Source organism: Cynocephalus volans, chromosome 4, assembly GCF_027409185.1.
Source record: "Cynocephalus volans isolate mCynVol1 chromosome 4, mCynVol1.pri, whole genome shotgun sequence".
NCBI classification, from domain to species: domain Eukaryota; kingdom Metazoa; phylum Chordata; class Mammalia; order Dermoptera; family Cynocephalidae; genus Cynocephalus; species Cynocephalus volans.
In genome coordinates, this window is record NC_084463.1 from 13161078 (window position 1) to 13654547 (window position 493470).

At 41.2% G+C, this 493470-nt stretch overlaps 9 protein-coding genes and 1 pseudogene across 23 annotated transcripts; 4 read left to right on the forward strand and 6 right to left on the reverse strand.

Moving 5' to 3' along the window:
- Positions 1-56133: 56133 nt before the first annotated feature.
- BUD13 (BUD13 homolog) lies at positions 56134-78204 on the reverse strand. The gene is made up of 10 exons (XM_063094372.1): positions 78059-78204; positions 75969-76062; positions 71806-71890; positions 67962-68774; positions 66276-66580; positions 64421-64526; positions 63956-64094; positions 63456-63640; positions 63133-63214; positions 56134-56535 (listed from the first exon to the last, which is right to left on the reverse strand). The coding sequence occupies exons 1-10, from the start codon at positions 78199-78201 to the stop codon at positions 56442-56444; spliced, it is 2046 nt and encodes a 681-aa protein (XP_062950442.1). The 5' UTR covers positions 78202-78204; the 3' UTR covers positions 56134-56441.
- A 5081-nt stretch (positions 78205-83285) lies between these two features.
- Positions 83286-91823, reverse strand: ZPR1 (ZPR1 zinc finger). Of its 3 annotated transcripts, XR_010023391.1 has the most exons (15): positions 91627-91823; positions 91284-91445; positions 90791-90881; positions 90340-90410; positions 89611-89697; positions 89331-89453; positions 88931-88978; positions 88689-88755; positions 88196-88266; positions 87381-87470; positions 86783-86893; positions 86006-86092; positions 85225-85291; positions 84598-84663; positions 83875-83888 (listed from the first exon to the last, which is right to left on the reverse strand). XR_010023391.1 is itself a non-coding variant. In XM_063093783.1 (14 exons), exons 1-14 carry the CDS (start codon positions 91804-91806, stop codon positions 83754-83756), a joined length of 1389 nt encoding a protein of 462 aa, XP_062949853.1. In that variant the 5' UTR covers positions 91807-91823; the 3' UTR covers positions 83286-83753. The 3 variants fall into 3 exon arrangements, 1 of the variants encoding a protein (XP_062949853.1); XM_063093783.1 differs by lacking the exon at positions 85225-85291 and having other exon boundaries at positions 83286-83888; XR_010023392.1 differs by lacking the exon at positions 85225-85291 and having other exon boundaries at positions 85992-86092.
- Positions 91824-93943: 2120 nt separating this feature from the next.
- APOA5 (apolipoprotein A5) lies at positions 93944-95708 on the reverse strand. Its single transcript, XM_063096006.1, has 3 exons — positions 95660-95708; positions 95435-95546; positions 93944-94892 (listed from the first exon to the last, which is right to left on the reverse strand). Exons 1-3 carry the CDS (start codon positions 95706-95708, stop codon positions 93944-93946), a joined length of 1110 nt encoding a protein of 369 aa, XP_062952076.1.
- Positions 95709-136782: 41074 nt separating this feature from the next.
- Positions 136783-139277, reverse strand: APOA4 (apolipoprotein A4). The gene is made up of 3 exons (XM_063095721.1): positions 139204-139277; positions 138728-138854; positions 136783-137937 (listed from the first exon to the last, which is right to left on the reverse strand). Exons 1-3 carry the CDS (start codon positions 139250-139252, stop codon positions 136935-136937), a joined length of 1179 nt encoding a protein of 392 aa, XP_062951791.1. The 5' UTR covers positions 139253-139277; the 3' UTR covers positions 136783-136934.
- A 5710-nt stretch (positions 139278-144987) lies between these two features.
- Positions 144988-146584, forward strand: APOC3 (apolipoprotein C3). Its single transcript, XM_063096024.1, has 3 exons — positions 144988-145081; positions 145223-145346; positions 146366-146584. Exons 1-3 carry the CDS (start codon positions 145027-145029, stop codon positions 146469-146471), a joined length of 285 nt encoding a protein of 94 aa, XP_062952094.1. The 5' UTR covers positions 144988-145026; the 3' UTR covers positions 146472-146584.
- A 2554-nt stretch (positions 146585-149138) lies between these two features.
- Positions 149139-150804, reverse strand: APOA1 (apolipoprotein A1). Of its 2 annotated transcripts, XM_063095720.1 has the most exons (4): positions 150748-150804; positions 150384-150537; positions 149517-149742; positions 149139-149471 (listed from the first exon to the last, which is right to left on the reverse strand). In XM_063095720.1, exons 1-4 carry the CDS (start codon positions 150788-150790, stop codon positions 149139-149141), a joined length of 756 nt encoding a protein of 251 aa, XP_062951790.1. In that variant the 5' UTR covers positions 150791-150804. The 2 variants fall into 2 exon arrangements, with proteins under 2 accessions (XP_062951790.1, XP_062951789.1); XM_063095719.1 differs by having other exon boundaries at positions 149139-149742.
- Positions 150805-159040: 8236 nt separating this feature from the next.
- SIK3 (SIK family kinase 3) lies at positions 159041-399162 on the reverse strand. 7 transcript variants are annotated; one of them, XM_063092809.1, is made up of 25 exons: positions 398875-399162; positions 267512-267628; positions 264275-264338; positions 233475-233636; positions 208870-208994; positions 208203-208326; positions 189420-189538; positions 188754-188864; positions 188361-188504; positions 187863-187940; positions 187647-187756; positions 186179-186332; positions 185767-185922; positions 182021-182091; positions 179672-179815; positions 175646-175796; positions 174792-174917; positions 174439-174524; positions 173866-173975; positions 172553-172892; positions 171074-171777; positions 162163-162326; positions 161023-161155; positions 159935-160103; positions 159041-159275 (listed from the first exon to the last, which is right to left on the reverse strand). In XM_063092809.1, exons 1-24 carry the CDS (start codon positions 399145-399147, stop codon positions 159946-159948), a joined length of 3924 nt encoding a protein of 1307 aa, XP_062948879.1. In that variant the 5' UTR covers positions 399148-399162; the 3' UTR covers positions 159041-159275; positions 159935-159945. The 7 variants fall into 7 exon arrangements, 6 of the variants coding, with proteins under 6 accessions (XP_062948879.1, XP_062948875.1, XP_062948881.1 ...); XM_063092805.1 differs by having other exon boundaries at positions 171074-171957; XR_010023349.1 differs by lacking the exon at positions 159041-159275 and adding an exon at positions 160598-160696 and having other exon boundaries at positions 160024-160103; positions 171074-171957.
- LOC134376878 (large ribosomal subunit protein eL31-like) lies at positions 194310-194698 on the forward strand (annotated as a pseudogene).
- A 43635-nt stretch (positions 399163-442797) lies between the features above and the next one.
- Positions 442798-467885, forward strand: PAFAH1B2 (platelet activating factor acetylhydrolase 1b catalytic subunit 2). The gene is made up of 6 exons (XM_063093272.1): positions 442798-442930; positions 450091-450178; positions 458234-458323; positions 459176-459292; positions 460907-461029; positions 464519-467885. The coding sequence occupies exons 2-6, from the start codon at positions 450098-450100 to the stop codon at positions 464795-464797; spliced, it is 690 nt and encodes a 229-aa protein (XP_062949342.1). The 5' UTR covers positions 442798-442930; positions 450091-450097; the 3' UTR covers positions 464798-467885.
- Positions 467886-475840: 7955 nt separating this feature from the next.
- On the forward strand, positions 475841-491832 carry SIDT2 (SID1 transmembrane family member 2). Of its 6 annotated transcripts, XM_063092576.1 has the most exons (28): positions 475841-476258; positions 477955-478076; positions 478344-478508; positions 478598-478643; positions 479076-479177; positions 479285-479368; positions 480184-480283; positions 480467-480532; positions 481474-481567; positions 481924-481976; positions 482327-482338; positions 482723-482794; positions 482994-483065; positions 483254-483316; positions 484130-484248; positions 484579-484652; positions 484746-484812; positions 485276-485349; positions 485499-485622; positions 485834-485951; positions 486469-486605; positions 486839-486947; positions 487204-487280; positions 487471-487517; positions 487800-487905; positions 488752-488862; positions 490157-490270; positions 490362-491831. In XM_063092576.1, the coding sequence occupies exons 1-28, from the start codon at positions 476076-476078 to the stop codon at positions 490422-490424; spliced, it is 2574 nt and encodes an 857-aa protein (XP_062948646.1). In that variant the 5' UTR covers positions 475841-476075; the 3' UTR covers positions 490425-491831. The 6 variants fall into 6 exon arrangements, with proteins under 6 accessions (XP_062948646.1, XP_062948648.1, XP_062948647.1 ...); XM_063092578.1 differs by lacking the exon at positions 483254-483316; XM_063092577.1 differs by lacking the exon at positions 482327-482338.
- Positions 491833-493470: the final 1638 nt, after the last annotated feature.

Genomic DNA, 493470 nt, shown 5'->3' on the forward strand with positions numbered 1-493470 from the left:
TTTTTATAATGTATTTCTATATACTAGCAACAAACAAGTGGAAATGAAATTTTAAAAAATACCAGTATTAAAAAAATCAGGGATAAATTTAACAAAATTTGTGTAAGACCTATACACTGAAAACTATAAAACATTGCTGAGAGAAATAAAGGAAGCCTAAATAAATAGAGAGGTGTAACATGTTTATTGATCAGAATACTCAATATTGTTAAGATGTTAATTCTCCCCAAAATGGTCTATAGATTCAACACATACCTAATCAAAAAGTCAGCAGACTGTTTTTTAGAAATTGACAATCTAATTCTAAAGGAAATGCAAAAGATCTAAGATAGGGAGGGGAGAAAAAGCTGGAGGTCTTACACTACTTGATTTCAAGACTTACTGTAAAGCCATAGGAACCATGTTGTTGTGATATTGGGGTAAAGACAGACATATAGGTCAATGAAATAGAAGAGTCCAGAAATATATCCAACAACTACGGTCAACTGATTTTTGACACATGTGCCAAGGTAATTCAATGGAAAAAGGAGAGTCTTTTTAACAAATTATGATGGACAATTGGACATCCATCTGCAAAAAAAAAAAAAAAAAAAAAATGGAACCTCAACCCAAATCTTACACTTTATGCAAAAGTTAACTTGAACTGAATCACAAACCTAAATGTAAGAGCTAAAAATATAGAATTATAGAAGAAAACAGGAGAAAATCTCTATTACTTTTGATTAGGCAAAGAGTTCTTAAGGCATATAATCTAAATACTAGAAGCTCAAGGCCACCTTTAAAAGTTGACCAAACTATATTTTAAGGCAAATAAAAGGAACAGTTTCTTTGTACAGCTGAATTCAACTACTTTCAGTCCCTCCATGCTCTCTCCTGCAACACACTCCCTCTTTCTCAACCCATACTCTGAGCATAGCCAGCCCATACTTATCACCCTGGCTCACCATCAGTGCCACTTCCTCCAGGAAGCCTTCCCTGACTCCCTAAACTGAGTTAAGTGCCCCTCCTTAGACTCCTGTCACTTCCTGGATTTAGCACCTACTTCTCTCTATTGCAATGGCCTGTATCACCCTCTAGACCGAAATTCCCACAAAGAACTAGGACAATGACTTTTTCTCACTCTTATTCCCAGTGCCAGACGGACGGTGGGTGCTCAGCATATTTTATTAGATGAATAATTGTGTAATCACATCCATTATTTCTTATTACCATGAGGACCAGCCTGAGAGGTAGGCAGGGCAGAATTATTATTTTCTTTTGCAGATGATGAACCCAAGGCTCCAAAGAGGTAAGGTGATTCGCCCAACGCCATACAGCTGGCAAGAACTATCCTGACTCTTCGTCGAGTGCTTTTTCTCCTCAATATATTGCAATGCCTTTCAACCGTGGCACCCCAAGCTGCCCCCTGGGCATATAAGGATGCTGGGATGGATGCCTGGCCTCTCTCTCTCTTACTCTCTCCCCTCTCAGTCTCCTTGTCTCACTCACCCTGGCCTCCCTTTCCTTAATGGGGAGGCCTGGCAGTGTAATGGGAGAGAAAAGACGTAATGCATTCGAATCACACCCTAACCACTCACTGTGTGATCCTGGGCAAGGCACTTAACTTCTCTGAGCCTATTTCTTCATCTCTAAAATGGGGATCAAATAGTATTGGCCTCAGAGGGTCGTTGTAAGGACTTAGCACAATGTCAGGCACATATCGGCTCTGGTTACCTGCTTTTTGCTATTTCTCTAAACAGTCTGTCTTTGTGTCTCTCTTCCTCACTGTCTTTCTTCCTTTTCCACCCTCTGTTGGTCTGTCTGTCTGCCTATCTCTCAAACGAGCTGTAGTGCCCTTCAACATGCTAGGCCAGGCCCAAGAGACTCAGATGGTTCTGAGGCTGAGACTTCCATCAGTATCTTGCCCCAGATCAGAAACAGACCTTGTTCCAGGAATGCAACCACAGTAAAAACCACACACCATGCTCACACACATGAACACCGTCCTCAGCTGTCCCAGGTGAGGCTGTGAGGGACTTACATGGTCCAGAGGCAGTTGGAAGAAAGGCTTGGGGAGGCTGTTGGGGGACGGACAGGCTGAGGCTGAGTGGTGAGGACAGCCCTGGGGGTCTCGGCCCTAGACCAGAAGAAAGCAGGCGGGATGAGAGTGCCCAGCACCAAGGCACCAAAGGGCCCCGCCCTCAGGCAGAAGCAGAGGGTAAAGCTACACCCTGTGGCCATTTCCCGAAGGTCAGATCACCCAGCAGCAGGCACTTACTGAGGGACCTCCTGTGCCAGGCTGAGAATAGAGTGGAAGGCATAGGGCCCCAACCCATGCCGGCTCTTGGTCTTGTAGGCCCTTGGGCCCTTGGAGAGGCTGCACTGATGAGAAGGCATCAGGGCCTTAGCATCCTGGGCCCGTGGAAAGAACCAGAACTGGTCACAGAAGACCTAGGTTTGGGTGAATGCACAGCCACTTACTGGGAAAATCATAGAATCTCTTTTGAGCCTCAGTTTTCTCATCTGCAAAATGTTATAACCATATATGCCCTGCTGGGTTGCTGTGAAAATTAAATTTAGAGATAGCAGGGAAGAAGGCACTTGGTACCTGCAAGGTGCTCTGCAGTGCTAGGTGTTATTATTGGCACAGGCTGGATGGCAGAGCTCCCTAAACTGCCCCCTGGATAACCAATGAGCCCTTCATCTCCCTGCCCACAGTCACAGAGGATGCATCATCAATGGTGACACCAGGAAGACAGACAGACCCTCCACCATAGCCTGGCAACCTAGTCCAGCTGAACCCTAACCAACTTGAGCTATTCCACCTCTGAGTCAAAGTCTCTTCTCTATACCGAGTGGGGAAGGGCCCGTCAGCTTCCTCTTGGTAGCTTAAAATCAGCCATGGTGGGAGTATTTACACCACAGAAATCAGCAAACACTACAAATCAGGGTACCACTGTTTGGGCTAACATTCCAAATCTCCTCCGTCCCATGGCTGGCCGGGAATGGAGCAGCTGGCCCAAGCGGACTGGCCAGGATGCCGAGCATTCGGCTGCTTCCCCGGGACTCACCCCTGATGAATATGGATGCACACCTGGCTGGCAGCAGGCCCGCACGCCCCCACCCCAGCCGACACACACACACACCCTCTGCCTGGTGGATCCCTGGGCACAGACGGGGGAGGGAGGGACGCAGCCCCTGCACTTGTCCATTACAGGAACAAGACTCTGGGCCCTGCCTGTCCTGAATACTACTCGAGGCCCTTCCCCCTCATGTGCTCCCTCCTATGCCTGCTCTCCCACCTCTCCCACACACACATCGAGGCACGAGGGGAGCTTGCAAAACCTCTAGCATCCCACTCGCTTTGTAACTGAAGGGCCCCACCATGCAGATCCTGTCCCCTCTCATTATGACCTCCCCAAGCCCCCGGGTATGCAAGAATTGTGCTCAGGGAGTGTCACCCTCATACACTGTGAGGTGTCTGGTGTCCCTGGAGCTGGGCCTCCCACCCCCCCAACCCTCCCCACACACACATCCCGTGACCTAGAAGGCAAGTCAGTCTGGGCCGGGCAAAGGAGTACAGGGCAGGGGGCTGCACGAAGGCTGCTTCAGTGGGGGGCTGGTGGACAGAGGCTGGGCTTGCAGTGTGCTCTGTTTGTTGTTCTCGTTGCTCTTTTCTGCATCAAGCACTCAGGCACCCTCTCACTCCCTGTCATGGGTTGAATTGTGTCTCCCAAAAATGCTGTGTAGAAGTTTCAACCCCCAGCACCTCAGAATGTGACTTTATTTGGAGACAGTTCCTTGATTATCTTCACAGAGGTAATTGAGTTAAAATCAGGTCATTAAAAATCAGGTCACAAGTTAAAAAGGTCATGGGGGGGGCCCTAATCCAATATGACTGGTGTCCTTATAAAAAGGGGATGTTCAGAGACAGAGACATGCACAGAGGGAAGATGACAGGAAAGGACATGGGGGGAGCCATTCACAGCCCAGGAGAGAGATCTGGAACTGATCATTCCCTCACCGCCCTCAGAAGCAACCAACTCTGCCAACACCTGGATTTCGGACTTCTAGCCTGCAGAACTGTGAGACAATAAATCTCTGTTGTGTAAGCCACACAGTTTGTAGTGCTTCGTTACAGCAGTCCTAGAAAACTAGCACACCCTTCTTCCTGAAAAAGCCAGCAAGAGAAGACTGCTGTGGGTATCTCGGTTTCATACTCTCCTAAAGCACATGCACTCTCACTACAGCATCTGATCTTCATTGCAGATCCCTCCTGAGGCCTGGTAGGCACTGCTTGTCTCGCCTGACAGAGAGGAAACTGAGGCCCAGAGAGGCAAGGTGCTTACCGGAGTTAATATCAAGCCTTGACTAGAACCAAGGCCTCCTTACTAACAATCCACAGGACTTTCCTATGCCAAGCCAAATTTCTTTTCCCAAATTTGTACAGAATTCTGTGAGGCCATGGGGTTGGGGAGCTAGGGGCATCTCCCTCCTCCAGAAGAAACCTTTCAGGCAAAGGTCCTCCACCTTGGATGTACTGGTGGAACCACCTGGGCAACTTTCAGGCAAGCCCCAGCCCAGACCAAGTGCATCAGAACCTCTGGTTCAGGCACTCAGGACTCAGACACTGTATTTTTTACAGACACCCACCATGACCACCACCAGTAATGTGCAGTCCAGGTGGTGCCATGACCAGGTACCATTGGTCACAGTGCCAGCTTCCTATGATGCACCATCCCAGAGGGCCCAGGGGTGCCCGGCAGGCAATCACACCTCAGGAAATGTGAGATGCAAATTAAGGTGCAAATCGCTACTCAGTATTTTTGCGTGAAGACCTAGAAAATGTCAGGGTTGAGGGAAATTATTACCCCTCCCTTACTTTATTGGAGGGCAGGGGTCTTTAAAACACTAATGGAAGAAACAAATGTGCTTTTGCTTTAAATTTGGGCCTTCACTCTTCCATATTAACCACACGTAATTGTTTATAATGAAAATTAAAGAGCTACACTGGAGCACTTGCTATCTGCCAGCATGTGCTAAGTGATCCTCACGGCGTTCATCCTTACCATAACCCTACAAGGTAGGTGTTGCAATCCGCATTTCACAAACGGAGCAACTGAGGTTCAGAGATGAGGTTTAACCCGCCCAAGGTCACCAGCAGCAAGGTGGTGGAGCTGGGGTTCCACCCGAGCAGTCTGGCACCAAAGCCTGTGACTCTGAGCACAGAATCTGTTTTTGTTGCTGTTGCCATTTGTTTCAGCAGCTGGCCACTATAGCGATCTGAGCCTTTGACCTTGGTGTTATAACACCACGCCCTAACCAACTGAGCTAACCCACCGGCCCTAAAGCCTGTGACTTTGACCACCAGCTACGTGGTCTTCTACAAAGCCTTTTAACGTTCATAACATTCACAGCCCATTTTTGTAAAAGGCACTGAAATAAGTATTGTAGATAGAAAATGTTTAAACAAAATGCCTTTTTCTCATGGCTTCAAAATGCCCAGAGATTTTTCTTCCCTAACTCAGAACTGAAAAACTCAGGCCAGAGTTTTTCCCTCAACCCAGAGAGGGAGCAGAACAGGTGCCATCACTCCCAGAAAGAAGAACACCAACCTGGACATCAGCATGGCACCCCCACCTCAGCCCCGCCTCCTTATCCCTGCCTGGGCCTTCTGTTTGCTGGAAGGAGAGAGAAACACAGGCCTGGACTGCCCTCTAGTGGCCGTGAGGCCAACTGCAACTAACACCTTCTCACACCCCCAGGCCAGGAGCAAAGGACCTGAGCTCCAGGTGCATACGGTCCTGCCTCCAGTGGGCACACCCCATGGCAGCACCAGGCCCCTGCTCACTGGAGACTTTACTCAGGTGCTGGAGCTGAGAGTCCTGGATTCTGCGGCCACAAAAGGCCCAACCACGCTAGGCTCTGGCTCACCCTTTCCACCTCAGATGCCTCCCATCCCTCCCCAGCTGAGGGGAGCATTAAAAGTCAGGAGGAAGGGACCAGAACTATGAGTGAATACCCACAATACTTCCCCACACTTGGCCTATGGCCTCCCTCCAATGCTCTCACCCACTCCTCTCCCCGGGCATCTAAATCCTACCTACCCAAGCCCTCCCCCTCTCCAACAGGCCTTCCCTGAGTCTTCCCTCCACACCTCTCCCCTCAGCCTACAGTCTCTCCCTACCCTGATCTCCTGCCAAGTACTATGCATGCCTCTCAGCAGGCCCAGAATACTTTTCAAGACCATCAGTCTTCACACATATACATACACCTATTTCTCCCAGCAAACTGGGAGCCCTCGAGGACTGGGGTAGCACCGTAAATGTCTCTGGTACTTCCCTATAGAGTGTTGCCCAGCACTGGAGCCACCTGAGGACTCAGCCATGGCACACATGGAGGCCAGTGCAACATCTACCCACAGTAAGGCTTCCTGTCCTCTCCCACCCCCTCTCCTTGATGGGGTGCTCTGAGGGGCCACGGAGGGCAGGGAGGGCCCAGGAATGCACAGTCTGAAGCTGGAGAAGGACCACAGCTAAGTGGGCAAGTGGAAGGGATCAGCAGACACTGTGATGGTACATACAACCCCTCCTGGGGGGAGATGGGGGCTCTTGGGTGACAGCAGCGAGGTCTCTTTACTTTCTGTACTGAGGCAGTAGGAGGCCCTTCACAGTCCCATCAGGTCTGAGGAGCAAGGTAGCGTGGAAGTCTGGGAGCAGCCACCCCCAGCCCAGCCCTAGTTGAGGCAGCAGAGACCTCCCCTCCTCCACCACCTCCACCTCAAATCAGGCTGATTCTGGGGTATGGCTCTCCCTGGCTCACGTGAGAGCACTTGGGAGTCAAGCCCTCCTCCCGCTCCACTCTCCCCTAACCCCAAAGTCTGAGTGCATGAGCTGCGTTTGGGCTCTCAGGAGCAATTCCCAATGCACCATTTTTATTCCTAAGTAGAGGACTTGTTAATACGGAGCCTGCCTCTGGGGAAATGGGAATGTGCTTGGTGAAAGATGACAGATCGCACCCAACGCCATGCTGAGAACACTAATATTCACTTACATCTCATTCATCAGGGCATCCCTGGCTGGCCACTGGGCCTCAGCTACCACAGGGGTGAAGGGGTAGGCCCCAGAGGAGCCCCTGTGGGCTCTAAGAAGCTCGGGGATTGACAGGATATGGCAGAGCAATCTGTCCTGCTGCAGCCCAGAGGAGGGCCCAGCAGCAAGGGGAGTGGGGGGCACCGCCGTCCGTAGCCACAGAAAGCAGACACGCTTGAGGCCCAAGCCAGAACATTCCTTGGGACAAACATTCCTTTGGCTCTGGTGAGAGAACCAAAGGCCCAGAACACCACCAGGTTTGTCTTGGACCACATCTAGCCTCTGCCTGGATAAATGCTCTGTCAGGCCAATGGGCCTAAATGGAACCAGGACAGTTGCTACTCTGTTTCCGGTCTGGAGGATGGGCTGGGGGCTCTCCACACCCCCACACTGACATAGCCACACATGACGACCCAGACGCGGGAAGGGCACAGCCACCTGCCATGTCCAGGGCTTGGTGCCCTGAGCCAGGCAGGGCAGGCCTGCAGCGTGAATAACGGCGGGCAAGGGATGCACCCGAATCCTGATAAGGGAGAATAATAACTTGTCAAAGATATATATGATGTGTGTTTGCTTTCCCGACAGAATATCTATGGGGCTAATTCATCAAGCCGCCGGGCTGGCTGGAGAGCCAGGGAGGGAAGTGAAAAGCAGCACGTGGCATGCAGACGCCCACGTGGCGCGGCCCTGGGAGCGCAAGGGGCTGCGCTGGCCGCCTGCCCTCCACCCCGAGGGGCCCCAGGCTGGAGACACGCCAGGGCCCCGGAAAGCACTGAAACTGGCCCTGGCCACCAGGGTTCACGGTTCCCAGCACTCCTCCAGGTGCATTTCTGGGTCTGCAATGCATAGTAGGTGTCCCAGTTATTTAGGAAGTTCACTGTTTCTCTCATCCCCTTCTTTCTTCCAACTGCACAGGCTGTGCAAAGCCTCTGGTTTGAGAAGCTCAAAGGGGATCAGACAATGCCAACCCTCCTGGAGAGGAGATCAACAGAACCCGCTCTTCAGGTAGAAGAAAGCGTGGCTCCCATCTGGGTCCTACCTTCTAATCTATGCTCCCCTCTCTCCTCCCGCCACCCTCTCCCAGCCCCACACACTCTCCCACGCGCACCCCAATCCTCCTCAGCCTGAGCAGAGGAGGGAGAGAAGGAAAGAAGGCAAGAGGGCCCATTCCCCTTGCCTAGGTCATTTCAAGGACACTGAGCCCAGAAAACCCCATCAAAAACACACAGTGTCCCCAGGAGGCTCTACCTGCTACACACACACAGGAGGGGCCGGGCCCACCTCCTCAGCAGAAAAAATTCCTTCATCTGTCTATGCCTTAATGATCACCGGGGGATTAGAGCTTCCTTCCTAATCCCTTCTCTGCTTTCCTCCTTGCTTTTTGTCATAGTAATAAAAAAATTGAATTAGTGTGCATCATTCCAGGCCTCCCCCAGGGGGTCCCCTGGAGTTCTGCTGTCCCTCAACACCCACATCTTGAGCCCCACCCAGCCATCCAGGGTGCAGCCGGGGACCCATCCCCAGAAGGGGGAACCCAAAAATTCAAGGTCTTGAAGGAAGGCTCCCCAGTGCACTCTCCCCAGGACTATCCACCTCCAGACCCCACCCTCACACTTCCTGCAGGCCCTACATGGGCATTTTTCTCGGCTGTACCCGCACCCCCAGATCTTCAGCATAGCACCTGACTCTGTACTGTCACCAGGTCTGTGTTCCACCTTTTACCACTGATGGCACTCCCTTATCTTGGTGGGCTCCAGGCTGACATTTCCCAGTCATTCCTGTATCCATTCATTCAACAAAGGGTGGAGCCCCTAGTGTGCATGAGGTGCATTCTTAGCACTTAGGACACACCAGTGATCAAAGCAGATGAAGAGCCCTGCTGCTATGGAGCTTACATTGTTAAAATGCTGAAATCCTTCCACACAGGTCAGTAAACATCTACCACCGTCCCACTCTACTCTCCCCTACCTCCCCAGGTCCCAGCACCTAAAGGGTTAACTCCGGGCATAGTTCAGGGAGCCTCCAGGACTCTGCCCAGCTCCTCGTCTAGCATCCATCCTGATTAGTCTGAGCTGGTGCTAAATATTTGACTCTCACCCCTGGTCAGCACATCTGTAGCCCATCCTGTGGGGATTAAATAAGAGCTTCTCTGTGCAAGAATTACAACCAGCTTCCTGCCTCCCATCCTTCCCTTCCTGCCTTCCTTTCTTCCGACCTGTGAGAGGCCTGAGTTCTCCCTCCCAGCACCAGTACCCTCTCGACCCTCAGTCTGGGCACAGATCCGAGAGACCACCCCAGTGCTCACAACCTCCCTCCCTCCCACCCTGGGCTATTCTGGCAGTGGCTGGCATCTCCTGAATCCTGAGGGCCAGGAAACATGAGACCAGGCTCCGAGAATGCCAGCCTCTCCCCCTCTTTCCCTCCCCATCTTCCTAATGGACACTGATAACCCATTCCCCTCCTGCCTCCTCTGCCCCTATCCCCAACCCCTCACACAGCCCTGTCCATGGAGAGCAGGCCCAGAGCTGGAGGGCACTGGCCTGTCCCCTCTCAGGGCATGAGGAAGGGGAGAGGAAAGGGGGGGCGTGCCCCTGCCAGTGCAGCCTGAAGCTGGAGAGCAATTAGCTTGGCATTTTCAAACAAGGGCAGAGGAAGTGGGAGCCACAGGACCGAGTCAGCACATCAGAGAGGCGGGCGCCAAGCGGCTGGCTCAGCTCGTTAGCAGGACGGAGTTGAGCCAACAGGAAGCAAGGTCAGGGAAAAGGGGGTAGGAGCCCCAAAACCAAGAGGGGTGGGAGAGGGCAAGTCAGAAAGATGGCCGCAGGCTCCTCCCCCTCCCTGCCATGCAGCCAGCCGGATTCTATCCCAACTGCCACTGCCCAGCACCAGTCGTCACCCTCTCACTCTCCCAGGCAGCATCTGCCCACACCTGCCACCTGCTACCATCCCCCAAGTATCTGCTCCAAGAGGAGGAGTGAAAGTGAAGCAGACTCTTCCAGGAGCTGGCCTCCCAGGAAGCCACGGCCAAGGCCCTGGAGCCTACGGAACAGCACAGAACTACAGAGGATGGAGAAGGAGGTGGGCTCACAGAGGCTGGGAGAACTTCATGGAAGAGGTGTCTTTTTCGTAGCTCCATTTAAAATAAAGCATGTATATCCTGCCTTTTTCCAAAAAGGGAAAAAAGCAGCTGAATCCAGCCATCTGCTGAGCACATTGCCAGGAGCTGGGGACACTACCCATATCATTTATGATCCTGCAAGACTCCCATCACCTTGGAGAAACAGAGATGAGCTAGAGGGGAGGGAGGTGACTCACCCAAACTCACCAGCTAGAAAATGGCAGAGCTGAGATTTACACTCAGGCCAGTCTCACTCAAAAGCCTGAGTTCTTTCTAATCCAGTGCTTCTGCAGGTAGGATGCAGCTAGGCTGAGAACAGGGGAAGATACTGGAAGGAGGTAGGGGACAAGCTAGAGCAAAGGCCCAGATGTGAAAATGAATGAAGTGAGTTCCAGCAAGTAGGCTGGAATAGAAGCTGAGTGTGTCTCCAGCACCCCCAGGACAAGGCCTCACACTCAGAGGGTTAATGACCTTGCCTTGTGGATGTGCCACAACGTGGGAGGACCTCCTAAGCCACCTAGCAAAGCACTCTTGCAGACAAAAACCAAAAGTTTACCAGAACACTATACTGGACCATACCATCATGATTGCCAATTCTACGGCTTTCAATTCTTGGCCCTTGAGAGAAGGACCATTTCCAAGAGGCGGTATATGGTTCTCTCTGGTCTTGATGTTACTGCTCTTTTCCTGGCAAGGAAGGTTTAGGAGGAAGGCTCAGGGTGGGGGCTACAGGCTGGGGGGAAAGCTGGTGACATTCAAGAACTGGGCAAAATCTGCCGTCAGCCAAGCCACAGCCATGTTAGCTGTGAGACACAGGCTCCCAAATGGGTAAAGGAGCAGTCTCAAGGAGGAAAGAGATCTGCTGCTCAGCTCAATCCCTGGCCTGAAATTCCCCATGAGCATCAGCCTCGGAAATCGCCTCCTTTCAGGATTTCCAGCCTGTCTGGGGTTGCCCCTGCTGGTGCTACTACCCCTGGTGTCATGATGTGACCTGTCCCCATATTCCCATCTCTCCTGTGAATAGATTTTCTCTTTTCTTCACAGTCTGCCAAGGAAAGGTTGGAACATTCTGAAGATCACATTTATTAAAACAATAAGGGGCACATAAATGCAAAATCATGTAATGGAAAAGGGCCCCAAACATGTTCGTTGAATGATAAAATTACTCCACTAGATTTCTCTAAAGTAAGTTCCTTGGAGACAGGGGTTTTAACATTTTGTCTACTGCTGTAACCTTGTGCTGTGCCTGGCACATAGTAGATACTCAGTACATCTCTGTTGAGTGAATAGATGGATGAAAGATGAACAGATCACATGAGTGCCCTGCTTGGTCCTAAACACGGCTCTCCCCTTCACGAAACCCAACATACCCACTCTCAGCTCTACTCATCACTGACCTGATGAAAAGCCACAAGACTTCCTGCTGCCCTCAGCACAACTTACAAACAAGCCTCACTGTGAACCCAACCTGTTCCTGTCCAAACTCTTCTCTCCACCCCCCTCCACCCCACTGACCACACCAGCCATACCAGCATTTGCTGCTGTGCTGAATGACAATTGGTGCTTGCTATGTGCTAGGCATGGCATGAAACAGTCTATGCGGATCATATCATCTGAACCTCACAGTGCAGTATGTGGGTACTAACACTACACACATTTTAGAGAAGAAGAGACTGAGGATTAGAGAGGCCCAACGTCACACAGCTGGTAAATACAAGAGCCAGGACCCAGATCCTTAACTGTTTCCAAAACCCATGCTCTCTACCACTAAGAGTGATGGTGAACTCCTGACACCCACCAGGTTACCTCCTAAGGTCTTCAAGAATCAATCCATTCAAAAATATTGGTGACATTGAATTTCAATTCGCCCCAAAGACATTCATTCAATAAACACTGAGCACCAACTATGTGTCCAGTGGATGTGGGAATGAAGGACATCAGATCCTTTCCTGGAGTGGTCATGGTCCTTGTGGTGGACATCACCTTTGTGGTATGTGGTCCTGACTGGGGCCCTTCCATCAGGACCTGTGCATCATACAATCTGGGGAAACCCCTCTCATTTGGTTTTCCCAGCCCCCACCTAAGGCGTCCCGCAGTTGCCAGCTTGTCCACAGAGTTGACCTGCCCAACAGATCCTGTGCTCCAAGAATAAGCAAACACAGGCTAACTTGTTCCTGGGGGGCTCTCCGATGAGTCATCTTTTAGAGCCCTCCCAGGGAGAAGGTGTTCTGAAGCCCTAATGCTACACTCTTGCAACATCAAAAACACTTACACACTTCAACAGTGAGAAACACCATCTCCACCAAGCAAAGCAGCATGGTGTCCTAACAAAAGTGCCAAGCAGGTGAGGATCAGAGACAAACCAATCATTCCACCTGAAAGAGGCAAGTGATTACCTGGAAAGTTCCCAAGTGATCCCTGGCCCACCTCCTCACTTTAGAGACAAAGATAACTGGGACCTGTCAGAGGAGGTTAGAGACTCACCCCACCTCCTAAGAGATGGAGCCAGGATGTGGACACAGATTTTCGGGTCCCAGGTCAAGGGCTCCTTTCCTTATTACCATGTGCTCAGAGTGACACAGGTCACTGTGGGGTCAGGTCAGTGTGGGTGCTAGATGCAGAAGAGGGTGAGGCTAGGCCTGATGTCAAGTAATATCATGCCAGCAGCAAAGGTACCCTGTCCAGGGTTGTTCTAGCCCCAAGGAAATTTCAAGAGTGCTGCTTCCATATGCACCCATTCTGGCAGCTGGCTGGCTTTGGGCTTGTCTGGCTGGGGGAGGACAACAGGGGGTTTACTTCATGCATCCATGGGCCAGGGCCTTTGTCTGAAGGAAGGATCCTTTCTCCACAGACTGGCCAGTGTAGAGGCAAGGGAGGCAGAAGCAGCCTAGATTTCCTGGAGTGATCCCAGGACAAGGCAGGCTGGCAACAGCACCTTGATACCTTCTCTTCCTCTGCCCACCCCCTGACCCAGCCGAGCCAGTTGTCTCCCCTCCTCCCACCCCCAGCCCAGGCTGGGGAGAGTGTTGGAAAGAACCTCCCTGATAATTAAGCCATACTGTCTTTCAAGTCCTGCATACTCCAGCCATGATAGGATTTTTGCTGTTCCCAATTCTCTCTCGTCCTTTGACAACATTGCACCTCAACTTCCATCACTTCCTCCTTCCCTGTCTCAGCCAGTTGAAATTTGGCCTTTTAAGATCCAACTCACAACTGGCGTTTTCTACTGTCCCTGCTGGAAGCCTTTCTCCCAGCTCTGACCTGCCCAGGGCCTCGTCCTCTCCCAGCACACTCATCTCATTCTAGCATGTGCTGCTGTGACATTTGTACGTGACTCTTCCTAGCACCATGCCTGGCAAAGAAAGCTTGAAATTAAATTTTAATTGAAGAAATAAATCCAATGTACTCATCATGTAACATATGAGGAAAGTGCAGAAGAAGCTGAGTGGCTTCTCTGAGGTCACACAGCCAGTCAGAGCTGGAGGCAGCTCCAGAATGCATGAAAATGTGATCCGCATCCTGTCTCCTTTGCCTGATCCCATAACACCTCTTACCACCCTAATCAAGCCAGGGGCCACATGCTTGGGATCGGTGATTTTTTTATTGTCATATGTATCACACAAACAGAAGAGTATACAAATATGTACATGTACAGCTAAAAGAACAACAATCCACCACCCTTCTGTGTCTCTGCCTCCCAAGTTAAGACACTGAATATTATTAGTGCTTTGGAAGCTCCCTGTGCCTCTCCACACCCCCGCCAGCTGTGACCCTCCCTGCATTGCCCTGGAGTTAACCACTCTCCTAACTTTTGTGTTAATCATTTCCTTGCTTTGCTTTGTGGTAGTGCCACTTTTGTGTGTCTCTTTAACAATGTATTGCCCTTTGCTTATACAGCGAGGTTTATACTTGCTACTCTGTTTTTCAAAACTAAACAGGATCTGTGATCTCTTCAATGCTTAACACTCTTCAAGCTTTCCCAAAGCAGTGAACTCTGAGCAGACACCTATTATAAAACCAGGCCACAAAAACATGTACAGAGTTCTCCCATCAGATATCACCAGCTCGCTCCTAAAAGCCACTTTATTTTAGGCACTGAATTAATGGTGTACAAATGACAGGCACAGTAATGTGGAATTAGCATATGTCTTGATTTTTTTTTTTCCAGGAAAGGGTTTTGTATGTGTGTGAAAAAGTCAATTGCTCAGGCCCTTTTCTAATGGGGCTGTTTTGATCCCAGTTGCTGACAGCAGGGACCTGCCCTCTTGTTTGGAGGCAGAAAAGAGGCCCCAGGAGGGTATGAGGAGGATTAGGCTCCGAGGTCCCCCATACCCCTCCCCTCTTCCCCCCACTAGCCCTCACCATGGTGGCTTTGGCCCACAGCTGCCCTAGCCCAGGGACCCAGTGGCAGACAGAAGCAGACCTACTTTGGTTTCCATGGCAACTGCAGGCAACAGGAGGCCAACCGAGTGAGTGCAGCCAGCAAGGCAGCTGGTTTGAAGGGTGTTGATCTCTCTGCGGACCAGCAAGGCAGAACCACCAGGGACCAGAGGTGGCAACCAATCCAAGAGCAGCCACAGGAGCTGGGCATATGAAGTCCCCAGGGACCTGTCTGCAGAGCTCACGCACCTACCCACAACCCTCTCTCACCCGCCCACCAGAGAGTGGCACATGATGAGCAGTGCACATCCAGGCTCCACTGTGAACACAAACTCAGACCCATGTTTACACCAAATACATCCCAGCTTTACACCTGGATCCATTTTCACACATAGAAATACAGACCCCTGCATGTCAATGCTAATTCACACATAACAGGTAAGACTGACACCAGAAAGATCCACATTCATCCCAATGCACATTCTCTCTGCACACACCCCCACGCGCAGACACTGCACAGGTGATGCACACACCACATTCACCTTATACACGCACAGACCCATATTTCCAGGATGTCTATACTCACCTGTGTACTCGCAGGGACACCCCCAGACTCACACACACGCAGATGCAGATCACAACCTCTGAGTACTAAAGCTCGGACACTGAGGAGCTCATGCTTTCTGAAATGACTCAGAAACAAGACTGTGGCTTCACTCAGGGTTGTAGCCAACCCACAAGTCCCAGCAATGACCCCCCTGGATGTTGCCTGGCACACCATGCTCACCGTGGAGGTAGGCCTTTGATCTTCTCTGTTTATTTACTCAGAGCAATTCTTTTTGGTGTCCTCCACAAATGCCAAGGGGACAGCACTGTGTCATTCAGACTTGAAATAAAAATTTTGATGATAGACTCATAGAGATACACAATTCTCTTTAAGACACACATGAGTCCCACCCCACCCCTGGGCATGCGCCGGTAGGTTCACTGCTTGTTGCCCCTGCAAGATGGGGAGAAGAGACCTGCTGGTTGCTGCTCTGGGAAGGAGGAGCAAATGTACAGAGCATGGAGTATCTTGCTAGGCCAGCAGTCAGCTCCTGACCTGGCTGGGACATCTGAGAGCCACAGGCTCTATCCACAGAGGTCCCTGAGAACCGGAGGTCCCTGAGAACTGGAGGTCACAGAGGTACTTTGAAGGGACATTTTGTTGGGAATCACTTGAAACACACTTGAAGATTCTTGACATTATTTTGATATTGTCTTAATGATAACTTGTTAATTAGTGTGCAGAAATTGAAGATGCATGTAGTATGTACATGTGTCTCTATGCCTATTGCAATAATAATAGCTAATACTTATTGGACACAAACAGTCAATACATGTCAGCTATTGTTGTCATTGTGATTTTACTTTGAGAATGAAAATAATCTAGAACTTAAAAATAGGGGGTCGTTGAGATGAACATCCTTTATTCCATAGGGTTTTAATGCAATAAACACTTCTCAGTTTTAGCAGCAGCAGTATTAGCATTGTGTGGTACTTTACAAAACAATTTTACATACACCATCCCATTTGCATCCCTGAGCATCTTCTGCATGGCGGTAATATGGTGGGGGAAGAAGGGGCAGGTCAAAGATTAATAAGACCGAGAACCCAGGTCTTGAAGAGCCCAATCTAGTGAGGAAGGGGTAGAGGAGCAGCACTGGAACTGAATACCACATGGCCTCGGGTTGTCACAAAAGCCATGCAAAGGGCACTGAAGCACAGGAAAAGGAGCCATTCGTTGATGGGGAAGAAACAGGAAGGGCCGGAGAATCAAAGCAAGCTTCAGGGAGGACGTCTGGGAGCAGGAGGGAATGAAGCCACCGAGGTAGACTGAGGCCAGATTCAGAAAGGCCTTTCATCGAAACCTCGTAGTTTGGTCCAACAAATCAGCAAGTGTGAACCGGTTAGACCTGTGCTCCGGAGAAACGCCTCAGGTAGCTGGGTGCTGGACGCGGGGATGAACAGGAGGCGGAAGATTGCAGCCTCCCGTGAACAGAGCCAGAGCCCCAGTCGGAACCCCGGCATCTAGCTCGGGGCCTGACCCATAGAAGGCTCTCCATAAATGCTTCCTGAACCGACTGCGCCGCAGAGTCAGGCGGGGAAAATGGAATTAAGAGTCGGGTCATCCGGAGGGCTAGTTCAAACCCACTGCTGACTGGCTCCAGGACCTTGGGCCAGAGGTTTAACCTCTCCGGCTCTCCATTTCCACGCTGGTAAAACGAATCCGATAATGCCCTGACCTCCCTCGCTTAGCGGCTGCGAGGCTCCCAGGAGGGAGCAGGCTGAAGGAGCAGAGCCCGTCCCGGCAGGGAACCGCACGGGCCACTCACTACCTCCCGCGCCCGCGCCGCTCCCCTCCGGGACCATATGCTGGGAGAGCGGGCTCAGCCGTCAGCAATTACCGCGCCCCAAACCCGAAACCGGGGCTCCACTGCCGCACAGGCAGACGGTGCAGCCTGGCCGCGCCCCACCCCGCGGCCGCCGTGCGGGGACCGCCCGCGCCACGCGCCACTGCGTAGGCCCAGTCGGGGACTCTAGTGCCAGCGAACCTCGGAGCCGACCGCAGCCGACGGGGACCGGCGCGGCGGGGAGGGGGCGGGGTCGCGCAACGGGAGAGAACGTGGCCGGTCAGGCCGCGGGGTGCCCAAGGCGCCCCTCCCTTCCAGGAACAGCCGGGCCACCTTCTCCCGGATCCTCACAACCCCTCTGAAAGGCGAGCAGCGTAGGTATTGGCTCCCTGCTTTTCATATGGAAAAACTGAGGCTCAGAGAGATCAGGTGACTTGGGGTTGGACACACACACACAACAAGAGACGGAGCCGGATGGAAACCCAAGTCCTCTCGACTCCAAGTCCACTATTTTTCCATTGGCTGGCGCTGCTGTGGTTCCACGGACCACAGTGCCTAATATTGGGCAGGGGGCCAGTATTCTTCCTTTACCCAGGGCCGGCTTTGCCTCCTTCCCCCCTAGTGGCCTTGCCACCTGGCCTCCTCCTGAACACCGTGCCCATCCCACATCCACTAAGATTAGCAGGGATCTGAGCCAAGCATAAATCAATAGGATTAAATCATGAAATGCACACCAAGAACACCTTTTTTGAAAAAAAAAAAAAAAGATTATTTGATCCCATTAAATTACCCACCTCTTCTTGCCCACTCCCAGGAACGATGGGGAGCTGACCCTACTACTCATGGAATTTTAGATTCTTCTGCTTAGAAGGGAAGGTGACTTTAAAGAAATCTGGTCTGAATATCACCCCTGGGTGAGGTTGCTATTTCCTCTTTGCCCAACACTGGTGATTAGAAAGTTCCTGCTTCTCTTTAGTTGAAATCCATCAGTCTCTTTGAGGACCCAGTTGTCCCTTTTGGAGCCACACGGAGCAAATCAAATCTTTTCTTTTCACAAACCAGCCTATGTTAGGAGGCGCCCTTCACTCTTCCTGACTAAAGGGCAGAGCGGGCCCCGAGAAGAGAACAGTACTCTTACCCAGCAGCTCCAGCAGAGGGCGCTGCACTTGGAGTCCAAACATCTGGCTTTGCATCCCAGTCTGCCACGTATTCTTGTGTGACCCACCTATTTCAGTCTCCTGGTCTGTGAAACGGGGATAATCATAGTGTCCAATTTCTAGTATATTACGGAGATTGAGACAGATTTGTCCATACTCCCGATCTCCCCCTTCCCCTCCAGGAGGCCTGGAGTCCCATGCGACTGAATTCACAGGAACTAGAGCAAGTGAAGGGACTCATGCCACACCCTATGGGGCTGGGGCCCTCTCCAGGTTGGGGAGCCAGGTTCAAGAATCCAGGTCCCCACCCGGCCTGGAGTCACTCTCTAAAATGATTTGTCAAGTGACAAGCAAAAATATATTACCAATTTAAGAGTGTGATTTGCCTGCAACTTTTTAATCCTCGGGCTGTTGTTGAATAGATTAAAGTGTCTGCTTTGATCCATGCATTTAGACGGAAACATAAATATAGCCATCACTTATTCTCTCAGCCGCCAGGATGGGTGTCATGCTGCATCAGCCGGCTTCCGACCCAGCCAGGCTAATGCATGAGAATGACCTTTTTGCCATTCAAATCCCTCTTGCATTTCAGCCCCGACTTTTCCGCTCCCATCAGCGCCGCCTAATCTGACCACGGCTCATGCTGGGAAATAGTCACCGGGGAAAGGGTGGAGGCGGCCCGGCCGGCGGCACGAGCAGCGGCTTCCCAGTCGCCCGGTGCTTCCAACTTCCCCCAGCTCGGCAGAGCCCTGCGAGAATAAATCTCCGGAGAAATAGATTCTGAAGAGGAATTTGGTACATAGATCTTCTGTCAGGGGAGCAGACTCCGGCTCAGCCGTTTTTCAGGCTCGCTGCTTATCCAGAAATACATCTATTTTTACACGGATGTCTGGCGAGATTTCCTCTTCCCTCGCGGGGTGGGAGGCCGCGGAGCAGCCGGAGGGCGGTGGAAGGGGGCAGAGGAGGGGACAGTACAGAGCCCCGGGCTTCCCAGGCCTTCCTCCATCATCCCCAGAAATCCTGCCTCGGCCCTTCTTCTCCATCACCGCGCTGGCTCCTCTGTGCCCGCGCCGCCCACCCCAAGCCCCAGGCCACCTCCGTGACTCCCGAAGCCTGAAGTCCCCTGAGGGGGCCGAGGCCTGGGCTGAGCTGTAGGCGACCCCCACCCGCTCGAGCGCGGCGCACACAAGTGCACAAACGCGCACCCGCGGGTCCCCAACAAGCCCCGCAGGACTGGCCAGGCCCGCCCGCCGCTCCGGGTTTATTCTGGGCCTGGGCCTGGCCCTCGGCGCTGACCCGCCAGCCAGCTGGCGAAATGGCTGGCGGGGACTACTAGCAGCGGTCTCTGGCAGGCAGATGGGCCTCGAACAACAGCCCGTGAAATGTCAGGGGTGGCAGGAGAAATGTCGCAGAGGCCTTGGGCGTGCGGAGGGGCACCAGGGTGACCACGTGCTGATGGGGCCAAAAGCCCTGGAGACAGTGCTCTTCTGCTCCCATAGGTCCCTTTGGCAGGCTGGACGCCCTTATGCCTCCTTTCCCCAAATCCCCTTGGAAATATTACTTCTTTTCACACCAGCAACCTTTGTGCTGTGGGGGCCCACCCCCCCCACCCCACCCCACCCCCGTTAATCAAGAGAAGAGAGAGTCTCAGCATAGGAATGACCCCACAGTAGCTACATTTGCTGACCTGCTTGGCCCTGTCTCCTGCCCATTCCCTACAGGCCAGGACTCCACCTCCAAAGGCTTCTTGTTCTAAGAGGCCCAGGGGGCAAGACCCAGCCAGTCCTACTAAAGTACCCAGGCCCTGGCTCTCTCCTCTGAGGCTCTGGCTCTGGACTTTCAGCCAGGAAGCAGCACTGGCCCCTGTGCAAACCTTCACTGCCAGGTGAGTGGGCCCTTTGTGAGCTCAGAGCTCTACCCACAAATGCTTATGGATCCACCCTTGGTCTCGTCTGCCTGAAGCTTCTGGTTCCATTCTCAATCTCATCAGCCCCAGCCGTTTGGGGGCCTTGTTCTGAGGTTGTACCCCCTCCCTCTCCTTCCAGCAGTGCCCTGCTTTCAAACACCCCTCACCTGCCCCCACCCTCCCCACGGGTTGACACATGGGGACTGAGCCTACTGAGCCTCCCGTGTGTTCTCACTCCTTCCCTCCCTCCACACCACCCGGTCCTCAGCCCTGCCCTCCGAAATGCACATCCTCGTCACCAACAACCATCCCATCACCAACTCATGACCTTTGTCCCACTCTCCGACGAGACCTCTGCCCTTCCCAGCCCTGCTCATCTGCCCTTCCTCCTTCCACCTTCATCCCAATATTCTTTCTACCCTCTCTCCCCAAGCTTTCGACCATTACTACCATGTGAATAGCTCATAGGTTTGTATCTCCAGGTCTGACATCACTGGTAAGTGTCCTCAACTGCTCCTAAGTTGGTTCCAGGTTGACAGGAACTCTAGTGTCACCCCTCTAAGTCATCCTGACTGAAACAAACACATCATCTACCCTCAATAACCAGCTTCTCCTCCTAGAGTGACCAGTGAGGTTTTTTCTGTTTCCTAGGCTGGATCCTAGGTTAACTCCTCCTCCCTCATTCCCTTGATCTCTCAACACATACATACAACCAATCATCAACCAATCATCAAGCAACCGTAGTTTTCTCTGAAATAACTCAGCACCTGCCCAGCCTTTCCATTCTCATTACACCGCAGGTTCTAGCCTTATTCCCATTCACCAGGACTATTGCAGGAGCCACCTAACCTGTCTTGCCCCATGTGGTAGGCAGAATAATGCCTCTCCCCAAAGATTTCCATGCCCTAATCCCTGGAATCTGTGAATATGTTACATTATGTGGGAAAAGGGACTTTGCAGGTGTAATTAAGGTTACCAATCTTTAAACACAGAGATTACCCTGTATTATCTGGGAGAAGCCAATCTAATCATATGAGCCCTTAAAAGCAGAGAATTTTGTCTAGCTGAGGTAAGAGAAATGCGGCAAAAGAGAAAGTAGCAAAGGGAATATGGCAGAAGGAGAAGTCAGGGAGCTCACAAGCATGAGAAGGATCTGACACACCAATGCTGCTGGCTCTGAGATGTAGGGGCCCATGTGCAAGAACTGGGAGGCCTCTAGGAGATAAGGGTGGTCCCAGCTTACAGCCAGCAAGGAAATGGGGACCACAGTCCTACAACCCCAGGAGCTTGAATGAGCTTGGAAGCAGATTCTTCTCAGAGCCTCCCCGTAAGAGCCCAGCCAGCCAACATCTTGATTTCAGTCTTGTACAATCCAGAGCAGAGAAACTAGTCAAGCCAACATGGACTGCTGACCTGCAGAACTGTGAAACAATAAATTAGTGTTGTTTTAAGGCACTCATTTTATAGTAATTTGTTATGGCAGTAATAGAAAAGTAATTGTCTTAGTCCATTCCTTATGCTACAACAAAAATACCTTAGACTGGGTAATTTATAAAATACAAATTTATTTCTCACAGTTCTGGAGGCTGAGCAGTCCAAGATCAAGGTGTCAGCAGATTCTATGTCTGGTAAAGGCCTGTCCCTCATAGGTGGTGCCTTCTCTGTTTCCTCACATGGCAGAAGGGCCAGAAGGGCAGAACGTTCCCTCAAGCTCTTTTACAACCTCACTAATCCCATTCATCTTAATCACCTCCCAAAGGTTCCACCTCTTAATATCATCACCCTGGGGGTTAAGTTCCACATGAATTTTGAGGGGACACCAACATCCAGACCACAGCTCTAATACACCCGCCTTTTCCATTTAGCAAACTGCTACTATAAGATCAATCTCATAGCCCAGAACCTTTCAGGTCTCCCAGCTGCATATCATGTATGTCCCAAATCCTTAGCCTGACATTCAAGAGAGTTGGCCTCCAGTTTTCCTTTTTAGCTCATCTCCCACAGAAACTACCACTTTAAATACACTAGCCATCTTCCCATCCTCCAAAACTGCCTCCAGCATTCCACCTCCAGGTCTGTGCTCACACTACGTCCTCACTGGAATTCCCACTCCTTTCCCCTCCTCTTTGTCAATCCAAATCTGTCCTCTGTCAAAGACTACCCTGAGCTCCCTCTCCAGAAGGCTCCCTGAGCCCTCCAGCCTGCAGAGGACTCTCTCCCTCTGCTTCATCTGTTCACTTGGCACTCAGTGCACATTGCCTTGTGCTAGATTCTACCTCTCCTCAAGACTCTTCCCAACCCAATGACAAGATCCACAGCTTTCATTTTTCTTAATCCCTCGCTGTGCCTAGCTGTGTCCCTCACCGTATTCTGGGTACAGAATAGGGGATTAACAGAAACTCATTGAGTTATAAATCCAATGAAAATGTTTCCAGCCAGTGTCCTGTTGAGTTCTAGGTCCAAGATGTGAGAATCTCAGGGATCCATCCGGCCTGGACCTAGCTGCCCAGGGGCCAGGGAGAGAGGGCAGAGGCTGAGGCCAGGAGGCCCCTCTGAGTGAGGTACTAAGAGGGCAAGAACAATTCCAGCCATGTAACAGCTCCTGAGAAGGTCCTGAGCAGGGGCCTCTGAACCAGACCAGAAACAAACCTGGGTCCGGAGCACGTGAGCCAAGAAAGGAATCCCCAGGTCAGACACAGGGAAGTCCAGAGCAAGAGTAGATGGAAGCCAAAGGAAATATGTAATCTGGGCTCAGGGGCAAACAAGCCACCACCTACCTACGTGGCAGCGCAAGGAGACAGTTTGGGCTCTCACTCAAAGGACCATCAGACACCCATGAGGATTAAGGAAAAGCTGAGGAGGAAGGGCAAAGAGAGAAGACTTCAGGAAGGCAGGGAAAGGGTGGGCTGGAGAAGGGAGCATGACAGAAGACAGGGAAAGGATATGAGGAGAGAGAGAGAGGGAAGAGGGAGAAGAGATGGGGCATTCTCCCTTGAAGGCCACCGTGGAAATACCACTATCCCTGGACTACCCCAACCCACCTGGGTTAAGGTGAGGTAAGGAGAGGGCAATGCCCCATCCCCCCTTGGCCACCACAACTAAGAAATTATGTAGAGTAATTAATCAAAAGCTAATGAGAAATGTGTTTTCTCTCCCAGCCTAGCCCCACATCATATTCTTATTAGCTGAGGTTATTACAATAGTAATCATGCGTGCTCCAGGCGCAAATTGGGTTTTTTGCTCCACTGCCACCAATTTAGAAAACCATTAATGGCAAGATAAAGCCCCCATGGCTCACACCAGGCCAAGCTGGATGAACCTGCTGCTGGTTCCCTGCTCCCAGGCTACACGCCCATTGTCCTGGGGGCACTCTCCAGAGCACCCCAGGAATCAGGAAATCTGAGAGGCAGGAGGCGCCAGACATTGTGGGGGATGGGAGGGGTGCTGGGCCTAGAGAGGGGGACCTTAGATTTCACACACCCTCCAGTGCAGTCACTAGGGCAAGGACAGCCCTCATAAAATGCAGCATAAAGTCAAGTTTGCCACTGGGGTCCAAGTCATCCCAGTTTTCTCCTGAGCCCTTCCCCCCTCAGAACCTGAAAGGGTTGGTTAAATCGATGGTTTCCAAACACATGTGCTGACCTTAGTAAAGTTTCTGCTAGTAAAAAGAAGGAAAATGCCTCTCTTATGACACATATTTCCACACTCCTTTATATCATGCATGTTGGGTATGTGTCTTCTCTTCCCAGCATTCTTAAGGAGACCTCCACCTAAGTCCTCTTTTCATACAGAGTAACCTCATACAGTGCCCAACTGTGTAAGTTTAGTTTCTCATAAACTTAAATGCACTCAATTTTAAAGATGTTCTTAATTCTGAAATTGTCTTTCCTATTTTGTTTGTGGTTTTACATGCATACAGACATTTGTGTGTGTGTGCGTGTGCACATGCATGTGTTTATGTAAGGTATATATAACACCTTACTTGGTAATTACTCAAGAATCTTTCATTGCAAGGAAGGGATGTAACCTGATATTGCAAAATTGGAGATGCACTGGCTCATGTAAGTACGACAAGCAGGGGTCAAACCAGAAAGTCAGATGGTATTGTCAGGCCTCTCTCCCTTTCTCCATCTCTCTTTGCACTGCCCTTGTTGTCTATTACTAAATTTGAGCTTCCTCCCTGGGTTGGAGTCATGGGAGGAATGACCTCTGGGTCATGGCCAAAGGCTGCTCTGGGATTATGGTATCCCTGCTTATGATCTAAGAGCGGAGATCTTTGTTCTCCCTCAGCACCCACCTATAAAGCCCAGGGCATGCCTCTGGCTGTCCCTCCTTGGGCCATATGTACATTCTAAGGCCAATCACTATGGTATTACTCCTGACAGTTCTGTCCTTCTGCCCCAGTGGAACAGGGGACAGTCAGCACCCTAAAGGAAGTAGGGAAATGGTAACCATAAAAGAAGGGTAACAGATGCCAGGCAGACAAAGACAACAGACATCCACTATACTTGGCAAATTTAAATAATAATATGTCGGTCCTCCACACACCCTCTCCCCTTCAAACTCTTTTTTTCTTTTTTTTTTCCATCTTCACACACGCGCGCCTAAACTTTTTTTCTCTTTATGAAAGTCTTGGGAACTGTTGAGACAAACACTGAGCCACCAGAACAAGTCAAAGACCATTTTGCCTATGTAAATCTCTACAGTTTTCTTAGAAGAAAGTTATATTACATTAAACAACACTGGATGAGCTGAGATATATCAGAGGGCCTATCTGTGACATCAGAGCACACTGGCAACTCCTCCAACCCATTCCAGATTATTCTGCACTGAAACCAAGGTGTAAATCTAGAATGTTCTCATAGCCATAGTGCTATGAGGGTAAGGTCAGTGGGCAGCAATTTCTCTACAGAGGGAACTTCCCAGGGGCCCAAAGACCTCATGGAAACCCAGTCAAGACAGCTTAGACAACATTTTCCGAATACTGAGCCCCTGAGCAAAATGGCCTCCCTTTGGCCCCACAGTGGCAGCATGCCTGTGGCTTGTCCAATTAATGGATCAGAACATCCTTCTCCTAGGGGTGTTGGTTTGGTTATTTCTATCATTTATTATTATTTAGTTGTTTGAACAGAAGTCCCCCAAAATAATAAACTGTCCCTGTCTGGTAGAGAGTGAAGAATTTGAACAAAACAGACTTGATTTTGGATTCTGTTTCTACCTCTTACTGGCTGTTTGGCTTTGAGCAAAACTATTTGGCCCCTCTGATCCTCAATTTCCTCATCTGTAAAATGGAAATATACCTCCATGCACCTTCAGAAATGGTCCATGAGCACCCAGGAGACCCAAAGACATTCTTGCATCTTTTGAAAAACTTTGCTGAGCACTTACTGAGTGTTGGGCACTGTGACAGGTATTCTGTATGCAAAGAGGACTTAAGTGGAGGTCTCCCTAAGAATGCTGGGGAAAGACGACACATACCCAACATATATGATACAAAGGAGAGTGGAATATGTGTCATAAGAGAGGCATGACCAAGTGATATGGGCATTTAGAGGAAGGTATTGCTTCCAGGTAGTGGGGGTAGGGCAGATTTGGTGGAGACATCTGCTCTAGTCTGGAAGGACAGATGAAATGTGGTGATGGAGAAGGTAGGGCATTCCCTATAGAGGGGATGACCCAAGCACAGGACTGGAGACAAGAATGCTAAGGGTGGGAGGCTACCTCCCTGGATCTGCAGAAGGCCACATCTGGAAGGGTCCTCTCCTTCTGGGCCCTCTGCTTCCTCTTCTGCTACCACAGCTCTACCCTCTCCATTGTGCATTCATGGGTGAAGTTAGCTGGGCACAGCCAAAGAGTGGCATGAGAGAAAGATTACCCTTCAAGACCTGTCCCTGGAGAATCTCAGGCTTATGACACCCTCAGAAGGACCATGCATGTCCTCCCTCAGCACTCCCCAAGCCATCTCCCTTTATCTGCCTCTCTCGCTTGGCCAAGGTTCGGTGCAACTAATTAGCAGCAATCAGCTCAGCTCCCCATCCCTCTGCCAGGGCTGGGACAGGGCTGATCACCAAGGCTTCCTTTCCCTCCTACAGGGAAGGCACAGCAAGCAGCTGAAGGCAGGGGACAGAGGGAGGGAGCAGCAGCTCCAGGAGTTGGCTGAAGTGGAAAATACAGAGGGAATGAAGGTTTTGGGGGCTAAACATTGAGTCACAGGTTCAATAAGCTAAAGCCCTCTCTAGATCCTGCTTGGGCTGAGCCTCTGTGATAGTAAGAACTCCTAGCAAGAAAGTATTTGTAAAACCCTTTCCCACGGTGTCTCATTAGTTTAGCCCCCAAACAGCCATGAGAGACAAGTATTACTAGTACTATTGTCATTATTATTATTATTGTCAACTATCTTTCTCCCTTGCTCAACTCTAAGATCCACAAGGGAAGGGATCATGTCAGCCCTGTCACTGCTGTGTCCCCAGTGCTACATACAGTGCCCAGCATAGACTTAGCATTCGATAAACAGTTGCTAGGGGGTGGGTGAGTAGATCAATGGATGGATGGATGGATGGATGGATGGATGGATGGATGGATGGATGGATGGATGGATGGATGGATGGACAGATGGATGAGATAATAGACGGATAGGCAGGCAGATGGATGGATGATGAATTGTCCCATTTTGCAGTTTAAGAAACAGGCCTAGAGAGAAAAAGTGACTTACCCAGACCAATCAGACAGCCTGTGGCAGATCAGCCCCAAGTCCCAGTTCACTGGCCTCCCCATCTGGCATGTCGCTCAACACCCAAAACTGTCTTTCTTCTTTGGTTTCTTGAACATGCTCAGCCAAAAAGTCCCGTCTTTCTTGAAGCTCTGATTCCAATCCTTCCTCTAGCAGTTGATCAGAGGCCAAGCTGCTGCCAACTCAGCTCTCACAAAAAGAACAGGATCCCCAGAGCCCAGAGACCATGGACTAGAGACATGGAGGCCCTCCCTGATCATTGTTCTGAAAAAACCTGACTGCTGGCTGGTGGGAGAGAAGTAGACAGTGGCATCCATAGCATGAGCCCCACAGAAGAGCTGGGTACCAATGGCGTAGGGTGAACGGCACGGGACTTGGGATCACACAGACAGCACTTAAAAATCCCAGCTCCTTCCATTCCATGAGCACCTGCCTCTCCCAGCTTGATTTGTTACTTTATGCACCATAAAGTAACTTTATGTTACTTTAGGCAGCCACCCTCCCCACTGCAGTGTCTTCCCTCCTTCTCTCCATCTCAGTGAACCTCGCTCCCAACCTCTCCAATTTTAGTCACCTTATCAATAACATGGAATAATGATCAGGTTAGATTAAAAGAGGATGGGCGAAGTCCCAGCCTTTTCTCAGTTCCCAGCTGTACCGAGGCTTCCTGCCTCCTTACTCCTCTGGAACCCCGAAGCCCCAGTGTCAACACAGACATCAGCCCAGTCCTTTCACACCCTAGTCTGGAGGTCTGTCTTCTCGCAGCAGCCTCACAGCTTCACCTCCAATCTCGCCCACCATCCTAAGGGCCAGGAGTTCTTCATTCATGCTTGGCTCCGTCCCTACTTCTGCCCCCAAAGCCAAGTCAGGGACCTTTGTCCTTTAGAGCCTGTGTTCTGAGGCAGCAACCTGCTTGTCCTCAGGGTGTCAGGGGCGGTCTTTAGTCTCCAGACAAAAGCTCTCTTCACAATTTGTTCTATCCCTTCCCAGTAGGCCACCCTCAGATGTCCCACACAGACCCAGAGCAGGCCATCTGGCTCCCACTGTACCCGTTGTCCCTTCTTCCCCGCTGGTTTTTCTACAATCCTCTGATTCTTTGCCCAGACCAAGCAGAAGTCCTTTATCTCTGGCCCAGGAGCCCTTAGTGGGCCTTCAATGCACTATCAGGCTTACAGGAGCACCGGCACATTTTATGGGAAAAGGGTCCTTAGCTAGAGGGGTCTCTGACCCCAGAAAGCTGGAGATTCACTGCCTGAAGGCCCCATCCCACTTTCCACCCCACCCACAACAGATAGCTCAGGTTCAATCCATTGTAACTCAGTGTGAATTTTGCCCTTTCAAAAGTCCACTTGACATGATTCCTCCTGCCTGGCCTGACACTTACATGAATTTTAGGGGCACAGGGATTTGCCACTGAAATCACCTCAACACCACAGACTTTAAGTCTCTTCTCCATGACCCTGGCCTCAGCACAAGGCTTGGCCTCATCACTACACCAGGGCCTTAGTATGCGAGCCAGGAACAGCCACAATCCTTCATGCCATGCTTCCTCCAAAAGGGCCTCTGTGAGTGGCCTGCAAGGCCCTAGAGGGTATCCTTGATGACAACTGGATTCTATATGGTGGAAGCTGCATCCATGCTGCAACCAGTTAGAGGTTAGAGGGCCCATGGAACTGGGAACCCTGGTAAAAGCGAGGATTCCATAGAATCCCAGAGTTAACATCTTAAAGGGATCCAAAAAGATCACTTGATTCAGCCAATAATTCAAAAAACCACTTCTTTAGCTCCTTCCATGTACCGAACACTGCAGATAAAGAGACAACAAGAGATGGTCCACTGGGATGATATCAGTGTTATTCTCACTTTAAAGAAGAGGTAGCTGAAGCCAGAGAGGTTAATGCCTGTCTAAGGTCCAACAGTTGGTAAGTAAAGGAGAGGAACTAGATAAAACTCAAGTGCCCTGGCTTCTCAGGTCGGCTCAAGGGTTCACAACTCATGCCCTCAGTGTAGTGACCCCAAATGTGACTCCACAGGCCAGACTTGGGGCCAGCCTCTGCGTCCTGCTCCAGATGTAGCAGAATGACCAGGAGGGTTGCCTGTGAGTGGGCAGACACTAACATTATCAAGTCTCTGTTTTGCCCGAGGCACCTATAGGGCTCCTGGCAGAGGAGGATGGGAGAGAAACCAGGAAGCCACAGCCTGTGCATGCAAATGAGGCAACTGCATAATTAATTAACATCAGACAGTTTGATTAATAGATGGAGCTTTGTGGCTGTTTGTCTTGGGGGGAAAAAAACTGAAACAGCAGGAAGGGGACAAGAGAATGGAGGCTCAGACTGCTCAGGCCCAACTCAGAAGCTGATTCTGTCCATTGGGGGTGGCGAAGATCTGGGGGAGGTGACAATATCTGTTAGGAGAAGATGTTGTCCAGAATGGCTTCAGCCCCCAAATCTTAGACTTGGGATTCTTGGAAAGTCCTCTTAACCCTCCTGGATAGGGATGATGTGCCCTCAAGTGTCAGCCTGCTAAGAACTGCTCCAGCCACCATCATGCAGGCTTCCTCTGGCAGCTGAGGTTTGGGGAAGGAGGGTGGGCACTGCCAGGCTGAGCTCAGAGACCCAGCCCACAGCAGCAGAGTGAGAGCTCACTAGGAACAGATTTCCAACTTCTAGGCAGTGGCTTCCCCAGGGATGGGGCAGGTGCCCCATATACCCCTGAGATTCAGACACTCAGTCTCCAAAATGGTCTCAAAGCACTGTGGCATAGACAGAAGCCACCTGAAGAAACTAAACCCAGGAACCTATTTATCCCTATTTATCTCCAGCTCCCCTCCCCCTGCCACTCCAATGTCCATTCTTTTACTCTAAAATGGAGAGAGGACAGCAGAATAAGGAGCTCCTTGCCAAGCCTTCTAGGAGCTAATGCACAAGGCTAGTATCTCCCTGGTCACCAGGCCATGGGGTGTGGCCACCAGTTGCCCTGGCTAAGATCCCATGGGCAAGGGAGGTCACCTTGCAGAAGAAATCCCACCAACTCTTCATGACCTGGCTCTGCTTCTCTTCCCAGCCACCTTCTCTCTACATTCTCTCGTGTTCCATCCACATCCGAGCACTTTCCATTCCCCCAGCAGCCATGGCCTCTCACACTTCCTGCTGTTCCCTCTTCTGGAATGGCCCTCCTACCCTCTGTCTTACCAGCCTAGAGAACTTCTCCTTATCTGTCAATGCCCAGTTTATATATTCCTTCTCTGTAAAGCCTCCCATCCCCTATAAAGCTAGGTATTTTCTTCCGTGTGTTCCACATAATTTGTGTTGTAATTATTTGTTTACTTGACAAACTCTGGCCATGAAATGATGAACTCCTTGAGAGTAGGAATCATATCTATCTTCATTTTTGTATCATTAAGACCTAGGCTAGACTATAAAAGTTTGTCAAATGAATGAATCTTTTTGAACTGAAAAAAATCACAGATTCCCACCCCATCCAGATGCCAGATTCTTGACAAATGTCTAAGCCATCCAGAATGAGAAGTTTATTCTTTTCCTGAATATATCTCAAATTGCTGAGATTGGGAAGGGCTGAGGTGGGGAAAGTGACCTCAGCAGGTTGGGTTTCCAGGATCATGAGCCCAAAGATAAGTGGCAGTTCCTAAGATGTGAATGCCTTAGGCTGAGCGGCTGAGCACCAGACCACAGCAAAGGCCTGGCATGCTGGGGAGAGCCACAAAGCCCATTCAACCCATCCAGGTGTTGTCCAGGAATGTAGACAGGCTGAAGGGACCCCAGCGCCTCTGGACTTCCAGGACCATGGGGCCCATCAGAGTGCTCCACACACTGGGAGCTCAAGCAGCTTCTCCTCCAGGTCTGCACCTCTGTTCCACCTCTGCTGGGAACCAAGTGGCACCAAACAGCCGCAGCTCTGCCCATCCACCACAAGGCCCCTCACCCACCACCTTCTCTTCTGCCCACCCCGTCCCCTTTCCTCCAAACCCACTGACTCCTTGTAGCTTAAGTCTTCCCTGAGGTGGCCTGAAGGGAGAGGATCCATTTTAAATTAACAAGGTTATTAGCAGTTAATTACCTGAGGTATCATTGTAATTGAAAAGAAAAAGAGAGAAAAGAGGCTGATAAACATTCAGGGATGGGGGTGTTGCAGGCCCCCCTCCCTCACACAGCCCTGCTGCACAGACCACTGTCTTTTCTTTCTCTCAGTGTCCCTCCAGATACTCCCACCCATTTTCACATGGTACCTGGTCGGGGAAACTAGACCCAAGGAGAGTGAGCTGCCTGCCCCACAGACATTTCAGAGGTGCTGAGAAATGCTCAGAAGAAGCCATAAAGATGCAGGAAGATTTATTTCACATTGGGGGTGTGCAGAAAGGAAGCACAAATCTGAGGCCTCAAGTCAATATTTTTGGTGATTTTTATACTGGAAAGTCCTATTATTCTACAATTAGGCATGACTGGCATATGTCAGCATTATTGATTTTTAGTCCCAAATTCACTGCCACCAAAGATACCACTGTGGTCAGGGAACATCCCCCTTTCTCTCCTCCCTAACTCCACCCACCCCTGACAGGACTAAGGGCTGTAGGGAGGGGGAGGGGCATAGAGAGAACACAGAAGGAGAGGCCTCCCCCAAGCTGGTCACTTCAACCCCAGCACTTACTACTGAGACCCTGAGGTGAGGATACCATATGCTGAAGGGCCTTATCAAAGTGGCCTTAAAATGCACCAGAAGCTGTTCTGTCTCCAAGACCTCACAGAAGGAGCCCCAGGCCCAGAGTCCATGAAGTGACCCACCCAACAGAAGACCAAACCTTCACAGCAGTCCCCCATTCTCATTAAATTGTTCCCTGTTTAGGGTAAACCCATAAGAGGAGCATAACCCTCTACCCGCAAAAACAATCTCCCCCAGAGAAAAGGGCAGGTGCAAAGGGCACACACTCACTGGCCAAGAGCCTTAGCAGAGGTACTGCTGGGTCTCCAGTGTGGACAGCAGGGTGTGGGTGCTGGCAAGAGGGCAGGTGTAAGGATGGACCAGTGAGCCCTGAGCAAAAGCAGCATCCCAGCTGTTTCAAGCATCCGAGATGCCCTGAGATGCCCTAACAACTACACACACTCTAGCCACCCTCCCTGTCCTCCTTCTCCCTGCACCTTTTCTTTCCATCAGCAAGGCCCTGGCTCTCCTGCTTAGGCAAAGCCCTCTCCGCTCTGCTACCTGACTTTCCTAGACAGCACTCAGCCCCCTGAGCAGCAGAGCTGTCAGGAGCAAACTCCTCACCTCCTTCCTGACCGTCTTGAAAGTAACAAGAACAAAAAGCAAAGCTGGGGAAGGGCAGAGCACAAACAAAGCCCATAGACAATCACATACATGTGCAAGTATGCTGGCATGAAGCACAATATACATACAGAAAAGTGCATGTGTCATGTTAGTTCTTTAAACTGAGCACCTACTATGTGACAGGTAAGTAACATTATTAGCCATATTTTATAAAGGGGCAAATTGAAGTTCAGAATCCTAAGTAATATGTCCAAGGCCACATAACTAGTAAGTGATAGAGAGGGATTTGAACCCAGACAGTCTCTCCAAACTGTGTAAACCCTGCACTAAAATGCTTTCCAACAATGTTTGCCACGATGGGGGTGGGGGTGGAGAAGAGATAGTTGGAACAGAGTGTTTGAAAACTTTTCCCTCCCCACTCCATATGGGGAGGCTGCTGCCCAACACAGGACCAGAGTCCTTCCTCCTCTCTTCCCCACACTCAGCTGGAGCAACTCAGCACAGACTCCCCCACCAGGGCCCTGGACCCAGTCTCTAAGACCTCATCCTCCCCTCTGGCTCCCTGCCTTCAACCTCTGTACCCTTCCATCCATACTCCTAAGGGCAGAGGGACCCAGTTGGGTCTGAGAAGGGAAAGACACAGTCTACTTCCTGTTTCCCCAACTGCAGGGCTTCTCCCATCCCCCCACCCGCTGAGTCTGCACTGTTCAAAGTCGCCTTGCAAGCGTCTCCCGTGCTGGGGAAAGCAGGCAGTGGGAGAGCAGCAGATGGGCCCTGACATGGGCAGCATGAGAGAGCACCTACTGCCAGCATAGGGGTTGGGGCGGGGGAGGCTGGTACACAACCTGGACCCTGGAGTTTGAGGCTGTGACCAGGTCTGAGGGCAGGCCCCAGGGGGCAGCCCAGAACTTAGGCTGACCCTAGAACTGGGATCATCTGGGCCAGTCTGTGGATCTGATGGGCCACCAGATGTAGAATGTGGAACCTGAATGGGCATGTGAAACTGGAGAGGGTAGCTCTGACCCCTGCCAGCCCCCTGAGAGTTAAGCCATTCCCAGGAACCAGAGTTTTGCTCCAAACAAGCCAGGACAGCTCAACCAGTCCTAACCCCTTTCCTTTCTTTCTTTCCTGGGAACTGAGACTCCTGTGATTCAAAGGAGAAAACTGAGACTCCTATGATTTAAAGTAGGGAGGGAAGGAAGGAGCCCAGAGCCCACTGCCTACCCCTCCCCACTCTGTGTGTCTCTGGCCCTGGGATGTGCCTTCTTTCTGGTTCTCTGTGGGCTATGGACAGACAGAGGTGCAGTCAGACCTGACAGAGCTGGCTTCACCTGACTCTGGGGAAAATCACTCCACTCTGTGGGTAACATTTCTACATCTATAAAATGGGGATACTACCCACCTTGTGATTTATTGAACAAACAAAATGCCTAAGGCATAGCTGTAACTCACTTCAAATGTTATTCCCACTCCCTTGCCCTTCCCCACCAATCTCCCCCTACAAGGAAGCCCAGGTGTTTTGCAGGAGGCAGGGGGCAAAGAACCTCTCTCCCTTCCTGATGGGCAGGGCCTGGGAGTGGAGGGACAGCAGATCCACCTCAAGGCACCATCCCTAGCTGGCACTGGTGGGCAGAACTTGGGAAGTGATGGAATCTATTGGAAATCCTGCAGTAACAGTGGGATGTTAATGCCATGTGCTGGTGCATTCCTGGGAACACGCTGGAACACTCTCGGGGGAACACCAGGGTGCTCCTGGACACACATTGTGCTATCACTAGATGCCCACTGTGGGGTATTTGAAGCAACCTGGAACTACTAGGAGCTCACTGGGAATTACTGGAGTGTTCCTGGGACTCTATGGAAATTCACCATGAATGCCCTAGGCCTTATAGGGATTCCACTGGAGATATACGGGGGCAAAACTAAGAATGCCGGGTTATTGGGGACATACTGGAAAGTCACTGGGAGCTCCCTGGGGAGCAAAAGCACACACCTGGGCATTCCTAGAGCACCCTGGGAATTGCAGAGGGCATAATGGAGCCAACAGCAGCCCTTTGAGGATTACTAGGTACTCCCTGTGGGGTACTCATGGGTTCCACTAAGTGCTGTATTCAAGGCTGTTCTTCTCTTGATAAGGAGCATGGGAGGGTCGGAGTCCAGCTTTCCTGGGGAAGCCAGAGCAGGGCCATACTGCCCTGGAAAAGGGAGCAAATGACTGGCCCTTTAAATGTTCAGCAAACACCAATTTGTGCTTCCCAGGGGTGGTAGCAGCCTTAGGTGAACGTGCAGCCTGGTTTGGAAAATCACCGTGAAGAGGGGAGCTGCTCTACCTAACTGCTAGGAACCCTCCCTGGCATCAGTCCCCCCAGACACAGGCCCCAGGCCTTGCCTCCACCCCCAGGGTGAGGGGACAGCCCAGGACACAGAAGAGGCAGGATGTTGTCAGGAAGGGCCCTCAGAGAGCTGAAGTAGTAAGACTCAGTGGGATTGGGCAAGGGTCTCAGCTCAACAACAAAGCCCTCCTCTGTGCAGTCTTGGAACCTGAGCACAGGGGATCTAGACAGGATTTATAGCCAGTGCCTGCCTGTTAGGACTCATCAGAGAATGGCCTTATTCCCCACAGCACAGAACAGAGGTAACAGCAACCCTAGTCCAATGCTATGGGGTCATATGTGGGTACTTCCAACCTAACAGAGCCTACAGGGGAGGCTATGGAAATGTAGACACAACTGTGGAACAAAAAGTTAATCTCATCAAGTCCCACTATATGCAGGCAGGCAGTAAAGATGCCCACTAGCCAAAAGGTTGAAAGGTAGAAGGTCTGGGTCAAGCTCCAGGAACAGGTTAAGCCTTCTTTTCAAGACCTAGTATGATCAGGGCAAGAAATAAAAAAGGCAAGACAGACAGAAATTAAAAAGTGCCAAACTTGGGCATGCTCAATACCAACTAGCAGATATTCAACACCTCCTCCATCCCAGGTGCCTTTACCCAGCTTGGTCATTCCCAAGATTCCCAAAGCAATGTCAGCAATCTCTCCTTCCTCCCCATATGCTTCTTCTCAAGGAATAGCACCCCTCCCTGCCAGAAACCCAGGTGTCATCCTGGACCCCCTCCCTCTCACCCTCACAGTCACTCAGACACCACATCCTGCCTTTCCTGCCTCGTGACAAATCTCTCTCCTCCTGTGACTCTTGAGCCACAGTTCATCACCTCTCATGCAGATGGCCTCGGTCTTGCCCATCTGCACACTGCTGCTGAAATGCTCTTTCTAAAACGCAATTCCAGTCATTCCCACCCCTGCATAACATCCTTTCCTGCCTCCTCTGAGCCCATAAAATAGAACTGAGATGCTGTGGAAGGAAAGGCCCTTCGGCCCTCCCACTCCCCAGTGCAATCTGTCCTCAGCCATCCCAAACTCCTTGCCAATCTCTAAACTTCTATTCTTCTCCCTTCTCTGGGCCTCTGCTCATGCTGCTCCATTGTCTGTTCCCCAGCGAGGCTCAAGCTCCTTGAGACCAACTGCAGCTTTGCTTCCCCAGCACTTGGTACATAGAAGTGGTGTCTTGACTGGATGAATGAATGAATGAAGATAGGAAAGAATAAGTGAAAAATCCCATGAGATTGCAGTATTTTCCCCATTATAACAATGAGGAAACAGATTCAGAGAGGTGCAGCTCCTTGCCCAAGGCCACACAGAATCAGTACTACATCCCATCACCCTTTGCTGCCTCCGAAGGGCCCCGGAAGAACCATGACCAAAGAAAGAACAGAGGAAGAGCCCAGCAGCCAGCTGCCCAAAAAATAAAAATTAAATTAAATCAAAAATTTAAAAATAATAATAAAAAAAGAAGAGCCCAGGATGGATTCAGGGCAGCACAAGAAAGGAGTCAGTAATGGTCAGAGAGAGGAGATGGAGCACAAAGATTGTCAGAGGTGGGCACCTGTGGTTAAACAGCTCACAACGACGGAAGAGCCTTCAGAGTCTGGGAGGTTTCATTCAGAAGTCAGAGGGGTGGACATGGGGTCCCACAGGAAAGAACTTTCCTCCTGCAGGAATCGGAATGGGACTCGAGAAACCCTGGGGCTGGAATGAAGACAAGACACTGGGAGGGGAGGAGGGAACTAGTGGCCGTGATGACAAGGCTGTGTGCAGGTTATTGAGCCTGGAAAAACCATGTGAGTCCTGAAACAGAAGTAACCCTTTTTCATCCCCAAACTCTCACCAGGGAAAAATATTTTAATTATGTGTCACAGTCTCAGGAAGAGAAATTTGGTGACACACAGGCTGGGCCTTTGGCCTGTCAACACCTCAGCTTCTCGGCCCTATTAGGAAATCTGGACTCCTCAGGGAGAAGATAAAGGCTTGGATAACCCTATCCTCGGTATTTCCCACCCCCTACCCTCTTTTCTGAGTCCTCCCCATCTTTCAAAGGCCAGCTCTCCACCTTAGCCCTTTCCAGAAGCCTTCCAGTTGCCATGATTTACAGCACCCACTACTCCTCTGAATGGCAAGAGCTCTTCACCAGGACCTTAACTCCCAGCTTGTTCTGTGGCCTCTGGATATATCCCTAGGCCCATGGTAACCAGGAGAGCAGAGAGACAAATCTTCCATCATCAGCTACCTTGCCCTAGGCCCAGCCCCAGCTCTATCCACAACTTCTCAAAGCCAGGGCTCTAGGGCCTGGCAGGAGGTGGCTGTACTATGGCTGGCGGGTATCTTTTGTCAAGAAGAATATGTCAACTGCTGCCCTACTTCAGTGGGTGGGACCCAGAATGGCTGCATGCCATGGAAATCACTGATGGTGCTGCTGGGCCAAAGGGGCTCAGCCTCCTCTGTCCCAAGCCTTGTAGCAACCAAGATAACCCAAGCCAAAGCAGCGCCTAGGCATGCCCTGCTGTGGGAAGCTTGGATGCAGGCTGAACACAGAAAAGGGCAAGTCAGTCAGCTCAGGACACTGACTTTGTTCCTCTGTGCCCCAGGGTCAGGGAAACTCAGACCTACAGTAACTAGGAGGCCACAGGCAACACAATGGACTGCCCATCTTCACTGTGAACTTGCAGCACCGTCGGCATGCTCCGTGCAGCCCTCCACTAGACCTTGAGCAATGTGCCTGGCTGCATCAGGATTCGCCCACCAACTTGGCCCAGAGTGAGGACTTAAGTGACAGAGGTAGCAGCTGGTAAAAGGCCAGTGTAAAGCAGCAGAGAAGCTCTGTACAGCACGCATTCCTTCATGGTGGCCAGCTTCCGCCTCAACCCTCTCCTCCTCCCACTCAACCAACTCCAGCCCAGCCACAGGGCAATAAGGAGAAACTGGAGAGGAACTGAGGATCCAGCAGACAGCCTGGGCCCTGGCCACCCACTCCTCCACCCCTGGCAGCACCAAGCCCCATCATCAGGTGCTAATTAAAACCCCCTAATGAGGAAATAAGGATTCAGGAGTCGGCTCCACCATGGCCTCCCCGGCCCACCGCCCTCGCCTCTCCATCGGACTTATCACTCGTCACAGGATGTTTACAATAATTTTTAATTTGTGCAATTATTAATCACTTTTCTATCTGCCTCATTTGCATAATAATTAGTCATCTCACTGTTTGGCATGCCTGTGAATGACAGTGTTTTAAATTGAATTAAGATTTTAATATTCTATTTTCCTGCTTTCTTCCCCCTCCACATGCTAATCAAAGTCAGATTTGGCAGCCAGAGGAAGGGTGGGGAGAAGGTTGGCAGGCATTCGACTTGGCCAGCTCTGCACTCCTGAGAACTGTGCTGGGAGGAGGGCCTGTCTGCAGGAGGCAACAGCAGCCACCCCTCACCCAAAACCTGGTCCTTGAGGGTTAAGCCAGGCTTGGCTAATTGAATAGAAGTAATGAGTGCAGAGTGGACAAAGGCAACCTGGGAGGAAGGGGATCACACTGGCTCAGTGGCACCAGAGATCAAGAAAAGTACTTTCATTTATTTTTTTTCCCCCAAAATAGGCTGCCTTTTTGCAAGGGGAAGTTGGAAAGCACATTACAGGCATGTAATTGATCCCTGGTTACTAGTCTAGGTTAACTTTGATGGCTGAGTCCCCCAGGTAGAGAAGCAGGCTGGAACAGTCTAAAACCCACAGCCATTCTTCAGAAGTACTGAGAAAACAAATCTCTGCAGGTGAGTTAGATTCCGCTTCCCCCTCTGCATACACCAACAGGCTCTCTGCCCAGGCTGTATGCCTCATAGACATGTACCAGAGAGTGTGGGATTTCCACTGACAAGGGGCACATCGCCCTATATCAGGAGGAAGCTGTGGGTTTATGGATCTCTTACTCCCCAGCCCTCTTCTGACCACCCCAAGAAGCAGCTCTAGTCTAGAAGAGGGTCTGCTCCATCTCAGCCTCCCCACTTCTATTGCTGTATTGCCTTGCACGTTGCCATGACAATCCCCGTGGCTACCTGGGATACCCATTGCTGCTCTAGAATTCTCTGCTCAAGCAGGGCAGCTCTCCCCACAGCCTGGTCAGAACACCTCCACTTTTACTATGGTATGATCTTCAGCACATCATCTGTAAAGCCTGACACTGGCCTCTTCCTTCAGGTGAATAGGGAGGGAAGATGGGGGCAAGGGACCATTGCTGGGCAAGTCACCATGGGTCAGGCCACCACTGCTCGGTGGGGGGGGGGTCAAACTCCAACTCAGCAGCCAAGGCCTTCCCCTGGCCAGAGTAGGGGAAGGACTCCATCCCAGTGCAGAGTCCCTTTCTCCCATAAGGAAGAAGGTGTCCCAACTCTCAACTTAGGGGCAAAGGAAAGTGCCCTAGATGGGGAGGAAAGGAGTGGGGTCATACTGCCAGAATTAGAGCTGGGTGGGAGAGGGGAGGGCTAGAAGTTTCCAGGAGCCCTTCTCCTTCATAAGACTCCGAGGCTGGTCTGAATTCCCCACCTGCAAGTCAGTCAGCAAGGTCAGGCAGAGAAGGTGCCAGGCATGCTTTGGGTCCACTCTAGCCCAGGGTGTCCCTGGACTGACCCTTGAGCCCTCCTGCCACGGCATCTCAAGCTCATCCACCTGGGAAGGCACTGGCCTCAGGAGACGGTAGTGCTAGGAACCCACTTGCCTCGTGTTTGACTGAAGGGGCAGGAGCAAGAATTGTCAGAATTCAGGAAAAGCACAGTCCAATCCAGAATTACAGGGAGTTTTTGAGAAACTGGGCCCTAGCCAGAGCTTTGGGCTGTGTCCCCAACCTTGAAGTACAACCAACTTCACCCACCACAGCCCTCTTCCTCCCACAGCCCCCAAATGGCAAAGGGAGGTTTTTAGGTCGTGAGACACATAGCTAGTGCCGCAGCAGCCTCTTCTGGCTGCATTCACCTACCACACCTCACCTAGGGATGAAAAGAAGGCCAGGAGACCCCCAGGACTATGCTTACCATGAGTTCCAGTTTAGCCAGGACAATCCTGGTTTATACCTGCTGTCTCGGCAGAAGTATTAATAGCAAGTGCACACATGTATACACACACTTTCTCTCTTTACTCTCAGAAGTATCCCAGGTTGGACAAAAAATTAAATGGTCTCTAATTACAGCCAAGTTCAGGGTCCCAGAGAACCTGAGGATAAGGTGGAGAAACTGAGCATGGAGACGAACAACCTTCTCTCTGGCCCCAACCAGAGGTGAAGTTACTCCCTTTTAGTCAGCACCACAGAAGGACATTCAGAGTCCCCTGCCCTGTGCCAGGGCAGAGGCATCTTGATAGTCCCACCTGGGGAGAGACAGAAAGCAGACATTGGGGGGAAATACTTGACAAAAGGAACAGAAAGAGAAGGAGCTTTTGTAGCAGGAGGGTAGGAAGCACGAGGGGAGTAAAATGCCATCACTCCATGCGTCCAGAAGATGGCAACACCGAGCAGTCCTCAGCAGCCCTCAGCAGCCCAACCCCACTGCAGGAGGGCAGGGTCACCCAGGCCATTGCCTTGAAGGTTCTGGGTGTGGATTCTACCCTTCTGTAAGGCCTCTCTCTCCTTTACCTTTCTCTTCATTGGCTTTTGCCCAGATGACTCCCTAGTCTGAATTACAAAATCAATAAATTAAGATATTTCACAAGACCCTACACCTCCCCCAACAAGAGAAGTCAGAGCAATCAGCTCCAGTGTAATGGGACTCTGCATCCCATCCTCTTGTGCCGGTGCTGGCTGATGCAAGGCTCCTGCGGAAACCCTTTTTCTCCACCCATCTGAGTTAGGACTTTCCTGAGTACAGAGGTATAGGAACCACTGTGGTTTTTTTTGTGGGGTGGAAGTGGGGCCATAGAAATCAGGGAATTCTGTAATTTCTGTCACTCAGTAAAGTTAATGCAAATTAGCTGCAAAGTAATAAACGCACACTATTCAAGAACTGCCAGTTGTGGCATTTGGAGGGCTAGGATAGCAGCAACAGTCCCCACTCCACAGAGCCTTGTGAGACAGTGAAAAGAGAGAACCCTGGGCCGGTGCAGAGAGGTTTTACTGTGCTGCCTTCCCACTTCCAAGTCCCCACTCCAGAGTCCCTCCATGTGAAGCAGTGGCCAGACCCACGGAGGCAGGAGAAGTCACATCCTTCACTCAAACATTCAAACAGCAACTAGTCTCGATGCTTGGCCCTTGGGCCTGAGTCCCATGCCTCCTCCCACCATTGTCCCTCTAGTCTAATGCCAAGACTCTCCCCAGGCATGTGGCTTGGGGCCAAATTGGGATTTTATCTCCCCTTCTACCCATGAAGGAGAGGGTTATTGTGAAAGGAAAAATAAGGATCACGAAACCCTTGGGAAGATTTCAAAGATGCCCTACCTACATTTGCACGTCATTAATAAAATAGCTGCTGATTCTGGAAGTTCACATTTGCCCAGTTCTTACCTGCAGTGGAACCTCAAGCTAGCAGTTAGTTGAGTTCAACAAATATTTATTGAGTGTCTTCTTTAGACCAGGTTTTTGCTGAATGCTGAAAACTGTGGTCTGTGCCTTTCATAAGCTCTAAGTCTGGCAGGGAGAGAAAAATACATCACAATTCACTGTAATATAAAGAGATTTCTACTAGAGTAAAATATGTTCAAGTATTATGGGGGCAAGTCCAAAGAGGAGGTATTTAATTCTGCCATTCTGCCAGTAGCAAGAAGGTCAGGGAAAACTGCACAAAGGAAATGACGTTTAAGCTGGGCCCTGAGGGATGAGTAAGGTTTTGCCAAGGGGAAGAAGAATAGGGCAGAAGCAGTAGCTTAGAAAGAGCAGAGGCCCGAAAGAATAGTGTTTGGTCAGGGCAAGGGCAAAATCCATAGTGTGGGGAAGAGGTCAGTAAGCCAGGCTGCCCGAGACCTTGAGAGAATGCTGAGGAGACTGGATACACCCTGTGGACAAAGGCTTCAACCTGAATCTGCTTCCCCTGAAGGACATTCCTGTCCTCAGCCTCTCCTGTCAATACTGGGTTCATCACCCTGTTCCCAGACTCTCCTGTCAATACTGAATTCCCCGCCCTGTTCCCACGAAAGCTGGACCTCGGCTGGCTGCCAGAGCCACTACAGGAATATCTGACAGGAGAGCTCCACATGCTAATTAAGTATTCATCTGATATTGCAGACATGACAATCAGTTAGGCCAGCTGATTGGAGACCTCCACTAAGGAGCTGTGTGGGGCCTCCTGCAGGCCCTGAACCCACTCTGACCTATTCCTGCCCAGAGTAACCACCCTGGCCTCATTCATTCATTTGGAGAAAGAGCATAGGCTTTGGTAGCTCTGTGGTCTTCACCTTCAGTTTCTTCACCTAAAAATGGAAATATTAGCATCAACTTAGTTGGATTGTTGTGAGATTAATGTATGGAGAATGCCTGTATTTAGTGCCCACAGCAGTACCAAATATATGATAGCTATTAGTTCTGGTGTGTAATGCCTTGGGCTAGGAGCTGGGGATTTGAAAATGAATAAGAGATAGTTCCTAGCCATAGGACCTCACAATCCACAAAATAGCATGATAAATGTTGTCTTCAAAGTGCCATGAAAACTCAGAGAAACGCTAAATCAGTAAGCAGATCCTGCACTGGGAGCAGTAGCAAGCGTTTCAGTTCTGAGTTCCTACATTCAACTGGGCAGACTGGGCCCTTCTATCCCCTGCCACATAATCTGTGGGTCTCCCAGCACCTCAGATAGTTGCTTAAGTAGTAGCTTTGTCTTTGTCAACAATTTCTCTGTAGTTCACATGGAGAGACTTTCTAAATTGTGACTCATAAATTAAGTCCTCTCCAGCATGAGGCCATGCTGGCCAGGCTAATCTGAGCCACGGGCAAAGGAATGGGCCCAGATAACTCCCATTCCAGACTGCTTGTCTCCTGCACCAAGAAAAACCAAGACAAGGCCCAGCATCCCACCATCTTTCATGCTGAGAAAGCGCAGAAGATCAAGAAAGTGGGATTTCTAGAAGCTAAGCGAAATATATTGGGTCCAAAACACCAACTGCACAAATAAGAGATGGGGGCAACATGGCTTTCTCTCCTCTTCACAGTATGTGTAAAGGAGACATGGGAACTTTTGACAGTGGGAATCAATGCTGTGATTTGGTCACCATGAAAGCTTATTCAATCATAAAAACACTGATTGAAATATAATATCTAGACTGAGGGTAGTGATACCAACTGTACTCTGATCAGAGCACCCTCAGCATTATGACGCAACCTCACTCTAACTAAAGTGAGTTCAGAGATAATAACATGGGACTCAAAATCATGGATAAAAAGGATAGCTGAAGAAACTGAAAAAAAGTCAGATGGGCCCAACAGCTTTCTTCTAATGTCAACATAACTGACACTACTTCCTCAATATAAAGGTGGTACCACAATGAAGGGGGAAAATGTCTTGCTGTCAGCCATTCAATCACAATGAATCCCAGAGACAGTTCTCAGTCCTTGCTTCGGGTGCATGTGATATATTCCAACTCACACCAGTCCACCACTGCAGGATGACAGAGATTCAGGAATAGTTCCTCTAGTCTATTCAGTCTGCCCCTGAGCTCTTCTCATGACTCTTGGGACCCATCTTGAGAGCACCCTCCAGGGTTAACCAAAGGCATCTCCCCAGACCCTCTCCACTGACCACCTCAATCCTCTCCTAGGGTCCTTCATCTTTTTCCTCTTGCCTCTTCCTCTCATGTCAGCCTCTGGCACAGGCTGTCATGCTTGGTTCTGATATTGGATTGTGGGCGGAGGAAAGGAAAGAGGCTCTCTATGGGAAGACAAACCTTCTGTGTCTGTAAATACAATTAAACCTTCTGTGTATGATAATTTCCTACTACCTTTTTATGTAAAGGGTTGTCTGCTTCCTTCCTTGTATGTGTTGGTACAAAACCCTCCTCCTATTACCTTAACCCTGTGGCCCCAGGAAGGGAAGCGGGTGGTACATGGAAAGAAAAATTCATCCTAACACATCCAAAATTTTGTCAGAAAAGAAAAGAGTTAGTCTGTTTTTAATAGCCCCAAGATGGATAATTCAGGCAGATGGTGAAGCCATGGGGAGAGACCATTGAAAATAGCTACAGCTGCTCAGGAATGAAATACTACATCCTAGGAGGATGACAGGGTGGAAAGTATTCCACATGGGTGGGAATGACACTTCACAGAAATGCAGTTTGCCAAGGGATTCCTGCCTTGAAGTGGGTGTGAGGATTAGTTCTCATTAAAGACCCTTTCCAACTTTGACTCTAGAATAATATAATTAACACTGCATTTTCATGGGACTAGAGGAGGAACAAGCAGTTGAGCTAGTAAACCGATGGAAAAATTCTTTAAAATTAATTGACGTGGGGAAAGTGATATGAATAAAAGTCCTTTAAGGTAACTTCCAACTTTGAAATTCCTATTTTGTGATTCCAGGTTCTGAAAGGGAGCCAGCTCCCAGCAAACCTGCATGGCTGACAATATGCAGCTCAATCTTCTGTCTCAGGACAACACCTGGTGTGTGTGTGTGTGGAAGTGGGTAGATGGGGAGTGGAGATGAAGACATGAAAAGACAGACATCTGAAGGGCCAGAACTTGGGCACACACACATACACAATGGAGATCAGAGTTGGACTTGAGGCTGGTGGCAGAGACAGGCCCAACAATCTTAAGGCCTGAGTAATTTCACAATCATCCCCTCCCCTAGCTGCTGGTCACAGTAGACTATTGTTGGGTACACAACTGCCTCCACCTCCTCTCCCAAAGCTTTGGGAGTGACTTTCACATTCAGAGAAGGCTCATAGGAATCTAAGACACAAAATCTCAGCACCAACACCCATTTGCTAAAGCACAGGCATCCACTCAAGAGTTAGAGGACAGAGGACAGGGCTGAAGCTACTGCCAACATGATCCAGGCCAGTGGGTCACAGTGCCCCCCTTCCACCATCTCCATGTGCTTTGTGACTGTGGGTGAGTGCCCTCTAGCCCCCTACTAGCCAGCATCCCCCTGCTCACTCCCCTCCTTTCCCCAAAGCTCCTGCTCTCAGCTTCCCTCCCTCTAATGCAGGGTGGATAGGCAGAGAAGGACATAGGACGCTTTTTGTCCTAGGCCCTGCTTGGACTTCAGTGGTTCAAAAGCACCCTGTAGCATTCTTATTACCTGCTCCCCATGTTCAACCATAGGTAAAATGGCCCCTGGCAGCCTGCTATCTCCAACCACACACCTCACCATACTCTGCCTCCTCTACTTTATGCCTGCCTGTCAAAAATGTGACTTTCTTCACCAGCCAAAAAGCTACCCATCCTCTCCCAATCTCCCACCCTTGAACCTCAGATGCTAAGTCTGAAGTTCTACTTATGTCCAAAACGTGGCCAGCACAGGGGGCCACACTTCCCCCCTCTCCCTGAGGAGCTGGAGGGGTTTCCTCCAGGTCTTGTGGGGTGTAGTCTTGCAGCTTTGTGAAGCAGGCAGAAAACAAAACCCCTGACTCAGCTACCCATCTTGCACTCCTAGAGACCATTCTTTGCCTCTTAGGAGACACAGACACCAAGACAACTGCCCCAAGTCCAGGGGTATGGTCCCTTCCTATCTGGAGCTCTGCCCGTCTATCCAGGAGTCCACCATTGGCCATCTTCACCGTAAGCCACCCCACCCCCCACTGGCAGTACCTTCAAGGCCAAAAGAAACAACCAAACAAACCTGAAATACTCATTAAAAATCACTGCTTTTGAAATGCCATAAGCCCTTAAATGCAGAGAACCACTCTTCCCCCACACCCGCTGCCAGTTTTTACTGATCCAGCTGCAAATAAATTCAAATTGGGTCCTGTCTGGACTCCACTATCAGCACCCACTTGTCCCCTCAGAGAAGGATATGGGTAATGGAAGGCTGCCATAAGGTAGATGGGGAAGAATCACTGGAATAGGCCAATCACTACTTCTCCCCTTACTCTAGACACCCCATTTCCTGGAGACAGAAGACCCCGCTCGCCTTACTACTCTTCTTCAAATAGCGCAGCCCTTGATCCCACTCAGCAAGACACTCTGGCTTTCCAAACACAGCCAGAGAACAGGGATCGTGGTGTTCAAGTAAGATCAGAAGTGAGGCAAGAATGGGGTCAAAAGAGACTGGGACATGTGCCATTGATGCCACAGACATGATCTTGAAATATCTGACTAGTTTTTAAAGAATATGCTATTAAGCACCTACTACATGCCAGGTACTATGCTAGATACTTTATTTCAGATCCTCTCATTAACCCAGAAAGGGATGCATTATGCTAATTTTACAAATAGGAAAACTGACTCAGAGAAGTTAAATAACTGGCTAGAAGGTAACATCGGCCTAGTTTTTGACGACCTCTCACTCTAGAAGACTGACCCCCACTGACTTCCCCTACTCAGGCCTGTTAATGAGGGGAAGGTCAAAAAGACCCCCCTGAACAAGTGAACTTCCCATTAGGGGAAGCAGCCGCAGGGAGTTGCTTTGCAGAAGCTGGAATCCCGGGAGGAAATAGCCCCAGAATATATTAAATACCGCCTGCAGCCCCTTCTCATGACTCCACTCCAGATGCAACCCCCAAGCCAGTAAGTACCTCAAGCCCGAACGGTTCCCCTTCAGTAAAATGTATGGAGAATGTTTCAAGCCCTGGAAGACAGAGCCTGTGACTTACTGGGGGGAGAAGCTCTCCCATTCAGGTGAGACAGAACTGGTGGGGTGCAGGTAATAGGGAACAGAGAAATGGCATTCTGCATAAAGCAAAATCTGAACCTTCTGTTCCCAATTCACCTTACTTCACCTTACCCAGGGGCACTCCTGTCTCCCAGACAGATCCCAGTGATGGGAACCACCAACCCAGGAGAATACAGTAAGAAGGAAGGGCCCTGGTCTTCTCTCTTCAAGAGCCCTTCAGCTAATATCTGGCTACAAGGTAAGCCAGGATCCCCCTGAGAGGGCACCATACCAACCACACCATACCAGCCTTCCCTTCTTCCTGCAGCCCTGCAGTCCAGGAAAACTCAGGTGATCCAAAAGGGGCTGGGAGGCCACTCCAGGATTCCACTCTAAAGACCCTTTTTCTGGTCTTGGAGAGAGAACCCAGAAGGTCAGAGTGGTGGAAGAGACAATGCTAATATATTTTGGGTCTGCTATCCTCATTATACAAAAAGGGGGATAAAGTCCTAGAAACAAGAAAAGACTTAGGCAAGTTGAGCCAGCAGTGCAGGAGCCAAGGCTGAGGTCCAGATTCCTCACCTTAAATGCTTAGATTTATTTTTTTTATTTTTATTTTTTTTCTGGTGGCTGGCCACAGATTCTTCACCTTTAACCTCATGAATTTCCAGCATAGGGAAGGCCCTCTGCACATGTTCTTGCTCCCCTTAGGTGACCACAACATGACTGTTACTCATCAGATTTCCTTCCACAGCCCTCCTCTCGGTCTGTCAATATTTCTAGTTCACACTCAGGGCAGAAAAGTAGCACCAACAGTACATCCAGGCTACGTGGAGTCTTTTGGCCAGTATCATAGTGACTTCCAAGCCTCAGGGTGGAGTGGAGTCCTCATACTTGACCCAGACAAGAGCAGTCAGGGGATCAAGTGAGTAACCAGAACTGTTGTGGGGGAAGGGGCCAGAGGAGGTCCCTATTTCCCAAAATGAAGGAAATAACTTCAAATTTTGGTCATCTGTCTCTTTCAGAGATACAGCTGTAGAAGGCAACAGAGCAAAGAACTAATTATTTTGGCATTTTGGATCTCTCTCTAGCTCAGCTTTACTTAGTCCTCTCATCTCACATAAGATTTGAGTAAGGACAAATTACATGCTGTTCATAATTGAGGCTCAGCCCCTTCCCCTACGCACCCATGGAAGACATGAACCCCAGTTGCAAGCCAGGAGGAGGAATAGCCATGCTTATCCAATGTCCATGAAAGTACAGAGAATCAGACGTTCCACTTGCCTGTCCTTGTTCTGGCTTCTCCCCTATTAAAGCCTGCTTTCCTTGGGCCTTGGAATCACCCTATACATACCTCTGACATTTCTGTAAGGTTAGAAGGCCTAGCTTGAACCCAAAGCCAATAATATGTGCTTCACAAATGTTATAGAAACGACAGCCCTATTCCAAAGTGGTGGATGAAAGGATAAGCTTTGCCCCAAAAGGGCCAGGGACACCAGCCTAGTGACAAGGACAGCTCTTCTCCTCACCAGCAAACAAACTTCCAAGCTCATGTTTCTCAAGATGCCATTCTCTAAGCTGTAGCCTCTAGCTGCCTAGCATGGTGTTTTAGAAACGCTCCCCATGGCCCTATCCTTTGGCTTCAGGTGTCTCACCCTCTCTGCTAGGCTGTAGCATGATAACAGGAGTATGAAAAGAAACAGAGATAAAATAAATTAATATTTTACTTTCAGAGAGGAAATCAATTTTAATTTGAAATTACCTGAAAATAAACTGTATAGTGTAGGCAAATGAAAAGTAAAGAAACAAGCTGGTGGCACAGTGTTCTTCTATTTGGTGTGCCTAGATTGGCTTACAGGAGTAGATCCCTACCTGTGGAAATATTTTTCCCCACACAGCAAATACATCCAGCATGTGCAGAAGGAAACTGCCCCAGGCTGGCAGCCCACTACTCATCTGCATCAGAAGCCAAGCCAGCCAAAGCAGAAGATGACCATCCTGGATGGGAATGGCACTGCCAAGTTTGATGGAGACACAGTGACCAGGGTAAAGTGCCCAAGTTCTCTGTCAAGAGGTAATCCCCATGAGGGTCCTAACTACTACTTCAGAGGGCAGGGGGCAGGAAACAAGGGAAAGAATTTACCCTGCCAGGATAACCCAACCTCACTTTTCTTGGGAAACCCAGAAATGTGGATTTCCCTAATCTGCAACCATTCACAGACTCTGATCTCTCCCTGACCACAGAGGTAATGTAAGTATGCACTTAACATATGCCTGACACACAGTAAGTATTTAATGAAAGACAGCAATTTAAACTATTATTATTATTTTCCCAGACATTCATTCCTCTCTTCTCAGATGTCTTATCCCAAGCCCCTGGTAAAAACAGTCACGGGTAAGTGCCCCCGTAACACACTTGGGGTCTTCAAAGCCAAGTTCCAAACTGAAACAACTAGCAAGCAATTCTTCCAGGACTGGGGAGCTCAGCCCCAAGTACACTATGGACCTCATTACAGAGGCTATGAGAAGCCCCTGGTAAGAACTGCTGTGGGCAGGAAGCAGTCCCCTGAAATTCCCCACTCACCTCTTACCTTGCTACTATGGTGAAGATGGGTGGGGGGAGAACTGCAGGGAGAGAAATCTGATGTTTAAATCCTGGCTCTTTCCCAAATCAAAGTGATTTTGAGGAAGTTAACCTCTCTGCACAAATGTTTCTTCTCCTGCCAAGAGAAAAAGAAAATAAAGAGAACAGGCCCTGCTTACTAAGCACCAGAGATTGCATTTTTAACGTGTGGCAGAATAAAGTCACCCTCATTGTAATTCCTTAGCCGACAGAGGGTGCTGAATGTGATAAGCAAAGAGGGAAAGACTCCTTTTTTCAGCTGACTGCTCTCTGTCCCCTCCCAATGAGGTGGGTTCACAGGCACCACTTGAGGACCAAACTACCACCAGAGCCGTCTACATGCCCTTGTTTTCTGAAAGGGTGAAGCTGTGTAAGCCCAAAATCAACAGCATCAAGTATGAGGCAAGCAGGTTCTCAACCGAGCACAGGAAATCATTCAGGTAAAAGAGACTGTGGTTCTCAGACACAGCAATGTTGTCTGCATATGGCAAAGAAAGCCAGTGTCATAAGAGAGACATGACTGAGCTCCAGTCCAGCCCCATAATCTCTGCCTTTTTTCACAGGCCATTCCAGCTGCCTAAAAGCCAGCTCCAGAAGCACATGTGCCTAAACAACAGAAAACCTGGAGAAAGACTGCTCGAATAAACTATATAAAAATACACAGTTCAGCACACACATCTCCTAACCAGCTCAAATAAAAAACTGAGGGCTCAAGACAGCTACCTCACAGCCTAGATGCAACTTTCTTACTGGGACTACCCAGCTACACCCTAACCCTAACACAGCTGTCTTTGATGATAATGAGCAAGGGTGAATAACCTCTTTAGAAAGGAATGATGCACTATGTGTCCTGGAAGGTCAGTGTGTTCCAGGGTACCCGAGGGAAAAGGTCAGAGTGATTCCCTCTTACCCATGAACCAATGGCAAAGCATCAAGGCTTCTCCAGTCAGTACCATCAGTTAATTATATTCTAATTGAGCCAGTGTCTGCTCAGTGGTTCTTTATTTTTTTTTAATTTTTAAATCGAGATATAATTCACATACCCTAAAGTTCACCCTTTTAAAGTGTACAATTCAGTGGGTTTTAGTATTGCTCACTTCTTAAGTATGAACATGAGAATGGAGAAGGTATCAGAAAGGAAGGAGAACAAGAGGGTCTGAATTTGATTAAAAGAAAAAAAAAATCTTCCATGTAGAAAAAGGTTTCCAAGGGCCGGCCCATGGCTCACTTGGGAGACTGTAGTGCTGATAACACCAAGGCCATGGGTTTGGATCCCTATATAGGGATGGCTGGTTCGTTCACTTGGGAGAGTGTGTTGCTGACAACACCAAGCCAAGGGTTAGGAACCCTTTACCGGTCATCTTTTTTTTAAAAAAAGAAAAAAAAAAAAAAAAAAGGAAAAGGTTTCCAAAGGCCCAGTAAAGGAGATTCTGATCAAAATCTAAATACTAGGTCTCTCTCTCTTGAAAATCTTTACCATACTAGAGACAGAGGTATGTTTCTGGATCTAAGGTGGGGATAGAAAGTAAAGAAATATGCAACTAAATGTAAGCACTATATCCTTGAGAGATTCTATAGCCTATTATTTTGAAGTGTGTACAGAATCAGGGCCCAGCTTTCCCCAGTCCAGAAAAGGCATATCACACTGCCCTCTAGTAGCCAGCCTAGGGAAATGACAGCCAGCTACAAGCTGGACAGGCTTGGGGTCTCTGCCCTCAGAGGATATGCTGTGTTCTCACACGTAAAGGCAGAGAAATTGGACGAAGAGGGAGTTTATAAATTTTCACCAATGCCTACTAAACACAGAGCTCACCTGGAATAGAATCTATTTGCTTCTCCTACAGTCTCTGCTTGAAAATAGATAATAAATTCCTTTGTTAAGGAATTTTTTTTAAAAAGTGATTGAAGATTTCTAAAGCATCTGGGCCTCTTAAAGCAAGTAGTTCCCAAGAAACAGTGTGGGGGCCCCACAAAAATAAAGTTAAAATTCATATGGAAACAAAACCTAGCTGTGCAGAAGGAGTATGACAATGGGCTAGGAGTTGAATGTACTCACTGTCACCTCTGCCCAAGGAAAGGGGCTGGCTTGCAAAATAGCTTATAAAAGTATAATCTCGAAAGTGCAAAGAAACTTAGAGTGGGGTCCAGTGTCCACAGCCTGTATTCCTTGTGGTCTTTTTAAAAAATAAGTGTTTTGTTTTGGAAAAATTTTATATTTACAAAGTTGTAAAGACAGTACAAAGAGTCCGATATTACATCTTTCACTCAATTCATCTAATGCTAACATCGTATATAACCATGGTACATTTGTCAAAACTAAGAGGTTAACATTCACATATTTCTGTGAACTAAACTCCAGACTTAGATTTCACCAGTCTCTCCACCAATGTTCTAACCTTGCACCTTTCAAAAAAATGTTTACAGAAGGGAGCCGAAAGACCAGATAGGCAGTGTGGCTTAGGAGAAAGAACACCAGTTCTATTCCCAACTCTGCCACATGCTAGAACATTAGTTTATTTTCTGAGCTCTAAAAGTTCCTCCATCTCACAAATGCTGATTCTAAACACAATTTCAGTTTACCTTTCATCTCCCTTCCTAAGCTCTTCTCAGACGACTGGCCAGAGTTAGGGAAGAGACATCTCTAACTTGGTAGTGACCCCAGCTGATACTCTTGACTTAGAGAAAGGAATCCCTTCGGCATTTTCAGATCTCAAAGTTATTTCAAAATCCATGTACGTCTCAAATGGGGATGAACAGCATTTCTTCAGGAGTCTGAGAAGTGCATACTGTGGCAGAAACAATAACTGTTCAACATCCGTATTTCCCTTCTTCCTGGGCACACATTACATTGCTAGGCTCCCATGTATTAAGGGGGAGCCATGCGACTAAATTCTAGCCAACAGAATATGAGTAGAAGTGTGTGCCACTTCTAGAGCTGGCCCATAACATCTGCCAAGCAATCCTCCAAGCTCTGCTCAACTCACTAAAATGGCAATGCCCAAAGCAACCTTGGAAGTCATGTTGAAGTTGGCATCATTCCTGCTCCTTAAATGACTACACAGAGAATCCCCCCTCCCACTTCCTAAACCCGAGACTACCTGGAATTACATGAGTGAGCAGAAAGAAAAACACACTTTTATTTGGAGTCTGCTATAACAGTTTAGCCTACCCTAATTAACACAGGTACTAAATGTCAATTCCATTAGAGCAAGACCTTGCTTCTGGAGCTGTGCTTAGGGCTCAGGTGCACAGAACTGAGTTGATCACAGGCCTGAGTCCCTGGCACACTAACTGTCATCTATGCAAGACCCTTTTGTTTCCTTTTCCCAGCTTCATTCTCCATTCTAATGATGTTCTGCTCCTTTCCACAGACCAAGTGAGTTAAGGTATATGAATATATCATCCTTAAAAAATAATGTTGCTTTGTGTGTTTTACTTACTTAGCTGATTTTTGTTATGAGTCTCATTGTTCCTTATTTTCTTCACCAGGAGTCTATCATGTCACTAAGTTCCTAACAGCTTGCATTTGATATTTTTTACATATAATATTCCATCACATGCATATACGGTAGACTCCCCTTATCCATGGGAATACATTTCAAGACCCCCAGTGGATGACTGAAACCATGAATGGTAATGAAACCAGAACATGCTTCTGTTCATGTCTTCCACCCACAACTTTAATGCCTCTACTATCTTAACTAAGTAATCATCACACACTGTAGCCATAACTTTTGTGGTGTGACAGCAAAACTAACACAAATTACTCTTTCCTTGTTCACAATTTCATGAATAGAAGATTCATTCTCACCACAGATCTTAGCAACCTCAGCATACAACTTTTTCCTTTCCTTATTATGTCAAAAACTTTCACCTTTTCACTTAAAGGAAGCACCTTACAGCTATCTAAATTGCCAGCATCAGTCCTCTTGGGCTTTGGGGCTATTATTAAGTAAAATAAGGGCTATATGAACACACTGTGATACCACAATATGATAACAGAGACTGCTACTAAGTGACTAATTGGTGGGAGCCTATACAGTGTGGATAGGCTGAGCAAAGGGATGTCCACAGTGGGACAGCTCGAGATTTTATCATACTACTCAGAATAGCACACAATTTTAAACTTATGAGTTGTTTATTTCTGGAATTTTCCATTTAACACTTGCAGACTACGGGTGACTGCAGGTAACTAAAACCACAGAAAGTAAAATTGCGGATAAGGGGGAACGGGGAACTACTGTACTACATTTTACTTATTAATTCTCTTAATGATAGACATCTAAGTTGCTTCCCGCTTCCTGCTATCCAAACTATACATAAACATCCTTACATGTAACTCCTTGAGGATTTGGGCAAGTTTCTCTTAAGGATATAGCCAGGAGTGGAACTGCTTTGATGTATGTATATATTTAATGTGCTAGTTATCTGTTGCTGTATAATAAATTACCTACCCTAAATTCAAATTACATAACCCTAAATATTTTAGCAGTTTAAAACAATAACAACTCACAGATGACAGAAAATATTCACAAATCATATATCTGATAAGGGACTTGTAATCAAAACATATAAAGAGTTATTTACATAAGAGTGTGTGTGTGTGTGTATGTGTGTGTCTGACATATATCTCTAACATACATGAGACAAATAGCCTAACTGAAAAATGGGCAAAGGATTTGAATGAACATTTCCCCAAAGAAGATATATAAAGATATTCAACGTCATTAGCCATTAGTGAAATGCAAATCAAAACCATAATAAGATACACCATCTTATAAACCCTAGGACGGCTATAATCAAAAAGACCAATAATAAAAAGTATTGGCAAGGATTTCAAGAAATCAGAACTCTCATACATTTCTTTGGAAGAAGTATAACAGTTCCTCAAAAAGTTAAACATGGAGTTACATATGATCCAACAATTTCACTCCTAGGTATATATCCAAGAAAAATGAAAACATACATTCATGCAAAAACTTGTACATGAATTGTTCAAAGCAGCATTATTCATAATAGCCAAGAACTGGAAACAACTCCAATGTCCATCAAATGATGCATAGATAAATAAAATATGATATATTCACAAAAGGAAATATTACTCAGCCATAAAAAGGAATGAAATACTGATACATGTTACAACATAGATGAGCCTTAAAAACATTATGCTATATGAAAGAAGCCAGACACAAAAGGCCACATATTGTTTGACAGTCCCACTCACATATTACAGGAAAGTACAGAATAGGCAAATCTACAGAGACAGAAAGTAGATTAGTGGTTGCCTAGGGCTGGGGGATTGGAAGAAAGTGAGGAGTGACTGCTAATGCATACAAGGTTTCTTATTTCCACAGGTGATGAAAATGTTTTAAAATTAATTGTAAGGGGCTGGCCAGTTAACATAGTTGGTTAGAGGGTGATACTGATAATACCAAGGTCCAGGGTTCAATCCCTATACCAGTAAGCTGCCCAAAATAAATAAATATAAATTAAATAAAATTAATTGTGGTGATGGCTGCACAGCTCTGTGATATAATAAAAACCACTGCATCATACACTATAAATGGGTGAATTGTATGATATGTAAACTGTGTCTCAATAAGCTGTTTTTAAAAAAACACAAAACTAAACATCTATTATCTCACCGTTTCTTTGGGTCAAGAACTTGGAGCTGGGTTTTCTGGCTCAGGATCTCTCGTGACGTTGTGGTCAAGTTGCTGATCAGGGCTGCAAGCACCTGAAGCCTTGAACAGAGCTGGAGGATCCACTTCCAAGGTGGCTCACTCACACGGCTGGCAACTTGGTGCTGGTTACTGGTGAGAGGCCTCAGTGCTTCTCCACATGGGCCTCTCCTGAGGGCTGCTTGAGTGTTCTGACCTGGAGGCTGTCTTCCTCCAGAGGAAGTGATCCAAGAGAGTACAAGACAAATGCTTCCAAGTTTTTATCACCTAGCTTCAGAAGTCACACATTTGCAGTACATCCTCTTGGTGACACAGGTCTGTCCTATTCATTGTAGAGGGGAGTACTCAGGGGCTTGAATTATCAGAGGGCACCAATCATTGGGGGCCATCCTGGAAGCTGGCTACCAGACTTGATGATGATAATGATCATAATGAACATAAAAACAGCTAATAATTGTGACACACTTACTAGGTTCCAGGCACTGTTCTAAGCTTACAATAAACCTTTGAGGTAGATATACTATCATCTCTATTTCACAGATGAAGAAACTAAGGCACAGAGAAGTTAAGTGGCCTACCAAAGGTCACACAGCTAGCAAATGACACACCTGAGATTAAAATTCAGACAGTATAGCCGCAGAGCCAAACTCTAAAAAAATATGCAATATTGCATCCCAAATTTTTTTTTTTTTTTTTTTTTTTTTTGTGGCTAGCTGGCACAGGGATTGAACCTCAGACCTTGATGTTATCAGCACCACAGTCTAACCGACTGAGCTAACTGGCCAGCCCCTACATATTACCTAATTTCAGTAAGTGTTGCCCATGTGTTCTCCAAAATGGATACACCAGTTGAAGTTCCCCATGAGTTTTCATTCCCCATGAAAGTTCAGTCTCTTGCTTATTTTCTGCCAAACTAATAGATATAAAGTGGAAACGCAGTGTTTTAATTTGCATTTCTCTAATTACTAGTAAAGTAATACACTTATTAGCCATTCTGGTTCTCTTTCAATTTTACCTATTCACATTATTTGCATATTTTTATTTTGTGTTGTCTTTTTCTTCCTGATGTGCAGGAGTTCTTTCTATATTCAATCCCTTACATATGCAATCCCTTGTCAGTTTTAGACACTGCAAATATTTTTTCTTAATCCATACCATCTTTAGCTTTGACTATGGGATGCTTTGCTGAATAGAAATATTTAATTATGAAGCAGTTGAAGCTATCTCATCTTATGAATTGTACTCTGGGATCTTATTTAAGAAATTTATCTTTGCCACAAAGTCACAGAGACATCTGCCATTTGTTCATACTAGTTTTATCATGGTACTTTTCATTTATGTCTTTTAATCACTTCGGGGTTTGTTTTTATTATATATGGTATGAGGTAGGGATCCAACTTTATTTTTGTCCATATAATAAACGAACATTCTGAGCACAATTATCCATCTCTTCCCCACTGATTTGTGACGCTACTTTTATCATATACCACATTTCCAAATATCCGTATGTCTATTCCTGAGTCTACTTTAGTACTCATTCTTGTTTTCTCAGAGAAATAATCTCTCACTGAGAAAGTTTTTACTCACATTGCTTTCTAGATTAAGGAAAAATACAACCATCACCCCCAAGATCCCCAGGGGTTCAATATTAACTTGTATTGCATCCCAAAACAGACTACCCAGATACGAAAATGATTTTAAAAAAATAAATGTATATTTATTAAAAAAAGAAAAAAGAAAAACCCTAACCATGAACAAACCTTAAGACACTGAGAAATCAACACTTTCCTCTGAAAGCCAGCACCAGCCAGTGTTGGCACACCTGAGAAGTATGGGTACCTAAGTCCAAGGATCAACTCTCAAATATTCTTCTGTGCTCAAAACTGGCATTCCACAAGTTTGCTGGTCTGTGTGGGCCCTGATTATTAGCACAGACAACTGTTATAGCTGGATGCCTGGCTGCCCTATACCCACTACTACAACCCACAGCCTCAGAAAAGTTACATATCCTCAACACTCCATTTGTAGGCAAGTTCCTCCACTGCTTTCTTGCTGGCAAGCCTGGCAAAGCGCTTCTGTTCAAATCCATTGGATCTGCAATCAAAAGAGATATACTAATCAGCCAGAACCCTGAAATGGACATTTAGTTTAAAAGAAAGAGAACAATTCACAATATAATCAGTAGGAAGGAAAATAAGGCAGTTATGTAAAAATATTTAAGCATATGCAATAGTACCAAAGGGACAAAATACATGATTCATTCTCTTCTTAGTCTTTGGCTTGGTGTTGTCAGCACCACGCTCAGCCAGTGAGCAAACCGGCCATCCCTATATAGGATCCGAACCCGCGGCCTTGGTGTTATCAGCACCGCACTCTACCGAGTGAGCCACGGGCCGGCCCTCTTCTTAGTCTTTGTTCAGACCCTTCTTCCACTTTTCAACAAACTATTTCAAAACTTTACTACTCTCTAAAGGCCCAACCCACTCTCAGATGATGTCCACATCTCATACTATATCCATTCATTAAACAAACATTTATTAGGCACCATGGTAGACAGTGTACAAAAATGAGTATGACACAGCACCTGTCCTGATGAACTCAAAGACTTGTGAAGGAGACAGACGTTTAAACAAATAATTAAAATAAAAAGTATGAACTATGGTGGAAATATGCATGGGGTACCATGGAAACAGAATGGGGATCTTACTCAGCTTAGGGGAGATATGATAAAAAAGTGAAATGAGGGATGGACAAGAATGGTCAGGAAAAGCTTTGTAGGAGTGGTTAAGCCAGAGAAGAGAAAGAGTTAACCAGAGGGCTGAAGGTAGGGAGAACCAGAAGGGTCAGGAGGCCATTTCAGGACAGAGCACAGCATGAACCACAAGAGCAAAGGCACAGAAATAACAAGTAGCCTGGTATGTGCAGGGACCAAAGGCAAACTAGTATGGCTGGAGCCTAAAGTATGACAAAGGCAGTAGCCATGAGTCAAAGTTGGAAAAGCAGGCAGAGGCCAAATCATAATGAACTTTGTAGGCCACAGTAAAAAGCCTAGATTTCATCCAGAAAGGATGGAAAAAGCAGAAGCAAAAGCTGCATTTCAAAGAAATTCCTCTAGAGGAGATCTGAGGCAGGAGAGTCATTGCAATAGCCCAAGCAACAGATGATGAAGGCAATGACAATGAGGGATGAAAAGAGAAGGCACAGGAAGCAAATTAGTGGAACTCAGTGATTGATTAGGTACATAAGGACAAAGGAGGAGGAGGTAAATTTCCTCACAGGTTAATAATTTGAGTGACTAGATGAATGAGGCTGCCATAACAGGACAGAGAACACAAAAGTAGAAGCAGGCTTAGAGTAAGGGAAGCTGACACGTTCAATTTGAATACATTGCAATTGAGGTGCCTCAAGTGCATATCAATAGAGAAATCCTCCACATGGCTACTGAGCTGGAAATACAGATTTGGGAATCATGTACACACAGGTGGTGGTTGAAGGCAGGACTAGATAAGATTCAGCAAGTGACAGCACAAGGAGTGAGAACAGCTAAGGATTATAGACGGATCCTTGAGAAACATTTAAGGGGTGCACAGTGGAAGAGAAACTCACCAAGGTGGCCAAAAAGAAAAGAGAAGAAAAAAGAACCAGGAGTGTCATGAAGCCAATACAGGAGTGAGTTTCAAGGAGGTAGTGAGTGGACCTCAAATCACTTCTAATTACTGTGCATTCTCTAAACTTCTCAAAAGAGCCTGTATTCACTGTCTACATTTTCTCACTTTTCATTCACTCCTTAACACATTAGAATCTGGCTTTTGTTTCACTATGCCACAGAGCTAGCTCTCTTTCAGATCATCAATGACATTCCCTGTTGCCAAATCCAGTGAATCCTCCTTCCTTCTCCCCAAATCATTCACCAGCTCCTACCATCTTATCCCCTAGCCACTTCCCCACTTCCTCTTCTCTTCATCCTTACTACCACTGTCTAAACGTCTCAGTTCAGACCTTCATCACCTTTAGACCAGACAGCCTTGTGTCTGGTCTCTCTACTTCCAAACTTGTGCCTTTCAAGTCCTTCATATTAGTGCCACAATGATTTCATTATCTAAAATGCAGAGTTGCATTAATCCTTCAATGGCTCCCCTTTGCCTCTAGGGTACAGATCAAGCTCCTCAGAAAGGTTCCCAGGCTGGCCAGTTAGCTCAGTTATTTAGAGTGTGGTGCTGATAACACCAAGGTCCATGATTCAATCCCTGTACCTGGCCAGCCGCCAAAAAAGAAAGAAGGAAAAGAAAAATTTCCAAGGCATTCTGTGACTGGGCCCCTGCCCACCTTTCCAGTCCATCTCATACAATTCCATTTCACACTTTATGCCATCCAACAAGAGCGAGCTGTTTATGATCCCCACCCCCACAACCCACCCTGTAACACAATGGTATTCCACCATCCTTATGACTTTGCACATATAGGACCTCTTCTTCTAACATCCTTCCTTTCCTTTTTATCTTGGCTGGTTACTGACATCCCTTAAGACTTGGCCCCTGCATCACTTCCTCTAGGAGGCATTTCCTGACCACATCCTCCCAAGGCTTAATTTACTGTTCCTTTGTGTTTCCAAAGCATCTTGAAAGTCCTCTATAATAACACTTGCAAGCAGCACTGAAATTACTTGTCTATCTTCTCCTGTAGATAGAAAGTGAGTTCCCAGGTTCAGGGGCTGTCTCTCAGTAATTGTGGAATCCCTGGCACGTAGTACATAGCTGCTTAAAGTTATAAAACATGTGTGCTAATGCCTTCCCTAAGGGATGAGTGGGGTGAGTAACGGAAGGCTTTAGGAAGAAGGGAAGCTTATTATGAACAGCACCATCTCCAACCTTAGAAGCAGTCATGGTATCCAGAGCACTAAGGAAACCACTGCTTCTTGCCCTGGGAAATAACTACTTAAGAGAATCAACACTAATACAATAATGCAGACAAAGGACATATGAATAACAAACCAAATTACAAGTAGAATCAAAAAACAAATTGCAGGAGAACTCACAGTGGAAAGAACTTCAGACTGGAAAAATCAGAAGCCCAGAGTTCTGACTCCAGCTTTATCAGGTGAGCTGCATGATTCTAGGTAAACTGCTTACTTATCTGCACCCCAGCTTCTCTTTTAAATGATGGGAGGTTTGATTAAGTGACCTCATGGGTTTTTTGGACTGTAACACACTATGGATCTGTTCTGGAACTATTCCCTTGCAGTGGGCCAAAAAGAGACAATACTAGAAATGGTGAGGAAAGAATGAATAATTGGAAAAAAACAAAGGATGACAAAGGGAAACAAAAGGAGAAATCTAGGAGAAACCAGAATAAGAAGTGGAGAAAAGCACCTGGAAAAGATGAAGAAAAACTAAATACCAGTAAAAATCTAGGTCAAGGAGAGTTCTAACTTTTGGGTCCAAAAATAAAAAAAAAGGGAACTCAGTGTAGCAGGGAACATCTGTAGGTCGTAGCTATAAAAAGATCTACTTCTGGCTATAAGGCAAATTAGTATTCTGAAAAATCCTGCTACCAAACGGCCTATGTACAATGAACTGCAAATGAAAGCAGTAAGCTAGCCTGAAACCAAAGCCACTCTAAGGATATCTGCCAACATGAGGAATGAGAGCCTGGATTTTGATGGCAGTCTGAGGGACAGAAGACAATGCTTTAGGCCCATAGAAGGTGGGGAGGTGGGTTCCAGTCACAGCAGAGTAACTTGAGTAGACTAACCTACCCTCAAATAACAATTATAAAACCTGCTGGACAAAATTAAAAATACAAGTATTCGAAAGTATTCAAAGGTGTGGGAGAGTGACCACGGGCAGGCAGAAACTGGATGGGAGTCTATATGTGAAAAGAGATTTTTGAGTCTTTTTGGCAGAGGGCAACTTCCCAATCTGCACAGCTCAGGGAGGCAGAAAGCCATAGGGCTTACTGGCTTGAGGTGTCAGTGCAAAGTGGCCAGAGCAGTGAGAAAATCAGTGGGGAAATCCTAGAAGAGAGGAAACTGCAAAAGAAATGAATCCCAAAACCTAAATATTAACTCCACCAAATCCTTGCTTAACCATTAAACTACACATGTGCAGAGGAAACCCTATCAGGCCTGATGAAAAAGCAGAAGCTAAAAATTGAAATAACTGAGCAGAGAGTTTAGCTGCTGTCCACTGCAAAGGAGACAAGAGTTTAAAGTTACAGCTTTGTTAAGTGTCTGCAAGAGTAAAAACCAACACACTTAAGAAGAATTTAACAGAATCCAAGATCACTACATGTATCGTTCATAATATCTAGTAACAAAAAAAACAAACCCAAAAAAAACCCCAGACACGTAAATAAAACAGGAAAATGTGATACATACTCAAGAAACAGCTGCCAATAGAAATCCGATGTAGCAATTAGCAGACAGGACTTGAAAGCACCAGTTATAAATATTCCCAAGTAAGAGGAAAATATCTCATAATGAATGAACAGATGGGAAATCTCAGCAGAGAAATATAAGCTATCAAATGGAAATTCTAGAGTTGAAAAATACAATAACCCAGTTAAAACAAAAAATCCACAATTAACAGTAATTGATAGAAAAAAACAACAAAAACAAAACAAAACAAAAAACCCCCAGGATATAGGTGATTTAAACATTATTAACCACATTGACCTAATTGACATTTGTAAAACACTACCCAAAAAAACTGCAGAAGATACATTCTCTTCAAGCACAAATGGAACATTCACTAGGTAGACCATACACCAGGCCGTATAACACATCTTAAAAAATTTCAAAAGATCAAAATATTAGAGTACATTCTCTGAACACAATGAAATTAAATTAGAAGCCAATATCAGTAAGATACCTAGAAACGTCCAAATATTTGGAATTAAACAATGCAAACCTAAATAACCAACAGAACAAAAAATAAACCAAACGGAAAAATCAGAAAATATTTTGAACAAAATCCAACATACATTCCTGAAAAAAACTGAGCAAATTAGGAATAGAAAGGAAATTTCTCAACTCAATATAGGCTATCTACAAAAAACCTACAGTTTACAACATACATAATGGTAAAAGACTGAATGTTTTCTTCCTAAGATTAGGAATAAGGTAAAGATGTCTGCTCTTACTACTTCTATTCAACATCTGCACTGGAAGTGCTAACTAATGCCAACAGGACAAGGAAAAGAAACAAAAGGCATCTGGATTGGAAAGAAGTAAAACTGCCTGTATTCAAAGATGGTTTGATCCTCTAGGCACAAAATTTGACAGAATCTGCAAAAAAAGCTATTGTACAAAATGAGCTTTACTTCAAGAAAAACAACTAACAATATTTGCTGCCAATGATAAAATTCAAGCTTTCAAGTGTAAATTAGAATTTTGAAAAACTATGCATCACCATGAACTCTTTAGCTTCTATTCTTTAAAGATTAGTGATAAGATCAGAGGTGATGTTAATGTTAAGTGACTTTTTTCATATGGTATAATAAAAATGTTAAGATTTGGAAGGTATGAAAAACTCAGCAACCCAATATTTTACAAATAATGAACAATATAAAAATCATGCATGGGTAAAAGATCCATTGTAAAATACAAAAAAGATCAGTGGGTGTTAATGTAACAGTATAAAAAGTTCTTTGTTAGGGTTTCAGATTCCACATAACTAATCTATAAGAAACAAGCACTTGTCGAGTTTTTGTTGTAGTATCAAAAAATCTAATATACCTTCATATCACACTAAGACAAATGCAGAATCCAGTTGTCTACTATTGAGCCAGACATTAATGAGATTTGCAAAATTGTAAATCAATGCTATTCTTCTCACTACTTTTTGTATGGAAAATATTTTTCATTAAGTTATATTAACTTATATTTCATAAGTTATTTTTCATTAATAATATGGCAATTACATTAACATGTAATGGCTTTATTACTATTTTAGAATGAATTAATAAATACATTTTAAATGTCAGTTTTAATTTCTAGTATGGAAAATATCAACAGATATATTCGACATAAACAAAAGCTTCTGGGGCCCTCAATAATTTTTAAGAGTGTAAAGGGGTCCTGAGATGTACAAGTTTGAGAATCACTGTGCTAGATGCTAGAAAAATGTCCTTTAGTAGGCAAGAGGAGATGGGATATAATATGTAAGCTGAGGGACTAACTTTGGATAGAAGCAAATATAGTTCATTTGTCATAACAGAGAGGAAGTTATAGCTGGTAGGTGGATAGATGAGGTGGCAGGGGTCTGTGAGACATTACAAGTGACTGACTCACTCCTAAGACAGTGAAGAGAATTAAAGCTCAAGGGCTATATTTTAAAGATACAACATATAGAAGGCTCCAGACCACAACCCACCACTCATCCCCTCTAAATCTTAGAAAATATTATTAAAAGTGACCAATGTCTGAAACAAAAGGTGTTCTATCTGGACCACCTGAGTTGTTTGTCCAGAGCTTTACAAAGTATTTTGAAAAGGAAACAAAAGGAGGAGGAGTATTCCAAGCATGGGAAATAGGATCTGTGGACCTCAGAAGTAGAGGCAAGCAAAGTACACATTATTCACCTGGTAACTAGAGTGGAGAAGGAGGTAGAGTACAGAGTAATTTAAGAACGATTAGGGAAGGTTAGAATCAGGTGGAAAAGAAAACGAAAATATAGGAAATACTCAGTTTACCTGTCTACTCCATCCCAGCGATATCCAGGCCAGATATTGAATCTGTTCGGAGGAGGTGTAGGGCCACTATAGCGAGGTCTCACTAATGAGAGGAGTAAGAAAAACGTTAGTTACCTACATAATTTAATTCACAGCTGGATGGCAATGAGGAAAAAATTTCTACATAGAAATATCAATTGAGTTGAACCTAAACTCTCAGACAAATACAAGGAATTTTAAATTGGATAGGAAAGACTTCTTTGTAGACAACTATGTATCAGCACCCTAGGGATTCTCTCTTCACAAAAGTCATCTCCAGCTCTGATGATTCCCAGAAGTCCCACCTTTCTTATTCTTGTTCTCCTTGGCCTTATTCTTCTTGATGAAGTCTGCCATGGGGTCCCCCTCTCTTTCTTGTTCTCTTAGCATCCGATCCAGGTCTTCATCATCAATATAGCGGGCCAGAGGCTTCTGCATCTCCTTCATTGCATCCTCCACATTTTGTTGCTGTTGTCTGCTCTGAGCAAGCCTGCACAATAAAGAACCAAGAGTGTATGCTATCCTGCTTGACATTTCTACTCCTACACTGAGATGGACCATACTGCTACATTTGGAGAACTTTCTCTTTCTAGTAGCATAGGCCAGGTATTGAAAATGGTAAAATTCCCAGAATATCAACTGAAAGTGTGGAATACATCAATATCCTAGGAAGGTGATTCAGCACACCAAATTTCCCATTCCTAATAACAGCTTTGAAGGCAGAACAATGAATTGGCCAGAAAAGCAGAGAAATGACTTGCTCTAGTCACTGCAGTCTTGTTTTCCCTTTCAGTGGTTCCCTTACCCTTTTCCCCACTGGGCATACAGCTCAGCTCTCTTAGAGTCCTTCTCTGCTTTTCTCCTTTGCTCTAAACGTTCCAGTTTCAAATTCCTCTTACGACCAAACTTATCTCGAAATACGGTTTCAGCATATTGGAATTCAGCTGCAAAGGAAAATTACACTTTTTAAGATAAATACCAGATATCAAAATCAAAAATAATATTCTAACAAGTAAAATCAATCACTTGGGATTCCGGATAACAACTTTTACAGCCAGAACACAAGTAGGTCCTACCAACATCTAGGTGCATTGGCAATGATCCTGACAACTGACCACTCAGACCCACTGAGAAGTTAAAATAATGTATAAAATCAGAGCTAAAATTTGATAGCAATTAAAAGTTTAAAATATCAGGTACAATAAGCTACATTCAAAAAAAATAAAAGCTGCATGAGCCTAGATTGGTCTCTGCACTTTCACATTTTTACCCTCAAATGCCATGGTTTCTTGGTCCCGTTTCTTGAGCTCCTGCTGCTCTTGCTGTATGTCAGTTAACATCAACCCAGTTTTAGCTCCAGAATACATGTGTGTAGCCTATGCAGTGGAAAAGGGAACATCCAATATTAATGAAACAATGCAATAGTAGGCTCCATGGGTATACAAAATTAGTCACATTTTTGTCTAACACTTAGCAATAACCAAACCAAAAACTCTAGCTTTATATTCTCATTATTTACCATAGGATTCACAAAATAGAAAAAGAAGAAATAAAATCTAATTTCACAGAAAATTTTATAGTACCATCAAGTTTGAGAGTAAACAAAGGTCAAGGGTTTGGATCCCTATATTAGCCAGCCACCACCCACCACCAAAACAGAAAAAGAGTAAACAGAAACACAAACCAACAATATATTAACAAGAGGACTAAGAATTTATATTTCTGGCCTTTCAGTATACAAATTGCACACATGAAGACTCACTCTTGGGTCACCTGATCAGAAACCTGTATCAAGCCCTAAGCCGTCCATTAGAGACCCCCACCCACCACCCACCCCACTAAAATATTCTATTAAAAGTACAAACTCAAGCAAACCTAAGATTCTTAAATTGTGAATATATTTCAGGATAATAACAAAAGATATGACCAAATGAAAACTTTTTTCTTTCAACTTTATGTCAGGATAGTAAACTGACCCCCAAATGGAGTACACAGTATATCCTGATTATCTTTAAGCAACTAAACTTGATTAAACTGTGTATAGACTAAATGGATACATAAAACGTCAAGGGGTCCAATTGAAACAGAAACCTCACTATGTTCCCTGAAAAAGAAGAATTTCATTTCCTGGGTTAGAAACAGGCTAGTCAATCCTGCAATGACCATGTGGGCTACAGAGAAAACTTACCTGAGAAAACTGCCTTGGAGAGAAACGTGCCTATCATAGGTTCTTTCATTCTGTTTCTTAACCAACTCATGAATAGGATTCCTTTACTACCACTAATGTTCTTTACAATAAAGCTACTCAGCGTTCATGTGGACCTTTTTTTTTTTCCTAATTTCTCAAGCTTTGTCATAGATTTAAAACAAAATAGAACATCGACTTCCCAGACAATATGATTTCAAAAAGTTGTTTTATATTTTAAGTGCCTCTCTCTAATCTCTGGATACAGAGACCTGTAGTCCAATTTATAATAATAAATCATTAACACTAAATGCTTACTTTGTCCCAGGCTCTGTGCTAACAATTTACTTGAACTAGCTCATTTAATTCTCACGATAACCTTATGGAGTAGTTACTACTATTATCCACATTTTACAGATGAAGAAGCTGAGGTTTAAAGATATTAAGGATCTTGCACAAATCTCACAGACAGTAAGTGGCAGAAGTAGGATTCAAATTATGTGATCAGTTCAACAAAAGGTTTGTGCTCCTAACCCCACTCTCCAAACTATAGTCCTTGGTTTATTCATAAGAAAATAGGAAGTCTTTCTGGGCCTATTAAAATGAGATTTGTGGAACAAAGAGGCTATTAAGGCAGAAGCAACTTAGGAAATCTGAAATTTACAAGTCCTTCTGGGCTGGGTTATAGCTAGTCCTGCCTTCGGAGAGAAGAAAAGAGTTCCACGGGTCCCTTTTAAACTAAATAAACTGTAAGTTAAGTAAACTAAGATTTACTATACAACTAAGAGCTACCACTTTCTCCTCTGGCTTGATTCTCTGCGACTTGTACAGAACAAGAAGAGAGGAGTCACTCTAAGAGAAGGATATGGTCTAAGGCCATACTATCCTGAATGTGCCTGATCTTGTTTAAAAGAAGGATATAGCTCTTAAAAATCCCTACCTTCTTTCTAGGAGGCTGACTCCTTCGAGGTGGAGACAGATCAGAATCAGAAGATTTGGTCCTCTGTTTCCTCCTTGGTGGAGAGAGGTCAGAATCAGAGCTCTGGTGTTTAGGTCTATTCCGTGGAGGTGAAAGATCTGAATCAGAATCCTGGTGCCCTGTACTTTGTTTAAGCCGTGAAGAAAAAAGACCTGACTCAGAGCCTTTCCAGCAGTCACTTAGGTAGGAAGAAGAGTCCAATGTGTGACTCTGATGTCTCCTAGGTGAAGAACTTCTATGAAATTTCCTATGGCTGGGAGAAGAACCTAGAAATTGAAGAATAAATTCTTTAATCTCCTTGAAAGAATCTAAAAGAAGAACTTACCAAGCTAGTGTACAATACTTACTTAGTCCTCCTGTGAAGAACTATCATTAACCTAAACAAAAATATGTATGACATGTGAGAAGAGCAAAGTCAGAGACAACTTTTAAAACCAGCAGGCAGGACATGGGATTCTATTCTCAAGTGACTTGTGACTAGCAACTGTGACTAGTATGTGAAATCTCAACACGTTCATCTATGACATAGTTACACCACCCACAGAATGGGCAAAACAACTTGTAGCCAGCTCTCCATGGCGAGGCAAAAGTGAGAAGCACCTAGAATATATTCTGGTGTCTTCGACTAAAGGATAAAAAAGTATTTTTTTTTTGACCGGTAAGGGGATCGTAACCCCTAGCTTGCTGTTGTCTGCACCATGCTCAGCCAGTGAGCGCACTGGCCATCCCTATAGGATCCAAACCCGCAGCCTCGGTGCTATCAGCACCGCACTCTCACAAGTGAGCCACGGGGCCGGCCCAAAAAAGTATTTTAATTTAAAAATTAAAACAGAACCTAGGAACAAAAAATGGAGTAAAAAATTCCCCCTCACAGTTTTAAGTTCTACATAGGACACAAATCACCTCCTAAAAAGCAATCTTCATATGTATTAACAGTCTTAAAAACATCCACATCTTCTGACCCAGTAAATCAACTTCTTAGTTTTCTAGGAAAACTATCTAGAAGTAATTAAAGTTCCAGCAAAACTATCTAGAAGTAGAAAAGGAAATAATCCAAAATGGGGACAACAGTTTATATACAAGGATGTTCACTATAAGAATTATAAAAGCAAAAACTTAGAAACAAGAAACATGCAATATCAAGGAAATGGTTAAGTGAACTTATGTACTGCAACACCATTAAAAATTATATTAACAGAGGCGTTCCTATGACCTAAGAAAGATTATGTTAAGTAAAGACAACAGGCAAAATCATGCATGCGATATGCATGTTCTGCACAGCCAGGGCTCAACTACATTAAAAACGCATACCAAAGAAGACTAAAAGGACATTGGCTACAACACTAATGATTGCCACTGAATGACAGAATTTTGTGTCATGTATTTTCTGCTTCTTTATACGTTTCTGTACATTTAAAGTTTCTGCAACAAACATGTAGTACTTTAATATGGGGTGGGGAGAGTAAATACAAGGATACATAAAAACTTTCCTACCTGCCTCTATAATTTTTTAACTCTCCTAATCCCAGCCTCTCACTTTTCAAAACTGTTCCAAAGAAACTCCATTCTCAGACCTAATAAAGCAAGTAAAGGTCCAAAAGAAAGCTCCCAAGGAACAAGTCCCTGTCATGGACAGTCAATGCTCACCTTTAGAAACAAGCTGCTTCTTATCTCCATAATGGGATTTTGCTTGCTTTTTTCGTGGAGGAGAGAGGTCCGAGTCATACTCATGTTTGCTGTTCTTTGGGAGTGATGAATGAGAAGTTCCTAGTCCCTTGGAATGAGAAGTCTTCCTAGAAGCTCTTTCTGGGGATTTACCACTTTTAGTTCTAGGCAGTGAATGAGCGACATTAGGAGCCAAAGCGGTGGGGTCATGACAGGGCCTCCTGAGTTGCTGTGAGTCCAGGGAGTCAAGAGTCCTCCTGGGTTGAGATATATCAGAGGAGTTGTTACGGGTCCTTCTGGAAGAAGAGATATCTGGTGAATAATGACGTGCTCTCCTAGGAGGAGATGGATCTGGTGAGTCACGACGGACTCTCCTAGGAGATATACCTGAAGAATTACGATGAGGCTTCCTGGGGGGAGAAGGATCTGGAGAATCATGACGGGCCCTCCTGGGGAACAAACTGTCTGGGGTATCATGACGGACCCTCCTGGGAGGAGAAGAATCGGGAGTATCATGACGGACCTTCCTGGGAGGAGGAGATGAGTCCGGGGTATCATGACGGACCCTCCTGGGAGGAGATGAGTCCGGGGTATCATGACGGACCCTCCTGGGAGGAGGAGATGAGTCCGGGGTATCATGACGGACCCTCCTGGGAGGAGATGAGTCCGGGGTATCATGACGGACCCTCCTGGGAGGAGATGAGTCCGGGGTATCATGACGGACCCTTCTGGGAGGAGATGAGTCCGGGGTATCATGACGAAAATGCCCATGTGAGGGTAGATCCTCATTGTGGCCTAAACACAAATAGCAAAGAGTCAGATTCCCACAAATGCTCTTTCCACTCCTTGCACCCAAAGTTTCAAAAGCCCTAGCAATACACATCTCAGAACTACTCAGAAAGCCCAAAAGGTCTGTGCAGCTCTCTTGCTTAAGGGCAGCATACCAGCACTCATGAATATCTTAAAAATAATCCCTCTTATTTGCCTACCAGGCCATAAATTTGCAAAGCATTAGAAATACAATTTTTTATATTATACCCTATGAGGTAAGCAGGGCAGATATCCTTTTACAAACATGAAAATAGAGGCTCTGAGATGAGTGATTTCTTACCTAAGGTCACAGTTACTAAGATAAAGAGGGTAGAACCTAAGTCTTCTAACTCCCAATCCAATGTTCTCTATAAAACCTCTTTTGTGCAGAGTTCCCAATCAGTATCTCCCACTGATATTTAGACTAGATAATTTATAGTTTAAATTCACTCTTCCTTCAAAAGGCCAATTGACTAAACCTGTGCACATCAAAATGAAATGTTGTTAGCTATTTAATCCACATCACTGTGCTCCTTGTTAGAAAGGGAAAAAATCACCAGGAAAAAAAGGATCAAGCATTTACTAATCACCTACTATAAGCCACCAATCCTTTATATACATTACCTTAATTCTCACAACAAGCCTAGGAGATAAATATTGTTATCCCCATTTTATAGATAAGAAAGTTGATATCCAGAAAGATAATCTGCCAAAGTCATAGAGCTAATAAGTGGTGAAGGAGTAAACATCTAAATCCACCTGTTAGCTCACTCAGAGCATGGTGTTGATAACACAAAGGTCAAGGGTTTGGATCTCCTTACTGGCCAGTCACAAAAAATAAATAAATAGATAAAAATTTTTAAAAATTAATAAATCCACATCTGCTTGACTCCAGAGTCCATGTGCAATCTTCAAAAATACGTAGTTGAAAAAATACATAGTTTGAGACCTTCAATTTTCAAAGGCATAACAGAATGAAATGTTTATAGCAACTGGGACATTTCCAAAATCCAGTTCCTTCTCTCCCTCTATTTCTTGTAATTGAGCTCCATGGCCAAAATATAAATAAAAGCTGTAGGATCCAATGAATACTTGTTGAATGTATTAATTAAACCAAGTCAACTCCTTTACTATGAGGAAAAGACTTAGCTGATTAGAATCCATCCCCCCAGAAGAAGTAAGGGTCAGAGATCAGTAAGGATATTTTCAGTAACAAATTGGGATGAGGCAGTGAGTGAAGCAGAAGAAAAAAGACTATTTGTGTGTGTGTGTGTGTGTGTGTGTGTGTGTGTGTGTGTCACTTCCTAGACCTATAGATATGGAAACCAGAAGATTCTCTCTGGAAAAAGGATTATGGAAGAGATTGGAAACACAGCTATGGGATAAAGCAGAAAATAATGGAAAGACTGAAAAGGATTCTGATAAAATAATCCTGATAATAAAGTTTTCACTCATAAAGCTAAAAAACAATGTACTGAAAACTGAGACAATGGCAATCACTAATCTATAGCTAATTGTCAATTTTGTTATGCATTTTTTTTCTAATTAGAATTGTAGGATAATTAACCTAATGGGACAGATTATAACACAGAAAGACAAATCCTGTTTAGGAGATAATTCTTTTATCATCCATGTGAGAAAAAGGAACACGCATCAGAGGCGAACTGCAGTGAAACGGCTATCAAGAAGCAAGATCTTTATTTATAAAAACACAAATACAGAGGGTAAAAACCAGCATGATTCCACTGGCCACAGACAGCCTCAATGCCTGCTCCAACCAGAACTGTGACTCACTGGTCTGCATCCCTTAATAAGCACACCTACCAACCAAGTTCTTGGAAAAGGGGGAATGACTACTAAACATCAAGTAATGATTTACCAAAGAGCAGCAGGCTGCAAGAATGAAATGCTTATTAGCAATTCAACAATTGAGCAAATATTTAATAAAGGCACTTCCTTGTGGGTACCTAACAGTGGGCAAGTGGAGGACAATGCACTGTAAAATACCAATATTTAAGGGAAGAACACAGAAATTCACTAACATAAAAAGGACAAAAAACATTGGTCTTTGACCCATACATGTGTCGTTTCATTGTGAATGAGGACTGAGGTGACTGAAGTCTCCAAACTCTGTTCCTCTGTTCCCTATAAACTCTTCCCAAAGTCCAGCATATATAATAACTGTTCTCCAGAGAGGAGTGGGGGCCTTTCAGAACTGACATCAGAAAATCAGTAACCCTAATACTAAAAATATAATAGAAAGAGGGATACCTGGTGTAGTGGATTGAATTACGTCACCCCAAAACTCCCTGAAGCTTGAATTGTGTCCCACAAGTTTTATGTATTGTAACTGTTAAGAGGTTGGGAAATCCTATTATGGTAACTGAAAGGTGGAGCCATGAAGAGGTGATTAGATTGTAGGATATGCAGTAGTGAATGTATTAAAAATGGTGATCAGGGGCATGGTTCTGAGGGCTTTAAAAGAAGAGTAGAGTCTTTCTGTCTCTCTCTCTGTTCCCTCTGCTTCCACCATCTTGCAATGTGAGAACCCTGGGTTACTGTCACCATCATCGGATGGACTTTGGACTGCCCAGCCTCAGAAACTGTAAGCAATAAATTTTGTTTTCTTTGTAAATCACCCAGTTGCAGATATTTTGTTATAAGCAACAAAAATGGACTAATACACCTGGTCTCCAAGTTCCTATGTCTTACTGCCTCTAAAGAAGTCTTGAATTCTTTCTTCCACTGTATTTTGCAGAATCAAGGACACACTAAAATAAACTATGCACTACTCTATTAAATGAGCAACTTGGCCTAGGTGATTTTTTTTTTTTTTTTTTTTTTTGGTAACTGGCCGGAACCAAACCCTTGACCTTGGTGTTAGAAGGCTGCACTCTAACCATCTGAGCTAACCAGCCAGCCTTACTATGCAGTACTCTAAAGGAAAAATGTATAAAAGGAAAAAAGCCCTCTCCTATAAATGGGAAATTTAGATTCATCTATTGCTGAAACTCACCTCCCAGAAGCTTCCACTTGGCACTGGAACGAAAGGCCTCCATCTGCTTTACCTCTTCTGGCCGCTCATCCACAAACTCAGCCACCTGTGGGAGTAAGGACACTATGTTAAGGAAATCCACAATATCCAGACAAGGAGCACTGTCATCTCAAGAACCTGAAGCTATGGCCATTCCCCATGGTGCACACATACCCAAAACAGTCATGAAGAAACATGTGGGGGTCCTCAGTTATGTTTGTACCATAAACATCTGATTGTTGCCATACTGGTTTAATTGTAGATCTTTCTCTGACAAATCAATTTTGCCTCAAAGTTTAATTTCTTTCATTACGAAACTTTTTTATTAACCTGCCAGGTACACAACTGCCTCTTGTAAGCTAACAGCTAAATTCCTTTTACATTTTTTGTTTTATATTCAGAATGAAAACATAGGCTGCCTCCCTGTCATGCCTATCACTAAAGAAGAACTTTGGGTTCCAATGGAACCTTTGTTGTAGGGTAATCACAGTGACTGGTTTTCTTGAATCCAGCCAAAGAAAGTCATTGAGATGCACACAGAATCACAGAATCTTTAAGTGATAAAACCACATTTCATATCCTCCAAACTCCCAAACAAATTGGAACCTTCTCTATAGTATCCTTGATAAACGATCACTCATCCAATCCCTTTCTAACAAGGAACTCACCGACAGGGAATTCATTACCTTACAAGGCAGTCCACTGCATTTTTGAGTAGTGTTAGAAAGTTCTTGGTTTTACTGGACCCATATCTACCTTCCTATAACTTCTTTCCACTAACTTTAGTTCTGACCTCTGCTGCAACTGATCCCCTTTCTACATGACAGACTTTCAAAGATGACTGGCATAATAAATTCTAGTTACAGAGTAGCAACTATGTGCAAGGCACTGTTTTGTGCTTTACTTATATTATCTCACTCAATCCTCACAATAACTCTGCAAAGGCTGAAGACTACTGAACAGCAAACTATGACCCAGAGAAGTAAAGTAACTTTCTCAATGTCACGACCTAGAAGGTGGCAGAAATGCAATTCAAATCCAAGTCATAATTCCTTTCTAATTCTCTTCTCCCAAGATCCTATCATACATTCCTCATATAACTTAGTTTTCAGATTTCTCACTGGGCATTAAAAGCACAGGCTTTTAGGCAGATGAACTGAGATCTAAATACCCAGCTCTACCACTTAGCCTTTGTGTAACCTTTGGCAAATTATTCTCTCTAAGCCTCAATTTCCTCATTTGTAAAAGTGGGATTCGAAGGACTGCTATGAGGATTGAATAAGATGATTCATGTAAGCTTAGCAGTGCTTGGTACACAGTAAATATTCAATAAATTGTACCTATTACTTATTCTTCTGCTGCCACAGGTATCGTAGTTATCACAATTCTTTTGCCATTATCATCAGTGGGGATGGGGGTGGTGATCTCATAGTAACAAAAATAAATTCAACAATCAACATCTGTTTTAACCAGTATAGAAAGCAGTGGAGCTAAAGCTTCATTTCTTTAGGTTTTTGGGTCATCATAAAAGCAAAAGACAATATTACAAAGGGAAATTAATAGACTTAACTACACAAAAATTAAAACCTTTAAATGCCAAAAATTATTATAAATGAAATGAAAATGCAAATGACCAAATATACCTACAACATATAAAACAGACAATACATTCTTATACACATACCAAATGAATCAATTAAAAAAATAAAAACTCCAATTTTCTAAAAAATGAAAAAAGAAGAAACAGGAAATTCACAAAATACAAATGCTCAATAAATGTGAAAAATTATCCATTTCACTAATGTTCAAAGAAACTGGACACCACTATTCATGTGCCAAGTAGGCATAGATTTTCTATTGCTTTTGTTTTTGTTAATAATGCTTGAGTTTTGATGAAATGGGGAAACTGGCATTCTCATATACAGTCATGCACCACATAGCAGTTTCAGTCAAGAACAGACCGCATATATGACAGTATCTCATAAAATTATAAAGGAGCTGAAACATTCCTATCGCCTAGTGACATCATAGCTGTCACAACGTTGTAGCACAATGCATTACTCACATAGGAGCAATAGGCTATACCATACAGCCTAGGTGTGTAGTAGGCTATACCATCTAGGTTTGTGTCTTATGATGCTGACACAACAATACACTTCTCAGAACTATTCCAGTCACTAAGTGACACACAAATATACCTGTAGTGGGAGTGCAAATTGGTAGAACCTTTCGGAAAGTAATATGGAAATATAGGTTAAAAGGCCATACCCTCTTACTCACTAATTTCATTCCACAGGAATAAAGAAATAAACAGATTTCCTACAATGGTTTATGCACAAGATGTTTATCAAAGCACTATGATATTTTAAAACTGGAAACAACTCATGTGTCCAGTAATAGGACAGGTTAAGTTAATATATATGAGGGGTCTTCAAAAATTTCATGGAAAGATTCATATTAGGTTTTCATTCTATTTTCCATGAACTTTTTGAAGTACCATCATATGCTGAACTGCTATGCAACCATTAAAAATCAAAAAGAATATTTTAAGGTCTTACTGAAGTATGCATAACAAATTATTAAGTGAAAGTGCAGGCTCCAAAACCATATGTACAGTATGATTCCAATTACGCCCAAAAAAATAAATAAAATACAAGCATGTATAATCTACGAAGAGAAAAAACTGAAGAGAAACACATCCAAATGTTAGCAGTTATCTCTGGATGGTCACAGTACAAGTGGTTATATTGTATTTTGTAATTATATAATATATTGCATATTATTATATTGTATATACTGTATATTGTTCTTAAAACTTTCAATTTTCTTATAATTCCCAAATATTCTTTAATAAATATGTATTCCTTTTATAAAATAAAAAAATGAGGTAAATATTAATTCTGAGTGATTCGTTCTGACTGAAACAAAATTGGCTCCTTATAATCACTATTTCCCTTCTAATTACTAACAAACCATCTCTTAAATAATCTATTTAGAATTTTGCTGGGAATTAGCATTAAATGCACTCATCTGGAATCCATCTTCACCACCTTTCAGTACAATACAGCCTGTCAACAGCTCTCTTTTTTACCTTGTTTCTCAGAAATTCTCAGCAATGTTTCCAGGAATATACCAACGGGAGGTTATTAGCCTATGCCTTGGTCCACCCAGCTCTTATTCATCCTTCAAAACTCAACTCAGGTATTTACATCTTTCATGACATCTCCCAGTGAAATATAAAGTGTGTGACCTCCCCTGTGCTGTAACGACACTTGGTACATATGTGATATATGACGGGTCTCCAAAAAGTTTTTGGAAAGATTCGCATTATCTTTTTTTGACCAGTAAGGGGATCGCAACCCTCGGCACGGTGTGGTCCGCACCATACTCAGCCAGCGAGTGTACCGGCCATCCCTAAATAGGATCCGAACCCGCAGCCTTGGTGCCATCAGCGCCACACTCTCCCGAGTGAGCCACAGGGCCGGCCCCGCATTATCTTTTAATTCTACTTTCCACACACTTTTTGAAGTACTCTCATACATCTCCAAAATTTATCATTTTGGCTGGCTGGTTAGTTCAGTTGGTTAGAGCTTGGTGTTAGTAATACCAAGGTCAAGCGTTCAGATCCCCTAGCCAGGTGCACTTCCCCCAGAAAAAATTATCATATTGCTAAAATCATTTGAAATTCAGTCTCTCATTCTAGGGTATAACCTCTAAAGTACAGACACTATATTCTATTAATCTACATATCTCCAGTACAGGTACAATTTTAAAGCTTAGTTAAATCAATGAATAAAAGGGACAAATCAAAAGTTTCCTATAATTAAACCCAAACATTGTTTTTAAGATAGATTCCTACAAATTGAACCACGGCTAATGCTAATCACGGCTCTATCACTGATGTTGAGGAATCCTCTCTCTCTCTCTCTCTGTGATTAGTTCCCATTTCTAGGCTGATGGGGCCCTCCAGAAACAGAGAAATCAGTGTACAGGTACCATGAAAGAAGACTATTTTAAACAGCTCTTTGGAAAGTGACCTCTTCTCAGTGCTCAACTTTCCCCTCTAAAAATCTACCCTGCCCTGAGAGTAAAGATTAAGAAGCTTGCATTATTTCAAAGTCCTGATAGCCCCAAAAGATACATACAACAGGCAAATCTCCATCATTTTCCTCCTCCTCCTTTTCCGGTTTAGTGGTGGAGATAGCTTTCCAGCTCACGTCATCATCCACAATCCGCATTCTAAATGGGAACAATAAAAAGATCAAAAAAGGAAGAGTCATTCTGGGATACCAGCTTAAGAACACATATCTATTGGTTTTAAGATGAAGTAAAAAATCCTACAAGATCCTGCATGGTCCAGTCTTTGTCTATATGGCCAACATCATGTCATACCACTGTCCCCTCAGTTCGCTACTTCACTGGTTATCTTTTGGTGCCTGGAATGAGCCAAATTCCCTACCCCATCAGTTCTCATGTACGCAGTTCTTCCCTCTGCCTGATCCACTCTTCTCCTCATTCTTTACCAGGAAACTCTTACTCGTTCTTCAGGTCCTAGCATAAATACTTCCTTGGGTGTATTTTCCTTACCTACCCTCTCCCCCCCCAGACTAGAAAACCCTGTTACACACTCTTGAAATACTTTCAATTTATTTATTACAAAAGAAATAAATTAATTAGTTGTATAATTAGTTGTTTAAAGCCTGAATTCCCATTAAACTATAAACTCCATCAGAACAAGGACTATGCCTTCCCTGTTCGCAGAGGCATGCTCACTACCCTGCAGTAACTGGCATAGGAAGTCCTCAGTAAATGTTTGTTATACGGGTGAACTGAGATGCAAACAGTTATTATTTGAAAAGTCAAGGACACTTGACACAACATCTCTAATCACAACAACCATTTAATATAAGCAGTATCCTTCAGTATTACTCTCATTTTAAAGATGAGTAAACTGAGGCTCAGAAAGATGTAATATCGTGCCCAAGGCCACACAGCCTATAAAGTGACACAGCTAGGATTCAAACTCTCATCGGTGTTGCTCCAAAGCTCAAGCTATTTTCACTGCATGGCATTGCCTTCAAAGAATCCATACAAATCAGAGGGGGAGGAAAAGAGAAAGCAAGAGTAAGACAAGAACAAAACCAGGAAAGAAAATGGACTAGTTCTTTGCAACTATTTGACTTCACCGGGTGTATTAGTTCGCTAGGGCTGCCCATAACAAAGTACCACAAACTGGGTGGCTTACAAGAGAAATGTATTCTGTACAGTTCTGGAGGTTAGAAGTCTGAAATCAAGTCCAAAATCAAGGCGTCTGCAAGGCTACGCTGCCTTGGAAGCTCTGAGGAAACCACTCAGGAGAATCTTTCCTTGCCTCTTCCAACTTCTGCAAGCCCCAGAAAGACCTTTACTTGTGGCAGCAAAAATCCAGTCCAGTCTCAGCCTCCATCTGCACATGGCTGTTTTTCCTGTGTCTGTGTCCAAATTTCCCTCTTCTTAAAAGGACACCAGTCATAGTGGATTTACACACACCTTAATCGAGTATGACCTTATCTTAACTGATTATATCATCAAAGACCCTATTTCCAAATAATGACACATTCTGAGGTTCTGGTGGACAGGAATTTGGGGGGTGGGGGACTCTATTCAACCCAGTACACTGGGCCACAAAGGTTTTTTCATTTGAAAATGGGGATAACAGTACCTACTTCACAGAAGTGTTCGCCTATTAAAGTTCCTAGAACGGTGTCTGGCACATGATAAGAACTGAATAAGTGTTAGTAATTGTTCGTAGTAGTATTAAGAGTTACAGGACGTGATCATGGGTCTCTGACTCAGGACCAGAGCCCTTGACAGGCAGGTTCTGGGCCCTAAAAATCTAAGCACAAAGGCTTTAAATCAGCTCCATTATTCTCGGGGCACAATATTCATCCCCTACAGGAGAGGAGCGAAGGCTACGAGGGCGGCAAAAGAGTAAGAAAAGTTACAGCCTGGCTTTAACACACGGGCGACAGGGCTCAGAGGCGCGAGGGGTCAGCGGGGCGGCAGCAGCAGCAAGCCGGGCCTGGAGCGGTCCGAGTGGGGCCCTGGGCTTAGGCAGGGGCCGGCCGAGCAATCAGAGCAGGGAGGCCGGCCGGCCTGGACAGAAGGAAGAGCCGGGCGGCCGAGGGCGGAATTGGGAAAGGCGAGGGGGGCGGCGAGCAGCCACAGGCCTCGACCCCCGCCAGCACCAACTCACCCCTTGCCGCCGGCCCCGCCAGCCTTCGGCCGCTTTTTGCGACGCTTGCGACCGGACTCAGGACCCCCATCGACGCCCGCATCCGTCCGGGACAAATAACGTTTCAGATACTCGGCCTTGGAGAGCGGCGGAGCTGCCGCCATGGCAGCGGCGAGGGCGGGGAAACGGCTCGGCGCTGGGGACAAACTTCTTGAACGCGAAACGGGCGGTGAGAGGCGGAGCCAGAACCGGAAAAGGCGCGTGTGTTTGGAACTGCCCGGGCAGGCGGGTGAGACGCGCCGGTGTCGCATTTGCCGGCCAGCGAGAAACGTACACACCGCCGGGGCCAACTATGACGACGCAACTGTGTTTCTTCTCTTTGTCCATCCATCCATTCATCCAACGAATTGCAGCAAGTGCGCTTCTAGCCTGATCTACAAACCGACCCCAACAAGAGCTCTGCCCCAGCGGCTTCGAAGCGCCGGGGTGTAGTAAGGAACGAAGGCTCTGGAGTCGCAGCGCACCGAAGTTTTAATCCTGATTCCATAACTTCTTAGCTGTATGACCTAGGGCAAGTTATTAAACGAAATGGGGATAAGAATGGCACCTAACTCAGATTGGTTGCGAGGTATGATATAATATTACTGTGTAAAGTGCTTATTAGAACAGTGCCTGCTGGCACATAAGTTATCAGTATATGTTAGTTATATTTTTATAAGTATGTTTTGCGAGAGGAGAGAAGATCTGCTGTAACAGGTTTCCAGGAACCATTCAAGAGAGGAAGTCAGGAACTCCGTGCCCAATATATGAAAAATGGTAGGTTTCTAAAACCTGTATGATTTCCCCACTTTTGATACTATTCGTAGCCCCTAGTCATCTCTTGAAGGAAATTGTGTAAAATCTTTCCAATGAAAAGGCCCCGGATCTATTTTCAGCATGGCAAAAAGGAAGCTGGAGAGATTGAATTCTAATACAAAAGTTTTGGGGGAAAAGAAGACTTTTCTTCTTGGGGAGGGTAGGGTTAAGAGCTCTACTTGAATTATCTCATTTAACCCTCACAATGCTCAGATAGTTTTTTTATCGTATTTTACAGGTGAAAAAACTGAAGGTTGGAGGGTTAAGGACGTCGCTCGCCTTCACACGGCCAGAACACGCTAGCAAAGTGAGGCACAAGGGCTGACTGGTTAGTTGGTTAGAGTGTGATGCTGATAATGCCAAGGCCCAGGGTTCGGTCCCTATAGAGGCCAGATGTCCCCCCAAAAAAGCGGGGTGCAAGAAGTAACCCAAATTTTTTAAATAAAATATTAGGTCTTTTATTTTTATCTCATGTAAGTTAAATTTTTGTCACTGTTTTAAAGTATTAGTCAAGTAGGCACTGTTATACTTTATAAATATACATTATCTTGGAGGACTGGCCAGTTAGCTCACTTGGTTAGAGCATGGTGCTGATAACACCAAGGACAAGGGTTTGGTTCCCCATACCAGCCAGTCACAAAAAAAAAAAAATTTTTTTTTTTAAAGATGACTGTTAAGGGGACCTCAACCCTTGACTTGGTGTTGTCAGCACCACGCTCTCCCAAGTGAGCTAACCGGCCATCCCTATATAGGGATCCAAACCCATGGCCTTGGTGTTATCAGCACTGCACTCCCCCAAGTGAGCCACAGGCCGGCCCAAAAAACTTTTACATGTATATAAAATTATATATACACACATAAAATTTTATATACACACACATACATGTCTCGGGATACATGTTCAAAAAATTCTTACATAACACAAAACGGGCTTGGAGATCACTGCCTTGAAGCATGAACTTTTAAAATCTGGGCTGTACTGAGTGGTTGCAGCACAGACCCAGAAAGGAAAGCAGGCTGAGTCTTGAGGGCTTGTGAGAAGGGGACACTGGACTGAGAAGATAGGGCTTCACTAGCTAGAGGGCTCCATAGGTACCCCACACACAACCCTGACTTGGCTTCTAGTCCAATTTGGTATGCCAAACTGAACTCCACAGCCCTATCTCCACTCTGGCATCAGCAAGCTTTCAGAAAGTCTCATATTTCTGCTCCAGTGAACATTATCAGTATAGCCCTCTCGGCCCCCATCAACTCCTGTCTTGCCCATTTCTGTCTTCTTCAGTTCCACTGCTACCCATTCTGCCCAGTTTTTTAGCCTGACAAGCCCCAGGCTCATGTCCCACCCCTACCTCACAGGGCAGTTAAGCAGGATCAGATGCCGTGTCAGTGGCACCATCTAAGCTTTGCCCTCTCTCTGCAGTTGCAGCTAATAAAACCATTTGAGGGGTCTTCAACAAATTCATGCAGATTTGCATTATCTGTCAATTCTATTTTTCCACGAACCTTTTGAAGTACCCTCATATAGTAATTATGGACTTGAACTCAAAATAGTCAGAGCTCAGGTTTCAGAGTCTGACTGGCCTGGGTTTGAAGCTTGTCTCTTAGAAGCTCTGCTTCCTTCTGGAAGTTACCTAGCCTCTCTGAGGCCATTTCCTCACCTGTAAAATGGCAATAATTTTATTTATAGCTCCTTTTTCCCAGAAAGGATTTAAAGCAGAAACAGACTCCAGAATTTTTGTGAGGATTATGAGAGAAAATACCTATAAAAGCACTTCACAATTAATTCACTTAATCCTCACAAAAATCCTATGAAGTAGATGGCATTACTATCTCCACTTCACACTAGGAAAGTGAAGCATTAGAGGTGCCAATATTAAACTCTCAGGTGGGTACACAGAATAAGCGCCAGCTCTTTTCCCAATTGAAAACACTGCCATTCTCTTCAAGAGAAGTGTGTGAAAATAAGAATAAAGCTAAGTAGTCTTAAACACCAATGCCCTAAATTTAAGCAGAGGCACCATTCCCTGCAGTGTGCAACAGGCACATACCACAGTTGCACAAAGGAGGAAATACACTGACAGTAACAAAAGTCTTAGCCATCATTAAAGCTTTCCGTTAGCCAAGTCGATTGCCCCTTCATACGTACTCCCAACATTTATCTCCACAGCTCACTCATCACGACACAGATGCGAACTCAGCACCTCCCTGTACGTTCACATGTGAGGTATGACTGTATTTAACATGCTTGAAATATGAAGTAGGAGGCATGCCCTCACAAATGAACCATTGACATTTTTTAATATAATTATAAAACTTTTCACTTAAATTTTACTCTTGTGGTTGTGAAACTGAATCTACCTGTTCTTGGGCTGGCACTTTGTCTCACCTACATATGTTATGTTCAGTGACCTAACGGCTCAACCTCGGATGGATGATTCATTAGCATCTGTGGAGGATTATAACAGATTTTAGGAACCATATGCCATATGCTAGGAGCTATGGGACAAGACATGGTTAAACAGACGTAAGCTTCTACCCTGACTTTAAGAGAATGGTGTAAAACCTAAGGATGCCAGGCCCTGGCCCTGTCAAGGAGCAAGAAGTACCTTAACTAGGTTATCCCAGTCTGGCACCTGGTCCAGTCCTTGCAGGTTCAGAAACTCAAGTTATCATTTCCAAGTAACTGGTTGGAGTCTGGGAGGTTGCCTCACACCAACCAAACCCACAAGAGACTCAGTAATAAGTCAGAGTGCCATTGTTCCCTGACATGGGGGCTCATCTTCACAGAGCACACCTACCCCATGGGGAAGTCCATTCAAGAGACCAAATGATAAATTGATCATAAGGTTGCCTGGTAAACTCAGTTTCCCAGGTCTGTTGGAAAAATCTATAGGCAATCTCTTAGGGTGGAATACTTGCATATGAGAAGTCTATTCAAAGTGTTGTAGCTTTAGAGTTTGTGAGTCATTTGCTATCCTCAGTCTCCAAATTTTTTTATTTTTTGGCAGCTGGCCAGTACAGGGATTGAACCCTGGACCTTGGTGTTATCAGCAACATGCTCTAAACAGCTAGCCAGCCAGCCCTGTCTCCAAATTCTTAAAACACCTCACTGACAGAAATTAGAAATATAGGTGTGATAGTTAGTCCTACACGTAAGATGCCAAAGTATCCAATATGGAGAGGTGTCTGAAAGCAGAACTTTTGGAAACAAATACATTTTAAAAAGAGGGAGAAGGCAGAGACTCCAAATAAGAAATGATCAAAGTAAAGGGAAAACCAGGGGTGCACAAGAGCCAAGAGGACTGAGAAGAGATGGCCCGGTGTCAAATAGGACAGAAACAGAGAATGAGAAGATTTTCCAAATGGAAAATCACTTGTGACCTCTGAGGATAGTTTAATAGGGCAGTGAGAGTAGATGTCTGATTGCTAAGTTATCTGTAACTAAGCAATTCTTCAGTTAAGTCTGCAGCACTGTGCAATAAGGCTTGTGATGGCATGTCAATGAATTAACTGGTCTTTATTGAACAAATGTCCTGCAGCCAGCACCACAGAAGACTGTGGAAAGAGCACCAGCTGGCGAGTCCACGGCCCTGGGCAGCAGTGCTCACTGGGTCCTTAACTTCCTATGCAACTGTGGCCAGCCCTCTCTGGTTGAACCTATTTCCCCATTTGTAACTGAGAGTGAGACCAGCTGATCTCAAATACCCCACTGGCTCAAACGTTCTCCAACCTTAGACCTTTTGCATTTGCAGTTCCCTCTGCCCGGAAATTTCTCCCTACAACTTCCCCCCGGCTCACTCCATTACTACCTTCTCAGTTTTGCCTAATGTCATATTATCACCTCCTGGTTGAGATCATCTCTGACCACTCTATTTGCAACACCTGCCCCCACCTTCCCTAGCACAGCCCTTACCCTTCCCTGCTTTATTTTTTTTTGTTTGTTTGTTTTTTGTCTTTTTGTGACCGGCCGCACTGCGCTCAGCCAGTGAGCAGCGCACGCACCGGCCATCCTTATATAGGATCCGAACCCGCGGGCGGGAGCACTGCTGCGCTCCCAGCGCCGCACTCTCCCAAGTGCGCCACGGGGTCGGCCCAACCCTTCCCTGCTTTACATTCCTCCATAACACCAATCACCATCTGACAGTATTTTGTCCATTTATTGTGAATTTTCCCTACCAGACTTTAAACTCCATGAAAGCAGAGATTTCTTTTATTCATTGTTCTCTGGTGTGCCTGGCATAAAGTAGGCAACCAAATTCTGCTGAAGCAATGAATGAAATGCCAGCTCCAATCCCCAAATTACAGTGGCCACATTGGAGAAAATGTTCTTTAGGAAGCTGAATTCTAACAGCATAATATCAGACAAGGACAGAGTGAATATACAGGCCAGTGCTGTTTGAAAGGCATTGTTTTAATAACTTCTTTACCTGTATTGGACTCCCTCCCCTCAGGAGACCCCTTTCCTGCTGAAAGTCAGTATTTTATATATCCAATACCAACTCCCAAACTCCGGCTGTAACTTGATTCCACCTTCTCCAACTTCAGAGTTCCGACCTCAGAGGACAAAGCATTGTGTGGAAGGAGGGTAAAGCTTGATAGAAAAAAACTGATGACATGTCCCATGGTTCTTTTCCGGGTTTCTTCCCAGGCTGATTCAAAACCTCCAAAATAAAGTCAAGTAACACACAGGCTTGCACATGCACAAGCTGTTAAAAGCAGGCCTAGATCTCTGACTCAAGTCAGGAGTCCTCCCCCACAGTCGGCAAGGGCAGGCGAGAGGACACTCCCAGCCTTATTCCAATAGTAATAAATAACCCATAGTATGAGCAGTGATGGAGGCTGGCTCATGAACTGCCCACTGCTACCGCTGTGGGGCCAGACCTGTCTCATAGTCCTCCGTCTTCATGTCATTGAGCCCCAGCTCCTCATTTTGTTCAAAGGTGCGCTGATAATGCTCCACCTTCATCTCAGGATCATCTTCAGGTGCATATACATTCTGTAATGCCACAGACAGACAATCAGTGCCTGTGCCATCCGGCCACTTCCCCTCCCACAGACTGCTTACAACTCCCACTTTCCCAAGAACTTAATGAGATTTTTATTCTCTTTCTAAGGGCCTCCAATTCCCCATGGCTATGCTGAACTCCTGGGCAACAACAGAGTCCACATGGCCCAGGAGTGGGACAGCCCAGCCCCAGGCAGAATCAGGAAACAGTCTGCCTAAAAAATTTTATATCTGCACCTTCTTACGAGAAGTGTGGCAATGTTCTTAATCATGGGAAGAACTTAGAAGTTCTGCCTGACCCATAATAGGTTCTCACTATGTTAAACTACATCAGTCAACAGACTATCTTCCTAGTATGCTTAAAGCCTCTCAGTCTGGGCCTCTGGACAAGGCACTGTTTCTCCTCACTCCACAATCAGATTTGCAGAATGAAAACTCCAGCGCTAGGACTATAGTCTATAGGAACTAAACTATAGGAAGAAAGGATCCTAGGAGTATCCTTTTTTACACACATTTAAAATGTAACCTCCTTTACACACATTTAAAATCTTTTCCCCCTTTCCCTCATCTTCTTCTTCCAGAAGTTCCCCAATAAAGAGTAATCCACTTAGAATCAAGTTTTTCAGTTACTGAGGATATGATACATATTCAAGAATGATCAGAAAATATATCTCCATGCAATATCAGAGATCAACTATACCTGCAAGTAACTGTTTCCTGCTGGATCATCCATAATAAAGTGGGCCTTTATGTTACCCTCGATGATCTAAAGGAGAGACAGAACACAGGTAAATTTGACACAGCTCCTGGTAGGAAGGAGCTGTCTGCCAGACAAGAACCAACCCAATTTACATTGCAGAATCCCCCAAAATTTAAAGAACTGGTGAAATTAGTTACCCCTGGAAGTGGGATGGAAAGGATCTAAAATAAGGACCATTTAAAAGCTATTTAAGAAGCAATTGGACATCCCCAATCCCATCTCCCACACCAATGACTTTTTTTGTTTGGAGAAGTTACCACAGCATGCTATTGACGGGGGACACTGGGCCCAGTTGAAGGTCGAGGGAAAGGAATCAAGAACAAGGAGGTTAAGTGAATGTAAGCTTATTGGAAACAGACATACACCCACCCCAGCTCTCTTCCTACACTCAGTTCTAAGAACACTGCCAGCTAAGCCTTCATCCTCAGAATGGGAAGTGAAACAGCCACTGATGAGAATCTGACCAGCCCAAGAGGAAAGACCTAACGATTCTGGCAATGGGATCTACCTCAACAAAATGGTTAAGCTAAATACCCCTACAATGAGCACCATGTCAACAAGACTCACCCCCACTCAGGTTTTTAGTCCTCTACTTGTAAGCAGACAGTAATTACCAAACTTCGGAGCAAAGCCCCTAACATTGAAAGACAGAAAATTAAATGGGAAAAAAAAAAAGCAAGCAACTTACAGGAAATGGAAACTAAGTAAGACAATAAGTAAATTACAGAAGACCACACAAGTAAGTCTAATATCTAAAACCCAGGACTTTTGAGAAAGAGAGAAGAGAGAAAAGGCAGTCTTCAATAGAGTAATTCAAGAAAACTTCCTAGGACTGAACCACATAAAGTTTTCCAGATTGAAAGCCCCCACTAAGTACTCAGCATAGCAGTTGAAGGTTGACACACACTAAGACACATCCTGAAATTTCACATCACGGGAAACAAAAAGATCAGGAATCAGAATGGCTTCAGATTTCTCAGTAGCCAAACTGGAAACTGGAAGACAGTAGTGCGATGTCTTTGAAATTCTGATGAAAAATTATTTATATCCTAGCATTTTATTCCCATCCAATGATCAATCTAGTGTGAGGGTAGAATAAAGATATTTTCAGATATGGAAGGTCCCAGAAATTTTATTTTCCATGCAATCTTTCTCAGGAAGCTACTGGAGAAGATGCTCCAACAAAACAAGGGAGAAAACCAAGAAAGAAGGGGACATGGGACACAGGAGACCAGAAGAATCCCCAACATGATGGTTAAATGTTCAAAAAGTGGCAAAGAATGGGTATGTAGCCTCTTATTCACTGGAGCCCAAGACCACAAGTACTGACTCACCAGTGTTCTCTCACCTGGTCCAACTTGTGACTAAACTCCTGTAGTTTCTCCGTCTGGCCAGGATTAGAACTGTCACCCAGTGTGAAAGGGTTCTTGGTCACCTGCAATAAATGACATCCAAATTGCTAGAATACTGGCTTGATGTTTCTTAGGCTTGACCATAAACCAGGCCAGTTTATGGAGCAGGGGGAGCAGTGGGTGCCTAGTCAGGGAGGCTTGGTCTCCACTTATCCCAAACTGCCTTTCTCACCTAGGCAGCTACTCCTAGAGGTCTATGGGATCAACCTGTCAAGACAACAACACTGGCAATGTGAAACAAAATCTAGAAAAATATTCTTATAATATGATCTCTAACCCTAATTTGGCAAATAAATGCAATGAAAAAGTACAATTTACAGAGACAAAATACCCAACAACTGAGAATCAATTATGTGAAATGATTCGTCAAGAAGATAAATATATGGGCTAAGTCAACACACACATATATGTGTATCAGGGAGTTTTAGGTGCTGGAAGGAACCTCATCCCCTCATTTTACAGTGAAACAAATGACTGACCCAAGATCACAAAATAACTACATTGTCCCAGAGCCAGAGTTAGGCCTGGGAATTTCCATTCAAAATTTTCCATAAACTTATCTTCATAATCTAAAATAGTATTTAAGTCTCTTAAACCAGCTTTAAGACAGAGAAATCCCCAGTTATTAGCACCAAAAACTAGAATGTTTGAGGTCTTCCAGTCTCTTCCCAAGGCCAAATTGCTGAAAGAAACTGTATACTATGGTGACTCACCAGTTCCCGGATGTCTTTTAGCAGCCCCTCCAGTGTGGTGAACTTGCCCCCAAGGACAGCCATTCCGAGTTCAAATTCTAGCTCTGGAATTTCCACACTACATGTCTCAGACTGTGGGATGAGAGGACAAATTAAGCTTTAAATCAGGAGCAAAGAAAGCCAACCAGAGCCCTCCTGCCAAATTTATACCACCAGTGACAGTTTGGGGACAAAGTCAGCTGTACCAATTTTCTCTGGCTCCCCAGTTAAAACTCAAAACTCATTCCTGCCCACCTGAACCAGAGAAATGGAACCAACTTAATAAAGGGAAACTCTGAATCACAGCTCCAAGCTGTCAGGTATCCTGTCATTAGGGATCAAAGAAAAGGGCCCGTATAAACACTGGAAGCCAAAAAGCTGCCTAATCATCAGAAAGAGTTTATGGGTCACCTTCTGAATCAGCAATTCCAACCATGGTTTAACACTGCTCGGGGATCCTCAAACCCAGGGAAGTAAGGAGGTACCTTTTGTCTCCGAATACTATTTTTAAAAAGACTATTTCCCCTAGATATAGACAGCCTTATGAGGAGGACAGTCACTTTCCCAAGCTGGTTGTTACCTTGAGGAGGTCTCTGGTCATATCTGAGGGATCTGTGATATGGAGGGTGATCCTGGTGCCCAAGGGCTCTACTGCGCCTCCAGATTTCACCTGCATAGACAACAGTCAGGAGCAGCAGTAGAGAAAAGACGTTGAGCCCCACCTTGTGCCAGGGAGACCTCATAGGCTTGGACTTCCAATCAGTCAGGCCCACTAACAGCTACCAAGGACAGCTTTCTAAACCAATAGTGGTAATAGTCACCCAAATCAAAAACGCCAAGAGCTGGTGAGGAGCAGAGTGCCCAGGACCAGTAGCATGCCAAAAGTTATTACAAATTGCCAAGAAACTCTATAAATTTACCTTAAAAAAAAATCTGACTCGTGGGGTTGAAAGAGACTTTCAAGCATTTATTTCAGTCCTTTCACCCACTACATCCAATGTGTGGATGCCCTGTATAATATTCTCATTTAAAAATCTGATCAGCTTATACTCAAATACACTCAAGAGAAAAGGAATTTACAACCCTCGAAGACAACCCATTCTATTTTCAGACAGCTCTATTAAGTTCTTCATTATGGGGTTAAAATCTGCATCCCTCAACTTCCACCCCTCTGAGGAGTCAAAAGTCTTCTCTCTCTTCCATATAATCAACCTTCAATATGCCTTAATGAGTTCTGATATCTCTAACTTTTCTTTTCTAGGCTAATTCCCAAATCTCCAAGGGCTCCTCATCCTACACTAAGCCTAAGAGAATGACCCAACCTGCCCTGACCCGTCTCCCCGCATCCTGAAGCAGCAGATTTAGGAAGAATCCAAAACGATGGAGCCCACCCACCTCATTGGTCCGATGCCCACAGTGCTCACAGTTGGTAGCCATGATGATAACCTCCTTAAAGTGGGGGATTTCTGCAAGATGGAGAGTTAAGGAAATCTGCTTCCAGGAGAGTAAAACCACCCTCTGGGGGAAGAACAAAGCCAAACTCACACAAACAGATGCTGGTCCCAGGGCTGCAGGAAACACATCATAAGAAACAGCCTAACTCCAAGAGTCCCCCAGAAGAGGACACATTCTCAAACCACGGTGATCCCTGTTCACAAATATTTGAAGACATGGCTCAGGCCACACACAAGAGCCTCGAGACCATGGCTTAATTTTCTCCTTGAACCCAAAAGCCAAGGTACATGGTCTAATCAAAGGCAACATCCTCCTCATCACTGGGAATAAAACACGTGCTTTCCTTGAAGCGATGATCATCATGATTCATTACAAATATAATCTTCATACCTGAGTCAGATGAAGAGCAACCCAACTGCTTGGCAAAAGATACGTACTACCTTCATGTTGGTCTGAGCTGGGGCATTGCATTCTGAGCAGTTTGTGTTAAACTGTAGAACCTGGAACACAATATGGGGACACAGGATGAGCCCTCCCAGGCAGGATGCTCAGGCTGAAGACATTCACTTGGTATGGTGGTGGTCGCCCATGTTGGTGGCAATGCAGAGACACTGAATAGCATCAGTCTCAGCCCACAACTCTGCCCCTTCCTCAACAGTAGCCAATGTGACTCACCTCATTTCTGAGATCTTCCTCTTCTGGCTTCTCCTCAGTTGCTTCTGCCTAAAGTAGCAGAGATGCAAATCATAAGTTGGCAGGTATACCTCAACCTCCCCAACACCCTTCCCTGGAGTGGGAGAAAATGCTCTGGCTCGCTTCTTCGGGTGGCACCTTATGGGTTGGACACAGAAGCCTGAAAGCAAAGTTCCAATCAAAAGAAGAACAGATCTCAGGATAGTAAAACAGCCACTGCCATCCTTTCTGTGAAGTTCACACTAATTCCTTGATATGAGCTAGACGAGAGGTACAAACAAGGTAAGACAGGGTACACGGCATCAGCAACAAAATAAGTTTCCACTGAATCCAAGTGCAAGAAAATTCCAGAGCATTCTTCTGGCTCCTTCAGCCCACTTACCTGGAGCCCCAGCATCTCCTCCTGCTGTAGCGTACGATTGTAGTGTGTGATCACTAGGGCAGCATCCTTCTGGGGAGCATGTGGGTTTTCCACAAAGCTGTTCCCCGAGGGATCATCAATGATCTAACAGATGGGTGAAGAGAGAGTAATTTCAACAAGAAATCATACACAATCCTGCACCTACCATCAGACCACTCAGGCACCACAATGAAAAAATCCCAGACAGTTTTAATAGTCTCTCCCCATATAACAAGAGTAACTACAGTCCCTCAATACTCACCAAAGTGAAAGGGGAGGCCACTTGTTTTAGCTTCTTCAGTTTGGCAATGAACTCATCAATTCTTTCAGCTATGGCTTCTTCATTTGCCTGCCATGAACAGAGAGTAAAATCATCAGCCCTGGTGGTATACCTCATGCCCCACTCCTTGTCACACCCATGTCACTTCCATTAGGAAGTCGCCACCTGTCTCAGTGTGAGTGTGAATAGGGTAACTCAGACTTCACAATGAAATGGAGTAAACAAGTCTGAAGTTTATGGGTGGTGCCAGGTGAGCCTCATTTTCTCACTCATTCAACCATTCACCCCAGGCACTCATGATAGGTTAGGGATATAACAGTAAATAAATCACAGTCCTCTCATAGGGCTCCTTAGCCACTTAGGGAGACAGACAACTAAATGCAGTTATATTATTTCTGTCAAAAATAAACATAAGATACAATGGAATACTCAAGAAGCATAGATAATTCAAGGGATTAGGAAAGGCTCTTCAGAGGTAATGTTACATTGTCTGAGATGAGACCTGAATACACACTGGGGGATGGAAGTAGGAAGGACAAAAGTACAACATACGTAACATCCTGGCAGCTACAGCACCACCATATGCTTCCCCCCAAAATTCCCCAACATTCAGTCAGAGACAGTTCACCTAGACGGGAAGCTGAACACACTACTCAGGCACATAGAAGCAATTATTCCTTCAGCTGCTATAACCAGAAAACCCCAGCTCACCCTTCGTGTGGGCTGGTCCTGCTCCAAGCCAGAGATAGCACGGCTGATCAATCCTTCAACAGTGGTCAGAGCTTGTGAACAAGAACAAAAGACAAGTGGGTCTTAGCTTTGCTATCAAGTGCTGATATGACCCTAAGCAATTCACTTGAACTCTCTGGGCCTTGATTTCCTCATCTGTAAAATGAGGAGGCCAAGCATAAGGCTTCACTCATCTCTGAAACCAGTGATTTATAGCCAAAATTCTATAATAAGTACATCATGGTCTTAATATTTCTGTCTACTACCTCAAGCTGTTTCACCTAAGCTTTCTGCTCATGTTAATCCAGTGAAGATCACAATGATTTACATGGCCAAACCCATATACAGCCACTAGACGTGGCACCAGATGTTTTGCAAGTGGGTAAGATTCCAGTTACTGTGAACAGCCCAAATACTCTGATCTTAAACTTACCTCCCTTCTGGCTGAAGGCAGGAATTTCAAAATCCAGCTCAGGGATCCTCGTGGTGGCAGAGTCAGTCTTCACCACTTCTCTGTTCATGTCCTGGGCAGAAAGGAAAACTTTCAGTCCAAAGAGTGAGCGGTATAGCTTCTCCTCGGGAAATAACCAAATTTTCCCCCTCCATCAAACACCAGCCCAGCTGTTTCTCCTTCTCTCTACTCCAGTCAGAATATTACAGGTGTTAGCCAGACTGTCCAAACGATGAGGATACTATTCATAACAACTATACATTTCATAACCTCTGACAAAACTTACAAAGCACTTTCACAAATCTCTCCTAAGCAGATGGACATCACCAACACCATTTTACAAAAGAGGAAACTAAAGCTTGGAGACACAGGGGGATTTAGTCGAGGCCCAACTGCCTGGACCAGAACTCTTAATTCGAGTCCCCAAGCTCTCTCTAGGATAGTGGCTGGGGTACCTGCTCTGGACTCCTCTCACCTCCAGGGCCCTGACGGTCAAAGTGTAGCGCACTCCCTGGTCCTGGATCCTGCCAGCCGAGTGGATCTCCGTGTTGTTCCAGCCGCAGTGTTCGCAGGAAAAGGAGCTCACGATTATTTCTCTGAAGAAGGGAATTTTAGTGAGCAGGAGGCGGGTGATGCCCTGGAAAAGGAGAAAGTAGCGAAGGAAAAAAAAATCAGTGAAACTCCCGTTCCTCGCCGTAATGACTCCAGGCGCGTCTGAGGGCCCCCGAATGGGTCCACCTGGCTGGGTCCGACCCCCGACCCCTTCCCGCCTAAGTAAGCTCTACCCTCCCGCCGCCCGCGGACTCGCCCCGGCTCACGTTGCGGTAACAGTTCATGCACAGCGACTCGATCTCGGTGGGCTGCTGCTCCTCGTCCTCCGCACTAATGGGCCGGAACAAGTGTCCCGGGGCGGGCAGCCGGGCCTGGGCGGGTGAGGGGGTGGCAACAGCCCCCGTGGGCCCGGGCTCCACAGACCCGCCGGCAGCCATCGCCGCCATGCGTGGCTCAGGCCTCGGCTTCTGGCTTCCGGCTTCCGGCTCCCGTTGCCCTCGTGGCCCCACCCGCTTCCCTGGCACTTCCGCCAGCTGTCGGCCCGCCCTTTCTGAAAGGGGCCGCAGAGTCTGGACCCTCGGGGAACAGTATCTGAGTAGGGCTTTTGGTTCCCAGAATTTTGTGGCCCAGACTTCCATAGCCAGCCGATACACCTCAACTCAGCCGTCACTTCCCCCAGGACATTCTCTCAGAGTCAGGGCGGTGTTCTGCTCCTTGCAATATCTCCACCACACAGAATTCTCAAACTGTTGGTCCCTAAGTCTGTCTAGAGCCTTGACGGCAAGGGTCCTGGCTTGTCTCTGGGTATCCCAATGAGGAGCGCTCGGACCTGGGCTTGCTTCGTTCCGCTGTTGGGCCAGACGCTGCCTGGGCTCTAGGTCCTTCTCCCCGGGTCACTCAGCTTCTCCTCCTCTTTTTGTCCCTCAATCCTTCTCTCCTTTTCTGTTCTTCCCACTCCCTATTTCTGTCCTCATAAGCACCTCCCCAAACTCCAGCCTCAAATACATAGACCTTATTTTCACTCCCACCCCCTTATCCCCACTACATCCGACCCCAGCGGACTAACCCCACCCAGTGTCCTAACAACAACAAAAATACCTCTGTTTTTGGTAAACTTTTCTTTCTAGCATTTCCTCTCCCTGTGCTGGGGCCACAACCCAGTTCTATTGCTGAAAGTGGCTAAAATCCAAGGTGTCAGGAAACACCAGCCTGCAGGCATGATGAGCCCAGATCCTGTGATGTCTGTGCTGGGAGGGGTGAGAGAGCACTGAGAGCCCTCTGCAGGGTGCGCTGAGCTGGTAGGAAAGCCTGCTGTTTACCCTTTCCACTTCCCCACCTCACCCCCAGTTTCACAGTTCCCAGGGGAATCTATGAGGAGCTTGGTGCCTCTGAGTAACTGTGTATATGAAGGGAAAAGGTTAAGAGTTTGGGGGTCCCAAGAAGACAGTCAGTCATAAAAGGAGTCCAGTCAAAGCCTGGAACAGTGGGAACAAAGGAGACAAGCCATCTCTGGAGTCTCAGGTCCACCAGGGCCACAGCTCCTCCAGTAACAGCCTGCATTCCATGCACAGCATCTTGTGGTAAGCAGGCTGTTAAACAATGCAGGTGCACAGGAGGGGTCCCTAACCCAGGGCCTCCAAGGTGTGACAGACAGCTGTTGTCTAGCCAGGAACCCTAAGGCAGAGCCCAGCCAGAGCCAGGCCCCTCTGACAGATGTGGACTGGGAGGGGGTCAAGAAAGAGCAGCAAGGGATTGGAATGGGTAATAAGTGTGCTTTGGGGACAGTAATGAGGTCACTGCTTTCAGACATGGTCCAAATTTGAGTCACACCAGGCAAACCAGCTTCGATCATAAGCATCTATTTCATTTGAGCCAGAAGTCTAGACTTTGACCTGGAAGTCAGGAGGGAGGGGCTGGTGATGGGGAGGGCACACACTATATGCCCCAGAGGGTTTTAGAAGCCCTCACAGTTTGGAGGGCTCAGTCCCTTATTTAGGTGCAGAGATATGTAAGAAAATATGGGCTCTGCTCCCTCTCATCACAGCCCCCACTATTCACACCCACCATAAAGCCGCACTATCACATGCTCTTCCCATCATATTTTCCTCCTTTCTCCCTTCTATTCCAGCAATAGAAGCTGTCATGGTTGCCCTGGGGAGACAAGAGTTCATCTCTGTGGACCAGCTGTAGCAATAGCCACCTGGCGGCCAGAAGTGACCAAAGCCGAACTCTGAGATGTAGTGGCACAGGCTTCCAGCACCATGGCAAACAAGCTTGCAGCTAATTATGAGCGCACAATTGTCTCTCTGCCTCCCCACACCCTCCACCTCAGAATAGAGCAATTCATGAGGATTCCCAAATGAGCACGGGAAGCTGAATTTGCAAAGCCTGGTGAGTGTAATGCGTCTGGATGGGGAGTCGCGGGAGGCTGGATAGCAGCCCCTTCGATAGCCTCACCTATCGTGCGCAGAACCCTCCACCCTCCGCCCAAAAGGCCACCTTCAAGGACTGAGCCATGCTAGAGGTTCAGGTCCAGGACTTCCCAAACAAGGAGCTGGGGAGAGGGCCTGGGCAAGTAGACCCTCAGGGCTCCCCCAGGTGACCATGGCCCTGATCATGAAGGCTGTAGGTGATGTCTTCCCATAGGTCGTCGAGACGGGCCTGCAGCTTGCTCAGGGCCTTGCCACTGTCCATTTGTCGGAACTCGTGCGCAAAGGTGCCGGGGCCTGGTGGGGGTGGCGCCAGCTGCAACTGGACCTCCTCAGTCTCCTGGTCGATGGCACGTGTGAAGGCTGCAATCTGCAGGAAGGTGTCGCGGCGGAAAGCCTGGAGTCGCTGGCGCACCTCCTCGGAGAGCACCTGGGGATCGGGGCCGGCCCCCTCAGCCCCGTCCGCGCTGGTGCTGACAAAGGTGCTGAGCCCTTCGCGCAGCTGGTCCAGGTTCTGCTGGATGCGCGCGTGCAAGGCCTTGGCCTTGAGCGTGAGTTTGCGCGAGAGCACCTGCACGCAGCGGCTGAGGCGCGAAGGACTGGCGGCAGCATGTGGAGCCACCTTGCGGTGCAGCTCCTGCACGTGGCGTCCGATGCCCGTCACCAGGCGCTCGGCGTAGGGGTGGAAGAGCTCCTTGATGCGGCGGGTATGGTGCGCCACGCGGCTGTGCAGTTCCTGCAGCAGGCCCCGAGCCTCATCCACACCCCCCAGCAGCTGGGCCTTGGTGTCTTCTCCGACCACGCGCAACTGCTCCTGCAGCTCCTGGGCGCGCAGGGCCACCTGCCCCATCAGCTCCATCGTGTAGGGCTTCAGCAGCCGCCGCAACTCCTCCATGTTCCAGCCCACGAGCTCGTGCACCTCTGCCATGAAGGGCTCCAGGCGTGCCCTCACCTCCGCCAGCTCCCCTTGCAGCTGCTGCCGCAGGCCCACCGGGTCCTGTGGGAGCCGAAGAGGCTCCCTCCCCTGCCCACTCAGAGGGTCCAACTTTTCCAGGAACTTGTCCATATTATTGAGGTCTTGCTCAAGGCTGTCTTTCAGGCTCCTAGGGAAGCGGACGGACATCCAGCCCATCAGACTGCGCTCATCATCTCCTTTGCCCCAGAGACATCGCCCACTGATTCTCTGGGGAAACCGAGGATGTGGGGCGTTGATCCTAGAGCGGGGGGCTCTACGACTGACCCCCACCCCCACCCCCACCAACTGCAGCTCCTCACACACAAAGCACAAACACATCGCACGTGCCAATTCAGACCTACAACACTGTCCAAGGAGGCACAAATGCACCAAGACTCTCACACCATCCTTTCATTCTGGGGACCGCGAAGGGAGTCGTCTGTGGCTGACCCAAGGTCGGTCCCACGCCTCAGTGGGCAAGAGGGCAGCAGCTGTCGCGAGGACAAGGCAAGAGCTGCAGGCAGAGGGCGCTAAAGAGCCCAGCACGGCCGAGGTAGACGGCAGACCCAGCCCCGCTGGGTTTCTCTGTCCCAGAGGGGACCGCGGAGGTTGAGGAAGGAGAGGCAGCGCATCATCCCATGGCCCGGCCGCCTCCTCGTTTCGCCCGCACCCCTGGCCCTGGCCACTCACGCGGGCTCCTGCGCCACCTTCTGCTGCTGGACCTGCTCCACCCTGCCTTTGTCCCCGCTGCTCTGGCTGAAGTGGTCCCAGAAGGCTTTCCGAGCCTGGGTGGCTGGAAACGCTGCGGAGAGGGATGGGGTGATAAGGGCTAGGTTCTCCTCCCCCGAGGTGGACAGACCCCTCAGTCCAGCCTCCACCCACACCCCTACTCTTAGGTCAGGGCTGGAGACCCACCTGAGAGGAGGGCCAGAGCCCAAGTGAGAATCGCAGCCGTGCTTGCCATTATCGATTCTGAGATGGAAGGTAAACGGAGCCCTGGTTAGGGTGAAGAAGCAAAGGGAGGGACATCTCCCAGGGGACCCCAAATCCTTTTAACCCTTCCTTGGGTGTAGGGAGCACAGAGATGTTGGGGCTTAAGATGGCTGACTTAGGTGAGTCAGGGAGGCTGGGAAGGAAGGGGTGTCTTCCTCTGACGTCGTGGGAGGGTGCTCCTTTCTCACCTTAGGCATACAGTAGGGAGAGTGGAGCTCTAACCACTTTGCAAAAGTTTCCTCACCATCATCCTCCCCAGCCCCCAGCCCCTAGATCCCAGGAGCGGCTCCCTAGGCCACCTCTGCCACCACTCCCTTGACCACCTATCTAGGAGCCGACCATTTCATAGACAGGAAAACTGAGGCATACCAAGGGGGAAGAAGCAACTCTGCCAAAGGATCTTAGTTCCCACCCCCAGCTCTCTCCTGAGACCTCCCTCAGTCCCCTCCCTTATGACTTCGACCCCCATCTCTCTTCCCGGCTGCTCACCTGCTCAGTTTTGGGCACAGAGAGCAGACATTCCGCTTTATACTCCAGGGGCCTGGACCTCTGGCAACAATTGCTCTGAGTAAATACCACGTGGAGGTTCAAAGAAGGCTGACCTCAGCTGCCTCCCAGCACTTACCTCCTGCCCCCTTCCTGGCACCCAGAGGGTTAACGAGTGCCCTGGTATCAGAGGGCTGTCCCAGTAGAGAAATGCTTCCTGAAATGCTTTACTGGGAGTGAAGCTGAACTCCTCACCCAGTTCTCCCCAAAACCTATGACCTTCAACCTGCCCGCTGACCTGCTGGCTGGCCTACGAGTAGAGATGAGCCTGTTTATCTGCTGAGGACCCTGCTCTTACTCAACTACCTAAAGGCATGTGCCCCAGCCAGCCAGATAAGGATAGTATCCAGCCACCAGCCAGACCTGAGAAGACCTTGGCATCTCCACTACAGGCTACTCAGGCAGCCTGGGGAGAGCCAGCATTTACAAGGTTAAAGACCCTCTCGCCTCCTGCTTTATGAAACAATCCCAGAACAATTACTGGAAGCCAGGCAGGACGATGAGAGGTAAGAGACACCTGGGCCAGGGACTCTGGAATTGGAGCAAGATAAGGATTCTCCTCCCCAACACCCCCCAAAGGCTGAACTCCACCTACAGGCCCTCTGAGGAGGAATATTAGTCTGTTTTCAGTTGCTTATAACAGAATACCTGAAACTGAATAATGTATAAAGAAAATGTTACAGTTTTGCAGGCTGGGAAGTCCATGGTCCAGGGAACACATCAGGTGAGGGCCTTCTTTTTGGTGAGAACTCCCTACAGGGTCCCGTGGTGATGCAGGCAATCGCATGGAGAGAATGTCAAGAGCTCTTTTGTGTGCTCTCCTTTTAAAGCCACCAGTCCATGCCCATGACAACTCACTAAACCATTAACCCATTACTCCACAAATGGATTAATCCATTCATGAGGGCACAATCCTCATGATCCAATCACGTTTCAAAGGCCCCACCTTTCAAATATGTAATAGGATTTCCCACCCTCTTAACACTGTTACAATGAGGATCAAGTTTCCAATACATGAAATTTTGTGGGACACATTTGACCTATGGCAGGAGGAGAACTTTAAAGCCCCGATTTTTCTCCAGTGACATGCCCATTCCATATACTTATACACACACATTGATAAACTCCTGATTCCTGCTCCTAAATGTATCTCGAATCAATTCCCTTTCCTCTATTTCCACCACTGTAACAGCTCCAGTTGTCTCTCACCTTGATTGCATTCATAACCTCCAACAGGTCTCTCTGCCACAGACCTGCCCGTTCGATCCATCCTCTATTGTGGCTCATCCCAACACATTAGAAGTCTCATCTCCTGCCGCACAGAACCTTGGCATTCCCTGAGCACATAACCTCTTCCAGGACCCTGAACCTCTGAACATGCTATTCCCTCTGCTTGAAATAGTCTATCCCCTAGTGAATGTATATTATTTTTTTTCAGATTTAGTTTGTATTAGTTAGGATTAGGAAGTGACCAAAAAAAAAAAAGAGAAAGAGACTATCTGAAATAAAATAGAATTGTATTTCCCTCTTATGTAAATATAGGCCAACCAGGGCTCCTTCTGTCTTGTTGTTCTATCATCCTCAACATCATGTCCAAGTTTCAGCTGCTCCAGCTCCAGCCATCAAGTCCATCTCCCAGCCAGCAGGAAGGAGGAAAAGGAAAAGGGCATATTTTCTACCTTTAAATACATATCCCAGATCTTGCTCTTACCACTTCTACTGAGGTCCCACTGGTCCAAACTTAGTCACATGGCTACACCTAGCTGAAAAGGAATGAAGACTTTATTCTGCGTGGCTGCCTGCCCAGCTGAAAAGGGCTGTGTTACTCAGGAAGAAGAGAAGAATGGATTTAGGAGGACAATAGTAGTCCTGCTGCACAGCTCTGATATCTTTCTGAATGCCCTCTCCTACCACATTAATCACATAACACTTTGTATATTCCTTTTTTTTTTTTTTTTGACCGGTAAGGGGATCTTAACCCTTGGCTTGGTGTTGTCAGCACCACACTCAACCATTGAACCAACCGGCCATACCTATATAGGATCTGAACCCGTGGCCTTGGTGTCATCAGCACCGCACTCTTGCAAGTGAGCCACGGGCCGCCCTTGTATATTCCTTTATTATGGCACTTACTATCTTGCAGTGCAGTGGCTTGCTGACATGTCTGAGAGCTCTTTGAGTGCAGGGCTTTGTCTAATTCATTTCTGTGTTCTCCACTTTATTTGGCACAGCACCTAACATATGGAAAATTGAGCAATCAAATTCATCCATTCAGTGGATTAAGGAAGTGAGGGTTGGGAAGGCTAAGTGACTTGTGAGAAATGCCCTCACCCATCCAGTGCCAAAGGATGGACATGGAGACACAAGGTACAGTGAAGTGAGACTTTAATGGCAGTCTTGCAAGATCAGGTGTCTAATGAACCAGGCACACCTGAAACGGTTACATGGAGCAATTTATTCCCTAGTGCACAAATCCCTCCCACATTTCCTCATTGGCTGAGTACTATGGGATACACAATCTTCCTGAACATCACCTAAGTTTATTACTTCCTTATAAGGCATTTATTGTCCCCTTCCCTCTGGCAGAAAGGAGTGGGCTCAGGACAGACCTGCAAAAAAGGCCCACCAGAAGTACTGAGGAGGAAGAACCAGGAAGTAAAAAAAAAAAAAAAACAAGATGACCAGCCACCATCTTGAGAAGTCACCCTAGGGAAAGTGTACTTTCAGGGGTTATCACACCACAAGTTAGTCAAGCAACCCTTGTTAAACTATTCTTGAAAATGAATCACTTAGTCTATTTTCCCACACTTGTCCAGTATCACACAGTAAGAGGTGCAGCCAGAACTGGAATCCAGGTATTTGGCTCTGGTAGCTCAGACAGCAGAGGATGAAGCTAGTGAGTAAGCAGACCGTGACCAGGTCACGAAGGGCCTATGTGAGCAGTCACTGAAGGGTCTGTAATGGGAAGATCACTCAGGAAGGTTCAAGACAGAAGGCCAGGAGACTGTTTAGGGCTGTTTCAGTAATCGAGGTGAGAGGTGATGAAGGCCTGGGGAAAGGCATGGCCATGAGAGTTGATAGGAAAATAGATACTTGAGGGATATTAAGGCAGTAGAATTGATAGCACTTGGTGAAGGAGGGGAAGGAATCTAGATCATCCCAGGTTTCTGGGCAACTAGGTGGATAACTGTTCCTTTCACCAACAGCAAGGGCCTACTAAAGGAAGAACGGGTTGGGAATAGGAAATGAGACTTCAGTTTAAGAGTAGTCGTAGCTTGAACCTGAGCTGGGTTTCAGACAGGCCCAGGGCAAGCCCAGCTGAGGTCTATTTGCATAATGGCTGAGAAACCTCCTTTTATGGATTGAATTGTGTCCCCCAAAGTTGAGTATGTTGGAGGTTTGGTCCCCACTGTGACAGTATTAAGAGGGTGGGAAATCCTATTATGGTCATTGAAAGGTGAAGCCTTGAAGAGGAGATTAGATTCTAGGACCATGCCTAGTGAATGAATTAATAATTGTGGTAAGGGACACGGTTCTGAGGGCTTCAAAAGAGCACATGAGAGGTTAATCTTTCTCTCTGCTCTGCCATTTTCTGCCATATGAGACTCCTGCATTGCTGTAAAGCCACCACCAAAGAAAACTCTCCCAAGATGTGTCCCCTGGACTTTGACTTCCCAGCCTCTGAAACTGTAAGCTTTCATTTTCCTATAAATCACCCAGCTCCAGGTATTTTCTGTTATAAGCAACAGAAACAGATTAAAACATCTCCTAAGAGAAGATTTATTAGAAAAGAACAAAGCAAACAGGAACTACAACTCAGTCACAGAACAATTATCACAGTTATCAAAGGAGAAGGGAGTATTTGAGAAGGGTGCATTTTCAGGGCATGAAAGAACCATTAAAATTTGGATTTGGGTTATTATTTGTACCCATAGGCTGGTGTTGCTTTGTATCTAAAGACCCTGCAACAGAGAAGTTATGGTGGTTGGATATAGATATCAAGAGCTCAGGCTAGAAACTGAGTTTGGGTAGTCATCAGGTGACAGTGTCAGTGGAAGACACAGAAGTGGATGAGATCACCCAGAGAGAGTAGTGCCATAAGGAAAGAGAAGAGCTGAGGTCGGAAAACACCAGTATTTATAGGAAAACTGAGAGGAAATGACCTCCAGAGGAAGCCTCTGGTAGAGAAAATGAATGTTCTCCAAAGATCTTCCCTGCATTTCCCAGACTCCTCTACAATTAGGTTGGGGCCATGCAATTAGCTCTGGCCAATGAGCTACAAGCAGAAAAAAAGTGGGTCACTTCTGGCTGGGACAATTAAGAATAGATGTGAGTTCTCAATATGTTCTCTTTCTTTTGCATATGGTGAAAGCAAAGAACTACAAGAAGGCACTGTTGCAAGAGGGAGAGGGTCTGCATTCCAGTTAGTGCTTGGAGGACCACCTCCTGCCAACCTGTATTGGACTTTGCATGAGAAATAAACTTTTATTGCATTATGGCCCTAAGATTTGGGGATTCATTTGTTATTGCTGTACAACCTAATTTATCCTAATACAGAGCCCAAAAGAGGGGCAGTCAGAGAAGTAGAATATAATCAGAAGAGAGAAGAATCACAGAAAGCAAGTGTATTAGTTAAATTATAAATGTGGCTGCTCTAAGACAGACCCACAATAACAGTGGCTTGCACAAGTTAGAAATTTATTTTTCTCCCAGCTAAAAATTCATGCTGATATGGCAGCACTGCTCTACAAAGCTGTCCAGAATCCCATGTTCCTTCTGTCCTGAGGCCCTCCCATCCCTGTGTGTTGCCTTTGTCCACATAATCCAAGATAGCTTACCACATGTCCACATCCAGCCACTAGAGAGGGAAGGAGCGGGAGGGGCAGGGGAGGATACTCTCCTTTTAAGAGCAAAATCCTAACTTCTTCTCCCATCACATTGGTCAGAACTAGTCACACTAACTGTAAGGGAGGCTGGGAAATGTCATCTTTATTTTTAATGGTCATGAGCCAAGTGCCCAGTGCACAGTTAAAAGTCAGGGATTCTAACCCTCGTACACTGCTGGTGGGAATGTCAAATGGTATAGTTGCTTTGGAAAACAGTTTGGCAGTTCTTAAATGGTTAAACATAGAGTTACCCTATGACCCAGCAATTCCACTCCCAGGAATAAAACCAAGAGAAATGAAAACATACATCCGCACAAAAACTTGTACATGAATGTTCACAGCAACATTTTTTAATAATAGTCAAAAACATGGAAACAACCTAATGTCCACCAACTGATTAATGGATAAACAAAATGTAGCATACCCATATAATGCAAAGTTATTTGGCAATAAAAAGGAATGAAGTACTGAAAAATGCTACAACCCAGATGAACCTTGAAAACATTATACTAAGTAAAAGAAGCTACTAACAAAAAAACACATAATGTGTGATTCAGTTTACATGAAAGATCCAGAAAAGACAAATCTACAGAAACAGAAAGTAGATTAGTGGTTGCCTAGGGCTGGAGTGGAGGGTGGGGTGGGGAGAAATGGGGTGTGCTAATGTGTGTGGGGTTTCTTTCTGAGATGATGAAAAAGTTCTAAATTTAGATCGTTTTGATAGATGTGCAAATCTGTGAAATACTAAAAACCATTGAATTGTAGTGAATTGTATGCTATGTGAATTATATCTCCATAAAGATACTTTTAAAATAATGGGTTCTATAACTGAGAAAAAATAGGCGGGGTGGACTTCAGCTTCTGCCACACCAAGGAAGTAAAGCTCTCAAGAGTAAAGAATTGATGGCTTCCCACCATGGCAGATTGAGCTGAGCTGAGATCAAGTTTTCAATTCTTTTCTATCTCTACCCTTAAAAGAAGCATTTCTGGCCACTTTATACCCATTGGGATGGCTTTTTTTTTTTTTTAATTTAAAAACAGGAAATAACAAGTGTTGGAGAGGATGTGAAGAAACTGGAACCCTCGTTCACTGCCAGTGGGAATGTGAAGTGGTGCAGCTGCTGTGGAAAACAGTGTGGTGGTTTCTCAAAAAATTAAATGTGGATCCAGCAATTCCGCTTCTAGGTATATACCTAAAAGAGTAGAAAACAGGGACCGGAACAGATAATTGTACACCCATGTTCATAGCAGCATTATTCACAATAGCCAAAAGGTGGAAACAACCCAAATGCCATTGACAAAGGAATGGATAAATAAAATGTGGGATATATGTACAGTGGAATATGATTTAGCCTTGAAAAGGAACGAAATTCTGTTACATGCAATAACATGGATGAACCCTGAAACAATATGGTAAGTGAAATAAACCAGTCACAGACATTGTGATTCCACTTATATGAGGGTACTTCAAAAAGTTTGTGGAAAAATAGAATTTAAAAATAATATAAATCTTTCCATGAACTTTTTGAAGTGCCCTCATATGTGGTATCTAGGGTAGTCAAATTCATAGAGACAGTAAGTATAATTGTGGTTTCCAGGGACTAGGGGGAGTAGGGAATGGTGGAAAGTTATTGTTTAATGGGTAGAGGATTTCTGTCTGGGAATATGATAAAGTTCTAGAGATGGATAGTGCCGATGTTATGCAACAATGTGAATGTACTTAATGCTACTGAAATGTAGATTTAAAAAATGGTTAAAATGGTGATTCTTGTGTTATATTTTACCACAATGTTTTTTTAAATAGCACTTTGGGTAGTCTAATGGTTTTTGTTGATAACCCAGACTTAAAGAGACTGTGCTATAAAATATAGCTGCACTGGATTGTCTGTTTGCAAATGAACATCATCATCACCCCTCATAAAGTCTTTTCTGAGATGCCAAGGAGACACCTGGAACTACATTTCCCAGAATCTTCTTGCAGCGGATTGAATGGCCCTCCCAAAGTCACTGAAGTTTAATCTCCACTGTGTCTGTTAAGAGGGTGGGAGATCCTATTATGGTAACTGAAAGGTGGGGCCTTGAAGAGATAATTAGATTCTGAGGACCATGCCCTGATGAATGGATTAATGATGGTGGTCAGGGTCATGGTTCTGAGAGCTTTAAAAGCAAAGTATGGGAGAGTCTCTCTCTGCTCTGCCACTGTGCCATGTGAGACCCCTGGGTCACTGTTGCCACCAACAAGGCCTTCACCAGATGTGTTCCCTGGACTTTGGACTTCCCAGCCTCTGAAACTGTAAGCAATAAATTTGGGTTTTTTTAAATAAATTATCTAGTGATAGGTACTTTTTTATAAGCAACAGAAATGGACTAACCCTCCTTCTCTCTATGGGCCTAGGTTAGAGTCAGAGATGGAAGAGGAGAGGCCATTGTTTTTCAGTGGCAGTTGTAGACAGATGCAGAGGCAGACTTCTGGATGAACTTCTTAGGAATCACACGCATTGGTACTGCAGACTGAGGTGATTAGGTGAGCTTCCCATTTGTAGCCACATGCAGGTGAGCTTTTTAGAATCACTCCTTCAGTACTGAAAGCTGAGATGGTCACATCTCCAGCCCTTCCAACAGTTTTGTAAACCTCTGATTTTCTGCATTAAAGCCTTTCATACCTGAAATAGATGGAGTGGCTTCTGCTTTTCTGACTGAACCTAGATTAATACAATGAGAAGATGCAAGACACACTCACACTTCCCTGTTTGATGGCATCTTACAGTTTTAGTGTTTAACATGTTTGGGTTGGTTGAAAGTATATGTCCTCGTATATATATATGTATGTGTGTTAATGTGCTTTGTGTGTGGAACCATTTGAAATCATTACAGCCAGCATGACACTTCACCCTAAATACTTTGACCTGCATTTTGAAAAATGAGGACACTTACCTAGGAATAATATCATTATCACATCTATGAAAATTAACACAATCCCTTAATATCATCTAACATACTCATATGCTACGTAGTCAGATTTTCCCAATTTCCCCAAAATGCTTTTATAGTTGCATTTTTTTCTTTCTTTTTTTCTCTTTAAATTCAGGATTCAACTCATTTTATCTGATTCTTATGCCTCTGTAGTTCTTTTAATTTAAAACAGTATTGCCCAATCTTGCCATTTTTTTGTTTTTCATGACATTAATGTTTTTTGAAGAGTGCAGGAAAGATGTCTTGTAAAAATGTCCTACATTCTGGATTTGACTGATTGTTTCCTCATGATTAGATTCAGGTTAAACATTTTTGGCAAAATTATTTTGTAGGTGATATTTTTCCCTTCTTACTGCATTGTATCTAAAGGCACAAAATGTCAGGTTGCCCCCTATTTGATGATGATAAGTTTGATCACTCAGGTAAAGCAGTGACCACCAGATTTCTCCACTACAAAAGCACAGCTTTCTTTAGTAATTGGTAAGTAATTTGTGGGGTAATACTTTGGAGCCATGTGAGCATCCCCTTCCCCAGTAATTTTTCACCCAGTGGTTTCAGAATTCATTCATGATCCTTGCCTGAATCAAATATTACTCTGAGAGTTGCCAGATAGTGATTTAAAAAAAAAATTCTGTCTTCCCATCACATTTATTATCTGATTTCTTCTGTAGGTAAGAGCTTTTAGGGAACTTATTTTCAAATCCACAGACTTGACCCAGATTCTTTCCTCATGAACCTGTCTGTGCTTCCCAGTTCCAGACTGTTTCCCTGCAACTTAGTATCACAATGATCACAGACGGCTGCATTTTTAGAAGAGAGTTGCACATTTTTTGCTTCTGTTTTTGTTTATTTTTGGACATTAATACAATACACTTTATTCAGATCTTACAGTTTCACATGCACTCATTTGTGTTTGTGTTCCATCACCAAAAAGATCTCCCTTGTGCTATCCATGCCCCCCCACACACACCTGTAAAGCTAGGGCTTACAGACCCCTCAAGTCTGTTGCACAGACTGGGTCACAAACCCTCCACACGCAGGTCTCTGAGCTAGGTAATAGAAAAAAAAGGTCCTGGGAGCCGTGGGTATAGAAAACTGAACAGGTTCTATTCAGATCTAGGAGCAACTGTCCTAGAGGCTTCTCTGAGAGTTCTGAGAAGCACTGTGGATCAGAGCTGTTAGTCTTCTACACTTAAGTCCATAACCCTGGACACCTGGGTGCCCATACGCAATTGCATTAAGTAGTAACAAGGAACACCTGAGGATATTTACAGCAAATGCTCGGCAAGATTCTGAACATCTGAGGGTCCCTGACCATTTTCCTATTTTTTCCCAGCACCACCCCATCCCACATCTAATCCCTGGAAACCACTAATTTGTTCTTCATCTCAATAATTTTGTCATTTCAAAAATGTTACTTGAATGGAATCATATAGTGCATGGCCTTTTTTTAAAATTAATTAATTTATTATTATTATCATTTTTACATTCTAAGATATTGTTGTAGAACAGTTAGGAGAAGGGAGAGGAGGATAGGGCGGGAGGAAGAGGAAAGGGGGACAAGGTCGAGACCTGTGGCACCCCCCCTCGTTCCAGCAGGGGAGCCCAGGGGGCTTCTGGCAGTGGTTCAGTTGTGACTGGGCTGACGTGGACTTCAGGGGAGCATGGTTGAGGCCCTCAGCCCTCCACTGCCTGGCTTGGGAGCCTGGGGCACTTCTGGCAGCAGCTCAGTGGTTGTCGCTGGGCTGGATGCGTATGTGGTAGGGTGTGGCTGAGGCCCTTGGCCCTCCCCCAACTCTGGCTTGGGACTCTGGTCCTTCTTTAGTGGTGTTAGACATTTACTGGTTAATCTCAGAACATTGTCTGTGATCTGTGGGGTTTTTTGTTTTTTCTTTCAGTTCTGTGTTGGATTATTTACTATTCCCACCACTTAAACTCTGCAATGTAACTAATTTGTTGTCATTTGGTTACTTCTAAAATGGGGGAACTTCCTGTGGAGACCAGCACTTGAGCTGTGTGGTTGAGCTAAATTGCTGCTTTGCTGCTGATTCCCTGGGGAAGGCTTTTTGCACGGCTCTGTTTTAATTGTTGACTTTGTAAGCACTTCTAGGTCTTGTGAGGTCTGGTACACCTGGGTTGTGTAGAAACTCTGGTCTGGGCCTGAATCTTCTCAGCAAACTGCACCGCTTGCAATTCCATATTCCTGACCAGTCTCCTCTGAGTGGTCCTGCGCTGACTGGAGGGCAGATCAGCTGTCCATGCTGTGCCCCAGTGTTCCCCTGGTGGACCCATCTTCCCCCCACCACACACACACACTACAAACACTTCCCATGGGACAGGCCATGTGCCAGTCCATTGCAATGACTCAATGACCTCTGAATGGCTCCTTTTTACAGTTGTCTGTGGTCCCTCACTTCTATGTGGGTACATGGGAACCCTGTTGGTGGTCTTGCTAGCCTGGGGGCCACCAAGACCCTCTTCTCCCCTGCAGCCTTTAAGCAACTGCATACACAGGGCACAGCTGCAGCTTTTGCCAGCTCTTGCCCCATACACTCACCAGGGCCAGCCTTGAAGCAGCCGGGGCTCAAAAAGATCGTAGTGATCCTTTCTTTCTCTTACTGTGGCTTCTCCTGCCTTAATGCATTCTGTAGGTCTCTCCTCCTCTTCCCCTGAGCTCTAGTGGCCCCAGCTTGGCAGTTCATTGCTTTTTAATAGTTGTAAATTGGTTGATTGTGGGATAGGGTGATGCTGGGTACTATCTATTCTGCTATCTTGATCAGAAGTCTGTTTTTGTTTTTTTTAATATCCAAGAATTGTTGACACAATCTGGATATGAACTAAAAAGAATTTTTAAATGTAGATTTGTAAAGGTGAAAAGGCACCTTATTCTCCGGTGCTCTGCAACAGGAGTTTTGTCATAACACATGAATTAAACAAGTATTAGGGTACTTTAAAATGTTTGCAGAAAAATTAAATTTAAAAAAAATACGAATCTTTTCCATTAACTTTTCAAAGATGCCTCATATATGGATCTCAAACACTCAATATTTACCAAGTGAGAGGGTCTCCTATCTTTCTCTTGTGACCTGCTCTTTAACGAAACATCAGTGACTCCTCATTCTGAACAGTAAGTAGAACTTGTTTCAGAGTGTTCTCCTTCAGTCTTGTCTTTTAAGAACTCAAGTGTTTACTGTGACACAGCAGTCTTTACTCAATACTCCCGGATCCCATCTCAGGACATACCAGGGACCTCAATATGGTACAATAACTGTCCGTTGTAGATCCATTCTACATTGTTTGTAGTTCTATCACCAGCCTTAGAGGAGGTCCATTTTTTCAAAAAATCAAATATGCATCTCAAATACCCTTCAAAAAGAAGGGCATTTATGCTTAATGCAGCATTAAAATTATCAAAGCAAGTAAGTAGAAACCCACGTAAGAATTTCTTGTGTGTATTAAAAGGAGGTCTATTTGTCAAAAAGAAAAATAATTAAATAGAACTTCTAGAAGTGAAAAATACAGTCATTATAATATAAAACTCATTTCACTATAGTCGGAGAGAGAATTTGTAAACTAGAAGGTAGATCTGAGAAAGTCACCTAGAAAGAATCACAGAAGCAAAGAGAAGAAAGATATTAAATGGAGGCTAAGAGACATGAAGGACAGGATGGGAAGGTTCAATATACACATATCAGAATTTTCACAAAGAGAATAAAGGGACTATGGAAGAGGCAAAATTCAAAAGATGATGATTGGGAAATGTCAAAAATTGAAGAAAGATGTGACCTGAATCCTCAGTTATAGGAAGTATCCTGAGTCCTGAGTAGGATAAATGAACACAAATCCAAATCAATACACTTCACAGTGAACCTGCAAATCAAAGACAATTAGTATCTTAAAACCACAAAAGGGAAAAGACGAATTATCTACAAATAAATTAATAAAGTATGATTACACTGACAACTGAGTTATCACCAATATATCTTCAAAAGACTGAAGGTAAGTTAATGATCAACCAAGAATTATGCTCAGATAAACTATTATTTGAGAGTGGAAAGTTAATTTTAGAGAAAGTGAGTTTACCACTCACAGATTCTCACTGAAAGAACTGCTAAGGGTCTGAAAAGGAAACAGAACCCAGAAAAATGGAGTGGCATAATGAAATAGAGCTCCCGACACCCTCATAACGTACGCTATCTGCTTCTGCAGAATTGCTTGTTTAACTTAAGTAACTCCATTTTGCCCCCTGTCTGACCTACAGACTACACCCACTTCTGCATGAGAAATTATTGACCTTTTCATAGAAACAAAAAACAATTACATAGAAACAGGAGCCATACACAGTGAATTATTACATGGGAACAGGAACCATACACAATGAAAACTTGTATGCTTGACTGCCCGAATGGCTCATTCTCAGCCTCTGTGACCTAGCTCCTTAGCTTGCTTTGTGCACCTGGACAAACCCGTGTGCCAACGGGATGTAGTTCTTGCCTTTAAAAACCCTACAAGACCAAAGCCCAATGCCATTCTTCCTTGGTTGCTCCTTGGGAGACAGGCGCTGGCCAGCTGGAGTGAATAAACTTCCCTTTTCTGCACGAGTGGCGTGTAAGTGCATTTCTTGTGGGAGGGTGCCTCACAACATTTTGGAGACCCCAGCAATATTCTTTCTCTCATGAGTATATCCCTCCCTGCACTTGTCTCCTAGGAGAAGATAGAGAAGCTGTTCCTCTTCTTCTCCCTGGAGGCAGACGGGGCACTTTACTCTCACCCCAGGTAGGTGAGATCTCAGTAAGGGACAGTGCATCAACGGGTGGACTGAGTGGGAGGCTGGATGCAGCATTAACTCCCCTAGTCGTTGGGCTCCCAAGATGTCACTGGGCTCAGTGGTAATTTGGATTTGGATTTGGGACTTGCAAGTCAATTTGAATTTGGGACTTGCAAGTCAATAGGAATTGTGTTTACATGTTTCTTGTTCATCTTTGTCGTTGTGATTGTTCTGTCTGTGGATATCTTAGAGTAATTTTGGACATGGCCACTTGTCTGTCTTTTATGTGTTGCCAGTTGTGTGTTTTTGTGTGTCATTAACTGTGGTTATATAACAAATGGGACAAAATTCCTCCATACAGGTCTATGGGACAAACCCCTTACATACAGATTTGGATTGATATAATCTCTGACAAGCCATCATGACTAAAAAGGTGCCATTAAAAACGTCTCAAGGTGAATAGAAATAGAACACCATTTGTGCTTTTAACTAAGCCTTCTTTTCCAGCTTCTCTAAAGAAGAGCACAACCGCCACAGCACCTCCCATACTCTCTGATGCCTCTAAAGACCCAAGGTGGCTTTAAAAATTAAAAATAAGCTAAGAGTATTTTCTTTAATAATTTCTTCTCCCTTCACAGGAAATGATTTAAAAACTGGGGGAAGGGTGATGATAAGTTAAATAGCAGTAGTTCATAACAGCAATGATTTAATCTCTGAATATACTATAACCAAAGAAAAGAATTTGAAAAACTGTTGTAGGACTGCTAGATTAGTCCCAGAATGTCAACCTCATTTTCAATTTATTGGCTTTTGTTACTTTGTGTCATGCTGACCTTATTGTTAAACACAGGTTTGTTTGCATTCTTTCCACTCATGGAGAAAATGGGGAAAACATTACTTTTAAGTTGGTTGAAAGCATTAACTGACAAAACACTTCAGAAAAATGTGAATTAGGCAGCTAAGAAAGCATACTCTGTTCATTACTTTAAAAAATATATACAGCCTTATTAACTCCACAGTGTGACAGCTGTTGGAGTCAACAGATATAAAAGTAGATATAAAAATCCTAAAGAATTGCTCTGGCAACTTTGTGAAAATCCAATTGACCAGAACTATGGGTGTATTTCTGGACTTTCTTTGCCTGTTTCCCATACTCAGAGTGGCACTGCCTCTCCCTGCCATTCCTCCAAACCCCCATCTCGCTCCAACAGGCTCCCTTGCCTCCTAGAACTACAACTGGAAATATCAAAATCCTTCTTTCTCAGAAAAAACTCAGGGCCTCCTCTCCCTCCTGGAGACTGTTTTCTTTACCCACCAGCCTACATGGGATGATTGTCAGCAGCTCCTGCAGACTCTCTTCATGTAAGAATGCAAGTGGATCCAGAAGGAGGCCCTGAAAACTGTTACCAGTCATGATGGCTGACCCTCTGATGACCCCATTCACCTTGAATGCGTGTTCCCCTCTAACAGACCTGCGTGGGACCCAGCCACGGACCAAGGTAAGGGGGCTCTCAACCTGTATCACCAGACTCTCCTTAGGGGACTCCACACAGCAGCCCGGAAGCCCACTAATCTATCAAAAGTAAGTGAAACTATTCAGGGAGCAAACGAAACCCTGCTGCTTTCCTGGAACGCCTTATGGAGGCTTACGGGACATAGACTCCTGTGGACCCTGAGACCCCAGAAAACCAGCAGGCAATAAATATTGCCTTTGTTACCCAGTCATCCCCAGACATAAGGAGAAAGCTTCAAAGACAGGAAAAATTTAAAGGAAAATTGTTATCTGAGCTGGTTAAATTGCCCAGAGGGTCTTTAACAACAGATAGTCCAGAAGAGAAACAAATCAAAAAGCTAGATCTTAAGGATGCCTTCTTCAGCCTCCCACTGGCTGAAGTAAGCCAACCTCTCTTTGACCCTGGAGGAGGATTCTCTGGACAATTAACAAACTCACCTCCCCCAAGGATTTAAAAATTCCCCAACATTACTTCATGAAGCCCTTCACCCTGTTTGTTGCCAAGATGTGAGGCATTGCCAAGATGTGAGGCATTGCCAAGATGTGAGGCATTGCCAAGGGGGTGCTCACTCAAGCCCTGGGACCATGGAAGAGGCCTATCACCTACCTCTCCAAGAGGTTTAACAGTGTAGCTGCAGGATGGCCAACCTGTCTCCGAGCCATAATGGCAACTACTTTACTGGTAAAAGAGGCCAACAAGACATATGCTTAGTGGCCCCTCACTCTGTACAGACTCTCTTACAAAGTGCACCTGAACGTTGGCTCACCAACTCCCACTTCACCCAGTATCAGGCTTTACTTCTAGATCAGGCCCTAAAAACCACAGCTCTAAATCTGGCTACCCTCCTCCCAGATGACAACCCAGTTGAGCCTGTCCATGACTGCCTCGAAACAATCAAGACTCTCCAAGGCCTCCATCCAGACCTGACTGATGTGCCCTGGACAGAGCCTAATGAAATTCTGTTCACTGATGGAAGCAGTTTCATCTCCAATGGAATCAGATATGCCAGGACAGACATGGCAACTTTAGATCAGGTCATTTGGGCTCAAGCCTTAAGCCAAAGAACATCTGCTCAAAAGGCTGAACTCATAGCCCTAACACAGGCTTTAAAGCATGGAAAAGATAGAAAATACTAGCCCTCCTTGAGGCCATATGGTATCCAAAAAGAGTGGCCATCATACATTGTCTGGGGCACCAGAAAGATAACTCGTTTGAGACCCAAGGCAAAGCTGCTACAGATTTGACTGCCAAAGAGCCCACATTAAAACCAGTGGGACCATTTCACTCTTTAATAGTCATTCTGGCACCTAAATTGCTGCCAACTCCCCTTTATACTAAAGAAGAATTAAAACATGCTAAGATCTTAAAAGCCTCCAACAATGCCATGAATTAGAAAATTCTGCCAGACCACAGGATTTATTTGCCACAGGCTCTAGGCAGATTGCTGATTAAACAAATACATCAAGGAACACACCTTGGATCCACAAAATTAACTGAACTTTAAAAAATATTATTACATCCAAGATCTTGACAAAATAACAAAAGACGTTGTTACCAGATATGGAATTTGTTCACAAGTAAATCCAGGGCCAAAATCAAAGCTGCCCCATTGGAACCAGAATGCAAGGAACCAACCCTGGCAAACATTGGGAAATTGACTTCGCCAAGGTAAAACCTGCACAGTATAGGTATCACTACCTTTCGGTGTTCATAGACACTTTTTCTGGATGGGTAGAAGCCTTTCTTTCCTACCAGAACTGAAACCGCTCAGATAACACTAAAAAAAATTGTTACAAAAAATTGTCCCCAGATTTGGCCTACCTGTAACCTTGGGGTCTGACAATGGCCCAGCTTTCATAGCCCAAATTTCCCAATTATTGGCTAAGACATTAAAAACAAATTGGAATTCATATTGTATTTATAGGCCACAAAGTTCAGGACAGGTAGAATGAATGAATCAGACTTTAAAAGAAACACTTACCAAATTAAAACTAGAGACTGGCGAGAACTGGATGAGCCTCCTTCCCTTTGCCCTCCTAAGGGCTACATGCGCCCCCTATATACAAGGAATTATACCCTCTCTGTCGCCCCGCCTCAGAGATGATAAACTTGCTGAAATCACTAACCATAACCTTCTTCAGTCTATGCCAGATTCGCCCCTTGGTCAGAGAGACCTACCCACCGACACAAGCAATTGGTCAATTCTACAAAAAGGCCTCCTGGAATTTGAGAGGGGTTACATTGAATCTATTGATCAATTTGGGAAAAATTGACATCTTAACAATATTGTCTTCTAGTCCATGAACATAAAATGTCTCTGCATTTATTTAGATTGTCTTTAATTTCTATTAGCAGTATTTTGTAGTTTTCAACAGAAAAGTCTTGCATGCTTTTGTTAAATTTGTTCCTAAACATTTTATTCTCTTCAATACTATTGTGAACAAAATTGTTAAGTTCATTTTCAAACTGTTCATTACTAGTATATAGAAGTACAATTGCTTTTTTCATTTTAATCTCCTCAAACTTGCCAAACATGTTTAGTTCTAGTAGCTTTTTGTGTGGATTCCTCAGTATTTTCTACACACAGGACCATACCACCTATGGATAAAGACAGTTTTATTTGTTCCTTTCCAATCTGGACCTCCTTCTTTGTCATAAGCAGACTGGCTAGCATACAATGCTGCATAAGAATGGCAAGAATGGGCATGCTTGCCTTATTCCTCAGTTTATGGGAAAAGCACCCAGTTTTTCACCATTAAATATGATATTAGCTGTGGGCTTTTTGTAGATGTACTTTATTAGATTGAGAAAGGTGCTTTCTATTCCTAGATTATTGAGAGTTTTTCCAATTAAATAACAATTTTAAAATGTAAAGTGCTTTGATAAAAAAATTTACACCAAGCGGTCAATCTAACAATGTTGTAAAAAGTTACTTTTTTCCTCTTTGCTGTGGTCATTGTGTCCTACACAGAGGCTGGACCTATCTGAATGCACAGCAGCAGCTGCACCCATATATAATCCACACAATCAGACTAACAAGGTGGATTATATATGGCTCTAGGAAAACCTGTTGTTTCTATACCAACCATTCAGGTGTTATTAGAGACAGCCTTTCATTCGTCAGAAAACACATTAAAGAAAGAGAAGAGTCATATAGTAATGATAAAAATTGGTTTGAAAATCTTTTTCTTGGTCACCTTAGTTAACGAACAATCAGTCAAACTCCTTGTTTTACATACTAAGTACAACAAATTAAGTACCAATGAATCAATGATTTGATTCCTTCCTAAAGAGGAGTTGGGAATGAAATAGAGCTCCCGACACCCTCATAATGTACACCATCTGCTTCTGCAGAATTGCTTGCTTAACCTAAGTAACTCCATTTTGCCCCCTGTCTGACCTGCAGACTATCCCCGCTTCTGCATGAGAAATCATTGACCTTTTCATAGAAACAAAAAACAATTACATAGAAACAGGAGCCATACACAGTGAATTATTACATGGGAACAGGAACCATACACAATGAAAACTTGTATGCTTGACTGCCCGAATGGCTCATTCTCAGCCTCTGTGACCTAGCTCCCTAGCTTGCTTTGTGCACCTGGACAAACCCGTGTGCCAACGGGATGTAGTTCTTGCCTTTAAAAACCCTACAAGACCAAGGCCCAATGCCATTCTTCCTTGGTTGCTCCTTGGGAGACGGGAGCTGGCCAGCTGGAGTGAATAAACTTCCCTTTTCTGCACGAGTGGCGTGTAAGTGCGTTTCTTGTGGGAGGGTGCCTCACAACAATAAAAGGAGAGATGGGGAGTAATGAAATTAGTAAATGTTTAGGTAAATCAAAAAAGCATTCATTAAAATACACACACACACACACACAAAAGGGGACTTCCAAAAGTTAATGGAAAAATCGAATTGAGGGCCAGCCCGTGGCTCACTCGGGAGAGTGTGGTGCTGATAACACCAAGGCCACGGGTTTGGATCCTGTATAGGGATGGCCGGTTTGCTCACTGGGTGAGTGTGGTGCTGAGAACACCAAGTCAAGGGTTGAGATCCCCTTACCGGTCATTTAAAAAAAAAAAGAAAGAAAGAAAAATGGAATTGAAAGATAACACGAATCCTTCTATAAGCTTTCTGAAGTACCCTTGTATATGTGTGTGTGTGAATACTTATGAGATTAGTTTTTATAACTAACTTCATAGGGCAATTTCATATAGTTCTACCTAACAAAATATATTTATACGTAGTTTAGTCTGTCTTATTCACTGCTGTACTCTCAGTGCTCAAACCAGTGCTTATCACATTGGGGGGGGGGGCTCAAAAATATATATTGATGAAGGGACTATCTGTACTTTGGAGGAATTGTTAAAAATAACAAGGAACTAAAATATTAGACTAAAGTAACATGGAAATTGTAAAGGAGAGATCAAAGTTAAAGCATTCTGTAGGTTTTGCATTATTCAGGAGGAAGATAGGAGTATTGATTATCTTTAGACTTCGTTAGGTCAGGCAACAATATTAAAATTTTAAGGATAACCCATTAAAAGAATAGAAAGAATGGATAACTTTCAAATTAGTGTATGGGAAAAGGAGACTAAATAGCATCAGACTGACTTCTAGTAAAGGATGAGGGACTGATTGCAGGCATTAGCCTCTGTTGTTTTCTGAAATCCCAATAAAATGGCATTAAAGTGCATTTTTTTAAAAATGCAAAAACCCACAGGAGAATAGAAAAGAGACAAAAGCAACAACATTTTTGAAGCTGGACAGCTTCCAGATGTTCAACTGGTGGTAACGGGGCACACCTGAGAAAACGAACATTGAAGCAGCAGTGGAAAAAGCCAAGAAGCCCCTGATCTGCACTACCAAACTCTCCGAAGACGCGGACACTAGCAGCAGCAGGTTATTCTGGAAGAATGAGTGACAACGGGGCTAAAAATATGGCAATTCCTTGAGAGTCTGTTTGAGAAGCAGTTGTCCTGTGCAGCTCTTTGCTCAGCTGGGTTACTGACCTTCCGCTGAAGCAGCAGAAAACCACAGGTTTATTCCCTGGAAAAGGTAAAAGAATAGGTCTCTGGCCCGGAGAAAACAAGATATTGTTGGGGGCGAGGGTTTTTGTACTCAGAAAAAAATTGTTTTTAACTTTATATGTTAAATTTTGAGATGCCTCACTCAACACATTATCTTTCCCCTCATCAAAATATTGGCCAGTTAGGCTTTTCCCTCCAGGAAGGAGATTGGAAGAATGTCCTCCCTGAGAAATTCGACTAGCCCAAGAAAATAGACCTAAAGAAACTGACATTTGGGTGTTACCTGTGGTCAACACGGTCTATCCTAAAGTGACCCATGGACTCGAGGCTTCACGTCAGCTTCTCTTTTTTTCTTCTAATTCACTATGAAAATTTTCAAAAATACAGAAAAATTGAAAGAACAGGACAATGACCACCCATGTACTCACTACCTATGCTCAGTAACTGTTAATATTTTGCCATATTTGCTTCTTCCCTCTATATGTGTATTATATATATATGCCTAATCTTTTGGAAGTTGCAGATAGCATGCACTTTACCTCTAAATAACCAGCTCTGATATCCTAAAAAGTAAGGATATTCTACAAAACTGCAATACCATATCATACCTAAGAAAATTAAGAATAATTCCATAACATCATTGAATATACAGTCTACGCTCAAATTTTTCACGTGTCCTTTCAAAATGTTTTTATTGTTTGTTATTTTTTTAAAGCAAGAGCCGATGAAGTTATGTATATCACAGTTGGTTGTTAAATACTCTTTAGTCTCTGCTACCAAAAAGTTCCCACTTTTTTTCATTCGACGTTAATTTCATTAACTTTTTGAGAAGACCAAACCAGGTGTCTGGTAGAATGTTCCATATTCTTAATTTATCCAATTCTTCCTTTGTAGTGTCATTTACCTGATTTCTCTATCTTCTGTTTCCCATAAACAGGAATTTAGGTCTAAAGGTTCATTTATGTTCAGATTATGTTTAAAGTATTTCTGGCAAGAATACTTTAAAGGTGGTGGCAGCTTCTCATTGTGTCACGTCAGAAGGCACACAATATCTGATTGACTCACTATTAGTGATCCTAAATTGTATCACTTGGTAAGGCGGTCACTGCCAAGTCTGTTGGTTGGGAAGCGATGCTATTTTCCTTTGTTATTAGCAAGTAACAGAATCATGATCCCTTGGCACCCTGAGATACCTTGGCAACCTGATGAATTTAGCATACGTTCAAGATCCTTGCCTGAATTGATTATTACACTGGAAGAATTACAGAATTAGGGATTTCCCAATTCTATTATTCTCTCTATATATCTCAGTTGACATTATTCTGTAAAGAGCTCCTTCATCAAAGGAAGGATGAATGCTTTATTCTTTCCCTTGAGCAATTTACAGAGTAAGGAGGTGGTGAAACATTCTCCTTAATGAGGGCAGATTAAGTTTTGTTTGTTTTCTTTTGGTTGGCACTATGGACTCATGGAATTGTTTTCCTTTTCATTTTTGTGTTATCAATTACAGTCATTACCATACAATCTAGTCATGTTTGATACTCAGACTGTTCCTAACTTGGCCAGGAGAAGCCCCTTCAAACTCGCTCCTATGTTCTTTGAACACATCCTGCTAATCTTTAAGCATTTCCTTGATTTCTGGTACAACCATGTGTCCTAGGCTCACTTCGTGCTTTGCTTGCCCCGGGATCAGCCATTTCTCCGAGGAGTCCTGGTTTGTTTTAGTGGGGCGTGGTGTCTAGAAACTAGGATCTGAGTGCTTGGGATGCTCATTGATATTGGGTTGTCTTTGCTTGAAGGCCCTTCCAGTTAACTAAATATGGAAAGTGTATGAAAAAAAAATTCATGATTTCATATAGATATTTCTAGTTTAAATTTTTTTAATTGCAGAATTTTTCTTTATATTTATATCCTTCCTTTCCTCTTGCATATGTAGTAAATTGCTTTAATCTAAAAGACACAAAAAGCAGTTTCAAATTACAATATTAACTCCACTAATAACAATAAAATGTTTAAGTTGAACATTTCGTTGAAGTTCTTTTTGATCTTTGAATATATCTAAATAAGGGTGTACAGAGACTTGTGTTCAAAAGTCACTTGGAATCATTTTCTCTGTATGGTTGTGTTATCAATTATACGCAGGTCCATTTGTTTCAGTTTGCTTTGAATTTGGGATTTGTTTATTTTCTTTCTGATAAAATTTTATTTTTTGTGTACATAAAACATTTACAATATCAAAAGTCCTCACTATATGAAAAGGTATTCTCAGAGAAGTCTCACTGACATTCCTATTCTTTTTACTCTTTTTTTCTCCAGCAACATACAGGTGACTGTTTCTATTGTTTTTGGTCTGGTTATACTTCCAGTAATTCTTTGTCTAATGTGTAAATAAACACATGCCCATATTTCCCTTCCTTTCCTACACAGAAGATAGCATACTATATGTGATGTCTACTTTTATTTTATTTATTTATTTATTTATTTATTTAAAAGATGACCGGTAAGGGGATCTTACCCTTGACTGGGTGTTGTCAGCACCACGCTCACCCAGTGCGCTAACCGGCCATCCCTATATGGGATCCAAACCCGGGGCCTTGGTGTTATCAACACCACACTCTCCCGAGTGAGCCACGGGCCGGCCCCAACTTTTATTTTTTTTAATTTACAGAAATAGCCTGTTGATCACTTTGTCTCTGTTCAGAGAGCCCTTACAGCCACATTGTATTCTGTTGTGTGGATGCACAGTTGTTTACTCAGCCAATCTTTTTATGGATGTACGTTGGATTGTTTTCAATCATTTGCTATAATAAATAATGCTGTAGTAAATTACTTTCTGCATATATTATTTCATTCATATTTGTGGAGATGTAGTTTCTGGGTAGATGCTAGAAGTGAGATTGTTAAATCAAACATAAATGTGAATGTAATTAGTGTATATTGCCAAATTTCTCACTGAAGCCATTATGCCATTTTATACTTAGTAACCACACATGAATGTGCTTTTTCCTTCACCTGCCTCATAAAGGGCTGTGTACTCAATTTTTAAAATACATATGCCAATTTGACATGTGAGAAAAGGTATTTTTATGTAGTTTGAATTTGCAGTTCTCCTATTATGAGTAAAATTGGCATATTTTCTTATCTTTAGTGGTTATTTGACCTTTTCTGTGACTGCCTTGATTGTTCACATCTTTTGCTCATTTTCTACCAAGATCTTGCCTTCTCTTCAAGATTTATAAGAGTTCTTTTTATATAAGGGAGATTAACCTCTTATTGGTGATATGAATTGCAAATATTTTCTTTCAGTTTATTGTCTTTTAACTTTGCTTACAATGGTTTTTTTTCCACGCAAAATGTTTTTATTTTTACATAGTCAAATCAACTTTTTCCTTCATTGCTTTTAGATTTTGTGTCACAATTATAAAGGGTTTTGTGACTTCCAGATTATAAAGGAATTCACTTCTTTTTCTTCTAATAATTGTATGGTTTCATCTTCTCATTTAGGTCTCCCATGCATGCAGAATTTCTTTGGTCAATGGTGGGAGGTATGAACCTAATTTTACCCTTTCCTAAATAGCTATTCAATTATCTCAATACCATTTTCTCAGTGATTTGAGATCTTATGTTTACCGTGTACTAAATTTCCATATGTTCTTGGGTCTATTTCTGGACTTACTATTCTATTCCATTGGTCTGTCTGTCTCTTCATGTGCCAGTACCATATTGTTCTGCTTTAGGGCTTTATGGTATGGTCTGCCAGTGTTAAACATAAGAAGACAACCAAGAATCAAAAAACAGAAGCCAAGGGCCGAGCCCGTGGCGCACTCGGGAGAGTGCGGCACTGGGAGCGCGGCGACGCTCCCGCCGCGGGTTCGGATCCTATATGGGAATGGCCGGTGCACTCACTGGCTGAGTGCAGGTCACGAAAAAGACAAAAAAAAAAAAAAAACAGAAGCCAAAACAAAATATAGAAAACAACAACGTGGAGAAAAGAGAATCTTTGCAGGGAGAAGAAAATGTAAAAACAAAACAAAAACAAAAAACACTGAGAGATATAAGAAAAGATAGATATTGTAACTATAAAACAAGAATGGTATGCTTTCTTTAAATGACAAAAAGAATGGTCAGAGAAAAAAGAGTTCTTGAAAATTGAGAAGTATATTAGCAGAAATAAAATAATTCAAAACAAAAAACTAGATAGAAAGGTTATAAGATAAAGACAAAGTTAGAAAATAGGTGAGAAGACTTAAAATATTAGAAAACGAGTCTAGCGGGTCTGACATTCAAATAATAGGAGTTCCTGCAGCAAGACAGAGAAAGAAAAAAAAAAGAAACTCATCATTTTCTCTGAACTGAAGGATATGAGTTTCTAGATTGAAAGCACAGAGTAGGAAAAGAGACCCACCCCAAGTACATCATCACAGCTTGTCAGAATCCCAGGGAGGAAGAAGCTCCTAAGAACTTCTAGAGCAAATGACAATAACGATGACCCCAACAACAAAAGTTCACAGGCAGAACAGTTACAGGTGTCTCAATAGCAACACCAGAAGCTAAAAAGCAATGTGAGCAGTGCTTTCCAAATTGTGAAAGTTTATTTTCAACCTAAAATGTTATTCTACTCCAAAATATCAATTCTTTTTCTTGAATCATAATTGATTATACATATTTTGGGGGTTCAACTATAACGTATGTTGATCAAATCAATATTATTAGCGTATATGTTATTACAAATCGTACTTATTCTTTATGCCCCTTATCCAATCTCTCCCCATCCCCCCTCTCCCTCCCCGATCCCACCTCTGATAACCCTAGATTTCTTCTCTCTTTCTGAAAGTGTAATGGCCATGGCATCGGCAGCGTGCCTCGTTGTGGGAGGAGGGATCGTATAATATCAATTAAGTATGAGAGTAGGATAAAGATATTTTCAGAAATGCAAGAACTGAAAAAATGTACCTCCCATGTTCTTTTCTCAGGAAGAAGTGGGGGGTGTGCTCCACCAAAATAAGGGAGTAAACCAGTGACCCAGATAACCTAGCTTGTAAGATCTGGCTGGCTCCTTGTTGCTTGCAAATCCCATCCCACTGTTATGTTAGTGAGCACTTTTTAAGAATGTAACCCTCAGGAGCCCAGCTTTCCCAAGGGCTGCAGGGAGAAGGAAATCTAAGAGACAGCATCTGTGTTGCAAAGTCCAGAGTTTCCTGCCTGTGTGAAAAGTCTCAATCAATGACTGGGCTGGTTTTACTAAGGTTTCTTCAAATGCATCAAGTGATATTCTAGATATTTGGCAAGATTTAACTATTTCCCCTCCCAGGCTGGGCTTGATTTCTGCTCCCTCACTTGCTTCCCTATATTCCAGATTTACACAGCTGGATGAGAATTTGGGGTAAATTATTGAAATATGTAGGAAAACCAAGTAAACCACTACCACAACAAAAGACAATAAGTGCAGAGAGGAAAAAAGGAAAACTGAAAAAGTGATAGCAAACCTCATGATTGAGCTGTGAGTATGTACGTAATCGAGATAATACAAACACTGATTGTGATATCACAGCTTTAATAGGAATAAGAAATTGAGAGGCAGAGGAGGTAGAATGCAAGAGACAGACCGAAGTGTGTGAATGTGGGGCCTGTGCATGTGTGATGTATGAAGTGTACAGGTGAAAGAGAATCCAATTTTTATTGACTTTAGTGGAGAATCATAAACCTAAGGATAAGAGAAGCCTAAGACTAAAAAATTGGAAAGTTAAAACACAGGATCTGCTGAAAGAGTTGAATGTGGTTGTTTTTGCAGAGTGGAAAATGGAGGTGGGGTTGAGGGACTGCTGCTTTTATACACTAACTTGTAGCACCATTTGACTCCGTAAACTATGTGCAGTTTGATTTTAAAAACTGAACTTAAAAAATATAAAATTATTTTTTTAAAGGAACACAAAACCAATAGAAGGAATAGGATGGTGGCCATGAATCTGCTAAAGAGTGTGTAACAGCTCGCCTGCCAAATCAACCAGCCCTGAAAATGGATGGTGCTGGAGCATCAGACCCATACCCCGCCATTGCCAGCAGTCAGTCAAGGAAGGGGACATGAGCACAGGATGGGGTTGCGGGGGTGAGGTGGGTTCAGTTGTCCGGTCTCAGCCAGTTGGCTGGCCTCTCCTGCTACTCCCCTTGTCCCCCTCACCCAGATTCTTCACAGAAATAGAAAAAGCAATCCTAACATTCATATGGAACAACAAAAGACCCCAATAGCCAAAACAACCCTGAGCAAAAAAATAAAGCTGGAGACATAACACAACTTCAAATTATACTACAAAGCTATTGTAGCCAAAACAGCATGGTAGTGGAATAAAAACAGACACTCAGACCAATGGAACAGAATAGAGAAACCAGAAATCAACCCACAAACCTACAGCCAGGTCCTTGACAAAGGCACCAAGAACATACATTGGGGGAAAGACTGCCTCTTCAATAAGTGGTGCTGGGAAAATTGAACATCTGTATGCAGAAGAATGAAACTAGACCTGTACCTCTCACCATATAACAAAACCAACTCAAAATGGATTAAAGACTTAAGTATAAGACCCGAAACCACAAAGTTACTGAAAGAAAACATAGGGGAAACACTTCAGAAAGTAGTACTGGGCAAAGACTATATGGATAAGACCCCAAAATCCCAGGCAACAAAAGAAAAAATAAGTTAATGGGACTTTATCAAACTAAAAAGCTTCTGCACAGCAAAGGAAACAATCAACAGAGTGAAAAGACAACTTACAGAATGGGAGAAAATTTTCACAAACTGTACATCTGACAAGAGATTAATATCCAGAATACATAAGAAACTCAAACAACTTAACAGTAAAAAATCATATAGTTCAATTAAAAAATGGGCAAAGTAGCTGAATAGACATTTTTCAAAGGAAGACATACAAATGGCCAACAGGTACGTGAAAAATGCTCAACATCACTGATCATCAGGGAAATGCAAATCAAAACCACACTGAGACATCATCTCACCCCAATTAGACTGGCAAGTATTAAAAGGACCAAGAATAACAAATGCTGGTGAGGACGTGCAGAAAGGGGAACCCTCCTGCACTGTAGGTGAGACTGTAAAATAGTGCAGCCATTATGGAAAACAGTATGGAGGTTTCTGAATCAACTATAGACAGATCTACCACATGATCCAGCAATCCCACTTCTGGGTATATACGCAAAGGAAGGGAAATCATCATGTTGAAGGGATACCTGCACTCCCATGTTCATCACAGCTCTGTTTGCAATAGCCAAGATATGGAACCAACCTAAATGTCCATCAGTGGATGCATGGATAAAGAAATTATGATATATATACACAATGGAATACTATTCAGCCCTAAAAAAGAATGAAATTCTGCCTTTACAGCAACATGGATGAGCTTGGAGAGAATTATGTTCAGTGAAATAAGCCAGACACAGAAAGAGAAATACCATATGTCCTACTCATAAGTGGGTGCTAAGAAAGGAGGAAGGAAAGAAAGGAAGCAAAAGAAAGGAAAGAAGGAAGAAAAAGAAAGGAAGGAAGGACGAACGAACCATATTAATATGTTGATCTTTCAGGAGAGAACAAATCTATGGTTACTAGAGGTGGGAGCAGGGGAGAGTGGGGAGGTGGGGAGAGATTGGGTAAGAGGCACAAAGAATAATTATGATTTGTAATAATGAACATGCTAATAATATTGATTTGATCAACACATGTTGTACACAGGTGATGGGAGTCAATGCTGTACCCTAAAAATATGTACAATCAATCATGCTTTGATAAAAAAAAAAACAATAGAAGGATGAGGAGGAAGATAAAAGAAGCAAAGAAATATCCTGGTAAATAGAAAATACAAAATAATATGACAGAAATAAATCAGTAACCAAAATCAAATTAAACAGATTCAATGAACCCATAAAGCATTAACTCTGGATCTAGACTGCAGAGTTAAAATTCTGCCACTTATTAGTTTTGTGACCTTGGGCAAGTTACTTAACTTCTCTGTGCCTCAGTTTCCCTATGATAATAATAGCACATACCTCATAGGATCTGTGGGAAATAAATGCTTCAATATACGTTTTTTAAAAAGCATCCAGTAATGCTTGACACACAGTAGGTGCTATATAAGCTTTTACTTTTGTTATTATTGTTTTCAGATTGGATTTTATAAAAATTCCAGTTATTTGCCATTTATAAGAGGTATCCCTGAAATATAAAGTCAGAGAAAGGTTAAAAAGTTGGGGGAGGGCCGAGCCCATGGCGCACTTGGTAGGGTGCTGCGCTGGGAGCGCGGCGACCCTCCCGCCGCGGGTTCGGATCCTATATAGGACTGACCGGTGCACTCACTGGCTGAGTGCCGGTCACGAAAAAACGACAAAAAAAAAAAAAAAAAAAAAAAAGTTGGGGGAGGGGGCTTAGGCGGAAAGCACGTATGCAATATAATAGAAAAAATAAGCTTTGGGATAAAAAGAATTAATAGAAATAAAATGAATCATTATTTAATGATAAAATAAAGAATTCACCAGAAAGTTCAAATTCTGAACTTAACAACATAGCCTCAAAATACATAAATCACAAAACTACTGAGTCACAAAGAGAACTTGACAAATTTGGTGGGAGATTTTCACACCATTTCCTCAAATTTGGTAGAATCACAGAAAAAAATGAGATGTGAACAGTCAACAAACTTGATATACAAAGAACTCTGTACCCCAAGAAATATAAAATATTTACTACAATTGAGCACATATTAGGCTTCAAAGGAAATCCAAACATTGTTTGTAGAAGCAAAAAAAGAAAAAGAAAAGAAAAAGGAAAACAACTATTAATAGATGGACAAAAAAATTATGATGTATTCACATACTGCATAGTAGATAAAAATGATGTGTTAACAAGGATATGTCCCAAAAACATAAAGTGGAAAAAAGTAAGGATACACTTTTATATTATTTACATAAGTTTTTATACCATATAAAACAATACTGCGTATCATTTTGGCTACGTAAATATATACAAAAGAATAAAACGGGGACGAAAGGAGATGCACCAACTTCAGGCTAGTAGAGAGAGGAAAGGGAACAGAATTAGGGAAGAGAACCATGGGGACTTGAGCAGTATCTGTCACACTTTCTTTAAAAAAGGATGCTGAGAGGGCTGGCCGGTTACTCAGTTGGTTAGACCGCGGTATGGATAACACCAAGGTCACGATCTGTGTACCAGCCAGCTGCCAAAAACATTTTTTTAAGTCTTCTAACACACAAATGTCAAAACATTAAATATTTGTTATATCTTGGTAATGTTTACATAGATGTTAGTTTTACTGTCATACATACATTTACGTATGCTTGAAATATTTCATTATGAAAAATTACCAATAAAAAGCAAGAGGTTGCCAATATCCAGTTGCTAGAGAGAAAGTGAGGGAAAGGCTGAAGCGAACCCACTGACACGTGCACGAAGCGCTCCCATGAGCAGAGGGCACAGAGGCCGGCCCTGGTGGGTAGCAGTGAACCAAGCAGCCTTGGAGACAGGAGGGGACCTGACAGGCCTCTGGACGTGGCAGCTGCGGGCAGCAGGCAGCAGGAGGGAGCTGAGGAGGAACACACTGAAGGCCTCCCAGACCCCAGCCGGCCGAGAGCCCATTTAATGCTGGAGGCTTTGCTGTTGGGAGCTGTATAAATGAGAGCGTGATCTTCTCTAGCAGTGCTCCCTGGGGTGAAGTTGAAAAAGCAGAAGCCAGATTTATCCTGAATGAGGTTTTGCCAGGATGGTGCAAGATAAGGACAAAGGTCAGGGGTCCAGGGTACTGCAGGAGAGGGTTGGAGGCAGGGGTTGGAGGGGAAGGGTGAGCGGCGGGAGAGTGAGGAAGTGGCCGTGGGCAGGGCCGGGGATACTGGAGATGCAGGTGCTTGGTTGGGGCCGCTCAGTTCTCCAGGGAGGCGGAGGAGGTCAGGTCGCTGAGAGGCGAGGGGCAGGATGGGTTTTCCACGCGGATTTTGAGGTCTCCGGGGAGGATGGCCAGCCTCGGGGAGAAGAGAGAGATGGTCCTCTAGGAGCTGGATGCTTGCATCTTCAGTGAGTGTGCAAGCCAGCCACAAGGACCACAGCCAGGTGGAACCAGCCTCCGAGATGCAACCATCTGGAAGCAGCAACCCAACCTGAGAGGGAGTGGCGTCCAGCAAAGAGGCGAAGGGCAGTCCCAGGGAAGGCCAGGAAGTGGAGGGAGGGCTCTAGGCCAGGCCGAAGATGCAGAGAAGCTTGTTCCAGAGGGTAGTGGGAAAACTGGCAGGGAAGAGACCTTGGGGTGTTGAACGAGGAGAATAAGCAAAGAACTATACAGGAAAGGGGGAGGTTACCGTGCCAGCGAGCCCTATGTTTGGAGCTATGGCCAGGAGTGACAGGGATGTGAGGCTCGGTGGGTTTAAGAGAGAGTTTACCGTTTCATGCAACATATCTGAAGCCTGGATGAGAGCAGCAGTCAGCACTGAAACCAACATGGCTGGGACCTGGAGGGCTGGGCCATTTGCTGTGTGCCAAACACCATACCAAGTCTGGGAGAGAAAAAGGACACACGCCTTAATCTGGCGTGTTGGGGAAATGATGAGGAGTATGACAAGAGGGTGGAGGTAGGAGGCAGCCTGGGAAGGGAGCCTGGGCACACCAGCAAGTCTCGGTGTCTTCCAGAACCTGGCCCCAGAGGGTCTGAGGAGACTTAACGACAACAATCTTTCTCTAGAGCACCTGCCATGTGCCCAGTATTTACCTTTATTGTCTGTAATGCTCAGGTCAGAACTCCAAGGTAAGTATTGTTATCCTCATTTAATTTACAGCGAAACTGAGGCTCAGAGATTCAGTATCTTGCCCAAAGTCTTGTCCTAGGCCAATTCTGGGTCTATCTGACTCCAAAGTCTGTGCTCAGTACACTGTCTCACGCTCCGGAGCTGAGAGAGGACTCTGCTCCTAAGACCAGAACCATAGCAAAGAGCCTCTACATTTCTCACTGGTCAAAGCCAGGGACCCACTGTGCTCAGTAGAAAGCCAGATCCTATTCCCCTCACCCCAAGGGGTTTATGAGTTGGGAGAAAAAGGACTTTTGGAAAGCATGGAAGCCAGAGTCCACATGTTAGCTGATCTGGGCACAGGAACAGTAGCTCAGGGCCAGCCAGGGAAAAGACAGCCAAGCCCAGGTATAGATGCCAAGTCATCACCATGAGTGGAGTCCACCTCTCTCTCCTTGTCCCATCGTGCAATTAAACATGCCCCCTCAGTTCCACTCCTTTCCTGTCCCCTGCATAGATAGAACAAGCTCTAGCTATAGCAAGGACTCCAGGTCCTTGGGTCCTCGGGCTTATCACTATGGCCTGTTTACCATCCACAGACCATGATCCATCGTGCCTGAGAAATGCCCCACAGCTAGATGTCTGGGTCAGAAACAACTGGTGGTGCACAGCTGGGTGGGACCAGTGACGTGCACTCTGATACCATGAAATGTACCAAGCTCATTCTGAGTCAACACAGTGACAGCTTGCCAACAAAGACAGATTTTAGTTAGTTATTTGTTTGGGTTCTGTTTATATATACCCCTGTTCATTACCAAAGATTTGAGGCTATTGGAAATGAAAATTGAAATGATGATAAAACAGAAAGAGAGGAGAGAAAGAGGAGGTAGAGAGAGGACCTCAGAACCAGGGAAAATTAAAGTAATAGCAGAAAAGCATGACCCAGTGAAGAACACAGTCACAGAGGCAGTAAGAGATGACTAAGTTGCAAGAGTTGACCTTCACATTGGCTTCATGGGACACCCGTGAAGAAGGAAACTCAGTCAGTTGCATAACTGTCACAGTCAGAAAGGAGGCCCACCAGTTCACAGGGAAAATAAAGCTTTTCCAAACACTGTGTTGCAAAATAAATATCTCTATGGGACTTCGTATAGAGAGCCCTTTAAATGTATTAAAAAGTCATGGAGGAAAGTCAATTTTGCATCAGATCAAGGTGAGGAAGCCCAGTGTGTAAGCTTCTGGTGGCCTGACAAGGTCCGTGGATAGAATTAAGTATGTCTTGCCTTTTTTTTTTTTTTGGCATCTGGCCAGAATGGAAATGCCTTCCCTTTTTGAGTATACAGTTCCATCTATTAAGACATTAAAATATTAACTAAAATTAATAAATAGCTTTTTTTGTTCATATTAAAAAGAACACAATGTAGAAAAAGTATAAAACATAGATAAGTAAAAAGAAAATAATCACCCATAATTCCACCATTAAAACTTCTACGAGTATATTCTTCCATATTTTTTACCTAGGCATATATTTACATATATTTTTTACAAATTTATTTTTATGGAATCAAGTTGTTTAGTAACCTGATTTATCATTTAAAGGGTATGTCATCCATAAACCTTCATGTTAATAAATGTTCATTCATAATATGATTTTTAATGGATGTTACTATCGGCATATTGTGATTTAACAATCTCCTCTTGTACATTGTTTTCTTTTTAATTTTTAAAATTATAAACACTGCAGTGTACATTCTTATAGCTAAATGCATGCATTCCATGATTATTCCCTTGAGATACATTTTTAAAGAGAAGAACATCTTCTGGACAAGTACCTTTCACAAACCCTTTGCCATAACACTGGAAACCTCCCAGGTGGGTTGGAAGTCAGGGCTTAGCCTCTGGAGGAATAAGGGCTCCACTAAGCCTTCCACAATCTTCTGTCTTTGCTACTTCTGTGGACTTTCCAATAAGCATGGTAGATTGAATGCATGTGTATAATTTCACTTTTTCCTGAAACCCTCCTGAAACTATAGTGAAAAGTTTTTCTTTGTTTATTTGTTTGTTTTAGAATAGATATAGACCCCATAGAGACAGGAAGAATGGAAGAAAAGAAGACCATGGCATAATTTTGGAAGCTAGAAAGCAGACAGACCAGTTGCAACTAGTTTAGCAGGTGTATTAGTCCGTTTCTGTTGCTTATACCAAAATACATGGAACTGGGTATTTTATAAAGAAAACAAAATTTACTGCTTACAGTTTCAGAGCTTGGAAGTCCAAAGTCAAGGGAACACATCTGGTGAGGGTCTTCAGTGATGCCGGGTATCACAAAGTACGATGGTGGAACAGAGAGAGCAGAGGTAGACAGACTCTTTGTGCTCCCCTTTTTAAAGCCCTCCAAACCACATCCATGACCACCATTTTTAATCCATTCATTATGGCGTGGTCCTATAATCTAATCACCTCTTCAAGGCCCCACCTTTCAATTACCGTAATAGGATTTCCCACCTTCTTAACAGTCACAGTGGGGGCCAAGTTTCTAATACATAAAATTTGGGGGACACAATTCAAGCTTCACTGAGTTTTGGGGGGACATAATTTGATCCACTACAGCAGGCCTGAGAGTGCTGGTCTTAAGCTGGCGGTGGGGAAAGATGAGCTCCAGCCTGATTTACCCCGCTGGAATCTCAAAAGGCTAAGGAATCGTAGTAGAGCTGCTGCCAGCCCCACTACAGCTGTGTGTGAATTAAAACTAGCCTTCCCTTTCTCAAGACACTCTACAGCCATCCGCCAGAAATTTGTCATAATAAATGTATGAATCCATGTTGTCTACCAAGTGAGAAAGGTGTCCTCAGAATTGTGCAATGTGCAGCTTGCACAACCATATATGTCGGCCTTGACCCGGAGGCACCAGTTACCACCAAAAGTAGAGGTGAATGAGGAGGCTGTTGTAAAATATGAAAGACTGGTTGTAACTCTTTAAGGAGTAGTTAAAGCTTTGGCTCCCCTCTCTTACTGTGGTAGAAGATTGAAGGTTTATTCTCTGAAAAGGGAAAGACAGATCTTTGGAAAGGGGAACTCCAGGCAGAGTTGAGGGCAATAGTCTTGTATGGGTTGAGTATCCCTTATCCACAATGCTTGGGACCAGAAGTGTTTCAGTCTCAGATGTTTTCAGATTTTGGAATATCTGCATTATACTTACCAGGTGAGCATCCTCACCTGAAAATTTGTGATTCAAAATGTCCCAATGAGCATTTCCTTTGAATTGACCTTTGAGTGAGTGTCATGTTGGCACTCAAAAAGTTTCAGATTTTGGAGCATTTGGGATTTGGGATTTTTGAATTAGGAATGCTCAACCTAAACTAGAAATAGGAGGATTAAATCGAAGTATGCCCTCTGAATGTTGAGTCCCCATCCTTCTTCAGCTTGGCCCCAAGAACACCAGTATCTAGACCTTTACCCTCCAGGCGGGAGAATGGGAGAAACTTCTTAGGGGAACATGACCAGCTCAAGAGGAAAGACCTAAAGATTTTTGTATTGGGGGTTGCCCAGCCACTGTAGTGGCTCAAGTACTACTCATATAATTGGAGCTTCAAATCACCTTTGAAACCCCCCACACTTAGATTTAAGCAGACAACCAAATATTACCAGTCATTTGAGAAAAGAGTCTAACGTGACAGGTAGAGACCAAAACAAACAAACAAATAAACATTTAAAAAGAAACTTGGAGAAAACTGAGACTATACAGAAAGAAGAACATTTTTAAATGCCATTAATATTATCGGAAAATTAAAAGAGTAGGTTACATTGATGTAACAAGAACAGAATACTGTAAATGAACATTCAGAGAATAATAAACAAAGCTCTTGCAAATTGAAAAATGATAGCAGAAATTCAAAACTGAATAGAGAGTGAAGAATATTTCAGAAAGGAGAGCATGCAGAGAGTCAAGTGTGAAAAGATAAGGAGATTAGAGGACCTCTTCAGGAAGGTCCTATTATTGCAATAGATAAAGGAAACGTGGGGCAGTCACCTTGAAAAACAATTCAGCATCACCTGGCAAAGATAAACCTAGATATACCACACAACTTAGCAAGAAGATTTGTTAAATTCATTCATTTATTTAACCACTATTTACTGAGCACTTACTAAGTTCTAGTCATTGTGCTCGGCACTGCCTGTACAAGAATAAACAAAATAGACAAAACCTCTTTACTCTCAGAAACCAGCCAAGATTCTTCATCCCAAAGCAACTGTGAAGTATGGTACATTTCTGACTTGATTTTCTCCATAAGATTTGAAAGAGTGTCTGGGTAGATTTCCTGTGCACAGAATGTGTGTGTAAAGGAATAATTATCCCATGGTTCAAAAGAGGAGTCAAAATATAGAAGCTGTGTTGGAAAAGATTCCAGCTTAATTTTAATACTTTTTGAGCAGAGGAGTAAAAATAAGACCAAAACGTGGAAGCCATATTGGGAAAGAACTAGTTTAATTATAATAATCTTTAACAGAGTTGTCCGAAGATAGAATGAATTGTTTTGAGAGACGGTAAGTTGTTCGCCAGCAGAAGTGTTCAATGCTACGCTGGATTCATTTGATCAGCAACCGAGCAGTGACCACATGTCAGACACGGTGCTGGGCTCTGTGCATCAGTTAGCTATTGCCACATAACAAATCACCCCAAAACTTAGTGTCTTACAACAACAGTAAATATTTATGATCTCTCACAATTTCTGTGGATCAGCTGCCTGTGTGTTTCTGGTTCAGGGTCTGTCGTGAGGTTACAAGCGGATGTTGCCTGGGGCTGCAGTCATCCGAAGGCTGGACAGGATCTGTTTCTAACGTAGCTCAGTGTCCGTGACTGGCAAGTTGGTGCTAGCTGTTGGGCAGGAGCTTCAATTCTTCTCTGCACAAACCTCTCCTCCAGGCTGCTTGAGTGTCCTCACGACATGGCACTGTCTTCCCTCAGAGCAAGTGATCCAAAAGAAAGCAAGGAAGGGGCCATAATGCCCTTTATGACCTAGCCTTGGGAGTCATACACCATGACTTCCACAACGGCCTGCTGATCACACAAGTCAGCCCTCTTCAATATGAGGACCACACAAGGGTATTAATACTAGAGACAAGGATCACTGGGGCCACCTTGGAGGCTGGCTACCACACTCCGTAAGTACAATCAATGGTGAACAAACAAACAGGGCGCCAGAGCTCAAGGGGCAGTCAGTCTAAAGTTATGATCACTTGTTGGAGATGATGTCAAAGGAATTGGCCTGAGCGACAAGGCAGTTACCTCCAGTCCCAGCATCCTGTGATCTGGTTCTAGGTCCGAGGTCTTCAGTCTCCAGATCGCTGATCCACCATCTCAGAAGCAGCAGCTGAAGCCCTTGCTCCTCTGACGTGGGTAATTCTGGGTCTCTAGTGTGCCCTTCTATTATCAGCTGCTTGTCATCACACAGCACGATAGCCACGGCCCCACCCTGCACGCTGTCAGACATGAAGTCCCCAGATAACCCCAAGCTCGTTGTTTTTCTCCCCAGAGCATGCCACCATCTGCCCCTCCTCCTGAGAGCACAGGGTGTCCTGTGATAGTGGCAGGAGGACACAAGGTCCCCAATGCAGGAGCTGCTTTTGATCCTGCCAGGACAATTCTTCATAAGCAGCCAGGTCCTATGGGTACAGGAGGAGGACAAGCCCTCAGACGCCCCCTTTTGCCCTAATTAGGGCACCCGGGACAGCAGAGACCTTGGGGGTAGTGACCCCTCTGATGTTCTCAGAGGACATCTGACCTCCGAGCTTGGGGGCTGGGTGCAGGGGTGTGTCTAGCGTCTCCCAGCGCGCACTGTCCAGTGCGTGTCAGGTGCTTCGGTCTTGCCTGGTGCCAGAGACTGCATCCCAGAGAATATTTATATACTTACTTATTTCTGGTTTTTAAAGTAATACCCTCAGGATGACTAGTATTAAAATAAAACGAAAACAACAGAAAATAACAAGTTTTGGTGAGGATATGGAGAAACTGGAACAAACCCTCACACATGGCTGGTGGGAATGTAAAATGGTGCTGCTGCTGTGGAAAACACTCTGGCGGTTTCTCAGGAAATGAAACAGAATTACTGAGAATCCAGCAATTCCACTTCTGGGCATATACCCCAGAAAATTGAAAGCAGGGATTGAAATAGATATGTGTCCACTCATGTAAACTTTATAGCAGCATTATTCACAATAACTTCATGGATAAAGAGTTTTCTTTTTTCTTTTTTTTTTTTTTTCTTTTTCGTGACCGGTGCTCGGCCAGTGAGTGCACCGGCCATTCCTATACAGGATCCGAACCCGCCGCAGGAGCGTCGCCGCGCTCCCAGCGCCGCACTCTCCCGAGTGCGCCACGGGCTCGGCCCAAGAGTTTTCTATTTGGGATGATGAAAAAATTTTGGAAATAGATAGTGGTGGTGGCTGTACAACATTGTGAATGTAATCAATGCCATTGAATTGTACACCTAAAAATGGTTAAAATGGTAAATTTTATGTTTTATATGTTTTACCACAATTCAAACGTCATAATAAAACTTGATTTTAAATCCCAACACTATGTAAATGTATAAAGTAGAAAGCAAAACCCAACCTCCTGAGATGAGCCCTGATGAGTTTGTTGCTTAGGCTTCTGTATTTCTTTCTTCTATGTAAGCTGGTGTAGTGGATTGAATTATGTCCCCCCAAAAGTCATGGAAGCTTGAATTGTGTACCCCAAGTTTGATGTATTGGAAACTTAGCCCCCACCGTGACTGTTAAGAGGGTAGGAAATCTTATTATGGTAATTGAAAGGTGAAGCCTTGAAGAGGTGATTAGATTGTAATTGAAGTAGTGAATGGATTAAAAATGGTGGTCATGGGTGTGGTTGTGAGGGCTTTAAAAGGAGAGGAGAGTCTGTCTTTCTCTTTCTTGCTCTCTCTGCTTCCACCATCTTGCAATGTAAGACCCCTGAGTCACTGTCGCCACCACCAGACGGACTTTGGACTTCCCAGCCTCAGAAACTGTAAGCAATAAATGTCATTTTTCTTTATAAATCACCCATTTCCAAGTATTTTGTTATAAGCAACATAAATGGACTGATACAGGCACACACAATGTGTTTTTTAGGAGCACCTAACACTAGTGAGCACTGAATGTCAGCTTTATTGCCATCCCTGTATTTAAGAGTTCTACAATCCTTGCCACGGGACCTTTCTCATTGGCCATGATTTTTGGCAGGAGGGGGATTTTGCCTCCTCTTTTATTCCGTTTTCCCTCCTGTGACCTCCCCTCCTTTCCCACTCTCCATTACCACCTCTAATGCATGTGCAGGGGACATACGGAGCACATGAAGCCATCTCTCTCCCTCCTGGCTTCTTTCCCACTGGTTCCTCTTCAGCAGCTAGCATGGACTGTCACATAAAATTCTCCTCCAAAGATGTATTCTAGGTCTAGCTGTTGAACTAACAGACTTTTCACCTCTTTGCACATTCACATACAAGTATGCATGTGTGTTTCTTAACATGGTTGTGTAGTACATAACAGTCAGGACCTTGCTATTTTTTATTTATTTATTTATTTTTGCTTAAAATATCTTGGACATCTTCCCATAAATAAACAGATAACCCAAACCAAATCAGAGAGATTTTCTTGAACTTAGGACTTCATGGGAGATCTGAGACCAGCAAATCTCTGAAAAGGGCAGATAGAGCTGGTTGCCCAAGCTGGGAACAGCATGGTCATTTCCTGATCCCCAGTTATCCAATCATCTCAGCTGCTAGAGACCCCAACCCCTGGGTTGACTGGGTCACAAGAGACTAAGTCGATATACTAGCTTAAAACAGAAGAGGAAGTCTTCCTTCCTTGAAAGATGGAACCAACTCTAATGAGGACTAGTAACAAGGGACTAGTAACTCAGACAAACCAACAGGACTGACTAGAACAGCTCAGAAATGACGGTGTGACCAAACAAACCAAGAGAAGCCAAGGCGAGCAGGGGCATGCCAACCAAGGTTCTTAATTGCCAGCCACAGAAAACGGCTGTAGAAGATAGAAGCAGAAGATGAATGTATTGAAATACTTCCAGGAATTTTGAGGAAATTTCTAGAAAGCTGGACTACTTAGTTAGAAAATAGACAAGAAGGGAAGCTGAGGGAGAAACATGGCCATGGTCACTCCACAAAACATGCTGCCACCACTGAGGCAGGACAAGACAGCTTGCCCAGCAGCCACTGCCAGGAGTGGCCCCTGTACTGAGCCTCTAGCCCAGCTGCAAACTGGCTACGGCTGTCCTGCTGTCTCTGCTCATCCAGCAAGGATTCTCTGCTATCCCTGTTTCTTTACAGCAGTCTGGGGCAGTTACATCTGATTTGCTGAGCAGAGGCCCATGTCACACGCTTCAGGCAAGGGAGGCTGTAAGGTAAGAGGCTGACATTTTTAGAGTCTATAGTGGGAGGCAGACCCTGATTCCCATCAAAACTCATCACTGAGAAATTCCCCAAGCCAAGCAAGGGAGGTTCAGAGGCTGGGCAGTTGTCTTAGTCCATTCAGGCTGCTAAAACAGAATTCTATAAACTGGGTGGCTTATAAAGAAGACATTTATTTCTCACAGTACTGGAGGCTGGGAAGTCCAAGATCAAGGCATTGGCAAATTCAGTGCCCAGTGAGGGCCCTTTTCTTGGTTCATAGATGGCACCTTCTTGCTGTGCCCTCACATGTGAAAGGGGCGAGGGAATCTCCCTGAGGTCCCTTTCTTTAACAAGGGCAGTAATCCCATTCATGACGGCAGAGCTCTCATGACCTGATCACCTCCCACCACCTTCAGGGCTAAGCTTTTAACATACAATTTGGGGGTGGGGGGACACAAACATTCAGTCCATTGCAGCAGCTGAAAGCAGGTGACATCTGCCAGGTCAGTGATCCAGGAGACTGAACACCAGATGGGAAATCTTGTTTCAGGAGAGAGAAGGCATTCCTGATCTAGGGAGACTAGGACTGTGGCTGGACCATCAGAAATCTGCAGAATGGCCCTGGGAGGCAGTGGGAAAGACCCGGGAGTCTCATCCAGGATTCATACTAAGAACCAAGCTTGGGAGACTCTGAGGCCCCCAGGGGTCCTGGAGGCAGTGCTCAACCAGCAAACCCTCAGGTGAGATCTGAGAGCATCTCGGAAGCTTCCAACCCCCTCGGAAATCTACCCGCCCTCTGTCCCACTTCCTTTTAGCACCTCATTGCTCTGTTTGGTTCCTTCCTAAAGCCAGCCAGTAAACCTCCAGGTGCCTGGCAGGTTTATCAAGGCGTTTTCACCCGTAGGTTCCTGCCCTTCTAGTAGGCCAGGTGCGGAGATGGCCACACCAGCCTTCTTACACCAGGGCCAGAGTGGGATAGGCCTGGGCCAGACTATGCCTGTGGGGCCACCACACTCCCTAAGAGCACCTTGGGTTGGGGGCGGGGAAAGAACACCCTCCCAGGGCCTGCCCTCCCCCCCATCATTCCCACCACCGCAAGCATGTTCCATGCTTCTTCCAGGAAAGCCCTGAAAGGCCCACACCCCACTCCAGGGAGGAAAGGGGTGAAGGGCTGGACATGCAGATCTGTGATCAGAGGTAACAGCCGAGATGTTGAGTCTTTTAGGACAAAGGCTTGAACTGGCTCTTTTTTGAGGCTCCCTCCTTGGGAAAGTCTGTGAGTCTCCAAGGGTGAGGGAGAGCCCTCTCCAGAGGCTACAGCCGCCCACAGCTGGCTGTGCTGATGAGACCACTCAGGCCCCCTGAACTCTCTGCCCCTCACCCCAGTGGCTGCAACCTCGGTCCTAGACAGGCAGGCCACTTGTCAGAGGCTCCTGGGCAGAACATACCAGGGCCCTAAAGGCTCCTGCACCGTGCACCCCTCCTCCCCAGACTCGTCCACGTCCCCAAGCCTCATTCCTCAACTCTGAAGACCAGGGGTTTAGTCGTCAAAAAATTTCAGAAGTAAGCACAAATCAGTCTTACAATGGGGTTGGGGTGGGTTAAACTAAACTTTACATAGATAAATCACAATAAAGGCACGGAAGGTCATATGCAGAGACGGACGGTCTCCCCACTGTGCTGTGGCTCTCCAAGGCCAGTAGCCATGTCCTGCTCGCCTCCAGGTGCCCCTTCAGCACGAAGCACAGCATCAGGCACACGGCGCCCATGGCACCATAAAAGCTGTTTGCTCACTGTCTGGGTCATTGTACCAGCCTAGAACAATGACCGGCACATTGAGGACATTCAATAAATATTTGTTGGCTAAATGAAAATAAGTGGGTTGCATATTTTGTCTTCAGATAATGTGACACATCTTTTCCCACCTCCCCTTACAGTAGTCCCTTATCACCCCTCTGCATCATACCCTGCCCTTACCCCTCCTTCAGTCTCATCTCCCCAGCCCTCCATGTCCCCCAAAGTGTCCCATGCCAGGCTACCACTATGCTTTGCCAAGGGGTGGTCTCCTCCCCACCTCAGGCCCAGCCACAACAAGGAGTCACATGGCAAGCAGACAGGGCTAGTTTCCCAGAGGCTTTATTGAGTAGGGAGAGGTGGTGTCACCTCCCACTGGACATGTGTCCTCAAGCTTATAGAAGAATTGCTTTGGGACAGACAGACAAACAGGTGGCAGGGCAGGGCATGTGTCTGCAGCGGTGGGACGAGAGCACCAGAGGCAGCTCAGCTCTCCATGGGGGCTGGCATCTGCCCCTGTGCCTGCTCCTGCTCCTGCTCCTGCTCCTGCTCGGGGAGGGCAAGGGGCTTGTTCTGGCTCTCTTTCTCCTCCAGGGTGCTGAAGAAGGAGCTGACCTTGTCTCTCAGGTCCTTCTCCAAGAAGCTCAAGTGGCCTTCCACGTCCCCCACATAGGGGCCCAGCTTCTGCCTGAGCTCTTCCATCTGCTCCATCAGAGCCTTGTTGAAGGTCTCCCCGTGGGGCTCCGCCTTGCGGCGAAACTCCTCCACCTGCCGGTCCAGGTGGCCGCTCAGCTCCGCCAGCGACTGCTGCAGCCCCTCGGCGTGGCCCTTCAGCTTGCCGTGCACGTCCTCTGCCATCGGCATCAGTTTCTGCCGCAGCTCGTCAGCGTTGGCCGAGATCTTGGCCTTGAGCTCGTCCGCATTCTTCTTCATCTGGAAGGCCAGGCCCTCGAGCTGGTGGCTGAGCTTCTCCTGGACGTCCTGAGCATAGGGAGCCAGGCTGCGGCGCAGCTCCTCCACGTTCTGGTCGATCTTGACCTTGAGCTCGTCGGCGTAGGGCGTGAGGCGCCGTTTGAGCTCCTCCACGTGCTGGTCAACCTTGGCCTTGAGGTCGTCGGCGTAGGGCGCCAGGGAGGTCTGCAGGCTGTCCACGTTCTCACGCAGCACGTCCTCCACGCGCCGCGCATAGGGGGCCAGCTGGCGCTGCAGCTGCTCGGCCTGCGCGCTGACCTGGGTGCGCAGCTCGTCCACGTAGGGCCCCAGGCGCTGCTGCAGGTCGCGCATGTTGTCCCCGATCTTCTGGCTCACCTCGTCGGCGTGGGGCTGCAGCCGGGCCCGCAGCTCCTCCAGCTCCTTCCGAATCTCCTCCTTCAGTGTCTCCGAGTCCTTGGTCAGGCGTTCGTGCAGCTCCGTGGCGAAGGGCACCAGCTTCTTCTGCAGGTCACTCGCGTATGTGTTCACGTCCTCAAGTTTGTCCTGGAAGAGGGCGCTGCCGGGGAAGGGTAAAGGGGGCCACCGTTACACTTGGCATTACACAGCAGGACTCTGTCCACTTGCATACTACTCACCTTATACACACCTGCCCAGGATGCAGGGTACACAGTTCACCCATCTTGTCCCTTGTGGCCCTCCCTATGGTGGCTTAGGATTTGAGAGACTGGATATAGTGGACTAAATTGTTAGATTGCATTTGTATCTCTGGATCTCGCACTGATTTTTAGTCTCAGTATCTGCTTATCACGTGACCTCAAGCAGTTTGCTTTCTTTCCCCTCCTTGTCTGTAAAGTATAGGGTTGGTCATTTAGGTCCTTCCCAGCTTGGTGTGCTGTGACCTAAGATCACACTGTGTAACAGAATGTTGCATTCTCCACCTCTGTGTCTCCTAGCAGAACGAGGTGCTGAATTCCCTGTTTCTAGAGGCTTCCCAAATATCCCCACTTCCCTTCCCCTGATTTCATTGGGGCTTGTCCTGGGATGTATAAGACCCAGTTCACATGACATTTTCCTCCCTCTCTTTCTCCCATGAGCTTCAATGACAGGATGTGGCCATTTGTCAAACTCTAGAATGTTAAAGCAGCAAGACACCTTAGGGATTACTCAGTCCAACCTCCATGTTTACATATGTGGTAGCTAGATCCAGAGACCTCAGGTCACTCAGTGAGTTAGTGGCAGGACAGTGGGTATCCTAAACTCAGGTCTCCTGCTTCTAAGCTGAGCCCTTGCCAATGCATTGCATGGTCTTTAAGAAGCACCACTCTGCAAGACGTAGCCCCTCTTACTTGAGTTTCTGGGTGAGTTCAGTCTTCTGCAGATGTTCCACAGCCTCCTTGGCATTGTTGCTCAGCTGGCTGAAGTAGTCCCACACCACAGTGGCCACCTGGTCAGCATTGACCTCAGCCCGGGCACCTGGGCAGGGAGCAGAGAGCAACTGCTTAGGACTCGTCTCCTTCCTCACCCTCTGCACCAGCTCTGAGCTGCAAACTGGATGACTGTGAGGAGCCCAACCCCCTATTTTCCCTCTCTGGGCTTGGCTGGTTGGAAACCACAAGGACACGTGAAACTGGCATAGCACCAGTGCCAGTGGGCCCACCACTAGGAATAGGTCAGCTCTCCTGTGAGCCAGGTGGCAACTGTGTGCAGCTGGGAGCTGACAGTGGGCACTCAGAACTGCCCTCTTGCCTTGGTGCAGCCTCTCCACCCTGCCCCACGCACTGCAGCAGCCTGAGAGCCCCATCCAAAGACAGCTTCTACTCACTGGTGACAGCCACCAGGGCCAGGGTCAGGACTACAGCCTTCAGGAACATCCAGGGCTCCTTGCTGGGCTGCAGGAGTCTCATGCCAAGCTGAATAATTCCTGGAATCAGAGGGAGTGGAAGAGAGGTCCTCGGGCAGCTCACCTGTGCTGCTGTGTGAACTGACAAACTCAGAGCCACCAGCCATTTAAACCTCACCAGGCTGCCCTCCCCACCTCCCTCCCCCAGTGTGACTCCACGCTGGAAGGTGACACATTCCCAGGAATCCTCTTGGACTTTAGTTACCCTAAGCCTACGTGGAAGCTGACAGCAGTCTGGAGCTTAGGCACAGTCAGAAGCAGCTGTCCTGTGCTCGTATCCCACCCAGTGTGGAAGGGGGGGGCAAGAGCTGTGGGAGAAACACGGCCAAGGGACGACCCTGAGCCCAGGACAGATGCCTCAGAGACCCTGCTGGCAGCTCAGCGTCTGTGCCAGATTTGGGGGGCAAAGTTCATGTCTCTCCTGACTGCCCCAGTGGAGAGAGCGCCCCATCCTCACATCTGCCTCTAACCCTGACTCCATCTCAGAGCACCAGACACTGAACTGGGACCATCCAGGGCTGCAGATGGGGCAGCGAGCTAAGATGTAGATCTTTTATCCAGGTGCACCCAAGAAGACGGGGTCCTTGAGAGCCTCTGGGCAGGTGGCTGGTATGGGCAGGGTCCTGTATTGAAGGGGTTAATTGTAAACATGCTTCGTGTCTCACCACTGCCACCCTGTGCCACCTTAGTCTGGCCATTCAAAGCCCTGAGTCTCATTTTCTCCTCTGAATAATGGATTGTTAGGTTTGTTAAATGAGATGCTGCTTGTGAAGTGGATAGTATAGAGCCTAGCACAAAGCAAGCACTGGAAAATAGTTGCTGTTGTTATTATCAATAATAATAATATTGTTTATGTGATTTGAACTAAAGCAGGGAGTGTAGTATAGAATGCTCACTCCTCTACTGAGAGTACAGAGTGAGGCCCAGCCTGCTGAGAGTCGCCAGGTGGGCCAGAGGAGGATGATGGAGTGGGGCCAGCCCAAGGTCTGATTCCTGCTCACCCCACCCCCAGCCATACTCCCTAGGCAGGAGCAGTGGGTTCGTGCAGAATCTCGGGACCTGAGGCTCTAGGACCCCTCTCAGCAGGGGATGGAGGAGGATGGTGGTGCCCAGGAGGTATGTCCAGGTGTGACAGCATGCACAGTCACAGGAAGGCATCCACTGAGAAGCCGACACACCATAGTCAGCTTGGGTCCCTCTCCTGGGCCTCACCACCCTCAGTGACTATGAGATAACGCCCATCATATCGTACTGTTGGCTCCCGTCCATGAGCGCAGCGCCCAACACGTAGGTGGACTCCAGTTATTTGTAAACATGAAAGCCATCAGAATAGACCACAACTGTGCTAACTCTGATTTATCATGTCTTCATGTTTTTAGACACTACTTGTGGCCTGTTGTCTCATGGGGCTGACAGCAGCTAAAAGGCCTCTGATGCTGGCACCCCTTTTGCTGGACCCCACTACCCTGCTGTGGTTCCCACATAACCCATGGTTGCCTCCAGTGTCCAGGAGCTCACTCCTTCCTGGAGCAGCCCGTGCCATCTCTCAGTAGTCGCTGAGTGCAGGCTCTGGATTCCGGCTCCCTGGGTTTATGTCCAGACTCCACCACTTACTGCCTGTGTAGCCTTGGGCAAGTCTTGTGACCTCTCTGAGCCTTGGTTGCCTCAGTGGGACATAGTACCTGCCTCCTAGGCCGTGAGGATTCAGTGAGATGATCTGTGTAATGCTTGGAACAGTGTCTGGCACATAGTAAGTGCTCATTAAATGTCAGCCATGTTTTACCCCTGAAAGGTTCGCCTCCCTGTGACACTGAGCTGGTCCTGCTCCCAAATCTGGCACAGTTCAGCCTGCAGTAGCCACAAAGGTCAGTGCTCAGTGCCCCTGTCCCTTCCCCCTGGGCCAGAGCTGAGGAGGGGAATTAGTCATGAAGGACACCTCAGCTGCACATTGACCTCCTGGACTTACGATCTGAGCACCAGGTGCCGCCAGCGTGTGACAAGTCCAGAGGTGCTCCTGCCACCCACCTGCCTGGGTACAATGACACTGGGAGTGTCTGTGCCATTTGAGCATGTCCGAGAGTATCTGCCAGGATGTGGACAGACTGACGGAAGTGTGCAAATATCTGAACTGTCTGTGGGCACGAAGCTCAGGCCAGGAGCTTCAGGATCGGCACAGCCTCCCAAGATGCCGTAGATGCGACACCATTAATGAACTGTTTACTGCCCAGTCTGTGGGTGTGTCTTGGATCTGTGTGTAGATGGATTTGTGTTGGGAGTGCAGAGAGAATGAGAGCCCTGTGCCCGTCTTAGCAGGTGCAAGCTGCTGAGGGGTAGAGCAGGCTCTGCCTTCCAGCCCGGCCTGGTCCTGTGAGTCAAGGGACAGCCACATTAGTTAGCACAAAGGGCCTGCGTGATCTTGGGCAAGTCCCGACCCTCTCTGAGCCCTAGTCTCCTTGTCTGTGCAGCAGACAGACCTATGGCTTAGTGAGGCGCTGAGGCTGATAATTCGGCGTTCCCTACAGCCTCCCCTCCTGTCTGCCACACAGGTCAAACCAGGGGTCATTCCAGAGGTCAGCATCAGGAGCAGATGGGCCAGGCTCGGCCAGGGGCAGGCAAGTCACACAGACACGAGTCCCTACATATGCTTCACACCGGCCCTCCTCCCATGGCAGAGCTAAAGGGGGCTAGCTCCTGTTGTCCTAGGACGGGTCTGGGCAAGATACTAGGAGGAACTTCCAGCATGGAGGGGTGTACTGGACAAGGGCTTCTGGCTGGCAGGGCTGAATCAGGGCTGCCCAGCCCTGCCTGGTGGCAGGGGCATGATCCCAGGGGCTCATGTACCAATCCTCACCTGCACACAAGCACAGGCAGACGGAGCTGGCCCAACCCCAGAGGACCAGTTTCAGCCCCAGCCAGCCAAGCCCCCTCTTCCTCCCCGCTGTCGTGGCCTACTCCCGGGACCTGGGGAGCAGTCCACTGAGAGGGCTCCCACTGGGGCCCACGCTAGACCGGGAGGAGGGGCACAGGCACTCCCAGCTGCATGGGTCCGCACATCTGGGCTCTCCATTCAGCTTGGCACCACCCCGCTGGGTCTCTCTGCCTGCAGCTTCTGACCTCCCTGGGCTCCGTGGCCCATTGCCTCACAGGAGAGAGAAAGCAGGCTCCTCCAGACTCTCCACACAGATGGAAAGGGAGTTGGAGGAGCCGGGGCCACGTGACCCAGCCAGCCCCTTCTAGCATGCCCAGGGCCGAGCACCTTGCACCCAACACAGCCTGGAATCTTGGATGCCCACCGTGTCCTTCACCTCTGGGGCTAAGGAATACACCAGAACAGAAGAAAGTGGGTATGGTTGACCTCTACCTTCCCCAGTGCCCAAATCCTTCAGTGATCTTGTAACTGCCTGCCTTCCCTACTCACTCCAGCACCAGTCTGACCTCAGAAAGAGATCTGAAGTGGATTTTCTTTGCGGGGTCGGTGACTGGCAAGGGTCTCATCTCTCCAGGCTATCTGGTACCACCCTGGTTGTTTGAAGACCTGGTTCCCAACCTACCACTGGTGGGCTGTGCACTTAGGTAGATCTCTACCCCTTTGAGCCTTAAGTTTCTTACCTTTAAAATGGAATTAATCATGGCTACTTCACAGGAGTCTGATGATTTGCATTTTAACAGAAAACGAAGTCTTAAGTCAAAAGAATGAATCTCTAATAGAGGAATTTCAAGTTTCAGCCATGGATAAAGAATTCTGAGAGCGAGGCCAGGCCACTTTCTCGGGTCTCTGATTTCACACTGTGGGGTTAGTTACTTCTCCCTGAGAGGATGGCTGCCTGCCAAAGGCCCTACTTCTACTTTGGAGGTACCTCCTGCCTTCAGACTATGCTGTCAGGAAAGGAAGGGCACAGTGTTTGGGAAGAAGCGAGAGAGATTACTGAGCCCCCTCCATGGACCAGCTGCTTTGTACATATCTTATTGACTTTTCACCACAACTCTGAGAAATTGGTGTTCTACTCCCATTTTACAGAGGAGAAAATTGAGGCATTGAGATGTTAGCCCTCTGGCCGTGGGTCTCAGGAGTACGAGTAAAAGGCATCATTTAGACCTAGGACGTCTTGGCTTCGAAGTCCTAGCATCCAGAAGACAAAGCCCCCTGATCCTGCCATCCAGGCTGTGGCTCCCAGAGTGGGCCTGGGGGACATCTTAGCCATGAGAAGGCCCGGAGGCTTCTCCTGGACAGCTGACTGCCCCCAGAGCACTCTGTGGCCTCTGCTCACCAGCCCGGCCTCACCACACCTGTTCCTACCAGTTGCCCACACAGCTGGGGGGCTACAAGGGCTGCTATTCTGAGCTGAGGAACCAGAGGTGAGACAGTAAGTCCCTGCTTCTGTGGTTTGGGGAGGGCCCAGCCATGAGCCCAGCTCCTGCCCCAGGGAATGTTATCAGTGGGTCCAGAGGGCAAGGTGAGGTGCATGGGAGGAGGGGGGACAAAGGCCTTGGGCTCAGAGAGGCCTTTGCCCTTCTCCCACCAACCCCTGCCCTGGGCCCTGTGAGGGGGAGGCTGCTGAAGCCCAGAGGTGCTGGGGAGGGGTTGTGTGAACCCCGCCGTGTCCCCCTGCCCCACACACACCTCTGCCCAGTGGTCTTCGGAGTTCTCGAGTCTGAGGAAGCCCATCACCCACCTGGACCTCCCTCCCCCCTGCTTCCCGCTGTTTGCTGGGCTTGGGGGACAGGGGAGGGAGGGCCTGCAAATTCAAGTGTGAAGGGCTGAGATGGGCCCTGAGGCCCCTAGCCTGTCCCCACCTCACTAGCTTCTCCCTGGGGCGCCAGTCTGCTGGAAGGAATGGGGGCTCCCCAGTGCACCTCCAGTTCCTGAGGCTGTCTGGGCTGCAGAGGGGCGTGGGCACAGTCTCAGGATTTCCCAACGCTCCCGGCAGCTGGCTGCTTGTGGCCACCCTGCCTCAGGCCCTGGTCTTGACTGGTCAGCAGATGACCTTTGCCCAGCTCTCTGGGCCCTCAGTGCCCACTGCCCCAGGGACAATATAAAACAGGTCAGAACCCTCTTGCCTGCCTGCTCTGTTCATCCCTAGAAGCAGCTGCTCCAGGTAATGGTCCTGGGGGTGGACAGGGAGGGGAGAGTGTGGAAAGGGGCACAGGATGCCCCCTGCCTGCCCAGCCAGCCAGCAAGCCTGGAGAAGAGCTTGCTGGAACCAAGGACACCCTAGGGCTTGATGGGTGGCCCCCACCCCCACTTGTATATCGGGGGAAATGGAGGCCCAAGAAGGGAGGTCACTTGCCCAAAGCTACAGAGAAGGTAGTGGCAGAGCTGGGGCTGGCACCAGCTTCGAGTCTGCACACTTCCCCTCAACCTGCGTGCTTAGGGCTGGAAGAACCTTAGACACCCCTGTCCCCTGCAACAGGATTTTTTTTTTTTTTTTTTTTTTGCGGGTGGCTTTATGGGGATCCACACCCTTGACCTTGGTGTTACAACACCGCACTCTAACTAAGTGAGCGAACCGGCCAGCATTTCCCCCAGACAGGAAAGCTGAGGCCTGGGGGAGGAGCAGAATCCTGATTCCCTTTCAGGCAGGATTTCTGCTCCATCCCTCCCTCTGGGCCTGGGTGTCCAGTCCCCTGTCTGAGAACCCATATTTGCATGGAAGCAGGCCCCTTCTCCACTCCCTCAGGGAGGGGTCCAGAGGTGGAGGGTGGGGTGCCCCTCACAGGACACTTCCCCGCAGGAACAGAGGTGTCATGCGGCCCCAGGTGCTCTTCGTTGCTGCCTTCCTCGTACTCCTGGCCTCTGCCCGTAAGCACTTTGTGGGGACTGGGCTGGGAGCAGGGCGGGAGGTGGCTTGGGGATCCTGGGCCCTGATGGGTGTGACCAGGCAGGAGCGAAGGGCTCTGCCAGAGGCCGATCCACCCCGGCTCAGCCCTGCTCTGTCTGCAGGAGCCGTGGAGACCGAGGAAGCCTCCCTTCTCAGTGTCATGCAGGGCTACGTGCAGCACGCCAGCAAGACCGCCAAGGATGCACTGACCAGCATGCGGGAGTCCCAGATGGCCCAGCAGGCCAGGTACGCCCAGAGGCCTCCTCCCCTGTCCTCCAAGCCAGCGACCTCAGCTCCCCTCTGTCCCTGCCCTGGTGGGAGCCCTGGCAATAAGACCGTGGCCCTCCCAGCCTACCCAGGGCCTGTGCCTCTCTGAGCTCTCACAGGGCCTTGGTCGTGCTGCTGTGGGTGACATCACAGAAATGGGGCTCCATTCCTCCTGTGTCCCTCCTTTCTCCCCAGCACAGCCCTGAGGCAGCCACTTTAGCCGTCGCTTCTGTTTTCCTTTTCTGACAGTCTGCCTAGAGGTTTGCCCTGGGAGGCCCCACCCGACCCTATTTCAGCCCAGGGCGCAGGGTTGTGTTTCTGCCTTGTTCCAAGACCTACGCCCTGTGTAAGCATAAGTCTGTTCCTCTCCCATCCTGTGCTGGCCATTAGTCCTCTCCCCTAATCTCTTCCCCACCTCCATCCGCTGTCATTGGCTGGCTTTTACATAGCAGAGGTGTTCACAAAGGTTTTTAGTCCTCAGACTGTATAGTAGGTATTATTTTTCCCACTTTGCAGATGAGAAAATTGAGGCTCAGAGAGGTTAGGTGACTTGTCCCAGGTCTCACAGCTAATTACTCCTCCAGCAATTCTCCAAATGAGACACTATGTCCCTCTGGCCCATCCCACTCAGAGTCACCAGGTTGTACAAGTTCAGGGGGCACCATTTGCACAGAATACGATGACAGCCCTGCCCTCACCCATCTCCCCACTCAATCTGTTTGTGCCTCAGACCCTCAGGAGCACAAAAGTCTGACCCAGCCTGGAGAAATGTGAATTTAGACTTGTGCTGGGGTCCCTTCACCACCTTTGGCATCTCTTCTGCCTAGGTGGCAGCCGTAGGTGGTTCTTGCCTGAGGTCTCAGGGCCATTGCTGGGTGAGGTTGGGAGGGTGGCAGGGGGAGCCAGTGGGGAGACAGGAGTGGGCCTCACGGTCACCACTGCCTACAGATGAGCTCCTACATCCACCTGTCACCTCCTCTTACTGATTTAATCCCCAGGGGCTGGGTGACCGACGGCTTCAGCTCCCTGAAAGACTACTGGACCACCGTTAAGGACAAGTTCTCCGGGCTCTGGGATTTGAACCGTGAGCCCAGACTAACTTAGGCCTCCTGAGGCATCGACAGCCCGAATCAACCTGTCCATTCATCCTGCCAGATCCTTGGGCCCTGCAGCCTCCAGGGCTGCCCCCACAGGTCACCGGAAAGGGACAGTGTTTTCAGTGCCCTCCCACCCCGCCCCAGACTCAGCCATCTCCAGGCAGGCTGTCCTCCCAATAAAGCTGGACGAGAAGCTGCCGTGAGTGGGCCATCCCACGCGTGCCATGAATGTTTGGGCGTGAGGGTGGGTTGGGCTGTTCTGTGGGTGGGCACTGGACTGGCTCCAACTCAAACAGGCCTGGGGGCCAGTGCCCATCCCACCTCTTAGTAGCTGGGTGGTCTCTGGGCCTGAGTTTCTTCATCTGTAAGGCAGGAATAACCCTACTTAGCCTGCCTACCTTGACAGGTTGGTGTGGAAGTTCAGTAGGGATACTGGGGTTGACAATAACTTGATGAATTATCAAGGGCCGCACAACATGACTTGAGTGTGTGCTCTTTGCCAGGCACTTGCCTAGCACTTTTATGTCATCATAGAGTTGAGATTGTGTGTCCACCAAAATTGTGGAGCTGACTTGTGCTAGCAGGGCCACCTGGCCCTCTCAGGCACACTTGAGGGAAGGAGGCCACATGAGTAGTGGTTGGAGTAAGAGACAGCTTGGCTGCACTGCTTTATATCAGCCTGTTTCTTATCTGTAAAGTGGGTGCAGTAACACCACCTCCACTGCAGGTGTGTTGTGAGAATGAAATGAGACAATGTTTAAAAGCATTTGGCACAGTATCTGCATGTCAAAGGTGCTTGGTGAATGGTTGCCATTGTTAGAACTGAGCTGATTGGCCTTTTAGGACCAGGATAGGAGTGAGAACCATGTGTCCTGGGAACCAAGAAGGAACGCAAGGTCACCCCAACAGAGGCTGCTTCCCTTGTGTCCCCACCACCCAACGGATGCTCAGGTCAGAGAGTTCCAGAACCATAGATGACTTGAGCAGACACACCCCCCTCCAACTGTTCAGATGAAAAACAGGCTCAGAGAAGTGAAGGCACTTGCCCAGTGTCACAGAGCCAGCAAATAGCAGGGCCAGACCTTGGGCCCAGTTCAGCTGCCCATACTCTGCTCAGTTGGCCCAGAAGAAAGTTTTGTTACTCCTATGCCAGGTGGGGGGGGGGGCTCATTTACAGATCTTGATAGCATCAGAACATCCAGCTCTACTTGGAGCTGCTTCTCTCTAGAAATCTATGTGGGCTTCTCCTCCAACCCAGCTAAAGCCAGGGATCTCAGCACTCATACCTGGAAAATGTTCTCACCCAAATCTGGCTTGACACCTACCGTTGTAGCTCTGGGTGATTAGGAACTAAGATGCCCACTCCCTGATCCAAGGGGTCATTAAGATACACTGGAGATAAAGAGCATATTACCCAGAGACCTGCACGTGGGGCAAACGGCCCTGCAGGGAGAGGGCAAGGAAAGGTCCGAAGATGCACCAGCCAGATCTGTGAAGCCACCTGCAGGCACATGGGGACATACAGACGTGAGTGTGGAGAGGGGCCGGCTGTGAGCAGGGATGTCCATGTGAGAATGTGCATGCCTGTGTGTACACCCACGTGAGCTTAAGCACCTGGCTGCACACTTTTATTTTTTTTAATAATCATGGATGCACAGGGACAGATGGGTCTAAAAAGGACAACCAAGCCCATCCTGACTTTCACTCGGCAAGTGAGTTCACATCTGCAAGCGACTTCACATCTGCAAGCTTCAGCCTTCTCATCTGTCACATGGATCTAATGGCAATCTATCCAGGATTTTAAGAAGGATGCAGTGAGATGGTGGATATGAAAGCACCTTGAGAATAAAAATGTGCTAATTACCTGCAAGAGGTGGTGGTTATTTTTCCGACTTGGGCCAGAGCTGGCAGAAAGAGGGTAGGCAGTGCGTGGAGCCCCTGGGTAGAACGGCTGGCTTCCCGAGGAAACAGCCCGGTTTCTGGGTAGGTGGGTGTAGTAGGAGAGGGATACTTGTGAAGAAGAAAGCGAAGTGGTTGTTTAAGCCTTTTTTGGGTTAATAAAGGAGGAAGAAGCAAGCTCCAAGCACTTCGTCTGCACCTGGCCAAATCCTTCCAGCTCCTTGTAGGCCCACCCTACCCTCACTGGAGCCAGAGGGCTGGAAGAGGCCCATGTCCTCTGCCCTGTAGACACCTACTTCCACGTGGCCAGCTCACCTGGGAACACCTCTGGGGACAGGGAGCCCACTTCTCCCAGCAAAGCCAAACCTGTTTCCTGACCCTCCCCACCCTGGGCTGCAGCCCTTATTGTTTGAGGCACTTTCGGGGCACTTGGCATTGGATGGTCCGGCGCTTTGCCTGGCCCTCTGCTACTTCCTTTCTGTTTGAGTCTTGGTGGGGACCCTACGCCCTCACTCCTCACCAGCCAGGCGCCCAGCAGGTCCTCCAGCATCGATGAAGGCCCCCAAGAAACCCACTCTGGCCTCGGAGCTGCTGAGGTCCGGCTGAAGGTCCCCTGCTCCGGGGCCAAAGGCTCCCACCCAGGCTCCCCTGGAGGTCCCCTCCACTGCTCCACACCCCCCTTCCTTCTCCCCAAAGAAAGAAGCCGCTGCCCACTTTGGAAACGTTTATTCTAAGCCACGGAACGCTGGAAAAGGGCGGCGGCGAGGGCGGGCGCTCACTGGGTGTTCAGCTTCTTGGTGGCCTCCTCGAAGGCGGCTATGAGGCTGACTTTGAGGCTCTCCAGCACGGGCATTAGGCCCTGGCGGAGGTCGTCGAGCGCGGGCTGGGCCTTCTCGCGGAGCGCGCTCAGGTGCTCGCTGGCCTTGGCGTGGTAGTCGGCCAGGCTGCCGGGGCCGCTCTCCTTGAGCGCCTCGAGGCGCTCGGCCAGGCGCTGGCGCAGCTCGTCGCTGTAGGGCGCCAGCTGCGTGCGCAGCGTGTCCACGTGGGTGCGCGCGCGGTCGCGCATCTCCTCGCCCAGCGGGCCCAGCTTCTCCTGCAGCTCCTGCAGCTTCTGGCGCGCGCCCTCGCGGAGCTCCGCGCTCAGCGGCTCCACCTTCTGGCGGTAGAGCTCCATCTCCTCCTGCCACTTCTTGTGGAATTCGTCCAGGTACGGCTGCACCTTTTTCTTGACCTCCTCTAGATCCTTGTTCATCGCCTGCCTCAGCCCCGCTGTGTCCTTTTCCAGGCTGTCCCAGAACTCCTGGGTCACCGGGCCGAGCTGTTCGCGCACCTTGGTGAAGGTAGAGCTCAAGCTATCCCAGTTGTCCAGGAGCTTCAGGCTGGAGCAGGAGAGAGAGAGGCTGAAGAATGTCCTCCCAGGCACCCTGGACTGCCCCGGAGCTGCAGTCCCAGCAGCCCGGCTTACCTAGGGTGAGCCCTGCACATCACCTGTCCCTGACTGCGCAGGAGCGGTGGCCCTAGCCTTTCCCATACCAATACCCCTCCCTCCGCCACCACCATGGCCCATTGTACAGATGGGCTGAGGCACAGAGACCAGCTAGTATGAGACAGAGCTGGGATTGGTGCCGACTTTTGACTGTCCCCAAAGTTGGGCCCTTGAAGGACCTCGCCTCCATACTCCTGTCTGAAGTCCACTCTCCTGTCTGAAGACAGCCGGCACTGCTGCTGGACAGGAGCAGAGAAGGAGGTGATGAGGACGAAGGGCTTGCTGCACTTGCAGGCAGAATGTGTTGCTGTGATTATTGATCAGGCAACACTGGTCTGTCCCTTGCTGGGGTGCCTGTGACCCTGCCTGGGGATCTCATTCCTGTTTCTCCATCCAGACCATCTGTGGGGCCCAGCTTGTCAAACAACAGGTGAGGATTTGGACAGTCTGGCTCCGACATCTTCCCACAGGCCTCTCTGTCCCCCAGGACTGGCAGCCTCTTCCTCTGCCCCAGAGCCCAGACTGGGTCCTTACTTGAGCTGTTTTCCCATGGCGGAGGCTTCAAACTGGGACACATAGTCTCTGCCGCTTTCTTTGACTGCATCCAGGTAAACAGTGACAAAATCCTTCACTCGATCCCAAGGGGACTGGGGTTCATCTTGCTGCCAGAAATGCCGAGCCTGGCTCCCTGGAGGTGAGAGGAGAGACCAGATCAGGCCAGCTCCAGGCTGAAATGCCGGGCGTGGAGCGGGGAAGAGAGGGGTGGTGAGAAATTCTGCTCCCTGTGCCCAGGAGGGGTTTAGAGAGAAGGGGTTTAGAGAGAAGGGTACCACAGGGGTTTAGAGAGAAGGCCCTCCCCACCCACCATGGCTGCCTGCCTAGGTTGGAGGGCACCTACCTGTCAGGAAGAGCACGGCCAAGGTCAGCACCACAGCTTTCATCCTGAAAGGGCGTGGGTGACCTGGAGGACAAGAGGGGCTGGCTGAGCAGGGGGTCTCTAGCATGCAGGAACCCTATGCTCCCCCACTCAATCCAGCCAGGGGAGGTGGAGAGACACAGAGAGGGAGATGGCCTCAAGTGCCCAGAGCCCTGGAAGGGGACAGAGCCTGTGCTCCCAGTGCCTAGAGCTGGGGGCCAGAGTAACCTGGAGCAGCCAGCAGCGCTTACCTCCTCGAGCTCCGCAGCACTCTGTGGGCGCCAGCTCTTCTCTGGCTATTTATGACTCCAGGCAGGGGCTGGGCTGGGAGGCTGATAAGCCCAGCTCAGGCCCTGTCTCCCTGTCTCTGCTCACTGATCCTAGCCATGTGGAACTCAGAGTTCAAGGATCAGCTCTGTCCCTGGGGCCAGGCAAATAGAGTGGGCAAACAGGAAGCAGCGGGGGCTGCAGAGCAGGGATCAAGGGTTCAGGTGGGGGCGGGAGGGGAGTGGTCCAGGCTTGTAGGTCCCCAGGGTCCCCTGCCCCTCCATGGGAGAGTGTGTGCATGCCATTGTCCGTTGTGCCAGTGCAGCAGGAAGAAGATGCAGGAACTCTGGGACTTTCCACTCAGGGGGGCACCTCTCCCACATCTTCTTGCATTCCAGGGAGACTGCTTCCCACCCTGCCCCTGCCCCCTCCTCCCTCCAACACTGGTCTCTCCTCTGGTCCCAGTAGGCCCTGCACACCTGTCTCCAAGCCCTCTGCAGGCCTCCCCAACCAGTAAACCCCAGGAACCTGAAGCGCTAGGGAGTTTCCTGGAGAGAATGGAGAGCGGCTCAGTGGCCCCCAGAATGAGATTTCAGAGACTTCTAACATTTCAAAACAAATTCTAGAGAGGAACACAGAGTTGCCAACTTTTAATTTTGTCCTATGAAGATATTACTCTCTGCCCCCTCCAAAAAAAGCCAAAACCAAAAAACCACGAAAAACCTCACCATCTACCATGATCATCATTTCAAAAAAGGAAAGACTTTTTAACACCAAAAAAGGCACAATCTCAGAATTAAGTCAGAGAATTTGTCACTTAAATTGAAGATCCCACACAGGGGAGAATGGACACCAGCCCTTAGGAACCACTGGTGTGGGGGAGACCCTCGGACTAAGAGGTGGCAGCAGACATGGTTTTTCATTTCACTTTGCCTCCATCTTGCTGGAGGAGCACTGTAAGCCAGTTGTGTAATCTCTCTGAGCCTCAGTTTCCTGTCTGTAAAATGGGGACAAGAACGGTCAGGGTTGTTAGCGGCTCCCGAGAATGTCAAGTGCTGTGTATTTGTAGGTGTTTGCAGCTCCATCTTACAACATTTCTTCTGGAAGGCCCAGGACCTCCCTTGCCAGGTCACTGACAGGACCCGAGTCACAGAGCCTGTGAGTGGCAAAGCTGAGAGGAACTCTGAGATCAGCTACTCCAGCCTCTCCCTACCCCACTGACTTACAGATGATCAGACTGGAGAGAATTTGCCCAACGTCTCTCATCTCTCAGGGAGTTAGAGGCAGGACTGGACCTAGAACCCAAGTCTCTGGACTTAGGACCCAGGGCAGAAATGTGCCCTGCACCAGCTCCCCGGGACACTCCCTAACACTCTGGAAACCAGCCTGGCGTCTCTGCCTGCCAGATCTGGGAGTGGCTGGCCTCCGGGCCTCTCCCAGTCTAGCTGGTCTCATGCCTTTCACCTCAGAGAAGATTTTGGAGCCAGAACACCTTAGATTTGAATCCCAGCTGACACATACTAGCTATATGACCCCTGGGCAAGGATAACCTCCCTGCACCTCAGTTTCTTATTTGTTAAATGAAGATAATGATAGAACATGTCATCCTCTAGGCATTACTCTGTGGTAGGCAGAATAACGGCTCCCAAAGATGTCCATGTCCTAATCCCTAGAAGCTGCAACTGTGTTACCTGTATTACATGGCAAAGGGATTTTGCAAATGTGATTAAAGACCTTGAGATGGGGTGGTTATCCTGGATTATCCAGGAGGGCCCAAGGTAATCACAAGGGTCCTCAAATATACAAGAGGCGGGCAGGAGAGTCAGAGTCAGACAAGGAGAAATGAGGATGGGAGCAGAGGTCAGAGTCATGTGATTGCTGGAAGGGGCCATGAGCCAAGGGGTGTGGGCAACCTCTCCCTAGAAGCAGAAAAGGCAAAAGAACAGACTTCCTCCTAGAGCCTCCAGAAGGAGCACCGCTCTGTGACTCCATGTCTTAGCCTAGTGTGACCCATTTTGGACTTCTGACCTCCAGAACTGTAAAATAAATGTGTTGTTTTAAGCATGAAATTTGAACATGTATGTAAAACTGTTAGAAAGGAACTTAGTCAACAACAAATTAGATCATCTAGATGAAATGAATAAATTCCTAGAAACAGTCCACTAAATTATGAAAAAAACAGAGAATTTGAACAGAACTATAGCTAGTAAGATGAAGGATGATTGTTTTCAGATTCCTGATGGAAGACTCCCTGGAGGATTTCTTGCAGAGCTCGTCATGGGGTGGTGAACTCCTGCAGTTTTTGTCTGTCTGGAAAATACACTATGTCTCCTTCGTTTCTGAAGGATAGCCTTGCTGGGTACAGTATTCTTGGCTGGCAGGGTTTTTTCTTTTAGTATTTTGAATACATCATCCCATTTTCTTCTGGCCTTTAGAGTTTCTGTTGAGAAGTCTGCTGGTAGTCTGATAGGGGCTCCCTCACAGGTGACTTGACGCTTTTCTCTTGCTTCTTTTAAGATTCTCTCTTTGTCGTTGAGCTTTGCCAGTTTGACTATAATGCATCTTGGAAAGGATCTTGTTGGGCTGAATCTGTTTGGGACTCTTTGAGCCTCCTGGATCTGAAAGTCCATGTCTCTCCCTATACCTGGGAAGTTTTCCATTATTATTTCATTGAATAAGTTTCCCATGCCTTTTCCTTTCTCTTCCCCTTCTAGAATACCCATGATTCAAATGTTTGTGTACTTAAGTTTGTCTGCTAGCTCTTATTAAATTTTCTTCATTTTTTAAAATTATTTTTTCCTTTTTTTTGTCCTCCTGGGTTATTTCAAAAAGGCTATCTTCAAGATCAGAAATTCTTTCTTCTGCTTGTTCCAACCTCCTGCTAAAGCTCTCAGTTGTGGTTTTTTTTTTTTTTTTTATTACCTTGAGTGAAACTTTCAGTTCCATGAGTTCTGCTACACTCTTTTTTTAAGGTATTAATCTCTTTGTTAATTTCCTCCTTCATATCCTGGACCTTTTTTCTTCTTTTATTATGTTGTTGTCTGATGAGTCTTCTCATATCTCAATGAGTTTCCTTAAGATTATTGTTCAGAATTCCTTTACAGTCATTTCCAGGGTTTCCTGCCCTATAGAGTCTGGTATTTGAGAATTACTGTATTCTTTTGGTGGTGTCATATTTTCTTGGATTTTTGTATTTCTAGTACCTCTATGTTGATGTATGGTCATCTGATAGAGCCGTTGCTTTTTTTTATTACTCTAGAGTGGGCTTTGAGGAGAGAGACGTCCTCTTCTTTTTCCAGTCTCCACTGGTGACTCTCTTTGTGTGTCCCAGAATCTCAATTCCTGGTATTCTATCCCCTTATTCCCAAGAACACACTTGCATTATTAAACCACAGCCCAAGACTACAGCTTCTGCCAGCAGTAGTGGGGTTGGGCAGGGAATCCCACATGTCTCTGCATGGCCTTGTCTTACAGATGCTGAGATGTAGGACATCTTTTCCAGGACTGAACCAGCCCCAGTTCAGTGGGACCATGGTCTGTGGGACTATGCAGAAAGGGAAGTGACCTCAGTACCACTTGGCCATCCCAGCTGTCTATAGTTTAGAGAGTGGGATAGGGGCTGGTCCCCTGCTGGGACAGCTTATGGGTGTCTCAGGCCTAGAGAGGTTCCTTTCTTTTGGGGGGTAGAGCTACTTCCAGCCAGCAGATGGAGGATCTCAGAAGCTTACCTGTCGGATTCCAAGCTACTTGTCCCTGTTTTACCTTTCTCTTTGGCTTATTACTGAAATGATTATTATTGCTAAACCTGATATCTAACATTTGCACAGTTCTTTAATGACCAAAGCACTTTCACAGTACACTTAGTATGTCCTCATAAAGCTAGAGGCCAGATTTTACCCTTATTATTTTGCCTGTGAGAAAACTGCAGCTCAGAGCTGCTACGAACTGCCCTGTGTCCTTCAGCTGTTAGCACTTACTGCTGGCAGGGCTGGGAGAGGGGAGGCCTGGCTTCTAGTTGATGTGACTAATACTGGCCACCAGCAGCAGAGCCCCTGGCTCCCATAGCCCTTGTGCTCTGTTCAGGGACTTCTTGGTTTCCTGGCTCAGCTATTCCAAGGCATCAGGGCAGGGGTCCTGTTTGATAGCGTCTTACCAAGCAGGAAGTTTCCTTTTTTAATATACTGTTTCACTAGTGTGTCTACCCCATTTCATTGCAAGATATTTGGCTTAAACTAGGCCAAGCCACTCTTTACTAATATTTCAGAAAGGAAAGAAATCTTTTCTGTACTTCCTGTGGAAAAACCAACAGCAGCACACTGGGCTCATTGCAGAATCAGACTTAAGGTTCAGCTGGTCATTGTTAGAGGCGTCAAGTGCCCCCGGAGTGGACTAGCTGTTTAGTGAATGCAGGGCCCACCAGCGTAGGCCCTTATTCCCACCATCCTCTTTCCCTCATCCTGGGAGTCTCCAGAGCAGCTGTTTCGGAATTGGGTCACCAAATGCTGACCCTGGTTCCCTGATATATTTGGGAGTGCTGGTATCTGCTGCAGGAGTGGATTTTGCTCAGAATGATTAGTGCCTCATTTCACAATTTGTGTCCCAACATCTTAGTCTGCATTGAGAGGACTCTGTCCCCTGGTAGGCCTGGCACATAGAAGACACTCACCAAACATTTATTCAGTGAATGACACTGGCACACTAAGGGAAGGATCACCAGACTGGTAAATGGGTCATATGAAGGAAATGGCCTTGGGAGACTTAGGAAACTTTCAAGCATTCTGCCTTCTACCGGATTCTGCTCAGAAAGTTGCATCTTGAGAACAAGTGGTGTGGGCCAGAGTGGAAGAGTTGGGATTGGAGAGGGTCTGACTGAGCAGGGGAGAAAGGACTGTCTTCTCCATGAGATTGGAAAGGTTCTGACTGAACAGGGGAGAAAGGACTGTCTCCTCCATGTGCCCCCACCCCCACCCCCAACCGGTATTTCCTATTGTGCAACTCTGTTGCAGCCCTTGTGATAGAGCCCCAAGTTAGACCCTAGGGAAGTGCACTGTAACCAACTATGCAAGTTTCTCTGCTGCCCCCTATTTAGGAGACTAAGTCCAAGACAGAGCTCCTTTGATCAGCACGAGGGAGGACAGCAGCCCTCTGAATTCCTGATCTTTGCAGTTGGAGTGGGGTGGAGGCTGGCACAAAGTCAGAAAGAAGATCACGGAAGGATCTATCAGCATGGCTTCTGTTTAATCTGGAGTTCAAGGATCTCCAGGTCTATAGCCAGGAGAGAGAGCCCTGTTTCCTCTGGAAGCTTACCTACGTCTAGCCTAAAGGCTCCCTGGCTGATTTCAGGAGGGAGTGGCACCTATTGCAAAAGGAGGTATGGGTTGTTGGAAGGCATCCAGATGTATCACTGTTTGGTTCCAGACTCACCTAGCCTTGCATGGGAGTGTGTACAGACTCAGAAGATTTCCAGACTCTTCTGGAGAAGGCTCTTTTTTGTTCTCAAAGGTACCACAGCGACTTTCTAGTCTCTCAGGGACTAGAAAGCTTTCTCATGGTCCTTCCTCTTCTCTTCTTTCTGCAAATTCAGTCAGTATTCCAGCTTCAGTAAGCTTTCTTTGTAGACAAACTTCAACCAGCTATCTCTTAGCCCTGCCTGAGACCTTGCTGGAAATTCTACCCTGCCCTGTGGAGTCCAGCTGTGGATAAAAAGGGGAAATGATAGGAAAAGTCCTCTTTCTATCCTAACACTTATTTGGCCATCACATCACCAGGCTGACTGGGGTCACCATAAAGGCTCCTGCCTGTGCCAACTCTTTGAGGATCTCCTTCCCTCTATTCCTTCTACTCCTTTCAAAGAATCTGTTTTCCATCTGGCTCAGCAAACTCAAATGCTCCCTTCTGAGGGGCAGAGTCCAAGCTGGGTGGCTGGGGACACAGTGTGAAGCTGGGTTCAGGCTTCTGGAGAATGCTGGTTTCACAAGGTGAGGAGAGATAATGAATTGCTCAAAGTTCCACCCTAAGCTTGGGAGACCTCTCCAGCCTCCAGTGTTCCAGTTTCCACCCACTTGTCCAACTAAGGTACTAAGTTATAAGTACACCCCCCCCCCCCAAAAAAAAAACAAAAGGTCTTACCAACTTGAGTTTGGAGATTTTTTTTTTTAATCCTTTTTTAGTTCAACATAAACAAGAAAGAAAAAAATACTTCTGACATTTTCAAAGAACAGAAATAGGAAAGTATATTCATATACATTCAACATATACTGCGCATATTGGTTACTACAATACAAAGCAATGATCCTTTAAAAGTGTAGTTCGCAAGATGGCACGGTTAATAGGCTCACTGGCTTTCACCTGGGTGGTTGCTGGAGGGTGGTGATCTGCTCTTCCGTAAATACAGTACCGCATAAACAGATCAGGCTGACCGTGTGGTGGAGGCAGGGTGAGTGAGGGGCACCAGAGCTGGAACAAGCCCAGAGAAGTCAAATGATAGCTTTGAGGGCTTTCTGGGTAAGCCCCCTTCTGGTGAATAGCTGGTGACCCCACCAAGTGGAGGAGAGGTTGGGGGCCACAGAAACACGGGACAGATCCCAAGGAAGGCTCTTGCACTGCAGAAATCCACTCGAGGGATACAGGGTCCAGGAGTCAAGCTGCCAGTGTCTGTGGAGAAGGATAAGCGCATGGGGATCCTGCCAGCAACATCAGGATGGCCATGCTGGGCACCCGCTTTCTTCTGTGCAAATTCAGGATGAAAGTCTTGGGGGGGGGACTAGGGACCTTTTATGCTCCTTTCCCAGAAAAAAGGATCAAGAGTCAGAATATTTAACATCTCTCTCTCTTGTTTGGAAGATCAGAAGGAGATAACCCAGATCCACTCAGCCCCCAGCCAGCAGAGAAGACTTTGGTTTCTAACAGTGAAGAGAAATAAAGATAATGACACAAACATTAGCTATCTCGTGTGCGCTGCTTCAGCTGGGGAAAGGAGACGGCCACACCTGTCACTGGCGCCAGTGAGAGCTGTTCACAATTACAATGCCTAAAGAAAGTACTTGGAACAAAAGGTGCAAGTCACAATTCAAATAGAACAGAATCTGGTTAAACATTGCTCTTTTAAACAAAAATTCCTTTTTTCTTTATTAATAATAATAACAATAATAATAATAATAACATCATCAACATTTACCAAATCAATTCCTACATGATCAAGAATTAAAATATAGGAGCTGAGGGTGCCCAGGGAGGAGGAGGAGGTTAGGACAGTGTCAAGACCCAAGACAACCTCCTATTCTTCTTGCCTGTGACAAAGAGGCTGAAAGGGAAAAGTATATATAAACATATATGAAAGGAGAAACAATGCTTTTCCTAGCACAATATAAAATGAGGCTGAAAGATGACACGAAGAGCACAGTGCACCACTGCTGGGTGTTTGCTCCAATGGGTAGAACTAGCAGAACAGTGAAGACAGCCAACGTTCTGGGTTACAAGAGGGAAGCTGAGTTATACACCAAAGAGAAGGCTCCAACTGAGACATTCTAACTGGCAACCCATCGATGCCAGGCCATGCTCAGCTAAAGTTTTCATATGATCTTGGCTGGGCCAGACATATTTTTCAGTGGATCCCAGCAGTAAAGACCTCTCCAGGTTCCAGGCTGGGGGTTTCTCTTTTTTTGCTCTCCTTTTGTTCTCTAAGTGCCAGAGACCATCACCCCTTCTTCTCCCCCTTTCCCGGCCACTAGGATTCCAGAGGATGTGTTCCTTTAGGGTGTGCTCCTCTGGAAGAGCAATGCAGAGGAATGGAGGGTGCTCTGTTGATGAAGGCCCTGGAGGGGAGCGGCTCCGAGGCTGTTGGCCTCTGAACTCTAGCTGCTTTGCTCCCCTGTTTCAAAAAGGGAAAAGAAGAAAAAAACAACCCCCCCCCCAAAAAAAAGGAAAGAAAAAAAAAAAAAAGAAAATCACCTCCAAAAGAAAACATATTAAAAAAAAAAGCACAAACAAACCACCAACTCAAATACACTTTCACAAAAGATGGAGAACATGGATTTCCTGTTTATTTCCTTGGTGACTTGGTCATACAAGCAAACATGGCAAACCCCCCTCAGAACCCGAAAGAACAGCACACTGAGGAACCAAATGTGAGGAGAGGAGCCATGATATTCCAGGTGCACAAACACAATGGCAATTTGGCGCAACGCTGCTAGATACTGTTGGTTTAAAAATCAACCTTTTCATTCCCAAGCTGTACACAAAACCTGCAACAAAGCAGACACAGAGGAGAATGAGTTTGAAAAGAGCAAGACTCAGGTATTGAACTGAAAACTTCTGTGGGTTTGCCAGATGGCTTCACTTTCATTGTCTTTTGTCAAAGATTTTTCAGAGACAGACCCATAGCACCTTCTGGGTACCCTCTGCACCGCTCCAACCACACTAGTCAATTCACCATTTCTGCACTGGCCTCTGATCACATATTTCTCCTGTATGGAATATCCTGCCCTTTGCTTCTGTACAGCTTTTAGAAACATGGCTGGATGTGTCTTCTTGCTGACTTCATCCTTCAGGACTGAGTTCAAGGACTACCTCCTTTCCTTATTACGCTGGCCAGAGGTCACCTCTGTCCTTTGGAGCTTCAGCTCACTTCTGTCTTTATGAAGGCCATACTGTCTGTCATGAGGCGGGTCATGTGTCTTATCCCCATAATTAAACCAAGGGACTTTGCCCAGCATGTCTTCGATATGCCCCCCACCTACACCCCAAACTTAGCACAATGCTTAGTGAAAAAGCAGGAAGACGTGAAGGCCGGGACAGGAAGAGTGGCGTTGTCAATTTCACTAGCCACATGAATCCCCTGACAGGATGAGGAGCTGGCACTGGGCCATAGGGCTGGTTGGGCCCTGGCCAGGGTGACACTCACTCTGTTTCTTGCTACACGCCAGCCTGCTCCATGCTGAAGGAGACCTCGGGGTGCTTGTAGCTAAGCAGAATGTCTGTAATACATGTAGCTGGATAGCAAGAGGAGTTTAAGTGCTGGCTTCCGTCAATCAGGTCTGCATGCTCATGACCTCCCAGACTCGCCCCACATTCTGCAAGACCAAAAAGAACACATGAAATTGACAGGGAGCTAGTAGGGTAGGTGAGCAGTGTGGGGAGAGGGTAGGAAGAGAGGACAATCTGTCTGAGAACCAGTAGCTTGACTCACAGCCCTGAATTTTAGGTCACAGTAGGCCCTCAAACTATTTAGTGACTGTGGGCTGGGGACCAGGACTCTTCCTATATTCTTCTCTAAGTGTTCCATTTTTCCCTTTCCCATCTTCAAGTATGATCAAGTATGATCGATTTCTGTCATATGGGAGAAGATGGAGAACTGCTCCTTCAGAAAGTCTCACCTCTTTAAGAGTGAAAGATGATAATTTTACTGATCGTAGGTACCCGATTCCTAGGCACTCTATGTGCTCTAGGCATTGTGCTAAGTAAGCACTTTACACTCAGCAAGCCAGTCAACCCTCACAGCACAATCTAGGACACACAATCTACTGTTTTTGCCACTTTACAGATGGGGAAAGGTTAAGTGCCTTACCTGCAGGGCCTGTAAAGGGCAGAGTTGGGATTTACTGCAGACCTGTCCATCCCAAGGCCTATGCCTTATATTTATCAGGAGACACTCCCTCAACTAGTTCTAAGGAGAGGTAGAAATATTCCATCAGGACACAATGCCTTTTAGCCAGAACCAGAAAAACAGTTATAAAAGGCATATCTTCACAAGGCACTAGAAACAGGAATGTGCTAGCGTTATGCTCAAGCAGAAACTTGCTTCCTGTACACATTCACATTCAGGGGAGGACAAGCGGGGAAGGGTGCTGTGTCACAGCCCCTTGGGGATGCTGTGGCTCTGCTCCCCCATGAACTCTTTCCACAGAAGAGGGGAGTAGTCACTGGTGAAGGTGGAGGGAGGGATCCCCTCCAGGAATCTCACTGGGGTGCCCCATGCATAAGGCTCCTTACCCTCATTTTCTCCATCCTGAAACTGCTGGCTGCCCATGAGTGAAGACTGACTGAGAACTGCATCTGCCATCTGGGCAGAACTAAGTGCTTTCCCAGCCACGAGACTCATTCCTGGCAAGTTATCCAGCTGCACCTGCAGAAAACAATGAGGAGAAGAAATAAGGATACCAGAGGATGTGCCACTCTGTGGTGACCCTTAGAGACAGCTGTCTCTTCTGAAGGAGCCTAGGCAAAGGGCAGCCTAGGGCCCCACTCCGAGACTCCCTTCCTCTGCAGCACCATCCAAAGGGGGATGCTGCTCTGGTGACAGCATGGGAACTGCCTCAGCTTCCCCCTGTGGAGTGGGTGGGTGTCGGGAGAGGGTATGGTGAATTACAGCTGGTGGTGAGACCCCCTTGCCACCTACAGGAGTCTGTTTTAGGACAGCACTGTCCAATCACACTCTCCTCTGTGATGACGGAAATGTTTTTTATCTGCCCTGTCCAACAGCCACTAGCCATAGGTGGCTGCTGAGCACTTAAAGTGGAGCTAGTATGACTTAGGAATTAAATTTTTTATTTTATTTAATTTTAATACATTTAAATTTGAATAGCCACCTTGGCTAGCTGCCACCATATCAGTGCCATGCTAGGAGTTTGTCCTAGAAACACAAAGCTCTGCTGAGCCAGATCAGCTCCCTTTATCTGAATAAGTTCCATGCAGCTGCTGAAAACTGAGAGCCCAAGGCTTTATTTGCTGGGGACTGAGTTTAGACTATCTGGGGAGAGGTTTAGTAACTAAGACACAGGGAACAGATGGCAACTATTTTTAATTCCTCAGTCTAAAATTTAGAGTATAGGGCTGGCTGGTTAGCTCAGTTGGTTACAGTGTGGTGCTAACACCAAGGTCCAGGGTTCAATCCCTGTACTGGCCAGCCACTAACAAGGAAAAAAATTTTTTTTAAGTTTGGAGTACAGATTCTACTGGAGTTAAGGCTTGGTCTGTTCGGATGATTCAAAGAAATGCTCCCACAGTTCCTAGAGGTGCTAGACTCCGACTGAGAAAAGCAGAGGAGTAGATGCTACCCCGCATCACTATGCTGTTTTCACGGCTGGGACTGGTAGGATCCCAGATCCGAGAAACAGGAGGGCTCCAACATACATAAGCATCGTCGCTGTTCTGGATCGTGTGGTGTCTCTGCAGGGTCCGGGGCCTGTGGTGCTCACTGACTGAGGGGCGTGCTGGGTACCCGAGCCCATTGTGATCTGGCAGCTCCATTGCTTGTCCTGGAGAACTTCTATCCATGCAGTTCCCTATGACGGTCTCTGAGGAGACAGAACAAATAGGGTCAGCACAGCTACAGCTTCTCCCCACACTGGAAGCTCCTGTTGAAGAACTGTCTTGCAAGGCACAATGAGCAAGGGTGAGGACCCCATATGCACTAACTGCTAATCCTCAGCCTGGAGATGGTGCTTAGGGGAGCCCGGACCAGTCTGAAAACCCTAAGTCCCACAGCAAATATGAGCCTCTTTATGAAGGGACTTTGCCCTAAGGACAGAATCCCACAGAACGGGGGCTGACTTTTCTTCTTTCTTCATTTCTCCGTTGACTTAACAGTGCCATGCTCCCAAACCTAGATGCCCACAAAAATTACTCTTGGAGCCTTCAGGAACCCTAGCCTGGGAAGATGGCCTCTTCTCTGTGGATGCCTCCTTCTCCTTCCTTGGCTTCCACCTCAGTGCACCACCCTGGTCTTTCTCCTTTCTGCTTCTCTAACTGCTGCTTCCAACTCCTTCTATGGCTCCTCTACCCTTTACAAGAACGCACTCTTCACACTTCTGTCCTTGACCTTCTCTCTCTCCACACTTAGCAATATCATCTATTTTCATGACTTCCATATATTGCTTCTATGTAAAGAATTACTGAAATGCTCTTTTAGGCTCCAGATCCATACTTCCATTTATTAGATATTTTTCCCTGAATGTCTAACCAGCATTTCACACTTACCATGTCCAATTCCAAACCCATCAGCTTCCCCCATAAACAAGGACTCTTTTGGTGCCTCATTTTCCTGATCTTCCAGGGATAAGTTCCTGGTGTTACTATCGATTCTTTATGCCTGGTCCCCCAACAGCTTGAAGTCTAAAGAATCAACCTCTGTGATGTTGATCACTCAGTCTCCTTCTTTCCAATCTCACTCATGGCCTAAATCATAGCAATAGCCTCCTCACTATCCTCCTACCACCACCACCCTACAAAGATTAATCTTCCTTTAGGGCAGTCCATACACTTCCTTTTCCTAACACTGCCCCAGCCTCCCTTCCAGTCAGTATCTCACACTACTCTCTTCTACACATTCTAAGCTCTAGTCAGATGGGAGCTGACAACTCTTGCCCACCCATTCGCAGTCCTATACATTTGCTCTCTCTATTCCCTCCACCCGGAAATGCCTGATTCTTCCACCTCCATTCCCATCAATCCAAATCAGTTCATCCTTCTAGGTCCATCTCAAATGTTAGCATCTCTTTGAAACTTTCCCCTTCAAACAGAAATAGATCATTTCTTCCTTTAAATGTCAGAAGACTTTATTCATCTCCAATTGCTCTAACATTATCCCTGGTACTATGTTCAACTGTGTACTTGTCTTAATGACTCACATTAGATTATAAGTTCTTTGAGGTCAAGAATTGTATCTTATGCATCTCTGTGAGCCTTCAGTGTTCCAGAACATTATCCTATACCAGTAACTCTTTAATAATTATCTCTTTAATTGATGTTAACAAATGCTAGACTATCAGTCATGCAACTCTACGAACTAGAATTTGGAAAGAAAGGAGTTTAAGAGGAATGGATAATTCTTCTTGATCAAACATAGTCAAAAAGAATATCAGGGCCACACCTAAGTTGATAGGATCCTCCTGGTAGCACTCTCTCTTCAGTCTTTAAGAGCTTCCTGGGACTCAAACATATGTTTTGTGTAGTCGGTTGGTTTTTTGAGTTAAAGCTTCTTGGCAACTACTGGGCTTATCTCCTGATGAATTCACCCCTGGCAAGACTAAGGTTATAAAAATTCTTAATAGGAAACAGCTCTAATGCTAAGTGTGCCACTCCAATATCTATTTGAATAATGAAAGTAAAACGTACTGCTTGAGTGTTGGGTAAAGGGTTTCAGGCCTCTATATTCAAATGGCCTCCTGTAATGATCAAGGCAAGGCCCAGGCCTAGGATAGGAGGGGAGCAGAGCTAATTCACTTCACTGCATTACACTGCTAGTAATGCAAAACACTCTGGAGAAAAATTAGAGCAGGGGGGAGCTTCCTAACTACCAAAGATGAAGGCAAGTGAGAAATCTTTTGAAAGTTCTCTGAGCAAAAAGGTCAAAGGAACAGCCAGAAGTCAACTATTTTGCTACCGAAAGCTAAAAGCCAGCAGAGAAAGGAAGATGAAAGAAAACCTACACCAGCACTTGGCTGTGGGATTGGCCAGCCCATCATACCCACTCAGCCCAATTCCTCTCTGTGGGCACAGCTCACACGTTAGCCCCAGGGCCAACCAAAAGCCACTGGCAGGAAGTGGTGCGACCCTGGCTCTGTGCAAGGGAGGAACTGCAGATTCTGTCTGCCTTGCCAAAAAGCAGCACAAATAGCTGCTGCGTACTTTCTATCTCAAAGTGTTTTCTAATGCCTATAGTCTCTTCTTTGATAGCTAGCACTATCCACTCAATTCCTTGGAGTTCTTTCTTCCTTTAAGCATGCTTATAGAGTTGGATGCAAATCTCATCAGTTGTACCTCCTTGTTCCCCCCAAAGACAAACATGAGCACTCTCCTGTTAAAGGTTTTGAAAAGACCATTATCAAACACAAAGAAATGGCACAGCTAACAAAATCTATACGGTCCTGGTTCTTGATATTTAGCGCCCTCCCACCCCTTCTGGAGGCCTCAGTGTTTGTTTCTTCTCCATGTCTGTTAAGTATCCTACCCTCCCCCACTTTTGAGTTTTTATCCCCGAGAATGGGGTTTCTCCAAACCCAAACACCCACCTTCCTTTTGGCTCTGTCTTTAGGAAGCTCACGTGGATCTTGTCCTCCTTGTCTGCTCTCTTCCCAGCCTTCTGATGCCAACAGGCATGAAAAGTGCCACCAAGACAGAGGAAGCTACCACTTGACCAATTATGTGATGTGCCTCCCTGACTCCGCAGCCCCGGGCTCATCCCTCAGCCATGCCCAAGTTGAGCACAGTGGTCTTGGGCACAAGCTCTGGGGTCAGGGAGACTTGGGCTTGAATCCTGGCTTCACTACTTCCTGAGGAGTGGGAACTTGGGCAAGTTATCCAACTTCCCTAGGTCTCACTTTCTTTATCTGCGGAACAGGATCTACCCACACGCAGAGTGCTTAATAGAGCTGGGTACACTGTAAAAGCTCAATAAAGACTGGTAGTATTTATACTCACTTCAGAGATGTTATTTTTGAGTAGATAAAGGCAAACTGAGACAGTTGACAGAAACAAAAAGGAAACTGATTTTATCAGAGAACCCTACTTGCAGAATTATGGGGACAATTTACCCATATGTGAACAAAAAATGAGTTACTGAAACTTTAATTTCCAGAGAAGAACCCTCTGATTTAGGAGTTTAAAACCAGATGAAAAAGATGTGTATTAATGGGAGCTGGGAAACAAGTCAGGACTCTGCTCAAGTTTCAGTATAATCAATAGGTCAAAGGTTTGGAAGGGCTAGTGTCTTTCACAGGGCAGATGTGCTTGGAAGGTATAGACTGGGGACAAGGAGGCAGAAGGAAAGAGTATAAGACTAGGGAAATGGGAAACATCAAGGTGGGATCCAGCTCCATCACTAACAGGATGTATGAGCATGGGCAAGTCATCCTCTCCTACCCTCAGGTTCCTTACCTGAAAAATGAAGGTTGTTTGGGGGTCCCCCAAAATATAACACATGTGAAAGGGTCTTTAATAAATTGTAAAGGACTATACAAGTAAAGTATTATTTTTAGTAAGAATGCTGACCCTGAATATAGGAATCCTTTGTGACACTACAAATGAGACTGACTGACCAGCTGAGAGATATAAGCAGACTAACCCACTGACCAAGGGACATGAGATATGGGCTCAAATCTTTGGCATCCTTTATGCCAATTCAGCAGCCAGAGGAACTGTCAGGCTCACCAAAGGATATATAAATGATGGGGAACAACACCTTCCAAGGGCCCTATGCTTCAGTATTTGCCAAAGTAAAGCTGAGAGAGTACAGAAGGTGGAATGATCATCTGATCACACAAGGGAAAAAATGCATGAACGGATACAATGCACACCACCCACCTGCTCAGGGAACTTTGGGGCAGCTTGCACAACTCTTTTGAATCTGTCAATGTTGACTCGTCCTTACTCATTTACTGGGTTTTAAGAGAAAATGAGAGAAGTGTCATGTTTGCGTGTTCCTCTTAAAGGCTCTGAGGGATATCCCCTCCCAGTCTGTCAGCATTTTACCCCTCTATGAAGTCTGAAGTAATAATGCTGAAGCTGACTGAGCTTAGAGAAGAGGATGTGGTTTCCTTTGTGAGTTCAAGTTGACAATCTCACTTTGTAAACTGGTTATGCTATTGTACTAATTTATTTGTAAAGTCAAAAAACTAAGTGTGTTTAACACTGCAGAAGGAACAGCCTTTATTTTTGCTTGTAGAGTGGCAGAAAGGGAGACTACAGACAGCATGAGGATGTACAGCCCTGAAATTTCTAAACATTTGAAACCAACCTCTGGCATGCAGCCTGCTCAGTGCTCTGGCAGTGCCTGACCTCTCACTGGCTGATGGCAGACATCCCTAAAGGAAACAGGTAACCATGGACACTGATATGATGGCATCTAACTTTCCTTGATTAACACCAATGATCACTGTTCATCTACTCTTCAGAAATTTTAGAAAGATCGCACTAGCTCTACTCTTTTTAATCATACCTCTTGTAGCACTCATTACATAGCATTTCCTGTTAAAGCTGCTTCTAACCTTGTCTTACTTCCCCCAGTAGGACAGAAGCTCCTTGAGGGCAGGTTCTTTATCTTTTCACCTCTGTATTCCCACAGCACTACAGGATAGTCTTGGCAACACAGTCATTGGATACATTTTGTTGAATTTGCTCTACCATGGAATATACAGTTGAAGTGCTTTGGGACTGAGATGCAGGGATCATTAAAGGAAACAGCAGGCATTCCTCCCTGTCCAAAAAGATGAACAAGAGTGAGCTCTCCCCAGTTGCTTGTGGGTAGTGGGGGTAGCATTATACTGCTTTCTTGGCAAAAGTGAGAACAAATTATCCGAAGATTCTTTGGTAAAGGTAAAGATGTAAGCTCTCAAGTTTTGAAAAGAATAGAATGAGATCAGGTTAAAGCAGGAAGAGACTGTAGAGCCTCAGCTTCCACTGTAAAAGTGGCTCTTAACATATACTTCCTCGGGTGCTTGTGAAAAATAAATAAGTAAGTGAGTTGAGAGTATCAGACATGGAGCAGGCTGCATGATCCTTCTATAAGGAACATTAATCCCACGCTGCTTCTCTCACAAGCATTAACTACACATTAATTCCATGCTCCTTCTCTTAGAGGGGCATTTAGCTTAACACCCCTCATTACACAGATAAAGAAACGTTAAGAGAGGTTATACAATAGACCCATGGTCACAGAGTAAACTCATGTTGTTTAAGGTAAGGACAATGGAGACTCCTCAAGATAAGAAATCATTTTAAACACACAGACGTACATCCCTGAAGGGATTTTTAAGCGCTGAGAAGAAGCATTGTGCTTCTCTAGGCCATTAGTGTCTCTACTGCATTATTTCACTACACTGGATTCTAAGTTCACATAATAATAAATATGTAATTTTATTCATTAAAGATAATTGTATACGTGGATCCCAAAGGCACAAAATAGGAATAGATGCTAGAAAGAGGTAGAACAGCATTCAAGCAAGAAAAGGAATACTCTGTGGCTAAATTAAAGAGTAAAGTTTAGAGTAAACCAGGCAGAAAGAAGGAAGACTAATCTCTACAATGCAATGTCAGCAAGGCAGGGACTAAGACTACCGCTCTAGAAAAGTTCGTATCAAAGGTCACAAGGAAAAGATGAATGAAAAAAGGGGACTTTGGGGGGAAGACACCAGCAAAACTGATAACAAGGCTAAAAGGACAGGGTAGTTTTGAACCAAAACCTTTAGGGATATACCTATGGCCTTACTCTTCTAGAAACCACAAGAGAAGTTTGTAGGGGATGATAGCAGTGATGGTGGTGGATGCAAGAATGTGGGGAGAAGGAAGCAGGAGGACCAGAGTGACGGAAGTACAGCTAGAGGAAGAGGTAGGACCAGAACTGCAAAGTATTGACCTGAAGTGAAATGCTTAGACTTAGAACAACTGACACGACTAAGAACTGAGTTGAAACTGCCAGGAGAACTGAGCAGTGTGCCACTTTTCTTGTGACACGCTGCAGCCAGATCTGGGCAAGACTCTGTATTTTAGAAAAGCTCTGCCCTTGGCTTCTACTAATTCCTTCACCTACACTACACTTCAAAGCAACCAAACCTGCTTGCTGTCCCTTAAAACCTCCCTGACACGTTTTCACCCACTGTTCTTTCCTCATGCCTCTCCCTGGAATCCAAATGACAAAATCTTCCTCATCCATCAAGACCCAACCCTACTTACTGCCAGACACCTACCCTATCCCTTGGACCTAGAACAAATCTCTCCCCACGCTTGTGCTCCCACAGCACTGCACCACCACATTCTAAACAGATGGGCACACCTGCCAAAGGAGGGTTCCTTGCACAACTGGCGGCCAATGGTGAACATAAGCTCTCTAGCCTTTCTGTATGTAGTAGTCAACAGGAGGGACAGTGAGGAGAAATTAGAGAAAATGGTTTTTGAAGAAAAACATTTCAGAAGGTATCTGAATACAGAGCAGGCCAGGGTTGAGGGAGGGTGGAAGGAAAGCACCATCTGCGGCAGCCGTGGCTCCTCCCTCGGCCCCTTGCACACCCAGGACGTGCTCGTTAAGAATGCTGGAGTGGGGCCAGCCCCATGGCTCACTCGGGAGAGTGCAGCGCTGGTAGCGCTGAGGCCACAGGTTCGGATCCTATATAGGGATGGCCGGTGCGCTCACTGGCTGAGCGTGGAGCAGACCACACCATGCTGAAGGTTGCGATCCCCTTACCAGTCAAAAAAGAATCTGCTGGAGTGAACTGAGCAACTCTCAGGTTCTGCCGCCACTCACTAGCTCCTGATTTTCATCTCTGTGCCTCAATTGTCTCACTAGTAAAATGGGGATAATAAGACTTACTATCATATAGGGCTGTTGTGAGGATTAAACAAATTTATATATGAACAGCATTTGGTGTCTGGCACAGGGAAAGCACATTAGAAATGTCAGTTATTGTCCTTTTTATGCCAACTATAGTATGCTAATCTGCTGGAAGCTTCCACTCACACAGGATTCTTTCCCACTGCATCACATTCGCGATACCGTCATCCCCCCACTGGTAGAAGGCTCCCAGCAACAGGAAGCTCCCAAGCTGCTGAGACAGCCTATTCCATAAAGCTCTCATAAAGGTCTTCCTGAAATGTACTGAAATTTGCTGCAATTTCTATCCTGATCTTGGTTCTGCCCCATAATATGAACTCAGAAAAATCTAATCCCTTCTTCCAACTGACAGGTACAATGTTTCTCCTTAGTTTTTCTCTCCCAACCCTAACCACCCCAGGTTTGTCAGCCATTCCACATATGACCTGGTTCTGAAAGCTCCCACCATCCTGGGTCCTGTGTTTTTATGGTTAAAAACATAGCAGCCACAGGAGAACACAAAGCATCTGGCTAGGGTACACCTCTAAGCTAGATGACACCCATCTGTTCAAAAGCTCAGGATTTAATCAGCATTTTCTGAAACCACATTTCCCCTCCTATGGGTACATGATGGGGACGATCTGAAATCATCAAGTCTTTTTCATATACATTGCTTTCAGAGCAAGGTCTTCTATCCGGCTCTGTGCATCAGGATCTAATTCCCCCTGCAGCTGAGTTTTCTGTATTGACTTTAAAGGACAGGACAGGAGAGGCAGGTAGCTCCAGGGAGGGAAGGACTGAAGAAATGCTTAGTTTCAGGGCTGTATAGTTTATGGATAAATTCATTTTTATTCCCTTGGATAGCAAAAGAGTGCCAAAGAGTGATAAACTGCAAGATCTGTAATGATGGGATGGATATCATTCCTGGTGTTATCTAGTTTAAATGCTATGATGCTAATGAATTACATTTTCTGAGTATAACTTATTGATGGTAGTCCTAATCTCCTTGAGAATACAAATGAGTGTCCCCATTAATTATAAAGTGATATTAAATGAAATGACAAGGAATCCATTATGATTCTATAATATTCTGTACTCAGCTCATTAATGAAATGACCACAGTAGTAACACCTCATAGTTATACCTTTATATCATATATTTCAATTTATCAAGTGCTTCTCTCTCTCTTTCTCATGCAAACATTATGTATAAACGCAAATATATATATATACATGTTTTAATCTTCACAAATACTCTGCAAAGGACTGTTATTCCTCTGGTTCCTTTTTCACAGATGAGGAAAATAAGAATTAGACAAGGTTATCATATTCATGATAGAGATAAGACCAGAATTAAGCTGTTTTGACTCTAGGTCTAACACTATTTACCCTAAATCACATTTCCTTAGTATGGCTGATTTTTTCTATTGCAGTTAAAGTTAGCTATTTTGATGATTGTCAAGAATTTCTGGATTCCAGGAAACCATGGTATGAATAGGGGAAATGATAATATATCTTATTGACTGCACTGTCAATTGTCTCTTACTATCTTTTTGAAAACAGACTCCTTACCCACCAATTCCCACTTCCTACATGCTTCTCCCCCCAAAAGGTCACGAAGGTCTTCTCAGGAATTCTTTTTTTCTTAGGAACACAGAGTACTATCTGAAAAAAGGTAACATTACTGAGTCGATTGAATTAGGGCAGACTGGCCCAGGACTTTTACTTTGGGGGGACTTACCTCGGCTGGGCACCTTATTTCTACTGAATGCAGCAGTTGGCTGGTGTCCGTAAGGATGTATCCCCAATTCCTGGGCATGACTCACAGTTCCTAGTAAAGATTCAGGGTCTCGAGGTCCACTGGCACTCAAGAGCAGGGGGCTGTCATGGCAACCTTTGGTCAACGTACTGGAGCTCTTAGTGTCTGGGAAGCCGTCCTTGGCCCCCTCACATGAGCAGTCCTCTTCCATGCTCTCCGGATGCATTGGTGCCGGCTGATGAGCATAACCGTGGGCCGGGGTGGGTGAGGAAACCTGTGAGATACATTCTTGAGCCCTGATTTGGAGAAGATGCTGGGGGCTGCTGTGGTGGTGGTGATATGAGTCAGCATTCTGATAAGATAAAGACTGGCGCTCTGTCATACTCTGTCCCCCAAGACTGGGAGCCAGACTGCCAGTATCCCCTTGGTTCATGTGCCTGAACAATTCTTGGTACTCTTGCTGCTGCTGCTGCTGCTGTCGTTGCTGCTGCTGCCTTTTAATGAGCTGTGCAAACTCTGCTGGGGGCAGCCGGATGTCTGAGTGGCCGGTGAGCGAATGCCGGGGAGAGAGCAGTCCTTGAAGGATGTGGGGTACCTGCTGGTGCCTTGTATAGTCTGGCGGCGTGGGGGACAGCAGGGCCTGCTGTAGTGCCGATGTGGTATAGTGTGGCGGCTGCTGATGTGCACTGGGAGGGAAGGTGGGGAATTGGTCAAGTGGAGGGACTTTCAGGGCTTGGGTTGGAGGGAACCCCACTCCTGTTGAAGGGCTGTAGCTGCTGGGGGAACCCCGGGACTGGTCCGAAAACAGATGGGGGTGTAAATGCGCCTGGTCGTAGTTAGCAGGGGAGAAGCGATTCACGTTCAAGCTGCAGACACAAAAGGGAGTGAGTACCAGGCATCCATGTAACAAGTACTACTCTTCTCAGTAGGGAGCACCCAATGGTACAGAGAACTGGGGAAGAGGGGGATATGCACATCATCTCTGTTTATCCCCTACTCACTTATCCAATAACTTCTAAGGGATGTAGGGCACTGTATGTGTAATAGATCTAGCTCTGCTTTGAACATAGCAACTTGGCCTAATCTCAAAAGATCATTTGAGCTATTAAGAGGCACCAAGCTCTTAGAAGAGTGACAGAGAAGGAAAGACTCCTAAAAGAATAGACAAGGGGAACTGGCATTTTTACACACTCCTCTAAAAGGCTGTTTCCTTCTTTGCAAGCAAATCATAAGGTAGCTTTGCCATTTTCCTCCTCTGTCTCCTTAGCATTCTAATCCTGGGTCAATAAATAGGTTATAAGTTCATCCTAAACCCACTGCCCTGATTTTAGAAAGGGCAAAACAAGAGCGCAGCCTAGTCAGACCCATTCTCCTCCCCTCCTGCTCTCTCACTCTGCTTAGGGGTTTCCTCCCACCTGAACCACTTGGAAGGATGGGCTAGGTGATGGCAGGGAGCCTTACCTGTGGGCCTCTGCACTGTCAGCACTCAGCTGCTTGGACAAGGGTCGGTGCCCATAGCTGAAGGTGGTCATCAGGTTAGTACGATGCTGCATCTGAATCTGACTGGCACTGGGGCTGATGGAGATGCCCCGCCCGGTGGAGCCTGCAGCTGCCCCTGGCATGTTGTTGAGCATGTCAACAGGCTCTTGTACTTGGATGGTCACCTGCTGTGACTGGGGAGGCTGTGGCATGCCCAAGCAGGTTAGTGCCACACTGGGAGGAGAGGAACAGTTCTCAGGCTGCTGCTGGAAGATTGCACTGCAAGAGGGTAAACCTTGAAACTGGGAAGGAGATGCAGCACCTGGAGAGAAAGGAACCTCAGAGTGACCGAGTGCCCAGGTTACCTGCCAGCTGGAAGTAATGGGAGCCTGAGGACACTCGAACCAGACACCATCCAGAGCAGTGCTTCTCAAACTTCAGTGTGCACTAGACGAGTCTAGAGAACTTGTTAAACACCAGATTCCCGGGCTCTACCTACAGAATTCTGATTTAGTAGGTCAGGGTAGGTCCCCAAGAATTTGTGTTTCTGATAAGATCCCTTAAAAGCTGGGCCATGGATTATACTTTCAGTAGCTTGGATCTAGTCTGTACTTCTCAAACTTTAATGTGTATACAAATACCCTGGGGACCAAGTTAAAATGCAGATTCCGATTTAGCAGGCCTGGGATGGGAACCGAGATTCTACTTTTCCTGCCAATGTTGTTGGGTAGGGGACCACACTTTGAGTAGGAATGGTTTGCGGCCAATTCAGACTCTTCTCAAGAATGCCTAGGGAGACTGCCAAGGGACCATAGCAATCAGGGTATATTCATCTTCACCTTCATCTAAATACCCACAAGAGAGGGTCCCACAAGCATGGTAGATAACCAAATGGAGGCATGACAATAAGGAAGGTTCTGGTAGCAGGTTTTTATTTGGTAGGGTTGGAAAAGTTTTTATCAAAAATATGTATAATAGTTAACCTTTATTGAGAACTATTTTGTGCCAGAAACTGTTCCAAGTGCGTTACATGTATTTATTCATTAAATACTATTATTATCCTCATTTTACATTTGAGGAAGCTGAGGTACACAGAAGTTAAGAATTTACCTAAAGTTTCACAGCTAAGAAATTGGTGGAACCAAGATTCAAACCAAGACAGTCTGGCTCCAGAGCTCACACCCCTAAATACTATGTTATTCTGCCTTTCAAATGGTTCATCATGGCGCTCAAGACTAAGATGGTCATTTTTTCCATGTGGCACATAATGGTTCAGTGTCAACCTCTCCACTCACCGTGAGACTGGATCATGGCACTGTTCATGGGGGGAGGACTATTACTGGGTTGCCTGAAGAGATGGTTGTTGGGATGGTTGGGGGGTGGGCTTGAAGGCTGAATCCTTAACCTTAAAACCAACAAAAGAGATAAAGAAACTTCCTGAGTTAACAGTACAATCTTGAGCTAAGATTCAGCTACACAATACACACAAGTAGAAATGATTGTTTTAGTTTTGATAAGTTTCCATGCCAGAAAAACACACATAAGGCGTCCACCACAGTCTACTTAAACCCATCCACATCTTGTTGGATCAGACTTCCCAGCCACGGAGGCAAAGGTCACTGTGGGTGTGTGTCTGGCCTCCTGTATTAGATATCAGATTACTTTGTTCATGAGGCTAAGAAAATGAAGTGGCACAGGGAAGTCAAGACTTTAGGAAGGCACCTAAAATTTAAATTGGTTTCTCTGCTTTTCAAATAGATTCTTTCAAGATGAATGCTAAAGTCAGTCAGCATCTCTCATATGAGTCTGGCCAAGGACACCAGGCTACAGAGACGATGGCTTAAGCATAACGTAAGAAGATTCCTTACCTCTGGAGCTGGTGGGTGAGGAGGGCTGGCTGATTTTCACATGCAGCCTGAAGAGGTGGAGAAGGCTGAGGAGGACAAATAGAGTCCTAAAATATACATGGGGAAAGGAAAAACATAATCGTGAGCTTGAAAAGTAACCAGAGCTATTCTTGGGAATGGAAGAAACAGAGAACTATCTGTGACTCAGATTTATGCTTCTGTTGTTCATTAAAGGTCTGATTACCTTAGCTCAAGAATGTCAACTATAAACATAACTGCACTTTGCCCTGAGTGATCTCTTCCAAAATGCATAGGCAAATCAGCCTGAAGACAAACTCCAAACAAGTTGGAGAAAGCAAAGAGTGAGGGCCTACTTGAATTTGTTGCTGGAGAATTTGATGGTGCTGCTCCTGCTGGTACAACATATGCTGCTGCTGAGTCTTCTCCAGGGTTCTCTCATCAATCTGCCCCCCGTACATCTTCTGCAGCTGCTCACACTCCTGAAGGGAAAGCAGTTAATGCAGATGGGATGCAGCCAGGCCCACTCATGCAGTGATCTCAGCAGATGCAGATCTGCCCCAAGGTCTCATGGGCAGAGCGAGCCACAAGAAGAACAGTGTCCTTGATGAGCAGTTAACCCATTATATAGGTCTCTGTGTACTAAATATATCCACAGTCTGTTCTGTATAAACGAACAGAAAACACCAAGGATGGCCTGTGTATGAGGGAAAGTGTCCAGTGTGAAACGTGTACACGAAGCACATGCCACTTGAAGCTTGATCATCAGACAGGCAGAAAGGAAATTGGCTCTTATAAAAGCCCGAAGTACAAGTATGTTTCCTTCCTCTGGGAGCACCATTCCGTACCAACTGGAGAGTATGCCAGGTGGTAACAATGTAGAGCAGGCTCCAACAAGACCCAGCACCCTAAATCATGAAAGGAATGCCGGGGCTGCTTCCCACTGAAACCCACGCCCCCAAATTCCTTTCCAGTGAACTACAGGTACAGGAGAAAAATTTAGTCCCTTCATAAGGGAAGCAAGTTTGATCCTGGGGAGAGCTGTACATAACAAGAAGGAAAGAGCATTAGAAAGCTACACTTCTGTAACCTATAAAACTGCAGGGCTGCCGACACAAAGTGGGTAGAAAGTTTACCGCCCCAGTCCTCCTGCAGTACTGGCCTGTGTTACCCATGCTTCTCCACAGATGCCTGCTGTCTCTTCCATTACCTGCTGCAACTGTTTGATGCTGCTGTTGTTGCCCATTTTTTCCAGGTGAGCTTTGAAGGCCTGGATGCTTGCAGCCCCATCTGAGAACCGGCGCACAGGGGAGAAACGCTCCGTAGGGAGGTGCAGGGTGTTGGAGTCCTTGTAGGTAGAGCTGAATACATGGGAAGAGAAGGTTAGGGGCTAGGACTCAGGGGTTTTCACCAAATTACATAGGGACTGCTATTCCAGATGGACACAGAGACGGCTGGCTGCACGTGTAGCCCTGCATATTACGCCACTTCCGTTTGCAGAGGCTGGTCGTTTCCCTAGCCTGCTTCCCGTTGCAGGGAAGGTGCACATCTTCATTTCTACTTACCTTCAGGTGGCTTACTTTCCAAGCTTGGTGAGGTCCTGGGGTCAAATGCACCCAGTTCTTATAAATATACTAGGCCATACAGAAAAGCTCCTCAATATCTTCCAGGCCAGGCTGAACATAAGCTCTTGTTTTTATAATCATGTCTCTATCTAGTGCCTTTAGAAATCTAAAATTCACCAATTTGACCTAAAGTTTTCCCTGACTAGTAATCTCTGTATGACCAGAGGGAAACCACAGTCAGCTTTGTGGTCAAAGGTCTGACCTGGAACTCATAGGTTCTGTGCTACAAAGTGGAGGGTGGAGGTTGGGGTGGGATAAAATGGGACTTCTGATCCCGGGATGGAGACAGCACATTCTTAAGGAATGGGGGCCTCAGGATTCTGCATGTACCTGGTTAACACAAATAAGGTTACCGACTGTGAAAATTAACTTCTCAGAGAAGCAGCACCTGGCCAACGTCCTAATGAAAGAGGAATCATGTGGATTACCTTCAAAGACCCCACTGCTCAATCAGAACACAGCCAATATCTTACAAAAAGAAAGAACAAGCTTTTGATAAGGAATGCCTAAGACAGCATCAGGGTTAGAAGCTAACACCTATACTTGTTACCTAATCAGAAAGAGATGTTTATGGGTTGAGGTAAACAGATAAAAGGCTGCCCAGGCAGCATTCCAATAGATGATGGAAAGAATCAGGAATTCGTGTCCAGGGCAAAGATGACATTACACTTGACTATGGGTGAAATGATGTGCCACCCTTGCCAGTTACTCATTTTGGACTGAAGCAGACCCATAGCTAAGGAAGGTTAACAAGCGAGTTCAAATACAATGCAGGTGGTGAGGGGTGGGGGGAGGACAAGAGGGGAGACTAGGAGAAATCTGATGACTGTGCAGAGGTGTCAAGAGAGTTCCAGCAGCAGGTGAAAGCCCTTGACCCTCTCTTTCCTACTGATGACTTCTATTTCAGACTCTAACTGAGCTTGACATGGTAGTGAGTTAATGAAATGAGCACAAACATATATTTGTTTCAGTAACACAAAAGATAAATGATTTGGGGGGACACGATCCAGAAACAGAGATCATCAAAGCTGCTTTCAGGACCATTTCCTCAAAACTTCTCATTTCTATTTCCACTTCAGGTTTTTCAAGTAAAGCATTCTCTCCTAAAATTTGACTCCTACACTTTCAGTATTTTCTGATAATGGACACATTTCTGATTCACTCAGAACACTGTGTTCTTCAAGCAGACAAGACATTCTTTCTGCACAAAATCCATTCTCTCCCATTAAAGCAATAATCCCAGGTCCAGGTATTTCATGACTTTTTCAGAAGCTCAGGCTCTGAGTACATTGATACACAGGTGAGTCCAGCATAGTAACTTCAGAGGAACATTTCTATGTACTCATTTCAGAAGCACAGATAATATCAATTGTGCTTGATTTTATTTTTATTAGCAATCATGTCTAAACTCAGGACAGCCTCATTGTAGACTGATATACTCCCACTGCACTCCTCAAACAGCAACTGGGTTTCCCCAACTGGATAAAATCCATCTTGTGTATGTGGTTTTTTTTAGTTACACTTCATTAAAAAATAAATTTTAAATTACACACTTCCAGGAATAAAAAGGTTGATCAGACCCCTCTTCTGTCTCCATGTTGGACTTCATCTATTACACCCTAGAAGAATATATACATACCAGGATACTTCAAAAAGTTCATGGAAAAATAGGATTGAAAGATAATCTTTTCATGAACTTTTTGAATTTCCCTCATATGCTATTCTTTAGTCATTTAGTCCAGAAAATGAAAGGAATTCAATAACCTATCTAGGCTACCCATTTTCAGTGTTGTATGGCTTTGGAAAGTTTCTCTTTTCCCCTGAAGAGTAACTTCAGTCTCTTGGCTGCATATTTGTATACTGACCCTATTAAGATATGCTGAGTTTGCACAAATGCCCCGCCTTACACAATCTGCTGCTCATAAAGCATTCATTTTCTTCCAGTTCAAACTGGCTTGGTCACAGGAACCCTGAAGCACTCTACCAAGAGTGTTAACATGAAAAGAGACAGCAGACAGATTTCCAGCAGGCAAGGCCTTGACAATGACTGTAGGCAAGGTGAATATCACATAAACAGAGCTGTGGGCCAATGTAGTCTTCCTTTTGCAATGAATGTCTAAAGGATATAGGGTCTGTGATAAAGGCTGACTGGAGATGGGCTGATCTTTATGATTCCCTGATAAGAATACCTCCCAAGGAACACCTAGAATTAAACAAGGATACCCAAAGGACTTAAGCTAAACAATAGACTCTAACAAGGTCTGAAAAACTGTCAGCCTGTGAAGGAAGGGAAGATGGAGACAAGGAGAAATGAAATAATAAAAGGACTATTAGGTACAAGTGTAGAGCTCAAAGTTATGAGAAATCATAGGAAATTTATAGAGGAAAGAGAAGACAGATCTCCAGTAATCACTCAAAGTATCCTTTAATGTGTACTAACAAAGTAGGTCCTGAGAGATTTTCATTAGAAAAAGATTGTCCTTCTCTGCCATCAGAGTTTTATGAGAATCTTCATTCTTGCTACTCCTAATAGACCATTTTTACTAAGTCATTCACAGTCATTTATAAAAGTTTATCTTCTTTCAGAGTTCCAACGTGGCACTCATTACTTCTCAGTCTGCTCAGAGTTCACCTGCCTCTGCTGATTACATTAATGCCCAGTGGGTAACTAGCCACAATAAAAACATCACATCAAGCTTGCCAGTGTGAACTGGTTGCAGGATTTCGTAAGAACACATATAAACCTAATTTCCTTGGAATCTGACTCTTTTTCAACCTTCTCAAGTATGACTGCTTTTCACTGTGCTCCCCAAAAGACTGAAATAAAATAAACTCTAACAATAGGTGGTGGCTTTGAAAGTGTGGCCCATGAACTTGGGGATAGCTTCAGTATGGACATAGCTAAGATTTTAATCATCAAGATATTCACAGAAGATCTTCCTAATCTAGCAAAGAGTCATACCCCCTGCTTCCAGGCTTAATTGGACTCAATGAAGTTTTCTTGGTCAGAAAGGTTAAACTTGTTTTTTCAAGAAAATGAATTGTAAATGTAACAGAGACCTAGCAAAAGATTTTGCCCTCAGAATATTCAAAGAATGACTTCTCAAGCACATCACTCAAGAAGATGCAGCATCTCAGTTCTACCACTCACAAGGGAATGTATCTTCTTCCATATCCAAGCTCACTGTCCAATGGTGACATGACATGATATGCTCATTCTTCTGAAGGTGATGAATTAGTAAAGAAGATGTCTATTGATATTGCTACAAATCCTCCTATTTCCAGTTGGCCTTCTGAGAGCTTCACTTCCTTGCAGTTCTCAAGTTCAATTTCATCTATGAGTCAACATCTAGAATCATGGCAATCAACTGTAGACAATAAACACGTCCGCAAGGTAATGGGAAAGAAGAATCTTGTATCGCTCCAGGGCTCAGTAGAAAACCTTTTCCTTGTGCATTGCCTAGTGCAAGAAGCTGAGAAGATGTGAGTTCAGGATGACAGCTGGCTCCTATTCAAAGCTTTGATGCTAGTCACCATCACTGTGAGACTAGTCAGAAGGGTGCCTGTCCGATGAGCCTCAAGGAGCTCAGACAGCTCATATGGCTACTCACCGATGCTGATCAGGTACCAGGTGAGGAGGCCAGACCCGGGAACGGAAAGACTGCTGTCCTAGCTGCCGTTGTAGGTCCGGTGGGATCTCAGCTGTAGGGTTGGTCATTGCCAGTGTATGTCTTTTGGACCTATTTGCCAAGTACCTGCAACAAGCAGGAGCACATTTCATAGTAAAAAAGACAGACAGGAATATCCCTCTGCAAGAAGCATTAGAAGTTAATCCAAAGTACTCAGTGAAATAGTGCCAGAGCTCAAAAAGTGCTCTATAGCAAACAGATCCTTGATTGGATGAAAGTGAAACACATCTAACTTGCCAACAAGTTGGCATAACATAGAAGTGGCTGAATTTTGAACCTAAGAGTAGCCACTGAAGAGAAGAGAGAAAGCAGATCTAGCTCACAAGGATAAGAGTATCAATTTTCCTACTGCATTACATTCAACAGAAGAATTTATTTTCTACATGTTAATTTTATTCCTCTTTTCCCTCCAAATTTCCAAAATACAAGTCAGAGGAAATAAGCCCTAAAGACTATTCCTAGAGATGAGCAAACGGAGATATTCAGAAGGACTCCGTATATGCCTCTTGATCTCACAGGCCTCAGGTTTTGAATCTGTCCTCACTACAGGTCCCAGAAAATAGATCCTTCCATTTGCAGATGGGTGAGTTCCAAAACCACCTCTTCCTTCAGGCCCCATGACTGTAACCCAATCATCAGAAAAGAAAAACTGGTATTGTCCCCAGGGAACCAACATTCTGTAGAGGATGAAGAAATAAAACCACAGTTTTTAGGGAAAAAAGGCAAAGCAAGACAGAAAAACAGAAGAGTTTCAAAAGCTGAAGCCTTCTCTTAAGTGGATGACTTCTATTCTGAAGATCTTTCAGACCCTCCACTTAGTCAATACCATCAGTAAGAGATCAGTCACCCTGCATCTGGTGATGACTTCCTCCAACACTGCTGCTCTTCTTGGGCATGAATCAAGGAAGGTGATATAATGATTCCTTTTCATTATATCAAAACTGATTGTACCTTTTAAATGTTGATCTAAAGAAGAAAGAAGATAGACCTGGAGGAATTAAATTCTAAGACAAAGAAGATAAAATAAAACATTGCTTTCTCTTTTAAGGTAGGAAGGCAGTAAATTTCCTAATTTCTCATTTCTTCATGATACCAGTAGGGCCCATATGCAACCTTATATGCCATGTTATCAGCTAACTAGGAAGCAGCAGCATCAAGAGAAAAATTTTCATTCTATTGGCTAAGCTGTAGAAGGAGCTGGACTACCTGCAAATATCCCTGTTTGCCACAGTTTTCTTTCCATACAGGAATGGCTTCTTTTCAAAAAGCAGCTATGCTACAGAGCTACTAGGGGTAAGAAAGAAAGTACTGGCCAGCAACTGTCGGGTTCTTAAAAAATGGTCTGTCTCATTAACTACCTTGTCCATTTAAGCTAAAATCAGTTAACAGACTGTGGAGTAATTAGTGGTATGTAAACTTGCCAAGAATAAGCCATTAATGGTTTAATATCCATTTGAGAAAGACATCCAAAGTTTCCCCAAGAGCCCATGAAAACCATTTTATTTCAACTTCCCTTGAGGGAAAAACATAAAATCTTGAAGAACACCTGTATTTCTGGGAAAATACATGCTGGCTTCTGGTGAAACCCCCTCCCCAGAAAATGAGAAAGACAACTCCCACAAGGGGGCATGCGTGGAGCTGAGGACCAGGGCTAATACAGTACAGCATGCCTGATGGTCACTGCCATTCTCTGTGAATTAGGCATCTCTCAACAGGTTCTGCAAACAATGGATATCTGCATCTGTCCCTGGCCCGAATCCCATATTCTTTTTTCAATATCTCTTTGTTGGTACAAGGGAGTGGAGGAAGCACACGGCAAACAGTACGAGAGGTATTCATTCTCCTGGAAAGGAAGAGTCCACGCCAGAGGTCCATGGCCAGACTAGCTAGGATCACTGTCATCCCAAATCTCCAATTCCTTTTCAGTAAACAGTTCTTGGCAGGTAGGAGCAGGCTTTGTGCCTTGTGAATACTATTAGAGTTGCAATATGAAGGCAAGGGGTAAGGAAGGAAGGAGGGAAGAGAGAAAAAGTTCTTATGGTTATTGCTGTCACTTAGGGGACTTCCAATGGCGCTTACAGAAATGAAATTTTCTGGGTAGTCTTCTGTTACTTCCACGTGGGGAGGAACATGCCATCTGGCTTGAGCAAAGAGACCACACAAATGTTGAAGCTGCACTGTACCACCTCCTTGGGCAGAAGTGACCTTTCGTTGGTTGCAGGGGGAGCCTGCCCAAGGACGTTCTGCAAGCACTGCCAGATGTCACATTACCTCTGCACAGCTTCCTGATCTGGCTCCCCATCTGAGCTCTCCTCGTCCACAGGGGTAACTGCTGGCACTGCCTGCAGAGAGACAGGAAGGAAAAGTTCAAGGTGGCAGCTTATTCTATGTCTCTTATTCTGGACTTGGGACAGCACTTCCTGTTAACTCTCTTATTTAAACAAAACTTTTCTAGGATCCCTAGGTTATAATGAACTTTAAAACACCTACTTTTCCATTTTTACCTTGCTCAGGTAATATTAATTTGGATTTCTTCCTCTTATTCAATTTCATGCATTCATTTATTCATCCAACAAACAGCTGAATGCCTACTATGTTATAGGGTAAAATGTGAATTTACAGATAGGGTCCTTGCCCTCATTTTACAGTCCAGTGGAAGATGGAGACAAGTAAACAGACAGTTACAAAATAGCATGACCAAGTCCTCTAATGGGGGAACTTGGGAATTAAGGAAAGCATCCTGGAGGAGGTAAAACTTAACTTGAGACCTGAAGGAGGCATAGATAGGAGCTAGTCAGACAAGAAGGGAAATGGGTCACAGGTTTCTAGGCTGAGAGGAAAGAGAAGACCTGTAGTTATTTGAGAACCTGAAAATATAGCAAAAGACTGTTTACCTGGAATGGCTAGGACTTGACCTATTTCATAGTAATATTAGTTCCAGAGTTAAGATGTCTTAACTACAGGAAAGCAGAATAACTTTTTTTAAAAGTACATTTTAGTACATAACATATACTTGTATAGTTGCAATTCAATGCTTCCAAATAGTTGTTACCCACCAAAACATGTAAGTGACATGAGAACCACCACAGTGCATGCGTCACCATGGTCTATTCTCATCTGCATGAGGACCGGATGCTGTGCATCCCTGACCGCTCCTCACAGCCTGGTGGCTCACATAATCACCATGCCTCGGGCATTGGAGCAAAAACCATACTTCAATTACTATAAAAGAGCATTTTTCAAAATGGATGATGCTGTGGTTTGAACGTCCCGCCAACCCCATGTTGGAACTTAACCCCCAATGTGGTGGTAGAAGGCAGATCCTTTAAGAGATGATTGGATCCCAAGGACTGTGCCTTTGGGGATGGACTAAGCCAGTCATGGAGTAATGTGCTGATGATTTAATCGGTTGTCATGGGCATGGTTATGATGGCTTTAAAAGAAGAGCAAGTGAGAAGGTTAGCTCTCTTGATCAGCCCATTCTCACTATGTGACACCCTGGGTGCCATGGGACCCTGTAGAGAGTCACCACCAAGAAGAAGGCCCTCACTAGATGTGTTCTCTGGACCTTGGACTTCTCAGCCTCCAAACTGTAAGAAATAAATTTCATTTACTTATAAATTACCCTGTTTCAGGTATTCTGTTATAAGCAACAGAAATGGACTAGCACAGATGATAATTACAAAACAAAACAAAAAACCTTTTGGAATAATTCCATTATTTGAATGCTTCTAGAGTTTCCACATCCTTTCCTCAGTTCTATAATGGTGGAGTAAATAGGGTCAGGCAGCAAGTACCTGTAGATGATGCAGGAGAGGAACACTGTGGCCCTGACCCCCACACTAAAAAGTTTATTTTGAGTAAGGGCAGTGGCGTATCACTGCTTTCATAAGCAGGGGCATGATGTTATAAGATTTATATTTGAGTAAACTAGCAGTGTGAAAAGGGCTGGTGGCAAGGATCAGGAGACAAGACTGGAAGCAAGAAAGCTAGTCAGGAGGCCATTGTGTTAATCTAAGCAATAGATGACAGTGACATGAGTTAAATAAAGGGCACTGGTGATGGAGAGAAGTAAGATATTTAATTCACAGGCATTAGATAACTGATTTGATACAGGGAATAAGGGAGAGGGAAGAGTTAAAGATAAAACCCACATTGCTAGCTTGTATAACCAGGAAAATGACAGTGCCATTCACTGTCATCCAAGGGGGTCATTTTAGGGCATGGTGAATTAACAGTGAGTACTTATGAGATAATCAACTAAACCTATCCAGTAGGCAGACATATATAAAGATGGGCAGAACTCAGAAGAGTACTCTGGGCTGGAGAATCAGATAGTAACTGAAATTATGGGAATAGACAAGCTCATCAGAGAGAATATGGAAAGTTAGATGGGAATAGGGCCTAAGGTAAAACACCATGTTTCACCAACTTCAAGAAACAAGCAGAAAGGAAACATGAAAAGAGGACTGCAAAGGAAAGGCAAGAGGAAAACAAAGAGAATGTGGTGTGATAGAAGCCAAAAAAGAGTAATGTTTCAAGGAAAAAAATGGTCAACGGTGACTAATACAGTAAGGATGTCTAAAAGATAAAGATTAACAATGTCCACTGGACTTGTCGACAAAAACTTGTTAGTGACCATGGCAAAAACAGTTACAGTGTGGGGCTGGCTGGTTAACTCAGCTGGTTAGGGCATGGTGCTGAACACCAAAGTGCAGAGTTTGATTCCTGTACCGGCCAGTCGCCTGCCCCCCACCAAAAAAAAAGAAAGAAAAAAAAAAAAAAAAAACAGTTACAGTGAACAGAATAAGTCATCTCACCTCCTTCATAACCTGTATTGACCTTGCCCATTGCTGAACCCCTCTGCCACCTAATAGTCCATGTTACTCTTAATCACATAAGGTCTTTTACTATCATCCAAATACTTCACGTATGTTGATCTTGTCTTCCCATGCTATAAGCTCTTATATATCATTATTATATATCAAGGGTTATGATATATAATTCTTTCGTTTTCCGGACAGCAGTGTTACTGAAAGTATGGCCCCTGGACTCATGCCGGTCCACAAACTGTTTTGTTACCAATCCACAATAAGGTAAATACAGAAATTAAGAGTACGCTTTTAGAAACTTTTACAGAAATTTAATGGGGTAGTTTTGTCTGTTGAATTGAATTTAAAAATTAGCGTTGTATTTTGTATATTTTTAAAACTTAGTTTCTTTAATGATTCACTTTTACTGTATTATACAACAATTAATATCTTTGAAGGGAGAAAAAATGTCCTCAACTACAGATAGTTTGAGAAGCATGGTCCTAAAATATTTCATCAAAGCTATCGATATAGTTAGTATCCAATCTTATGGTACTTTGATATTGAATGAATGAATGAATGAATGACCTATAACAGGAAAATAACCAGAAATAAACAAAACCCAGGGGAGGAAAAAAGTCTTTGAATGTGACTATTGTATAAAAAAGATGGGATTGAGAGATACCAACTGACAAGGCTAGAGCTTGTGAAAGCCAAATAATCAAGTGATCCACGTTGTAACAAATATGTGAGGTGGTGTTGATTAAAGGAGAAAAAGTTGTTGAGAAGGTAATTTTGAAAATCAGTCTGAAAGGCAATTAATTCCAGAGAACACTGTTCAATTCAACTGCCTTCTGGCAGGGAAAAGTTATCCATGTGAAGGCTCTGAGTCAGGCTACTGCGACTTGCCTCAGAGTTGGCAGGAATGCAGCTGTACTTAATTAGAGTGCGTGTAAGTGACCCACTGAAGAAGAGGCTCTCCAGGAGCAGGATTCAGCGTAGAAATTATGTGGTTAAGTAAGTTAGCCAAAAATAGTCTGGAAAAGTCTACTAGCCTGAAGAAAATGGGAATACATTGAGCATTGTAAGTTTGGAGAAAGAAGAAATTGAGACATTTAGGTTGGTTCTGAGTTCCCAACGCTACGCCCACAATCTCTTTATTAAAAGCCTCTGAGAAAGTAAGGTGGGCTCTGTGCTGCTACTCACTGGTGTCATGGTGACAAGTGGGGAGGGTCCCCGTGGGCGCTTCAGCAGCTGCTGGGCATGCAATTGGATGTTGGCTCCTCCATCTGATGCCCTCCGGCCAAGGGGGCCCATTCCATTCAGGAGCTGTAAGGTGGGTGGCTGCAACAGAGACTGCTCCTGCCAGGAGCAGAATGTGAAGAACAGATTGGTGAGATGGGAGAGAAAGTAGGAGAGAAAACAGCAGTACTCTAATCTACTGAAATTCAAGGGATCCTTTGATAGTGATGTAGACTAGAGAAATCTTCCCTTTCACCCAGGCTGCTTTCCTTTTCCATAAGGAAACTCTTAAACCCTGGGGAAGGTCCCTCAAAGCCTCTCAAAGGAAGCTCAGGTTTGTTTCTTTTGGGGCAAGCCCTCTCCCATATCCAGGTACCTTGTACTCAAGCTGCCCAGTTGGCTGCAAATTTTGCATGGGCAACAGGTTGTGCATGTAGTTCATGTTAGGGGCCACCTGCAGGAATGGAGCCTGAGGGTTGACACCAGGAAAGCCAGGTAGGAGCTTCTGCAGATCTTCCATAACTTCCGTGCTGATAGAAAACAGGATGACAGAGAAGTTTGGTCAATATTCTTACTTCAAAGTGCTCATATCCCAAAAATGATGGCACTGCTATGTTGAGTACAATTTACTTTATTTTTTTTTTACTTTCCTCTAAAATTTGTATTTCTCTCTAAGATTCCAAAGTAAAACAGACCCTGCCATCTTACTGTTTGGGACTCAGGATTGCTATTCTTCATCGACCACTCATGTAAAACCAACAGCTCTGAGCCAAGAGGAAACACTGGCACCAGTCCAGTTCAGGTTTTCAAAGCTTGGAGGTGAACAGCAAGTTTCTGGAGAACATGGGCCATCCGCTAAAACAATGGCTGCCTGAAGTAGCAACTGATTCACCAGGGAAAGAATGCAGTCACTCTTGTCAGTGCTGATAGGAACATAAGTACTGGATGTACACAGATGTCATGCTACAGCAGTAGAAAATAAGAGATCTTTCCAGTAACAGAGCCATTCAGTGCTCCGCCCCTTTGCAGCTGACACAGTCTGTGGAGCCAGAATGTTCCTGTGTTGCCTGTTCGAGCATAGGCGAAGCACAAGGAACACAAAGCCAACAAATCAGCAGGCATGAAAGTCTTTTTTGGAAATTCACTCAGAGAAAAGAACTATTTATAAGAAAACCAGCTTTGCCTCTAGTTGAACTCTCAGGAGAACTCTTGCCACAACCTTCTCTTCCCTACTTAGCAAACGAAATACCCAGAAAAGAGGTAAGACTGTTTTTATGTTGAGAGACTTCAACTGTAGAACAAAAACAGAGCGAGCTGGCCTTCAGTTCGTTTCCCCAGTGTGAGGGTATCAAGGAATATCACGAAAGACTGTTTTAGGAAAATACTTTGGGAAACTGATGTTTTTAGATTCTTGTTCACTTAATTTTTAATTGTCCACATATATAAAATATATCATTCCTAGATGAGACTTACATTAGAACATGTGGAAAACATCTCGAAAAATTGTCAAACTTAGATGAATTTTAAGGGGTACTTTTATGTAACTTGGAATCAGAGGACCTCGCTCTTTGTGGGCAAAGATGTTATCATACTCTTCACCAGAGTTTTGTGATTAATTAGCATGATGGTAGATGACAGTCCACCATCCACTAGGGACACTTTGAAATTCTTTAGTCAAATCGAGTCTGATCTACCAGAGTCCCTGAATGGGCTGAAAACTTGTCTTGGCCACTGGATTAGATCTCATCTAGGGGATACAATGAAGTAGGAAAAATGTGCCACAGTAGGAACTGAAGGTCAGACGGGAATTCGTTGCCCTGGTATTGATGAGGTCAGATACTCACCGTGGGTCAGCCACACCCACTGTGTGCCTCCTCATTGACAAATAGCGGACCAATGCTTCAGGGGAAGGCTCCTCACCCTCATCACTGTCCAAGTTCACGGTCCCTTCCGGCTGAGGGGGAGGGAAATACCATCAAATTAGAAATAAGAAGGAAAGGAAGCAAACAGATGGGAAAGAAAGTGGTTTCCGTTGACAACTATCAGAGGTTGCTACTTGCCTCCACAATTTGGTTCTCTGGGTTGATCAGCTGCACCTGGGGAACGCTGATGTTCACAGTGGTACCTGCCTGCTCCGCCTGGAAAGCAGTACATACATATACACACAAACCTTAAACATGAGAGGGAAATAATGATAGTCTCTCAAAGTAGTCTTGATTGCTAAAAGTCTACATTCACTCAATTGCTAAAGTCTTTGGTTCCTCTACCTTTAGAAGCCATAACAAGGAAGCATTTTTTAGAGAGGACAGGATCTCCCAATGATTTGCTGTTTCTTTCTTTTTTTTTTTAACGCAACTGTTGTTGCCCATCCATCCTCTCTGTCAAAGAAAAGTTCAAATCCTTGATTGACCTCTGACAAAGGAAGAGACCGCAAATGGGAGAGAACAGAGGTAAGGAAGAACAGGAAACTCTCCTGACTTAGGGTTAGTGAGCAACGGCTAATGCTTACCCCCCTGGTGTTACTTGTCCTGAACTAGGTCACTGGAGTTATTGCCCACCTGGATATTGACTGGTGCTTGAAAGGCCATGGCTCGGGGCATGCTAGGAAGTGCTCCGAGACGCAGGGTTTTATGTCTCTTATGTCGATCACACAGCAGGCTGTAGATTGCACTATAGTGATCATAGGCATCTGATCTTAATGACTACCAAGAGAGAAGGGAAAAGGGCAAAATACCCCGGTGAAATGGCAGGTCAATGACCAAAACCCTAACAATAATAACATTAGAAGACCAAAGCACCTTCTTTCCTTGGCCCAGGGAGAGGCATTGGAAGAAAGGAGGAAAACAAAAAGACCCAAGTTCCCAGGAGGGTGAAAAAATGGAAAAGGCAGAATAGAAGAAGGACCGCTACATCTGACTTTGTTCTCCATTCCTATGCCACACTACAGATACCTGTAGTGTCCGCTCTTTATCCAATCCCATGTCTTCCATGGCCAAGAGTACATCTTCATTCAGGGGGTCCGTCTGTCTTTCTTCCTTTAGTTGTTGGCATTCAGCTATCAACTGTAACATAAAAATAAGCAAGCTATTAAATCTTCAATTAACCATGTCAATATGGCATATCATATATGACTGAGCTGTTCCATGTCCCCTAACTTGGGAATTTTTTGGCCTCAGACAAATTCTAAGCAAGACAGTGCTGGGGTAATCAGCTGTGAGCAAACAAAATCCCCTTGTTTCCTGAGCTTCTTGGGGTACCCTGGGATGGCTATAATGGTTTAAAATAAAGGTATGCTGCAGAAGCCATTGAACACACTAAGACAAGAAAAAGGAGACATCCCCATGGTAGGTGAGCTGCAGAATTGTGGGCTGTACTGTCTCAAAAGCTAAAAACAGACTATGATTTGGGGACAAATGGTAGGAAACCATTATCACTAATCTCCAACAACTCAGCTGGTTTTTCATTCCTTCTTGCTTGCTTCACTCGCTGCTGTAGTATTACATAATAGTTTGTTCCCAGTGCCCACCTTTCAGGTCATGGCCTGCTTATAATCACATGCAAAAGAGACTACAGTAGCTATAAGAGGAGTTCTCTGTGGCAAGTAGTGCCCAGCTCACCCTGTCAAAGTTGGGATCGGCATCCCCTAGCTTCATCCACTTGTGCTTGCAGATCTGCTCCATTGAGAGGCGCTTATTCGGGTCTAACACCAGCATGTGACGGATCAAGTGCTCACATTCTGCAACAGACAAACAGCTTGCCTTCAGTATCTGGTGAGGGGAGGCACCAGTGGAGTTGAAGAACTAAGAGGCAAGGCTGGCAGGTAGATTCTCAGGCTCCTTATTTCTAACTCTGTCTCTCTTGCTCCTTGCTCCTTACCTATTTCACTGCTTATTCCAGAAGGGGCTGGCAAAGGCAGAGAGAGAGAGAGAGAGATGGAGAAGACAGAAAGGTAAATGTGGTAGTCTGGTTAATGCTTTCACTAAAAGTCTGACAGAAAATGTCTGGGGATAATCCATGGATTTCATCTATTTATATTATGTATGGTCCCATTTAACACAATTAATGAAAAGCAGAATGTCCTCTGAAGAGATTCAGTATCTTATAAGGTTCTCAAAATATTTGGTTCTCTTGCCTATATGTGCCTACTAATGCTTTTGGGTTAGGTGTGCAATAGCTCTCTTCAAAACTTGGGGAATTTGGAATTTCTGATGGCACAAGGTGTGTGGAGAGAGGCCTAGTCCCAGGCTACCTCTCTACCCCACTCTGGGATTCAGCTAGCCTTATTTCCCATTTTCTCAATGTTATTTAAACATTCACAGGCACATAATACTGGGATGTGAGGTAGTGATTCAGATAAAAAACAATGGATTCAAAATCAAGAAAACTATATTCTGATTTCAAAACCACCCTCTTTCTAAGTTTTCTCATCTGTAAATTGGGGGTACTGAGGATGATGTGGGAGTAGGAGTTGTGATGAAGGTGGTGATGATGATGATAATACAGCTATTAACACATTCTTCTGAGCACTTTACAATTATTACTATCTCATTTAATCCTCAGCAATCCTAGGAGGAAGGAATGTACTATCATCATTCCCATTTTAGAAACGGTAAAAATTAGGCACAGAGAAGTTAAGAACTTTAAAGGTCACAAGGTTATTAAGTCAGATTTCAAACCAGTTGTTTTTTTTTTTTTTTTTTTTGGCAGCTGGCTGGTACAGGGATCTGAACCCTTGACCTTGGTGTTAGTACACCACACTCTAACCAACTCTGAGCTAACCGGCCAGCCCCTACCTGGTACTCTTAACCATAATGCTATACTGCCTTTCAAGTGCACAGAGTTGTTGGGGGATCCAGTCCCTGAACCATTCATTCAACATCTTCATCCAAGCCACCATCATCTCTTGCTTAGCCTATTGGGAAAGTCTCCTGATTGGCCTTTCTGCTTCCACTCTTGCTCCATTACAATCTATTCTCCATACAGAAGCTAAAGGGATTTTTCTAAAACATAAATCTGGGAATACCACTATCTTGCCTGTAACTCTCCAATCGCTTCCCATAACCCTCAGAATAAAATCCAAAGTCCTGGGCCTTCAAGGTCTCTGCCTTCTGCAGGCCTACTGTGACCTCATCTCCTGCCATTCTGGCCTTCTTTCCAGCCTTTGCACGTTTAACACACCCCCTCCTAATGGCCTTTACACTTGCTCTTTCCTTTAGCTGGAATGGTTACTCCTCAGATTTTCACACGGATGGCTCCTTGTCATTCAGGAAGGAGCTTAAATGTCACTTCCTCAGCAAGCTCTTCCCTGACCACTGACTCTAAAGCAGGCCTCCAGTCCCTCTATATTATGTCACACTAATTTTCTTCACACTAATAATTTCTATGTGAACTCACCTTGTTTATGTATTTACTTATTTACTGTCTAACCGCCCCCACCCAAACAATGTAAGGCCCATGTCTTTCTTACTGCTATATTCAGCATCAAATCTCCAATACCCAAAATGGTTATTACACCTAATAGGAGTTGAAAAAATATCTAGTGAATATATAAATAAATAAATGTTTATTGAATATTTATTCTAATCAAATGAGATCATATCTGTGAAAATGCTTTTTAAAAATATAAAATTCTCTATATGTTTTAAAATTTTATCTTTCTGGTGAGTCAATAAAAGATTCTCAAAGTGAAAAAAAAAAAAAAATTTATCTTTCTATTTTATTACAACTGTCCTAAAAACAAAACTGGCCAGTGAAAATGACATGAACAGTAATACATTATTGCTCATTTTAAAAGACTTATTATATACCAGGCACGGTGCTTACCAACATTATTTCATTTAATCTTCACAACAACCCTAAGTTAGATGCTATTATTGGCCCCATTTATAAATGAAGAAGAAATGAGATTCTGAAAAGTTAACATACTCAACATCACAAAGTAAAGGCAAAGCTGGGACTTCAAAGCTATGCTTTTGACTACCCTATATGAATTCTGTTTGATCTCTTTTTCTATGGTGAATTCAACTCTGTAATTTCTATACCGCTTGTCAAACACCATTCTATATCACTGTCTTGAAAGGAATACTAAGAGTAATTAAAATAAATCATTCTTAATTTTAATTTATTCTAACTTTAAAAGAAAATACAACAAAGCCAAGTCCCTATATAAAAATAATTTTATATCAGGCATCTGTTTGTTCTTGCTTTATGATTAAAAGTATATTCAAATGCAGTGTAGAGCTGAAAGACTATAGTTCCCACATTCCATTAAGCTTTACTAAAATTATGTTTCCAGAGTAGCAAGTCTAGACCCCACAACTGTAGCATCTGTATGGATTATAAATATCATTAGCACACACATTTATGGACTGCAATTACCTGAGAGGAAAAAAAAATGTTCTTAATTTAGAAAGTTGCTAAAGGTAAAGACCCTTCTACAGAGAGAAGGCCCGGTCTGCTTCAAATGTTGTAAAATTGTCGTGAAGGCCTCTAGATGGCACTCTTCTGTTTTCCTTTGGTCTCCACACACAATTTAGTGCATAAAAACAGATGACCAAGGCCGAGTCACGTTCACCTACGGGCTTGCTTTAAAACAGAGATTTTTTTCAAGGCAAACAAAAAACCAATACTACCATAATGAGTCCTAATTAGAAGATGTATCTTGTTCAGTTTCAGGATCTTGAAACCTCTATTCAGTCATCCTTAACCATTATTTGGCCTCAGATGCCTTACAAAATACCCAGAAAGATTCACACAAGACTTTATACACAAAAACTTGCATATAATTTTAGACTGTTCAAGGAGCCCAAGAAGCTTGCCATAGATTCCCCAATATGTCTACAGGACCAAGATTAAGAACTCCTGGTTAGTGTCAATACCTCAAGGACAAGAGCTTTTATCTTGTCTATCCAACATAATATCCAACTTGCTAAGGAAAAGAAATCTAACACTTTTCATATGTTGCACAGATGGTAAAATATGAAAAAAAGCAGAAAGCTAGAGTATCATCCTCAACCCATACTTCCTAAGGGGTCATATAGCTCATGAAATAAAATTCAAACAAGATTTGAGCACACTATTCTACATAAAATATGGAAAGAGGGTGAAAATGAAGGGGATAAATGCTCTCAAACCTAACAATACAGTCTACCACAGGGCTATCCATTTTAAAAAGTGGAAAGTAAGATGGGGGCCTAAGATCAAAGCAACTTTTTCACAAGATGCCAAAGAGTGCTCTATTTTAATGTCTAAAATGGCCCCATCACTTACTCCCTCCCGAAAGGCAGAGCCTCCAATGCTAAATGAAGCTAAAGCACTTTGGGCAATACAGGAATATAATGCTCTGCTTGTGTGTGCCAGGGAAGCAGCTTCCCTTCAGAGGCTGCTTTCATCTGCTCTGTGCAAGACGCCAAGCGGTGTCTGCAGTGAAAATCACAGTGGGCCCATGAAACTTGATATGCCAACAGAATGTTAACCAGAGGATGCACTACACAGGCCCTGCTCCGCTGCACTGACAGGCATATGGAGGACTTGTTGGAGAGAGAGCTGCTGTAGGGACAGGGTCCTAAAATGAAAATTAAGTTGAGATTGCCAGTGTGACTCCATCTAAGAAGGCAAGATCTTTTTTCTTTTTTGTCTTTGAAAATAAACAACTTTCTAGAGGTTGAAAGTATTTGGCCTAAGGGAGAAAATATAAAGGAAAGGGGGGAGGGAAATTAGTTTAATAGAAGCTGTGCCTATGGTTTCCAGACTAGAAGAAGAAGAAATAAAATAACTTAAGTAAGAATTTCCTGATTAAAAACCTTGAAAACATGGCACCTGCAGACAAGTGAAAGGCAGTGACACTGACTTATCTTGGAGAAGAGAAGGTGTGGGCAGGAACGGGTATGCTGGGTGTTCTTCAAGTATCCAAAGGGTTTTTGCAAGAAGACAAAGTAGATTTACACTGTGCAGTCCAAGGGCCTGAATTCGGAATAATTAGGAAGTTACAAACTCAATACAGGAAAAGATCTTTTTAATTATCTGTGCTGATTTGATATACTGGATCAGGGCCCTAGGCATCTGAGGAGGAGACCCTTAGGGAAGTTAGAGGGGGCAGGAAGGCAGGCAGGGCCACACCTGGGGCACAGCTAATTTTACTCATTTTATAGACTGATGTTCTGGGTAAGATTTTACTTGAAAAAATAAGTCCAGAAATAATTGGGTAGGATGAACTCCTTGGTCCCTCCAACACCAAAACTATGTAACTGTGAAAAGGAAATGACTTATCCTATTAAGCTATGAGCTTATTGTCACTAGAAATGTTTATTCAGAGGCTGGCATCTGTGATGACACTGGAAGGGCTCCCAGCCCAGGCATCAGGAAGACTGAGAGTCCTTCAAGGATGGAGACTGTGTCTTACAGAGTTGTATACCCCTAGAGCCTACTATAATACCTGACATATAATAGGCCCTCAAATGGCAGTTGAAACAAACACTGGGCCCTCTCCCACAATTCTTTGTGCTCTCCCTTTCCAACTTGGGCCCAGCAGAATGGCTCCTGCAAAGAAGGGTGGCTAGAAGAAGGGCCATTCTGCCATCAACGAGGTGGTGACACCATCAGCATTCACAAGTGTATCCATGGAGTGGGTTTCAAGAAGCGTGTCCCTTGGGCACTCAAAGAGATCCGGAAATTTGCCATGAAGGAGATGGGGACTTCAGATGTGTGCACTGATACCAGGCTCAACAAAGCTGTCTGGGCCAAAGGAATAAGGGATGTCCCATACTGGACCCATGGGCGGTTGTCCAAAAAATGTAATGAGGATGAAGGTTCACCAAACAAGCTCTATACTTTGATTATCTATGTACCTGTTACCACTTTCAAAAATCTGCAGATAGTCAATGTGGATGAGAACTAACCGCTGATTATCAAATAAAGTTATAAAAACACACACACACAAAAAAGAGAAAGAAATACTGGACTAGATGACTGCTGCAATTCTTTCGAACAACTTCAATCCTCTGAATCTAAGAATCCACAACATAATAGGCATTCTCCATGCTTCAAGCTGGAATAACCAAACAACTACTGTTTTACTTAAGATTTAGATGTTTGGGGACAAAAGTCTGGATCAAATGATTTCCAAGGCTTCCCCTTCTAGCTTTAGAGTTCTTTGTCTCATACAGGGGGTGTACTTTACTCAATGATCTTTTCTGAGGCTATACAGAAGAATCTGTAAATCATATTACCACCTGAGCAGATGTCTGTATGTGGGCATAGTTATAGCATCAAGGTAATGATACAACAAACCAAAACAATTCTTGGCAGGTGCAACTTCTCCATAAATCCTGTGGATTTAACTGAAGGTATTAATGTTCCTTTAGCATGTTGAGAGAGTAAGAGTGAGAGAAAGACATTCAGTAAAGAGTAAAAAACAAAATAGGGAAAGAGGGAATGAAAGATCAATAAAGCAATTCATTCAAAAATATTATTTAATAATAATTATTAACATTTATTGAGCACCTATATGATAGGCAGAATGCTAACTCCTTTAAGTTAATTTAAGCACTTAATTCACAAACCAACTGCAATTAGTATTATCTCCAATTTATAGATAAAGAAATTAAAAATCAGAGAAGTTAAGAAACTTGACCAGATGATAAGAGGCAGAACCAAGATACAAATTCTGGCCAATCTTACTCCAAAGAGTTCTTAACCTATATAATACCTAAAATAAGTTAATTATTGGTGCTTTAGGTAGTAGCCAGCATATCTTTATAAAAACAAATCAAAACAATTTAATTCCCTCTTCTGACAGATGAAATGCCATGTAATCTCCACAGGTGTCATCATGACAATTACCTACAAGCTAAGTCAGTACAAAACAGGCTGGGTAAATCCATGATCAGAAGGCTATGAGCTGCTAGAAAACAACTTTAAGGGGGGGTGGCAAGTTGGATGAATTCAGAAGGCAGGGAGATAAGAACCTCTAATGGGGAAGGGCTGTCCTACTAATAATTTTGCTGGTGAGGATTAAATATATCATAGAAGCGTGAACTTACATTTATATACTCTCGTCATTGCCAAGTGATGAAGACTACGATGGGAGGTTTAAAACAATAGCCTTTGCCAAACAAGGAATCATAGATGAGGAGAAGGGATAGGCAGAAATTTAGAAAAACTGGATCATCAGAATCTTCGGGCTGGTCCTATGAAAGGAGGGAAGGCCAACTGTCCCTTAAACCCTTCATATGATGCCAAAGTACAGGGCATGACAAAGCAATCGTTTTCAGCTTTGTGGCAGAGGAGTGGTATAAAAGAAATTGAGTCATAGATTCTTTCTGGCCACATAAAGCTGCTTTGAGCTGGTGGAAACAGAAGACATCTGTGTGCCAGAAGGCATGGGAAGAATGCAAGGAAGAAGCATTTACCTAGAAAATTCATGCTTCTTACAGGTGCTTACAATAAGGGAATAGGTTTATTTCTCATGTACCTTCAATACTAGATGTGTTCCAAGGTAATTCCAAAGCACTCAGCTGAAGAGTTCTTTGTTTCTGATATTTTTAACAAACTTCTTAGTAATATTTCTTTCTTAGTAATGAATTGCTCTAGGAGCAAATTTCAAAGAGGGTTCTGTTTTCCTAAATCTCAAAATCTAAAAAGGAAACAAAAATAAGTTGGCTATTCAGTCTCTAAAACATGTTTCTATGGAAAATGAATGACAATAAAATTTTTTAAAAAGTTAAATGGCACTAAAGTCCTAAGCTTCTCATAACAAGGACACTATGCAATCTACTGCCGGATTCTGTTATCCATTCACTTTGTCAGTTCAGGTCTTGGGGAGAATTGATACTGTTTAAGTAGACAAATAGAACAAGATTGATAAATGGTCTGCAATGATGATCTCAGGATGGAACAACATGGCTTTTAGAAGAGTGTATTTCCCTACTTTATATGTTCTGGACTTACAACTGTTTGTGACTCAGCTCCTCTTTAATGCTATCTGCCTTTCTAAAACAAACAAACACACCATGAAAAGCAAAACATGCTGCTTCTGTTTGTGAAAACAAAATAAAGTCTGTCACAGTGTCCTGATCCTGTCATAATCATGGATAGAATATAGTGTGACTATGTCATGATCCCTACAGAAAAAAATTGAAACAGTAAATCAATAAGAAAACATAGGTGTTTTTTGCAAAGATATCTTCCTTTGGTAAGGAGCTGGCCAGAGTTAGGAATCCTCCTTCTTGTGGACTAAGCCCTAGAAAAAATTTTTTTAAATATGCCCAAAGAAACCCTGTCATTGTCAACTGCCAGCTAAAGTCAAACCAATTGCACATAGTTACTATTTTAAAATCTAAACAAAGTAGACAAATGGTCTTCAAATAAGACATTTGTATGTATAAACAACAAACACTAAATGTGATAACCTGCAGATGCATTCAGAGATTGCATAAATGTTAAATACAATTAACAAAATACAGGGATTTCATTGTTGCAATAAAATTTTATTATATTGGATATTGCCAGAACAATGGTGTTGTCAAGATTGGAATATTTTTACTCTATAAATTAAATTTTGATACATTACCGCTACAAAAGAAATACATACACATTTCTAAATCCCAAGATAAAGGATTTGGTTATTTAAAGTAATAGTCAATACCACAGTTTTACACAACCAAAGAAAATACACAATCTTGGAATTAATTGTAATGAAACTTTATCTGTAACAGTACTGGTAGCAATAAAATTTGATTCATAAATCATAAGCATTGAGATTAGCTTCTATAACATAATAGCTCTGAGAAAAAAATTGTCTTGTTTTGAAACCATTTGCTTTCAGTTGTTTTGAGGAAAGAAAAATAGGAATCCCATACAAATGGAACACTTGGTAAAATTTCAAAAAGGACATTTCAACACTAAGAAGTCAGATAAGAAGGTGGACAGTTATTAGAATATTCTAGAATAGAAATAAAGTTCCTTATAACTCTAAATCTTGTAGGCTATCCTCAGTGACTGAACGTAGAAGCCATAGGCAGATGGCTTGGAACAATTTAGCAAATAGAGATGGAGTTGATAAGAAAAGCTTCTAGTAGAAATCAATAAACTTAGGTTGAGAGACTATTCTCTTCAGTTTTAATACTCGTAGTTTATCAACCTGACACAGACGGAGGAGAAAACAAGTGTCTGACCCTCATATCTCCATTTATTAGAAAAATAACACCTATTTCTTAAGCTTTTCTTATTTTTGATCAGTTTTTCTAGATGGCTGTGATGTCACCAGAATTAAGATTAAGAAATTAGAAGATCCTTGTATAAAGGTTGGGGATGCGCACATTTAGCTCTACCTTGAAAAGACCCTGGCTTGCTACACCGGTTTACTAGAGGCTGATCATTTTGAGGTTTGCATTTGCAAAACTATGTTGCTTATACTATCATATCATTATTAAAATATTTTTCTGAGTCCCAATATTAGTCATTATAGTATAACAGAATTCTGGCTCAGTTTTACTGCAGAGTCCAATATAGAGTTCTTGCTACTCTTTTTTTTTTTTTTTTTGATAAGTAATCCAGGTGTACAGAGACAAAGATATCTCTCTCGATACTTGGAATAACTTGCCTGATATGTATTTATTGAGAACTAAAATACAATCAAAGATGGTTAGATGGTCTCTGAAGGCAGACTGCCAGCTTTCAAATCTCAGCTTTGCCATTAAAGGTGTGATCTTTAAAAAAAAAAAAAAAAGATATGCGATCTTGGGTATGTTACTTAACTTTACCATGGCTCAATTTCTAGTCTATCAAATGACCTATCATACAGCCTACCTACCTCACAGGGTGGTTTTGAGCAGTAAATAAATTAATGCAACAGTGCCTGATACACAGAAAGTGTTCAATAGACGTTGGCTGTTATCCAAATCTCTGGAGTCCTTCCACTTATCACTTCCTCTCTCTATTTTTCTATATAAGGTTGCCATAAGCCAGGGGACAGTTTGAAAAGGTTTACTCATAAATAAATAGGGCACTACCAACATTTATCCACTGTTTTTCTGTTATGTTAGGTAAAATCATAGCAATGTTCAGGGGAGGCCTGCTTACTCTGAAGTGGTTCTAGCCTCTTTTCTGACATCATTTGTGATTTCCGCATTCACTGACATGAAAGCACTACATGGATTTTCTCTCTAGCAACGAAGTATGTTTCAAAAGATATGAGAGAACCGCTCTGAGGACACTGAGCCACTTAGTATAGAGACTGGTGGACGAGCTCTTTAATCCCCTGCCCCATTCTCTCTAAACAAAGTGCTTTTAGCCAAGCGAGATGCTGTGTGGTTCTTGATGAGTAAGCCAATCAGGACAGAATTGTTTGCCTCTTAAGTGGAAGCTTTTTGGCAGTAGCTGCAGGGCACATTCCCCATCAGAAGCATTATGTAAGCCTGGGTCTTGCATTTTCAGTGATAAAATGCTTATGTAGTATTACAATTAATTAAGTCACAATGAAGTCTAATCAATAACGACTCAAAAATATTGTCCACAAGAGATCTCTATACACTTGTCAACATGCGCTTTTTTCACAGTAAATTAATTTTCCTTCAGTTAAATGATCTTACTATGTTTGCTAGCAGGTGGTATAATAGGATAATAAGGCAAACTAGGCTTTAAGTATGTTTCCAATGGTTTTAAAAAATGTATTGTCAGTGAATGAATTTGGTGCTCAAAAACTTTAAGTTATTGAATTCCATCACTGAGAGGGGGAGTCAGAGGAAGTATCTGTCAACACATGTGGACAGGCCAGGTCTCATCTTCCATGAGAGCTCAAGAAAACAGCAAGTTTCAATCTTTAATACTTCTATAATTTAGGCTTGGGGTTTTACCTAACTACTCTCTGGGATGTTCTGAGAAGTTTAATCCAAAAACATTGGTCTGGATCAAGCTAATTTTACCTGAGACAGAGCAAGTCAAGTCTACAGTAGTTCAAAATACCTTATGAACCTAGAAGTCACTTGAGATCTGGTCAACTACATAATAATCCATATAACAAAAGTACATAAAAAACCAATTGGTCTGATGAATAAATAATTCAGAGTTACCTATCTCTTTAACGATATAACACAAGAGTCTGATGTAAGATTTCACAGTTAAGTGTGATGATTCCATTTTTCATTCAAAGATATTTACTGAATGTTTATATCCTACCAGGTGCTATTAGGTTTTATGGAAGATACTGATTTGTAAAACACAGTTCTGATCCCAAGGGGCTTATATTCTAGGGGAGAGGGGAGGAAGACGTGTACATAATTATAATACTAGGTGGTATACAGCAATTCAGCCTTGAATAAATCCTGTTTTATATTTATACCACTGTCATTCCAAGTTGAAAATCTATGTCTTTAGTACATCTCAGCTCATGAAGGGAAGCTTGTATCAAACAAACAAGACCAGCCATAGAAATATCCACTAACTGTGAGGACACTTCATTCCACACATTACTGACAATAAAAAGCTTAGAATTCTTGAACTAACTGCATCCATTTGTAGGGCATGGCCTCCCACACAGCTGTGGATGCTCTGGAATTCAACTTGGCTAGAAGAAGCTAGACGATTGGGCCTTCCCCCTATCTCCCAAGTGCTAATCGAGAAAACCATACCAGCTCTGCTGGAGTTTCTAGATCCTTTTGGCAGAAAAATGGGTAAATTCAGCTCAAGTCTATGACAACAGCCTGAGAAAATAAATGATGTTGTTCTTAAAGACTTCCCTCAACCACACTTTCTTCAGTTGTTCAGTGACAACAGATCTTAGGTTTCTTTCACATAAACCTGAAACTTCATGGTACTCGAAGTATGTCTAAGCTAAGAAAAGACAAAACAATCTTATGAATGTGCTTTCTCCTATGGCTTATCCTTTTGCCAGTATTCTCCAATGAGCCCTGGGATTCAGGCCTAAGATGTTAGGCAATGCCAAGCACGTGTGTGTTCCTGAGAGCAGGAGAGCTCATGCTGGTAATATAGCAACTGTCATTGTTTCTCATTTTCTGTACCTAATCTTACAAAAATTTTTATTCCTACTTAAGAACTATTTATCTGGGATTATGAGTGACAACATTTAGGATAATCAGGTTGGCTTTCTCTGAGTCTTTAAGCTTTCATGTTAACTGTCATATTACAGATATTAGTTCTTTCTAAGCGGTTAAAATGTTATATGCTTTATTTCTAGGCACTAATAGACAATGTGGTTAACAGCCTAGTTAGCTATTTACCAAGATCTACTATCTAAAGCCAGCACTGGTAAGAATCTTTTGCCGTGGTGTAAGGGGGTGGGGGAAGAGGGTAGAGGAGACCCAAGTTGCTCACAGGAAATGCTGTGGACATTGGAAAAGCAGAGGAAGCAGTTTGTTTATCTTGCCCTTTTTTTGCAACAGTATGGTGCAGTAGAACACACACTGAATTTGAGTACTGACTTATTACCCATGTGGCTTTAGGCAAGTCAAGTAATTTCTGTAAATATCAGCTTTCTAAACTTTGTTGGTAAAATGATAAAGTAATATGTGCCATTACCAATTCCAGAATATAGTTCTATAGTTCAAATTTGAAGTATGGGAAAAGTATTTTGTAAACACGGAAGCCATAAAGAAATGTAATTTCTTGATATTACTACTGACCGTACTACTTGAATAAGAGTATACCCTCTGGAGGGGCTTTTGTAATCAGCACTTTAACAAACCTATGGACTCACTCATTCATTTAACAAATATTTACTGAGTGTGTACCAGGATCTAGGCACTATCCTAAGTCCTGGTAATGTAGCAGTGTATAAAAATAAAAAATAAAATTAAAATTAAAAAAGCTTATTATGGTCAAGTGGCTATGCGGGTGGAGGGTGGGGAGACAATAAACAAATAATGTCAGGTAGTGGTAAGTGCTGTGAAGAAAAAGCAGAATTATGGGAAGAGAATAATGGGGGTAGTTAAGAAAGGCCTGTGAAGGTTAATTCTAGGTGTCAAGTTGGTTAGATGAAGGAATGCTGAGAAACCTGGTAAAGCTATCTTTTTAGGTGTTTCCATGAGGGTGTTTCCAGCAGAGATTAGTATGAGAGACTGAGTGGCCTGGGTGGGAGAGACCCACCCTCAAAATGTGGATGGGAACCATCCAGTCCACTGGGGTCCAGAGAGAACAAAAGACAGAGGAAAGAGGTGGAGCACTCTCTCGATCCGCTGGATACACTAGGTACACTCTTCTCTCCTGTCCGTGGACATCAGAGCTCGAGCCTCTTCAGCTTTTGGGTTCCAGAACAAGGACACCATCAGCTTCCCTGGTTTTGAGGCCTTTGGACTTGGACTGAGCCACGCTACTGGCATCCAGTTTATAGATGGCCTTATCGTGGGACTTTTCTTCATAGCCACGTGAGCTAATTCCCCTAATAAATCCCTCTCATATAATTATAACATATCCTATTGATTCTGTCTCTCTGGAGAACCCTGACTAATACAGGGTGGGGAGATAATAAACAAACAATGTCAGGTAGTATAAGGGCTGTGAACAAAAAGCAGAATTATGGAAAGAGAATGATGGGGTTAGTCAGGAAAGGCCTCTCTGAGGGGACATGCAAATATTTGAGGGAACAGGAATATGTGTGCTTGGCAAGTCTGACAAGGATCAAACAGCAAGGACCTCTCTGTGGCAGGACCTGAGGTGAAGAGTAACAGGAAGTGAGATCAAAGAGGGGGGCCAATAATAGTTGTGCTTTATAGACAATAATAATAATGACTCCTTGAATTTTACTAAGTGTAAATGAAAGCCAGTGGGGGGGGGGGGGCAGTTAAACAGGATTCTGACACAGATTTACTATTTACTAAGTCCTACTACATGCCAGATGCTATGCTAGGTTATAGACAAATGTGAAAAAGACATGTTTTGTCTGTATTTACTCTAAGCTCACAGTCTGGTATGGAAGACACACAATAAAAGAAGTAATTACTATACAATATAAAGTTTGGTAAGTAACATGATAAAGTTCAGAGACCTGAAGAATGAGTAGAAATCACCTAGATTCCTATTTCTATCCCATTGAGTTTCTCATCCTAGATTCTAGAATACAGGACTGGGTAGAGTGGGGTAGGGGAAGGAAGAAGTATTCCATGCAGAGGGAATTGCTCCAGAAAACATGACTTGCTCGGGGAACTAGAAGAAAATTAGGGTAACTAATTGTAGAATGGGAATTAGGGCTGAAGATACAGACGGGAGCCAGGTCAAAATGGCATTTCCATGCCATTGTTTTTCCAACAGCAGTCACGAGACCAATTTAATAAGTTGTAATCAGCATTTTTTAATGGAATAGAATAAAATATTTTGGAGTGTGTTGCAAATAGTAAAGGTAAGTTTTGCTTTTTTTAAAAGAACTTCTGTTCAGTTGTATACATATATGTGTGTTCAGAGTCAGAGTATAAAATATTTTTTTATTGGAAACTGGAATGATTTGAGCGTGGCTTGGGAGGTGGCCAAAGTAAACAGGCAATACTACAAAGCACCCGGGAAAGAGATGTACTTTGTTAAGAAGTAAAATTCACCTAGAAGGAAAAAAAAGTTAGATGTAAGAAAGAGCGTCCTGCTCTGATGCCCTGTATACAGCAAGAGAGAAGGAAACCCCACTTACTGGGACCACAACCTAAAGAAGAATGAGGATGATGTGACCAAGCCCCATGACTTGTGGACACCACTGACTCCAGTACAGGGAATAGAACACATGACCTTGGTGTTACAAGGCTGTGCTCTAACCAACTGAGGAAACAGCCAGCCCGAGTGCAGAAATCTTAAATGTACAGCTTGATGAGTTTTTACGCACATACACACTTGGAAGGACTTTAACATTTCAGTGACCCTGATTGCTCCAATCCAACAAAGCAGTTGAGAGATGATGGCTGTTTTAAGCCTCTGGACCACTGTGTTCAGAGAAGATTCTTGCAGAGATGCCCAACACTTCTCTGAGGGATCAGCAAAGGTTAAAATTTGATAACACTTGAAAAGTATGCAGGCTGATAACTCTCATATTTGTTGATGAAGGGTAAATTGGTACATCCTCTATCATGGCTGCAATGCTGCCCAGCTCCAGGGGTACAACTTATGTAGACTACAATGTGAATGGTGGCCACTTAAATCTGGGTGATATGGTGGCCTGGAACTCTGCAGAGGGTCCTCTGGCAAAATGTCTTAAAATAAAAATGCACATACAACTTGAAAAAAAAATTTTTTTTTTAATTATAGTTACAATAAAAAATGTTTAAATGTCAGTGCTTTAGCCACATCAAGGAGTAAACTTTACTTTAGAGGCAATGGTAAAACACCGATAGATTTTATGTTGGAAAATATGATCAAAGGTATGTGGGGGGGGGGTATGTTTTGTTCTTATATTTTTTTTTGGCAAGATTATCATGTAGCAATGTGGAGAATGGATTAGAGGGGGAAAAAACTGGAGCCAGGAATCCACACAGCTGGCTACCGTTTAATCTAGGCAACAGAGGATGATAGTATGGTCTATGGAAGTGGCTACAGGAACGGAGGATTGAATCTACAGGATTTGGTCATTGATCAGCTATGGCGATGGTGAAAAAGGAGGAGGAATCAAGGCTTGTTTCTGCCTTGGTCAGATGTGATGACATTCACTAAGACAGAGAACACAGAATAGAGGAAATCTGGGGAGGGAAGAGTTATAAGTTCACTTTTGAAAATGTTTCATTGTTGTAACTTCAAGATGTGAAAGTGAAGATAACAGGTAGCAAATGGCTGGACATGTACCCCTAGATCCCAGAGGAGAAGTCTGGGCAAAAAAATTAATTGGAGACTGATCACCACAGTGATCACTGAAAACTGCAAATCAAAACAACCATGAGATAATACTACATACCTATTAGAGTGGCCAAAATCCAAAACACTGACAGCACCAAAAGCTGGTGAGGATGTGGAGCAACAGGAACTCTCATTCACTGCTGGTGAGAACTCAAAATGCTACAGCCTCTTTGGAAGACAGTTTGGCAGTTTATTACAAAACTAAACATACTCTCATTATATGACCCAGCACTTGTGCTCCTTGGTATTTACACAAATGAGATGAACATTTATGTCCACACAAAAACCTACACAAGGATGTTGTAGTAGCTTTATTCCTGTCAAAACTTGGAAGCAATCAATATTCATCAGTAGATGAAAGGATAAATAAACTGTGGTATGTCCAAACAATGGAACAGTGCTAAAAAGAAGTGAGCTATCAAGTCATGAAAAGACATAGAGGAACCTAATATGCATACTAGTGAGTGAAAAAAATCAATCTAAAAAGGCTACATACTGTGTATTTCCAACCATATGACATTCTGCAAAAGGCGAAACTTATGGAGACAATAAAATGATCAGTGGTTGCCAATGGTGCAGGGCGAATGGAGGGACGAACAGGCAGAGCACAGAGGGATTTTAAGGCAGTGAAACTCTTCTGTATGAGCCTATAATGGTGGACAAGTGTCATTACACATTCATCAAAACCTATAGAATGTACAACACTGAGAAGTGAACCCTAATGTAACCTATGGAGTTTGGGTGATAATGATGTTTCATTGTACGTTCATTTATTGAAGCAAATGTACCAACATCTGGTGTGGGATGTTGATGGGAAGGAAGCCGTACACAGGGGTGGGGGGAGGGTGGCAGAGGGTATGTGGAAATTCTCTGCACCTTCCACTCAAGTTTGCTGTGAACCTAAACCTGCTCTAATATATAAAGTCTATTGAAAATAAATAAATAAATAAGGAGTGGTGAAGTGCTAAACACTGCTGGGCAGTCATTAAGATAAAGAATGAGGATATGCAGATGATTAATGACAAGATCACTGGTGACCCTGGCCAGAGCAATTTACCAACCACTTCATTTTTTTTTAAGTATTTATATTTTTTTATTTCTTTTTATACCCACCACTTCTCTGCTTCCTTTTTTAGTAAAACTAGAAAGAGTTGTGTCTACTTCCTTTCTCCATTTTCCTTCCATTCCTTTTCTGTTTTATCCAGATGATATAGGCTCTCGCTCTTCCTGCTCCTCCACCTGAAGTGCCCTTCAAGATCATCAATGATCTCTACATTTCTAAATCCAGCATTCGGTTCTCAGTCCTCTTATTTGACTTAGCAGCAGCACTCCCCACAGTTCCTCATTCCCTCTTCCTTGGAACATTTTCTTCGCTTGTCAGACTGGTTTACCTCACAGCCATTCTTATGATCCCTCTTCATCTTCCTGATTTCCAAATATTGGTATGTTCCAGAGTTAATCCCTGGACCTCCTCTCTTCTCTATCACCACTGCCTAAAAAGTGATCTCATAGTTTTAAATATTATCTATACACTAATGATTCCCAAATGTACATCCCTAGCCCAGAACTCTTGCTTAAATTCAACTGCCTATACAATATCTCAACTTAGATGTCTAATAGGCATCTTAAACTTGACATATCCAAACACCTCTCTAAAATGTAAGTATTCCCAGTCATCCCCATCTCAGTTAGGTCATTCTTCCAGTTGCTCATGCCAGAAACCCTGGAATTATGCTTAATTACTCTCTCTCTCTTTTACATCAAATCCAACACTAAATGTTGTTGGAGCCAGACTGCCTGGGTTCAAATTCTAGTTCAGCCACTTGGTAGCTGTGTTATCTTGGGAAAAATGCTTAACCTCTCCTGGCTTCAGTTTTATCATCTATAAAATGAGGATGATAATCGTATGTATCTCATAGGGTTGTTACAATAATTGAATGAGTTAATGTTTGTAAAATTAACACTTTAAACAGTGCTGGCCACACAGTATGGAACATCTCTTGAATCTGACCACTTCTTACTATCTCCACTTCTACACCCCAGTCTGGGAACTAGCCACCAAAATTATCTTTCATCTGGATTATTCCAAAAGTCTCCTACTAACTGGTCTCTCTCCTTCAGCCCTTCTACCCTTTAACCTCCAGGCAACATAGCAGCCAAAGTGATCTTTTTTAAACAAAAGTCACTGTAAAATCTTTTCAACTTTTTTGTATGTTTGAAAATTTTCATAATAAAACGTGGAAAAAAACAAAAGTCAGCTTATGTTGCTCCTCTGTCAAAACCCTCCAATCCTTCATATTTCACTCCAAGTAAATTGACTGATTAGGCTCTAAAATTAAGCTCCCTCTTACCTCTCTGACCTCATCTCTCCTCTCCCTGTCACTCATTCCTTTCGAGCACACAGGCCTCCTTCCCGTTCCTCAAACACTCAAGCATGTTCCTGTCTAGGCCCTTTGCACTGGCTGTTCCCTCTGCCAGGAATGCTCCTCCACAGAATGCACAGCTCACCCCTTCTTTCAGTCTTTGCTGAACATCACTCTCTCAGTGAAGGCATTCCTGGCCATAACTTTTCAAATCACCTCCCATCCCCCACCCTAAACTCCTTCTCTTATTTTATTTTTCTACCAGCATTTATCATTACCTGATATATTGTTAAGTCATCAATTCTAAGGGGACTTAAAGTTAAACCAAGTTTCACCTATTATTTCTTCTAAAATGCAATTCCCATGTGCTTATACTTCGTTGCCAACCCAGTGGACATATGTTCTTCCTTAAAATGAAAACAGGTGATTAAGCAAAACTAAACATGCTACTTTCTGCATTGTCTCTATGATATTCTCTTCTCGTGTGCAAATAAATGGTGATAAAATCATGTACATTCCGGGTATCTGATTTCTGTTTTCAGTATTAATTTTTTCCAAGAGCTACTTACCCTACTGCCCACTCATTTAAAAAATATTTTTTATTCGAGTCTGGAAGATAAATATCATAGAAGTAGGAAATCAAGTAGTAACAAGACTAAGATACAAAGCCTGCTTTATCCTTGGCATTTAAAACCACGTCGCAATGGGGCCCCAATAAATGGAAATATTATTCTGATAAAGGGGGAAAAGGGGTGAACACAGGTAAAACAGGGATACAAGGGTACTTTGAAAAGTTCGTGAAAAAATAGAATTAAAGGATAATACAAATCTTTCCTTGAATATTTTCAAGTACCCTCATATTTATGGCACTGCTAGTACATGATGGGTCTACTGACTTTTTACATACATTATTTAATTTAATCCATATAGTAATAGCCCTCATAAAACTCTCAGCCAATTTATAGATAAGGAAACTAAAGCTCAGACAGACTTAGTAATGTGCAGAGCCCAGATTCAAACCCAGGTAGGGTTATCTGATGCCAAAGCCCATATATATTTTGTTTCTATAGAAACTTGCCTCCTGGTAGTACCAGGTCAGTAAATTGGCTAAAAAAGTTACGTGAGCCATTTATATACCATCACTACATTTCTGAGATAACATAGCATGTCTAACTTCCCATGAACCCAGTCATAGCTGTGTGATGGCAACTCCCTTACCTGTAGACATAAAAAATGGGATGCGGAACTTTCCACTCAATACCCGGGCCCGCAGATTCTGCAGTGTGCTCCCGTCAAACGGCAGGGCACCACACACAAGCACATAGAGGACAACTCCAAGGCTCTGCATCCCAAACAGAGAGTATGTACAATTAATTGCATCAGAGGAAACAAAAGAGGCACTTACAATGTGTGAATGAAGGTGAGTCATGCACAAGATAATGGAACAAACTTTTCCTTTTTTTTTTTTTTTTTTATGAGAAACCATATGGGACAGTGTCAAGACCAATCATCTTTAAAATAGTTAACAATCTTCCTTGCTTCCAGATATTAATTTAGAGTAACATCCCAAATTTTTCTCTGTACTCATCCGCTAGGGGAAAGGCAAATAGCAACAATAGAAAGGATGTCTGTTGTTAACAAAAGAACCCATCCAAGCTGGCCTTTGGGGTTCTTTTGCAGAAGCAAAGGGGGAGTTTGAAACCTATGGCTCAGCCCATAAGACAAATGCTGGAGGAAAGACTTTGCACAAAGAATTGGGAATTGAAAGAACAGGTGACTATGTCTCAATTCATGTGCAACATTATGTTTCCTCAAGGATGAGGAGAAGCTGTCATCAATCAAGGGCATCTAATGCTATGAGGTATAACAGAAAGCAGTTTCTTACCCAGATGTCTACTTTGGGCCCATCATATTCCTTTCCTTCAAAGAGTTCAGGTGCAGCATAGGGAGGGCTGCCACACCAGGTCTTCAGTAGCTGCCCAGGAGTGAAGAGGTTACTGAAGCCAAAATCTAGAAAGGCACAGGGACACAACTCACATTATCATCACCCAGCAAACACTGGCCTCTAGTCACTAGAGTAAAGGTTCCAAATCATTAAGTCTGAATATCAAATACGAAAGGAGAACGTTTAGAAATTATATAGCCAGCCACTTAAACTTTAAAAAGTAATAGTAAAATAGAGATATAGATGAGCTGGAATGTAAAAGATTCCTTGTTAACTAAAAATAAACATGATTTCACCAAGGTCATGGGTTTGAATCCTCATACTGGCCAGCCGCCAAAAGTTATAAAAAGAAAAAATAAAAAGTAAACAAGATTGGTTTATGTCAGCAAAAACAGCACTGTTCCCTTCATAAGCCCAAACGGAGTAACACAGGTGGTACTTGTTTCTTTAAAAACAAAAATGAAATTGGATTGATATTAAGACCACATCAGAACCAGTAAATACATGTAAGCCTACTCAACTGGACCCAGAATTTTCATATCATTTTTACTTCATACAACAAACACATTTGTGACCACTTAAAAATTAGAAAAAGTGACATTATCATCATTAAAAGGTGGCTTTTTTAAATGGCTTCAATTGCCCCCCTTTCTTTCTTCCCCTCTCACTGTTTTTAAGAGGGAGTAGATGGGAGGTAAGAGAGTGAGTCCTGGGGAGGAATACTAAGAAAACAAGCAAGGACAGCAGGCCGAAGGATAGAGTTGTTGTTTTACGTATGAACAACCCCTATGACGGCTACAACTCCCCACACCCAGGTGTGCTGCACTGCCCGCAATCGCAGCATCTGAGAATGCTAAGCACCTGCTACTTTCTGAAACTCTTTCCTCCCCTTGCTAGTTTTCTTCCTTTTGCTTTCCTTCTTTTTACCTTCTACAGAAGGTATTTTCTAGTAGGCATTTGCTGATTTTGACTGCTTCTCCTTGCTCTCTATTTTCTCAGAGCTAACTTCTCTGGTCCCACAGCTTCTACTATCACTTGTTTGGGGATAATTTCTCAAATTTTATCTCTGGCCCTGGTACCACTCTTGAAATCCTGACATGAACTTCTGATACTTGCTTGGGAGAAAACACCTCAAAACCCATCATTTTCCAAAATCAAATTTGCTCTTCTCATCCTTATTAATGACATTACCATCACTGCTACTAAGAACATTGGAGTCATCTTTAATTCCTTTCTCCCTCTCATTTCCCATTGCAAGCTAGGAATAAAACTCTTAATGCTTCTACTCTGTGTGTCTTGAATCCATCTCCTTTCTATTTCCATTCCTACTCTTATAATTGCTGGCCTAGATTGATGCTATTGCTTATGAACTACATGTACTTCATTTCCCACTAAGCCATCCATTCACAGCACAGTGAATGTTACACAAATCAGATCCTGTTACCGCCTTGCTAAAAGCATTTAGTGGCTCCCTTCTGCACACAGAATAGTCTTCATCTCGTAGCGTGGTCACTTAAGGTCCTTCACAACCCAGCCCCACCCTACCTTTCCTATTTATCCCTGGCCATTCTAGCATTACTGGACTATTCACATCCTGTGTTTACACACTTTTCTTATGCTATTTCCTCTCTACACTGTGCCTTTTCCTTTCTTTTCTACCTTTAAGATAGCACTCATTTTCACTGCCCAGTCCAATATTACTTCCTGTATGAAGGCTTAACTGATTTCCACCAGGAAATACCATGTCAGTAACTTCCTCCTATGTGTTTCCATAGCTCTTTGGTTATATCTCTACATCCCAGTTACCACTCTGCCTTATATTATACTTAAAGGTATGATGTGTTTATACCCTACACTCATTAGTGAATGGAAAGGATATAGTTTTATTTATCCTAGCCTCCACACAGTGTTTTAAATACATAGCAGGGACTCAAGAAAGAAAAGGTCACAAAATTAAACTGAAGTACAATCACTGGGCCAATCCTCTTGTCACCTCCTGGCTACCGGAGCCTTTTCAAACTGACATTACCAGCTGGTCAGTTACTAGAGCCTCTACCTCTTAACCAGGCCTCCTAAGGTTCTAAAATTAACTGAATGATCACAAGGGACTTGGAGGCCAGGACCATGATGAGAATCTTAGTTACTTCTATGAGAAACTGAATACTCTCATTCATCAACAGAAATAAATAATAGCTCTTCTGTGAAGTCTTCCTGTATCCCCTACAAGAAATGTCCTACCTTCTCTGTACTCCCCTATTACTTTGTATTCTCCTTTTATTATTTGCATATATATATGAATATATATGAAAGAGATACATATGTGTATATATATGATATAGTATGGTAGAATGTGATATATAAATATATATATCATATTCTAGCTCCTTAAAAACATCCTTTCTCCTAAAGTTCTACCCTTTCTCTGGGCTAGATCACCCCTCTCTCCAGGCTGGCCAGTTAGCTCTGTTGGTTACAGCGTGGTGTTGGTAACACCAAGGTCCAGGGTTTGAGCCCTGTTACCAGGCAGCAGCCAAAAAAAGAAAATCTGCCTTCTCTCTAGTTCCTTAAGAATACCTTATTATTCTCTGACTCTTCTGAGTACCAAACACAGTGTTTAAATTACAGTGGGAAACTAATAAATGCTAACTATGAATGCAACTGCATTTAAAGCTCTAGCAACTAACCTACAACTTTTGAAATAAAATAACTTTAATTTACAACTTAAAGCCTGCAAGCACTGAACACTGTTAAGTTTTGGAGAGTAAGGATATGTTGCTAAAAATCTCAACAAATGAGATTCAACTAAGTAGATATCTTTGGGAATTACGCAGAAAGAAGACCCTTAATTTTTTTTATAGGTTTGCAAAGACCTTCACCAGGTCCTTTTCCATGACTGGCCTTCCTCTTCTCCACAGTGCAGAGGACATGGATTCTGACAATGGAGTGACTGGATAGCAAAGTCCAGAAGACAGAATCATGGAGCTTCCTGTTTGCATTTTGAATGGAGAATGCAATAGGCTAAGCAATGAACTTAAACAAGTTGATTTTAAGTTTTCCTAATAAGCAGCTTAAAATATAAGGGAGATTTCTCATTTTGAACCATAAATTCTCTACAATTAGTAGCTTTTCCATCCTTTTACTCTACGAGGGAGAGCAAAGTTTGTTTATTATATCTACCAAAAAGTAAATTTTAACAAAGAAAAGAGTACCAAAGGGAACCAGATGCAGGTTTAGACTGCTATTAGGTGTTTATCTGAGAAATGAGTGTGCAAGAATGAATAACATGACCAAGATCTGATAACTAGCGAGGGCCACATCTGGGGAAGCACCTGATTCCACAGCACGTTACAACCAAACGGCTAGACCTATTGACCAAATGCAAGATTTCAATGAGATACAACAACAACAAAAAACCCTACAGGTTTGCTCTTTATTTCCTATCACATATCAAGCAAAGTCCTCTAGTCTTGGAAACCCACCCAGAGGTCTGCTACAATCATTTCAAGTATTGTTCTTATTCCTAACTCTAAGACATTGCACATTCAACCAAAATTTCCTATTCCCTGCCTATGACATTTTTTCCCCATTAAAGGCAGTTAATGAGCCGCCAGCAATATCCCAGTCCTTTCTTTAATATACCAAACTTAACAGGATCTAACGCACCCTCCCTTTTCAATATGCATATTATTATAAATTGACAATTTCACTGAAAGCATATTACTGTCTTATCTTCCCTACCAGTGGCTCTTTACAAGTATTTCACATTAATCTTCACTATTCCTATATATCTTGTAAGTTAAAATTCTGGCTAGGTCACTGCCCATTCAGCTATAACATAACTTATTTTCTGAAAATTTAAATTATCCATGTGGGAGAAACCTCAAATTCTTAACATATACTAAATTTGGAACTCATTTTGAAACTTCAGTTTCTTCCAATCAACACTTCAGGGACTAAATAACTGGGATGGGGACAATACTTTCTCCTTATTCTCTTAGTTGCTTGCCTTTGTGGGCATTTTGCTAGAAATTTTAAGAGAAGTGGAAGGAAAAAATAAAAGCAGTTAAAACTCAAACCAGTCTATTTTGGATTGTGTTGGTAGTTTAAGAAAGTACTACCAGAATGCTGGGATATGTGGTAGAAAGTGGAGGTGGGGAACAGATAGACACAGAACAGAATTATTAAAATTTTTTCTGTTTTTAGTTGTTTACATGTATAAACAACTGAAAAACTGAAAGATCACCCAACCTGGAAGAGAATATTTTCACAACAAAAACTAAAGCAATGAGCAAAAAAGAATGAGGAAGAATTCTCACTGTCGTGGGTCAGAAATGCCAAAGAAACAGGTAAAGAAAAGCTTTAGAACTTAAGTTTGACCTGTTACCTTGAACCTAGAAACCCATATCTCCATTCAGTAGGCTTGTTCATCTTATTTTGGCTCCGAAACTGCTCTTACTCATATGTCTTTCATTATTTACGAAATCTTATTATTCTTAATGTCTCTTTTACAAGTCTCTAAATGTCTCTTTTACAAGTTCCTCCATTTCCTTCACTCATTTATTTAACATGTATTTATGGAACCCTTCCAATGGGTGCGCAATGTGTTAGTTCCTATGAATGAACCAAAGACATAAAAGATGATCCTTGGGAAAGACTCAAAAAGGAAGTAGAACTAAGTTGAATGGCCAGGATCTGGAGAAGCAGAGGGGGAAGGTGGGAAGGGTATTCTGAGTGGTGGTTGCGGAAGGGCATAAGCAAGGGCAGAACACTTTGAATTAGCTTCAAGGGAAAGTAAAGAGACTGCCCTAGTACAAGGGTACTTCAAAAAGTTTGCGAACAAACAGAATTAAAAGGTAATACGAACCTTTCCACAAACTTTTGAAGTACCCTAGTATAGGGTTTGTAGGGGTATGTGGCAAGAAAGAGAGTACGTATTTACATCATGCCATACAAAATGTAGACAGCTTTTAATGACAGAATGAAGAACAGTAGACTTCATCCTGTGGGCCATTGCTTTTCTTTCTTTTCTTCCCCAAATTTAAAATTTTTACTAAACTTTAGATACAAAGAATTTGATTATGAATTAATTATAACTTTGGTTCATGACACACTCTCACCATTGCTCTACTCAGGGACTTCTTTTATTTGTTTATTTTCTCACAGGTTTACTGAGATAAGGAATAAGAAACGTATTTCCCATTCCATAAAATTTACCCATTTATAGTGTACTCTTCAGTGGTTTTTAGTATATTCACAGAGTTGTACAACCATTACCACCATCAATTTTGTAACATCTTCATCACCCCAAAAAGAAACTCCATGCTAATTGGAAATCCCCATTTCCCCCAACTTGCAACCAGAGCCCCAGGCCTGGGCACTCATTAATCTACTTTATGTCTCTATGGATTTGTCTATTCTGAAAATTTCACATAATTGGAATCATATATGATCTTTTGTGCCCAGTTTCTTTCACTTAGCACAATATTTTCAAGTTCATCTACATTGTAGCATGTATCAGTACTCCATTCCTTTTTACTGCTGAATAATATTGCATGGTGTGGATATATCACATTTTATTTATCCATTAATCAGCTGATAGACATTTAGGTTGTTTCCACTTTTCAGTTTTTATAAATGATGCTCTTATGAACATTCACTTAAGTTTTTGTGTGAACGTATGCTTTCGTTTCTCTTGGATATATACCGGGGAGTGGAATTGCTGAGTCATACGGTAACTCTATGTTTAACTTTTTGAGGAACTGCCCAAACTGTTATCCAAAGTGGCTGCACTGTTTTACATTCCCACCAGCAATGTACAAGGCTTTCAATTTCTCCACATCTTTGCCAACACTTGGTCTTTTTTATTACTGTTATTACAGCCATCATAGTGCCTGTGAACCAGTATTTTACTTTTTTTTTCTGAATTTACATTTCCCTGATTGCTAGTGATGCTGAGCATCTTTCCATGTGCTTATCAGCCCATCTGTACATCTGCTTTGGAGACATGTCTTTAGAAATCTTTTGCCAATTTTTAAATTGTGTTGCCTTTTTATTACTGAGTTGTAAATGCTCTTTATATATTCTGGACACAAGTCTCTTATTATATATATGATTTGCAAATATTTTTTCCCATTCTGTGGATTGCCATTTCACTTTCTTGATAGTGTCCCTAGATACACAGAAGCATTTAATTTTGATGAAGTCCAATTTATCTATATTTTCTTCTGTCACTCATGCTTTTGGTGTCGATGTAAAGACACAAATCATAATTCCTTCTGAAGATGTTTGAGAGTCACTCTTACCGGCAATAAGGAGTTATTGGAACTTTTGAGCAGGCAGGTGATGTGGCAAAATTAAGCTGAAAGCAAGATTACCTTAAGTGTTAGGTGACTGTAGAAGGCCTGTGATAAGGTGGGAGTAGTGAGAATGAAAAAGATAATTCAAGAAATCTCTGAAAAGACAGTACTTGATAACAAACAGAATACATTGGATGAAAAGGAGGAAAAGTAGAGAATATGGCCTTGAAGTGTCTGTGTAGACGAAAGACTTAAGGAAGGTAGAAGTTGGTTTAGGAAGTGAAAAAAATTACTTTTTCATATGTCTTGAGTTTGAGAAGGTGATAAGAAATTCAAGTGGAGATTTCTGAGGAAATGAGTTATGGTAATAATGGATAAAATATTTTTGAAAGAGTAAGTAGAGAAAAGGGATGGATGGGAAGTAAGGTTTAGGAAACACCTGTAGGTACCTCCTACTCCACATATGCAAGAATGGAAAGAAGATGCAGCAAAAAGAGATAAAGGGAGAAAAATCAGAAAAATATCATTATAACAAGGAAGCTAAGACAGAAGAAAAGCATTTCAGAGAAGAAAAAGGTTTCTTACAGCACCCATATAATGTCATATCTGGGGGGGGAATAATGATGACATAATTACTCTGGATTAGAAATGGTATAATTTCCCCCTCAGAATTTTTGTTTGTTTGTTTTAAAGACAGACTAAGTCATAGGAATGGACTATCAATGTAATCCAGATTCATTCTGCATCATCAAGAATATCACACTGTGAATAAAATAAGGCATTCCTTACCAAGTTTGATGACAACGAATAGATAATCATCCCAAATTATTAGTAAATTCATTCAGAGCACTTAGAAATGAGCACCTTGGCCATGGAGTTAAGTGGCAAGAGCCCTGGAGGGAGGCAGGTACCCTGGGAAGAGCTAGAACTGAATTGTCCTTGACTCATCCCTCTCAGTGCAGCAGTTTTCCCATTTGTGCAGCACTTTGAATTATATGGAATAAATTAAATATATTTTTTCAAAGTATATCTTTGTCAAGTGTTGTACAATAGTACCTTGTATTTATTATCTCATTGAGATGAACATTACTTTTGTTTTATGTCTGTGAAAATGAGGTTCAGAAGTTAAGCAACATGTTCAAGTTTAAAGGTTTTAAAAAAAAAAATTAATAAGAACTACATCCAGCCTATAATGCCAGTCTTTGTGCACTCAAAGTCCACCCCCATACTGTGCTTTCATCATCAGGTGTATGTATATATTTAAGTAAATGTACATCTCATAATTATTTTTACTACAGCTTCCAAATTCCTTAGTAATTACAGTCTATTGTTTTTCATTTTACCAGTATTATTGACTGTCAACCCTTTGTTCTGCTTATGTAACTTCCAAAGGTATTTAGTGCTTGAACAATACTGTGTGTTTACAAGTTTCTTTAAAAGACAGTACATAGAAAAGAACTGTAGGCATTGTATATCACTGGGAAAAGAATGAATTTTTTTCAATAAACACATAGGGACAAATGATTATCCATATGGAAAAAAATCAAATAGGATACCTACCTCACACTAAATCCCAAGATGAATTCTAGGTGGATCATAGCCTAACATGAAAGGTAAAACTATTAAGTTTTATGGAGGACTGGTTACAGGATACCCATGGATACCAAAAATCCATGGATGCTCAAGTCCTCTATATAAAGTGCCATAAGTGTTTGTATATAACCTATACACATTCTCCTGTGCACTTTAAATCATCTCTAGATGACTTGTCTAATACAATGTAAATACTATGTAAATAATTGTGATAGTATATTGTTTTATTTGTATTATTGTTTATTGTTGCTTTTTATTTTCTTTCCACAAGTATTTTCAATCTGTGGTTGGTTCAACTGAGGATGTGGAACCCATGGACTCGGGGGGCCAAGTGTAATCACAAAAAGAAAAGTGGTAAATTTGGTTACATAGAAGTTATACTAACTTCACTGGAAGACATTTTAAAGAGAATGTAATGAGAAGCCACAAGTGAGAGAAGATATTTGTAACATATAAAATAAGGACTCTTATCTGGACTACTAAAAAAGAAACCAAAACTCAACTATAAATCAGTAAGACAGACAACCAGTAGAGAAATGGGCTAAGAGACACGCAAAGAAGCTCAACATCATTAGAGAAAAACAGAAATTTAAAACCACAAAGAGATAACCATGACCCACTTGCCAGATTGACAAAAGTTAAAAAGCGTAAAATACCAAGAACTGCAGAGGACATGGAGCAATTGGAACTCTCACACATGCTGGGCACCAGTTTGGCATTACCAAGTAAAAACTGAAAACAGACATACTATACAGCCCAGCAATTTGCTCCAAGGTTTATACTCTTAAATATTTAAGAACGCACATTAATGTTTAAGAGTATACTACGATAAATGTTTAGGAATGTTCACTACAACTGTTACTAAGAGCCTCAAACTAAAAGCAACCCAAATGTCCATCAATAAGTACAATGGAGAAATAACTTGTGGTATATTCATATCATGGAATATCATATAAAAGTAAAAATGGATAAAACACAGCTATACAAACAACATGGATAAATATCACAAACATTATTGCATGAAGTAAGACACAAAATAACATATTCAATATGATTCCACTCACATATACTTCAAAAATAAGCAAAACTACATTAAGGGCCCACTGCATATTATATTCAATATAAATGGCATCCCTTAGAGCAAAACTCCTGAGTGACGCATGATTGTTGGGAAAACAGAACAATTTGGTCAAGCTCCCCTCGCCTCGGAGCTGGTTCGGGGTGGTTCGGTAACATTGTTTGGGTGGGTAGAGTAGGTGTGCCTGCAAGGCAGCACCACTTCAGCTGGTGTTTTACTGTTTCAGGTGCCCGCCCTGCACAGCCATGTTTTTTCCAGACCTGCAGCTTCCAAGGATGGTGTGGCCACTTACCTAGCTCATAGAGCTGCATAAAGGGGTCTGGTGACCCAGCCTGGCATGTGAAGGGTTTGTGACCCAGTCTGTGAATGGGCTTGAGAGGTCTGGGAGCTCCAGACCCAGCCCTGGCTCAACCATTGGCCCAGTCGGTGCAGGATTACCGGCAGGTAAAAGAGCCACAACAACTAGCATGGTCGCCTAGCTTTACAATTGGTGTCACAAACAAGATTATTGGCTCCACAATTGGCACTATGAGCAGGATTCGAGACGTTAGCCTCGCGGTAGCCTTTGTCGTAGCCAGACAATGACACCGATGGTAAAACTATTTTTTAAGAAAACAAACAAACAAAAATTATAAAGTAAAGCACATGAGTGATTAACACAAAAGTCAAGACACTGGTTACCTCTTTGGAGAGAGATGAGGTTGTGATGGGGGGTGAAGTCTGGGCTGATGAAATGTTTTTTGTTTGATCTAAGTGATAATTACATAGGTGTTTGCTTTAGTGACTGATTCATTAAAGTGTATATATATGCTTAAGGAATATTTTCTGTGTACATACATAATATTCCATACATAAATTTCTTTTTTCTCCCCCACTTGTACATATTGCCATTTAAAGCCATTTCACTAGGATCTAAGCTCCACAATCATTGGGGCTCTTGAGGGCAGGAATTAGGCTGTTTTTCTCACCAGTGATATCCAAGGGCCTAGAACAGTGTCTGGCAGAAGGTACTCAATAAATATAAATGATTCAATAATCAACTAAGAACACAGAAGGAGGGAGAAGAGGAAGAAAAGAGAAGTACTGTATGAAAAAGGAAATAAATGTAAGAGAACTCAGAATGTAGGAACTGGGAACTACTCGCTAAAACAGGGATCTCACTGAAGTTTTTATTGAAAATGGCCAATAATCCTATATGAAGAAAAACTATGCAAACTAGGAAGATTTTATATACAATGATGAAGTTCACAGTTCTAGTTAAATACAATTTAAAAGAAGTAAATACTTTGATCATATGTATAATGACTGTCATGCTAAAATGACAATTAGGTCACATGATTAAAAATACTTGTATTACTCTTATACTAATAAAATAACTATTATCAATAACACATATTAGTAGTAAGAGACAAAGATAGTAAATGTTACATATAAATCATTTAAAAATTCATTTTTATCTATGTCACTGGCTGTTTTACCACTAAGAAGAACTGTTAAGAAAGAACACTTAAAATGCTTGATAAACTATCAAATCAAAAACCTTGAATAGCCAGAAGAAAGATGAGAGGAAAACAAAAAACCTGGATAGAATTAAAAACAAAATGAAACAGGATAACTGAAAGTTCACACAATTTTGGCAAAGCTTTCAGATAATCTTAACTCTCCCCCTTTTTTTCAGAACACTTTTATTATTATTATTATTATTATTATTATTATTATTATTATTATTATTATTATACTCAAATTCTTCAAATCCCATAGGTAACAAGCCAGTGAACAGACAGAACCTAATCATTTCTCTAAAACCATAGGCACTCTGTATTTGGTAACTACCTTTTTTTTAGCATTCTAGAGCTAATATCATCCTAAAGAATGCTGGAGTGTTATAATGCCCCAGCTCAAGTCAGCCTGGGGAAAAGAAATAGAGAATGTCTGGAATCTTTCTAATTGGTTGGATTTTAGGGGACACAAATAAAATATACTACATTATCATAAGCTGAAGTTTAGTTCACATGGCTCGAGATGAAGAGCACTAGTAGGCCAAACACTAGTGAAATATAAAGGAAAAAACAGAAGAATGACAATTTTAATATAAGTAAAAAACAAGAAACAAAAAATACTACAAAAGCTTAAGGTATAAAAAACAAGAAACAAAAAATACTACAAAAGCTTAGGGCGAAGAAAAGATTCAGTGTAACTTTAAAAGGTTAAGTAAATACACATTGTAGCTTTGTAGTGCACTAATAAATGACAAAGAAGCGGGGGGGGGGGGGGGGGGGATGCTAACACCAAAGTCCTATGAAGAATTACTGTGCTCTTTGAACAATATGGGGTAAGTTAGGGTACATCTACTTGACATGCAACCATTAAAGATGATTATTATATGGGGCAGGATGGGGAAAATATCTGATATAACACAAATAATAAAAGCAACCTATAAAACTGTATATACACTGATTATAATTATTGAAAACATGCACAGGAAAAAAGACAAAAGGAAATGCATTAAAATTATAATGATAGTTTTAGGTGCGATTACAGTTTGAATATTTTAAAATCTTTTGTTGTTTAGATTTCTCATAGTATGCTTACATTACTCTTTAATTGAAATTTCTTATTTTAAATATGAAGACTTTAAACATCATCTTGAACAATAAGAAGTAAAACACGGAGCAGTTAGTTTCACATAATCTCAGGTATTGATGCCGATAAAAATACTTTATATCCCTTACTGTTTATTTATTGGCAATGAGAAAGATTTGTGACCTACAGAGTCAACATTAAAATAACGAATATCCTAAAGAGTTACATGGAGAAAAGAGACAAACAGAAGAAACTGGTTAAGATGGATACTCACACCCACACAACAGAAGCCATATGGGTGGAGTTGTTCTCTTCATGTGGCCTCTGGTCATTTATTTCTCCACTCATAAGTGGCTCTTATAATTTGTTAAGTTTCTTTTCCAACTCCCAACACCCTGGTTGGTTAGCATTTGTCTGCAGGCTGAAATGGCAACTTAAACCCCTTTGTCTTAATCCAGAGCAGCAGACTTTAATTTGAACCATATGTCTGTCTTCTGGGATGGTTTAAATACCAGAGCTTACTATCAATTTTGAGACTTGAAATTCTCTGTTCTAGGCAAGATCAGGAGCCTGGGGCTATATAAGGCAGTGATATTGCATCCCTAAAAATAAGTGTATCAACTGGATATGTGTATGCAGTAAGGAAAGAGGGAAGAACGGGTGGCACTAATTTAAAAATCAGAACAATTGCAACAGGAAATTTTATTTGGTCCACCACTTTGGATAAATACCCCTGACTACATTTTTAGCTGACCAAAGAACAATCCAAAGCAGATGTAGACAGATGAGGCACAACCTTCAGCCAGTTCTAATGTTCACAGTGTCCATGAATGCAATACAGCTCAGCTGCAATTGACAGCCGATCCCCTCCCCCAGCCCCAATCCCACCAAGGGTAGTGTGTGCTTCACTTCCTTGCTATATAAGTAAACAGTTTGGAAGTGGGGAGCAGAGGGGAAAAGTGAAGTGGAAAAATACTTATTTATCCTAAATGAACAATCTCATCAAAAAACACTGTGACAATATCCTTCATGTTTTCAAAGATCTGAAAGCTTCTGAGTACTCACAACTCTAATACTGCGATTGCAATTAGAGACAAAGGTGAAGGACAGAAATAATTTTGGCTCTTGATTAATTTCTCGATGGATTTAAAGGGGAAGGAGGGAACAAGCTGTTAGGTATTCTTGCTAGAAATGACTCCAGGAACCAAAGATCAATACTGGTGTAAAAACGCTATATAAATAGGATTTAGACTTTTGTATAGACTGTTAAAATGGAACGTGACATGGATTAAAAAAAAAACTAATTGTTTTTCCTATATATTACAGGTCTAGAAATCATGTGACCCAAAATCTTTATTTGGAATTGAAGAAAATAAGAGTCAACTGTGTGGATCTCAGAATTATGGTAGTGATGCAGGATGAAGTACAGAAATCTTAGGGGTCACAACATTAGCTCACTCTTAAAAATGGGTCTTAGGGGCCGTCCCATGGCTCACTCGGGAGAGTATGGCACTGGCAGCGTCAAGGTCACTATATAGGGCCTCGGATCCTATATAGGGACGGCCGGTGCGCTCACTGGCTGAGTGTGGTGCAGACCACACCGTGCTAAGGGTTGCGATCCCCTTACTGGTCCAAAAAAAAAAAAAACAGGTCTTGGGAAGCCCTTAGTATGTAGCAATCACTCCAACCCCTGGCTGAGCTTCCTGACTAGGTAATGCCAAAAACTACTGACTCACAGCCTGAGCATATATACTCAAGAAAAAATTCCTTCATGGGAAAAAAAAAAAATCAAGTAATCAACTTACAGGGTGGGAGGGATGGGATTTGGGCCAGCATTTTACTGGAGTTTTCAGTGCATGACTTGTATTCTTTTCCCAAAACATAGCAAGATAGGATCATCAAACTCAGCTATTTTTAAATGAGGTAATAAACCAATATCCTCCCTCCACTCTACTATAGATAGCACTATCCCAACTCTTTTTATAAAAACCCAAAAAGCAAAAAACCCTCCCCAAAATAGGATCTTTTCATAAAATTAGTATTGAGTAGATGTGTAAAGGAAAGAATTGTCATGAGACTTTCTATAAGACATGAAAACAATATTCACTGGAATTCTTGAAAACATTACTGAGTACTATTATAGTCATGATTCTAAATCATATCTATTAGAACAATAAAGGTCCCATCATTCAGGGCCGACCCTGTGGCTCACTCCAGAGAGTGCCGCACTGGGAGCGTGGAGGCCGTGGGTTCGGATCCTATATAGGAATGGCCGGTGCGCTCACTGACTGAGCGTGGTGCAGACCACACCGTGCAGAGGGTTGCGATCCCCTTACCGATTTAAAAAAAAAAAGGTCCCATCATTCAATCAGGTAAGTTTCTAATGCTGACAGGTGAGTACACTTTACAAAATTCTAGTGTGCCTTTTATAGAACATGATGAATCGAAGTCCCCTTAAATTCTCAACAGAAACTTAAGAAACCAATATAGTACACAGGTAAAATAACCTATTTTCCAAATTAAACATTAAGGCACATGATCTGATAAGCAGAAGACTATTTTTAAAGAAAAGAAGGTATGATTGTCATGTAAGAAGCTCTAAAGTGTTACCTAGAAATTAACAGCACATAATAAAATACTTTCATAGGTCAAAGTTAAGAGAATTAACATAATTCAAATGAGAACAGACATCTGAAAAGTAATCCACCTAAAAGGCGATGTGTAAATATGATAATAGAAGTAGGGTATTCCCCAATTTTTTGATGCGCTCTCAGTACAAGGTAAACAAGACAGACATGGGGGGCTGGCCAGTCAGCTCAGTTGGTTAAAGAACAGAGCTGATAACACCCACGTCCAGGGTTTGATCCCTGTATTGCCAGCTGCCAAAAAATAAAAATAAAAAAGAAGAAGAAGAAATAGAAAGACAGGCATGGTCCCTGCCCTCGGGGAGCAGATTAGTCCAGCAGGGGAGATACACATGAAACAATCACATTTATAACTATATAATTACAGTCATCACATGAGTTTCTTTTTTAAAAAGTTCAGGGGTATATAATAGAGAAAAGGAACTTTACTGAAGATTATATCAAGAGTTCAGACAATCTCTCAATCTGATCAAGAAAACCAAGGTTATACTTGGATTAGAATTTAAAGACTGTAGCCTTTTAATTGTATGATTACCCAAAATTTTCCAACTTTTTTGACTCACAGACTCTTTTCAAAGGAATATATTATCTTAAAAACCTCCCAAAAAAGAAATTGTAAAAGTAACATAGTCATTTTTGCAAGATTTATGATAAAGAACTGACTTTAAGTAAAATGTTTTATTTTACATTATTTAAAAATTGATTTTAAAGTTCACTATAAATTTTAAGACAAATTCATATTTTCCCATTTTATGAGTGACTGCAGCTGGCCAGTATGGGGATCTGAATCCGTGACTTTGGGTGTTTTAAAGCTTCCTTCTAATTAACTGAGCTAACCAGCCAGCCCCCTATGTTTTGTTTTTAAAATGATAAAATGGATTAGCAAATTTTAGACCACCATTTACAAGTACTTCTTCGCAAATAATACAGTATAAATGTGAGACAGTCTTTATTCCCAATAAACCAAATCAGATATAACATATAGAGATATAGAGATAGACATAGACACGGATATATATATGTATATAAGATGTATGTATGTAGCATGTATATATTATGTGTATGTATGTATACATACAATTTTTAAATTTTTATTTCTGTGGCCCCAGAAACACATCTTGATGTGCTATGTAAGAACTGGGATCAAATGAAGACAGATTCACAAATTTGGTGAGGTTTTTCTAGAGGTATTATAGACTTATCATTTTCTGTCTTCATTAATCTGAATTTCAACATTAGTGTTCTTTATGCTTTATACAGTCCAATGGCCCATAATAGATGTAAATTTAACAAAAATATAATGAAAAATTGCATCTTGTTCAAAACTATTATGGTAACCAACTACCTCAACTGAGTATAATAAATGGAATTACTGAGTCACAGGCATGCTCACTAGCTCCCCACTAGCAGGTAGACTCACTTGATTTATACTCAGAGGCTCTCAAACTATTGCATTTAAGGAGGGTAGGAAGACCTAAATAATCACTTCATTTACTAACTTCTAAAAAATAGAAAAGGCAAGAGAAGTTATTATCACTTTTTATGACCTGAATCTCCCAGAACACTGAGAACCTCTGGATTCAGAAATCACTGGCTAGGAAAAGATCCTGTATACTACCTGAGGTGTTAAATTAAGGGTGGTCTGTGTGTGGCCTAAGTAAAGAAGAGCAAAAGATCATACATGCCAGGACACCCATGCCTACCACTAGCAAACTGAGTTTTTCGCAGTATGACACTAAGAAAACAGATATAAATATTATAATCACTCTCTTATGATTTTAGGGGAAGTGATAAAAGTGTATTTCAGGACTCAAAAATGAGAACCAGATTCTGGATTAATGCCACTTTTACTAATATTCTGCCACCCAGTGAAGGCCTGCCTAAGAAATCAGTCTCACTCTTTTTGACATCCCTTACATTTTAAGTTTCTATCCCATTTTATACAATACAATAAAGACTTCTTCGGAGTCAGAGTGAAGGAGCACTCTGTGTAATTTGTTAGTCCCTCCTCAACACCAACTTGCAGTTGAGGAACTTATCCTATAAGAAAGATAGAGTTGGAAAAACATGGTCTTGGGTAGACATAAAAGTTCTTATAGTTTCTATACCCACTAATAAAATTAAAATAACACTCTAAGTGGATAAAACATCAACGTTCTTTTAAAACAACAGGTAGGTATGCATCTAATTTCCTTCAACCATCCCTTGTTTGTTAGAGATTTTTCAAAATTGCCATTCTCCAAGCTTCAATAAGATATTCATAAGTTTATTTTTCTTTCTTCTGGATGTTATGTGGAGTAAGAGCAACCTTAGCTTTTAGTTATCACTTGTCCACATTTTACTTATTTATATTTTTAATTTATTTTTAATTGACAACTAATAATTGTATATATTCATGGGATACAATATGATGTTATGATACATGCAAAGGAATCCCCCCCTTATCGTCAGTTCTGCTTTCTGCAGTTTCAGTTACTGATGTCAACCAAGGTCTGAAAATAGATGAGTACAGTACAATAGATATTTTGAAAGAGAGACCACATTCATATAACTTTTATTACAGTCTATAGTTATAATTGTTCCATTTTATTACTAGTTATTGCTATTAATCTCTCACTGTGCCTAATTTATAAATTAAACTTCATCATAGGTATGTATAATAGGAAAAAACATAGTATATATAGGGTTTGGTACTATCCATGATTTCAGGCATCCACCGGGGGTACTGGAACGTATCCCCTAAGGATAAGTGCTAACTACTGTGTACACAGTGGAAAGATTAAATCAGGCCAATTAACATATCCATCCCCGTACATACTTATCAATCCACAGTTTATTAAACACTGTGCCCAACATGGTCCCAGAGACAAAGAACAATTTGAGATTTTGAGGTGCTTTGGTGAGTCAAAAGCCCATGCCATCCAACCATCTTACACTCAGCTCAGCTCCCTTCTCCCCAAAGATAGGGGAGGCAAGCCCTCAGGTTCAAATTTCCTTTCTCAGTTTCTTCTCTTTTACCCAAGGCCTCAAAGCAAGAGCTTCAATTTCTTTTTTGCCCTCTGCTTCCCTCTCCTTTTCTCTTCTCAACCTCTGATTCCTCTTTTTCTAATTATCCCCAAAATAAATGACTTGCAGTTAATAGACACTGGCATGGAAATCGTTGAGGGTGAAGAAAAGTAACAGAGACGTCAATAAGCAAAAACAAGAAGTTTGTGTAAAAGGAAACTATGGTTGGAAAAGAAATTCTTCATTCTCAGCTTCTCAAACTGGCATATGTCTGCATATCCTCAGGCATAATGCTTCAATGTGCCAAGAGTTACATGAAACTACAGGCTAAATAGAATGCATCTTCCTGGAACATCAATGTTTTATGTTACACTAAGTTGATAATCTTAATATTAAAACAAACAAAGATGATATTGAGAACACAAAATGTGCATGAATTTTAAAGTTAAAGCACGTGATTAAAAATATGCTTAAAGTGGGCCATTTTAGACTATATAATCAATCCCCCACTCACTCCACCCCGTATGAGTTCATTCCCCTCTGCTGTTAGGGAAGCTGCAGTGAAAAACAGGGAAGCAATGCTTCTGTACCGGTACCATAGCCATGGTGAGTGAGGCCTTATAAACAGAAAATTGTTCTTAATCCTAGCAGGATACAATCACTTCTCAAAATCAATAAGGCCACACTTATAACCTAAAACTATGATTGACAAAAATCTGCTCATTTGAATTTTAACTTTAGAATTTTTTCATATAAAATAAACTGTGTACCTCTAATACCTTTTGAATAAAGGTACATTAATTTTTCATTTGTAAAGCTCTAGTCTTAGAAATAGATTTAGAAGAGATCATTTCTCAAATTTTATTTTCCCAACAGTCAACATACATTAAAGTTATTTAGCACCTTCTAGTTGAAGGTTGTATGTCATTTCAGGGTGAGAAGACAGGCTGAAGCATCAAAATTCCTAGGTTCTATTATGACCTGAATTCAGGAAAGTCACATGGCCTCTGTGGGTCTCAATTTATTGACCTGTCAACCAAGGAGATGCACTGAATGATAGCCTAAATAAAGAGTGTTAGGATCGTGAAATAAAATTTGTGTTGATATGATGAATATCACATCACTACTTCCTGTGACCAATCAGGGATCTTCTCAATCATCACACTGTGGAATGGTTCTCAGAAATACAAGGTTTCCAATCTCTTTTTTTCCTATACGGCAGTATCTTAGTATATTCATACTGCAGGTAAAAGGTCAATGGACTTATGAAATGTTTTAATTTCTCACTCTTAAAAAAATGAAATAGTCTGTCACTGCATTAAGGTCAAAAATTTCCGCAGTACCTTAAATCCATGCACTCTGAAAATTCTTTCCAAAATATTGGCTTTTCTATAGTTGTCCTTCAGATCTTTGCTGTCTGATTGCCAACTAAAACAATAACACAGGAATGGAAACTATCTCATGGAGACCATTCTGGGAGTCGACATTTAAAGAGAAAAGTTTCCAACTTCCTTAAGTTAAAAAAAAAAAAAGTTTCCACAATTTTCAAAACATTCTCATAACGTCTGAGTATTTGAAAGATCTTTTCTTCAGTGAGTAAATCAGCTACATTTCATTTTTTTCATAGGCAATCTTTTTTTAAATATAGAAATTTCTCTACTTAACCTTTGGGGACAAGGATTAAAGTTGCTTTCAAATAGCAGTGTATTACCATTAAAAAGATAAGACAATACCATTTTCCTTTGGTAGCTTAACATAATCCATCAATAAGAAAATCTGTTGCTTTATTTCTAAACATGTTTGACTAGAAGTTCCCTCTTCGTGGCCCAGATATCTGATTGTCTATCCAGTCCTAGAAAGTCTTCCTTGCTTTCTCTCTTGTATTTGTTGCCCTTTTCTTCCTTTCCATGTCTACTACCACCTCCCTCATGCAGGATTTTATCATTTCACAGCCATTAACTGGCCTTCCTATTGCCTTCTTGTCTCCTTCCCCCCACTCCCACCTTTTTCTCCTTATCCATCCTGGATTTTATTTATTAAGCCTTGTATTCAAATAATTTCACAGTCTACTATAAATATATCTCTCTCCTGACTTTTCAGGTATGACTCCCCTTCCCAAACCTTGCCTCCAACCAAGCAGCTTTACCGTTATTGCAAATATGCCATGTGTCTTCTCCTGCAGTTCATGCTTCTCCAACTTGCCTTCCCATTAGACCCAAAATAAAATCCCACATCCTCGGCATGTGCAACTGGCACTTGCCATCTCTCTCACCCCAACCCCTTCCACACCCCTCTTACTTATTATCTCTAGCCATGCTGGCCTTTCTCCAACCCCTCGAATACGTGAAATTCTTCTCCAGCCTTTGCATTGTGCTTCCTTCTGCTTGGAAAGCTCTGACCATCCTGGGTAAGAGCAGTCTCTCTCCCACAAGCCATTCTATCATGTTACTAGATTTCATCTTTTTCACAGCCATTACGAGAGCTAATTTGTTTGTGTTTACTGTCTATGTCCCCCCCCCATCAGAATGTGAGTTCTAAGGACCTATTTTATCTGCTCCTGTATCCCCAGTGCCTAGATCAGTGCTTGCCCAAAGCAGGTGCATTATTAGCATTTGCTGACTAACTGATCCTCTGGAATTCTCTCCTCTACACCTACTGATCCTGTCATTCTTTAAGAGTCACTTCAAATGTTATGTCCTCAATAGGGTAATTATGTCCTCATCAGCACTGCCTAAAGTTCAGATTAACAAAGTTATTACATACTTACTATAGAACAGGTATGTGCTAAAAAGTGGGGGTGAAGCAATAAACAGGATATGGTTATAGTCCCTGTAAAATTTACAATCTAATGGAATTTTACAAACTGAAGTGGTTTCTTCATCCTCTGAACTCCTATGGTAATCAGACTGTACAATTAATGTAATTATGAATCATGTCACATCTCCAGTGCCTTATAACATCTATTGTATCAAAGTATAATTTAATAGCTGTTGAACACATACGTGAAAATGCTTAGGGAAGTACTATGTAAGCAAAGCATAACTTTGGTATTATTTAACTTTTCAAAGGTCTACACATTTGTGGCCCAAATAGACTATAAATTCTTGAGGGCTGGAGTCACATTTCACACTTCTTTCTTCTCTTCCATGCCACCTGAGCAAAGAGTCTTTTTTAAACAACAGATAAGATTCCAGATAACCACCATACATTCTTAATTCTAGACTTGGTAACTTTGCCTTTCAGAAATAAAATTTTTATTCTGAAAATGTCCGATGCTTATTCTATATTACTAATGATAGGAACATCTTTTTAAAAATCCTAAAGAATTCACACACACACACACACACACACACAAAAACCGGGGGGGGGGGGGGAGATATAACAACCACAATTATTTGAAGTTGATACGACAAGCAAACAGAAAGGACATTGTTGGGGGGGGGAGAAGGGAGGGAGGTTTTGGTGATGGGGAGCAATAATCAGCCACAATGTATATCGACAAAATAAAGTTAAAAAAAAAAAAAGAAAAGAAAAAAAGAGAGAGAAAAAAAAAAATCCTAAAGAAGACAGGTTTGCTACTGCCATTAAGAAGAAGAATTTTTAAATCCCCAAACCAGAAAGAAAACAAAGTTATTCACCTGGGCTTCGTTCTTTCTAGAAATAGAAATAGAACAAAAATTCATAAACAGGAACTTAAGCACAAAAAATCATAACTATGGAATGATGGTTGGATCTTATAACACCTATAACTAAAGTTTACCCCTCTCATGTCCAGGGAACACATATTCTAAGAGGGCTATGAGCATTTGTAATAGCTAGATTTTTATAGTATCAAGTATGAAATGCACATTAATTCATATAAAAAGTAAAAATAAGTTAATGTAAACATGAACATCCCAGAACAATTTACTCATCTTCTACACTGAACAGGATGCACATTTTTAAAATCTAAATCACTTAGGTAAACATTGGCATAAGGAAAACATTTATTTCTTACATTTTTTAATCTGACTTTTTATTAGTTCCAAGTTGATTTGCTACTGTAACATATATGACCATTTTACAGATGAGCTGTGTAACAATATCTTAAATAGAACAGAAAAATTATTTTCTCTCTCCTATGTTTCTTTCATATATCATATTATCTTCTTACTGAGATTTATAATACGTTAGCAAAAAAGGCCATTGAAAAGATCAAGAATCTGAAAGTCACTTTTAGATTTTAGCATTAAAGTTGATTTCATTACTTATCTGACCTCATCCTGTCAAAACCATCCAACCTCCCTCTCCAAAATTAGTCATGTTCTAATTGGCTTCAACTAGAAACATTTCTCCCACTGGTCCATTAAGTTCAAAGAAGACAGCAGGTGAGAATGAGAATTTTATCTAATTTATGTATAAGAAAGGAAGTTCAGGCAATGAGTGGAAACTGTGTAATGATGGCATGTAAGAGGAAAGAATACATGAACAAAGATAATGTTAGATATTGTAACAGGCCATAAAACTAGAGGCGCTCATTTATTCTTTGTTTTGTTCTGAAAACAAATTTTTAAAATGCAGACTTGGATTAATGAACTTAAAAATCTTGCCAAAGTATATGTGTTAACACAGGCAGAGGCCAAGGCTGGCTGCCAGCACCCCCAGGAGTCTATAACTACACAGCTGCAGATAGACACTCTTATTGCGAATACTTGGATATGTTTTAACTACTAACGAAGAAAGGCATTTAAAAATTACCTTACCCAGATATTTCAGTAAGAGTTTCCAATTTTAATGATCCTTTGCTTTTATTTTTGGTTTCTCAATGTAAAAACTAAAGGACATAGAAATTTTCCTTAACCAAATCAAAATGGTCCTAAATTCAAAATCAAGAACTGCAGTGGGCTATCCCAAAACTCACTGAAGTTTGAATTGTGTCCCCCAAGTTTATGTATTAGAATCTTAGCACCCACTGTGCCTGTTAAGAGGGTGGGAAATCCTATTATGGTAATTGAAAGGTGGAGCCTTAAGTAGGTGATTGGATTGTAGGACCATGCCATAGTGAATGGATTAAAAATGGTGGTCAGGGGCATGGTTCTGAGGGCTTTAAAAGAAGAGGACAGTCTGTCTTTCTTGCTCTCTCTCTGCTCTCTCTGCTTCCATTATCTTGCAATGTGAGATCCCTGGGTCATTGTCACCACCACCAGATGGACTCTGGACTTTCCAGCCTTAGAAACTCTAAGCAATAAATTTCATTTTTCTTTATAATTGCCCAGTTCCGTGTATTTTGTTATAAGCAACACAAAACAGACTAATACAAGAACCAAGGAAGCATTAAAAAATTTTTAACCTTGGGTCAATGGAGGTAGAATAAAACTATGGAATGCAAAAGGGCCTTCTTTTAACTCACTATGCTATCAATAATCAAAAGATCCCTACAATGCCATTTGTGGTAGACTGAATAATGGTCTCCCAAATATATTTATGTCCTATCCACCCATACTTTGTGAATGTGTTACCTTACATGGTATAAAAAGGACTTTTGCAAATGCAATTAAGAATCTTGAAATGGGAAGGTTATCTTGGATTATCCAGGAGCATCTAATGTAATCAGAAGGGTCCTTATAAGAGGGAAACAGGAGGATCAGAGTTAGCAGTAGGAGATGTGACAATGAGAGCAAGAGACTGGAATAATATGAGGAAGGGACCAGACCCAAGGAATGCAGATGGCTTCTGAAAGGTAAAAAAGGCAAGGCAACTGATATTCCCTTCAGAGCCTTCAGAAGGAACCAGCCTTGTCAACACCTTCATTTTAGCCTTATAAGACTCATTTTGGATTTCTGACCTCCAGTACTGTAAGCTAATAAATCTGTGTTGTTCAAGACACTAAGTTTATGGTAATTTGTTACAGCAATAATAAGAAATTAATACAACATTTTATTACATGTTTAAGAATTGTGAAGCTTAGTAGGTATTATCACTATTAATTTAATTGAAGCTACAACAAATAATTGCATAAGAGGGTTTGAAAATTCCAGGTCTTCCCACACCACACCCCTCTGTGGGAACTGCCAGAATCTAGACAGCTCTAGAGAAAATAAAACAGACATAAGAGCAAGGAAAAACATGATTTTACATAAGATAAAGCAAGCCTTTAATTCCTGTCTACTATGTAGTAAGCTAGTACAGGACACAAAGAGCTTACAAACTATATGAAAGTTCTAAACAAGAGTGCAGCCATCAGTCTAACTGAGATAAATAAAAAGCTAGGTGACACTCCAAGGATGTAAAAGCTTATCTACACAAAAGAAACTGTCAGAAGAATCCCCAGACTGCAAGGGTGCACTTAGGACTTTGACCTATAACACGATACGAGTTTGAACTTAACTCCCACCCTAATAAGGAGGGAAATCTTTAGGGGCCGACCCCGTGGCTCACTTGGGAGAGTGCGGCGCCGGGAGCGCCGAGGCCGCGGGTTCAGATCCTATATAGGGATGGCCGGTGTGCTCACTGGCTGAGAGCGGTGCGGGAGACACCAAGCCAAGGGTTATGATCCCCTTACCGGTCACAAAAAAAAAAGGGGGGGGGGGTCTTTAGAACTGCTTTTTACCTTGGCTTTTCAAGGCAATTATATTCTAGCTATACTCAGTTTTCTATATGAGATGCCCTCCCTTTTATCTGGGAGATGGGAGACACACAATGTGATACTGGAAACTCTCAGATAACAAAATGGCTTGTTTTCATACTTTCTATATAAACTGCAGTCACTTTCTTCTATCAACAGGTGGTGAGTTTGTATTCATTAGGCAAAACGCTAATAATTTACTAAAACTGAAGCCTGAGCAGATTTGAGGCAGTGAAAAGTGATTTTTATGCAGTCAAATGAGCAGACTAGTGAAATTTGAGGAGAAAAAAAGCTGGACCGCCTGTAAGCCACTCTTAAGATCTATTTTTACTAAACTATCATAGAACTACAGCCTAAGAGTAAGTATGCTCTCTGTCAGCAGTGACAGAAGTCACTCTTCTCAAGTTAGGCAGAGAAGGTATACAATTGTAGCAGTTTTCCTTTCCATTTTATTCTATATCTTATTCCTTATTATTTAGAAGGAATTTTTCAGCCAAAGTAATAGCATTTTAAATATCATCCTTTCCCTTCTTTCTCCCTAGCCTAGTTCCAGCTAATACTACATAAAAATAAATGTATTTGGAAAGTTTATCAATTTTCAAGCTATTAAAAAATCCTAAATTTTCCTTACTTTCACAGTACTCCTTTCTGAATAGATGGATATAGACAATCCCCTGCTTTAAGAACCCTAAAGGAAAAACTCCTTTGTCCCTATTTCACATCTTCAGCACACTTCTCACCTGCTATTTTGATGTTCAGATTGGCATCCAGAAGCAAATTTTCAGCTTTTAAATCACGATGAACAATGTTCCGACAGTGACAAAAATAGACGGCTGTGACGATCTGTTTGAACTTCCGACGGGCCTCCTTTTCTGCCATTCTACCATGGGCCACCAGGTGGTCTGTGTTGAAGAAGAACACAGTTAATTCTCATTCTGGACATTGGTATATTTCAAAAGATAGACTTAAGGGATGCAAAGGGATCCTATCAAGTGAAAGAGTTAAAGAAGTAAAACAACCAAAAGAACAACACACTTACAGTCCTAGTTTGTATCTATAAAAATGCATTAGAAATAAATATCCAAACTCTGTTAAGTACAGGTTGAGCACTCCGAATCTGCAAATCCAAAATCCAAAATGCTCCAATGAACATTATCTTTGAGATCATATTGGCACTCAAAATATATTGGATTTTGGAGCATTTCAGATTTTGGATTTGGGATGCTCAACTGGGTGTAATGCAAATACAGTTATGTGTCACAACAACAGGGATACATTCTGAGAAACGTGTCATTAGGTGATTCTGTCATTGTGTGAACATCATAGAGTGTACTTAACAAACCCAGATAGTATAGCCTACTATATACCTAGGCTATGTGGTATAGCCTATTGCTCCTATGTGAATAATGCCTTGCACTATGGCATTATGACAGCTATCGTGTCAGTAGGCAATAGACATTTTTAGCTCCATTATAATCTAATGGGACCACCATTGTATATTTGGTCTGCCGTTAACCAAAATGCCATTATCTGGCACGTGACTATACTTCAAAATCCAAAATCCAAAACATTTCTGGTCCTAAGTATTTTGGGTAAGAGAAATGCTTATCTTATATAAATCCTGTAATGCATAAGTATACATAAGAATACAGTTGCACTACCAGAAGAAAAAAAGAGTTCTAAGAGTTTTAATGGTATTTTTCAAGGACCATAACACTTAACATCTTCCTTTTCATAGCCCCATTGCAAAACATTACATATACATAAGCAAATACCTACATGAAGATAAGTATCAGAAATATTTCCTGTGTTAAAGGGTGATCAAAAAGCAGAGTCCCAGTAATCAATCTCTTTAGGAAAGAGTAGACAGAAATTAGTCATTGCTAAGGGGGAAAAACTGTTTTATACAGGATTCTGTTTAGGCTAATATCTCTTCTGCTTTCTCAAAGTTCTATAATTTGACTTAAAAATGCACTTATTTGGTCGCTATGATCTGGAATGCATAGCAATATGCCTACATATTTATATCTGCATTTATTGGGCTAATCAAAAACTATGTTATTAATTTTTACAGACAACATCAATAGAAAACCAAGTGAAGTTTCTACCAATTTAAATGAAATCATTTCATTGCAGTGTTGTAAACTAAGGTACTTGTATAGCAAAAGAATCAAAAGAATCTACATGTGATAAACTCTGTAATACTGTAAATTAGCTATCCTCTACTTGACTGGCTAGCCAGTTAGCTCAGCTAATTACAGCATGGTGCTGGTAACACCAAGGTCCAGGGTTGGATCCCCGTACTGGTGAACCATCAAAAAATAAAAAAGTGACTGGCCCACAATCCTTCCAGTAAGTTCTTCAAGTACTTTCCAATAATGGCAGTAGGTTTATATTGAACCAATGACGTACATATTGTTGACCAAGTTCTTCACCAAACTAACAACACATATAGGTCTTGACAGCTAATGAGATTACAAATGTTAGCCATGATCGAGTCTATTGTGTTTGAAATTTCTAATATCTCATCAGCACTGTCCTTTAATCAACTAATCTAGTTGGGAAAAAGACATATTTGCCATCATAAACATCCTGAGACAGTAAGAGAGTGAAAAATTAGACTATAGATAAATGTATTGTTTTTGTTTACCAATAGTAGTTTTGGTAATACCACTCAATTGTTTTGGTGACATCTCACTCACCCATGGGACAGTCAGATATATCTTTTCTTCATCACAAAAAGGAAGTTCAGGGTAAAGTACATTTACTAGTAATGACTGCCAAGACTTAGAGCTTGGAGCAAGAAATGAGGGAGAAGGCAGAAGAAAAGGAGCTAGATGACAATCCATCCACACAGCAAATTTTGACGTAATTCAAACTACATTCTGGCCAAAAAGAACATAAAATTCTGGAGCGTAAATACTATAGTAACTTTAAGAACATGTCTTATAAGTAGATAAATTAAATTATTAAGAAAGACCCCTCAAAGGAATTGTTATAATTTTTGCTTACCAAGCACAAGATCTTTGAAGCATTTCTCTCAAAAACAATCACTGTTATAGCCAAGATTAGCAATTTAATAGAAAAAGGAGAAAATAAGAAGCCTTCAGCTTAGAAGTTAAAAGGACTAGAATACAGCTCTCTATGGGAGTTTAGAGGAGGTGATAAATGAGCTTACAATCTGCTGTGTTTAGGCTTCTGGTGAGATCTGTCATGCAAACTTTAAACAACACGAAGTCCCTAACTAGGGATAGTAACATAACATAAGCTGTTAAAGAACTGGATATCCATCAGATGTAGAACGCTATGTTTTATTTTAAGAGACCATTCTCTAACTGTACCTGCTCCTTTGACCCCCTATTTCTCTTAACCCAAGTCCTAATTATTCTAATAATATGTTTTAGTTGCTAAACTTTGTCTAATTAAAGAGCTTTGAAGAGACAGCTATTCTTGAGAAACATAAAAATAAACCCTTATGAAGGTTTACCATCAGAAGCTCATTTGCCCAAGCCACCCATTAATTAAAATGCCCAAGAGACATTCGTCTGGCAGTAAACACTAATTACCAAAACACATCAAAGCACTTCTTAAATATGACAGAATGATTAATTTCGTGATTTCCAAAATAAGTGGTTTTCTTTTATTAAAAAAACTATTTATAAATTTCTAAGAACCTTGCTTTCCTAAAATAATTGGAAAGTTCTTAAAATTGTTGTACAGGCCAGGAGCTGATGGAATGCAGCCTACTTCTGTTTTATCTCTATAGTGACACATTGGTTGTCCTTGAACAAATCATTTATACTGCCAATTGGTTGTCATTGAACAAATCATTTATACTGCCAATTGGTTGTCATTGAACAAATCATTTATACTGCCAATAACCCTACCTCCTGATCTGCTAAGTAGTAGTAAATTCTGTTCCATGTGATAAGCAAAGAAAGGAAAGCATATCTGGGAATAAACTTGTACTTTGATTAAGTGTTACATATGAAAAAACTAACTTTCAATGACGTTAAAGAAGACATTTTTTAAAAGGTCCACTCAATACTACAACAGGGAATATTTAAGTATTTGGTTAATAGATCACAAAGTTCTTCTGGATTCTGTAGTGCATAAAATCAATTATTCTATACGTCAATTATCACTGTTAATGGTTCTGTTTAAAAGGCATTTGAGGGCCGGCCCCATGGCTCACTCAGTAGAGTGCGGTGTTGGTAGCGCTGAGGCCGCAGGTTCAGATCCTATATAGGGATGGCCGGTGCGCTCACTGGCTGAGCATGGTGCACACCACACTCTGCCGAGCGTTGCAATCCCCTTACCAGTCAAAAAAATTTTTTTAAATAAAAGGCATTTGATAAAGCACACAGGGTGAAACAACTTAAACTAAATTATTTGTCCAAAGTCACTTACAGTATCCCTATAGTTACGGATAAATATAAGATATACAAATCACTTAAAAAAAAAGAAAAAGTTAGCTGCAAACACCTTAGATGTGTTCTCCAGTGTGTCCAGTATTCAAGTTTTCTCCTCTTTGGGAGCAATGTGCTCTTCTCCATGTACAGGTCCGTCTAAGTGGCTCGATCTCATTTAACCTCAGCTTTTATTTTTGCCCATCTTATTCCCCAACACCTCCCCACCCCACCCCTGTTAGTTTGCTTTCAGTATAACCTACAGGGTCTAGTGGGTATGCCAGGAAGCCAGAAGCCTGCAGTGGTTTTCAGTCCCTGCTGAAAATCACCTTTCAGCTGCCTGTTGACAAATGGCTGCTTTATATTCATATATGCTCTATAGGCAGGTAACAAAAATTCATCAAGTTCAAATGTTATTTAACTTTCAGTGAAGAAATCCAGAACAGTAGCCCAGCCTGGATTTAACACATAGTCACAGCATTTGAGTAAATACTGGGGTACTTCCAGAAGGCAAGTGAAATAAAATGGCTCCTGAATCCATTCAATATTCCAAGTAAAACATACTTTGAACCTTGTCAGGATAAACTCACAGTTGCAGCTTCCAGGTAATTCAATGAGCTACCTCTACTAAGTACTGTGCTACAAATGCCACCCACATCCTCAGTCCTAATCACCCACAGTGCAGCCATGACTCTAGTTCCTCGTATTTCTAGATTCCTGCCCTCCACTCCCCAACCTGAACAAACATCGATTAGACACCTGCTGCATAAAATCCATCACATTAAGTCCTTTTTCACCATCTATTAAATACTTATCTATTTAGTTGCTACTATTGGTCTGTAGCAAATTTAAAGTTTTCTTCTACCACAACTGCACTCCAATCATCTTAACCAGACAGAGATGAGGTGACTTTCCTTTAAAAGAATAAAATGGTTTTCCTGTTTCAAGCTCTTATCAAGTGTAAAGTCTAAGTTCTCTTTCCCACTTTCCAATCCCTTCTTTAATCTGTTTATCTGCTCTTCCTCACAAAATAAAAAGAAATTAGTGACACTAAGGGATTTATCTACCCTGTGAGAAGTAATATTACTAGAAGTAAAGGGAATGAATTCTGAAGTTGCAAAAAAGTATTACAGCACCAGCATATAAAGTTTGCTTCATAATTCACTGTAATTTTGTTCCAGTCTTCTCAGGGAGAAATACCTTGTGGTCCATTTAGATTCTAGCCTTTCAAAGAGTAAAAACACACATAAGCCAGTCAGCTTCCCTAGACCAGCTTCTCTGGAGTGTCAGAGGTATGCCACTAATGGGATAGCGGTGGGGAGCCAACATTTCTTAAAATAATTCACTTTTCCCACTCTAAACAAGACAGTGTCTCCATTTGTCTGCTAAGTCTATGACTTACAGTTTATGCAAAACATTAGCTGAAAATGAATATACCCTGACAGCAGGTCAAGCAACGGGGCAGAAGCTTTGCATTTTTCATGATGAAGAATGAATCCAGCCTAGAAAGAGAGAAAGACTGCATGTGTGCTAATCTTCAGTGGCTACCTGACAAAATTTCTGCCAATTACAAGCTAAGCACAGCGAGCAGGTCTTTGCTTTGCCATTCAGTTCTATCATTTCTTCTTCCTACACCCATGGAAACGACTTCCTGTTTATCAAACAAATGCTTCTTTCCAAAAGAGCCAGGGCAAGACAAAGATAACTCAGCTGCCTGTGAGCAGGTTAACAAAAGTGCACTCACTCCAATATACTACTGTCCTCTGACTCATAGGCCTAGGACGACACTGACTAGAGGAAGAGGATTTGCCATTTTGTTTTCCTCGCCAAGAACACAACTATTTCATGCTAGGCTTCTTAACTTGTTGCTGTTTGTTACTATCTCTTTCTTTCATTCTTCCAGTTGTCCAGACCACAAACTTTTGTGTCATCTTTTATTTTTCTCTTTCTCCTATGCCACACATCCCACCATCAGTAAATTCTATTAACTCTACCTTCAAAACATATCCAGAGTTCAACTATTCCCCTATCCCTACCCCACTCTAATGCCACCAACGTAGTCCAATCGTCATTCTCTCTCTCCTGGTTATTGCAATACCCTCCGAATTTTATTCCTAACCAGTATCTCTACTTCTGTCCTTGGCTCCCTGCATCTACTCTCAAAATAGCTACCAGGGCAATAATCCTCTTGCTTCTTTTAACTTTTTGCTATAACATAATTACTACACACTCACAGGAAGTTGCGAAGATAGCACAAAGGGGTCCCGTGTATCCTTCACCCAGTTTCCCCCAATGGTTAAATCTTACATAATTATAGAATATCAAAACCCAGAATTTGACATGGGTACAATGTGTATATGGTTCTATGTCATTTTATCACATGAGTAGATTTGTGGAACTATCACTGCAATCAAGATACAGATCTATTCATAGTTATTCATTACTGAGCACTCCCGCATGTACACATGCATGTGTAAATAAACCTTGCCTTTTCTCCTGTTCAAAAAAATATATACACAGAAATATTTCATCACCACAAAGATCCTTTGTACTACCCCTTTATGGTCATGCTTGCTCCTCTCCTCCCCACCATCCCTAACTCTAGGAAACCACTATTCTGTTTTCCATTTATATAATTTTATTCCATTTAGAGAATGGAATCATACAGTAGCTGACCGTTTGAGATTTTTTCGTTCACCGTAATGTCCTTAAGATCCATCCAACTTATTGTATGTATCAATCGTTTGTTCCTTTTTAGACTGCTCAGTAGTACAGCACTTTGCTTAGCCATTCACCTATTTAAGGACATTTTGTTTGTTTCCAGGTTTTGGCTATTATGAAGAAATCTGCTATAAACAATTGTGTACAGGTTTCTGCATTAACATAAGTTTGCATTTCTATGCAGTCAGGGTAATTCTTTTAAACCCTAAATCATATCATGTCATTTTTCTGTCCTCCAATGGATTCCCAGATCATGACTGCTGACCTTACCTTCTATCACTGGCTCACTCATTCTACCACAGCCACATCTGCCTCCTTGATATTTCTCAAACAAAAAAGGCATATTTTCACCTCAGGGCCTTTGTTCTTTCTATTGTTTCTACCTTCCCCCAGATCAGACCTTTCACAAAAATATAATCTTCTTGGTAAGTCCTTCCCTGACCACTCTACCTCTGTTGTCAACTCTCCCCGTGATAATTCATATTCAATCCCCTTCACACTTACCACTGTCTAACAGATTACTCATTCTACCTACTCTGTGTATTGTCTATCTCTCCCAGTAGCAAGAAAGCTCCCTGAGGACAGGGATTTTTGTCTGTTTTGTTCTCTACTGTCTCCAGTACTTGAAGAGTATCTGGTACATATCAGGCACTTAATAAGTAATTATTGAAAGAACAAAAAATGATTGCATCGATTCCTATCCTGGCTTCTTAAAATTATTTTCTGGATCATGGATTTTGTTAGCACAATGAATGCTGAATTAAATATTATTACTCACCTCATTAGATTTAAGAGCCTTCCCAAGTAATCCAAAGAGGAACACTAACATTTATGAACTATCTTCACTTATGGAAGTCCATACAAGGTATAAAAGCCAAAAGAGCACTACATTTTCTTCTGTCTCTCCCAAATAAATTAAATTTTTCCTTCAGGGTTTTGAGGAAACACAATTTCTTTGAGAAACTCTTGTAAAAACAGGATATGCTTTAGTTTTGAAAAATTTGAGCCAGAACTATTTCTATTTTTTTCTATGCCTTCTTACTACATATTAAAGATTGCTCTGCACATGATGGATGCTTAATAATTATAGATTAACTCAAGGAATATCAATCAGAGAAAAGATTATAAGCCTTTTTAAAAATCACAGTTTTTTCTCTTCATTTTGCCACTAACAAGGTTTTATGTTTTATGTTGTCTTTATAAAAAACACGCTCTCCTTTTGATACCAAATCCATTCACATTAGTGTATAAAGAAAGATTTGTTTTCTTATGGCTTTTTAAAAAAAATATTTCTAGACCAAGCATAAGCCCAGCAGCCTGAGAAACAGGACTTCTTCTATTCCAAAAGGCCTTTCAGGAATGTTGTTCAGACTTTTCTGACACAGTACAGATGTTTCTCATGCTACACCAATGTATTGGCAATGGTTGATTGGCTAGTTCTATAACAGAGGATCTTCCCAGATTCCTGGTATAATCTACAGGCTACAAATCAAGACAGAATTACCTTTTTAAAAACATACATATATTTGCTGTCAAAATTTTGCAATCCTAGCTCTAACTAGTCTTCTAAAGAGATTATCTCAAGTACACGTCACCAGGCAACTTTTACTTTCTTCAAAAGATCGTAACTAATGCCTATATATATGGCTGGTGACTCCCAAATTAATTATTTCTAGACACCTCTCCTCCTGAGCTGAGTTCCATACAGGCTGGCACCATTAGTAAATGTTATTTTTAAGGCACTGAGAATGTTCATAATAAATCATACACATTTCAACAGACTCCTCTTAAATTAGTAATTTGTTTTAAATGCCCATGAGCTCTGCCCGGTATTCAGGAAACTTTAATTGATAAAGTGCTGGATTTATAACTTCATGGTCTCAAACAGGAAGTCTGGAGATACATATGTAAAGAAATCATATTGTGGAAGTTTTAAATTATGAGTTTAGTCATTTACAAAACTAACCAATTTCACCATTCTGTTTGACATTAAACAGGTCCACACTATCATGACTGCCCCTTTATAATATAGTACTGAATAGTATGCAATAATCGCTTCAATAAATCAATTGAATGAGTAATAAATGCTCATTCAATAGCCATTTATTGAAGCCTGTTATATGGCTTGGAATTCATAATTCTTACTACGTCTTTCTCTATATACTTATCCAAAACACCAAAAGGTGAATTGGGAAAAAAAAAAAAAAAAAAACAAGAAAAACCCAAAAGGTGTTTCCCCCCATATCAAAAATTTATTTAACTAAAATATGTTCTAGAATAACATGGAAATTCCATGTTTGACTTGTTTATATTTCATTGTAACACAATTAAATACACTTAATGAGTGCCTACCGTATGTTAGACACTGCATTAAACAACGAAGACACAGATGAATAAGATTTAAATGCCACAAACTGCAATGTAGTGATATTCTTTCATTTACTTAGTCTTTCGTTCAACAGATCAATAAATATTTATTGACCATGTATTCTTTGCAGGTGCTATTCCTTTTCTTCCCCCCACCCCCTTATTTTTATTTTATTTATTTATTTATTTACTTAGTTAGTTAGTTTTTGCTATTTGGCAGCTGGCCAGTACAGGGATCCAAACGCTTGACCTTGGTGTTACTTTTGCAGGTACTATTCTTTTTTTTTTATTTTATTTTGTCGATATACATTGTAGCTGATTAATGCTCCCCATCACCAAAACCTCCCTCCCTTCTCCCTCCCCCCCTCCCCCCCAACCATGTCCTTTCTGTTTGTTTGTTGTATCAACTTCAAATAATTGTGGTTGTTATATCTTCTTCCCCCCCCCCCAGTTTGTGTGTGTATGTGTGTATGTGTGTGTGTGAATTTATATATTAATTTTTAGCTCCCACCAATAAGTGAGAACATGTGGTATTTCTCTTTCTGTGCCTGACTTGTTTCACTTAATATAATTCTCTCGAGGTCCATCCATGTTGTTGCAAATGGCAGTATTTCATTCGTTTTTATAGCTGAGTAGTATTCCATTGTGTAGATGTACCACATTTTCCGTCCGTATCCACTCATCTGATGATGGGCATTTGGGCTGGTTCCAACTCTTGGCTATTGTAAAGAGTGCTGCGATGAACATTGGGGAACAGGTATACCTTCGACTTGATGATTTCCATTCCTCTGGGTATATTCCCAACAGTGGGATGGCTGGGTCGTATGGTAGATCTATTTGCAATTGTTTAAGGAACCTCCATACCATTTTCCATAGAGGCTGCACCATTTTGCAGTCCCACCAACAATGTATGAGAGTTCCTTTTTCTCCGCAGCCTCGCCAGCATTTATCGTTCATAGTCTTTTGGATTTTAGCCATCCTAACTGGGGTTAGATGGTATCTCAATGTGGTTTTGATTTGCATTTCCCGGATGCTGAGTGATGTTGAGCATTTTTTCATATGTCTGTTGGCCATTTGGATATCTTCCTTAGAGAAATGCCTACTTAGCTCTTTTGCCCATTTTTTAATTGGGTTGCTTGTTTTCTTCTTGTAAAGTTGTTTGAGTTCCTTATATATTCTGGATATTAATCCTTTGTCAGATGTATATTTTGCAAATATTTTCTCCCACTCTGTTGGTTGTCTTTTAACTCTTTTAATTGTTTCTTTTGCTGTGCAGAAGCTTTTTAGTTTGATATAATCCCATTTGTTTATTTTTCCTTTGGTTGCCCGTGCTTTTGGGGTCGTATTCATGAAGTCTGTGCCCAGTCCTATTTCCTGAAGTGTTTCCCCTATGTTTTCTTTCAGAAGTTTTATTGTCTCAGGGTGTATATTTAAATCCTTAATCCATTTTGAGTTGATTTTAGTATACGGTGAGAGGTATGGATCTAGTTTCATTCTCCTGCATGCAGGTACTATTCTAAGTACTGGAGATTTACCAGGGATCAAAAAGAACAAAGTTCTTACTCTCATGATGCTTACATTTTAGTGAGATGAGACAATAAGCAAATTAATTAATTAATTGAATGAATGAATAAATGAGTGAGTGAGTGAATGAATGAATGTCAGTTGGTGATAAGAACCAAGAAGAAAAATAAAGCAAGAAAAGATATAAAGAGTAGTGGACCTGTGGGAAGAATGAGATCTCTCTAATGAGGTAACATTTGATAAGAGGCTTGAAAGAAAAAGGAGAGATAGCCATGGAGATATCTGGGGAAAGAGTATTTCAGGAAGAAGAAATGGAATATATAAAGGCCTTAAACTGGGAACATACTAAAGGATTTAATGAACAAGAAAGAGAGGCCAATGCAAGAAGGAAAGTGCTAGGAGCTGTGGTTAGAATGGGAGCTGGAGACCAGATTATATAGCGTTTTATAGACCATAGTAGGAACTATAGATTTATTTAAAATAGAGGTACCTGAGTGGTAAGATCCCACTTGAATTTTAAAAGAATCACTCTAGCTGTAATAATGGAGTCATGGTAGATCCAGAGACTGGTTAAAGACTACTGTAGTAATCTTAGCAAGAGATGACTGTGCCTTAGACCAAACTGGTAGTAGTGGAGGTGGTAAGTGATAGAATCTAGTATATATTCTGGAGATAGAATGACCAAGATTTACTGATGGATTTGACATAAAGTATGAGAGGAAAAAAAGAAATCACACATGAGGTTTTGGTTTGTGCAGCTTGATTAATGGATTTGCCATTATTGAGATGGGGAGACGGATGAAAAGAGAAAGTTGGTAAGTAGAAATCAAGAGTTCAGCCTTGGATATGTTAAGACTGAAGTGCCTATTAGACACACAAGTGGAAATGTCAAGTAAATAGCTGGATATATAAATCTAGAGTTTAGAGAAGCAGTCAGGCTAGAGATTTAAAATTTAGGAGTCAACAGCATAGCATAATGGATCAAATAAAATCAACTAGGGAGTACATGTACACGGAGAGGAAAAGAGGCCCAAGGACCAAACCCAGGATCACTCCAAAATTCAGATGTCAGGAAGATGAGGAGCATCTGATAAAAGAACCACCAGAACAAAAGTGATAGATCAAAGGACTACAGTCTAAATTACCTAGCCTACTCTCAGTAAATGACAGACTTAGAAATACAAAAACAAACAAACAAAAATACTTCAAAAAGTGCTATAGAAGAGGTATATTCAAAGCAAAGAAGAGAACAGCAATTAACTATCTGGCAAAATCAGAGCAGAGTTCACAGACCCATCATTTGAGATGGGTCCCAAAAGTTAAGAAGGAGCTAATAGGACAAAAAGAAGGGGAGCAAGGCTTTTTTATCTGTGTCCTGACACTAACTGATAATCACATTTCCAACCAATTCCTCTGCAACTAACAATTCTTTTATAGGCCTCTTGAAGTAAAAAAAGACAATACTTCTTGAGGGATTAGCAAGTAATGTAAGCTCTTCTAAGTCCCCAGTAGCTTCACACTACTATGGGTTATGCCTGGGCACCTGGTATAACCTTGCTGCCTCTTACCTTCACCTATATATATCAAAGACACTGAAACCCAGTTCATAGTCTGCTACTTCACCCAGATTCTGCTAGTCACCTAAGCAGACCTCTGTCTGCATCCATGAGGATAACCTAGTGACAGCTTCACCTCATGGTCCCTTGAACCTTCTTTTCTCTCCAGTGACCTATAACTTCATCAAAGTTCAGCAACTATTCCTATGGCCACATCTTGAATTTGTCTCTGTTTGACATAATTCCACCTCTAGAATTCTAGACTCTAATAGTATACTTCCTATCTCTCTTATCATAACCTTCTAGATCAGTACTGTCAAATAGAAATACAATGTGGGCCATTTATATAATTTAAAATTTCCTGGTAATCACATCAGAAAGTAAAAAGAATCACTTGTTTTGAAACAATTTTAATAACTTATTTTATTTAACCCAATACATCAAAAACATTATTTCAACATGTAATAAATATAAAAATTAGCTATGAGATATGTTACCTTTTTTCATACTAAGTTGTCAAAATCAAGTATGTATTAAAATTATAGCATATCACAACTCAGATACTAAATTGTCTATAGTCAAGATGAAATGTGTTTAATAGAAAAATATTTTACACCGTGTATAGTAAAGAATTGGGCCTTGCCCAAAGAGAAGGCCTGGCCATCCCTTCGTTTTTGTGAGGTAATCTCTGAGCCCTTGGAATGTTATGCCTGCTAGGGGTATCTTTGTTTGCCTGGGAACCATGGGTCATGCCAGAATGTCTAATAATAAAATTTAATATGGGATCTCCCACACCCATATAATCTTAGGGTACAGGCTAGCTATACTAGAAAGACCAACAATGCGACTTAGTGTGGGGGTTTTGGGTCATCAGGATCAGCTGACCTGAACACAGGTCAACCATGTGGGCAATCAATCCATCCGTCAATCAGGCCTATATAAAATAAAAATGATGAACACCAAGGCTCAGCTGAGCTTCCCTGATGGGCAGTACTCCCTGCATATTGTCACACATTAATACCAGGCTAATAACACATCCTGTCTCCAAAAGGAAATGACAATGAATGCTCTGCATTTGGTACTTCTGGACTTTGTGCTTCGTCTCTTGGCTGATTTTAACATACATAGTTTTCTTTGTAATAAACCATAACTGTGAGTATATTATCTTGTGAGTATACTAGCTTTGTGCTCTCTAACTTTGTCACTGGCTAACTCTTGCAGTTGGCCTAAAATTCTTACACAATGCCTCAGCTGTTAAATTTAAAATTTACATTTATTTTAAATTTTAACTTCAATTCCTCAGTTGCACTAGCTACATTTCAAATTCACAACAGCAGCATGTCGCCAGTGGCTACTGTACTGGGTAATGTAGTTTTAGATTTTCATCTTTTGGACTCTTATACCCAACACATTTGCTTTTCAACTTCCAGATTTCTAGCTTTTTTAAGTCTCATCCTGATCTCACTTCCTTCCTTCTACCCGACTTCAGCCTAAGCCCATTGGGCCACATATTAATTACATTACAGCTAGTGGTCTCAATACCCTTGTCACCTGTCTCTTCTTCTATCACACGTCTTGTAAATCCCAAACACTAGACCAGTCCAATTATCTGTCTTATCCCATTTACACATATGTAGTTGAGCACTGTTGGGGGGAAAAAATTATTCAAGCCTGTATAATGGAAAGCCACAATTTCCTTTCTCTAGAGTCTTCTATCAACTCCTTTAGTTGTTCTTAATCACTCCCTCTCTTCTTCCTCCCAATAGCTAATTTCATTTCTCCACCCTGATCCAGGTCTTCCCTTCACACCCTTAACTCTCAGCTGATGACCTATCCTCCTACTCCAAATAGAAAATTAGACCAAAGCATAAAGTACTTTACTTGACCTTCTTCTGCCTGAAATATTATCTACAGCCACAAGCATCCTTTATTTACCTTCTGTCCTTCTTCTTGTGCAATGCCAATTCCTTGCAACTATGCTCATAGCTCAATCAGCTCCCCTGCCTCATGGATCTTGCTATACAGGTTATGTCTTCCTCATCAATTATTGACAAACTCATCTTCCTCACTATCTCATTGTCAATCTCAACCTAAAATCAAGTATTTATCCTTGCTACTGCATCGTCAATCTCAACCTATAATCTCATATTTAAACAAAAAACAAAAGTCCCCTTTACTCCTTGTCAAGTACTGAGAATCTGAGATTTTATCCTGCTTGCAAGCTAACAATTTAACCTGCCACAGTTGCATGAATGTTGACAGAAGATATGAGACCCCTAGATCAGAGACAAACAACTTTGTGACTTAGTGCACAGCAAGCAGCATGAGCATCAACATATTTGCTTCAGTTCCCCAAGCCCTAATTCCCACAGGGCAATTCAAAGAGGGCCAGGTGACACCTGCAAGTATAGTTGGGTGCATTACAGGAGAGCAACCCTGAGCTTAGGGAACTCAGATCTTTTATAACGGGCAGTAAACAGACCTTTGAGCTCTGGAAGGAGACACCATCTCTATCTTCCAAGGCTGTTCACTACAAAAACACCCTTGAAAAGACAGTCTGCAAAAAAGGTGGTCAATGTCTTGCTTGTAAGACATTAAAAGATGAGAGCTACCCATGGAGAATTCTCTCCCAACAACCCTGCTTCCTGTTCAAACTACTGTCTTTTTCCTTCTTTTCTTCAGAGCTGTGCTTCTCAAAATGCTAGTCTACTTCTTTAACATCTGGCTTTCACCTCCACCATTCCACTGACACTTCCCTGGCCAAAGTCACAAATAATGTCCCAGTTCCCAGCTGCTAGTCTTCATTGTATTTGACCTCTTGATCGTTTCCTTCCAACACTCTTACCCTTGGCTTCCACAAATGTTCTACTTTTGATTCTTCTCCTATTGTTTTGACTGTTCCTTTTTAGTATCTTTTGCTGGGCTTCCTTTCTCTGACTGCTTTTTTTTTTTTTTTTTTAATTTATCAATATACAATGTAGTTGATTTTTGTGTCCCTTTACCAGTTCCTCTTTCCCCCCTCCCTCTCCGTGCTTCCTCCCCATCAACATCATATTATTCACTTGTCTTAACAAGTTCAAGGAACTGTGATTGTTGTGTCTTCTTCTGACTGCTCTTTTAACACTGATTTTTCCCTCATGCTTCTTCTCACTCATCTCTATACTTCTCTTGAATGATCTCATCTACTCCTCTGGTTTTAAATGCCACCTAGATGTCAGTAACTACCAATGTTTTATATTCAGCCAAACATCCCAAATTCTAAAACTATATAACTAAAAGTTCCTATATATCTCTAGCTAGATACACCACAGATACCTAAATTGCCATATGCCATTCTCATTCCACTTCTACACAAAAATTTTCATTCCCCCTCCTTAAGCTTACTCTGATCAATCTGATAACCCAATTGAGAAAATTGAGAGTCACCCTAGGTAAGAGATAGGAAAACTAGCCTACAAAAAAAAAAAAAATCCAGCCTACTGTCTCATTTTTTTCATACCACTTTTATTTAGATATAATTCATATACCATAAGTTTACCATTTTAAAGCTAGAATTTGGTGGTTTAAGTAAATTCACGGAGTGCCACCTGTTTTTATAAATAAGGTTTCACTGGAACACAGGTGCACCATTTGTTTACACATTGTCTATGGCTACTTTTGTAGTACAACAGCAAAGTTGAGTAGCTTTGCACAGAGACCATATGACTTGCAAAGCTTAAAATATTTACTATCTGGGCCTTCACAAAAAATGTTTGCCAAACTCCTATCCTAAATTGCCTGATCTCTTTCAGCCCCTATATTCAATCTATTGCAAAATCCTGTAATAATATTATACTTCTTAAATAATAGTAGCTACCAGTGAGCGCTCACTACATACCAGGGAATATTTTAAGCATTTTTCTTTTTTTAAAAAAAGAACATGATGTACACATTTTTGCATGGGCTATGTACTTTACACACACTCACATAATCCTCACAACAACCCTCTGAAATAGGTGGTATTATCATGATTATCATCTTCATTTTAAAGATGAGGACACTAAGACAGAAGTTAAATAAGTTGCCGAAGGTCAAAAGGTAGTAAGCAGAAGAGTTAGGATTTGAATCTAAGCAGTCTGACTCCACACACGTTCCTAACCACTAACAATGTTGCCCTGTATAACTATATCTATAATCCATTTGATCCCCTTTGCCACTACTTATCAGACCCTCCTCAAGCTCATCTGTTTTACTGCACTAGCCTCCTCACTATTCTTCCAAACTCTAGACTCATTTCCCTCAAATTCATCTTCACACTGCCACCAAAGAACCCTTCCTAAAAACATGGGTCAGACTGTGTCCTGGCCCTTGTTTAAAGCACTTCTATGGCTCACTATCATCTGAGTAGTGGATCAAACTCTTAGAAGCCACAGCTTCACTTATTTAAATGAAACTTTATATATCAAGAGATGCTCTTGTTGAACAGAATAAAAGGGGGTTGGTGGAACATATCTGTGAGGAAAAAATGACCTCCTAGCCCTTCCTCATAGTATACCAGCGTCTGGCAAGGGTCATCCCATGGCAGGAGGTGGAAGCGCGAACACAAGACAGAGAGAGAAAAGGGTCCGAACTTACATGAGGAGCCCACACCAATGATAACATTAATCTATTCATGAGAGCAGAGCCCTTATCACCTAACCATCTTTTAATACTGTTACAATGGCAATTAAATTTCAGTGTGAGTTTTTTGGGAACAAACCATCACACTGAAAACCACTAGTCAATCACTTAATGCTAAAAGAAAACTAGTTCTAGTTCCCTGAATACAAGTTGTTGCTTCATGCCTTAGAGTCTTTACATATGTTATCCATCCGGAAAGTTAATTTCCTCTCAGCAAACTTTTGCTCAAACTTGATAACTCTGTTTAAACATTACTTCCTCCATAAAGCCTTCTCTAACCCACTCCTCACTACAACAATTGCACATACTGCTCACCATCTTATCACATTCTAATTAATGTCCTTTTTACAGTACACAGTCACGTGTTGCTTAATGACAGGGACACGCTCTGAGAAATGCGTCGTTAGGCAATTCTGTCATTGTGCGAACCTCATAGGGTGTACTTTCACAAACCTAGATGTTATAGCCTAAGACACACCTAGGCTACATGGCATATGCTATTACTCCGACCACCATCGTATATGTGTTTCATCGTTGCCCGAAATGTTGTTATGCAGCGTATGACTGCAGTACTCGAAACTGAAGTTAATATTCCAGATATGGTGTGACCACCACAGAGGGTAAGACTGCTAAAACTCTTTCAGCAACCCTGAAACTGAGTTTCAAATCAAGAACCCAATTACTACTCGAAGCAATTTGTTTTTTATCCTAGTGTTGTGAGCAGATTAAAGTTCCCAGATGATTCCCCATATACCTGGAGCAGACACTTCCAGGGGCCATGATTCATCACCTCAGGCAACCTTAAAAAACTCTGGATGAATCCAACCATCTATGTTCTTCATTGGTATACCTATGCTGCCAAGTACTGCTAAAAAATAACCCATAAATAAGTCACAAATGAATCTCAACAAATTTAAGACATCTAACAACTGCTAGAGTCTCAACACTGCCTATCAGTCCCCCATTGGCACTTTTCAGTGTCTTCTTTCATTCCCTTCAGCAGCTACTCCAAGATCTCATCTCAGCACAAACTGTTTTCCAACTACTCAAAAAGTAGGACTAGGTAGTCAAACTCTAAACTTCAACCTTCTAAACTTCAATCTTATACAAATACTTCCACAAATTTACCAGCCTGCAACTCTCTCCCCTCCTTCTTTTTTCTATCTGACCCAAGACCGATCCTTCCACTTATGTGCTAAAATGTAGCCCCTTTCTATCTCCTCGATGTATGCTCCGTTAAATCTCACTCTCTCCCTTATATCTACATTTCCTCTGGTTCTACTGTGTTTTTCCTCTCAATATAAACGTTAGGCTTAATTCAAATATATGATAAAGAGACAGCACACACTCAACCAAGGCTCCTTCTAGCTTCCAAACCTCTCTAATGCATTCCCATCATACCTAAGCTTCCCAAGAATCATTTTTCCCACTGGCCTTCTAGGTAGATGCTGATGTCTAGTTGTTGTAGGGGTTACAGTATGTATCTTAATTTATCACAACCTACTTCACATTAATACTGACAAGATTTGGGGAAAATACAGCAACTTTATTCCGATATAAGTCCATTTTTTCAACTTCTCTTTGTGCTCTTATATAAGTATACCTATGTATGTTAGAAATCTAAATATAAATGTTATAATCACTGATTTAAGCAATTTTGTTTTTTAAAGAAATTAAAAGAAAAGAGAAAAAATGTATTTATATAATCTTTTATTTTTCCCTACACATTCACCATTTCTGGTTGTCTTTACTTCCTCCCACAGATAGAAGTTACCACTTGGTGTCATTTCCTTTCAGACTGAGCACTTCTTTTAGTACTCCTTATTCAGCAGATCTGCTAACAACAATTTCAGTCTTTGTTGATTATTTGGGAATGTCTTTGATTCTTTTTTTTTTTTTTTTTTTTTTGTGACCGGCACTCAGCCAGTGAGTGCACCGGTCAGTCCTATATAGGATCCGAACCCGTGGCAGGAGTGTCGCCGCGCTGCCAGCGCAGCACTCTACCAAGTGCGCCACGGGCTCAGCCCATTATTTGGGAATGTCTTTATTTTGCCTTCATATTTTGTCTTCATTCATACAGAATTTTTGATTCACAGGGTTTTTTTATTTCAGCATTTTAAATTTGTCAATCCAATGCCTTCTAGCCTCCACATTTTTCTGATGAGAAGTCAGCTGAAAATCATATTTTTGTTACTTTCCTTGTGACAAGTCTTTTTTGTCTTGCTGCTTTTAAGATTCTCTTTGTCTTCCAGGAGTTTGATAATAATTTGTGTTTTAGATCTAGATGTGTATCTTTGTGTTTATCCTACTGGAGGTATGTTGTGCTTCTTGAAACGGTACATTAATGTTTTATAATATAGTTTGAAAGTTCTTGGCCATTATTTCTTTGAGTATTTTTTCTGTCTTTTCTCCATCTCCTCTCCTTCTGGATTTCCTATTACAGATATGTTAGTATGCGCAAACTTGTTCCACATGTCTCTGAGGTTCTATTGTTCTTCAATGCTTTTCTCTCTGTTCTTTAGATTGGATTACTTCTATTGACATTTCTACAGCTTCACTGGTTTTATGTTCTGCCACTTCAAATCTGCTGTTGAAGTCGTCTAGTGAATTTTTCACTTTAGTTGTACTTTTCAACTCTAGAATTTCCATTTTGTTCTTTTTTTATAGTTTGTATTACCTTATTGAGGTTAGCTATTTTTTAAGTCATTGTCATCATATTTTCCTTTAGTTATTTAGACATGATTTCCTTTGTTTGAATATGTTTATGATAACTGCTCTGAAATTTTTACTAACTGTAACATCTGGGCCCACACAGAGACAGTTTCTATTGACTGCTTTTCTTCCTGAGTGTAAATATGTTCCTGCGTATTTTTCTTTAACATCCACCCAACAGTGTTTGTAGAAAATTGATATAACAGATAATATATTTAACCAATTCTAGATTATGATTTCCCCCCCCCAAAGATTGTTGTTTTGTTTTGTTTTTTATGTTGTTTTAGTAAGCTTCCTGGAAATAATTTGAGAATCTATCTCCCCAAAGTGTGTAGCCATCTATTTCGCTGCTAAATTGTTTAAATTCTTATTTTTTACAAAGCTCTTCCTAATTAATTTCTGGCTAGTCAACCATTCTGATTCTTGCCTCAAGCAAGACCATATTATCTAGCTAGCAGAGCTGTGGGCCTTCCACATTAGTTTCTTACCAAACTTACCATTTTTACTAACAACACAACTAGGTACAGGGTTTGTTGGCATCCTTTCCAAAGCCAATCCACTGCCTCCACTGCTGATTTTAAGGCCAGCCCAGCCATGAGTACACATCTTTTGCTGGGAAGTGGGTTATCAGGCAAGAAGGCCAAAGACTCCCACTGTCCTTACTGAAAATTCCAAAGATTCCCATGAATTAAAGCTTCTCAATTTGTTGTTGCTTTTGGATCATTTTCAGAGTCCTAAATGGTTGTTTTTGACAATTTTGTCCATTTTATATTTATTCTCTGGAGATAAGATTTGCCAATCTCTCATCTCTCCACTCTGCTATTGCCAGATGTCCTGTCACTTCTATTTATTTATCTTGCCGTTTTCAATTTCTATATCTTTTTTATGCAGATTTGACATATATTTTAGAATGTACTCATTGTATACATAGAATTAATGTTTATATAAATATATTTGAATAAATTGGAGTGCACAATTTAAAAGGTTTTATAAATATATTTATATGGTCAAGTTTAGACAACAGGGATCAGAACTCCCAGTCTCCCCTTCCTCATTACCCATCCACATCTCATCCCATTACATTCTGATTTCTATACCTATTACACTAATGAAACAGTCTCATTAAGAGCACTGTGAACATCTTTGTCACAAAGTCAGAGGCTACCTTTCAAGTCATTATTACATGACTTACCTAGGGCATTTAACATTGTCCCTTTTGAAATTCTTATTTTCTTTGGCTTTGATAGCACCAGTATCTTATTTCATCAACTGCTGCTTTTTCATATACTACATGCCCTCACTTTAAATTTAAATACCAACAGTACTCAGGGTTTCATCCTGAAACCTATTCTTTTCTGCATTATCCCATATTGATGATTTCAATTACCTCCTTCAATAAGCTTCCATCTTACCCCTGATTTCTTAACTACTACATTCAATTATTTGATGGACAACTTTCATCTAACCAGTGCCTCAAACTCAGTACACAGGTCTACAAAAAGTTCATAGAAAGATTCTTACTATCCTTTAATTCTATTTTTCCATGAGCTTTCTGAAGCACCCTCATCTATCTACAACACAGTTCTCCCAACTATTTTTAACCTTAGTATTCACTATCTCAGTAAATGACACTACCATTCACACCAATGAACAGAGTTAGAAATCTAAAATCATACTAATACCCATTTACTCCTTGTCTGTTTACTTAGCACCATGACTTTCAAAAAAGTTCAGTAAACCCTTGATGTGCTTAGAAATATTGACCATTTCTTTTACATAAACAGTGATAAAACAGAAAAGCTTTGAGGAGAGAAGATGGAGTAGTCAAAATATAAGGAGAGGAAATGCTGCTAATTTATAAATAGTGGCTCTATAAACAGGCCACTGCCTGTGCCTAAGTCTCTCAGTAATAATATTCATCTAAGAAAATCTGTCTCACCCTCACATTCAAGGGGATTCCATAAGAGGAAGATAAAAAATACTTCATATATTTCATGTTTTGCTGCTAAGACCTATGACTTGAATCTTCAAAACAGAAATTAGTTTGTATTTGTAATCAAAAATCCTCCCAGAAACACTTCATTGAAGTCCTTTTACATAGAAGAACAAATTTTCAACTCGGTGAATAGGGAAGCACATGTACTCTGGAGTCAGATGATCCTTGGGTTAAATCTCAGCTCTATCAGTTATGCTACATGAACTTAGGCAAATTATTTAGCATCCTTAAGCTTCAGTTTCTTGTCTGTAAAATGATGATAAAAAATATCAATATTATAAAATCGTTGTGAAGTTAAAAGAGAGAAAAATTCACTACCTTACTTCAATTCCTAATCATTCTCAAAAGGATTACTATAGAGCTTCCTAACTGGTCTTGGTATACCCTACCCCAATTTTTCCTCCAGAATGTATAATATTTCAAGATAAAATTCAATTCATTTACAAAGTATTCATCTGTTCACTCATTCATTCATTCATTCAATAAACATTTACTGATCTTTTCCAGCAGTAAATGTTTGAGTCCAACAGTAAGAACTACACAGTGAGAACAGACATGGGGACACAATGGTGAGCAAAAACAGACACGATCCCTTAACTGACTGAGTTTTATTGTCTAGTGGGAGAGATACCAATAAATAATTATAAAATTAAATGTAAAACCAGAACTGATACAAGTACTACTGAGAAAGGATATAGCTCAAGGAGAGAGTGTAATGGGGAATTTAGCCAAGTCAGAGAAGTCACATAAAGCCCTTCACTACTGATCATTCCCTATTTTATCAGCTTCGTTTCCTGCCATTTTCTCACATACAGCCTACATTTAAATTACACCAAACTTCTTAAGGAATATAGAATACGTTATGCTCTCATCTCCAAATCTTTTGAACATGCTACAGCGTGTCTGAAATAACTTGCTCTCCTCAGTTAATTCCTGCAATTATCCCAAGATGTATCTCTTGCATTAGTTTAAATCCTTGACACCACAGATAATGTTAATATTGATCACCTGATCACATTGGGGTTGGCCAATTCTTCCACCATATAACCAAATTTCTCCTTTGTAAATAATTAGTATTTTGTGGGTAGATATTCTGAAATTATGCCAATATCCTGCCCTCATCCATATTAGTTTAATAGGCTACCATAACAAAATACCACAAACTGGGTAGCTTAAAACAACTGAAATTTATTAACTCACAGTTCTGGAAGGAAGAAATCCAAAAGTAGGGCTGCACTCTAACTGTAGTCTATAGAGAAGAATCTTTTCTTTGTCTCTTCCAGTTTCTGGTGGCTGTTGATTTTCCTTGGTTTGTGGATAAATCATGCCAGTCTACTTTATTCTTTTTCAAGATTGTTTTGGTTATTACGGGTCCCTTGCAATTCCATATGAATTTTAGAATCAGGTTGTCAACTTCTACAAAGCATATAAGCTTACATTCTCATGGGGATTGCATTGAATCTGTATATCAGTTTGAGCAGTATCGCCATCTTAACAACATTAGCTCTTACAATCTTTATATGTGGAATGTTTTTCCAATCATTTAGATTTTCCTAAATTTCTTTCAACATTGTTTTATACTTTTCAGAATGCTTTGCACTTCTTTGGTTAAATTTATTCCTAAATTTTTTATTCTTTTTGATTCTATTATAAATTGAATTGCTTTTTCATATTAGATATTGAAAGAGTAGAGAAATACAACAAATATGGATATTGATCTTCTATCCTGCAACCTTACTGAATTTGTTTATTGAGAGTTTTTTAATGAATTCTTTAGAATATTCTGTATACAAGATCATGTCATCTGTGAATAGAAATGGTTTTACTTCTTCCTTTCCAATCTACATGCCTTTAAAATCTTTTTCTTGCCTAACTGCTATGGCTAGAACCTCCAGTACAATGTTTGAATAGAAGTGGCAAGAGATTAAATCTTGGTCTTGTTTCTGATCTGAGTGGGAAAACATCCAGTATTTCACTGTTAAGTATTATGTTATCTGTAGGTTTTTCAAATACACTCTTTATGAGGTTGATAAAGTTACCTTCTATTTCTAGTTGGTTGAAAGCTTTGTTTTGTTTTGCTTTTGGCAGCTGGCTGGTTTGGGGATCCAAACCTTTGACATTGGTGTTAAAACACACCACGCTCTAAACAACTGAGCTAACCACCCAGCCCTGAGTTGATTAATTGAATGTTTTTATCATGAAAGTATGTTGCTTTTTTTTTTCTTTTTTGCCCCTATTGAGATGTCATTTTTTTTTTTTTTTTTTTAATTCAACTGAAATTTATCCCAGGGAATTCTTATTATTCCTGGAATAAACCCCACATGGCCATGATGAATAGTTCTTTTTGTATGTTAATGGATTCAGTTTTTTACTATTTTGTTGAACATTTCTGAATTCATACCCATAAAAGATACTGATCTGTAATTTTCTGTTCTTGTGATGTCTTTGTCTGATATTGGTATCAGGGTACTACTGGCCTTGTAAAATGGGATGGAAAGTCTTCCCTCCTCTTCTATTTTTTAGAAGAATTTGAGAAGAATTGCTGTTCATTCTTCTTATAATGTTTGGTACAATTCAGCAGTGATGCCATCTGAGTCTAGGCTTTTCTTTGTGGGCAGTTTTTTTTTCCCCCCTTTTAATTACTACTTTAATCTCTTTACTTTAATATGGATCTATTCAAATTATTCTTATTGAGTCAGTTTCAATAGTTTGTGTCTTTCTAGGAATTTGTCCATTTCACCTAAGTTATCTGATTTGTTGGTGTACAACTGTTCATAAGATTTGTTTATAGTCATTTTTATTTCTTAAGAGTCAGTAGTAATGTCTCCTCTTTCATTTCTTATTCTAGCCATTTGAATCTTTTCTATTTTTTTCTTGGTCAGTCAATTTTGTCAACCTCTTCAAAGAACCACTGTCTGGTTTTATTAATTTTCTCTTTTTTTCTATTCATTATTTCATTAATTTCTGCTGTAATATTTGTTGCTTCCCTCCTTATGCTTGCTTTAGGTTTAATCTGTTCTTCCTTTTCTATCATCTTAAGGTAGAAAGTGAGGTTACTGATTTGACATCTTTCGAACTATAGGCATTTTACAGATATAAATTTCCCTCTAAACACGGCTTCAGTTGCTTCTCATGAGTTTGGGTATGCTGTGTCTTCATTCTCATTCATGTCAAAGCATTTTCTTTTTTCCTTTTTTTTTTTAAATGTTGTTGTTGGGTTTTTTGGTGGCTGGCTGGTGTAGGGATCCGAACCCTTGACCTTGGTGTTACCAACACCATGTTCTAATCAAGTGAGCTAACCAGCCAGCCCTCATAGTATTTTCTGAATTCACTTTTGATTTCTTCTTTAACCTATCATAGGTTGAGCATTCCTAATCCAAAAATCCGAAATCTGAAACTTTTTGAGAACCAACATGATGTTCAAAGGAAATGTTTCTTGGAGCATGCACCTTTCAGATTTTTGATAAGGGGTGCTCAACTGGTAGGTATTCTGCAAATATTCCAAAAATTTTTTTTTAAAAATCCAAAATCCAAAACATTCTGGTTCCAAGAAATTTGGATATGGCATACTAAGCCTATACTTATTTAGAAGTGTGTTTTTAATTTTTCACATATTTGTGAATTTCCTAATTTTTTCCTGCTATTAATTTCTAATTTCATTCCATTGTAGTTAGAGAATATACTTTGTATAACTGCTATCCTTTTAAGTTTATTGAAGTTTGTTTCATGGCTTAGTATACCATCTATCCTGGAAAATGTTCTGTGTTCACTTGAGAAGAATGCATATTCTGTTGTTGGTGGTGGAATGCTCTACAAACGTCTGTTAGGTCTCATTGGTTTATACTGTTATTCAAGTCTTCTTTCTCCTTGTTGATCTTCTGTCTAGTTCATCTATCTATTATTGAAAGTACAGGGCTAAAGTCTTCAATTAGCAATGATTATTTTAGTCTATATCTCCCTTTCTTTCTATCATTTTTTGCTTCCTGTAGATTGGTGCTCTGTTATTACATGCATATATGCTTATAACTGCCATATCTTCCTAATGGATTGGCCCTTTTATCATTATAGAATGTCCTTCTTAATCTCTAGTAAAAAGAGACAAAATCTTTTTTGTTTTAAAATCTTTTTGGCCTGCTATCAGATGAAACCATTCCAGCTTTCTTGTGGTTGCTATTTACACGACATATATTTTTCTATCCTTTTACTTTAAAACTATTTGCATATGTAAATACTAAAGTTTGTTTGCTATGGAAAGCATACAGTTACTGCATGTTTTTATACAGTCTGACAAATAGTGCCTCTTCATTATTCAATCTATTTACATTTAATGTAATCACTGATATAGTTGAATTTGTCTGCCATTTTGCTTTTTGTTTTCTATGTTTAATATCTTTTTGGTCCTCTATTCCTCCATTACTTCTTTCTTTTGCAGTAAATGAATATGTTCTAATGCAGCATTTTAATTTATTTAATAATTTTTTTACTATATATTTTAAGGTTTCTTTTTTAGTGGTTGCTCTAGAGTTTGTCACATACATTTTACCTCACCAAAATGGGATTCTAATGTATACTACCTTAATTCCAGTGATACACAGAAATGTTACTCCTTTATAGCTCTATCCCCATCCCCCCATTTGTAGTATTATTTTATACATATTACACCTGTTAATATTACAAACCCAGCAACACATTACTATAGTTATAACTTTACTATCTGTAATGATTCTTCAGGCCAGTGCAGTTTTTCCTCCTAAACACCTCCCTTGTTCTGTTATTAGCAGACATGTTACACATATACTAATTATAGGCCTAATAATGCACTACATACACACATATTTTATAAGCTTTTAAAAAATAGGTTAAGAGAAAAAAGGTGAAAAAATATCCATCTCTTCTTTTATAAATACAACATTTCCTTTGCCGGTGCTCTTTGTTTTTTTATATGAGCATTTGAATTACCAGCTGGGGTCAGCCTGAAGAACTTCCTTTAGTGTTTCTCGTCATCATAAGGTGGATCTGTCAGCAAAAAATTCTCTGTTTTTGATTGCTAGGAGAGTCTTTATTTCATCTTCATTTATGAAAGATAGTTATATAGGATATAGGAGTTTGGCTAACAGATTTTTATTTGAACACTTTGAATATGTGATCCTATTGCCTTCTGGGCTCCACTGCTGCTGGGCTCGAAGTCAGCTGCTATTCTTATTGGGGTTTCTTTTAAGTGATGTGTCATTTTTCTCTTGCTGCTTTAAATATTTTCTCCTTGTCTATTACATTCTCACTATGATGCATCTGTGTATCTGTTTGTATTTATCCTATTTGAATTTTGTTGAGCTTCCTGGACATGTAGGTTACTGTTTTTCAATAAATTTGTTAAGTTTACAGCCATTATTTCCTTGCATATTTTTTCTGCTCCTCTCTCCCTCTCCTTTCCTTCTGTACTCCCATTATGCATAAGATGGTGTGCTTGAAAGTATTCCACATTTCTTGAAGGGTCTGGTTTTTGTTCTTTCGGTTTTTTTTAATGTGTTATTCTCAGATTACAATCTTGTACAAGCTTGAACAATCTCTATCAATTTATCTTCAAGTCTGCCTTTTCGTTCTTCTGTTAGTTCAAATCTATGGTTGAAATCTCTCTATTTTTCAACTGCATAACTTTCATTTACTTCTTTCTTATAATTTATCTTTATTGGTATTTTCTATTTGAAGCACCGCTATCATCATACCTTCCCTTATTACTTTAATTGTGAGTTTATTTCTGTGAACATGTTTATAATGGCTCTTTAAAGTTTGTTCTGATCAATCTGATATCTTGTCTCTCTGACAGACAATTACAGTGGCCTGCTTTTTGTCTAGTATATTGTTCATACTTTCCTATTTCTTTGCATGCCTTGTTTTTTTTTTATGTTGTTGTTGGAAACTGGACATTTTAGGTAATATACCATAGCACCTCTGAGTACTGGTACACCTCCCCCTCCCCCTTCTGGGGCTTATTATTATTATTTGCTTATTAACTTGTTTAGTGATTGGCTGGATTCTTTTAGTGAAGTTTATTCCTCCATACACATGCATTCAGCCTTTTAATGTTATTCCTTGGGAGACTGCAGCTTTCTTATGCTCAATTACCCTGGGATCACAATGGTTTTGGTAGCATTCTCTTCCTCTCTTTTCCTGACCATACCCAGCTTTTAAACTCCATAAATTCCTAGCTGATTGCTCTATCGGTTTTTTTTTTTTTTTTTTTTTTTTGAAAAATGCCCTTAGGGCATAAATTGGTCTACAAACAATACAACCAAATTCTGACTCCTGTGAGGGAATAGTTTCTGAGATCACTGTTTTATTTTTGTTCTGATCCCAGAAAAGCTCTTCCCAGATGTTGTATCCCCTGGTTCTCTCCTGCAAACTAGCAGGCCTATAGTTTTATCTTGAATCTCAGTGTCCTCTCAAATCTCAAATGCCTTTTACCACAACCTCCACTATTCTTGAGAGTGCAGAGTCAAGGTTGAACTTCACTCACTGTTGCAAATGACGTCAGTTCCTTTGGGAAGAAATTAGGAGCTATCTGTTTTAAGACTTGTTTTTCTCCCCAGGCAAAATCTCTGAGTCAGGGCTCTGAAGCTGGACTAAAGACAATGGCAAACTTCTCTCTGAGTAAAGACAATGGCAAACTCTCACTAAGGAGTGGGGACAGCAACCTTGGGTACTCTCAGCTTGCCTCTCCTGGTAAGGAACCACTGTATCACAACCCAAAGCAAGAGCGATCTGAACGCCAGTATTCTTAGCATACACAATCAAGATCCACAAATGGGGGCTCAGCAGAAGAAGGGAGTCCCTACCTCTCAACTGCACTCCCCCAGGACTTAGCCTAAGGAACAGGTGGCTGGGACAGAATGAGAAATGTTGATATTCTACTCCTCTTGGATAGAAAGCCATCTGTCCAGTTGCTGAGGGGTGGTGGAGAGGAGGAAACCCTGTGTTCTTAGCTGCAGCAGTCTAGACTGGAACCTTCACCTTCCCGAGTGGGCAAGGGGGAGGAAGGGAGCAAGCAGCAGTATTGGTTCAGATACCACAGACTCTCTTGCTTCTTAAGGAATTTTCAGATGTTCTTGAATAAATGTTTCTTCATTTGCTATTTGCCCGTAAGACCATTTCCAGAGACTTTAAATGGCTTTTGGTTTGTTTTTATACATAGTTTTCATCAGTTTCACTGGAAAGTGGGCAAGCAGCTCTTCACACCTTCACTCTGGAAACTGATCTCCCATTTGTTCTTTAACATGAAGGTAAAAGGAAGCATTGTGCTAGGGCTCTACACATGCAATCTCATTTCATCTTCACAACTATGAGGCAAATCTTGTACATCTTATATTTCACAGATCTTGAAACTGAGTCCTAGAATCATTTAGTAACTCTTGATCCAAGTAAAGGAGCAAATAGGTGAGAGATCTGATTCAAACCTAGGTCTAACTACCACCAAAGCCCACATTCTTTACTAAGCCCCTCTTTTTATCTTTTACGCAGATTCTTTTAAAAATCAGAGCTCAGGAAATGGTCCTATCCCTGTGCAGCCTCAATGATTTCTTTAGGTAATACACCGTTTTCTTCCTCACCCAGATAATTCATAACAATAGTAATAATAATAATAATACATTTTATATTATTGTACAACTATGTATTATAAAACATGTTATAATATATGCTTATATATCTTTTTTTAAATATTATCAAAAATACTATTCTGTTTGCTCATCCCTTGAGCTACATTCCCACAAACAGTCTATGACCAAGGGATTGTTATCTTTCCTGTACTTTTAAATTTTAAAATCTGCTTTCCTAAAGAGCAAGGTAGATCTGGTGTGCCAAGTGATTGGTTCCTTGATTATTATTATGGTCTCTTTTCTCCCCAGATCACCATTGCTTCTCCACCAATAAAATGTCTATGATAAAACTGTCAACAGGTAGCTCAAGAATTTGGGACTTGTTTTGCTTTTTTATAGAATAAAACTTGTAAAAAGATGTCCAGGTAATAATAAAGTTGTCCCATTTGCTTTTCTGTACATTTGTGATCTGAATTAAGGCAGTACCATCATAACACATGCCTGGCATGTCAAGCCATAGTGCACTCTTCCATTAACATGACTGCTATTTTTCTCTCTCCAAATACTTCCTATCATGCTTCTATTTCTATTTTCTAGTTCATGGACTTCCATATTACCACACCCTCCAGAAATACCTAAAAGCTAATCACACTGCCAACTGCACTAGTGCTCTCACCCATACAGAGATTTATAGTGTTGGTTCTCATTTTCAAAGTAATATGTTGATCTGCATGTCTGTCTTCCACTACATTTCTTCATGGAGAGGAAAACCAGTGTCCTAAGAGAGTCAGCATCTCCAAGGCACGTGATTGGCATATAATTATCAAGCACAGTAAAAGCCTACTATGTCTTCTCGACATTCAATGCTATTCTAAAAACCTTTTAATGCTTTCCTTTCTTTGAAATAAATACCCCCTTCAACACTATATTCTGATTATATATTGCATTGTATCACATTAGCTTTAGCATAAAATAAGCACATATGCAAAGCCAATTAAAGATGAAATCAAGAAATGATGACGCCTCCTTTAAAAAAGACTAGCACTTATCCTAAAGGATCTTAGAAACAAAAAAAACATTAGATTGCTGGGAAAAGTTTAACACACACACACACACACACACACACACCCATGCAGCCACAACTGACCAGTCATGAACAAGATGATTCTACTTGAAAAGTGATTCTATCCTTTTAAATATACTTTAAGTTAGAAGTGTTCATATTTATAAAATTAAAAAATAATAATAATAAATTAGATAAACCTAAAGTATATAAAAAGAAGGCTTTCCCTGTACTTACTTGCCAAAAGAAAAAAAAAATGTGAATTTAGATGTGAAAGTTTACCCTTTACCTCTTCTTGGCTCCATTTATCACTATTACAAAAAGAATTTGGGGGGTGCCAGTTTTTACAACCTCAAAAATTCAGATTTGCCAGTAACAAATTCTCCTGCTTATTTCTAACGTTGTGCTTAAAGCTAAGTGTGAGAGGAAAAAAATAGCTACTGAAGGCCAAACCTCCAAAATTACAAGAATCATCAAGGGGAACTGTGAACACATGGTAAGGAATACAGTTACATGTTATATTTAAACAAAGTTTAAGGAATGCTCCAAGTGGCGCTGCTTTCTCACACAACAAAGCCCCGCACGGATGTGGAAGTTCGTCACACTTGGTAACCTCAGTTAGAACTTGGCAATAGGAAAGACCCTCGGTTACTTGTCCAGAAGAGATGTCCTAGAATCTCTGTTTTTGGAGTCTTTAATCTCAACTGTCAACACCTGATTGAAATACAAGAAACACCTTTACCAAGGAAACAAAGATGTAGCAGGGATTTTACGAGGCGAATCAAAAGAAAAAATTAAAATTACTTTGTTGATAGAAAAAAACAGCACTGAAGGACAGCATCAAGTGACAGCTGCTCAAGTGACAAAGGCACTGAACAGTTATTTTAGGTTTGCCATAGTGTGCTCCATAGCTGTTTAAAGAATGCAATAAATGTACTTACCAAATATTTCCCCTCCACTAGCATATTCTGTCACCAGATAAATCATCCGTTCTGTCTCCATAACCTGGTGCAAAGGCAGGAAAGTGACAGACAGTGATACAAATGACAGGCTGGTATCATAGGAAGAGAAACTAAAGACTCCTCTTTTGTCATTTGAAATATTAATAATCTTTACTGCTCAAAGGAAATTTAAAACATTTTGGAGGGAACAGATATAAATGTTATTAAGAAGAAAGGGAGAAAATAGATATTCCTCCAAGTTCTTAAAAGTAGGAAACATTTACTACTTGAGAAAGTCCTTTTGTTGTTCCAGGAGGTTTCTACAATCTCTCCATAAAACTGAGAAGCAAAGAAACTGCCAAGAACCAAAACTTAAAGTTCATATTCAACATTAATCACTTGAAGCTCAAAAATGCCCTCCCAAAACCCAACCAAAACAATAAAAGCCTTAGGGATAATAATGAGAATCACTTAATAACTACACAGAAATCACATACGGCTTTCTCTTTTTAAGGAAAATGACAAATTTCCTTTCCACTGCCCATTTATTTAAAAAAGAGAACAAAAACTTAAAATATTCAACTCTTTAAGTAACATAAATTACTCATTTTGTATGTTGTCTTGGTCCCTATTCTGCTATTTTTTTTTTATTCTTCATAGTATATTGTCAGTCAATTCTTCCTTTTTACTTTTTCAAACATTATTAAAAGGTAATATATATGAGTATGTACATTCATTGTAAACATTTTAAATACCTAGTATATAAAGAAAAGACCAAAGGTTTCCCTCTTGCCAATCCCCTCCATCTCATTCCCCAGAGGAACACTATTAATAGCTTATTGCATATCCTTCCAGAGCAGTAATGTCCAATAGAAATACAATGTGAGCTACATAAGTAATTTTAACTTTTCTAGTAGCCACATTTAAAAAGTAAAAAGAAAAAGGTGAAAATAATTCTAATAATATATATTATCTATTATCTACCCCAATGTGTCCAAAATATTATCATATCAACAATCTTAAAAAATCATAAACTTCAGTTTTTACATTTAAATTAATTAAAATTCAGTTTCTCAGTCACTCTAGCCATATTTTAATATTTGGCAGCCACATGTGGCTAATGGTTAGTGGCTACCATCTTGGACAACACCGCTGTAGACTTTCACTGTACTTGGCAGTTAATTAATTTGATTATTTCCTGGTTACTTTATTTTGTATCTTTATAAATACCATATAATAGTATTAATGTATTATATCATAATACACAGATCTATTTCTTCTTTTAATGGCTTCATAGTATGAATGCATATTAATTAAATTTTCCAATACATCAGCTGTGTTTTTTCTTTTTTCTTTTTAAAAAATCTCTATATAATGGTGTTATTAGCCCATTGTTTGTCATGAATATTGCTTCCAACTCTGTATTAATTTACATGACAAAAAACAAGTGTTCCAAATATATGCAAGTGTTTAGAAAAAATAAAAGAGAAGATAAATGTAGTGTACATCTCCTCCTTTGTCCTCCCAGGCCTTTTCTTAATTGCACATGTTCTTTTATTATTAAACTTTTTAGAAGTTCAAAAACTATTGTTTCCTACAAAGTATATTTGCTCATTCTACAAACCTGAGGAAACTGAAGCTTCATCAAATGTACTCAAAACTACCTTGATACCATAAGAAGACAATTTGCCAGCCATTCACCCTGGCAAATCAGAATTTCCCATTAATAGTACCAGCTGCCAGAATGCAAAATTAAAGTTTAAAAGAAGGCATTGTTCAAAGCCAGTGCTAGAAGTATGGAAATTCTTACAGGCTAATGAAATCTTGGGTAAGACATAAACTTGAAGAATTTACCTCTTAAAAACAGTCAGCCCTAGCTCAACAATTATTTAAAGATGACTTATTTTAAAAGGTGAGGTCAAGAAGTTTATTCAGTCTACCAGGATAGGAAGGAAGCCAAGGTTAGATGCCTGTAAGCTCACAGATTACAGGTCTTCAAACAACACCAGCAAGCTTTCACAAATTTGCTTCTGGGGAAGAACGTAGGTGTTGTTCAACATAATTTAGTCTGATAAATTTCAACAGGTCTGCTCCTGCTGACCTAATTCATTTCATTATGTGAGCAGTTGATGGCAGAGAAGAGTCTAAAGCTGTGGCCTTAACCACACATACTAATATTGCAACATGTTTTCTTTTCGATAACATTAATAGGCAATGAAAGCTTGCCTACTGGGCCTTGGGTGTGCTTTCTTCACTCTTACATGTGGTCCTGTGTCTGGGCCAGTAACCATTTACTGCAAACTAACAGCAGCAAATGAACTGAGTGGGTGGCCACTTCCTTCAGAACTAGGAGATGGCTGTTCTGGCAGAAAGCAAGCAAGCAAGGCTGGCCCTGTGCAAAGATAGAGCTTGGGGCTGCCAACACATTGCAATTTGAGAAGCACTCCAAAGCCCCACCTCTCTCAAAATATCACTTCCACCAGCGTGCTAAGGCAAGGTCCTCCCCTCTCATCTGGTTTGAAATTCCAGCCATCAGATTTACTGCTTTTGGAGTAGGGCTAGGTAATCATTTTGAGGATGGTATGAAATATGCATGCTTCTTGGGAAGGTAAGAAAATTAAAACAGAAGTTTCTCATATTACATAGAATCTGTCTCTTGATTATCAAAATAATTAAATGCTTTCTTGGAAAACTAACTCCAGGACATTACTAGAATAGAAAAAAGGTAGGTTTTAATTGATTCAAGTAGCCATACTTAAAATATCCTTTGCCATCACAATTCATAACATGATCACAGAAATTAGTATTTAAATAATTGTTAGAAAAAATGATGTTATACCCATCACTAGCTTTTAATCTCTCAAAATTCTCTCTTCCTTTTGGGTTTCCCATTCTGTTTTAGGATTCTGGCCTGAATATAATAAGTTCTCGTTATCTTCTGAATAATCTTTTTCTGTAATTCTTGCTAAGAATGACATAAAGTTTTAAAGAACAAATTAAATAGATCTACCTGGGTAAGGCAGACCTCACTAGTAAATGGCCAGGAGAAACATGAGGATATTAAATACTAAGTGAGGAAACAGAAATGTTGGGAAGATATTAAGGTGAACATATAAACACAGAAATTTAAAAAGTTGCAAATGCTCACCCACCCACATTTTCTTCAAAGGGAGCCACAGATACAGTTGACCATTCTGGGTTATTTGTAGCCATTTACTACACCACTAGTGATCCTACCTGGTAGAGTCTGATGATATGTGGGTGGCAAAGCATCTTCATTATTTGAACTTCCCGGAAAATCTTCTTCAAATTTTCTTCATCCAGCTGGGTCTTATCTATGATCTTGATAGCAACCTGACAACAGAAGAAGAAAATTTGATGCATTATTAAAAAACAATTTACTAAGGGAACATTAAATCCACCTTAAAACATTATAACAAACCATTATAACCACACTTTAAAACAAAGTACAAACTGCCAGTATTTTGTTTACAGAATGTCAATGAGGAAAATAAATTTACTCTTTAAAAAAGACAGGAAATGGGTTCCTAGCAAGTTGGTTGCAAAGGAACAGACTCCGAAAGCTAATGGGTCTTCTGTCATTTCTTAAATTGCTTATATACAATTCATTACTTCATAGATGTGGTTACAATCCAGGTCAAATCATGCTTCAGTGCAGAGAGTGGTATATAGGGCCTCTCATTAAGACAAGAAATTTATATCATAAGTACATGGTATTTCAGTAAGATTCTACCAGAATTTTCACAGGGGCTTTCCACATCTCACCAGGTGCTTGTATAACTCAGTAATAGTAGTAACAGTGGCAGTGATACTGGCAGCAGCAGTAGCAGCAGCTACCATACATATACTGAATGCTTACTATGTGCCAAGCATAATTCCTAGTGCTTTGCAAGTACTAACTCACTTAAAACTATAACATCAATATTACTATTAAGCTTATTTTAAACATACAGAAACTGAGGCACATAGAGATTAAGAAATTAACCCAAGATTAAGTTATTTACAGCTAGCATGTGGCAGATCCAGGATTGAAGCTCAGCTAGCATGGCTTTAGAGTCAAATTCTTAACAATAATGTTAAAAGAATCTTACAAGCTTTCCATACCATACATACCCTGCAACATAAAACTTATCTTTCCACTTTGCCCAATATTCTGAAGACACCCAGCAGCACATACATTTTAAAGCAGAATGAAAGGTGAAAGATTGTTTTCTTTCATTTACTAAATCTAAACTTCCTCATTCTCAATGAAATACTCGAAACATTTGTGCTGCCCCAAAATATCTCTATATCTCAGTTTCAATTACTTAATTAGTACATAATATTACTTAGAAGAAGGGCCTCTAGTCCCCTCCAATTCTTAAAATTCTAAGATTCTATACACTGGAAAAGGGAAAGGAAACTTATGGAGGGAAAAAAAAAAAAAGAAAAACCAGGAAAGCAAAATTTCAACAGTAAAAATGTTTAGCTCAGAGAAATGTACAGAACTATACCTGGAAGATTATTCAATTGCGTGAGTGAGTACCATAAAAGTAACTTTATCTGGAATTGTTTCAGATGTTAGAATGAGGACTAATGGGAGAAAGGCACAGGGAGAAAAACTTCAGCTAGATTCAAAGAGCATGTCAGCCCTGCCTAATAATGGAATGTGATGAAATAAACTGGGCATAGCTTGAAGTACAAGGATTAATCAGGCACAGCCTTAACTACAAGGAGCTCACAGTCTAGTAGGGGAAAGAAATGTGTTAAACAGATAACAATACAGCATTGGAAGTACAATCAATAGAGCTACACACAAGGTATAATTGTAGAACAGAGAATGATGAATGACCTTTACCTGGTGGAGAAGAGATAGACATAGTGAAATGACCTTCACAAAGAAGGCAGAATTCGACAATAGAAAGAATTGGAAAAGGCAGAAAAGTTGGTGAAGAATTTAATGAGGAGAAATAGAAGAATCGTTAACAAATCTTGCCAGCTGCTTGATCTCCTATAAGAAGTCTTGAACCATATGACCCTTGACCACTGGCATGCATTTCCACTTCTCATTACTATCCCAGATCACATACAGGACCTAACTCCAGCAACTGGTCTGGCATCTGCTCCTGTTTCTCTCAGGACAGCTCCCAAAACAAAAAAAAGTCATGGTATACAATGTCTCCTTATTAAAAAAAACACCTGGGTCTTAACAGTAATTACCAATAAAATCTAACATCAATGGTACTTTGTAATGTACAGAGTGCTTTCGTATACATAACAAGCTTAGAAACTTGTTGATATATGACCATAGTAGAAGTTCCAAACGGATATGCTAGAAATGGGTTACAAGCGACAGTGGATCACCTCCAGATTCAAGGAGCGTCATTTGTTTACTCCAGAGGAAATATTTTCTGTGCCTGCCTCGATGTGCAAAAGGTTGGGAAGCACTGCTAGGACTTGTTCCTTTTAACAACGGAGGGCATCAACTGTCTAAGGATTGTGTATGAAATCCCCCACCTCTGCCCACACCCTACTAATTATGGCATGCACAAAGTAATGGGGGCAAGGGAACAGACTTCAGGGCAACTGATTGACCAAACTTTTGCACTTTTTCATCCCCAAGAGAGTACTGGGTCACACTAATGGGGGAGTCACATTGCGGGGCTTCCCTGATTCACAGTAGACTCACTCAGAATTTCATTTGCTTTCTGAGGCAATAGGACCAAACCTAATCATCTATGATAAGAAAGTTGATTATTAAGATCTTGCAACACATACCATCTACCTAATAAATATTTTTAATTTAATAAAAGTATAGTATGGATGTAGTTTTACTTTATTTCTTTTTAAAATGTATTTATTTATAATTCAATTTTATTTATATTTATATTTGTGGGGTACAATGTGTTGTTTCAATACATGCATATACTGCACAATGATTCACTCAGGGTAGATAACATAGTTTTGTTCCCAGTAGTTCACCCCTCCTCCTCCCCCCTACCCCCACCCTTCCCAGACTCTGGTAAGCATTAGTCTACTCACTACTTTAAAAAAAAAAAAGATTAATACCCTTATTGCAGAAAGAACTCTTAAAAATGAATTAGAAAAATCTAAGCAGAAGTTTGGTGAAGGACATGTGCAGCTAAGTTACACACCCCAAAGAAACACACATGGTTAATAAGTACATTCTATTAACTGCCTGGTTGTAGGCAGGGGCGGGTCTGACCAGCCCCATCTCAGGACCCCTGGGCCTCAGCTGGCTCCATTGCTTGCCTGGATGTTTAATTTTACATCTTACAAGTAACATTTTGTAACAAGTATATCTGACTTCACATAAAGAGAATACAGATCCATACTGAAATGCATTCTTGCCCTTTCAGGGAAAACTGCATCAAGCATAACCTCTTCTTAGAAGGTGGCTACAGAGAGGTTTTATAGATGAAAACATCAAATTCCTGTCTACTCTTCAGATTTAAGATTCCACAAGACACTGAACGGTGAAGCTTTGCCTAGCAGCTGAATATACTGTCAAAAGCGAGGATTCTGAAGTCAAGCTGCTTGGATTCAATATCTTGGAACTACCCCTTAATATGGAAGCTTGAGCAAGTTATTTTTCTGTGGTTCCTTATCTATAAAATGTGGGCAACAATGGAACCTACTTTAAAGGGCTGTCAGGGATTAACTAAGCTAATGTATGCAACATGTTTAGTATAATGCCTGGCATATGGTAAACATGCAATATACATTAATTACAGATATTGCTGTTATTTCATTTTTTCTGGAATCAAGCCTTAAACTTTAGGCATTCCTTGGCAAGGATTATATATTTGCTTCACTAAGCAACATAATCCCAGATATGAAATACATCAATTCCTTATTCAAGGGGCAAGTTGGGGAGCCAAGAAGCAAAATAGCTAACAATTTGTGGGCAGCATTCAGAACCAACTGGCTGCTGCCAGATGATGTGGGAAGAACATGGAAGAAAAAGAGCTTGAAAAAAAATGCATTCCATTCCAGAAAGTCTCACTGAGCCACAGGATAGAACCCACAGCAAGACCTGAACCTGAGGTCTGTGTCTGATAATGGCCTGCTTCTTGACAGCAGGCAAGGCTCCCCTTGCCATCCCTACTGAGTAGCTAACACCCAAGAGGAGGACACCGTGCTACTTGGCAATGGCACAACTGCCTGATAGAACCACTTTACAGAGAAGGCAAGTTCCTAAAGCTCAGCTCCTACCTTAGCTGCAAACTGGAAAATGGAGGTTTTCTAAAAAGCAGAAAAATACCGATAGAACAGAAAAACTATCAAGTGAGAAAGCAGTTGGCTGGCATACGGGCATAATTATTTTGAGAACAGATTAATGACCATGAATTTTCACAGCTACAGATTAATGGAAACTACACAATAAAGATTTTAGCTTAAAGTATGCACCAGTTGCTTTAAAAATTAGTGTCCATAGCAAAGGTAAATCAGTAGGTAAATAGAAAACAAACTCTCAAAGAATATGTTTTTAGATGGGCTGAATGTCTATGAATCACCTAATTTCCCTTACATATGAAAATTATACCAAATAAAGAAGGAAACTTCTAAAACATTACCAGGAGACTATATATTTCCTAAGTTTTCCCGTTCTTTTATCTCGTAAAGAGCATGATTTTGTGAATTGGCACTAATATTAGTTAAGCATGGCACTGTATAAAATATGTTGGTGAATAGACAAAGATGGAGAGTCATTAAGAATTTCCCTATTCAAGACGTTTCCAGTCAACCTGTAGTAAGAAAAAATTAAATTCAGATTATGCCAAATTTAAACTCATATTTCTTTATTAATCATTTTAGAAGGGGAAAATGGCCATTTCCCCCTTTTAGTTCCCACTTCTAAAAACCACAGTTCTTTTCATTCTTACCTCATTTTTGCAAACACAGTAATGCTCACAGGGAATGAAGTTGAAAAAAATAGTGGTTCCTCCATAACAGGCAATAATTCACTTGCACATTTTGACATCATATTCTCAAGCAAGATAAGGTAACAGAATAAAAGTCAATGAACCAAGGATCAGTTCAGTATTAAGACCAAAACAAACTACTCTTTCTCCTCATCATTCCCCATTAAAAATAAACCCCCTTAAATAGGGACGCAGGGATATGCTATGACAAATAAAGAAAAAACCACTTAGGAGGAAAATGCAAAGATCGTAAGTGCCTAAATTCCTCCAAAAAGAGAAAGAGCATTCCCCTAAACTGGTATGCAGACGCATGTATAATAATTTTACAGAATAAATAAACAGACTACATGCTTTTAATAAGGAAAGTAAAAAATATGACAGTTTGGGGAAAAGTTTATTTTTTCAGTATTCTTTTAACGAAAGAAGATCTACTTCTCACTGAAATGTCTTAAAATTTAGGTAGATATCAAATGTTTTGCCATTTTGTGATTTTTTTTCAATGGGCTTACGTTTCTATATTTATATTATATAACTTCCATAGCAAAGTTTTTATTCTCTTTATGACAAAGCTTATCTACTCAAGATCATTCTCAGCTCAGCTTTAGAATTATTTTATGGTCTAGATCTATATGGTCTAACACAGTAGGCACAAGCCACATGTGATTACTGAGCACTAGAAATGTGGCTAGTCCAAACTGATGTGCTACAAATACACCAGATTTCAAAGACTTAGTACCAAAAAAAGAACGGAAACTATCACACTGATGAATTTTTATATTGATTACATGTGGAAATGATAATATTCTGGATATACTAGACTAAATAAAATATATTATTAAAGCTTTCGCCTGTATCTTTTTACTTTAATATGACTACTAGAAAATTGTAAATTATAGATGTGGCCCTCATTCTGTTGGACAGCATTGATCTAGATGATGCCAATAAGCTACATAGTTAACCTACCAGGTGAATGAGGTATTCCATGAAAAAGACTTCTGAAATAGTTGACTTGATATTGAGAATTGCCAGTTATCTATCTCACAGAAACTTGGCCAAAGTTACAAGGCACTCGAGACTCAAACATTACCTTGGGAGAAAATATCAAAAAAGGTCTCAAAAGTTATAATCTAAAAACTCTACTTAATTCCATTTAAAATGTTTATTGAACAACTGACTGGTTTACTGCATTGCCCTTGTGCAGCTCATTCTCAAGACGGGTTCTCAGAGAATTAAGTCTAATAGCTCTAAGGTGCAGTTCTCAAACTTTTTGGTTTCAGGACTCCTTCTCTTAAGTTACTGAGAAACTTTATCTGTTTATGTGGGTAGTGTGTATCAATATTTACTTAGAAAATAAATTGAAAGCAGAAATTAAAACAAACATTAAAAAGACAAGCATACACAAGCCCGTATTCCCTTAGCCCTTAGAGCAATTACATCATCATATATCATCTGGTCTCTAGAAATCTCCATTTTATAATTGTGACAGAGTGAGAGTTAGAAAATAATGTTTTAGTGTTTTTATAAAAACAGTCTTGACCTTGGGGACCCACTGAAAGAGTCTTGGAGACTCTGGAGTCCCTGGATCAAACTTTGAGAACAATTGCCCTAAGGCATCAGTGTATACAATAAATTAACTTCTCTTCTATGTATCTAAAATGGTAACATCTTTGGGAAAACTGAGAAAATAATCACTCATATTTTTTTCTGTAGGGCTTAATTCTTTTACAGAACCCAGTTGAGAATGGCTGGCTAGAAAAGGAAATTTAAATGCCTTTGAAATCAGCTTTGATGAAAAAACTTTTTTCTATTAAACTTCCTAGAAAATGGAATTGTCATCAGAAAATAGGTTTAAAGAAACCCTAAACCAGCACAGGCTACACAAGCTAACCTATTAAGCTAAAACTGCCAGGCACTAAATGGCCATGATTAATAATGTGCCATACGACCAAGGTCAGGTTGTAGGCTGGCCACATTCACAAGAAGATCCTAACCTCTGCACTGGAACCAATTTCTTAACTGGAATCCTATTTCAGTTTGTAACAAATAGCCAAATCAAGTACTAAGGAGCAAAGCAAAGATGTGTATTTGGAAAGAACTGATTTTTCTATTCATTTTACACACCAATCACAACTGTTTCTAGGAAAATATGCAGCTATCAAGCCTAAGGAATGGCTGGGATGTGAGGCTGCTAGCCAACTGGAGACAGGAGGACTCAACGTGGCCAACAGAGGTAAGGGTCAGCCAGCTTTCAACAAACTCGAAAGGAAGTAGTTAACAATGATAATTTAAAATATACAGCAGTTTTTAGGTGAGCAGTTGAACTTCTCATTTTCTGTACTTCTCTGGGCTACACCGAATGGTGAATAAAAAATATTTTATACATTTACAATGCCTGTGGGACAGAGAATGGAGAGCTTACTGAAAGTGGGAAAATATACCATGAAACATGGATGATTCTTGGAAGCATTTCTAAATTAGAACATGGTATTTTGTGCACAATTAATAAATAGTATCTGAATCAAAGGAAATTTGGTGGTAATTACTCGAAATTCAAGTCATAGAAGGGAAATTTTTGAAGACAAAATGAAGATGATTTCTCACTTTCAGTAATTCCCATCTGGCTAACATTAACCTTCTCCAAACACAGAAGTCCTAGGAGTATCTCTAACATTATGAGCACCTCTCTCAGCCATACGGACATTACTATTGTTGCTGTTATTTTAACATTTACAAAGTGCCAACAATGTTTTGTGTGGTTTACAGAATATTAAGTCAACTCTTGCCCTGTAAGTTTACCACTTAAATGATAGAGTTGACAAAAATAAAGGTCAGGTAAGGCTTATTTACAAAACATTGATATCCAATTTTCCATTTTCGGGCATTTATGTTAGATTAGCCAAATGGCAGAAGTTTAAGAGGGAGATATTTAGAATGGGATTGATAGTTAAGGAACTCTTGAAAAGGATGCTCTAAAGCCCTGAAGGGAGAGGAAAAGGGTGGAAGAGCAGGAAAGAGGGAGAAGGTCATACAGGAGATGCTTTGAATAGAGAGGAAGGATTGAACAGAAAAGTGTTAGAGAGATGAGGAAGAAGAGGGTAAGAGCTAAAAGATATAACAAGGCAGTTCTAATAGTTTCAAGTGGCAACCAAAGAACAATATTCAAGAAAATGGTATAATGACAAAATAATAATTGTCACAGAAATGTTTTGAAGTAAAAGAAAAACAAGGACTAGCAGTTAGCATAAGGAACAATTTTCCACATGGTGGAAAATTAGGCTATAAAAGATGGAAATTTTAGTCACAGAGAAGAAAGATTAGACACGCGGGGAAAGAACTTGGCAGTGTGGCCTGAACGTAAGGTTAGGAGGAGGCAGAAAGCTGAATGAATTTCAAGATGAATTTTCTTAATGAAGTACGTGCTACTCTTTCCTGGAATGCCAACTCATAGGTAAAAATAACACAGACTCACAGAAGGATTGTGCTCGTCCCAAAAACAGTATTTGTCAAGGAGCCTGTATACTGGTAAGCACGTTTAAATGTAGAACCTAGAACACTCAAAGACTTTTTAAAGCACCAGCTGAAAAGAACTAAATTCAACGGGCATAACATAACTTTCTTAAAACTTCCCCTAAGGAGATTTATTATATTAGGTACCTTGCTAACCTTACAATGGTGGTGTTGTTCCTGGTGAACAAAATCAGCAACAGCTCATATTTTAAATTGTTTTAAATTATATTAATATGCCCCCAAGGCCTAGTAACACAGTCTGCATGCAGTAGCAAGAGGTTGAATGAATCAAGGGGACACAGTAACAGTTGAAAAACTATCCTAAATTTCTCATCTCTTGACATTTCCCAATTACTTGATAATGAAAAACAAAGAAAAACAGGAAGGAATCTCCGTTATCAGATAGCATCTTACCCTCTTTATTTCTGAAAGTCTTATTTGTCATGCATCCATAGATGCCACCAGTATGAGCTAATTGTTTGTCAAGAGGTATATCTTTGTTCAACTATGCTTTTCTAGTCCGAATGGTTGTAATACTGGGCTGTCTTCCCTGTGCAGCCCAGAGTTAAAAAGCCAACTTCCCTGTGCCCATGAGGAACATAACACCAACTACTTTCCGAAGGGCTTCTTAATTACAGTTACATACCACCAGAGCTGGCAGATAATGCCCTTCTGGAATTCCATCAAAATGGCAATGTTTTATGTGATGGCTTCTTGCATTTACTCCAGCTTTAATTTGTTCCTTATGTTTCGTAATCATCACATTTTCAAGTCAAACAAATTTTATTCCCATAATAAGCGTTTGCATTTCCTGTGATAAACAGCGTAGCTTTAAGTAACTTAAATCAATCCCTGGAAAGTCTAATAGTAAATATTAATTAATTCGCAAATTTCTGATTACTTATTTGTAGGCAAGAGGGGGACTATAGATAACACTATCATAGAAAAAACTGAAAAGTGGTTCCATTAAAATATGACTCATTATTACATGGACTTGGCATAACCATATTAAATGTCAAAACACAGCTACATGAAGTATGTGTTTTATGTAACAGGGTTAACATTGGATAAGATTGTGCTTTCCCTTAGCAGGATTACATGCATCCTAATTCTGACCTTCTATGATAGTCTAAAACGGACATTAGAGTACAAGCCTAGAATCTCAAAAAGCTGCTAAAGTAGCACGAAGGGTTTCACTGTAAGTAAATTATCATAACTGTTTATCATAATAAAATAATTGTTTATTAACTGACTAAAATATTGAATATAATTAATAACAATGAAAGGTTTTTTAAAAATCATTAAAAGCATATAAAACTTAAGCAAAAACCAACCTATTATACTATCAGGTCCTTTTTTATGTCTTATGACAATGCTGTCTTTAAGCAAACTGACATGACAGCTAACTCATTGCCAAAGAGACCCAAAAAGATCTCCAGACATCAGAAATAGTTTCATTTAAGATAGACATATTTGCATATTGTTTTAGATAAATAGCAGATCATGAGTAATACCACTCAGAAAATCACAAGAAATGAGATTTATGAGATGAGAAAATAAAGGAAGGATGTACAGAGCTAGAAGGAGATAAAATGTTAACTGATAATAACTTCATACTAAAAATAATTATCTCTCCTCATTTAAAAGTCTTTGTGAATTTTCCTGAGGTCTTTGGGTCAAAGATTTCTTTAGAGATCAAGTTGGCATTTTTGAAACAAAGTCAAAGAAAGTCTGTCCAATAAATCAAATGTATTTTTCTGAGTACAAAATTGCATGAAATAAGGAGTTCAGTGGAGGAAGAACAGAAAAACTATCAAATATAGCAGTAGAACCTTTTCCCTCTGAGCAAAAACTCATACAAACCTTAACACATAAGACAGAAAAAAAGAGGATCCACTCTGGTTAAACTTGAGTAGAAGGTTCAGAGGTGGACAAAACTTTTAGAAACTAGGGCTCTGGAGAACAGTTTGGAAATCACTGGGACAGCAAAGAGCAGTGGAGTGGGGAGCTGGCATTTCGATTACAATTCACAGCTCTCTAAGAAATGTTTGTGACTTCAGGCAAGTCATCTCACATCTTTGGTCCTCAATGTTCTAATCTATTAAATAAAGGTGTACCTATACATGATCTAAAAACAGAGTTATCAAGACAAGGTTCTCACGTGCCAATTCCTAATCAGAACTCTCGGAGATTTTGATTTTGCATTTTCTTAAATTTTTATTTATTTATTTTTTAAGTTCTAAGGTTCATTCATATAAAATAAATCAGAATCACTAGTCAGATAACTCTCAATCTCGGACAATTAAAGTATTCAAACGATCCAGTTATGCAATGCTATATAATATAGGAGCATATGATAAGAAGAAGAAAGACACATTTACCACATTTGAGATGGCCTTGGTGAATAAGCACTTAAGTGTTACTTCGTTACTTAAACTAAATGCATTAAACTAAAGCATAACAGTACTGTTTACTTAGAAAAACTTTGACATTTGCTACTAATATTTTCACTACTGGTAAAGTCAATGTTTTCTAGTGTTAATACTAGGAACATTAGATAAAAATACTGATATTAATTTACATCCCACTTACAGAACAAACAACGGTAGACTAGATTAAATGAAATGTTATGCAGGCTGCAATTATGTCAAATTAATTAAACCATACAATTTACCTAGGAAGATACTAACACAGAAACCAAAATTCCAAGTTTAAGAATGTTCTATATGTTATCCAAATTTGATGATGTTTCTGTCTATAAGTAGCATCATAGCCATGAGAAAGTTGAAGTGCCAATTTTAGTTTGTTTTGTACTTTTAATTTGTGTTTTAGACCAGTTAATTCTGATATATTAAACATAAACATAATAAAAATTGCTAAAATATATTGAACATTTAATACAAGGGGTTTTCAAAAACATCACAGAAAATGTGTATTATGAAAAAACTATGTATGGATATTAAAATATTTTGCACAAAAATAAACTCGTACTAACCTGTGAGCAGGATCTAGTTTGAGGCATTAAGAAGGATAAAACATCAGTTTGAAAAGAACCCCTATCAAAGCAACATGAATTCTGCTAAAACTGAAGAAAGAACAAACATCAAATTGATGGCGAAGCTTGAGTGGAAGAATGGTGAAATCACTGAAGCTTTATGAAAAGTTGGGGGACAATGACCCAAAGAAATCAAGTTTACAAATGGAAAACTTGTTTTACGAAGGGATGAGATGGTACTGAAGGTGAAGCCCACAGCAGACCATCCCCAGAAAACTTGAGAAACAACATTTTTCACTAGACATATATATCTAGGGTCAAAATGGATTTCCATATGAAGAACATTTTAGAGGCTTTTAAAATTTTTCCTACTGAAAAACGCTGTTTTAAATTTAATATAGTATTATGAACCCAATAGCAAGCCACAAGCTATTAATAAATTTTGCCTTACAGTGCAGTGCTGGGAAATAGGCTTTCTCAACCGAATTGCTTCCTTTTATTTAATAATGTAAATTAAGGAATTCATCACAGTTTTTTGCTTGACTGTACTGTCAGAAAACAAAAGCTAAATGAACTGTGTTAGCCTAAGTTTTCTGGTAAAACAATATCCATCTTCATTTTCCCCTACACCATTTAGCTCTTATTCTTGTTTTAAAGTTTTAATCTATCAGTCTCTTTTACTAAAGATATCCTTAGTAAAATATATCTTTAGTAAAAGATATCCTATCTTTAGTAAAAGATATCCTATCTGAAAGTGAACTTTTTTTTTTTTTTTTTTTTTTTTTTTAAGATGACCGGTAAGGGGATCTTAACCCTTGAATTGATGTTGTCAGCACCACGCTCTCCCAAGTGAGCTAACCGGCCATCCCTATACGGGATCCGAACCCGTGGCCTTGGTGTTACCATCACCACACTCTCCCGAGTGAGCCACGGGCCAGTCCCAAACTTTTTTTTTTAATTCACAAATGTTTAGCCACAGTAAAGACATAAAACTCATTAACAAGACAAATAATCACATTCATATTGACCCTTAGCAAGAGTTTCCTGCTTTCTTTGTATTCTAGTTATTTAAGAAAAAAAAAAGAACAGCTTTATTGAGATATTATTCACACACCACACAATTCCCAATTTCAAGTGTAAAATTCAATGTTTTTCTTATATTCACAGGGTAGTACAACCATCACAGCAATCTAACTTTGAACATTTTTGTCCCTCCCCAAAGAAACTCCAGCTGTCACTACCCACTCCCTCTACCCCCAATCCTCCACCAGCCCTAAGTAAACACTAATTTACTTTGTCTATAAATTTGCCTACACTGAATATTTCATCCAAATGGGACCACACACTATGTCATCCTTTTGAGATTTGCTTCTGTCACTTAGCATAATGTTTTCAAAGGGCATCCATGTTGCAGCAGTAGTTCATTACTTTTTATTGCCAAATAATATTCCACTGTATGAAAATACTAATTTTAATTATCTATTCATCAGTTGATGGACATTTGGGTTGTTTCTACTTTTGACTATTACGAATAATGCTACTACAAACATTAATGTAAAATTTTTGTGTGAATATGTTTTCATTTCTCTTGAGTTTATATGTAGGAGCAGAATTTCTGGGTTATATGGTAACTCATATTTAAAATTTTTTGGAACATTTACCATTTTGAAAAAATGACAAAGTGACTACATCATTTTACATTCTCACCAGCAATACAAGGGGGTTGTAATTTCTCCATGTCCTTACCAACACTGGTTATTGTCCATCTTTTTTATTATAGCCATCCTAATGGCTGTGAAATGGTATCTCATCGTGGTTCTGATTTGCATTTTCCTAATGACTAATGAGGTTGAGCATTTGGTCATGTGTTTATTGGCCAGCTTCATGTATTCTTTGGAGAAATATACATTAAAATCTTTTGTCTATTTTTAAATCAACTTATTTGTCTTTCTACTATTGAATTAAAAGTTTTACGTATTCTGTATACAAGTCTTTTATCAGATATGTGATTTGCAAATATTTTCTCTCATTCTGTGGGATGTCTTTTCACTTTTTTAATAGTATTGCTTACAACATAAAACTTTTTAATTTTCATGTCGTACAATTTATCTATTTTTCCCTTTGTCCCTTGTGATTTTCATGTTGTATCTAAGAAACCATTGCCTAACTCCAGATCAGAAAGATTTATTCCAATGTTTTCTTCTAAGAGTTTTGTAGTTTTTAACTCTTACATTTATGTCTATGATCCATTTTGAGTTAATTTTTGTGTGTGGATATCCAGTTGCCCAAGCATCATTTATTTAAAAAACTGTTCTTTCTCCATTTAATTGTCTTGGCATCCTTGTCAAAAGTCAAATGACCATAAATCTATGATTTTATTTCTGCCAGTACTACACTATCTTGTTTCTTCTAGTTTTTGATATTCCAGAAATTGATAGTCTTCTGCCTCTGTTAAGACTGGTGTCTATTACACAAAACAATGGGTTCAGTAAAGTCATAAGCACCTTACCTTGTACAGGACCTAGTACCCAGGACCCAGAACCCAGTTGTGGTGTTTTAGCAAGTGTTAACAAAACAAACCAAAAAGATTTCTGCTTGTGGTTTAGGGGGAACTTTTTTATTATTAAAAAAAAAAAGTCAATAGATAAAGGAAATATTAAAATTTGCTTTGACAATAAACTACCAAATTAACAAAATAATGACAAAGAAACAGAACTAAGACAGACTGGAATAATAGTTACTAGGCATCCACAACAATAACTAAATGGGATGACTAGTACAAACTATTATCCCAATTGATTAATCCAATAATATAATGACGAATGTGTATATACCAACTACTTCTTTACAAATATCAAAAATATAAAATAGGACAATTAAAAATAAAAACAAATAAATAGATTCTTTCATCCTTATTTTCTCAAAGCCATAGTGCCTGGGGAAATGGCCAAACATTTTCAAAACCAGTAGACATGCAAAGGCTTCATTAGCATCAAGTCCATTAGTCTACAAGCAGCACACAAATGGGAAGCTTCTTATGTACTGGAGAGAGCCAAACTGTGTTGAGCTCCTCAAAGAAGAATAGATAAAATATAGGAAGTTCTGGCTCTCACCTCCCAAAATCTCTGCTTTTTATCCAAAAAGGGATGAAGAATATTAGTGTTTCTTTGTTCTCTGGTTCCTCCAAAGTAGGTCAGCTCTGTGTGTAATTATTTGGGTTTCATATTCTTTCAGAAAAAGAAGCAAAGTCAATGCATGGCGGAGTTTTACAAACAGCAGATTCAGGCAGGGGTGGAGGCAAAAGAGTGCTTCTGCTGCCGACCCAAATAATAACAATAATAATAATAAACTAAGAAACAGCCTTTTGTTTTTAAAAATAGTAAGCCAATTTCAAAACAGGTAAGAACACCAAGGTCCAGAGTCTGAAATTTGTACAGCCATTATGGAGAACAGTATGGAGATTCCTCAAACAACTACAGATAGAACTACTATATGATCCATCAATCCCACTACTGGGGATACATCCACATGACTGGAAATCATCAGGTTGAAGGGACACCTGCACTCCCATGTTCACTGCAGCTCTATTTACAATAGCCAGGCTATGGAACCAACCTAAACGTCCATTGATGGATGACTGGATAAGGAAATTGTGGTATATATACACAATGGAATACTACTCAGCCGTAAAAAAGAAAGAAATTCTACCTGTTGAAGTAATGTAGATGAGCCTAGAGAAAATTATCCTAAGTGAAACAACACAGGTACAGAAAGAGAAATACTGCATGTTTACACTCATAACTGAGAGCTGAATCCATAAATAAACAAATAAACAATAAAGAGAGACAGAGAGAGAGAGAAAGAAAGAAACAACAATCACAGTAATATGCTAAACTTTTAGAAAGAGAGAAAAGAACTGTGGTTACTAGAGGTGGAAAAGGGATGGGGTGGGGGAGACGGAGGGGGGCTAATGAGGAATTGGTTAATGGACACAAAGAATGATTGCATATTGTAATGATGAGTAAGCTAACTATCCTGATCTAACCATCACACATTGTACACAATTACTGAAAATCAATGTTATACCCCACATGTATGTATAATAAATTATCTTTTTTAAAGAATATATACAAGGAACTCAAACAACTTAGGAAAAAAACAGGTAACCCAATTAAAAAAATGGGCAAAGGAGCTGAATAGGCATTTCTCAAAGGAAGATATACAAATGGCCAACAGACACATGAAAAAATGCTCAACATCACTCAGTATTCGGGAAATGCAAATCAAAACCACTTTGAGATACCATCTTGCTCCAGTTAAGATGGCTAATATCCTAAAGCCTGAGAATGATAAATGCTGACAAGGTTGCAGAGAAAAAGGGACACTCCTACACTGTTGGTGGGACTACAAAATGGTGCAGCTTTTATGGAAAATGGTATGGAGGTTCCTCAAACAATTACAGATAGATCTGCCATATGACCCAGCTATTCCACTGCCGGGTATATACCCAGAGGAATGAAAATCATCAAATCAAAGGGATACCTGTACCTCATGTTTATTGCAGCACTATTTACAATAGCCAAGAGTTGGAACCAGCCCAAATGTCCATCATCGGATGAGTGAATAAGGAAAATGTGGTATATCTACACAATGGAACACTACTCTGCTTTAAAAAAAAAAAAAAATGAAATACTACCATTCACAGCAACATGGATGGACTTAGAGAAAATTATATTAAGTGAAATAAGCCAGGCACAGAAAGAGAAATACCACATGTTCTCACTCATATGTGAGAGCTTAAAAATAAATAAATATACAAACAAACAAATGGGGTGGGGGAAGAAGACACAACAATCATAACAATTCCTTGAACTTGTTAATAAGACAAGTGAACAGATATGATGTTGATAGGGGGTAGCAGGTAGAAGGAGGGGGAAAAGGAGGAACTGGTAAAGGGACACAAAAATCAACTACATTGTATATTGATAAATTAAATTTTCTTTAAAAAGAGGGAAAAAAAGAAAAAAAACAAGTAGGATAAGAGGCATAATTTCTCATTCTAAGGCTACCATCACTGAACTTGAACTTACAGATTAATTCTCCTAGTTTCATCTTCTTCCTAGGCATGTTCCCTACTTAGCAAGGTTGATATAGAAAAAACTCTGAAAAAAAAATTCAAAATATATTTACCAGAGGATTTTACCTGCAAGAACACATGCCAAAAGATTAATTAAGAGCGAGTATTTCCATTACCAAAATTCTTTCCTCAGAAAAAAAATTACTGCAGGGTGCCTTTCAACAACACACTTAAAATTTTTCTTATTGTGAAATAAGTCATATACACACCATAGTTCCTTGTGCTTTTCTATTCCACAGCCCCACTGCCCTAAGAAAACCACTACACTGAAGTTTGTTCATCATTCCTTTGCTTTTTTTTATAATTTTACTATATATGTATCCCCAAACAGCATATTGTTCAGATTGCCTGTTTTTAAATTTTATGGAAACAGAATCATACTTACTATTCTTAACTGCCTTTTTTGATCTCTGTTATATATGTAATATTCCTCTATAAGATGCATGTAGTGGTATTTAATTCACTTTATGCTAAACAGTCATCCATTTATGAATATTCCAACCATATTTATTGCTTTACAGTTGTTAGAAACTTGAGTTATTTAGATTTGGCTATTATGATCAATATTTTAAATATTCTTATACATGTCTCCTGGGCCATGAGTGCAAGAGTTTCACGAGGGTATACACCTAGGAATAACTAGGTAAAGCCAAATTGTTTTCCAAAATGGTTATATCCAATAGTGGAATTGTTCCTACTGCCCTATATCATATCTTTCAACTGTTATTTCATTTTTAATTTTTCCCACTCTGGTGGCAGCTAAGAGAGGGGAGAAAGGAAGGACAGTTTCTCACTGTTTTAATTTGCATTTCTTTGATTACTAAAAAGGTTGAGGATCTTCTCACATATTCATGGACCATTTGTTTCTGCTTCTCTGAAATAAATTTCTTTATGATTCTCTATTTCCATTTTTTCTACTGCATTTTTATTTGAGGAATTCTTTTTTATTCCAGATAACAAATTTTTTTAGTATATCTCTCAAGTTGTGGCTTATCTTTTCACTCTTTTTATGCTGTTGTCTTTTTTTTAATAAATTTTTTATTGAACTATATATAACATGCATGCAAAAATATGACTAAATTATAAGTGTAATTCACATAAACAAAAGCCATTTGGGGTTCTCAATATTTTTAAAGAACATAAGGGGTCCTAAGATCAAAAAGTATGAGAACAGCTAAATCAGACATATGTGGTATCTTCTCATTCTCTATGTCACTAAACCTACTAAATTCTGGAATTTTTTTCAGGTCTATCTTCCAGTTCACTAATTCACTCTTCAACTCTACCTAATCTATATCATTTTTCCATTGTGTTTTTCAACTATGTTTTTTATTTTTAGAAGTTCTACTGAGAGGGTTCTTCTTTCACATCTTCCCCATCAATTTTAGAAGTTGGTTCATCATGTTTTTAACCTCTTTTTACTTCTTTTAAACATCTGTAGTCTTTATGAGACTGATGGTTACTGCTGATGTTTTAGCTATCTATCGCAGTATACCAAACCACCCCAAAATTAGATGGATTAAAACAACAACAATCACTTCTTTTGCTCAAAATTAAAAATTTATTCAGGGCTCAAAGAAAGCTTGCCTATGCTTCATGTGACATCACCTAGAGAAGCTTGACAGGGGACTGGAAGATTCACTTTCAAGATGGATTACTTACATGGCTGTCAAATTAGTACTGGCTATCAGTTGGGATATTCGCTGCTGCCATTGGCCTGAGACTTCAGTTCTTTTCCACATGGATCTCTCCATGGGCTCCTTCACAGTTTAGTGATGGGTTCCAACAATGAGCATTCCAAGAGAATAAGGAAGAAATGTGTGGTGTTTCTATGACTTAGCCTCAGAAATCATATCATATCACTTCTGTCATATTCTTTCGGTCAAGGTAATCACAAAGGCCAGTCCAGGTTCGATGGAAAAAGTCAGAGACTCTACTTCTTGCTAGTAAAATAGCAAGGTTCAAGAAGAGCACATGGATCAGGAAATATTGTTGCAGCCATATTTAGAAAATACAATTTGCCATATATGACTAACTCATTGTTGCTTGTTTATTGTGCATGCTCACATCTCTTGCAACTTCACCTATAAAAATTCTTCGAAGCCTGTCTATAAAATTTGTTTCTACAGAGATGTGAATTTGATTCCTCCAAAACTGGGGATCACAACTAACTGGGAATATTTTCAGCTAAGTTTTCAGCTTAGAGAATTTCAGGCTTCACAGCTGGTATGAAACCTGGTTGCAAATCCATGTAAATATAGGCATCTGCTTAGGTGGTTTCATGGCAGACTTTTTTCCCTTTCTCCATCCAGATCCAGGACAGTAACAGGGAAGTCTCTGTATGCAGGGCATCTTTTTTCCTACTCATCCACTGAGGAATTCACCCCTCCAGGGTCCCAGTTTTAACTGGGGCAATCAATCTCCAATATGATCTCCCCAAGGACTTTGGTGCTATTTATCTCTGGTCCCTCCTCTTTGCTCTAATCCTAAAGAAACCTTCAGCACAAACACCGCCTTCATGGCATACTCTACCTTATGAAATCATGTTTTCTGATCCTTTCAAGACTTAAATTTTTCTTAAACCAGCTCCAGAATTTTACATATATTTTATATGTATTCAATATTCTTTTCCATTCCCTAGCATCATTTACAAATATAATGACCAGAAGGGACTTCTCTGCACATCTAATCTCCCATATTACTAAGAAAGACATTACTTATCATTAAATTTAAGCTATTTCATCTATTAAAAATTGATTGATACTGTACTGGCCAGCTGCCAAATAAAATAAACAAACAAAAAATAAAATAAAAATTGATCAACAATTTCAGGAATACATTTGTATTTAAAAGACAGCTATGTAAAATACCATATATCATTTGAATGGAAATGCTTCGGGAAAATGTCCTTAACTAATATACTTCCTATAGAGCAAATCTGAGGGAAATTAAACTTTAATAAGAAACACTAGCTTCTCCCCCAGATTCTCCTTATCTTTTAAACACTATTGGGGTCTGTGCTCCTGTACATATTTTAAACATGGTTTAGAACTGCACCACAACCCAAGAAAAAGGAAATTTTACTGATTTAAAGGAAAAGCAAAGAAAAAAGCTGACAAACTATTTCTAGTACCGATATTTTAAGTTTAATTAAAAAAAGATGAAGTCAATATAAGAGGAGATAAATTTGAGTTCTCTTTGGCAAAATGAAAATGAATTAAGTATATTTAATATTCATAGGCATTTGTTTGAAACAGATACTCACTCTTACTGTAATTTTAAAAATTAACCCCATGGTAGCACTCAAGGCTCCAAAGAAGCAGCAGTAGTTCGTGGGAGAAAAGGGGAAGGGGAGGAAGAGCTGTAAACCACTGGGATAAACCCCTTTAAATGTTAGATCTCCCTACCATGTTAAAAGCAATGGCTACAAATTACCACATTCCCCAAAAGATGACAGCCAAACTCTTATTTCTAAGAGGAGTAATGGCTATTATGGCTATTAGTTGGCACTGGCAGGAGGCTTAACAGCAAGTCACTGAACACACCAGTTATTGTTCTTCATCTTGTGCCAGTATGACCTTTCCAGCTCAGCCTGCTAAACATCACAGTGGTCCACGTGAAGAAAATCCACATGGAAGCAAATTCCAAAATGCAATTTACCCTATGGGCAGCATGCATGTCCAGATTCTTCATCCTACTTGCTCTACTCCTCTCTGGGTCATAACAGAATTTGGCAGATGTTAGAATTTGCTATGTATAAACTCTGGAGCCCAGATAAGAAAGGTCAGCAAAGAATGCATTTGATGTTGGCAAAAAATGGTTGCTTTGTACAATGATTTGGATTTGCTAACTTAGGATATCTATGATTTCAAAAATGTGTCTAAAACTGTTGAAATAAAAAAATTAGGAAAAAGGCACGTGTCACACACATCCCAACACAGACTTATAAGTCTTCTGAGATCATCCTTCTCTTCATACCAACAAAATACCAAGGCCATTATGCAATTTGTGGTTTCTTCTCATAATTGAAGAAATTAATAGCTTTGGATACAACACTTAGATAGTTTTACTCTGAGATATTCTCCTAGCCTTGGATCTCTGTGTATGGAGTCCACAAGTACCAGTTAACACACTCCCAAATAGGGGCTTACAAAAGGCTCTTTTCATTCACTGGCAATCCTTCTTCATAGCAAAATTTCAAAAATGCCTTTCGGAAGAGTTTTCTACATGTGAAAAGAGTCTGCAACAAATCCCTATTGTATAGTAGTTTGTACTTACCGAGTTAATAGGATTCATCTATACTGCATTTCACCTCATACCTTACTGATAGTTGTTTTCCTAATGTTAAAATCGAAGCATTGGGCATTATAATGAGGTAAAGAATAGAGTACACAGGATTAATTTAGCCTAACAACATGTTACCAAGCATAAAGAGTTAAACCTAGAAGTGGAAACTGCTCAGCCTGAATTATAAGTGATCTGATATACACAGATTTGGGGGCAAAGTTACATTCCTCAGTTTTAGGCAATGTAAATCTAATCCATAACACAGTAATGAAGTTTCCTTTCTGGGTAATAAGAGGTTCAATATAACTCAATCTGCTTTCATTTCTTTACATCAAACTTTTTTTGTCTCCATGTATTCACCTGTGTATCTTTGGAAAGAACCTCTATGTCAAATAAAAACAAACAAATAACTTAAGTTTACATTTATGATACTAAGAAAACTGAGTTTTTCTTTTTCCAAATTTCATATTTATTTAGAGCAATAATGAACATGCATAAAAAGAAGCTATTGTTTTTAAAAAAAAAAAAACTTTTACCCTTTATAACACAATCCTTTAATAAAGAATAGGAATACAACTTATATCTGTTCAATAAATAGAATAATTACAAATTAAAAGGCCCTCATTTTCCCCTGCACAGAAATTGAAAAACCTACTAGCATTAACCTCAATCCAGTATTTCAGATGCAGGCTTTAGAGAGAAAATCAGTTTATTATTTCAGGTACTTCTAACTATTAAAGTTACATAACCAGATCTGGGTTTCTACTGGGCTGTGATAACTCACTTTATTTAGAGAAGCAACCCATCAAAGATATCAATCAATCACTGGTGGGGGGAAACAAGTATCAACATATTCATTATATTTTAGATATTTTTTATTCAGTCCACTGCTCCTTTTTCTGAAGAACAATTTTTAAAAATTACATGCTAAGTTTCTGGCTTGCAATGTCAGTAGACACTACCAATGACATTAACAGTGCAGAAAGACAAAAGAGCCTAGGCTTGGGACAAGGGAATGATACTGGAATTCTAATTTTACAACTTAGTTTCTTATCTGTGTAACAACTACTTTAATAAGGTTGCTGTAAAGATTAAAACCTAAAGTTCCTAGAACAGTAGCTGGCATAGAACAGTAATTAATAGATATTAGCTGTCCTTATTGTTTTTATTATTATTAACAGTACTATTATTATTGTTATTCTACTTACTCCTCATCAGGTACCTACCCCATTTCCTGATAATTCCAAACTTCTGTCACTTTCTGTAAGTCTTCTAACCAACCTCAAACCCCTAATTTTCAAGAGATGACCAAGCTTAGTGCTTAGTAGAGAAAACAGACATGAAAAACTCCCTCACCTTCCTTTAGGTCTCTATACACAGTCATGCACTCAAACTTTTCTTTCTCTTTCATCACAGAAGAAACAGGTCTTTCTTCCATCCTCAGGCATGTAGTAAGTGCCCCATAAGTGTTAGTCACTAGCTCTTGTCATTGTCATCCTCAAACAAAAGGAATAACAATTTCCAAACTCCACATTACTGAAGACTGACTGATGCTGTAATTTCAGGGTCGGCAACTACCAACACTCATGTGATTATGAAGAGTGGCTACTGGTTTTACTAGATTACTCTCCTCTTCATGCTCAAAATCCATTTAGCTGGCATAAATGAGGTCATGTTCTCAAAAAAAAAAATAACTACTGGTTCAATCTCATAGAAACAGAAAGTAGAATGGTCGCTGCCAGGCGTTGGAGGGGAAAGGGAAATGCAGAGTTGTTGTTTTGGGGTATAGAGTTTCAGTTTTGCAAGATGAAAAGAATTCTGGAGATTGGTTGCACAACAATGTGAATGTACTTAACATTACTGAACTGTATACTTAAAAATAGCTACAATGTTAAGTTGTATGTTACGTATATTTTACCACAAAATAAACAAACTGATACTAGCTCAATGCTACCCCCACCAAGATGGTCCCCACCAACTTTTGCTCTAACATCATTTTCTGAAACCCTATTCAAATTAGGATTAAAACTCATTTAGCCATTTCAATTTGTTCATATAAACTCTGGGCCAGTATCTAATAGAAACATATGCATCCTATGGCTTTATAAAAGATACAAAAGATAGCCTGTTGCGGAGGTACATTTTTGGATTAGGATTGAATGTATTCTCAGAGGTAACCAAGTATAACATCTGCCTCCCTGCACCCAGCAGAAATACATACAAAAAATAATTCGTCAAGAACACTACTCACAGTCCCAATGGAATCTTCTGACATCTGTACATAGGATCCTTGGGACAAAGGTATGGGAGAGAATAAACATGTAGTAGGAAGCCCTCTTAACATAACTTGCTCTAATGAAACTCACCAAATGAAGCCCATGTTGTAGGAAAAATTTCACTTGAAATGCAAATATTTATAAAAACTATGGTTTAGATAAAGACCATCTATTTTTAGGAGGGAAAATATGCAAGAAAACTAGCACAGCAACAAACTAAAATGCAGGGAGAGGAGATAATAGTAAAACACTTCAACCAGAATAAGAAGCTGCATTTTTGAGGTTTTTTTTTTTTTTTTTTTTTTTTTAAAGATGGCCGGTAAGGGGATCTTAACCCTTGACTCGGTGTTGTCAGCACCACGTTCACCCAGTGAGCTAACCGGCCATCCCTATATGGGATCCGAACCTGTGGCCTTGGTGTTATCAACACCGCACTCTCCTGAGTGAGCCATGGGCCGGCCCCCTGAGTGTTATTTTTTAAATGTTAAGTATTCACTCTTCACCTCAAGATGTTAAAGAATCATTACGCAGAGAACATGGCATGTTAAAATGATACAAATACATGTGAACAAAGCTGTTTGGTTGTATTCATAGTACTTATCTCTGGTTTGGGTGGTACAACGCTCACTAACTTCATAAAGTACATAAAGGAGGTTACTTCAACACAGAACCACATAATGTTAGAGCTAGAAAGATCCTTGAAAATATCTTATTCTAACCCAACCCCTTTGTTTCACAGATGAAACTAAAGCATTGAGAAGGGAAGTAAAATCTCAATACAAAATAAATTACGAGATCTCAGCATATAAAAATTCAGTAACTCTCTAATATACCAACATTAATTTATAAGAGGATGTGATCATGATAATAATTTTTATGGCAACACATTCAGCTTAGCCATAAACTATCAGAGGACTTGGGAAGGGAAAAAAATCATTAAAATGTGTGAGAATCTTATGGAGAAAACTGCAAAACTTTACTGAAGAATATATAAAAAGGCATACACCATGTCCATAGAGGGACCTAATATGGAAAAGACCTCAATTCTTCCTCCCTGTCCCTAACTAATCCACACTCTAGTCTTTCTTCCAAATAAAACTATAGTTAATAAAAGAATATTCTCCTGTGTTGTGAGTAATGATGGCAAGAGGAGATGGGAAAAAATGTGAGGATAAACCAAGAAAACATGTCATCCTACCCAAGCAGTTTAAACTTTAAATGCAGGCTTCTAGCCTATAATTCCCAGCCAGCAGCACCTTTCCTTCTACATACATACATACATACATATATATATACATATATATATATATACACACATATATATACATACATATACATATATATATACACACACACATATATATATCTTTTTTTTTTTTTTTTTTTGCAAGTTCAAGTGTCCCTCAGATGAAACCTGTTTCCATGCAGTTTTTTTATACGGTATTTCCTTTAAAATCAGGAAGGCCTTTTAAAATGCAAAGTGAACTTTGAAAACAATGTGGGCAGGCCAGAAAATAATTGAATGATGTAGTAACTTTATAGCTCACCATACACTTATTTAAGGTCTGCACAACCTTGCAACTCAGTATTCTGCCACTCTGCCTCCTGAAAACAAGGAGGATATTGCTGGTTCAACACCAATACAAAATCTCTACATCCCAGGAACAACCAAGAAGAACCAAGTCAGCCCTCTGAGGCCTCCAGTATCAAAAAGATACAGTATCAGTAAAATCCTTAAAAAAAAAAAATACTAGAAGTTACAAATTAAAACTAAAGGTTTGTTTGTTTCAATTAGTATCGTAGAGGTAAAGAAGGGATTGAGAAAACTGAAATGAAAAATTAGGTTTAACCCTGTGGGATTAACTTCCTATTACTATGGACATCCAAATTAAAATCTTAGGTGCAGATTTTGACACACAAAGTAAAATAAGGCAAAACAATTAACAAGGGTAAATTTTTAACTTAAGAAAGATACTTTCTGAAAGTTTAACTCCAAAAGGTAACTAAAATAACACATAGATAGGGCTTTAGGTTTAAACCCTACTATAAACCGATAAGTAAGGAGTTAAAACTTGTATTCTAATAGAGGGAATTTCTGAGTTGCAATATTTCAATCACATCAGATCCACAGCACTGAAATTTAAATTTCAGTTTGAAAACAGTGGTGAAACTTTTTCTTTTCTAACTCAGGCAAAAAACAAAACAAAACTGGAACAGCACACATTCTGTGAGAAGGCAGCAAGACATTCTGTATTCTAGTGGTGCAGTCATGTAAAGAAAGGCTATGACTGAACACATTAACTATGCAAGCTTCTTGGCAGCAACACAACATGGTACTTACCAACACCACTCACTGTACTGATCCTGCCTAACCAATTACCAGCAAACCTGCACTAAGTCTACAATTCAAAGGTGAGAACTTTCCTGAATAAAACTATTTACACAGAGGAGGAAGAAACCTGCCAACATCAGAGCGTGTCCCCAGTTCATTTCAAAGAATGAATTTTTTTTCCCCTTTGAGAGATAACTGGAGAGAATCCTACAAATGGGGCTCCAAGGTCAGAGGCTAATCAAAGTTGGGTATAACCTACACACATTAGTGATAAAGCAACAGATCTAAACTCAGAATATATAGTCTCAGAATATACAGTCTAATAACTGTCAAATTATTTTATTGGCAGTACATAAAAGTACATTTAAAAAAGAAAAGAAAACATAAATTTCCCTTGGTTCCTAATTTCTTCATGAATATAGGACAAAAGATCACTGAACTATATCCCTAAAGCCAAATAGGGACAGTCTCTTTGCCTGGCTCCCAATTCTTAAACATTAGAGTTCCTTAAGGCCCTCTCTTTAGGTCACTACTCAATCAGTCACCTTCCCCAGACCCAGGTATCTCCAACCACATAATAATAATTTCCACATCCATATTTGTAGGCTCACTTCCTTCCAGGCTTCATCTCCACCTGTATGTCCTCAGGTGCCTTAAAGTCAGCCCATTCATAATTAAACTGATAACATTTTCTCTTCTGCTAAACCTCCTCTTCTACGCTGAATTTCCTTGTCACCTAAAAATGTTGTTTGGATAAAGCAATAACTTCCTAATTAATCTACATACCAAGGTCTCCACCTCAATCTCCCAAAATCATTAATCCATTCCATTCCGTAATGAAAGCTGTATCACAAAATAATAATCACTACTATTTACTATTAACTATGCTTACTGTGGGTCAAGTGCTGTGCTTTACATATATTATCTCAATCAAATCCTCAAAACTTCTCAAAACTTCTTTGAGGTAGGCATTATTACACCTATTTTACAAGTGAATTAAACCAAAGCTTAAAGCTTATCAAAGGTTAAAGAGCACTAGTTAGTGGGAGACTAAGGGTTCAATATCAGATACTTTAACCACTATATAAAACTGCCTCATTATGAAAGCTTTTTTAAAAATTGAGGAAGAAGGAGAAACAGGTATAATCCAATCACACTAAGTTACTAATTCATTATTTATCAATATGGTTATTTTTTAATTATAGATAAAATTATATTATAGATTTAATTATAGATAAATTATTTAATTTAGTTATTTTTAATTAATAGTTATTTCTAATTATTTATCAATACAGTTTGAATCAAGAAGTACACATAATTTTATATTAGAGTTACTCTCAAAACCCAAATCTGACCTAAAAGACCTAACCAAATATTTTGGTGGTTGCCTATTGCTTAAATGATAAAGTCAAACAGTATTTGACAATCTGCCATCAACCTATCTTTGAATGTATCTTCCAGTACTCCCACCCACTGTCCCTTACCTTATCTCTACACTTTTTGATACTAACTGTACACTACTAGTAATTCTCATTCAATCTCCTAATGCCAGGTCTGTGGTCAATTTAATGTGGCCTTCCCTGACTTCTTCAAAGAGGGCAGGTTTTTCATTTGTAACTTATATTGCTAACATCTGTATACATATACACCCATACACGTATATCACCCAATCTATTACAGACCCCAAAAAAGGGAATTATCTTTTCATATATTTAGACACACATATATAAAACTCATATATTTACGTACATATACAGGGAAAGGCCTTTATATATTAATTCTTATTCTTTCTGTCCCCATCTCTTCCTTTCTTATCCATTCCTTACACCCCAAACTCTACAGCATTAAAAAAAAAAAAATTATATTGAGGCCAAAGTAAATATTTCTAAATATAAAAATAAATAATGGCAACTAGCACTACAATTAGGATTGACCATGCAGTACCCAATATTTGCTAAACGTACAAACTGTTTCACTTGTATATAAAGAAGCAGGGCTTTTCACTGTGCTTTAGATAGTAGAAATGGCTGCCTCTGCTCAGCATAGTGGCTGGTAGTATAGTAAAGCTAAAAGAGTCAAGGAATTGGGATTCAAAAAGTATCACTAAGGGACTAAATGTGAACAATAGCTAGATTTTTAGAACTTTACTTGCTATCCCATCCTCACAGTAGTAAAAATGCTTTCCATAGATACAATTGATTTTTAAAAAGACAAATCATAGCATAATGCTACAGTAACCAAAGTATGCACAAATTGTTTTTCCCTCTACATCACCTTACATTCCTAAAATAGCTTAATTATAGAATATCTGGTTTAACTGGAAAACAATTTTCTTTATTATTATGCAACTTTAAAAAACAAAAAACCGAAAACAGAATAAATTTAACCTTTTATGACTGAAATCCTGTTACAGTTGACCTAAAAATAAAGGCTACTCAGTTTGTAAAAGTGATTTCTTTTCAGTCCCTATCCTTCTAACACATTCTAAGAAGCATACAGGAGCAGATATTGAAGAAAACATGTATCTTCCTGTAGCGCAGCCCTAAAGCAGCAATGGGGAAAAAAAATTTAAAAATAACTCAAGTAAAGGGAGGGGTAGCGCAGAGGAAGAGGAGCTGAAAAGACGTCAGCAAGGTGCTGGGGAGGCCAGGTTGCCTAAGAAACCAAACAGTAAAGAATAAGAGGAAAAATCATTATTTGGAAAACCTTTGAAATGCTTTAACTGGAGCCTCAATCCCTCATCCTAAAAGAGGTGCAGCAAACAGACCAATTGTCACAGATGACAAAGGGAACCCAGGGCACACCGATTGCCAAGCAACTGCCTTTTCTAAATTACACAGTATACATACATCAACTAGGGTGACCATGAACAAATTATAAATTGATGATGAAACTTTTGACAGCCTAAACTCAAAGTATACACGTATTTGTGAGTGTGTATTTTTTTTAGAGCTTCTGTCAGCTTAGCATTTAAACAGATACAGATAGTATATTTAAAGAAGTATAAACATAAAAACCATTCTGTTTATAATATGATCTAGGTAAAGAAACTCAGGAAACCAGAAGCATTTATAAAATTAGCTAGCCTCCCTTCCCCAGCCTTAAAATCCAGTGTAAAGTTGTTCTGATTTGTCACGGCTATGAAATGATAAAGTATTATTTACAAGTAACCAGTAACGGGTTTGGGAAAAAAAAGTTTGCAATAGACAAACTTATTTGAAGTCCCCAAGCCAAACTTTTGTTCTAGGAGCACGAAGCCATGTTGTAGGTAAGGAGACAGGGAATGAATAAGGGGGGAAAAAATCACATAGAAGAAAAGAATGTTAATCTTGTTTTCTCTGAAAAACAACATTTTAGAGCATAGTGGATAAGATCTGGTTTCTGAAAACAGACTGTCTGCTCTAGCCCTTATTAACTTTGTAACCCCAAGAATGTTGGTTGCTCTTGCTATGCTTCAGCTTCCTCAGCTGTTAAGGTGAGAATAGCAATGACATCTAATTCACAGGGTAGCTGTCAGGTTTAAATGAAATAATGATTAGGGACAAACAGTGCTTGGTAAGGATTCAATAAATGATGACAAAATCCCCTTTGGGATTACCTAATTAAACTCATCTTGACCACAGTTATACATATGTGAACTATCCCCTATAATACCACTGTCAGACTAAACTTCCTAAACGTTCTTTTGGCAGTGCACCAGGAACCTCAGACTCAGGGTCTGGTTTTCAAGATCCTCTAAAAGCTGTCCCTATACTACCTATCCTATCACTACCCCAAAACTATCTGTTTTAGTCCTGCTATTCTTCATTCTCCTCCACACAAAACGTTTCAATCTTTGTTTCTGTTTCTGCAGCAACCACAGTTTAAAAGGCTCTCTTTCTAGGCACTTCTCACCCCTACTTTCCACCTGTGCAAATCCAAATACTCTTCCAGATGAAGTTCAGATTGTTTAAGAAGACTCCAATATTCTGATCCCCTCGTGATCACTTCTAATCCTCTCAATAACCTAGCTCCTGAGAATAAATTCATACTGTTATCTAATTCTGTCAGCTCTAACTCTACAAGATAATAATCTCCAAGGCAGAGACTACATCCTCTTTAAAAAACCATCCCCAAGTATCTAGCAAAATGTTTTGTACTTTGGTAAGCCTTTCACTTGCTTTTTTCAAAATAAAAAATAAGGAACAAAATTTAATTCAATAAACACAATAAATAATAAATCTTTCAATTTCATGTTATGGGTGAAGATAAAAAAATATTATCTTAAATACAGCTGTAATTTTATGACCAGAAAAATATCAATAACTTACACAAACTTGTCCAAATCCAGTGACATGATTAGGGGCAAATCCAACAGAAAAAACAGGGTATTTCTCTACCCATGTTATTAAAAAAACAAAGGGAGGTATTTCACTATTCTTGATTAAGCTGTTAAAGTACACAGCCTTAAAATTCACAGGTTCATATTCTCAGACCATCATCACATCCATCCAAATGATACCACAGGAGATCTTTACATTTTTTTCCATTATCAAAAAAGAATTCCCCAAAATATCCTAATATAAGCAATATTACATCTCTCTGTAGTTACCAATTTGAAATAATGAGATTCAGAGGAACCAATGACCATTGTTATTAGATTACCTCTCTGAGACATCTTCACTGCCAGTCTTTCCTTCTTCTTGCCATGCACTTGACTCCTTTGCAACTAGTCTGGGAGTAGGCATAAATCCATGCACACAGGCAGAGGTGTGCTGAGCAAAATGCTGGTTATGTTCTCAGCCAGCTCATCTAGATTTAAGAATCTTGACAGGCAAATCAGATGCAGGCAAACAGAAGGCTCCAAACAACAGACTAGCTCAGATGTGAAGCAATTATTCATTCAACAAATACACAAAGCACTAAACGCATATCTACTTCTATACACCATTACACTATATGCAAGGCACTTTGTTCAGTATGGTAGGATAAAAAGTACTTCTTTAATCACAGTACTTATAATGACCTAAAATTTTAATAAAATTAATAAGATATATACTACTATAAAGGCAAACATCATTTATTTATTGATCTATATTTTGCTTTGGTCCAGAAGATTTTAAGGTAGCTTACATAAACACAACTGGATAAAATATAAAATAACTAAATAAAAATAAAGGTAAAATGAGATTATGAAGATGAGATAACTTTTACTTCAGAAGGTTTATGAAAGAAAATATAGTTTCATAAACACAGTGGAAACAAACCTGCCTAGAATTAGACCATATAGTTTTTTAAAATGTTAAAATAGTTCTGAAATCACAGATTCAAATCCAATGTTTGAAAGCATTTTCTATCTCTTACTGGTAGACACTTTTAGATTCACTTTTAGGTCCATCACTTCCTTACACTAGGTTGTACTAACAGGGCAGATGTTTGATAATTAAGCCATAGATGGGTGTTTGCACTCCAATTATGGTTCCAAAACTTAAATATCTGTGACTTTTCTAAAACTACCACTTCAATTCTTCTAAAATTTTTTAAAATCTGTGATTCTTCTGAGCTCAGGGCACATCATCAATCACAAATAAGTTTCAACCTCTAATTGTCCACTGTTTAATCCAGATGAACACTTGTTTTGCATCAGTTTGAAGTTTAACATATTCATATGTTTTATCAGATCAGTAAGATCATAATCTTTTGAGACACTGAAAGCAGAGTAGTTGGATCTTTAAGGCCTTAAAATCAAAAAATATTCTTTATCTGAAGAAGCAATTGGGTAAAATACTTCAATTTTCCATGATGTAGCAATCTGACTTTATTGTTACCAATCATCTTTCCATATATGTTTTAATGTCTTCCCCAAAGCCCCATGAAATGGCCATGGCTAAGGGCACAAAATGAGGAATTCTAATAATCAATATTTTCATCATCACATCATACACCCTTACCCCAATGCTAAGTTCACAACACAAACTCTTATTACATACACAATTCATTGAACACTGAGCACCCAAGCACCTTTTTGTGTTTAAGTATTATTTTTTACAAAGTAATACATGTTTTTTGTAGAAAATTGAGAAAATACAGTTCAGAAAGAAGAAAATGACCACTCATGGAATGTAACCATTAATATTTTAGTGAGCAGTCTATCTTCATCATCTAGCCCAAAGTTTTCCACCTCAATACCAGCTCCATCATCATTCCAAACTCTTCCAGGTCCACTTATTGCCTACTCAATATCTCACTCTAAATTACTATATTTTTTTCCTATTTACATATCTATCCACACAAAACTGAAACCATGCTGCGCATACATACCATTAAGGACCGTGGTTTTTGCCACTTAAGAACACATACTATTTAGCTTTCAATGTCTTTAAATAGTTTTCTACAACAATATGAAAGTGCTTGATAATTTAAAATTAATAACCCAGGATAAGATTTTTAGGTTCTTTTCTTTCTTCTTTTTTTTTCCCCTATTCTAAATAATGTTGCAGTAAATACACTTACAGCCACATTCTTGTTTTGACCTATGATTAATTCTATAAGACAATGAAATGAAACTGCTAAGTAAAAGAATATATACTTTTCAGGCTGTTGATACATTGTTGAGACATACCACTACTAAATTACTTTCCATTAAAACTGTGCCTACCTAATCCTCCAGTGTCACAGTAACACTGTGTATTATGTTTCTTCAATAAAATTTTTCAGGCTTCTGGTCAAGATGGTGGAATAGACAGTTCCCAGCGTCACTCTCTCCCACAAATCAACCAATTTACAACTATAAAAAGGCAACAACAGCCAAGCTGGGGCCGCTGGAGCTCAGGGGAAGAGGAGGAGAGACCTACAGAGTGCATGAAGGTGGGAGAAGCCATGATGAGAGAAAGAAAAAAACGTTCCGACCATTTCGCGCCGTGGCTGCTTTAAGGCTGGAGCTGCTGAGTGCACGGCACAGGAGCTGGCAGAAGCTGCTGCTGTGCCCTTCAGATGAAGTTGCTTGGAGGCAGCAGGAGAGAAGAAGGCCTTGGTGGACCCCAGGCCTGCAAGACCACTAATAGGGTTCCTGTGGACCCACATAGGAGTGAGGAGCCACAACTGAAAAAAAGGAGCCCCTCAGAGGCCAGTGAGTCACTGCAAGGGACCAGTGCCTGGCCGGTCCCATGGGAAGTGTTCACAGCACAGGTGGTGGGGTAGACAGGCCCACCGGAGGAACACTGGGACACGGCAAGGACAGCTAATCTGCACCCCAATGAGTGCAGGACCACTCAGAGGAGACTGGTCAGGAATACAGAATTGCATCAGGCCCAGATCAGAGTTTCTACACAACCCAGGTGCACCAGGTCTCTGGAGAACCAGAAGTACCTATAGAGTCAACCATTCAAAACCTGAGCTGCACAAAAAGTCTTCCCTAGGGGATCAGCAGCAAAACAGCAATTTAGCTAAACCACTCAGCTCAAGTACTAGTCACCACAGGAAGTTCCCCCATTTCAGACATAAGCAAAGGACAAAAAATTAGTTCCAGCCCAGGCACACCATCAGTGCCTTGGGGGCCGCCAGGGGACACAAAGCATGGATCTAGGGACCGGACCCCCCCACATACAACCAGGCACACTGCCAGCTCCAAGGAGCATGCCAAAAACATCACCTCCATGTGGGTGGCCCTCCACAGCCACCACAATAACGACGGCTGCCGCGAAAGCAGCTAGATGCCACTAACACCACACAGATGGTCTACCAGCCACTGGAGTGCATTAACACAAGGAGAGTCACCAGCAGAGACCAAAGAAAAGAAAAGGATGTCTCTCTCCACAAAGCCCATTCCAGAGTGACAGAAGAAGCATCTGCTCTATGATAATATTGGGGGACCTGAACACACCTCTCAGCATTGGACAGATCATCTAAGCAACAAATCAACAGAGTAACTGATACTCTTTTAGAGGGAGAGAAGAAATCCAGAGTTATTGGAGGGGGAAGAGAAAGAGGGATGGGGAGAGATTGGACAAAGGGCATAAAGAACAAGTATGATTTGTAACAATATATATGCTAGTAATATTGATTTGATCACATATGTCAACGGTGAACCCCAAAAATATGTATAATCAGTTATGATTCAATAAAAATTTTTAAAAATACACTAAATTTTTCAGTTTTGGCAAGTAAAAAGAATGTATTGTAATTGGTATTTCTTTGTGAGTGATATAAATATATACAAAATATATATCTAATATTAGATATGTATATTAGATAATTTTATTTTGTTTCATTGTTGCTAAAAATTTCCATCAGATCACAGTTAGCTCAAAGTCCTCTTGCCCAACCTCTAAATTTTAGCAGGCTTATATAAAAAGGGGAAATACAGCATTAAATAACATTATTCTGCTATTCCTGTCTTGGAAACTACTTCCCCAAACATAATGTTAGGCAAAATATCTCCATTACTTATGATCCAATATAAAAGGTAAATGCAGGAGAACACAACCTTCAATAATAAAATCTAGTTGCAATTGGCTACACTTTGCTGGAGTTTATAAGTCAGATCACCCCACTAGGGATTTGTTTTTTAACTATTTTCTTAGACATCCTTTTTAAAATCTTTTAAAAATTATTAAGTGCCTTTTAATGCATAGTTCTGTCATGGAGGCAAGAAGTAATAAAATAGGGGGAATAACAACTCTTTAATGCTGTCAGATTACTAAGACATTAATGACAAAGCATCATATTAAAGTGATATATCTTATAAAAGTAACATTAGATCCCATTAAATTACAACTGATTCATCTTTTCTTACCTTGCCCAAACCAGCCTGAAAGACAGAGTAGCTTTCAGGCTCCAGATTTTCTCTAACTTGTTCAACTCATTCAGGCATTACCAAGGCCAGCTCCAAAGTGATTACCTGGTTTTTAATGAATGTGTTTCTTAAAGTCTATTAATGCACTTACTGATTGCCAGCATAGCTGGAGGGAAAATAACTAGCCCAATGAGATCATTAGTCATTGACACCAGATTATAGTAACATTAGGAAATGACAAAAGGTTGCTTAGCAGCAGTTTTCCAAATGCGGCTAAAATGAAAGGAACTGACAGTAATCTTCTCCACAGAGAATCACAGCATAAAATTTATCCATAAAACATTGCTCACTGATCTCTCAGCAAAAGAGCTCAACTAAAGAAGTTAACCTTCTTGGCAAATATTCCTCATAAGTAGAAACTAGAATATGGGATCACTCTTCTTCCAAACTTCTTCCACCTTCAAGTGGGTGGGAGGTCAGCAGAGAAACCTACCGCTCCTCTGAGATTCATGTCACTCAACTATACTACTCTCTTTTTTTTTTTTTTTAATTTTATTTTGTCGATATACATTGTAGCTGATTATTGCTCCCCATCACCAAGACCTCCCTCCCTTCTCCCTCCCCCCTCCCCCCCAACAATGTCCTTTCTGTTTGCTTGTCGTATCAACTTCAAATAATTGTGGTTGTTATATCTTCTTTCCCACCCCCCAGTTTTGTGTGTGTGTGAGTGAATTTATATATTAATTTTTAGCTCCCACCAATAAGTGAGAACATGTGGTACTTCTCTTTCTGTGCCTGACTTGTTTCACTTAATATAATTCTCTCAAGGTCCATCCATGTTGTTGCAAATGGCAGGATTTCATTCGTTTTTATAGCTGAGTAGTATTCCATTGTGTAGATGTACCACATTTTCCGTATCCACTCATCTGATGATGGGCATTTGGGCTGGTTCCAACTCTTGGCTATTGTAAAGAGTGCTGCGATAAACATTGGGGAACAGGTATACCTTCGACTTGATGATTTCCATTCCTCTGGGTATATTCCCAACAGTGGGATAGCTGGGTCGTATGGTAGATCTATCTGCAATTGTTTGAGAAACCTCCATACCATTTTCCATAGAGGCTGCACCATTTTGCACTCCCACCAACAATGTATGAGAGTTCCTTTTTCTCCGCAGCCTCGCCAGCATTTATCGTTCAGAGTCTTTTGGATTTTAGCCATCCTAACTGGGGTTAGTGGTATCTCAATGTGGTTTTGATTTGCATTTCCCGGATGCTGAGTGATGTTGAGCATTTTTTCATATGTCTGTTGGCCATTTGTATATCTTCCTTAGAGAAATGCCTACTTAGCTCTTTTGCCCATTTTTTGATTGGGTTGCTTGTTTTCTTCTTGTAAAGTTGTTTGAGTTCCTTATATATTCTGGATATTAATCCTTTGTCAGATGTATATTTTGCAAATATTTTCTCCCACTCTGTTGGTTGTCTTTTAACTCTTTTAATTGTTTCTTTTGCTGTGCAGAAGCTTTTTAGTTTGATATAATCCCATTTGTTTATTTTTCCTTTGGTTGTCCGTGCTTTTGGTGTCGAATTCATGAAGTCTGTGCCCAGTCCTATTTCCTGAAGTGTTTCTCCTATGTTTTCTTTAAGAAGTTTTATTGTTTCAGGGTGTATATTTAAATCCTTAATCCATTTTGAGTTGATTTTAGAATACGGTGAGAGGTATGGATCTAGTTTCATTCTCCTGCATATGGATATCCAGTTATCCCAGCACCATTTGCTGAAGAGGCAGTCCCTTCCCCAGTGAATAGGCTTGGTGCCTTTGTCAAAGATCAGATGGCAGTAAGTGTGTGGGTTGATTTCTGGATTCTCTATTCTATTCCATTGGTCAGTGTGTCTGTTTTTATGCCAGTACCATACTGTTTTGGTTGTTATAGCTTTGTAGTATAGCTTAAAGTCAGGTAGTGTTATGCCTCCAGCTTTATTTTTTTTGCTTAGCATTGCTTTGGCTATGTGTGGTCTTTTATTGTTCCATATAAATGTCTGAATAGTTTTTTCCATTTCTGAGAAAAATGTCTTTGGAATTTTGATGGGGATTGCATTGAATTTGTATATCCCTTTGGGTAGTATGGACATTTTCACTATGTTGATTCTTCCAATCCAAGAGCATGGAATATCTTTCCATCTTCTTGTATCCTCTCTAATTTCTCTCAGCAGTGGTTTGTAGTTCTCATTATAGAGATTTTTCACCTCCTTGGTTAACTCAATTCCTAAGTATGTTATTTTTTTGGTGGCTATTGTAAATGGGCAGGCTTTCTTGATTTCTCCTTCTGCATGTTCACTATTGGAGAAAAGAAATGCTACTGATTTTTGTGTGTTGATTTTGTATCCTGCTACTGTGCTGAAATCATTTATCAATTCCAACAGTTTTTTTGTAGAGCTTTTAGGCTCTTCGATATATAGGATCATGTCATCTGCAAACAGGGACAGTTTGACTTCATCTTTTCCGATCTGGATGCCCTTTATTTCCTTCTCTTCTCTGATTGCTCTGGCTAGTACTTCCAACACTATGTAGAATAGGAGTGTGAGAGTGGGCATCCTTGTCTAGTTCCTGTTCTTAAAGGAAAAGCTTTTAGCTTTTCCCCATTCAGGATGATATTGGCAGTGGGTTTGGCATATATGGCTTTAATTATGTTGAGATACTTTCCCTCTATACCTAACTTATAGAGGGTCTTCGTCATGAATGAGTGCTGAACTTTATCAAATGCTTTTTCAGCATCTATAGAGATGATCATATGGTCCTTGTGTTTGAGTTTATTAATATGGTGTATCACATTTATTGATTTGCGTATGTTGAACCAACCTTGCATCCCTGGGATGAATCCCACTTGATCGTGATGAATAATTTTTCGTATGTGTTGCTGTATTCTGTTTGCTAGTATTTTAGTGAGGATTTCTGCATCTATATTCATCAAGGATATTGGCCTGTAGTTTTCTTTTTGGGTTATATCTTTACCTGGTTTTGGTATCAGGATGATGTTTGCTTCATAGAATGAGTTTGGGAGATTTGTGTCCGTTTCAATCTTTTGGAATAGTTTGTAAAGAATCGGTGTCAATTCCTCTTTGAATGTTTGGTAAAATTCTGCTGTGAATCCATCTGGTCCTGGGCTTTTCTTTGTTGGGAGCCTTCTCATAACAGCTTCAATCTCCTTTATTGTTATTGGTCTGTTCAAATTTTCTACGTCTTCACGGTTCAGTTTTGGGAGCTTGTGTGTGTCCAGAAATTTATCCATATCCTCCAGATTTTCAAATTTGTTGGCGTATAATTGTTTATAGTAGTCTCGAATGATTCCTTGTATTTCAGATGAATCAGTTGTAATATCACCTTTTTCATTTCTAATTTTTGTTATTTGAGTCTTCTCTCTTCTTTTTTTTGTTAGCCATGCTAATGGTTTGTCAATTTTATTTATCTTTTCAAAAAACCAACTTTTTGATTCGTTGATCTTTTGAATTGTTTTTTGGTTTTCAATTTCATTCAGTTCTGCTCTGATCTTAATGATTTCTTTCCGTCTGCTAACTTTAGGTTTGGATTGTTCTTGTTTTTCTAGTTCTTTAAGGTGAAGTGTTAGGTTGTTCACTTGCCATCTTTCTATTCTTCTGAAGTGAGCATTTAATGCAATAAATTTTCCCCTCAATACTGCTTTTGCAGTATCCCACAGGTTTTGGTATGATGTATCATTGTTTTCATTAGTTTCAATAAACTTTTTGATTTCCTGCTTGATTTCTTCTTGGACCCATATGTCATTAAGTAGAATGCTGTTTAATTTCCATGTGTTTGTATAGTTTCCAGAGTTTCGTTTGTTATTAATTTCTAGTTTTAATCCATTGTGGTCTGAGAACATACACGGGATAATTCCAATTTTTTTGAATTTATTGAGACTTGATTTGTGACCTAATATGTGATCTATCCTGGAGAATGATCCATGTGCTGATGAGAAGAATGAATATTTTGAGGTTGTTGGGTGGAATGTTCTGTAGATATCTGCCAATTCCAATTGGTCTAGAGTCTTGTTTAGATCTTGTGTTTCTCTACTGATTCTTTGCCTAGATGATCTGTCTAATATTGACAGTGGGGTGTTCAGGTCCCCTGCTATTATGGTATTCGTGTCTATTTCCTTCTTTAGGTCTAATAGAGTTTGTTTTATAAATCTGGCTGCTCCAACATTGGGTGCGTACATATTTATGATTGTTATGTCTTCTTGATGGATCAGACCTTTTATCATTAAGTAGTGTCCCTCATTGTCTCTTTTTATGGTTTTTAGTTTAAAGTCTATTTTGTCAGATATAAGAATAGCTACTCCAGCTCGTTTTTCTTTTCTGTTTGCATGGTAAATCTTTTTCCATCCTTTCACTCTTAGTCTGTGTGAATCTTTATGGGTGAGGTGGGTCTCTTGTAGGCAGCATATAGTTGGGTCCTGCTTTTTGATCCAGTCAGCCAGTCTGTGTCTTTTAATTGGGGAATTTAAGCCTTTTACATTAAGAGTTGTTATTGAAAGGTGTTGATTTATTCCTAGCATTTTATTGGTTGTTTGGTTGTCTTAGGTTTCTTTTGTTCCTTGCTTTCTGATTTACTGTTTGCTTTCTTTGTTTGGTGGTTCCTTAGGTTGTAGATAGTGTTTTTGTTAGCTTGTTTTCTCTTCATGAATGCCATTTTTATTATACTAGCGGGTTTAGATTTTTCTTGGGTTTTTATGGCAGTGGTAGTTATTTTTCAGGAACCAAACCCAGTACTCCCTTGAGGATTTCTTGTAAGGGTGGTCATGTGGTAGTGAACTCCCGCAGTTTTTGTTTGTCTGTGAAATATACTATTTGCCCCTCATTTCGGAAGGATAGCCTTGCAGGGTAGAGTATTCTTGGCTGGCAATCTTTGTCTTTTAGTATTTTGAAAATATCATCCCATTCCTTTCTAGCTTTTAGGGTTTGTGATGAAAAGTCTGATGTTAATCTGATTGGGGCTCCCTTATAGGTGATTTGACGCTTCTCTCTTGCAGCTTTTTTTTTTTTTTTTTTTTTTTTTTTAATTTTTAAATTTCTTTTTTTTTTTTTTTTTTTTAAATTTTATTTTGTCGATATACATTGTAGCTGATTAATGCTCCCCATCACCAAAACCTCCCTCCCTTCTCCCTCCCCCCCTCCCCCCCAACAATGTCCTTTCTGTTTGTTTGTTGTATCAACTTCAAATAATTGTGGTTGTTATATCTTCTTCCTCCCCGCCCCCCGGTTTGTGTGTGTATGTGTGTATGTGTGTGTGTGAATTTATATATTAATTTTTAGCTCCCTCCAATAAGTGAGAACATGTGGTATTTCTCTTTCTGTGCCTGACTTGTTTCACTTAATATAATTCTCTCAAGGTCCATCCATGTTGTTGCAAATGGCAGTATTTCATTCGTTTTTATAGCTGAGTAGTATTCCATTGTGTAGATGTACCACATTTTCCGTATCCACTCGTCTGATGATGGGCATTTGGGCTGGTTCCAACTCTTGGCTATTGTAAAGAGTGCTGCGATGAACATTGGGGAACAGGTATACCTTCGACTTGATGATTTCCATTCCTCTGGGTATATTCCCAACAGTGGGATGGCTGGGTCGTATGGTAGATCTATTTGCATTTGTTTAAGGAACCTCCATACCATTTTCCATAGAGGCTGCACCATTTTGCAGTCCCACCAACAATGTATGAGAGTTCCTTTTTCTCCGCAGCCTCGCCAGCATTTATCGTTCATAGTCTTTTGGATTTTAGCCATCCTAACTGGGGTTAGATGGTATCTCAATGTGGTTTTGATTTGCATTTCCCGGATGCTGAGTGATGTTGAGCATTTTTTCATATGTCTGTTGGCCATTTGGATATCTTCCTTAGAGAAATGCCTACTTAGCTCTTTTGCCCATTTTTTAATTGGGTTGCTTGTTTTCTTCTTGTAAAGTTGTTTGAGTTCCTTATATATTCTGGATATTAATCCTTTGTCAGATGTATATTTTGCAAATATTTTCTCCCACTCTGTTGGTTGTCTTTTAACTCTTTTAATTGTTTCGTTTGCTGTGCAGAAGCTTTTTAGTTTGATATAATCCCATTTGTTTATTTTTCCTTTGGTTGCCCGTGCTTTTGGGGTCGTATTCATGAAGTCTGTGCCCAGTCCTATTTCCTGAAGTGTTTCCCCTATGTTTTCTTTAAGAAGTTTTATTGTCTCAGGGTGTATATTTAAATCCTTAATCCATTTTGAGTTGATTTTAGTATACGGTGAGAGGTATGGATCTAGTTTCATTCTCCTGCATATCGATATCCAGTTATCCCAGCACCACTTGCTGAAGAGGCAGTCCCTTCCCCAGTGAATAGGCTTGGTGCCTTTGTCAAAGATCAGATGGCAGTAAGTGTGTGGGTTGATTTCTGGATTCTCTATTCTATTCCATTGGTCAGTGTGTCTGTTTTTATGCCAGTACCATACTGTTTTGGTTATTATAGCTTTGTAGTATAGCTTAAAGTCAGGTAGTGTTATGCCTCCAGCTTTATTTTTTTTGCTGAGCATTGCTTTGGCTATTCGTGGTCTTTTATTGTTCCATATAAATGTCTGAATAGTTTTTTCCATTTCTGAGAAAAATGTCTTTGGAATTTTGATGGGGATTGCATTGAATTTGTATATCACTTTGGGTAGTATGGACATTTTCACTATGTTGATTCTTCCAATCCAAGAGCATGGAATATCTTTCCATCTTCTTGTATCCTCTCTAATTTCTCTCAGCAGTGGTTTGTAGTTCTCATTATAGAGATTTTTCACCTCCTTGGTTAACTCAATTCCTAAGTATGTTATTTTTTTGGTGGCTATTGTAAATGGGCAGGCTTTCTTGATTTCTCCTTCTGCATGTTCACTATTGGAGAAAAGAAATGCTACTGATTTTTGTGTGTTGATTTTGTATCCTGCTACTGTGCTGAAATCATTTATCAATTCCAACAGTTTTTTTGTAGAGGTTTTAGGCTGTTCGATATATAGAATCATGTCATCTGCAAACAGGGACAGTTTGACTTCATCTTTTCCAATCTGGATGCCCTTTATTTCCTTCTCTTCTCTGATTGCTCTGGCTAGTACTTCCAACACTATGTTGAATAGGAGTGGTGAGAGTGGGCATCCTTGTCTAGTGCCTGTTCTTAAAGGAAAAGCTTTCAGCTTTTCCCCATTCAGTATGATATTGGCAGTGGGTTTGTCATATATGGCTTTAATTATGTTGAGATACTTTCCCTCTATACCTAACTTATAGAGGGTCTTTGTCATGAATGAGTGCTGAACTTTATCAAATGCTTTTTCAGCATCTATAGAGATGATCATATGGTCCTTGTGATTGAGTTTATTAATATGGTGTATCACATTTATTGATTTGCGTATGTTGAACCAACCTTGCATCCCTGGGATGAATCCCACTTGATCGTGATGAATAATTTTTCGTATGTGTTGCTGTATTCTGTTTGCTAGTATTTTAGTGAGGATTTTTGCATCTATATTCATCAAGGATATCGGCCTGTAGTTTTCTTTTTGGGTTATATCTTTACCTGGTTTTGGTATCAGGATGATGTTTGCTTCATAGAATGAGTTTGGGAGATTTGTGTCCGTTTCAATCTTTTGGAATAGTTTGTAAAGAATCGGTGTCAATTCCTCTTTGAATGTTTGGTAAAATTCTGCTGTGAATCCATCTGGTCCTGGGCTTTTCTTTGTTGGGAGCCTTCTCATAACAGCTTCAATCTCCTTTATTGTTATTGGTCTGTTCAAATTTTCTACGTCTTCACGGTTCAGTTTTGGGAGCTTGTGTGTGTCCAGAAATTTATCCATTTCCTCCAGATTTTCAAATTTGTTGGCGTATAGTTGTTTATAGTAGTCTCGAATGATTCCTTGTATTTCAGATGAATCAGTTGTAATATCGCCTTTTTCATTTCTAATTTTTGTTATTTGAGTCTTCTCTCTTCTTTTTTTTGTTAGCCATGCTAATGGTTTGTCAATTTTATTTATCTTTTCAAAAAACCAACTTTTTGATTCGCTGATCTTTTGAATTGTTTTTTGGTTTTCAATTTCATTCAGTTCTGCTCTGATCTTAATGATTTCTTTCCGTCTGCTAACTTTAGGATTGGATTGTTCTTGTTTTTCTAGTTCTTTAAGGTGAAGTGTTAGGTTGTTCACTTGCCATCTTTCCATTCTTCTGAAGTGAGCATTTAATGCAATAAATTTTCCCCTCAATACTGCTTTTGCAGTATCCCACAGGTTTTGGTATGATGTATCATTGTTTTCATTAGTTTCAATAAACTTTTTGATTTCCTGCTTGATTTCTTCTTGGACCCATATGTCATTAAGTAGAATGCTGTTTAATTTCCATGTGTTTGTATAGTTTCCAGAGTTTTGTTTGTTATTAATTTCTAGTTTTAATCCATTGTGGTCTGAGAAGATACACGGGATAATTCCAATTTTTTTGAATTTATTGAGACTTGATTTGTGACCTAATATGTGATCTATCCTGGAGAATGATCCATGTGCTGATGAGAAGAATGAATATTCTGAGGTTGTTGGGTGGAATGTTCTGTAGACATCTGCCAATTCCAATTGGTCTAGAGTCTTGTTTAGATCTTGTGTTTCTCTACTGATTCTTTGCCTAGATGATCTGTCTAATATTGACAGTGGAGTGTTCAGGTCCCCTGCTATTATGGTATTCGTGTCTATTTCCTTCTTTAGGTCTAATAGAGTTTGTTTTATAAATCTGGCTGCTCCAACATTGGGTGCGTACATATTTATGATTGTTATGTCTTCTTGATGGATTAGTCCTTTTATCATTAAGTAGTTTCCCTCATTGTCTCTTTTTATGGTTTTTAGTTTAAAGTCTATTTTGTCAGATATAAGAATAGCCACTCCAGCTCGTTTTTCTTTTCTGTTTGCATGGTAAATCTTTTTCCATCCTTTCACTCTTAGTCTGTGTGAATCTTTATGGGTGAGGTGGGTCTCTTGTAGGCAGCATATAGTTGGGTCCTGCTTTTTGATCCAGTCAGCCAGTCTGTGTCTTTTAATTGGGGAATTTAAGCCTTTAACATTAAGAGTTGTTATTGAAAGGTGTTGATTTATTCCTAGCATTTTATTGGTTGTTTGGTTGTCTTAGGTGTCTTTTGTTCCTTGCTTTCTGATTTACTGTTTGGTTTCTTTGTTTGTTGGTTCCTTAGGTTGTAGATAGTGTTTTTGTTAGCTTGTTTTCTCTTCATGAATGCCATTTTTATTGTACTAGCGGGTTTAGATTTTTCTTAGGTTTTTATGGCAGTGGTAGTTATTTTTCAGGAACCAAACCCAGTACTCCCTTGAGGATTTCTTGTAAGGGTGGTCTTGTGGTAGTGAACTCCCGCAGTTTTTGTTTGTCTGAGAAATATACTATTTGCCCCTCATTTCGGAAGGATAGCCTTGCAGGGTAGAGTATTCTTGGCTGGCAATCTTTGTCTTTTAGTATTTTGAAAATATCATCCCATTCCTTTCTAGCTTTTAGGGTTTGTGATGAAAAGTCTGATGTTAACCTGATTGGGGCTCCCTTATAGGTGATTTGACGCTTCTCTCTTGCAGCTTTTAAGATTCTCTCTTTGTCTCTGAGTTTTGCCAATTTGACTATGACTTGTCTTGGAGAAGGCCTTTTTGGGTTGAATACGTTTGGAGATCGTTGAGCTTCCTGGATCTGAAGATCTGTGACTTTTCCTATACCTGGGAAGTTTTCTGCCACTATTTTTTTGAATATGTTTTCAATGGAATCTCCATTTTCCTCCCCTTCTGGAATACCCATGACTCGGATATTTGAGCGCTTGAGGTTGTCTGATATCTCTCTCAGATTTTCTTCCATGTCCTTGATTCTTTTTTCTTTCTTTTTGTCTGCTTGTGTTATTTCAAACAGCCCATCTTCAAGTTCAGAGGTTCTCTCTTCAACTCCGACAAGCCTGCTGGTTAAACTCTCCGTTGTGTTTTTTATTTCGCTGAATAACTTCTTCAGTTTGGCAAGTTCTGCTACATTTTTTTTCAGGACATTGATTTCCTTGTACATTTCCTCTTTCAGATCCTGTATACTTTTCCTCATTTCATCATGATGTCTAGCTGAGTTTTCTTGTATATCATTCAGTTTCCTTAGAATTATCACTCGAAATTCCTTGTCAGTCATTTCAAGGGCTTCTTGTTCTATAGGATCTAGAGTTTGAGATTTATTAACTTTTGGTGGTGTACTTTCTTGATTTTTTGTATTTCTGGTATCTTTTTTTTGGTGTTTATTCATTGTGGCAGGGGGTCGCACAGACCACCGGTTTGAGACTAATGACTAACTAGGATGTTGCTGTGGTTGCCAATTTGGTATGGCTCCCTCCGTGACTGCTCAGTTGGCCTCTAGTGCCTTGTGTGTGTGGTTGCCTCGGGTCTTGGGCTTCTCCGAGGAGCCACCTTTCTGGTCAGCTTGGACTCTGCTGGGCTGGTGGCTCACGTACCACAGGGTGTGTGATCTCTGTTGAGCTTTCACTTCCTGTGCAGGACTTCTCCCTATACTACTCTCTAAATCAACATCCTAACTAATTTCCTTTCAATCTATAAAGATAACTTAGCATCTGGCTCTGTCTTCCATTTTAGTTACAACCATCATTCTAGGCAACTTCAAGTCCATAACCATGATCTTACTGACAAGAACCGTTACCTCCACTCCACTTCGTTTTCCCTATCCCATTCCTGGATTAGTCATAATCCATAACTACTCCAGTCTTGAAATCCTAAACTCCAAAATCCCTTTGTTTTCTCCATCCCCTTCCCTCCCTACCTCCTTATCTCTTTTTCTTTCTCTTTCTCAATTATACCAGATGGATTTTTCCCAATTTCCAACAATACTTGTCCTACAAAATTATAAGAAACAACTAACACATAAACATTCAAATAATGTTAATTCTTCTCCCCCACCTCACTGTTCCCCTTACAGGAATCATATCAGCAGATACGCTTCATCCTCATCACAACCTTTAATTGCTGACCCTTCCCCATCCCTTTTCTCACAATTGCTCTTTATCTCCTCATAGCCAACATCTATGAAGAGTAGTGCAGTCTTTAATAGTTAATGCTACATCCTTACCTAACACTCCTCAATCCAATGGAATCTGCCTTCCACCCCTACCATTCCACTGAAATTCTTCTCACTAAGGTGACCAATTAACTCATTAATACCAAATCCAGTAGATAATTCTCAGTCCCTATCATAAGGACTTTCCAACATTATTTGACAGAACTGACCACTCCCTTCTTTAAAGTCTTTCTTCTGCTTCCAAAGAAAACCTCTCCGGCCTCTCTGGCACCCCCTTTATTATCTACTCTATTCCTCTTCCTCTCCCAGTCCTCCACTCTGAAGCCAGAGGGATTTTCCTAAAAGTCTAATTTGATCATGACATTCTCCAGATTACAATAGTTCATTTGCTCTTACACAAACTCCTTAAAATGGCTTATCAGGTAATTCTCCTGGTCTCATTTCTCTCAACCCACTTCCCTGCTCTCTACAACCCAGTCACACTAAACAATCTGTAGTTCCCTAAATAAGCCATGGTTTTTCTTTCATCTCCTCTAGCCATTTTAAGATACTATTTCCTCACCTGAAACACTTGTCTTCCCCAAACCTGACCCCTACATATTGCACAACTTTACTTGGCTGACTTCTACTTAGGCTTTCCTAAAAAGGTTCTCCTGCCCACCTGGGACTAGGTTAAAGGTCTCTATGCTGGCATAAATGCCTTGTTAAAGTATTTACCAGTTGTAAATATCTGTTACTTGTCAAATCTCCCACTAGGCTACAAGCTCCATGAAGGCAGTAATAGTATCTTGTTCACCTTGGTAACCCAATGTATAACTCTGTACCTGGCACATATCAAGAAGTTGATAAACATTTCTCAAATTAATGAATAAATAAAGTGTACCCTTTTCTGCACCCCTAGTACAATGTCCATAATTCAGGTCATTATTTCTTGCTTGAATGATTACAACAGTCTCCTAATAATGAATGAGTCTCCTAATGAATACAACAGTCTCTCTACCTTCAATCCACCCTCCACAATGCCACATGAAATAAAAGCAAATTTGATTCTATCTGCCCCCCTTTTATCTTTTTTTTTTTTTTCCCTGCAGCTGGACGGTAAAGGGATCCAAACTCTTGACCTTGGCGTTATCAACACCATGCTTTAACCAACTAAGCCAACTGGCCAACCCCTGCCTCCCTTTTAAAAACTATTAGAAGTCCCCATTATCTGCAGGAACAAATCCAAACTTCTTAGCACACAATACAAAGCTCCTTCATTGTCTAGTCTCTAGTAACTTACCCTTCCCATCTCCTGCCGCTTTCCTCACACTGTCACTAAGCTTTGGCCTTAGGAAACAATTTACAGTTCCCTGAACTTGCCATGATTTTTCAAACCTGTCTGTCTACTCTAAATTCCCTTCCCTACTTTTTAAAGCCTACCTTTTGAACATTATAGTAACATCTAGAAAACTTGCAGACTCTAGAAAAAACCTTAAGTTGCAAATATTGGGATAAAGTATTATTCTCCCCAACCCCACCCCCCAAAATAGTATCCATCTTAGATCCTTTTCCCAAACAGAGGCATAATCTATTTACATACTTAAGTTACTTTCACTGGGATCCATCTGGGCAATAGCTTCTCCTTCTACCCAATAGGCGTGCATTTTAGTCCACTACCAAAGAAAAAAATGCTACATTCTGGAAAAAGAAAAAAAAAAAAAAACATTTCACAACACTGGCTTCATAATAAATACACTTTAACTTAAAACAGTACCAGGCAGAATTTTCAATGTAATAAAATGCTTGTCACTAGCAGTTCTTTAACAGAGAACATGTAGGAGGAAGGCTTGTCATCTGACAATATCTACCAGGTTAGCATTACGCAAGTATCAGAATTAACAAGCAGAAAATAACAGTTACTGTCACCAAAAAGTCTGTATCCCTAAGTGAACTCTACTGTGAAATGAGATGGAAGTTGTGTTTTTCCTGTTCTAAAATCCACCATGCTCACATTCCTTACAGGTAGCCAGCACTGGTAAAGTACGGATTTGCCGGCATGAAAAGCAGTCAGTGTTCTGCCTTAAGCATACACGACTTCTCAAGTAAATGCTCCCTTTGTAGTTGCTAGAGCAATAACCAACAACAACAAAAATGGGGTAGATGAGAGAGAGTAGTCTGCCTACCACAGTAATATCTCCTTCTTTGAGATACTGATTTTTGCTAAATTAAGTCTCTTGTAATGATGAGAAATTCACATTGACTTTATCAGGTCTATTGACTTTATTCAAGTCTACACTCTTCAGAATCTTAACAGGATTTATACAGAATTAATCAAGCAGCATGTTCCCAACACTCACTCACTTCTGTTCGAGGAGTCATTAGTAAATAAGTACATAAGAGGAAAGTTTGGCTCAGATCTGGTTTGGTATTCAAGCTCCACTCACTCTGGGTAATTTGCTTAACATCTCTAAGCACAATTTCTTCTAATATAAAATGTGGGTAATAAAAGTATGAGTTCAAAGTAGCTCATAGGGCTGTTATCAGGATTAAATAATATATTCAATGTAATGCCAGGCACACAAAATAAGCACTCTGTAAACATATGCTACTATTATCGCTGCTATGTCAACTTTGCTGCCAGAGTTATTCTATTTTCTTTAGGTAGGGTCAATATCACAGAGGGTAATAAATTTTACATACAAAAAAGCAACAAGTCAAGCTAAGAATTTAGAGTCAGAGTAACCTATGTATTGACAGAATAATATATAAATGAGGAATACACACTGGTCCTCATTTCAGATGTAAAGCACTGCTGAAAACTACACTTTTAACAAGAAATGTTCAAAAAGATAAACCCTGATTACCTATGTGCTACTGCTGCCTTCATTGGGTATCTACAGAAATGATGGAGAATGAATAGCAAAAGAATTACAATATTAGACTAAGGTATTTATTAAGTAGCAGAATGGCACTGTAGGAATTGCATACATTAAACATCTTCTCCAAGTATCATCTTAACATCCATTGATTTGAAATAAAATTGAGGGAATGCAACCCTGAATTTAAGTAATCTGAATTAAGACTGGACTTGTCCTTAATTAAGCTTTGACAGGTAAGTTTACTGAATCTCTCTATAGGAACATATGTTGATAAAAATAACTAACAATATTATTTGGACTATACAAACTGGAATTCCAAAAACACTTGGGTAAATGCACTTTGCTAATCAATTCAAACAAAAGATATCAATAAAAAGGGAGGAATAACACAGACACACTATTAATTAAGACCTTACTAATTTCCTTCTAATCTTACAAAGGAACAACCATAGAGTCACAGGGACGCTTATCCCCACCTTTCAATAACTTTATTCCAACCAACTCTGGTGAGACTCCTATCTCCTCTCCTCATCCCACCTTTGGCCAGCTCTAGCCAAATCCCTACTGGGCAACAGAAAAGGAAACAAGGTTTAAAGTGATGGAATAATAAAGAAGTCCCCAAACAAAAGCTTTCTGATTAAGGCTTAATGTCACAGATCTTGAGCACTGGAAGGCATGTCAGAGATATCTAGTACAGCTAAGGAAATTGTAATAGTTTCCAGGTCTCGCTCAGCTAGTTAATAGCAAAACCAGGCAGGATGAGAACTCAAAACCCCTATCTCCTAAGCCAGCGTTTTTCCTGCTAAATCTGTGAGATCAGTTTTTAGGAAACTATATCAATGACGACATCTCCTTTTTTACTGGAATAATACTCAATATAAAAACAGTATGAACAAAGAATGAAGCTCTGGAGACAACTAAAAGATATTAACAGCTAACATTTATTCAGAGCATATTATGTACTAAGCACTCTGTTAAGCATTTTAGGTGCATTATCTTCTTTATTCCTCATAATAACCCTATAGGCAGGTGTTACTATTAACATCCTTTTACAGATAAGGAAGTTGAAGCATATAAAGGTTAAATAACTCACCCAAGGTCACACAGCTAGTAAATGGTAGATCTAGAATTTGAACTCTGACCCCAGACCTTATGCATAAGTAAAAAAACAAAAAGAAAAAGACATCAATAGAAAGCACTTTCTCTAGTCAACATCCACAAAATGTCCTTCTTCCAAAGGTACTATATTGGGGCCTCTATTTTGATCTTAAGAGGTCAAATCTCAAGAGAGACTTCTGGAAAGGATTTTGAGCTTGCCATAATCCTGCCAAATCTAGTAAATTGGTAAATATCTGGCTTTGATAACACTGCAATGATCATAGAGTTAACAAGAGCAGAGTACTATTCTGCTGTCAGCCTACTGGCCCAATTTTTAATTTCGAGAATAAAGCCCAAAAGAGAAAATTTCTCTTATTTAAAAAAACAAAACAAAAAAACAAAAACAAAAAAACTATCATACATTCTTTTCCTTTCCTCTGCTCCATTTGCCTTTCTTTCTTTAGTGTGTTCCCGGCCAGCAAATACAATGACTGGTAGAAAGCTGCAACAAACAAAATTATTTAGAAGTCCCAAGGCCCTTCGAAACCTGTATCTAGTTCTTGAGTCTTCATCAGACTTTTCTACTCAACTCAGGGAAATGCCAGTCCCATTTGGCAAACTCTCATTTCAAGGTGGAAATTTTCAGAATGGCAGCAGCCAGGCCACAGCCCCACCATAAGGCACACAGCCCTCCACACACTAACCCTCAGGAGCTAATACTGGAGTCCCAGGAAACTGAAGCTCTGGCCAAGCTACATCATAAAGTGAGTTTCAAACTTAAAATGTCTTTTTAAAAAAAGACGTAAGTATCCAATTTGCTTGTGAACAAAAAGATATGATGAAAATGACTACCATCCTTGCCATATGGAAATTTGTTGTTACTTAAACTGGCTTGAGGATCTTATTTTCCAGTCCCATTAAATCAGTGACCTTGAAATGCCATGAAGTTACTATTTCCTCAAGGAATCAGAGGGCTAACAAAGTGAAGTACCAATTTCACAGAAGTACAAGAACTATATTAAATGAAAATTAGGCAATATCTTCTCAAGACAACAAGAATAATGAAAACTATTTTAAAGAAGTTAGGGAAACCTCCTTAATGCAGAAAAGCAACCTTGAAATAAGTCTGAGATGAAAATGAGATAGTTTTTAAATTTTATCACTTTCCTGTCTATAAAACTGATCTGTGATATAGGAATTAAACTACAGAGACAAAAGATTTTCAGAGGTAATATAGTACTATTTTTAGGAAGAGTGACACCTACACCATTCCTGACAAATATGCCTCTAAAATATTTCAAAGAATACTGCCAAAAACCTGTCCACATACTTAAGATCATAAGTAAACTGAATAAGCTATGCTTCAAATTTTTTTATAGGATTTCTTGGAAATTTTTGTTTATAGGGAATTTAATGTGTCATAGTTTAGAGTGCTTTTTCCAAGGTACCTCAAAAACTTCTAGTTTCCAGTTTTCTTATCAATTCTCTGCACAGTGATTCTCAATCACAGAAGTCTCATTTTCAAACAATGAATGCCCACCACACCACTGGCCCTAGTTCTGTTACATTAATATTAAAATTACTAATTATTAAAATATTATATTTTCTAAATGGGAAAACTCGGCATCAAGTGGTTCAGAAATGAATTCTAAATTACACAGGACAATAAAGATCCCTCAGAAACAGAACAGTGGCTAGTTCACTGAGTCAGTATACTACAGACTAATAGAGAGCATTGATTTTGAAATCTGGCCCTCTTGGGTTTGAATCCAGACATGTTGGGACTTTAAGGTGAACCACTCTCTTAATTTACTTATCTCTGAAATGGGATAATAACATCTACTTCACAGAAAGACTGAGAATAACAAATGAGATAATATTTGGTCTAGCACATACCAAAAATCTTATTCATATTTCTACCTTCTGCTGCTTTTGATAATATAAAGATATTATATTAAATAATATAATAAACACTACGTCAAACACTCCATTCAAGCAAAGGAAAATGAAGGCTAACCTACTGAAATTGACACCACTGCAGTTATTTGTGAGCAGACAAATCTTCATAGTAGGGCTAAGGTGAGGCACTGGAGGAAATAACAATGAATAAAGCAATGAATAAAACAATGAATGAAGAATCACAATCACACAGTAGAAGTAGATACAGAGGAGGGAAAGGGAACAAAAAGCAGAGGCTAATGAATAACTACAGTGTTCCTTGAACCTTGCTTAAGCTAAAAACATTAGCTCTATATACGAGGGACCTTCAAAAAATTCTTGGAAAAAAAAAGTTCACAGAGGATTTGTATATTCTTTCAATTCTATTTTTCCTTGAACTTTCTGATGTACCCTTGTACTTTCATGTAGAGTTTACTAACAAATAAACAAAAGTAGAGGACAAATGAGTTAAAATACAGAACCCTCTCTTGGTCTTTGGCCCAGTTGGGTTAACATCTGTAAAAGTTACACAGTCTTAAAAAGGAAAATCACCAGGACCTTTGGCAGAACATGAAACTAACTGAAATTTATTAGGTGAAGATAAAGAAGAAAGGTCTATGGATGCTTCCTTATGGGCTATATAGCTTTGATCTAGAGGGGAAGAGATTCCATATCTGGTCAAAAGCAGAATCCAGGTAAGCTCAATGACCAAGTGTTATGGCCAGCCTCGGACCAGGATTTATTCAAAACTCCTCTAATTACTACACTCTGAGCATACTCAAAAACAAAAGCTCTTTCTATTAAACAAGGAAGGAGAATAGAGAGTGAAAATGGGAAGTAGTAAAGGAGAACAGAGTTAAAAGAAAAAGAACTTAAGATCTTCACAAACAACTTGAAATGCTTAGATAAATAAAGCATGGGGGGGGCTGTTGTTTTTGTAAATACAGGTATTTAGCTCAGGCTGTCTTTAACCCCTCACTTACTTAGGGATGCAATAACAAAAACGCACAGTTGGTGTACTGTTCTATTTTCCTCCCAGAATGAAAACAGCAACTTTCACAAAAAAGCCCTTATCCCAGATTAATCTTGTTATGATAAGGAAAATGAACTGCTTTGAAAGTGGGTCCTAGTAAAGCCACCACCAACAAAGCAACCTAATTAATTCACTGAAAGAACTTGGAATTGGGAACTTAAACCCCAAAATTAGATCATCACCCACAATTCATTACTATCCCACCAAACCTATGGAGTTCCCTTGGCACATGCACATGCTTATAGCAACAGCTTTTTATTGAAAGCAAAAGGATCAAAACAGTATCTTGGTGAACTAAATATCTGTGATATACCTTAAAATGTAATGTAAGCCAGTCTGCTTTCTCTTTACCAAAAGCACTCTCCTTCCCATTCCTCAACAATTCTAATTAACAAACCTGTATTGACATGCGGGGAGAGACAGAGAGACAGAGACAAACACAGAGAAGGCGAGGGTGAGAGCGTGCACACAAATATGCCAACGCACACCTAACCACAAGTGCTTGTGTGTGGCAGGGGGTCCTAAACTCCATTATATCTTTCATAGCTGCCCCCCACCCAAGGGCTCACAATTATCTTATGGTATATCCTAATAACTTTTAAATTTAGAAAATTTTTTTTCTAGAAATTTGACATTAGGTAAACTTGAAGAGTTCAGAATGTGAGTTCACTGTACTGCCAAGTTGTTCAATTCTCCTCACTAAAAACTGTACACTGCCTTCCTCTTGATAGCACTTCAACAACTAATGCATCACTTTTGGAAAACATGATAGAAAGATATCTGGCAAACAGAAAACACAGTTTTAAAAATTGGGAGGGAGGAAGACGTATTATAAAGCCTATCTTTGATGAAAAATCCTGATATATAACCATAAAACTTGAATTCATTCCAAAATAAATAAGCAGTTTGATTTTTATGCCTATTTGCCAAAGGGAAAATAAACTAACATTTATAAACTATGCTAAACACTTTTTCTTTTTATTTAATCCTCACAAAAACCCCAATAGATGGGCAATATTATCCCATTTTACAGACGAGGCCTGAGGCTTAGAAAGATTAAGTAACTTGCTCAAGACCAAGCTAGAATTTGAACCTAGGATATTCTGACTCCAAACTCTATACTCTATTATAATCTTGCAAGCTCACAAATTTGTTAATATGAAAAGAAAGGAGGGAAGAAAGAAATGTCAAAATTCCTAAACTATAAAAAAAAGCAACTCAAATTCTTTATGGAGAGAATTCGAAACCATGAATTTAGTTAAGTACAAAGGGTGCTATATGTATATTTGATTAAAAGCTTTCCTTGCAAAAAATGACACTGGTTTCTTTTTTAAAAAAATCAATCCTAAACTCCAGAGTTACTTCAAATCCTGATGGAAAGGGGCTTACTTCTATACTGTCAAGACTGAAAATAAAGAAGGCACTTGAAAAATGTTTGGTTAAATAAATGAAAAATCAAAACAAAGAGTTATGACTTCTGAACCAGAAAACTGAATAGCCTTAAATTTGGTAAAATTACTTTCCTGAAGTATATTGCGAGCCTGCAATTATACCAAAATTACAGAAAGCAACCCAGAAATAAATTATTCTAAAATTAGACCAACTAAAGGTAGGGAAGACAAAGATATCAGTGGTAGTATTAAGAAACCATGATGCCACAAAGTCGAGATTTATTGTTTAAAACATAACCATCTTATAAATACCATAAAAGTCATAATTGTTTTATAAGCCATCAATCTAAGTATACTTATAAGCAGGCTCTAACAAGTGTACCAAATCAATATGCCCCACAAATCCTTTAGACTCCCCACTTAATAATTCACTCCTTATCATCTTCCTGAAAATTTTCTCTTTGAGTCTAAATTTCCATCCAACTGAATGTTCAACTACTTTCCAAAAATGTCTTTCAGCTACTTGGTTTTAGTGCTTTCTTGTTTACTACTCAACTTCTAGATCAGCATTTATCAATCCCACAAGACTTTATCTACCTTCAAAGCCCATATATTGAAGATGCATTTGGTGAAAAAAATATACTAATTATGAAAATTATTAAATAACACTAATGACAACATCTGTTATCAGCTCATCACCAAAGACATCGATTCTGGAGCACAGAGAAAAAGGCCATACCAACACCAAGGAGGTAGGGAAAGCAGCTTCTTCAGAAGCCCAGTCACCAAAAAGCCTCTCGCAGACAGGCTTCCCCTCTTCCTTGTTCACAATGGGCCCCTCTTTGTGAAGATGAGGGAGGGAAGAAAAGGAAGGTCAGCAAATTGAGGCTTTATTGCACTCAGAATTTAAAACACATACCCACCCCTTCCAATTACCTATAGCACTCTCGGCATGGGTATTGAAGGTTTTAGAAAGTCTCTGCAAAAGGATGGGTGGGGTGGGCAGATAAGCATACCTTCCCAGTCCTGGAGTAAAAGCTGTGATGGGTATCCCCAACATGGAGAGAGCTGATAAATCAGGGAGAAGAGTACTAGGTTGCCATGTTCTCCTGGGCTTTGGAGGTGAGCAGTGCTTGCCTGCTGAGGATACTAAAATCTGACTTTCCTTTTTTCTCTGCCTAAACCTTCTTCCCAGTCCCTAAGGACTGTACCTGTTACATCACCAGGGTTGATTCAACTTACTATGGGACTCTTCTTCTTTGCTGGCTTATTAGGTTGTATGCCAATCATGCTCCTACTCCATGTCCCCAAAGCCACTGTCCTCTTTAATTGTTCCTTTAAGTGTTTAAATGCTAGGTAGATAACCCCACTTCATTAAAATGGCATTATATAAAATCAACCAAAAAATGATTACTATGTTTTTTAAAAGAAAATACAATACATAGTATATATAGTTTAGACTGAGAAATACTGTCAGAGATGAAATCTGAAAACTCCTTACCCCTCCCCCCTTTTTTCCCTTCAAATAGAAGCAGCAAAAGTTTTGCACTAAGAATGGTGATGTGTTGCAACTAGATTAGTCAGGCTAAACCACAATGGGGTGAAAAGGAGTAATAAAAAGGAAGGCAGAGAGGGACTGCCTAAGCATGTACATATGAGTATGGGTGTATTATGATTATACTCTTAAATCCAAGAGATGGTTTTGGATGAGTCATTGTTTTGTACCATCAAGAGAAAAATTTCTGTCCATTGTTACTCATAGTAGAGAGTGAACTATTCCTGAGTGGTTATTTTCTACAGAAATTAAAGAGAAAATTATTTTTTTCCCAGAACCAGAAATTCTGTTAAGATTGGTAAGATTCACAAAGAATTCACCATTTATCAGCCATTTTTTAGTGCTGAGAGAAGCTGCTTGGGATTTACTGAGGATTCACTCACACATAAAACTGTAAGACAGAGCTAAACAACTACAGTATAAATACTAACATAAAATAAAGTTTCCTATTTGGTAGTCTGGCTGTCAATACAATTCCAATCTGGTAATCTCTCAAATACTTTTTTTTTTAATTGCTATTAATGTTTTCAAGGGCACCATTATATGAGAACACAGAAGACATCCTGAAGTTTATGGCTTCTGCACAGCCCTACAGAAGAACCAGAATCTTCACTATATCATCATACTTGTAACTAACTGTTAACTTCCAAAATTATCTGTTTCACCTTCCATACTTGTATTAGTCCATTTTGTGTTGCTATAACAGAATACCTGAGACTGGGTAATTTATTAAAAACAGAGGTTTATTTGGCTTACGATTCTAGGACAGCTGCATCTGGCATGGGCTTCAGCCTGTTTCTGTTCATGGTGGAAAGCAGCAGGCAGCCAGCAGCTACAAGCAGATCACATGGCAAGAGGAAGTAAGAGAGAGAGGAGGTGCCAGGGTCTTTTAAACAACCAGCTCTCGAGGGAACTAACAGAGACAGAACTCACTCATTACTCCCCCCACCTAGGGAGAGAATGAATCCATTCATGAGGGATCCACCCCCATGACTCAAACAGCTTCCAGCACTGACATGTTGGGGTCAGATTTCCATATGAGTTTTGGCGGGGACAACACATCCAAACTCTATCAATACTTTAATTTCAAACTACTTTTTCATCATCTTCTAATGCTAAACTGATTCATGTGCTGTTCCTAAAAATGACTTGTACTTTCCTGTTTTCATATCTTCACTTACGTTGCTCTGTCCAGAATTCCCTTTTTCCTATTTTTCTTACCACATGAAAAGAGAATCCTTCTCACAGATCAGTCCTAGCTCATCCTGGTAGCCTCCCTTCTTGGACTTCCCCAGTCAACCAAAAGTTCTCTGTCCCTCCTCACAACCTCTGTAACAGTCATTGTCCAGGTCATTCATTTGGAAACTTAGTGAAACAAAGCAGCAAATATTATCTTTTCATGGATTCATAATATTTTGTAATTAGAAAAGCCCTTAAAAATCATTAGAATAGAAGGTACCCAACTTTTACATCACCAAGGATACTCTTTGTTATTTAATATTTTCCCCCTAGTCCTGCTTGTCACTCTTTGCCCTCTTTGCTAAAGTCTGAAGGCCATGACTTTAAAAGACTTTGTTAGTATACAGAGTTTACTTTTTTTAAAAAAAAAGTAAAGAATTCTATTGCAGATCAAAGTAGTTCAACTCAGTTCTCACACAGAAAGAACATAGAACTCCAGTTAAAAGCAAAGATACTTGATGTTTTGGTTAACCTGTGCAGCTTTACCATGGCTAAAAATGCATAATCACTCTCAACTTTGAAAATATAGATAGATAGATAGATAGATAGATAGATAGATAGATAGATAGATAGATAGATAGATAAATAGATAGATAGATAGATAGATAGATGGATGGATATATAGATATATAGGTATATGTAGTGGCCAGCCACCAAGAAACAAATAAATAGCTTCCATTGTTATCTACTCAGACCCTTATCGATTTATCAATTTGAGGAACAAAAATCAAGAACTTAGGTCTGGCCAGCTTACCTCAATTGGTTAGAGTGAAGTGTTATAACACCAAGGTCAAAGGTTTGGATCCCCGTAACAAGCCAGCCACCCCCCCAAAATTTTTTTTTAAAAAAATGTAAATGTGAAAGGCAAAATTTTTAGAATATTAGAGATTATCTTCATGAATTTATGTTACAAACAAGACACAGAAAGCACTAGTCACACAAAAAATCATAAAATTTCATTACATTAAAATTAAGAACTTGTTTATCAAAATATACCATTAAGAGTGAAAAGGCAGGCTACAGAGAGGAAAACAGGTATCTGGAACAAGTAAAATTTAAAAAAAAAACAAAAACACATATCTAAAACATATAAAGAACTGCAAAGAACAGCCACAAGTCAATATAAAAAAAGACAAATGACCCAACAGGAAAAACTGTGTAAGACTTTAACATCACAAATAGCCAATAAACTCTGAAAAGTTGGAAGAAGAAAGCTGCAGGAATTTCATATGGTATTTCCTTTCTTCTATACTCATTCATTTGTATCATTTTGCTGTGACCATGCTCTCCAGAGACATATATTACGAGTACCAGACACATAATTGATAGGTTCTGGACGTGACCAGCGCCATCTTGAACGTGACCAGCACCATTTTACTCACACTCAGCACAAAATGGCCACCAGCCTTTCCCTTAGGAGAAACCTCCTGGTTTCTGAGAAATAGAAACTCTTCCACAACAGCACCAAACCCCTCCCTGATTACATCAGCCTTCCTTACAGTCTATATAAGCTCTCCCACCCCCACACCTGGTGCTGTCCTCCATTTTGAGCGCAGCCCAGCAGACTTTTTTTTTTTCCTTTAATAAAACTTGATTGGTACCCAGCCTCTTGGCTCACTTTCTTTCAATAATACCTATTAATCTGAAACTAAACTACCATCAGAACGTTAGGCTTAGCCCAGTGGAGGACTAATTATTGTTTCTTCCTTCCTTGATATGAAATAAAAATGATTTTTCTAAATATACATGGATAATACTGATAAACACTATATTCAACATTAGAAAAAGCCGGTTAGCTCAGTTGGAGTATGGTATTGATAACACCAAAGTCCAGGGTTCAATCCCAGTACCAACCAGCTGAATAAAAAACAAAAAGATATCTCAAGAAAAAACTAAAATCATTTTCTGCCCCTGAATTTTACTTAATAAAAGAAGAAATAAAACAACAATTTAGTGATACCACTAAGCCATAAGAGGCTACACTACTTCTACTCAAAAAGGAATGGAAGTTCAAAGCTCTATCTTCCGCAAAGAAAAACCGCACCTCAACCACATGAATTACTACTAATTAAAACAAAAACAAACACAGAAAAAACAACAACCTCTCAAACCAGGATTTAACTAGTGAGCCAGGTGAATCTATATATTCATTTGTTCAGGAAAAATAAGAATAACAGCCAACATAGCCAGTTCCCACAAAGCACATGCCCTTGAGAAGGGCCTGGGTCATTGTGATATATATTTTTTGGTTCACGGTTCCTGACTCACAGCTCCTATAACACTTGTAATTTCCTAAGTGACTACAGCAATAAAAGTACCTTTTGTTAGAAAATTTGGCCTTTTGTCCTTTGTTCCTGAGACAGCTCCAGAACAGCTCCAGAGTGGTAAAGGTGAAGCAAAGTCTTTCGTTACTTATAATAAGCCCCTTTCACCTGAGTTTATGTTAATGAGGTGATTTTTTAAAAGTCCCCAGATAATCAAAGCATGGGGGAGTGGGAGCATAGAACAGTTTGAGGCTGGTTGCCAGGGGAACTAACCAGGTACTCAGAGGGTTAGAACTCACAGCCCCACTCCCCACTTCCAGGGAGGGGAAAGGGACTGAAGGCTGAGTTGATCACTAATGGCCAATGATTTAATCAATCATGCCTATGTAATGAAGCCTCCATTAAAACCCAAAAGGACTGAGTTCAGGTGGCTATCAGGAAGGTAAACAAGAACACATGCATTTGCCAGGAGGGTGGCGCACCCCAACTGTATGGGGATGATAGCTTCCAAGCTCAGGACCCTTCTAGACCTCACCCTATGCATCTCTTTATCTGGTTGTTCATTTGTACCCTTTAATATGACCTTTATAATAAACCAGTAAATGTGTTTCCCCGAGTTCTGTGAGCAGCTCTAGCAAATTAATCGAACCCAAGGAGGGGGTTGTGGGAACCCCAATTTATAGGTAGTCAGTCAGAATCACAGGTAAAACAAGTTGGAGCTTGCAAATGGCATTGGAAGTGGGGGACAGTCTTGTGTGACAGAGCCCTCAACCTGGGGGATATGAGTCTATGTCCAGGAAGACGATGTTGGAATTGAATTGAATTGAAGGACACCACCTGGTGTCCACTGCAGAGTTGGTTGATTGGTGTATAGAAAATACCCTCACACATCTGGTCACAAGTATTTTGTGTTGTGAGGGTACAGGAGAAACTGAGTTTGTTATTCCCATATTTTCAGAGTCACCCATGGTCATCTGGGCAGTTTCTACACAAGAAGAGAAAGCCTACTGTATGTGTAGTGAAAGATAAACATTAAACCTTCACAACTATTTGCACAAAAGAAATACAGAATCACAAGTCAGACTGGGAAGGAATGGTGCTTATCAAATGTCAACTACTTAAAACAAATTTGCTCAATCACCTTGGTCAGAGCACAGGGACAGAACCCCACTCTTTACACAGAATCGTCCAAACATTAACCAAATTCCATAGTGGCAAGTAAATGATGTTTTACGAATACAGAGATGTATCCTTAAGATACAAAAAAGTGAGGACCTGACTGGGCCAACGTTCTCTCTGCCTTTTACTTAGGATATAGACTACTTTAAAAAGGCCTACTTGCTGCCTCAATTTACTTCTTTATTATTGAAAGCTGCTCTCGATTTCACACATAAGGGACTGATTATGTTTTAAGATATAAAGTCTATACCAAAGGCACTTTGCTTACCATTGTCTTTGCCAACCATTATCAAAAATTCCATTAATTAGTTAAGGAACCAGCTTTTAACCACCTTCTGCCTATAACAACAGGCCTGCCTACAAAGAGAAATTTAGTATTAAGTGTTTTACTTTACATTATTTATACCACCAGTGGCTACAAACGTCTTATCATTTTGTACTTGGGTATGTCAAAATCTTTTTATCATACAAGTAAATGTGTTTGGGGATTGACTGAAAAGAGACACAAGGGAACTATATGGATAATATAAATTTTCTCTATCTTGATTAAGGTGGCGGTTATAACAATTTATCAAATCTCACTGATCTGCATACGTAAGATGGGTGCATTTCCTGGTATGTAAATTTTACCTAAAAAAAAAAAAAAAAAAATACAAGAGTAAAAGACAATTACTTAATAGCCAAGCACAAAGGGTAAATCCCAATCACACACACGAAAAAAGACAAAAAGCCCAATTGAAAAAATTTGCTTTTTTCCTTTGATCTACATTTCCAACTTTCCAACTTATGTGCTCTAATTAATTCTTAAAGAATCAAATGCCCATAGGGCTTTCACAGCCTTCACTAGGTAGAAAGTCAGTGTGGACACTTGCATCTGCCTGTGAGCATGTAAACCACATTCATCAACTGGAGCTGCCTCAGACATCAGCCAAAGCAAAACAAACCACTCCTGGGTCAAAAGCATCATACAGAGTTATTCTGTGATATCTCCTCAGAGACAGATTAAGAGAAGAAGAAATGAACTGAAATTTCGTTGATAACCACATGGCCTACATTAGTCTATCATAGTCATTATGAGATGCTTATCAGATTGTGGAGGACTAGGGAAGAAATATAAAATAGTTCAAATGTAAATAACTAATATTATAAATGAAAATTGCCATTTTCACATGTGAGTAGCTAAAAGAATATTCTGGCTGTATTAGTCCTTTTCTGTTGCTTATGACAAAATACACAGAACAAGGTAATTTGTAAGAAAATGAAATTTATTGCTTACAGTTTCGGAGGCTAGGGAGTCCAGAGTCCAAGGAACACAGCTGGTGAGGGTCTTGGTGGTGGGAACGAACAGTGATCCAGGGATCTCACATGGCAGAAAATGGCAGGGCAGAGAGAGACCAACCTCTCATGTGTTCTTTTAAAGCCCTCAGAACCACAACCCTGACCACCATTTTTAATCCATTCACTAGGGCATGGTGCTCAGAATCTAATCACCTCTTCAAGGTCCCACTTTTCAATTACCATAATAGGATTTCCCACCCTCAACAGTTACAGTGAGGAGTTAAACTTCAATGAGGTTTGGGGGGCAATCAATCTACAGCACTAGCCAACCAGGCAATCCTATTTTGTTCAGAAACAAACAAATAAACACAGAAAGAAATACATAAGTGGATCTTCTTCAAGAGTTAATTAAAAAACAAAACAAACAAACAAAAAAAAAAAACCTTTACTCTGGAAGCAACAGGAGTTCCTTCCTGATACAAATGCCAGGTTTAACCATTAGCACATTGTAGAGAACACAAATGACACCCAACATAACTAGTGTAGGCTAAAGTACAACATGTTCACTTTTTAAAATAACTCCAATGCAACTCCAAAGTCAGTCATTTTTACTAGCAGTTTTTTTTAAAAATGCATTAACAACACTGGCTACATAAACAAGAACTCACGCTCGTTTCTGATATTTTTGCCTCCTTTCCCTAAAGACTGCTAAAAATAGCCACTTTAGCAAATAAGAATAAAGACTATCTTGGAAAGTAAACAGTGTTTCAATAATTCCCTATAACTCTAAACTGATGTAAGGTTGCAACATCCATAAAAGTAGTCATGGGCCCATCTGGTAACACTACCAAAGTTAAAGTTGCGGTATTTTACAAACTCACAGGCTTAAATATACATTAGAAATCATCTAATGCAGTAGTTTTCAAACTTTTTTTTATTAAAAACAAGTTTACATTGGATGCCATTCTACTTTCTTTATGCCCCATCACACTAGACAGACACAAAATCAGCCATCAATAATAATAGATGCAGAATAAGACCCTCCAGTCACTTGGTAGTGAGAAACTACCACCTCACCGCAGTGTGTTCACCCACTCTGGTGCCCAATCTAAACAGCTTTGTCCATATTTCAATCCTCATCCCACCAGCAAACCTGAAGGCCACTCTAGAGAATCCCAGGACTCAGGTAAATGTATCTTGAAAATCACTGATCCAATACAACCACTCATTTTACAATTGATACCCATAAAAGTAAAGCAAGAGGCAGAATGGTATAACCTGAAAAGGAAACAGTAGAATAAAAATCAATTCTGGCCCTAGCCCTTGCCAGGTTATGTGACCTGAGCAAATCTCTTAAACTCTTCGAGCTTTGGTTTCCTCGTCATAAAATGAGAATAATCGTGTATCTGCCCAATACACTTTCTGTAAAAGTGCTTTGTCAACTACACAGCATTACATAAATTAAGGTGTTATTATTGCTAGTTTATTATTAACCAAGATGACTCGGTGAGTCAAGTGCACAACCAGACCTGGAACTCAAGTCTCCTGATTGCTTCTCCAAGGCTTTTTCTTCACTACTTCATACAATTCATACAATAATTGTGTTCAATACTAAACCAATATTATCAACTTCTCAAACTTGGGAAAAGTGGTGGCATGCATAAAACAAACACTTTAGGATTACATGAAATAAATGTAAATGCAAGGAATTTACAGTCTATGCAAGACAAAAGGGGATAATACTTGCATTCCACAATACGATATGAGTACTTGTTAAGGCACTAATGAAACAATTCTGACCATCCTGAGCTGCTGTGTACTGTTGATGTGCTAAAAAAAAAAAAAGAAAGAAAAGCCCACAATGTGGCTTCATAACAGCTTGAGGGTATACACATCGATCAGAACCCACACATCATTTTTAACAATTAAAAATGTCCCAAAGCAATACACCGTTGAACCTCCAGGTCAAATGTAAATACAATTTGATTAAGTAATCTAACCTACAAATTACATATTAATAAAAGACTGAATGGGGACATCTCTGATGCAAGCCTTACATGGACCACTAAGAAAATGGGTACTGGCAATTCAGTGCTCTAGTATCTACCAGGTCTCTAGCTGCTAAGTTGCCACTTTCATCAATCTAAAATGAGTCGTCACTGTTTCACCAGTCTAAAGTACAAAGCAAAAACAGTGAAATTAAGAAACTCCATGAAAAAAAGAATGGAAAAAATAAAGCCAGAAATGTCATTAAAATGTAATATGAGTGAGCGGGAAAAAAATATATATTATTCAAAGAATTTCTAGAGCTAACAGAAAGCTCCTTCTCAAAGGAAAACTTGGAAAATACTACCAAAGAAATTTCATTTCAGAACACAAGAATTTCTTATTAAAAGTTGTGTTTATAAGCTCATGTATATTCATAAAGTGATTCATTTGGTAGTGTTCATACAGTCATCCAGATGCAGTGAAAAAGCTACAGCTTTAAACACTCAATCTACCCATCAGACTTAAAGGTTATAGTAGCATTTCTTGAAAACATATTAGTCATCACTGCTCTAACTATACATATCTGTGGAGAAAACAGGGCAGACTAGTAGTATACAAGTTAGTCACTGACAAGAATTAGAAAAGTCAAACCACATTAGAAAATAACATGGAACTCTGTTAACAACAACTGCATGTTGCATCTTCCTGGAAATTTCACATCATAGACCATAAGCATTATGGACTAATTTCAGGGAAGGATGTTTTCTAAAACTGACTCACCCTGACCCATTTTCAGTGTCTGAACATGTAGTGAGACAATACAACAGTAAAGCAAGGGTCAATAATGCAACAAAATTACAGCAAAACCTGGTAAACTGATCTTGTAATTCATAAGTATGTCCACCCAAAGTTTTCAGTAATTCTCCTCTTATTTCAATGAAGACAGGGCATTACACATGTGCGGCCTTCATATACAGGATTTTTTTATTACTGACAAGATTAACTAAAATTTGTAGAATGTTTATTTTAAAAGCATTATTATTATTTACTATTATTTATTATTTATTATTATTTATTGTTTATTATTATTACTACTACTACTACCACCTCCATTTTGCAAAAGAACTGAAGTTCAGAGAAGGGAAATGACTTGCCTAAAATTATACAGACACTAAGAGATGATGGTAGGACTCAAACTGAATTCCTATGACTCCAAATTTTCTGATTTTCCTTAAAGTTAAAACCTCTTTTTCATTTTTCAGCATGAAACCCTTCATTTATTCATTCATTCCCTTCTTCCTTTAGTCAAGAGATACTTATTAAGCATCTACTATATGTTGGACACTATTCTCAAGCCCTGAAGAAACAAAAAGAGTGCATAGTTCCTGCTTTCATTGGTAGACAGGGAGTATCACAATCTAATGTAATGGTTAGGGACAATTTAACAACAATGACAAAAAAGTACACCAATATAGGAAGTGGCAAAAAGAAGTGGGTGTGTGGCGCAATTGGAACAGATGGGGAAGCCCTTACTCTTCCCACAGAGGGTTTCCTTTCCACAGAAGGTTATGATGTTACCTTAATCTTGGAATGTGAAAGGAATCTGGCAAGTGAATAAGAGAGAGAGAAAGCATGTCAGGTGTGTGTGTGGCGGGGGGGACATAACCAAGGGAATAAAGGCCAGAAATAAAATATCTAATATAATGAGGAAGCTAGCTAGCTCAGCATGACTAGGGGCCACATCAGGGACATTAAACATTAAAGCAGGTCAATAGGCAGGAGCCATGGTAATCAAGACCAAGCTCATGGATGCCCTGCTAAGGAGAACAGACTTTGTTTTGCAGGAGATGGAAGACAGTGTAGGTAACATGCTGAAAATATATGCTTTAACAAGATAAACTGGTTTTAGTGTACAGGATAGAACAGAGAAATATGAAGCCAAAAATAGGCATACAGAAGTTAAGATTCCAACACAGTAGTACAGAAAATAGGAGGGCCAAATTAAGGCAGTGAAAAAGGGGAAGTAACGAATTAGAGAACTATTTTGGAAGCAGAATCTTAAAATGTAGAGATTGACAAGAAGCGGTAGGCAAAATTCAAAAAGAAATCTAGTCTAACTCCCAGGTTTCTGGCTTATATCACTGGTGAGTCATGCTGCCATCAGTAGAGACAGAGAAGTTGGTTTGGTTAGATAAATAATGAATCCAGTTTTAGATAACTGGATTAAGTTTGCAACAGTTATGTGGCACAAGGTGGAGATATCTAATATGCAGTTAGAAACTGGGTCCCAACACTTAGAAGAGATATTAGATTTAGGAGTCATTAGGGCATAAGCTGTAGTTGAAGACATGGGGTTGGTTCTGGTTAGCCCAAGGAAGAATATGAAATAGAAGAGACTGAGAATAAAACCTTAGGGAACCCAAATATTTATTGGGTAAAGAGAAACAATGCTACAAAGCTGAGAAGAGGATAGTGTTTGCTGTGGGTTGAACTGTGTCCCCCAAGTCCATGTATTCAAAATTAATCCCCACTGTGACCACATTAAGAGGGTGGGAAGTCCTATTATGGCAATTGAAAGGTGTGGCCTTGAAGAGATGATTAGATTTTGAGAACCACACCCAAGTAAACAGATTACCCATTGATGGTTTAATGGTAGTCATGGGCATGGTTCTGAGGGCTTTAAAAGGAGGAGGGAGGAGTTGGCTCTCTCTGCTTCTGCCATCCACCAAATGATACCCGGTTTTGCTGTGAAGAGTCACTACCCACCAAAAGGCTCTCACCAGTTGTGTTCCCTGGACTTTGGACTTCCCAGCCTCCAGAACTATAAGCAATGAATAATTGTTTCTTTATAAATTACCTGGTTTCAGGTATTTCTGTTATAAGCAACAGAAATAGATTAATACAGCATTGTAGGAGGAAAGCCAAGATAAAGTATTTAAAACCTAGAGTAAAGGCAAGTTTCATAAACATTTCTTTTTCTAGAGAAAAGAGAAATTCAAGAGGGAGTATGAAGGGACACAAACCAAAACATTTCCATATCATATTCCAGCAACGTATAGTTAACAAATGGCCTCTAAGATGCCCACACCCAATGACACAGTAATTCTACATCTAAGAATCTATTCTAAGGAAGGAATCAGAAATCCTGACAGTGGTTTATATACAAAATGTTTATGACAGCATTATTTATAATATCAACAAAATGGAAAGACTTTCAATATACAAGAGAGGAATGGTTAAATAAATTATAGTACATCCATACAATGAAGATTACAGGTCACTTAATTATATCCATGGACAATTTTAAGCAATATAGAAAAATACTCATAATATTGAGTTTCGTTCTTTTTTTTTTTTTTTTTGGTATGGGGACCTGAACCCTTGACTTTGGTGTTACAAGGCTACACTCTAACCAACTGTCCAGCCCTAACGAGTATTTTAAAAAGACCAGGACACAGCCCAGCATACTCAGTTAACTATGTAAAATAAAAATGCACAAAGTAAAAAAAAAAAAAAAAAAAAAGTTATAAAATACAACAAAATAGTAATGGAAGTTATATACAGGTATTAATTAAGATCGTATGTGCTTTTTGTTTTCTGCTGTAGCCTTTCCTGCATTTACCAAATTTAATCATGTTCATGTATTATTTTTTCCTTTTTTAAAATTAAACTCTTTATTTTGAGATATCTCATTGTGGTTTTAAGCTGCAATTCCCTAATGGTTAAGAATGCTGAACATCTACACATGTGTTTATATGCCATCTGCGTATCTTCTTCAGTGAAATGTCTCTTCATGTCTTTTGCTATTTTCTAATTGGATTATGTGGTTTTCTATTATTGAGTCTGGAGCGCTTTATATATTCTAGATACTAGTCATTTATTGGATGTGTGGTTCACAAATATTTTCTCCCAGTTTGTAGTGTGTCTTTGATCTTTTTAACATGGTCTTCAGCAAAACAAAATTTTAATTTTTGTTAAGTCCAATTTATCAATGTTTCCTTTTATGGATCATGCTTTTGCCTAGTTCCAGATCACAAAGTTTTTCTCCTTTGTTTTCTACCTAAAAGTTTTTTAGTTTTATGTTTTACATTTAAGTTCACAATCCATTTTGAGTTAATTTTTGTATGAGATATGACGTTTAGGTCAAAATTCTTTTTTTTTTTTTTCTTTTTGGCCTAAAGATGTCTAATTGCTCCAGTACCATTACTGAAAAGGCTATCTTTCCTTATTGAATTCCTTTGCATCTTTGTCAAAAATCAAGTGGGCAATGACTAATGGATACAGCATTTCTTTTTTTGGTGATGAAAATGATCTGGAATTATATAGTAGTAAAAGTTGTACAACTTTGTGAATATAATAAAAACCACTGAATTGTACACTTTAAGAGAGTGAATTTTATGGTATATGAGTTACAGCTCAAAAAAAAATCCACTGGGGATATTTGTGTAGGTCTCTATTCTGTTATTCTGGGTTCCACTCTGTTCCATTGATCTGTGGGTCTATCCTTCCAGTAATATCACACAATCTTGACTACTGTAGCCATTCAATAAGACTTGAAAGCAGATAGAGCGATTCCTCCCACTTTTTCTTCTATTAAGCTATTCTAGTTCCCTTGTATTTCCACATAATTTTATAATAATTTTGCCTGTATTAACAAAAAAATCTTGCTCAGCTTTCCATATGAACTGCATTAAACTTGTATATCAATTTGGAGAAAACTGACATCTTTAATACATTGACTCTTCCAATCCATGAACATGGAATATCTATTTATTATGATCTTCAATTTTTTTCATAAGTATTTTATAGTTTTCAGCATGCAATCCTATACATGTTTACTTAGACACATGCTTAAGTATTACTTTTTTCGACTGAGCAATTGCAAATGGTATCATAATTATTTCCATGTGTTCACTGCTAGTATATAGAAATGCATTTGATTTTTGTTTGTTTATCTTGGATCCTGCAACCTTGCTAATGCATATGTTGTTTCTAGGGTAGGTCCCTTTCTACACAGACAATCACGTCATCTGTAAATAGGAATAATTTTATTTCTTCCTTTCTGATCTACATGCCTTTTATTTTTTTCTTACCTTATTATACCAGCTAGAACTTCCAGCACTACGGTGAATACAAGAGTAGTGAGAAGGAACATCCTTGCCTCATTCTCAGTATTAGGAAAAAAGCATTCAGTCTTCCATCGTTAAATACAATCATACATGGTTTAATGACAGGGATACATTCTGAGAAATGCGTTGTTAGGAAATTTTCTCCTGTGCAAAAATCATAGAATATATTTACACTAACCTAGATGGCATATAGCCTACTATACACCTTTATTGCATAACTTTTTGTTTTTTGTTTGTCTGGTTTTGGTGGCTGGCGGGCAAAGGAATCCAAACTCTTGACCTTGGTATTATCAGCACCATGTCCTAACCAAGTGAACTAACTGGCCAGCCCTCCATTATAATCTTATGGGACCACCGCTGTATGTGCAGTCTGTTATTGACCAGAACGTTGTGATGTGGCATATGTCTAGATAACGTCAATTGTAGGTTTTTTGTAGATGCTCTTCATAAGTTCAGGAAGTTATGATCAAAAAGGTTAAGACTATCTGAGATTATGTATAAAAAGAGTCTTCAACTCATAAATGTGAAAACAATTAAAGTTTCTCTCTTCCTTTTTTCATACAGATCCAAAAACCACCCTATTAACCTATCAAGACAACACAAGCATTGGTCTATTAAGCAATTCATTCTATGGTAAGCTACCTACACATTACTTATTAATAACGTTAATTAAATTCAGCCATGACATTTCTTATCAAACATTTCCTAAAGCTTGATTATTTCCCAATAATTTGGTCATAAAAACAAGCCAATAACTTTCTGTTTTGAACTGGTAGCCTGGATAATTGGACAAATAAGTTATCAAAGACAGTAAAGGCAAAGACCAAGTCACACACTACTTATACTCTTACTATGCCTTAAGCATAGCCAGCAATAAATAAACCTATTGATTTAAGTCACTGTTTTATGACATCATTATATAGTTTTTTAAAAAAGAAAGGCCAAAAGCTTCAATCCCTTCAATATGAATTAAAATAAACATTTAGGCATGATGAATATTCACAGCCTATAGAGAAACAGATTGTTTCCTAATTCTCAAATACCTAATCCAAATAACAAAAATGTATTTCTTTTTTTGCATTTGGTAAGAAAAGCCTAGATGAAAAGGAGGAAAGGCCCCTTTCAAATTATAACATCTAAAGACCTAAGGTGGAATAAAAATAATAAAAATAATAATAATAATAATAATAATAACAACAACTTGCCTACTTTTTCCATTGACTGAGATTCTACCAAAAGTCTGATGGAAACATTCAAAATATTCTCCTCCCATGACTACCACAAAGTAAGGTGGGGAAGGCTCAAAACGAGCAGAACAGTCTCTATTCAAGATATATATATAAAGCATGGGGTACATGTGTATATACAAGGATATATATATAAAGCATCAGGTATGTGTGTATACACACACACACACACACACACACACACACACGAGTTCAGAAAGTTCATGGAAAATGGAATTAAAAGATAAAAATAAAAAATTCAGGGTGGGGGAGGAAGAGGGGAATAGGGAGAGATTGGACAAGGGGCATACAGAACAAGTACAATTTGTAACAATATACATACTAGTAATATTGATTTGATCAACATACGTCAACACTGAATCCCAAAAATATGTATAATCAACTATGATTCAATAAAAATTAATTAATTAAAATAAAAAATTCAAACTTTATTTCTCAACATAAGCTCCATCAAGTTCAAGACACTTTTGTAAGCAATGATACCAGCCATTTAGTCCACTGCTAAAGAACTGAGGGTCCTGGGATTTAACCATATCAATGCAGTCTTTTTTACATTATTAACTGAAGAAAAATGGGTGCCCTTTAAAGACTTTTTAATATTAGGAAACAAAAAGAAGTCAGAAGGAGCCTAATGATTTCCCATCAATTTGTATAACTGCCCATGTTTGATGAGAGGGATGAGCAGGAGCATTGTCATGATGCAGAAGGACCCTCTGGTGAAGCTTTACCCAGCATTTTTCTGTCAAAGCTTTGGCTAACTTTCTCAAAACACTCTCATAATCAGATGTTATTGTTCTTTGGCCCTCCAGAGAGTCAACAAGCAAAATGCATTGAGCATCCCAAAACACTGTTGCCATGAACTTTGCTCTTGACCTATCTGCTTTTGCTTTGACTGGACCACTTCTACGTCTAGCTAGCCATGGCTTTGATTGTGCTTTGTCTACAGGATCACACTGGTAAAGCCATGTTTCAACCCCTGTTACAATTCTTCGAAGAAATGCTTCAGGATCTTGATCCCTCTTGTTTAAAATTTCTATTGAAAGCTCTCCTTTTGTCTGCAGCTGGTCTGGGTGCAACAGTTTGGGCACCCATTGAGCAGAAAGTTTGCTCAACTGTAATTTTTCAGTCAGAATTGTGTAAGCTGAACCAGACGTCTACAGTGTTGGCTATTGTTTCTGGTGTTAATGGCTGGTCTTCTTCAATTAGGACTCGCACAAGATTCATTTCGTTCTTGCAAGTTGATGTGGATGGTCTGCCACTGCACCTTCATCTTCGAGATGTTATCCATTTGTAAACTGCTGATTTCTTTGGGGCATTGTCCCCATAAACTTTTCATAAAGCTTCAGTGATTTCACTATCTTCCACCCAAGCTTCACCATCAATTTGATATTTGTTCTTGCTTCAACTTTGGCATAAGTTATGTTGCTCTGATAGGGGGTTTTTTCAAATTCATGTCTTATCCATCTTAGTGCCTCAAACAAAATCCTGTTCAGAGATGTTATAACAAGATAGCATGATTTTTACACAAAAAATTTTTGAAATCTATGTATATAGTGTTTTTATAATTTTCCATGAACTTTTTGGAGAGCCTTCATTTACACATGTACGCATACATACACACACACCCCATGCTTTGCACAGGCATGCTATAAAACAAATGAAGTACGTGCACACAAAGTTAGGTCTCCTTGAAAAACTCCTTATAGTTCCTGTTTATTCTGGAGGCTACGCCAGAAATTAACGCATTTTTCAAAGACTTCACTTTACTACTAACTTAGAAACATTTCCTTATATAAAAGCACTCACCTTATACATGTCAATATAACCAAAAGCAATAAATACCTGTTGCTCAGGCAAAATGCAAGTTACAACAACTTCCCACCCCAGCCCCAATATTTGGCAAGCATTTCCTTACTTTTAGCTTGATTTCTTCTAGGCCTAGAACCTACTGACCCACACTCATTTGCTAAATAAACAAATGGACCTAATGCTTAAATACTAGCTGTCAGTCATCACCCCCTGAAAAAAAAAATTTTGTTTCTACTCCCCTAGTTTCACCTTGCTTCTAACTGGAACACAACAAAAAAAACAAAAAGTAAACTGAAAAGGGGGCTGGAGGAAAGAGTGGGCCTCATGACTGAGCAGCCAAAATAAATTAGAAGGTTCATGCACCAAAGCTCACACACTATGCTGAAGAGAACGACCTCTCAGGTCCTCACTGAAATCATAATTTATATAAATAAAAAAATCATTATTAAGTTTAGTTTCCAGCCCACAGCATATAAGAAGAGGGAAAAAGTAGAAAGAGGAACCAGGAGAAAAAAAATTCGTTAGAGTTGCATCAAGTTCCACCTAGCAGTAAAGAAAGAGACAGAAATATTACAAAACAGAATTCAACAAAACGATGTAACTCATCCAATTCATGAGGAAAGAGCCCTATGCACTTCAGTATAATAATTATTAATATTTATAATGATAACCCTAGTCACCTAATAAACCTAAAAAATTTATACTTATATGTTCTGCTTATAACTAGATTGACCAGGCTCAAGGCAAATTAACAAGTAGTATTAGAAACCAGCACCAACTGATTCTTCAGCTATTATCAAACACACTGATACTGGTATATGAAATGAAGAGACCTCATATAAATAAATAATTGCTATTTGTCACTGTGGTCACCTTTCATGGCAAGAAAAAAACATATCCCAAGTCCCTCATATGTCTGATGAGGTTAAATTTTACAAAATAGATTTATGATTCCTGTCAAGTTATAACACTACTTACTGGCTGGAGAGTGAGGGGAGGAACAGTAAGCTTAAAAAGAAAGCCTTAGGTTATTGGGATGAAAAAAGTTATCAAACAAAATTTAAATCTAACAACAAAAATACCACGGCACTGTTCAAAGTAAGTTATTGGGGCCGGCCCCGTGGCTCACTCGGTAGAGTGCAGCGCTGGTAGCGCCGAGGCCGCGGGTTCAGATCCTATATAGGGATGGCCAGTGCGCTCACTGGCTGAGCGTGGTGCGGACCACACTGTGCCAAGGGTTGTAATCCCATTACTGGTCAAAAAAAAAAAAGAAAAAGAAAAGTTATTGCACAGAACATGCAGAACTAGTGCACTCTTGAGGAAAAACCTACTAAATCCCACACTACTAACACTGTAACAACTCTACTGAATGAACACACTATTGCTTAAATATAATTAGCACCATTATTTGAAAACAGAGACCAGAGGAAAGTATCTACAATATGTGAATAGTTGAAAGGCTGAAATTATGTGAAATGTTAGAGATCTCAAAATTTCTTAGTGATATACAAGTAAATGAAAGTAAAGATTAGACAAGTTTATAAGAGTACTTCTAAAAGTTCATGGAAAGATTTCTACTATCTTTTAATTCTATTTTTTTACAAACTTTTTAAGTACCCTCATATTCGTAAAATATAATACACAATAAAGGAGGAGGGAAATTAAGCATTTAGATCACTTTTTAGTATGCCCGCAAATAAGTTGGTCAAAATATAGTGAGACCTGTATTGGTGGAAAGAAAATGACAACAGGAAAAATTGCAGAAATAGTGGGTCATAAAAAAGCTATTACCTAAATGTAGTATAAGTAATCATGGCATGCTCTCCACACAAGCACGAGATGTTAAGAAGATGCCAGCATGATCCACATTAGCAATTTTATTAAGGCATAAACAGCCTTTAAATTTCAGATTCCAGAGTTATTTGTAATTATATGGTAAGTTCCAGAATCTCCTCTTCCATTTCTGAAATTTGTAGGCTATCCAAAGGTAAATTCAAATAAGTAGTCCAAATAAGACCCAAAAAAGCCTTTTTTTTTTTTTTTTTTTTTTGCTTTTGGTTACCAAGAAACTCACCAACTGGTGTATCCTGCTAATATTTTTAATAATTTTGCACCCAAGGTTGTAATGTTACCATGCTTTACAACTGCAAATAATGTCAGTGATAAAATTAAAACTTAAAATTCAAACTGAACATATAAAACACAATACATTTACCTGTTTTAAAACTCTGAGTCAATAAAAGATGGAGACAGGCAATGAGGATTTTTTTAATAACACAGATAGTATTTTCTAACACACAATGAAGATTTAAATAAGCCATGAAACAAACTTATTCAACAATCACTACAAACTGAATAAATATGAATTAAGGAATATTAATGGTTCTATCTGGAAATTAGAATTTCCTCCTACTCCATTTTAAAGCTGCTTGATCAGATTAACTGAAAAATTAAAGCAAATTAAAGAATATAAAGACAGCACAGTAGTTAAGGGCATCAGATGTGAGCCTAGCTCTACCACCTATTTTCTGTGAATTTTGTATTACTTACTTTAACCTACCATGCCTCAGTGTTTTTCATTGTAAAACCGAGATAAAAGTAACTACCCACATCATAGGGTTGTTTTGAAAATAACATATATAAAGCTCTTACCAACAGTCTAGTGCTTAGGTGTTCAAAAACATTAGTGGCCTTTATTATTATTGCTGTTCTTAGTCAAGTGTTCTTAAAAATTGTTACCATTTACAAGTACTTTTCTATGTATACCAGAATTTTTTATTTACTGTGAAACTAAAACAAAACACAAAAATAGGGCTGGCCAGTTAGCTCTTAGCTCAGTTGGTTATAGTGTGATACTGGTAACAGCAAGGTCCCGAGTTCAATCGCTGTATCGGCCAGCTGCCCCCAAAAATAAATGAATAAATAACTTAGAGCTCCCTAGAGCACAGATAACTCCCTTTTTGTATTTATCAAAACTAGCTTGTAGGGCCGACCCCGTGGCTCACTCGGGAGAGCGCGGTGCTGGTAGCACGGAGGCCACGGGTTCGGATCCTATATAGGGATGGCCGGTGTGCTCACTGGCTGAGCGTGGTGCAGACCACACTGTGCCGAGGGTTGCAATCCCCTTACCGGTCGGGGGGGAAAATAAAACTAGCTTGTCATTCTCTCTTTCTTTAAAATTTAATAAATTTTTAAGACAGATTTATACTAAAAGTTCCACCCTGATCACTTTCATACTTATTGGGGCTCCAGTTAAAAATTCGTTTGCAAAACCCCTGACTAGGAGAAAGAGCTCAGGCCACAGAAACCAACCCAATCAAAAGTGTTCCTACCCTCAATTGTTAAAATATCTAACACAGGTAACAGTGCTAATTCACCAAAGCTCACAATGGATGCTCCTAGGTGAATTTGTTTTCAAGAATAAAGATAATTCAAAAATGTTTTGGGAAAGAAAAAGACAATGAATTATTTTCTTCTCTATGAATAACAAGAGCATCCTGTAAAGGAAGTGTGAGGCTTGGAAATGAAATTACTTTCAGTGAGAACAGAAACAGTAAAGAAAAAGAAAGCAAAACAAAGGGAAAAAATAAGAATTAAAATAATGTTATGTATATTTTACCATAATACAAATTTTTAAAAATTTTAGTTTATTTTTAATTGACACATACTAATAGTACATATTTATGGAATACAATGTAATGTTTCAATACATGTATACACTGCGTAATGATCAAATCAGGGTAATTAGCATATCCATCACCACAAATATTTATCTTTTCTTTGTGGTGACAACATTCAAAATCCTCTCTTCTACCTATGTGAAATACACAATACATTATTGTTAACTACAGTCACTCTACTGTACAAAAGAACATCAGAACTATTTCCTTGTATCTAATTCTAATTTCGTACCTGTTTACTGGCCTCTCCCTATCCCACAGGCCCCCCCTCCCCTCTCCCAGCCTCTGGTAACCACTATTCTACTCTCTGCTTCTATCAGGTCAATTTTTTTAGATTCCGCATATGAGTGAGATTGTGCGGTATTTGTCTTTCTGTGTCTGGCTTATTTCACTTAACATAATGTCCTCCAGATCCATCCATGTTGTCACAAATGATAATATTTCATTCTTTTTTTATGGCTGAACAGAATTCCATTGTGTATATATACCACATTTTCTTTATCCATTCATCCATTGATGGACACTTAGGTTGATTCCATATCCTGGCTATTGTGAATAATGCTGCAATAAATATGGGAATGAAGATATCTCTTCAACATACTGATTTCATTTCCTCTGCATATATACCCAGTAGTAGGATTTCTAGATCTCAAAATTTTTTAATTAAAACAAAATAAATTATTCTTCATTACCACATGTATAGCATATATGTGTACTTTCCTGAAATCCAAAATCAATTCTTTTTCAACAAGAGAAATAACATAGGGTAAATAAACTATTTCTCATAATAACATAAAGAATATGAAACTGTGTTTTCCTAAAACTTGAAATATTGTGGAATAAAGATATTTTGTAAAAGGTTCTCAGGGAAAAATAACTAACCATAACAAAAGGAAATGTGAGAAAATGGGTGTGAGGGGGGCAGCCCACACAAAGCTTTGGAAGGCCCATTCTAACTCTACTGAAGGAAGAGGCGGCATTCAGACTATACCTATATAAGAGTCAAAATGCTTGAAGAAAGAAGCATTAAAATCCAAGGTAGTGGGCCGAGCCCGTGGCGCACTCGGGAGAGTGCGACGTTGGGAGCATGACGACGCTCCCGCCGCGGGTTCAGATCCTATATAGGAATGGCCGGTACACTCACTGGCAGAGTGCCGGTCACGAAAAAGACAAAAAAAAAAAAAAAAAAATCCAAGGTAGTAAACATCATGGGAAATATTTTAGGAAATAACTCAACGTTTGTATTTTCCCCACAATTTGTTAGAGGGGAAAAAATGAAGATTTAAATATACCCTCTTTAAGAGCTCAGAATAGCTCCTATAAAGTAGAATTTTAGACTTTTCCCCTCAAACAAAAATAGAATATTTATTATAATTATTCCATCATGGCCAACATGTATTAACATATCATTATTTCCTCCAGAACTGTTACATGTCACCAAATCGAAGCCAGAATGAAAAATACGAGTGTACTAAATGATTCTTTGGCAAAACAGGGCTTCCAATAGGGAAATGAAAAACATAAAATAATTCAGACGAAAGTTTGGGTATTATATAAAAATATGCAGATTCCTGTTCAATTTGAGACCCCTGATTCATTAATAAATCCCTTAAAGGAAACTCAGAGCACCATTTCAATCAGGTCATTCATTCCTAATGTCACAGAATGGTTGCAGCAAAACCGTAATGTGTTTTATACAATATTAATGAGTCATGCAAGATCTTAACATTTTCCTTGTCTACCTGCCCCCATAAGTAACTATTGCACATCATTTGTTTCCATCTTTAAAATATTTGGTGTTGAAAATTAAGCCTAGGTAAAAGATACTGTTATTTTTCCCCCAAAAAAACACTGCTCAAGGTAAGGATTAATTAAGGAAACCAGTGGTGCCTGGTCTTTACCCAGAATCTTGGTTGTGTTTCTAGCAAGGGGAAATAAAGAGTGCTTTTATCAAGGCCATAGGCAAACACAGAATGACCTGAAAAACCTAAAAGATTCTGAGAGTTCTTATGAAAAGTTCTAAAGGGTCCTCTTGCCATTTAAAAGGCAAGAAAACTTTCCAAGGTAAATCCAGGGAAAAATTGAGAGTCACTGTAAAATGTATAGGGATATAATAAATTAACAACAGCCCTTGCCCTCAAGCAACTTACATCAACAATAAAAGTCAACTACAAGTGATATCACAAAGCTAAACAAGATTAATTGCCACATAACTCAGAGACAATTAGGCTATTTGAGTTCAAAGGAGGGAATGATCACCGTGGGCCAAAATAAGCTGAGAAAGCTTCACTGAGGCTGAAAAGCAGAGGCTGTCAGGGACGGGTGGCAGCACTTTAGGAAGAGGAGGAGCACACTGGCCCACACTTACACTCCACTCCTTTCCTCAATTCTCCTGACTCTTGAAGAAGGCTATGGGTAAAGGATGTGAATCTGACAGCTTTTATCAGTATTAAGCAACTAATATGAATAACATGGAAAAGAAATGTAACACAATTCCAGGTTCCTGCCACTCCCAAGTAATAAAGCAAGCAAGCATCAAGAACTAAGCTAGGTAAAATAAACCTCACTGACTCAGCTTAGGACCAGCTGTAAATGGAAGTTCTGGTTAAACAAAACAGGCACTAGCTTTGAATTTGCCTCCTGTATAAGTAGGGTAATTGCTCTAGATAAAGAGATATCTTCCATGGTAGAAAAAAAGAGATGACAAGAAGAAGGGGAAAAAAAAATGCAGAAAAACCAACAGAACCACCACAGAGCCAACACTGGTTTCTTTCCTGAGAAACAAGTTAATTCTTAAGCTAAACACCTTTCCTCTCCTTTCACATGGTTTTGTATCAAGAAATCATAAAATCATACCACTTCAGAAGTTCTCTAAAGTTTTATGATGTCTCTTTTCTGTTGTGTTCTGGGCCAGAGAACTGTTTTGTCTTATTTTTGAATAAAAAGAAAGCAGAAACCTTAGCCAGAATCTTTACAGCAGACATGTGAATTTACATATCAGACAATATTTTCAAAAGCAGAAACATCCTGTCTGGGGACTCTCCTTATAGGATCTCCTTATAGGATCTGTCTTGGCCTAAAGACAACTTTCTCCCCTTACAAGCACAATCTTCCTGTTTTCTCAGCCTCGTGTGAACCTGCTCAACAAAACAAAGAACCACTCAAAGAAAATTTCACAGAACACCAACTTTAATAATTTACAGCCAAGTCAACACACTCTTGGCTTTAGTCTAGAATAAATTACTACATGATTCTTTATTTGTAATGACTTTCCTCTCCTCTTACCTTTGTTAATAATCTCATATTTCTTCCCTACAGTTGAATCAAAGCTAAGATTCTTTGAAATATCCCACATTCATGCAGGATCTCTCAGATCAGAATCACCTCTGACTCTTCAGAGTGTAGTTTAAAAGAAAAAACACAACTAATGAAATAAACCTCATTTAGTAAATAAAAAGATACCTATCATCTTCATATTACAAACATCAAAACTAAGCTCAACAACGAGAGAATATTCAGAACAAACCCTACAATTCAGTTTTGACAGACTTGCTACTAAGGCATGATGTCTGCAGTGCATATACGGTGCAACATACACTAGAATTTCTACTGCATATCATAAATAGATATGTTTTCCACTCTCAAATTATAATTTAATTTAAATGATTTTTTAATTTAAAGATAATATCTTTATTTTAAAAATAAAGCAATTTCGTAATTATCTCAAAATATTACAAAAGATGATAAGGCATGAGATTTTTACACTTACCAAAAGAGGCACTAAAAGCACTGAAAATCACTCGTTTAAATGACTATGGTCATAAGCTGAGTACCAGTCCCAGCATCACCTACAGAAAGTATAACTGACTGAATAAGGAAAGTGTTAGAACCTGATACTTTGGGCTAAACTAGTGCTCACTTATTTGCTGGGAAATAGAGAATAAATAAGCTGAATTTTGGACTACCATCTTCCCAAAATTAGAAGATGAAGTACTGTGAAGAGGAAGAAAAAAAATCATAAAAAACAGATCTAACTTACTGCTTTAGCTGACTAAAACCTGAAGGTCCAAGTCCAAAGGGCATATTTTTTGAAGAGAGATAAGGAGTTAATTTTACATTAAGTAAAACCTACTTGTCGAGCTCTTTTACCTGCCCATAATCCTGCACTGACTGGGCCAATTGTCAAGCTAGGGCTAGGTCTAGAGCTCACAGGCCCCTCAAGCCCATTCACAGACTGGGTCACAAACCCTTCACACATGAGGCTGGGTTCCCAGACCCCTCACATGCCAGGCTGGGTTACCAGACCCCTCACACGCAAGTCTATGAGCTAGGTAACTGGCAAACAGGTCCTTGGAAGCCATAGGTTGGAGAGCATGGCCACCAGACACCAGTCAAACTGCGGTACCAGCATGCGCACTAACTCCACCCACACACACACACAATTTGCTTACAAAGAATGTGCCGCACCACCCCCAACCACACCTAGGGCGAGGGGGCCTGATTAAATTATTCTATTTTCCCAACACTATTGTACTACAAATAACATTTGTTGAGCACTTAAATATGTAGTAGGCACTATGCTAAGTGTTTTACATGATTATCTGATTTAATCCTCACAAGGACACTAAAGAAGTAGTTACTACTATTTCACAGAGGAGAAAGGTGAGGTTTAGAACAGTTAAGAACTTGCCCAAATTGGTAATAAACGAAGAAGCTGAAACTCTCATCCAGGTCTTCCTGACTCCAAAGTCTGGATTCACCACTATTCCTTCAACAAGGAGAGCAGCAATTTCAGGCATAGCAATGAACTAAACATGATGACTAAACACAGCATATCCCACACACTCCTCTCTACCACTCCCACCACCCACCTGAACTTTTGCTAATTATCTTAGTCATTGAAAACTTATTACATGGCTAAATAAATGTCAGCTTTGAAAAGGTGAAAAGAAAGTGCCTCACAACCTTCAGCCATAACTTCATTGATTCAAATACTCACTGAACACATACTATACAGGAAACAGTACTGTGCAGTGATAAAGTGTGGGAGATTGTTTAGGTTCAAATCCTGGCTCCATCATTGTACAACACAATGTTTTCATATACTTAAATATAGTAAAATGGTTACTATAGTTAAATTAACATATCCATCATCTTACATAGTTACCCGTCCTTTTTGGCAAGAGCACCTAAAATCTACTCTCTTAGCAAAACTCCCAAATATAATATAATATTATTAACTATAGTCCTCTTGTACATTAGATCTCTAGAATATCATATTTTAAAATGTAAGGTAGGATTAATAACTGCCTGAGTGAAATACACATATGGAAATGAGAAAGCAGAGAATTTCCCCAAAGTGTGGGTGTGAGGGGAAGCCCCAAAAGTAAGATGAGAAGAAGTTAAAATAAAAAACAATAGTAAAGCAAGCCAGAGAGATGTAGAAAGCCAGGCTTTGCAGGTGATGCCATTATAAATACCAGTTTTTCTCTAGCTGTATGGTGGTCAAATTTGAAAAAGACTACATGTCCCACCTCATCTATCCTTTCAGGGATTCTACAAGGCACACTGGTATTTTAAGATCTCTCAGACGTCCTATAGTAAAGAAAATGATTACTTTTGTTTTACCCTATTAGTTTCCAAACTTACTTAATAAAAGAATCCTTTTTCTCCTACGACACACACACACACACAATTTTTTTTTTTTTTAAAAGAGGCTGTCCAGTACAGGGAACTGACCCCTGACCTTGGTGTTACAAGACTGCACTCTATCCAACTGAGCTAACTGGCCAGCCCTAGAACATATATTTAAGCATTGAAGGATACTAGTGTTCTACAGAACTCTTTCTGGGAAACTTTGATACTAACATATCTGAAAAAAATCGGAGAAGTGTGATCCCATATGAGAAGAGAGAGGAGGTATCTTATGGATCTATAATTATTTTTTCAGAAAGACTTTTCCAAGATCACAGACTACTCTGGAAGTGTCTCTTATTTTGTTTCATCCTAAGTGGCAAATAAAGCAACAAAAGGAGTACAGTGCATGAGTATAATGCTTTGTTTTCTACCTTGACAACAAAACTTTTAAGACTATATACTTTAACAACAATACAACTTGAATTAACTTCTGATTTCTTGTCCACAGCAGCCCAAAGATTTCACAAAGTATCCTCCTTTACTAATCAGAAAAGGAGACTGGTGGAGCCTATTTATTCTTACTCTTTTTTTCATGTCTTTTTAAACTTTTTCTTTCCAATTTACCAGTTTCCATTCTCTATTCCTTCCATTCATATGTGATCTTCCCTTTACCGGCCCACATTTGTCCTATGCACTCATGTCTTCTTTATTTCTCCCAGATCTCTGTTCACATTATTATCTTGAGCCTGGAAAAGCCATAATGACCAGAGAACCTGTTCAACTGCTAATAACTGACATCAGGGATGACAGAAGGCACACATGCTACAGATCCCCCATTTTTAGCCCATATAGTAGACACTGCCCCTCCACCAAAGCACTCTTTCTCACTAAATTCACAGTGCTCTCAACAGCTACTTCCAATCTCCTGAAGTTGAAACCTATTTATAGACAGGTCCTATGTGTTCTCATTTTCATATTTTTAGATTCTATTGGCTGAAATGTGAAATATACTAGCAAATACAACTTTCAGGTTAGAAAGGAAACACAAATAGTTAAAGGCTGGCAAGAAGTATCTTGGGGCACATCCACCTGTGTCTGGTTTTTAAAAGTCAGTACCTGCTTTAGAAGTGCTTGAAACCAGCACAGGCCTTTGCCAAAATATCAGTACAACCAGGAATCCTTGTATAGTTAACATACATAAGGATAAATAAAAACAATGAGGATAAACTTTAAAACAACTTCAAAACATTTTACCTTTCAGGAGCCTTTCCTCCATACTGACTACCTGAATGTTTTCAATATGCATTTCATTGTGATTTCTTCCTGAGTTGAATTTCATCAAATATAAGTAACAATCCTAATTAAGGAAAGCCCACTGGCTAAACAAGCCCTCTCTTAAAATAATTAATATCTTTCTCTATCCAATTAAGAATGTGCAGCACAGCAGCATGAAGAAAAATGTAAGACTCATTCAATGATGGCACATAACTAGGCTAATTAAGATAAATTTAAAAAACTGTTTACTTAGCAGCTGCCAAATTCTATAAGGAAAATAACTGTTGGTGTAATTATGTAGTTTTGCATTTCATTAGCTACCATAGTGGAAGATTATGTATTGCACAACAATGATATTTGTTGAGCCAATATAATCTAAAGCTACTGTCAGAAAGCTGTGTTTATATATCCCTTAGAACAGTAAATCTTTTTTCTTTCCTTTTAAAACCAAGATATGCCCACAAGAGTTCCCAAAACAGCTTCCATATTCAAATTACAAGTTATTTACTTGATGAGTTTCCCTAACCTGTGAAGCTGGAGAAACACAGTAACTTTTGATTCAGCAAAGAGTATCGCACCCCACTCCTCAAGATGCCATGAAACAACTCTAGATACCAAGGACAGAGAAAGCTTAATGACTAAAGGAAAAACAGAAAGGAAATAGAGCAATGTCTAAACTGCAATTCACTTCCTCCACTTTTTCCACCTCAACATTAAAATCCATATATATCACATAAACAAAAATCCATTACCATATAAAAATAAAGTGAAATTCAGTCCTCAGCTTGGGTACTTATACTGTCTTCCCACTCAATGAACTTTAAAAAAAATTTTTTTAAATATACTCAAATCCATCTGATAGTCAACTCATATAACTGAATAGCAGAAGCACTACCATTTACAAAACCAAGTCCAGATGACATTTTCGTGGTAGTTCCCAAAAAATGCCTAAACTCTTCATAATCCTGCTAAATATACTAACGATGCCTTAACACAGTTTAAATATAATAAAGTTTAGCTTCTATATCATGTCACTACAAGGATGAACACTATACCTCAGCTGCTCAGCCACAGGGATTCATATCTAAACTATTCAACCATATCTTAGCTTCAAATTTTAATTTATATTTTCCGTGGTTCTAAACTTTAGTTATATTTTACAATACTTCTATCAACCTCCTCAAATCCTATGGAACAAAACACTGTATAAACAATGTTTTATTCACCTTTGTACTCTCAGCATTTAGTGCAGTACCTGGCACAAAAGTTCTTAATTCATATTTAACAGACTTGAAGGCTATTGTCCCAGTACAGTTCTGGCTCAATAAAAAACTTATGTCGAATGACCACAGCCAACATTAAGAATATTAATTATTGAGACAGATAAGAAGCCACATTCCCTAAATCAATGTTCCTGATGATGTTTTTGTCAATGAACAAAGGAATGACAAAAACTGCTTTTAAAACTATTTTTTGAATTCAAAGGAAACAAAGTAATCATTTCGTTTTTACATAATAAATATAAAAATGCAAGCAGATGAAAGGAACTTTCAGATTACAATTCTAAAACCATTATTTTTCTTAAATGTGCAAAATATAAGGGGCATATTTTTCACTTTTTAATTTTATTCAAAATACTTTAATATTTACTTGTACATATTTGCGGGGTACACTGTGTTGTTTCAATACATGCATAAACTGCATGATGATTCACTTGGGATAGACAGCATATTTTTGTAACCATTAGTCCACCACTTCTCCTACTCCTCCCACCCCCCCACCCCTGCCCACCTCCTTTAGTAACTGTCATTCTACTCTACTTCCACGAGAACCACTTTTTTTTTTTTTTACTTACTTTTTAATTTTCACTTTCTAAACTTTTTTGGGAGGGTAGGTGATAAAGAAACCTATTAAAATTCTTCTAAAGGATTTTAGTATTTATGAAAACACATCTCTGTGATCATAGCAGACCTGTACCATTCTAATTCTATACATAGTAAGGCATAGTGTGTCTCTATATTATAATTCCTGTTTAGATAAGATTATGAGTCCCAGTGACTAAATTTTAATTATGACTCATTCAGACAAGCGGAGACACACCACTTAACAAAAAGTATACTGCTGACTTAGAGATTTAAAGATACAAAAACAATAAAGTCTGCCAGGAAATAGTGTTTCCATCTTCAGCATCAAAAGGAGCTGAGCCTGGTCACTTTAACAATAGATCTCTTCGCCACACATTTTATATCACAAAAAAAAAAAAGTTAAAAAAAAACTTGAGGGTCCAATCTAACTAAAGAAGACAAATCAAACTATCCAACTCTGGGGATAATAAACAGATAAATGGCAATAACATCTGCAAATCAGCCATAGAATTTACTGTTATCATTCTTGGCATCAAACAATGGAGACAATGTTTAAGAACAAACGGTTAGGAGTTGAAGACTGGTTAAACATATAATATTTGTACATGTTAAAGTACCACAAGCTAATTTTGCACACTTCAATATTCTTTTCTTTTTTTTTTTTCAAAAGATGACCGGTAAGGGGATCTTAATCCTTGACTTGATGTTGTCAGCACCACACTCTCCCGAGTGAGCCATGGGCCGGCCCACACTTCAATATTCTTAGCTTCCAAAGGCACAAAACAGGAACAGTCTTCTAAAACTTGTTTAGAGAGGATTTGTCAATATATAACCAAATATCTGCTTACTGACGGGAAAAATCTCTGTTCACCAGCCAAGGGACTTGCGAGAATGAGAGCTGTATATGGCATCTCCCCTCTCTGGCCTCCTAATTCCACATCAGTTTGTAGTTATTCTTGTACTACAAGAGTATCGGTTTCAGAATGTAAGCCTCATAAGCCCCCAGAAAAGTCATTCTAGTGGAACTGTTCCAGAGAGTTTCACTTTTGCTCCATAAAGACTAAGAGGCCCAGTCCATGACAAGAGTGCACAGTAATTGCTCTATTAGTTTCTGCCTCTGACCTATAAAGACCAAAGTCTGGAGCTGTGTGTAATCCATAAGCCATTTTAATATTCTGCTGAACATTTGCAAAAATGTGGCTTTCACTAGAGGCACTAGCATGAAGCTAAAATTGGTATTTTCAGTTACTAATCCTGTGTAGAATTTGTTCTAATTCTCAAAAAAGAAGGGGAAATTCTTTCTCTCGCTCTCTCTTTTTAATTAAAAGGCTAATGGGGAGACCCACAACACTTACAACAGGCCATATAACAGACTGTGTTAATCATACTTCAGATAAATAATGAGCAGTAAGATATTCTTTTCCATATATTACATTAAATAGTCTGCTCCGTTATTTTCGCATCTGTTTCTTAAAAGTTTGCTACACCTATCCCTTCTAAAATTAATACACTATGTAAAAATGCATGAACTCAATCGATGGATTCCAAACTTTAGAAGCAGAACATCAGCCAGCGTAAACTTTTTTCATATGAAGAAAACAGAGTTCAAATGTGTTAAGTTGATTTGGCCAAGATCACACAGCATGTCATAGACTCAGGATAAGAATTAGGGTCTCCTAATTCCAAGTCTGGTGTTCTTTATGATCGCAGGAACAAGACAATGAAAAAAAGCTCTACTATTCATCAGTGGTAAGTGCAGTGGTCACTGTTTCTATCCATCTGTCTTCTAGGATATACAATCCTTCTCTGTTCTGCACAATAGCCTCTGTGGTAACAGAGTATATATGAGCTAAATCACTATTCAAGGGTCATTTTAATAAGCATGACACAACAAGGCACAATGATCGTGTTAAGTAAGCAGCAAAATATCACAACACAATAAAGGCTTTATTCAAGCCAAACCATGTACACATATCCCTGCTTCACCTTTCAGCTAAGACACTTCTTAAAGGTAGATATTGTTTCCTTTCCATCTCTATATTCTTTACAGCACTATTCAAAAAATTTTGCTTATACACTCCCTAAAACAAATTTGGGGGAAAAAAAAAAAACACCTCTTTGAATATTTCTTGGTTGACATCTAAAATTTTTCATCAAAAGTTTAAATCAATCCCCATACCAGCCAGCCACCAAAAAAAGAAAAGTTTAAATCACTACAAAGGCTATACTTTCATTTACGTATCAACATATGCCCATTTAAAACTGACATCTAAAAAAATAAAACTATTATATCACTAATTTTAATGCTGTTAAAACTACTATATCACTAATTCCAGTAAAATCTAAACACCTGAGCAATCTGCTACCCACCATGCTCCATTTTACAACAGTAAAAGAATCTTCATTTCCTATATGAAACGCTACATCATTTCTTTTTCTCCTTGAAATTATATTTCTACTCCACTTCTTCCATGGTATTTAATTTTAATTCCTTTTATCATACTTTCCTGTAATTAAAATGTGTATCAATTATTTTTTATTTATTTAAAGTACTGATTTTGGGTTGAGTTCTTATTTCTATTATTAGCAGTACATCATTAATAAAACAATGCAAATATGTTACAAATTTTGATAACTAAACATAAAAAGTAATTTCCTTGGTTCATCTACTGGAACTCAGTAAATAACCTGTTGCATTAAAACAGCTTAAGAAAAAATGTTAGTCTCTGAGAACATCTATTTTTTTTTTTCTAACCTGATCTAATTTTTGTTCTAATGAAATAATAAAGTCTGTTGTAAGCATTAAATAAGATGATAAATGTAAAACACTGGCAACAGTGCCTGGCAAATATTAAGACTCAGTATACATTACCCACCAATCTTATTAATATGAGGATACTTCAAAAAGTTCTTGGAAAGATTCGTATTACTGTTTAATTCTACTTTTACACGAACTTTTCAAAGTACCCTTATAGCATTAGGCAAATCTTATTATTTCTCTCCATCTCTCATACACTTATTTAAATAAGACTGAAATTTTATTCAGACATAGCAGTATAATTTATTTTTAAAATATAAATAGAGCTCAGTCTGCCAAAGAACAATGGTTCAGGATGGCTATCCATCACCTCATCTTGGTACTATTTCTACACAAACTATGACTTTTACAACAACAACATACAGGTTAATTTTAGATAAACCAGGAGGCTTTTTATGCTAATATGGAAAAATAAGTATGCCACCAGTGAAAATCATATTTTTGACACTTAGATGAAAACCCAAATTGGTTTATCTTTAAAAAGTTAATAAAAATATGTTTAATTCTGCAGTTACAAGGTCTGTTCAAACTTTCTCTAAAATTTATTATGAGACCAACTTCTTTCTCCCAATATCTACTAAAAAAAGATCGACATATCCAAAAAGATAAAAAAAGAGGTACATATCCAAGACAGAATGCCAGGAATTCTGGCCTATTGAATTTAACAGTGTCAGAGCCTGCTTCCTTTAAAATACTTCATGATTTCTCTCAGTTAATAAATGTGCCTCAAATCTAAAAGATTTTTAGGGGTTGTTAAATATTTAATAACATAGATATTTATAAAATATAGTCGATTCCAACCACCCCCATAAACACCTTATTTTAGAAGGTAAATAAATACTAGGGAAGTGTTATAAAGTTTTCATATTTTTCGAGGCCTGTTTACCCAATCTTCCCATGGAGAAGGCTGTGGTTCAGTCTATCCTTATCGAATCTGTTTCCACCTCTACTCTGCCCACTGGGGTTATAGGGCACGGGGCAGTTACCAGGCTTAAGTATGCCAAAGTTACTCTCTTCTCCCACTAATCCTTTGCCTCACTTGGAGCTCAGAATGCAAGAAGCCTTTTCCACACATTCCATCATGCCAGACAAACAGGTACAGCTCCAAACCACATCACAGTATGATACAAGGGAAGCAAAGAATAAATAATTTTTTAGAAATAATTAACATACTATAAAATTTACCCTTTAACAGTATGTGATTGAAGGGGTTTTAGGATAGTCAAAAGGTTGTATAACCATCACCACTGTCTAATTCCAGAATATTTTCATCACCCTAAAAAGAAATCCTGTACCCATTAACAGTCACTACCCATTCCATCCTCCCTTTCAGACCCTGGCAACAACTATCTACTTTGTCTCTATGGATTTGCCTATTCTGGACATTTTCTTTAGGAATCATACAATGGGTGGCCTTCTGTGTCTGGCTTCGTTCACTTAGCATAATGTTTTCCAGGTTCATCCACCTTGTATCATTATCAATACTTCATTCCTTTTTATGGCTGAAATATATTCCATTGTATGCAAATACCACATTTTGTTCATCCAGTCATCAGCTGATGAACATTTGAGTTGTTTCCACTTTTTGTCTACTATGAATAATGCTGTTATGAACATTTGTGTACATGTTTTTGTATGAATATGTTTTCAATTTCTTGGGTATATACCTAGGAGTAGAATTGCTGGGTTACATGGTAACTATGTTTAACTTTTTGAGCAACTGCTAAACTGTTTTCCAAAGTGGCTGTACCACTTTACATTCCCACCAGCAATGTATGAAGGTTCCAATTTGAAGAATGAATTTTATTTTCCAAAATCTCCTCCTTTACAAGCCTTCTGCCTTCCTAAAGGCACGAGGAAAAGAAAACTCGTTTTTGTTTTTTTCCCACAAACCAGTGTGTGTTTTAACAACTAGCTTATTTTATGAAAACATATTCACTAGAAAGAATATAAGCATTAAAAGAGAATATAAACAGTATGGCTATAAAATATAGAGACTAGCTTAACACCACACTAGAATATTCACATGTAAATAAGTATTGTGCCTCATTTAATTATTTAAGGAGGTTTTATACACCCGTTCCATACTTTGGAAACACCTCATTTGAAATTATATTCAAGGCCACTTCATAAAGGCAGGCAAAATCAGTTTTATGCCATACCATTTTCCTTTCAGGAACAGACACCATACTACTCAGCTTGATCACCCATCTAATTTTTTTTTTACAGACATGAGTCCATATGATTCTTGGCCACTTCCACAAATAGTAAGGCAGGGAAAGCGGGGCGGGGGGGGGGGGGGAGTTATTTTTTTACCACTGAGAGTATTCTTCAGAGCGGAATTTTAAAATGGATCCCATATTACAATTATATGATATCACCATTGGTGGAAGCTGGGGGAAGCTGCAGGGAAGAGTACTCAGGACTCTATGTACGAATTTTGCATTTTCCTGTGATTCTATAATTATTTCAAAATAAAAAGTGGTTTTTTTAATGGATCTTAAAAGAGAGGCAGAATTTCAAAAGGAAAATGGAAAATATCCTGGTAGGTACAAAAGGAAAATGTAATTCACATTACAGGAATCATAACTAGCCCAGATAAGCCATAAAGTTCAATCTAGGATACAATGGAAGATAAGGTAGAAAAGGTAACCAGAGTCAGACTGAAATGAGTCTTGTGATGGTTAATTTTATGTGTCAACTTGACTGGACTAAGAGATGACCAGACAGCTGCTAATACATTATTTCTGGGTGTGTCTAGGAGGGTGTTTCTGGAAGAGATTGGCATTTGAATCAGCAGACTAAATAAAGAAGATCCACACTCTCCAATGTAGGTGGGCATCATCTAATCTGCCAAGGGACTCCCTTCCTAAGAGAATAGAAAAGCAGAGAAAAGGTGGCGGAAGGGCGAATTCACTCTTTCTTTTGAGCTGGGATACCCATCTTCTGCTCTTGGTCATAAGAGCTCCTGGTTCTTGGGCCTTTGGACTCTGGGACTTATACCAGCATATCACCCCTCTCCAATTCCCAGGTCTTCCACCTTGGCTACTCTGGTTCTTAGGCCCTCCAATTCCAACTGAATTACACCAATAGTTTTCCTGGTTCTCCAGCTTCCAGACAGCTTATCATGGGACTTCGCAGCCTCCATAATTGCGTGAGCCAATTCCCATAACAAATTTCATATATATCTATATATATCCTATTGGTTCTGTTTCTCTGGAGAACCCTGACTAATAATGCAAGTCCAGAACATAAAGCTGAAGGGTTTGGAACTTACCCTGGGGTACTCTTGGAGGATTTCTTATAATGTATGAGAAAAATCAAAGTAGAGCTTTAGAAAGATTAATATGGTAGCACCAAGGTCCAGAGTTCGATCCCTGTACCAGCCAGCCACCAAAAAAAAAAAAAAAAAAAAATACAGCAGCAACAGACAGACAAGACTGGAGGCAAGAGCCTAAAGACAGAAAGACCAATTACTATTGAAATAGCCCAGGCTTGGTTGGGTGTTAAGGGTTGAGAGTAAAACCAGGCCATAAAGGGCTTAATAACTTAATACTCTGGAATCCACTATAAAGAGCCTATATCTGGCACTCATTCTGAGTGCTATATCATGTTTACAATAACAGTGCTGTATCATGTTTACAATAACAAAAGAAAAATTCTCTGTTATCACTAAAAGGGAAAAAGTTTTAACATTTCAACCTTTAGCGGGTTTATAAGAATAAAGTTGAAAATGCAGAAATAGCTCTACTTACCCAACAAAACAAAACAAAATAAAAAAGGTCTCACAATACCCTTTCTGGCTTAGACTGTGTCCCATTAAGCAAAAAACATTGTTAAGTTCTCTTATGCTCTAGGAGTAACTTCCTCCTGATGACTGCATGCTATCAGCTGGAATCTGTATGTTATGGGTAGGAAGCATCATTGTAATAGCAAATTTCTGTGAAGAGCCCACTGAGGTCTGGTCCTACTGCTTTGTTTCTCTAATGTCATACTTTCAGAAAACAATTATTTCCAGGAGATGTAAGATGCTGATTGTTGCAATGCAAGAGGATCTAGCGCTTTATTATGGGCTAAGCAAATAGTACAACTGATGGAATGCTCATTGGAGTCCCACTGTGTACTAGACACTGATGACACAAAGATGATTCAAACAATCCCACCTCCACCAAGGTCAAGGGTTCAGATCCCCATACCAGCCAGCCACCAAAAATAATAAATAAATAATAAAATAATCCCACCTTCAAAGCAGCCACAGTCTATTGGGAAAAATACACAAAAAAACAACTGTGATGAAAAGTAGTAAATGCTATTATAGAGGTATCTAAGAAATGCTTGGAGAATAATAATAATAGCTATATTTACTAACTATTTAGTATGTGTAGGCCCTTTCCAAAGCATTTTTCCTATATTAACTCACTTAATCCTCACAACAAGACTAATATTACTCACTTTTTATAGATGAGAAAACTGAGGCACAAAGAGGTTAAACAGTTTTATCTCAGTTATATAGATATGTTATTAACCAAAGCAATCTAGCTCCAAAGTCAGAAATTTTAACTACCCATTTATATTCCCTCTTAATGAAGAACCAGTTAATGCTGGCTTGGAGGACAGTTAAGACTAAAGAGAGGAAAAGAGAGTAGATGACATATTAAACCCACCACTGGAGGATGACCAGGAATTCACCAGACAAACAAGGTGTTTGGGGTGGAAGGCTGGTTATCTGCCTGGAGTGGATGCTTATTTGCAGGGAGTGGTTGAGGGGACAGCACTCTAAGCAAAAAGAATGCAGGAGCAGCAATAGCAGGTCAGGGGCAAAGGTATGAGACTTAGAGTATAAAGTACAGTCACAGAACAGTCAGTGGTCTACTCTACTTACACCACTGGGGGCATAGGTCCTAGGAACAAGAGAGGAAGCTACATAAAAGAAGACTGTGGGGGCCGAGCCCGTGGCGCACTTGGTAGAGTGCTGCGCTGGCAGCGCGGCGACACTCCCGCCGCGGGTTCGGATCCTATATAGGACTGACCGGTGCACTCACTGGCTGAGTGCCGGTCACGAAAAAAAAAAAAAAAAAAAAAAAACGACAAAAAAAAAAAAAGAAGACTGTGGTATAAAGGGCATTGGAGGCTTTATATTTCAGGTAAGAGGGACCCATCTGAGGCCTCTGCCACGGAATAATATGAGCAGATCTGCCTACTCTAAAGATAAATCTGGATGAAAGGTGGAAGGTGGCCCAGAGGCCAGGAGACCAATTAGGAGATTACCACAATAATTCTGTCCAGAAATGATAAGAAGTGGATGGATGCAAGTAGATGCTTCTGAGATAGATCAATAGAACTTGGTGACTAGCTGCATGTGGAAGATAAGGCAGAGAAGACAGACAGGCAAAAAACTATTTCTTAAGCTCTTGTTCTGGGCAGAACAGGGCAAAAGAAGGATCAAATTTTAAGAGGAATAATAATAATAATAATAGCAGCTAAATTTATTAAGCTAATATACTAGCACTATGCTAAATACTTTAAAGATAATATTGATAAGTTCCTTTTCTTTAATATTGATATGGTAAGTTCCATTATTATTATTACCCTTTCAAAAAAGGAAAAATTGAGGCTTAAAAAAAATAAGTAGTTTATTCAATGACACAGTCACTAAGCATTGAAACAAGAGAAAGATTTTTAACTTTAGATAAATTGAGTTTAAGGCATCCAAGAAGGTATCCAAATGTGGATCTCTTCAGGAAAGCTCAGAGTCCCACAGATACAGAGTTGTAATAACAACACAACTATACCATTATTACTATTCCTACTACTAGCATTTATTAAGCACTTGCTATAAAGGAGACAGTGTGTTATGTTTTGCACACATTCTTTCATTTAAGCCACACAATGCTGAGGTAGGTACCACTATTGTCTCCATTCTTTTAGAGAAACAGAAACACAGAGAGATGAAGTAAATCATTCCATATCTCTCAAATAGAAAATAATGGAACCAGATTCAAAAGCTGGTCTTTCTTGTCTGGATGAGGGGAAAGAAGAGAAAGTAAAGGTGGATCAGGAGGAAGAGCCAAGGACGGAATCCAGAAGAATATAATCACTTAAAAGGCAAGCACAGAAACAGAACGGCAATGGAGTTTAAGTAGTAAACTCCATTAAAGATGAGAATCTTTCTCTGAAAAATAAATAAAAATTTTAAAGCAGTGGTAAGTCAATGCGTAAGAGAAAAACCAGAAGACACTCGTGTTTTGAATGCTAAAGGAAAAGAAATTTTTGAAAAGAAAGGCGTAGTCAACAGTTCAAATAGAACAAGAGTTTAAATTAGGCAACTGGGATTAGCTATAAGGCACTGCAGTTTAAGTGACACTGTTGAGACAAAAGATTGCCATAGGTATAAGAGAGAAGGGGAGGTGAAGAAGCGAAAGTTTGGTGATAAAAAAAAGAGGCACTAGCAGGAGTCAGTGAATTTTTTCTCTAGGCTTTGTGGGTCACATCCTGTCCCATATTTTTTTTTTAACAGCCCTTTAAAAAGTATTTTTAGCTGGGGGGTAGGAATAATACAAAAATGGGCCACAGGACAGATCTGAGCAGCTGGCAGCAGTTTGCTGACCCCTTCTTAGAGCATGGGGGTTAAGGGTACAGACTCTGGAGCCAGACTGACTAGGTTAATATTCACCTACTCATTATTTGGATCACCAAAGGCAGTCACTTAACTTCTCTGCCTTGATTTCCTTACTTGTAAAATGAGGATGATAACAGGTGCTACCTTGTAGGGTTGCTGTAAGGATAAGTAAATACATACATATAAAGCACTTAGCTACTGCTATGGTTTGAATATGCCACCTCTAAAATTCAGGTGTTGCCAATGTGACAGTATTAAGAGGTTGGGCCTTTTAGTCAGAATTAGTCATGGGGGCTCCTTTCCTTACAAATGGAATTAAGTGCCCTTATAAAGGGGCTTGACAGAGGGAGTTTGTCCCTTTTTGTCCTTCTTCCTTCTGCCCTGTGAGAACACAACATTCAAGGTGTCATCTTGGAAGAAGAGACTGGACCGTCATCAAACAATGAATCTACCTACGTCTTGTGAACTTCCCAACCTCCAAATTATGAGAAAATTAATTTCTGTTCTTTATAAATTATCCAGTCTCACACATTCTGTTACAGCAGCATAAATGGACTAAGCTACTAAAGAAAAGCTGTATCAGTATGGAGGACTTGTTAGAGGATGGGCAGACAGAAGAGAGCCAACAGAGGAGATAGATTAAATGGAAAGGGCTAATTAATAAAACAAAGTCCCAAAGAATTGGTGAAATGGGATTGGAACAGTGCAGGTGAGTGTGCAGAGTTCCTATCCTAACTGCTGGAGAGAGTATAATAAACTGGCTTGGAGGGGGGCCTACCAACTTGAAAAAACATTTCAAATGTGCACATCTTTTGCTCCTTTCCCCTCTTCTAAAATTTGGTTGTGCATACATACCAAACATGTCAGAACTAGCTTCTTTTTTAAGGCTGAACAATATTCCATCATATGAATGTACCACATTCTGTTTATCCACTCACATGTCGGTGGAAACTTGGGTTATTTTCACCTTTTGGCTATTGTGAATATTGTAAATAGCTACAAATGCCAGGATATTCCCCCTTCAGCAGTATTGGTAAAAATGAAAAAAATGGAAAAAGTACTTCAATAGGGGAAAGGTAAAATAAAGTAATGCACATCTATACAGTGAAATCCTATGTAGTCATTTAAAAGAAAGAGATAAATATGCTGACATGAAAAGATTTCTATAATTTATTTTTAATTAAACATTTTATTTTGAGATAATTGTAGAGTCACATGCAGTTATAAGAAATATGAAAGCGAGATCCCTTGTACTCTTTACCTGGTTTCTCTCAATGGTGACATCTTGCAAAACTATAGTTCAATATCATAACTTAATTTTTAGTTTAAAAAAACTTTAAATAATATACATATTACATATACTCCCCCTTGTGTATCTTATTTTGGGGGGGGTTTGTGTGTTTTTTTGGTGGCTGGCTGGTACAGGGATAGAACCTTGGACCATGGTATTATCAGCACCATGCTCTAGCCAACTGAGCTAACTGGCCAGCCCCCTTTGCCCCCCTGTATATTTTAAATGTCCAAACAATTTGTAAATCAATTTGTATATATTATTCTGCACATGTAACCTCTGGAAAATGTGAAAGGTTAAAAGAGGAAGAAAATGGAGGACATACACTTTTACTTTATAAACATCACACTAATTTTCTTACTTTCAAACTACATAGATTACTTCTAGAATATAAAAAGTAAACAGGTAGGAGGTCAGATTTTGAAATAAATATGGGCACCTATTCTTTTGATTAAGGGGGTTAAATATTTGGAAGCAGAGGGGAGGGAAGGTAAGGAAGGTCACATTGAAAGCCTCTATTTACTCAATTATGTAGAATGGCAGACAGTAACAAGTACTCTGTCACAGCCCACTTGGTGCCAGGCTCTGTCCTAGGCACTAGAGAATCAAAAATTAACCAAACAAGTACTATTTTAGACCTGAAGGAGCTTATACTCTACCAAGGAAGGTGGGCAATAACCAGAAAAAATTATATAATTATAATTATCATTTAGTATAGCACGGCAGTTAGAACACCGGCTCTGGGTTCTGAATGCCTGGTTCAAATCCCAGTTATGCTACCAAACGGCTGTGTGACTTTGGACAAGTAACTTACACTCCTCCCTTCAGTTTCCTCACCTATAAAATGGACATAATTATATGTTTCATTTATTTATCCACCTAATTCAAAGGATTGCTGTGAAGACTAAAAGCGTTCCTGTGTGTAACACACTAAGAACAGTCTCTGGCACTCAATCACTCAAATGTTTGCAGTTATCATTGTTGTTATTCTCATTACTATTAATTATTTCAGAGGGAATCTAATCTACCTTTCTGGCAAATGGAAGGACAGGAAACACCCACTTGAGAAAGTGACATGTAAGCTTAGTTCCAAAGATGAACACGAATTAAACAAAGAGAAAAGGTGTCTAGCAGAGGGAAGAGCATGTACAAAGCCCTGTGCTAAGAATGAGATTGGCACGTTAAGGATCCGAAAAAAGGCCAGTGAGGCTGGGGCACTGAGAAGAGAGAGATGAGGCTGGGAGACTAGAAAGGACATGTTAAACTTAAGGATTTTATCTCCATCTGAATAATGAAAGGTATTACACAGCAAAAAACATAATAGATTTATTGTTTTTTCTTTTTTTAAAAGGTCACTGGTGAAGTGTGCAGTCAGTTCTGATGGATGGAGGTAACGCAAGCCTAAGGAAAATAAGTAAAGATTTAGAAAGAACAGTCATTATTGTGAAGGAGGAATGAAATCTACTGCAGCCAAATGAGAAGACTACTGAAGAGAATAACAAGAACAGATGAGGCTAGAACTCATGAATTAGTAATAGACCAAACTGATGTGATTAAATCATTTCTTCAGGCCCTGGTGCAGAAACACAGAAAGGGGCAGTATTGTCTATCCACAGCTGGAGATCTGCGTGGCATGTGGTTCAGAAGAACAAAGATGCAGGAAAACTGCAGATACTTAGGACTCATTGAAAGTGACCGACTATGGTGTCCATATGGAATAAACTGGTGCCAGAAACAATGTCACAAATTGAGAGACAGGGAAGATTTAAGGAGCTAGTGACCTCAGCGAAAGCAGAGAATAAATTCAGCAAATAGCAGAACTGAAAAGACAGGAATTGTGTTCAAAGAGCAAAATTTTCAAATTTATGATTTCAGAGGTGGAAATTTGGTCATGGGCATAGACTGCTACAGAGATGTGGAAGGACACAGCTGAGACAAGAAAGACCAAGTCAGAATGAGATTAGGATGTTGGACAAGTAATCAACACGGACACTAAAGGCACATGAGATATGGAAATAGTACAAGTAAACAATTTACAAGGATTAGGAATTAAATTTTCAATTACATTCTAAAATATAGCACCACGAGGAACGTGTTTTTAAGCATCCAGAATAAAACAGGATGACTTGCTAAAAATAAAGCTTAATCTATTTATTTAGCCAAATAATTTTGAAGGACTTCCCTGAATAGCCATTCCTAACAAAAGCTCTTAGAAACACAAATAGAAAAGGAAACTTTAACTTGATTATTTGTCACAACTGGAGAGCAAGCATCATATTTAATGGCAAAAACTAATGGCACAGACAAGCCACGGATTGAGAGAAAATCTTTGCAAAACACCTATCTGATGAAGAACCGGTATCTAAAATATACAAAGAACTCTAAAAACTCAACAATAAGAAAACACACAACCAGATTTGGGTAAATAAAAATGGGCAAAAGATCTGAACAGACACCTCACCAAAGAAAATATGCATATGGCAAAAGTATATGAAAAGATGCTCAATATCATATGTCATTAGGGAATTCCAAAATAAAACAACAATGAGATATCACTGCATACCTATCAGAATGGCCAAGATCCAAAACATTGACAACACCAAATGCTGGTGAGGATGTAGAATAATGGGAGCTCTCATTCGTTACTGGTGGGAATGCAAAATAATACAGCCACTTTGGTGATTTTTGTTTTTAGGTTTTTTGTGTATGGCTGGCCAGTATGGGGATCTGAACCCTTGACCTTGCTGTTACACGGCAACACTCTAGACAATTGAGCTGACCAGTCACCCCTGATACAGCCCCTTTGGAAGACAGTTTAGCAGTTTATTATAAAATCAAACATACTTTTACCATATGAGCCAGTAATTGTGCCCGGTATTTACCCAGCTGAACTGAAAACTTGTGTTCACACAAAAATCAGCACATGGGTGTTTACAGCAGCTTTATTCACAATGGCCAAAAGTTGGAAGCAACCAAGAAATCCCTCAATAGGTGAATGGGCAAATTGTGGTACATCTAGACAGTGGGAATATCAGCATTAAAAAGAAATGAGCTATCAAGCCATGAAAAGACATGGAGGAAACCTGAAATAAGCCAATCTGAAAAAGCTACATATTGTATGATTCCAACTATATGACATTCTGGTAAAGACAAAACTATGGAGACAGTAAAAAGGTCAGTCATAGCCAGAAACTGGGGGGAGGGAGGGATGAATAGTGCACAGGCGATTTTTAGGGCAGTGAAACTATTCTGTCGGATACTAAAATGGCAGATACATGACATTATGCATTTGTCAAAACTTATACAAACGTACAACACAAAATGTGGACTTAACATGAACTATGGACTTTAATTAATAATGTACCAATATTGCTCATCAATTGTAACAAATGTACCACAATGGACTCCTGGGGGAGGGGATGTACTACTATAATGCAAGACATTAGTATTAGGGGAAATTGGAGTAGAGAGGGAGGTGACAGGATATATGAAAAGTCTCTGTACTTTCTGCTCATTTTTTCTGTAAATTTAAAGCTGCTCAAAAAAATAAAGTCTATTCATTAAAAAAAAAAAAACTAAAAGCACTACCATTTGAGTCACCCAAGAGAAATTAGTGTCTGCTATTGCAAGGTAACATATTCAAGAGGTTAAGACTGCACAAACTCTGTTTGGGCTCGATCTGGCTCTTCTACTTAACTGGTTGTGTCACTCCGGACAAGTTGTAAGCTTCTCTAGTCTCAGTTTCTTTACTGGTAAATTGGGGATGATCATCATGAAATTGTTAGGAAGATTAAATGAGTTTGTACACGTAAAAGCACTTAAAACAGTGACTAGAACAAAATTAAGTGTTTAGTAAATATTAACTCCCTGTTACTCAAAGCTAAGGTCTATGAACCTATAAATTAACATTACCTGAGAGCTTGTCAGAAATGCAGATGCTCAAGCCCACCTCAGACCTACTGAATCTGCATTTTAATCAGATCCCCAATAATTTGGAAGAGTCCAAATTAATATTTGCTGATGATGTGATAGTTTACTAAAAAAAAGAAAAATAATCAATTGTAATATTTAATGAACTCTAAAGTTATAGTAATTAAAACATATAGTGCAGGCACAGAAGTCAACAAAGAGTATATGTTAACAAGATCATTTCAAATAAGTGGGTAAATGATAAACTGTCAGGACAACTGGCTACCAATTTTTTTTTTTTAAAGTCAGATCCTTATCTCTCATTATACTTTAAATATGTTCCAAGGGAATTAAAAACCTAAATCTTAAAAATAAATTTACAAAACACTGGAAGAAAATATAGAATATTTAAAATGTCAACGCTGGCAACTATTTCTAAGCATAACATAAAACCCAGATATTGGAACTACATTTAAAAAAAACTTTTATATAACAAAAGACACCACAAAAGTTAATAGTTAACTTTTATAATACTTACAACTACACTTAAAGGATTAATAGCTATAATATAATTTTTTTAAAGTCATACATATAAATAACAAAAAAAAAACTAACAAAAATAGGGATGGGGGAATGAAGTAGATTTTACAGACTCACCAGGCAAAGAGACTAACTTACAAAAGCTGCAGTAAAACAAAATAAAGCCTCCAAAATCTATCCACAAATATTGTATGTGCACAGAAAAAGCTATGAAAGAATGTATACCAAACTATTAACAGTAGTTACCTCTAGAGAGTAAAATTGGGAACAGAGTAAGGACCTTCAAGTTTTTTCTTTATAAACTTCTATATAAACTGAACATTTTACAATGAATATGCTTTTTTTAAAACATACCTTTGTTCAACTTTATAGTATATATTTATAAAATATTGAGTGCTATGTTATATGTAGTGGATTGAATTATGTCCCCCCAAAACTCCCTGAAACTTGAGTTGTGTCCCCCAAGTTTTAGGTATTAGGAACTTAGCCCCCACTGTGACTGTTAAGAGGGTGGGAAATCCTATTAGGTACCTGTAAGGTGGGGCCTTGAAGAGGTGATTGGGTTGTAGGACCATGCATTAGTGAATGGATTAAAAATGGTGGTCAGGGGCATGGTTATGAGGGCTTTAAAAGAAGAGGAGAGTCTGTCTCTCTCTTGCTCTGCTGTCTTTGCTTCCATCATCTTGCACTGTGAGACCCCTGGGTCACTGTTGCCATCACCAGACGGACTCTGGACTTCCCAGCCTCAGAAACTATAAGCAATAAATTTCATTTTCTTTATAAATCACCCAGTTCTGTGTATTTTGTTATAAGCAACACAAAAAGGACTAATAGATTATATATACACACACACATATATATAAAGTGTTATATTTTCAATACAAAAGAGGCAAATATTTCAGAAGGCTAATATGTTCAGTAGGAAGCACAAGCTTCCTGATTTTCCCTTGACAATTACTTAACCCCCAATATTATGACATTTGGAAAATATGTTCTCACATTATCAAAATTCCTACAAATTCTCAAAGTAAAAACATGTCAACTTTTTGTCCTACCCAAATGGGCCACTATACTCAATTTCCAATGGCCCTCTGATCAAAGCCAGTTCCAGCCTACTTCAAAAGTGAACTGTCTAAACCAGACAAGAAATTTAACAATATAACACAAAATATTGGCCCAAAATGGAGCCCGTATGTCCAAAATGTGCCTAATAATAACAGACAGCAACTGTTTAAAAGTAATTGCAAGGAAATATAGTAACTACAAATTCACTTCAGTTTCAATTCTGAAACATTTCTCAGTCACTAAACTGGAAAAAAAACATTTTTTTCCTGAACCATTTGTCACCTCTGACTAAATGTATCAGCCCCAAAATTGCTAAGTGTGGAAAAAGTGCATGCCCTCAAGAAGACTGCCAATGGAAGGGTTTTTCCAAAAAAAGTGGTTCACATACACAACAGGAAAATCTTGTATAGGTAACTCAACCACCAATTTTAATTCCTTCAACCAATTTGGAAACTACTGGAAGTAAATGACTAAGAACTAAAACATATGAGACAGGATGAAAAAAAAACATATGTACTGAAAGCACATAATGTGGTTCAAGTTTGTTTTTTAGTTGCCTTTTGCTGAAGTTGGAACATTAAATTCTTTTGCTCTAGATGAATCAGAAATTAGCTTTACTAGTTTCCTATAATGCTGCACTTAGAAATTTTCAGCTGCTATAATCAATTACAAACTACTTAAAGGGGTTTTTTACTTCTTATATTTAACAGAATGTATTACATGTAGATTTGCCTGATACTTTTTCATATCATTAGACCTAAATTTATTAGTTATTATTAAAAACTACCAGTTGTTGGAATTAAACACCCACCCTTTTCCCTAAAACTGTCACTTCAAACGAGTTTAAGCTAACACAATCAGTACCCAGGTCTCAGAAGATAAGACCATAACTACTATGAAACCATGAATTCGTGAGTTGGAATTCCCCCACAAAGGAGAGAAAAACTCATTATCTTTCACCATATACGTAATAGGCAAACTATCTTGGTTTCTAGAGTATCTATACTTGAACCACTAAGCACATCAGTCTCCTCTGCACAATCTGAAGTCAGCTGCCAGGATATGTGCAACTAAAACTGTAGGACCAAGTTTTGCTTTTTCAAAAAGTAATCAATCCTTCTTTTATCAATAAAGATGTAAGTAAAAATAAATTATCAGGAGGAGAGCATACCCCAGTTTTAATTTCTCAATGAAGTTTCTTAAGATTTCTCATCTTAAAAGAGAAAGACAAACCTTGTTGGTAACGTTATAATACTGACTATAAATTGTCTCATACTCAGAAAAAATTAGCTCTTCGGGTACACTGATAACTTTATCATATGCTAATGAGTAAGACCTAAAAAGTGTGCCTGTAAGGGTACAGCATTAAGAATTCATAGAGGGATGGCTGGCTAGCTCAGCTGGTTAGAGGGCAATGTTCTAACATCAAGGTCAGGGTTCGGATCCCAGACAGCTACCAAAAAAAAAAAGAATTCATAATGACTGATCAGAAGAAAACCAGCTCAAAACTAAAGTCAAAATCCTTCAGTATTTTTAATGTTGGGATCGTTACTGTAGCTGAGACTTAAACTTGCTCCTAAGTGTAATTTGTCAGTAATTGTCAAGAAATTCTTTCAAAAAACAATAATGTAGAGTGCTAGTATGATTTATAATATCATTATCACTGGAGAAACACCAAAAATCCTATAACCCTACACCTTTCTAATTATCTCTTCAACTTATCTTAAATGAAAACAGCATACTACTTATTGCCTCCCAATATTAACTCCCTTTTCTTTATTCTTTGAGATTGCTGACTTAAAACAATCTAAGGTTATAAAGACTGGTTTAACATTCTTCCAATTCATCTACAAGACATTTTATCTTTAGTAGGCAATTCAGTATCTAACCACAGATCACAGTTCTTTCCTAATGATAAGAATTGTCACAAATTAGAATTAACAGTACAGCTTAGCATGTTATCTTATCAGACTTTATAATTAGCCACTGCTACCCAGATCTTGATTTGCCAACTTTTATACCTACAACAGCTCCTTTTTTAAAAGGCTCCTTAAAACACCTTAATTTTTTCTAGAGCTAAGGGAGGGTAATTATTAACTAAATGGCTTACAAATTAAGTTCTCTTGAAACATTCAAAATATTACTTAAAGATAAGTAACATATCTGAACTGCATTTGACTTTTAATTGTTAAAAATCTTGTGTTAGATATAATTCAGGAATTGATCCCATAAAAAATAATTTTGTCCCTAATGATTCTTACCCAACATAAAACAGGATGTGGCTTGACTTCTTGCCCTGCTCTGATAAATCTCAAACTACTTTATTACTTTAACAGAACAAAAGAAGGGGTGAAGACTGAATTTTTACTTTTAACTATGAACTATTTTAAATAGTAAAATGAAAAGTCTAGAATAATCACAATAATTAATACTTCTCATTAATGAAGGAAACAGATTTTTCTTTTTTTTACAGCAAATCAGTCAATTCACAAACTTTTGAAAATAATCCATGAAAACAAATTTTAAAATTTGCCCTATATTTCATTTAAGAGCATGAAAACTTAAGTGTGCCATAAGGCAAAATATTCTGTACAAAGGAGTTTAACAAAAGTGATGTGTCTATTATAACTATATATGGCTATTTTCACACATATCTAGTGACTTTCTTCAATATCTTCAAATTTTTAGATATTCTTCATGAATTGATTTTAATGAAGTTTATTCCCCAAGCTACGATTTACTTTTTTTCACTCCTATCAATCTAATATTCCTGGCATCTTACACCAAGGAGTCTGATCTTCCCTAATATATATGAATTTTCTATCAAACCAAATTAGATATGGGTGGATGTCACTGCACATAAATTATTTTTCTATCAAATATTACTAAAATCTGGTGTTTAATAATAAACATATTGCAATTGCCCCAGGTACATGAAAAAGTAGCTGGAAGACAGTTTTTATTTGCTTGTATGATGGGTAAAAGACAAAGATTTCTTAGATACGATAACAAAAGCACAATTCATAAGAGAACAAATGGATAAACTGGAATTCAAAATAAAAACTCCTGCTCTTCAAAAGACACTGTTGAGAGAAGGAAAAGATAAGCCACAGAATGGGGAAAAAAAATCTTTGCAAAGCATTTATATAATAAAGGACTTTTATCCAGAATATATATCTAATTTTTTTAAATGGGCAAAAGATTTGAACAAATAGTTAACCAAATAAGGTATGCAGTTGCCAAATAAGTACATGAAAAGATGTTCAACATCATGAGTCACTAGGGAAATGTAAATTAAAACCATGAGACACCACTACACAACTATTAGAATGGCACAATTTAAAAGACACATCATACTAGTGTTGATAAGGATTTGAAGCAACTAGAACTCTCATATCTCATACACTGCTAGAGTGAACGTAAAATAGTAAAGCCACTTTGGAAGACTATTTGGCACTTTCTTAAAAAGGTAAACATAAACCTAACAACCATATGACCCAGCCATTCCACTCTAAGGTATTTACCTAAGAGAAATGAAAACATACTCCTGTGTAAAGCTGTACATGAAGTTCATAGCAAGTTTATTCATAATATCCAAAAACTGGAAACAATAAAAATGTTCATCAATAGATGAATGAATAAACAAATCCTATTATATACATATAATGTAACACTACTCAGATATACAACTCAGCAATAAAAAGTAACACTCCAACACAAACAACAATAAATGAATCTTAAACACGGGATACTCATGAAAGAAGAGTACATCCGGATGAGGCTATTTATATGAAATTACAGAGAAGACAAAACTAGCCTATGGTGACAGCAAATCAGTAGTTTTCTAGGAGTGGAGGAGGGTGGGAATGAACGCAAAGGACACTATGAAACTTTTGGGGGATAACAGAATTTTCTATATCTTGATTGTGTGGCCATTAAAAGAGTATATATATTTGTCAAAATTTAAGTTGTATACTTAAGATGTATCAATTTTATTGAATGTAAATTAACCTGAATCAAGTTGATTGAGAATATTAAAATACTATTCTGGGAAAAAATCTATAAAATTGTCATGTTACCTAAGATGTTTACAGTACCTTCCACCAGATGCTTTCAAATCTTTTGACATGCACAAAGAATCTCAGAAAAGGCTGGGATTATCATCTCATTTCACAAACTGGGAGTTAGAGAGGGGAGACAGGATACACATTGGTAGCAATTACAAGCATGAGTTGGGGGCATAACATTACAGTTCGAGCATCCCTAATCCAAACATCCAAAATCTGAATCAATGCTACAAAATCAGAAACTTTTTGAGCACCAACATGACACCACAAGTGAAAAATTCCACACCTGACATTTTTTCACTGTATGTCATATTTTTTACTGTTAAGTACTCCTGTGTGAATAAATGTAAGAAAATAATTCCTTATCAGTAGCTCATAAATTCAGAGTCAGAAATGATGGTGACGCCAAACAACCACAGACCATGCACATGGATGGCTGAGATAGCTGACACCTTTGCTTTCTTCTGATGGTTCAATGTACACTATGTTTCTTGCACAAAGTTATTAAAAATATTGTATAAAATTACCTTCAGGCTATGTGCATAGGGTGTATATGAAACATAAATGAGCTTCATGTTTAGACTTGGGGTCTCATCGCCAAGGTATCTCATTATGTATACATAAATATTTCAAAATCTGAAAAAAACAACCAAAATCCGAAACACTCTCTGGTCCCAAATATTTCAGATAAGGGATACTCAACTTGTACATTTGGGCAGATTTGTCAATGATAATGAAACAACTACCACCCACCAAACTGACAGGACAGAAGATAAAGGACACGCTCAGTCCTAACCTGCTGAAAAAATTGTGCAGAACCACACAAAAAATAAGGACAAAAATATATATATATTTCCAAGAAGAAGGTGGAGTAAAACCAACAAAAAGGCAGGAAATGTCCAAGGTCGACATTACACTATTAAGGCCATACAACATCTCAAATAAAAAAGAAAACCAATAATATGGAAAACAATTACTTTTAATATAAGTAAAGTGAGTAACAGGAACTCAGCAATGAAGACATCTGATCTGAACCCAGATCTGCCATTGCTTCACTCATACTTTATTAAGTTCATTAACTCTGAATGCCTCAGTCCTCCCCACTTTTTTAATAGAAATATTAATTCTGGTCCCCGAATAAACTTTCGGACATTGCAGAAGTTAAGAATTTATGTTAAAAAGAATTTAGAGGCTACACAGTCAAATTTATACTCTCCATACAAAAGCATGCAACTAATATACTATATTATCAAATTAATAAATACTTAGATATCTTAAGAGTCAAAAATGGCTCCCTAGTCCCCCCAAAATGGCTCCTTACAGTCTATAAGATCAAGGCCAAATGCCTCAGCTAAAAATTCATGCCCTTTGTGAACTGACCCTATCCCATCTATCGAAAATATCTTCTACTGTTTACCAATACAAATTCATCTGTTCTCCCCTAAACATAGTATTTTTCCTCCCTGGAACGCTGTCCCCAAACTACTGTCAGCAACTGAATGCCTATACTTTGCTTAAAGGCAATCCCAAAGTCCACTGACCTAATAAAAATGTCTCTGCTTATTCTTGAATCAAAATGCTCTTTCCTGGGTCGACCCCGTAGCGCACTCGGGAGAGTGCGGCGCTGGGAGCGCAGCAGCGCTCTGGCCGCAGGTTCGGATCCTATATAGGGATGTCCGGTGCGCTCACTGGCTGGGCGCGGTGCGGCCAGTCACAAAAAAAGACAAAAAAAAAAAAAAAAAAAAAATGCTCTTTCCTTTCTCTGAATTTCTAGTATTTAGTCAGTACTATTAAAATATGGCATTTAATTTTAAACTGTATTTTTCTATACTCTAATTATGTTTTGTTGTTTAAATCTTATTTCTTCACCTACAAGAAGAAAGAACCTTAAAGATGGGTAGTATGACTTCCCACGCTGTGGGGAAGACAGTAGAGCTTGTTGCTCTCTCAATGATGCTGTATTACAGACAGATTCAAACTTAAAGGGTGGAAATCTGAACTGCATCCCAATTTAGAAACATCAGCAAGAATCTATGGCTTTATTTGCCCCGTCTGGGTTAGGTGGGAAGAAGATAGAGGGGTAAGTTTGACAGTTCTTTATCTAAATTGCTGGGCTTTGGGGGTTTTTTTGTTGGTTGTTTTTTGTTGTTGTTGTCTTGTTTTGGGTTTTTTTTTTTTTAGTTTGTATTATGGAAATTTTCAAATGTGTACATAAGCAGAAAGAAATAATACAATGAGCTTCTTGTACCCATCAACCAGCTTAGACAACCATAAATACATGGCCGTTCATGTCCATACTCCTGATCACTTTTCTTCCTCTCCCCAGCAGACCTCAGACATCATATTCTGTCATCCATATGTACTTCAGTATATATTTCTAAAAGGTAAGTACTTTTTCTTTTCAATATAACCACAATACTATTACCCCACCTGAAAAGATAGAAATTTCCTAACATCAGGTATCGAGTCAATGTTCAAATTTCCCCAACTGTCATGAAACTTTTTTAGCAACTGGTTTGTTCAAATCATGATCTAGTATTATTTTAGGGGGGAAAATGGTTTTCTTTTCTCCTGCCCCATAGTCTCTTACCCCTTCAATTTCATACACTTAACTTCTTAATTTTCAGGTATAGGCAGAAGAGCATTTCCTTCCCCAGGACCCTCTATTCTCCTTCTTAATAAAGAAAATATAGCTTCTATTCCCAATACTGAAGTCTGACATTACCTCAGAGCTTTTAGTACATTAAGAAAAACATTTAATTCAAACACACAGCCTCCCTCTTTCACATTTAAGTTGCCACATTCATTTATTACTCAGGAAGAGTTTTGATCTCTAATATCATGAAATGTAAATAATGTTGGCCCATTAAAAGATTATTTTCTATTTCTATTAATCTTTCTGAGGAGTTCAATTTTGAATTTTATGTTATTATATTGTCAGCTTCCCATTTTAAATGAGTTACTTTTAACGCTTCATGAACTAAGGCGTAATTATGAGGAACTTAAGCCCAAAAGATTACAGCATGGTGCTAAAAGATCAGCATTAGGTTAGCTCTGTTCCTTAGTCATGAAATGCATCCCTCATTAGTCACGAAGGGAACTAGATGAGAAGCTATGCAATGATCACTTCAAATATAACCCCTTCGGGGGGGAGGTAGGAGGGAGGGAGGTTTTGGTGATGGGCAACAATAATCAGTCACAATGTATATCGACAAAATAAAATTTAAAAATAAATAAATAAATAAATAAATAAATAACAAATATATAACCCCTTCACTAGACAATAATATAAATGCAGATGTGAATCAGTAGGGTCATTTTCATTCATTTTGAGCATAGATTAACAGAAGCAGACAGCAAATGTTAGGCAAACAACTAGAAAGGATTTTTTCTTTTTTAAAGCATAATTTCATCACAACTAGCCCCAAGCACCAGTAACTTTGATATTCAGCAGGGCAGACTAAATCAAAACTCTTTTAATTACCCAGTTACTTGGGCTCAGCACTGTGGATAACATGACAATCCCTGCCTTTAAGGAATTTATACTCTGACTGGTAAAATAAAATACTTAAAACGATCAGCCCACAGTATGAGACATTCTATCAAATAAGTGCTAAACTGCGTGAATCAGATTTAAAGCAGTGTAGCTAATAGAAGGAATAGTAAGCAAGAGTTAAAGAACTCAAAGAGAACTATGAGACTTGAGCTCAAGCTGGAAGGCAGGGCAGGAGAGTAACGAATAAGTAACACTAGGATGGACTGGATGCCCATAGGGCAGAAACCATGCCTATCACTTGTTTACCACTCTATCCCAATGTCTGGCACAGTGACTAGGACACAGGGGCACTCAAATATTTGTGGATGAAATAGAAATAAATAGAAAAAAGGAAAGAAAGAAAGAGGGAAGAAGGGAGCAGAAAAAATAGGAATTCCAGATTAGAGATTTTTTTAATGAAAAATTAAATGTGGCAATTTCATTATGCAGTGAGGAAACACAGAATGTTAAGAAATTAGGTAAAACAGGAAGAATGAACCAAACCATCCATGGCTTTAAAAGTCAGCTAAAGAGATATAAAACTTATCCCATACTAAATACTAAAATGGTATGTCCAAAAAGCACATTCTGTTACATTTCCACTTTTTAAGAACACTTTTTTAAAGTGTAAAAGGGCATTTTTCCTAAGGTGGTTGTTTGTCTTTTAATACTATTGTAACCTGGAAAGTGTGCTACCATTTCTCCAGAGAACCAATACCACTAGCTAATACATATGAATGATTACGTCCCCAGTATTTTTACTATCTAGAAATGTGACTGGGTTATCACTAAGGTCTGGTAGTTGTGTAATCAAATGACTGAGACTCATTCACCACAATTAAGACTACAGACAGGAGAATGTAACCAAGCAGAAAAGCCAGTGACTAATGCTGAATCACAGTTTCCAAGTGATTATTTCACCAAAATGTCAACTTCCTATATTAACACTCTCCTACAATGGTCATTACACCAAAGGTATCATCCAAAAAGTATACACCAATTTTTTTTAGGATGGAGGACAATAAAGTCCAATTGGACCTAACATTTATAAGCCAAAATTTGCTAAGTCAAGGAGATTCTTACCTCCTCGAAATTCTCAATGGAAGGAGAATTCATGATTACGGTGACCTCAGTGTACATGGATCCTCCAGACAATACCCACCCCCCAAAAAGTTACAGGTTCTGGCTACCACCAGCTATGGTCTTTAGTGGCAGCCATAAAATCTCTATATAGAAGAATTTTAGGAACTGCAACCTAATAAGGGAAGGGGGTACTAGAAAATTTATCTTAAAGCTACAAATACATAACAAGTACTTTACTTTACTTTAAATTATATGAGTATTCGGAGTGAGTTTGGCCAGCTCTTTTCCTTAGCATTCCTTTTATTCTTTCTGCCCAAATCATCCATAACAGACAAGTTGTCTAGTTAAAATTAATATGTTTATAATGACAGTGGTAGAATTCTGATTATGTACAGCTGTGATCAGAATTCCACTGTTCAATTTTGGTGCTTAACAACTGGTATAATGGAAAGAACAAGAGCCTTAAAGTCATTCAGACCTACTTACAAATCTCAGCTCTAACACTTAAGAGGTATATGACCTTTGATAAGTTACCTAATTGAACCAGTTTCCTCAATGGAAAGTAGGTGTAACAATAGTTACTTCACGAAGCTGTTGAGGGACCAGCAAGAATTATATGAAGTATACAGAATGTAGCATGCACTTAGCAAATGGTAATTACGATGGAAGGGTGATGACCAGCCCTACACTCAGGTTCCAAATAGAATTAACTATATAATGAAAGTGTTAATCAGCTTCTCTTGTCTTCATCTCTCTATGATAATTTGGTCTACCCTTGTATAGTTTCATCTGGTCTCTAGAGGAAGAACGCTCTCTTCCACTCCACAGTCTTGAAGCAAAAACAGACTAACATTACAGCCATCTCCTTACTATTAACACGCTATTGTCCCCTCCCTGACACTCTGTGGCTTCTAAGAAAATCCTGTGTTTTCACTATTGCCTATGTTACTGTTTTATGGCCTCAGCCAAATGCATTCCTTTAACACATCTTGAATACTGTTTTACCCCCAGTCTATTCTAGGGAGCTCTGACAGTCCCCAGTTTCTCAAGAACCACCATACTACTATCCTCCAAGTTGGCAGTCCAACCACATGCTCCGCCAGTGCCTAAATGCTTTCCCGTCCCTGTCACAGGCTCATGTCCAGCTCTTCTCACTCCTCGCAAACAGGATCCTGATTTCTAATGACAGGTACATCCCTCCTCTCAAGCTTGCCTCACTCGGGTTTATTTCCTCTTATTCTCCCACTCCCACTTCCTTAAAGCCCTACAACAACATCTGCATTTTTAGGTAAAGTGGAAAAATACTCAAAGAGGAGTCAGAAGACCTCTACCTCTGCCACTTAAACTAGTTCTGAAAGGATATACTTCCTTCTGTATAAAACGCTGTGCTTACCTCACAGGATCACAGGAAAGCTCAAATAAGACATCTGTGACCATGTTATATAGATTTAAAACATTATTATAATTATAGCAAGTTTCTATTACGATTTAATATTTGCTTGTCAATATAAAACCCTGGCATATAAAAAAGTCCTCTAGCATTGTTTTATTAGCAAAAGCTTGGAAACAACTCAAACGGCTAAATGACTAAAAAAATTACTGTGATATTATGATATATAGATAGATACAGATATAGATGTTTTCACCCACGGTTCCTGGCTCCCCAAGGCAGGACTCTAATCGTCTTGGAGCTGGTGATAAATTCTCTGACATACCTTGTCTGATTACAGGTAATAAGACCCCTATTTCAGGAGGGGTCTTGTCCCATATCCAGCAGATAGGAATGCTACACGGACGGGCCAAGAAGAATCTGAACAAACAGGCCTTGCTGGATTTCCCCACTCAGTCTATTAGTGTTACATCATATCCTTTTTATCCAATCATATTTCCATAAAGTTGTCTATGCTTCAATCATGCCTACGTAATGAAGCTTCCGTAATAACCCAAAGAGCACAGGGTTCAGAGAGATTCCAATGGTTGAACACGTGAAGGTTCCTGGAGCGTGGCATGCCTAGGGAGGGAATGGAGGCTCTGTGCCCTTCCTCCACCCCTCACCCGATGCATCTCTTCATCTGTATCCTTTGTAATACCCTTTATAATAAACCGGTAAACACAAATAAGTTTCTCTGAGTTCTGTGAGCTGCTCTAGCAAATTAATCAAACTCAAAGAAGCGGTCATGGGAACCGTGATTTATAGCTGGTCAGTCAGAAGCACAGGCCAACTAGCCTCGGGCTTGCAACTGGCATTGGAAGTGGGGGAGCAGTCTTGTGGGACTGAGCTTTCAACCTGTGGGATCTGAGCTATCTCCAGGTAGATAGTGTTGGAATTGAATTGGAGGACACCCAGCTGGTGTCTGCTGCATAACCGATTGCTTGCTTGCTTGCTTGCTTGCTCATGGGTGGGGAAAACCCCCACATATCTGGTGTTGAAGTATGTTGTGAGAGTATTGTGGGAGAAACTGACTTTGTTTTTTTCCATTCAACTATGATACCTCCTTTCATTGGAATAATATGCAGGGGGGGGGTTTTGTTTTTTGGTTTTTTGTGTGGTTGGCCAGTGCAGGGTATTAGGCAGTTTTTTGTTGTTTGTTTTTTAATTAGAGAGCTCTTTATTCAGTTATATGTAACAATCTTCAGGATACAGTGCTGAAAAAAGTAAGATGCAGACTAGTGTGTACAATTTACAGCAATTTGTTTTAAAAGAGGGAGTAGAATAATATACACATTTACTTGTATACACATAAAATATCCCATAACATGTAAGACACCAATAATACCAACTGCCTATGGTAAGGAGAACCTGGATGTCTACAGGGTACAGGTTGGGTAGCCCTAATCCAAAATGCTTGGGACCAGAAATGTTTCAGATTTCAGATTTTTTTTAGATTTTAGAATATGTGTAGATACTTAACCAGTTAAGTATCCCTAATCTGAAAATCCAAAATCCAAAATGCTCCAGTTGAGCATCTCCTTTGAGTGTCATAAAAGTGCTCAAAAAGTTTCAGATTTTGGAACATTTCAGATTTCGAATTTTTGAATTAAGTGTGTTCAACCTGTATGTGTAGGCAGAATACTTTTCACTATACTTGACTCTTTTGTAGGTTTGAGATTTTTGAACCCCTAGTTCCCTAAATGGGGTAGGAAACCGTCTCTCCATACAACTATAAACCTGAAAAATAAGCTGAACTACTAATGAGGATGAGAGCACATCTAACAACTCATTTCCTGGGCCAGCTTCAACATCACAATCATTACCACCTAAAACAAACTATGTTCCCTTCGATGATCTCATTCCATCAAATAAATGACTACAGTTAACCTATTCCTTCTAGTCAAACTTCCTGACTTGCTAATTATGTGTCTATATTCTATGTACTTCCACATTCAATGTTATTTATAACTCTTAAAACTTACCGTTTTAGGGTTCTACTACAAACCTGAGAAGGGTCCTCCCAACCATAACATTTCCTACCTTTAGGGCATGTTGGGGATCCATTCCAATGATAACTTTTCTGAACCAAATACTTAGTTCTGCCTCCGATTCACACAAGATTACCACAGGACCCAAGTAAAACACTGATTTGAACTTCTATTAGATAGCTATAATGTACACTATCCTCCTATTTAGAGAAGAGTAAACTATATTAATTTCCTCCAATCTGGCAGAAAGGTACTCCTTCCAAACATTCCAGAATAACTCTTCCACGAGGGTAAGTAAAATTTACAAAGAAAACATTCTCTCAAACCTAAATTTTAAATGATATTGCCTTAAACATGACTTTAATCATACTGGAAAGACATAACAGGACCTGAAACATGGCTCAAAAAAATAGCTAATGCTACTTGTATTCTTGCTCCCCTATGGCAAGCAGGTTATTTTTGGACCTAGCCTATGAAGTAGCACTTTGTTGACTATGAGCTTCATCCGCTGAATATTTCTTTCACATTCAACCTTGGTTCTTTCTGGCACAGAGCTCCAAACCTCAATGGAATACATAATGAAATACTGGGTTACTTTAGGTCAAAAAGGTTAAGCCTATGAAAGCTTTTTAATTGGGGAATCTCTTCCATGAATGCTTAGAGAAATTTGCTGACTCTTTCTTTTCCATTTTCTCTTTTTCCAATAGCTATTTGCTTTCCTTGGAGCAAATCTTCAGTCAAACACAAAAGCCAACCACCTAGCAAAGCTCAAATAAAGACAGGTGTTTTGCAAGCACAGTAAATCTCAAGAGTAACAAATCAACCTGAGATAACATCTACTAACAAGTTGCTTATTGGTGTGCTGGGACAGTTAACTGCCTAAAAATCTTTCAGTTAAGACTAGCATTGAGAAAAATTAAAAATACTACTACAAGAAAAGTAAGCCCATGTTCTACCCACAGAAAATTTGCAAAAGGAAGAATCCAAGTAAGTCAACTTGTCCTGCCACATAAAAACCCTTTATTCCAGGGTTATTTTCAGTGGCACTTAATTCTAGGGTGGAGACTAAGGGTCCCAAACAAACCTATTTGAGTATTTTTCTACTTTAACTCTAAAATCCATAGTTAGGCTTAGTAAGAAAAAGTCTGAAAGAGCTTGACAAAACCTCTTTTTTTTTTTTTTAAAGAAAATGGGTATTCGTATGAAAATACATTTGTAAATTAGTAATTTACAATTAATAGAGTTTCATTGAAGTACTATAGAACAATGTTCCAATTGAAAAGAAAGCAAAGATTTTATCACAACAGGCATGCCCTATTTCATTAACTCTGCTCCCTCGACATTAAACTTCTCTGCTTTAAACTTCTCTAATACTCACAAGACCCTGAAGTTGGCTCCTGAATGAGAAAGACATTACAGAAAATCCCAAGAGAATGCTCTATTTCAGAGTTTAAGAATTTCTAATATTTTACAAAGAAGGCTGCAAAAAAAAGAGAAAGATTATTCAGCAACATTACCTGAACTTCACCCAAGTCATACCCAATGAAACAATCAAATACCACATGCCATAGGAAGGTAACGTGTCACACTCAAGGTGCGAAATCAAGGTTGCTAAACTGAATTCTGTGCAATACTTTTAAGTAATATTTTTTGACATCACCTGGGTGCCAACATAGGTTGGCACCATATGCTTTGACATCACCTGGGTGCCAACACAATTACCTTGATGCCTTTTCTGCCACCTACCCTCTCTCTGTGTATTCTGCGTAAAAAGATTGTAAGAAAAATGTTAAGTTTTTCTAGTGCTGGGAAAATAGAATAATTCAATCAGGCCCCCTCACCTGCCTGTCCAGTTGGGGGTGGTGTGGCGCATTCTTTGTAAGCAAATTGTGTGTGTGTGAGTGGAATTAGGGCGCCTGCACAGCACCACGACTTGGCTGGCAACTGGCAACCGTCTCAGGTGTCCGCCGTGCGTGGTCATGCTCTCCAACTTAACGGCTTCCAAGGACCTGTTTGCCAGTTACCTAGCTCATAGGCCTGCATGTGAGGAGTCTGGGGACCCAGCCTGGTATATGAAGGGTTTGTGACCCAGTCTGGACAACGGGCTTGAGGGGTCTGTGAGCTCCAGGCCCAGCCTTAGCTCAACAATTGGCCCAGTTGGCAGGCTTACAGGCAGACAAAAGAACTTGACATCTAGAAAGTCCCAAAATTATAAAATGAAAGATTTTAAAAAAACACTTAAGAGGTCAAGCCTGAACTAAGTATGTTATATCCTAGAAAAACTCTCCAACAAGTAATATCCCAAAAATCATTTCTACTTTGCTCACTCTCAGAATGGATTAAATGTTTAATGAGTAAGTTAAATGAGTATTTCCTATGGGATAGCAAGAAGTTTTACTAAGGGATAGTACAGTGCTTCCCAAACTATGGTATAACATATTTAAGAGTGTGTAAGGCTAGCTTCCAAATATACTTTAAGTAGACTAAAGCTATAATAATTAAAGCTGTACAGTATCAAGTCAAGTAAAGATAGTACAATCAATGGATTAAAAAGTTCAGAAATGTACCCAGCTATCTATGGGGGTTTTGTAAATGATAAGGTAGCTTTTTAAGTCAAGAGAGAAAAAATGGATTATTTAATAAATTGTCAGACAAGCTAGACATGTGGAAAAAAAACCTAGGTTCATTCATTTGATAAGTGGAGGGCTTCACATGCGGCAAACATTATGCTAGATACTGAAAATACAAACCAAAAAAAAAAAAAAGACAATCCATTGCCCTCACGGAGCTTACAGTCAAATGGGAAATCAGAAAGCCATTAACAATAACAAAAATAAATATAAAATTACAACTCCAGTAAATTTCACAACTGATCCTTATCTCATTTGTTTTATACCAAAATGCATTTCATAAAACAAAGATTTAAATTTTAAAACAAAACCATAAAAATATTTGAAGAAAACAGGGTAATATTTTATTAGAAAAAGAAACCAAGAAGCCATAAAAAGGAAAAAAAAGAAAAATCTGACTATAAACATAAAATGTTTACATTTCATACACACACAAAGTCTTAAAAGACAAGCACAGAAAACTATCTGCAATATATTTTAAAAGGTAACTAATTTCCTTAATATTCAAAAAGCTACTATAATTTATGAGAAAAAGCCAAAAGAGACACAGACAATTCCAAGAAAAAATATAAACAGCCAACAGACAAATTAAATGATGCTCAAATAACTACAAACTAAAATGACATTTTTTTTCACCTGTCAGACTGACTCCCTAAACAGGCCAGTTGCCAGGGTTAAAGAGAACAGAAAAAGCACTGTCACAGTCTTTTAGGCTGAGTGAATTAGCACAGCATGGCCTTCCTTGGAGGGCAATTTGGCAACATCTACAAAATTTTAAACACTCAAATTTTGACCCAGGCATTCTACTTCTAGTAAATTATTCTACATAACTACTGGGAAAATGAAGAATCTAGCTTCAAAAGAAAATCCTAACATTGTATGTATCTTGATGGAAAAGAATACATAATTTTGGGGGAGTTTAGGTCAGACCTAATACAACTGTTGCATTTTTTAAAATTTAAATAAGTCTAAGACTTAAGAGTCTTTTGAATAGTAAATACTGCAATAGCAAATAGGGGCTGGCCAGTTAGATCCGTTGGTAAGAGAACGTTATAACACCAAGGTCAAGGGTTCAGATCCTCATACAGGCCAGCTGCCACCTAAAAAAAAAAAAAAAAAAAAAAAACCAAAGAAAAGAAACACTAGCACGAGTATGCAAAGAGAAAAATGCAGAAACATTAACTGATGTATAATTTGTAATTAAAAAAAAAGCTGGAAACAACCATAAAATCTATCAATAGGGTACTAGTTACATAAATTATATTATATCCATAAAATGGAATACTCTTTAGCCATTAAAATAATTGAGACCAGAGCAAAATGTACTGACATGGAAGATTGCTGGAGATATATTACAAATGAAAAAACAAATAGCCAACTGGATATGCAATGTGATCCCTTTTTAATAAAACACATAAAATGTCAGCAAATGAATAGGAAAAAATTTGGTTATAAAATGTTAGCAATGTTTTCTTCGGAGAGAGGAAACTTTCACTTTCTTTGTTATATATTTTGTAAAGTTTGATTATTTTATAAGACACATGTATCAGACAGATGGATACATAAATGTTTTTCAGAGTCCTTGAGGCTAGAAAATGTCCTGGGGAAGGGAGAACTATATGAAAATGGGAGAAAGGTACAGAATGAACACAGAGGAAAATAATCACAATAGAACATATAATTTCAGAGTTAGAATAGCTACAGTAATTAAGAAACAAGAAAATCTGAGAACTGGCTGGACAGGTCATTTGGTTTGAGGGTGGTGCTGGTAATACCAAGGTCAAGTGTTTGGCTCCCCATACCGGCCAGCTGCCAAAAAAAAATTGAAAATAAAAATTTAAAACATTTGTGCTGCAAACAAAACTACCAAGAAAGTGGAAAGACAACCCACAGAATGGGAGAAAATATTTGTAAATCATATATCTGATAAGGGAGTTGTATCCAGAACATATAAAGAACTCTTACAACTCAATAACAAAAAGACAAATAACCCAATTTAAAAATGGGCAAAGTATCTGACATTTCTCCAAAGGAGATATACAAATAGTCAATTAACACATGAAAAGGTGCTTAACATCATTAGGCAAAGGGAAATGCAAATCAAAACCACAATGAGATACGACTTCACATCTACTAGGATGGTTAAAATCGAAAAGAAAGAAAATAAGTTTTCGATGTGGAAAAACTGGAACTCTCATACATTGCTAGTGGGAATGTAAATAGAGCAGCATTTTGGAAAACAGTTTGGCAGTAAAGTTAGACATGTACTTACCATACACGCACAACCAAGCAATTCCACTGCTAGGTATGTAACCAAGAAAAATGACAACACGCAACCAAATATTTGTATACAAACATTCCCTACAGCATTATTCACAAACGGATAAACAAAATGGGCTATATCCATACAACAGGATATTATTCAGCCATATAAAGAAATGAAGTTCTGACATATGCTACAACATGGATAAACCTTGAAGACATTATGCTAGGTGAAAGATGCCAGAAACAAAATGCCACATATTGTATGACTCCATTTATATGAAATGTCCAGAACAGGCAAATCTATAGAATGATTAGTGGTTGCTTAGGGATGGAGGAGGAAGGTTGAAATGAGCAGCAACTGCTAATGGACGGCATTCCTTTTAAGGGGAACAAAAATGTTCTAAAGTTTATCGTAGTGATGGTTGCACAACCCTGCGGGGAAAAAAACATTAAGTTATAATTTAATGTTTTTTTAATTATACTAAAAAAATATTAAATTAGGTGAATTGTATGGTATGTGAACTGTACTTCAATAATGTAGTTGAAAAGTAAATAAATAAAAAAGAAACTAGAAACTCCATGGGGTTAAGTGATTTGCCAAAGTCAGACTGGTAACTAGTAAAAACTGGAACTGGAAACACATGCCCTGACTTCCACACCAGTGCTCAATTCATTACTACAGACTTTCTCAGGCAACTTTGATGAGCCAAAAATGTTCCCCAAATAGCTGGAAAAGCAGAAAACACTGGTACCAGCATAAGAAAAGGAAGAGAAATTTAGGTAACACAATTGAAATGTGGTTTTCACAATTTAGTGTGACTCCAAGATGGATTCTTGGACTAAAAAATCTAACAGCCATTGATATGCTATAAGAGATTGTGATTCCGTACAACAGGACCCCTTTTACTAAGAGCTCAATTAGAGCAGGGCACTGGATGCAGCTGCTGACTCAAAAGGAAGAAGGAAAATGGTATCAGAAGAGGCAGGAGGCTGAAATCACTGGCTACTCTTGTGCATATGTCAGAGGCCAATGAGTAACATGCTTCAAACAAGTTATTTTATGCCTGAGGATTGTAAAATCCTTTAAAGAGATCCTACAGTACCACCTCAACATTTAATTACCTCCCAGAATAACTATACACATATGATATGTAGGTACAATATATGAAAGTGGTGTTTCCACAGCTCACTTAGACACAAAGATCTTTGCCAGAATACAACTACCCCATTTGACTAGAATAACAATATCACTGTTGATGGAGAAATGGAAAGTAAGCCAAGAACATACAACCTCCAAAAACATTATTTTGAGGGTTTAAAAAAATTAGCTACTAAAAAAACTCATCGACTGTCAGAACACTGCTTATGCAACATTTGAACATTTTGACAGAAGGAAAGGACAACAGGAGGCAGGAAGCAGAAAGAGAGAAGAAATCCTGCAGGTGCCCAAATAATCCTAACAAGAAACACACAGCTCTGCTCCCAGCTTCCACAATAAAAACAATTCTGTTTCTGGTGGCATATGAACCAAGAAACCATTCTGCCAGAAACAGAAAACAACTTACTACATGAAAATGTCAACTTGTTCCATGGAACACTATACTGGCAGTGAACAGATACAAACCTTTTAAACTAGAGTTTGGGTTGTTTCTTCACCAAGTTTTTAACATCACTGGCCTATTACCAAATTTGGTTCAGTTCATGTAAACTCTAACATAAGTGGACAAAAAACTACCCTGAAGTACACACTATAAATAATAAAAGGTTCTATAAAATATCCTGTTCTGAAATTTCTAACAGCTTTGGCTTATTTATAACTTTAAACTAATGCAAAAGCTCTCTTAACTCATCTCCACTCAACCAACCTGCCTAAATAATCAGTGCTTCCCCTTCTATCAGTTGATGCCCCCAATGCACAAACTGGCCCCGACTAATAGCTACTGTTCCTTACTCCTGGATACTTCTGCTCCCATTGTTAAATTGTATGCTTACCAATAATTAATTTTTTTCCGAGTCTATTTATACCGGTTGCTCTTATTATTACAATAATGTAATTTAATTAAATATCACGTAAACTGATGAAAAGTTAAGGAGAAAAGAAAGACACGTCTCTATGCAAACTATATTGAATGCTTAAAAAGACTTGGTAAAGTCAAATTAGATGCAGATTAGGAAAGTGTAAAAAATTAGGGAGGGGTCATAAAAATCAAGAGGGATTCAGTACTCATATTGCTTCAGAAAAGCCTTTAAATTCCTGTTCAGCTTTAAAAAATCAAAACAAGGTCAGCCAATTAGCTCAGTTGGTTAAAAGTACAGCCTTGTAACACCAAGGTCAAGGGTTCAATCCCTATAGGGGCCGGCCACCAAAAAAAAAAAAAAGGAGAAAAAGAGAGACTAAATAAAAGATTGTGAACATTATTGAAAGAAAGAAAAAAGAAAAGGAGCAAATAAATAAAAAGCAAAACAAGACTGGAAATCACAGATAATGAATTATGAGTGTGTTTAATGGAAACAATCAGGGCATCTATATACAAAGAAAAGGCCTTGGCCCTACATCAAAATATTAGCCAATGTATTTTTTAAACAAATTGCAAAAAAAAAAGACAGGGAGGGGAAACCTATAAAGTAAAACAAACTTTTTAAAAAACGCTCAAGATATGTCAATCAATTATACCGTATGGACTTTAGACCCTAATTCAAACAAGTGATTTTTAAAATAATATATATATATTATTTATTTATATATATATAAAACAATCAGGGAAATTCTAACACTGATTTAATATTTAATGACCTTAAGGAATTATTGTTATTGTTAACTGTAGGATAGTGATGCTGTAGTTATGTCTTTTTGAAAAAGAATCCTTGTCTATTTAGAGGTATAAAATATTTACAGATGAAATGACACAATTCTGGGATTTGCTTCAAAATAAGCCAAGGAACTGGCTGGTTAGCTCATCTGGTTAGAGTGCAGCCTTATAACACCAAGGTCACGGGTTCAGATCCCCGAACAGGCAAGCTGCCAAAACAAAATTTTAAATAAAAAATAAGCCAGGGAGAAAGGGGAAGTTGGAAAGGGTATAGTTGAAAGATTGGCCACGAGGTAACAACTATTTAAGCTGGATGATAGGTTGATGGGGGTTCATTATATTATTCTCTCTACTTTTGTTCATGTTTGAAATTTTCCATAGTAAACACTTTTCATTTTTTTATTCAAAATATTTTAACATTTACTTGTTCATATTTGAGTGGTGCAGTGTGTTGTTTCAATACATGCATATATTGCACAATGATTCACTTAGGGTAGATAGCATAGTTTTGTACCCATTAGTCCATTTAGTACCCATTCCTCCTCGTCCCCCCCATTAAACGCTTTTTTTTTTTTTTTTTTTTTTTTTGGTCTTTTTGTGACCGGTAAGGGGATCGCAACCCTTGGCTTGGTGTTGCCCGCACCGCGCTCAGCCAGTGAGCGCACCAGCAATTCCTATATAGGATCCGAACCTAACACTTTTTAAAACATTAGTGCATGAATGCATATTTCTGATTTCCCTGCCTTATCAGTTTTTCCCCCATTTAAGCAAATCATAACCCAAACATTGTATAAGAGGGCTTCTACTGGAGATAAAAGAGCGTATCATCAGGTACCCAAAATACAGAAAACTCCACACAACAGTGGTAACCCCAGAACATTCTAAGAATATCCCATACGGTCCAATTGCCCTTGGAAATCTCTTAAACAGCCCATAAAGTATGAGAGGTCTTCAAAAAGTTCATGTAAAGATTCATATTATCTTCTAATTCTCCTTTTCCAGGAACTTTTTAAGTACCCTCACACAGTGAATAAAGCAAATCCAAACATGATAACGCTGCTGCATTTCCACATTTATTCACAATCTCCTTCACTGTCTTCTCACCTTTAAAAAGAGGGAGGAGCAATTTACAACCTTCATTAATCTCTGAATTTCTCACTCGGGGTTAACAAAGAATAGTTATTTAAAAATCAAAGGTTCAAGTAATCAGCATCTATTTCTCATTAATCTTTCTTCTTCTCTCAGCAATTTCTCCAGTTTAGGATTATGTCCTTTTGTGAAAGATCAGGAGAGAATGATGATTCATAAAAAGCAATTGAAAGGTTAAATTCACACTTATTCTTTTTTTTCCTCTTCCAGGTTTGGTTCAGGGAAAGATGGATTCGGCAGCTACTGTAACCCTCTTTTGATCTGTACTGGATCTATGGCACTAGGCTTAGATGCAGTAGTGATTTAAAAGCCCTAAACCCCCAAGCCAGCAAAGGCAGAAGGGGAAACAGATAAGCTAAAGAGAACTAGTACAGCTAATTGTGAGACAGGCCTTCTCATACACTGCTGGAGAGGTTAACCATGGTACAATCTTTCTGGAAATCAATGTGGCGATATCAGGTGTCTTACAAACACGTGTACCCTCTGGCCCAGTAATTTCACTTTTAACACTCTATCCAGAGCAAAAAAATCAGAAATACTTTAAAGACTCATGCACAGAAATGGTTATCACAGCAAATTTAGAAAGTAAAAAACTGGGAAAAACATTTTAAAAGGGCTGCCTGGTTAGCTCAGTTGGTTACAGCATGGTGTTGTAACAAAGGTCAAAGGTTCAGATCCCCTTACCGGCCAGCCACCCCACCCCACCCCCCCAAAAATTGAACATTAAATTGTAAAAAAAAAAAGTTTCCAAAAATAACAGTAGTCATATCACAGAAAAGTATACATCCATTAAAACTGATGTTTACTAATAGTTTCTAATGATGGGAAAATGCTTTTAATGAATGGGGGAAAAAGGAATAAAATAGTGTATTAGTATGATCCCTACTATTTAAAAATAGTTAAGTAGAAATAAAAGAATTTTACATATTAATAATTATTGCCTCTGGGTGGCAAGATTGTGAGTGATTTTCTTCTCCTGCTCCTTTATAATTTTCTGAATTTTCCCAAATTTCTTCCATGCGCGCCAAGTTATTTTTATAATCAGAAAAAAATAGGGCAAGGTGTTAGAAGAGAGCAGTAATAATAGAGTGTGACTGAGGTAAAGGAATTCATGCTTAATCCCTCCTCTTATCTTCCTTCCTCTCTTTATCAGGTTCAACCTGTAAGCCTTCAACTGCTTCTTTAACTTAACTTTTTGTCTACCCTGATGAGACTAAAACCTGTCCTCTTGTCTTCTAGTACCAGTAGTTGCTACTTATTGCAGATGGATGACACAGCAAACACTAGTTGAATTAATTCATTAAAGATAAGGACCATTAAAAGTAACCAATTAAAATTAACGGCCAATGACAGGAAAGTTTTGTTTTTGGTTTGTTTGGTTTTTTTTAATCAGATCACTTAGTATAAAGAAAAAAACAAGAAAGTAACTCAACAAATAGTTTGAAGTATTTTTAGGAAGTGCCAGCAGCCCAAACAATCTGGTGGTCTCCAAAGGAAGAGAAGCTCCAAGTCAGAAGAGGGAAAACTGGAGCATTGGCTATTACTGACTATACCTGCAGGGGCCATGTCAAGGAAGTAACCCACCAGGAGCCTGAATATGAAAGAATCTTCTATTTAAAGACGTCTCAATTTAAATTGCAGGATTTACTTTAAATACACTGAACTTCCTAATAATAAAAGTTTTAATTATGCCAAAAATCCATTACTTGCCCAGAAAGGCTGTGAAATCTCCTTACCCAGAGATTTGTGAGAAAAATGTGGAAAATTACTTTTCTTTAATATCCTAATGGCAGATGGGAAACTCCAAAAGTAAAAGTCTAAGATGTATTAAAAGTATAAAAACAAATTCAGCTTTTTTTTTTTTAATCCCTTATATCCATTCACACTCAGTGAATATTTACAGACATTGTACTAAGTACTGGGAATATAGCAGCAAACAACAGATTAAAATCCCTGCCCTCATGGAGTTTACATTAAATTATCACACTGTGACATGCTAATGAGCAATAGAAGTTAGATGTTTTCTTTTTTTAATTTTAAGTAAAATGATTTTTAGAAATTTCAAGAATGTCAAAGCACTGCCAAAAATAAACAGCATCTAGCACTGGGACTGATCCAGAGAAGCCCTTAATAAATGTTTATGAAACAAGACTAAGAACTGTGTTGCTGAGGTACTGGAGTGGCAAGAAGAATTCATTTCACTGCACATGCACCTTCTGAATTTTGTGCCATATACCACCCATTTCTATTTTGATAAATAATTTTTCAAAAGTTTATTTATTGGGGGCCGAGCCCGTGGCGCACTCGGGAGAGTGTGGCGTTGGGAGCGCAGCGATGCTCCTGCCGCGGGTTCAGATCCTATATAGGAATGGCCGGTGCACTCACTGGCTGAGTGCCGGTCACGAAAAAGACAAAAAAAAAAAAAAGTTTATTTATTGGATGTATGGATGGACTAAATGTAGGAAAACTTTCTTCTAAATTTTCACATTCAAATTTCCTGGGTGGTATTGGGACAGGGCAGTCATCTCAGTTGGTTAGAGCACCCTGTATAACACCAAAGTCAAGGGTTCGTACTGGCTAGCCAGCAAAAAAAAAAAAAATTATCCTGGGGGGAGCTATGAGAAGTAGAGCATATTGCTGGTAAGCATGTACTAGAGCTGAAACTAGGCAGAAATTTGATAATTTCTCAGAACTTACTAATCAAAACCTAAATTTAGCTTAAAATAACTGGCCAAAAGTAACCAACTAGGTGAGCCCAGCCCACACAGGCAACCTTAAACAAGCGATGGGATTGCTTCTCCTTCCTTTTCAGTTTCTGGGAAATGTTGCTAAATATTCACAATCTGATTCCTACCTCTTTGAAAAGCCTAATTCTGGGATGAAATACTCATGAATGGCCAGAGACTCCTGGTATATACCATGGATCACACATGTTATGTTACTAACACAACTTCATGATGGCTCCTCCAACAGTTTTGTAGTAGCTGATGGAATTCTATTGTGAACAGATCCAAAAGAAGGCCTTTCAAGCTAATTCATCTAAGACTGTTGAAGCTTCTCAGAGACATTGCCTAGGACATTTATTTAGCAAAGATTTACTACATTAGGACAAATGCCCATAAGAATATACATAATTTTCATCCTCTGGATGTTATCAGTCACCTACAGGACAGTATGACTATACTATTACGCCAGTAAGGGACCAAGCTCCTCACTATTAGGAGGTGCCAGAAGTCACCTGATAGATGAGATCATTCATCTACAGAACAGGCATAACTCTCAGACCAGAAACTACAACCAAATTAAGAGGAGTCCTAAATACGTGGTTCTCTTGACCCTCACCTGTGTCATCAAGGTTTTTATCTAGGTGACCGTGACTGGCCAGTTAGCTCAGCTGGTTAGAGCGCAGTGCTGATAACAACAAGGTCAAAAGTTCAGATACCCATACCATGGATCAAAAAAAAAAAAAAGTTTGTACTAAGTGACTAGTTCTCTTAATGAGTTTTAAGATATTCACCATACCTGGAAACAGGTAGTGATCTAGTACTGAGGCATCGGTTGAGACCAGAAACTACAAACAAATTAAGAGGAATCCTAGATACGTGGTTCTCTTGACCCTCACCTGTGTCATCAAGGTTTGTATCCAGGTGATAACAGCTGGCTGGTTAGCTCAGTTGGTTAGAGCGTAGTACTGATAACACCAAGGTCAAGGGTTCAGATCCCCATACCATAGATTTAAAAGAAAAAAAAAAAGTTTGTATCCAGCCACAAAAAAACAACAAAAAAGATTTGTATCTAGGTGAACAGTTCTCTTAATGAGTTTTAAGATGTTCACCATCCCTGGAAACTGTGATGTAGTAGTGAGGAGCCCATCTAAGAAAGTTACTTTCAAAGGTAGATCAGATCACCCCAACAGAGGGGAAGTATAATTACCCATATTTCCTGGGAGTGAGTCAGATACAGTAACACAAGAAAACTGTGTAAGGCAGACTATTTTTAAGGTCATTGCCTTTTTTGTGTTTCTTTCCCTTTTTACTTCCTTCTTATCTCAGTTATGTTAAGGAGCACCATGGGGTATTTGAGTAGGAGATTTAAAGGAAGAGTCCACCCACAGAGGACTGCAGGTAAGTGGCAGAGTAACAGAGTGCCCTAATGCCAAAGGACAAGTGAAATACAGTATTAGAATATTTACTCTTCCTCTCTACTTGGAAATGTTTCCTCTCATGACATTTCACTTCTGGAGTTTGTTTTAACAGAGAGGACAAATATCTTAGACTTTAAAATATCTTAAGACTTTAATTGGTAGGTCTATCTTGTTTCTCTAATAAAAGAGCAAGTGCTCAGATGGCAAGGGCAATGTTTTCTATGATTGGAAGAGCCAGGGTAGAGTTAATTAGGAGCAGGGATACCTGGATTCTAATTCCAGCTCCACTACTAACCATAGGACTAGATGGAAAAATGTGGGGGAGGGGGAATAGTGAGGAGAGATACAAAAGAGAGCCATGAATCTAGTGAATAGTTGGTCTGAAGGACTTTAATAGTCCCTTAAAACCTGAGATTCTAAATTTTGTTAAGTCTATCTTTCTAGACTCTGGAAAAGAAAGAGCAGGAACAGAACATCTCTAAGGTCTTTTTTGTGCCCAATAAATCAACAAATATTCATTGGTTGGTGTTTAATTTATGTGCAAAATGTATGGCATTCTCTTACAATGTGAAAAAATACAAGTTGTTAAAATTGAACACCTCCAGTCTCAAGAAATGCATCAGAAAAAGCTTTTGTGCCCTTAACCATTAAAATAACCAGCATGAGTTTTTAAAACATAAATCAGGTGATATCAGTGTTCTACTCTGATACCCCTTGATGTCAATCCCATTTCACACTCAATTCCATAAAATGGCCTATAAGACCTTTAATCTGGCCCCTGTCTACCTATCTGACCTCATCTCTTACTGTCCTCCTCTTTGTTCACTAGGATACCATAGCACCATGACCTTGGATCTAATCTTTAAATAAAACAAGCTCATTTCTGCCCCAAGGCCTTTGCACTTGTTATTCCTTCTGCATGGAATCTTCTTTCTTCCAAATCTTCCCAGGATGGCTTTTTCTCATTATTCAGGTCTCAGCTCAAATATCACCACATTGGAAAGGCCTTCCCTGACCACTCTATCTGAAGCAGCACCCTTTCCCAGACATTCTCTAGTCCATTTATTTTCTTCATGGCATTCATCACTATTTGAAGTTTGGGTTTAGTTTTGTTTTTTTAACATGTCTCCTGTCTATCTCCCATTAGAACGTCAGCTCCAGGAAGGCAAGTGTTTTTTGTCTTTCTCATTCATCAGTGCACTCCAGAGCCCAGAATAGAACCTGATTTGAAAAAAAAAAAAAAAAAAAATTGCATTCAGTAAATACGTGTTGAATAAATGAATGGATAAGGAAAAAATTCCACCTCTGTGCAGAGATGTCTTAGGTGTTGTTTACAATTACAGAGGTTCTGTTAAATAAAGAGCATTTCTTTTTCTTTTCAAAGCATCCATTTTGTTCTCTTTTATTCCATGAACTAAAAAACATTAGCCAGACTGATGCTTGGAGAATGAAAACAGCACTTCTGGCAGAGAAATAACTAGTCTGGGCACCTTTGGCTTGAGCCAGATCTATGACTTTCTAGGGAGCTGGCACCAAAGTCAAAATGTTAAAATAAACATCTTTGATGTTAAAAGTGGAATACTGGTATTTTGACTCTGGAGAGACTAGTACCAATCAGTCTTAACTCTTCACAAAGTGTCAAGAAAGTTAGCACCCCCACCACAACTATATCAAAATGAACTCAGTCATCTTTCATTAGTCACTTCTAGATTGTCTAGGTACAGAACTATCTTCATCAAATGTATCTAATGTAAATCTTGCTTTCAATTTCTTTTTGACATAATTCTCTCTTCTACTTGACAATGAATCTTGTTTTTAGCTTTCTAATGGACACAGCATCATCTTATCTGCTTCATTAAACTTCTAGCCCACTATAAGTTGTTCTCCTCCTGGAAATGAGTTTGCACTAAACCACACAGCACACAAATGTGTCCCGAACTGGTCGATATTTGAAATGTTTTCTCTGTGTAATATTTAAAGTTAAGAATCCTGACCTTGGCCTTCTAAGTAGCACACTTTGCACACAAGTGCAAAAGTGTTAAGCTTGTAGGAACATTTCTACATATTCCCCACCCAATTTAAGTGAATCTCTGCAGAAAAGACTGCACTTAAACAAACTCTGTTCCATTATCAATGTAACAAAAATTAGTTACACAAAACACTAAAAATTCAAGGCAGCCCAAAGTAAAAGCCAGTGTCAGTAACAGTTTTCATTAGATAAGCCTCATAATTGTTAAAAAAAAGAAAAAAAAGAAAAAAAAAGTTTAACTAATGAAAAATTATATCTTAAAATACCAATTTCATGAGATTAGCCAGCTTGTACTCCATAGGAATTAAACCCAACTATCTCAAAGTGGCACCTGAAATAGTAGCAAACTTTTTTTTAACCATGAAAGCATATCATCAGGATGGTATCTACTTACACAAAACTGCAGACATATGAATTCATGAACTGTCGATGATGATGATAATGATGACAATGATGATAACATTTATTATATGCTTACCAAATGTCCAGCACTGCTGTAAGAGCTTTATATATATTATTTAATTTTCATAACACCCAAACTTGTGAGGTAGGTGCTATTGTCATCCAATTTTGTAGATGAGGAAATCCAAGCAAAAAGAGCTTAAATAACTTCTCATAGCCTAATATCATCCAACTATTAAGCAGGAGAGGATTCATACCCAAGCCATCTTATCCAAAAAAGCTCTTCCCACAAACCAATAATAGGTGTTATATGTAAGAGGGTACTTCAAAAAGTTCATAGAAAAATTCATAATAATCGTTTAATTTTAATTTTCCACGAACTTTTTGACATAGCCTCTCGTTTGTTGAAATACAGTTTAAAAGTATTTGACCAAAGGCTTTTATAGTAATGTACACTTCAAAAAAGGCACACAAAATACATCTAACTCTGTTCATATTCGTCCAACCAGTGAAGGTATAATTAGGCTCAGGCAACAGACTATAAACAATTTGAGAGCAGAAAACCTATACTTTTTTAAATTTCTCTAATACTTTATAGTGTCCTACCAAAAGAATAGAGCCAAAGAATCTCAGGCTAAGGCTCTTCCAAGGAAATCAAAGCAGGTAGAATGGCCAGGGTGAGCTGCTGACCAAAGTATGTCACAGATGAAAATTCTCTCCTGTTAACTGTTCTGCAGTGATGCTCTAAGCACTGCAGTGCTGCCCATATTAAGTCTGAACTCATGAATGCCGTGCTGCAAAAGTAACCAACAACCAAATAGGAAAACATTTCCTTTTCTCTACTGATTTTATTCATCCCAGGTACCTACTCTAGAGGTTTGAGAGTTAACAGAATTTGGGAAAGGGCCAGCTTCACCACTTATTGTTGGATGAAGTACAGTAGCTTAGTCAATATATTAAGTTTACTTTGGTCTCTTAGTCCTTAGAATGAGTAGTGTGTGTAAGAAAAGGTGATCATAAATATTTCTTTGATGTTCAGAAAATACCTATTACCTAACCTCCTTCAGCCAACACAAGAACCATCTGAATGACCTAAGACTGGTTATTATATATGATTATAAGAAAAACCCAGACCATATGATAACCTACAGGAGAAAAGGAGAAAGAAAAAAATAACACACCTCTAAAAGACAAAACAAAAAATGATTTGTTCTGGAAAGAGATGGGGAAAAAAATCACTCTCTTTACTTTCAACTGACCTGACTACAGAAGTAAGATAAACGCTGCAGTGCGTGGATAGAAAAATCTATCTACCTGAGTAACTAAAGCATCAGCTTCTGCAACTTCTAGTACCTATGCACCTTCCCCGCCGTTATATAACCAAACCATAGCCTTAATAGGCCATCATACTGTATGTCAACAGCTGTTAGGCACATCTAAGCTGTCAGTGTTTGAGAATCCCTTCCAAAATGGACTCAGATAGGCATGGAGCAGGCCAAAATATGCTCATCGTTCACCCAGAGCACATGACAACTCCCTGTGAATTAAGCTTCACTCATGTCATCAGAGTAATTTAAGTAGCAAAAGATAGGGCACTTGTAACTGTAACCAGGAAATTGCATACTGCTACAGAAACACAAATGAATGCTGGTGTGGTCCCTTCACACATGGAACTCACTGTCCAAGCCATTTCAGTCTCATTCAAGCCTTTGAATATTTCCATGCATAGGAATTGCATAACTGCACACCACAAATGATCAAAGATAAAAACCAACACAGTGACACCCGTTCATAAACAAGCCAATGTTTAAATGTTGCAGTCCTAAAGGATAAGGTCTCAGAGAAAAACTATGAAACACACACACACACACAACACACACACACACAACACACACACACACAACACACACACACACACACACACACACACACACACACACACACACACGAAAATTAGAAAGCGGGCAGACCAGCCATAATTAGGCACTGGCTTTGCTGACTACTGAAGACAGAAATGTCTCTTTTATATATAAAGCCAAGAATCAACTGTTTGCAATTACACTTTCAAAAATATTCAAAACCTGTCAGTAACAGATTTTATCAATATTTTGAAGTATCTGATTGCTGGACGATTCAAAATTCTTTAAAACACAGAGACCATAAACCAGGCAACCTATTAAGTTTACAGGGTCCATCCCCCAGAGATCAGAGCAAAATAATCATAGAAGCACAATATGATTACTTATAAGGGGTTGAGGGTTGGGAAGGGAAGGAAATACCAAAATAAGGAACAAGACATGTTTTTGTAAATATAAATTGGTTTGACTAACAGTAAACAGGACTGGAAACACTCTGGGGTGAGGAGATGCACCAGAGTCTTGACTCAGTCTACTGACCCTCAGGATATGAGGGTAACTTCAGAGAACCCTGGACTTCAGTATCTCATTCAGCTCTGACCTGCAGACTTGGGGCCCTCTTAAAAAAAACTGACAAAAAGCCTGAAGGGAACCCTCGGGAGGAAGTGAAACTGACCAATCAATTCTCCACAGCCACCCACTCTGGTAAGAAGGGCCCCTTATAGTCTTTGACAGAAAGTGGGGGAGGGGAGGAACTTCAGGTTGCAAGTGAGCAGGAGAGAAGGCCTAGATAAGTCACTGGCTCCTGAAAACAAGCGATTGCCAAAAAAGCAAAAACAGGGTGGGTCATGATAACCAGAGGCTAAGCTGAGGAGGTGAGGGGAACTAATGTGGCTTTGGTAGGAAGCAGCAGCAGCTGTAAGTGTTCTTCATTCATCAGGCTGAGGAAAAACAAACAGCAGTTTTAAATATAATGAATGACTACATTAAAAGTATTCATTCAAGCAAGATATTGAGCAAAGAAAATTTTGAAGTAAAAATGGGCTTCGTGAATTCCATCAAAAACAAAAGATTTCTCCTGTTGCCTTAGATTCCCATACTCCTAATGAATAAGGCTACATAAAAGTGCTACCCATATTTCCTCAAAAAAAAAAAAAGAAAAGGAATTTCATATGTATACATATATGGCTTCCTAACTGACCTTGGCCAATTTCAGTACTACATACTACAGCTCCTTAAATCCCTTAGGAACCAAAGGGCCCAATGAGTGTACTCCTCCAAAGTCTGGGTTTCTCAGTTACAAGCTTTCTCCTCTCCACTGAAAGCCCACCCTGAGTTCTACAAAGCCCACCATTCCTGACCAATCCACTATAAATAACCAGTAATGCAGCTCTCCCAAACTGTTTAACCCTCGATTACCTAGTGCCACCATAAACCCGGCCTCCCCTGGGCCGCTGTTCCTTGGGCCCCTTCCTGCTGACAAGAAAAGCAATTTTCCTCCCTTATTTCCCCATTTTGTTCATTGCCTCTTCCAATAAGCGTGTCTCTCCTCGGGCTCCCATTCGCACCATCTATCAGTCTTACAAGATCAAATGCGGATTCCCATCTCTGTCATCAGGTACCAGGTCCTCATACTTCCCGGTACCCTGATCCCACTGCACACCCCAGTCCATGCCCCAGCCGTCCTGGCTCTGCCAGTTTGCCCTTGTCTTCCCCCGTCTTCCTCGTCCACACATTTCATTTACCCCTGCCCTCATTCCCGTATGATTTCTTAATTGCTGGTTCCAGAGACTTCTTGGCTTAGTCTCCTGGCCCCCCGAGAGTTCCAACCCCTTCTTCCCAACCATCCCTTCTAATACCCTCCACACAGCCCTGAGGACCCCTCCCCGTGCACGCTTCCTCAGTTCCCCAGATCCCGGTGCTCAGTGGTCCCCCTTCCCCCTCTGCTGTGGAGTTTCCCTCTTTCGGGTCCCCCGGTGTCCCCTACTTTCTCACTCCCCCGTCCATCTCGGACAGCCCCCTACGCGTCTCCCCAGTCCCCAACACTCAGCATCGGGGGTCGCCGATCTCTCCCGGCCCCGCCACACTCCGACGGTCCCCGACAGCGCAGCCCCACAGCCGCCCTGTCCCGCGGCGCCAGTACCTTGGCCTTGGTGACGAGGTGCGTGGCCCGCTTGACCACAGCGAAGTTGCCCTTGCCGATGGTGCGGTCGATCTCGTAGTAGCCGATGCGGGCGGGCATCGGCCCGCGGGAGGCCGGCGCTGGAGGACGCGGCGGGCCGGCCGCCGGGGGCACGGCAGCGGGGGCGGCCGGGGACCCCGGGGCGGGCGGAGGCAGCAGGCGGCCGGCCGGCCCGGCACCCCCAGCTCCGGCCCCGGCGGCCCCGCCAGCTCCGCTCGCCGCCGCCGCCGCCATCTTGTTGTGCAGTGAAACCTCCGGGGCCGCGGGGAGCCGGCTGGGGGGGAGGGGGCAAGGGGGGGCGGGAAAAGCGGGGGGGGCCCGACGGACGTCACTCCGGGAGGCGGAGCGCCCGCGCCGCCGAGCGCCCGGCGCCATGGCAACCGCTCGTCACGTGCCGACGCGCGTCACTGCCCAGAGCCATGGCAACCGTGACCTCACCGGCGAGCTCGACCTTCCCGCGTGGGCCCCGGTTCCTTAGTCGCGGGCTCCCGGGTGCCCCCCTCTGGGGAGCAGGCAGTGGGACTCCAGTGCGCCAGCAACTTCGAAGCCTGCGCAGCGGTGCCCGAGACGGCGGTGCCTGACGCCGACCCAAAGCCAACACCCCAGCGCCCCTGGAGTCGCCAGTGTGACCCCTACCGTGCCCTCTGTCCCAATTCAACAGTCACCCAACCTCCCTTAAAACAAAAATATTTCCTCATCACCAGAAATACAAGCCTTGTCCCACTTTAGCCCTTGAGGCCACAAACGCAGGAATAGCTACAGTATTTAAGCAACTGTAACCAAGTTGGTAACAAGGCGGGGGAATACTTCAGTAAAATTCCTTCCTCTTACAAAATCCAGCTCACGCTGTACAATCAATCTAATTGTCACCGAAAATAGGGGAATAGGGAAACTAGGATTTGCGTGTTCAAGGGCGGGGAATCCAGCCCAAACACTCATTCCAGTCATTGGGTGGGTGAGGACCAGAGAAGTACGTCATTTTCCGTCCTACCACCCCTGTCTCTGAACAATTCTATAGCTCGATGTCCGTCAGAGTACCTGCAACTATTTCTGTTGCTTGTATAACCCCGATGAAGCCGTGCACATTGTCCGGTTAGCCATCTCATGTTTAAGGACAATTAGGAAAAATAAATAAGAAAATAAAAATTCCATCCTTACCGCTGATTCTCCAGGGACATTAAAAGTGACCAAATTCATAATTCCAGCAGTAACACTCATATCATTTTTTCTTCTCTTCTCGATTATCTGGCATTCCACACCCTCCAGAGCCCCTCACTAGCTCCCAGGTTTCCCCCTTCCCTTTCTCCCCCTCCCTTTATTAAGAAGATTGACTTAGCTGCTCTAGATGGGGGTGGAGGGGTAGGAAATTGGGCTGTCAATAACAACATGGTCTTTGGCAGGCTAGGGGGGAGGAGGTAAGATGTTAAAATGTATTCCTTAGTCCAGGCCTGATTCATCCAAATCTACATCTCTCTCCATGCAGATCTGTACTGTCAGGTCATGTACAATATTAAAAACTGACATCCAGGGCACTGTAAATGTGTGAGAAGAATACATGTTTACTCTGACCAAAGGACATTTCCTAACACTCTGCTTCCCCATCTGACCATGAGTAATGGCTGAGACTAGGGGTCATTCCCCAGTGGTCTTGGATTGATTCCTTGGTGGCTGTTCCAAATTGCCAACACAATTAACACTAATTGACTCCTTTACTAGCAAATAAGGAAAAGGATGAAGTGGACCTCGGCTTCTTGCACTGGTTAAACCCTTTCATCAGTTGGGTTCATTCAATCCCAGATAATAAATGATGGGGTATGGCCAGCCTCTCTTACCACTTCATGGCCCTCACCTGCCTCAAGCAGGGACCATAACTTTGGTGCTGGGCCCCAGGGCCCCAGTTGTACCATCTCACTGGGTGCACTCATCGGAAACCTTAGCTGGCTGGTAAAGCAAAGAAAAAAAATCTCTCACTCTGGAGGCTGCAGGAGAGACACTGGACCCATTTCACTTGTGACCATACACTGACGGAGTGTCCTTCACTCAGAGATTGAGTATCAAGTACCACAACTTTTGCCAGTCTCTCAAGGGTGTCAAAAACCTCTGAACAGTTAGACGATTCTGGGGAGGACCTAGAAAATGGAGCATTGCTCTAATTTCCAAACAGAAGAAGCAGATCACCCATGCCTCCTAATAATGACCAGAATGTATGGTATATACTATACGTTGTCATTTATGCTCTCTGCCTGTACAAGGTACTTTAAAGACAACATGAATCTTTCCATGGATTTTTTGAAGTAGTCTTGTATGGATTGAAGCTAGTAAGTAGGTGATGTGTCCGATTGAGACTTAAAGACTTGCAGGAGATATACCTGAAGAGTCCTCTTCAGTGAGAAAAATATAGAAAATTGGGGAGGGGATTATCAAAAGAAATCATCAGGGAAGAAGGAAAGTGGTTTAGATGTATATATTTAATAAGGATTTATTGAGTACCAAGGACTAAGTCAGGTTTGGGGAGGAACTCATAGTCAATAATAATAATAATTTGCCAGGCACTATGATAAACAGTTTACACTTAATCCTCACAACAACCCTATGAGATGGATTGTATTATCATTCCCATTTTCAGATAAGGAAAATGAGGCACAGAAGGATTAAGGGAATTGGGCAATGGCCAATAGAGCTAGAAAGTGGTAGAAGGTCATATAAGTAGAAAGTGGTAGAAGTGGGATTCAAACCCAGTCAGCCTGTTTCTGAAGCTTAACTCTTCCCCATTGTATTACAATTCTTGTCAAACTAGGAGCCAGTAGGGAAAGTGGTTTCTCCAGAAGGCCAGGGTGACTGAGCTCAGTTTAGACCCCTGGAAGAAGAGGACTTTGAGAGTTCATGAAAGCAGGACATTGCAGGCAGCTGAAGCACATGCATGAAAACGACAGACTACAAAACTGAACAAGGTACCTGTGATGGCTTCACTTGTAAGTAGCTCCATGAAGACTCCCACTGCTATTGTGAAGGAGTATTGCTGTGGTAGGTATATTCCTGTCCTGCTGCAGACTCAGAGGAGTGGCTTTGGGGCTGAACTCTCACAGCCCCCTCCAGAGTGCTAGCCACCTCCCAACTCCCAATCAGCCACTTTAACCAACTCACCCTTTTCTGAAAAAGCAAAGGATAGATTCAAAGACAAAAATGAGACATTCTCCTATTTAATGTCATTCTATTTTCTTTCCAGAATTTGAAAAGGGCAAACGAAGGCATTCTTGATGGAGAGCATAGAAACTTAGAAACTTCTAGAAATGATACAAAACCTCCAAGGACCTAAGAGGTTTGATCTAAGAGTGATATAAGCAGTAGGATATAGCACATAAACTCTAATGACTTTATGATTTATTTTTTCTTTTTCTTTCTTTTTTTTTTTTTTTGTTTTTTTTGTTTTTTTGTTTGTTTGGCAGCTGGCCTATATGGGGATCTGAACTCTTGTTCCTGGTGTTATCAATTCCAGGCTCTTCCAAGTGAGCCACCAGCTAGCCCTCTTTAATGATGTTAAAGGCCTCCTTAGGGGCTGGCCAGTTAGCTCAGTTAGTTACAGTGCAGCCAAGGTCACAGGTTAGGATCCCCATACTGACCAGCCGCAAAAAAAAGAAAAAAAAAATGCCTGCTTAGCCTGTTTGTAGGGCAGTATAGCAGCAACCAGAAAGAAAACTGCAGCCTCACAATATCACACCGTAGACTCTCAGAGCCATGAGGACCTTGAAGAAAGTCTAACCCCTCACTTGACATTGCCCCAACTCATTACTGATCTGAAAGAAGCTGACATAAAGCATTCAGTTGATAAAGAAGCATTGTTCGGAAATTCTGTATACCAAAAGACAACATCATAGAACATTTACATGCCACTAATTTCCCAAACAAGAAATTTACTAGCTGATTATAAATTCTGCCATCACATAGGCATCAGGGCACTGTTGGACACACACTGTCTGAACACACCAAGGCCCTGATCTAGGTGAGCTGCATGTGTGCCTTCTCTTTGTTAGGGCTGTGTTCTGCATTACCACCTCAGCAGTGTGGCTTTTGCCTTCCTTTTTTCTCTATCCCAGATCTACCTTGTCATGTACAAATGTTTCCCCTGGGTATCCAGAAACAGGTCTGAGCAGCCAAAGATAACTACCTGGTCTCCTGCTATAAAATATCTTACGGAGGGGAGTTAAGAGAAGCTGAATAAGCTTTCAGTCAAGGATTTTCTGTACAGTTCGCTCACATTTCTCTTTTTAATGTAACCATTCAAGCTATGACACAAAGCATACAAATTACCCTTACTACTTTGTTTCTAGGGTATGGTTTAAACATTTTTAGATTATTAGTAAATAATTTACCCTTTCAATCATCCAAAACATCCTTAAGTATGATTTTGGGAGGGGGCTGGTTGGTTAGCTCACTTGGTTAGATCATGGTGCTGATAACACCGAGATCAAGGGTTCAGATCCCCATACTGGCCAGCTGCCCAAAAAAGTATAATTTTTTTTTAATGTTTTCTGCATTCTTAGATGTGACTATATTATCATTCTGGATCAATATCTTCCTCAGGTAAATACACCTTTGGTGTTATAAGGAAAATCAATGGGAAAATACATTTAGTGGAGAAAAATTCATCCAGGACAACTTTTTTCCCAAAAGTATAGGCTCCTAGGGCTGGCTAGTTAGCTCAGTTGGTTAGAGTGTGGTGTTGTAACACCAAGGTCAAGGGTTCAGATCCCTATACAGGCCAGCTGCCAAAACAAAAGAAAAAAGAAAAAAAGTGAAAGTATATACTCCTTAAGATGAGGTACTCCTCATTACCTTGTGAACAACTCTCTAATACTTACACTAATGAAATGTTTTTCTTATAATTTGCCTCTTCCTCCTAAATGAAAAGTGTGGTATTCAACAAATATTAATTCAGATTTTGGCATATTTTGATCCTTTTCTTTCCCTTGAATCTAAGAGTATCTAAGAATCTAGGAAGTCATAACATTTCATAGAAAATAAAGGCATACTTCAAAGGTCTACCTAGGGTGGGAGTTTTTCTTTATTTCTCTGGTTCTGCATCTATAGAACTGTATCTTTCCTCTTTTCCTTTCATCTTCACATCTCTCTTGACTAAAGAGCTGTCCCTTCTGCATCACTTGCACTGGGAATCGCCTCTCAGTTTTAAGTGCTCACCTTCAAACAACCTAGCGTGTTTTAGAAGACAGGACAGATGCTCTGCTTTCACAACAGCTTCTTTGCATTTTCTACCAGCCTTTCCAGCTGTTAGCTAAGAACAATTTACACTGTTGGGATTGGTTTCTGTAGGTGCCTGACCTACCTTTGTGTGCTTCATTTCCTCCCTATTTGCTTCAAACTAGAAAATCCACCTTCTACTTCTTAAGGCTAAAAAGAACCCTCTTCCTTGTCTGCAGAGACACCTGCCGGTCAAATTTCCAAACTACACGAAGCCTAAATACTGACTCCCTTTTCTGTTTTACTAAGGCCCCCTAGTCCTTTCTATTTAAACCGCAGGCAACTGAAAACCACAAACCTACATCAGGAGCCAGAAAGCTAGAATCCAAATGGAAGCTGGCTCCAGGAAGCTGAATTTCTTTATGGCCAAATAGAAAATACAGTAGGATAAGTGTCCAGTGATGCTTTAGGCTTAGGTAAGAGTCCAAGCTGTGATTTTGTGCCACTCAAGGATGTCACCATTTATCCCGAAGTTCTTGTGGCATTTTTTAAAAATTATTTTTCTTTTCTTTCTTTTTTTTTCTTTTGGTGGGTGGCCAATAAGGGATCCAAACCCTTGAGCTTGGTGTTACAACACTAAGCTCTAACCAACTGAGCAACCGGCCAGCCCTAAAAAAATCCTTAAAGATGAAATTATTTTCATTTATTTTTCTTTTAAAAATAATTTTATTCATTTGGTACTTTTAAGGGTCAAGCCATAAAAATGAGTAAAAGATTTTACAGTTAGATTTGGACTTTTCATAAGATTTTCCACTTACAAGTATACCTCTGACCCTCAGTTTCCTTCTCTGGAAAATCACTCCTACCTCAGGAGATTGTTAGGAGAATTAACTGTCATAAATACATAACAGGGCCTAGATTAGCTTGGTACATAGTATTAATTCAAGTATTAATTTCCTCCTTTAAAATGCCAAAAGCAAGTAAACAATAGCCTGCTGCTTTCCAAATCATTTTCAAAAGATCAGGAATAATTGAGAATAGAATTAGGGCTGTGAAAATGAGTTAACTTCAAAGTTAAAGGGAGAAAATGATCATTTTAAATGTGTTGGAATTGGCCAGTTAGCTCAGTTGTTCAGACCGTGGTGCTGATAGATAAATGTTTTGGTTTGGTTTACTAAGCAAATGTAGTTCAGTCTTTGGAAGCTGGACGTATTTGTGTTTGTGATACAACTTTGCAAGTCCAATGAAAACATTCTTACTCTCAAACTTTATAAAGTATTTATTATCCTCACTTTATAGATGGTCAAGTTACTTGCCTTATCTTATGATTGGCTCATACAGCCAGTAAGTGATGAATCTGAGAACCAATCCCAAGGCTGCCAATCTCTGAAGCCAGTTGTCTTTCCACACTTTAGAGTAAACCAGTATCTGTGGTCTGTTAAAAAAAATCAAAACAATGATTTTTTTTCTTCTAAAATTTATTTCAAATATATATATATGAAAAATACTAAAATATTTATATTTTTGCTGTGTGACAATCTGCTTAAGAAATTGTGTGCATCCCCAAACTTTCTGCAGAATGGAAGTGCTCTGTGAGAAATCTATAGGAGCTCTATGAGAAAGAAAAATTCAATCCTGGTGGCATTTTTTTCCTTCTAAAATTCATTTAAAATCATATATGTAAAAAATGACTAATTGTATGTATACTAGTCTTTAATTTTATTCAATAATCTGCTTTTAAGAAACTAAACACTCATATGTGATTTTTAACTTTTTCAAAATAAAATTAAAATACCCTAATTTCTTTTTATTCTTAAGGAAGATTACACTATTGAGTTAAATTTTAAGTTAAAAATAGGAGCAGGATATGATGAGGTAGGATAAAGGAATTTGAGCCATATGGTGAGGGTATCCCAGAGCTGTGACAGGCCCCACCCAACTCTAAAGCCCAAGAGACTCAAGCCACATTCCTACAAGCTGGATGTGGAAATCAAAGTGGGTATCAAATACTCTACCCTTACATTTTATACCAACTTTAGTAACAGCTTTGATTTCTCTAGAGGTTTTCTGCCAACAACTTCCAAGAACCAAGTGCTTGTGGATTCATTGTTTGGGAAAGTCTAAACTCTCACAGCAGGGTACGCAAACTCCTTTGCAACCTGGCCCCAATCTACTTTTTCAGCTTCTCATATTTCCCCTCCCAGCACTACCACAGACTCCTTTATTATTAAAATACATTACGTACTTACTCCTTAACCTTTGCTCATGCTTTTCCTTGTGTTTGGAAGCTTACCCATCTGTTACTTGAAGTTACCTTTAAGATCTAGCACAGCTCAGGGTTTTTACAATCCCTGTAAAAATTAGTCACAGTTTTTTCGGGGTCTTCCGAGCATTTTATCTATTCAGAGTACAAGCTTTGAAGCCAGATTAACTGGGTTCAACTCCTGGCTCCACAATTTATTAACTGTGTGATCTGGAGAAAATTAGCTAATATCTCTGGGACTCAGTTCTTCAACTGCTACATAGGTATAATAATAGCACCTATATTCATAGGAGTATTGGGAGGATTAAATAAATTACTACCTATAGAGTACATACAATGGTGCCTGGCACAAAGTTGGTGCTCTATAAAATGATTACTAAAATTATTGTATTATAAATAATAATCTACTATAGTATTTTTAACAATCTAACTTACTTTACATGTATGGCTCTCTGACTAGACTGCAGTCCCCAAATAGTCAGAAACCATATCTGTTTAGTTCACTATTCTATATCCAGCACTTAACACTGTGCCTGGCACATAATAAGTGCTCAATAAATATTTCTTTTCGTTAATGTGTTTTTAAAATTTTTAATTGACAAATAATAATTATGTATATTTATGGAATATGATGTGATTTTTGATATATATTTGCATTCTGGAATAAATAAATCAAGCTAATTAACATATTCATCACCTCATATACCTATTTCTTTGTGGTGAGAACATTTAAAATCTACTCTTTTAGCAATTTTGAAATATACAATACATTATAATTAACTATAGTCACTGGGCCGGCCCGTGGCTCACTCGGGAGAGTGCGGTGCTGATAACACCAAGGCCCCGGGTTCGGATCCCATATACGGATGGCTGGTTTGCTCACTGGCTGAGCGTGGTGCTGACAGCACCAAGTCAGGGGTTAAGATCCCCTTACCGGTCATCTTAAAAAAATAATAAATAAAAAAAAAAATAATTAACTATAGTCACCACATTGTGCAATAGATCTCTAAAACTTATATCTCCTGTCTAACTGAAACTTTGAACAACCTGGGGGTTGAGAAATGGGGAGATATTGTTCAATAAATATTTGTTATATAAATGAATGTCTCCCCATTAACTTGTGATTTCCTTGAAGCCAGGGACTTCTATATGCCCAGAACATTTCTTCATTACTTTATTTCTATATGCCCAGAGCCTAACACAGGGCTGGCCCACTGTAGCACTCAGTATACATTGGCAAATAAAGCAAGAGAAAGAGAAGTTTTATTCTAAGGTGTATATTCTCCCTTCTAAGCATTCAGATAGTCATGATTGGACCTCTGGAGCTGTCATCCAAAATCTAACTTTGGTCTGAACATTTTGCCTTGTAGGAAAGAGATGTGGGGAGCCCAAGGCACTTCCACAGAAACCCAGGGAAAACTGGAGGGTTTGAAGGGCAATCAAGCACCCTCCAGGAGATCACATGCAGAGCACAGCCCAGGACTTTGTGCCTTCAAAGAGACAGAAGACTGGGGAAAAGGCAGGAGAAGGGATAGTTGGGAAAGACCCAGTTCTGACTTAGATACAAGGGAAAAGAAAAGATGGCAGGTTCCTTCTAATTAATGTTAAAACACTACACCAAAGCTGCATAAAAGCTAAAAATAATTTCCCCAAAGAGGTAAATGAATCTCTTTCTGTCCCCAGCACAATTAGGAAATTCTATTTCTTTGCTGTTATTAGATCCTTTTTAACCAGGTCTAAGGGAAAATAAAGGCTTTTAGGGCTGGCCAGTTAGCTTAGCTGGTTAGAGCATGGTGTTGTAACACCAAGGTCAAGGTTTCAGATCCCAGTATGAGCCAGCTGCCAAAAAATAATAAATAAATAAAAATTTTTAATTAAAACTCATCTGTCTGCTCTTGCCACTTCTATTTAACATTGTCCTGGAGGTTCTAGAAAGGACAACTAGGCAAGAAAAAGAAATAAAAATGTATTCAAATGAAAAGTAGGAAGTAAAACTATCTCTTTTTTGCAGATTTGATCTTGTGTATGCAAAATCCTAAGGAATTCACTTTAAAAACCATTTGAACTAATTAATGACTTCAGCTAGGTTGCAAGCTATGAGATCAATATACAAAAATCAATTATATTTCTCTAAGTTAACAATAAACATTCTGAAATGAAATTAAGAAAATAATTCCATTTACAATAATATCCAAAGGAAGAAAATATTTAGGTATTCATTTAACGAAAGAAATGTAGTACTTGTACACAGAACACAACAACACATTATTAAATAAAGAAGACCTAAATAATTGGAAAGACGTCCCATGCTCATGAATTGAAAGAAATAATATTGTTAAGATGGCAATACTCTCCAAATTGATCTATATGTTGAATGTAATCGCTAGCAAAATCCTAGCTGGCTTTTTTTTTTTTTTCAGAAATTGACAAGTTGATCTTAAAATTCATATGGAATTATAGGGATCCAGAATAGCTAAAACAATCTTTAAAAAAAGAACACCAAAAAAAAAGAGTGAAGTTGGAGGACTCACACAATTTCAAAACTTACTACAAAGCTACAGTAATCAAGACAGTGTGGTACTGGCATAAAATAATACAGATCAATGGAATAGAAGTGAGAGTCCAGAAATAAACCCTTATATTTATGATCAATTGATTTTTTTTTCCAGTAGGAAAATGATTTTATATTTTAGTTTTTTATTTTTATTTTTTTAATTTTATTTTGTCGATATACAATGTGGTTGATTATTGTGGCCCATTACCAAAACCTCCCTCCCTCCTCCCACTCCCCCCTCCCCCCAACAATGTCCTTTCTGTTTGCTTGTCATATCAACTTCAAGGAATTGTAGTTGTTATGTCTTCTTCCCCTCCGCCCCCGTTTTTGTGTGTGTGTGTGTGTGTGTGTGTGTGTGTGTGAATTTATTTATTTATTTTTAGATCCACCAATAAGTGACAACATGTGGTATTTCTCTTTCTGTGCCTGACTTGTTTCACTTAATATAATTCTCTCAAGGTCCATCCATGTTGTTCCAAATGGCAGTATTTCATTTGTTTTTATAACTGAGTAGTATTCCATTGTTTAGATATACCATGTTTTCCGTATCCACTCATCGGATGATGGACATTTGGGCTGGTTCCAACTCTTGGCTATTGTAAAGAGTGCTGCAATGAACATTGGGGAACAGATATACCTTCGACTTGATGATTTCCATTCCTCTGGGTATATTCCCAGCAGTGGGATAGCTGGGTCATATGGCAGATCTATCTGCAATTGTTTGAGGAACCTCCATACCATTTTCCATAGAGGCTGCACCATTTTGCACTCCCACCAACAATGTATGAGAGCTCCTTTTTCTCCACAACTTCGCCAGCATTTATCGTTCAGAGTCTTTTGGATTTTAGCCATCCTAACTGGGGTGAGATGGTATCTCAGTGTAGTTTTGATTTGCATTTCCTGGATGCTGAGTGATATTGAGTATTTTTTTCATATGTCTGTTGGCCATTTGTATATCTTCCTTAGAGAAATGCCTACATAGCTCTTTTGCCCATTTTTTAATTGGGTTGCTTGTTTTTTTCTTGTAAAGTTGTTTGAGTTTCTTGCATATTCTGGATATTAATCCTTTGTCGGATGTATATTTTGCAAATATTTTCTCCCACTCTGTTGGTTGTCTTTTAACTCTGTTAATTATTTCTTTTGCTGTGCAGAAGCTCTTTAGTTTGATATAATCCAATTTGTTTATTTTTCCTTTGGTTGCCTGTGCTTTTGGTGTCGTATTCATGAAGTTTGTGTCTAGTCCTACTTCCTGAAGTGTTTCTCCTATGTTTTCTTTAAGAAGTTTTATTGTTTCAAGGTGTATATTAAATTCTTTAATCCATTTAGAGTTGACTTAAGTGTATGGTAAAAGGTATGGGTCTAGTTTCATTCTTCTGCATATTGATATCCAGTTCTCTCAGCATCATTTGCTGAAGAGGCAGTCTCTTCCCCAGTGTATAGGCTTGGTGCCTTTGTCAAAGATCAGATGGCTGTAGGTGTGTGGGTTGATTTCTGGATTCTCTATTCTATTCCATTGATCCGTGTGTCTGTTTTTAGGCCAGTACCATACTGTTTTGGTTATTATAGCTTTGTAGTATAGTTTAAAGTCAGGTAGTGTTATGCCTCCAGCTTGACTTTTTTTGCTCAGTGTTGCTTTGGCTATGCGTGGTCTTTTGTTATTCCATATAAATGTCTGGATAGTTCTTTCCATTTCTGAGAAAAATGTCTTTGGAATTTTGATGGGGATTGCATTGAATTTGTATATCACTTTGGGTAGTATGGACATTTTCACTATGTTGATTCTTCCAATCCAAGAGCATGGGATATCTTTCCATCTTCTTGTATCCTCTCTAATTTCTCTCAGCAGTGGTTTGTAGTTCTCATTATAGAGATTTTTCACCTCCTTGGTTAACTCAATTCCTAAGTATTTTATTTTTTTGGTGGCTATTGTAAATGGGCAAGCTTTCTTGCTTTCTCTTTCTGCATGTTCACTATTGGAGAATAGAAATGCTACTGATTTTTGTGCGTTGATTTTGTATCCTGCTACTGTGCTGAAATCATGTATCACCTCCAAGAGTTTTTTTGTAGAGGCTTTAGGCTGTTTGATATATAGGATCATGTCATCTGCAAACAGGGACAGTTTGACTTCATCTTTTCCAATCTGGATGCCCTTTATTTCCTTCTCTTCTCTGATTGCTCTGGCTAGTACTTCCAGCACTATGTTGAACAGGAGTGGTGAGAGTGGGCATCCTTGTCTAGTTCCTGTTCTTAAAGGAAAAGCTTTCATCTTTTCCCCATTCAGGATGATATTGGCAGTGGGTTTATCATATATGGCTTTAATTATGTTGAGATGCTTTCCATCTAAACCTAATTTATAGAGGGTTTTTGTCATGAATGAATGTTGAATTTTATCAAATGCTTTTTCAGCATCTATAGAGATGATCATATAGTCCTTGTGTTTTATTTTATTGATATGGTGTATCACATTTATTGATTTGCGTATGTTGAACCAACCTTGCATCCCTGGGATGAATCCCACTTGATCATGGTGAATAATTTTACATATGTGTTGCTGTATTCTGTTTGCTAGTATTTTAGTGAGGATTTTTGCATCTATATTCATCAAGGATATTGGCCTGTAGTTTTCTTTTTGGGTTATATCTTTACCTGGTTTTGGTATCAGGATGATGTTTGCTTCATAGAATGAGTTTGGGAGATTTGCGTCTGTTTCGATCTTTTGGAATAGTTTGTAAAGAATCAGTGTCAATTCCTCTTTGAATGTTTGGTAAAATTCTGCTGTGAATCCATCTGGTCCTGGGCTTTTCTTTGTTGGCAGCCTTCTGATAACAGCTTCAATCTCCTTTATTGTTATTGGTCTGTTCAGATTTTCTACGTCTTCATGGCTCAGTTTTGGGAGCTTGTGTGTGTCCAGAAATTTATCCATTTCCTCCAGATTTTCAAATTTGTTGGCGTATAGTTGTTTATAGTAGTCTCGAATGATTCCTTGTATTTCAGATGAATCAGTTGTAATATCGCCTTTTTCATTTCTAATTTTGGTTATTTGAGTCTTCTCTCTTCTTTTTTTTGTTAGCCATGCTAATGGCTTGTCAATTTTATTTATCTTTTCAAAAAACCCACTTTTTGATTCTTTGATCTTTTGTATTGTTCTTTGGGTTTCAATTTCATTCAGTTATGCTCTGATCTTAATGATTTCTTTCCGTCTGCTAACTTTAGGTTTGGATTGTTCTTGTTTTTGTAGATCTTTAAGGTGAAGTGTTAGGTTGTTCACTTGCCATCTTTCCATTCTTCTGAGGTGAGCATTTAATGCAATAAATTTCCCCCTTAATACTGCTTTTGCAGTATCCCACAGGTTTTGGTATGATGTATCATTATTTTCATTAGTTTCAATAAATTTTTTGATTTCCTGCTTGATTTCTTCTTGGACCCATATGTCATTAAGTAGAATGCTGTTTAATTTCCATGTGTTTGTATAGTTTCCAGAATTTCATTTGTTATTGATTTCTAGTTTTAATCCATTATGGTCTGAGAAAATACATGGGATAATTACAATTTTTTTGAATTTGTTGAGACTTGATTTGTGACCCAATATGTGATCTATCCTGGAGAATGATCCATGTGCTGATGAGAAGAATGAATATTCTGAGGTCATTTGATGGAATGTTCTGTAGATATCTGCCAAGTCCGATAGGCCTAGTGTATTGTTTAGATCTTGTGTTTCTCTGCTGATTCTTTGCCTAGATGATCCGTCCAATATTGACAGTGGGGTGTTCAGGTCCCCTGCTATTATGGTATTAGTTTCTATTTCCTTCTTTCGGTCTAGTAGAGTTTGTTTTATAAATCTGGCTGCTCCAACATTGGGTGCGTACATATTTATGATTGTTATGTCTTCTTGATGGATCAGTCCTTTTATCATTAAGTAGTGTCCCTCATTGTCTCTTTTTATGGTTTTTAGTTTAAAGTCTATTTTGTCAGATATAAGAATAGCTACTCCAGCTCGTTTTTCTTTTCTGTTTGCATGGTAAATCTTTTTCCATCCTTTCACTCTTAGTCTATGTGAGTCTTTATGGGTGAGGTGAGTCTCTTGAAGGCAGCATATAGTTGGGTCCTCCTTTTTAATCCAGTCAGCCAGTCTGTGTCTTTTGATTGGGGAATTTAAGCCTTTCACGTTAAGAGTTGTTATTGAAAACTGTTGATTTATTCCTGGCATTTTATTGATTATTGTTTGTTTGTCTTACGTGTCTTTTGTTCCTTGCTTTCTGATTTACTGTTTGTTTTCTGTTTGTTGGTTCCTTAGGTTGTAGATAGCCTTTTTGTTTGTTTTCTCTTTGTGAATGCCATTTTTATTATACTATTGGGTTTAGATTTTTCTTGGGTTTTTATGGCAGTGGTAGTTATTTTTCAGGAACCAAACCCAGTACTCCCTTGAGAATTTCTTGTAAGGGTGGTCGTGTGGTGGTGAACTCCTGCAGTTTTTGTTTGTCTGAGAAATATACTATTTGCCCTTCACTTCGGAAGGATAGCCTTGCAGGGTAGAGTATTCTTGGCTGACAATCTCTGTCTTGTAGTATTTTGAATATATCATCCCATTCCTTTCTGGCTTTTAGGGTTTGTGATGAAAAGTCTGATGTTAGCCTGATTGGGGCTCCCTTAAAGGTGATTTGAAGCTTCTCTCTTGCAGCTTTTAAGATTCTCTCTTTGTCTTTGAGTTTTGCCAATTTGACTGTAACAAGTCTTGGAGAAGACCTTTTTGGGTTGAATATATTTGGAGATTGTTGAGCATCCTGGATCTGAAGATCTGTGATTTTTCCTATACCTCGGAAGTTTTCTGCCACTAATTTGTTGAATATGTTTTCAATGCAATCTCCTTTTCCCTCCCCTTCTGGCATACCCATGACTCGGATATTTGAGTGCTTAAGATTGTCTGATATCTATCTCAGATTTTCTTCAATGCCTTTGATTCTTTTTTCCTTTTTTTTTTTTGTCTGCTTGTGTTATTTCAAACAGCCCATCTTCAAGTTCAGAGGTTCTCTCTTCAACTTCTGCAAGCCTGCTGGTTAAACTCTCCGTTGTGTTTTTTATTTCGCTGAATAACTTCTTCAGTTTGGCAAGTTCTGCTACATTTTTTTTCAGGGCATTGATTTCCTTGTACATTTCCTCTTTCAGGTCCGGTATACTTTTCCTCATTTCATCATGATGTCTAGCTGAGTTTTCTTGTATCTCATTCAGTTTCCTTAGAATTATCACTCAAAATTCCTTGTCAGTCATTTCAAGGGCTTCTTGTTCTATCGGATCTAGAGCTTGAGAGTTATTATCCTTTGGTGGTGTACTTTCTTGATTTTTCGTATTTCTGGTATCTTTTCTTTGATGTTTATTCATTGTGGCAGGGGGTTTCACAGTCCACAGGTTTGACACTATTGACTGACTAAGATGTTGCTGTGGTTGCCAATTTGGTATGGCTACCTCAGTGACTACTCAGTTGGCCACTAGTGCCTTGCATGTGTGGTTGCCTCGGGTCTTGGACCTCTCCGGGGAGTCACCTCTCTGGTCAGCTTGGACTCTGCTGGGCTGTTGGATCATGGGGCGGTACTGCAGGGTGTGTGGTCTCTGCTGAGCTTCCACTTCCCGTGCTGGACTTCTCCCTGTTCCGTGTGCTCTGGCCTGGGCTGCTGGGATGTGCCGAGGTGCCACAGAGTGTGTGGTCTCTGCAGAGCTTCCCCTTCCCCTGCAGGATGTCTCCCTGCTCTGTGTGCTCTAGGCCGGGCTTGGGATGGAGCCAGGTGGCGGCGGTGAAGCCTACCTGCTGCTAGATCGCATGGCGGCGGCCCCCCCACAGGGTGTGGGGATTCTATGGAGCTTCTGTCTCCCTTGCTGGACGACTCTGTGCTCCATACGCATTGGGCCGGGCTGCTGGATCGCACGGCAGCAGTGTGGTCCCTGTGGAGTTCCTGCCTCCCCTGCCAGATGTCTCCCTGCTCCGAGCGCACTAGGCCAGGCTGGGAATGGAGCCAGGTCCCTGCAGTGAAGCCTACCTGCTGGATCATGCAGTGGTGGCCCCACAGGGTCTGTGGTTTCTGTGGAGCCTCCGCCTCCCCTGCCGGATGTCTCCCCACTCTGTGCGTACTGGGCTGGGCTGGGAATGGAGCTGGGTGATGGCGGTGAAGCCTATCTGTCAGATTGTGCGACGGCAGCCCCGCAGGGCATGTGGTCTCCATGGAGCTTCTGCCTCCCCCACTGGATGTCTCTCTGTTCCATATGCATTTGATGTTATGTTTTTATAGTTTAAATTGGATGATTTGTGGGAGAGAGTGACGCTAGGGACCGTCTATTCCGCCATCTTGACTGGAAGTCATGATCAATTGATTTTTGACAAGGATACCAAAACAATTCAATAGGGAAAGAATAGTCTTGTCAACAAATAGTGCTGGGACAATTGGATGTCCATATGCAAAACAATAAGGTTGGATACCTACTTCACACCATACATAAAAATTAACTCAAAATGGATTATAGCCTAGAGAGTTTCAGTCAAAATGACAGGATAGACAGTTACCAGTGTCACTCTCTCCCACAAATCAACCAATTTACAACTATAAAAATTTAACATCAGCCAAGACGGGGCCGCTGGAGCTCAGGGTAAGAGGAGGTGAAACCTACAGAGTGCATGAAGGCAGGAGAAGCTACAATGCGAGAAAGAAAAAACTGCTCTGAGTGTTTTGTGCCGCGGCTGCTTTAAGGCTCCAGCTGCTGAGCGCATGGAGCAGCAGCTGGCAGAAGCTGCAGCTGTGCCTTTCAGATAGAGTTACTTGGAGGCAGCAGGGGAGAAGAGGGCCTTGGTGGCCCCCAGGACAGCAAGACCACTAATAGGGTTCCCGTGGACACACGCAGGAGCAAGGAGCCAGAGCAACTGAAAAGGGGGAGCCATTCAGAGGCCAGTGAGTCATCACAAGGGACCAGTGCAGGGCCTATCCCATGGGAAGTGTTTGGAGCATGGGCAGTGGGGGGAGACAGGCCCACCAGGAGAACACTGGGACACAGCAAGGACAGCCAACACGCCCCCCAATCAGTCCAGGACCACTTAGAGGAGAGTGGTCAGAAATGCAGAATTGTATGGGGTGAAGTTTGATGAAAAAACTCAGGCCCAGATCAGAGTTTCTACATAACCCAGATTCATCCAGTCTCTGGAGAGCTGGAAGTACCTATAAAGTCAACCATTAAACCCTGAGCTGCACAAAAAGCCTTCCCTAGGGAAACAGCAGCAAAGCAACAATTTAGCTCAACCACACAGCTCAAGTACTGGTTCCCACAGGAAGTTCCCCCATTTTAGAAGTAAACAACAAAAAATTAGTTCCTGCCCATGCACACCACCAGCACCTTGGGGCTCACCAGGGGACATGAGGCATGCAGCCAGGTACTGGACACCACTCTCACATCCAAGCATACTGCCAGCACTTTGGGGCCCGCCTGGGCACCTGAGGCATAGAGAAGGGGACCAGATCCCCTCCCACAACCACATGCCAGCACCTCAGAGCCTGCCAGGGGACCTAAGGCATGGAGAAAGGGATTGGACCCCCACCCACAACCAGACATACCACCAGAAACTCAGGGCCCTACCCAGGGACCCAGGGTATGGAGCCAGACACTGGACCCCCCTCCCACAATCAGGCACACCATGCCAGCACTTCAGGGCCCACCGGGGGACCCAAAGCATGGAGAAGGGGAATGGACACCTCCTCAAGCAGGCACACTGCCAGCACCAAGGAGCATGCCAAAAACATCACCTCCATGTCGGTGGCCCACCACAACCACCACAATAACCATGGCTGCTGCGAAAGTGGCTAGACACCACAACCACCACACAGATAGTCCGCCAGCCACTGGAGTACATTGACACAAGGAGAGTCATCAGCAGAGATAAAGAAAAGAAGAGGATCTCTCTTTCCACAAAGCCCATTTAAGAGTGACAGAAGAAGCATCTACTCTGTGATAATATTGGAGGACCTGACCACACCTCCCAACATTGGACAGATCATCTAGGCAACAAATCAGAGTAACCATTATTCTTTCAGAAGGAGAGAAGAAATCTAGGGTAATAAGAGAGGGGATAGAAAGGGGGATGAGGAGGGATTAGACAAGGGGCATAAAGAATAATTATGATTTGTAACAATATGTATGCTAGGAATATTGATTTGATCAACATATCTCAATGTTGAACCCCAAAACTATGTATAATCAATTTTGATTTAATAAAAACAAATTTTTAAATGGGATTTACATTTAGGATTATAGCCTAAATGTAAGAGTTAAAATGATGGAACTCTTAGAAGAAAATACACGAGTAAATCTTCATGACTTTGGGTTGGGCAATGATTTCTTATCTATGATACTAAAAGCATGATAGACAAAATAAATAATGGATAAATTGGACTACATAAAAATTAAAATATAAATAACAATATTATTAATAGTAATAATAATAATTAATAATAAAAAATCTGTGGCACACATAATACCATCAAGAAAGTGAAAAGATAACCTACAGAACAGGAGAAAACATTTACAAATCATGTATATGACTTGTGTCTAGAACACCTAAAAAGCTTATAACTTAAAAAGGCAAATAATCCAAAAAAAAGTGAGCAAATTTGGACATTTCTCAAAATATACAAGTGGCTCATTAGCATATGAAAAGATACTCAATACCATTAATCATTAGGGAAGTGCAAATCAAAACCACAGTGAGATAACATTTCACACCCACTAGGATAGCTAAAATAAAAAAGACAGACAATAACAAGTGTTGGTTAGGATATAGAGAAACTGGGACCCTCATGTATTGCTGGTGAAAATGTAAAATGGTACAGCCACATTTCAGAAAACATTTTGGCAGTTCCTCAAAAAGTTAAACATGAAATTACCATATGACCCAGAAATCCAACTCCTAGGTATATGCCCAAGAGAACTGAAAACATATGTTCATACAAAAATTTGCACATGAATATTCATAGCAGCATTATTCATAATAGCCAAAAAGCAGAAACAACACAAATGTGCATCAACTGATGGGTGGATAAATAAAATGTGGTACATTCATACACTGGAATATACAGCAATAAGAAGAAATGGGCTGAGCCCGTGGCGCACTCAGGAGAGTGCAGCGCTGGGAGCGCGGCGCCGCTCCCACCGCGGGTTCAGATCCTATATGGGAATGTCCGGTGCGCTCACTGGCTGAGTGCCGGTCACGAAAAAGACAAAAAAAAAAAAAAAAAAAAAAAAAGAAGAAGAAATGAAGTACTGATGCTGCAACATGGATGAACATTATGCTAAATGAATGAAGTTAGACACAAAAGTCACATATTGTATGATTTCATTTATACAAAATGTCCAGAATATGTAAATATGTAGAAAGTAAGAGAGGATTACTAATGGATATAGCATTTCCCTCTAGGGTAGTAAAAATGTCGGAAACACATCATAGTGATGATTGCACAAATCTGGGAATATACTGAAACTATAAAACTGTATCCTTTAAATGGGTGAATTTTGTGATATGTGAATTAGATGAGGGTACTTCAGAAAGTTCATGATGGGCTGGCCATTAGCTCACTTGGGAGAGCATGGTGCTGGTAACACCAACGTCATGGGTTCAGATCCCCATACTGGCCAGTTGCCACAAAAGATAAAGAACATAGAAGGATTTGTATTATTTTTCTTTTTGGGTTTTTGTTTGTTTGTTAGTTAGTTTGTTTGTTTGTTTGTTTGGTGGCTTGCCAGTATGGGGAACAGAACCCTTCACTTGGTCTTAGCCAAAAGACCAAGAAGTGATGAACCGAACCCTCAACCTTGGTGTTACAAGACTGTGCTCTGACCAGCTGAGCTAACTGGACAGCCCTGTATTATCTTTTAATTCTATTTTTCCATGAACTTTTTGAAGTACCCTCATATCTCAATAAGGTATGAATTTCACACCAAGGTCAAGGGTTTGGATCCCCAAACAAGCCAGCCCCCACCAAAAAAATCTGAGTAGAAAAAAACAAACTCAGGGCTGGCCAGTTAGCTTAGTTAGTTAGATCTCAGTGTTACAACACCAAGGTGCAGGGTTCACATCCACGTACCAACCAGCCACCAAAAAATCAAAAATTTTTTAAAATTTAAAATAGCTCATCAGGAAAAAAATTATCTCCTTTGCCTTCGGAGACCTAGCTAAAGGGAGTTCAATAAAGAGTGGGCAAATATATATATATTTGCACATATATATTTGCCCACTCTTTACATATATATACGTATATATACACACATATATGTTATATGTATATACACATACATATGTATATACGTATATATAGGTGTATATATGTAAAGATGTACATATATATCATGTTCGGATCCCTGTATCAGCCAGCCAGCCAAAAAAAAAAAAATGCTCTAATCCCCTGGGCTAACTGATCAGCTCTCTATATATTCTCAAGAGTTCCATCCAAGCACCAAGGGAAGCCAGTGATGAGAGTTAAAGTCCACACTACTTTCGGACATGTAGAATACTGACTCAGAATCAGTTTCATTTGTATAAAGAGCACACAGTGGGAAGGAGGAATATATGAGAAACATGTCAGGGAAGGAGCCCTTTACAGGAGGAAGAAATAAAATTTCTCCCCATTTCCATTCGGCAATTTTACTAAGCAAGAGCTCTCCAAGATACAAATCCCACTCCATCCGTGACTTAATGGGCCATGCAGCTGATCCCACTTATTCCTGGAAAAACCAGCCACCCTGCCATGGATAGGGTCCCTGAGGAATTTGTCATGGTTATAAACAGCTCAGCTTGTTCAGTAGCAGTAGCCATGTCTGCTTATTTCTTGTCTATCCCCTGTTGATAGTCCTCAAGGGTTGTCAATTGCCATCTCATTTTGGAGGTGGTCTCATGGGCTGAATTATTTTCAGCTACTGTGTGTTTACCTAGTACCCTGTTGACTTGAGGAGAGGGAGAGTTGAAAATGTATAGGACTAAAGCTGCTGTTTCACAGCTAAACCTAAGAGGGGATGATGAATTACACACCCTCTCCCTTGGTGGAGCTAAGCTAGAAAGATAATAGAAAGAGGTTAGCAGGGTTTCCATAGAAGTCAGTACAGAATGGCTGTGCACAGTGCACCAAAAATAGTGAGATAAAGGAAAGCCCTAAAACAGAACAAAACACATCACTTGACTACATGTTATGTAAACCAACAAGCCATACATTGTGTAGATGAACTAGATTCACTGAAATAAACTCTCTGTCTTTAAGAAGCTGGTCATGAGCCAATCTCTCATAATAAATTTCTTTCTACATATCTATTTGTATCCTATTGGTTTTGTTTCTCTGGAGAACCCTAATACATTCGCCGTGCACGTCTAAATGTTGAAAGGTGCCTTTTACTACACAGGTCTTAGAGTAAACATTCAACTATGAATTCTCTAATACCCAGAGTGCCAACAGAGCTTGAAGAGAGCCTTGTTAACACCACTGTGCCAGGCTACAATCTGGGCAGCACGTCTTCCTGGCAGGTAGTTCTTGCCTATACTTAGAGCATCTTCTGCTCCTGCTTTTTCCAAAGAAAGCTTTCTCTGTGTCCTGCCTTGCTCCAGAGACCTAACAGAGACAGAGAATCCTTAATTCTTTCCCTGGTGAATAGGTTGTTCAGAGTACCTTATGCTATCCAAGAAAAGTCAAAAACAGGTGGTAGCTGGGGATGCAATAGAACTAGTTCATTCACAGCCTTTGCCCACTGAAGATTCCTACCAAAGATGGTTGCCAGGGTTGCTTAGGAAACTTGCAGCAGTAAATCTCAAGTGGCCTGGTGGTTGCCACAGGTAGCACTCTATCTTCCCTGAAAACAAACGACAAGTGCTTTCTTTGCATCCTTAAAACATCAGGGATGAAGATATGGGGGTAGGGAGAACAGTTGATTGTTCCTAATTCTGAATTCATTTTAAAGATGACTGCTCAATGAACTGGAAGCTGAATATCCTTTAGGATTTCATAAAGTGGAAAGGAGTTCACTCTCCTGTTTTGGGGAGAGAGATCACTAGCAATATAGCTAAGTGACAAATAAATCAAATGAAACTTAATGATGATGAAAGTTTCCTGCTACTTAAATGTAACCAAATAGAAGATCTATAAATCAGTGGCTCTTAATAGTTAGATAATCACCTAGGGAATTTGCTCCAGTAATTCTAGTTCAAAAGTCTGAGATAAGGGATAGGCAACAGCAGCCTTTCTTACTCTTCTCTCCACCATTGTCAAGAGTCTGCAAGCAACTTATTCAACCTAAATTTTGGAGCCTACATCAGACTTGCAGAAACGATTAGAAGTATCAAAGAACAAAAGTAACAACAAATTTAGTTAAAGATCTCAATTGGCTTTATCCCAATTTTAGAATTAGGCAACATGTTATTCCATAAAATAGAATGTGTTCCAAGGTGCCCAGCAGAGGAGGTTGATTTTATAACCAAAAAAAAGGCTGAAGAAAGCAGAAACAAAGAACGAAAAGTGGATTGGTTGTTTCAAAGTTACTTTTCTTATAGGATGGGGACAGGAAGACAGAACAATAGAAAAATAACCGACTATGTCAGATTACTTCAGGCTCTTTTGTGTAAGAATTAAAGCAGAGAGACAACATAGTGGTGACCACTGAGCAACTGCAGGAAGCACCCCGGGCTCTCCCATACGGGGTGGGCCTCAGCTATTCCCCCATCCCCGTCCCACCCCCGACTCCCGACACATGCAACCAGCCCGAAGACAACCACCAAGCCACAGTAAGAAGGGCCCCAGGTTCCCAAGCTGGGTTGGTGGGGTTAGGGCTTTTGCCACACCCCCCTGACATCTGCACCCAGCTCAGCAGTGAGACCAAGCCACCTCTGGAAGCCCCCTGGTCTCCCCTGTGGGAATAAGGGCGTGCCACAGGCCTCAATCCCACCCGTCCTCCTTCCTCCTTCTTCCATCACATTTCCTTCGGCTTTCCCCTCTCCCCCTCCCTCCCAGCTGCTCCACAACAACATCTTAGAATGTAAAAAATAATATTTAAAAGTAAATAAATAAAAACAAATGAAGCAGAGAGAACTTCATTATCATACTTACTGAAGATCTTTTTTTTTTTCTTTCTTTTTTTTTTGGTACCTGGCTGGTACGGGGAATCCAAACCCATGAACTTGGTTCCCCAAGGTTGGGCTCTAACCAACTGAGCTAACCGGCCAGTCCTCCTAATGAAGATTAAAACTGGCCTGTTTGGGAAATTGGCTATCTCTTTCTCCTGACTTCCCAACTGACATGGAACTTAGTCTAAGTGACATGGAACTTAGCAGGAGTGACTCCATTCTGATTTTTAGTCTGGTCTGCTGAGGTCTAGTGTAAGAACTTAGTCCAAAACAATGGCCTCCAATAATTTTTATTTAGCAGGAGAGGCTGGCTGGTTAGCTCAGTTAGTTATAGTGCTGTGTAGATACTGCCTTGATCCCCTTCAAATCTCATCAAGGTCAGGGGTTCAATCCCCATACTAGCCAGCCACAAAAAGAAAAAGAAAAAAAAAAAAAAAAACAGGAGAAAGCTAGGAAATTCATAAAAAGAAGGAGCCTGAAGACTTGACTCCCTCCATCCTTGGACCTGAGATGCTGGTCCTTTCACTGATAACTCATTTCCTATTCCCGAGATATCATCCCTATCCACCACTTCTGAGATTAGGGGAAGTTTTGAATACAACTAGAACAAGAGAGATGAAGCAGCTATTGGCAGGATTTTACCAGCACATTCTTCCTATCGTTGGAGTGAACAGAACTGAAGCTATGTTGGGACCTAAAACTGCATGGGCTCTAAAAGATATTAAAAGGACAGTTTTTTTCTCAGTATGCATTTCTGTGAGTTCCTTCTTTTCCCATGGTTATTTGATATTTTGAACCTTGATTATGGGGCAAGATGACATTATTTACAAAAATGTAAAGTTGTTTTCCGGCCAGCCTGAAGCTGGAGCTGCAGACTCTCATGTACTATTTAGACCCTGGGAAACCAAAAATAACACCAATAAAACTATGCTGATTCCATCCCTCCAGCAGGACCCTGAGATAACACAAGGATGGGAACAGAAATCAGACAGAGCCTTGGCAAGACCTTGTACCTTGCTCCTTAGACATAACCCCTGTGGCTCATGTCTCCCTCCCTCCTGCTTTTCATTTCCCACTTTCCATTCCCTCAACCGCCTCTTTAAAAACCCCTCAGTAAATCTGAGCGTTTGAGATGGTTTTAGTCTGGCCGTTCTCCCTCAAGTTTACCAAAGAGATGGGTTACCCTAACATCTCTCCTCAGGTCACAGGTATTCCTGACTTCGATTTTCATCAGGTGAATTTTGAGTGGTTTGCCTTTGAAAAGGGGCAGGCAACTGGACCTGTGCCTGGTAACACTATTACTATGGTATAGCTACTCCCTGGGCTAGAGACCCTAAAAATGGTGAAGAGGAGAAAATCAGAGTAATGGATTTTGGACGTGGCTGGCGCCATTGTGCACACGATAAGCACCAGAATGAAATAGCCGCCAGCCTCGTCTTCCACTCCAGCACCAAGCCCCTCCCTCCTTCCCTTTACAGAAGCCTCCTGACTTAGAAACAATTTTCCAGCTTCTGCATCGGCACAGTTCTCCACCCAGTTACATCAACCGACTGGTCCCTCCCCCTATACATTTTGTGCCCAAAAGCTAATATAAACCCTCGCAAACCCATGGGGCTCTTCCCATTTTCAAGGCAGCTTCAGGCTGCCTGCCACTTTGAGCACAGCCCGGCAGATTTTCTCCCTTTAATAAAGCTTGAACAGTACCCGACATCTCGGCTCACTTTCTTTCATTTTGCTGAAACCTGGGAAGGGTTTTGGCCAACGTGAACGATCCCCTCTTTCTTGGGGTGATTGGCCCTCGGCCACCCTTCCTGGACCTTCTGAAACCGGATGCTTCTGGGACTCTCTGCTTTTGCCTTTTCAGACCAATTCATCCAACACCAGCCTCAATTCAGGGTGAGTCAGTGGGTCTGTCCTGCTTACTTCTACAGGTTCCCCTGACTACTCTCTATGACTTTGGTCTCTATGGAGCCAAGGCACCTAGCTGACGGAACTCTTCTCCTGCCCCCCAGTTACTGAAGGACGCTTCATTAGCAGGTCATGGCTTTTCTCTCAAAAAGAAGGTGGACAGCAAAGAGGACACTCTTTGTTGGCACGCTTCTTCTACCAGGGCTGACTGCCCTTTCTCACCCTCTAAATGGGATCCCCACAATCCAAACCTCTACACTCTACACTCTTGGGCTGTCTTCTGGCCAATTTCTTGGCCTCCAGGGAGACATTGAGCCTAAACGTCTCATTTTCTACTGTATTCTGTGCTCTACGCCTCTGGGCCGTCTCCTGGCCAATTTCTCGACCTCCAGGGAGACATTATAACTCAAATGCCTCGTTACAATGGATCCCAGTGGCCACAAGATGGCACTCAATTTAGACATTCACTGAAGCTGCAAAAGCTGTAGAGATTACTTGTTCAGGCCTTTTCCTATCTCTGAACACGTTCTTCTCTCTGTCAAAACTGTCCTATGTCTCAAATTCTCGTAGCTCATGCTTGACCTCTCCCTCCAGACTCGGGTCAATCTTTGGATCCATCAGCCCTCCACATTTCTCTCTCTTCCCCACACCTGGCCTCCAAACACTCATCCTCAGCTCAACTCCTCCCCTTCTCCACCTTCTTCAGGTAATAACCCTGCCTCAGCTCTGGCTTTTTATAACCCTTCCTTGAAGTGGCTAGGATGGAAGGAATTGTCTGAGTCCATGTACAGGGAGCAGGTCTGGATGGCAGCTCAGGTACATGCTCAAAATGATAGGCAGCTTATGGGAGTTGTTGCTGTTCCTTGCACGGACCCAAATTGGAACTACCAGGCTGGCCACAGGGATTGAGATTTCTGGGATAACATGATCAAACACCTACGTCACGTCCTCCAAAAGGCTACTCACAAGTCAGTCAATTATGACAAGCTTAGAGAAATCACACAGAGATCCACTGAAAATCCCAATGAGTCCCTAACCCACCTCTCTGAGGCTTTACTTGAATACATGTGTATAGATCCAAACTCCCCTGCAGGCATGGCCCTCTTACACTCTCATTTCATTACTAGCCCCTGATATTCAAAAAACTATAAAAGAGATCAGGTTAAATACCAGCTCCTGGCTAATGCCATACACGGCTCACATACTCCAAAGCTGGCTGCCTTAAGAGGCAAGCCACCTGGGAACTGCTTCAAAGGTGGTCAGCCAGGCCACTCAGCACAGGCCTGTCATAACCTGTCCTCACTGCAAACAGCCAGATCACTGGGGGATTGACTGTGCCACTCACCAGAAAGGGAGTGGCCCAGTCCCCAACCTACAGCCTTTGGCTTCACAGCCATCCCTACCGCAGCTTCCAGGCTTTGCCCAGGAGGAGGACTGATGATGCCCAGGGCCTGACGCCCCCACAGAGATCACCATGCATGAGCCCAGGGTAACTCACCTCATAGCAGGTAAGCCAATCTCTTTTGTCATCAATACAAGGGCCATTTACTCTACCCTTCCTGAATATGCAGGACCAACAACCCCATCCTCTATCACAATAGTAGGGGTCACGGGATCAGAATACCATCCATGGATCACTCAAACCCCTTTTCTGTGCCCTACATCACACCCAATTCACACACAAATTCTTAATAATGCCTCAATGCCCATCCCCCTTACTGGGATGGGACATTCTTTTCAAATTCAAAGCTACTCTTACGCTAAACACTTTAACTCCAGCTACAATACTCCTGTTACAGGTCACACCCAGACCTGGCCCCTGAGGCTTCCACCTTCCCCTCTTCCTCATACAAGGTTAATTCCTAGTATGGGATGCTTCTTCTCCCTCCATTGCTACACACCATTCCCCTATCCTTGTTAAATTGCTGAACCCCTCTTTGTTCCCTAATGTCCCACAGTACCCCATCACTAACAAACACCTAATAGGCTTAAAACTCATTGTACACTCCTTTCTTCTTAAAATTCCTTTCTTCTCATCTCTCACAGCCTACCCACTTGCCTTTCAATACACCCATCCTTCTGGTTATAAAGCCTAACGGCTCATACCATTTAGTACAGGACTGATCCTGACACGTGCCATTCCCAACAACTTACTTGGACAGTACTACCACAGGGTTTTTGGGATGGCCCCCTCTTTCTGGCCAGGCCTTCGCTCAAGACTTATCTGAACTTCCCCTAACCTCTAGCACTTTAATACAATATGTGGATGGCCTCCTCCTTTGTAGCCCCTCCTATGAGGATTCACAGGCCCACACTGTTGCTCTCCTTAATTTCCTGGCCTCCGGGGGATATTGAATGTCTCCCAGCAAGGCCCAAATTTCTTCTCCTTCAGTTCAAGAGTCTAATTTCTGAACTCCCTACTCCTACCACAAAGGGTGAAATTCTTTCTTTCTTGGGGCTTGCAGGGTACCTTCGCCTATGAATTCCTAACTTTGGCGTGCTAGCAAAACCACTTTATGGGGCAGCCAAAGGGGATCCTGCCATTCCCTTAGATCCCATAAAGCCCATTTGTTCTCCCTTCCAGTGATTAAAAGCCACTCTCCTCACAGCCCCAGCTCTATCTCTCCCAAACCTATCTCATCCTTCTATCCTATTTGTCACTGAAACCCAAGGACAGGCGGTCGGGGTTTTGGGACAAGAGGCAGGCGATATTCTCTCCCCAGTTACATACCTCTCTAAATAACTACACACCACAGCTCGAGAACGGGCCCCTGTTTATGGGTTTTGGCGGCAGCCGCCCTTTTAGCACAAGAAAGCTCTAAACTAACTTTTAAACCTTCTCCCCCTGAATGTGATTTCTCACGTATTAATTTTGGCTCATCCCTGACATCACCATCCAGACAGATGGGACTGGGACTAACTTCAGCCCCCCGCCTCAGGAAGTGCCCCTGCTCCCATAGGGCACTAATTATAACTTTTTAATTGGGGCAGGGATCCTTCCTGCAACTGGAACTGGCATAGCGGGCCCTGGTACTGCTTCTCAATTCTATCAAAAACTCTCAGAAGAACTAAGCATAAATAGCATCTCCTCCCTCCAGTGAGAGGTCACCTCACTCGTGACAGTTGACAGTCACTTTACAGAACTGTCAGGCCCTTTACTTCCTTACAGCCAAGAAGAAAGGCACCTGCCTCTTCTTGGGGGAGGAATGCTGTTATTACATAAATGAGTCTGGGGTGATCCAAAACAACTTTCACCATTTCACTGAACCCTTGGATACCCTGGCTTATGCCCCTACTAGGACCCCTAACTGTGCCTCATTCTACTTTTTGGTCCCTGTCTCTTTTGGTGTTTCTCTAATTTCTTGCAGGAATGTACACAGGCTTTCACCAACCAAAAAGCCACCAAATTGTTCCTGCAAGGAGGACATCAGCTCCTCAGAATCAGCAACCCTTCCCCAGAGGAATACAGTCTCCCCACACGAAACCAATACCCCGCCACCTAATTGTTTTACCTGCCAACATAAATCTTTTATTTTTTCCATATCTTTGCCCATCTCCAGAAGGAAGTAGCTTCAGAAGAATAAGACCTCTGCCCTTTCCCCCTTTTCCCTATACTTAAAAGGCAGGAATAATAGATCTGCCACATAACCAGCACCATTTTAGACAAGCCCAAGTACAAAATGGCACCACCCACCTCCTCACCTCTCCTCCCCTATTCTCTTTTACAAGAAGCCTCATGGTTTCGGATAAAATGAAACTTTCGGCATTTCCTCATGTGCAGAACTCTCCATTCCCATGACCTAACTCAATCCCCACCCCGGAATTACGTCACCCAGCTCTTGGTGCCAACATACCAATATAATCTCCCACTGCCCTATGTTAGGGGCTGTCCCCCATTTTCAGGGCAGCCCCGGGCTGTCTGCCACTTTGAGCACAGCTCAGCAGATTCTTTTCCTTTAATAAATCTTGAAAGGTACCTAGCATCTCAGCTCACTTTCATTCACAGAGCACCTGGGCTTCAGGTACCAATCCTTCTTTAAACCCATAAAGGTGAATGTGAGGCTTCTGGTGGCTGTAGATTCTGCCTTGACGCCCTTCAAATTGCAAAGCCTTGTTCTAATTATAAGGTCAATTCTAACCACATCCTCCACATAGTTCTGGTTTCTCATTGATTGCTTTCTCTGTTTATTCAAAAACCTCTCAGAGCTCCATTCTTACCAGGATATGCTTCACCCATTCTCCACCTTTTAAAACTCCTTTTAATGGGCTCCAGCTGCAACACGCTGACAGCCCGCAGAGAGAGAACGTGCATACTGATGCATTGATGTCTCTGTCTGTGGTTTTTATTTTTGCCGGCTTCCTCATGCCTCTTTCAAGGACCCGCAAACTCGACTGTAGCTGCTCTCCGGCAAAATGGCGCCAACGCGGGGCTCGAATTAGGTCGTCATCAGATACCTCGGATCCGCAATAAAGACAACACAACAAGAACTCCTCGCCTTCAAATTACAAAATAAAAAAGGGGGAGCTGGCATGGTCCACACCATGGCAAGATCCTAAAGGAGTCAGCTTGGGCTGCCCTCTCCAAGTTGGCAAGGCCGCTGGATGGAGAGCTGCTGGCAAGGCCGCAGCTACGAGCACTTGCTACAACCCATCAGGGTTCCTGCCTCGGCTTCGTGGCTTTTGCCTTCTCTTTCGATATTTTGGTTAGCGTGGCAGTTCTCTGAATTCCCAATAGATTATAAAAATAACACAAATAATTATACGGTCATTGAACTAAACATTCCCACCGAGGATCCGAGTAAATTGGACAATTCAAAATTATCCCCTTATGATAAATTGACCACACCAACATATGTTCCAAAAGCACCGCTCATGACTAAATATGAGCTGCAGCCTAATGTAAGTTGGCAAACATCATTTACCAGAGGTTATATTAATGGCGAGAGAACGGTTGGCATTAATGAGAAATTATATGATTGGGACAAATTAAGTATATGGGAACGAAACTGTAGAACCCCCTTTACTTGGTGGTATCCAGTTTTAAATAAATCATTAAGAATTAGATATTGGGATAAAAATAGATGCTATAAAATTATTAAACCTGCAAAATTATTAAACCTGCCAAATGTAACTGGTTTTGTGAGGGATGGTGCTGTGCACAAGGACACTTTAACATTTAGATCAAGATTATAGGGCCACAGCGAATGCATAACCTCAAGATGTGCATGATAATGCTGCTCAAAAATCCACTGTTCTTTTTCCTTATCAACAGTAGGTTCATTCCATTAGAACATAAGATCATTACACCCCCATTAGAATTTAAATGTTAGCATTGTTCCTTTTAGCAAATTTGTACTTAACATTTAGCAATAGACATAGGTCATATGATAGTACTGTCTATCACTTTGTAACTGCAATAGTCCCACCCCGTTAATAGGGTAGATATTAACCACAGCTTGCCAACCGGAAAATGTCACAGGTTAACTTCAGGACAATGAGAAGATGGTCCCAATCTGATAGATAACCTGATACCAAAAGGAGGAAGCACGAGCTAATCACCTGAGACGTGCTAACGAAGGAAAAAAAAACTGGCTTCCCCTGTCCTTTTTTTTTTTTTTTTTAAAAGATGACTGGTAAGGGGATCTTAACCCTTAACTTGGTGTTGTCAGCACCACGCTCAGCCAGTGAGCGAACCGGCCATCCGTGTATGGGATCCGAACCCGGGGCCTTGGTGTTATCAGCACCGCACTCTCCCGAGTGAGCCACGGGCCGGCCCCCCCTGTCCTTTTTAAATTATTAATTCAAGCTTGCTGATGTGATAAAAATGATACCCAAAAACCCTCTGCAGAGAAAAATCTAAATAAAAGGCATTGTCTCATGAAAAAAAACCAAACCCCTTTTAATGAAAATTTTCAAACATAGAAATGTCAAGAGAAGAGTGCAATGATTTGCCTATGGCACAACTCAATTATCATCTTTCTGCCACTCTACAATTAGTTTCCATGAGGCAGAAACTATTTGTTTGGTATCCCCAGCACCAACTAAAATGTCAGGGTCAAGGGCACTTAATAAATTATTGCTGACTTAATCCACTATGAGGATAATCGTTGGGCTACTGTGCTAGATGTTGCAGGAGATACCAAGTCCAATTAGACCCAGCCCCTGACTCCAGGGAGTTTATAATCTAGAGGGGAGCTAATGTACTCCACATCACAGTGGGCAAGAAATACTTGCCACAGTTAAAGTCAAGCTGACTGCTTTTACACAGAAAGTATCTAGATGTCCATTTACCGGGGCACAACCAAAATTCTAATTTGGTAGGTAAGTTAATCTTCCTATCAGAAGGAAAAGACTCTTATTTTCCTCATCTCTGCAAGACAGCTGGCAGCAACACAAAGGCTTAGATAAGAGACCAGAAAGCAGGAGGGTCAGAAAAAAGGAAAGAGAATCCAATACCTGGAGAAATAGGCATTTCACAAGAAGTATCAACGTAAGCAAACCTCTCCTGAAAGAAGGTGGCTGGCAATTGGGTACTTAAAGGGAATGTTGAGCAATTGCAGATGGGGAGATGGGGAGATGTATCTACCAATATAACAAGGGCCCTGGTACCCCAAGTCATATCCTAGCTTAGGATGAAAGGGACAGGAACAGCAAGGTCACAGAGGAAGTGAAGAATTTTCACAAGACCCCAGCAAGGAAAGAATTACAAATTACTCTAAACCAGCCTTTAGCATGTTGAAAACAGTTTTATTCAGGGCTGGCCAGTTAACTCAGTTGGTTAGAATGCAGTGTTATAACCCCAAGGTTAAGGGTTCAGATCACCATACTGGCCAGATGTCAAAAAAAAGAAAATTTTATTCAAGTTAACTCTGTGTTAAGTTGTATCCTTTTCATAACAGGATGTGAATTCATTCTCGATAAATCCCTATCAAATATACCTTTAACGAGGCTTATTTCTGTCAAGGTGTGCCACACATAGTACTAAGACATGTACACACACAGATATAAGATGCCCACAGAAGATACAGGCAAAGTATTATGAAAGCTCAGAGGAAAAAGAAAGTTTTCTTCCAGCTCGTAGAATCAGGGAAGCTTTGTGGAAATGAATATTTCAACTGGTCCCTGAAAGATAGGCAAGATCTGGATGTGTATGGGGGATCAGGGAAAGACATTTCTTAATGATAGTTATCTTCTGATTTGTTTGTTATGGTGGTTTGCTTTGTTTTTCACACAAACTCCATAACATTTATAAATTCATAAATTGTGCACTGTAAAGTGTATACAGTGGTTCTGATATCAGTCTCTATTCCTCGTCCCTTAGAAACTGGTAATAACCTTTAACCAGTGTGGCTAAGAGACTAGTTTGGATACAGTTCCAGATCTTCTTTGTGCCTACTCTGGGCTTGTTTCTACCCTGTTTGACTGGGATGTTTTCTGCAGTTTTCAAGAGTTTTATGTTTATGCATTTGCTCAAAGTTCAGTCTATATTGAGCCCCTTCCCCTTCCCACCACCACCCCATCACCAAAACCCTGGTGTGTTCTCTCCCTTGGCTTTCTTAACACACATGTGATCAAACATAAAAACATGGAAAGACATGTATTAGGGGATTTATTTATATATTTGTTTTAATAGACTTTATTTTTTAGTAGTGTTAGGCTTTCAGAAAAATTGAATGGAAAGTACAAAGTTCCCAAATATCTCTCACCACTCCACTTCTACCCCCACCCCTATGATTCCCCTATTATTAACATCTTGCATAGTGTGGTATGTTTTTTACAATTGATCAACCAATACTGATACTTTATTATTAACTAAAGTCATAGCTTACTTAGGGTTCCTTGTCTTGTACATTCTATGGGTTTTAACAAATGCATAATGTCATGTATCCTCTGTTAACAGTATCATACAGAATAGTTGCACTGCCCTAAAAAATCCCTGTGATCCACCTATTTATCCCTCCCTTCCTCCTCAGCCCAAACACTGATCTTTTTACTGTCTCCATAGTTTTGACTTTTCCAAAATGTCATATATTTGGAATCATACAGTATGTAGCCTTTCAAATTGACTTCTTTTACTTAATAACATGTCTTTACGTTTCCTCCATGTCTTTTCATAGATATATTCCACAGTATGGATATACCACAGTTTGTTTATCCATTCACCTATTGAAGGCATCTTGGTTGCTTCCAAGTTTCAGCAATTATGAATAAAGCTGTATAAACAACCACGTGCAGGTGTTTTGTGGAGGTAAGTCTTCAACTCTTTGGGTAAATATAAAGGAGCATGATTGCTGGATTATAGGGAAAGAGCATGTTTAGTTTTGTAAGAAACTACCCAACGGTCTTCCAAAGTGGCTGTACCATTTGACTTCCTACCAGCCATGAATGTGAGTTCCTGTTGCTCCACATCCTCATGAACCTTTGGTCTTGGCAGAGTATTGGATTTTGGCCATTCTAGTAGGTGTGCAGTGGTTTTTTTTTTTTTTTTTTTTTTTTTTTTTTTTTGTCGTTTTTTCGTGACCGGCACTCAGCCAGTGAGTGCACCGGTCAGTCCTATATAGGATCCGAACCCGCGGCGGGAGCGTTGCCGCGCTCCCAGCGCAGCACTCTACCAAGTGCGCCACGGGCTCGGCCCAGTGTGCAGTGGTTTTACTCACCGTTGTTTTACTTTGCAACTCCCTAATGACATAGGATGTTGAGCAACTTTTCATATATTTATTTGCCATTTTATTTTTTGGAAGCTTGCCGCTAAGGTGATCTGAATCCTTGACCTTGGTAGCATCAGCACCATGCTCTAACCAACTGAGCCAACCAACCAGCCCCCGTCTGTATATTTTCTTCGGTAAGGCGTCTGTTCAAATCTTTTGCCCACCCCCCTCCTTTTTTTTTTTTTTTTTTTTTTTTTTTTTTTTTCTGCAGCTGGCTGGAATGGGGATCCAAACCCATTATCTTGGTGTTATAAGGCTGTGTTCTAACCAACTGAGCTAACTGACCATTCATCTCTTGTCCATTTTTTAATTGGGTTGTTTGTTTTCTCATTGTTGAGGGAGTTTTGTTTTTGTTTTCCAAAAACATGAGATTATATTATACATGTTTATCCCTACATTGCTTTTCTTACTTAACAGTACATTATGGAAATCCTTCCAAATCAACTGGTATAGATCTAACACATTCTTTATCACAGCTGCATAATATTTCATGGTATGAATAGTCTACAGTTTATCAAAAATTCCCTGTGGATGGTTATTCCCCTTGCATCTGGATTTTGCCATTACAAATAGTGCTGCAGTGCACACATGTGTGTTCACACCCTCACCCACTGGCACTTTTATTTCTATGTGAAAGAAGGATTCAGTTGGTGATTATGAATATAAGCCCTGGATTCACTCTAAATTTGAAACCCAGCTCTTCGCTTCTCATCTGTGTCACCTTTAGCAAGTCACCTGATCTCTCTGTGTCACAGGTTCCTCGTTACTCCCTATAAAACAAGGATAATAATTATAATACCTCATAGGGTTGTTGCAAGAATTAAATGAGATATTACACTATTGTGTGTGAAACAGAACCTGGCACAAAACAAACACTCAGTATTACTATGAGATAGATTCCTAGCAATGGGATTGCTGTAAGAGTATGTGTATTTTAAATTTTAACAGAGGTTTCTGGGTTGCTTTTGAAAAGGTCAACAAGGTTCATACTTCCACCAGCATGAAAGTCCTTCCTTTCTATATCACTATCAGCAGTAGGTGTTACTACCCTTTTTAATTTTTGCCAATTTGATAGGTATAAATGACAAAGTTTTACTTGAATTTTCATTTTGCTCACTGTTGAGAAGATGAGCATCTGTTTATAGGCTTTCTTGTCATTTAGATTTGCTCTTCTGTGAATCGTCTAGTCACATCTCTTGTTCATTTTTCTATGTATTGTTTGTCATTTGTTACTAAATTGTAAAAGCTCTTTAGATCTTATAGCTCGTAACCCTTATATGTCCTGTATATTGCAAAAACTCAGTATATTAATAGTCTTTTGACTTTGCTTATGGAATCTTTTTCCACACACAAAATTTTTTTTGTATTATTAAATCTGTAATTTTATAGCTCTTGGGTCTCCTGTCTTGACTTAAAGGTAGCTTATATGTACAGATGCCTAAATTTTCTTCTATAATTTTTATTGTTGTTGCTTACACTTAGGTTTTTAATCACTTGAGTGAATTTTTTGCATATACCATGAGTTAATGATCAAACTTTATTTTCTCTCCAGATAGACAGCCAATTGTTCCAGTACCCTTTATGAAATCGACCACCTTTCTTCAATGAATTCAAAGAGCATTTTAATATATTAAATTATCATATGTATTTGGACCTATTTCTGTATTCTCTATTCTATTCTCATATATTTTTATTACAGAGGTTTTATAGTATATTACAACATCTGTTAGGGCTAATCATCACTATTCCTCTTTTCTGTGGGTTTTTTTTTTTTTTTTTTTGGCTATTCTTTAATATATTTTCTTCCACGTAATCTTTAAGATAATTTTATCAGATTAAAAACACTGTTATGGGCTGGCTGGTTAGCTCAGTTGGTTAGAGTGTAACCTTATAACACCAAGGTCAAGGTTTGGACCCCAGTACCGGCCAAATGGCAAAAACAAAAACAAAAACAAAAAAAAACCGTTATGAAACGTCACAAAGTTTGAAACTATGTCCAACAAAGTATACATATGTATTTATATACACAGTATACTATCTTCCAAAGGTATACACACTATATCCTCTTTTTTTGCTGAACCATTTGCAGTGCAAATATTCTAATACATCGGTAGTTTTATTTCCCTATATATTCTAATACACAGGTAGTTTTATTTCCATATAATCGGCAGAAGAGATTTAGAATATACAAGGTATATGTATTTCATTATGCAAATGTAAAAGGAATATCAACAATGTGTGAATCTTGGTTGTTCATTTGTTCACTTGAACTATTCTTACAACATTTCTGGAAGTTTTAAATTCTTCAAAATAAACAGTTTTGGAGAAATAAAAATAATAAATCATCTGGGAGTGTAGATGCAGGATAGGCAAAAAAAAATTAGCCATCATTTGATAATTATTTAAGCTGGATAGTGGGGACAGAGGGGGTTATTACACCACACTTGGTAATTTGTATATTTTTAAAATATAAAATAAGTTTCCATTTTAAAAAATTTAAATGGGATTTGAATTGGAATGCTGTTTAATTTATGTAGTAAGTTGGTGATATGTTAATTATATTGTCTTCCCATCCAAGAGCATGGTAGATCTTTCTTTTTATTCTAATCTAGTTTTACGTCCTTCGGTAAGGTTTTTCTGAGACCTCAGGTTCAGTCATTCACTGTTCTGACAAATATTTACTGAGGTCTTACTATAGGCCAGGAACTGTTCTAGGTGCTTGGCATACAGCAGTAAACAAAGCAAAGATCCCTGCCTTTGTGACACTTAATACTAGGGAGGGGAAGCAGACAATAAACTATAAAAATAGGAAAGAAATAAACTACGTAACATGTTAGAAGAAGATAAATGTGATTGATTAAAAGTAAAAATGCAGGAGGATGAAGAGTTCAGTAGTTCAGGAAGGGAATGGTCAGCAAAAGCTACACTGAGGAGGTAGTATTGAATGAAGACTTGAAGGACACGAGGGACTTAGCCAAACAGAAACCAGAAGAAAAACATTTGAGGTAGAGGGCAAGTGTTTACATGCTAAAGAGAATTATCCAATACAGAGTGAAAAATGATGGTTTTAAGAGAGAAGGGACAACTGCTGGAGTGATGTCCTTCATTAGATGACAGGGATGGGATCTTGGGCACAAGTAGAGGGATTGGCTTAAGGCAGGAGTACAGACTCATAATCTTAGATAGGAAGGTGGGTAGATGTGATGTTGGGAGTCCATGAAAGTATCTGTGCATCTAAGGACACTATCAACAGAGTGAAAAGGTAACCCATGCAATGGGAGAAAATATTTGCAAACCATATATCCAATAAGAGATTAAAAGCCAAAAAATAAGGAACTTTTATGACTCCACAGCAAAAAAACAAACCACCAAATTTTAAAATGGGCAAAGGACTTGAATGAACATGCCTCCAAAGAAGATATACAGATGGCTAACAAGCAGATGAAAAGATGCTCAACATCACTAATCACCAGAGAAATGCAAATCAAAACCACAATGAGATAACAATTCACACCCATTAGGATGGTTATTATTTTAATAAATAAATAAATACAACAAAAGATAACAAGTATTCGTGAGGGTGTGGAAACACCGGAACCTTTTTGTACAGTGCTGGTGGGAATGTAAAATGATGCAGCCACTGTGGAATACAGTATGGCCATTCCTCAAACAATTAAACAAAGGCTTACCATATATGATCCAGCAATTCCACTTCTGGGTATACACCTGAAAGAACCGGAAGCAGGGACTTGAACAGATATTTGTACGCACGTTCATAGCAGCAGTATTCACAACAGCCAACGGGAGAAACAACCCAGATATCCATCGACAGAAGAATGGATAAACAGAATGAAGTATATATGTACAGCAGAATATTACTCAGCCTTAAAAAGGAGGGATATTCTGACACATGCTACAATATGGATGAACTTTGAAGATATTATGCCGGGTAAAATAAGCCAGACACAAAAGGACAAATACTTTATATTCCACTTATATGAGGTACCTAGAGCAGTCAAATTCAGAGACAGAGAATAGAAATATGGTTGCCAGGGGCTGTGGAGAGGACGGAATAAGGAGTTTTTGCTTAATGGGTATGGAATTTCAGTTTGGGAAGATGTAAAAGTTCTGGGGATGAATGCCTCTACTTAAGAACCTACGAAGGCTTCCTATTGCCTACCTAAGTAACTCACTTTCCTCATTGCAAGGCCATGCATACTCTGATTCCACTCTATTTTAAGTACTTCTGAAAAGCTCTTCTCATCCCATGCGGAGGCCATGCCTATTCCATTTCAGTGGTTTGAACTTTAAATAACATAAGTTTTGGATTCAGACTGAACTGGCTCTGAATTCCAGTTCCACCACTTGTGGTCTGACTTTTGGCAAGTTATCTGACTTCTTTCAGCTTTAGTTCTATCTGTAAAATGAAGATGTTGATGATGATGATGTGTGTGTGTGTTGAGAATTAATAAATATTATATGAAAGTCCCCAGGACTGTATCTGGACTCGTAAACAAATAGTTAAAAGAAAGAGATGTATATTATAATAGAAACACTGGTGGACTATTGGCATGCAGAATTTGGGGTTTTATCTTAAGAGACACCTTGAAAATCTATGCTATAAGAATCTGCAATTTGAGTGAGGTACAAATTTAAATGAAACTATTTTCAAGATTTTTGGGTTATGAAAGCAAAGCATTTAGCCAGTAAGTGTGGCCCAGATGCCTAGACAGGGTATGTATTTTGGCCTGACATTGGAGTTCTTTACTCCTCTTCAAGCACTATGTTACACTCATTACGGATCTGAAATAATTACCTAAAAAATTTAGGTACATTTCATTGGAAAATTATATGCTGTAGTGGAGAGTTATCAAAAACCTCAAGAAAATTTTCTCATGAATGTGAAGGATATATCACATATATACTTAGGGATAAACTTGTCAAATATGTAGAACTGTACACTGAAAGCTACAAAATATTGCTGAGAGAAGTTGAAGATCTAAAATAATGGCATGATAAACAATATTCATGAATCAGAAGACTCAATGTTGTTAGGATGCCAATTCTCCCCAAACTGATCTATAGATTCAATGCAATCTCAATCAAAATTTCAAAAGGTCTTTTTGCAGAAATTGACAAGCTCATTCTAAAATATGGATGGAAATGCAGAGGACCTAGAATAGTCAAAACAATTTTGAAAAAGGAGGTAGTTGGAGGACTTACACTATTTGATTTTAAGATTTAATGTATAGTCACAGTAATTAAGACAGTCTGGTATTGGTGGAAGAATAGTGCTATAGTTTGAATGTCCTCTCCAAAACTTATGTTTAAATTTAATTTCCATTGTAATGGTATTAAGAGGCAGGACTTTTAGAGGTGATAAGGTCATGAGTGCAGAGCCATGGATTAATGCCATTATCATGGAAGTGGGTTAGTTGTCATGGGATTCCAGCCTCCTTTTTCCCTCTGTCCTATATGCTCACTTGCCCTCCCACCATGTTATGAAGCAGCACAAAGGCCATAGCCAGATGCTAGTGCCATTCTCTTGGACTTCCCAGCCTCCAAAATCATATGCCAAATAAGCTTCTTTTCCTTATAAATTACCCATTCTGTGATACTCTGTTATAGCAGCACAAAATGGACTAAGACAGATCAATGGAACAGAATACACAGCCCAAAGTAGACCTACATATATATGGTCAATTGTCTTTTAACAAAAGAGCCAAGCTAATTCAATGGAGAAAAGACAAGTCTTTTCAACAAATAGTACTGAAACAATTGGACATCCATATGCTAAAAAATTAACTTTGTCTTTCACTTTACACCAACACACAAAAGTTACCTTAAAATGGATTATGAACCAAAAACTGTAAAGGCATAAGTGATAAAATTTCTAATAGGCAAAGATTTTTAAAATAGGACAAAAAACCCCACAAACCATAATTGAAAAAGAAAAAGATAAATTATACTTTTTCAAAGTTAAAAACTGGCAGTCTGAATGCAGTGGTGTTTACAATTAATTTATTACAACCAGTTACAGATTTACTTGTTCCTTCTCCATTCCCACTGCTTCACTTGACTAGCCTAAAAAAAAAATAAAATAAAAATAATTTTAAAAAGTTCTTAAGTTAAAAATTACTCTTCAAAAGATACTGTTAATGAAAACTCAAGCCACACATTGGAAGAAGAAAATGTTTGAAATGTATATTTGACAAAGGACCTGTATTAGAATTAAAAAGAGCTTTTACAACTCAGTAATAAGAAAGAAAACAACATAATTTTTAAAAATGGCCAAACGAGTTCATAGGCACTTCATAAAAGACGATATAGGGCTGGCCAGTGAGTTCATCTGGGAGAGTGTGGTGCTGATAACATTAAGGTCAAGGTTTCAGTGGTGCTGATAAAACCAAAGTCAAGGGTTCAGATCCCTCCACCAGCCAGCTGCCCCCCAACCCCTCCCCCCCCCCAAAAGAAGTACAAATGGCCAAAAAGCACATGAAAAGATGTTTAGGAGTATTAAGCATCAGGGAAATGCAAATTAAAACCACAATGAGACATCACTACATACCCACTAAAATGGCTAAAATTGAAAAGATTGACAATACTATGTGTTGTTGAGGATTCAGAGCAACTGGAAATCTCCTATATTGCTGGTGGGATGTAAAATGATAAACCACTTTGGAAAACAGTTGGGCATTTTTTTAAAATATTACATATACACTTGCCATATAACTCAGCAATTCCATTTGTAGGTATTTATCCAAGAGACATGAAAACATGTCCACATAAAGACTTCTACATGAACTTTCCTCTTAGTTTTATTCAAATAGCCAAAACTAGAAAGAACCCAAATGTCCACCAACAGTTGAATGAATAAACAAATTGTGGAATACCCATACAATAGACTACTATTCAGCAATAAAAAGGAATTAATTATTGATACATATAACATAGATGAATCCCAAAAATATCATGCTGAACAAAAGAAGCCAGAAACAAAAGAGTGCTCACTGTATGATTCCGCTTATGAAATTGTAGAAAAGGCAAAACTAAAGTGGCAGAAAGCAGATAAATGTCTGGTCATATCAAAATGACTCAGGACGGGCTGGCTGGTTCACTCAGTTAGTTAGAGCATGGTGTTGGTAACAACAGGGCCAAGAGTTTGGATCCCCGAATTGGCCAGCCACCAAAACAAAACAAAACAAAACAAAATGACTCAGGAGCCAACTTGAATAGGGTCCCACTAACCAAAGAAGTTCAGTCTGGTCATCAAAAAGCTTAAGGGGCTGGCTGGTCAGCTCACCTGGGAGGGCATGGTGCTTGTAACACCAAGGTCATAGGTTTGGATCTCCTGACCAGACAGCTGCCAAAAAAATAAAGAGGCTTAATAATTGCAATGGATTGAGAAACATCAAATGAGACACATGAGTTTGTAATGATAATAAACATATACATACACATACGCTGTTTAAAAAAATAAGAATATGACAAACAATAGTTATAGAAACAAAAATGTTGTTACAATACATTCTTTACTATATTTCTAGCAATATATTTCAGCCTGACCCCAGAGACCTTAAAATTGAGAAATAAAGTATTTATTGAATATATGTTATTGAATGAAAGGAATTGAGGCAAATAAAAACGTTTTAATTTGTAAGGATGTGAGTGAGATCATTTTTTCTGTTGAAACACTTCTTAATGTTGTTTTAACAATAAACAAAACTTTTTGAATTCTTTTTCTGTAAACCACCTGGCTTTATGTTCTACCCACAGAAATGCCTTGAATTCACACTACATGTCTATTCTCAGTTCACATAGCTTTTCTTTCCTTTTTTCATATCTGAAATGCCAGGTCCTCTGAAATCTCCCAGCTTCATTACAATGCCAAGTAGTCTCCTAATTTCCAGGCCATTTTGGTGGGATTTTGACATTTCTCATTCTCAAAGTCCCAAGTTTACATCTGATCACATTTACTCTAGCCCATTTGAGGACTCCAATCAGTCTACAGACATTTTGTCAGGGTTTCTATATTTTCTCCCTTTAGTTTGGCATTTCATCATGAGGAATACCAGACTAAAGAATCTGGATGTTTTCACAAAACCCATAATTATTAATAGAAAAACAACATGAAGGGCAAGCTCTCCTGATAATTTTCAGTCAATTTGTCTCACAGTCAGAAAATAGTAATTTTTATGTATCACCAACTAGGAACATATGGAAAATACAGACTTTAAATGGGGTCTGGGGTTAGGGGAGGTTGTATGTAGGAGTGAGAGTGAGGAGTCAGATAGGGTTTGTGAGTGGTGTGCATGCCACCAGAATTATGTTCATGCATGTAACTGAGGGGAGGGTTGGAGGCTTACAGAACCTAAGCAATCATGTAGTCCACACTTTTTATCTCAGAGACTAAGAAAAACAGGCTTAAAGAAATTAAATGAGCAGCAGCCTTCAGACAAGAACCCAGGGCACCCTGAAGCTTAGTTTAGGGTCTTTTCTGCTATACCACCTGCATATTTTTAAAAATGAATTATTTAGAAAGCTAAAACAGGGCTGGCTAGTTAGCGCAGTTGATTAGAGTGTGCTTGAGACATAAAGGTATTTAAGTATTTGCCAGAGGCTATTTTAACTAGGTCTAGTATTTCCTAGGGGCACACCTCCCTTGTTTATGTTTCTTAATTTAAAAGTTAGGAACAAGTATCAAGGGCCATGGGTTCCACACAGGCACAAATCCAACCCTTCATCATTCATTCCTCTCTAAGCAGTTTTTAATGAGTGTCCACTATGGCTCAGGCACCATGTCAGGGGCTGGGAATCTACAGAACAAGATCCCTGCTCCCTCAGAGCTTACGGGTACAGCAGAGAAGACAGTGTATAATAAGTAGTAATTATGTGCACAGCCTTGTAACACCAAGGTCAAGGGTTCACATCCCAACAGGTCAGCCGAGAAAAAAAAAAAAAAGTAGTAATCACATTGAAGTCTGTTTGAATGTTAAAATTGGGAAAATGCAGGATTCCAGAGTTTCTCTTGTGTTATCAGTATAATTTTGGGCTGCCATTTTATACCATCATTTGCATTCCCCAAACACAAATTCTTTTCAATAAACCAATATTCACTGAGCACCTAGTGGTGTGCCATGTATTGTGCAAACATCTGCAAGAAAATTCTCAGGTAAATTAGCAACGTAAAAATTATTTCATATGAGGCCAAAATTATCTTAGATTATATATGCCTAAAATAACACAAATTTAGCACTACTGACAGCACAGGTGACCTGAAAAAATAATTTGATATATCTTGACACTTTAGGTTCCCAGGATTTTATAGTATTCTTAACAGGTTTTGTCAGCAAAATCAAAACCGCCTGATCGATTTCAGAGCAGTGGAAGGCTGTGCTTATTTGTCTGCATACGTCTGAATGAATCCTATCCATCCTTAAAGGGCTAGCTCAGAGCACCGCTGCACCAAACATTTCGCTACTACAAGCCGGAGTACATATCTGGCCCCTCCTCTCTGTTCTTACAGATCCCGTATTTATCTAGTACTAGCATATAATCTTTCAATATTGACTTTGTGTATGTATGCGTTCCCCTAAACTGGATGCATGTTTAAGAAAAAGACCTGGATCGCCATCTCCCTAAGGTATCACCTTAAGAGGCGGTCACCTAAAATCCGTACATTCATCGCAGTAACAGAAATTCCACTCATAAATGTTGGGGACTGCCTCATTAACCTTGGCGTCCTCTTTTCCTCCCACTTTCAGCAACCTGGTTTATTCCATGGGGTGGAGGAGGAAGCCAGGTTGGCAGGGTGGGAAGGGAATGGCGTCAATGTGAGGTCACACTACATTGTCCCGAATGCCATCTCCACACTGCGGTGACACGAACTCAGGATTGAGAGATGCAGCTGGAGGAAAGACAGAGGTCCCCTAAGTCGTGCAGACTACATACAAAAACAGGGCAGGAGAGAGAACAAAGCAGGAAACCCAGCGGGGCGGAACAGGACACCTCAGCGTAAGTCGTCTGCGCCCTCGGAGAGTGAAAGTGGGGAGAGAGGGGCCACGCCAGGGATCGGCAAGATGGGGGCGGGACTTCCGGAAGCCATTTGCCTGAGTGGCAGGGGAACCGGAAGTGGAGGCGCTGCTGCTGGGGCCCAAGGAGGGACGCGCCGGAGCGGGGCCGCCGGGACTGAGCGAGCGACAGACGCGCCACTCGCCGACGCCGCAGCCGCTTGGGGCCCGCACGGACCCTCTACCTAAGTGAGTTCATCCAGGGTCGCGAGGAACCTGTGGCTGAGAAGTGCGGGTGGGAAGGGGCTGCGAGATGTTATTGTGAGAGGCCCGCGACCTCCCCTCCCCCACCGGGACGGGCCCCTCCCCCCGCGCCACCACCCCCTGTCGGGCCTCGGGGGGCCTCGTGCGCGCGCCTTCTCCGCGGGTCCCCCGGTCGCCCGCGCCGCTCGCCTTCCTCTGTAGACCTTTCTCCCGGCGCTCACCCCCAAACCGTCGACTTTCCTCAGCCGCTGGCCGGCGCCTCCACCCCGCCCTTGCCCGCGGAGGAGTAGCGTGGCGGGCGGACCGCCCTGCCCACCCACCCCCGGGGTAGGCCTCGCTGCACCCCCATCTCCTTTTGGCCGGTTGTTCGCTCCGGCGAGCATCAGTGTAGCAACTCTTTCTGCCTCCGGTCTCAGCTGTCGCCTTTTCCCTCCATCCCTGAGGTTGAACCTCAGACCCTCTCTCCCCTTACCTCTTGTCGGAGGCCGAAACCAGTTACTCTGTTGTTTTTTTTTTTTTTTTTTTTTTTTTTTAAAAGATGACCGGTAAGGGGATCTTAACCCTTGACTTGGTGTTGTCAGCACCACGCTCAGCCAGTGAGCGAACCGGCCATCCGTATATGGGATCCGAACCCGGGGCCTTGGTGTTATCAGCACCGCACTCTCCCGAGTGAGCCACGGGCCGGCCCACTCTGTTGTTTTTTGACGGAGCAATTTTCTCTGCCCTCTTTGTTGAAAGATTCCAACTCTTTAGAAACTTCTCTGTTGCTTCGTCTGATGAATTGAGAAGATCCGTAGACTGTCACGACTCAGAAGGCATTATTTCTTAGAAGGCTATCCAGCCCAGCACCTCATTTTAGAGACGCTGGTGATTTGCCCAAGGTCAACGAGTTAGTTATACCTTTTAGTGGGTAGATTTGTTATTATTATTATTTTCTTTTTGTTCACAAAGATCAAAAACCAGATCGACTTTTCTGTGTTTTTTGTTTGTTTTTAACCTTGTTCACATCAATTTGCTAGATCAGGGCCTTCTGGTCTACAGGTTTGATTTACCCGTTGTGTGGTGAGTCATTATTCTGCTTTCCATAGCTCCCAGGCCAGCTCGGCTTTTCATAATTTATATACGAAAAAAATTACGTACCAAAAAAGTTTATATAGACAACTAAACATTTGAACTAAGCTAAACACTCAAAGCTTTGGCCTCTTTGTAGAGCCTGCCCATGGAGAAAGAAAAGACCACCTACACCCACCATAGGACCTCATTTTGTACAGCTTTGAATTGGAGTGAGGGTGTGGGTGAGAGGTAAAGGTGTGGAGAAAGAGGCAAGAGAAAATACACAGGATTGTCTTTGCTTTGGATGTACCTTGTGCACATTGTTCTGACAGAAAGGTTGCCTCCTTATGGGGGAGCAGGGGAGGAGTAGGAAATCATTGTGCTTTAATTTGTTGGGTTGGGCATTTGATAATAACTTATGGATGTGCTGGAACCTGAGAGTCCACCCACCAGCCCACTGAGGCAGGGTATTCAGGATGAGGTCTGAACCCTGCAGACTCCCTCTGAAACAAAATGAAGAGTCTTAGATCTCAGTGGAAACATTCTAAATCTTTTAATTCTTAATTCAACTTTCCCCCTCTGTTTCCTGGTTCCAACTAAAGAAACATCCAACTCAGCTTGAAAATTTATAATTCTTTGTTTTTGGAACTGGTTTCTGAGTAGATACACTACACTATGCTGGTATAAGCATCTGGAAATTCTGATGTGTTGTCATAGTCCAAGTTAAGTAGAGAAAATAGAAAATGCAGGAAAATTGTACAAGTTGCTTCTCATCTTCCCAGGGAACTCATTTTAATGGAAAATTAAAGCTTCCCTGTAGTAAAATTAACAACGTTTTTGTTTTTTGGAACTTTTATCTCATTCTGCTGGGTTTTTTAACTGAGCCTGCTCTTTGTGATCTCAGAAGTTAATGACTTGCTGCACAGGGGAATTTTTATGAATCACTAAGGTGAGCTGGGAGTCAAATCCTTCTCTTTTGGTACTTTTTAAGAAAATTCTTTGTTTACAACTTCACCATTCGGAACAGGGCTATATTACAATATTGCCCTTGCCTCTCTGCCTGAGGCAGGAAACCCAGAGTCAGTTGGATTTTTGTGACAGCTCCTGGTTTTGTTTTTGTTTTTGTTTTTGTTTTTGTTTTTGTTTTTTTGGTGGCTGGCCCGTATGGGGATCTGAATCTGTGACCTTGGTATTATAAGGCTGTTCTCTAACCAACTGAGCTAATTGGCCAGCCCTCATTCTTCATTTTTATTGTAAAGAGTATAACAGTTTATCTAACTCCCAAATTATTCGAATCCTGTAAATGCATGGTCCTCCACGTTATACATTTCCAGCCTAGTTCTTTGGTAGGGGGGAAGGATTGATCAGTTAGCTCAGTTATGGAGATCTGAACACTTGGCCTTGGCGTTACAAGACTGTGGTCTAAACAACTGAGTGAAGTGGCCAGCCCCATCCAGCCTGGTTCTTAAAGAGGAGATTGCATGAGTTTGTGGCTCAGGGTTTTTTTTGTTTTGTTTTGTTTTCTGATATTTAAAAATGTTACCATACCATAGGCATCAGTAAAAGTGTGAAAGCTACTTTGTATTGTAAGAGTTTGATTTGGCAAAATAATACAAAATCCAAGTGTGTGAAGGCACAAAGGAACAAATTTTTGCTCAAATACTTTACCCTTGTAGAGAAAGAAGGATGACCTTATATTCATAGATAAAGAAAAAAAATACTACCTAATTGGGAATATTTTGCAATCTTCAGTTCTGCCTGTTTTGTAGCTTCAGATAAGTGTTTTGTTCCTCAGTTTCTCTATCTGTATGCCTTTTTCATTTTGCCCATAAGAAATTTAGGATTGAGATGAAAGTGTTTTGCTCAGGGTATCACTTAATTTGGGTAGTAGTAATAGAAAATATAAGTGAAAATACTTAGTAAATTAGAATTTATCACTGTTTCAAGTAGTCTTTTCTATATAGAACATAACGTCCTTTGCTCAAGAGTAGTAGGATTTGGAGGTGTATCACCCTGTGTTCAAATCCCAGCTCTCGTTACCAGCTCTGGAGTAGGTTCCATAGATCTCTTTGAGCTTCACTTTTATTTAAATAACAAAGCCCCTAGCAAGGGTCTTGTAAATAGTAAGTTCTTAACAAAAATTAATAGTAACTATTATTTTAGGATCAGTTGTTTACCTGTTGGGTGAACTCTAAAAATTCATGTCTGTAAATTGAACATAGATCTAAAGAGATCTTATATAATTTATATAGACCATTGGTCTTGAAAGTAGAGTATATGCACCCCTGGGGATGCATAATATGATCCACCAAAATATAGGAAAAAACTTAGAACTTTTTTTTTTACATTTATTTTTTAATCTACAAAACGGAAAAAAATAAGCTTTACTGATAATTTAATATGCACATTAACAGTAATTCACATATTTAATTTATACACAAATATATATACAAACACATACACATTTCAGAAAGATTCTAAAACATTCAGTGATGCTTGCACCCCACTAATTTGGACCAATCTTTACTCATATGCTTTAGTTCAATTTATGCTTTCTAATTAGGTGTTCACCTAGCCTCTCTATCTCCATTAAGAGAAATTTACTTTGCGAGACAGGCCATTCCATTTTTTTTTTCCTTCCTTTCTTTTTCTCCTTTTGTAGGACATCTCAGGTGAGGGCCATTCCATTTTGTACTCATATTCATTAGAAGTTTATCTCACTGTACGTTCTCTTTACTGGCCCTGTCTTTCTTTTACGGGTCATACAGAATAAATCTATATATTTTAAGGCAACTATGTATGTCCTGTGTTTCCTGTGTTTTCCTCCTCCCCAACCAGTTTTTCTAAAGGTTATGAACAATACCCATTTCTTTTCAACTATTTCTAATACGACAAGTTTTCAAATTCTTCACCATCTTTGGCTCCTTTCCTGTAGAAACCCTCTCGTTTGTTGAAAATTTTTTTAAGTTTTTCACCAAGATCTGAATGTGGTATTTCAAGAACTGAAATGAAGTTCAAGTGCCTGCATTTTGTCTTTAAGTGGTGAGGTGTGTATTTGAACACACATTATTATGAAGGCACCTCATATTCAGTTTTTCACCCTTATCTTTAAACAATCTCCAGGAAAAATAGTTTCAATTATATAATCTTACAGTGAGAATATTTTTATCTTTTCAGTAGTGAGTTCTCAGTTATACTCTGAATTAACTCTTTGTCAGCTAGCTTTTGCCTCAACAATACCTAACATGTTAAGTGTTTCTCCAGGTAGGAAATTAAGTGAAAATAAACTAAATAAACAAATGATTGGATTTCAACTACATTTAATATTGATAAGTTAAAAATAAAAACAAACAAACAAACAAAAAAACCACAAATATTGTACCTCAGTAAAGCTGGGAAAAATAAAATAAAATCTATTTATTTTTGTCTTCCTACTGTTTATTTTTTTCTAAACAGCTTTGTTAAGGTATAATTGATATACAGTAAATGGTGTATATTTAAAGTATGCTATTTGATAAGTTTTGACATCTGTATACACACGTGAAACCATCACAATCAAGATAATGAACATATGCAGTACTCCCAAAGTTTCCTTACCATTGAGTCTCTTTATAATCCCACCCTCCCTATTCCCACACCCCAACCCCAGCTTTGCTTTCTGTCACTATAGTTTAGTTTGCTTTTTTCCCCCACCTCAAACATTTACTGATTTCTTTTTGTAGGGATAAAATCTATTAAGAAGTTATGAAATAGACCTTTTCAATTAGTGAGTAGAAGATGGAGCTATATGTTGTTATATTTCTTTACATCTATACAAAATACTTCAAAAAGTTCGTGGAAAAATAGAATTGAAAGATAATACGCATCTTTCTATGAACTATTCACGAACTTTTGAAATCCATCAGATGGGAAAAGTTGGTTGCCCTTTGTCTGTCTTAAGGCCAATAAGAGTTTTTTGATCTGAAAGGAAAGAAAAGTGCTTCTTAAATTTAAACTTTTATTAAGGATCATATCAGATTTAACCTGAGTAGCCAAACTTAAATATAGAATTGAACTTAGACCCAAAGAAACTTTTATGTAGACAGTATAGAATGTTTTTAACTTTTCTATGTGGCTGTCTGTTTTAACACCTTAAGTCATTTTTCTTTTTCTATGCTCTTCTGTTTTTTCTTTTCTTTTCTTTCCTTTTTTTTTTTTTTTTTTTTAAAAGATGACCAGTAAGGGGATCTTAACCCCTAACTTGGTGTTGTCAGCACCACGCTCTCCCAAGTGAGCCAACCGGCCATGCCTATATAGGGGTCTGAACCCATGGCCTTGGTGTTAATCAGCACCGCACTCTCCCAAGTGAGCCATTGGCCAGCCCTTTTCTATGCTTTTCTTAGACAATGAAACCCCAAACAGATACTATAGTGCAATTGGAGCTATACAGATTCCTTTTGCAGTTCTTCCTGATTCTTGTATTTTACATTGGTGTTTTTAGCTCCATGTTGTATAGGTCTTCTGGGTGAAATGGTTAGATAAAGGATCCTCTTTTGGGCCGGCCCGTGGCTCACTCGGGAGAGTGTGGTGCTGAGAACACCAAGGCCCCGGGTTCGGATCCCATATACGGATGGCTGGTTCGCTCACTGGCTGAGCGTGGTGCTCACAACACCAAGTCAAGGGTTAAGATCCCCTTACCGGTCATCTTTAAAAAAAAAAAAAAAAAAAAAAAAAAAAGGATCCTCTTTTGGGAGTCAGCATGAACTGGTTTGTGATCAGTGGGCCAGATGTGACATTATTGGGGTCAGGTAAACCTAATTTCACATCCCCCTTAGTCACTCTACACAAATTATCTAAATTCTCTGGTCCTTGTTTTCTTTATTTTGCAGTGCTTTTGTGAGGATTGGGGGTGGTTTGTATAAAACATATAGTATATGTAGTCTTTTGTAGGTAATTATTTTCTGGTAGTTGCAAATTTTAGTAAGCTAAGGAAATACACCCAGGGTATGGCTGATACTTTTACCTTTTCAATCAGAGGTGGGCTTAGCCCTCAGCTGAATTTTTTTTTCCTTAGACCTAGTGTCATTTAGAATTCAGCTAATCTGTTTCCGTAATTAGTGTTAATACCGTTTGTTTCTATAATTTATTTTTTGTGAGGAAAAGTATGCTTTTTTATGTTTAGGGCTAGGTACTTTGTTCTAAAAAACTACTATCTTGTCAATCTAGTGTATTTTGTGTACTCAATAAATATATATTGAATGAATATAACTCAGTCTTTCAGAGAAAGCAGCTCTAATTTGAGTATGGCAATGGAAAGAAAAAGATTGCTTATAGAGAGGATAGCCTCCTTTTCTGTATGCCACAAACCCCAGATTTTTCTCTTTTTCATCATCCGTTGCTTTTGTAGCCTAATGTTTCTAGTATGTATTCTCCAGAATTGGTTGGAAATAGTTGGTTTCTTATTTGTCTTTCTAGAAGATTTGCATTTCTCATTTCTATGAATTTCACTTATTCCTTCTTCCCCAATTATAGATGCCATATTTGGGCCCATCGTTACTAAAATTTTCTTAGTGGAGACCTGTCAAAAATAAAAAGCCTGATAAACATTTGTCAAAAACCAGTGTCAAAGCCTTTGACTACTTTTATCATAATCTGTTCTACAGTTATTTGTGTGATGTTTGGTAATGATTGGATTCTAATTTTTGCTGTGTAATTATCAAGTGTGTAATTCTGGCAGCCTAAAAGGCTCTAATATAGATTTCATTGTACTGTGTCTCATTCTTTGTGTCATTTGGTACTTACGGTAACATATGATCATGAAAAACTAATGTAGATGTAAAGAATAGACTTGGAGCATATTCTTTAAGTGTAATGCACTGTTCCAAAGTGATATTCATATCTGTCTGGAAGATTAGTGATGCTGTATTTATGGGTCTTAAGCGGTCATGTCTTGGAATTCATCTCTGTTGATAATAAACCCCAGTGGTTTCATTTCTAGGCAAAACCACGATGATACTTAAGTTGTTATTTAAACTCTGACATGTAATATTTAAGTAAGTGGTAATAAACATTTCTGTTAATAAGTGAAACATGACATGTACATTTTTCCTCAGGTGTAGAATGAGCCAAGGAGACTCAAATCCAGCAGCTATTCCACATGCAGCAGAAGATATTCAAGGAGATGACAGATGGATGTCTCAGGTAAAAGGAAGTCCATATGTGTTATTCATACAAGATAAATCTCTTCAATTTTTTTAGGGTCTTTTGACCAAAGCTACAAAGGAGCAATTTTAATAACCAACAAAAATTTGTTACTATAAATAAAAATCTGACTTTGGAAATGTGCCTGATCACCAGTCTGATGTTGAAAACGAGGAGTGTTTTGATGGCATGTAAATTGCCCTCTTTTAGTCCTAAAAGCTGGCAATGTCTTTATAGTATTCTTTTTTTAAAGCTTTTTAATTTTGAAGTAATTTCAAAATTACGCAGATGTTACAAAATTTTAGCAAGAATTCCCTATGTCTTTCACCTAGACACATAAATTGTTAACATTTTGCCACATCTGCCTAATTGTTCTGTCTGTATCTATTTGTATATGTATATACCAAAATAGTGTTTTTTCCTGAACTATTCACAATTAAGTCACATTCATCATTCCCCTTTATTCCTAAATATTTCAGCATGTTTTCTAAGAACATGGACATAATGACAGGATATTTATTAAAATGAGGAAGTTTAACATTGATATAATACTATTACCTAATCCAAAAACCTTATTCAAATTTCCCCAGTTCTTCTAATAATGTTCTTTGTATCAATTTTCTTTCCAGTCCAGAATCACACATTGCTTTCCTATTGTCATGTCTCTCTGTTCTCCTTTAATCTGAAACATTTCTCAGCCTTTATTTGTTTGTCATGACATTGACAGTTTGGAAGAATACGGACCTTTTATTTTGTACAATGTCCCTCAATTGGGGTTTGTCTTTTCCCTCATAATCAAGATTCAGATTATACATTTTTGGCAGGAATATCGGTGAAGTGATGTGTCCTCAGTGAATCACATAGAAGGCATGTGATGTTGGTTGGTCTCATTGATAATATTAACTTCAGTCTCTTGGTTGAGGTGACATTGGACTTAACCAATTCTTGTTTATTTATTATATGAGGGGACTAAAAAAGTAGGTGGAACATAGAAAATAAAAAAATGTAAACTTTATCTATCAACATAAACTCCATCAAATTCATGACACTTTTGTAAGTGATGATATCAAGCATTTAGTCCACCCCTAAAGAACTTGAGGGTCCTGGGAACTTAACCATGTCAGTGCAGTCTTTTTTACATTATTAACTGAAAAGGGGTGCCCTTTGAAGTTTTGGGGTTTTTTTAAGATTAGGAAACAAAAAGTCAGAAGGAGCCAAATCAGGACATGAGGTAGCTGCCTAATGATTTCCTATTGAAACTCTTGCACAGTTGCCAATGTTTGATGAGAGGGATGAGCAGGAGGAGCCTTGTCATGATGGGGAAAGACCCTCTGGTGAAGCTTTCCTGGGTGTTTTTTGGCTAAAGCTTTGGCTAACTTTCTGAAAACACTCATAATCAAATGTTACTGTTCTTTGGCCCTCCAGAGAGTCAACAAGCAAAATGCTTTGAGCAATTCCAAAAAACTGTTGCAGTGACCTTTGCTCTTAACCTGTCTGCTTTTGCTTTGACTGGACCACTTCCACCTCTGTGTAGCCATGGCTTTGATTGTGCTTTGTCTTCAGGATCTACTACTGGTAAAACCATGTTTCAACTCCTGTTACAGTTCTTCCAAGAAATGCTTCAGGATCTTGATCCTGATTGTTTAAAATTTCCATTGAAACCTCTGCTCTTACCTGCAGCTGATCTGGGTGCTAACAGTTTTGGCATCCATCAAACAGAAAGTTTGCTCAACTAATTTTTCAGTCAGAATTGTGTAAGCTTAACCAGTTGAGATGGTGTTGGCTATTTCTGCTGTTAATTGTAGGTCCTCTTTAACTAGGACATGCACAAGATTCATTGTTTGCTCACATATTGATGTGGATGGTCTGCCCCTGCAGGCTTCGTCTTCAACATCGTCTCATCCCTTCTTAAAATGCTTTATCCATTTGTAAACTGCTGATTTCTTTGGGAGATTGTCCCCATAAACTTTTTGTAAAGCATCAGTGATTTCACCGTATTCCACCAAGCTTCACCATCAATTCGATGTTTGTTGTTGCTTCAGTTTTAGCAGAATTCATGTTGTTCTAATAGGAGCTATTTTCATTCAACCGATTATAATTCATTGTTATTTTGAGGCTCAAGTTGTCCCAGCAATTTAAAATTTGCTAATTTTTTTTTAGCAAGTGGGAATCCCTTCAAGCTGGCCCCTTTGTCATCTTGATGCCTTTCATTGTTTTTCTAGCACTTTATTTTCTTCTTCATTATTCTTCCTTAACTATAACTATATTTAATCTTTATTTTTTTCCAATCATATCACTTCTTTGAAGTCACAAGTTCTATATAAATCCCCAAAATTATGTTTTAGTATTTAGTAATTCTTCTTTTACTCTTCATAGTTGTATAGTGTTCTCTTTCTGTTTTGTTTCTTTCTAGACTCAAAAATCAGTCTTTCAACTAGCATATTTTGAATGGCATTTACTATATTTTTGAATTGTTCTCATGTGGATCAGCCACTTGGTTATTCTTACTTAATATTCCTACTTTGTTTAGATCTATAAAAAGTGTTAAGAAATATTTTGAGCATACGTGTATTTGCCACCCATCCTAAAAAAAGTTAAAGCATTATTAATAGAATTGAAGTTCCCTTGTACCTCTCATTGATCACATTCCTTTCTCTTTCTCACATCCCCACCCCCAAACCAGTGTCCTAAATTTGTTATTTATTGTTTCCATATATTTGCATACTGCATATATCTATACAGTCTCTAAATATAGTGCTTTTTATAACTTTATGTTATAGTATCTTTCAGAATGTAATCTTGGGCACTATATCATACTTCTTAAAAGTGTAGCTGTGATTTATTCATTTTCACTCTTTAAGTAGTATTCCACTGATATATATGAAAATACCACAATTAATTTGACCATTTTCTTATTGATGAACATTTAGGTCATTTACATCTTTATTAAAAGTAGTAACTGGGCTGGCTGGTTAGCTCAGTTGTTTAGAGCACAGCCTTGTAACACCAAGTCAAGGGTTTGGTTCCCCATGCCTACCAGCTGCCAAAAAAAATAAATTAGTAACTAAAACTAGATTCCTTGGTTGTTCATGGCATAAGTTAACAGGCTTTAAATAATGAGCACTGGCTGCAAAAAAGTCAGTCAGCTGGAGGAAAAACAGACACAAATATTTAAATTAATTTTTTGTAAAAGTTGGATAATAAGGATAGACTAACTTTACTAAATATTAAAATATACACCCAGATCTTGGTTTCTCCCATTTCTGTTACTTATAACAAAATACCTGGAACTGGGTAATTTATAATAAAATGAAATTTATTGCTTACATTTTCAGAGGCTAGGAAGTCCAAAGTCTAGGGAACACATTTGGTGAAGGCTTTCATTGGCGGTGACTTCAGTGCTGGCAGCGTATCACATTGCGAAAATGGCAGAGCAGAGAGAGCAAGAGACTAAGCTCCTCATTCTCTCTTTTTAAAGCCCTCCAAACCATGCCCATGACCACTATTTTTAATCCATTCACTACATCATGGTCCTACAATCTAATCACTTCTTCAAGGTTCCACCTTTCAATTACCATAATAGATTTCCCACCCTCAACAATTACAGTGGGGATTTAAGGTTCAATGAGTTTGAGGGGTATCCAATCTACAGCAGTTTCTAAATACCGTTCACCAATTAAAGGAACCAGTGCTCCTTGGAGAAATGTTTTTTTCTACAGCAAGAGCAAGGCAATTAAAAGATGTGCCTGGAGCATCTTGTGATGCAAGTAAAAGAAAAGTACTCAAAAAAGACCGAAAAAAGATGGCTGGCAGAAATATCACTGAAGTGATATTTCCTCAGTACATCACGTAGAAGGCATGTAAGATTGGTTTGTCTCGTTATTGATACTAATTTTGATCACTTGGAACCAAGCTGAAGAGCACTGAAAGGGTGAGACTGGAAAATTTGAGCAACTGCATAAATGGTGATATTAAAATAAATATTCATGAATCCATACTGCCATAAATAAATGATTGAATAAATAAATGATTGAAAAATAAGTAGGGGAAAAGGGATGTCTTTCTTATATAAGAGTTTTAATTAACATAGAAGGAGGGAAAAGAAAATCATCATTAGACCAGCACAGTAATAATTACCCTAGGCAAGATCTATTGATGAATTTTTAAATTGGTGAACTTAATTTTAAGGAGAAACAGTATATTGGCCTGAACTCCCTAAATTATTTTGGTGATTTTAACATATGACTGTATAATTTTTGATACTCCTACCTCCAGCAGGTGGAACTCAATTCCCCTCACCTTTAGTGCAGGCTGGATTTAGTTTCTCAATTCTAACAAATAGAATATGGGAAGGAAAAACAATAACTTTACAGTTGAAAAACATGGCAAGTGATCAGCCTCAACCAAGTGATCATTGCTAACATCACCAGTAATAAGTCATGTTGATGTCAAGTACGCCCTGATGTAATGCAATAAAGGCATATCACCTTTCTGGTTTAAAAAGAAATTCATAACCTCAATCTATTCCTAAGAAAACATCAGACAAACCCAAATTCAGGGACATTCTACAAAATACCCGACCACCACTTATCAAAACTGTCAAGGTCTTGAAAGACGAGGAAAGACTAAGAAACTCCCAGATTGGAAGAGACTAAGGAGACATGAGGACTAAATGCAACATTGTATCCTGAATTGGTTCCGGGAACAGAAAAACAACATTTGTGAAAAAATTGGTACAAACTGAATAAACTTAGGTTTAGTTAATAGTATTTACCGGGCCGAGCCCGTGGCGCACTCAGGAGAGTGCGGCGCTGGAAGCGCAGCGACACTCCCGCCGCGGGTTCGGATCCTATATAGGAATGGCCCGTGCACTCACTGGCTGAGTGCCGGTCACAGGGGAAAAAAAAAAAAAAGTATTTACCAATGACAGTTAATTTTGATAAATGTATCGTGTTTGTGTAAGATGTTGACATAGGAGGAAGCTGAGTGAATGGTATATAGGAATACGGTATCTTTGCAACTCTTACGTAGATCTAAAATTATTTCAAAGGAAATTTTTTTAAAAAAGAAAAATATAAAACAATCATGATTAAAACAAGTATTGAGGTGATTCTTAATACCTATGAAGTATTGCCAAAATATTGAACCCTAATCTAGACTTAACTACCACTTTTCAGGAAATACATGGGACAGCTGAACATGTTTGCCACCACCACAGGAATGCAATCAGCAAAATCTAAACTGTGGGAGATTCTATAGGTCAAACAATCATATTTGTAAAAACGTAAATTTGGGAGGTGGTAGTAGGGGGAGGGGGAAACCTGTAGATTAAAAGGGATTTAAGAGACAAATTGTTTGGATCCTGATTTAGAAAAACAATCCATTAAACAGAAGAAAATTTTTTGAGACACTGAATTTGAACATTAGTTATTTGATATCAAAGAATTTGTTATTTTTTGGAGTACTCAATAGAATATTATGTGGCTATTAAAAACTATGGTTATAAAAATTATGTAGCTACATGGAAAAATATTGCGAGTATGGTGCAGTTATAATGGCTGCCATTTATGGAATACCTACTGTGTACCAGGCAATAGCTGGGCCCCTTTCACAGATCTCATATCTTATCTCATATGTCTCATATTTCATAGATCTCATATCTCTCATCTTAACAACCCTAAAAACAGAGTTGCCAGTAGAAGTTAAAACCAGGACTCAGATTATGTACTTAAGATCACTGGACTAGAAAGTAGACACATTAGAATTTGTAGGTTTTTCTGGCCCCAAAGCCATTGTGCCAGAAAGAGGTGTATATAATAATTCATCTATGTTTAAAAGGGGTATGTGAAAAAAGAATGAGAAGAAAATACCCAAAAATGGTAATAGTTACTGGGATAGTATAGGATTTGTAGGTGTTTTATTTTGGTTTTTTTTCCCATTTTTCCAAACTTACTACGACACTACTTTTATACTTTAATAAAAGAAAATGTAGGCTGGCTGGTTAGCTCACTTGGTTAGAGCATGGTACTGATAACACCAAGGTCAAGGGGTCAGATCCCCATACTGATCAGCTGCCCCACCACCACCAAAGAAAAGGAAAAAAATTGTAAGGAACTAGAGCCTTTAGAACAGCAGTGCTTAAATTCTGTGACATTCTATAATCTTGAGCTATTTTGTTGTTATTGAGAGGTGGTTGGTACTACAGTACGTAGAGTTGATACAATGTGAATTGACTAGCTGAAGTTTTATTCTTGCTCATTTTATCCCTTCATTTTAAAAATATTTATTGATGGGCCAGCCCGTGGCTCACTTGGGAGAGTGTGGTGCTGATAACACCGAGGCCACGGGTTCAATTCCCTATATAGGGATGGCCGGTTAACTGACTTGGGAGAGCGTGGTGCTAATACCACCAAGTCAAGGGTTAAGATCCCCTTACCGGTCATCTTTAAAAAAAAAAAAAAAAAGTGTGTGTGTGTGTGTGTGTGTGTGTGTGTGTGTGTGTAAAATAAAATATTTAAAAATATATAATAAAAATACTCGTTGAGGGCTGGCTGGTTGCTCAGTTGATTAGAGCATGGTGCTGATAACGTCAAGGTCCAGGGTTTGATACCTGTAACGGCCAGCTGCCACCACCCTTTAAAAAATAATTGAAATAATAGTCATTTTAAAAATATATTCATTTGCACAAAACATGAAAGCAAGAAAAAAAAAGCTATCCCTAATCCTGTCACCCTAGGAGAGGAACTGTTTTAATAAACTCTCAAATTATTTCCAGAAGTATTTTTTTTTTCACTTTCTCCTTTCACCTGTGTGGATGAAAATCTCAGTTTCACCACAGTGTCATCTGCATTGTATTGTCAGCAAAAATATGTCTTTTAGCATTCATGGGTAAAATCCATTTTAGAAAGTGTCTTGTGCCTCTTTAGAACAGAGAGAAGCATTCCAGGAGTAGGTTACCAGTGTGTATAAACTTGGATTAGACTGAAAAGGATTTAGTCCTAGTTTACCAGCATTTGGAAGTTTAGTCCTAGTTTACCAGCATTTGGAAGTTAACAGACATTTTTAAAATCCATGTTAAAAACATCTGGACTTGGGCTGAGCCCGTGGCGCACTCGGTAGCGTGCTGCGCTAGCAGCGCGGCGACGCTCCCGCCGCCGCGGGTTCAGATCCTATATAAGGATGATCAGTGCACTCCCTGGCTGAGCGCCGGTCACCGGAAAAAAAAAAAAAAAAAAAAAAAAAAAAAAAAACAAGCGTAGTACATCTGCAACTGAAAACATCCACTCCCCCACCCCCACAAAAAAAAAAAAAAAAAAAAAAAAAAAAAAAAAACATCTGGACTGGCCAGTCAGCACAGTTGGTTAGGGTGCAGCTTTATAACACCAAGGTCACAGGTTCAGATTCCCATACTGGCCAGCTTCCAGAAAACAAAAACAAGACATCCAAATACATGAATTTTGATTGGATCTTAGTTCAAAAAATAGATGTAATACTTTATCCAACTCTTGGAGTAATTGGAAAGATTGGATATGGACTGGATATTAAATGTTATGGGATTATTGTTCATTTTCTTAGATAATAGTTTGGTTTCATAGGAGAATGTCCTTACTCTTAGGGATGCATGCTGAAATACATAGGGGTGAAGAATCATAATGTTTGCAATTTACGTTCATATGGTTCAGCCAACACACACACACACATACATAGAGGTAAAGCTAACATGGGAAAATGTTATTAGTTGTTGACTACAGGTGGAGGAGGTATAGGTATTTGTTTTACTATTTCAACTTTTTTGTATATCTGAAATTTTCTTAAAAGTTTGAGGAAAAGAAACTTTCTAAAAACATGTTTGATGTATTTTTATATTATTCTGGTTTCAGTAGAATTCTGGCTTTCTTGAGCATACGAGAGTAATCAATATGGTAAGTGTGGGAAGAAGTTAATAGACCACAAAAAATGTTTAACAACAGTAACTGGTTGGACAGCTGTTCTTTCTAGGCCAAGAAATCTCACAGGATAGGAAATGCCAGTTTCTAATTTTTCTTTCTTAACCAGCACAACAGATTTGTTCTGGACTGTAAAGACAAAGAGCCTGATGTGCTGTTTGTGGGAGACTCCATGGTGCAGTTAATGCAACAATATGAGGTAAAGGTGGAAGGAATGAGGGTGGTTTTTGGCTACTGATATATGTCCATTAATAACAGACTTTCATTCTGAGCTGGACCTATAGACTTATTCATGACTCTTAGAGAAGCTCGAGCTCAGACTATAAGGGAAATCAGAATTACCTAATGAGATTCTTTGTGCCACCTAGCAGGATGAGACAAGGAAAAAAGTTTGCCATTGTTATTACTAAATGTTCTTGCTCTGGCTTCCAAGAAGTTTGACGTTATATTTGTTTATTTGCATTTGCCTTAGCTGTGACTTTTTTCAACTCTTTGTATTTTACTATTTTCTTATTTGTATTTGTACATATATTTATTTGTCCTAGTCATGATTCTCACTTATTATTACTTGTATTTTGCCATTTTCTTATTTTACATATTTTTGTAGTGATCTGTTCCAAATCTTTTCTTAGGGTTAGGCATTCTTACAAGGGAAATTTAAAATAAAAGATAACTTTATTTTGTTCTGGCTCCAGCACTGTAAATTTCTTCATCTGTTTTTCTGCTTCACCTGTTCCTTTAAATAGTTGAATAAATGGAAAGGAGAGTTTATAGAGTTGGCAACTTAATTATAAATGTTAGTACCTCTTAAGGGGAATCAGATTGAGTTGTGGCTATATTCTTGAGCTGAGACCTAATCTGCATTAAGAACTGAGTTACACAGTGGCATCTTCAAAGCCCTTTAAAAAGTGAGTGGCACACCATTTGCGGTGTTATGTTTGAATACAGAAAATGGAAATTATTATTTGAGATGCCTCACAATACATTGCAATTGAAGGATTTTATTTTCCACTGTTTTTAGCTTAACTAAATCAAGTTTTTCTCTTTTTAGATATGGCGAGAGCTTTTTTCCCCACTTCATGCACTGAATTTTGGAATTGGGGGAGATACAACAAGACACGTTTTATGGAGACTAAAGAACGGAGAACTGGAGAATATTAAACCTAAGGTGAAATGAAAACTTATTTTTGAAAGACTATCTTTAATCTTGGGTCTTTTCCAAATAGTTAAATTGTCTGAAACTGCTAGTAAAAAAACATTGCTTCTTTAAGTTCCTGTTTCACTATTGCTCTTTGTTTCATGACTCTTTAAGGTAAATGATATTGTCACTGCTTAAGAACATACCAAAATATATATTTAATTAAGAAACAAGCATATTGTTTGCCTGGGTTGTGTTTGTAATTGTTATAATTATCTTCAGTTATAGGAAGAGATTTGATGCTAACAAAGTATGCTATTCTGTGGAATGTGTGGACCTGGGGCAGTATGAGGGGGAACCTGCTCAGAGTTGGGCCATGGGAGCAGGGCTGCAGTTCACTTCAGGAAGTAATTTTGGATCAGTTTAACCATATAAACAGATTGGTAATCAAGGCCTCCAAGTGCTTGTGAAGATAATTTGAAGCAGATGAGAGCAAATGAACATCTCTACCTAGTACCTTATCATATTATAAACGTTCTGAGTTGGCACATGGCATATAATTTTTTTCAGCCATCAAGAAAGAAAAAACAAAGCTGAGCCACTGATAAAAGTTGCTTTCGTTGAAAAAAAAATAGGCGGGGGCAGCTGGCCGGTACCAGGAACCAAACCCTTGACCTTGGTATTACAAGGCTGCACTCTAACCAACTGAGCTAACCAACTAGCCCCTCATTGAAAATATTTTATTCTTTGCCTTTCTAATAGAAAAAATCAGCCTCTCTTTTGGGACAGAGTGGAAAGTTACATTGTTGGGTGACATGATGAAGTATATGTCTAGGTGACAGCCATCTTATAAAATTATTTTTTTAAAGAGAAAAACTTGATAAAACTGCATCCAGCCTCCACTTCAGGGACACTTTTTCTTAAATGCACCTGTGTATTGATGCCCATTACACTCCCTTGGGTACTTTCATTAATCTTTTTTGTATACTTTCTGGATTTTGAGAGATTAGTTTTCAACTCCATGATGATAGAATTCTCTCTTATTTCCTCCTAGTACAGTTTTGCTCCTTAAGTATTAATCTACTTGAAATTTATCCTGACATGTTATGAGGCATAAATTATTGTTTTAAGACAGCTGCCCAGTTGAAGTTATCCAACACCATTTAAGAAGTTCATCTTTAAAAACGAATGAAATACTGCCATTTGCAACAACATGGATGGACTTTGAGAGAATTATATTAAGTGAAACAAGTCAGGCACAGAAAGAAATACCACATGTTCTCACTTATTGGTGGGAGCTAAAAATTAATATATAATACACACACACACACACACACAAAAACCCGGGGGGGGTGGGGGAGAAGATATAACAACCACAATTACTTGAAGTTGATACGACAAGCAAACAGAAAGGACATTGTTGGAGGGGAGGGGGGGAGGGAGGGAGGTTTTGGTGATGGGGAACAATAATCAGCCACAGTGTATATCGACAAAATAAAATTTAAAAAAAAAAAAAAAAAAGAAGTTCATCTTTCCTTCCTTGATTTTTGAAATAACATTTGCATCTAAATGTTGGACCTTTCTTTTTATTCCTGGGTATTTATTTATCCCCCCCCCCCACTTTTATTCTTTCTTCAATTACAGGTCATTGTTGTCTGGGTAGGAACAAACAACCATGAAAATACAGCAGAAGAGGTAGCAGGTGGGATCGAGGCCATCGTACAACTTATCAACACAAGGCAGCCACAGGCCAAAATCATTGTTTTGGTATGTAGTCTTTGGTGGGTAGAGACTTCGATATCTTTAGCTCTGCTGAGGAATCTTTTTAAATCTTATTGCTTATGAATATAAAGAATCTTTAAATAGAAGCAGTTTATGATAACTCTGTTGACCTCTTCTTTGATATATATCTCACTGGACTTGTTATTCCCCATACCAGCTGTGGGCTCATCTTTAATCTGCTCATCTTTGTTTGTAGTGTGGAAATCCTTTGTTGCCTCAGGTAGACTTTTTTTCTTTTTTAACCTCTATTGATAATTTTTTTAATTGCATATAAGATTTGTCTGAGTCCTGAGTCTCATTTTATTTTACCTAGGTTTGGATTAGATTAGATGTGTTTTTAGGTTCCACTGTTAATATGTTAAAGATGGTATTATGTTTATTAGAATTTCTGAATTCTGTGAAACATCAGAAATTCCATCAGCAAGAAAATGGATACTTAATAGTCTTACCCCAAACAGAAAGTTCTACCCTTTTGTAGAATTAAAGCATTAAGTCTTTATGGTCTAGCTGTATATAAATCTGATATATATATATATATAAATCTGATATATATATATTCATTTCTTTAATGAGATAGAGTTAAGAAAGTATTTATTTATTCAACAAACTTGTGAGGATCACCGTGTACTATCCTAGGTCCTGAGTAATCAAAAATGAATAAGACATAGTTCCTCTTAAAGAGCTCACAGTCTAGTGGATGGAAACAGCAATATAAAGAGAGAATTACACTGCCTGCTAATGGGAGTAAGGGGAGAACAGGGTGTGTTTTAGACATAAAAATTGACAGTTGAGTTTATTTATTTATTTATTTATTGACTGGTAAGGGGATCTTAACCTTTGGCTTGGTGCTGTCCGCACCACGCTCAGCCAGTGAGCGCACCGGCCATCCTCATATAGGATCCGAACCTGCGGCCTCAGTGCCACCAGCACGGCACTCTCCCGAGTGAGCCACGGGGTAGGCCCAACAGTTGAGTTTAATTTTAAAGAATTCATTGGTCTCCTGACAATGGGGAAAAGAAAGAAGATAAGGCATTACAAAGAAGAAAAGAAGAAAATGGTCTTGGGCTGGCTGGTTAGCTCAGTTGGTTAGAACATAACCTTGTAACCCTAAGGTCAAGGGTTTGGTTTGGATCCCTGCACCTGCCAGCCACCAAAAAAAAGGATCAAAGGCTTATACATGTATGTATGTGTTTGTTGCATGAGTGAAGGAGGATACATAAAGTTTGAAGCTGTGATTAAGAGTCTACCTCTGAAGTACAGTGACTGGTATATAGTAGATACTTAGGAAATATTTGTTGTGTGAATGTGGCTAAATAAATCCTCCATAAATATTCTTTGTTTCAAAGCAAACCTTTAAATTTGATATTAGAAAAACAGACTTTTAAATTGATATGAAGTGTTAATTATGGTGTTATCTACAATACTGAAACATTGGAAATAACCTAAGTCGTTTACAGTGTAGGAGAATGATTACACAAGTCATTTAGTATAGCAGCACTAATCACATTTACAAATACAAGGGCTGTTTGAAAACAGACTTTATGGTATATTTAAATGAAAGTTGGAATACTAAACGTATATTATGTTTAGAATTACTTAAAAATATATATGCAATTGGAAGAGGGCTAAAAGGAAACAAAATTAAAACAATTATTACAAGGTGAAAGGATTAGCGATGTAATATTTTTGGTTTTGTTTCCTTTAACATTATAATATTTTAGCAATTACTAAAAATCAAAGTGAGAAAAATATGGCATACCCTTGACATTCATATTAAGGAAAATGCTATGCAAATACATAAGCTATTTTTCTCATTCTTACTTAAAAATCCCAATAGGTCTGTTGCCCTGTTCTTAAGGCTTAGTCATTCTTTATGACTTTGATTGCTGTGGTATTCTTTGAAAGTCAGAACAAAGTATGTATTTATTGTTCACTGGCTGTCCTTCCTGGTTGCTCATATCACAGCCAGATTTTGATATATCAGCATTGAGGACTATTCTTCTCTGTTAACTATTAGGTGCAGAGCGTTATAACAGTCATGCAAACTAGGGTTTAGGATTGAATTCATCTTGTGAAATTTTTAAGGAGCTTAACAAGGAGAGGAGATGGACCAGGGTAGCAGAGTCATAATACTCTATAGTTCTCTTGGAACTGTACAGCCATATTATAAATTGGTGATTAAGGCCTCAACATTTGGCTGAAAAAATTTAAAGTAGACATGAACAACTGCTTACTAGGGCCTAATTTTTTTTTTTTTTTAAGTAAAATAAATCTATTTTTGTGAAATAAGACCTCTTACTACATACCTTATAACTTGTAGGAGAAACTGGTGGCAAAATTTTTGCCTAAGTAACAATAACTTGCTCTATGGAATCATTAGTTATAACCAACTAAAGGGTTGGAGATGTCTAAAAATAATTTTATAATGAGAACTTTATATGTAAAGTCCATTTCTAGTTTGAGATGATAAAACCTTGCTCTTGCTATATAGGAGCAGGTTTTTCTTTTCTATAGTAGGACAGACATCTGATCTATCTGAAAATTTTATCATTAACATATAAGTTAAAAATTAGGACACATCTCTGTCTTATCCTACCAGAAATTATATGGCTGTGATTCATCAAGACAACATTCATTCTCACTCTTTCTTATGGTATATTATGATGTAGGTTCTCTGTGCCCTTAATAGATAGGTGTGTATTTGAGCTAGATTATTCTGATAGATATGTGGAGAATGGGATGAAGGAAAGACAACACTGGAGACAGGAAGACCAGGAGATTTTACATTAATTGAAGTGACTGGCAGTAAGTTCCCAAGCTACAGCAGTGTATATATAATCAGGGTGGAGAAAAGAAAATGGATTAGAGAAATATTTAGGATGCAAAAGCTGAGTAATTTAATAAATAGATAAAGTATGTGAGATGATAGACTCAGGGATGTTGAAATGACCAGTTGATAAAGAGAATGTAGAAGGAACATAGTTTGGGGAAAGATAATGAATTGCTTTTGGACATGTTAAGTTGGGAGGGCCCAGGAACATTCAAATTTGGTTCTGTAGCTAGAATTTTAGTATGTAATTCTGAAGCTCTAGGAAGAGATCTGGGCTAAAATATGTAGAGTGAGAAGAGTAGTGGGCAAAGGACAAGTTCCTGAAGAATACCAACAATGAAGGGACAGGAGGACGAGGAACCCATGAGGAAACTAAGAAGGAATGGTCAGCTTTTATTAAAACCAATCTAGTTAGAGCACAGCCTTACAACACCAAACCTTCACAGATGTGGATCCCTGCATCTACCAGCCACCAAAAAAACCCAAAAACAAACAAAAAAAACAGTCTAATCCAGTGTTTCAGAAATCAAGAGTGTAGAAAGTGCCAAATGGAGCAAGTGTTCCAGGAATATCTGAAATCACAAATAAATAGGTAGAGAAAAACAAGTGAATCTTATTTAATGTTCTTCTCTGCTCTGTCCTAGGGTTTGTTACCTCGAGGTGAGAAGCCCAATCCTTTGAGGCAAAAGAATGCCAAGGTGAACCAACTTCTCAAGGTTTCCCTGCCAAAGCTTGCCAATGTGCAGCTCCTAGATATAGATGGGGGCTTCGTGCACTCGGACGGTGCCATCTCCTGCCACGACATGTTTGATTTTCTGCATCTCACAGGAGGGGGCTATGCAAAGATCTGCAAACCCCTCCATGAACTGATCATGCAGCTGTTGGAGGAAACACCTGAGGAGAAACAAACCACCATTGCCTGACTGGCTACCGTCAGTGTTAATAGCATCCCAGCTTCCTCAGATCAGTTATATCACTGGCACTACAGAATCCTTCTCTTTCTTAAAGCACTTTGCATTGTAGAATGTTCCTGGATGTTCATATCTAGTGTTTGAAGGGGAGGAGGGATTTAAACTGGTCTTGTACATAGAAGGTTTGTTTGACACAGGAAAAAATTAGCCAAGGAAGATTGTTGTTTAAATTCATTTGAAACCAGAGGGGACTTTTTAGTTGTATGTGTGACACATTTATTGAATTATTGCTGTTTTTCGTAGGACAGCATCGAACCTAAGTACTGAATAATATGAAGATTCTTTACTTGGCCTTTCTTTCTATGGATTATGTCGTATATAATAATTATCAGAATCACACCTACTTGGCTTTAAAACATGGTTTTTTTTCCAGCTTTTAAGGTTTATAATTTAGCCTTTTTTCGTTTTGCTTTACTCATATGTATCCTCAATGTTTAACATCAGATTGAACATGCTTGTCATTCAAATATGGGAGATGCTGTAGTTACAAGTGAGTTTGTTCCACTCTCTTGATCTTTCCCATGCTTAGCAGTGCAAAATAGGTTTTGCCCCATTCAGGGCACTCTTTGGAGGGTATTATTTTTATGCTGCTGAATATCATGTCTATAGCCTTTCCTCCCCTTTTCCCTCATTCCTTTTTTTTTTTTTTTTTCCCCTTCTTTTTTTTTTGGTCCTTGTTAACATTACAAACTTTTAACACATTTTTTACCTAGGAGCTCTGTTGCTGGAAGTATAAGTCCCCAGCCACTTACTCTCATTATATTACTGATATATAACTCATTCTTGTGTGGTGTGTGTTCTGTGCTAGAGTCTGTGTAGTGCTATTCATATTCAGAGTTCTGGTTTGGTTTGCTTCTTTTTCCCTTAAAACCTGTTACAGTTTCCTTTTTTAGAAAAGAAAAATCAGAACTCTGTTTTCCATTCCATAATGCCTGATATTATTTCAAGTTTTATAGTATTTTAAGGTGTACATTTTATTATTTTATTGGCTTAGTTTTTAAATTATGTCAGTTCAAAAAAATTTGGCTTTTTCCATGGGGAAACACATGAAACTGCTCTTCACAATAGACATTCTACCTTTATCCCACCATTTTAGTAAAAAACTAAGTTCATTTAATTTTTTAAGGTTCCCCATTAATGTATCTTCATCTGAGAATTTGTTTCAAGAGAGAGCTTTATAATCTTAATGTTTGTTGAGCTATAAGAACTGCCATTTTAAAAAAATAATGGTTCAACAGATGGTTTATTGTTCAGTATACCTATGGAATATGTATGAACTGAATCTGCAAGCAGATATTTTAAACTGGACCAGGTGGGTATTGAAGTAACCCATTAAAATGTGCTCTGCAGTGATTCTGCTTAATGTTCAATTTTAATAACTAAGTTATGTGTTTTATATTATACTTACAAGGCAAATGGGCAGTACTTTTGTGTGTTGGAGGAGGGTTGCAGATTTGTGCTAAGATTCTCTTCTGTTTGAGAAGGATAGAACTTGGGCTGATTTTTTTCTTGGCAAGCTTCTAGGAATTATTTTGGTTTTGTTTTTTTGTCTTTTTTAAAAAATACTTTTCTGAATGTATCATGTCTTCATTAATAACAGAAAATACAAGGGTACTTCAAAAAGTTCATGGAAAGATTCGTATTATAATTTCATTTTTCCGGAGACTTTTTGATGTACCCTCATACACATGGTGTTTACTAAACTTGTTTACTGTATTAAAATTTTTTTATTTTTCATAGCCCAGGTTCATGACTTTGTCAAGACAGGCTTTTTCTTAGGTGAGGTATAGTTGTAAGAGGAGAATTAATTAAGCCAGAATTTTGTGTGTTTCCTATCCAGGTATTCTGTTTGTCAGAGGGTGGCATTACAATCCAAACAAATCCATTAGGTTATTACTGTAGCATGCGCTTTTAGCTCCTCTCCTGACTGAGGATCAAATATTCCTTTTGTGAGCTGGCCTTCAGCTCCTTTGCTTTGTGTATAAACTTCAGATGTTACTACATTTTATATCTACCAGAGCTATTCAAGCAATAGTATTTGAACCACTAGCCTTTTAAATAAAATTCTTCCCCATTACTAACGTGCAGATATTGAGTCCACTTTCATTTCTTGCCAGATTTCTTTGCACTGCTTTAGGCAAAAAGTGTTCATCTATATTCTTTGATTAATATCCCAGTTTGTTTAGTGGGAGAACTTATTGCTTAGTCTTTGTACATTTTTTTTTTTAATATATAAATTTGATGCACTGTCCAAGTGAAATGTCGTAGTTGTCATTGTGATTAAGGGGCCAACTTTCCAGGCAGCTAGCAGAGTATTCTGTTCCTCTCCCAGCAAATTTTAATTCCTTTGCCCACTCATTCCTGCTGCACTAGATAGATGGCAGCCAGTGATGAAACTATAAAGATGTCTGTGGTCTTATCCCAAATGAAGATGTACTGCCAAGGGTGTCCCAGGGCAGGTTGTTTTGCTGCCCATATATTCTAGATTGCCATGGGCAGTGCTCTGGCTACCACCTTGGGTGTATTTGGACTGTTGAGGACATCTGCCTGCCTAAACCTGAATCTTTTGTCAAAAACCTCCAACAAAACAAATCTTGAGCAGCTCATGCCCTGCTCTTAAGAATTCTGTCTCTCATGGTTAAAAAAAAGTTTCAACTTTTTTTTTTAACGTAGCCACTGTTTACAGTTGTATGCTAAAGACTGAAATATTGTCTGCTGTGGTGTATTAGCATTGCCAATTTTATATTTATTGCAGTGAAGAAGAATCTAAAAATAGATGAAATTGAGGAGCATGTCCACGTTCCTAAATCTGTGTGGGTGCATGTGGGAGAAGTGAGTTGGGGCCTCTTGAAAGGAGGCTTTTTGGAGAGGGGTCCCCCCAAGCTTCTCCTTGCTGTTCCTGCTTGGGGATCACTGCTGCTAGCTGACTGGACCTCCCCAACAGAAGTTTGTGATTCTGCTTTGGCAAAGTTTCATTGACTAGTAGAACTCATTCTGTTTTAGTGTAAATTTCAATATAAATGTAAACATTTCGCTCAAACTTGCTGATGTCTTTCTTTCCTTTATCATAGTTTGGATTTCAATGGAAAAAAGAAGGGATGGTTTGTTTCTTATCTTGTCATAAATAATTTGCATACTTAGATCATCCTGCTTTTTTATGGAACTGAATATACCAAGCTGACTCATCACTTTTCAGTGGTGTAGGATGGTACGGTGGTGTGAGTAGGTTTAAGGAATCCCAAATAGATAAATGGGAAAATTGTCAAATGAAATGTTTCAGATTGATTAAGAGCATCTAACAGGTTAAAAACAATTAACTCTTAGGGACTGGCCCTTAGCTCACTTGGGAGAGTGTGGTGCTGATAAAACCAAGGCCAAGGGTTTGGAACCCTATATAGGGATCGCCGGTTAGCTCACTTGGGAGAGCGTGGTGCTGACAGCACCAAGTCAAGGGTTAAGATCCCCTTACCGGTCATCTTTAAAAAAAAAAAAAAACAGAAAAACCCACAATTAACTCTTAAACCATAAACCGACCTTTTGACCCTTTTTCCAAATTTCAGTTTTTAGAATTTATTAACATAAAATGTCCTAATTTCCACTGTTTCTCCATTCCTCACACTTAACAATCATCGAACTCTCCACTATTGCCACCAGCTTGAACTTGAGTGCTTCGAAAGAATTGTGCTATTCTGAGTTCCGGTGCCATCTAGGTAAAAACGAACAAACAAAAAACACCTCAGGGTAATATTTCCCATCCATTAACCCCCTAGACACTTTATTTAGGTGCATCCCTGTTTTTCTATTGTCTGAGAGGCCCAGGGACTGAGTTTTTTAAAGCTCATTCAAGACCAATCACGTAATTTAATTTAAATGGTTGAGCTGGGATTTGAACACAGCTTTTTACCTGACTTCAAAGTCCTTGCTGCCACTACTTATTCAACCTAGGGTATCTTTTTGGCTCTAGATTTTGGTTTACTGAGTTTATGACAGATACATGCCAAGTCTTTTAGTTGAAGGTCCTGTGAATGAAGGGACAGTCTTCCCACTTGTATCAAGGCAACAGCTTCCTTCAGTCTTTGTGTAGCCAGTGTACTCTTTTTCAATTCTATTCTCCATGTGGCCACAAGAATTATTAGGTTATATAAAGTGCCTTGTCTCTCCGTCTTGCTTCCTACTTTAAAACCAGCAGAAGAATTAAAATGTATTGTTTATGGAGCAAGGATCTTTGGTGGCATTCTTGAAGGGGTTCAGAGACTGCCTGGCTACAGCATTAACCTATCAATAAATTCAGATTGACAAGAAGAGGCTACTTAGGTCAATGAATTTAAAATCTAAAGGAAACATGAAGTTGTAAGTATACTCAAAATATATGGCAGAAAAATAACTTTAAAGTAGACAGGAGTTTCCAGCTTTCACATGCGGGGGGTGGGGGTGGGGTGGCATATAATTGCAGATGAAAATGTCAAATGAGGGTACATAGTAGATTTTCAGAAAGCACAACTGCTTTGTATGAATTCCAGTTTTGCACATAAGGCTGGGAAAGTTTTGTGGACAGGTTAGTCTGGAAGTGTGCCGTAGACCACCTCATCTGAACTGGTGAATGTCATCTGTCTCTGTAATACAGTGTGACTAGAGTTACAGGACATGAACTTTGAGGATGGACTTAATCACCCTCAGCTCTCCAAGCTAAAACACCCTGTTGCAAGTACTTTCCTCTTTAGAACTACAAGAATAGAACAATGATCAGTTACCTGGCCTATAAGACCTATCCTGATGACTACCACCACCAACCACCACACCAGCAATAATTACAGCTAATTGATATGCCAGTATAATGTTTCTTGGCAGCTAAGTTTCTATGGCTTTTGTATCATTCACTTTATCACTTACCACCATGATGCTCGTGGGTTAAAATGGTTTACTCCTATAGGAAGAAAAAATCTGGAGATAGTAAACAGGTATTTTTGTTTTCTAGTTGTCCTTCCTCCCATGTCTAATCACACCAAGTTCCTCTCCACCCACGTCCCAAGAGGCCTTGCCTTTGCCAGCTGCTTTCAGGTTCCTCCTAGATCACACAGCAGCCTGGGTCCTGAAACTTTGCTTGACTTGTCAGTTTTCCATGTGAACCTCTTCAGTGGCCCAGGACAATTGGAAAAGATGGGGAGGTATGGAAGAAGGAAGAAGGGAAAACTGGACAAAATCAACAGGAGAATCCACCCCCTATTTTTCTCCAGCCATAACAGGGATGAAATCTTAACACAGCTAAATGTTTTTACACAGCCACACAGCAAAAATCGTAAATGTTCTGATAAACAGTCTTTGACCCTAGCCTGGTTTTACACTATGTCTCTTGCCTTTTGCTTATTTGCTGGCTCATTCTAGCACACACACACACACGCACACGCACACACACACACATGCACACACAAATTTTACTCACTGATCAAGCTGTAGCAGCACATCTGTGAAGAATTCATAACACATGAGTGTGCTGCAGCATGCTCATTGACAACTGCTGACCTACAAGATCAAGTCCAGTCTATTAAATGTAGCATCAAACATGTGGCCCCTCTTCAATTCTTTTCTCACCCTTTACTTTGAACTTTTCATGCCAATAGCATTGAACTTGGGTCTATGCCTTTGCCCCTAATTGGGACCCCCTGTCTGGAATATGTTCCTGCCCCTCTGCTGCGCTACCTTCTACTCATCTTTTAAGAACTCCTCAGGGACACCTGGAATGTTTTCTGATTTCCCCTATATCCAGCTCTGGTCTCTGTTATGTCTCACCTCCTAGTTCCATAATACCGTGTGTAAATCTTTTATCATTGCCCTTACCACCGTGTCTTAGATGCTTACCTGTTTGGATACACTACTAGATTATGAATTTCTAAGGACAGAAAATATGTTTTAACTATCTTTGTGTTCCCAGCACCTACCTTAGTGGCGAGTACCAACTAGGCACTGAATAAATGAATGAGTAAATAAATGGAGTGAATGAATGGGAAATTGAGTGCTTTGTTCATGGTCATCTGGCCAATAACTGTCAGAATGGAAACTAGAACACAAATCTTTTGACTTCAGTTTTTAGTCTTTTTCAATGATACAATGCTGCTGCTTATGAGAAACAACAGATGTTATTTCTTGCTAGTGATAAGTAAGGGCAAAACTGAAACAAAATTCAAATGTCATTCTTGCTAGTCATAAATTAGGACAAAAGTGAAACAATTCACTTAAGAACAACAAAAACAGAAAGATGCAGTACTCAATACAAAAATTTCTGAGACATTTTCTGGAATTGTTTGATTACAGCTAGGTAGAATTAATAAAGATAAATTTTACGGGAAATTGCAGGTAGAAGGAAAGTCGACTGGTTCAGAGGAACAAAGGTATTATGAATAAGGAAATCACCTTCGTGAAGGTTCTGAGGACCAATGAAGTAATATAGGGTATGGGATGTGGCCTGTATCTGAGCCACAAGGTAAAGAGAGAGAACCCTCTCTATTATTGAGGATGTCTTGGAATAAGGACTAGGTAGCTTCATGTGATCTTTGGATACAGCCAGAGATCGGTAAAGGCTCTTTAGTTTCTTCTGATTTCTTAACTGGAGACCTAAGCTTTCTTGAAATAGGAAGCTAGCTCGCTTATTTTTATCAGCGATCTTTGGAGGCACAGATTTGAGTTAATCAATCAATTATTTATATGCTTGTTTTCTGCAACCTGATCACCAGCCTTGTTTCCTGGAAAGCTCTGATGTTGGTTCCATCACGTGACCAGAGGGAACCAGATGTGGGGGTTGAGTGTATTACGGATGTTTCCCAGTGTGAATGGTGAAAGCTCAGTTTTAGGAAATGGAAAGTGGCTGATCTATCTCTGGCAGAATACTGCCTACTTGGTCAAAGTTGCTCTCCCTTGTCTCCCTTCCTGTTCTTTAGACAATAGTTTAGAATGATGAATGCAGCCAAGCCCAGCTCCACTGTTTAGTGTTTAGGAGGACAGTAGAGATGAGACATGGCTCCTGAAGGCTCAGAAGGTTTAAGTAATTTGCCTAAGGCACACAGTGCAGTGGTTTAACTGTGGAAATTTCTGACACCAACATCCTTGCTTTTTCCATAATACCATAAAGTCAGTGACAGGTTTGAGACCTTGTCCCCAGAATGGCAGAGTAAATCTTATATCTGTAATTAATTCCCAATCTGATGTGCATCTAGTTTTCACAGTCCTTAAAGGAGAGGTAACCACACACAAGGGCAACCCTATGAAAGAACAGAATTTACGTGATGCAGCAGGTGCTGAACTTTGCTGCCAGAGTTACCTATGTCCAGGATAATTCTTTCTGAGCTCCAAATAGATACACTGAGGCCTTTTTATGGCCACAGTGAAACAGGGAACTTCAAGTCCATTTCCTTCACAGGGGTTGGTTTTGTAACCTTTTTTCTGTGTTAAAGTTATACCATTACTTGACTCTCTCTGTTTTGATTGTGCTACCCACTCATAGGCATGGCTACTCCCTACCTCCCAGGTTTCTAAATTACTTGCCTGGTTTCAGCTAATCTATTTACTGTGATTCTCACAGAATCCTGCTCCTGGTGCAGTCTTCAGGTCATTCTAACAATACCCCTGAGCCAGCTTAAGCTTCCTTCCTGTCCTCTTGCCCCAAACTTCACAAATCCCCTATGACTTAGAATGGAGCTAGACCTGTGGCAGGCTGGAAATCTAGTCAGCTGCTTCGTGAATGGTACCATTTCATTGGTCTATTCACCACTCAGGCTCAGGAAGGATAGTCCACAGAGAAACAGGAGTCATCTGAGCTCTGTAACACCACCCCACCCGCTTCAGGGCCAGGGTTGAGGTTGAACTTTTTGTATAATATGGCATAGAACACAGTAGCTGAACCTGTGCAAAAGGCCAAGAGCGCTGTCCTGAGGGCTCGACATCTCCCCTTTGTGCTCACATGTCTGGCTTTGAGACCCAGCACTGCCCTTTTATGCTGACTGCCTCAGACAACAAAAAGCCATTCTCTCCTCCCTGAGTTGCCAGACCTCAGAAAGGGGCTATTCATAACCAGGTTGTACTGTTCCCTCCTTGGTGGGTGGGGCAGAGGGGCTGAAGTAAGTTCTGCAGACCTGAGGACAGCAAAAAAATATTGGGCTGCTGCCCTCCCACTCTGTCTGAACACCCAGGGTGCTGAAGATTCAAAGGCAAGCCCTTGAGACCTTGCAAAAGGGAAGGTTCCTCCCAGGTTTACTTGAATAGATTTCTCCCAAGATGTTACTAGGAGAAATGGAGCAAACAGGAATATTGATAGTCTTGAGTTGTTTGGCTTCAAAGCAGTTCTCAAACTTTATTGTGCAAGTTCTGGAGTGTTTGTCGAAATGCATATTTCTGGGCTTTCTCTCCAGTTGTATATTTTAAACAGGCCCAGGGTCACATTTTCCCCTAAAGCCTAAGAGGCCAATTTGGAATGCTTCTCCCCACCCGCTCCAGCCTGGGTTTATTGAATATAGCCACAGCATCAACCAGCCTATAGCAGAGGCTCTGTGATTCTCACTTGTGGTTCTCACAGCACCCAGGAAAGTTCTAGCACAGGGTAGACTTCATATATTTATTTATTTAGGCAGCTGGCTGGTAAGGGGATCTGAACCCTTGACCTTCGTGGTGTTAACACCATGCTCTACAAAGCAAGCTAATTGGCCAGCCTTTCTTTTTATTTTAAGACCATTTAAATTACATCAGGCTATAAATGAAGAGCTCAAGCTCAGTGTAGGAGTGTTTCTTAGAGTTTCAGATCATTTATTGGCAGGATGACAGAGTCACCATGAGAGAGAAAGTCCAGTTGAAATATAGGAATCCTACACTGTTTCTCCAAACTGGACAACTTACTGCATGGAGGGCTTCTAATGAAGATACCTCTTGTTATCTTGAGGGCCCTCTGATCCAGATTTGTCTAGATGTGATGGAAAGAGTATTGGACCAATGTGCAGGAGACTTGAGTCTAGTGAGCTACTAATGAGCTGACTTTCTGGGCTTTACTTTACCCATCTGTACAATGAGGGGTTGGCCAAGGAAACCCCTAAGGTTTTTTTCTGGCTGATTTTCTCGGGTTCTCCAGTCACTGTAGCTTGCTTCTGGTCTTCATCCTCAAGTATGTTGTACTGGGACAAGGGTCAGCCCTAATTCTCCCACTCACCATTTGCCTAGTATGGCTATAATAGTACCTGGTACATAGTAGATGCTTATTAAATATTCATTTGCAGGAATAAATAAATATCTATTATATCTGGTCATAAGGTAAAACAGTCCTTACTGGAACAACGCCCCAGGTAGTTAGGCAGGGCCAGGAGCTGAGACTGTTGCAATCTTAATCTTGTCAGCTGAGAATTCTTTTTTTTTGGCAGTTGGCCGGTAGAATCCAAACCCTTGACCTTGGTGTTATCAACACCATGCTCTAACCAGCTGAGCTAACCAGCCAGCCCCCTCCCCCCCTCCGCCCCCAGCTGAAAGAATTCTGACAAGGCACTGGCCTCTGTGTGCCTTCATCAGGATGTGTGACAACTTCAGAGGTGGCCACATTTCCTTTAATCATCTCTAATTTGACTTATAAAAGGAATACATGTACATTGCAGAAAATTTATAAATTTTTAAAACGTATAAAAAATGGAATTTTAAAACTACCCATAATCCAGTGATCTTTGTTTTCTTTTAGTACTTTTCTACATCTTTGGAATTAAAAGAAAATGATATACATGTTTTTAAGATCACCTGTAATTCAAAGATAATCATCTTAAATTTTTGTGCAGTTTGCAACGTTTTTCTATGCATGTCTATGTATTTAGAATGTATGCTGTTTATATAATGTCATACCCTGAATTCTCTGCTTACATGTCCATTAAAGTCTTAGGCATTTTCGATGATTTAATAAGTGCATTTAACCACTCCCTCATTAGGGACATTCAGGTTGTTTCCTTTATGCTTTATATTATAAATATCACAGTGATGAGCATAGCTGCCCCAAATTTTTATTTCTTTAGGATTGAGTTCCAGGAGAGGAATACCGGGTCAAAGGGTACAAATCTCTTTAAACCTCTTGAAACACAGTGTCAAAATATTCTGTAGAAAAGTTTTCACCAATTTACACTGAAGGTCAGTATCTTTCAATGAGTTTTGTAACTGCCTCCGCAGAGAACACGAGAAATAGCCCCGCAAGCTTGGAAAGCATCACTGCGGCTGTGTGGCCCCTGCAAGTGGTGGGAGGTGAGAGGCAGGGGGTTCTTTCTCAGATCTGCCTCAGCTTCCCCTCCTCCGGTCTTGTTTCCTAATTCCTTGAGTTCTTCGTTTTTTAAGCTCCTAGGAGATAAAACGGACTGGGGGCGGAGGATGTTAATGGTAATGGCGCTGGGGGTAGGGGGTTCTCTATGTTTGAGCAAAGAGAAGTTTGGCAACAAAAACCCAACATTTGGAAATCCTTCATAGAAACATCCGCCTATACCAACGTGAGCTTCAACAGACGGACAGGATGAAAGAAAAGAAAGAGGAGGCGGTAGCGGGGTAGGGGTTGGAGAACGCGTTGCAGGTTTGCCCTCCAGCTAGCCGGCCGCGGGCTCCTTTTAGGACAAATCCGGGACCTGGCCCTTTAAATCTGTGTCAGTTTCCCCTGACGTCAGCGGGCGGGCCGGCAGCCCTGCTGTTTACCGCTTCGCGGCGCCGCTCAGCATCCAGAGTTCCGAGTGTGTGGGCCGTCGCGTCCGCCGCCCTTAAAGGGCCCGCACCCCGGAAAACTCGCCGCTCCGCACGGCGTTCGGTCGCTACCACCTTATCACGCCCCTCACCCACCGCCTCCCCTCCCTTCGTGGCACCTCCCCCGCCGCCAGCTTCCCTTCCCTCCCCTTTCCCGGAGTCTCCGGGCTCCCGGCAACCAGCCGCCCCTCGTTCTCACGGCCCTGGCCGGGGGCTGTAGGGTCTCAGCCCCTCGCGAGCTGGGGCCTCTTTCCGTGGTCCCCCCTCCTCCCTCCCCTCCCCGTCCCCGCCGCCCCCTCCCCTCCAGGGCCCCGGGGAGCGTTTCCTTGGCTCCTGGGAGGAGACGTTTCCTAATCTCGGGCCGGGGTTAAAGTTCTGGTACTGGTGAGATGCTGGAAGCTGCGGCCACAGCCGCAACCTGTCCCGGAGGTGTCCTGTCGCCTGTCGCCGCCGCCAGCACCACCGCTACCGCTGCCACTGCCGCCCTGCCGGGGCCATGTTCGCTCTGGGCTTGCCATTCTTGGTGTTCTTGGGGGCCTCGGTCGAGAGCCATCTGGGGGTTCTGGGGCCCAAGAACGTCTCGCAGAAAGATGCCGAGTTTGAGCGCACCTACGTGGACGAGGTCAACAGTGAGCTGGTGAACATCTACACCTTCAACCATACTGTGACCCGCAACCGGGTGAGGACTGGGGCCGGGCTGGGGGTCTGGGGTGAGTGGCTGGGCAGACAAGGCTTAGGCGATCCTGCCAATCCCCTACCCTTTTAGGAGGTTCCATGAACGAGCTGCCCCGTTGGGTTCCCGGTTCCCAGAACCACTCTAGAGCCTCACGACCAGTCCCTCTTCCTTTGCCATCAGTGTTTCTCTGAAGCTCCAACTGGACAGTTTTTGAAGTTGTCTTTTTCCCAGCTTCTCTTCGACCCCTTCCTTTCCACCAGTTGTGGTCTGATGGAGCCTGGTCTGCTCTCTACCCTCAGCCTCACAATCTCAGCTCTGTGGGGTCTGGGTGTGAGGGAACGCAGGCTTGGTTCTGGGCTTGCCCAGAAACCCCCAGGGGGATAGACAGGCCCAGAACTGAAAGCTCTGCCTAGGCAAATTACAGCTCTGGCTCCTCAGAAAGATCAAGGCAGGACTTCCCAGCCCCAAAAGGCAGCTGGCCTTGTAAGTTGCCAGTGGCAGAGATAAGGCCAACTTCAAGTTGGGTGGGAAGAGAAAGGGAGTTTGTCCACTGTGAAGAATCCACCTTACCCTGACGCTTCTTTCATTTTTTCCGCAGGTATGAGTCCCTGAGTTGAACATGGGCATAGCTAGGTTTGGGAAGTCTTGACCCCAGGCAGAGCTGAGATTGGGCAAATTCTTGCAGCCTGGCTATGTAGTTTCCTACCCAGCTCTCTTTCTCCAGAACTGGTTTTACTGGGAAGCAGTGGAGTAGAGAAGGTGGAATCTGATTTTTTTTTTTTTTTTTTTTTTTTTGAGTATGGGGAGGAGTTTTTCTTTGGCAGGCCAGGATCTGCCTTCAGTTCCTGGTCCTCTGAAGTTTGATCTCCTCCTGCTTGGAGTCCTTTCTTTTTTCCCATATCTGGGGTCACCCCAAGAGCTGTGGTCTCTACCCCTTTGGGAAATACTGCCTTAGGGCTTGGGTTTCAGCAGCTCAGTAACAAGTATTCCCAAAATTTATTTAGTTTTTTTTTTCTTTAAGCTCCCACTGTCCTATATATGTTCCTCCATAGCTCCTAAGGTGAGGATATCATTTTTACAGAGGGGGAAATTGAGATTAGAGATGTGAAGTGACTTCTCCACAGCCTGTCCCTTGGTCAGAGCTAAGGGCAACTTGGCTTTCAAAACCTATTTCCTCCCTACCCCCATCCTTCCCCCAGCCCTGCCCTCACTCCTACCCCCAGTGGGCTCTGACCCCCGAGATTACTTGTTGAAGCAGAGCTTCCTACTGGTTTCCTGGCTCACAAGGAAGAAGACTGAGGAGCATCTGCTCTCCTGTGTGGGTGTGTACGTGCACATGTGTGTGCAGGCCTGTGCGTCTGTGCACATGGACAGGAATGGGGTATCCTGGAGATCCCCAAGGTCTCTGTTACGTTTCCTGTGGGGGAGGTAGGCAGTCGTTTAGGTCCTGTTGCCCCACACACACCTGCCATCCAGGAGCCTGTGTCTTCCATAAGCCTCTCTTACTCAGTCAGCCTAAGTCCCTACTGGAGACTGGGGGATGTCCTGGCAGAAAAAGGGACATAGATGGCTTCCCAGTCTGACCAGGATGGAGAAAGAACAATGTGGTTGGCATGAGAGAGGTCAGGCTCACAGTCTCTGGGGCCATGTGTACCAGGTAGCAGAGTCTTGAGAGGGGCATTTTTGTGTTATTCTGCAGACGGAGGGAGTGCGTGTGTCCGTGAACGTCCTGAACAAGCAGAAGGGGGCGCCTTTGCTGTTTGTGGTCCGCCAGAAGGAGGCTGTGGTGTCCTTCCAGGTGCCCCTAATCCTGCGAGGGCTGTGAGTTGGACCTGGGAATCAGGGAGGGGGGACCCAGGCCAGGCCTTGCCCAGGGCCTCACTCAGGTACCCCCCTGTTTCTCTTCCCTATTCCCTGAGCCAGGAAGCTGGTCAATGGCATGAGGGCCAATCCAGCCAGCCTGGAGCTTGTCAGCCTAAGGGTGAGAGGTGGCAGAGACCAGATAGGAAGAATTGGGGCCTTGCTCCTCTGGAGTGGCAGGCCAGCTGGGACAGGAGTCATGTTCTGATTCTCTGCCTCGGGCCACAGGTATCAGCGCAAGTACCTCTACCAAAAGGTAGAACGAACACTTTGTCAGCCCCCCACCAAGAATGAGTCTGAGGTCCAGTTCTTCTACGTGGATGTGTCCACCCTGTCACTAGTCAACACCACGTACCAGCTCCGGGTCAGCCGAATGGATGACTTTGTGCTCAGGTCGGCAGGGTAGAGCGAGGGGAACATGGGGACTGGCCTACCTCCCAAGCTCTGGGAGTGACTGTGGGGGGCTCTTCTCTGCCCTGCAGGACGGGGGAGCAGTTTAGCTTCAATACCACAGCAGCCCAGCCCCAGGTAAAATCTCCCTGTCGACTACCCCTCAAGAGGAGAAATGGGGGAATTTGACCATGAGAGTAGGACTGGTCAACAGTCTTTGCTGGGACTTTCAAGTTGGTTATTCTCCATGGAGGGACTCTCTGGAAAAAGGAGTTCAGGCCTTGAGGTGGTGAGGGACAGGAAGCATGGGACAGTGCAGAGACATGGGGTCTGGTGGCCATCTTTCCTACTCTGCCTCTCAGGCACTGGCCTGAGTGCCCAGCTGAGCCTGAAGGGAATGGTTTACAGAAAACGAGGCTGCTTATGCTCAAGACCCTTCTGCCCAGAGAGCCTCCACTGTCCAACCCTGAGAGAATTCTGGGTCCTCGCTTGTGGGAGACTCTTCCTATCTAGAGGGGCAGAGAGCATCCTCATGAGATGGGGCTCTCTCTGCCCCTCCCATGCCCTCAGTATTACAAGTATGAGTTCCCTGAGGGAGTGGACTCGGTGATTGTCAAGGTGACCTCCAATAATGCCTTCCCCTGCTCAGTCATCTCCATCCAGGATGTCCTGGTAAGTTGCCTGCCCTTTTACTCTCCAACAGCAGGTAGCTGGGCTGTTGAAGAGAGGGGACAGGGCCTAGGGCCCATTCATCTGCCTCTCCCTTCCTCCCTCTGTAGTGCCCTGTCTACGACCTGGACAACAACGTGGCCTTCATCGGCATGTACCAGACTATGACCAAGAAGGCAGCCATCACTGTGCAGGTAGGACGAACACATGCCCTGTGGGAGATGTGGCTGGGTAACTTCCCAAACCCTGTGCTCCTTTTCCTCTGCTCCATTCCTACTCTACACAAGATTGAGTCTTGTCCCTCCAGTCCACGTGACTTTGGGTCCCCTGATATATGTGAGTTGAACAATAATTCCAATCACCCCTGGGAACAGGAGAGAACAGAGTTCCCTTTCTGGCTGTTATATCTACTTTAATCATTGTAACAACAGTGAAGAGAGGAAAGGGGCCCCAGGGCCCTGGCTGATACTGGGTGCTATCCTTGGCAAAGGCTGAAACCTGTTCTGGGGGCAGGGAGGGGGAAGTCGTGTTTATCTCACAACATCAAGTCATGCACCTGACAGGGCAATATTGTACCTCAGCTTATTCTCCTGGCTGATGCCCAGCCTATAGTAGGACCACCCATGTAGGGCACAAATGCATTTGCTCACCTGGCTGTAGTGTAGGTTCAGGGTTTGGGTTCTGGAGCCAGACAATCTTGGCTCTACCATTTATTCACAATGTGACCTCAAGCTAACTTCTCTGAGCTTGTGCAGCAGGGATAATAATAGTACTTTTCTCAAAGATCTTTGTGAGGATTAAGTAAAGTAATATATGTGAAGAGTTTAGGGTTAGCCAGTTAGCTTGGTTAGAGTGCAGTGTCATAACAATAAGGTCAAGGGTTTGGATCTCTGTACTAGACAGCTGCCAAACAAAAAAAGTTTAGTGTGATGTTTGGCCCAAAGTAAGTATTCAGAAAAGGATTGTAATGATGATGATGTTGACAATGTTCATCATCAACAACCTGCAGCGCAAAGACTTTCCCAGCAACAGCTTTTATGTGGTGGTGGTAGTGAAGACCGAAGACCAGGCCTGTGGGGGTTCCTTGCCTTTCTACCCCTTTGTAGAAGGTACATTTTGTACCCTGGACCTGGCTAGGGATGGGGAGGGTTGGTGGCTTCCTGGGGGTGGGAAGAGCCTGTGTGGTTGATTGGTGAACCTGATGGGATGTGGGTTTTTGGTCCCAGACTCTCCAAGACCTGGTCCATGCTCCAGGAATCCACCTATTTGCCACTTTGACATTTTACTTCCAGATGAACCAGTTGATCAAGGGCACCGCCAGAAAACCCTGTCAGTGCTGGTATCTCGAGCAGTCACATGTGAGTGTGGGTGGCTGAGTATAATGGATGAGCCCTTTTGGCTTTTCCTCTCGGACCTGGGATATAGGGTGTTCTCTGAATGGGAAGGGGGATGAGGACCTACTCAAGCAGGCTGAGGGGGCAGGAAGGGGAAGTGTTCTTGGCAGGCTTCAAGATGGCAAGAACCCATCCTGAGTTCCAGTGTAATGTGGTGCAGAGAGCCCATGACTAAAGATTGAAGAACTGAGTTCTCATTCACTCTCTGCCATTTATCAGCAGTGTAATCTCATGGAGCCTCAGTTTCCCTAGCTCTATAACAGAGGTAATAAAATCTGTCCCATTTGTCTCACTAAATTATGAGGTTTGGCACAAAATTAGCAGGAAAGTACCTGGCCCCAAGTCAGTGCTTAGTAAATATTTATGGAGTGATTAAATAGGGTACTTTATTAACTGGAAAGTATAAGATAAAAATAAGGAATTGTGATAGGAAGGGAAAGAAGGTGCCTTTCCTATTGGATTATTTACTCGGCAAATATTTATTGAATCCCTCCCATGTATCAGGTGCTCTGCTAGGGCTAGCAGGGAAGTACTGTCTACAGGGGCAGGAGGCTGTTGCTTTACAGGGTGCTGAGAGCTGCGATGAGCAAAGGACAGGTCACTGTGGGGACATAGGACAGAGAAGGCTTCCTAAGGGCATAGTCCCTGAGTTGTGGTTTGAAGGGTAAGTCAAGATGGAGTTTTCAAGAAGTAGAAGAGAAAGTTCTTCCACAGGGAGCAACATGAGTGAAGACAGGATTGTGTCAGAGCATTTGGGGACTGCCAGTTCACACTGGGTGGGGCATTACATTTGAGGGGAAGTGGTGAGAGATTGGGGCTGGGCACAGAAGCCAGGTCACGAAGGCCCTTGGGTGCCAGTGTTGGAAGGTTTTGACCTGTCCACATTCCTGCTTCCCTCCCCACAGCTGAGGCCTACGTTGGTGGGATGCTCTTTTGCTTGGGCATATTTCTTTCCTTCTACCTGCTGACTGTCCTTCTGGCTTGTTGGGAGAACTGGAGGTAAAATAGAACTGCTGGGCCCTCCCCTGGTTGGGGGTGGGTTGGGCAGGGGGTGTGGGAGAGATAGTCTGGCAGCATCTGAGCCGGCCCAGGGTAATGTGTACCATCCGTGGAATATAGGAAGGCAGGCTCCTGTTAGGGTCTGTGGTCCATGGGCCTCTCCTCCCCTCAACCTTCTTTCCAAGTAGGCAGACCCCATATTTCTCCCCAGCCTGGGAGGAAGCCTGGGGTCCAGGGTGGGAAACAGTGCGATAGGGATCAGCATGGGATAAAGAGGGTAGAAGAAAAGCCAGCCCAGCATAGGAGAAATCCTCAGCCTGCCCCACCTGGGTGGCCCCTGGATTCTGTCCCTGCAGGCAGAGGAAGAAGACCCTGCTGATGGCCATGGACCGAGCCTGCCCAGAAAGCGGTACTTCCAGGGTCCTAGGTGGGGAAGGCAGGGTTTGCTTTGTGTTCCAGAGGGAGTAGTGGTGGAGGGTTCCCTTGGGAGGAGGAAGGGCTGGGGGCTTCTTAATGCTCAGATTGGGAGTAATACTCTACAGATGGAAGCAGTGCTGGGACATTGTGCCCATCAGTGCCTAAGAAGTGCACCTTAGAGGTTACCACTTGATTCATTCTCTGCATCTAGCTGCACTGTCTGCCTGCCTCGGGCAGTGCTGCTCACAGTCCCCAGGATTATTAACCTTTCATTCTCTCTCCCTTTCCTCCACCCCTCCCTCTCTTTCTGTCTTCTCTTCTGCTTGGGACCTTCTCTCTCAGCTTCTCTCCTTGGTAAGCTCCAGGTGCTGTGGGCAGAGGAGCTGGAGTCCAGAGTGGGGGTGGGAGGTGCAGCACAAGGGCTGTCTGGGGGGACCTGGGAAGGCTGGATATTGTCTGTTTTTGCTGTTGGTAACTCAGATGCCTCAGTTCCTTAGCCTTCCTCTCTCTTTAGAGAGCACAGGGTGGTGGGTGTTTCCATTGGAGGGGCACACAGGAGGTCGGGGCAGGTGGGGGTGGGGGTAGGAGTGAGGTGTGTTTGCCTGGAGAGGTGCGTATTCTTTGCTGCTGGCATGGCCTCTCTATGGTGATCTTCTCTGGATTCTTCCTTTTCTCTTCTTCCTCGCTGTAGCCTTGCTCTGCTTCCAGGGCTAAGGGGACCTTGACTTCTTATTGCAGGTCACCCTCGGATCCTGGCTGATTCCTTTCCTGGCAGCCCCCCTTATGAAGGTTACAACTATGGCTCCTTTGGTACGTGTCCAAGCCAGAGGCTGTGCTTGCCTGCTCACAATCTGGTCTCCTTAAGCCTCTGAGGTGGTAAAGTGGCAGCCAGCCTCCTCTTGCTGCCCACACCCTCCGTGGCTGCTCAGAGCCCCTTAGGGATGGGTCCAGTGTTGTCCCCTTCTCTGAGGTCTCTCCTACCTGCCTCACCGCTTCCCATTCCCTGCAGAGAATGGTTCCGGATCCACCGATGGTTTGGTCAACAGTGCAGGCACTGGGGACCTCTCTTACAGTTACCAGGGTGAGTGGGCCAGGCAAGGAGTGGCTTGTGGTGTAGGGCTGGTGTTGGCTGGATGAAACGTCATAGCAGGCAGTTGCCTCTTCTGCCAGGTGCTGGGACCAGGGGAGGGCCTGCTGTTCTGCTCCTCTCCTCCTACATCCTTTCCTCCTTGGCCACAGTTCCTTGGTAACTTTCCCTTTCCTTTGAAGGGCACGACCAGTTCAAGCGGCGTCTCCCTTCTGGCCAGATGCGGCAGCTGTGCATTGCCATGGGTAGATGTGGGGAGGGGGTGGGGCTGCCCTGCCAATCAGCTCCTGCCAGGGTGGTTGACTGGAGCCTGCTGGCTCCAGGCTCAGAAAGATGCTTTGTGCATGGCTTCCCCATCTAATGCCAATGAGTGCCAGCTCCTGTGTCTTCTGAGATAGGCAGGCACTGACCCCTGATGCTGGTGGGCTGGCACCTCAGCTACCCCCAGACCGATGTTCTAGTTTGCTATCCTCTCTGCCAGCACCCTTACTCCCTGGCCTGCTGGGGTAGGGCTTGTAGGCATAGGTGTCATGGTCTGGCCTCTGGGGGCTTTGGTCAGGCATGGTCACAGGAGGAAGCTAATGAAGGCAAGAGACAAAAACAGGATGAAGGAGAGATGCTCTTTCTAGAGGTGGCCTCTTGCCCTTGCCTGCACCCCAGGCCCACTGGGTCTTTAACCAATGGGGGCCAGGACAGTGTCCCCTCAGAACCCACAGTACTGGGCATGTTCTAATCAGCGTGATTTGCCAAGTTCAATCCTTTTTCTTGTGTCTGGGGCCTGGGGTCTGCTCCGTGACCTGGGTTGGGCAGCCCAAGCTCACTGAAGGGAGGTGGGAGTAGAGCAAAGCTGGAGCGGTCCCTGTTCGGGGACTCGTCACAGAGCCTTGCTCCCCGCTAGGACAGGAGCACCTGATATCTCTTCCCAGCCCTGCTCTGAGCCCCGGCCCACAATTTGCCTCTTCCCTGTTGCCTAGTAATTTTGACAATTGCCTCAGATGGGTGGGGCAGACCTTAAATTTTGTGCCCACTGTGCAACCCTCCCTCTCTGCCCTTCCCAGGCCACTCCTTTGACCCAGTGGGCACTCGGCCACGACTGGACTCCATGAGCTCTGTGGAGGAGGATGACTATGACACATTGACCGACATCGATTCAGACAAGAATGTCATTCGCACCAAGGTCTGACCCATGGACCTGGCCTGGCCAGGGGCTTCCCAAGGAAGGGACTTTCTGTGTTCAGGCCCCAGTATCTATCCCACTATGTGGTATAGAGGGAAGCAGAAGGAAAGAGGACAGATTCCAGGGGAAACTAACTTGACCTCCAACCCCTTCTGGACTGATTGGCCAAACCTCCTTGGTTTAACTGGCCGCAGCAACGGAATGGCGCAGAACCCTGCCCGCCTGAATTTGGGGCTATCTGGGGGAGGCCCCTCTCGTCCACCTCCTAACTTGGGCGAGGGGGCTTCTGCCAGGTCGGGGTAGGTAGGGCTCATGCCAGCTTCTCCCCAGCAATACCTCTACGTGGCTGACCTGGCACGGAAGGACAAGCGTGTTCTGCGGAAAAAGTACCAGATCTACTTCTGGTGAGTGAGCCAATTAGTAGTTCCTGTTGGTGGTGGGTGGCGTGGTGGCTCCTCAGACCCCACCCGCCTCACTGCTGCCCTCCTGCTCCTCAGGAACATTGCCACCATTGCTGTCTTCTATGCCCTTCCTGTGGTGCAGCTGGTGATCACCTACCAGACGGTGAGAGGACAGGGGACACCACCTCAAAATGCAGGGCCTTCAGCTCTGGAATGTGCACAGGTGTTAGGTCACAAACTTGGGTTCAAATCCCAAGTCCACCTGACCAGCTGAGAATGACCTTGGGCAAATCACTTAACCTCCCTAAGCATCAGTTTCTTCATCTGCAAAATGGGGGCAGCGTAATACCAATAATAGCACCTTCCCTAGATTGTTGTGGGGATTATGAAGCACAAGTCCTGGGACTTTGCAAATGTTAGTTTCCTTTCCCCTTTCTGTGTACTGTGGGACAAGAATTTCTGTCACGGTAATGCCTCAGGGTTTTCAGCCACACCTAGTGAGGGGGGACAGTGACTATGCCATTTGGTATCCCTCTTTTCAAAACGGGCCCAGGTGGTGTGGCGTGGGCTATGGACTGAGCTGGCGGCGTTAGCAGCCCCACTCCCTGCCCTTGCTCCCGCTGCAGGTGGTGAATGTCACAGGGAATCAAGACATCTGCTACTACAACTTTCTCTGTGCCCACCCACTGGGCAACCTCAGGTGGGGACTATGCTGAGAGCCCTTTCCAGGCCTTTTCCAGGCCTGTGGTGAATCAGGGCGGGGGCAGGGGCCTTGTGAATACCTGCCTGGACTTGGGGAGAGGCCTGGGTGCGAGGCCGAGACGGTGTGCCTTCTGTTGCCCCTTCCAGCGCCTTCAACAACATCCTCAGCAACCTGGGGTACATCCTACTGGGGCTGCTCTTCCTGCTCATCATCTTGCAGCGGGAGATCAACCACAACCGAGCCGTGCTGCGCAATGACCTCTGTGCCCTGGTGAGGGAGCATCTACCTGCCTGTTGAGACCTCGGCTCTAGTACACCCTTCTTGGCAGGCCTGGTCCTGCCCGCCCTGCCCTGCCCACGCACCCACTCACCACGCCCCCACCCCTCTTCCTCCTCTGCTCCTCTCAGTTATGCCTTTTGGTTCCCTTCCTGCCATCCCACTTCACTTCCTCCCTCCCTTCCTTTCTCTTCCTCCCCGACAGGAATGTGGGATCCCAAAACACTTTGGTCTGTTCTATGCCATGGGCACAGCCCTGATGATGGAGGGACTGCTTAGTGCTTGTTATCATGTCTGCCCCAACTATACCAATTTCCAGTTTGGTGAGTAGGGTCTCCCTCTTCTCTGGCTGAACCTAGAGCAGGGTCCTGCCTGAGTCCTTCACCATCCCCAAGTCACCTGCAGGGATCCTCAAGACTCAGCCCTGTGGGAAACTGCAAGGCTGGGGGTGCCTGCGTGTGCACACGTTGTAGCATATAGAAAATGGGCATCTGGATCTGGATTCTGTGTCATTCATCTGTCGAGCTTTTCCTATGTAAAGGCATGTGCAAGCCCTGAGAAAACAAAGGTAATTAAGAAATGGTTCTTGATCTCAGGATGCTCACAGACTAAGACAATCAGACTCCGTTGTCCTTGGTGTCAGGAGATACCAGACTTTGCATGAAAGCCAGTGGGGTGTGGCAGGGACAGTTAAGGGACTGCAGTTCAAGTGCCAACCCACTACCAGCCCATTCAGTGGCTGTAACAAGGGCTCTCTCTTCCTCTGTGATTGTGGGGGCTGGGAGCTGTCTGCTGAGGCTTGGATGTTTCTGTAGCTCCCCTCCCTGTCCCCCAACCTAGACACATCGTTCATGTATATGATCGCTGGGCTCTGCATGCTGAAGCTCTACCAGAAGCGGCACCCAGACATCAACGCCAGTGCCTATAGCGCCTATGCCTGTTTGGCCATCGTCATCTTCTTCTCTGTGCTGGGCGTGGTGAGGGCCTGACCCACTCTGCTCACCCTGTAGGAAAGGTGCACGTGCGTTCACACACACGTGGCGTGCACACTCCCTTTCCACCTGCAAGAGAGAACCCTTCCCTAAGATGCCTTCCTGGGTCCCCTCAGAGAGTTTCTGCCTGGCGGAGCAGTCAGCCCCAGGAAGGCCAGGCCACGGGAGCAGCTTCCCTCAGCACTTCCTCACCCCTGCCTTTGGTGGCCTCTTGACAGGTGTTTGGCAAAGGGAACACAGCGTTCTGGATCGTCTTCTCCATCATTCACATCACTGCCACTCTGCTCCTCAGCACGCAGCTCTATTACATGGGCCGCTGGAAGCTGGGTGAGGACATGCCTGGGGCAGGGAGTGGCAGGGGGCCTGGGAGGCCCTGTGGAATTAGGGGTTGGTGGCCTTGGGGACCTGGACACACAGGAGCCACTCGGATTCTGTCCTCTCAGGATGCCTCACTGGGCGAGGAATTAAATAAGGCTTTGGCATTGCTGTGCCTTCCGAAGGCCCTGGCTCTTCCCAGCTGTCACAGGCCAGGGGTCTGGCAGAGAAGGGCGCCGTGCCTTTCAGCACCACTCCCTTCTTGCAGACTCGGGGATCTTCCGCCGAATCCTTCACGTGCTCTACACGGACTGCATCCGGCAGTGCAGCGGGCCCCTCTATGTGGTACCTACCCCGCTCCCTGGCCCTTTCCTCCTCCTCCTCCTCTCTTCCCTCCGATGGGGGTGGGGGCGTAGCTGAGAAGCCAGGGGAGGGTGGGACTGGCTGACTTGGGCCTTCTTCCACTTCTCTCCCTGTCTGTCTGCCCCCCGCTGCAGCCTCCCCTCTCAGTCCCCGTGTCTCTGCTTTCCTCTAGGACCGCATGGTGCTGCTGGTCATGGGCAACATTATCAACTGGTCGCTGTGAGTCTGGCCACTGTTCGTGGTGGCCTGGCTGGGTGGACAGCTGGGGGCTTGGCCGGCCACTGGCCCCCTTGGGGGCCATGGAGAACTTTTAAACATAAAAATGGCATAAAAAATGGGAGCTGAGGAGAGAGGTATTGGCATCTGGGCTTCTAGAATCTTCCATGGGCCTTTGAACCCAGCCCAACATCATAATAAAACATGGTGGGGTAGAGGCGAGGGAGAGCCCTTTTCTTGCTCTTGGCTCTCCTCTGCTTCAATAGCCGCTCATCCCCCCGCCAGGGCCGCCTACGGGCTCATCATGCGCCCCAACGATTTTGCCTCCTACTTGTTGGCCATTGGCATCTGCAACCTGCTTCTTTACTTTGCCTTCTACATCATTATGAAGGTGAGTGGGGAACGGCTGAGCACCTTCTGTCAGCTGCTCTGCTTTTGGGGGAAGTAGCTGGGCACAGCCCGCCTGGGGCAACACCGAGAGGGAGTGAGAATTTTTCTGTCATCTGTCTAGGCCAGTGAGGAAGGGGGAGGCTTAAGCCTCATGCCTGTGCCCCCCGTGGGAGCCCACTGCATCCTAAAAGCCATTTTATGAGCCCCTTCCATATTCTTTTTTTTTTTTTGACCGGTAAGGGGATCACAACTCTTGGCTTGGTGTTGTCAGCACCACGCTCAGCCAGTGAGCGCACCGGCCACTCCTATATAGGATCCGAACCCACGGCATCGGCGCCATCAGTACCACACTCTCCCGAGTGAGCCACGGGGCCGGCCCGCCCCTTCCATATTCTAAATTGGCCCATGAGACTAGTAGCATCTCTGGCTGCAGTTGGGAAGGGCCCCTTGCAATGCAGAAGGGGTTGAGAGGAGGTAGGCTTGCTGAATCTGTGCTGGGCTTGGGCCTGTGAGGACCAGGTACTTCCCAAGGGACCCCCATGCCATCCACTGTGAGAGAGCCCCCTGCACAGGGAGAGCCCCCTGGCCAGTACGCTTTGCCAGCATAAGGTTCTGGGTACGTGGAGGCCGAGCCAGGGTGGATATTGGGGTGAGGACATAAGGCTGTTAGCGTGGGGACTTGTGCTGTGTGGCTGTGTGAGGTGGTATGAATCCAAGAAGGAATCTTAAAGGATCAGTCCTGAAAGCCTGGGAAGGCATCAGGCAGGGAAGTCAAGGCAAGGCTGTGAAATAAAGTGGGACGAGGCCTGGCCCTGAGGCTGCTGTTCCTTCCTCACCCCCTCCCCAGCTCCGGAGCGGGGAGAGGATCAAACTCATCCCCCTGCTCTGCATCGTCTGCACCTCCGTGGTCTGGGGCTTTGCACTCTTCTTCTTCTTCCAGGGACTCAGCACCTGGCAGGTGAGTAGTGGCCACGGGCACACTGTGAGCCGACAGATGGCCAGTTCTCTTTTTAAACATTGTTTGGGAGCACCTGCCTTGGGCCAGCACTTTCATAGCTGCTTTCTCATTTAATCCTCCTAACATTAAACAGTCCAGTGTGGAGAGAGCTCCATTTTACTTATGAGGCAGCTGAGGCTCAGAGAGGCCAAACAACCTCCCCAAGGGCACATAGCCAGTGAGTGGCACAGCTGGGGTTTGAAGCTAAGGATGTCAGGCTGTCTCCTCTGCCTCATAGGGCACCTACCATGTGCCAGGCTTTAATTCTGTGACCAGAACTAAGTCGGACGTGGTGTCTGCCTTTGAGGCCCTCATAGTCTGGTTCAAGAGAGAGAGACTGTTAGTTCATGTCGTGATGTTTGCAATATGATACATGAAATGAAGGACACAGGCCAGATGGGGCAGGGGAATATACTGGAGGACCGAGGACAGAGAGGTCTGTGTGAGTTAGTCCAGGAAGCTTCCTGGAGGAGGTGGGCCTCGCACTTGGCCATAAAGGCCCTGGGTGATGGGAACATCCCAGAGATGCTGTGACCTGAGTGGCGATACAGAGGCAGAAATAAACAAGGCAGGTTTTGAGGTCAGTGAATGCACTCATTGGGGAGCCAAGTGAAGACTGTGAACTCGAGGGCAAGGAAGATCTTGGTCAGTCTGTGGCCTCAGCATGTAGCACAGACAGCCCCTGACGCAGGGTGGATGGTCAGTAAGTGTGCGATAGAAGTTATGGGTAGACCAGGGAGGACTTTGAGTGCCACAGGTCCTGGCTGCTGTTGCCCTTGAGCAGAGACATGACTGACAATAGTGCTTTGTAGAAAATAATGAACTTGGAGGAAGGATTAGAGTAGGGGTTAGAGTCCAAGGCAGGGAATAGGTTAGGAGGCTTCTAGCTTCTCTGAGGTGAGGGCATCTCAAGGTCATCACAGCCCTCTGCTCTCATTTTTTTAATCGACACATTGTAATTGTATATTTTCATGGGGTACAATTTGATGTTCTCTCTGCTCTTAGATCAAGGGAAGAAGAATCTGAAAGGAGGAGGGTAAGAGTGAAAGGGAAAAAAAGAGCAGAAGCCAGTGAATTCAGGAGAAATTTGTAACAAAAGGCCATTTCTTCGATGTAGGGGACAAGGACAAGGGACGGGTCAGAATAGGGTGCCTTCCTGCTGGGGCTGGGAATAGGGGGTGCCCTGGAGTGAGAAAGGAGATGGATCCAGCCCGGGCCTTGCCCGAGCAGGTGGTTCTCCCTGTTCCTCCCCCAGGAAACCCCTGCAGAGTCGAGGGAGCACAACCGGGACTGCATCCTCCTCGACTTCTTTGATGACCATGACATCTGGCACTTCCTGTCCTCCATCGCCATGTTTGGGTCCTTCCTGGTACATGGGACTCTCCTGGCCTGAGCAGGGGAGGGTGGAGTAGGGGCGGAGGTTGTCTCTTTTTGTGCCTCATCCTGCACCCACCCCGCAGGTGTTGCTGACACTGGATGACGACCTGGATACCGTGCAGCGGGACAAGATCTACGTCTTCTAGCAGGAGCTGGGCCCTTTGCTTCACCTCATGGGGCCCTGAGCTCCTATTTATCACCTTCAGGGTACCTTTGTAGTACTGGGGCTGTGAGTCCCAGCCCCGCTGCCCAGCGCTGGATGGCGGCAGGACAGCGAGGTCTAGCCCAGGCCTGGCCTGGGACAGTCATGGGGTGGCATTGAGCCTTGCAGCTGCCCTTTGCCAGGGAGGAAGTCTGCTCCCCTGAAACACAGACATTGGCCAAATTGCTGCTTTCTTCTCAGTGTTGGGGCCTTCCTCGGTCCCTTGTCCATTGGCTGTCCATGTTTCCCTCTGCAGGAGGAAGGAGGGAAGGTGATGCCCTTGCCATTTCATGCCTTGCATTCTGCCTATCCTTCCCCTCCCCCTCGGCCTGGGACCCAAAGCCCTTTCTTCCTCCCACATTCCCACTTCAGGGCCCTAGTCTCGGACCTACTGCTCTGTCCTGCACCAGGGCCCAGTTTTCTCTGGGGTTGTACCTGGCTGCCATCACTGCCCATTCCAGTCAGCCAGGATGGATGCAGGTGTAGGTTTTTGGGGGCTGGCCAGCTGGTGCCAGGCCTTTGGTGCTAAGGCTTGTGAGGAGCCCAGGGCAGGACCCACCTCCCTGTGACCTGGGCTCGGGACTGGCTCTTTAGCAATGAGGGTCAGCTCAATTTGAGAACCACCTTCTGATCTGAGGGGCTGAATTCAGAGGTCACCTCCTCATCTCATCAGCCGCCAGACTGATGCTGGCACCAGGAGTTGGGGGAAAGTGACTCAACCCTTCCCTTCCTTTCTTTCCAGGCCCTTAGTCCTGCCAAGCCCCAGCAGGGGGCCTTTCAGTGCCATTGACACTGCCCAAGAATGTCCAGGGGCAAAGGAGGGAAGAGACAAAGAGCTCAGCACATCCTGCCTCCTCCACAGCTGCAGGAGCCGCAGTGCCTGTCTTAGAAAGGGGCTTAAGGAAGGGATATGCTATTTTCCTCCATGTCCCCAGTCCCAGCCTCACTCTAAGAGCCAGGGCTGGCTTCTGAGTTTCCGTCCAGTCTTCAGCCATGTTCTGTGTTAGTCACACACATGCATCCATAGGAAACCTGGAGTTTACACTGAATTGCCCCCAGCTCTGGGCCCCCATGGGCACTCTGGTCCTTGTATCCCCTTCACCCAGTTCAGTCCATTCCAGATGCCAAGGATCAGGGAGGTTAGGTCGGACCTCTGCCTGGAATGGGAATGTGTTTTATTTTCTCAAAATTGTTTTTATAGCTCTCCTTGGGCTGGGTAGAGGAGGTGGGTCTGAATCTTTTTTTCAGAGCTCTGTTTTATGTCTTTCCACGCTACGGTTGCATTTCTGTTTTCTATGAATGAGTCTGCATTCAGTAAAGAAACAACCAGACGCAGTTGTGGGCGCTTATTTGCTCACCTCCTGGGTGGAGATGTTGAGAATGAGGGATGGGGCAGGGGTCCTCCATTTCTCATTTCTTCTGGTCTTTCTCTTTCTGAGCCGCGGTTGCACGTGAACTGCAGTTCCTTGATGACCCCACTTTTTTCCTCTCCCTCGAACAACAGCATTAATTCAGTAAACATCTAGCAGGGGCCTGCTCTGTGCCAGGCACTATACTGGGCAAAGAGGCTAGTTTGTTGGGTTTTTTTTTATAAAAAGATGACTGGTAAGGGGATCGTAACCCTTGACTTGGTGTTGTCAGCACCACGCTCTCCCGAGCCAACTAGCCATCCCTATATAGGGATCCGAACCTTGGGCCTTGATATTATCAGCACCGCACTGTCCTGAGTGAGCCACGGGCCAGTCCAAAGAGGCTAGTTATTGAAAAAGCCTTTGCCATGTCATCTTACCTTGGAGACAACCCCCCAAACTGGCAAATAGCGGCAGCCTCTGCCCACCTGGCCCTACCCGCCAGAGGCTGGCTTCACTTGCGACCTGAGCCGCCTCTCCCTCCCAGCTTGACAGGCTGTAGGTGCAGGCAGTACCCCCAGACCTGGCTCTAATAGACAGAGGGTGGCTGGTTGCTGAGTGAGAGTGCTGGCCCGGGTGGGTTTGGTGGTCAGAAAACGCAAGATGGTGATGGATGGCGAGCAGGTTCCAAGAGAAATGTCCCTGCAATGTTGCTTTAGATTTCAGAAGGCCAAGGAGGACAAGACTCAGGGGCCAAGGAATCTGGTGAATTCAGGGGACAGCCAGAGGTGTATGGGGTCCAGGGATGGAGGGTATGGGCTTTTGCTGGTCCCCCCTCCTCTCCCTGCTCTTCCCTTGTTGTGCCACTGGGAGGCACTAGAGCTCTATGCACCACTAGGCTCTGGCAAGAGTGAGGCTGGCTGTGGTGGGCGGAGCGTCCAAGACGGGCCCCTCCCCTGTCTGGCAGGCCTGGCCATCCCTTTCCTGAGGCCTTGCTTGGCCTGGGGTGCACTGGGTGTGTGTGTGTATGTGTTGTGTGTGTAGTGGACAGTGTTAGACCCTCCCTATCAGGTGCCCTTGAATGGGGGGGTGCCACAGCAGGCAGCCCAGAGACCCCACTGGAAATCTCGCACCTTTCTTAACCTCCTTTCCCTTCTGGAGACCCCTGAAGCCAGGTACAAGCAAATGTGAGTGGGTCTCCTTCCTGGTGTGATAGAGTCCCTTCTGTTTTCCAGAATAGGTAAGGACTCTTCCTGAAGGGAAGGAGGGATGGTACCAGTCTCCTAAGCCTCCTGCCCCGGTGTTAGTGTCCCAGGCCCTGCCAGTCCTTAGAGACCCTCTTATTACTGCTCTCAATGGGGACTAGGGTTGACTCAGCTGCTGCTGAATCCTCAAATCTCACCCCCAACTAAAGCACATGACTGAAGGCCACCCCAACTGAAAGCTCTTCTCAATCTGAGCAGAGTGGTACCATAGAAAGAGTGGGTCTGAGCCTCTGCAGCACCTACACAGGGACTGGCAGGGGTGCCCAGGTTCTACCACTCACCACTCACCATGTGGCCTTCGGGAAGATGCACTTCGAGCCTCAGTTTCCTCATCTGTAAAATGGGGATAGTAATTATGCCCTCATGATGTAGCTAT

Excerpts from the sequence above, each read along its gene's own strand:
- APOA5 (XM_063096006.1), bottom strand. The coding sequence starts at position 95,708 with ATGGCAAGCACGGCTGCGATTCTCACTTGGGCTCTGGCCCTCCTCTCA. Across the intron at positions 95,547-95,659 it reads GGCTCTGGCCCTCCTCTCAG|CGTTTCCAGCCACCCAGGCT; the intron begins GTGGGTCTCCAG and ends CCCTCTCCGCAG. Across the intron at positions 94,893-95,434 it reads AAGGTGGCGCAGGAGCCCGC|GAGCCTGAAAGACAGCCTTG; the intron begins GTGAGTGGCCAG and ends CCGCTTCCCTAG.
- SIDT2 (XM_063092576.1), top strand. The coding sequence starts at position 476,076 with ATGTTCGCTCTGGGCTTGCCATTCTTGGTGTTCTTGGGGGCCTCGGTC. Across the intron at positions 478,644-479,075 it reads CCACAGCAGCCCAGCCCCAG|TATTACAAGTATGAGTTCCC; the intron begins GTAAAATCTCCC and ends CCATGCCCTCAG. Across the intron at positions 486,948-487,203 it reads CATGGGCCGCTGGAAGCTGG|ACTCGGGGATCTTCCGCCGA; the intron begins GTGAGGACATGC and ends CCCTTCTTGCAG.
- APOA4 (XM_063095721.1), bottom strand. The coding sequence starts at position 139,252 with ATGTTCCTGAAGGCTGTAGTCCTGACCCTGGCCCTGGTGGCTGTCACC. Across the intron at positions 138,855-139,203 it reads GGCCCTGGTGGCTGTCACCA|GTGCCCGGGCTGAGGTCAAT; the intron begins GTGAGTAGAAGC and ends CTCCCTGCCCAG. Across the intron at positions 137,938-138,727 it reads GAACTCACCCAGAAACTCAA|CGCCCTCTTCCAGGACAAAC; the intron begins GTAAGAGGGGCT and ends CTTCCCCGGCAG.
- PAFAH1B2 (XM_063093272.1), top strand. The coding sequence starts at position 450,098 with ATGAGCCAAGGAGACTCAAATCCAGCAGCTATTCCACATGCAGCAGAA. Across the intron at positions 450,179-458,233 it reads ATGACAGATGGATGTCTCAG|CACAACAGATTTGTTCTGGA; the intron begins GTAAAAGGAAGT and ends TTTCTTAACCAG. Across the intron at positions 461,030-464,518 it reads AGGCCAAAATCATTGTTTTG|GGTTTGTTACCTCGAGGTGA; the intron begins GTATGTAGTCTT and ends GCTCTGTCCTAG.
- SIK3 (XM_063092805.1), bottom strand. The coding sequence starts at position 399,147 with ATGGCGGCGGCGGCGGCGAGCGGAGCTGGCGGGGCCGCCGGGGCCGGA. Across the intron at positions 208,995-233,474 it reads TCTGAACATCAAAATAGCAG|ATTTTGGCTTCAGTAACCTC; the intron begins GTGAGAAGTGTG and ends GTGCCTTTCTAG. Across the intron at positions 172,893-173,865 it reads TGCCATGATCCAGTCTCACG|GTGCTGCATCTCCTTCCCAG; the intron begins GTGAGTGGAGAG and ends CTTTCTCTCCAG.
- BUD13 (XM_063094372.1), bottom strand. The coding sequence starts at position 78,201 with ATGGCGGCAGCTCCGCCGCTCTCCAAGGCCGAGTATCTGAAACGTTAT. Across the intron at positions 66,581-67,961 it reads GAAGCAGCTTGTTTCTAAAG|GTTCTTCTCCCAGCCATAGG; the intron begins GTGAGCATTGAC and ends TTCAATTTCTAG. Across the intron at positions 56,536-63,132 it reads CGCTGGGATGGAGTAGACAG|ATCCAATGGATTTGAACAGA; the intron begins GTAAACTGAGTA and ends TTTTGATTGCAG.
- ZPR1 (XM_063093783.1), bottom strand. The coding sequence starts at position 91,806 with ATGGCGGCGATGGCTGCCGGCGGGTCTGTGGAGCCCGGGCCCACGGGG. Across the intron at positions 90,411-90,790 it reads TGCCTTCAGCCAGAAGGGAG|CTCTGACCACTGTTGAAGGA; the intron begins GTAAGTTTAAGA and ends CTTGTTCACAAG. Across the intron at positions 88,979-89,330 it reads AGGAGATGCTGGGGCTCCAG|GCAGAAGCAACTGAGGAGAA; the intron begins GTAAGTGGGCTG and ends CTGCTACTTTAG.
- APOA1 (XM_063095719.1), bottom strand. The coding sequence starts at position 150,790 with ATGAAAGCTGTGGTGCTGACCTTGGCCGTGCTCTTCCTGACAG. Across the intron at positions 150,538-150,747 it reads GGCCGTGCTCTTCCTGACAG|GGAGCCAGGCTCGGCATTTC; the intron begins GTAGGTGCCCTC and ends TCTCACCTCCAG. Across the intron at positions 149,743-150,383 it reads GCCATGGGAAAACAGCTCAA|CCTGAAGCTCCTGGACAACT; the intron begins GTAAGGACCCAG and ends CTCCTGCTCCAG.
- APOC3 (XM_063096024.1), top strand. The coding sequence starts at position 145,027 with ATGCGGCCCCAGGTGCTCTTCGTTGCTGCCTTCCTCGTACTCCTGGCC. Across the intron at positions 145,082-145,222 it reads CGTACTCCTGGCCTCTGCCC|GAGCCGTGGAGACCGAGGAA; the intron begins GTAAGCACTTTG and ends CTCTGTCTGCAG. Across the intron at positions 145,347-146,365 it reads CAGATGGCCCAGCAGGCCAG|GGGCTGGGTGACCGACGGCT; the intron begins GTACGCCCAGAG and ends TTTAATCCCCAG.